General features: G+C 43.6%; 1 protein-coding gene, 1 long non-coding RNA gene and 1 pseudogene across 2 annotated transcripts; 2 read left to right on the top strand and 1 right to left on the bottom strand.

Annotated features, from left to right (window-relative positions):
- The first annotated feature begins 15,348 nt into the window (after positions 1-15,348).
- Positions 15,349-411,282, top strand: LOC137322793 (rho guanine nucleotide exchange factor 17-like). Its single transcript, XM_067985863.1, has 21 exons — positions 15,349-19,489; positions 252,206-252,283; positions 268,826-269,008; positions 294,988-295,104; positions 297,010-297,102; positions 343,243-343,437; positions 344,494-344,544; positions 347,303-347,412; positions 348,316-348,401; positions 358,136-358,254; positions 362,484-362,697; positions 367,579-367,652; positions 372,316-372,509; positions 374,279-374,544; positions 383,550-383,796; positions 389,037-389,123; positions 391,464-391,531; positions 393,925-394,073; positions 396,120-396,294; positions 398,121-398,387; positions 402,156-411,282. Exons 1-21 carry the CDS (start codon positions 15,446-15,448, stop codon positions 402,359-402,361), a joined length of 7,023 nt encoding a protein of 2,340 aa, XP_067841964.1. The 5' UTR covers positions 15,349-15,445; the 3' UTR covers positions 402,362-411,282.
- Positions 30,876-32,645, top strand: LOC137322464 (uncharacterized). Its single transcript, XR_010963133.1, has 2 exons — positions 30,876-30,997; positions 32,294-32,645. It is a non-coding gene; the product is annotated as an uncharacterized lncRNA (long non-coding RNA).
- Positions 151,742-152,188, bottom strand: LOC137322611 (ubiquitin-ribosomal protein eS31 fusion protein-like; annotated as a pseudogene).
- Positions 411,283-434,296: the final 23,014 nt, after the last annotated feature.

Raw genomic sequence — 434,296 nt, 5'->3', positions numbered from 1 at the left:
TAATTTCCATTTTGGAGACAGTTCAGAAATGACAACCACAGCCAGGGATATCACTAACAATGGCTGCTGTTAGTATCCCCCACATGGTGCAGCACTGAGCTGTACTGACCATAAAGGTCCCAGATTCCTGCTAATTTTATTAAGGCTTGCTATGAAATTTCTGCAATTGGCTTCAGCATCCTGCTGTATGAAGGGAAGCAGATAAATGTTACACAGGAATCCCACTCCCTCTTTTGAAGGTGGTTGTATTTGCATTGAAGTTTTAATTACAAGGAAGTTTATGCAACCATTTGGTGTCACTCAGTCCTATTTACAATGAGGACTATAAATAACTAGTTTTAATTAGCAATGTGTTCCCAGCATAAGATTCCTGATTCTTCACATTTCAGTTTTTAAAAATTCTTCCTCTCTGTTAGCTTGGTTCAGTGTAATGCACTCCTGCCTCTGAGTCAAGAAGGTTGTGGGTTCAAGCCCCACTCCAGCACTTGGACATGAAATCTAGGAGGATATTTCAACAGCAGCTTGCATTTATACAGCGCCTTTAACGTCGGAAAACATCCCAATGTGTTTCACAGAAGTGTAGTCAGACAAAAATTAACATGAGCCAAACAAGGAGATACAAGGAAAGATAACTAAAAGCTTGATCAAAAATGAAAGGTTTTGAGGGGAGAGACATAGATTTAGGTAGGGAATTCCAGAGCTTAGGGCCTAAACGGTTGAAAGCAAGGCCACTGATGGGTGGGGGGTGTGTAAGGCCTGAGTTGGAGGAGTGCAGAGCTTTCAGGTTGTACAGCTGCAGCAGTAGGGAGGGGCAAGGCCATGAAGGGATTTGAACAAAGAGAATTTTAAAATGGAGGTGTTGGTGGAACAGGAGCCAATATAGGCCAGTGAGCGCAGGGATGATGTGTAAGTGGGACTTGGTGTGGGTTGCAAAATGAGCAGTAGAGCTTTGGATGAACTGCTTTTTATGGATGATGGGAGACTGTCAGGAGAGTATTGGAATAGTCGAGTATGGAGGTGACAAAAGCATGGATGAGAGTTTCAGCGGCAGATGGGCTGAGACTGGAGATGAGATGTTGCTCTTGCGGTCTTGGTGATAGAGAGGATATGGGATCAGAAGCTCAGCTCAGGGTCAAACAGGATGCCAAGGTTGTGAACAGTCTGGCTCAGACTGAAACAGTGGCTTGGGGGTGGAAGAACAATGATTTTGGTCTTCCCAATGTTGAACTGAAGGAAATTGCAGCTCATCCAGGACTGGATGTCTGATAAGCATGCTGAGAACACAATCGCAGTGGAGGGGTAGAGAGGTGGTGGAGAGGTAGAACTGGGAATTATACACATGGAACCTGGCGTCATGTCTTTGGATATCGTCAAGGGGCAGCATATGGATGATGAATAGGAGGGGACTAAGGATAGATCTTTGGGGGATTCCTGAGGTACCAGTGTGAGGGTGGGAAGAAAAGCCAAAGCTGGAGATTCTACGATTGGATAGGTAAGAGTGGAACTAAGCAAGGGCAGTTCCATTCAGCTGGATATTGGAGGAAGATGGTCTGGGGAGAAACTAGAGAAGAGTGTGGGTTCAGGGTTAGGGCAGGGTAAAATTTGGTTTGGTGGGTGAGGGGAATGGGGGGGATGTAGCAGAGGCAGCTGAACGTATAGTCTCAATCTTAGTGACAAATTTCATTGCAGCACTGAGGGAGTGTTACATTGTCAGATGCTTGACTTCAGTGGAACAAAAATCGGGTGGGTTCTATAGTAGATGGGCGATCTGCTCCAACAGGTTACTGCCCAGGTGGCAAAGTTGAACACTCCCGCTCCCCCCACCTGGGACCTTGGTGAACAACGGGACAAACAGTGCATCTCCTTAATGAGATTAAAAAATTGAGAAATAAACAGGTAGGACTGAGAAGGAGGGTGAGTTAGAGTGGGTGAATTCAATGTCAAATCAGGTACAGAAAGAGAAAATAGAGGGAAAGAAAGATTGGATTAAGCGAGAGAAAAAAGACAGAAAAAGTAAGAAAAAATTTAAAATGTGACATTTTTAAAATCTAAATCAATTCACAACCTGAAGGAATGAGACTCCATGTTTATAATTGTTTACTTTCTGGGTAAGAGAGGTTGATTGGCAGTAATTAACGATTATCACATTGTTAAAAGTGTACTTATGCTGATAATTACTAGTCGTAACTTTCTGTGGTGAGTTTAATGGGCAATTTACTGTGCAAATGCAGCAACTTCATGAAAATCACAGGGAGGATAAGCGTTTTCGCAAAGCTAATGGCGGAGTGACGCAAATCGGCCAGCAACTTGTGGCGATTCACAATTCATGGGGTATCTCTTCCTCGCTGCAAGTTGCTGGCCAATTTGCACATTGATAACGGCGTGTGTCGTTCAGACACTTATTTTTTCAACAAAATCTGGCCTATTGTCTGTTCTGAGCTCATCACTGAGATTTGAAGAGAGTCCGTCTGCACTCATTTCACTTGTAACCCTCGACAACCCCATTAGAGAAGGAATGAATTTGTTGCCAATTCTGTCTCGACTTGATATGAACCAAAGTTTGCACAGGTGAAAAGTACATTGTCTCAGAACATTTTTTTTGTAATGCTTGTCTACTGGAGGGTAGCAGAGGAAATGAAAGACAATTTGTGTATTGTGTAATAAAAGTAAATTTTTTTTAAAAGGCAGGCACATTGAATATTGGCATGAGAAAACATTAATTTTCTCGTTTTTTCAGTGAATAGTTTTGCTGCTTTAATTTTTGTAGAATGTGTGGCACAAATCAATCCAGATTGAACTGTGAAAATTGATTTTAAGACTCCAATTCTTAAGAATGTTTCTAGCAGGGCAGTGTATTGGAGAAACATGCTTTCCTGTGGAATGGTGAGATGGCATTTGTTCCTACAATCCTCCACACAATAAGGTCACAATGCCAGCTGTGCTACGACAGAGAGGTGCCAAGCACATCTCCACAGAACAGGAGAGAATAGCGGAGTGATAGTTGTTTTTAAACACCTTCCAGTGACTGCATTCAGAGGGGTGATGCTGAAAGCCCAGTTGCAGGTTGCTCAACTGCCTGCCTCTTTACTGCTGTTTGGTGTGAAGAGACTGTTAGCAGAGGGAGAAAATATAAATGTAAATACTTTAAGAGGAAGTCTCAGAGCCAATATATGTTCAGGGGTGATGTCAGGAAGTACTTCTTCACAAAAAAGGGAGTGGAAATCTGGAACTCTCCCCCAAAAAGCTGTTCAAGCTAGGTCAATTGAAAATTTCAAGACTGAGATTGATAGATTTTTGTTAGGTAAGGTTATTAAGGGATATGGAACCAAGGCGAGTAAATGGAGTTAACATACAGATTAGCCATGATTTCATTGAATGGCGGAACAAGCTCGAGGGGCTGACCAGCCTACTCCTGTTCCTATGTTCCAGTGAATAGGCTGCTGCTTCAGGACAAGTTAAGCATTAACTGACAGCATAGGTTGACTTGCATCTAACTCATGCTGTGCTTCCCCTACCAGAGAGTTGACATAGATTTAAGCTGATTGGTGGAAGGATTAGAGGGGACATGAGGAAAAACTTTTTTACCCAGAGGGTGGTGGGTGTATGGAATTCGCTGCCCGAATTGGTGGTAGAGGCAAGGACCCTCAATCCTTTTAAAAAGTACCTGAACCTGCGCCGAAAGTGCTGTAAGCTGCAGGGCTACGGACCAGGTGCTGGAAGGTGGGATTAGAAAGGGCACCTGGTTGTTCTTCGAGCCGGCGTGGACACGATGGGCCGAATGGCCCCCTTCTGTGCTGTATCTTTTCTATGGTCTGACCTGATGTTTGACATTGACCCTGAATGGCCAAAGTGCAAAAATATCTATTATTTCCCATCTCGATAATCATCAACCAACACAGACAAAAAGAAAACATAAAGGATGGAAGAAAAGAAAATGAGAGATCAATAACAAGGATCCTTGAAGTTATTAACGCATTTTATTCCAGATCACTATTTTGAAACATTGTCCATGTTCAATGGTGCCTTGGTTGGTAAATGCAATCACATCCACATCAGGAAGGTTCCAGGTTTGATCCACACCTGTGCTATCCATCCCAAAAAATCTATCCAAGCAGACTGCATCCAATCCTTTCATCATATAGCTTCAAACCCTGCATTTCTCTAAAGTAAACAAATCTAATTCTTGTAGCCTATCCTGATAACTGAGAGTCCTAAAGCCAAGTGTCATTCTGGCCATCGTCTTCTATACTTTCTCCAGAACTTTGATGTCCTTCATCATATGTGAGAAGCAAAACTGCACACAATACTCCAAGTGGAGATATACAATCCTAGGTATAATACTCTTTGTTGTCCTAGCAATATACCATACTTGCTTTCACCATAGACCTTTCACACTGCTTATGCATCCTTAGTAAGTGATCTGTTATCTTTAAAAGATACACCTACATAGTACAAATATACCCTGTGTTTCCCAACCCTGTGTATTTATCCACATTGGAGGATTGCCACATATGGACCCACTCCTCTAATTTAGCTATGTTGGCCTGCTGTCTCTTCATCTGATCCAAGTTATGAACTCCTGTGCATATTTTTGTATCATCTGCAAATTTACAGCACAGAAACAGACCAGGCTGGTGTTAATGCTCCACAAAAGCATCCTCCCACTCTATTTACTTCATCTCACCCTATCAATATATCTGTCTATTCCCTTCTCCCTCATGTACTCAACTAGCATCCCTTTAAATGCATCTATGCTATTCGCCTCAACCTCAATTTACAATGGTTCCATTATTCCTTCTCCAAATCATTAATGAAAATGATGAACAGTGGCAGTCCCAACATGGAGTTTTGTGGAACTCCACTCATTGTCAGTCCCCATTCAGATCCATTCCCTTCAATGATAACCTTCTACCTAAGAGATTTTGCCAGTTAGCAACCCAGCATCAAATATCTGTTCTATAATCCCACAAGATCTAACCTTTTTCAATAGTCTTCAATGTGGCTATAAACACTCAGGACTCGATTTTTGGGTGAAGCAGGGGGGTCTCTGAAAATCGCTGAAATCCCGAGCGGGTTCGGAGCCTGACTCCAACCCACCGATGTCTGGGTTCCCCAGTGACACGGCCGGGTGCGCGCGCGCCTCCCGAATGCAGAAGTCCCATTGACGATTAAAGCCAGCGGATGATAATTTGCATAGTTTGTTCAATAGTTGAAGTACTTGATTGACTTGACATTTTGGCAGGGGTGCGACTTTGAAGCATCCTTAGCGTGTTTCCCGTGGGAAACACTCCCTGTTGTAACTGACGTGTTTCAGCCAGCAGCCAGTGGGAGATGCAAATGCTTATTTGGCAGGTGGGGAAAAAATGTCATTTATTGCAGCAGGGCACTCTGTCACTTCAGACAAAGTTTTGGCTGCAAGACCTTTGTGGTTTAACTCAAAATTCTCACTTTCCACCCAAAACTCTGGTGTTCAAACATATTTAACTACTTTGCGGACCCCCTCAAACTCACACTGTCACGATTGGGGGGGGGGGGGGGAGTCGACATGGCTGTATTTACCACTACATCTGAGAACGAGCAACATCACCATCCTCGCCAGGCACAGCGTCCACCTCTGCCACGTGAACAACACAGTGCTGCACCACATGCACCTGCACAAGAGCACAGAGGGCAAAAACAGAGAGAGTGACGTCGCAGGAGGCACTACCCTCGCAACAGGGTCTACAGACCGAGGCTCAGCTTCCTGAACCTCTCTGAGGAGCAGTGCATACGGAGGCTCAGAGTCAGTCGCCAGGTAGTCACAGACATCTGCACTCTCCATGCTGAGCTGGGCCAAGCAGCATCCCCTTACCTGTCGCTGTCAAAGTCACCACTGCCCTCAACTTCTTCACCTCCAGATCATTCCAGGGTGCCACGGGGACATCGCCGGGGTTTCTAAGTCTTGTCTGCACACAAGTGCATAAGGCAAGTCACTGACGGCTTGTTTCGCAGGGCCTCACACTACGTCAACTTCCCCATGGACGACCTCAGCCAGATGGAGAGGGCAGCGGGATTCCACGCTGTGGCTGGCTTCCCACGGGTGCAGGATGTAATCGATTGCACCCATATAGCAATACAAGCACCTCCACACGAGCCAGGACTGTTCATCAACAGGAAGGGCTATCACGCTATCACTCCATCATCACTCAGATCGTTTGTGACCACCACAAAAGATTCTTTCACATGTGCGCCAGATACCCTGGCAGCTGCCACGATTCCTTCATCCTCTGGGAATCCAAAATCCCACCACTCTTCCACACACCGAACACTGTAAGGGCTGGCTTCTCGGGGACAAGGGATACCCCCTGCACACGTGGCTCATGACAACTATGAGGAACCCCATCACTGAGCAACAGCGTTGATATAACAACAGCCACATCACTACCAGGTCTACAATTGAGCATGCTATAGGGCTGCTCAAGATGCGCTTCAGGTGCCTTGGTCATTCTGGGGGAGTGCTTCAATATGCATCAGACAGAGTAGAACACATTATAGTCGTGTGTTGTGCCCTGCACAACATGGGACAACAGAGAGGGATGCCAATTGAGGAAGCCCCATCCACATCTGCCACCTACATTGAGGCAGAGGAGGAGGAGGAGCAGGAGCAACCTATGGGCGGAACAGTGGCTCATCTGGCTGCTCGTGAGGCCAGTGAGTCACTGATATGTGAACGGTTCTCCTAACATCAGACAGTGTGAAGAATCCAGTCCTCACCACCTGGATAGAGCAGCGCCCACACCAGTCCCCCTCCCCTCCCGCAGAAAACAGTCCTGCAACTACACATACACCCACTGTAGAGCGACCCAATGGGTGGCATCAATTGTCGGCGTTCATGGTGAAACTCATGAAAGGGCCTTATTACAGAAGCTAGTCAAGAATGGCCATGATGTAGTGGTGACAATAATAATATTTAATGTGAGTTTAACAAAAAGCAAAAATAAATAAAAAACATGACTAACCGTCAAACACCCGTGTATCCCCTTCATGCTTATAAAACCTTCGCCTTTCGCTTCCGACTACTTCTATGTGGTGCATCTCCTGTGGCTGCAGCAGAGGTAGTGCCTGGTTGCTCTTGTTCATGCCCTAACCGATTAGATGCTTTGAGCCTACGCAGCTGGGTTTTGGTGCCCGTGAGGGCCCCTCCAAAGATTGCTCCACCTGCACCTGTGCAGGGGCAGACTCGGCCACCTGGAGAGGAGGCAGCATTGCTGGTACTGATTGAGAGGAGGGCAACGGGTGAAACGTGGGAGCGCTTTGAGTGGCGTCCCCACTTCTATGTCCCCTTTCGCCATCATCACTCCCCTGGGCCAGGCCCACATCACTCCTACCACTCTGCTGGACAACAGTTTGGAGGACATGTGCGAAGCCTTGTAAGGCCAGTGCTAGTATATCTGCTGTTTAAGGCGGCAGAACGTTGTTCACCCTGAGTCCGAACGGCCGTTGTCAGGGCCTGAATGGACTCATTTGTGAGCCATGCTTGAAACTCAATGGAGGCTAACATTCCCTCTATCGCAGACATTCCCGCACTTACCCGCGACAGTATTTCAGAGATGCCCTCACGTCCCTGTGACACTGTCTCAGAGATGCCCTCACGTCCCTGTGACAGTATCTCAGAGATTCCCTCCCGTACCTGTGCCACCATTCCACTCATGCAGGAGTTGGACTCTTCCATCTTCTGCGTTATTATGGACCGTGCGCATGGCACTTGTTCCAGCACCTCGCAAATGTGCTGCTGCCCCTCGATCATTCTCCTTTTAAAGGATGGCCCTCAGGGATCAGCATCTGTGTCCAGCTGAGCAGAGCCTGGAAAGGAGTGCTCCCACCGACACGGACTCTCTACAGCTGCCCTTGCCACCAGTGTCTGCTCGCGCTCACATCTGACAATCATTTTCCGAACCTCCCTGCCGGGGGATTGGTGGACTGCCAACATTATACTGTTGTTTAAAAAGGGAGAAAGAGATAGACTGAGTAATTATAGGCCAGTCAGTCTAACTTCGGTGGTGGGCAAATTATTGGAATTGATTCTGAGGGACAGCATAAATCGTCATTTAGAAAGTCATGGGTTAATCATGGATTAGCATGGATTTGTTCAGGGAAGGCCGTGTCTGACTAACTTGATTGAATTTTTTGAGCAGGTAACAAGGAGGGTTGCTGAGGGTAGCGCGTTTGATGTAGTGTACGTTGATTTTAGCAAAGCTTTTGACAAAGTCCCACTTGGCAGACTAGCCAAAGAAGTAAAAGCCCATGGGATCCAAGGGAAAGTGGCCAGTTGGATCCAAAATTGGCTAGAGGCAGGAAGCAAAGGGTAATGGTTGACAAAGGGTAATGTGACTGGAAGGCTGTTCCCAGTGGGGTTCTGCAGGACTCAGTACTAGGTCCCTTGCTTTTTGTAATATATATTAATGATCTGGACTTGAATGTGGGGGGCTTGATCAAGAAGTTTGCAGATGATACAAAAATTTGCCGTGTGGTTGATAGTGAGGAGGAAAGCTGTAGACAGCAGGAAGATATCAATGGACTGGTCAGGTGGGCAGAAAAGTGGCAAATGGAATTCAATCCAGAGAAGTATGTGGTAATGCATTTGGGGAGGGCAAACAAGGCAAGGGAGTGCACAATAAATGAGAGGATACTGAGAGTTGTAGAGGAACAAAGGGACCTTGGAGTGCATGTCCACAGATGCCTGAAGGTAGCAGGACAGGTTGATAAGGTGGTTAAAAAGGCACATGGGATACGTTCCTTTATTAGCCGAGGCATAGAATATAAGAGCAGGGAGATTATGCTAGAACTGTATAAAACATTGGTTAGGCCACAGCTTGTGTACTGTGTACAGTTCTGGTCACCCCATTACAGGAAAGATGTGATTGCATGAGAGAGGGTACAGAGGAGATTTACGAGGATGTTGCCAGGGCTGGAGAATTTTAGCTATGAAGAAAGATTGGATAGGCTGGGTTTGTTTTCTTTGGAATAAAGGAGGCTGAGGGAGATTTAATTGAGGTGTATAAAATTATGATGGGACTAGATAGAGTGGATAGGGAGGACCTATTTCCCTTAGCAGAGGGGTCAGTGACCAGGGGGCATAGATTTAATATAATCGGTAGATGGGTTAGAGGGGAGCTGAGGAAAAGTTTTTTCACCCAGAGGGTGGTGGAGGTCTGAAACTCACTGCCTGAAAGGGTGGTAGAAGCAGAAGCCCTCAACTCATTTAAAAAGTACATGGATGTGCACTTGAAGTGCTGTAACCTACAGGGCTACAAACCAAGTTCTGGAAAGTGAAATTAAGCTGGATAGCTCTTTTTCAGCCGGCATGGACATGATGGGCCGAATGGCCTCCTTCTGCGCCGTAACTTTCTATGATTCTATGAATTATACAGAAGCAAGAGTAAATCAGCAGATTCTCATTATTACTTTAATACTATTTTTTTGATGCAAGTAATAAATTCTTCTGAGGAGCTTTTACGTAAGTACCCACTGTTGCACACATGGACCACTTCCTCACTGCAGTGATCTGTACATGCAGTGGAACTGCACAACTGAAGTAAAGAACTAGGGAACTAGGAAATTTATCCCCAGGTTTCTGGCTGCAGAACTGTTAATCAAGATAGATTTCAAAAAGTATAATAGCAGGCTTTAGGATATCTGACTCCAGCAATCAGCACACCTTCAAGACAAAGTAAAACTGCAAGAGTCTGCTAGCAGGACCCCCTGGTGGGACTGCCTTATATGTAATTCTTGGTCATATTTAAGCATACAGCAGGCACCAATGAAAATTTGCAGCCATGTCTACATTTAATATTTCAGAAGTCTAAAACAGTTGGAAGGGGAATAGACTGTAAGTATAGGTAATTGATAGAAATAGTTATTATGGATCACTTTGCTGGACAGGCAGGACTTTGCATCTTCTGATCCTTTTTAGGCAATACAAATAACTTGGTTCTATGTGACTGCCTGTGTCTGAAAAGAAACTATAAATTAACCCCATCCATTGTTTTATAAAAAATCTAGTATTTGATTAGTTATAGTTTAAAGGACACCCGGAATTCCAAAATTGTCAGAGCCATGAGCAAATTCCAGATGAAATTTAACATTGCAGTGGCTACAGATGGAGCGGTATGTAATCATACATTTAGAGATGGGCACAGAGAAACCTTTTCAGCCAACAGTTTACAGAAACCAATTTAAATTTGCTTATTTTGACCTTGCTAAAATTTTATAGAAAATGGGGTCCAGTTTCCATTCGTTTCCACCAGTAATATCAGTGCAAAATGGGTGGAATCGGCAAAACCAGCACAAAAGATCGGGGAATTTTAAATGAATATGAGTTATGCCCAAAACCACTTATGTTCATGTTTTCTGCGATCTTTTACGCTGGTTCAAGATTCAATTCACCTGAATCAGGCCCCGTCAACAAACTGGCCACGTCCCCAGTTCGAAATTGCAAGATTGCACTGGTTAGAGAAGGCTCTTCAAATTGCGCTCATTCTCTTAGGCGCAAAGGCGCTAGTAAGCACATTGTAAATGTTTGTTCATATCAAAAAATATTTAATTTACTAAGAAACTGACTAGTGTACACCAATAAAACTATTAAATAGCTCAGTATAATTTTTTTAAGTCATTTTGAATGATTTTAAATCAGGTTACTCACAAGTGGAGGACTGGAAACCGTTTTTAAAAGTGCTTATTTTTGATGATAAACCCATTTTCAGCAGAATTAATAAAACTGCACCATGTTACCACTCTTAAATACATCAAGGAATACTTTTTAATGGAAAGAAACTATTATGTTCTATTGAGCTGCCCGATTGCGCTGGTTCATGGAAGATTTTACGTTTGTGATTATGCAAATGAATTTTAGCGTAAACTTGAACTGTAATCTAACCAGCACAATTTCAAGCACATTTAAGATGCAATTTCCCGATTGCGCCCAAATCGGAAACTCTACCCCAGATATTACTAGCGTAAACAAGCAGAAACTCCACCTCATTTAATTTCTTACGAATTGAAATTGGATGGATACAGGATCCAGCACGATTATAATCCAGTGTCCTACTAAATCTCTGAGCTGTCATATTTTGCCCAAAACTACAACTAACTGAAGCCATTTTTAAAATCACTTTTACCCTGTGAATACAATAGAGAAATCCCCCATGTTGTTATAGCCAGAAGTTTACAATAACTGAATCTGGGATTGGTTGAGTGTTCTAACAGTGACAACAAAACTGTCTATGGCCCATTTACATGCTGAAAAGTAGATGAACCATCAGATTGTTACATCCTGTTTTACCACCTCTCCCTCACAGCAGCATTTAACTTTGATGTAACAGTAAAAAAGAACTTTCCAGAATACATTGTGATTAAACGAGCATTTGGAGGTTGAGTGGAAAGAAAGAGTTGTCTATAAAATGGCAACACTACGAAATTTGAAAATAGAAATCATTGTAGATGAAACACCTGATGGTTGAGTTGTCAAGTTGTACACCATTCTTTATTTTCTTTCCTAGGTAAAATATTTGGATGCAATTTAAAAAGTTCTATTTTATTCTCACCCAAATTGAATATGATTGTGAGGAATGGGTGATGAGGAATAGAATGTAAATGGGATAATAACATCATGCAACTGGAGGTAACTGTAACAAGGATCAATCTCTCAATTTGACTGCGTGAGCACAAACAGATCTTCCCCCCACTTCAATGTCATCCTCTTTTATTCCCTCTTTTGTGGTGATTTATGTTGGGGTACTATTCCATGGATGCAGACAGCCCTTCATTACCTCATTAAAGGCACCACTCTTCATGTGAGCCTGAACTAGTGAGTCTCATTTGACTATGCAATTGAGGGGACATTGCAACTGAACCTAATCCTGTCCTCATTCATTTTCCATACCCACACACTTTCCAGCATGGCAAAAATCATCCATGAAGACGTCTCCTACTATGAGGCCCATCGCATTGCTGATGTTGAATATAAATGCCAGCTGAGGAAGTCTTGCCTGAAAAACCATGATCCCCAACCTGGTGTATCCGGGATCCACTGTTAAATCTGCGGACGCTCATTCCGAGCAAAAATAGGTCTCACTGGTCAACAAAGAATTTGCTGCAAAAAATGAGATGATATTCTGGCTGTCTTTTATCAATATCGAAGGAAAATGACGACTGTGATCTGGAGTGGGAACCTGCGCTGATTTTTTTCCCTTCATTAGCCCACCTACATGCAGGCAAATACAATGACTTCAACCAATGTGACTATCAGTTGGCAAGGCATCCCCCTTCCTGAGCGGACTGAACCCCAGAGACCAAGATGAAAGTGCACATTTTATAATAAATAGCAATAAATGCGATTTGTTGTGTGGACCTATTAGTAACGACAAGCAAAACATGTGGTCTGATATTTTTATAATGAATAAACTTCATTAACATTTTTTTGCAACAGTGGAGATATTGTCGTTAGGCGATCTTATTGAAACATATCAGATCGAAACATATAAGGGGCTTGATCGGGTGGATGCGTTAAGGATGTTCCCAAGGATGGGTGAAACTAGAACTAGGGGGCATAATCTTAGAATAAGGGGCTGCTCTTTCAAAACTGAGATGAGGAGAAACTTCTTCACTCAGAGGGTGGTAGGTCTGTGGAATTTGCTGCCCCAGGAAGCTGTGGAAGCTACATCATTAAATAAATTTAAAACAGAAATAGACAGTTTCCTAGAAGTAAAGGGAATTAGGGGTTACGGGGAGCAGGCAAGAAATTGGACATGAATTTAGATTTGAGGGTAGGATCAGATCAGCCATGATCTTATTGAATGGCGGAGCAGGCTCGAGGGGCCGATTGGCCTACTCCTGCTCCTATTTCTTATGTTCTTATGTTCTTATGTTTTATTGTTCTCGTGGACTAGGAATGGGGGGGGGGGAGGGAAATCAGCTAGGAAACCTGCCCCCAATCCCTATCTCCCACCAGATATTGTATGTATGTGTGATGTCAGAGGAAGACAGTATCGGGCTTGACTGTGATATATCTTCACCTATCTCCCCCTCCCTACCTCTTGCACAGAATAGCCCAGCTAAACTCACCCATGAAGGTTGGCCACTTGGATAAGACCATACCCAGCAAGTGTCAGCACCTGTGGTAGTAAAGTGCTTTGGGACATCCTGAGGAGTTGAGAAGATGCTATTCCATTTCTTTCTTAAGTACAGGGAAGGACTGGAGAAAATTAGGAAGTAAAAATTTTGGCAAACCTCTTTTTAACTGGAGAGTAAAACCAGAGGAGCTGTGGACCATTTTCATCACCATGATGTGTTTTGATAAGATTTACACCATCTTGTCATGTGATTGTAAAGAAAAGTTTGCCAAGCACTTTTTCATTCAGGTGACAGGGCTGTTTTTAACTCGGTCCACCTGTTGGGAATGAGGCAGTAATGGTCCAAAGATTGGAGTGCTGTACTTACCAGCCCGTTCCCTCTCACTGCCATTTTGTCCAGGGCTTTTACAAGGGCAGCCCAGGCGCCTGTCTTAATCAGGCAGAAACCATATTATACTTTGCGAATCAGGGTCCTATGACGTACATGGGACCCCAATTGCAATTTTGAGGTACAAATGGGTGGAGCGTGGGAGAACAGTATGGGTGCTACAATTGACCTCAATGCCCTGAGCTAGAGAGGGGGGGAAAAAAATCACCATCCAATGACCTGTTCTGGAGAGTCTGCACGTATAGGCAGGGTTGAGGACAGGTTTGGAGCCTGCTGTGATGCCACAATTGGCTGAAATGCCTGTCCACACACACTGTCTAAACTTAAACATGAAGAATGGCCATTTGTGTGTGGTACCAGAATGCTGCCAATACCCGTGGATCTGCACCCCAGCATGAGTGGGCATTATCACTAGGGAGAGAGAGACAAGCCAAGAAAACGGGAAGAAAAACAGAATTGCTGTCTTCAAACTCACTGTATTTTTTGTCCTAGATTCTAACTGGTGGGAGAGTCCAGATCAAGGGGGCATAAACTTAAATTAGAGCTGGGCCATTCAGGGGTGATGTCTGGAAGCATTTCTTCACACAAAGGATAGTGGGAATCTGGAACTTGCTCCCCAAAAAAGCTGTTGAGGCTGGGGGTCAATTGAAAATTTCAAAACTGAGTTTGATAGATTTTTGTTAGGGAAATGGAACCAAGGCGGGTATATGGAGTTAAGGTACAGATCAGCCATGATCTAATTGAATGGCGGAACAGGCTGCAGGGGCTGAATGGCTCACTCCTGTTCCTATGTTCCGATTCATGACTAATAGGTTTTGTTGCCTGAGGTTAGTGCAGGTTTCTTCAACCAATACATAAACACGTGTTCACATTTTATCCTTATACACAGTATGAAAAGTGAACAAGTTTATTTAGATCTTAGTGAGTTATAATACAAGAATAAGCCCAATAGTCGTCTGGGTTAGTTTATAAATCTCACTTGACCACCTGGGGGCGGTAACACCCTCCTTTTGACCGTAAACGCCAATTTAGAGACATTTCGCCGATTATCACTGGAGCGTGTCACTTTACAATAATTTATGTTATAAACAAAAAACACGTTTTCAGAAGTATAGGGTGAAGCCTGGCTAAATGATAGTGAGATTTGTACAGCCCGATTAATTACAGTAACAATGTAAACCATGGTAATGGGGGGGGGGGGGGGGGTCGGTCGTCTCGGGTCTTGGATGAAATGTTGTTTCAGGCACAAAGAAACCAACCCTTGAGACATGTAGCGAAACAGATGCACGTTACAATGCATAAATGCCGTTAACATATATGTATATAAAACAGCACCAAAAGCAACAGAAGCTCTTTTTTTGTTGTAAAAGTCTCTCCAAAATAAATTTAAGGAAACATTTCCCCCCCCCCCTCCACTAAATTTGCACCCATAGTCCGTCCCCGTTGACTTTCTCCGCCCCTTTTAGTGCAGTTTATTTGCATGTTTTAAAAAAAAAGACAAAAGTCACGCAAAAGTGGACAGCAGATTGTTGGAGAGAGAGAGAGAAAAAAAATCAATGGGCAACGGGAAAGGAGACTGCACCTAGAAAAAATGCCGTTGATTTCCGAGTGGAAAGGGATTGTGTCTGGGGCGACGAGCCAGTTTCAAAAAGTTAAGCCAGCGCGAAAAGTTGGAGCTGAACTTTTTTTTTTGGCAAAACTTTTTGCAGTGCATGGATGGGATCAAAAATCGAGAGAAGTGTCGGAAAGGTCAACGCTTGTTCCTTTCTCGCTTGGATTGTTCTTTTATTTACTAGTTTTGTGAGTATTTATTAACTTGGGGCCGGACTGTGGGTTGGAGGTTTTGGGGGGGCTGGAGTGGGGAGAATAAATAGGTCAACAATGTGTTGGGTGGTTTGCAAAAAACGACTTGTGCAGCAGTAAATGAGAGAGAGAGAGAAAAAAAGCGATGGCGGAAAAAGATCAAGGGAGAAAAGTGAGTGTTTATAGAAGTGTTTCATTTAAATATCTGAGCGAGTGGAGAGCCAAGAGTCCGGCTGATGAAAGCCAGCACAAATCTAAACTTTTAACAAGTCCTGCCCAGCCCCCAACAGCTTCGCCTTCTGGTGGGGAAAGGAGTCACCAACCGTCCACCAGATCTGCAAGCAAAATCCGATCGGTTTGCAAACTGCTTTCTGCCAACTCTTCCAGCCCAGAGGTGAAGAGGAGCCACCAGATCTCGCCGTCCATCCGCCAGCTCTCGGAGTTGTTTGACCCTGGGGAGACCTCCCCGCCACCCAACACCCCTAGACTCACACCTCACAGCAGAGCTGTCGAAGGGGAGCAGGTGACACCGGGCAAAGGAGCTCTGGAGAAAGAAGGGGAGGACTATCCGGAGATCCTGGACGGGGTTGCTGAGGGTTTCGTTCCACTCATCTGCAGGGAGGGAGATGAGGCGCCCTGTAATGTGGCACCAGGTTCTGACCAGAGGGACCAAGGTAGCCCGAGGATGAACTTGGAAGATCAGGCAGATGAGCTCCTCGCTGTCGACCAGGACAAAGTTCTCTCTGAAAGTTCTGGCGATGCTGCCAACTGGCCCAGCGTCACTGAGATGCTCAAACTGTTTGGAGAGAGCGGCTTGAGGAAACCCCACCGATCGACCTCCGATGTTTCTGATCCCTCCTGCTCCTTCCCCTGGCCGGAGGCTTTCGGGGAGGGCGAACTCGCCAGCGAGGCGACCAGGTGCCCCCAGGCTGAAGGTGCCTGCAGCCCTGCGAGACTCGCACCCTCCAGATCTGCAACCCTCCCCGGCCACCCACCTCCCCACTCTCCGGCCAGCGGCGAGGACAGGACCCCCGGCTGGAGTGAGACTGGGAGCTCTGGCTCCAAACCCCCACCTCCGCCCCCGCCGCCTCGCAGCTCCCTTCCATTAGCTCTGAGGTTGCCTTGGCGTTCCTCTGGTCTGCACAAACAAGAGGGAAGACAGGAATCAGATAGTTTACATTCCACGCATAACTGCTCCAAACCACAGGCTGTCCCCTCTACTACTACTAGTTTTAAGGCGAGCTCTAGCGACGAGGAGCAATACAACAGAGATCTGGTGCAGTACACCGCTTATAGCAGCAGCAAAGTTGGAAAGGTCAGTAGGTCCCAGGACAGGTCTTCTGGGAGTGAGGAAGATCAACCGGTGGTTCACAGGGATGTCAGGAGAAGATCACTGAGGAAAAAGAAAGCCAGTATCGTGGTGGGGAATAAAGATGAGTCTGATAGTGATGTTCCCTCAGGCGAATCTCTAGCAAGGCATGAAGGAGGTCTTGGACATGGTCAATTGGAGCACTTCCCTTGTAAAAGTGATGAAGGCTTGAAGCCACAGCAAACAGCTGAATCAGACTCCCCAGCACTGGACTGTTCTGCACCGTGTGGCTTGGTTACCCTTCCACGTGAGCGGAAACATTGTGTCTCTGCAGCTTGCCAGACAAGCAAAGTTGAACACAGCCATAAAAGGTCTCTCGGACTGCTTGGAGATAGTGGAACGCCTATCACTGCAAATCAACCTCATAGCACTTCAGGATCACCCATACCGATGGTCTCCAGAGTTGCGAAAGTCAACATCCAGTCTTTCCTTCAGAGTCCCAGCAGCTCCAGGAGCAGCAGCAGGTACTCCAGCACTGAAACACTAAAGGAGGAAGACCACTTCAGCTCGGGCTATTCCGGATTAAGCAGAAGCTTTCAAGGGAGTTCGAACATGCACAGATCACCAAGCTTTGGACACGGAGATGAGACGGCGAAGCATTTGAAACCATCAGTGCGTTCTCGACCTAAGCTGCCTTTTGGGATTGTAAAGGTAATGACTGAGGGTTCAACAGGAGGCATGTGTCCACAGTATGAATGTAGAACTGATAAATCAAAGCACAGGAAGTCCATGTCAAATCCTGATATAGCGTCTGAAACACTGACTTTGTTTAGTTTTCTTAAGTCGGACTTTTCAGGGCTCAGGCTGAAGAGAAAAGAAAAGGAGGAATTTGACGGAGATGGAGTTAATCACAGTCGCACTGGAGGCACTCACTGCCAAAACACAAAGCGGCAGCATGAGCTCGCCTCAGTGGGAAGAGGCAGGGGCTCACTCCATTCTTTAAACCAACAATCTGCGGGTGTGCGACCTACTCTCAAAGACCTCACTGCGACTCTACGCCGGGCCAAATCTTTCACATATTCTGACAAGCCAGCAGCACGCAGGCCTATAGCTCGCAATGTAATAAAGCCCAGTAATTCTGAAGTCATGCTTGCAAATATAGGACGCTGTGATTCGACTGCAGAGGGAGAAAGCAAAGGCACGGTCAATCAGAGAAGTGAGGACATGATGGCTGTCGACATGCAGGTTCAGTACATCCAGGAAGCAGGGCAGCTTTTTGAGAAAATCAACATGATGTGGTCTCAGAAAGAATCTCCCCACGAACTCGATCAGAAGGACACAGAATGTCATAAACGTGTGGAGGAAGTTGCACAGTTTCAGAAAGACACTGAAATGCCAGTTGCAACAGCGGAGGAAGAACTCGAGAAAGTGAAAAAGGGAGGGTCCGAGGAGAATTTATCTGGTGGGAAATCGGCCGACGACTTATCGGGTCCTGAATCCAGCATGACCGACGAGGGAATTGTTACCGAGCCTGAAACTGGATCCAGTAGCACCTTGTACAAAGAAATTCCTAGTCACATGGTGCGAAAACCAGTTAACGGCCTTAGTAAGGAGGATAAAAAAGAGCTACTTGCCAGCAAAGGCATGCCTCCTGCAATGACAGCAGTAAGGACTGGCTACGAGAGTGTTGCAATAGGAGGGGATGTGGTGTACAATAAAACTGCTGTCCCAGTTACACTGGATCCTCCTTCAACTCCAAGTTCCATTCGACGCAGAAGGAAATTTCCTCCTGGTGGCAGCAATGGATCCGATTCCAGCAACGGGAGCAATGGGGAGTCCAGTGGCGACACCTACAGATCTTTCAGCGACCCTATGCCACACAGGACGTGCTCAGAAGAATCCGAAAATTTCTCTGTTGACAGCAACTTGCTGGGCTCGCTAAACTCTGTCAAAGGCGGCATCCTGGAATGTTCAGCCACTGCCTTATCAGAATGCACAGGAAGCGCAGCCAGTGACTTGTCAGTTTGCAGTGATGGCTTAAAGGACTACAACACCGTGATCCAACGTATAGTTAGAGAGCCAGGAACGATGGACAAAGTGATCGATGAGAAAGGTAATGGAAAGTTGGTGAAAAAGAAATCGCTCAGCGACCCGAGTCGGAGAGGTGATTTGAGTACCCCAGGGTTTAAGGGTCCTAGTGAGCCAATAACTGAGATGGAACAGGCAATTCCAGCATCTAGCAGTGAGCCAATCCTTTCTGAGCAGAGAGATGAAGTAGGGGACCTGGAGGAGTTTTCTAAGCAGGTTAGAAAGCCCCGTTCGCAGTCTGAACGCACACTGCCCTTGCAGGTCATTGAGGAGCAGGATAAAGCTCATTTGCAGAGTTTCAGTTTGCACCCAAAGCTCGCAGAAGTCCTTTCTCCACGATCAATGAGGCGCAGCTCCAAGAAGCGTAATAACAGGGTCACGCAACAGGAGGGTAGAAAGTATGAGATGTCGGGTGAGATGGACCAGTCTCCGCCGCCCAAGACGAGGCCTTCGTCCAAGCACATAAGGCACACGAGCGAGCCTACCAATTTTGTTCCCATTGCCTCCAAAGTCATTGCCCCAGAAACCCATTTGTCTTGTAGCCAGCCAGTTCACGTTGCTGCCCCAGAACCCATGAGACAATCTCGAAAGCAGTTACCCCTTGCACAAACTCCGTCCTTGGAAGACGTCACCAAGCAGTACATTTTGAAAGGGGAATCGTCCATTCTACCGCCAGTGGATTTGTCCGTCTCGGCTCCTGGTACGCCAACCAGTACCGAACCCCGAGTGCCCTCCCTGTCAAAACCAAATGAGGAACTAGGAGCAAGCATCAACAAAGGCAAACCTCAAGTGGTAAGTGAACTGGGCTTCAGCTTGTTTTACGTTGAGTATTGTTTGAGATGAAATTTAGTTTGGTTTTTAATTGAGTTTTTATTTGAACCTCTGTGGTATTAAAAATACCTTTTCATGCAGAAAGAAAACCTAAACGGCATGCTTTTATTCTTGGGCATGGTTTTGGATGTGATTATAGTGCACTGCTTGGAATCAGGCAGTCTTTTTGCATTACTGAAGGAAAAACTGATGTTGAGCTCAACAGGATCCATTATAGTTACAATCAGGTTTTTTCCTCATTTTTAGAATTCAGCCAGCATTTGATGATTGTGTAAATTCCAAAATGATTTCCCTGCAACAAAGTTTGCGCTGCAGTATTTTATTTTAAAGGCTGAAGGAATCTTACTAAGAGAAAAATGTAATAAAATTAATGCAAGAGCCAGACTTATCAGGATTATAACCTATGCGCGTGTATGACCAGCGAAGATAACTGCCGACTCCCAGACAATGTAAAAACGTTAACCAGCTCTTCACAATATTTAAATCTTAAGAGTTCTTTGTTTTCTATGTGGTACATGACAGCAGGATGTTATCAAGGCTACATGCTCTGCCAAACGTTTAGTCCTTGCTATAACCCTGTGACTTCCTTCTGAATCTACAGCATTCAGGGATGATTTGTAGAGACTGAGCAAGGATGAGGAGAGAGTGGTTTACCGAAAAGTAAACATTGACATTTGGGCTGTGTAATCATGAGCCGGAAGAGCAAGTGGGTTCTCCACTGTGGTATCACCGTGTTGCTTTTGAGTCATCGTAGGGTTAATGTGCAAGAGAAAGCATTTTATATTAAACGTTTGCACTGTATTGTTAGAAATGTTCTGTCATAGCTTGGCACAGGCCTTCTTAGTGCATCATTAGGTCCAGTTTTTGGGGGGGTAATTTTTTGCCATGAGATTAGGGGATGCGAGATGGAGGGATTTAGAAGATTCAGTACAAAGAACGTTTCTGAGAAGAGAAGAAATTGAGAGGAAAGTAGGCGGCTGCTTGGGTGAGCTATGCAAATAGCTACTTGGTCTGTGGTGCAATGAAAGTATGCCTGTGCTTTATGTGAGACCGTCTAAAACAGTCCCACCAAAAGAAATAAAAACTGCAAATGCTGGAAATCCAAAATAAAAATAGAATATGCTGAAAATACTTGGCAGGTCAGTCAGCAAGTGTAAAGAGAAAAGACAGGTAATGTAAGACCCTTCTTCACAGTTGAAAACTGTCCCAAGAGAAGAAGCATCCAGATTGGAAAAACTCTCACTTCTAAGGCTGCTTGTACTGCACCGTATTGTGTCATGGTCTGACATTTTAAATTGTACAATAATTTTTAAAATAAAACTGTCCCAAAATATCAATAATTATACTATTATAGCATTCTGCTAAGGAGCCGTTCAAGTGAAAAGGGGATTAAAATTCTTCATTTGAGACCACTCATGTTGTTGATTTATTACATGATTGAATTTAGCAGAGTTTTTTTGTGTAATATAACAACCTCATACACTAATCCAGCCAGTGTGCTGTGAATCTAATAGGATCGGGTGTAGAATGAACCCAATTTGGAACAGATCCTGCCTTGACGATTGAAGTCTGTAAAATATAAAATGTCAAGCTTTTATTATGACCCTGTTCGAGAGGGTGACATCATGTACCATGTTTGCCCATAGCGCTTGTGTCTGTATGTAACAGGAAACATTGAGCCTTTCACTAGGGTGATCAGTGTGGAAAGAGAAAAGCGTTTGATTATGAAGGGCTTATTGAAAATTTAATGCAGGGTTAATCAGCCGACTACAGTCATGCCTCTTTTTGATGCTGGTTCAGGACTAAGCAGCAATGTTCACCTCGATGTTGCTGTCAGTACAGGGTGGGACTTCTTTAACAAAATATTTGTCATCTGCATTTAATACATACAAAATTACTGTTTTTCAAATGAATATTTGTCTGGTTTGCAATATGTCATAAAAAAATTATTTTGTGTCATGCTGAATCTATATGGTTTGCATTTGTAATGATCTTTGACTCGGGCAGGTTAAATTACACAAATATTCCTATTTGTGCTTGGCACATGAATAAAATAAGAAACAATGTCAATTGTATATTAATTGATCAGATAACATGCTGTTTGCCATTAAGAGGACATTATCGAGATGTACCTCTTTCATTGGCACCATCTGAGGCCAGGATTTGAACGAATTGCCTTTTAGGGCACTTATCTATTTTTTTAGTAACCCCAAAACCTGGTAATCTTTGCCTAGTTCCTGAAATCTTGTACAGGCTTCAAACACAAATGACTCTGAGAACCTGCTGCAGTTAAAATTATAATTCCAAACTGACAGAAATGCATGCGAGGGTTGTTTAGGAATTTTATGGTGATCAAATGTGGAACATGTAAAAAACCTTTCTTTTGAGGCTGTCCCTTTCTGTTTACCTGTCGCTATCTCCGTACCTCCCCCTCCCCCTGATATTTACTCATGTTAGTATCTATGTTGGACAGATCTGTGCAAGAGGAGAGAAACATTTTTAATAAATAATTAAGCATAAATAGAGGATATTGACTTGGTTGTGTTGGAGGGAGACAGCACATCCATCAATATCTATATTTATATCTATATATATATATGTCTTATTAAAAGCTCTGTATGATGAAGTGCTGTCGATTTTAAAATTCTCATCCTTGTCTTCAATTCCCTCCATGGCCTCGCCCCTCCCTATCTCTGTAACTTCCACTACAACCCTCCGAGATTTCTGTGCTCCTCCAATTCTGGCCTCTTGCGCATCCCTGATTTTCATCACTCCAGCATTGGTGGCTGTGCCTTTAGCTGCCTAGGCCATCAGCTCTGGAATCCCCTCCCTAAACTTCTCCCCCTCTCTACCTTTCTCTCCTCCTTTCAGACCTACCTCTTTGACCAAGCCTGTCCTAACATCTTTTTTGGTTCTGGTGTCAAATTTGGTTTGATTACGCTCCTGTGAAGCGCCTTGGGACAGCACTTCATCAGACAGAGCTTTTAAAGGTGCTATATAAATGCAAGTTGATAATGTACAGTCCCTTTGATTAATTCAAATGGTCAAAGTGACAGTTGTCTCCAGTTCTGAATTTCCCCAGTCACAACGTAGTGATGCACTGTCTATCAGCAGATCTGTGGTTTCTGCTGGTGGGTTTTTTGAGATGAATACTGACCCATCATTGAGACTCTCCATTCTTAATTTGCACACGCCTGTTTCAAACCAGTGTATTCCCTGACTCATTGCCTGCAACGCCACAACAGATCTTTTAGCTTATGATTGATCATTTTTAAAAAATAGTCTGTCCAGACCAGTTTTCTTGTTAAAATTTGACAAGGGAAGGGTTAAGCTCGATCTGGCTCCTGGTTTCTACAGTCATTACCATGATAGTGCTGGGTTCTAACTATTGAGAACATTTTGTCTAAATTTTCTCTTTTAACCCTTTTTGAAGTTGAGAGAATTAGTAATTTTTAATTTGTGAAGAAGTAAACTCATTTTTGATTAGCCATTCTTCTCCCCATCTCCCCCACTAAAATGATGCGAGAATAATATATCAAACATATGGAACATGCCTCATACGCTGAAGAAAGTGGAAAATTTTGAGCTTGTGTTATTCTTGGATCAGATACAAAACTGCTGCTGTTGTCCTGAAATGTTTAACTTGTCATCTACTTTGTATTGTTTTTTAAACTCCATTTCTTCTCTCTGAGATTCCCCCCCTTTCTTCTTTCAGCCAGGTAGGTAAGATGGTCCTTGAGATGGATTCCTGCCTTCACCCCTTTGTGAAAAAAAAATCTGGCAACAGCAGGGGGCACAACCACAGCCAAATATAAACTGACTCCGGTCATGACCCTGGTAGCTCTCAATCACACCCACAATGCATGATTTACATCCAAGTTACCTCTGATATCGCTGTGCTGGGCAGAGGTGAGGGCCTCATGATCTGCCAACAAGAAGTGAAGGTTTCCTTTGTGTGCTAGCTGTAGCAAAGTTATAAACCCAGAGCGTATCAAGCAAAAAGAAAAGGCTTACACAAATGCAAGGAAAAGTGGAAATCCAGAAAACTGGACTGTTTTAAAAAGCAACCAAAGGATAGAAAGAAAGTAATAAGCAGTGTAAAATAAAACTTGCAAGGAATATCATGGCTATCAGTTATGTATAAAAGATAGATGGACTATAATGAACAATAAGGAAATAACAGACTTGTTAAATGAATACTTTTGTACACAGTAGAGAAAGAGGACAAAATACCAGCTCTACAAGGGAAGCTAAAAAGAAGTCAAGGAGAGGAACTTAGTGGATTTAATATAAATAAATAAAAATGGTAATGGAGAAAATAATGGGATTTAAGATAAACAAATCTCCAGGACCTGATGCTTTCCACCCCAGGCTATAAAAAGAAATAGATGAGGAAATTGCAGATGCAATAGCAATAATTTTCCAAAGCTCTTCAAATTCGGGAATTGTGCCTTTAGATTGGAAAGTTGCAATGTCACTCCATTATTTAAGAAGGGAGGGAGAGAGAAATCAGAAAACTAGAGACCTGTCAGTGTAACAACATTTGTGGGAAGTTACTGGAATCTCTCATCAGGAACAGAGTGACTGAGCACTTGGACAAGTATGAGCTGATCAAAGAGAGTCAGTGATTCTATCATTTTTCTGTTCTCAAACACTGGGTGCACAATCGTCTGGCAGGCAGGCAGGCTCGAGGGTAGCCAAACCCAACATTCATCTTTTCATAGAAAAGCTGGGGAAAGCCCTGAGAGGCTTTTGTTGACCAAGTGTGGGAACATTTGAGTGACCTTTTTATTTAGTGGCTGTGTGAGATTAGGAGAGCCGTGAAATAATGTGGTCAGCAATTGCCTTTGTAAATCCAAACATTTTCTGTCCTTTAGGGTTGTGTTTTACACATTGTACAATATCTGGAATAACGGCCATAAAGTGGAATCAAGAGATTCAAATAATGTTAAAGCTAATATACTTCTTTTATACGAATCATCAGAACTTCAGAATTGTGTTTTTCTGTCTTTTACTCCTTCCAACTTATACATTACTAGTTATTTTGTAAATTGTGCTGAATATGATACAGCTTTGTTTAAATTGGAGCTTATCACAGCTTCCAGTGTCCTTGAGCAGCAGAAAGGATGATATCATTGAGTGATTGCAAACATTAACACAGTGAGATACTGGGATAGTTACTACTTTGTTCATGTTGCAGCCTAAACTGATGATATCACATCAGTTATTGCCAGTTACTTAATTTAAATTATATAAATTTGAGAGTTCCCCTCATGCCCCCCCCCTCCATTTTGTGCACCAATTGGAGAAAACTGATCAGGTTGGTTTAGATCATCTTAACCCAACACTTGTGATCTGATTGGGCTTTCAAATTGTACAACGGGCAGAACTCTTACATTACTCCTGGCCATCTGCAGGAGTCATTCGAGATGTACCGTAAAATCCAGTAAATAGGTAGCACCTTTGGTGAGCATTTTTAGGACCATCAAACCTCAGAGTACAACTTGTGCACCAGAAGCTATATGGCTCTTGTACTGGTGTGATTATTATGCTAGATTTGACATTAAGTGGTGCTTGTGCCCCCAAATATTGAAGGATGCAGCCTGCTGTGATGGGCCCAACATGTTAACCATTAACAGGAGATGGTGCCGTGCTATTAGTCTATTTTAAAAATTGTTCAGTTTCAGAGTGGGCTGGGTAGGTTTTTACCCAGGATCTAATGGATCTTAGAATGAGAGTCTAAAGGAGTTCTACCTGTTAATTTTAATTTGTTTTACACCCTCCCAACTCCCAAGTTGCTTCTTAGATCAAGCAGAATGAAGGGTTAGTCTAATCCAACTGTTGCTGTACCACATGCTGCCTCGGAGATGCCCCCCTCCTCCACACTCTGTACTATGTGTTGTCGCAGTACCACATGGCAACAGGTCTGATCTATCTATTGTATCATGCATCGCCAAGGAAATGGGTCAGGCTGCAAGCTGCAGTCTGTTGGGACACCCCATTGTCAGAGCACCTAACAGGGTAGCAGGATAACGATTTTACTCACTATCAATTTTTTTAAAAACTCAAATACATTTTATTTATTTGGCAGGCTGATGGTAGAATCACAACCACTGCCACCAGTTACATTTTATATAGCATCTCCAGTGTAGTAAAACGGCCCAATTGGCAGAGTGTCTATTGATACCACTGTGTCAGCCAATGAGTTGCACTGTATGAGCCAATGAGTTGGAGGCGCGATGGGACTTATGACAGGGCTCACAGCAAACAGTCTATTTTACAACAAAAAGTCTATTTACTCAGCAAATTGAGTCTATTTAAACAGCGCACTACAGAGTGTATTTAAAACGAGTCTCTACGAGCTACAGCAAACAGAACTCATGAACGAAACTGTAGCAACTTGTCCCGGTAAAAGCAGGGTGATTTCTCCAGCAAAATGCAGTGAATGGAGGATAGTTACATAATGCAAATAATGTGCAGAAAATCAACCCCAGTCACTTACAGCAGTAAGGGAATTACCCAATCATCTCCATTCTGGCCGGGAATAGTGGTGTCACTATATGCAACCCCCAATTGGTGCTTCACAAATAGGGGTTGAACCCCAAGCAGGAGCCCAGGGGAGGGAGCTAAAGGTTGATGAGATGGGTTTTTAAGGAGGATTACTGGGCAGAGCAGAGGGAGGTTGTCCTTGCATCTGATCATGCTATATCTGACCTAGAAATGCTCGATGTTGATACTGGGTGACTCAAATGGAAAGTGTTCCATTCCTTAGCACTAACATCCTGAGCTAAAATTCACCAAACAAAAGCACTTTGTATGTGTATCATCTCAGTTGTTGGTGTGTGTTTCTCCATGGTAACATGGCACCTCCAATCTACATGAATCTGTACTGTGGTATAAATAGAACAGACGTCAGTGATTGCTGGCTTATAAAAATATCTTGCTAATGGCATACTTACCTTGATGCCAGGTCAGTTGTCAGTGGGATATTATTTTTAGATGTTCACTGTTTATCCGTTGCATAGACTATAAAAGCATGAAACAGATGTCAGACTGCCGGTGGATTCAGTGGAGAAAGTGACATCAATTCCTGGGATGACGGAGTTTGGATTATTAAAGGGAATATCCGTGTATTTCTTTTTGGTGAATTGAATCTTTCATATTGAAGTGCTGATGCCTCCCCTCCCATAAAGAGACAGTGTATATTATGTAGCCTAAGTAGAATGGATCCCACTGTACATTGTGTTTGGCTCTGCTATAACTCAAAGTGTCACAAAGTGGAAGCTGTTTAGTTTTATTTTTAAACACTGAATTTCCTCCTAGCACTAAGCACCATGTTAGACCTGGTGCTAAAAGGGAAAGAGCACTTGTTGGGGAAGACATCCAGCCAAGATGACAATGCAGCAGAGTTCATCCCTTGTGTTTATTCACCAAAGGACTAAATTCATTTAATTTTTAAAAATTATTTTAAAGTTGGAAATTTTCCAGAAAACTCTTGACTTTTACTTGCATGTGTTTATTCAAATTTCTCCCCTTTTGCTCTCCTTTCCTAATGATGCTAACCCTTGCTGGGGTACAGTTCCTTGGGCACGAGCTCCCTCCAGTATGTTGTCCATTCTTCTTGCATGAGCTTAGAAATTACTAGTAGACTGTTCAACTATGGAGAGCATCTTAGCTGAGCCTGACCCTTAGGGAAGATTGGTTTTGTGTGTCATGTGGAAAAGATAATGCTTCTCATGGGGAAGGAAATTTAGCTGCCAAATAAAGGGCCCATTCACATTTTGTCTGAGAGTCCTAGAAACCTTCTGCAGCGTTAAATGAAAAGCAACAGCTCAGTGATCTTGCATCGACCCCATAGCAACAGTATAAACAGTATAAATGTGAGTGTGCCTTTAATATTTACATATCCCTATTGTGCTGTATTTGTTTTTCTGTATCATGTACATTTAATATGAAAAATCTACTTTAAAAATCGTAAACCATGGTGTGGTGTCATTGGATTGGAACACCAACACATATTGTCACAGCATTGTAAGTTCAATTTCCTCAATGCTGCAGTAGCTGCACAGCCTTCTGTGAAAACAGAGAGGGGGAGAAAGTAATGTTATTCCCATCACACGGCCCGTTGTAAATTAACCAATTTTTCAGGCTTCTTGTTTCAAGATGTTCCAATGTTAACTTGTAAATGCCACTTTGTTTAAACATTCTGCGTTACAGTTTCCATTCCCTTTCCTCCACCATCTATCCTTATGAACTTCTGAGTGAGGCACTCCTGTTGGTGCCAGATCATTGGCTGAAGGGAGCACGTGTTCAAACTCACCATGTTGCCCAGTCCCTGGCTACAGTTAAAGAATGCAGACCTGGCAACCCATTCCAATACAGGCCCACGGGAGATCCAGGAAAGGCAACACAGCTAGATTAAAACTAGCCTGCATTACACATGTAAGTTGTACAGGATTTTACATCGAGTTACATCGAAACTACAGCACGGAAACAGGCCATTCAGGCCAACTGGTCTATGCTGGCGTTTATGCTCCACATGAGCATCCTCCCTCCCTACTTCGTCTAACCCTATCAGCATATCCTTCTATTCTTTTCTCCCTCATGTGCTTATCTAGCTTCCCCTTAAATGCATCTATGCTATTTGCCTCAACTACTCCTTGTGGTAGCGTGTTCCACATTCTTACCACTCTTTGGATAAATAAGTTTCTTCTGAATTCCCTATTGGATTTATTAGCGACTATTTTATATTTATAACCTCTAGTTTTGGACTCCCCCACAAGTGGAAACATTTTCTCTACGTCTACCCTTTCATTATCTTAAAGACCTCGATCAGGTCACTCCTCAGCCTTCTCTTTTCTACAGAAAAGAGCCCGAGCCTGTTCAGCCTTTCCTGATAAGAATATCCTCTCAGTTCTGGTATTATCCTTGTGAATCTTTTTTTGCACCCTCTCCAATGCTTCTATACCCTTTCTAAAATATGAAGACCAGAACTATGCACAGTATTCCAAGTGTTGACCAAAAGCACTCAAAAAACCCCAAAAGGTCTTAATTATTTAGTTTAGAAAATTGCAGAGAAAGGAACTGTCGTGTGATGTATAGTGCAAAGTACTGGTGTTGCAGAGAAGATTCAGTGTTCTGAGGTGCTACCACGTTGAGTGTGAAGTGAGTTGGTGGATGTGGAAAGAATGGGTGGAATGGAACTCGAGCTGCTTTCATTTGGAATTTGACAGTGGTGTATCTCAAGGCAATCAGACGGAAAGGCATGTAAGTGGTGATGTTTACTGTGATTGTGGCCTGTGATTAAGGTTGGACAAAGCAAATCTTTTTCTTTTGACAAATTTAACCAATAGAAACAAGGGAGAGATGAATACAAAATTCATTAACCCTTGGTCCTTTTGACTTGCTGAATAAACTGGAATTACACCCCATGTGAGCAATGCAACAGGATGTTTTAAGGGTGAAACAATTTGAAACAAAGAGTTATTATTATTACTACTACCTTAATGGGTAGAGTTTAAAAAAAATAAACTGCTAGCTTTCTTAAGCTCCTAACTATTTTATGTACAGATTGAAGTGATCAAACACTCCATGGGACACCATGTTGTCTACTTGTGAGGCTGGAGGGGGGAAAAGAATTGCCTGTAGCAGGCAGCAGGCCAGGTTTTAATAGTGGAAATATTAATTCTCTGGAGTTTTGCTTGATTACCTTTGAAGATCAGTGTGTTTTTATATATTACTTTTCCTCAGATGATTAAATGGATGAGGTAGAGTCTACGATCGACTAGATTGTACCTTGTCCATGCACGAGTGAGCTTGATGGGCTAAATGGCCTTTGATTGTTCCATGCTCTCTTGTGTTCTTTCCTCTACATGTGTTTATGTGTAACAGCAAGAATTGTGGAGTTCTGCAGTTTAAAGTTGTATAACTAACTTCAAAACGCTGTAAGTTGTTAGAGCAAAATAAAAGTAGATTCTAGTAACATTTCTCCATTCAACACCATTTCTTAATTTATACGACTCTTGGAATGAATTAAAAAAGATGGAAGGCCATTGTGCACTGATTGTACAAAATATACCCCCATTTCCATTAAAAATATATTTCTCACAATATTAATAAAATATATATCCAACAATATTACCCTTTCAATAAAAAGCTTAATTTCTGCAGAGTATTTTCTACCTCGTGGAGACTGACTGTTTGAATTTCGCTGGTGACATAGGTTATGGAGGAGAGGGATCTATGTGCCTCCTGTGAGTGCTTTTATCAATAGCAATGAGAGCCAGTGCTTTGCGCCAGCTTTTGGTTAAACTCCATTCATAATCTGTGCGTCATTTGGCTGCATTTCTGACTGTTGCCTAGTTGAGTGGTTTAATGTGGGCAAGGGACCATTCAGCAATTTAATAAGGGACCATCCTTTGAAGTAACAGTTTGTTGTAAAAGTGGATTTAATATCATTTTCTTACAGGGAGGTCAATGGGTAGGAACACACGCTTAATTCTTGAGACACTTTTCAAGTGTACACCAATATGTCTCCCCTCACTCCACACTGCAGATACAATGTTCATGGTTAGAGGAACAAAGATTGTGCTTGTACATAGGAGACTATAATGGACAAATGTCAAGTGGAAGCTGCCAAATAAAGTGCATGTGCATTCCTGCACCTCCACTAAATGTTTTACTCACTGATATTTAGTACAGAAACGCTACTGTACCACACCTATTTGAAGAGTTAATGCTCCGAGCGCCCCTGTTGCTTCATAGTTAAGAGGCCCTTCCTGGATTTGAGCCAGCGTGATTGGCCGCCTTTAAGAGCTCTCCATAAAACAACAGTACTCTAGGAACCATTTCAGTGCAGAGACTTTGCTTTTGCAAACTAATTAATTATACCCATAACCAGTCTGTCACAGTGCAGCAAGGAAACAGCTGGCTCTTCACTCATCAAACATTTTTCTTGCATTTTCTCAGACATATTTTTCCTTAAGTGGTATTGGTTTGACTTTTTTTCTTAGATGCATTTCACAATCTGAAAGGAAAGGAGCAGAAAAAAATCATTTTATATGGTAGATGCGGTAGTACCATTTTTTCTTTACAATTCACTGTAAAGTTCTCTTTATTCTATGAGAGGCTTTATCTCCCTGTATTTTCTCAAGCACACAGAGAATAATTGTTAGCTGGGCCTGTGTTGCAACCTTGTACATTCCCAAATTTTGTTTTTTCTAATGATTAAAGTTCTTTTTAGTATTCTTATCTGAGCTTTACTGCTGCCATTTGCATGCAACGTTACATCCAGTATGATCGCTGCTACATTTTCTCAAGCAGCTCCATGTCACCACGACAATTGAGTAATATTATAATGAGGGTCATCTGCCAGGAAGAGCTAGGTATGCTGGGAAACAAACTCTTCTGTTACGGAGGCCCAGCATTCCTGTAGATACAGCTAGTTGATCTCTCAGGGTGTTGCTCATGGTAAGTTAGATGATGTGTTGTTTTATAATGACAGGCGTGTTATACCTTGTGATGCATAATGCATTATTCTGCTGCTAAGGTGCATCTGTGTTTAAGTTGGCTTGTCCCTTTTAAGATCATGGCGTCTAATTGCAGTAAGCAAACGCAGCTTGAGGTCAGTCAGAGTTCAATCATTTGGTGAGGGAAATTTGAAGATTAGAAGGTGCTTGTAAATTTCTGGCTAGAATGTCAGAAAAACATAGCACAAAAAAAAATCTTTTTACAGTTTTGACATTTTTGAAGTGTGACAGACACTCTCAAAACTGGGAAATTCCCCCCCCCCCCTCCCCTGCCATGGCAGATCCAGCCACATGGAGCAGGCATAGCCTAGGAGTTGGTAAAGGAGGGTGGCACCTGATGATCCAGAGGCGGGTTGTGTGTGAAGGGTGGGAGGCTGATGGCCAGGAATGGGCTAGGCAGCATGGCACGTACATATAGGTCAGGAACGTGCTGGGGAGGCCGAACATCAGGTATACTGTGGCCAGTTATAGCTTTCCTACTGCTGCCCTGGTTGAGATTAACTAATGTAGCATAGATTGGAAGTCAAACCTGGAATCTCCCTGGTCTGTCTGGCTCAGTTACTCACTGAGCGAGCTTGCTGAGCCATCGGCGAGCTGGAGGAAAAAGTATGGGAACTCTGTCATCACCTGCATACTATATTTTTGTGAAGAAGCCTGATCTTGATACAGAAGCATTGTTACACGATATTCTTAGCAACAATAAACTTAGTTCTTCACTACCTGTTCTCTGTACTACAGTTTCTTTCATTTGCTAATTTTATTGAAAAGATAGTTGTGAGTATAAAGCTGGAAACACTTGTTTATACTTCACAATATAATAGCAGTTACAGCACAGGAGGAGGCCGTTCGACCCATCGTGCCTGTGCCGGCTCTTTGAAAGAGCCACCCAATTAATCCCATTCCCCTGCTCTTTCCCCATAGCCCTGTATAGTATCATAGTTGTTACATATACTTTTTTAAAACTAAAATGAGCAAACCCAAAAAAAAAACATACCCCTTCACTGAATCACAAATTTGGATTTTATACAGTGTTTTCTAGAAGGAACTGATTGCATTCCTGTTGATTTCCATAATCATTTGTAATAATTATCCTGGCCTCATTTAGTTTTGATAACCAGTCATAATTGAGATGTCAGTGTTGTATTTCTTTTCTATATTCATATTTTACTCTCTTTATAACATTGACTGATTTGGTTCTGGTTTCCCTGTACAAGTGTTGTGCACTATTCCCTTTCAGAGATGGTGAGCTGGCATGCTACTTCCTGGCCTCTGCCAGTGATCATCTGTAACCAGCAATTATCTGCTGCATGACCAGGCCAGAATGAAGAACTCCCCATGTTGGGATATTTGCAGGAGTGAAGTGATAGCTGTTTTGTGCTGCGTCCATGTACTCAAGCCAACCTGGATCGAGATGGCTGAGAGACACACCTGGGACCTTGAAGAGATAAAACTTCATCCCAACAGTCTGAGTAGGCCTGCAAGCCAGGTTGCCATGGGGAGAGGACCGGACACCAGTAAACTTTCTCCTAGTTGTTATGGTTATTCCATTATATGAGTGTTGTTATAAAGAATAAAGTGCAGTTTGATGATCCTGTTTTTTTTCTATTGTGATGTATTGGTAAAGTGTGAGATCATGACATACCGGACTTGCCAGAAAATCCCTTTTTTGACAGAAAGCAATAATAGTCACGGATTAATGCACTTAGTGCAACAAATATAATAACTTAGTCAAAGGATGGAGATGAGAGAGGACTTTTGAACTGGGTAGATGTCTACATTTGGGCTATGTATCACTATGTGAAACAAACCAACTTGTCTCAATGAGAGTGACTTTGTTTCTTGGAATGTAAATTTAATTTGCTAGTTACCTCATCACTCTATTAATACACAAAGAATGACAACATTCCCCTTTTTATTCATTTCATGGAACTGTATTCCAATCATACTTAAATGTGTTTTATTCTTCAGGTTTGGATTTGCTATCTTTAGCAGCCATTAGCTGACGACTCTATTTTCTGTCAGATTTTTTGGAACTGTTGTACTTGTAGAATCTTTGTGCCACACAATTTTAATTTAAGTCTCTAAATTATTATTAGTTGAGCTCCTGAGCCTTGTGCTGCTCTGCTACCTTGTTATCTGCCATTTACCCTCTTTTTTTCTCTCCTCCTCTCCTGAAGAACTAGCTGTTGCCAAGATACAGTTCCACAGGCATTTAGAGCTCCCCAGTACCTTAGCAATTGACCATTCTTCAAGTATAGGCCTAAACCATGAGTGTCGGCAATCTGTTCTATTGTGGAGTAAATAGTTATAAATTGGATAGCCAAGTGGTGAAGGACAGAATACTTGAGCCTGGTCTTTAATTGTTTCCAAGCCTTTATTCATAGAGATTCCCCTCACACACACCACACCCGAGATAAGCTCTCTTATAAAAAGCATACAAGAGAATCCCCAATTGACACATACCATCTGAATACAATTAACACTAATTGATATAAATCACATGATACAATTAACAATCATAGCTGAGCAAAATTGAACTTTTAACCAGCATCTGTCCACATACACTTTCCAGTAAAGGTCATTGAATAGTAATTAAGAATAAGAACCCAGGTGGATTTTCTCCTGCACCCCCTACACCTGCCCCTATCACAGAGGGCCAATTTTATCATCCTAATGGCTTCTGGGCTGAGGCAATGATTAAAACTGCTCTTCCTTTTCAGTAATGATATGTGTGCATTTTGAATTGTGGAGGAGTTCTCAAAACTTTAACTTTTTACTTTGCAGGAATACACCTAGTAGCTCTTTTAAACCCATGATAAATCTTAGGGGTGTAGAAAGGCATTCCCAGTTGTGTACACATTTATATCAGCAGTGGGGGTGTAATTGGAGTGTTGCTTGCTTGCTTTTTAACACCATTTTGTCTATTCCTACAGCTTCAGACTGGGAATAGAGTAAACTGGGATAAATAGTTTCTGTTCCTGAATCTAACTTTCCTGTGAAGATGAGCAGTATTTCTTTGCCCAGGGACATGGTTGCTCATAGCAGTGAACAGTACATACAAACTCAATGACTGGCAGCTCCATGCAGCACTTTTGAATTCATCTCGAGCCTGCCCAAAGTTCACCTTTTCCACAGAATGTACTAGATATTTTTCTGGTGACCATTAGTTGCTGGTGTTCTCGAGCTCATGAGTTATGGGCCTTTTTCACTTGTCATGGCACATTGGTAACTCACTGGCTGAATTTTTCTCTTTGTTCTTACTCCATTAGTCCCTTAAGCTGCTCGCAAAGTCAGATCCACTAGCAGATGCATTGAGCTGTGAGAGGGCAACTGATTTGACCAGTTTTGAATGTGTGTACATGTTGGGGGGCATGGGATGGGGATGAGATCCTACTACAGAAGATTATAACTAAAGCATTTTTCTGGGGTGGTATATGCAGGTCATAGGGAGCTAATTTTCAATGACCTGAGTATTAAAACATTGCTTTACTTTAAATATTTGCTATGGTGTATTTTGAACTGAGTAGTGACAGTATTGGCTGATAGTTTCTAACAGCCAACCCTTTGGATTCAGGCATTATCCTGTTGAAAATATCCCATTGACATGTTTACTGCTGTTAGTTGGACACATGGGCCTGTGCTTCCTGATTATTCTATCTATGTATGCCATTCTCCTTATGCCCCCTCTACTGTCCTTGCATTGAATCTGTTTCCATAAAGTCTGGTTAGTCCTGTTCCTCTTCTCACAGCTAGAACCAGGAACACTACTGGCAAGCAGGGTTATCCCAGCCTCCCCTGCAATGTAAAACTGGTCTGTTATAGTATAAAGAATACACTGCTTTCACACAACATGTTGTGAGGGAGGTAGGTTAGACCTGCTTCCCACTGGTGCTCACTACCTTGTTGCTGTGAGAGCAAAAGGAAGCAGTCATTTAAGAGATTGTACAGAAGAGGGAGAGTATGAGAGGTCGGACTAGAGGGAAGCATGGGAGTTGATTGGAGTCAAGAGGAATAGGAATTCTGTAGATTCCCCTTTTCCGCCTCCTGCATTTTCTTGCTGTATCTCAAGTCAATATCCTGAAGCAGACAGGAATTTCTGTAGGGGTGGGTGCACTGTTGCATGAATCAAAAAGGGCATATTACCAGAAATGGAAAGTCCTTATTTTGGTGTGTGCTGTACCAATGCAGGATTAATACCATTAAAACCTATTCTAACTCCTGAAGGTAATGTGGGAATTGGAGCTAACAGATCTGTGGTTCTACAATGGGCCTTTGCCAGTTCAATCAGTGTTGTGAGTCATACTATATCTGTAGATGTGACGCCTTCACTTTTCCTGATTTTTTTTTCTTCTTGTCTGGCACTCATGCAGTCTGCAGTCTGGTTGGAAATGAAGAAAAGGACTGACTTTTGTGTTGAGCAGGTCTAGTGTTCAGGCTCTGGAACATTGCCCTGATTTCAGCACTGCTTTACCAAGGCTCCTGGCAAATGCAGCTGGATGTTGTTTTTCTTTTATTTGTACCAGCCGCTGACTTGTGAATGATTGTACTTCTTCAGTGTGTAGATGAGGTCTGGAAGTCCTATGTCTGCTGCTTTGCTGATAAGGTGAAGCTCTAGAGTGCTTCGTGACTCATTGAAAGTAAGAGTTGAAGATAAGTTGCTGCTTTGGGAACATTTTTCTCAACAGTTCATTCACTGGCACCCATCACAGATAACGTTTGCTGCATTAGCCAACATGAGTATTTCCTCGTAGTGCATTTAACACTGTTCTATATTACTCAGTGATTGAGAACTTGGCTCTTAATGCATTGCAATTGCAGGTGTAATGGTGATCTACTGCTTTTCATTGTGCATACTTTCTATCATTAGCTCTGAGCTTCCTAATATTATACAGTGTGGGTGAAGAAAATATATATATTTTATATAGAATTCTAAAATGGTTAACTTCCATTTCTTACATTTGACTAGTCAATCATATATTTAGTTAATGCTTTGTTGTGGAAGCTCAATAATGAAATCATTGGGTATGGAAGTGTGTTCAGAGGCTTTGGTGACTTTGCATGAATGGGAGAGGGGGAAGTAGTTACAATGTGAAGTGCTGTCCTCCTGTCAGCTGGATTTGCTGGTTGACTAGTATTATATTGTCTTAACTCCAGCTGACCGTGGTTCTCCACAATTGATGTTTGTATTTGCAAATCTCTGACAGACTCGTCTTGTCTCTGGCTTGTTTCCATAACAGAAGGCATTTTACTTGAACAGGTTGTTAGATTGACTCACAGCCCCCGACCAGGAGGACCAGTGGCCTTTACTCTGGCTCTTACCATTCGACCTGCCTGGCTTGAGTGGCCCTACCGGCCAGTTACACCCCTACCAGCAAAGCAGTCAGGCTCATTGGAGCAGGCAAGCCTTCCCACCATGTCAAGATGCAGTCCCAAAGGAAAAGATAATTTTAGGGAGAATATGGGGAGGACAGGAGGATATAGACAGGCTGGTGGCATGGGCTGACACGTGGCAGATGAAATTTAACGCAGAAAAATGCAAAGTGATACATTTTGGTAGGAAGAACGACGAGGGGCAATATAAACTAGAGAGCACAACTCTAAAAGGGATATAGGAACAGAGAGATCTGGGGGTATATATGCACAAATCGTTGAAGGTGGCAAGGCAGGTTGAGAAAGCAGCTAAAAAAGCATACCGGATCCTGGGCTTTATAAATAGAGGCATAGTGTACAAAAGTATGGAAGTCATGATGAAACACTGGTTCGGCCACAACTGGAGTATTGTGTCCAGTTCTGGGCACCGCACTTTAGGAACGATGTGAAGGCCTTAGTGAGGATGCAGAAGAGATTTACTAGAATGATTCCAGGGATGAGGGGCTTTAGATAAATGGATAGACTGGAGAAGCTGTGGTTGTTCTCCTCGGATCAGAGAAGGTTGTGAGGAGATTTGATAGAGGTATTCAAAATCATGAAAGATCTAGACAGAGTAGATAGAGAGAAACTGTTCCCATTGGTGGAAGGGTCAAGAACCAGAGATCATAGATTTAAGGTGATTGGTAAAAGAACCAAAGGTGACATGAGGAAAAACGTTTTTACACAGTGAGTGGTTATGATCTGAAATGCACTGCCCGAGGAGGTGGTGGAGGCAGATTCAATCATGGCCTTCAAAAGCGAACTGGACAAGTACTTGAAACAAAAAGATTTGCAGGGCTATGGGGATAGGGCGGGGGAGTGAGACTAGCTGGATTGCTCTTGCATAGAGCCGGCGCGGACTCAATGGGCCTAATGGCCTCCTTCCGTGCTGTAACCTTTCTATGATTCTCTGGAGGAAAGTCTCAAACTAGTTATTTAATCTGTTGGTGGGGGGTGGTGGATTCCTTGCACCACATAGCCTTGGATTTGTCTGGGTCTAAATTTTGAAATTGCTTGTAGCTCCAGTACTGTGTTAACATCCAGGACTGGGAAGGATTCCAACTTGTATGACCACAGCATGAATCCAAACTTATTTGACAGCGTTGGAAAAATGACCATATAGTTAAATAGCATGAGCTCCAATTTGAAGACTGTGACTGTGTTACAGCTTATGTGTAATAGTTGGTTGGTCCAAATCATTTTACTATTTGGGATTGAGTTTGGGCCTGCAGCTTGCTTCTTCATAAGATAGCTCTCTATTCAGTGATGACAAGTGGGCATTAATGTAGGTTAGATACTGCTTTGTTAAGCGCTGTCTAACTTAACTAAGACTTGCATGACTACCTTTTTGTTTAGGAAAACTGTATCTGTGTGGCAGTACTTCTCCAGTCTCAGCCCCTCATACAACGACCTAAATCACATCTTTTGTGAAATGTTTATGTGCATGACTGCTTCACATAACAAGATTGATTGTTAGGTGAGGCATCCCATGACATAATATTTGGCTCTCATACCGTGACATATGGGCCTTGTACCGTTTGCTTTTGGACAACGTTGGCATTGGAAGTCAAAGGTGTCCTGGCCATTTCACTGGCCATTACAGCATCAAAGAAGAATAATGGTGAGCAGCTGTGATTGGGTATAACATTTTGAGACTTTTACCTATGTGGCCTAGAAGCGATTTTTGGTTTAATTTATATTATGTTACTGAAATAAAATAAGGTTAGTGTTACTAAGAATTTACTCCCAGAGACACCCAAGTCATCTAGAAATGTTGATTAGGACTGCTGATGGAATACTAGATGAATCAGCTATCAAATGTGTGTACACTTGCTTACCACATCAGTTTTGAGATGAGGGGGCAGTCATCCAGCACATCTTAGATTACACCTTTAATGGTGTCAGCCGTGGCTCAGTGGTCACACTCTCAACTCTGATTCAGAAGGTTGTGGGTTCAAGTCCCACTCCAGACACCTGAGCACAAATTTTAGGCTGACACTCCAGTGCGATACTGAGGAACTGCTGCATTGCCGGAGGTGCCAACTTTCAGATAAAAATAAGACTTGCATTAATATGGTTCCTTTCATGACCTCAGGATGTCCCAAAGTGCTTTATAACCAATGAAGTACTTTTGAAGTGTAGTCACTGTTGTAATGTAAGAAATGCAGCACGTAGCAAGGTCCCCCATCTTTTTTAGTGATGTTAGTTGAGAGATAAATATTGGCCAGGACAACGGGGCTACCTCCCCTGCTTTTCTACAAAATAGTGCCATGGGATCTTTTACGTCCACCTGAGAAGGCAGACGGGGCCTTGGTTTAACGTCTCATCTGAAAGGTAGCACCTCTGACAGTGTAGCACTCCCTCAGTACTGGAGTGTCAGCCTAGATTTATCTTTGGTTAAACCTCTTGGTGCTGAATTAGTAACCACATTAGTTACCGCAAAATAAATGCACTCAGAATGTTACAAATGAGGGAGGCTGTTCTTTCTCTCTTGTGACATTCATTCCAAAAAGTAAAACTTACAGTCTTCCATCAGACCATCCAAACAGACTCATTAATCATTTGGGTTTTAGCCTTTACTACTCTTCCTTGAAGCCTGTACACTTAGATAGTCAAATGGACAACACTGCTTCTCCTTGTTGTATATCATGTTGTTTGAAGTTCATAAGATTAACAGCCTGTGAATAATCAGTCCATTTTAACAGGCTTTCTGGAATTCCATATGTTCCATAAAGAACAAAGACCTGTGGTAAAGATGTATGTGGTAATGTTATTTGCAGTCTCATGGATTGATTAGGCAGTTGTCACCCTGGTTGGAGCTGAACTAAGTGCTAGAATCTCTAGATTTATATTAATGATGTCTGCTGTTAACATGTTGGGGGTTCTTTCAGTTAAAGACAAACATCAGCTGGCAGAACGCAGAAGGAGTCCACACACAAAGAATACCAAGAAGTCTTCACTCAATTAATTGGATGGTGGTCATACCAGTGGCACAGTTCTGTCACCTACTTTCCATAGGTGATGATTACTTGGAGCATTTCAAAATGTGGCTGTATTATTCAGATAACCATACTAACACTTCTGTACCAAAGTAGTTATACATTTTGTCCAACTATAAATATTTTAATCTAATCTCACGTTCAGCTGCCAACGTAATTAACAGATATTCCTCGGAACGATCATATTGTCCTGGAGACATTTTCTTTTCCTGTTGTGGGCAGAATGGGGCTAAGAGAGAGCCAGCAGAACTGGGAGGTTTAAGTTTTCCCCTAATGATTTAAGTACCTTTGGCAGCTTGCCATGAAAAAGAGAACTAGGGAAAGAGCGTGTCTATGAAAGAGAGAGAGAGGAACTTTCAAGTTAATCGGCTTGTTTTCAGAATAGGGCCTCCTTTTTTTTTTACTTTTGGAGTGAGCACATGGCCATTGAATGAGCCCTAGACCAGACTTTTCCTCCAGAAGGCCCATAACTACACTGATTAAACTTTATAACTCCATATTTAAACCAAACAGCTTTAGAGATGAGATGAGAGGAGAGGGATTGCTACTCTAAAGAGTTGCTGTATCAGAAGGGCACCTTTCATTGTAATTGAGTTTTTATTAAAACTGTATTTTTGTGGTTGATATAAGTAAAGGTTATGATCTCATTAATAACCGGTGATCACATTGAGATCTACCAGTTGCATTACAAGTGCAAAAGAGTTACAATCCACTAATCCTGTAGTCAATTGCAAATTGGTTTATGATGTCTTTTGCATGAGTGACTGATTTTGGAGATTCATGGACACATTTGAGAAACGATTCTGCTTATGGGAAGAGTGACTTATTGCATAGGGTACCAGTAGAGTTGGGGCTTGGCATTGTTTTAATACATTCAATTTTTAGAATGTACTTGGGCACAGTCTTGGGCATATTCCCACGAGGCAGAAAGGTAGGGCAACTAAAGCCAGAGCTCCCTGGGTGACAAAAGAGACAGTGAGTACGATGAAATGGAAAAAAGGGGTGAATGACAGATGTCAGGTTGATAACACAAGTGAGAACCAGGCAGAATATGGAAAGTTCAGAGGAGAAGTGTAAAAGGAAATAAGAGGGGCAAAGAGAGATTATGAAAATATACTGGCGGCCAACATAAAAGGGAATCCAAAAGTTTTCTACAGGCATGTAAACAGGTAGTAAGAGGAGGGATGGAGCCAATTATGGACAATAAAGGAGATTACTCATGGAGGCAGAGGGGATGGCCGAGGTACTAAATGAGTACTCTGCATCTGTCTTTACCAAGGAAGAAGATGCTGCCAGAGTCTCAGTAAAGGAAGATATAGTTGAGATACTGGATAGGCTAAAAATTGATAAAGAGGAGGTACTAGAAAGGCTAGCTGTACTTAAAGTAGATAAGTCACCTGGTCCAGCTGGGATGCATTCTAGGATGCTGAGGGAAGTAAGGGTGGAAATTGCGGAGGTACTGGCCATAATCTCCCAAACATCCATAGATATGGGGGGCGGGTACCAGAGGACTGGAGAATTGCAAATGTTACACCGTTGTTCAGAAAAGGGTGTAAGGATAAACCCAGCAACTATAGGCCAGTCAGTTTAACCTCAGTGGCGGGGAAACTTTTAGAAATGATAATCCGGGACAGAATTAACAGTCACTTGGACGAGTGTGGATTGATTAGGGAAAGCCAACAGGGATTTGTTAAAGGCAAATTGTGTTTAACTAACCTGATAGAGTTTTTTGATGATGTAACAGAGAGGGTAGATGAGGGCAATGCAGTTGATGTGGTGTGTATGGACTTTCAAAAGGCGTTTGTTAAGTGCCGCATGGTAGGCTTATCATCAAGATTGTGGGCCGTGGAATAAAGGGGGCAGTAGCAACATGGATATGGAATTGGCTAAATAACAGGAAACAGAGAGTAGTGGTGAACGGTTGTTTTTCGGACTGGAGGGAGGTATACAGTGGTGTTCCCCAGGGGTCGGTGCTGGGACCACTGCTTCTCTTGATATATATTAATGACTTGGACTTGGGTGTACGGGGCACTATTTCAAAATTTGCAGATGACAAAAAACCTGGAAGGATAATGAACAGTGAGGAGGATAGTGATAGACTTCAAGAGGATATAGTCAGGCTGGTGGCATGATTCCAGGGTTGAGGGATTTAAGTTATGGGAATAGACTGGAGAAGCTGGGGTTGTTCTTCTTGGAATAGAGAAGATTGCGAGGAGATTTGATAGAGGTATTCAAAATCATGAAGGGTCTAGAAGGAGTAGATAGAGAGAAACTGTCCCCATTGGCGGAAGGGTCAAGAACCAGAAGACATAGATTTAAGGTGATTGGCAAAAGAACCAAAGGTGACATGAGGAAAAGCTTTTTTACACAGCGAGTGGTTATGATCTGAAATGCACTGCCTGAGGAGGTGGTGGAGGCAGATTCAATCATGGCCTTCAAAAGGGAACTGGATAAGTACTTGAAACGAAAAAATCTGCAGGGCTACAGGGAAAGGGCGGGGGAATGGGACTAGCTGGATTGCTCTTGCATTGGGTCAGCGGGGACTCGATGGGCTGAATGGCCTCCTTCCATGCTGTATGATTCTATGATTCTACTCTATGGAAGTGGTCTGAACCTTCTCACAAAAAGGCAGCGGCATATTCAAATTCATGCTCAAAAATACATAGAAAGCCATTGGGATCTGACTATCATGAGGCATTGTTAGGTGTGAAATTTGTTTTTCATGTTTATATATTTTTTTTAAAAGTTAAATCAGTAATGTTCTTAAAATGTTATATTTTAAGGAGTTGTTCTCAGTGCTAACTGAATAATTAATAGTTTCTTTCTTTGTTTTAACTCAACCATGACAGAATCATATATAAATAGGCCGGTTGAACCATGGTACCTGTGCTGGTGCTAGCTTAGGGTTGCCAGCTCTGGCTGGATGTATTCCTGGAAGTTTCATCACATGACCACCTCCCACCAACCGTCCCACCCCCCACATTCCCCCAGTAGTCGCCCAAGATGTCCATCCTCACGGTGTCTCGCCTTCCCAGCCAATTGGATGATTACCCGATTGGATGATTCTCGGCTGTCAGTCAAACAGCCATTTTCCCCCATCTCCAATATTTTTATAACTTTTTTAATGCCCCTATGATTTTTCTCTTGGGTTGCTCCCAGCAGTGTTCACAAGATTAATCTTCAAAGCTCGGAGATTCCAGGACAATTCTGGAGGGTTGGCGACCCTATGCTAGCTCCACATTGGAGCTATCTAATCTAATTTCCCTGCCCTTTCCCTGTACCTTTTTAATATTGTTCAAATTCCGAATTCCTCTTAAATGTCATGATTGACTTTACTTTCATATTCTAATCACCCTTTATGCGAAAACATTTCTTCTAACCTTCTCTTTTATGCTTAAGGGAGATTATAAACAGGTTAGCAGAATGGGCAAACAGTTGTAGATGCAATTTAATGTAGATATGTGTAAAAGAATATGTGTTTGAGAGAAAAAGCAAGGAATGGGAGTATACACCTTGGAAAGATACTGAAGGGTGTGGATGAACATAATTACTTGAAAGGGTGTGTGCAGGTAGCTAAAGTAATAAAAAGGCCAATTGAATTTTGGATTTCCTAAATAGGGGCATGGAATACAAGATTAAAGAAGTAATAATGAATTAATACAAACCATTGATAAGATCACAGTTAGAGTACTGTGTACAGTTTTGGAACTTCATTATAGAAACAAATATTGTAAAATGTACAGTGTAGATTTACCATGATGATGCCACTGATAGGAAACTATACTTATTAGGAGAGACTTAAGATACTGTGACTATTTTCACTGGAGCAGAGAAGACTAAGAGGATATTTAAGAGATTTTTTAAATTATAAAGAGTTTTGCTAGAATGAATAGGGAAAGACTATTTCCTCCAGTTTGGGAGACAGTGATGAAGGGTCATCAATTTAAAATTATCACCTAAGAGAGTAAGGAGAGAGGTTAGGAGAAATTTCTTTACACAGGGAGTTGTTGGAGCTTGGAATGCTTTGCCACAGGGTGTAATTAAGGCAGGGACCATTGCATCTTTTAAGGGAAAATTGGATAAATATTTGAAGTGGAGGAAAGTGCAACACTATGGGGTGAGAGCAGGGCAGTGAGATTATTTTTGGATTGCTTTAACAAAGAACCGACACAGTGATGGGCTGAATGGCCTCCTTCTCTGCTGTAAACCTCTTTGTTTCTAATTTTAAATTCATGCTCTGTTGTTACCGATTCACTGACCAGTGGAAATAATATTTCACTATTTATCCTCTCAAACCCTTTCAAAATTTTGAACACTTAAACCAAGGAGGGGAAAAGGAGCTTGCAAAAAAACATTGGGGCAGCAAAAGAAAATCATTTAAACTGGATACGTGGGGATTACGGCAGGGAGAAAACATTGTCCCACATGGGACAGATTGCAGAGTAGGAGGCAATCAACAGGTAGGTATGAGCACAGATACTTAGAAAGAGACACATGAATCAGAGACCAGGAATTATTAGGCAGTGAGAGATGGGAGAGGAGGCAGATTTATAATAAGACGTATATACGTTAATGCAAATAAGATGTCGGAATTGGAGGCAGTTGTAGCAGTAGGGAACTATGATGTGGTGGGAATATCGGAAACATGGCTAAATCCAAAGAATGAAAACTAATGTAATATTCAGGGTTTTGAGTGTTTAGAAAAGATGGTAGATAAAGGACAAACCATCTCCCTTTTTTATGTCAAGGACACCTGACTGGTAAAATACGTTGATTCTGTGGAAGGTAGCAAGCTACAAAATGAACTACTCTGGTTAAACATCTCTAATGCAAAGAGTTCCAAACTAACACTAGGGGTGTGCTACAGACCACCATGTCAGCATAAGAAGGAGGAAAATGTGCTCTAGGAAGAACAGGAAGGTTATTTTAATGGGAAACGTCAATCAACCTAAAGCAATCTGGGAAAACCCAAGTGGTTTAATGAATAAAAAACTGGTTGAAGGATAGGAAACAACAGGTCCTCATTAGAGAAGCTATGTTGAAGTGGGTGGAGGCACTGAGTGGGATGCCTCAATGTTCGATGTTGGAATCACTACTGTTCCTAATTTACATAAATGACATTGATTCAGAAACTCAATACAAAATGGTCAAATTTACATGATACCAAACTAGGAGTGGCAGTAGAATCAGAAGAAGCAGCTCATAAATTACAGAATGAGTTGGACGAGATATATAAATGAGCAGATGAAATTTAATGCTGACAAGTGTAAGGTTCTACAAGTCTGAAGGAGAAATAGACAACACATGTACTTTGTGAATGGTGTTGAAATAGCTAAGGATGAAGCTGAAAGAGGCTTTGAGTTCTTAGTAGACTCAATGCCAAGCATGTCCAACCAATGCAGAGCAGCAATCAACAAAGCCAACAGGATGTTGAACTATTTAATCAAAACAGTACAAGAATCAGAGGTGGTGGTAATCAAACTTTACAGTGCTTTCGTTAGACCTTGAACAAACAAGAGACAATCGTGTGCTGGAGGCAGCACCCACAAGGATAATCCTTAGTGTCAAATATCAGAGTTATGAGGACAGACTGGAGAAACTTGCACTTTTCAGCCTAGAAAGCAGACAGCTGAGACGTGATCTTATAGAGGTATATAAAATTGTTATGGGTAAAGAAAAGTTAAGCTGGAATATTACTTTATATTAAGCTGTGGGAGCAGGACAAGAGGATACAGGTTCAAACTAATAAAAGGTAATTTTAGGACTGATATCAGGGAATTCTTCTTCACATAAAGAATAATCAATGTGTTCAGATAGAGGAATAGAGACAAAAACCTTGGAATCATTTAAGAAACAATTGCACGCTTCAGTGGGAGAAATGTTGGGATCTCTCTGTATGGATGAATTAAGAATGGGCAAATGGCCTTCCTCATCCGTTGTTCTCTTGTGATCCTGGTGAATATTGGTTACACTTGTTCCATTGGTTCAGTATCATTTCTATAATGGGGTGTTCTACTATGGTCTAACCAATGACTTGCATTTTATAGGTGTAAATATGATTTTTTAAAACATTTTCTTTTGACTTTGTACAGACTCCTTAACCTCCTTTTGGGCTCCCTCAGTGGCTCACAATAATTGGATGCATTGTCCCTCAGTTGAAGAAGGGAAAATTGTCCATTTTTCCCACCCAGTGATTTCTGCTGGAAGTGTCCTTACTTGGAGTTGAGGAGAAGACAGGGTCAGGCTTGCTTTATTCTCCTTCACAGTCACATACCTTGAACAATGGTCACTTGGGAGGGTGGCCACAACTCATGTCTCCCTCACTGGAGTATGGTTCCAACACCTTCAGGAGAGGACGTGGGGGTGCAGAAAATAGGAGAGTGAAAAAAAAGAGACCTGCTTTAGATTAAGATGGGGAGGTAGCCAAAACCCTACAATGAAGTTTGTTAGGGAGAACTTCTCAGGCAGCCTTTTGTGTTCTATTTCTGTAGATTTATTCACCATATACTCCAGGGATACAAAATCTTATGGTTAGTTTCAGTGGAAATGAGAAGCTGGCACAAAACAGACCCTATCCGTAACTGGGGAGTCCGATCTCAATTATATATCATATGGGCTGATAAAAAGTCTCCAGGATAGTTAGTTGTATCAAAGAATCAAACTGTTAAGTTTCCTTTTTTCCACAGACAATAAGAAATCATATCTGCGTGATGCTTCTGTGATTAAGTAACAAAGAAAACAGATGTTCTTGAAGAACTTTTCCAGAAATATTTTAAAAATTCATTCCAATAGTAAGCTCATGTTAAACCTTATCTGATTTCACTACTGCAATAAGAGAGCTTTCAGGGCTAGCAAAGATGTTTAAAGAAGGGTGACAGAAGAGACATGGGCAACTACACCTCCAACAAAGTGCCAACCTTGTCTTAGTGGTAGCACTCTTGCCTCATTATCTCAGCTGGCACTCCAGTGCAGTACTTAGGGATCAGACATTAAACTGAGGTCCTGTCTTCCACCTTAAATGGATGTAAAAAATTCATGGCACTATTTGAAGAAGAGCTGGGAAGTTCTCCTGGTACCATTCTATCATTTATCCTTCAACCAACATCACTAAAACCGTTTAATTGGTGATTTATCAACTATTTATTTATTTATGGAATCTTTCTGTGCACTGCGTTTCCCTACATTACAACAGTGACTGCACTTCAAAAGTAATTCATTGGTTGTGATGAATTTTAGGATTTCCTGAAGTCATTGCTGCATAAGGAGGGATTTTTTTTCCCCTCAAACTTGAGTGCAATATATATGTAGAATAAAGTTGTTTAAAGATGCTAGGGGAAAAATTCCACCTCTTGGAGGTGGGGGGGGTGGGGGTTGGTGGGGAGGTGATGGTGAATTCCAGTATGGTTGTGGCAGGGAAGTGAGGGGTTGCAATTTGGGCCAGAACCCAGATCCTCTGGGTTTCCACCCCATTTAAGTAAAGATGAAAATCCCAAACTGGGGTGGGGTCATGGAGAGACCAAAGCAGTGGGCAGACATCCTACCCCACCACACTTGCGCCCCCTATCCAGGGTCCATGGAAGTTTTAGCCTGCAGTGTCACCAAGCACCCATTTGGGTAGCTGCAGAGTATTGGGATCAGCCCAGGCTATTTCCAGTAGTGATACTATTTGATTGGTATCCTCCGACCCCCTCCCCTCCCCTCAATGCCAGAACACTCAACAGATGCTCACATGTAAACCAGGTGCGTCAGCATATGAAAGATTGGTTATATCCAAACTGTTAACCTTTCTGGCAGTTTTTGTTTTTGTCTCAAATTTCAAATACTCATGGTCTTTCTCTTCACAGCTTACACCAAGTCAAGGTTTTACTTTTGCAAAAGGAATATTGAGATCAAATGGTGTTTCAAGAAAGGTGGAAATGTAGGAATCAACAAGAGATCTCGGGCCTGCACTGACTGTTTCCTTGTTCAACGCGGCCTGTATCTCTCCTACGATAAAACATTCCTTGCCAGGCTATAGAGAAAAGCCATCTCCTGCTTCTGGATGCTCTGCAGTCCAAAGGCCTGCAAAGACCACTGGACTTGATAAAGATGGTCAGCTCTTTGGCAGAACTGACCCTCCATAACTTCAGAGCTGTCGCTGGCCAGCCAGTCCTCTGTAAGATCATGACACGGGCAACATTCAAACATTGTGAGTGCTTAAAAAGCAGGTCCTCAAAGGTGGTAATCTTTGGATTACTCCCAGTGCCACACGCTAATGAGTATAGGAAGAGTAGGATAACACAGGTTAATGCGTGGCTGGAGCAATGGTGCAGGAGGGAGGGCGTCAGATTGCTGGGGCATTGGGACCAGTTCTGGGGCAGGAGGGATCTGTTCAAGATGGATGGGTTGCACATCAACAGAGCTGGGACTAATGTCTTTGCGGGGTGGTTAACTAGTGCTGTGGGGAAGGGTTTAAACTAATTTGGCAGGGGGATGGGCACCAGGATGAATCATTAGAGGGGAGAAACAGAGGAATGGGAGGAACAAGTAGCACTAGAGTAAAGAATAGTTCAGAAAAAGCAGGGATCAGACAGGGAGCAAATGCGAGGCAATCTAAGATGAGATTGGAGTGCATGTGCGTAAATGCATGCAGCATGGTAAATAAGGTTGGTGAGCTGCAGGCTCAAGTTGCCACATGGGACTGTGATATAGCGGTAATAAGAGAGGAGGATTGGGTACTTAATATTCCTGACTACAAGGTATTCAGGAAAGTTAGGGAAGGAAAGAAAGGAGAGCGGGGGCTGGGTGGGGGGTTGGTGGCAGTATTGATCAAAGAAACTATTATAGCACTGGAAAGGGATGATGTACTTGAGGGGTCAAAGACAGAATCTGTTTGGTTAGAATTAAGGAACAATAGAGGAGCTATTACGCTACTGTGTGTACACTATAGGCCACCAAATAGTGGGAAGGAGATAGAGGAGAACATTTGCAAGCAAATTACAGAAGGATGCAAGAATTATAGAGTAGTGATAATGGGGGCAATTCAATTATCCCAATATAGACTGGGACAGTAACAGTGTAAAGGGCAAAGAGGGGAAGGAGTTCCTCAATGTGTTCAAGAGAACTTTCTGGAACAATGTGTTTCCAGCCCAACTAGGAAGGAAACAGTTCTGGGGAATGAAGTGGGGCAGGAGCAGCATGTTTCGGTTGGGGAGCATTTGGGGAACAGTGATCAAAATATCATTAGGTTTAGAATAGTTATGGAAAAGGACAAGGAACAATCAAATGTGAAAATACTTAACTGGAAGAGGACAAATTTAAGTTAAAAAGGGATCTTGCCCAGGTGGATTGGAATCAAAAATTGGTAGACAAAACAGTAATTGAACAAGGAGGCCTTCAAGGAGGAGTTGGTTTGGGTACAGAGTAGACAGATCCCTACGAGAGGGAAAGGAAGGGCATCCAAAGCTAGAGCTCCCTGGATGACTAAAGATATAGAGATTAAAATGAAACAGAAAAAGGAGTCCGATGATGAATGTAAAGTTATTAATACAGTAGAGAACCCGGCTGCATACAGAAAGTGCAAAGGAGATCTAAAAATGGGAATAAAAGGGGCAAAGAAAGAATATGAAAATAGATTAGCGGCTAACATAAAGGGAACCCAAATGTCGTTTATAAACATATGAATAATGGGTAGTCAAAGGAGGCATTGGACCGATTAGGGACAAAAAAGGAGATCTTCTTGTGGAGGCAGAGAGCATAGCTGAGGCACTTAATGAATACTTCGCATCCATCTTCACTAGAGAAGAGGATGCTGTCATTGTTGCTGTAAAGGAGGAGGTAGTAGCGATATTGGATAGGACAAAAATAAAGAGATTGACGGTACTCAAGGTTGAAAAGTTACCCCGTCCAGATGGGATGCATTCTAGGTTACTGAGGGAAGTAAGGGTGGAAATTGCAGAGGCTCTGGCCACAATCTTCAAAACCTCCTTAGATATAGGGATGGTGCCAGAGAACACCCCTGTTCAAAAAAGGGGAGAGGGATAAACCCGGCAATTACAGGCCAGTCAGCCTAGTGTCGGTGGTGGAGAAATTTTGAGACAATAATTTGGGACAAAATTAATTGACACTTGGAAAAGTATGGACTAATAAAATTCCTTTGTTAAAGGAAAATCGTGTTTGACGAATTTGATTGAGTTCTTTGATGAAGTAACGGAGAGGGTTGATGATGGTAGTGCGGTTGATGTTGTGTATATGGACTTTCAAAAGACATTTGATAAAGTACCACATGATTGACTTGTTAGCAAAATTAAAGCCCATGGAATTAAAGGGACAGTGGCAGCATGGATACAAAGTTGGCTAAGGGACAGAAAACAGAGAGTAGTGGTGAACGGTTGTTTTCAGACTGGAGGGGAGTGTACAGTGGTGTTCCCCAGGGGTCAGTATTAGGACCACTGCTCTTTTTGATATATATTAATGACCTGGACTTGGGTATAGAGGATATTATTTCAAAGTTTGCAGATGACATGAAACTCGGAAATGTAGTAAACAACATAGAGGATAGTAACAGACTTCAGGAAGACATCGACAGAATGGTGAAATGGGCAGACAAATGGCAGATGAAATTTAACGCAGAGAAGTGTGAAGTGATGCATTTTGTCAGGAAGCATGAGGAAAGGCAATATAAACTAAATGATACAATTTTAAAGGGGGTGCAGGAACAGAGAGACCTAGGGGTGCACATACACAAATCTTTGAAGGTGGCAGGACAAGTTGAGAAGGCTGTTAAAAAAGCATATGTGGGCTTTATTAATATAGGCATAGATTACAAAAGCAAGGAAGTTATGCTAAACTTTTATAAAACACTGGTTAGACCTCAGCTGGACAATTGCGTTCAACTCTGGGCATCTGGATTCAGAAGAGATTTACCAGAATGATGCCAGGAATGAGGGACTTCAGTTATGTGGAGAGACTGGAGAAACTGGGGTTGTTCTCCTTAGAACAGAGGAGGTTAAGGGGGGGATTTGACAGAGGTGTTCAAAATCATGAATGGTTTTGACAGAGTAAATAAGGAGAAACTGTTTCCAGTGGCAGAAGTGTGAGGTAATCCATAGCTACATCTGTAGATACAGGGGTGGTGCCAGAGGACTGGAGAATTGCAAATGTTACCCCCTTGTGCAAAAAAAGGTGTAAGGATAAACCCAGCATCTATAGGCCAGTCAGTTTGACCTCAGTGGTGGGGAAACTTTTAGAAATGATAATCCGGGATAGAATTAACAGTCACTTGGACGAGTGTGGATTGATTAGGGAAAGCCAGCAGGGATTTGTTAAAGGCAAATCATGCTTAACTAACCTGATAGAGTTTTTTGATGATGTAACAGAGAGGGTAGATGAGGGCAATGCAGTTGATGTGTGTATGGACTTTCAGAAGGTGTGTGATAAAGTGCCACATGGTAGGCTTATCATCAAGATTGTGGGCCGTGGAATAAAGGGGGCAGTCGCAACATGGATACAGAATTGGCGAAGGGACAGGAAACAGAGAGTAGTGGTCAACAGTTGTTTTTTGGAGTGGAGGGAGGTGTACAGTGGTATTCCCCAGGGGTCGGTGCTGGGACCACTGCTTCTCTTGATATATATTAATGACTTGGACTTGGGTGTATGGGGCACAATTTCAAAATTTGCAGATGACAAAAAACTTGGAAGGATAATGAACAGTGAGGAGGATAGTGATAGACTTCAAGAGGATATAGTCAGGCTGGTGGCATGATTCCAGGGTTGAGGGATTTAAGTTATGGGAATAGACTGGAGAAGCTGGGCTTGTTCTTCTTGGAATAGAGAAGGTTGCGAGGAGATTTGATAGAGGTATTCAAAATCATGAAGGGTCTAGAAGGAGTAGATAGAGAGAAACTGTTCCCATTGGCAGAAGGGTCAAGAACCAGAGGACATAGATTTAAGGAGATTGGCAAAAGAACCAAAGGTGACATGAGGAAAAGCTTTTTTAATCAGTGAATGGATAGGATCTGGAATGCACTGCTGGAGGGGGCGGTGGACGCAGATTCAATCATGACCTTCAAAAGTGAACTGGGTAAGTACTTGAAAGGAAAAAAATCTGCAGGGCTACAGGGATGGGGCACAGGAGTGGGACTAGCTGGCTTGCTCTTGCATAGACTCGATGGGCCGAATGGCCTCCTTCCGTGCTGTAACCTTTCTATGATTCTAATGCACTTGGTGAGTGCAAACAAGGCAAGGGAGTACACAATTAATGGGAGGATACTGAAAGGTGCAGAGGGAGTGAGGGACTTTGGAGTGCATGTCCACAGATCCCTGAAGGTAGCAGGACAAGTAGATAAAGTGGTTATTGAGGTATATGGAATACTTTCCTTTATTAGCCGAGGCATAGAATATAAGAGGTTATGGTGGAACTGTATAAAACACTGGTTAGGCCACAGCTTGAGTACTATGTACAGTTCTGGTCACCATATTACAGGAAGGATGTAATTGCACTGGAGAGGGTACAGAGGAGATTTACGAGGATGTTGCCAGGACTGGAGAATTTTAGCTATGAGGAAAGATTGGTTAGGCTGGGGTTGTTCTCTTTGGAACAAAGGAGGCTGAGGGGTGATTTAATTGTGGTGTACAAAATTATGAGGGGCCTAGGTAGAGTGGATAGGAGGGACCTATTTCCCTTGGCAGAGAGGTCAATAACCAGGGGGCATAGATTTAAAATGATTGGTAGAAGGGTTAGGGGGGAGCTAAGAAAAAACTTTTTCACCCAGAGGGTTGGGGGGGGTGGGGTTCTGGAACTCACTACCTGAAAGGGTGGTAGAGGTAGAAACCCTCAACTCATTTAAAAAGTACCTGGATGTGCACCGGAAGTGCCGTAACCTACAAGGCTACGGACCAAGTGCTGGAAAGTGGGATTAGGCTGGTTGGCTCATTTTTAGCCGGCGCAGACACAATGGGCCAAATGGCCTCCTTCTGTGCCGTAAATTTTCTATGATTCTAAGGGTTGGTAACCAGAGGACACAGATTTAAGGTGATCGGCAAAAGAGGCAGAGGCGACATGAGGAAACATTTACGCAGCAAGTTGTAATGATCTGGAATGCACTGCCTGAATGGGTGGTGGAAGCAGAATCAATAGTAACTTTCAAAAGGGAATTGGATAAATACTTGAAGGGAAAAAATTGACAGGGCTATGGGGAAAGAGCAGGGGGATGGAACTAAATGGATAGCTCTTTCACAGGGCCGGCACAGGCACAATGGGCCAAATGGCCTCCTCCTGTTCTGTACCTGCTATGATTCTATGATTAAGCCTGACCAGCATGCTTACGCCAGAGCTACCACGCCTGCAGTTTAACATATTTGGATTTAGCCAGAAATTTGCACCGATTTGCAGCAGTGAAGGTTCACACCTCATTCGTCCACCCTGCAGACGCCCAGACAACACCCTTGTATGAAATGCTACCCTTGTATACAGAAGCTCAGATTTACCATCACATGCTGAACCAGTGTTGGTGGAGCGCACATTAGGTATTGTTACCCATTGATTACTCTTGTATAGCTTGTGAGCATGCACCCCAGTTTATTTTGCAACAACAACTTGCATTTATATCGTGCCTTTAACATAGAAAACTGCCCCAAGACATTTCACAGAAGCGCAATCAGATAAAAATTGACACCGAGCGAAAGAGAAAGATGTTAGCGGGGTGACTAAAAGCTTGCTCAAAGAGGTGGATTTTAAGGATTGTTTTAAAGGAGGATAGGGAGGTGGAGAGACAAAGAGGTTCAAGGGGAGAATTCCAGAGCTTAGGGCCTGGTGGCTGAAGGCACAGCCACCAAAAGGGAGTGGGGGATACACAATAGGTCAGAGTTGGGGGAACACAGAGTTTGCGGAGGGTTGTAGGGTTGGAGAAAGTTACAGAGATAAGGAGGGACAAGGCCATGGAGGGATATGAACACAAAGATACAAGACACCATCCCTTGTTAAAGTTGATTCACCCTGTAGTTGTGCCACACAATATACAAAATTAGAAAATAATGCTGATTGATTCCTCCTGAATACTAAAGTTCAGTGACTGTACGTCTAGTTCATACTTGCAGTGAACACTGTCTTCACGGTAGTTGCTTATAGAAATAACTGGTTTTAGCAGGAGCACCGCAGAACTGTTCAAAGGGACTGTTGCGCCAACAACCCTCATCCAGCTGACAGGCAGTTTCAGCTTTTGCTGCAGAGTTCATTCCATTCCTTACTTAATAATTTTATCTCGCCCTTTAATTGTATACTGTTCTGTGTATGAAACCACTTCCATTGAATACACCCCTTGTAATTGCATGGCATAATTCAATTAAAGCCTGATCCACCCAGTGTGTTTATATCCTTTTTACCATGTCGCTAGTAAGTATATCATTTAAGATGGTAAATGGCAGCTGCAGTAAGCAGGGATACATTACAATATGTAGACTTGGTGAATTTTTAGTTTTGTGTAGAACAAGTACTATGGTACTTTTTATTTCTTTCTAAGCGTACAAATTAGAGGCCCATTTTTCCTGTCTTGAATGCATTTTATTTTCTTCTGCTTTTTTCCCCGAAACTTCAGAGATGACAGTAGCATTTTAATTCATTTGAAAAGAAGAATATGAGTCACTTATTTTGTTTATGTAGAATCTACAATGCAACCAAAATCATGCTGTACGGTATCTCTCCTTCCCCTTCAATAATAATAATTTACTACAAATCTTGGCCAGTCTACTTTTTAAATGTTGACAGCTTAGAGGGCACCTTATTGAAAGGCACGGTACAAAAGCTCAATCCTGAATCCACTCAATAAATGTTATTGCTGAAATGGTGTTGTCTTTTGTCTTTTCATAGGAAATGATTCTCATGGGGTGATTTTGGGAAATGGGAGTGGAACAGTTCATGTGAAGAGTTTTTCTGAGATTTGAAGGCCGCAGCTGGAGAATGTTGGGGACGGCCCCCGGCAATCAGAAAAGGTCAAGGCACAGTGGGGGGGCTCGGAGCACGACAATCGGGAGGGAGAGAGACAAAGATTGGAGCATGGTTGGGGGACGGGGCGGCCGATTGTGGCAGCGAGGAGAGGCCGCGATCGGCAAAGATTTGTTTGAGAGGCCGGTGGTGGCACTCCTGCTCCTCCTGGCTCACAAGCAGAGCCCTAAAAAGCACTTACTTGCTTGATCTGGCTCTTCCCGCTGCCATTTAGCTGTCGGATTTCCCAAGCCCTGGGAAACCCGGCCGACCAGCGTTAAATTTAAATCGGGCTCCCAACAGCACTGTGGGAGCCTGAATTAAATATTATAATGAGGCGCTCTGTCTCTTCAAGAGTGGCGTAAAAATGGCGGCAGGCGCGTATGTGGTCGGTTGACTTGTGTTACGGGATTTTAATTTTTAACCACCCTCTTTCCCCCCCCCCCCCCCCCCCCCCCCACCACTCCGCCCCTCAACCGCCCATCGTGAGGGTGTCAATATTGGCCCTTCTCTTTCTGAGCCATACAAACCAGGAAGGTACCAGGATCGATTGCTATTCTGTGCTGAATTAGGTGATCTCAGCTGTGGCAGATCAACAAAGGGGTGCTAAGCAGGTCAGGCTGTGCAAGAGCTGCTCAGTGCCATCCACTGATACCTGCATATCTAACTAAATTTCCACTTTCTTGGAAGCACATCAATCAAATATGTCATGTTTTCAGTGGCACTGCACGAAAGAGAGTATGCTGAGGTGACCAACGGCCAGCATACCCCGTTTGGCCACACCCACCAACATGTCACCAATATATGTATATATGTGCAGGCCCTCGTACATCTACCTGCCAATGACCATGGAGAAACTGTCTTCATAGATCAATTGTAAACAATTTTACAACACCAAGTTATAGTCCAGCAATTTTATTTTAAATTCACAAGCTTTCGGAGATTTTCTCCTTCCTCAGGCAAACGTTTGCCTGAGGAAGGAGAAAATCTCCGAAAGCTTGTGAATTTAAAATAAAATTGCTGGACTATAACTTGGTGTTGTAAAATTGTTTACAATTGTCAACCCCAGTCCATCACCGGCATCTCCACATCATTCATAGATCAACAGAGAGCCAGATGCAGAGCTGCACCATCTGTTACTATGGGTTATATAATTAACCACATTCTTGGTGTTCTTTTGTGGAGCAATGCTGATGTTCCTTGATTGTTGTGGGTGAGATCATCAGAGTCTGATTGAGGAGTTTGCAGTACCTCTCCCAGATGTTGAATCAAGAGGCTGCTCAATCTGTGCATTTTTTGCAAAATAAATGACACCTTGAATATTGCAACTTCTTGACCTTATGAATGTTTTTTTTTGCAAATTGCCATTCATTTACCGATGGACTTGGTTACATCTGAGAACAAATCAATCTTTTGTTCTTATGCTCTCTTGAGTTCAATGACTTCAGTGCGCTCCAGATATGGACAAATGACCTTGAGGAATCCTTTTGAGTGTCCCACTGCTGATGTGTAGTCGGAGCACTTAAGTTTTGAGCGTACATTATTTCAGTTAATGGCTAGTTGAGATAGGGGCACTTGGAAATTATGAATTGCACTTAGGTACAACACCATTGCTGGAATGCAACTGTGCCTGTAGTATGTTGGAGATGCTGTGATGAACCTACAGCCTCTTGCACATACTCTGGACCTGTTCCAAGGTCTTGCTCTACTGGAAAATGATACGCCAGGAGGATAAGATCATCACTGACATATCCATTTGTCCATCCCTCTGAAATGTATTTTAAGGTGTGCATTGGATCCTGGTATAGGTGGCTTGATTGACCTTCTCTGTGCTGAATTGGTGTTCCATATGAGTAATTTGGAAACATATGGTGTTATCTTCATGATCTGCCTGGATCCAGATGCTCTGGAAAATGTTCCAGTTTGAATGGATCATGAATTCTCTCTGGCTGAATCAGCACAAATTCCCGGAGGTCTGGGCTCTCTTTCCCAAACACTGTCTACAAGTGACATCAGATACCCTGCCCTCTCCTCAGAGAGATCCAAGGCAGGGGCTTTGACAGAGATCCAACAGGACTGAGGCATCACCCCTTTTAGGGGGATGAGTAACTCTCTTGGTTCTTTTGCTACTGAAAATTGCCTCTCTCACCACTGTGAATTGTGTCAGATTATTTTTAGATCAATTCTTCTTGAGGAAAAAAAAGTCTGATTTTTAAAAGATGTCTCTTACATGATCTCATTTCACTTTATTTTGCTTCATTACTTCCTCTTGTCTCATTGTCTCGCCATCACTTGGGGAACGCATACACATATTGTATTTTACTGGACACAGAACTTGACTGATATCTTTTTATCTGCCTAGTGAACCTTGAGAAATAGTGGGTTTGAGAGGACAGTCCCTTTGTCATCATCCTTTCTGGGGCAGTGGTGTCATTCTATATGTATATAGTATTCAATTTTATTTGTCTATACGTACTGGATGGAATCATATTATTAGAAAGAAATAACTTGTATTTACTTTATGGGTTTGTGTACAGAAATCTTTGAAGGTGGCAGGACAAGTTGATGAGGCTGTTAAAAAAGCATACAGGAGGATCCTTGGCTTTATAAATAGAGGCATAGAGTACAAAAGTAAGGAAGTTATGCTAAACCTTTATAAATCACCAGTGAGGCCTCAGCTGGAGTATCCAGTTCTAGGCACCACACTTTAGGAAGGATGTCAAGGCCTTAGAGAAGGTGCAGAAGAGATTTACTAGAATGGTACCTGAGATGAGGGATTTCAGTTAAGTGGAGTTGTTCTCCTTGGAGCAGAGAAAGTTAAGGGGGGATTTAATCGAGGCATTCAAAATCATGAAGAGCTTTGATAAAGTAAATAAGGAGAAACTGTTTCCACTCGCAGAAGGATCGGTAACCAGAGGACACTGATTTAAGGTAATTGGAAAAAGAGCCAGAGGTGAGATGAGGAGAAATGTTTTTATGCAGCAAGTTATTATGATCTGGAATGCACTGCCAGAAAGGGTGGTAGAAGCAGATTCAATAGTAACTTTCAAAAGGGAATTGGGTAAATACTTGAACAGGAGAAAATTGCAGGGCTATGGGGAAAGAGCAGGGGAGTGGGACTGATTGGATAGCTCTTTCAAAGAGCTGGTACAGGTATGATGGGCCGAATGGGGAATCCTATCCATTTCAAATAAGAATTGAATTAAACAGGGCATCCCTCAGCTACTCATTCAGACTATTGATTTTAGGAAATTAACAATGGAACTGCTTTCATTTGGTACCACTCTTACCTAACTGATCATAGCCAGAGCATCTTCAGCAATGTCTTCTCTTCTTGTCTCTGCATCATTATCTATCCTTGGCCCCATTCTCTTCCTCATTTATATAGGTGTTAGCACTCTCACCTCTGAGTCAGAAGGTTGTGGGTACAAGTCCAAAGACTAGAACACAAAATCTAGGCTGCCACTACGTACAGTACTGAGGGAGTACTGCACTGTCAGAGGTGCCGTCTTTCGGATGAGATGTTAAACTGAGGTCCCGTCTGTCCTCTCAGGTGGATGTGAAAGATCCTATGGAGAGCAGGGGAGTTCTCCCTGGTGAGCAAATTTCGACAGTATCTTTTATTTTCTTGACATGTTATTAACAGTTTCGTTGGCAAGAGCTGGGGAGGGATATACTTCTAGACCTTTGCCAATGCTTGTTCTAGCTGCTAGGAGGTATAGGAGGAATAGGCAAGGTGGTCTTGATTTATTTAATTGTTTAATTTCTAAGCCTCAACTCCTCAACCACAGGAAAATAATTGGCCTCAATTTGGCAAATCCCGCTCCCTTCATCCTCCTGAGACATGACCAAGATGCAAGATCAGGATCTCAACATGTGGAAAATTAACATAAATCCTCGTTTCTCCACTTTGTGGTGAGAGTTCCTTTAGTTCCTTATCCAGTTTTGCAAATTAACAAAAGATCATTTTTGCAGATGTGATATGGTGAAAAACTTGCATATATTTTGAAATCTGCAAAAGCCATTCCTGCCTTTTAAAGGGTATATGTTGCCTGATTGGTTTACACTTTCTCCTGAGTGCCTTTAAAGTCTGCGCAGATAAATGCTTATTATTTTATTGTTCCTTCTAATAAACCGTATAATTATATTGTCTGAGCAAACAATCCTCCTAATGGTTGTTCCAGGAGAACAGTCTCGCCACAGTCAACATGGCAAAGCACTGAACAATGGTTTCACTGCAGAAACATCTGCCTCTACGCCAGGAGTTTACACGTTCCAAAAGTAATGCAGGTTAACATGATCGCCGTATGGAATAGTGATTATATAAATACACAATTTATATGTATATGCAAGTATACATTATGTAAATATATGTTCATGTGATATGTATGTTCTGAGGTGAGCAAAGATCAAAAGAATAGCTTTGGGACAAATTACTTGCTCCATATTAATTATTTTAGCTTAGTTCACCTAAGTTGCACATGGCAAATTCAAGTAAAAACTAATAATGGTATGTGTTTATCATATAGATATATGTATATGTGTATATATGTATGTGTGTGTATATGTATATTTTTGTGGGTGTATATGTGTATATTTATATTTTTAAGGCTTCAACATAGAGCACTGAAACTCCATTTTATTCAGTAATCATTGGCATTAAGTCTGCTTTTTGCTAAAATGCAGGCAACTGATTTACTACCACTGTAATCACTCATTGATCTCCATTTCTGATGTCAGCACAGCAAGTCTGCTTCAGTATTTACACAATGAAATGAAGGTTAAATACAATTATTTTGAGTAATTCATTTTTTGAAAGTAGCAAAATTTATGGTGGTGATGTATATGTAAATCTTATCATTTATAATACTTACCCCATAGAGTTACTGGCCAAGGTTTTCTGCTTCTGTACTCCCTAGTCTACGAGGTTCCCATCCATTAAAGTGAATGGGTGTAAGCCATGGGCTGGCGAGCACACAAGCCACGGCTTTATTATATGATTACATGGGCATGTACCGATGTACAAGCCCAGCTTTATGTAGTTATCTCCCATCAAGTTCAAGGTTAAGAAATGGTCCTTTAAAAAAAATGAGTTTCAACATTTATAGAAATTAAGGAAGTTTTAAATTCTTTTACCGAACTTGAAACTTGTTTATTAATGGCACTGAAAACCAAGGTCAAAGAGCAGAGGTTAGCATCATTGTTGGAGCATGTGGTTACACAGTTCATTCTCAATGAAGTCAGCCATGTATGAGTTGTAGTTCTCGGTAAGCATCACCTCTCTATCTCCGCTTTAAAGGGGGCAGTGCCACTGGGAACCCCTTGGGGTAGAGTTTCCACTTGTTTCCGCCAGTAATATCAGTGCATTCTGGGCAGAATTGACCGAACCACGCAAAAGATCGGGGAATTTTAAAAATAAGTGAGTTACGCCCTAAGCCACTTATGTTTGTGTTTTCCACGATCTTTTACGCTGGTTTAAGATTCAATTCGCCTGAATCAGGCCCCGCCCACAAAACTGGCCACGCCCCCAGGTTGGAATTGTGAAATTGCGACAATTGCACTGGCTCTTCAAATTGCGCTTATTTTCTTAGGCGCACAGGCACTAGTGGACACGTTTTAAAAGTTTGTTCATATCAAAAAATATTTAATTTACTAAGAAACTGACAAGTGCACATCAATGAAACTATTAAAAGGTTTAGTTTTTTAAAGTCATTTTGAGTGATTTTAAATCAGGTTACTCACAGCTGGAGGACTGGACACCTTTATTTTTGTGATTAAACCCATTTTCAGCTGAATTAATAAAACTGCACCTGGTTACCACTCTTAAATATATCCAGGAATACTTTTTAATGGAAAGAAAAAAAAAGAAATGATTACATTCTATTACGCTGCCCGAATGTGCTGGTTCCTGGAAGGTTTTATGTTTGTGATTATGCAAATTAATTTTATCAGAAACTTGAACTGTAACCTAACCAGAGCAATTTCAAGCGCACTTTGGGGCACAATTTCCCGATTACGCCCAAAGCGGAAACTACCCCTTTAACTGTAAGTCCGAATTACCCACTTACAAACATTCGGCCATTAAGCGTATGTATTTACCTAACATATTAGTGACATCTAGTGCCAGGAAATTGTCACCATATCTGCACTTTCGCAAGTATGAGTTTCTTGTTTGTAAGTCAGAACTCCTGACCGTACAGCTACCTCAGCAAGAATCCTCCGTTGCATAGCTCCAGCTAATTGTACCCTGAAAAGGCCTGAAGAAAGCACAGTTGTGTTGTATGTTTAGTGACCGGGCAAACAGCAGTGATTAATTTTTGTACTGTCTTGAACACGTCCAGTTAGAAAGGACAGACAAGAGCTAGACAGAGGGGAGGAGAGGGTCAAACTTTGTTTATTTGAATTGGGCAGACCAGGAACTGAACTGGGATTTGGATCAAATTAATAATGCAAGGCAATAGTAAAGAGTATCTGTGTTTGAAATCTTCAAACTGTTGAGTACTGTAGTTAACCCTTGGGCAACTGGAATTGTTTTTCTGCCCCAGAATAAATACTCGTAGCACAACAATCATTTTGATTTATCCAAAGTAGAGAATTATTGATGGGTGGGAGTGCATATCAAGTCTGTAATTACTAAGAATTCAGATAACATCATAAATCATGAGAATATTTGTGATCTCACAGTGATCCCAAAGTTAAACTGCCCCCCTCTTCTGCATACCATCTCTCATTTTATTGTATAAATGAACTATATGTTTCCCTGACTGCTGTGTAGGTCATTGCAATGCTTGAAATGGTACTGAGGCATGCACTACAGCTTCTTTAACAGGCCATTTCAGAATGACATTGGAGAAGGTCTGGCCCATCCATTTTTCAGTTAAAGTTAATACACAGTCCAGGAAGACCATGGGAAATAACACCAAGGGAGTTCACAGATAATTAGCAGATACAAGGGAGTGATTACAAACAGTACTTTCACCTTGGTTTCAGATATCTGAACCCTGAGTTGAAATGACTCTTGTGATCCTGAATATTCACTATTTCCTTGGTAATACTCACCTGTGAAGCTTTTGACATTATTACATGTCTCTATAGTATTAATATCGCAACAGCCTCCCAGTGTTATTTCAGCTCAGGTTTTCATCCTCCCTTCCAATTTCTCCCTTCCCTCCTGATGTTGCTGAATGATACAGGGTATGCTTTTGTGGGTGCTAAATACTTGCCAGTACCTCATCCGAATGCTTGTGCTTCATGTGTGAACCTAGACAATGCGTAGGCAGATTATTTGACTGGGGTGGTGGGGGGGGGAGTTGCAACCAAGCCCAATTCTATCCTCAATGTCCAGCTGTGCAATTTTCCCATTAGGAGTCACTACACAGTCATCAGGAGCGGGAACTCTGACTGTTTCTTTCCCCTCCCTAGTCCAGGAGTGCTGAGGTCATTGAAGCAAGCCAGTTCCACCATAGCTGAAATCAGCTAACCAGATCAAACTGGGACCTTCTGGTATGAATAAGCCATTAGAACACAATGCAGTGCATGTACCCAAGGGCCACTGGGGAGTTTAATAAAATCACAGTTACATAGACAGCCAATGTATATTGGTTTTAATGGAATGGATATGCTGAGGTGGCAGGGGGCAGACAGATTCCCTTGCAGGATGTTATTCAGTGTCCTTGCTGGAAGTTAGAATGGAGGAATTTCATATGAGTGCGTTAAGATGTTTTTGTATGCACATTGTGTAATTTCAAGACATTTTTAATAGTCCTGAATAAATTAATAATAGGAAACGATAAGTCTTTACGTTGAATCTAAACTAAATGAAGGTAAAATGAGAGTGACTGAAATCATAAGACCCACTTGATGACTCTGCTCCAAGTTTCCAGCTTGGCAGTCGATCCATTTCACCCCAATTCTGAACTTCATAAAATCTTTTTATTTTGAGCCTCTCCTCCATTATCCAGTTTGGTGGGACTGCCCTCGCTTGGGCCCACACTTGCCTATCCGAGAATCTCTATCAATGGCTTTCCTTCACATCCCCGCAGTCACCAAGGATACATTCTTGGCCCACTCCTCCAATCACATTCTTGGCCCACTCCTCCAATCCCTCAACACCTCAAATTTAAAATTCTTATCCTCGAGTTTAAATCCCTCTGTGCCTTGCCCCTCCCAATCTCTGTAACTTTCTCTAGCCCCACAACCCGCCCTGAATTCTCCTTGAGATTGGGAACGTATGAGCACTAACCTGACTTTGTTTACCACTCTGTGCTAAATGCCAGCTCGTCCAATATATTACTTTGTCTGCTGATACCATTTCATGGCTGTGTAAGCTTCAATATGTGCAGTCAAACTTCTGATTAGAGTAGGTGAGGTGCTGGCAAAAACTTGCTGCCTAGACATTCATCTTTACATTTTTAGCACCCATCCCAAATTTAAAGGTGTTTCAGCCAGGATAAGGGAAAGTGGCTTCTTTATATAATCATAGAATCATAGAATGGTTACATTACAGAAGGAGGCCATTCGGCCTGCCGAGGCTGTGCCAGCTCTCTGCAAGAGCAATCCAGCTAGTCCCACTCCCTGGCCCTTTCCCCTTAGCCCTGCAAATTTTTTCCCTTCAAGTATTTATCCAATTCCCTTTTGAAAGCCACGATTGAATCTACCTCCACCATCCCCTCAGGCAGTACATTGCAGATCACAACCACTCGCTGTAAAAATGTTTTTCCTCATGTCACCTTTGGTTCTTTTGCCAATCACCTTAAATCTGTGTCCTCTGGTTCTCGACCCTGGGAACAGTTTCTCTCTCTCTACTCTGTCTAGACCCCTCATGATTTTGAACACCTCTATCAAATCTCCTCTCAACCTTCTCTGCTCTAAGGAGAACAACCTCAGCTTTTCCAGTCTATCCACATAACTGAAGTCCTTCATCCCTGGAACCATTCTAGTAAATCTTTTCTGCACCCTCTCTAAGGCCTTCACATCCTTCCTAAAGTGCAGTGTCCAGAATTGGATACAATTCTCCAGTTGTGGTCGAACCAGTGTTTTATAAAGGTTCATCATAACTTCCTTGCTTTTGTACTCTATGCCTCTATTTATAAAGTCCAGGATCCTGTATGCTTTTTTACCGCTTTTTCAACCTGCCCTGCCACCTTCAGCGATTTGTGAACAAACCCCCAGGTCTCTCTGTTCCTGCACCCCATTTAGAAATGTACCATTAAGTTTATATTGCCTCTCCTCATTTTTTCTGCCAAAATGTATCACTCCTCAAATGTATCATGTCTTATTGAAACATATAAAATTCTGACAGGGCTAGACAGACTGGATGCAGGGAGGATGTTTCCCCTGGCTGGGGGGTCAGAACGAAGGGTCACAGTCTTAGGATACAGGGTAGGACATTTAGGACTGAGATGAGGAGAAATTTCTTCACTCAGAGGGTGGTGAACCTGTGGAATTCTCTACCACCGAAGGCTGTGGAGGCCAAGCCACTGAATATATTTAAGATGGAGCTAGATAGATTTCTGGACACAAAAGGCATCAAGGGGTATGGGGAGAGTGCGGGAATGTGGTATTGAGATAGAGGATCAGCCATGATCATATTGAATGGTGGAGCAGGCTCGAAGGGCCGAATGGCCTAGTCCTGCTCCTATTTTCTATGTTTCTATGTTTCGCACTTCTCTACGTTAAATTTCATCTGCCACATGTCCGCCCATTCCACCAGCCTGTCTCTGTCCTCTTGATGTCTATCACTATCCTCCTCACTGTTCAATACACTTCCAAGTTTTCTGTCATCTGCAGATTTGGAAATTGTGCCGTGTACACCCAAGCCCAAGTCATTAATACATATCACGAAAAGCAATGGTCCTGGTACCGACCCCTCTGTATACCTTCCTCCAGTCCGAAAAACAACCGTTCACCACTATTCGCTGTTTCCTGTCACTTAGCTAATTTCATATCCATGCTGCCACTGCCCCTTTTATTCCTTGGGCTTCAATTTTGCTGACAAGTCTATGATGCGGCACTTTATCAACCGCTTTTTGAAAGTCCATATACACCACATCATCTGCATTGCCCTCATCAACCCTCTCTGTTACCTCATCATAAAACTCAATCAAGTTAGTTAAACATTATTTGCCTTTAACAAATCTGTGCTGGCTTTCCTTAATCACTTGTCCAAGTGATTGTTAATTTTGTCCCGGATTATTGTTTCTAAAAGTTTCCCCACCACTGAAGTTCAGCTGATTGGCCTGTAGTTGCTGGGTTTATCCTTACACCCTTTTTTGAACAAGGGTGTAACATTTGCAATTCTCCAGTCCTCTGGTACCACCCCTGTATCTAAGGTGATTGGAAGATAATGCCAGTACCTCCGCAATTTCCTTATTTCCCTCAGCAACCTAGGATGCATCCCATCCAGACCTGGTGACTTATCTACTTTTAAGTACAGCCAGCCTTTCTAGTACCTCCTCTTTTAACAATTTTCACCCCATCCAGTATCTCAATTACCTCCTCTTTTACTGTGACTTTGGCAGCATCTTCTTCCTTGGTAAAGACAGATGCAACAGGGAATTTATAAAAACAGATTCTGTTATTAAGAAGTTTAAATGTTTGTAGTTTCCAATCAGCCAAACAGGGAATGTAGATTAATTTGGCAGCATAAATGGGTTTAAATTTAGTTAAAAACAGCATGTTAAAGGTACACAAAGTTCTTGGAGGGACTTAAAGATACGTAAAGTAGACTTGATGTAAGTCTTTGAACATCTCAAGGCGAGCAGTATTACAGTTCTAGTCAGAAATCTGTGAAAATTGGAGTCAAAATCCTCAGAGGTTTTGACCTAGAATCTGGAGAAATCCATGGAGCGTAGAGTTGCTGGAGTCAAAAGTGAAAATTATATCGTTTTACTGCAAGCAATTTATGACTCATGTAATTATTGAATGCCAGAGATCTTAGAGCTACAAAGGTTACAGTGCCAGCATCAATTCCGATTTTTTTTTAAGTTTAAGTAATTTTTTGTTTCCGATTCTCTTTAGTTTTCAAACAACAAAAAATCAAGGAACTTTGCCCTGAAGGAAATTCAGTTCATCATGGTGAGAAGTTATTATTTGCAAACTGGCAGTGCCTCAACCTCTTCTACTTCCCACATTATAACGTGTCATGGGTCAACAACAACAATAACAACAACTTGCATTACAAAGCGCCTTTAATGTAGTAAAATGTTCCAAGGCACTTCGCCAGAGCGATATCAGCCAAAAACGGACACCGAGCCAAAGAAGGACACATTTGAATAGGTGACCAAACATTGGGTCAAAAGGGTAAGTTTTAAGGGCCGTCTCGAAGGAGGAGAGAGAAGTGGAGTGGTTGAGGGAGGGAATTCCAGAAGTTAGGGCCTAGACGGCTGAAGGCACAGCTGCCAGTGGTGGGGCAAGCAAAGTGGGGAAGCACCAGAGGTCAGAGTTTGAGGAACGCAGAGATCTCGGAGGGTTGTAGGGCTGGAGGAGGTTACAGAGACAGGGAGGAGCGAGGCCATGGAGGGATTTGAACATGAGGATGAGAATTTTTGACTGGGAGTCAATGTAAGTCAGAGAGCACAGGAGGTGTTGGGTGAATGGGACTTGGTGCGAGTTAGGATATGTGCAGCAACGCACAACCAATACTGCCTCTCACACCCTGGTGGACAAAGACAGTTAAGACCATTCGGATGCACCCCAAGCTACTTTCCCGCTCCCCTTATTAAGCTGTGCATACCACTTCTCTCCAGCTGCTAAGCTGTTCTCCTCTGCTTGACAATCTGGTGATGGACTGGCATGCAGAGTGCCACTATCATATCACCAGGTGGCCTTGTGGAAGAACTGGTGTGTTATCATCTGCTGAACAGTACAAAAAAATAAAAGTTAAAGTTACCTTGAAATGCTTGAATTTTTTTTAAAGTCTAAATTCACTGCTCGCTTAGTGTGTCTTTCATTTAGATTTGATACATTTTCTGTGTCACTTTCCTTCTCAGACAAAAAATGCCCAATTTTACACAGTTTTAAAAAAAATTCCTGGAACGAATGTGGGGGCTTGAAAAATGCTGATTTTATCCAAAGACGATTCACACCTACAATTTTTAGTGGCTTTGGTTTTAGCTGCATCACAGTTTTCTGGTGTATCAAGGCTCTGTTTTACTCTTCAAACCTTTGATATTCTCTTTAATGGCTCCCAAGAGTCGACTACGCTTCTGGTTTTGTCTCTTAATCGCTGGTTGCAGGTCTGCCAGCAACTTGGGGCCTCTGTAAACACTGTCATAGAACCATTTTTTAAAAAATGGTAGAGTTGGGGGGATGGATAGATTAAAAGCTAAATATATGTCTTACGCAACTTGGTATTGGCAAGTGATTTCTATGACAGCAAACCTGATGCACAGCTTGTTACAGTAAATGATTTGAATGAGATTCCTGACCTATTACAAATTTGTTTTTTCCTTTTGGTAATTGCAGTTATGATCTGCCAGTCAGTGGCTGCCCAAAAACTTATGGGCTCTTCCCAAATATCCCTTATAAAGCGTTGGGTTTTCTGGGTATTTCTACACCTTCTGGTAACCATGGTGAAAGACGGGTAAGGAATGTAGGAGCCTGTAACTAAATTAAGGATGGTAATGCGTTATATAAATAGTGTTTTGGGTTCTGTCCCTGGGAAACGAGCACTGTCCAAGAAACAAACTCTGTCCGTGAGAGGTCTTTCTGAGAAAGCTGGTCCTTCAGCTTTTTTTTTGAAGAAGCTCCCCTTATTTGGATTGCATTCTTGATTTGTGCTGAACTCACAGATGAACAGTAGTACAGCTATCAAAGACAACGTCTTGTCTTTCTGTAAAACCGAGCACCAGAAAAAGGTTTCCTATGCCGCAGTTGTGCGTCGAGAAATGAAACTCGCACAACCCACTTTATACAATGCTGTACGTTTTACTGCCGTTTTTAACATTTGGATACCTGACTGTCTAATCCCTCCATGCAGGTGCTACCTGTTATTCCCAGGTGAAGGAGGAAGGTGGTCAACCTGCTCCCAGGCCTCTACCATTCTAATTGTTCAGTGGTGGACATGTGGGAGTGGCCTGCATAGATGGTTTCTCTGATTTCTCTCCTAGCGAGCACCTGAGTGTGCCACTTCGCCCAAATGGTCATTCTTGTGTGAGCCCAGAGGGTGCGTTGACAGACTATTCAACCGAGAAGGAGAGGGGATCACAGCTTAACCTGACCCTGTCCTTGTCTGATGTCCATACGTGTACACTTTCCAGCTGGGCTAACTGGCTAGACATGAGGATTGAGAAATCTGGATAAGCTTCTCTCCCACTTTCTAGCTCTAAGCAGGCAGAGGCCAGTTGTAGCACTTTTGCTACCTTTTTGTTGAAGTCAGCTAACTGAGCAAAAACCAGGAATCAAATGTGGGACATTCTGGTTAGTATGACTCAGATACATGTGGCCTTTACAAACTGAGCCATGGAAGGAGTTCAATTACTCTTACTGTAAAAAAAAAGTTCTGCCAGCTTCCCTTAATTTCCTCATTTTTAACTTTTACCCACTGGTATTTGAGTCCTTGGTTTGTTTGGTTCAGTTTTGTCAATCCCCTACATAATCTTGAAAACTTCAGTTATGTCACTTCAAAGTCTCAATTTCCAAATAGGACAAGACAAATTTCTTAAGTTTTCTTCATAACTTAGGTTGCATTTATGGTACAAGTTTAGAACTGTACAAAGCTAGATCAGGCTCTGACTCCACCGATAGGGAGTTGGTGCAGTTTAATATGGATGAGTATAAAATGATTTGTGTGAGAGCAAGCATTTACACTAGAGCGTAGATTTTCCAAAACCATGCTCCCAGGTGAATAATCCCACAGGATCCATTGACCTCCGCATTCGAGTTTATGAATTCATAAAATCACCGCTTACAACTGTAGCATTGGAGCAAAGTAAAACTGCTTCCTATGACTGGGTAGCAAGGATGAAACACAGATGGCTTTTGACCGAACCTGGTACAGCAACAGTACAACCTCTTTTGATTTGTACTCTGTCCTTCTACTGATGCAACTTGGTACCTCATTTGACTTCTTTGCTGCAGCCAGCTATCGGAATGGTGGTTTCATGTTTATCCGCTAAAACCCTTGGATCTCTTTTCTGTTCATCCCATTTAATACAGTTGCCCCTTTTGGTTGCTTGCTCCCATACTAATTATTCCATACTTAACTACCTACCGCCCTACTGGCTCACTCAGTCTGCACCCGTTTGTCTCTCTTCCTCAGCCCCAGTGTAGGTGTTTCAATTTTTCACTGGTTTTTAGGTGTAATTTGTCAATTGAATAAAATCTCCTGCAAGAAAACTGACTTTTCCTCAACTGCATAAAAATCTTCTTAACATGGAGCGATGTACCGCTTTATTTTCAATGGAAGCCACGGAAAGCCCAAGGATAAAGAGAGGCTGTAATTCGAATATTCTCAAGTGATATTCCTGGGCTGTAAACCTTTGTTTGCTGTTTGTTCCTGGACACTTCTAATGGATTTTCAAGACTATGTGGAGCTCAAGCACTGTGAGTGAATGGTGTACAATACTTTCAAACATAAAAGTATTGGGTTAAATATTTGGCTTAAACAGGGGAAGGAATGGCAGCTCAATGCTCCTGGTTACGGGGTTTTCAGATGAGATAGAGAGGGGGATATAAAAGGAGGGAATGTGGCAATGTTAGTTAAAGAAACAATTACGGCTGTGAGAAGGAATGATATGTTAGAAGGATCAACAAATGAGGCCAAATGGATTGAGCTAAAGAACAAAAAAGGGGCAATCACACTGCTGGGAGTGTGCTATAGACCCCCAAACAGTCAGAGGCAAATTTCTGAGAAGTGCAAAAACAATAGGGCAGTAATAGTAGGGGATTTCAACTACCCTAATATTAACCGGAAAACAATCAGTGCAAAAGATATAAAGGGTGCAGAATTCTTAAATTTTATTCAGGAGAATTTTTTAAGCCAATATGTAGCAAGCCCCACAAGAGAGGGGTGGGGGGGCAGTTCTGGATTAAATTTTAGGGAATGAAGGTGGAAGGAGTATCAGTGGAAGAGCATTTTGATGGTACTGATCATAATTCAGTTAGATTTAGCACAGTTATGGAAAAGGACAGAGAAAGAACAGGAGTAAAAGTTCTAAATTGGGAAAAGGCCAATTTTACTAAGCTGAGAAGTGATTTAGCAAAAGTGGACTGGAAACAGCTACTTAAAAGTAAATCAATGTCAGAGCAGTGGGAGGCATTCAAGGGGGAAGATTCAAGGGGTTCAGAGTAAACATGTTCCCACAAAGAAAAAGGGTGGGACTGCCAAATCTAGAGCCCCCTGGATGACAAGGAGCATACAGGATAAGATAAGGCAAAAAAGGAAAGCTTATGTCAGACACCGAGAGCTCAATACTGCCGAAAGCCTAGAGGAGTATAGAAAGTGCAGGGGTGAAATTAAAAAGGAAATTAGGAAAGCAAAGAGGGCATGAAAAAATACTGGCAAGTAAAATTAAGGAAAACCCAAAAATGTTTTATAAATACATAAAGAGCAAGAGGATAACTAAGGAAAGAGTAGGGCCTATTCGAGACAAAAAGTTAACCTATGTGTGGAGGCGGAAGATGTGGGTATGGTTCTTAAAGAATACTTTGCATCTGTCTTTACAAAAGAGAGGTACGATGCAGAGATTGTAGTTAAGGAGGAGGAGGAGTGTGAAATATTGGATGGGATAAACATAGTGAGAGAGGAAGTATTAAGGGGTTTAGCATCTTTGAAAGTAGATAAATCGCCAGGCCCGGAAGAAATGTATCCCAGGCTGTTAAAAGAAGCAAGGGAGGAAATAGTGGAGGCTCTGACCATCATTTTCCGATCCTCCCTGGCTACAGGCGTGGTGCCAGAGGATTGGTGGACTGCTAACGTTGTACTGTTGTTTAAAAAGGGAGAAAGAGATAGACTGAGTAATTATAGGCCAGTCAGTCTAATCTCGGTGGTGGACAAATTATTGGAATCAATTCTGAGGGACAGCATAAATCGTCATTTAGAAAGGCACGGGTTAATCAAGGACAGTCAGCATGGATTTGTTAAGGGAAGGTCGTGTTTGACTAACTTGATTGAATTTTTTGAGGTGGTAACAAGGAGGGTAGATAGAGTGGATAGGGAGGACCTATTTCCCTTAGCAAAGGGGTCAGTGACCAGGGGGCATAGTTTTAAAGTAATTGGTAGAAGGATTAGAGGGGAGCTGAGGAGAAATTTTTTCATCCAGAGGGTGGTGGGGGTCTGGAACTCACTGCCTGAAAGGGTGGTAGTGGCAGAAACCCTCAACTCATTTAAAAAGTACTTGAACGTGCACTTGAAGTGCCGTAACCGACAGGGCTACGAAGCAAGTGCTGGAAAGTGGGATTAAACTGGATAGCTCTTTTTCGGCCGGCATGGACACGATGGGCCAAATGGCCTCCTTCGGTGCTGTAACTTTCTATGATTCTATGAAAAGGCTGTGTGAGTATATGCATTTTCAGCAACACAGGTTTGAATGATTATTATTTCCCACTGCACTTATGTTTAGTCTATTAAAGAAGTTAGGTTTTTACTCTATGTGTGTGTAGAATGCATGGTCTGCTCTCTCTGGATATTGGGTATTAAAATAAACTCTGTGTCATTCCATTTCAGTACGTTACATACTAGGGCAAGAAGTGGGGGGGGGGGATGGCGGGAGTGGGGGGGTGGAGATAGGAGTAACTTTTATATTCTGCCATTACTCATTTGATTCCTTGATTTCTTTTGTTCAGCTTTGTCAATCCCTTGCATAATCTTGAAAACTTCAGTTATGTCACTTCAAAGTATCTTTTCCAAACACAACAAGATCATATTCCGAACTTTTCCTCATAACTTAAGCTGCATTTATGGTACATGCTTAGAGTTGTGCAAAACCTTATCAGGGCCTGACTCTCCCGATAGGTGGTAGGTGCAGTTAAACGTGGATCAATATAACACTATTTGTATGAGAGCAAGCATTCTCACTAGGGTGTAAATTTTCCAAAATCATGCTCCCAGTGTCCCTGCTTTGGCAGTAAACCATGCTAGATTGGAGAGGCTCTATCTGCTGTATGGATTATGTGTAATCATGTGCACAAGCCGGAGCACAATTGCTTTGGGGGCAAAAAAACCAATACATAATCTTCCTTTCAACAGCATCTTTGATCAGTGGGTGTGTGGAACACAAATAATACTAAATTGTGAGCTGTGGTACTTGGTAGACCCAATAACTTACTCACTCTGGAAGAATGGTTAGAGATACAGTAGTTAAGAGATGAATTTCTCCTGTCCCCCATCCATATTCACTTTAGGGATTTTTGAGCTGTCAAAATATAAGACATGTTTGCGACAATTTGTAATGACTTATTCCTTTGGAAATTGATTTCTCAAGTTTAAAAAATATCTGTGATTTGGTGTCACGATATCAGCTCAGTGCTTTCACATCCATCGTCAAAAAATGAATACCATTTATTCCATATACATGCTCGGCCTGTGCTCCTGGAAAATATAAAATATTATTAAGAGGACTTGCTGTTTTTTCAGCCCAGGAGCCTAAACTTAATATTTGAAATGTTTGCTAGGGGTCATCAATTGCATTTATTTGGTCCTATGACAGGATTTTAGTGGCCAATTTTTGGTGACCAATGACTTGAAAAAATTAAAGATATGTGGTGTGTATAATCTATATTGTCATTAAAAATCTTTCAAAGCGGCACACTTCCCATCCACAAGCCATACTTGTTCTTGTCACGATTTTATCAACGTTTACCATTATGAACTGCTATGTCAACAGCTCCCACATGCCAACTGTCATACTGCAGGCTCTGGCTGCTAGGTGATTCTGTGTAGCAGGTTGCTGATGTCTGTTTCTCAAATCTGGGTGTTGAGAATTGGTAGCCAAGTGGCCAATCTCAGTTAGCACCTTAAGGAAATAGCTGCTCCCTTGGTGTGGAGGCTTGCATCAGTGTGTCTATTCAGGTAAGTCCCCTGCTGGGCACAATGAATGAAAACTGTTCTAGTGCAGATGCAAAATGCTATAGCATGTACTGAACAACTTCCCATTGGTTCCTAATTAGCATCTTAAATTGTTAAGTTTAAAAATATTGTACCTCTGGATCCAGCCAGGAGATTCTACCAATAAAACAAAAGCGATACATAAATTAATGGGGTTAGGCCAAGATGTCCTAAGTCCTACATTCTGTGATTTCTGCCCTAGGATCTGCCCATCTAACTTATGCCACTATAAAACTTAGACTAGCAGCTGAGGAAGTCTGATGCTGGAATCTTAAAAGGTGAATTAATATGTTTCATTGTGCTGTGACTTAGCGGTAGAAATTGGAATGCCATTTTGGGCAACAATGACAAATTTAGTCGTGGGATGGCTCACGTTGGAGCCATGTCCTCAACTTGTTGCATGCTGGGTCTGCTTTAAGAGTCTAACTTTAAATACAGCAGCTGCGCCCATACAATTGTTTCCACCGACCTTCCCTCCCATATATTTTCTGGGCCTCTAATGACCAATTGTTGGCAGAACTTGCATCTTTGCCCCACTAAGCAATATTCTAATGAGCTGATCCTAGGACTTCTAACTAGGCTAGCGTCCGAGCCATTGGCCAGGTGGAAGGCCTATCATACCACACTTACAGTGGCAGACTTTGAGGCTCAAAATTACGGGGCCAATAAACATTATATATTTCACAATAACATTATTATACTCATTGACGATCTTTTTACATTTTATATATAAATGGTGATTATAGAGGTGTCTTATGGGAAATAAATTGAAACGTTGGGCTGGAAGGCTAGATAGAATGATGGTGGTCTTGGGCAGATTTTCCTCTGGACTTAAGAGAGTGGACCAAAAAATCAGGAGGGCAGCTGTTCTGCCAGCTCCCTGTTGCCACTTCTAGGTTTCCCGCCAGAAGTGACGACAGGTGTTAAATATGTCCGCCGAGATATGGTCAGGCATATTGATATGATGCCTTAATGACGGGAAAAAGGTAATATGGGGGCATTCACCATCATTAATGCCTTAGCAACTCTGGATACTAGAAATGCTGGAGCATTCCTGGCATCCAGCATTACAATGGTGGACTGGGGGGAGGGTGAAAGTTAAATTACCTCACCTCCCGGGCAGTGTAATTGATCAATTGTATTTCCTCTGCCTGGGAATAGCCACCTTGGAGGAAAATCCTGGCTCTTCTCTCTAAAATATGTTGCAATGTTAGTTACCTTATACAGAACAAAGTCGCACCAAATTAAAAGGAAAAAAAAATACATGTGTAAGTTGCTATTCTGGCTGCAAAGTTGATCGTTCTTGGGAATATTTGACTTCTGTACATCGTAGAAGTTATGTTTTTTTTAAAGAAATTTGTTGCCAAGCAATTATTGATGTGCCATATTTTACTGAGTCATGGAGCATTGGTGATGGAATGTGAAATTTAAGTGGCAACTCAAATATTTCACACATCAGTGATCAAAATAGTGACGAGGAACTTGGGTTGATAGCTCTGCCTTTGGAGTGAGTCGTATATTGATGCAGTCAGATGTGTGCCTGGAACACTAGGTAGGTGGCGAGATAGTGCCCCTTGCACATTGAGTTCTTTCTTGATAATTGGAGCTCTATCTATGGACACGAGGAAGCTGGGGTACTAGTGCTGTCTGCACAGTGAGTGCTGTACTGATCCAGTCAGAGCTGACCTTCTTGATACCAGATATCTGGAGTGATGGTGCTTTCTGCACAGTGACTCCTTCACTGATAGTGGAAGCCGTCCCTGTTTACAGTAGGTATGTGGACTGAGAGTGCTGTTTTCATTGTGGCCCTTGTATAATTTCAGTTTTGCTTTGGTTGTGTTTGGATAGAGTGTAGGAGACAGAATTAGATCAGTGTATCTGTTTCCACAATTTCATTCACAGCTGCAAACAACTGAATCCAAGCTTTACAAAACTTGAAAGATATAATCAGCATAGTAATTGAGGTAACCATAAGTAAACTGCTAATTACACATAATTTGCTTAGTCAGAAAATAGACTTGCCTTACAGCAGAAATAGACTTGCCCTATAACAAGGACACTGTCCCACCACCTGCCCCACCCAAACCAGCGTGGTGGTGGTGTGGCCCTTATCACCAAATCACACCCTGATCTATTCCCCCAACTCCTCTGGCACCTTCTCCTCCTTTGAGCACTTCACCTTGTTCTACCTCTCTTCTTTAAAATCCTCGTTCTCTACTGCCCACCCAAGTACCACCCTGAGTTTCGCATCAAAAATCCTCACTCCTTTCCTCCCTCAGCCTCTGCACTGAGCGACTCCTCGTCCTCAATGATTTCAACCTCCATCTTAACTCGCCTTGCCCTCTCTCCTCGGAGTTTGCTGCCCTCCAGTCTTCCCTTAACTTATATCCCCCTTCCAACCTCACTTTCTCCTGCGCCAGCCCTGGAAAAAACTCTGACAGCCAACTTCCCTTCCTGGCCTCCATGTTACCTGACATTATAAACGGATCCCTCTCCTCAGGTACTGTTCCCCCTCCCTTTCAAATCAGCCATCATCAACCCCTCCTCAAAAAACCCACCCTTGACTCCTCTGCTTTTGTAAACTACCACCCCATCTCCAACCTTCCTTTCCTTTCCAAAGTTCTTGTCGCCTCCTAAATCCGTGCCCATCTTTCTCACAACTCCATGTTTGAACTTCTCCAATCAAGTTTCTGCCCCAGCTATAGCACTAAAACAGCTGTAATCAAAGTCACAAATAACATCCTTTGTGGCTGTGATTGTGGTGCACTATCTCTCCTCATCCTTCTCTGCAGCCTTTGACATGATCAACCATGCTATCCTCGACTAACACCTCTCCTCTGCTATCCAGCTGAATGGGACTGTCCTCACCTGTTTCCACTCTCGGCTATCTAGTCGTAGCCAGTGAGTCTCCTGCAATGGCTTTTTCCACCCCGGCACCAATACCTTTAGTGTCTCCCAAGGATCTATCCTTGGCTCCCTCCTATTTCTCATCTACATGCCGCCCCCTTCGCGAAATCATCCGAAGACATGACATCAGGTTCCATAGGTGCGCTGACGGCACCCAGCTCTACTTCACCAGCCCGTTAGTCTGACATCCAGTCCTGGATGAGCCACAATTTCCTCCAATTAAGCACTGGGAAAACAGAAGCCATTGTTTTCGGCTCACGCCTCAAACTCCATTCCCTTGTCATCAATTCCATCCCCATTCCTGGCCACTGTCTCAGGCTGAACCAGACTGTTCGCCACCTCTGCATCTTAATTGACCCTGAACTCAGCTTTGGACTCCATTACAAAGACCACCTACTTGCACCTTGCCTATCTCTGACACTGTCTCAGCCCATCTGCTGCTGAAATCCTCATCCATGCTTTTATTACCTCTAGATTCGACTATTTCAATGCTCTCCTGGGTGGCCTATCTCTTTCCACCCTCCATAAAATTGAGCTCATCCAAAACTCTGCTGCCTGTATCCTAACCCGCATCAATTCTCGCTCACCCATCATCCTTGTGCTTGCTGACCTACGCTGGCTCCCAATCCACCAACATTTCATATTTAATATTCTCATCTTCTTGTTCAAGTCCATCACGACCTTGCCCCTCTCTATCTCTGTAGCTTCCTCCAGCCCTACAGCCCTGAGTCCCTCTAACTCTGGCCACTTACACACCCTACTCCGTTCGCCCCACCATTGGCAGCCATGCCTTCAGTCGTCTTGACCCTAAGTTCTGGAATTCCTTGCCTAAACTTCTTCACCTTTAAGATCCTCCTTAAAACCTACCTCTTTGACCAAGCTTTTAGCTACCTCTCCTAATATCTCCTTCTTTGTCAATTTTTGTCTGATTATGCTCCTGTGAAGTGCTTTGGGATGTTTTCCTACATTAAATGCGCTATATAATTGCATGCTGTTGTTGTTAACCTCACATGTCCCCACATTGAACTCCATCTGCCATAGCTTTGCCCACTTATTTAGTCCCTTTGTAACTTCTTACTCCCATCTACACAACTTAAGATGCCTCCTAACTTAGTGTCATCTGAAAATGTGGATGTGCAACTTTCTATTCTTTCATCCAAGTCATTAATATTTTTGGTAAAAAGCTGAAGCCCCAGTACAGATCCCCGGGGAACATGTCTTGTCACATCCCACCAACCAGAGAATGTTCCCTTTCTCTGTCTCCTATCTCCCAACCAATTACCAATCCATGTCACAAAGTTACCTCCAATTCCAAGTACTCTCATTTTTGATAACCTTTTGTACAGAACCGTAAAAATGCCTTCTGAAAGTCCGTATAGACTTTCTAAAAAAATTAACTAGATTAGTCAGACGTGACCTGCCTTTCGCAAATCCATGCTGACTCTATTTAATCAGCTATTACTTGTCCAAGTGCTCAGTCACACTCTCCTTGATGATAGATTCCAGTCGCTTCCCCACAACTGATGTTAAACTGACAGGTGTGTAGTTTCCTGCATTCTCTCTCCTTCCCTTTATAAATAATGGAGTAACATTTGTAATTTTCAAATCTATGGACACAATTCCTGAATCTAGAGAGCTTTGGAAAATTATTATTAATGCATCTGCAATTTCTTTCCCTATTCCTTTTAATATCCTGGGGTGGAAACCATCAGGTCCTGGAGACTTGTCTATATTAAGTCCCATTATTTTCTCCATTACCTTTTAGGGATATATGCTGGTTTTGTATCGTACCAAATACAACCTTGACCGCTTCCCATTATTTGTATGTGTGTTGAACCATTAACTGTTCAGCCCAGTTAACTACGGTCAATTTATTTCTCATCCCTTCAAAGGTTTGCTTTATTTAATTTAAAACACTGGTTTGTGCCTCTCCATTCTCCCTCTCAAACCTAATATCAAATTCAACCATATTATGGTCACTATTCCCAAGATGTTCCCTTACCGTCAGATTGTTAACTAACTCTAGGTTGCTACTCATCACTAAATCTAGTATGGCCTGTTCGCTTGTTGGTTCTAAAACACATTGGGATAAATTTTAACCCTGCACTTAAAGCTGGCGAGACGATATTTAAAGGGCCAATCGAGGTACTTAAACTAGCTGTTACATTTTTGTGGTGTGAACTACACAAGCCATTTTAACTGTTTCTGACCGTGTCTCCCGTGGCCTCTTAAACATGCCATGGAAACGAAGGCGAGTTGCAGCCAGCACCCATTTGGACCTTTAAACCAGTGATTGGCACATGTGAAGAAAAGGTGAGTTATTGCAGCAGGGCAATCATTTCTCTCAGACAAACTTTTGGCTGGGAGTTCTTTGTGCTTAGTCTGAGATTTCTTGGTTCACAAGGGGGCGCGATGGATTTATTCAGTAGTACATCTGAGGAGGAGGCACATCACCATTCGCGGCAGGCATGGTGTGCAGTTCTGGGTGTTGCAGCTCCACAAGACGAAGGTGCACCACAAGGACCGGCAGAAGAGCAGAGAGGGGACCAACGGAGGGGCCGAGGTCGCAGGAGGCACTACCCACGTGAGAGGGACTACAGACAGAGGCTGTGCTTCCTGGACCTCTCTGAGGAGCAGTGCCTACGAAGGTTTAGATTGAGTCACCAGTTGGTTGCAGACATCTGCAGGCTCCTTCATGCAGAGCTGCTCCCGGCTGGGCCTGGTGGCCACACATTGCCCATCACAGTTAAAGTCACCAGTGCCCTCAATTTCTTTGCCTCCAGATCCTTCCAGGGTGCCACCGGTGACATCACCAGAATCTCTGTCGTCTGCACATAAGTGTATACGACAGATCACCGATGGCTTGTTTGCCAGGGCATCCCACTAAGTCAACTTCCCCATTGACGACATCAGCCAGACTGTGGGTTTCCACTTTCTGGCTGGCTTCCCACGGGTATAGGGTGCAATTGGTTGCACACACGTAGCAATCCGAGGAACTGCACATTAGCCAGGACTGTTCATCAATCGAAAGTGTGCCAAATTCCCTGGCAGCTGCCATGATTTCTTCATTCTGCGCGGATCCAACATCCAGACTTAAGGGCTGGCTCCTTTGAGACAGGGGATACCCCCTGCAGATGTGGCTCATGACACTTCTGAGAAACCCCACCAGCGAGGCACAGCAGTGGAACAATAACAGTCACATCACCACCAGGTCTATCATTGACAAGCCATAGGAACGCTGAAGATGCGCTTCAGGTGCCTGGATTGATCTGGAGGATCCCTTCAGTGTAGAATAACAGTCGTGTGTTGCGTCCTGCACAACATCACCCAACAGAGAGGGTTACAGGTGGATGAGGTCCCATGCACTCATGAAGCATCTGCACCTGCCATCAACATTGAAGAAGACAAGGAGGAGGAGGAGGACGATGGGCAACCCATTGGCAGAGCAGCGGCACACCTGGCTGCTCGTGATGCCAGGGAGTGACTCATATCTGATAGATTCTCATAAGGAGATCTGCAAAATGAAGATAGTGAACTACTCAGACCACCTGGAATGACCATCACCACCAACACCAGCCCCCCACCCCTGTCCATCCGTTTGCACAAAACAGTCCTTCAACCACATATACACCCATTGTAAACAAGCCCAATGGGTGGCATCAAGCCTTGCTGTTCGTGATGAGGGATATGCAAGGGCGCTTTCACAAAAGGGACTCAAGAATGGGCAAGACGTGACAATGGTGGTGACAAGTGTGACATTTAATGTGAATATAAAAAAAAACAAAGAAAAATGAAAAACATGACATTTAGTCAGACACCCTTGTGCATACTCTTGGTGATCTCAAAACCTTCGCCTTCCTCTTCCTACTACTTCAATAGGGTGCATCCCTTGTGGCTTCAGCAGAGGTAGTGGCAGGTTGCTCAGGTCCCTGCCCTGACTGCTGAGATGCTCTCGGTTTTGGAGCCTGTGAGGGCCCTGCAAAAGACTGCTCCATCTGCACCTGTGCAGGCTCGGCCACCTGGAGAGGAGGCAGCATTGCGGGTACTGGTTGAGTGGGGGGGGGTTACAACGGGTGAGACATGGGAGTGCTTTGAATTGAGTCCCCACTTCCATGTCCCCTTTCGCCATCATCCCTCTCCAGGGCCAGGGCCACATCACTCCTACTACTCTGCTGGACAACAGCTTGGAGGACATCTGTGATGCCTTGAAAGACCACTGTTAATGCATCTGTCTTCCTGTTTAAGGCGGTAGAATGTTGGTCACCCTGAGTCCGCACAGCCGTTTTCAGGGTCTGAATAGACTCATTTGTGAGCCGTGCTTGAAGCTCAATGGAGGTTGCCATTCTCTCCACCACAGACATTCCCGCACTTACCTGTGCCACCAGTCCACTAATGCTGGAGGTGGACTCCTCCATTCTCTCCGCTACTGTGGAGAGTGAGCGGGTACGTCTTCCAGTACCTCACAAAGGTGCATCTGTACCTCGATCGCTCTCCTTTTCAAGGATGGCCCCCGGGGTTCAGCATCTGTGTCCAGCTGAGCAGAGCTTGGAGAGGAGTGCGCCCCCCGACGCGGACTCTCCACAGCTGCCCCTGCCGCCAGTGTCTGTTCGTGCTCACTTGTGTGTGGTGAATCATCAGGTGACAACCCAACTAATAGGACTCACCAAGGTGTGAGTATCTGCACTGGTGCATGGCTCTCTATGATGTGACGGTGCGCCCTCAGAGGCATGGAGTTCCTCTGAGGAATCACCCTCGTCCATGTCGTGTGTCTCTTCAGCACTCCTTGAAGGCGCTGGAAGAGAACATACAGCAATATTAAGAATCATCGCAGAAATGATATTGCGATGAGCATCCTGAGATGTGTAACCGGTCAATCATTGATAACATCAATTCATGATGTGTGTGTGAAGGATATTAAAGTTCTGTCACCAGCCGTTTGCAGGTTGCCAGTCTTGCCATCTCCAACGACCGAGCATTCAACCGCGTGGCTGAGATCTAATGCCTCCTCCTCTGCCTTTGCCAGGGTCACTATTTCTGGTGGCCCCCTCCAGTCCTACTCCTTTCGCGTGCATTTTGCACTCTCTTCTCCTACAAGGGGAGAAAGAACAAACCTGTGAGTGAATGAAGGTGACATGTTCACCCGATAAATGCATTGCTTTGGGTCAGGCTGACAATGAAGCAGATGCACCTGAGGGTGACTATCAGACAGATTCATCACATTGCATCAGGATTGCGGTGAGTGGGAGTGGTGGGTTCACAGATGGGGAGGTGAGGAAGTGCACAGAAAGTGAAGCTAAGTTGATAAGACTTAAATGTGTGTGAGGAGTGATGTGATGGGGTATGCTTGGCAAGACAGAGTGAGGGGGGATGGGGTAATATACACCACAGGATGTAGGTGAATCAGTAACTGTACTTACTTTTCCCGACCTGATTGGGTCATTAAATCGCTTCCTGTATTGTATCCACGACCTTGCCACTGTGCTCCTGCTGCTCAGCTCTTCTGCCACCTCCAGCCACACCTCCTTGGTGGCAGAAGCAGAGTGCTTCGTCCGGTCAGCTGGGTGTAGTGTCTCCCTCCTGCTCCTGATACCAGCCAGTAACAACTCAAGCGATGAGTTGCTAAAGTGGAGTGCTGCTAACACCTGTGATGCTGCATCTCTGCACATTCCTCCTTTCTCCCTCGAAATCCATGCTTGCAATGGCCCTTTAAATACTCCAGTTCACAGCACGTCATTCAGATGCGTAGTACGCCCACTGCACAGCTTGGAGACGCGAAACACGGAAGTAATATTCAATTTAGTCACGATCGCTCAAGAAAACGCACAAAAATTTTTTTTCCAGTTTCCCACCCGCTTATTGACCCCCCTGCTGAGATTAAAATTCACCCCATTGTTCTAGAAAACTGTCCTGGATACATTCTAGAAATTCATTACCTTTACTGCTTGAGGCTGTTCTGCTTCTCCCAGTGAAAATTGAAATCTCCCATTATAACCACATTGTTTTTACCACATGCTTCCCTGATGAGAATATTTGACTTCACGTAAAGAAACAGTCTGGGGTTTACCACACAGTTTATGCTTAGGAGTGAATGATGCCTAAATTTGGCTTGCTGAACTATGTTGCATCAACCAGTTGGGATTGTGTTAGCATTTACTCAACGAACCTCCAATTAGGATACACACAAGCTACTGAGTGAATGCCTAACCCTTTCTTGCCAAACCATAAAGGAACTCAGACAATATGAGGTTCACTATCAACTATTTATTACACTCAAAAACACAATTGGCAGTAATTGAACTTAAACATCGAGTATGCAGATAATTAGTAGATAGGGTTAATTTACTGAAATAAATAACAAGTTACAAAGGCAGTTCAGTTCAGTTACGTCACCATAATTCAGCATTAACTGCTTGCAGATTATAAATTTAGAGTTGAGATCACTGTCTGAGATTGATATAAATTACATAGCATTTACAGCACAGAAACAGGCCATTCAGCCCAACAGGTCTGCGTCAGTGGTTATGCTCCACGTGAGCCTCCTCTCACCTTGCATCATCTCACCGTATCACGATAACATTCTATATCTTTCTTCCTTATGTACTTATCTAGCTTCCCCTTAAAAGCATCTATGTTATTCGCCATAACCACTCCATGTGGTAGTAAGTTCCACATTTTAACCACTCTCTGGGTAAAGAAGTTTCTCCTGAATTCCTTATTGGATTTATTGGTGACTATCTTATATTTATAGCCCCTAGTTTTGGATCGGTGAGTTAATTTAGGTTAGACTCCTTAGATAGCTGACAAATTAGCAGCACTAGATCGTCAGTCTCTTGAATAGATTAAAGTCTGTAGGGGGAATTTTAACTCCCAGGTGGAAACCAGCGGACTACCTGCCTGGGTGTTTCCATCGGTGGCTCAGTCAATATTAACTTCCTGTCCTGATTTACATCCCGCCAGCCAGCTGTGTAAAGGGGCAACTGGGTGGCTGCCGGCAGTTGAAAATTGGGTGACCTATAGGCTGCCTGCTGGTATTTGGGTAAGTCGGGGGTTTGTTTCGACTCCACTGCTCAATCTGGAAGTCTATTCTACACTTTGATCATTCAGTGGGGGTAATTTTGACTTTTGGCGATTGTGTAAAATGCGCGATATTCACTTCAATGGTAATGAAAATCGGGAGAGGCGTTTAATGGGTGGCAGGGCCAAAATCTCACGTTTTACACAATCGCCAAAAGTCAAAATTACATCCATTGTGTGAAGAAGAATTCCCTGACATCAGTCCTGAAATTACCTTTTACTAGTTTGAACCTTTATCCCTTTGTTCTACTCCTGCAGCTTAATTCAAGGTAATATTCTGGGTTAACATTTTCTATACCCTTAACAGTCTTCTTAGATACCTCATTTCTCTAATCTTCTCTAATAACTCAGACCCTTAACGCTAGGGGATCAGCCAAGTAGCTTTTTTCTGCACCACCTTCAGTGCTTGAATTCTTCTCTTGATTCTTGGCAACCAGAACTGAATGCATTATTGAAGGAGCGGTCTGACCAGAGCACGATGGTTTGATCTCCAACTCCTCTGACATCTATTCTACTGTTTTGGCTATGTAGTTGAATAGCCTATTGGCTTTTTAGATTGCTGCTCTGCATTGTTGGAAATGTTTGCCATCGAGTCTACTTAGACGCATGGGTCTCTTTCAGCTTCATCATTGGCTATTTCTACACCATTCGTGAAGTCCACGTGTCATCTATTTTTCTTCCCTCTGCGTAACATTTTATACTTGTCTGCCTTAAATTTCATCCGCCATTGCTCTGCCCACTTGCGTATTTTGTCCAACTCATTCTGCAATTTGTGAGTTGCCACCTCCAGTTCCACCACCCCTCCTAATTTGATAACATCTGCAAATCTGACCATTTTGCATTGCAGTCACTCTAACTGTTACTGATCAATTCTTTTGACTCGGTGTGTCGATACTAATTCCAAGTCCTTTTTTTTAATACATTTCCTGAAATGTATTACTGAACTTGAAAACTGCAGAGCACTCTGGTCGAGAACCATAGAAGGAGGCCATTTGGCCCATTGTGGTCTGTGAAGTTTGAAAAAGACAAGATTGCCAACCTATAATTTCAATTATCAAAGCTCAAATCATCAACAGGAACTGCTTTAACAAACTATGCTTGCCAGTAATGTGCCATCACAGGTGTCCGTTTGGCTCAGTTGGTAGCACTCTCATCTCTGGGCCACAAGGTTGGGCAGTTTTGAGCTCATAATCTAGGCTGACAGTCTGGTGCAGTATTGGGAGGAGTGCTGCATTGTTGGAGATTCCATTCTTTGATTGATTTACTAAACCAAGTCTTATCTGCCTATCCAGGTGGATGTCCGAGATCCTATGACACTATTCAAAGAAGAGCCTACTATCTTTCCCTCATTCGAAAGAACTGATTAACTATCCATTCTTTTCATGGGCATTTGAGGGACGTTGGTACTGTAGAATGGCTGCCACGTTTACTAACACAGCAGCCACTGTATTGAAAATCATTCCAAGTATAGTACTTTGAGACATTTCAATGTGGTAAGGTGCTATACGAGTGCAAGTATGTTGTTACCATGTTTATTCAACAGCAAAATATAAGTACTTGGCTTCTGCTGGAATTGATAAACTACAAATAGTTTATGACTTTGAAGCTGCGCTAAATATAATCTCCAGGCACCTGTGGCAGCGAATGATGTAGCAGTGATGAAGGGCAGGTCAACCCAAGGCCAGTTCATCATTATGTTTCTGTGACCAAATGCACATCTCTTATTTGCTTAAGAGAATGTATTTTTGAAATACATTAACTTCTTACATTTTTTCTGTGAGAACATTGTTTCCTCCATTGTTTGTTTTTAACACTTTTTTTTCCAATGTAAGTTCTGACAATGTAAATATTATTACAAAGCAAGTTGCAAGCCAGTTCTCAACTGGTAATGATGCGCCTGTTTTGCACTTAAAGCCTTCGAAAAAGATCCCCCTGATGGTTCAGTTGATAAGGGCCCTGTCCAGGGTGGATCCGACCATAAAGATCATGAAAGATGCAGATTTGATCCCTGGTCTGTACTAAGATTTCCACGTGTGCATTTTCAATTCTAACCACATTTGGACCGCTTCTTAAAAATGATTCAGAAAATATTTCAGTCTCTGCATTCCACCAGCCGGCTAGGGAGAGTAGGAGTGATGGTGATAATTATGTTTTGGTCTCTAAATTTTCTACTTGGACTGTGGTTGCAGTTGTTGTTAAGGATTCACTGATCTAGTTGTTCCAGAATGTTTTATTTCTTTCAGTAGATTGGTGAGGGTCACACAGTGAGTGACTGTGCTGCACTTTCTGCGTCACACATGGTTTGATAAGGAAAGATTGAGGGGAGGATGTCATGTGACCTAAGGCTTGTGCTTTGGTCCAAGGTCTAGGCAACTGAACTGAGAGGAAAAGCTTTCCATATTTGGAAGAACTAGCAGCCTATAGGCTTCATTCCTGATACCGGTTTATGCAGAATCACTGTTTATTAGGGACGTTATATTTAGATGATATGCCAGCTCAGTTTCAGTCTTAAATTTCCTTTTGCTTAGTATTTAAAGGAGCAGGCAGCGCATGTATAAAGTTAAGTTTTTAGAACCACTATCTACTATCACTAGACTAGTCTCTATCAAGAACCATTTATTTTGTGTAAGTTCAGCTTGTGGTGAGACTCGGGTTGAATTCCTTTTATAGAGATGTGCAAAATCACAACCATAGTGCAGTTCCACATATCACACTTGACCCTGACTCCCAGCCTCACCTGCTGTCTGTGTAGACACATGTACCAGGAGTCAAAGGATAGTGATTAAGAGCAGAACCCCTGTCCGATTTTTTAAAAACATTTTTTATTGCCCTCTCCCTAGCCCAGAGGCACTGAGGCCAATTGTAGTACCTTTTTTTCCGCTCCAACTCAGATCAGCTAACTCGGCACAGACCACAAATTGAATGTTGGACCTCATGGTCCATATGGCTCAATACCGCACTGGGTGGTGCATTCATTTACTAACCCATTGAGGAAACTTATATACTTATGTAAAATGATGTTACACATTGAAAATAAATCCCGGCTCACATAGCACAAGTATCCAGTGTTGCCATTTCTCAAACTTGACTGGTGTGCAAGTAACATTCTTACTTTAGGCCCTGGGTTTGTTTCAGACTGGTGATTGCTAACTTGATTATCATGGAGAAAGCTACCACAAGGAATACTTGTGGCGAATAACATAGATGCATTTAAGGGGAAGCTAAATAAACACATGAGGGAGAAAGGAATAGAAGGATAAATTGATAGGGTTAGATGAAGAAGGGCGTGTGCAGCATAAACACTGGCATGGACCTGTTGGGCCGAATGGCCTGTTTCCGTGCTGTACATTCTGTGTAAATAGCAAAGTTCCTAATTGTGCTAATTAACTGTGCAACACGTACTTTCTGTAGTACAATATGTGTGAGTATTGCACTGGTGATTTTTATATATTGGTAGAAAACTGCTGGCATAAATTGCCAAAGTTTGAAATGTGTAGAGGTGCAACACTTGACATTAGATACCCTAGTCATGTACCTTATATGCTTCACAGATGAGTATGGTGGGCAGGTTTTCATTGAGATTTATCCTTCCGCTGTGATTGTATGACTTCCAGAGAACAAAACTTTGTTTGTAATGCTCAGGGTGACCTGGACCATGTGAAAACCTGCCCAAAACTCCCAACATGACAACAATGGTGCCTTTAATAGATCTTGTGCAGATTTGTAGTGCTGAAACATATTTGCACTAATGTAGTTTCTTTTTCAAGGCCCTATTGCTTATAATCACCATCACTCAGTGTGCACTGCCCTCTTATTACATTATACTCGCTTTTCTTTCACTGATTTCCAACAAATGTTTCCTTCAGCAGTTGTCACTGGTATTCAGGGAGCATTGCTCTGACTTCTAGTTTTCTGGTGTTATCCCATCAGACAATTTGATTAGTTATTCATGTATCTTCACTCTGTATTTGAAGGGTCTTAGAGTAACTAAACCTGAAAAGGTGGCCTTTTTTTGTCTCAGCTGTCTGTACTAAAACCCAATCTAAAAATGTTACCTCCACACTCTGATACGCACTGGCCATTGTCATGGGAGTACTGGTAAAATCATTGTTGTTGCTGCTGTTACTGTAGGCAGAGTAGAGTAAAAGAAAGAACTTGCATTTATATAGCGCCTTTCACCACCTCAGGATGCCCCAAAGTGCTTTATTATAGTCACTGTTGTAATGTAGGGAAACATGGCAGTCAATGTCCCACAACAGCAATGAAATAAATGACTATATAATCTGCTTTAGTGATGTTGGCTGAGGGATAAATATTGGCCAGGACACAGGGGGGACTACTAGTATCAGAACTAGAGGACATAGATTTAAGCTGATTGGCGGAGGGATTAGAGGGGACATGAGGAAAAACTTTTTTACCCAGGGGGTGGTGGGTGTATGGAATTCGCTGCCTGAATTGGTGGTAGAGGCAGGGACCCTCAACTCTTTTAAAAAGTACCTGGACCTGCACCTGAAATGCTGTAAACTGCAGGGCTACGGACTGGGTGCTGGAAGGTGGGATTAGAATGGGCACCTGGTTGTTCTTCGAGCCGGCGCGGACACGATGGGCCGAATGGCCCCCTTCTGTGCTGTATCTTTTCCATGGTTCTATTCTAGCAGGAGCAGTAGTGGTACTGTTAGTAGTAGTGGTAGTATCAAGAGTAGTACTGTCGTGGTAATATCAGTAGTATTGGGCATATTCGTGGTGTTCTTGGTTTAATTTGCGTGTTGATGAGATTTTTTTTAATGTGCCGCTCCTCATCTTTTTTTGCTTCGTAGAAAGCTTAAAGTAGGATGCCTGTTGTTTTGTGTTGGTCCAGAAACTTCTGATTTAATTAAAACAATAAATTAAACAAATAAGGACACTGAACTGTTCAAACACATCTTATCATTTCATCGAGGAAGATCGATGGACATAAACGCACTCCCCAACTCAATTTGGTTAGTAATCGTGGGACATCTTCCAGAGAATGTAGAACTGAAGGAATGTGCCAGGGAAGGCTCACAAATAGTCGTATCTCTGAGCCTTTCTTCAGTATCGATGTTCTTTAAAGTTAAAATTTAATTTCAACTTAAGCAGAGATGTTAAGTTTTGTTTAAGTTCTCTGATGGATCTTGCATACACATGACCATCACAAGGTTATGGTATAATTCTGGAGCATTGTTGCCTGCTAATGAAAGTTAATGATGAATTAATGCCAGGTGTCAATTCTAGAACACTCCAACTTCAGCACTGAGCAGAGTGTTGGGTGTTAAGAGAATATTATTGTAAGGGTACGTACTCCAAGCTCTTTCTGGTGGGCCTAGTGGGTAAGGCACTGCTTGGTGTGGCACTGAGTCATACAGAGAAGATGATCTAAGGTAAATTCCCAGTCTCTGTTGGGGCAGCAGCAAGGGTTCCAGGAAGGGGGGAAAACATCAGCTAGGGTTCCCACACCTGCTATGTGTTTTTAAGTCGCCTGGAGAGTAATCCTTGGAGTTTCCTGGTCTCTACAGTTCAGTTTCTTGCTAACCGAGCCACTGCAGGGTTCATTGGAATACTTACTTATTTCCTGATTAGATTTGACTGCTGAAACCTGACCCCGAAAGGGTTATTAGGCGGTCTAGGCCATAGCCATCACTACAGTACCATTGATGCTTCTTCATGATTGGCTTTCGTGGGTTGGAACAGGCTCCAGTAGCCTTTCCTATCCTGGGATGACCCACTCTGCTGCTGCCGAGTGTCCCATCTTGTTGAGCCTCTGAAAGGTGGTGAAACATAGCCTTTGAAGAAACTCAGATGTTGTGAATGGGAGTCCATTGTTGGACCACTGGAGACATCAAATCGCCAATAAGTATTTTGACTGCATAACTAAGCTCCGTTTCAGAGAGGATAGTAAGAGATATTTATTAAATGCTTTTTATTATCAAATTTTATCAAATATTTCTGTGTCTTTGCCAAAGAACACTTACTATTAACCAGTCCTTTATTTTTAAATTTAACTTGTACATTATAAAGAGGACAAGATGGTAGAAAGACAAACATGTTATAAAAAAATAAATATGTATATAGGAACAGGAGTAGGCCATTCTGTCCCTTTACAAACCAACTAACTGATCAGTGTCATTGGAACCAGTGTAAACAGAAAAACAACAAAATCAAAATTGTCCAAAACCTTGGAAGTGCTTGAGTGTTTTTGTTTTATTGTGCACAAAATTTTGAAATTCTGCCAAAGTAGTCTGGCAGAAAGGGATGGTGCCTCTTTAATTGTCTGCTATCTGATATTGTGAGATCAATCTTATAAAGAAATTTTGGTGAGAGTCATCGCATTGGAACTTGGACTGTAGATGACTTTGTCCTGTAATGCATTTTCTTAGCACTGCATCATAGCTGGGAGTCAAGTCACCCGTACCTGAATGGGGAATAAATTTTTTTCCAATTGCAGCAAGCTTTCAGTGGTGGGAAGCAATGCTCTGCTCTGACTAGTAGAACTGGCATTGCAGTTCCAGGAAATCAGTGGAAATGAAAATTCCAGGTGATAAGTTGAAAATCTACCCCCGGTTTTACCAGTTCTGTAGCAACTGGCCAGTCATTGTGTGAAGCTTCTTTGAGGTCTTGCTATCAACAGAATTACATTTTTAAGATGCTTAAAGGTGACTTTAAAGACACCAACTTTAAAGGGAAAAAATACAAATCTTTTAACCTACATTTCCTATAAGTTCCATATTTGTTATCAATAGCCCAGTTCCATAAAGGAGGGTAAGAATGAAAGACTTGCATTTATATAGCGCCTTTCACGACCTCAGGACATCCCAAAGTGCTTTACAGCCAATGAAGTACTTTTGAAGTGTAGTCACTGTAGTATTGTAGGAAACGCAGCAGCCTATTGCGCACAGCAAGCTCTTACAAACAGCAATGTGATAATGACCAGATAATATGTATTAGTGATGTTGGTTGAGGGATAATTATTGGCCAGAGCCCCAGGGAGAACTCCCCTGCCCTTCTTCGAAATAGTGCCATGGAATCTTTTACATCCATCTTTTACGAGAGGGCAGAAGGAACCTCAGTTTAACTTCCCATCCGGAAGACAACACCTCCGACAGTGCAGCACTCCCTCAGTAGGGCATATTAAGAGATTACAATATATTACAAAGATACCAAGAGATTGGGAGGAGATATAACTTTTTAAAGACATAGGCTAGGAATGTCCTCAGTGCTGTTCCTGCCCCACCACCATAGCTTCACTGAAAGTGCGGCAGAAACTCCGTTTACGTGCGTAAACGGGGCGCGCCACTGCATTTCCGGTGAAGTTGAGGCAGCGGAGCGGGAGCGAGCAGCTCCGAGGAAATTCCTGGGCTATGTCTTTTTAAAAATCCGCGTTAACATGACAACTTGCAGCTCTATCTCCACCGTAAATAATTGTGGAAAAGTAAATGGAACAGCGAGAGATGTATTGGTCAGTGCGTGCTGCAGTACCGCCGACTGCTGGGCTGAGAATGGAAGTTTTTACTCCATTGGGAGACCAGATTTTTTACATCACAGTAAAAGGAGAATCCCAGAAGTCAAAACAAACTTGAACTGTTTCGATCTTTTCAGAGAACGCCGACTGCTTCCAGTGCTGCTTGTTTTTTTCAGTGGACAAGCGGAGATCTTGTGCAGGGTCAGATGGAAGCTTCAGTTTCCTCGCAACAATATCTGAATAATCATAGAATAGAATCATGTAGTACAGAAGGAGGCCATTCGGCCCATCATGCCTGTGCCGGCTCTTTGAAAGAGCTATCCCCAATTCCATTTTGAAAGTTTCTAATGAATCTGCTTCCACTGCCCTTTCAGGAAGTGCATTCCAGATCATAACAACTCGCTGCGTAAAGAAAATTCTTCTCATCTCCCCTCTGCTTCTTTTGCCAATTATGTTAAATTATCTTAATTGTCAGTTCTTTTAATTTATGCAATATTTTCCCTCGATTCCTCACCCCCATCCCAATTTGCATAGGTTTTACAACTTACAAATCTGTTGCATTAACCTCCTCTATAAAATTAATGGGTTCTTGCTAACCCAAGATTAAAGCTGCAAATCTACAGGTAAAAGCTATGGAGGCTCACTTACTAAAACGTTCTTACTTTTACAATGATGGTATTATGAAGTATTACAGGTTTTATAGAACAGGCCAATTATTTCCATAGCTTATGATTTGCATACTCAAGCTGTTGTCTTTTACTTCCCATCTGCATGTTTCTGCCTATATCCAGGGTTAAAGGTTAGAGGTCAGCAGTGACAGGCTACTTGCTACTGAATTGACCTCTGCTTTCAAAAGCTTATAATATTTTATGCAGGGGTAACCAAACTTTTTTTTCAGGCTACACAGGTAGGTAACACAGAGCCTCAAGAGCCACAGATAAAGTTTAAATCCATGTTCCTGTTAATTTACATATACAGTGAAACCTGTAAATTAGGGACACCTCAGAGACTTGCATCAGGTGTCCTTTATGTGCAGGTGTCCCTATTTTCAAAGTGGTCATTGTATATACATTAAATTATTTGGGAGTGCCAATGAGTGTCCCTTTTTTTGGAGGTGTCCCTTTTTTGGAAGTATCCCATTGTACAGTTTTGACTGTATCTCAAGTTGCTAATATTCTAATTTAGGATTTATTCACCAATGAGACAACAGTGCTACAAACAGCCATTTCCAAACCTGCAGGCCCACAAATTCAAACAGGACAAACCAAAAAATAAGGCTTACCTGGGCTTCGAATAGAAAGAAAGAAAGACTTGCATTTATATAGCGCCTTTCATGACCTCAGGTTATTCCAAAGTACTTTTGAAGTGTAGTCGCTATTGTGATGTAGCAAATGCAGCAGCCACCTCTGTGCCTGACACGTCTTTATGCACTGCACCATCCCCTAGCAGGCAGCATTCTGCATGCATGCACAAAACAAAAGGACTTTTCGTTGCCGCTCTGCACAGTGGGACTTTGTGCCCTCCATCGATGTGAGATCACGAGCTCAGGTGTTAGCCTCTCGTTGAATGTCACCAAATGTCCGGAGCAGCAGCTGACTGGAGCATTTTCCCCGGATTATAAAGTATGGCCTAGAAATTGGATCGTGCACGATTCAGGGCGTGACCCAGGTGCTGCACACATTGCCACGCCTAATGAGGCTGATGGCAGGACCATGGGAAATTGGCCCATCGGCCACATTCACTTACTAGCTTTGGGCTCTAGTTACGGCCTCACAGGCAATTCGCCGGTCCCAGGAAGCACGAAGATCATCTGGTGTGGACACCAGCCAAGGCGATAAGCAGAGTCTGGGGTGGAGGGGGGAAAGTAGCGGACCATGAATCTAATGTGGAGCCAGTAGGAGTAGGAAAAAAGAAACTGAAAAAATTAAAACTTATCTTTCCGGAGGCAGCCTCCAGCATTCCCTTTAAGGACAAATGGTTTGGCTGCCAAACGCCTGAGAATACTGGCCACAGCTTACACAGCCCATGCTGCGGTCAGTCGCTAACAAATTTTGCAAAGCGGGCCTCAAACAGGCATTCGGCCCCTTACTTGCATTTGCAAAGGGCCTAATGCCTGTTTCAAAGGCAGGCCCTGGACGCCTGTGCTTGAGTCTTTACCAATATGGCGGGCAGCGCACTTCCTGCGCGGAACGAGAGCATGTTCGGCGCCAGCCATATTGGATGATTAGGCTCCTGTTTTGCGGGTGCGGCACCAACGAATTTCTAGATCTCATCACTAGCTATGCAACTGGTTGATAATTACTAATGAAGAAGGAGTAAAAGAAACAAAGAATCAAATCACTCTTTTTTATAACCAGTCCTGAACTGGCAAGAGCCCGGAAATAGATGTATGGGGGAGAATGCAGAAAAAGGGTGAGGTGAGATTATGGAGGGACTTGAAGATGAGGGCAAAGATTTTAAATTCAAGCATTGAGGGACAAGGAGCCCTGTTAGAGGTGGGGGGGGGGGGGGTGGTGGTGCTAATGGGCGAGTGGGACGTAGTGTGGAACAGGATATTTAAGCCTGTATAGGTTGTCATAAAGGATACTGTGCAAAATTTGAACTTTTTCCCCATAGAGAACCTTTGATCTAGGTGATTTTGCTTAAGGCATTCTTTAATGATTACAGCACAGTCTGATTAAAGCAGCATTGTTTTCAAATGATCTCATCCAAAGTCGAGCACATTGGAACTGGAGTTTCATGTGTTTCATTACCCAGAAATTATTAAACAGTTTTAAGTTCGTGGGGCCCGACTCACTAACATTTAGTGGTTTTAAGGACATTGATTGTCGATGCAGTTTATGCTGCATAAAAGTGACTGAATCTAAGTGAAAGGAATTGCATTATTTACCAGGCTTTTATTGAAAAGTTGCAAGTATTAAGTGAGTGGAACTTGAATAAGAATGGAGTTAAATTTGCCAGTAGTAACTTTATTTTAGATAGTTGTTACTGATGGCAGAGAAAGGAAACAAAAATCTTTTTCATTCACAGATATCCTCACTTCTGTGGTAACACTTGAGATTTCTTAGCCATGCTGTCTCATTTCCAAATTTGTCAAGCTATCAGGGCAAAAACCAACACGGTCTACAATGGACTTCTTTGCTTGGGAGATATCAAGGGAAGGTGAGATGGCCTAAAATGGTGAATAGAGGAAATAGAGGTGGTGTCAGCTCAGGTCAGGAGTGTCTGTCTGCCCAGGAGCTGTTGAGGATGCAAGAGAACCTGCACTCTGGGGCATAAAATGACATTCTTTCTCTCCTCATTAAAACCTACCTCTTTGACCAAGCTTTTGGTTACCTGTCCTAATATCTGCTTATGTGGCTCAGTGTGAAATTTTGTTTGATAATGCTCCTGTGAAGCACCTTGGGACGTATTACTATGTTAAAAGGTGCTATATAAATGCAAGTTGTTGTTGAAAGGGTGACCTCACACATGGCATCACAGACTTAACACCACATGACAAAATATGCCCTCATTAGATGTTTTGAGAGCCACGTGCAACTGTACATGATAAGAATCAATCACAATATGTCACACACCATACAACAATGCACTGTGACACAACATGCGGCATAGGTACTTGGATAATGCTCACTGCGATGGTGCCTTGGATTCTGAAATGAATCTGAAGCAATGCAAGCCAATGCTGGTGGGCCTTTACATGGACAGGCAGAGCTTCCCAGAATTATCCTTGGGTTGATGCAAATTTCTTCTGCTTGTTTCACCAGCTTGGTTCTGTGAACTTCTCCTTTGGGATCTGCCTAACCCACCAACAAAATAAAATGGAGCATTTGCTTGGTCTGATGCATTACTCCCTGGTGCATGTATTCTAAAGTGGGTTGGACAGTGCTAAGTAGTCGACGGTGCATCAGGCAAAAATAAAGCATGTTCCCCATGTTTTCAGCATTGGTGAAGCTGCTGTGACCAGCGACAGGCTTTGAGGTGACCTCCCCCGCCGCATCCTTTCCCGTAATCATAATTAAATACATTTCTTTATCTTTCACTTCCTGCCATGAAGGTGCTGACTTATGCTGGGATATTGTAGAATCATAGAAATCTACGGCGCAGAAGGAGGCCATTCGGCCCATTATGTCTGTGCGTGGTTCCATGAATGGTGGTTGCCCCGTAGTATCTGTGAGCCTCGACATTGAGTATCACCAAAGTATTTGACAATGTCATCAAAGACAAGCCCAATCCTGTCCCAGCACTTTCCTCCAGGGGTCATTGGATAGTGGTCAGGAATAAGAGCCCTGACTGATTCCCTCTCCCCTTGTCCAGAACCAGAGACAATTTGTAGTGCTGTCCTGAGATCAGGAACTCAGTACTCCTGATCACTATCCAGTGACTCCTGCTGGTAAGTGTTAGGACAGGATTGGGCTTGAACTGGTCTGTATGACCCAGTTTCATACTTTCCAGTGTATTTATCAGTTGAGCAATTACAATAGCTTCAAGTGCTTTTCTGTGTTGTGCTATAAAATCCGGCGTGTGGGAACTTCTAGCGTATAACTTCAGCGTTGTAAGAAGAGTTCAAATGCTTTGTTAGGTTAGCCTTAAATTGCTTTGCCTGGGGCTCATGTTAGATCTTCAAAACAGCATTTATAATATCATACCCTAGTTCCTTGGGCCACCCAGCTTGTTGTAGGCTGTAATCTAGTCTCCGCACTTAGTGAGCCTCAATCTCCCAATGACTTAAGTGTCTGATCCTGAACAGTTGCCCCTGGGACTCTCCTAGTGAAGGCGGAGGAGTGTGGGGGGCGGGGGGAGCTTTCTCTTGTTCTTTGCTGTCATGTGGGTCATAAATAAAGCTGTTGTAAGAAATGCAGTTGGTAGCATTTGTGGTGTGATACTTGCATCGTCCTTGGATCTATAATTGAAGCTTTTGTGGTTTGATTCTCCACGAAGTGGCAACTTCCAGATGAGCAATATTTAATGAATAGCACAAGAATACCAACAGTGATAAACTCCACAGGGGTAACCATTTATCCAGCTCTGCTCCTAATACAGTATACTCCTGATAATTCAAAGTTGGTTTTCGAACTTTAAAAAATTGAATTATCCAATAATTTGAATTAAGCAACATAAATAACAGCAAAGTGAGAATTTAGTTCTAAAATTTTTTGAATGATTAGATAATTTTTGATTTTGAATTAAGAGTAGATTTTACTTACCCAATCAGGTTGAAACGTCTGAAAGCACTTCACATAATGAATTACCTTTGAAGTGCAATTACTGTTGTTATGTAGACAAGCAGATCATTAATCATGTAGATCATCATGAATAACCAGCTTTAGCCAATAATCCAAAATAGCATTAATGGAGGAACTGAGTGAAATTTGTAGAGAAGCACATTTGAAAGGATCTGCAAATGTTTAGTGATGGCACTTCAGCCACTTGGCTAATACATTTTAAAAATAATATTTAATTATTGTCCTTACTGAAATTTTGTTCAAAACTGCAATGTTCCTTGGTCAAGTTTTGGAGTGCAGATTGAAATAATTTTCTTTTTAAAAGTTTGTGTGCATGTGAACTGATTTGTTTCTGCATAGTACATTTCTGGTTCACGTGATCAGGATAAAATCACACACATTATATCATTTACAAGTTAGGTTGATAGGAATTCTGACCTTTATTGGGAGGAGCTAATGTGACTGAGTTGGTTACAGTTGAATTAGTAAAGACTGCACTGGTGAGCTTCAATGGATGACCATTTAAAAGAGAAGGTGGGTCTACAGAAAAATGCTATCACTGATGGGCACTTACTCAGTTCCTCCCTCTGGGATTTTTTTTCTTCAAAGTTTAGTCATTACTTCAGGGGCCCCTCTGTGGAGGTCTTTAAACATTCGTTTCAAAAGGTAGGGGCTGTTGAATTGAATGAGGCGAGGTGACATCAGGCAGAGAGGGAGGATGTCCACACCGCCATGGTATTGGCATTCCTTATCTCCCTCCCACAGTCTCGTGTTTTTTACACGATATCCTTAGTCACACAAAAGAAATTATAGCCCCGATTTTATCTCTGGGCGTGAGTGCTGCCTTCAGGAGCCAGAGTGGGCAGGAAACCCCCATGGTGGCACGGACGTGAGCCCTGGACCGTTTTAACCCCTGCGCCTCATTACCATGTTAGAGGACCAACTCCCACCCGAACCTGACGGGAATCACTACATGGCTGACAGGCAGGAGGCTGGTACCGGGGTCCCGAGAGAGCAGTCCCCAGCGCCAAGGTAAGGGGGTGTGTCCAGAAGAGATCACATTCGGGGAAGAAAAGCCGGAAAGAGGCAGGGAATGACTACGGTTTTCAAGGAAACTATAAAAAAAATTAAAATTGCAAACTTAGCTGGGTCTCTTCTGACCATGCTGCTGCTCGTCATTGGTGGGTCCGACTTGCACGACCCAGGGTTAAAATTGTGTCGGGGTCCTGTTTGCGTGATAGGACCCCGACTGTTACATATTAATAAGGCTCCCACCTGCCTGTGGCGGGTGCCTTTCCTGACACCAAAATCAGCATTGTTAAAGTGGCGGCGGGCGCGAATGTGTTGGGAACGCAGCGGGAAGTTCCCGACCACCATTTTAACCACCCACCCGCCCCGTTCCCGCTAGGTTTAAAATCAGCCCTCATATATTTGGGCTCCCCAAATGTTCAGTCGATAAATACACTGCCTAGTGTGGAACTGAGCCATACATGCCACAATGGTCCCAGATCTGTGCTAAGTTAATAATCTCAGCTGTGTGGACTACAGGGTCATTACATTTGGTTTCCTGAGCTCGTGAAGGGAAGAATTGTCCCAGAATCCCACCCCTGATTGCTACCCAGTTACATCTGTTGTAAAATGTGCATGTGAGGATATTGAGTGATGACAGGATCGGGCAGAGTTGTGATTCTCCTATGATTAAATAGTTGTCAATATTCCTGGTTAGGCTCACACATGAATTACCTTTTTGCTCTAGGTATGGGACAAGGGCTATTGCCTTGGGAATCAAACCCAATCATGAATCAGTGTCTTCACATGGGTAGAAATTTGGGAGGGGGGAGAAAAAGCCTTGATTTAAAAAAAATATAATGACTTTTTCTTAAGGTCATGATGCATGTGGATGATGTAATGCCTGCACTGTGCGCATGAGCCAGCTGTGTCATTTGAACTGTTGATGCTGGTCTCGCTCATACTGACTCCTGTGTGTAAATGGTACCGTATGCTTAGCAGCTGGAACCAATCGAGATCAATGCATTCCCAACTGAATCTGCACTTGTAATATAATCAAGGCTTTTGCTTCTTTCACCTCATTCTTCCTCCCTTTCTTTCCCATGAATGTGTCAGTGGGGCACAGTTAAAAGGATTTTTTTTGTTCATTTATATAACTGTAGATCAATTATGATTTATTTGTGTTCTAAGTGTCATATTTTTTGTGATCAACAAAGTGAAGGACCCAAGTGTCAGGGAATGAAACATTTTTCCCTTTTCACCAAGGTGCCAGCGTCGTTATTGGCCAAGCCGCTCAAAGGAGTCCTCCTGGTGGCATAGCAACCTCTCTTGGGGGAGGAGAACCCCTACAAAGCGCTACTTCTGCCAGTAAATGGGGATGGCCCACCTGGAGAGGTCTCTGACCTACACCATACTATAGTATGACTGGAAGTTAACAGAGCCTAGGAGTTGGCTGAATGAGGATATAAAAGGACAAAGAGGCTGATTTTGGCCTCTCCACTGCCCCATTTTTGGCAGTAGGCAGAAATAGCATTCATGCTCTTCCTTTGTCTCCTGAAAAATAGTCCCACCCGCTGCTGGACTTCCCCCGCCCCTCCCCCCGGATCGCCTGGCCCTCCCCTTAAAATCGTAACTGCCGGATTCCGGGAGGTATTGCTAGATTTCCCATTCACCCACCTGATTTGCGGGCTGCCTACCGGCACTCGTTTAGTACTGACATCTCACCAATTTTATTTTAATGAGGGCTGACCATGAAAATGACTCGAGTCTCCAGGTAACTTCACCCCCAGGTGGGTATTGTGCTTGCTCCGACCACTGCCCGCCTGATGAAAGCGATCACATGAAAATCGAGAGATTGTTATGAAGTCATGCATTGAAAGTCTGGTCTATATAGAATTCTATTTCATTCCTAAGTCAGTAGCTGGCATTTCGAGTCTTCTGTATAATCAGATAAAGTTTTTAGTCAAAGTGATCTTCCATGTGGAGGGTCCAAACATTTCTGGAATGAAATATTTCTCGATGCAAAAACAACCATGGGGTCACTTTGGATGCCAAATGTATTTCAGTCTGTCAACATTGACCTAGAGCATCCAGTGCACTAATTATTGTTGAAGCAATTAGAACTGGTATGTAGGCAGATGTTTCCTAACATATTTAGTGCTGTTCATTATCATTTATTTTTCTTGATTTTATTTTCTGATAATGACTGTTGATATTTTTTTAAAGATACAGAAGCTGGGATTTTAATGTTGCTTGACGCTACTAAAAAGGTTCATGCAAATGTAGCAACTTGCTAGTCATAAAAAAAGTGATATTTCAATGTAGTTCTGAGGACATTGACAAGTTGAAGTTTACATAGGGTGGAGCATGTGAGGCCCACGTGGGAATTGTGTATGAACTTGGCTTGCTACTCTTGCCATCTTTGCTATTATCGTTTACGAGTGCCTCATAGAAAGAAGAGGAAGAAGTAAGAGTCCCACTACTTCCTTGACCTTCAAGTGTTGGTCAAATTACTTCTGCACCCCAGCCTCCAACTCCAACTTTCTCCCTGATCGCTCATTCAGATTGAACTTGTCTTGTTTGCATTTGAGCTAAGCTTTCAGCTCCATATCATCTAGACTACCTATTTCCATCTCTACAACATCAACCTCTGCCGTTACCTCAGCTGCTGCTGAACCATTGACTTTGCGCTTCTCCAGTGCTTTCCTCTCTGACCACATGTGCACCACCAACAGAAACTCCATCTTTGTTAAGCTCCACTTTCTGTACAACGTCCTGCTCCACTAACATCCCTGTCCTTGCCAATCTCTTCCCGTTCACCTAAACATTGAATTAAAAATTCTCATTTACACACCTCTGCACTACCTCTGCAATCTCCCCATGGCCTATGTGCCACCACGTGCCACCACCCTTTGGTTGTAGACCCATCAATCGTCTTGCCCCCACACTCGGTCACTCTTTATACCTTATTGCATTTCTCTCCATCTATCAGTAGCCCTGTGAAAACCTAACACTTCAACCATACCTTCTGTTACCTTCCATACTAATTGCCCCCTGTTCCACATCTTTCAAATGCCTTGGGCACGCTACATTTAAGGTGCTACATATATGCAAGTTGTTCTTGATGCCATGTGGCAGCAACATTGCACACCTATTTACCTCCAGTTCTTTTCATGAAAATGATGGTGATTCATTTGGGGTGCAGCTCAGTGTAAGCTGCTTTTGGCAACCTTGCTGCCATCTTTTGTAAATGCCTTGTTGAAGGAAGAAGGGCAAAAAACATGACTTATATAATATACCAAATGACTGCAAGAAGACATGAAACTGTACGCCAGTTTTGGAAGAAAATTGGAGCAAAACATTACTTGTTTTCCTCCCATTTTCACCCATTTTCTTCCAAAACTGGCAATCAGTTTCACAGCTTCTGGCAGTCATTTGGTACATGCCCTAGTAGCCACTAGGTACCATGTAGTACATTGACCTAATAAGCCATTGGGTGGGAGGGGAGGAGGAAAACTGCATTGCTTGTCTTTAAATGCTGTATTTTTCGAGAAATAAAAGCAGGATGTAGTATCAGAACCCTGTCTCAAAGGTTTGAAGAGCTCCTTAAGGTTTAAAACTAATTAGAGAAAGAAATTGCACTTATACAGTCCCTTCGGATGTCGCAAAGCATTTTTGAAGTGGTGATAATTGAGGCAGGATTATCACCAGAACAACTCCCCACTGTTCTTCAAGTAGTGCTGTGGGAACTTTTAATGCTAAACCTAAATTATCGGCCACAGTTAGAAAATTGCGTCTAGTTTTCGGCACCTTACTTTAGGAAAGATGTCAAGACCAGGAGGGAGTGCAGAAGAGATTCTCTAAGAGGATATCGGTAGAGGATTTAGTTATGAGGAGAAACTGGGGCTCTGTTGTTTAGATCAAAAAAAGGTGAAGAGCAGATCTAATAGAAGTGTTCAAAATTATGAGAGGTTTTGAACAAATGGGGGGGGGAAACTATTTCCACCGGTCAGTGGATCAGTAATTGGAGGCCATAAATTTAAGATCATCACCAAAAGAACAAAGGGAGAAGTTAGGAATTTTTTTTTATTACTCAGTGGATTGGAATGGTAGAAGCAAAATCCATAATGACTTTTAAAAGGGAAGTGGATAAATATTTGGGGGAAAAAAAATTAAAAGGGCAGAATAATGGAAATAAATGGATAGCTCTTTCAGAGTGCCAACACAGGCATAATGAGCCAAACGGTCTCCTTGTGTGCTGTAAAATTCTTTGATTCTAAGTGCAGTTACTGTTGCTATGCAAGCAAACATTGCAGCCATTTTGTGTAATGTCTCACAAACAGCAGATGAAACATAATCTTCTTTTCGGTGGTACTTGAGGGGGGAATGTTGGCCCGGACACCAGGGGAACTCCTTGCTCTTCTTCGAATAGTGCCAAGGGGTCTTTTATATCAACCTGAGCAAGCAGACAAGGGTTCAGTTTAACGTTTTATCCGAAAGACTGCACCTCTAGCAGTGGAGCACATTCTAAGTATTGCACTGGATTGATGGTCCAGATTATGTGTTGAAGTCTTGGATTAGGACTTGAATACACAATGTTCTTATGTACAACCCAGAGACACAATGCAGCATTAGTGTAGGAACTATAATAATATGATTCCATGCTCAACTACTGCTTTTCTATGCTCAATTGGGCTGGCATTCCCGACCCCTCCATTCCCTGCCAGCCAGTTGCTCACTCACTCAGTTTAGATGGTGGATGGTTCCCATTGCCAGTGCTAGAACAGAGGTTAATAGATATATTGAGTGAAGCATACAATGTCCAAACCTCTTGAAATATTCAGAAACATCCAATGAGTTTCCATTTTGTTCATTATTGTCATCTCTTGACTGGCCAAAAGAACCTGCTGTGTGTTTTGTTTAAAAACATTAGTCCTGAGCTTTCTTTTTGGAGTTAAAAGAATGGTGTTGGGAGGGGAAAGAAATAAAAAGAATTTGGAATGCGGTTAATTTGTATTTTTACAGGTCTCCATTAGATGGATTTAAAAATATGGTTGAACCCAAATCGATGACTAATGTGAAATGTGCAGTGAATTAACAGATGATCCTGCATCTTCCACCCACTCCAAAACAAACTCTTTATACTAAACAATGTGTAATAACTGGGGTCCAAATCAACATTGCTGCTGTGAGCTCTCTTAAGCACCGCTGGCTCCAGTTCTCAAAGCTTTTCCCCTAAGAATGAACTAAGAATGACGTAAATAAGAGCACTTTTCCTAGTTACATTACTCATACAGGATAGTGCTGGTGCTCACGTCAGTCTGTGCAATATTAGCAGATCTCCCCTGGCATTGCTTACAATGAGTTGTTGAATATGCAGTTTTATAAAAATAGGGGGTTATCAACGAAGTGTGATGGGGAAAGTGTTAAAGGAAGTCAGTGCGGCACTTACAGGAGATGTGCAATATATGCAAGACTAAAATATATTGTATAAAATCTATAAAGTAGTAAAGGTTTTGCTTGTAGTACACACTTTCAATAAGTGTCACAAACTTATGTCCTGTCACTTCAGACATTACGCATTAGTGTGCATTCCATCTCTAACAGTACTTTTGTGGATCCTTTTTGGTGACACAATAGTTCAATGAATACTCCTCAGAAGACTCTCAGAAAAAGTGTTAATGAGCCTGAACTAGTCACTAGAGTTTATTCTGTTAATCTGGTGGTCTGAGACTCTTAAAGCATGTTTTCATCTTCCTGAGATAAATTAGGTCTGAGACTCTGCTGTTGGCTCAATGAGTAAATACTGACCAGGGATTAAACCTGGGACCTTCCAGGTCCGTTTGGCTTAGTGCCACACTAGTCACCCACTGCATTCACAGTCATAGTGGGTGACCCACCATAACTGACTATGAACATATCAACTGGTTTACAAAATGAGTGCATATTGTACTTACAAGAATACAAATATGTATTGCATACCAGTAATGAAATCTGATGCACTTGTTGCATTAATTATACTTAAGAACATAAGAAATAGGAGCAGGAGTAGGCCGTATGGCCCCTCAAGCCTGCTCTGCCATTCAATCAGATCATGGCTGATCTTTGACCTCAACTCCACTTTCCTGCCCGATCCCCATAACCCTTGATTCCCCTAGAGTCCAAAAATCTATCCATCTCAGCCTTGAATATATTCAATGACTCAGCATCCACAGCCCTCTGGGGTAGAGAATTCCAAAGATTCACAACCCTCAGTATGAAGAAATTCCTCCTCATCTCAGTTTTGAATGGCTGACTCCGTATCTTGTGATTATGCCCCCTAGTTCTAGACTCTGTAGCCCGGGGGAACAATCTCTCAGCATCTATCCTGTCAAGCTCCCTCATAATCTTGATTGTTTCAATGAGATCACCTCGCATTCTTCTAAACTCCAGAGAGTATAGGCCCATTCTACTCAACCTCTCTCCGTAGGACAATCCTCTCATCCCAGGAATTAATCTAGTGAACCTTTGTTATACCGTCTCTAAGGCAAGTATATCCTTCCTTAGTTAAGGAGACCAAAACTGTACACAGTACTCCAGGTGAGGTCTCACCCATGTCCTGTACAACTGTGGCAAGACTTCCCTACTCTTGTGCTCCAACCCCCTTGCAATAAAGGCCAACATGCCATTTGCTTTCCTAATTGCCTGCTGTACCTGCATACTAACTTTTTGTGTTTCTTGTACGAGGATACCCAAGTCTCTCTGAACACCAATATTTAATAGTTTCTCACCATTTAAAAAATATTCTGTTTTTCTGTTCTTCCTACCAAAGTGAATAACCTCACATTTCCCCACATTATACTCCATCTGCCACCTTCTTGCCCAATCACTTAACCTGTCTGTATGCCTTAGCAGACACTTTGTGTCCTCCTCACAGCTTACTTTCTCATCTAGCTTTGTATCGTCAGCAAACTTGAATATATTACACTCGGTCCCTTCATCTAAGTCGTTAATATAGATTGTAAATAGCTGAGGCCCAAGCACTGATCCTTGCGGCACCCGACTATTTACAGCCTGCCAACCTGAGAATGACCTATTTATCCCTACTCTCTGTCCTTTAACCAATCCTCCATCCACGCTAATATATTACCCCCAACCCCATGAGCCCTTACCTTGTGTGGTAAATCTTTTATGTGGCACCTTATCGAATGCCTTTTGAAAATCCAAATATACTACATCCACTGGTTCCTCTTTATCTACCCTGCTGGTTACATCCTCAAAAAACTCTAATAAATTTGTCAAACATGATTTCCCTTTCATAAAACCATGTTGATTCTGCCTAATCATATTATGATTTTCTAAGTGCCCTGTTACCACTTCCTTAATAATGGATTCCAGCATTTTCCCGACCACCGATGTCAGGCTAACTGGCCTGTAGTTCCCTATTTTCTCTGTCCCTCCCTTCTTGAATAGTGGGGTAAAATTTGCTACCTTCCAATCCACTGGGACCATTCCAGAATCTAGAGAATTTTGGAAGATCACAACTAATGCATCCAATATCTCTGTAGCCACCTCTTTTAGAACCCTCTGATGTAGGCCATCAGGTCCAGGGGATTTGTCGGCTTTTAGTCCCATTAGTTTGTCCAGCACTTTTTCTCTAATGATATTAATTGTTTTAGGTTCCTCACTCTCATTTACCCCTTGGTTCCCCACTATCTTTGGTATGCTTTTTGTGTCTTCTACTGTGAAGACAGATACAAAATATTTGTTTAACGCATCTGCCATTTCCTGATTCCCCATTATAATTTCTCCTGTCTCAGCCTCTAAGGGACCCAAGTTTATTTTTGCGACTCTCTTCCTTTTTACATACTTGTAGAAGCTCTTACAATCCGTTTTTATGTTTCTTGCTAGTTTACTTTCATATTCTATTTTCTCCATTTTAATCAATTTTTTGGTCGCCCTTTGTTGGTTTTTAAAACTCTCCCAATTCTCAGGCTTACTACTTTTCTTGGCAACATTATAGGCCTCTTCTTTCAATCTAATACTCTCCTTAACTTCTTCAGTTAACCACAGGTGGATCACTTTTCCCATGGAGTTTTTATTTCTCAATTATTGAGAATATTGAAATATTTCTTTAAATGTTTGCCTTTGCTTTTCAATTCTCAAACCCTTTAGTTTAATTTCCCAATCTACCTTTGATAGCTTGGCCCTCATACCTATGTAATTGGCTTTATTTAAGTTTAAGACTCTAGTTTCTGACTTAAGTACATTACTTTCAAACTCAATGTGAAATTCTATCAGATGATCGCTCTTCCCCAGAGGTTCTTTTACTGTGAGATTACTAATTAACCCTATCTCATTACACAATACAAGATCTATGGTTCCATGACGTATTGCTTTAGAAACCGTCTCGAGTACATTCTATGAACTCGCCTTCCAAACTACCTTTACCAATTTGATTTGTCCAGTCTATATGTAGACTAAAGTCCCCCATGATTACCTTTGTTATGAGCTCCTATTATTTCATACTTAACTGCCTTTGACATTTGCTCAATATTTCACACATGGGTTTGGACTGATGCTGCCATTTTAGTTTCCCTACATTTTCAGAGTACTGTGGTTGTAAGGACGATGCAGAAATGCTAAAAGCCAAGTCCCAGATTTCAGTATTACACTCAGAGCTATATTAAAATAAAATGTGTTTCAAGAATGCACTGCCCTTTCCATCCACACGTTTCATCTGAAATCTGCTTTTTTGTGAGCTTTCTGTCTCATGTTATGCATGTTATTCAGTCCATATTTGGACAATGAAGCTTCATTCAAGTGAGAGATTCCACTATGCTTTACAGCAGTGTGTCTTTTGGATAACAATGCCTCTGGCTAGAGGATTAACATCAAAAAGATGACAACATAATGAGCTGCAATAGGGCCATTAATGAAAAATTGGTACAAACTTTGTTCCAGGTGAATAGTCCATTAAATAGGTCAATCCAGTTTGTCAATGTTACATGGCGCATGTTAGCAATAGTAGCTGCGATCTAAGCCTCACTTGTGTTGAACTCATGTTTGCTTGATTGATCTATAGCTGTTGGGAACAGTTCCTCTAAAGCACCTGACTCTGTTTTACTAGAGATAACAGGGGCTCAGTTTCACTTAAGCTGATTCTAGCATGAACTGAGTCAAATCTGACCCGCTGAGTGATTCCAACATTTTCCATTTTTGATAGCCAGCATCTGCAGTTTTTTTGTTTTTCATTTATAAGGTCAAGTTCAGTATCGTTTGTTCGGTCCCCAGGGGTGAGAATGCAGCGAATGTAGAACCTGGGCTAGAGAAGGAACAAAATCTCGTATGAAATCCATTCAGTAAAAAGTCCAAACTTCTTTTCATCTATTTGTTTTCAAATGCTCCCAAAATCCATTTGCAAGAGTTAAGTGGGCCAAAGTAAATGACTGTGATGCAAGGCTGGCCAACGAAGTACTTTTAATTTAAGCATCAGCCGGTCGTGCATTGTAATGCTAACTTTGTCTCTCAGTTGGAACTGTTTTTAAGTGAGCGCCAATGTGCTTTATATTGAGCTGTGATAGCTGTTGGACCAGTGTTCCTTATTTGTTTTCAAAGACATTGATGCATTGAAAAGGGGCCACTTTAAGCTGCTCCACGAGACTTACAGCTATTTGGTTGTGATGTTGCCAAAAGCCCCGCCAATAGGCCCCTTCATCAAAGACCGGGAGCACTTTTCTACCAATGAAGAGTTAGCATTAATCAAAACGCTTTTGACAGAGCTGCACGTAAGGGGGAAGAGAAGAAAAAAAAGTCTTAATTATTTCTGAACAGAGCTTTGGTGCGATCTTGCCAGGGCTCTTAAGTGTGTTTGCTACTCACTGTCTTGCCGTCCAGGGACTAAATTCTCTAAACATACAGGCTTCATTATTGGATCTATTCCCGTCCACAATTCTCTGTATCCTTTCTATAAGGGGAAACGTAGTTGACCAACCTGACTAAATTTCACCTGTCCTGATCGGTTTGCTGTGTGCACCACTATCACCAGTAAACCAAAGCGCTTACCAAAGGATGAAAAAGATCTCTCAGAAATATTTCAAGATGCTTTACATTCAATAAATTACTTTTGACGTACAGTGACTGTTGCTATGGAGGCAAATATAACAGCCATTTTGAACACAGCAAGATCCTACAAACAACAGAGATAACTGACCAGTTCATCTGTTTTTGGTGATGGTTGAGGATACCAGGAGAGCTCACTGCTTTGAAAACTGTCATGGGATCTTTAACATCTATCTGAAGCAGTGGGATAGGCAGATGAACCATATTTTGACATCTTAATTGAAGGATGGCACCTCTGAAAACACATCAGTCCCTCAGCGCTTTTCATGACCTCAGGGTGTCCCAAAGCACTTTGCAGCCAATGAAGTACTTTTGAAGAGTAATCACTGTTGTAATGTAGGAAACATAGGAGCCAATTTGGGGACAGCAAGGTCCCACAAACAGCAATGAGATAATGACCAGATTATCTGTTTTCGGTGTTGGCTGAGAGATAAATGTTGACCAGTATACCGGGGAGAACTCCCCTGTTCTTTTTCCGAACAGTGCCATGGAATCTATTGCGTTCACCTGAGAGGGCAGATGGAACCTCAGTTTAACATCTCATCCGAAAAATGGCACCTCTGATAGTGCAGTATTCCCTCAGTACTGCAACTGAGAGTGTCAGCCTAGGTCATGTGCTCAAATTCTGGAGAGGGACTTGATCCCACAACCTTTGGACTCAGAGGCGAGAATGCTAGTGACTGGGTCACGCTGATTGAAAATCATAGGGCCAATTGTCCTGGCCACCTGACCTGACCCCGCCCATATTGCTGGTTATTACACTAGACCTGACATTTCCTCATCATAGCCCCACCCCTTGGTAGGGGCTTGTGCCCTGAAACAGAGGAGAAAAGCAAACTGCTGCTGCAGGCCTGAGATTTGCAGTAGCAGTAATGGCCATCAGCCTTGGGGCCTTGTGTCGGCTGTCCAAAAGCAGGAGCCAGAAGGTCTCCAGCCTCGAAAATCCTTTACTACACCTGTAAGAAACCTACTTGCTTTGGGCCTTCATGAACTTGCTCCTAGATCCTCCTCAGTTCCTGATGCATTGGATGCAAACAGTAGGATCCACTTTCTAAGGGTGCAACTCTATTGAGTATCTGCTGAGAAGAGAATGAGATGGAAGGTGTTGCGATGTCATTGCTGCTTCATTATCCCGGGATTAGCATGCTTGCAACACTCTGCATCCACCACCTCTCCCAGGAATGCCCCCAGAAGTCTCCGGGAAACACAAAGGTGGAGGAGGAGCAACATCTTGGGTCTCCACTCCTTCACCTCTGCTTCCCGCCAAGGACATAAGTGTTCCCCAGACTCAAAACAGAGGAAAATCAGCTCTCATGTCTTTGTCCTGTTTGGATTCCCAGCTGTTTAAGCATTTCCTCACGAGATTCATCCTTCCTGAGTGTGACTCTTCTTACAAATTGAAATGAATTCAGCTACTTCCTGATTGCATGTTTTTAAACTGTGTCATAAAAGACAGTGTTGCTGTTGCCACATGGCTTATTTTACACAATGTTGCTAATGCATCCAAAGAAATAATTATATTTAAGCCATTCTGCTTTAATATCATGCAAGAAATTCTTGATTCATCACCTCAAATTTCTCCCTCCATTACCACCACCATAGTCCGTAACCACCAGTGTTCAACTTAATGTTACAAAGCTCAAACTGCTTTTCTCAGAAACTGCCCAATTTCAGAAGGACAAATCTATCATTGTGCTGCTGTTTTTTTAAAATATATAATTCAAGTGGATGTAATATAAAAGTTTCACACAGCCACCATTCTACTTTGCTGTAATCCTAGTAACAACACTAGTGGTCACCCAACCATGTTAGTTCAACAGTGGGACAAAAATATCTGTCTTAGGGAGAACAATTAAGAGTTTCCTTTGAAACCAGCAGCCTGCTGCCAGTTTGCTGATGCGCCAGTCGCTTCTGTGATTCTCCACATGGCGGCTTCATATCTTCTCACAGAAGTACTGCAGGCAAGGGAGAGCCTGTCACCCTGTATTTTACTTGTGCATCTCCCAACAGCTGGTTACATCGTAGCATTGGCAAGGCCAAAGCATAGATCGACCTCTCAGGGAGTGCTGTAGCATGGGGGAGTAAAAACATATTTAAAATGGAAGGGGTTGGTGGGGGGGTCAACCTTCAAACCAAACCTTATATAAGCATGCGATTTTGTGAATACTCTGGCTAAATAATAAAGTGGCTTAAAACTGCATGATTGCTGTGGGGCTGGAAAGCTTTTAAAGTAATTAGTGCTAAAGATCGAATATGATTTCTGCACATATGTATTTCAATCTATGGTAATAAATTTCTGATTAAATGAAAAGTTTTGCACTTGCAAATACCTTTGTTCACATTGCCGTGGCCTCATAACCTTTCATCTTTTGCCTTGTAGTTTTACTATTAATTACTCATTGAACCATAGAAGCTTACAGCACAGAAGGAGGCCATTGTGTCTGTGCTGCTCTTTGTTCAAGCAATCCAAAACTAATCCCACTGCCCTGCTCTCTCCATTGCCTTGTATCTTTCTCTGCTTCAAATGTTTATCTATGGCCCCCTTAAAAGGTGCAGTGACCTCTCCCTCAATTACATGCTCTAATAACTCTCCCGGTAAAGAAAGTTCTCTTAATTTGGCCCCTGATTGTGTTGATGACATTTTAAAATTGATGACCCCTTGTCACTCAGGGGCTTTCCCTATTCATGCTATCGAAACTCTGTATCATTTAAAAAACCTCAATTGAATCTCCTTCGCCTTCTCTGCTCCAGTGGAAATAGTCGCAGGATTGCAAGTCTCTCATAATTATATCTGGTTTCATCCTGGTGAATTGATGTACACTCTCTATGGCCTTTATGACCTTTCTATAATGGTGTGCCCAAAATTGCACAAAATACTCTTTAACTGTTGCCATATAGCAATTTTATCATAATCTCTTTGCTCTTTCACTTTATCCCCCTTTTTATAAAACTTAATGACAGTTAATCACATAGCAAAGCCTCACATGTATGTAATAACCTTAAAAAAAAAATCTCAGCCATATACATCACCCTGCAATCAATGGCACAGTTTGGCAAACTGTCATCCGAACGAATGACCATACGAACAATGACGGACAGGAAAAGACTCTCTGGCCCATCCAGCCTGTCCCATACCCTGTGCATCACAATATATACTCTCTCCACCCCATCCAAAACCATGTGCTCTCCTGGGAGAGGCGAAAAAATAAATAAAAACCCAGGCCAATTTGACGGAAACAATCTGGGAAATTCCTCTCCGACCCCCCCGTCATTAAAACGAACACATGATTACAGTGGATTGTAAAATACATACAACAGGTAAGTAAGAGAAGAATCTTTATAACTTCACGAGTCACCTATAAGAAGTTGGATGCCTACTGGCTTTGAAATTCATCCAGAGAGTTGGTTCTTTGAGCTGCCCGGGTCAAAAATATTGAATTAAAAGTGAATTCCATCAGATACGACCTGCCCGTTTAATATTACAATAAATGCAGCATTAAATCAGACACCACCACACTATCAGGCTTGGGGGCTCCGGCCAGGCAGTTCTCCATTATCTTATTATTTTTCCAGCAGTATTGTAAAACTCCAATAATTTTAATGTCCTTAATCGGGTAGAAATTAGGCTGTGCAAATTGGGCACAGACCGTCCACTGCTAAATTGGCATGCTTTGTTCCCACTTTACACCCAAAAATCAGGCGCAATGCATACCAATGTTTTTCACGATTCCACAGCCTACACTGTAATGGTTAATATATCACACAAGTGTTAATTGCAAAAATCTAAATCGTTGATGAATTGACTTCTCAACGAGGCAGTCAGGCTCAGTGTTATCATCCTTCAGTACTGGATGCAACATCAGATGCTGAGCTTCTATTACACAGAAGGCAATTGATATTACTGCAGTCATGAAATGCACACAAATATATTTTTGGTCTTTAGTCAACAGATGTGTTGGCTGTGAGATGTATCCTGGCAGAGCTGGGGTTCAGTCAGCGGGCCAGTAACACATTGCTATGTAATGCAGTGAATCCATATTTTAATGGAGGTGTCAAAGTTTATCTTATATTTTATTCATCAGGATATTTGTTTAATAGTTTCAATAATAAATAGGTTGTTAACTTACAGACAGTGAGAAACTTCTTCACTGGGATGTGTTGTGTGCAATGAAAATTGGTATTTGATGGCCATCTGTGCACAGTAACTGCTCAGAGACATTGCTACCTCACACATTACTTACTGTAGTAGTAGAGCTTAGAATAAGAACTGTCTAAGAAGCTTCAATCGTTCAGTAAAACTTTAATAGTGCACTCCATCCTGTCCATATTCTGTTATCAAGTGTTGTTCAGATGACTCTAGCCTACAGATTAATCCTTGTCCTGTTGAATGAACAGGAACAGTTGGAACAAATACTAGTACTTTAAAGGTAAAGTCTCCATTACTAAGTTCCAGTCCTACACTGGCAGCGTGTGTAGTCCCACTGTTTGAGATGCAGCAGTCACTGCTAGTGTATGGTGAATCTCTGAATGTGGGTGAAAGTTGAGAATTTGAACTTTCTTGACCCTGTACAATTATACAGCTTGTATGATCTGCACCATCTTTGTATGTGATCAGTGTTTAGGCTAACAATTGTCTTTCTTTTAGAAACAAGCCCATTATTGAGAGAGGAAATGTAAGTGAAATGTGAGTTCACACACAGCGGCACCCTTAATCAGCAAGGGAAGAAAGCATATCCAGGGGCTGTATTTGTTTAAAAGAGAAAAAAAATCAAAGCCAAATGCACAAAGCATTCCTTTTAAAGGGCTGTTTGAAGCTGTGTTTACACTTCACTTTCGTTTGCTTTTTGAAAGGGTTAACTCCTTCCATACCAGTACCCTGGGGGAGGGGGAGGGGGGAAAACACCACTTTCACTTTCACATTGCACATTGGGTCCATGACCATCACTTTGCATTGTGTTTTGGTGCCCCTTTAATTTTTCTATAGCACAAAGGCCTTTCTGTCACTCTCACTCTCACACATTAGCAGGCATGGCAGTCAGCTTAAACCAATTACTTTTATTCAGGTAGTTTTGTGGAGCCGAGGCCAATATAGCTAGCCAGAATTCCAGGTGGACGGACCTGCATTCATTTTTATCAAAAAACCAAAAATCACAGCTATATAATACAAAAATATGTTGAATTTTTTATTCTTGGGGCATTTTTATATTACTGTGGTTGTGTTGATTCCATTACGTGGGCCTCACACAGTTGATGGAACTGCAACCTGCAAAGGTGATGATGGGCTGCCTTTTTCAACTGCTGCATTTGTTATGGTGATGGTGCTCCCACATGGTATTAAGGTAGGGAATTGACCCAGGAATAAATGGGTAATTTTCGGGTTGGCAGGTTGTAACTAGTGGGTTTCCTCAAGGATCCGTGCTTGGGCCTCAGCTGTTTACAATATATATCAATAACTTGGATGAGGGGACCGAGTGTAATGTGTCCCAAGTTTGCTGACGATACAAAGCTAGGTGGGAAAGTAAGCTGTGAGGAGGACTCAACGAGGCTGCAACGGGATATAGACAGTTTAAATGAGTGGGTGAGAAGGTGGCAGATGGAGTAAATAATGTGGAGAAATGTGAAATTATCCACTTTGGTAGGAAGAATAGAAAAGCAGAATATTTTTTAAAAGGTGAGAGATTAAGAAATGTTGGTATTCAGAGGGATTTGGGTGTCCGTGTACACAAACCACAGAAAGTTGACATGCAGGTCCAGCAAGCAAATAGAAGGCAAATGGTATGTTTGCCTTTGTTGCAAGGGGGTTGGAGTATAAGAGTAAGGAAGTCTTGCTACAATTGTACAGGGATTTGGTGAGACCACACCTGGAGTACTGTGTACAGTTTTGGCCTCCTTACCTAAGGAAGGATATACTTGCCTTAGAGGTGGTGCAATGAAGGTACACCAGATTAATTCCTTGGATGAGAGGGTTGTCCTATGAGGAGAGATTGAGTAGATTGGGCCTATATTCTCTGGAGTTTAGAAGAATGGAGTTTAGGAGAGGTGATCTCATCGAAATGTATAAAATTCTTAGAGGGCTTAACGTGATAGATGCTGAGAGGCTGTTTCCCCGGCTGGAGAGTCTAGAACTAGGGGTCATAGTTTCAGGATAAGGGGTCAGTCATTTAGAACCGAGGTGAGGAAAACTTTCTTCATTCAGAGGGCTGGAAATCTTTGGAATTCTCCACCCTAGAGGGCTGTGGATGCTTAGTCATTGAGTATTTTCAAGACTGAGATCAATAGATTTTTGGACACTAAGGGAATCAAGAGAAATGGGGATAAGGCGGGAAAGTGGAGTTGAGGTTGAAGATCAGCCATGATCTTATTGAATGGTGGAGCAGGCTTGAGTGGCCGTATGGCCTACTCCTGCCCCTATTTCTTATGTTCTTATGAAAGGCGCATTCCATTCAATGGAATTGAAAATGGGGAGAGATGTTCAACAGGCATCTGAATCACTATCGCCCATTTTACTCTGGGTCTGACAGACAGTTTTCCCATAAAATCCTACAAAGTGATCCAGTGGATGTAGGTAGCGGTTAAAGCTCGGCTTCTGAGCGCTAAGAGTTAACAGGTAGCCCCAGTCTTATAGCTGCATCCTGTCATTTTCTTATATTGAGATCACTTATTCACCGACAACTACAGATTCTTGTTGAGGAACCGTTAAGACAGAAAAATGGAGTTCTTGAGTTAGTAATATTGAACTACAGGCAGCAACAAGGGTGTCTACTCGGAGAAATGTTTTTATCGCTGTATTCTATTTTTTTTTTAAAAAGACATTCTTTTACAAAGACTAATGTTTAATGTATTGTAACCAGGGAAACAGGTTCAGTGCTCTTTTGAAAAGTTTATAAACGATCCACATGGCCTCAGGCCTTGTTGAATGTTTCTTGTTACATGAATGGAAAGTTACATAAGATGTTCTAAAAGAATCTGTTCGCTCAGAGATAAATAGCAATGCTACTTGGTAGGAATGCCAGATCATGTGTTTTCATTTTAGGAAGCACTGCCTTGGGCTTTTCTCAGTGTTTCCTCACAGAATCAAGTCCACTTTAAAAACATCTGGTAGCTATAGGAACTGGATATGGTACAGTGGCCATCATAAGATGATAACAGTGACCTAAGATATTGAATTAATATTAAGGAGCCATCCTTTTTCCACATCATGATAGTTGCCGGACTCTACATTGAGGGAGAAATTCTTTTTGGGGGGAAGGGTGCAGTGGAGTGGGACACATTACCAAATGTATTTGTAATGCTTTGTTGTTCTTGAGTGTAAAATGGAGGTCAACCGCTGCTTTTGCTACAAAAGTCAATCTTTAGCAACCTCACATTAGCCATTTTACAAGTATTTTCATTTCATTAATGATCACTTCATTCGGCTCAATCAAATAAGAAAGACCTTATCTTCCCTAATGCTGTATCAGAAAACCATTCTTCTGTTTCTCTCCATCCTTTGTACATGCTAAAAAATAGCAAGCTTGGAATTTCACATTACTAAATGTGAAAGTGGATAGAACAATGGCAATTTAATTTGGACAATTACAAAGTACAGCACTTGGGGGGGAAATAGGGGACATAAGTCCTCAATCAATAGTGCTGTAATAGCCACGGGTAAAGTTGAAGGAAGTCTAGGGGTTTGTGAACTCAATACTCAACATGTCCAATCACCGTGACACAGCAATCAACAAATCCCATAGAATGCTGGACTATATAGCCAGAATAGTAGAGTACAAGTCAAAAGAAGTCCTGCTCAAGCTCAGGTGTTTTAGTTAGACCTTATCTTGAATGTTATCTCAAGTTCAAGTCATCAAGGGGGAGACATTCAAACTCATAGTGGTTCATAGAAGACCCATGAAAATGATCCCTAGTATCAGAAGACTGAGTTATGAGGAAAGACTGGAGAAACTTGGGCTTTTCAGCCTTGAAAGGAGGTGACTCAGAGTTGACTTCACAGAGGTATGTAAGATAATAAACATTATGGAAAAAGTACATCTGGAATATTACTTCAAACTAAAGCTTGGGAGTAGGGCAAGAGGAGTTCACTGGTTAAAAGCAAATTTAAAACTGCTAGCAGGAAGTTCTTCACACAGGTGATCAACACATGCAATGGGCTTCTAGGTATAGTAGTGGTCATAAAATCCCTGGAATCAATAAAGAAACAATTGGATGACATGATGAGGAGCTACTAAGTTTTCTGGATGGATGACCTAAGAAGGACCAAACAGCCTTTCTCATCTATATTTATCTTGTCAACCTGCTGAGAGTGCATTATACATTACAAAAAAGAATCTGTTTCCTCAGAGGTAGCATAGTGGTTATGTTACGGGTACGGTAGCATAGTGGTTATGTTACTGGACTAGTAATCCAGAGGCCTGGACTAAAATCCAGAGTCATGAGTTCAAATCCCGCCACGGCAGCTGGCGAATTTAAATTCAATTAATTAAATTCAATTAATTAAATAAAAATCTGGAATTAAAATACTAGTATCAGTAATGATGACCATGAAACTACCGGATTGTCGTGAAAACCCATCTGGTTCACTAATGTCCTTTAGGGAAGGAAACCTGCCGTCCTTACCTGGTCTGGCCTATATGTGACTCCAGACCCACAGCAATGTGGTTGATTCTTAATTGCCCTCTGAAATGGCCTAGCAAGCCACTCAGTTGTAAAATCTCGCTACGAAAAGTCACAATAAGAATAAAACCGGACGGACCACCTGGCATCGGACCACTAGGCACCGGACACGACAACGGCAAAACACCAAGCCCAGTCGACCCTGCAAGGTCCTCCTTACTAACATCTGGGGACTTGTGCCAAAATTGGGAGAGCTGTCCCACAGTCGAGTCAAGCAACAGCCTGACCTAGCCATACTTACAGAATCATACCTTTCAGCCAACGTCCCAGACTCTTCCATCACCATCCCTGGGTATGTCCTGTCCCACCGGCAGGACAGACCCACCAGAGGTGGCGGTACAGTGATATACAGTCAGGAGAGAGTGGCCCTGGAAGTCCTCAACATTGACTCTGGACCCCATGAAATCTCATGGCATCAGGTCAAACATGGGCAAGGAAACCTCCTGCTGATTACCACCTACCGTCCTCCCTCAGCTGATGAATCAGTCCTCCTCCATGTTGAGCACCACTTGGAGGAAGCACTGAGGGTAGCAAGGGCACAAAATGTACTCTGGGTGGGGGACTTCAATGTCCATCACCAAGAGTGGCACGGCAGCACCACTACTGACCGAGCTGGCCGAGTCCTGAAGGACATAGCTGCTAGACTGGGCCTGCGGCAGGTGGTGAGCGAATCAACACGAGGGAAAAACTTACTTGACCTCGTCCTCACCAATCTACCTGTCGCAAATGCATCTGTCCATGACAGTATTGGTAGGAGTGACCACCGCACAGTTCTCGTGGAGATGAAGTCCCGTCTTCGCACTGAGGACACCATCCAACGTGTTGTGTGGCACTACCACCGTGCTAAATGGGATAGATTCAGAAAGGATCTAGCAGCTCAAAACTGGGCATCCATGAGACGCTGTGGGCCATCAGCAGCAGCAGAATTGTATTCCAGCACAATCTGTAACCTCATGGCCCGGCATATTCCTCACTCTACATTACCAACAAGCCAGGGGATCAACCCCGGTTCAATGAGGAGTGCAGAAGAGCATGCCAGGAGCAGCACCAGGCGTACCTAAAAATGAGGTGCCAACCTGGTGAAGCTACAACTCAGGACTACATGCATGCTAAACAGTGGAAGCAACATGCTATAGACAGAGCTAAGCGATTCCACAACCAACGGATCAGATCAAAGCTCTGCAGTCCTGCCACATCCAGTCGTGAATGGTGGTGGACAATTAAACAACTAACGGGAGGAGGAGGCTCTGCAAACATCCCCATCCTCAATGATGGCGGAGTCCAGCACGTGAGTGCAAAAGACAAGGCTGAAGCGTTTGCAACCATCTTCAGCCAGAAGTGCCGAGTGGATGATCCATCTCAGCCTCCTCCCGATATCCCCACCATCACAGAAGCCAGTCTTCAGCCAATTCGATTCACTCCACGTGATATCAAGAAACGGCTGAGTGCACTGGATACAGCCAAGGCCATGGGCCCCGACAACATCCCAGCTGTAGTGCTGAAGACTTGTGCTCCAGAACTAGCTGCGCCTCTCGCCAAGCTGTTCCAGTACAGCTACAACACTGGCATCTACCCGACAATGTGGAAAATTGCCCAGGTATGTCCTGTCCACAAAAAGCAGGACAAATCCAATCCGGCCAACTACCGCCCCATCAGTCTACTCTCAATCATCAGCAAAGTGATGGAAGGTGTCGTCGACAGTGCTATCAAGCGACACTTACTCACCAATAAGCTGCTCACCGATGCTCAGTTTGGGTTCCGCCAGGACCACTCGGCTCCAGACCTCATTACAGCGTTGGTCCAAACATGGACAAAAGAGCTGAATTCCAGAGGTGAGGTGAGAGTGACTGCCCTTGACATCAAGGCAGCATTTGACCGAGTGTGGCACCAAGGAGCCCTAGTAAAATTGAAGTCAATGGGAATCAGGGGAAAAACTCTCCAGTGGCTGGAGTCATACCTAGCACAAAGGAAGATGGTAGTGGTTGTTGGAGGCCAATCATCTCAGCCCCAGGACATTGCTGCAGGAGTTCCTCAGGGCAGTGTCCTAGGCCCAACCATCTTCAGCTGCTTCATCAATGACCTTCCCTCCATCATAAAGTCAGAAATGGGGATGTTCGCTGATGACTGCACAGTGTTCAGTTCCATTCGCAACCCCTCAAATAATGAAGCAGTCCGAGCCCACATGCAGCAAGACCTGGACAACATCCAGGCTTGGGCTCGCAAGTGGCAAGTAACATTCGCGCCAGATAAGTGCCAGGCAATGACCATCTCCAACAAGAGAGAGTCTAACCACCTCCCCTTGACATTCAACGGCATTACCATCGCCGAATCCCCCACCATCAACATCCTGGGGGTCACCATTGACCAGAAACTTAACTGGACCAGCCATATAAATACTGTGGCTACTAGAGCAGGTCAGAGGCTGGGTATTCTGCGGCAAGTGACTCACCTCCTGACTCCCCAAAGCCTTTCCACCATCTACAAGGCACAAGTCAGGAGTGTGATGGAATACTCCCCACTTGCCTGGATGAGTGCAGCTCCAACAACACTCAAGAAGCTCGACACCATCCAAGATAAAGCAGCCCGCTTGATTGGCACCCCATCCACCACCCTGAACATTCACTCCCTTCACCACCGGCGCACCGTGGCTGCAGTGTGCACTATCCACAGGATGCACTGCAGCAACTCGCCAAGGCTTCTCCGACAGCACCTCCCAAACCCGCGACCTCTACCACCTAGAAGGACAAGAGCAGCAGGCACATGGGAACAACACCACCTGCATTCCCCTCCAAGTCACACACCATCCCGACTTGGAAATATATCGCCGTTCCTTCATTGTCGCTGGGTCAAAATCCTGGAACTCCCTTCCTAACAGCACTGTAGGAGAACCGTCACCACACGGACTGCAGCGGTTCAAGAAGGCGGCTCACCACCACGTTCTCAAGGGCAATTAGGGATGGGCAATAAATGCTGGCCTCGCCAGCGATGCCCACATCCCGTGAACGAATAAAAAAAAAATAGCAATGCTCTTTTGTCTCCTTAATAAACAGTGTAGTGCTGGTGAATGAGTGTTGGTCTGTCAGATAAGATATTTTGATAAAATTACTGGTATTTCCCTTTAACCAATTACCTCACCAAAGACATCTGGTTAATCAGATAACCAAACTGTCAACTTTTGCCAGTTCTGGAAAATAGCCCAATTGGATGAGCAAATAACGGAAGCTTTTTGTTAAAGCAGACCCATGTTCTAAAATTCTCATTTTAAACCAAAGACAAAGCCAAGCATTTTTTTACAATTCATGTGTGAGCTTCAGTGGTGCAAGATCTTGTGATTTAACCTGTCTGTTCCGATTTGTTTAACTTTCTCTTTTTGATTTAAATTAATAGTTAACTCTCTGTTCTATGTCCAGTTCCTGCACCACTATTTAACCAAGAGGGTGAGTTGGTTTTCTACCCTTGCTAAGGTAATTCTGTGGCTGTCCAATAGGGATGCACAAGAACAGCCAGAACAACTTTCCCTCTGATTGTTCCGTCCCACTGGGGAAGTCTCCAGCTGGCACTTATCCTGAGATTGTGGCCAAGATTGGGAGCTTGCCATGTCAAGAATTGTGAGTGGTTAATCCAAATCCCACAATTCCATGGAAAAATACTACTTATGGGCTTACTTCAATTGCATAATGACACTACTCCTCAATTGACATTGTACCTGCAGACAAAGAAATTAAAATATGTCAGTAACTATTAAATCTGTGTTCTTTTCATTACTGAGCAGTGCTGGTATTGAACAAGCCTGCGATGTTTTTAATTCCTGTCTCATGGTTTTGACGGCTTGTGTTGGCAGTACTAAATGCCAGCATTCTTCCTTCGCCCCCGCCCCACATCAGTGCCCTTGCCCTTCGTCTTTGTAAAGCAATGCCAGTGCGTTTTGTCTGTGACAAGTGCTTGTACATATTTGGAGCCCTTTGACCACAGTTGCAGAATCAAAACTTCTATCTGTGGCTGCTGGGACAAACAGAATTCCACTGTCTGGGATATCAAAATCGAGCTTCCGTCACGTGTCCCAGAAAGCAGGTAAAAAAAGACCTTTTGTGGCTTTTGTTAATGGTTTGGTTAGTAATGTATTGACTAGGTAAAAAGAATGAGGTTTGAATGATTTTTCTTGGGATTCATTGTATCCAAAGCTAGAAATGAAATGCTATGTTATTTACTATCTTGAAGTTTGTCCTACCTGGAATAAGTAAAGTACATGTTTAGGAACCTAGTCGTTGAAATTGTGACTTGTTCCTGGACAACTTGAATATGAAAGATAACTAAAATACATTACAGAATTCTGAAAACATTCCCAGGATAAAATATTGTTTGGGAGGACATGCTGAATCCAAGTTGTGAATTTAAAATGTTTTTTTCCTGTTAATATGCTGATCTAGAGGCCTGTGTGCTAATGTCACTTCATTCCAAAGCTTCATTAGTATGGTAGCAGAACCGTGACTAATAATTATTGTCAGTTAAACTTGATACAAGAGTTTCTATCTGGGAGGTCCTTCCTGGCCAGGAGGACATGCAGGTCCTCCTGGCCAGGAAGGACCCGGCCAATGCCAATCCGAAATCAGTTGCTGGGAATCAACAGTAATGGCCTGAGGTGACTCTCACTCAGATTTCCTGACCCTTCTTGTGAAGATGTGCCCAATTTATCCATCTTGACTGACTTTTGGACTTTTCTCTCATGTTGAGTCAATTTTTTGGGATCATGACGTCGAGATAGAAGGGATGAAGACAAATAGGTCGGACCAGTTCAGCTACAGAACTACAACCCTCTTGTGAAATTCAGCTTATCACAGAGTGATCCTGATAATCAACCGTCACTTCCATTTCATGTGGAGGTAAAAAGAAACTGGGAATGCTGGATATGCACAACAGGTCAGTCACCATCTGAAAGGGAAGACAAGTTAACATATTGGGTGTGATGCTTCATCAGAACCCTGAACTTTTGAAGAAGGGTCCCATTCAAAACATTAACATATCTTTCTCTTACAGATTCTATTGAATCTGCCGTGAATTTCTAGCAATTTCTGTTCTTTCTCCCCTTTTTTTAAGATTAGTTCTGGATATTGCACTCCACAAATTAGAATAGTAAAATCGCAGACTATTTAGTCACTGGTTTACTTTTTTTAACCAAAATGGTTTTAATAAAATAAAATTTTACAATTTAAAAAATAATGCAGCTGAAACCCCTCAATCCTACAGTAATGCAAATCTACTGATGAAAGTCCCACAACTTTTACGGTGATCAGCCCTCAGCCATTACAACAGCAAGATTTGGAAAGTCACTGTTTGGGATGTGGGCGTCACTGGCAAGGCCGGCATTTATTGCCCATCCCTAATTGCCCTTGAGAAGGTGGTGGTGAGCCGCCTTCTTGAACCGCTGCAGTCCGTGTGGTGAAGGTTCTCCCACAGTGCTGTTAGGAAGGGAGTTCCAGGATTTTGACCCAGCGATGATGAAGGAAAGGTGATATATTTCCAAGTCAGGGTGGTGTGTGACTTGGAGGGGAACGTGCAGGTGGTGTTGTTCCCATGTGCCTGCTGCTCTTGTCCTTCTAGGTGGTAGAGGTCGTGGGTTTGGGAGGTGCTGTCGAAGAAGCCTTGGCGAGTTGCTGCAGTGCATCCTGTGGACGGTACACACTGCAGCCACAGTGCGCCGGTGGTGAAGGGAGTGAATGTTTAGGGTGGTGGATGGGGTGCCAATCAAGCGGGCTGCTTTGTCCTGGATGGTGTTGAGCTTCTTGAGTGTTGTTGGAGCTGCACTCATCCAGGCAAGTGGAGAATATTCCATCACACTCCTGACCTGTGCCTTGTAGATGGTGGAAAGGCTTTGGGAAGTCAGGAGGTGAGTCTCTCGCCACAGAATACCCAGCCTCTGACCTGCTCTTGTAGCCACAGTATTTATGTGGCTGGTCCAGTTAAGTTTCTGGTCAATGGTGACCCCCAGGATGTTGATGGTGGGGGATTCGGCGATGGTAATGCCGTTGAATGTCAAGGGGAGGTGGTTGGACTCTCTTGTTGGAGATGGTCATTGCTTGGCATTTGTCTGGTGCGAATGTTACTTGCCACTTATCAGCCCAAACCTGGATGTTGTCCAACTCTTGCTGCATGCAGGTATGGACTGCTTCATTATCTGACGGGTTGCGAATGGAACTGAACACTGTGCAATCATCAGCAAACATCCCCATTTCTGACCTTCTGATGGAGGGAAAGTCTGAAGATGGTTGGGTCTAGGACACTGCCCTGAGGAAGTCCTGCAGCAATGTCTTGGGGCTGAGATGATTGGCCTCCAAAAACCACTACCATCTTCCTTTGTGCTAGTTACCTAGGCTCCAGCCACTGGAGAGTTTTCCCCCTGATTCCCATTGACTCCCACTCGGTGCACTTACCCTGCACAGGTATCTTGCAAGTTTTATTTTCAGTCTTCATGAATGCATGGCATGCGATGGAGGATCTGACATTTTCAGTGGTGGGACCTCAATCGTAGTGGCATTCCCATTAGTGCCCCTAATCCAGAAGGTTGGTGAATCCATAGGTGCCTCCATAACAGGAGGAGGTTCCATCATACATGGTAAGGGTGTTCCTTGTTCCATTAATAGCGAGCCTATGCACCCTAGTGTGCACTGTTGAAGTGCTGCCGAGATAATATAAGAGGCTGCTGCAACCGTTCTATGACCTTTGGGTGTCGTCACCTGCTGGAATAGTCCTTTCCCTCTATGGACAAGGCCTACTAGCCTAGCAGGGGCCTCTGGCATCGGTGTTCCAGCACAAATGCCTGCTACATCACCAATAGCAGGACTTCCTGCTGTACTAGTAAGAGGCACTTGAAGAATTCCACTGTTGTTTTAGGAGAGATCCTTCCACGGTATGCAAACCAGGATCTCACCTGAAGCATTACCAACCCACAACACCTCTTCCTTCTCAGGCTGCTTGGAGGTCTTTGGCTTGATCTTCCTGAACTCTCTCAACCGTTCATGGCCTTGAAAATGAGTGAGTCGCAATTTCGGCAGATAACACTGACTTTGCCAGAGTTTGCGGGGTCAGTGGGAGAGAACCTAATTTGTGTGGGGCAGGCGGGCACCCATGTCACTATGGCGCATCCCAGTTACCCGCTTTCCCTATGATGCCAGAAACTCTGGTCCTGACCGTCATCCAAGGGAAAGTGCACAAGAGTCGCCCCTCCAAGACTCCTTACAGCCTCCTGATATATATATATATATATAGTTTAAAATTACCCTTCTTTGGGGGTCAAGGGCCCTCGTCCTGATTTTTGGAGACTGGTATGCCTCATCTGACTGGACGTAGTGGCCTCCATTTTTAAGCCAAAACCCTTATGGGCTGGTGAAGTGGGAACTCCCAGCATATGGTGTGCCAGCCCCCTTACCATCCCAAGTGGGAATTCTCAAACAAGGTTATAGCAGGACTTTAACAGAATGCCCAAGGGATTTCAGCCCCCATGTGTTTGTTGAATGCTTTGAAGGTTGCAGTGAAGGTACCTCTGGAGGATGCACTGCATTCTTTAACCAATATGCTGAGGTATTTTACCAATCATGGTTGTGGACAGAATGGGCACACAGCATGGTGGAAAGAACAAGAGCTAGTCATTTATAGGCTATCAACAGTTGACATGCAAAGCACCACTTCAGCTAAATTTAATTTCAAGTTCAATTTTGAGTGATTTTGGAAATTATAATTTGCTGTTTCATTTCCATGAGATCAGCATAAGTAATTGAACACTGGAAAATAAAACATTACATACAAAGCAGCAAAGCTGCTATCAAAAGTAGAGATTGACAGAGACCTAATAGAGTACAGTGAATTGATAAATTTTAAAAAACAATTTTAGATGATTTTTGGATAATATTAAATAATTGCTTATCAGTTTAGTATCGCTATATTTATTTAATGATTCTCTAGGGTGATGAAATTTCCCCGTCAATACTTACGCAGACTTTATTGGTAAAACTGAAAAATGAGAAACTTCCTCATCATGATCAAAGTGCTTCACACACAATGGCTTACTTTGAAGTGCAGTTGATATTGGCAGCCATTTTGCACACAGCAAGATCTCACAATGAATGACCAGTTAATCTGATTTTGGTTAAGGGAGGAAAATATTGGCCTGGATGCCAACAGAACTTTTCTTTTTTGAATAATGACGCAGGATCACTAACATCTGCCTGAAGAGATAAGTGAATCTTTGGTTTAATACCTCATAAAACAATTTTACATCCTAACACTCCCACTAGAATATGTGCTCAATGCTAGGAGTGGGGTTTGAACTCATAACCTTTTGATTTTGAGATAGGAATGCTATCAAGTGAGCTAATCTGATGAGCAACAGAAGAAACCTCACCCTATAAATGTGTTATGCACAGAATACCGCAGTTGTTGAGGTGAAAGAGAGACATGTTTGCATGTGCCTTTCATATTTCTAAAACATTTATGGATAGGATGATTTGAATTACACTACATAGAAATTATAACACGAAAACAGGCTGGTCAGCTCAGCCAGTCCATGTTGGTGTTTATCCTTTGCATGAACTAACCCACATGCCTTTGAAGAAAGAACTTGTATTTATATAGCACCTTTCACGTCCTTAGGACGTCCCAAAGCTCTTTACTGCCAATGTAGTACTTTTGTAGTCAGTGTTGTAAGGTAGGCAAATACAACAGCTTTTCCTTATCGCCCTTCCTTCAAGCACCTCTCTAACCTTTCTTAAATGTTGACATGGTCTGGTGGCATATCCTATTGATGCGCCAGTATCCTGTCCTATGGAATGGGGAGGATGTAGGTGTGCTCTTGGGTTCCTCACATGTGAGTTCTTGATATTGAATTTTCCTAGCTAAACTATATAGTTATGAATTTAAAAAAACTGTGGAATATATATAGGAAGATGTATGGTATGTTACAGACATAATTTGTGTTTGATTTTATTTAGGCATGCCAGACTGTAAACTAATCAACAAAAACGTATACGGTCCCTTTAAGAGATCCTTTCATTTAAGCTGGCTTCAGATCACTCGCTCAGCACACTTTTTCTTAAAAGCAAAAAAAAAAGTTCAAGTACAACCCATTTTCGCATGGCTGTGCTAGGATCGAATTCCATGAAGACTGTTACCATAGCAGCTGGGATCTCCTAGCAACCTGTCTACCAATAACTTCAATTTGTCTTATAGAAAGTGAGGAGAAGGTAGCCGTGCTGGGCAGAAACTCTCTGGAATGCGGGAGTTGGTGAAAAAGAAGTTCTGAACCTTGACCTTGACTAGTGCTTCTATTTTGCAGTGGTGAAGTTCATTTAAAAGTCTGGCCCTGTATATTGCTTTTGAGTCAAACTACAGCACGGATGGTGTTTTAAGTGTTTTTTTCTCCTATTTCTTTTCAGAAAGGGTGTTGCGGGAGGAACCTTATAGACTGGTTCTTTTTCAGCCTGTTTGATTCATGAGGTTGAGTAGCGCAGACAATACGTGAGCAAATATTTAACTTGCTGGGGGTCTCCATTAGTCAAAGTCACTCATAATGAAGACAGGCAAACTGTTACGGCGTGAATGTCCATTTCATGGAAACTTAAAAAAAAATGTTAGGCATTCCTGTTAAATTGTTCTAGAGAATGGATTCAGGATGGGATTCTGGGGTATGCAGTAGTTATTTGAATAACAGTAAGAGAGGAATTTTACATATAATCCTATGATTGACACCTAAGGGACGATTTTCTGAGGATGTACTGGAACCATAGGTACTTAGGAACAGGAGCAGGCCATTCAGCCCTTCGAGCCTGTTCCGCCATTCAGTGAGATCATGGTTGATTGATATCCTAACTCCATCCACCCACCTTGGCTCCATATCCCTTAATACCCTTGGCTAGCAAAAATCTATCGATCTCAGGTTTAAAATTATTAATTGAACAAACATCTATTGCTTTTTGTGGGAGAGAGTTACACACTTCTACCGCCCTTTGCGTGAAAAAGTGTTTCCTAACTTCTGTCCATAAGGTTATGACCCCTTCTAGACTCCCCCACCAATGGATAAAGTTTCTCTCTATCCACTCTTATCAATTCCATTCAAAATCTTAAAAACCTCAATCAAATCACCCTGATGACAGAACGCCTCACCCATTGGCCATATACGCCAGGACATTGTGGGTGTTCCACCCATGAATTTCATCCAGTAGAATCAATTGATGTACAATTACTGGCAGCGCACTCGTTATTTTCTGATAAGTACAGCCAATGGACGAGGCTCCCTGCTGGCAACGTGTTCTTGGAAAATTGACCCTCTAATGTATGCTCCTCTTCTCTGCCCCTCTCCTCCCAAAGGCATTAATTTTTGGCTGAGATGTTGTATCGCAGTCCTCTGGTACCTCACCCAGCTCTTCACGTGAGAGCTTAGACAGTGAGTGTCGATAGGATGTTCTACCATGGAAGGCGTCACAGACAAGCCTGATTCTGTGCTCACCAGACATCCACACGTTCACACTTTCCAGCAGGGGTTCACAGCAGGTGGAAGTCTAACCCTAACCCGGGGACATGGAGTGCAAGTATAGTGCCTCCATTGCTGGCCCGGCTGTGAAATTGGCTACCTCAGAACATATCAGTGATCTAACTTGAAGCCTTCCTGGTTGGTAATACTTAGTACCACAACATGTGGTGTATTTACCCATAGAGCCATTGGGGAGCCATCCTAGATATTTTTAACATACTCTTCCTCTGTCATATGTTTTTTGCCACCATTGATGAAAGCCACTGTTTATGTTTATGGCCTATCCTATGTTATGCCCCTCAGTATTTTCGTTGAGGGGGAGGAGAAGCAGCAGTCTTCCATGGACCTTGCTGAGAATTGTGGGGAAGGGTTTGGGTCTATTTTCGGTTATCAGTGCTCAGTAACTGTGTTAAAGATCTCTTGTCTATACACACTGGCATTACACAAGATCATTTCAGACTTCAGTGACTGCCCCTATATCAGTTCAAAATCCATATTTTTCTACCACCATGGGGTCAAAATTCAATTCAAATTAGATCCCATTGCAGAAGACAGTTTCCTAACAGAATTCAATACTTTGGGAGACCTAGCATTAAACTTTTTTTTTCTTCTTCTTGCTGGATGTTGACTCTGGAATCAGCAGAAAATAAAACATGCAGCATTTCGCCAGCTATTATATGTTGCTGTGATAAGGAGACAACAAACAGTGCTCTGTTATGAAAATGGGCTCTGGTAATGTGAGCACTGTCCACGTGAGCACAGAGCACTGGTCATGCACAAAATGCAGCTCACCGTCTAACATACTGCCAGTGACTGAGAAACCACAGGTTAGATGCTTGTAATGGGACGTGGAGATGCAAGCTGTTCCAGCCATGCAGTGGAGCTTGTGTGCGTCTCTACTGAGATGGGATGCAGCGATTTCTGTGCCCTTGGACAGTGGTAAGTATTGGGTGAATAAGTTTGCGATACTCTGTAGCTGCCTGGGATAATGGCCATTCTACTTCAATGTTTTTCAAAGTTCTTGTAGTCGCTGTTCCCAAAGTCCCATTACACTCCACACTACTCCACTCCACTTTGCCCAGTTTGGTTCTTGGGTCTGCAGCCTTCAAAGGAAAACTCTTGCCATTGTTGGAGAGGCAGAAGTCCCATGTGCCATTTGTGTTATGACACTGCACAAGTTAGGATATGTTTTATGTAATTTGTCGTTGCATCGTGGTTTGACAAATGAATGAAAGGGAGTTTCCCAAAACATTTTCTTGACATTGATGCTCCTTTAAACAGCAACAATGGTTGGACCTGGGCTACACGAGTAGGTGGTAATGAGAGGTGGCTTCCGGACCTCTTCTGTTACATGAGTGTGAGCTCTTCAGTTCTGAGATAGTGAGCTGCTATCTGAATTAGCATTTATGTTGGTCCAGCTATTGACTGATACCAAAGATAACGCAGGCAACTTTCAGCTCAGAGTCTGTTCTGAACACATGTACGTAGTGTTTTTGTATCTCTTTGTTATTATTAGAATAGAGTGAAACCAACAATGGATTCCCAGAAGAACAAGGTGCGAATTGTTGATGTAGGTTGACTTTCTATTGGACACTAGGGTCTCCAGAAATAGGTGATGAGTAGAGGCCAAAGAGCATACTTTCATCAATGTTAATAAAAAAACCTACATTATACTCATTATTTTTATATTATTATATACATTATGTTCATGCTGACTTTTCTGCTAAACTTAGTGAATAAAGGAATACATGTCCACAAGCTTTTTATTTTCATACCAGATTGTAGTATAGTAAATGGCACAATTTGAACAGAGTTTGACTCTCAGAATGGACAATATAGACCTGTTCTCTACTACTTGAGTATTACAGAAAACCAGTTGACTGTTGTCAGGAGCAAGTCTCTATGTTCTGTTCCAAGCTAACCTATCAGAATGGGTATCAAAGCTGAAATGTCCAGTCAGAAAGTTGGAGAGTTCATTGAATCTGAAGTGCTTGAATCCAAATCAAAAATCCAAGGATTCATCGAGAAAAATCTGATGTGATCCAAATCAGATGTTTCACGTACTTGTTCCTTTAAACAAAATGACTGCAGTCCTGCGCGTTGGGAGTAATGACCTTTCTCACATACATAGTAGTGTTTATGGTCTACTGATGAACCTTTTCTCACTTTCTGGCTGGAGCCATGGCAACAGGTGTCAGTTTAGTGGGATTGGGAGGAGGTAGTCTTACCCTGCTCTAGTTAATCATAGTAGAAAATTTAGTCACGCCATTCCTGGTAGTTTTGTACTGACAGTGAAAGATAATGTTGCCTATTGGTATTTGTACATAAAGGCACCCATCCATGCCATCCCTGGTGATCTAGCGGACAATTTGTTTCTGCCAGTCTGACTCCTAGTGATTTAAGGCAAGGGTTAGGTAGTCTCAATGGGAGGAGTAGTGTATCCATCCAGTTGCTGAGAGTCTGGGAAGGAAGGAACAAGGGGGAACATGAATCTGAGTTCTACGTTTAATGATGCACTGTATTCAAACTTGGGATTCATCCACTCATATTACCTGACTGGGTTAACTTAAAGGGTCCAGTGGAGAACTGAACAAGACATTGGGACAAAGGGATGGAGGAAGTCTACTCACATTGTCAGAGCACCACCATCACCAATCTAAGAGAGGCCTTGATGCAGAGAAGGAACAGACCCTGTAGATGAGTTGGTTGGGGACTCAGTGGGAGGAGGCACAATTGTTGGAATGAAAGATTAGGAAGGGGTGGATCTTGCAACAGTAATTAAAAGTCAAAAGCAAATACTGCAGATGCTGGAAATCTGAAATAAAAACAGAAAATGCTGGAGAAGCTCAGCAATGAGGCAGCATCTGTGGAGAAAGAAACAGAGTTAACGTTTCAGGTCAAAGACCTCGCGTCAGAACTGGAAGATGTTGAAGAGTTAAAGTTTTTATGCAAGTACAGAGCCAGGGAAAGGGAGGGAGGGAGGGGAGGAGAGGAAAGAACAAAAAGGAAGGTCTGTGATAGGGTAGAGGGCAAAAATGATTAAATGACAAAAGGGATGTTGGTGCAAGGAAAGGAGGGTGGTAATGGGACAAGTTAAGAAACAAAAGATTGGTCAGGAGTAGCTGTAAATGGAAACAGCAGAACCATTACCAGCACTTGTCCGAAAAAATGGGAGCACTGGTTATGATCTGAAGTTATTGAAATCAATGTTGTGTCCGGAAGGTTGTAAAGTGCCTAAGCGAAAAATGAGGTGCTGTTCCTCGAGCTTGTGTTGAGCTTCATTGGAACAGTGTAAGAGGCCGAGGACAGAGAGTGGGAGTGGGATGGGGAATTGAAATGGCAAGCGACCGGCAGGTCAGGGTCATGTTTGCGGACAGAGCGGAAGTGTAGTGTAATCAAGGTAGCTGTGGGAGCCGGTGGGCTTATGATAGATATTGGTTGACAGCTGAGCCCCAGAAATGGAGATAGAGAAGTCGAGGAAGGGAAGTGAAGGGTCAGAGATGGACCATGTGAAGGCGAGGGAAGGGTGGAAATTGGAAACAAATTTGATGAAATTTTCCAGTTCGGGGGAAGAGCAGGAAACGGCACTGATACAGTCATCAATGTACCGGAGAAAGAGGTGAGGGAGGGGACCTGAGCAGGACTGGAACAAGGAATGTTCCACATATCCCACAAAATGGCAGGGATAGCTGGGACCCATATGAGTTCCCATAGCGACACCTTTTATTTGGAGGAAGTGAGTAGAGTCAAAAGAGAAGTTGTTCAACGTAAGAATAGGTTCCGCCAGGCGGAGGAGGGTGGTGGTGGATGGGGACTGGTTGGGCCTCCATTCAAGGAAGAAGCAGAGGGCCCGCAGGCCGTCCTGTGGGGGATGGAGGTGTAGAGGGACTTGACGTCCATGGTGAAAAGAAGACGGTTAGGGCCAGGGAACTGGAAACTGTCAAAGTGGTGGAGGGCGTCAGAAGAGTCACGGATGTCGGTTGGAAGAAACTGGATAAGGGAAGAAAAAAGAGTCGAGATAGGAGGAAATAAGTTCCGTGGGGCAAGAACAGGCTGAAACGATGGGTCTCCCAGGGCTGTCCTGTTTGTGGATTTTGGGAAGGAGGTAGAAGCGGGCTGTGCGGGGTTGGGGGATTATGAGGTTGGAGGCCGTGGGGGGAAGATCTCTGGGAAACTATGACTTGATGTTCGGTGGATGTTCGGCAGTAATAAAAAGTTCCGGGGTATAGAGATAAGGTGTTACGCAGCACGTTACGCAGACTTGCTGCCCATGTGAAAACAGGGGAGTGAAAGTCGGAGTGGATGATAGAAACATGTAGTCATGTTCAGATGGGTACAAGATTATGATGTAAATATGAAAAAGCTGGTGTGTCACATTTAACTCTATCCTTGAAACACAGAAATTCAACCTACCACTGAATATCATGCACCCACCGTGACCCCTGCCGAAAAGTCTGTGGACATCGGGTGAGGACAAGATTAGGCTGGATTGTCATGCCTCCCACGGTTGAATTGCTTACTGATACTTGCTGTTTAGAATGGTTGATTGGATGGTCTGAACGTGGTAATGACAACATATCCCGCGACAAGTCACTGTTCAGGAGAGGAGGGGTGAAAAACAGAAAATAAGTAAACTCCTGACTACTCTGACATAAATCCGAGTCCTAAGTTTAATGATGCGCTATTCAAACTTTGGATTCATCCAGTCATATTATCTGCACTTGTAAAAAAAATCTTTCATGTTTCAATATGATTTTTATTTCATGAGAGAGATCAAACTAATAAGTCACACATGATGAGGGGAAAAAGGTTAGTGCAAGTGAGTTCTAAATACCAGACTCGTAAATAAAATAAACATGAATTAAACGCATTAACCTTACATCTATTGATATATTGGGGCAAACACCATGCATGGGGCACACATGCAGAGTGTGTGACCTTAGATCACTAATAAAGTGCTAAAGATTATTCTACTAGTCCTGTGTATTTGGTTCAAAGAAAGTTCAAAAGAAGGCAATGGTTCTGCAGTTCTTTCAATAATTTGTAAGAAGTCCTGATGGTGCAGAGTATTTGTACTTGTTCTGTGACTCTTTGATATTCTATGAAGAGGCAGATGTCTTTCATGTGGTCTGGACACAAGGCAGGCAAAGCTAACATGACAAGAGAGAAAATCGTGTTAACAGCATGTGTGGCATTTCCATCTGGAGGATGACTTAAGCAGGGTTCCAGTTTCTGTTTTCTGTATGAGTGATAGACAGCTCCGTGAGCCAGTTTGTGTTGCTTTTGTTTCAAAATATACAGCCATACTCCAATGACTAATCTCCCTCTTTCTGTTTTCAAAAACAATCCTAGATATGAATTAAACCTCTTCTTTATTTTGCACTTTTTTTTCTCTTCGTTCTCTCTCTCTTTTTGTTCTGGGAAACTTCTTTCAACAACATTTATTGATTCTTACATTGAACAATATCTCGAAGCTTTATGAAGGGGGAGAGGTGGATGCCAAGCAGGAAGCAGGGGAATTTAGGAGAAGAACTGATGGCATTGACAAAAGCTCGGTTCTTTAGGAGACTCTTGAAGCAGGGAGACAGGATAGTAAGGCCATATGGTTTCAGAAGAAGGTTTTAGAGGGCAGGGACGTAATGGTTGAAAGATTGACATCCGCTGGTAGAGAAGTGAGGGACAAACTGTAATCTGGGGTCGGGGAACAGAGAGTACAGATTGAGATGTATTCACATCATTCAAACAAACGTTGTTCAAGCTACATTACCCCCCGCCCCTCCCCCCCTCCCCTCAGTCTGATTTGAAAAGCAGATTGCTGTTACAGAGTTCGGACTTTTTTTTGTGTAAAATAACTTTCAACAGTTAGAATAATATGTTCTCAAAATGCTACCATGCGAGTTTAACCCTCAAATTTCAAAAGTTTATAATGCCGTTACTGAAATGCAAGAGAAAGAAAAGGGATTAGGAGTGTTCTGTCCCAGACTTTTCCATGTGGCTCCTTGCAGCAAATCTTTTTAAAATTCATTCATAGGATGTGGGTGTCGCTGGCAAGGCCAACATTTATTGCCCATCCCTAATTGCCCTGGTGCCCAGATGCCTGGTTTGTTTGTGAAACCAATGGATGTCTCAGTGCAGCCTTCACCCCATGCTATAAATATCTTGCCTGGGAATAACCTGAGGCAAGACGGCATTAAATGCAAATGTAGTAATAACAAGCAACATGTTTTTTTTTTATTTTCTCCAAATTTCCCTCCAATATTTTTGCCTTTGCCTATCCCCTTCTGAAGACGGTGATCGATGCTGGGATATAGTTGCACAGGTGCTGGTGGAACCTTGCCAGTTATTCCTTATATGTGCCTAGATAGTGAACATTAGTAGAGTATTTGACCTGGGCTGGGCCTAAGACTGATTCCTGTGCTGCCCCAACATTTGCAACAGGCATCCCCAGATAGCATTCAGAAATTAGAACGTGACTGTTTTTCCCTTTTTCTCTAAATGCTGAGACTAATTACAGCCCAGTTGAAGCTGGACCCTTCCTGTCCTGAATGGCTTTATCGCACTACATGATACATTTACCCATTGAACAATCAAGGTGGGGGCAACGCATATCTTAAATGGTTTTAATAAATCCCACTTCCCTTCAATGTTGAATATATAGATTTACAGAAAAAAGTCAAACAATTTTAATGAACCTTCATTCTTTCGTACACCTTGTGTGTTTGACTTTACTTGACATCTAAACTAATTTTACTACGGCCTGTTTCAGGGCATCATTTAGTCAGGCAACAAAAGTGAATTTCCTCAATCCATAAATGTGCAAAGCAAGCACACTCTCTGTAGCACATCATAATTGTTAACAGCTTGCTGGATGTGACGACATTCTTTTTTTCATGTCGATTTAGTGCGTGGGCCTACGTTTTCGCCGCTTAAGGTCGATGTGTGGTGTTTGCATGTGATGTGCGAAGAAAAATGTGGTGGCCTGAGAAACTTTGTAAAAACTGGAGGATGAACTACACCTGTTGTTAAATATAATGGGCTGGATTTTGCTGTAAGAATAACAGTGGGGCTGACAGTGTTCACCGTTATTTACATGCAAATCGGAATGCAACTTTCGGTGACAGCACATTGCACAGTTTAACGCGGAAATCCGGAAGTTGCTGTCCGAGATGTGATGCTCCTTCAAAAGCTGCGCAAAAATGGCATCTTGCTGTCTGGCTCCCTGTTCAAATGTATTGAACGGCGTGAAGTTCCTGTACTGACATCGCAGATATGGACTAAACTTGCCAAAAAAAGTTACATTTTTTTATTCATTCATTCATGGGACGTGGGCGCCGCTGACAAGACCAGCATTTATTGCCCATCCCTAATTGCCCTTGAGAAGGTGGTGAGCCGTGTTCTTGAACCGCTGCAGTCCGTCCGGTGAAGGTTCTCCCGCAATACTGTTAGGTAGGGAGTTCCAGGATTTTGACCCAGCGACGATGAAGGAATGGTGATATATTTCCAAGCCGGGATGATGTGTGACTTGGAGGGGAACATGCAGGTGGTGGTGCTCCCATGCGCCTGCTGCCCTTGTCCTTCTAGGTGGTAGAGGTCACTGGTTTGGGATCCAGTTTTTGGGACTTAAAGGATCCAGTGGAGAACTGAGCAAGACATTGGACCAAAGGGATGGAGGATATCTACTCACATTGTCACCATCACCAATCTAAGAGAGGCCTTGATGCAGAGAAGGAACGGACCCTGTAGATGAATTGGTTGGGCTCTCAGTGGGAGGAGGCACAGTTGTTGGAATGAAATATTAGAAAGAGGTGGATCTTGCAACAGTAACAGAAAGTTCCAGGGTACAGAGATAAGGTGTTACACAGCAGTATTACACAGACTTGTGCCCACGAGAAAACAGGGGAGTGAAGGTCAGAGTGGATGACCTCCAGTCAAGTCAATTCATGTCTAAGTACCATTTTAACGGCGTGGTAAGTCTTAATTACTGCCAAACAACCTCTCCGGCACTGAAAACTAACTTTTACAAATTTGGAGTCTCATTCCTTCAGATTTTAATTATTGTTGGACTTTAAAAAAAAAATTCAAATACTTTTTTTTTACTTTTTCTTTCTGTCTCTTTTATCTCTGGACTTAATTCAATCTTTCTTTCCCTCTCTTTATTTCGGCGGAGGGACGAGGAGGGAGGAGAAGGGGACAGAGGGGAAGGGGGAGGGGTGGAGGAGGAAGGGGGAGGGGTGGAGGAGGAAGGGGAAAGGGTGGAGGAGTAAGGGGATATGGGGAGAGAGGGGATGATGGAGGGAGAGGAGGGATGGAGGGTTGAAAGGATGGAGGAGGGAGGGGAAAGGGGAGACGGGGAGGGGTGGGGGGATCCAAAGTGCCTGTGACCCAGGCTGGTTTCGTGGAGTCTGGAGGAGTATTCCATAAAAATAAAGAAGCACTTACCTTTGGGTTCCTCAGGCCACCAAATGATACTGGGGGGAACGTGCATGGAACACACTCCACACAATTCAATCCAAAAATAGCATCGGGGTCCAATTGATGTCATAGGACCCTGATTTAAATATCTAAATTAGCTGTTCTTCCTGTTCAGGGAGCCACCCAGGCCGCCTATTTAGAGGACCTCAGCAAAATGGAGAGGGCCGCAGCGATGGCGGCTACGAGCCAGTAAGTTCTCCCACGCCATTTTTGGGGTCCCACCGTCCGGTTTCCGCCTGGCGGGAGGCCCGAAAATTTAGCCCTCTGCTTCTCCCTGGCTCTCCACCTAGCGGTCGGACCAAGATTGGCTAAAGCTCAGGTATGAGGATGGAGTTTTCTTTCAGGCAATTCTTGTTTCCATTCATAGTACACTCACGGCCAAACTGATCGTTTCTCACTCATCTGTCATAGGCCACATTGACAAGCAGAGGTCTGTTTCTGTTACCTTTACTTCCGTTATCTTTAGCACTTGAGGAGCACCAGGGCACTGGCGAGGAAGGTTACACTTCCCGGTTCCTCAAGCAGATACTAAACAATTATTGCCAAATACACAGAGGGTGAGGGGATACCCTAAAGAATCCATCGGTGGCACCTTCTTACTAATATAAGCAAAAACGAGCAATTTTTGTATACTGATGTTTATGTTTAAATGCTGCATTCCTATTGAGTACGAGGCCCAATGTTTCTCATTACAACATTAGGTGTAATTTCCATCTTTTTATACATTTTTGCACATATTCAGCAACAAAGATTAAACATAAAGCTCATGCAGACTCCTCTCAGAGTTCTGTAATTGTAACCACAAGAAGTAAATTACAAATGTGTATGGTGTCTGATTTAAATCCTTTTAGTGTGACAGACCAGAATGAATTATATACCATGTAATCCCCATTAGACGCACCAGTAGTTGAGGCATGGCTGCTGGGGTTTTTGTTTCTAACAAGCATTTCGTAATGCGGCTCTGAAATACGGCACGGAGAGGATTATTTCTGGCTGCTTCCACATGTCGGACTTTGCTGCTTAATCGGAGCTGGTGTTGAGTTAGAGAAGAGCTTGAAAGCAAGCTGCCAACCTGACCCTGGCCAGGCCCGAATAACTACATTTCAATTATGGCAGGCACAGGCCATTTCAGAGTGAACTGAACCAGAGATTTGTTATTGTGTTCTTTTCCCTCCCCCCTCTGATTTTCTCCCTTTCCTTTTCATCCTTGGGTGCAGCCTCACGGACACTGACAGCACACCAGTATAGTAGCCAAGTGGTCATTCTTTATCTGTGAGCTTTGGTAGAGCGGGACATCACAGCTGAACCTGACCTTGTCCTCATCCGATGTCCACAAAGGCGCAGCTTCCAGCAGGAATCTCTGAATTGCAGTTAGGTGCGGGAATAAACAAATTGGGGATTAAATTCGATAACCCCCGAAACCAGGTGTGAGGGTCGCGGTGCGTGATTGACCTGCGCCCGGTCGTTGAGATGCAGGCAGCACGTAACATTCGTGCTGCCTGGTCGTTTACCGATATTTACGAGCAGCCAGGCCTAGCTGCGCATTTGAGTGGCTGCTCACCGGCAAGGGGAGGGACCCTGATATCACGTGAGTGGCTAGCATCACGTAAAGGCAGCCTGCACCTCTTATTTGCAAAATATAAGAAACGGGTCCACACGGAGTCTGAACGGAGATCTGACCTCGCACACTTAAAACACAGATGCAGGTCCTGTCCCTATGTTTAAAACTGATGATTATGTTAAAACATTGAATAAAGGTTGCGCGTTACTAAATCCCACATCCTCCAATCTACATGCCAGACCTCACAATCTGCCGATCTAAGTTTGTACCAGGCCTGCGAGAGAGTGAGCACCAAGGTTCTCTGATGATGCACTAGAGACCTTGGTGCAAGAGGTAGATAGAAGGAGCAGCATCCTATATCCGCAGGGGGGAAAGAGGCCCTCCAGACTTGTGCTCCCGTACAAAGTCAATGCCAGGCTCATAGCATCATGAACATGGATGCAGTGCAGGAAGACGTTCAGTGCTTTGGCACAAGTGGTCAAGGTGAGTGAGATCAGCTGTCAAGTGGCATCTCCTACCAACTGAACCACTAACCGCATCCATTGCTCCACACACTACACCCTCCATCATCCACATACCAACAAACTCTTTCAACCAGTACTCAACTCTTCCAATCAAATGCTTCCTCTCACCATCACAGATTACCAGTGTTGCAAGCCGCCCACCCATAACTCACATGTCACACACACTGGTAGCTATTCAACCATGATAGGCACATCACGCAAACATCTTGCAGGGCACTCACCAACACATGCCCGCTTTCTTGCAGGAGAAGTTGGCGCATAACAGGAGGCAGCAAGTGGCAATGGCTCCATGGAACATGAACCTGCTGTCCTCTCTCAGGATGACAGCATTCCTGTCCCACTTCTGTCACTCTGCCAGTGCCCTTGCTGCTGCCTGTCAGCTCGCCAGCCCATTCCCTGTAGAGTATTGAAACTTTATTATAAGAACATAGGAAGATAGGAACAGGAGTAGGCCATTTAGCCCCTTGAGCCTGTTCCGCCATTCATGGTTGATCCATGACCTAACCCCTTATACCTGCCATAGCCCCATATCCCTTCATACTTCTGGTTAACAAAGATTTATCAATAAGACCATAAGAGATAGGAGCAGGAGTAGGCCATTTGGCCCTTCGAGCCTGCTCCGCCGTTTAATGAGATCATGGCTGATCTGATTTTTACCTCAACTCCACTTTCCTGTCTTTTCCCCATATCCTTTGACTCCCCTGCTGATCAACTCAGCCTTGAATGTATTCAATGACTCAGCCTCCACAGCTTTTTGGGGTAAAGAATTCCAAAGATTCACGACCCTCTGGGAGAAGAAATTCCTCCTCATTTCCGTCTTAAACGGGCGACCCCTTATCTGAGACTATGCCCTCTAGTTTTGGATTCCCCCATGAGGGGTAACATCCTCTCAGCATCTACCCTATCGAGTCCCCTCAGAATCTTGTATGTTTCAATAAGATCTCCTCTCATTCTTCTAAACTCCAATGAGTATAGACCCAACCTGTTCAATCTTTCCTCATATGACAACCCTTCCATACCCGGAATCAACCTAGTGAACTTTCTCTGAACTGCCTCCAATGCAAGTATGTCCTTCCTTAAATAAGGGCACCAGAACTGTATGCAGTACTCCAGGTGTGGTCTCACCAGCACCCTGTACAGTTGTAGTATGACTTCCCTGCTTTTATACTCCATCCCCCTAGAAATAAAGGCCAATAATCCAGCAACTAACCTGTAAATCCTGCATGATCCCTTTAAATAGTGCTGGTGGGGGGGGGAACCTCCACGCTGTTTATGACCTGTTTAGCTGTGCGAGGTTAAGACATTGCGTTGGTTGGAGAATTGAGTTCCAAAATCGTATCTGTCCCTTTAAATCAGCATTGCACACTGATCTACTGCATATTCTCCCTACTTTACATGCTGCCGGCGTTCGTTATCTGCGCGTGTGCATACGCCGTCACCAAGATGGTGTCCAGCGCACATCACACTAGAAGTGTGCCTGCTCATTCCGACACCATTTTGGGTCCTTAGGAGGCTGCGTAGCGCCTACAAAACGGGCTCTACATGGCCCAATTCATAGCGCTACGTTTCTTGCCTTATCACTATTTTGAGTGCTGGGGACAATTGGATCTGCCTACCACCAACCAAACTAACATGAGCTATCTCAGTACAGACCAGGGCGCGTACCTGGGCCCTACCTTGTGTATACGGGTCAGCTCCGCAGCAGTAAATGCTTTGAGCAGTTGAGCCATCAGGAGCTACCTTCCCGTATTCTTTACGTTCTCAATAATTATTAGTTACGGTTTTCCTCTTCCCAGGACTTTGCCAAAGGTAATCTGTGTAAGAATAACAGGGATAACCTGCGCTCATGTGGGGTGTCACGGATATGGGCCCACATCCTGTGTTGATTGCATTAGTGCACCGTGTAATTGGAAAGCCTTTTTGAAATGTTTTCTGTCTACTGTGGAATAGCAAAGGCAATAAAAGAAAAGCTTATCATCACCTCAGAAACCATATAAACATCTTTCATAGACTAGGAACTTAAAAATAACTTTCTTAAAATTCAAAGTAACCAGAATACTTGGAATGATTCAGCTGCTTAATTTAGATATGGCGTATTCTGTCTATTGTTAAAACAGGCAGTTAAATATTTGGGTATATTAAAGCCTTGTAAAAGTGGTACAGTCTATCATTACATGTCTGTTCTGTGATTTACACAGTAACCTATTACGATAATCTGGATTAACCCCATCTTGTTTTCCGATTGTTAACCCCTCAGCAGTACAAACTTCATTTGTCCGATTAACAAATTGAAAGAAAAATGAAATCTGGCAACAGAAAATACCAGAAATGTGCAGCAGCTCGGTCAGCATCTGAAAGCAAAAGATAGGTTAATGCTTCAGGTGTGGCCCTTCATCAGAGCACTCGCCATGGTAAATAAAAGATAGTTGAGCGTTTGGATTCAACATTGTGGGCTAGAAAATCGGCCGTGTTACACCAGTTTTTCAGGCGCTACGCGACCTCCTGAGGTCCCAAAATGGCGTCCGGAATGCGTGCGCACGTTTGCCAGGTGCAATCTTGGTAAAGCGATAATGAACACTGGCAGCATGTAAAGTAAGGAGAATATGTGTTAGATCAGTGTGCAACGCTGATTTAAAGGGATAGATACAATTTTGGCACTCAATGCTCCAGCCAGCACACTATCTTAACCACGACCAGCTGAATATGTCATAGACAGCCTAGAGGACCCCCCACCAGCACTACTTAAAGGGACCAAGCAGGATTTGTAGGTTAGTTGCTGGATTATTGCTTCTGGCTGCTGATGCATTTGTACCTATTTTTGGAGGTCTCCTATACTTGAATACGAGGACTAGGGGACATAGCCTAACATCTAGAACCAGGATTTGCAGGAATCAAGTTAGGAAATGCTTCTACACGTAAAGGGTGGTAGAAGTTTGGAACGCTCTTCTGCAAATGGCAGTTGATGCTAGGAATTGTGAACTTTAAATGTGAGATTGATAGATTTCTGTGAACCAAGGGTATTAAGGAATATGGGGCTAAGGCGGATGTATGGAGTTAGGTCACAGATCAACCATGATCATATTGAATGGTGGAATAGGCTCGAGGTCCTAAATGCCACTGCCACTTGCTGCTTCCCGATATGCACTACCTTCTCCAACAAGAAAGCAGGATGCGTGTCGGTGAGTGTCCTGCAGGATGTTTGGGTGATGTGCCTGTCATGGTTGAATAGCTGGCATTGTGTGTGACCTGTGAGTTGTGGGTGGGCGGCTTGCAATAGTGATAATATGTGAAGGTGAGGGGAAGCATCTGGTTGGAAGAGTTGAGTACTGATTACTGATTGAGTACTGGTATGTGGGTGATGGAGGGTGTAGTGCGCGGAGCAGTGGTGCAGTTGGTAGGAGATACCACTTGACAGCTGACCTCACTCATTTTGATCACTCGTGTCAAAGCATTGAACGTCTTCCTGCACTACATCCATGTTCGTAGTGCTTTGAGCCTGGCATTGACTTCATCCCCTACTGCCTCCCACTGGTTCAGGAGCATTTGTCTGGTGGGCCTCTTGCCCCCACTGCAGAAAAAGGATGCCCCTCCTTCTGTCCATCTCTTGCACCAAGGCCTCTGGTGCATCAGCAGAGAACCTTGGTGCATGCTCTCTCGCAGGCCTGGTACAAACTCAGATTGGCTGATTGTTGAGATCTGGCGTGTAGATTGGAGGACATGGGATTTAGTAGTGCGCAACCTTTAGTCAATATTTTAACATAACTCATCAGTTTTTAAACATAGGGACGGGACCTGCATTTGTGTTTTACATGTGCGATGCCTGATCTCCGTTCAGACTCCGCGCGGACCCATATCTTATATTTTGCGCATAAGAGGTGCAAGCTGTCTTTAAGAGATACAGGCTGCCTTTAAGAGGTGCGAGCAACCCACGTGATAACTAGGCTCCCCTGCTGGTGAGAAGTGCGAAGCTGGTGAGAACATTGCAGACAGGCCTAGGTATTGCGCTACAATCAGGTAAATGAAGAAGCAGCAAGAATCTCACGTGCTGCCTGCATCGGAACCACCGGGCGCGGGCTAATCGTGCACTGCGATGCCAGCGCTCGGATTCGGGGATTAACCAATTTAACCCCCGATGTCTCCAATCGTTTGTGAGACATGAAACAATCAATAAAATCAATTCTATTTACAAAAGAAAATGGGGGTGAAACCGGGTCATATGGCCTTTCAAGCCCGCTCCTTTCACGGACACGGTACAATCTCATGGAATCTACCCCACTTGTTAAATCACTGAGGGAAACCGCCGCACAAGTTCTCACTGAATATCAACACTTGGCTGCTTGCTTTGAACAGCAGCACAGGAAACATTGTGTTTTATGGTGTATTTAACTATTGGTGTATATTTATCCATTCAATCTCAGCCCTATCCACCTCTTCCTGATGGAACCGATTGACAGCATTAGCTGTTTACGCCCCAGGAGTCTCTTTTACATATCCACTGCTGCTGAGTTCTGCGTCTGTCATGATTAACCTCTTATTTAATTCTCTGACAAATCAATTGTAATCATAAAGAATATGACGAAGAACTTACAATAATACAAAGAGCAGAGACATCAGGTGTGTGAGGCAGGAGGGGGAGGGTGGGTGGCAGGAAAGGAAGGCAGCAGCAAGGGTGGGCTATCAGTTGTGGCTAATAAATGGCTTTGTAGAGGAAAATCTGTTTGAATTTGGCCTAACTTCCTGATAAAAGCTGGTATGGGTGTAGTTACTGACGTGGCTGATTGACACTAAATCTGGTATTAAAATCTCTGATCGGCTGGCTAATTGAGCCAAGTTGAGCTCAGCTCAGATCAGGAGGGAGGGAACATGCCCTTGTAGAAGGCGTCTTACATTGCTTTTAATTACAGAGCGCTGCCGACTGCACACGCGTGTTTGTCCTCTCTTGGCTGTACTCCTAAGTATAAACAGCAGGATCTGGGAGGGAACTGTCAGTAGGATTACAATCTACTGTTTGGTTAAAGCCTCCTATTCCACAACAGCAAAGGCAGGTCCCATGCATTTATACCCTGGGTTTGCAAATTACGCAGCTGAGGCTGGTATTCAGGCTGAATATATAAAAGAGGAAAGGAAGAGTGGTGCATGGAGTTTGCTCTAACCAGACCTGGACCAGAAAACTCGGCAATGTAAAAGCACCTTTAAGCTGTAAATTCTGACTGGTTTCATAGCTCCAGGTGCTTTGAATTAAGACACCTTCGATGGGGTGTGAATTCATGTCTTCGATTTGCAGTTTGGACAAAAGACTCCCATTTCCCAATGTGGCTTTTTACTGGCTTAGAAATATTGGGAGAATTTTAACCCTTTACCACCACAACAACAACTTTCATTTATATAGCACCTTTAACCTAGTAAAACGTCCCAAGGCGCTTCACAGGAGCGTTATCAAACAAAATTTGACAATGAGTCGCATAAGCAGATATTAGGACAGGCCAAAAGCTTGGCCAAAGAGGTAGGTTTTAAGGAGTGTCTTAAAGGAGGAGAGAGAGGCACAGAGATTTAGGGAGGGAATTTCAGAGTTTATGACCAAGGCAGCTGAAGGCTCGGCCGCCAATGATGGAGCGATTAAAATCGGGGATGCGCAAGAGGCCAGAATTAGAGGAGCGCAGAGACCTCGGAGGTTGTAGGGCTGGAGAAGGTTACAGAGATAGGGAGGGGCGAGACCATGGAGGGATTTGAAAACAAGGATGAGAATTTTAAAATTGAGGTTTTGCCAGACTGGGAGCCAATGTAGGTCAGCGAGCACGGGGTTGATGGGTGAACGGGACTTGGTGCGTGTTAGAACACGGGCAGCAGAGTTTTGGATGAGCTCAAGTTTATGGAGGGTGGATGATGGGAGGCCGGCCAGGAGAGCATTGGAATAGTTAAGTCTAGAGGTAACAAAGGCATGGGAGTGAGGGCTTCAGTATCAGATGAGCTGAGGCAGGGATGGAGACGGGCGATTTTACAGAGGTGGAAGTAGGCGTTCTTGGTGATGGTGCAGATGTGACGTCGGAAGCTCATCTCAGGGTCAAATAAGAAGCCAAGGTTGCGAACGATCTGGTTCAGCCTCAGACAGTGGCCAGGGAGAGGAATGGAGTCAGTGGCTAGGGAACGGAATTTGTGGCAGGGACCGAAGACAATGGCTTCAGTCTTCCCAATATTTAGTTGGAGGAAATTTCTGCTCATCCTCTACGTTGGACAAGCAGTGTAACAAATGAGAGACAGTGGAGGGGTCGAGGGAGGTGGTGGTGAGGAAGAGCTGGGTGTTGCCAGTGTACATGTGGAATCTGACGTGTTTTCGGATTATGTCGCCGTGGGGCAGCATGTCGATGAGAAATAGGAGGGGGCCAAGGATAGATCCTTGGGGGACTCCAGAGGTAACGGTGCGGGAGCGGGAAGAGAAGCCATTGCTGGTGATTCTCTGGCTATGACTAGATAGATAAAAATGGAACCAGGCGAGAGCAGTCCCACCAGCTGGACGACGGAGGAGAGATGTTGGAGGAGGATGGTGTGGTCATCCGTGTCAAAGGCTGCAGACAAGTCGAGAAAGATGAAGAGGGATAGTTTACCAAGGTCACAGTCACACAGGATCCACGCCCAATGGTTCGCTTAAGTAATGTTTTGAACGACCTCGACCACCAACAAGGACAATGGCAGCAGGTGCATGGGAACACCATCACCTCCAAGTCACACATCATCTTGACTTGGAAATACATCGCCGTTCCTGCATCATCGTTGGGTCAAAATCCAGGAACTCCCCACCTAACAGCACTGTGGGAGTGCCTTCACCACACGGACTGCAGTGGTTCAAGAAGGCGACTGACCACCACCTTCTCAAGGGCAACTTGGGTTGGGCAATAAATGCTGGCCTTGCCAGCGACGCCCATATTCCAAGAATGAAAAAGAACAAATCTATAATTACATGTCCATTTTTTCCCCCCTTTCCAGCTCTTGGGGATTGAGGCCAATTTTGCACCTCTTACTGCAACCCTGGCTGAGATCAGCTAGCTCCGTTGCACAATTAACTGCCCGGTGTGAAACTAAACCATATAGACCACCAAGGAACCAGGTCAACTTCCCAAAGTTATCAGAAAAACTGGGTCTAATTTTAGTATGATGCTCAAAAGTTATCACTCAAATTCTGTATATTAAGATATTTGAAAATTATTACTTCATTTTTATTATTTTTAAGATAATTACTCCCTTTGCAGTTGGCCTAAAGATTCCTGCCTCCCAGTTCTCGTTGCACTTTTATTCACTTTCTATAACAGTAAGTCTACTGTTTACAAGCAGCTTTTGTACTGGTGCTTGTTTAGGTGGGATTTTAGGAGACCGTTGTCTAATTGGGTTCTACGGCTGGGATAAGGGATCTGGATTTGATAAATTTAAAATCGGAGCTGCCTCATGGACATTGGTCTCCTGGCATCTGACCTAAACAAGTGCTGTTATAAAAGCAGCATTGTCAAGGTTGCTATAGCATTACGAGTTTGATGCTGGATATAGGGTCGATATTTTCACCATGCCTGTATCAAAAATATGAACTACAGCACTCTGTACAAACTGTGCTCTCAGACTTCTGTTATATTGATATCCCTGCACATATAATCCCTGCCAAAAGAACTTGAAGAATGATATCTCTACAGAGAAAACCCTCCTGGATCTTGTACTGATTTATTCTCTGTTTGTGCCTAACATTGCCTGAGGTAGGGCTTTGCTGTTGTCCTATACATAGAAATATAGAGAAGTTATAACACGGAAACTGGCCATTCGGCCCAACCAGACCGTGTCGGCATTTACTCTGAACGTATGCAAATAGTTCTAATCACATTTACCTCTCCCCCGCCTTTCCCATATCCCTTCAATCCCTTTTCCTTTATCCACCTATCCAATATAATCTTAAATGTTGATACAGTTTCTACCTCAACCACTTACCCTGGAAGTGAATTCTACAGCCTCACAACTCTGTGTAAAGAAGTTTCTCCTGCCCTCTGTTCTAGATGTCTCACATTTAATCTCATATCTATGGACTCTCGATCTTGTTACCCACGTGGAAGGGGATGCAATTTTAATGTCTTGCAAATTATGGTGAATTAGACCATTGTAGATATTGAAAATCTTGGAGAAAGATTTCCTTTGTGTGCTGCATGTAGTGAAATCGTAAACACACTTATAAAGAACGCATTTATCATTCTGCTACACATAGTGGCCATATGCGGAAATCTTTTCCTTTTAAGTTTTTGAAAGTATTTAATTGTATCCTTCTTAAGGGACTTTTATTTAAAGTTGAAGTTTTCGATAATCCAAGATGTAAATTGGATTACTAATTGGTTAGAAAAAAGCAGAGAGAAGGCTGTTTATAAATGTGAATAAGGCAGCTGTGGCCACTGGAGTCTCCCTGGGATCTGTCCTGGAGCCCTCACTGTACATATTTATTAATGACCTTGATGAAACTATTGCGAGTGCAATATCTCCAAATTGATTTGAAAAAGAGAATATTTTAAGATGAAGAATATTGTTCAAAGTGGTCTACCGACATTTACCAGCTGGACATTATCCTGAATGAGAGGACACGTAACACTGAGAACTGTGCCATGTCATGTCTCAGTGGGTAACTGTGCTGTATGATGTGGTCAGACCAGGTAAGCCCTAGATTCAATCCCTGATTTGTACTGACTGACCTCAGCTGGGTGGTAGTGAGGTGTTAAAATTGGTGCCCTGGGGGGGGTGAGGTCTTAAAATTGGTGCCCTGGAGCAAGGAAGCGGAAAATTCTGCCATGGTTTCTACTAATGATCCACTGTCTTACTAGAAAGTAATGTGTGACTGTGTGTGTGTGTGTGTGTGTGTGTGTGTGTGCGCGCGCTGTGAGGCATCCTGTGGTGAAGTATCAAAGAGCTGTATGTGCCTGTGGAACTGTCTCCCAGACCTTGTCACCGCCTTCAGGAAAGGGGGGAGAGAAAAGAGAAGAAAATGGAAAGAGAAAACACGAATAGCAGCAAAGTATTACATACTGGGACTAAAAATAGGAAATGTGATCAATAAGTAATAATTATTTAATGAAGATGTTCCCAAACTTTTTTTGCTGAGCCCCACTTCGGAGATTCATGTCCCGTGCACACCCCCCTCTTTCTAAGATACAGTGGACGGAACTTCCAACTTCAGTGGGGGCATAAAATGGGCAGTAGCAGATCGAACGCCCATTATACATCCCACCTGATGTTCCTCTCCACTAACTAAAAGAGAAAGGATAATCGAGCGGAGTGTATAACAGGCGACTGATCCACTACCCCCCCCTCCCCCCCCTCCGTTTTGTGGCCCCGCCAAAGTTGAAAGTTCCACTCTGTATTTTTGCCTAGACCCAAGAGGATTTTATTTTCTCAGCTAACATAGCATGTACAGTAATAATGGTACCAGTGTCAAACCATTTTCGGAACCAACTGCGCACCAAACGCGTACGCTATAACCGGAGGTCCAAAGCTGGCTCAAAATTGTTCCTTGGGCCTCCTTAACATTTTTATGCGAGTTGCCAGTCCCTGTCTCACATCCACAGACAGCTCGCACATTTTACATTGTTGCATATATAAGGTCGCTTGCCTCGCCGGGAACATCTCTAAGGTAAGTCCCAGGAGGGGGGTAGGAGTGGCATTGGGGGGAGCACGAGACTGATCATTGTGGAGTCGGGGGAGCTCCTCTCCTCCTCTTGACTCCAATCTACCTTTTACAGTCAGGCATTCAGCTACTGTGCTTCTGCCATCTGGAACTCCCTGCATAGCTCCCTCCAACTTGTCACCGATCATCCTGTTTTTAAAAATCCTCTCAAAGCTTTCTTTTCAACCATGCCTTTGCTCCACCACCTTAACCCTCTCCATTTCTCCTCCCAATCAGGTTTCCGCCCCTGCCACAGTACTAAAACAGCCCTCGTCAAAGTCACAAATAACATCCTATGTGACCGTGGTAAACTATCCCTCTTCCTCCTTCTCGATCTCTCTGCAGCCTTTGGCACAGTTGACCACACCACCCTCCTCCAACGTCCCTCCTCTGTAATCCAACTGGGTGGAATGCGCTCACCCGGTTCCATTCTTATCTATCTAGTTGTAGCCAGAGAATCACCTGCAATGGCTTTTCTTCCTGCTCCTGCACCGTTACCTCTGGAGTCCCCCAAGGATGTATCCTTGGCCCCCTCCTAATTCTCATCTATATGCTGCCCCTCGGCGACACATCCGAAAACATAACGTCAGGTTCTACGTGTATGCTGACGACGCCCAGCTCTACCTCACCACCACTTCTCTCAACCTCTCCACTGTCTCTCATCTGTCACACTGCTTGTCCGATATCCAGTACTGGATGAGCAAAAATTTCCTCCAACTAAATATTGGGAAGACCGAAGCTATTGTCTTTGGTCCCTGCCTTAAACTCTGTTCCCTAGCCACACACTCCATCCCTCTCCCCGGTCACTTTCTGAGGCTAAAACAGACCGTTCGCAACCTTGGCTTTCTATTTTAATCTTGGCTTTCCTGGCTGGCCTCCAATCTTCCACCCTCCATAAACTTGAGCTCATCCAAAACCATGCAGCCCGTATCCCAATTCGCACCAAGTCCTGTTCACCCATCATCCCTGTGTGCACTGACCTACAATGCCTCAATATTAAAATTCTCATCCTTGTTTTCAAATCCCTCCATGGCCTCACCCCTCCCTATCTCTGTGACTTCCTCCAGCCCTACAACCCTCCGAGGTCTTTGCGCTTCTCTAATTCTGGCCTCTTGTGCATCCCCGATTTTAACTGCTCCACCATTGACGGCTGTGCCTTCGGCTGCCTAGGCCCTCGGCTCTGGAATTCACTCCCTAGACCTCTCCGCCTCTCTACTTCTCTCTCCTCCTTTAAGATGCTCCTTAAAACCTACCTCTTTGACCAAGCTTTTGGTCACCTGTCCTACTATCTCCTTATGTGGCTCGTTGTCAAATTTTGTTTGATAACGGTCCTGTGAAGCGTCTTGGGACGTTTTACTACATTAAAGGCGCTATATAAATGCAAGTTGTTGTTGTTTCCCCCTCCTGCTTGATGTCCACCATTTATTTCCCTCCTGAATGTAAAGCATATGAGACGTCTTCCTGCATTTGAGGAACGCAATAGAAATTCAAGTTTTTGAAGTTAAATAACCTGTCTGTATCCACACAGTCATTTCTTTCAGCATGTTAAAACTGATGTGTTTTTGTCTCTTAGTTTTCTTTTCTCAAATGAAAACAAGTTGAATTCTGTAAGACTTTCTTCATAAACTTAAAATACTATTTCCTGGAATAATACATGCTGCCCTTTTCTGAACTCTCTTCAACATAGTATTGACCCTCTGAAGGTGAACTACATACAAAGTATTCCAAATATGGTCTCACCAGTGACCTATATAAGGTTATGAAAGAGCAGTACTTGCTGGTTTATGTGAGACACTCAATAAGTGACATTAGCTGAAAATAGAAAGTGTTTACTTGAATATATTGAAATGCCTAATTTTAAAATAAAATTTCTGATGTGAATAAAAACTTGACTATTCTATTTTTGAAAATAAACAGCTACAGCAATATGGGAGTTCTCTGTATTGCAAACAGCTGTATCCATGTTTGGCAAGCTGCAGAGGAAACTCTTCTCTTGGACCTGGACTCACTATAGTTCAAAGTTATGCAGAGTAATGGACTTGGTACGAAAGGGCTTGTCTATGCCAGAGTTTATCATCTACAGTATCAGAGAGATGTATGTCTGGGCTTTTAGTCCTCTGCAAGACTATGGGCTCGATTTTCGGACGTCCGAGACGGCGGGTTCATGGCCGGGGGGCTGCGCAAATTGGAGATTCCCGCGGCGGGTCCGGAGCCCGGCTCCAACCCACCCACTTCCGGGTTCCCCAATGACGCGCTAAGATGCGCGTGCAGCCCCCGCATGCGGGACTCCCACCGGCAATTAAAGCCGGCGGAATCCCACTTAAACCAATTAATTACATAGTTCAGGTTGTTTGCAGACCTGATTTGTAGGATATTTTAGGAGGGGTGGGATTTTCAACTCAACTGAGCGTGTCTCCCGTACTGGGGGAAACACTCCCAGTTGAAATGGACGTGTTGCAGCCACCAGCCTGTGGCAGCTGCAAAGATCCATTTGACAGGTGGTGGGGGGAGAACCTCACTCATTACAGGAGGCCACTCTGTCACTTTGGACAAAGTTTGGCCTCCACCACCCTCCTCCTAACAATAAAATTCACAAACTTGCAACCTCAGCCCCGGTGTGCAGACACATTTACCTACCTTGCGGACCCCCTCAAACGTACATCTTCCGGATGGGAGCCGCCGTAGCTGCAGTCATGACCTCCTCGGAGGGCGAACAGCATCACCAGCCTCGCCATCCACGCCGTCCACCTCTGACATGTGGAGCTCCACAACACAGTGCTGTGACACATCCACCTGCACAGCAGGAGGGAGGGCAACCGCAGAGAGAGATGCATTGCAGAAGGCACTACCCTCGCCACAGGGTCTACAAACCGAGGCTCAGCTTCCTGGACCTCTCTGAGCAGCAGTGCACACGGAGGCTCAGAGTCACTCGACATGTAGTCGTGGACATCTACAGCCTCCTTCATGCCGAGCTGCTCCCGGCTGGCCCGAGCACCATCTTCTTACTTGTCGCTGTCAAAGTCACCACTGCCCTCAACAACTTCGCCTCCGCATCCTTCCAGGGTGCCACCGGGGACATCGCCGACGTCTCTCAGTCATCTGCACAAAAGAGCCCTGCAAATACACCTACACCCACTCTGCAGTGACACAATGGGGGGCATCAGGTGTGGATCTTCATGGTGATCCTCAGGAAAGGGCATTATTGCACAAACCAGACAAGATTTGCAAAGACGTGACAGTAGTGGTGCTAATATAATATTTTATGTGAGTAGATCAGAAATCAAATATAAGTAAAAATCATGACAAACCTTCAAACACCCTTGTGTATCCCCTTCATGTTAATGACACATTTGCCTTACTCTTCCTACTACACATATGTGATGCAATGCCCTGTGGCTGCAGCACAGGTAGTGGCAGGTTGAGTGAGGCTGACCGTGAAAGAGATGCATCAGAGGGTGAGTATGAGCCGGAGCCATGAGATTGTATGAGGATTGGGTTGAGTGGTAGTGGTGGGATGAGTACTGGCGAGGTGAGTAAGTGCAGGTAAGATGAGGATGAGCTTTGAGTGGGTGTGAGGGGTGATGTGACAGAGTAGTGTTGGCAGTGCAGAAGGAGATGTGGGGTGGGGGCGGTAATGTGGCAGACGGAGTGTAGGGGAATGAGTAAGTGTACTCACTTCGGCTGACCTACTTAGGTCATTGAAGCGCCTCCTGCACTGTATGCAGGTGGGCGATATGTTGGTGGTGCAGGTGACCTCCTCTGCCACCTCGAGCCAGGCCTTCGTGGTGGCAGAGGCAGGCCACTTCCTACCGTCCGCTGGGGAGAAGATCTCTGTCCTCCTCCTCCTCACCCCATCCAGTAGGACCTGGAGTGAGGCATCATTAACCTGGGAGCAGCCTTCCCCCTGGGCTGCTCCATGCTGTAATTTTGGCTCCTTTCTGCAGCATCAGTCAGTGGAGGACTGCCCCTTTAAATAGGGCTCCTCCAGCTGACAGCCTATGATGCAACTGCGCAGTCCGCCCACTGCGTAGCTTACCAGCGCGAAACCCGGAAGCCAAGGTAAGTGCCTTCAATTAGGCTGCGATCGCGTGTGGAGCACCCGGAATTCACTGGGCGCGTTACCCACGCACCCAGTCGACAACCCCCCCCCCCCCCACACTGCCAACCCGCATCCCTTCTAAAATCGAGCCCTATGACTGGATTTGAAAACACACAACCCAAATCGCCATGTTTATGCCAAGAACACAAGAGCTGGTGCAGTTGAACGCCAACATTCTTTATCAATCCAAAAAGTCCACACAGAATACCGATGGTGTAGCTTCACAGATCATATTCTTCCTTGTGGAACTCTCTCACAGACAGTGTCACTGACTCGAACTCTGACCTGCGCACAGAAGTTCAAGCACAGAGTTAACCATCACATCTGTGGATGTCAGGTTAAGACAGGATCTCTAATGCTCTTCCAGTTGAACACCTACTGATGGTCATTGACATAGGTCACCTATAGGCCAGGCACCTAAATGTTGCTAGTGGTGCCCATAGTAGTATATCCCAGCAAGGAGTCAATGCCTTCAGGAGAGGAGGGGAGAAATCTCTATCAAAACATGTCAACACTTCATAATGGGGAAACCATATGTAAACATTTCGCCAACATGGTTTGTTGATGAATCAATCAAACCATTTCTATTGTCCAAAATCAAGTTTTCGACACAATCAGAATGTCAAAATGACATATTTCACAACAGTATGATTAAATTTACGTATTGCATTCTCTTTTGTGTCTTTTAATATCTTCTTTAAAGTTTTTACTTCAAGGCCTCATCCTGTCTCAAAAGCCTGAGCTTTGAGTGAGATTTTCACCTCACAACAGCCGGACAGAGCTTTTAACCGCGTTTCTGTATTCTGAGTGTGTAAGGTTTGCAGAATTTCCCGGAATGCCTCACCCAGAGTTTCTCATTCCATTTGTGGTGATCACATCAACTGCAAATCTAAGGCCAAACATTCAGCATTGTTGGTATTCCGTTTTGCTGTACATTCCCCACTGAAATGTCTGCAACCAGGCCACATGAACAATTAGAAATGGAATCACCGTGGGCTTGGAAGACCTGACCTTGAATTTCAGCTGAACAGCACCCGTTTTTCAGGAGTTAACCGGCCTACAAAGGTCCCAAAATGGCTGGCAGGAAGCGCGTGCAAATTCCCAGCCGGGAGTGTTCTGCCCGCCATATTGGTTAAGGTGGATGCATTGTCGTCGGGAGCGCACGTCTGGTTTATTTAAAGAGCATAACATTTTATTTAAATTATTGATCTGCGCTACTTGCAGGACCCGTTTTCAATTTTCGAATGCTCTAGCACTTCACTCGTTTACGTGCTGCCTGAGTCAATAGTAACAGGCACGTGCAGTAGATTCCGGGCGTGATTGGATTTCTAGACTTAGTCTTTCCTTTAACCACAATAATGACCATCTTGCTCATGAGTGAAAAAGGATAATAGTAAAGATGTGATTGTGACCGACATATTTTTCATATCCTGGTATTTCTATAAATAGGACAGAAATATGTTAGGAATTTCCAGTACTTTCACATTTATATAAAAAAACAAAGTGAGTCACCCTGACTGTTCTGTCCTAACAATGATTTATACCAGAGATGCAGACACAGGATACAAGCTTTCTACCTAAAGGAATTTAGGAATGTGATATCGTCAGTACATTTATCATAGTTTGGCACGTGTAGCCAGCAAGAATGAGCTCTTTTTACCAGTCCATTTTACTTTGGATTACAGTTGTATGCAGCTTTTTTCTTTAATGCTCTTGATTCAATTGGGAAGAGGCTTGAGTCTTGAGTTAGATTCCCTTTGAAGAGTCATGGGGAATGGTTTGCCTTTTTAATTCCTCTTGAGCAGAAACTGAGGTAGTGTGGTCCTTACTAATGCTGTGACCTTGAGCTGAAATGTAAAGGTTTGTGTACATGGCTATGCTCCTCCATGCTCTGCCAGTTGCTTAAATTGCCATGCGCACCTTCACCACCACCCCCGCTGCTAACCTGCCACCGTTTCAGAATTGAGACCAGTATGTCAGACAGCACTCCCCACAGTATAGCCTGTTGAAATGACAGGCCATGAACACACCAGCACCACACTCCTCAGGAGGGCACTCATGCTGCAGACAATAGATTTTGCCATACTCATCAACCTTGTAATATCTAAGGACAGCTAGCTTGACCTTCTTACTGTTATGTCAGGTTCTTCTTTGGAGTGGTGTAAGACTTCTTCTTCCTCTCCTTGCCACCACCACAAAGTCTCGGGACAAGGTGCAGGGTTGACTCCTTCTGGATGTTGTAGCCAGAGAGAGTATGGCCATCCTGCAACTGTTTGCCAGCAATGATCAGTCACTGCTGATCAGGGGGAATACCTTCCTTGTCCTGAATCTTAAGCTTTACCTGAGGGTTCAACCCCAAGGGTTATCGTTTTCCTCATTCTGGGTTTTCACAAAGATCTGCATCTTCAAATTCAATCCACCACCACCACTGTCTCCTTAATGGCGGACATCATGTTACTTTTTAATTTCATCACAGAATGAGAAGTACAGGAATGATGCTGAAAGTTCAGGGACCACTACTGTTGATTTAGCGCAGAGTGACCTTAGAGTTAAAAGGTCGGGAGAGTCTGCAGCCAGTTCTGCGTAAAAATTTAATGACTAAGTTTATGTAGAGGTCAGGATTCACAAGGAAGAGAGAGAGAAGGTAGCTTCACCCTTTTACTAGTTCAGAAACCAATCTTCAGTCTTAAACTGCAGGTGACACCAACTTCTGTGTTTGCTCTGCTATTATAGATTCATAGAATCATAGAAGTTTACAACATGGAAAAAGGCCCTTCGGCCCAACATGTCCATGTCGCCCAGTTTATACCACTAAGCTAGTCCCAATTTCCTGCACTTGGCCCATATCCCTCTATACCCATCTTACCCATGTAACTGTCCAAATGCTTTTTAAAAGACAAAATTGTACCCGCCTCTACTACTGCCTCTGGCAGCTCGTTACAGACACTCACCACCCTTTGAGTGAAAAAATTGCCCCTCTGGACCCTTTTGTATCTCTCCCCTCTCACCTTAAATCTATGTCCCCTCGTTATAGACTCCCCTACCTTTGGGAAAAGATTTTGACTATCTACCTTATCTATGCCCCTCATTATTTTATAGACTTGTATAAGATCACCCCTCAACCTCCTACTCTCCAGGGAAAAAAGTCCCAGTCTATCTAACCTCTCCCTATAAGTCAAACCATCAAGTCCCGGCAGCATCCTAGTAAATCTTTTCTGCACTCTTTCTAGTTTAATAATATCCTTTCTATAATAGGGTGATCAGAACTGTACACAGTATTCCAAGTGTGGCCTAACTAATGTCTTGTACAACTTCAACAAGACATCCCAACTCCTGTATTCAATGTTCTGACCAATGAAACCAAGCAAGCTGAATGCCTTCTTCACCACCCTATCCACCTGTGACTCCACTTTCAAGGAGCTATGAACCTGTACTCCTAGATCTCTTTGTTCTATAACTCTCCCCAACGCCCTACCATTAACGGAGTAGGTCCTGGCCCGATTCGATCTCCCAAAATGCATCTCCTCACATTTATCTAAATTAAACTCCATCTGCCATTCATCGGCCCACTGGCCCAATTTATCAAGATCCCGTTGCAATCCTAGATAACCTTCTTCACTGTCCACGATGCCACCAATCTTGGTGTCATCTGCAAACTTACTAACCATGCCTCCTAAATTCTCATCCAAATCATTAATATAAATAACAAATAACAGCGGACCCAGCACCGATCCCTGAGGCACACCGCTGGTCACAGGCCTCCAATTTGAAAAACAACCCTCTACACCCACCCTCTGTCTTCTGTCGTCAATCCAATTTTGTATCCAATTGGCTACCTCACCTTGGATCCCGTGAGATTTAACCTTATGTAACAACCTACCATGCGGTACCTTGTCAAAGGCTTTGCTAAAGTCCATGTAGACCACGTCTACTGCACAGCCCTCATCTATCTTCTTGGTTACCCCTTCAAAAAACTCAATCAAATTCGTGAGACATGATTTTCCTCTCACAAAACCATGCTGACTGTTCCTAATCAGTCCCTGCCTCTCCAAATGCCCGTAGATCCTGTCTCTCAGAATACCCTCTAACAACTTACCCACTACAGATGTCAGGCTCACCGGTCTGTAGTTCCCAGGCTTTTCTCTGCCGCCCTTCTTAAACAAAGGCACAACATTTGCTACCCTCCAATCTTCAGGCACCTCACCTGTAGCGGTGGATGATTCAAATATCTCTGCTAGGGGACCCGCAATTTCCTCCCTAACCTCCCATAACGTCCTGGGATACATTTCATCAGGTCCCGGAGATTTATCTACCTTGATGCGCGTTAAGACTTCCAGCACCTCCCTCTCTGTAATATGTACACTCCTCAAGACATCACTATTTATTTCCCCAAGTTCCCTAACATCCATGCCTTTCTCAACCGTAAATACCGATGTGAAATATTCATTTAGGATCTCACCCATCTCTTGTGGTTCCGCACATAGATGACCTTGTTGATCCTTCAGAGGCCCTACTTTCTCCCTAGTTACTCTTTTGCCCTTTATGTATTTGTAGAAGCTCTTTGGATTCACCTTTGCCTTATCTGCCAAAGCAATCTCATGTCCCCTTTTTGCCCTCCTGATTTCTCTCTTAACTCTACTCCGGCAATCTCTATACTCTTCAAGGGATACACTTGATCCCAGCTGCCTATGCATGTCATATGCCTCCTTCTTCTTTTTGACTAGGGCCTCAATCTCCCGAGTCATCCAAGGTTCCCTACTTCTACCAGCCTTGCCCTTTACTTTATAAGGAATGTGCTTACCCTGAACCCTGGTTAACACATTTTTGAAGGACTCCCACTTACCAGACGTCCCTTTGCCTGCCAACAGACTCTCCCAATCAACTTCTGAAAGTTCCTGTCTAATACCATCAAAATTGGCCTTTCCCCAATTTAGAATTTTAACTTTTGGGCCAGACCTATCCTTCTCCATAGCTATCTTAAAACTAATGGAATTATGATCAGATATTGTTGGAGATTTGGTTCAGAAAATACAATTTCTCTTTTTTTCCCCAGTTTTATCCAAGTGTTCTGGTACCGTGTCTAAGTAGATGTCTAAGCCCAGACAGGAGCAGGAACCTTACAGATAGATGAACTCAGCAAGGCCAGCAGTACAAGTTCCAGTGTCATCAGCTTAGAAAGGGGAATATTGTTCAAGTTGTCATTATCTGATCATTATTGAATAACCTCTGCTGGAAATGTGTGTAAATGTTGATTGAGGAAGGTGATGGGCTCTTTCCCAGCTGTTGAACGCTGTGATGGCCTCCAGAATTGAACAGTATCTCCTTCCCATGACACGTAAGCCCAGATTCCCTGATCGGCATTAAAATATAAAGTTGATTGGAAGATCCAGGCTTTACTGTCCACACTTGTTCATGCAGAATGGCAATGTGGGCGAGATAGTGGCGGTCACCAGCACTTGTGGGACCATAACGCAGTGTGTTGCTGCCTGCAGGAGAGGAAGGGTAAGGGAAAAAATTTGGAAGGTGAGGGGGAATAAAAACCAGTGGCCATTTTACAAATGATTGCGACCCTTGAAGTGAGCTGCATAATGAGATAAGAGGGGAAGAACTTGCAAATTTTTTATCAGGTAAATTTGGTTGTGATTGGAAATCAATGCATAATAATTTCAGCCTGTTGGTTGATTGCATTAAACAACTTGGGACAAAGCTTGGGACATCAACGCAGGATGTTGATTCTGCTTAGCAAATGGCTCCAATTGCAAGTAGCTGGTTACAAGACATCTTTGTCCTGATGCAGAGACATTGACTAGTGCTGAAGTTGCTGTGTCTATATATTGATGATCCACCTGTTGATGGAACTCTTTTCTCAGCTGCTACTTCTATGACAGGGTCACACAATCCTCCACTTGGGATCAAATGTGCAGTATTGAGTGAGAAATACAGTGACAAGAAGAAAAAAATAGTATGGTGCAAACATAGATGCACACACTTTAAACACAAAGTAGACAATTTGACACTTCATTTCTCATATTTGCTTCAGTCATCTTTAAGCTGTCCAAAACCTCAAAATGTTTCTATAGTAAACAAAATAGGAAATATTTCTCCTCCATATTATTTTGACATTGCATTAATGTTCATAATATTATGTCGTTATTTCATATAACACGAGGTAAACATAATAAATCACAATTACTAAGCATTGGTTGTGAACAATGCCATATGAAACAGAAAGGAAGACAATAAGCAAAGTTCATACTTCAATATGTAAAGTTCTTTTTGATCAATGGCTGTGCAACATTGTACCAATGCCAGGATATCTTTCACTGAAGCAAACTGCTGAAGGTCCATTTCCAATTCCAGTGAATGAAACCTGAAGGTTATAGTCGCAGGCAATTCAGCAGTAAAGAGCATTTTGATATTCTTTGCTTCAGGGTTGATGGAGTGGAATACCTTAAGACTGATATGCATGGCAAGGTTTTCTTAGTTTTATTTGACATGGTCATTCTTGATCTTCAGGAAATCCAGCTGCTGCATAAAATTTCTGGGCTCTTAACAATTGTTGATGCGTCATTTCGGAAAACCTTCTTACAAAGTTGTGTCATATGGAAAAGATAATGCCTCAATGATGCAGCGAGGTGAGAAGCCAACCAAAAAAATCATTTAGATTTTATTCAAGCAAGGATGAAAGTGTATACAGCCTGAAAGACGAAATAAAAAGTGCATGGGAACCACACATTTACCCACGGCCAGCAAAATAAAAGGAGAATGATTATTGTGTCAGAAGACTGAAGGACCAGAGGACAAAGATTTAAGGTGATTGGCAAAAGAACCAAAGGTGACATGAGGAAAAACTTTTTTTACACAGTGAGTGGTTGGGATCTGGAATGCACTGCCCGAGGGGGTGGTGGAGGCAGATTCAATCGTGGCCTTCAAAAGGGAACTGGATAAGTACTTGAATGGAAAAAAATTGCAATATGGGGAAACGGCGGTGGAGTGGGACTAGCTGGATTGCTCTTGCATAGAGCCGGCGCGGACTCGATGGGCCAAATGGCCTCCTTCCGATCTGTAACCTTTCTATGATTCTATGACTGCATCTCGAAACCTTCACTCATCTCTAGTATACAAGTTATCATTGCCGTCCTCGCAATGCCAGGAGCCTGGAAGAACCCTCTGCCAAAAAATTCAACGAGCCATTGCTTCAGTTCATTGAATATAAGAACATAAGAAATAGGAGCAGGAGTAGGCCATATGGCCCCATTAACCTGCTCCGCCATTCAATAAGATCATGGCTGATCTTCGACTTCAACTCCACTTTCCCGCCCTATCCCCATATCCTGTAATTCCCTTAGTGTCCAAATATCCATTGATCTCAGTCTTGAACATCCCCATTTCTGACCTTATGATGGAGGGAAGGTCGTTGATGAAGCAGCTGCAGATGGTTGAGCCTATGACCCTGCCCTGAAGAACTCCTGCAGCAATGTCCTGGGGCTGAGATGATTGGCCTCCAACAACCACTACCGTCTTCCTTTGTGCTAGGTATGACTCTAGCCACTGGAGAGTTTTCCCCCTGATTCCCATTGACTTCAATTTTACTAGGGCTCCTTGGTGCCACACTCAGTCAAATGCTGCCTTGATGTCAAGGACAGTCACTCTCACCTCATTTCTGGAATTCAGCTCTTTTGTCCATGTTTGGACCAAGGCAGTAATGGTGTCTGGAGCTGAATGGTCCTGGCAGAACCCAAACTGAGCATCGGTGAGCAGTTTATTGGTGAGCAAGTGCCGCTTGATAGCATTGTCGACGACACCTTCCATCACTTTGCTGATGATTGATAGTAGACTGATGGGGCAGTAATTGGTCAGATTGGATTGGTCCTGCTTTTAATAAACAGGACATACCTGGGCAATTTTCCACATTGTCGGACAGATGCCAGTGTTGTAGCTGTACTGGAACAGTTTGGCTAGTTCTGGAGCACAAGTCCTCAGCACTACAGCCGGGATGTTGTTGGGGCCCATAGCCTTTGCTGTATCCAGTGCACTCAGCCGTTTCTTATCGCGTGGAGTGAATCGAATTAGCTGAAGACTGGCTTCTGTGATGGTGGGGAGATTGGGAGGAGGCCGAGATGGATCATCCACTCGGCACTTCTGGCTGAAGATGGTTGCAAACGCTTCAGCCTTGTCTTTTGCACTCACATGCCGGACTCTGCCATCATTGAGAACCCAAACTGAACATCGGTGAGCAGTTTATTGGTGAGTAAGTGCCGCTTGATAGCATTGTCGATGACACCTTCCATCACTTTGCTGATGATTGATAGTAGACTGATGGGGCAGTAATTGGTCAGATTGGATTGGTCCTGCTTTTAATGAACAGGACATACCTGGGCAGATGGATACCACCATGACACGAGAGGACACCACCCACCAGGTGCATGGTTCATACTCCTGTGACTCGGCCAACGTTGTCTACCTCATACGCTGCAGAAAAGGATGCCCCGGAGCATGGTACATTGGCGAGACCATGCAGACACTGCGACAACGGATGAACGGACACCGCGCAACAATCGCCAGACAGGAGGGTTCCCTCCCAGTCGGGGAACACTTCAGCAGTCAGGGACATTCAGCCACCGATCTTCGGGTAAGCGTTCTCCAAGGCGGCCTTCGAGACACACGACAACGCAAAATCGTCGAGCAGAAATTGATAGCCAAGTTCCGCACCCATGAGGACGGCCTCAACCGGGATCTTGGGTTCATGTCACGCTACACGTTACCCCACCAGCGAACAAAAGCTATCTGTTTTTAATATAATGGGTCATTTGCTGGCTTTCTCTGCCTTCCGGATGTTTCTGCCTCTCTCTTTTTTTTCCTGTTTGTTTTTTTGTTGAATGTGTATTTGGGGGTTCTGTAGGTGACACCTCTCTGTCTGAACACGGTGATTGCCTTGGCAACGGGCAGTTGCAGGGGCAGTCTGTAAACACCATGTATTGTTCTATATGTATAAATGCGTCGGCTTCAAGGAGCTCTTGACATTTACCTGAGGAAGGAGGAAACCTCCGAAAGCTTGTAGATTTCAAATTAAAATTGTTGGACTATAACTTGGTGTTGTAAAATTGTTTACAATCATTGAGAATGGGGATGTTCACGGAGCCTCCTCCTCCCGTTAGTTGTTTAATTGTTCACCACCATTCATGACTGGATATGGCAGCATTGCAGAGCTTCGATCTGATCTATGGAATCGCTTAGCTCTGTCTATAGCATGTTGCTTCCACTGTTTAGCATGCATGTAGTCCAGTGTTGTAGCTTCACCAGGTTGACACCTCATTTTTAGGTACGCCTGATGCTGCCCCTGGCATGCTCTTCTACACCCCTCATTGAACCAGGGTTGATCCCCTGGCTTGTTGGTAATGGTAGAGTGAGGAATATGCCAGTCCATGAGGTTACAGATTGTGGTGGAATACAATTCTGCTGCTGCTGATGGCCCACAGCACCTCCTGGATGCCCAGTTTTGAGCTGCTAGATCTGTTCTGAATCTATGCCATTTAGCACGGTGGTAGTGCCACACATCGCATTGGACGGTGTCCTCAGTGTAAAGACGGGACTTCATCTCCATAAGGACTGTGGGGTGGTCACTCCTCCTGTCATGAACAGATGCATCTGCGACAGGTAGATTGGTGAGGACAAGGTCAAGTAGGTTTTTCTCTCTGAGCCAACAATGACTGCATCTGTCCCTCCCAATCAAAGATATTTTGTGAAACGGCAGGAAAACAAATGGAGATTTCTGTTCAGTTTGAGACCTACTCTGAGTAGGTGTCAAAACTTGAGAGATTGCTACTTGCTATCTTGTTGTACTTGATCACCTGCAGTTCCCAATTTGAATCTTCATTGTGCAGTTCCACAGTTTACCTGCTAACTGATACTGGAATATTTTTTTCCTCATGGTGTAAGTAGATCTGTCAGCCCCTCTAGTAACTTGAAGATATTTATAGTCTGTTGTTTTTGAACTAAGCAACCTTTGAGCAGTTTGTTTACTTTTTAGCCAGTTGTTGAAATCCAGCTTCTAAAAGCCTAATTATACAGAAATCACTGATTTTGAAAAAATATATATTATATAGCTACATATGTATAATGCTGACCTAGAATATACAATAACTGATTAGAAACAAGGATATAATGAGTCATCAAGCAGTCGTTAGATCAGTGCAAAAATATTCTGTGCTACTTCCCTGTTAAGTATTTCTAAATTTCTGCTTTATTCCTTGGGGACAAAGGAATTCAGAACTACCAGCGAGTTTACGCTGTATAATGCGGCTGGGTGTGGTTTAGACTCCCTTCCAATTGGGTTGAATTTACATAGGAAAACAAAACTATTTGGAAATTGGCTTCAGAAGTGACCCATGGCATAAACATACTGCTTTCTCACATCTTGTTACACTTCCATTATGCATGAGAACACAAACATAGTTGTACTGGGAAAAAAGGGATGTTTAGAAGCTGTTGAAGCCCTAGAATTGACAACAGTTTCTCCCTTGCCAGCCTGAGGTTCTTATTCATTTAAGGTCCATGCTGCTTATAGAGCAAGTGTTGCAAATATGACAGCAGACAGATAAAGCCTGTTGTAATTTTGCAAATTATTGAGAAATTGATGGTGGAATTTTCCTCATAAGAACCAGCTATTCTTAAGACTAGAACAAATTCTGTCTGTTTTAGAATTGCAGCAGATGCCTCCATTTTTGGTCTTATTAATAACCTGGCGCTGCTGGTCTGGGAGCTTGACAGTAGTTTAAAATAACAGCAGCTATTTCTGTTTCTTTGCCTTCCAATAATACATTGCTACCAGGAGTTTGGAAAAAGGAAAGAAAATATTTTGAGAGCATTGAAAAAATGCAATGTTTTTACTGATGAAATGGATCGAACCAGAATACACAGCTTGGTGGGAAAAGGTTGAGTGGCAGTTTAAAGTTGCAAGTGAAAACTTTCTGATTCAAAGATCATGGGGACATCACTTGTATCTCCCGTACATTGTGAGATCTTTCGTAATTTGCACATTGATTACACGTCATAGGAACATAGGAATTGCTGAACGAAAAAAGACCAAGGTCCATCTAGTTTGCCTTCTACCATCCTGGTAGTCACATGATACAACAATCTTGTGACAGTATTTGGTTGTGTACTTCTTGAAACAAATTGCCCTATGAGGTTGTCTCATGACTTTCCTCTCGAAGCCCTCTAGCATTTCACTCTAGTGGCCATTCTTCATGTGTGACCATGGATAGTGAGCATTGGACAGCTCTTTGACCATAGAGGTCATCAATCTCGTCCCCACCCCACATTCACACACATGCATTTTTCAGGGATTACTGGATAGTGGTCTCTGTGACCCCACCTCATTTATCTTCTCCCTAATTGAGGCCAATTGTAGCATCTTGACTGCTATTCCACCTAACTCTGCCCAGATTAAGGATCAAACTTAGAACTTCACTGGTTTGTGTGGTTTGGTGTTACATTGTACAGTGCATTCACCATACCAAGCCACTGGTTCTGGGTGCATTTACACCAACTTCTAAGATAGCTTTCAAATCAGGATGAGTTCTGAAAACGAGAAATATAATTGTTGCAGGTTTCTCAAAATTTCCTTTTTCTGTGTCATGAAACCATAGCCTGTCTGAAAGAGAACATAGAAGAAAATTGGGAGGTGGGGGGAGAAAATACCGCTGGTGTCGGATGATTACTGAGAAAGTTCTGCTCACATTACATATTAATAATACACACAGCAGCAGCATTTTCAAGATAAAGTTAATTAAAAATGGCAACACACCATTTCTGAGTGCAAATGGTCCAGAACAAATAGAATTTGTGCACAGATAGTGCCGTCTTTACACAGCGGCCATAAATCTGGTCCATATAATGCGTCAGCTTTCATTAAGGATTTATGTTGTATATGTGGGGGGAAGGCAATAATCATTGTATCAGTCACCCCTAAATGACTGGACAAAGTTCATTGCTACCTCTACATTAACATATAAAGTGGCTAACTGTGAATGGCCAGAATATTTCCTTCCTGTATTACAAGGAGAATATGTTCTAAACCTCTATTGACCAAACCACTATAATACTACCTGTCATTGTCTGAGTGATGCTGACAAATGTTATCACTGGGCTTGAATTTCAAGGCAGTTTGGGGCAATGGACTTTGTATGCAGGATCACTGATATATGAGCAAAAGCAAACATCAGAAAGAAGAGCCTTTAAATCCAGTGATGAAGGAGAAGAGGCAAAAGTCTATATTTAGTTTTGAAGAAACCGTAGACAGTGTTAAGACACGTTCCAGTTTCAGTGTCAGCGTGGCTCTATTGGCTGTGAGCCAGAAGGCTGTAGATTCAAGCCTCTTCCAGGGCTTAAGCACATAATCTAGGCTGCCATTTCAATTCAGTACTGAGGGATGCTGCATTGTCAGAGGTTATTAAACTGAGGCCTTGTCTGCCTGGGAAAGTGGACATAAAAGATCCTATGGCACAATTTAATAAAGAGCTCAAAGTTCTCCTTGTGTCCTGGTTAACATTCCTCCCTGAACCAAAACTACCAAAATCAGAAAATGTTGGAAGAGTACAGCAGGTCAGTTAGCATCTGTAAAGAGAAAAGACAGGTTATGATGTTTCAGTTCTGTACCCTTCTTATGATGGGTTACACACCCACTTGTCTTTTCTGTTCACAGATGCAGGTTGACCTGCTGTTTATTCCCAGCAGTTTATGTTTTTATTTTAGCTTTTCTGCATTTTTTCTTTTTATTACATCACCAAAACCAGATTAATTAGTTGTTTATCTCTGTTGTTTGTGGAACCTTGCTGTTTGCAAATTGGCTGCCATGTTTGCCCACTAAGTGACAGTGATTACACCTCAAAAACTAATTCATTGGATGCGGAAAAAAAAACTTATGATACGGTGCTGTGTAAAGTTTTTTTTGTTTAGTCATTGCATTTGTTCATCAGTGTGACATTCTGTGAGTGAAAAGCAGACTAAAGAAAGCAGTGTAGCTACTGGGTGAATGCACTGCCCAGTGTGCAATGGAGCCGTGCAGACCAGGAAGATTAAAAAGTAAAGGTTGGAAATCTGAAACAAAACCAGAAAATGCTAGAAATGCACAACTGTTCGATCAGTATCTGGAACCCATCATAGAATCATAGAAGTTTACTACATGGAAACAGGCCCTTCGGCCCAACATGTCCATGTCGCCCAGTTTATACCACTAAGCTAGTCCCAATTGCCTGCACTTGGCCCATATCCCTCTATACCCATCTTACCCATGTAACTGTCCAAATGCTTTTTAAAAGACAAAATTGTACCCGCCTCTACTACTGCCTCTGGCAGCTCGTTACAGACACTCACCACCCTTTGAGTGAAAAAATTGCCCCTCTGGACCCTTTTGTATCTCTCCCCTCAAATCTATGCCCCCTCGTTATAGACTCCCCTACCTTTGGGAAAAGATTTTGACTATCTACCTTATCTATGCCCCTCATTATTTTATAGACTTCTATAAGATCACCCCTAAACCTCCTACTCTCCAGGGAAAAAAGTCTCAGTCAATCCAACCTCTCTCTATAAGTCAAACCATCAAGTCCCGGCAGCATCCTAGTAAATATTTTCTGCACTCTTTCTAGTTTAATAATATCCTTTCTACAATAGGGTGACCAGAACTGTACACAGTATTCCAAGTGTGGCATTACTAATGTCTTGTACAACTTCAACAAGACATCCCAACTCCTGTATTCACTGTTCTGACCAATGAAACCAAGCATGCTGAATGCCTTCTTCACCACCCTATCCACCTGTGACTCCACTTTCAAGGAGCTATGAACCTGTACTCCTAGATCTCTTTGTTCTATAACTCTCCCCAACGCCCTACCATTAGCGGAGTAGGTCCTGGCCCGATTCGATCTACCAAAATGCATCACCTCACATTTATCTAAATTAAACTCCATCTGCCATTCATCGGCCCACTGGCCCAATTTATCAAGATCCCGTTGCAATCCTAGATAACCTTCTTCACTGTCCACAATGCCACCAATCTTGGTGTCATCTGCAAACTTACTAACCATGCCTCCTAAATTCTCATCCAAATCATTAATATAAATAACAAATAACAGCGGACCCAGCACCGATCCCTGAGGCACACCGCTGGTCACAGGCCTCCAGTTTGAAAAACAACCCTCTACAACCACCCTCTGTCTTCTGTCGTCAATCCAATTTTGTATCCAATTGGCTACCTCACCTTGGATCCCGTGAGATTTAACCTTATGTAACAACCTACCATGCGGTACCTTGTCAAAGGCTTTGCTGAAGTCCATGTAGACCACGTTTACTGCACAGCCCTCATCTATCTTCTTGGTTACCCCTTCAAAAAACTCAATCAAATTTGTGAGACATGATTTTCCTCTCACAAAACCATGCTGACTGTTCCTAATCAGTCCCTGCCTCTCCAAATGCCTGCAGATCCTGTCTCTCAGAATACCCTCTAACAACTTACCCACTACAGATGTCAGGCTCACCGGTCTGTAGTTCCCAGGCTTTTCCCTGCCGCCCTTCTTAAACATAGGCACAACATTTGCTACCCTCCAATCTTCAGGCACCTCACCTGTAGCTGTCGATGATTCAAATATCTCTGCTAGGGGACCCGCAATTTCCTCCCTAACCTCCCATAACGTCCTGGGATACATTTCATCAGGTCCCGGAGATTTATCTACCTTGATGCGCGTTAAGACTTCCAGCACCTCCCTCTCTGTAATATGTACACTCCTCAAGACATCACTATTTATTTCCCCAAGTTCCCTAACATCCATGCCTTTCTCAACCGTAAATACCGATGTGAAATATTCATTTAGGATCTCACCCATCTCTTGTGGTTCCGCACATAGATGACCTTGTTGATCCTTAAGAGACCCTACTCTCTTCCTAGTTACTCTTTTGCCCTTTATGTATTTGTAGAAGCTCTTTGGATTCTCCTTTGCCTTATCTGCCAAAGCAATCTCATGTCCCCTTTTGCCCTCCTGATTTCTCTCTTAACTCTACTCCGGCAATCTCTATACTCTTTCAAGGGATCCACTTGATCCCAGCTGCCTATGCATGTCATATGCCTCCTTCTTCTTTTTGACTAGGGCCTCAATCTCCCAAGTCATCCAAGGTTCCCTACTTCTACCAGCCTTGCCCTTCACTTTATAAGGAATGTGCCTACCCTGAACCCTGGTTAACACACTTTTGAAAGCCTCCCACTTACCAGACGTCCCTTTGCCTGCCAACAGACTCTCCCAATCAACTTCTGAAAGTTCCTGTCTAATACCATCAAAATTGGCCTTTCCCCAATTTAGAATTTTAACTTTTGGGCCAGACCTATCATTCTCCATAGCTATCTTAAAACTAATGGAATTATGATCACTGGTCCCAAAGTGATCCCTCACTAACACTTCTGTCACCTGCCCTTCCTTATTTCCCAAGAGGAGGTCAAGTTTTGCCCCCTCTCTAGTCGGGCCATCCACATACTGAATGAGAAATCCCTCCTGAATGCACTCAACAAATTTCTCTCCATCCAAGCCCCTAATGCTATGGCTGTCCCAGTCAATGTTGGGAAAGTTAAAGTCCCCTACTATTATCACCCTATTTTTCTTGCAGCTGTCTGTAATCTCCTTACATATTTGCTCCTCAATTTCCCGTTGACTATTTGGGGGTCTGTAGTACAATCCTATCAAAGTGATCTCTCCCTTCTTATTTTTCAGTTCTACCCCATATAGACTCTGTGGGCGAACCCTCGGATATATCCCCTCTCACTACTGCCGTGATGTTCTCCCTAATCAAGAACGCAACTCCCCCTCCTCTCTTACCTCCTGCTCTATCTTTCCTATAGCATCTGTACCCTGGAACATTGAGCTGCCAGTCCTGCCCCTCCCTTAGCCATGTTTCAGTAATAGCTATAACATCCCAGTCCCATGTACCCATCCATGCCCTGAGTTCATCTGCCTTGCCCATCAGACTTCTTGCATTGAAATAAATGCAGTTTAATCTAGACTTCCCTTGGTCTTTGCCCTGCTTTCTCAGACCATCTGTCCGGTCATGTTTTGTACACTCCCCCTTACTGCCTTTTGTTTCTGTCACCACTTTACTTCCCACTGACTTCCTGCATCGGTTCCCATCCCCCTGCCACATTAGTTTAAACCCTCCCCAACAGCACTAGCAAACACTCCCCCTAGGACATTGGTTCCAGTCCTGCCCAGATGCAGACCGTCCAATTTGTACTGGTCCCACCTCCCCCAGAACCGGTTCCAATGGCCCAGGAATTTGAATCCCTCCCTCTTGCACCATCTCTCAAGCCACATATTCATCCTAGCTATCCTGTCATTCCTACTCTGACTAGCCCGTGGCACTGGTAGCAATCCTGAGATTACTACCTTTGAGGTCCTACTTTTTAGTTTAACTCCTAACTCCCTAAATTCAGCTTGTAGGACCTCATCCCGTTTTTTACCTATATCGTTGGTACCTATATGCACCACGACAACTGGCTGTTCACCCTCCCCCTCCAGAATGTCCTGCAGCCGCTCCGAGACATCCCTGACCCTTGCACCAGGGAGGCAACATACCATCCTGGAGTCTCGGTTGCGTCCGCAGAAACGTCTGTCTATTCCCCTTACAATCGAGTCCCCTATCACGATAGCTCTGCCACTCTTTTTCCTGCCCTCCTGTGCAGCAGAGCCAGCCACGGTGCCATGAACCTGGCCACTGTCACCTTCCCCTGGTGAGCCATCTCCCCCAGCAGCATCCAAAACGGTATACCTGTTTGAGAGGGGGATGGCCACAGGAGACCCCTGCACTACCTGCCTGCACCTCTTCCTCTGTCTGTTGGTCACCCATTCACTTCCTGCCTGTACACCCTTTACCTGCGGTGTGACCAACTCGCTAAACGTGCTATCCATGAGTTTCTCTGCATCGCGGATGCTCCACAGTGAATCCACCCGCAGCTCCAGCTCCAAGATACGATTGGTCAGTAGCTGCAGGTGGACACACTTCCTGCACACATGGTCGGCAGGGACACTGGTAGTGTCCATGACTTCCCACATCTTGCAGGAGGGGCATATCACGGGTGCGAGGTCTGCTATCATGGGAACTCTTCTAATTACTGAGACTTATTTAATAATTGTGCTAAAAGACTTGTGGCACTGTGTCTTCCCCCCCACTCCTCGTTTCCTTCCCTCTATTCCTGAAGGGCTTGACTGAAAGTGGGATGTGATTCCACATGTGCCTACAGCCCTCTTGCCCTAGTGGCCATTCTTCATGTGCGAGCCTGGACTGCGAGTGTTGAGCAGGCTATTAAGCCATGGGAGCCATTGTGGTTGAGCACAATCCTATCCTAACCCAACATCCACACTTGCATTTTCCTGGAACCCTGGCTGATAGTGCACCTGGGCCATGGAAGGGAACAGAGACCAATTATAGCAACCTTGATGAGATCAGCTAACTTGGCAGAGACCAAGGCTGAAACCTGATACCTTCCTGGTCTGAAATAAAAACAGAGAAAGACAGGTTAACGTTTTGGGTGGGGCATTTCATCAGAACTACTAGCATTTACAGTCAGATTCCAGTACAGTTATTGTTAACTGTGTCCTGTGCTATAGTATTCACACAGCATAATCCTACCTATAGCTTTTCAGTAATTAACGAAGTAGATTGCACATTTGCGATGGTTCGGTAATGTGGGGGTGGGGGGCATCGGTCCTTATATGCTCCTAGATACTAGCAGGTTAAAATTCATGAGGTATTTGTCCCTGGTGTCTCCAGTTGCCCCCTATAATTCACATACAGAGCTTGCAAAGAATAGTCTTCGAACTTAAAAGGAAACCCAATGAGAACCGAAGGGGAAAGTGGAGAATAAAAAAAGAAAATAGATCTTTCTTGGCAGTGGCGAATGTCGTCTTGATGATCATAAAGTGGCCAATGGTGATGGATCTCTCACATTTGTAAGGGAGGAGCTTACAGGTCCTGATTCATCTCCCATTCCCATTTATAGATTTGTGGAAGATGGTGAGTAGCAGGGCAGGAAGTATGCTGCCTTGAGCTGTGCAAAGTTGGGCTACATTTGCTTCTCATAGCTTGACCGCTCTCTTGGCCGATCCACGCTGACACTGGGAATGTGCCAAAGTGCTGACTCAGCTCTTGCTGATGTAAAGGAAAGCTGGGATATAATTATACTGTGGGAATGCTGCACAATAACAATAACATAACTGTACCATTATCTTTTCGAGGATCTGACTGCCAAGGCGAGGAATCCCAAAAAAGGTAATGGGGCTCCTACTGTACTTAGCTGAGTGGAGGATTGAACTAAATACAACATAAGGGACTAAATACAACATAAGGGACAGTGGTCTAATAAATGGGCAGTGGAGCTGAAATAATTAGTTGGAGGAAAAAAATCTGGATTTTGTGGGAGAATTTTTAAGATCAAACCAAGTAGTTTAACAAAAGGGGACAGTGTCTCATAAAAATGGCCTTAGTAACAGTAGTCACCCAATTAAACACCTCATTAAACTATTGTCCATTAGTTTTCCTGAACAGTACTTCATTGTGAAGAAGAGATAAAGGGGCAGAAAGGTTACCATGGAGATGAGTATTTATGTGAAAGGGCACAGAAATCTGTGCCATCCAAGGTAGCTTTTCTTATATTGACAAGTCAGTTCATCCATGTGGAAATGTTTGTGACCTCTATCAGTTCCCAATTTCCATCCTTCAGGATTGAGGAAGAAATACATGCTTAGTTTATTTCTGCCACAAAGGTTGTTTATGTAGATTAGGACCAGCGATCAGCATTGGTGTTGTTACTATGATGCTGTGTCCTCAATCATATATTTCTATAAAGTAATGGCCAGAGGTTAACTAATACACTATTCTATTTAGTGGTGAGATGCAGGTTCATATCTACAATTTCTGACCTAATGATTCTGGTCGGCAGGCTGGTTTGTCTTTGTTTGGGGGGGGGTGGGGGAGGGTTGGAGGGCAGGCATGAAGTATAAGTGAGGTGCTTCCCCTCAAGGAGTGGTGGGAAATCGGAGGAGGAGTTTACTGGTGCTGCTTTTGTTCCCCCTCCAGGCAGCCTCATCAGTACTGGTTTTTCTGCCCTGTGATTTAAGGAAGACTGAAAGCTAGTTAGTGCAAGAAAGAATGGTTACACGTAAATTCTTGTGTACAATAAAGAATTCTAAAAGCTCCTTGCTAAATTATGAATCTGATGTTGCAGTGTAATAGTACAATATCGAAAACTGTGGGCCATGTCTGCCTCAGTAAAAACAGGACTCTGTCAATGCCTCTGCATCTCTGTCATGTCCATTTAATGCAAATCAGCTTCAAATTTGCAATGAGAGAAGGAGTTTTTTAGGCAGCGAGTTGTTATGATCTGGAATGCACTGTCTGAAAGGGTGGTGGAAGCCGATTCAATAGTAACTTTCAAAAGGGAATAGGATAGATACTTGAAAAGGAAACATTTGCAGGGCTATAGAGAAAGAGCAGGGGAATGGGACTAATTGGATAGCTCTTTCAAAGAGCCGGCATAGGCATGATGGGCCGAATGGCCTCCTGTGTTGCATGATTCTATGAATAATAAACAGAGTTGAAGTGAATAGTAAATCGCAGTAATTTTGAATTGCTGTTGGTTGAAAATCGCTGTGCACTTTAGCTTTAGCTGCTCTTATATCGTGCTTAGCGCTGGTGTGCACATTTTGCATAGCTGGCGGCAACACCACAGTAAACTTGCCAGATTTGCTAAGGGAGTTGCTCTAAAATTTCCAGCATTTTCTGTCTTTGTAAAACGATCTTCTATGCTGCACTGAAACCAGCCCACTCGGAAGTAACTCTGTCTCCAGTTTTCTCACTGTAATCTAGTATTCACTCAGCAGCTGTCCTCAGTGGAGCAGCTAAGTTTGGGAACCTGTGTCTTCATACTCTGTGGTGCACCCTGCAGACCAATATCACCAGTGTATGGACAGATTTGGGCAGTGATGGTGAAGTTTAACATCACTCAGTGTTCGGACGTATTTGATATGGGTAGTGCAGTTTAATATTGTCCAGTATGTGAACTGTGTAGGGAGAGAGTTAATACTGTTTAATTCTACCCAGTGTATGGATAGATTTGGGTACTGATGATGAGGTTTAAAAGTGCCCAGTGTATGGACAGATTTGGGCAGTGCTGGTGAAGTTTACTATCGCCCAATATATGGACCGATTTGGACAGTAATGGTGAAGTTTAATATCAGTCTATAGACAGATTGGATAATGCAGTTTAATATTGCCCATGTATGAACTGAGTAGGAAAATGGTTAGTACAGTTTAATACTACCAGTGTATGGATAGACTTGAGCATTGATGGTGAAGTTTAAAGGCACCCAGTGTATGGGGCATGACTGGGGTATGGATAGAGCAGATTTGGTTCTTAATGGTGCACTTTAATGTATGGACAGATTTGGAGCATAGGTAGTAACATTTAATATGCTACTAGTGTGCCTTGGGAATCACAGCATGTGTGGATACATAAATCAGAACAAATGCAATATTATTCTCCATTCTTACACACTCTGGACATGTAAAAGAAGTCAAAATGTTTACAAACAATAGATTTGCTTTTAGAAAGCACAAGTTTGCAATTAATTGTGATTTTAACTAATTTTCTTATTTGCCAGGCAGGTCCAATGCTTCATATAATGGGGAAGTTCTTCAATGTAAAGCAGTTCTGAAGCTTCTGAAAATGGTATTTGCTCTTGCTTCAATTTAACAAACTGCAGTGTGGTAGTGACAGGTTGGGTCAGATGCATTGTTCTAACCAGGACCTTAAAAGCAAATAAATCTGAAACTGTTGGTTCTTAGACCATGTCCCATGCTTGTCACAGTTGTGAAATAGAGTCCTGTGTGGGTCAACAAAGAGAACTGCTGTCACTTTAAAAGCTGCAGCGTTTGCCCTGTCTCACTGTGCCAATATACTGTGACAAACAAGACTAAAGTAAAACCACACGCAAGTGAGGAGGCAGGAGAATGGTTCAGCTGTGCCAAATTGCGATTACCTCTGAAACTGCAGGTCAGGTTTAGATGTCACGGCCGACATAGAACTGAAAGAAAGGCTGCAGATGACCAGAACATTAAACGTTATTTCAATGATGTCATCATACCTTGCTGTTTAAACAAAACCATTCAAAATAAAATAACCAACAGACATGGATAATTCTCAACCAGCATCATTAAAAAACAGATTAACTGGTCATTATCACATTGCTGTTTGAGGGACCTTGCTGTGCACAAATTGGCTGCCGTGTTTCCTACATTTCAACAGTGACTACACTTCAAAAATACTTAATTGGCTGTAAAGTGCTTTGGGACGTCCTACAGTCACGAATGGCGCTATATTAATGCAAGTCTTTCTTCTCTTTCTTTCTTTGGAACTCTCTCATTTTAAAACCAACTTTGTTGATATGGTTGCCCTGTTAATATAATTTATTGCTTAGCAGTGGGCAAATTAACAGCTTTTTGCTATGAGAATTGGAGAGGGGTGGTGGGAGGATGGGTAGTGCTAATGTTACTGCAGCAGCAAAGAAGTTTATAGCACAGAAAGAGGTGATTCAGCCCAACGTGCTGCCACTCCAAAATCAAAAAGTAAACCCCACTGCTCTGCTCTCTCCCCATAGCCCTGTAGCTTGCTGTGCTTCAAATATTTATCTATTCATCCCTTAAAAGATGCTGTGCTGCCTACCTCAACCACTCCCTGTGACAAAGTTCTCTGCATAAAGACATTTTTTCAAACCTCTCTCCTCATTTTCGTAGTGACAATTTTAATCTGATGATCCTTCTTCGCTGACTCCCCAACCACAAGAAATAGTCTCTCCCTTTTCGCCCTATGAAAACCTTTCATAATTATAAAAACCTCGATTTAAACCTCTCTATAATAGGGTGCCCTAAACTGCACACAGTACTCTAAAGGTGGCCCAAGCTTTGCCTTGCAGAAATTCATCATGGCCTTTTTACTCTTATAAAACCCAAAATGCTATTGGTCTTTTTTATGACATTATCTACCTGCACTCGCCCTTTTGAGGAGTGATGTATTTTCACCCCAGGGTCTCTGCTCCTCACCCTTCAGTGCCTTTCCATTCAGGTTATATGCTCATTCCTTTGTAAATATTAAAGTGTGCAATGATTTGAAAGTGTGCTCGAGACATCTACTGGCAACCATTGGGTGCGGCACCAACTTTTTTGAGATGGTCAACACTTCAATTTTCAGTTATGTTTCTCCACTTCCTCTCTTGCTGTAGCACACAATCCCTGTGGCCAAGAGGGCAGGTGGCCCACTCCCAAGTCTCTGCAAATGTTGCACTGACCTGGTTCCGAAAAGATACAGGGCGATGATTCCCTCTCCCTCTTGATCTTGCACTCCTCCTTTTGCTCTTGCTATCTCCCACCCTGATTTTACCTCACCCCCTGTGAGGAAGTGCCTGGCACTCCCTGCAGTGACGCATGGAGATTGGGGGCGCAAAGGTGTGGGAATTTTGGATACTGTACCAGCTTTTTAAAGTCAGAGGTTTGAAGTGTAAAAGCTCTGACTAAGCATTGGCATAACAATAGCTAATTTCCGACTGTGCTAACATTACAGTTTACAAGTGTTTGGAGACTGCACTTGGTGCCACAAAGTCCTTATTTACACATTGATAAGATGAACAAGCTGTGGTTATGGGAAGGATGACAAGAATGTGGGAATTTGATTTTAAATGGGACAAAAAGTTGGGTGTCAAGTTGAGTGGCAGGCAGCCAGAGCGACGTCCCCTTGGGCTGCATCCATCCTGGACTATAGATGGCCACCTTGGCCAGGCCCAGGAGCAGACCCACAAGAAGGTTCTCCAACAGAAGGTCTTAACCACTACATTTTTCCCTTGCAGTGAGTGAAAGTGATTGGTATGAGGAAATAAGTGGAATTCAATCTCATTAAGGTTGATGTTATCCTTATTGTGTTTAAAAGTATATATTTTCCTTCCCTGCGCTACATAACATTCTGTGGTTGAGAAATCAGGCTGCAACCTGCTCCTGTGCCTCGGCTTGTTGGTACCATGTAGCTATCCTGCCAGGAAGTGTTTAAGACTAACACCGCGAGACATTTGGTTGATTTTTATTTTCTTTGTATTGTTTTACCCCTCTGTAATGTGGTGCCTCCCTTTCTCTTGCAACGTTCCCATCGACCTCCTGCTGAGATTCTGAGCTTACCATGAGAGGGAAGGTGTCACAAATCAAAATTAATCCTTAAATGGGCAGCATATAAATTAAAATCTTCCCTGCGGAGGATGGTTTGTAGAATCGAGTTTTTCTTTTGGTAGGAAAGCTATATTTTATAAATGTGATGTTGTGGTCATTAGCAGCACAGAAAGATTTGGATGAATTTTACTGGGTATAAACTGCAGTAATGCATATTCTATGCATTCTGCCGCAACCACGATTCAGTAAGTGGTGGTTCATTTGAACATCTGCATGCAAGGCACAGAATTTGAACATTCGGAAATGACGGGCAGGAAAAGACCTGCTGGTCCATCAAGCCATCCCAACACTCATGATGGCTGGAGCATCATGACCAGAGACTTTGTAAACCTCTCCCCACCCCTCCCCTGCCACAGGCATGTAATCTCCTGGGGGGAGACAAAAAAAGAGAAAAACCCAGGGCCAATAAGGGAAACAATACTCTGGAAAATTCCTCTCTGATCCCCTCAGGCGATTGAAAACAGTCCAGGAGATCAAATGGACAGTCCAGGGAATGACACTGCGTGGGAGAGAATTCCACAGGCAGAATTGGTTTTATGAAGCTTCACAACCAAAATTCTGCTCAGAATGTTGAGGTGCAGTTCCTAGTATAAAAGGAAAGGTGGATTAAGTACTAGCAACTCCAGCCCAAATATACCTCACTGATGTTGGCAAGATCTAAAATGGAGCAGGCCATCCAGTTGCGAATGGTGGTGGTGGACAATTAAGCAACTTACCAAGGAGAAGGCTCCATGAACATCCCCATCCTCAATGATGGCGGAGCCCAGCACATCAGTGCAAAAGACAAAGCTGAAGTGTTCGCAAACACCTTCAGCCAGAAGTGCTGAGTGAATGTCACATTTGGATGTCACACTTTGTCACAGATGCAGACAATCTTTGAAAGAGAGAATGAAAACCAGTCATTGATCTGCAGCCTGAAAATTACAAGCATTTACCAATCTGCAAAGTTAAACTCTTATTGACCTGACCGTGTGTTTATTTAGCAATTAGACTGTGGCTTTAAAGAAACTCAGCTCCAACTCCATCTGTAATTTTGAAAACTCTATAGGGATAATTTTAACTATTATCACTGGCCGAAAAGCAGTGGATAGATAGCAAAGCTGCAGCCCATTTTACATGCTTGAAGCCATAGGTCATATGTCTGTAGCATGGGGTGGGGGGGGGGGGAAGAAATGTTTTATGTTTGTACCTTGAAAATGATGATGGCTTTTTTTTCAAACAATATACTTTATTCATAAAATTTGCAACAATACAGTTGTCATATCACATTTTAAACATACACAATACAGATTATACAATTTGCGAGATACAGAAAGTACAGTTCAAATATGATTCCAACAATACAGTTCATGACACTCTAGGGTGCCTCATTGCAATACAATCAATACAGCTTATTGATTACAGATTCATTACAGTTACATTACATTTCATTACATAAATTTGTATTTTACATTCTGCCCGAGGGGGTTTTTCCCTGATTGCAGCCCCTCGGTATACAATGGCGGGAAGGCTCTAAATGGTTGCCTTTCCACACAGAGCCTTTGTGGCGGCCGCACCCAGCTTCAGTGCATCCCTGAGCACGTAGTCCTGGACCTTGGAATGTGCCAGTCTACAACACTCAGTCGAGGATAGCTCCTTGCACTGGAAGACCAGCAAGTTTCGGGCAGACCAAAGAGCGTCTTTCACCGAATTGATGGTCTTCCAGCAGTAGTAGATGTCTGTCTCGGTGTGCGTCCCTGGGAACAGCCCGTAGAGCACAGAGTCCCATGTTACGGAACTGCTAGGGACGAACCTGGACAGATACCACTGCATCTCTCTCCAGACCTTCTTTGCAATGGCATATTCCAGAAGGAGATGGGTGACGGGCTCGTCCCCACCGCAGCCTCCTCTGGGACAGCGCACGGTGGCACTGAGATGTTGGGAGTGCATGAAGGATCTGACGGGAAGGGCCCTTCTCACCACCAGCCAAGCTACGTCTTGGTGCTTGTTTGAAAGCTCTGGCGATGAGGCGTTCTGCCAAATGACTTTGACAGTCTGCTCAGGGAACCAACCGACAGAATCCACCATCTCCTTTTCCCACAGGGTCTCGAGGACGTTACGTGCGGACCACTTGCTGATCGCCTTGTGGTCAAAGGTGTTTTTCTGCACAAACTTTTCCACGAAGGACAGGTGGGGCGGAACGGTCCAACTGGACGGAGCGTTCCGTGGCAGCGTGGCCAGGCCCATCCTTCTCAACACCAGGGACAGGTAGAACCTCAGCACGTAGTGACACTTTGTGTTTGCGTACCGAGAGTCTATGCACAGCTTGATGCAGCCGCACACAAAGGTGGCCATCAAGATGAGGGCAACATTGGGCACGTTTTTCCCCCCTTTCTCTGGAGATTTGTACATCGTGTCCCTGCGGACATGGTCCATTTTTGATCTCCAGATAAAGTGGAAAATGGCTCGGGTGACTGTCGCGGCGCAGGAGCGAGGTGTGGGCCAGACCTGCGCCACGTACAGCAACACCGAGAGCACCTCGCACCTGATGACCAAGTTTTTGCCCACGATCGAGAGGGATCGTCGATCCCACAGTCCCAGTTTCTACTTCACCTTAGAAATACGCTCTTCCCAGTTCTTGGTGCACGCCCCGGCCCCCCCGAACCAGATTCCCAGCACCTTCAGGTAATCCGATTTGATGGTGAAGGGGACAAAGGATCGGGCGGTCCAGTTCCCAAAGAACATGGCCTCGCTCTTGCTGCGATTTACTCTGGCCCCCGAGGGCAGTTCGAACTGGTGCTCATCAATCTGCAGACCGACAGCTGATCCGAGCAGAAGACGGCGACGTCGTCCATATAGAGGAAGGCCTTGACCTGAGTGCCTCCGCTGCCTGGGATCATCACCCCTCTTATGCTTGCAACCCTCCTGATGGACTCGGCAAAAGGTTCGATGCAACACACACACAAGACGGAGGAGAGAGGACAGCCCTGCCTGACTCCAGATTTGATCGGAAAAGCTTTCTTATTCCCACCTGTTGATTGAAACTGCGCTACTGATGTCTGTGTAGAGCAGTCGGATCCAATTGCGGATTCCCTCCCCAAACCCCATTTTGGAGAGCACGTCCATCATATACGTGTGCGATATTCTGTCAAAGGCCTTCTCCTGGTCCAAGCTGGTGAGGCAGGTGTTCACCTCTCTGTCCTGTACGTAGGCAATCGTACCCCTGAGTAGCGCCAGGCTATCAGAGATCTTCCTGCCAGGTACAGCGCAGGTGTGATCGGGGTGGATCATCACCTCCAAGGCTGACTTGACCCGATTGGCGATGACCTTGGACAGAATTTTGTAGTCCATGTTAAGTAGTGAGATGGGTCGCCAATTTTTGATTTCTTCCCGCTCCCCCTTCTGCTTGTAGATTAGGGTGATGATGCCTTTCTTCATGGACTCTGACATGCTGCCTGCCAGAAGCATACTCCCGTACAATTCCAGCAGGTCTGGGCCTATCCAGTCCCATTGAGCCGAGTACAACTCCACCGGTAAACAGTCGCTTCCAGGAGTCTCACTTATCTCGAGGGACTGGACGGCCTTTGTCAGTTCGTCCAGATTTAGCGAGTGATCCAGACTCTCCCACTTGCTGTCGTATAAAACCTCCGTGATAGATGACAAGAAGGACTGGGAGGCCGCGCTGTCTGTGGGCTTTGCGTCGTACAGTCCGGCATAAGAGGATTTGCAGATCCTCAGTATGTCGGGCTGCAAGGACGTGACCGAGCCGTCCTCTTCCTTCAGGCTGCTGATCACGGAGCTCTCTCTGATGGGTATTCTATTGGGTACCCTCAGACAGGAGCTGTTTTCACCCATCTTTGACAGGCTGATGCACACACCAACTGAAGTCGGTTACCCTTTTATCAATGGTGGTCAAAAGCATTTTTACTCTTGAGACAACTTTTCAGCTACTGACAAGTAGTGCTTCAGTCTCCCGGGTGTAATAAATAAATACACATATATCTACACTCAAATAAACACAGACGCATATTTACATGTGGGTGGACACGCACATACACACAAAGTAATTAGCCCATTTTAATTTTTTTCTAAATTATACATCAGTTTACATGTTGGTGTAGCTGTGTCTATATTTTTGCGGGAGCACACATCAGTTCAATTAGTCTTTCAGCGTAGTTCATATTAATATGATAGCGTTACACACTTCAGAATACAGATGGTCACAAAGGTTGAGAGGGATGGTGTAGTCAGGCAGAATGCTGGTGGGCCTGCCCTGCCTCGTATGGTGATGCCATTAGACTTGGTCACTTTCTCATGGTGCCAGGATGGTGTACTCCCATCTTTCCTGTTGCATCTCTTTGTCTCTCCCTCTCCAGAGGTGCATGGTGGATCTGGGGGTGTGGGGGAGGAGGGCACATTTCCAAGACTACCTTTAGAACGGTAGGAAAAGTATGTTGTCAGGGAGGAGGAACACTTGTGTTAGCGAGAGAGCGATAAAAAAGGTCACTTGTTTCAAATGTCCGTGATATGTCGAAGGGCCATGTAGAGGTTTTATTTAGAATATTGTTATCTATTGGTTACTGTATAACCAAGGTGGGTTTCTGTCACGTGCATTGAGTCCAATAATGGCACCACATGACATTCATTGTTGTCTTTTATGGTGTAACATTATAACCCCTTGTGAACAATGCGAGCCTTTCAATAGTGATGTTCTGCGATTGGTCTCGATGAATCAGTGTTGGGCATGTACAGGAGATCACTTCTGCAGGTGTTGCCTGATAATGAAAGACGAGCGCATTGTGAACGCAGCAGAGAAAATTCAATACTGTACACAATGGGACTTAGGAAGAAATCGAATTCAAAGTTGCTGGCAGTCCTTTGTTCTGTATTTCCACTGGTGCCATCTGCTGGTTTTCTGCAGCATTGGAGTCTGAGGCTGTGTGTTAATCAAGGAGGGCCCCCTGTTCATGCAGCTTTTCTTTCGTGACTGAGTGATCCCTCTTAAAAGGTTCTGAATGATTTCCTTAATCGTGTGATCAGCTTGGAAAAAAGGAGGATTGTGTTGTTGGATCACATTCCACATCCCAGCAGTAGGAATGTGTCCATAAATGGACGTCGGAGGATTTCTTGGCATTACATGAGAGTGCTCTTGAGTGACAAGGTGTGCATTAGCTGGTAATTACTGAACTTTAGGCTGCTGGATGAATCACCAAGGGCTGCGTGCTTTTCAGCTGCGACAGGTTTGAGAACTTGTCTATTTCTGTGCTATCCAGCTGGAGCTGCAGACTGCTAACTGTTTCCAGCCCATGACATTTCTCAAAATAAGATTTTAATGAACAGCCTGGAACTCAGATTTAGACATTCCCACTGCCTCATTTTCAAGTTTAAATCTGGACGATTCAAAAGGCCCGAGTCTTGACATCACTGCTCAGTTCCTAGTTTAGGGGATGCCACTACAGCTCCTTCTTAGGGTAATTGCCCCAAGATTTTAAAAAAAGGCCCAAAAACCTAGGTTCAAAGTCCTTCCTAGACAGATGGGGCCTCTCAATAGATGTTTCAGTCTTCCCCAGGCACTGTTTTGGGTCCTCAATTATTATTTGAGGTCCTCTTTAGTTACTGTTTTGGGTCCTCTCCTCTCATTGTTTGTCATTATTTGGGATCCTGTCTATAACTGTTTGGGGTCTTCTTCGGTCTCTATTTTGGGTTCTTTATGAAATGCAATGAAGAGTACTGATCTAATTTCTAGAGCAACACACAAACATAATCTCATATCCAGTAATTGCACATTGTGGTGTACTAGTCTTATTAAGAGGGGCAGTAAGATAGACTGGATGGAAAATCCTAGCTCACACAGTTGTATTCTCCTAAGGTTTGTTGTTGTACTGGTGAACGTTGTGCTTGTGATGTTGCATTAGGAAGCAAATGGGAAAGCAAAACAAGTTTTTGACCCTGCCCTCTCCACCCCCAAAAAATACCATATGAGCACGTTGCTGCAGTCCTGCTTTGCTCAGCAGAAAACATTGAAAGAATACGAATTGACCAGCAGCTGCTCTAAGAACATAGCAACAAGAGTAGGCCGTTCAGCCCCTCTAGCCCGTTCCGCCATTCAATTAAATCATGGCTGATCTGTATCTTAACTCCATCTACCCGTCATGGTTCTATCTTGGGGGACTTTAATCTTATATAGACTGGGCAAACCAAATTGGCAAAAGTAGTTTGGAGGACGAGTTCATGGAATGCATTCGAGACAGTTTTCTCGAACAGGATTGGGAGGGTTTTAGAAATCAGCCAAGGATAACCAAGAAATTGATAAAGAGGGAGAAAATTGAATATGAGAGTAAACTAGCAAGAAATATAAAAACAGATTGTAAGAGCTTCTACAAGTATGTAAAAAGGAAGAGATTAGCGAAAGTAAATGTGGGTCCCTTAGAGGCTGAGACAGGAGAAATTATAATGGGGAATAAGGAAATGGCAGAGACGTTAAACAAATATTTTATATTTGTCTTCACAGTAGAAGACACAAAAAACATACCGGAAATAGTGGGGAACCAAGGGTCTAATGAGAGTGAGGAACTTAAAGTAATTAAGATTAGTAAAGAAAAAGTACTGGAGAAATTAATGAGATAAAAGCCGACGAATCCCCTGACCTGATGGCCTACATCCTAGGACTTTAAAAGAGTTGGCTGCAGAGATAGTGGCTGCATTGGTTTTGATCTTCCAGAATTCCCTAGATTCTAGAACGGTCCCTGTGGATTGGAAGGTAGCAAATGTAACCTCATTATTCAAGAAAGAAGGGAGAGAGAAAACAGGGAACTATAGGCCAGTTAGCCAGGTTTCAGTAATAGGGAAAATGCTAGAATCTGTTATTAAGGCCGTAGTAACAGGGCACTTCGAAAATCATAATATGATTAGGCAGAGTCAACACAGTTTTGTGAAAGGGAAATCATATTTGACAAATCTATTAGAGTTTTTTGAGGGTATAATTAGCAGGGTAGATAAGGGGGGGGGGACCAGTGGATGTAGTACATTTGGATTTTCAAAAGGCATTCGATAAGCTGCCACACAAGAGGTTGTTACACAAGATAAGGGCTCATGGGATTGGGGGTAATATATTAGCATGGATTGAGGATTGGTCAATGGACAGAAAACAGAGAGCAGGAATAAATGGGTCATTTTCAGGTTGGCAGGTTGTAACTAGTGGGGTGCCACAAGGATCGGTGCTTGGGCCTCAACTGTTTACAATATATATCAATGACTTAGATGAGGGGACCGAGTGTATTGTGTCCAAGTTTGCCGACGATACAAAGCTAGGTGGGAAAGTAAGCTGTGAGGAGGTTGCAAAGAGGCTGCAAAAGGATAAGAGAGTGGGCAAGAAGGTGGCAGATGGCGTATAATGTGGGGAAATGTGAAATTATCCACTTTGGTAGGAAGAATAGAAGAGCAGAATATTTTTTAAATGGTGAGAGGCTAAGAAATGTTGGTATTCAGATGGATATGGGTATCCTTGTACATGAATCACAGAAGGTTAACATGCAGGTACAGCAAGCAAATGGTATGTTGGCCTTTATTGCAAGGGGGTTGGAGTATAAGAATAAGGAGGTCTTGCTCTAATTGTATAGGGCTCTGGTAAGACTACACCTGGAGTACTGTCTACAGTTTTGGTCTCCTTGCCTAAGGAAGGATGTATTTGCCTTAGAGGGGGTGCAACGAAGGTTCACTAGATTGATTCCCTGGATGAGAGGGTTGTTCTAAAAGGAGACATTGAGTAAAATGGGCTTATATTCTCTGGAGTTTAGAAGAATGGGAGGTGATCTCATTGAAACATATAAAATTCTTAGAGGGCTTGACAGGATAGATGCTGAGAGGCTGTTTCCCCTGGCTGGAAAGTCTAGAACTAGGGGGCATAGTCTCAGGATAAGGGGTCGGCCATTTAGGACCGAGATGAGGAAAAATTTCTTCACTGAGAGGGTTGTGAATCTTTGGAATTCTCTACCCCAGAGGGCTGTGGATGCTCGGTCTTTGACTATTTTATATGACTGAGATTGATAGATTTTTGGACACTAAGGGAATCACGGGATATGGGGATAGGGCAGGAAAATGGACTTTGAGGTAGAAGATCAGACATGATCTTATTGAGTGGCAGAGCAGGCTCGAAGGGCTGTGTGGCCTACTTGTGCTCCTATTTCTTATGTTCTCATGTAACCCTTAATACCCTTGCCTAACAAAAACCTTTCAATCTCAGTTTTGAAATTTTCAATTGACCCCCAGCCTCAACAGCTTTTTGGGGGAGAGAGTTCCAAATTTCCACAATCTTTTGTGTGAAGAAGTGCTTCCTGACTTCACATCTGAATGGCCTAGCTCTAATTTTAAGGTTATACCCCCTTATTCTCAACTCACCCACCAGAGGAAATAGTTTCTCTCCATCTACCCTATCAACTCCTTTAATTATCTTGAACACCACAATTAGATCACCCCTTAATCTTCTATACTCGAGGGAATACAAGCCTAGTCTATGCAACCTGTCCTCATAATTTAACCCCTTTAGTCTCGATATCATCCCGGTACATCTGCGCTGCATCCCCTCCAAGGCCAATATATCCTTCCTGAGGTGCGGTGCCCAGAACTGAATGCAGTACTCCAGATACGTTCAAACCTGTGCTTCATACTAATGTAGCCTAACTTCCACCCCTTTGTATTCCAGCCCTCTTGAGATAAAGGCTAACATTCCATTTGCTTTTTGAATTATATTTTGTACCTAACCACTGGCCTTTAGTGATTTCTGTACATGGACCCCTAAATCTCTCTGCTCCTCCACAGTTCCTAGCTTCTCACCATTTAGGTCCAAAGTGGATGACCTCACACATCCCCACATTAAACTCCATCTGTCACAGTTTTGCTCACTCACTTAATCTATCAATGTCCCTTTGCAACTTTCTGCTCCCATCTACACTTACTGTGCCACCCAACTTAGTGTCCAAGTGCTAGAAACAATTAACCTGTATCACTGGGTTATAAATCCATGGCATGATCTAATCGGGTTAGCACTAGCATAGACAACACTTGTCAGACTCCACAGGTCTCCACAGGAACTTGCTGTCCGTCGCTGGACTAAAGTACTTCTGTCTTGCAGCCTGACCTCTCAAATGCAAGACTGTATTTCAAAGAGTTCTATGCGTATAAAAACTGGATACTTGGGGCATACAAGTTTGTTAATATTTCATAAGAACATAAGAAATAGGAGCAGGAGTAGGCCAATCGGCCCCTCGAGCCTGCTCCGCCATTCAATAAGATCATGGCTGATCTGATCCTAACCTCAAATCTAAAGAACACAAGAAGTAGGAGCAGGACCCGGCCACTCAGCCCCTGGGCCCGCTCCGCCACCCACAGGGCCTTGAGCGATCCGAACTCAGCTTCATGTCCAATTTCCTGCCTGCTCCCCGTAACTCCTAATTCCCCTAATTTCGTACCATTGCAAACCATGTAGAAAAGTGGAAAATATATAATTTCCCTACTCTGACGATCTTCACCTTCATGACCAATAAAGAAAAATCTGGTTTGCAAGACAGAAACTTCTCCCAATAAACAGTATTCTTATTTTATTGAATTCCTTTTTTTACTAGGAGGGGGCGTGTATGGCAAATGACAGCATTCAATAGCAGGGTAATTTTAACAATAATTATTACACCTTTGAACACTTCCAAAGATTTTTTAAAAAGACGCTATCGGACAAATGTTCCAGGGAGGAAGAAAATTCCTCGATCTGCAAAAGTGAATTAAAAGCATATTGCTCCGCTCGAATTTGCAGAAAGAAGTGTACTCAAGTTAAAAATATAGCTGGCTGCTTGTCACTTGCTAAAGCTCCTTGCTACTTGGAGGCTCGCAGTAAATGTTCTCCCCCAGACTGACTTCCAAATTGGGAAATGCTCTCTGCCGTCCAGGGACATTCTGTTCAGTTGGGGTGTTTATATTAGTTTCAGGAAATGTGGCATAACAGGGATATTTTGGGAAAAGGGCAGATTCTGCCATTTTACTTTTTGTCTGCTTTGTGCTTGAATGGAGAGATTTTAATTTGGTTGAATGTGTTTGTGCAGTGCTGTAAAAATAGATTGATGTATTTCAATTGAGAGGTTAGCAGTGTTCAGATATAATGTTTAGCTGCCATGTTCCATTAATTTCCTCTCAAGTAAATATTATATTTCACGTTAAAATCTCGGTGTGGGTTATATAGTAAATATTCTTCATACATTTACACAGCAGTGTGTTAGAGTGCCTGGCAGCCAGTTAGGGGAAGTTGCAGTTTGTTGCCAGATGCTAACTAATAATAGCAGAAGAAACGTCAGTGATGAGAACAGGCCATTCAGCCCATCAGCCCTCACCCCTCTGGAACATCAAGTCTTTTCCTCAGGCTTACCTAACTTGGGAGCGAGTTTCACTGGTAATTTATAAGATGATTAATGATTAATGAGTTCCATTATTATTAAAGCAAAAATCTCCCCCAAGGGCTCAGCAAGTTAAGTGAATTGCCTGGTGTGGAACTTAGCCATACAAACTCATGGAAGTCCAAAGTTTTATTCCTGATTTGTGCTAATGTAGCTGATCTCAGCGGGGGCAGATACAGTTGGTCTTAGTGCCCTTGGGCTACGGCAGGAGAGAAATAATGAGCAGGTTTCCTGCTCCTGATCATTATCTAATAATTCCTGCTGAAAAATGCATCTGTGCGGATGTCAAGTGAGAAAGGGATCAGGCTGAGCTGTGATGCTCCCAGAGCTGGGGTGCAGATCTATGAGCTGTGGTATCCCTACGGGGGTGGGGGGGGGGGGTGGCACAGGAGTGGGGGGAGAAAATTGGGGGAGGGGTGGGGGGAATGGTCTCTAATACCAAAAAAATAGCCAATAGGTGTATGTTTTAATTTTTTTTTAATTGAGATTTAGGCCCTGGAATTTGGCGGGAGGGGGCATGGGGAAGAGGAGTTGTTCTCCCGATCCTGCGCTATAACTTCAGTGGGTGATGGGTAGAACCCTCAGAGAAACAGCTGAACATGGCCGGTTATGCCAGGAGACCCACCCCCCCCCCCCCCCCCATTCTCCCCATCCGTGGATTTCCAAGCCTTTCTTTTTAGTTTAAAAAAGTACAAGTGTTTCAAGATTTTTTTTTTATTCGTTCACGGGATGTGGGCGTCGCTGGCAAGGCCGGCATTTATTGCCCTTCCCTAATTGCCCTCGAGAAGGTGGTGGTGAGCCGCCTTCTTGAACCGCTGCAGTCCGTGTGGTGACGGTTCTCCCACAATGCTGTTAGGAAGGGAGTTCCAGGATTTTGACCCAGCGACAATGAAGGAACGGCGATATATTTCCAAGTCGGGATGGTGTGTGACTTGGGCTACTAAATAAATTTAATCGAGTTTAATAAATTGACTTTATGATTCTTGGGTGTCATCCTTTTCTCTCACCTCAGAATAAATAAATGTGTTTCGGAGGTGAGTTAGGAAGGCAAGGGGAAGATTTTTAACTGGATGCCTGGGCCTGTGAGACAGGCAGATGTTGTGTGGAGGAGAGTCTGAAGTAGATTGCCTGTTAGATAGCAGCCAGCTCCACTCCTGTTCTCAAAAACGGATGTTTACAAGTCTCCAGGGAGGGAGCATTGTAAACAAAGATTATAAAACTAAACTACATAAATTTATCAGGAGCCAAAGAGGAGCTCTTGGTGGGGGGGGGCGTAGGATTTACACTGGTTGCTTGAATTAGTAACATGATAAACAGAGTGGGAAGATTTCATATGCTAATGAAATTGTCCTTACAGAAAGATTTTGGTAGAAATAGCGATCAGAGGAACTTTGTGTTTATACCTTAACCAGAGGAGATCTTCCCCTTCTAAAAGCTGTAAGTCATCGCACTTAGCTGTAGAACTAGCACCCTGTGCAAAAAGAATGCAGTGGTTGCTTCTCTCTATCCATTTAAAAGTTCTGAGTCTGTAACATTTCAGATAAATTTTCTTACAAATGCAAAACCACCTTAAAAAAGAGCATCAGTTGTTTCCTTCTGTTTTTTCTGCTTCGAAGAGGAGCCGGTTAGCCTTTAATTGACCTCAGGATGCCCCTATTTAGAATAATTAGACCATGTAGCCTTAAAGGGACATAGTTCTACCTTAGCAGCGGAATAATATGCTTTGGGTGTGACATTGTGTAGTGTCTTGTCCTTATAAACAGTGTGTCCTCTGATGTACAGGGAGCAGTGCCATTTCAATAAAGATCTTTGAAAGTCTTATGGACAAAAAGGACCCTCCAACTTTAAAAGTAGGCATGATTAGTGAATATACTGCTCGCTATCTCTCGCCTGCAGTGGCTGGCGACAGCCCTTGTGTGTTAACATGCTGCAAATCTCTGTCACACTGAGAAATCAGAGGATGAGGTCATGGCCCCGGAAGTTTTGGCAGAAGGTGTGATGTTGTCAACTGTCTGCCCACTTATGATTTATTTTCAGGCTTTTGGTTGGAGGTGGTGTGCGGAAGGTGGGGTTGGGGGGGCGGGGGGATGGAATGAACAGCAGAAATTGGCACTAGAAGAATCATCTGTCACTTTGTCTACTGATAGTGAAACACACAGTAATGCCTGCTGGAGGCCCAGCGTCCACACTGCATTCTGAGCCAAAGCTCTTGAGTCAAGCTGAAAGCACGATTCCTGAAGTCTGTTGGAGAGTGAGGGGCCAAGTGCGGTAATGAGCCATTTGTCAACCTTTTGTTCACCCTGCAATTTTACACAAGATTTGCGGGATTATCCGCGGAATCTGTTTACCCAGCCACTTTGTTCATTTTGTCCCTTTGCTGTGTGTCAGTTGGCAGACGAGCATGGGCTGGGCCTGTGCCACAGGCCACATTCAGGCACAGGAACCATGTGACGTACCACGGCAAGCAGTGTGCCGTCAGAGTGCTGCAGTCATCTCACTCACTGCCTTCGTGACTTCATTTTTCGTGTTTTAGGCGATGCACAAGTTGTCCTGTGCAATTAATACGAATTACTGCCACACTTCTACTGCAGCAGACATTTTTTTCCTGTTCTTCCTGGTCAATTTTCATGTGTGCCAGAAAGAATAAAAACCCACAAACAGAAGGACAAAATCAATTAAGGGGGAAACCTGTGTGGAGATGTAACAAAAATGTCTGACAGTAAATATGCGCAAGCTGTTGTACTTTTACCATTGAGCTGTTACAAAGCTATGTTCTGCATTCCCACAGGCAGTGATACAGGCACGATGGGCTGAATGGCCTCTCTCCATGCTATAATTTCTATGATTCAATGGTAATTTATTATACAACCATCAGCGTTTCATGCTGACTGATGGCGTGGTCTGCTTGTTAGCATTTACTGGCAAAGCTCATCACGGACCAGACCTTTCTCCACTCATAGGATCGTAGAATGATACAGCACAGAAGGAGGCCATTTGGCCTGTGCCGGCTCTTTGAAAGAGCTATCCAACTAGTCCATTCCTCTGCTCTTTCCCCATAGCCCTGACATTTTTTCCCCTCCAAGTATTTATCCAATTCCCTTTTGATAGTTACTATTGAATGTGCTTCCACCACCCTTTCAGGCAGCACATTCCGGATCATAACAACTCGCTGCGTAAAAAAAATTCTCCTCATCTCCTCTCTGGTTCTTTTACCAATTATGTTAAATCTGTGTCCTACATAGAAACATAGAAAATAGGAGCAGGAGTAGGCCATTCGACCGTTCGAGCCTACTCCTCCATTCAATATGATCATGGCTGATCCTCTATCTCAATACCATATTCCCGCACTCTCCCCATACCCCTTGATGCCTTTTGTGTCTAGAAATCGATCTAGCTTCATCTTAAATCTATTCGGTGACTTGGCCTCCACAGCCTTCTATGGTAGAGAATTCCACAGGTTCACCACCCTCTGAGTGAAGAAATTTCTCCCCATCTCAGTCCTAAATGTCCTACCCCGTATTCTGAGACTGTGACCCCTCGTTCTGGACTCCCCCCCAGCCAGGGGAAACATCCTCCCTGCATCCAGTCTGTCTAGCCCTGTCAGAATTTTATACGTTTCAGTTTGATCCCCTCTCATTCTTCTAAACTCTAGTGAATACGGGCCTAGTCGACCCAATCTCTCCACATATGACAGTCCTGCCATCCCAGGTATCAGTCTGGTGAACCTTCGCTGCATTCGCTCTATGGCAAGTGTCCTCTGGTTACCGACCCTCCTGCCAGTGGAAACGGTTTCTCCCTATTTACTCTATCAAAACCCCATATAACTGTGAACACCTCTATTAAATATCCCCTTAATCTTAACTCATTGACACTCCTATGAAAGTCCTAATGGAAGGGATTCCAGTCACTGCGTACTATGCGTGGCAATTCTCATGAGAGCAGGAGTTCACGCTTACAATACACAGAATTCCTTCCATTAGCTGCATGCAGTAGGATTTAGGTAAGAGTGACTCTGAGGGAGATGGGGAGATGGAGGGGTAATGAAAGAGAGAGGGCAAGGGAGAATTGGATGGGAATGAAGGGAGAAGGTCAGGGCAGAAGCTGGGAGCCATCTTTGGATGGAAGAGAGATGTAGGGGTAAATTTTAACATTCCAGCGGGATCTCAGCGTGGAGGGGTAGGGGGTCAATGCGCGCGTGGGAGACCTGTAAGAAATTTTCGTGCCTCTTCTTGAGCAATCACGACTTAATTGAACGCCCTTAATGTGGCTTCCGGGATTTACGTCTGCAGGCTGCGCAGCAGGCGCACTGCGCACCCGAATGACGTGTTGGGACCTGGATTATTTAAAGGTCCATTGAAGGATAAAGGAGTAATTTTAGGAGATGGAGCAGCAGAGGAGGAGGCCAGCACCAAGGTTCAGTGACTCCTTGCTGGAGTTGCTGTTAGCTGGTGTGAGGAGCAGGAGGGAAATATTGTACCCAGCAGACAGGAGGAAGCACCCGCCTTTGCCACCAAGAAGGCCTGGCTCGAGGTGGCAGAGGAGGTAACCAACAGGACTACCGTCACCCGGACATGGATGCAGTGCAGGAAGCACTTCAATGATGTAACCAAGATAGGAAAAGTGAGTATAGTTAGTGATTCACCTACATTCTGTGGTGAACATTACCTCCCATCACACTCTGCCCTGTGAAGCCTACTCCATCACATCACTCCTCAGACCACCTTAAGGCTCAGTGTCAAGTTATCTTCACATTCTGTGCACTTCTTCACCTCCCATTTGTGCACCCACCACTCTCACTCGCCCCAATCCTGATGCAATGTGATCAGTCTGTCTGATAGTCACCCTCTGATGCATCTCTTTCATTGTCAGCCTGACCCAGAGCAACGCATCCATCGGGTGACCCCGTCACCCTCACTCACTCTCACATCTGTATCTTCTCCCGTTGTAGGAGAAGAGAGTGCAAAATGCAAGGGAGAGGAGTCGGACTGGAGGGGGCTTCCACAAAGAGTGGCCCTGACAGAGGCGCAAGAGCAGGCCTTGGAAATAAGCCGAACGATGGAGTGTCTGGCACCCCGTAAACGTCTGGTGACAGAACTTTAACATCCCTCACACATACCATGAATTGATGTTATCACTGATTGACCTGTTGCACACCTCAGAATGCTCATCGCAACCTTACTTCTGCGGTGATTCTTAATATTGCTGTATGTTCTCTTCCAGGACCTTCAAGGAGTGACGACATGGACGAGGGCGATTCCTCAGAGGAACTCCATGCCTCTGAGGGCGCACCGTCACATCATAGTGAGCCATGCACCAGTGCAGATACTCACATCTCGGTGGGTCCTATCAGAGAGTTACTTGGTTTGTCACCTGGTGATTCACCACACACAAGTGAGCACGAGCAGACACTGGCGGCAGGGGCAGCTGTGGAGAGTCCGCGTCAGGGGGCGCACTCCTCTCCAAGCTCTGCTCAGCTGGACATAGATGCTGAACCCCGGGGGCCATCCTTGAAAAGGAGATTGATCGAGGTACAGATGCACCTTTGTGAGGTACTGGAAGACGTACCCGCTCACTCTCCACAATAGCGGAGAGGATGGAGGAGTCCACCTCCAGCATTAATGGACTGGTGGCGGAGGTATGTGCGGGAATTTCTGCGATGAAGGTAATGTAGCCTCCATTGCGCTTCATGCAAAGGACATAAATGAGTCCATTCTGGCCCTGGCAATGGCTGTGCGGACTCAGGGTGACCCCACATTCTGCCTCCTTAAGCAGAAAGACAGATACACTAGCACTGGCCATACAGGGCATCACAGATGTCCTCCATGCTGTAGTCCAGCAGAGTGGTAGGAATGATGTGGCCCTGACCCAGGGGAGGGTTGATGGCGACAGGGGACATGGAAGTGGGGACGCCACTCAAAGCGCTCTCGCATCTCACCAGTTGCCCCCCTCTCAACCAGTACCCGCAACGCTGCCTCCTGTCCAGATGGCCGAGTCTGCCCCTGCACAGGTGCAGGTGGAGCAGTCTTTGGTGGGGCCCTCATGGGCTTCAAAACCCAGAGGGCATAGGCCGAAAAGCATCTAAGCAGTCAGGGCATGAATCTGAGCAACCAGCCACAGGGGATGCACCACGTAGAAACGGTAGGAAGAGAAAGGCTAAGCTTTTGCCATCACCAAGAGTATGCACAAGGGTGACTGACAGAATGTCATGTTTTTCATTTATATTTGGTTTATGTTAAATGCATATTAAATGTTATAATTCTCACCACCACTGCCACATCTTGTCCATTTTTGAGTCCCTTTTGTGAAAGCGCCCTTTCATGTGCTTCATCATGAACGGCGAGACTTGATACCACCCATTGGGTGCGTTTACAATGGGTGTATGTTTGGTTGTAGGACTGTTTTGTGCAACCAGGGCGGGGTGGTGGGGGGAGGTGGGGGGCTGGTGTTGGTGTTGGTGGTGGTGGTCATTCCAAGTGGTCTGAGTACTTCACTATCTTCACTTTGCAGATCTCCTTATGAGAATCTATCAGATATGAGTCACTCCCTGGCATCACGTGCAGCCAGATGTGCCGTGCTCTGCCAGTGGTTTGCCCATCGTCCTCCTCCTCCTCATCTTCTTCACTATTGATGGCAGATGCAGATGCTTCATGAGCACATGAGACCTCATCCACCAGTGACCCTCTCTGTTGGGTGATGTTGTGCAGGACACAACACACGACTATTATTCTACACATCCTCGCCGGTGAGTACTGAAGGGATCCCCCAGATTGATCCAAGCACCTGAAGTGCATCTTCAGCATTCCTATGGCTTATTCAATGACAGACCAGGTGGTGATGTGACTGTTATTGTTCCATTGCTGTGCCTTGCTGGTGGGGTTTCTTAGAGGTGTCATGAGCCACATCTGCAGGGGGTATCTCTTGTCTCCAAGGAGCTAGCCCTTAAGTCTGTCTTGTGCTTGGAAGAGGGCCTGGATGTTGGACTCATGCAGAATGTAGGAATCATGGCAGCTGCCAGGGAATTTGGCACACATCTGCAGAAACCTCTTCCGGTGGTCGCAAACCAGCTGCGCATTGATGGAGTGATATCCCTTTCGGTTGATGAACAGCCCTGGCTTGTGTGGAGGCCCTCTGATTGCTATGTGTGTGCAATCAATTGTACCCGTGGGAAGCCAGCCAGAGAGTGGAAACCGACTGTCCTCTCAGTCTGGCTGATGTCGTCGATGGGAAGTTGACATAGTGGGATGCCCTGGCAAACAAACCATCCGTGACCGGTCGTATACACTTATGTGCAGACAACTGAGAGACCCTGAGGCGAAGAAATTGAGGGCACAGGTGATTTTAACTGTGACGGGAAACACGTGGCCACCAGGCCCAGCCGGGAGCAACTCTGCATGAAGGAGCCTGCAACTGTCTGCGACTGTCTGGAGACTCAAATCAGAGCCTTCGTAGGCACTGCTCCTCAGAAAGGTCCAGGAAGGTCAGCCTCTGCCTCTGGACCCTCTCACGTGCTTCCTGCAACCTCAGCCCCTCCGTTGGTCCCCTCTCTGCTTTTCTGCAGGTCCTTGTGATGCACCTCTGTCTTGTGGAGCTGCAACTCCCAAAACTGCACGCTGTGCCTGGATGTAGTGCTGAATAAATCTATTGCACCCCCCCCCCCCATCCTGATGGTGACAGTTTGAGGGGGTCCAAAATGTAGATAAATATGTGTGAACACAAGAATTCTGAGTGTGAACAAAGAAATCTCAGTCTAAACACAAACTACTCCCAGCCAAAGGTTTGTCTGAGGGAACTGAGTGCCCTTTTGCAAAAACTCACCTTTTCTTCACATGTGTCAATCACTGGTTTAAAGGTCCAAATATGTGCCGGCTGCAACTCACCTCCGTTTCCATGGCGTCTTTCAGAGGCTACGGGAGATACGTTCAGGTAGAGTTACAATCATTTGTCTGCCTCAATACACTAAAATTTAATGCCCTTAACTACTTCAACTACCTTAATTGCACCTTTAAATATTGTCCCGCTGGCTTTAAATGCCGGGATTCATACCCGTTTCCAAATTCTACAATTTTCACTGCCACCCCCCAACTCACCCGTTCCTTGGGGTTAAAATTTACTCGTAATGTTTGAATACGGTGCCGATTGTCAATAGACAGAAAATGCCTGTTTGATGATTTCAGAAGAAAGGAAGGGGAAGGCATTAGGGCTGGAGGGGGCTGAGAAGACACCAAGGCTGGGCAATTAGCTTCATTTTCCTGCACTTTGCATACATTTTACAATTATCCTAGCGTGTGGAAGTTGGAGGAGCTATTGGTGATTACTGTTGGCATCAGAAATAATATCAAAAAAAAAAATTATGAAGTGTTACACTTAAACAAAACAACAGGAAGATAACCACCCTTCCCCATGATACTTTCTGGAATCAAATGTTTATCATGTTTAACATGTATAAACATACATGCAGTAAGTGAGAGGTCAAGTATCAGCGCAATGCCCTTGTTATTTACAGAGCTGACGATTAATCTTTTATTGTGATTAGTCAATCCACAGCGCAGGATCAGGTTAATTTAAATATATTGTGAAAACAACAAAAAAGTGGCTGGCTCCAGTTTAATTAGCATTGACCAGTCCCTGCTGTGCCTCCACCACATGGGAAATGCAGCAGAATCCATTTAAAAGCCAGCTAATTGTATAAACTGAATACCAGAATTCTGACAGGCGTCCTCCCCTCGTGCCAGATAGTATCCTCACTTGTACCTATGTACAATTGCCACAGTGCTCAGTGCCACAGTACCTTACTTACTTTTAGACTTCAGTAAATTATATCTTGCATAGTGCAGAATGCCTCATACAGTTATTATCATTGACATTTGGCCATCCATATTGCCTTTGTTTTCACAACAATCCAAAGAACACAGAGAGGAGGTGTGTATAAGTTAATGTTCCTTGAATACGTTTTAAAATATGTAATGTTAAATTTATATAATTTAAATTTCATCATTTATTTTTTGGTATGCTGTTAGGGAGTTGAGCTAACAACCCATCTCTCTTTGAATGTGCCTTCATTTTAATCTTCCCCTCCCCTCAAATGTCTCCTTCCTTTTCTGCTTGGTGCCCACCTTTTCCTTCTTGTTAAAGTGTGCTGAGACATTTTGTGTGCAGTGAGAAGCACTATTGAACAGTAAGTAGTTGTTGTATTCTTGAGGAAAAGTTGACAGCAATGGACGGCCTCTCAGAAGGAGCACATAACCCACGATGCAGTGCAAATGCTAATTTGTGAAAGTCTTGCTCAATGTTTACAATATTCCAACAGGAGAGTTCAGATCTGAGGTGTTGCAGGCTCCATTAAAAAAAAATCAATGGACAATGTTAGAGTTAATTAGAATTCTTTGGAATTATTTCACTCAAGTTGTACGGAGAGTAAACTTCTCCTTAAAGAGTTTGGAATGTGATATTTGTACATGTGTATTTAGGCTCTGGATTGAGGACGCATATTTGCAGTGGGGATGGGCTTTACTTTACAGTAACTTGTTTTTCACTTGTTTTTATTTTACTTAATTTGTGCTCATTAAGGTGGGAAAATTTGAAGTTGGGCAAAGGAACACTCTTCTACTTGTAATTATTCAATGCTACCATCCAGCACTCTCAAATTAAGTATAGATTGCCCAACAATTGCCATCCCACCCAAAATCAAGCGGGATCGGGAGAATTAGCAAAAATACAGGCAGTGAGGCCTCCTGGACTTTCTTCATCCCTTCCTCCTGCCAGTTCCTTCCCCATCTTCCACGTGCAAATGCTGTTAGGTGGACAGGGTCAGGTCCCTGAAGGATTTTATTCCTGTCTGCCCCACTAACCACTGCTTCCTGAGACTGCCATGGGGAAGGTGGTAGTGGGTCCCAGGAAACAGAGATAATGGTGTTGGAGGAGGAGGAGAGCCCTGTAGCAGCCTCCTCTCCCTTTAGTATGGCTCCAAAAACTTATCTGCTGAAGGCCTCGGTCTCGGCCTGCAGGCTCCTTCTTGGCAGCAGGAATGCTGCTGAGATATATTCATCCATTCGGGATGAATCCTGACTCAAGGAAACAGATCAGGGTTGGAAGAGGAGAATCCTGACCGGTGTATCTTAACATCCACCCTCCCCTCCCCACTCTCCTGCCATGACCCAGCAGAGTGGTCACTGCTGGATCAGGGCGAATATTTTCTGTTTTCCATGGCAGTCACATTTATGGCATTTCTGAACGAAACTGCCGATTTAATGTCAAATTGTGGGCTGTTTGGTGTTGTGGCCTGACCTCACTGACAGCTGCATTAATATTGCTTGAACCCATTTCATATAAGATCCTCACAGTGGGCAGGACTCAAACCCAGATTTAACCTTCACTACTCGTTTTGTATTAACTACTTGGCTAAAAATGTTCAATATTAATTTGGTCACACTTCAAAAAATAAAAATAAAGCTTAAAAAGTCATAATGAAGAGCAGACTCCGATGGCTGTGACGTTCTCTCCGTGGAATGGGCCCTGGCCTCTCCTTGGCAGTAGCCTCCTATAACAGCAAAGCCAAAATTCGGAAGCTCACTGAGGCCCATGTAGGGTTGCTAATCCTCCAGGGTTGCCCTGAGAGTCTCCAGGAATTGAAAATTAATCTCCTGGACATTGCAGCAAGCAACCCAGGAGAAAAATCATTGGGATATTTTTTTTAAAATTGAGTTTTTTTCAATTTCTTTGAACACTTTCATTTATTAGTTCCAAAAATATTGGAGATAGGAGAAAATGCCAATATCACAGTGAAGGAGGAGGTAGTAGCAATATTTAATAGGATAAAAATAAAGAAAGAGGAGGTACTTAAAAGGTTGGCAGTACTCCAAGTGGAAAAGTTACCCGGTCCTGATGGGATGCATCCTTGGTTGCTGAGGGAAATAAGGCATAGTCGCAGGATAAGGGGTCGGCCATTTAAGACGAGATGAGGAAGAATTTCTTCACTCAGAGGGTTGTGAATCTTTGGAATTCTCTATCGCAGAGGGCTGTGGATGCTGAGTCGTTAAATATATTCAAGGCTGAGATAGACAAATTTCTGGACTCTAGGGGAATCAAGGGATATGGGGATCAGGCAGGAAAGTGGAGTTGAGGTGGAAGATCAGCCATGATCTGATTGAATGGCGGAGCAGGCTCGCGGGGCCATGTGTCCTACTCCTGCTCCTATTTCTTATGTTCTTATGTTCTTGTGGAGGCTCTGGCCACAATCTTCCAATCCTCACTAGATATGGGAGTGGTGCCAGAGGACTGGAGCATTGCAAATGTTACACCCCTGTTCAAAAAAGGGGAGAGGGATAAACCCGGCAATTACAGGCCAGTCAGCCTAACGTCGGTGGTGGGGAAACTGTTAGAGACAATAATCCGGGACAAAATTAATAGGCATTTGGAAAAGTATGGGCTAATAAATGAAAGTCAGCACGGATTAGTTAAAGGCAAATCGTGTTTGACTAACTTGATTGAGTTCTTTGATGAAGTAATGGAGAGGGTTGATGAAGGTAGTGCGGTTGATGTTGTGTATATGGACTTTCAAAAGGCGTTTGATAAAGTACCACATAATAGACTTGTTAGCAAAATTGAAGCCCATGGATTAAAGGGACAGTGACAGCATGGATACAAAATTGGCAAAGGGACAGAAAGCAGAGAATAGTGGTGAGCTGTTGTTTTTCAGACTGGAGGGAAGTATACAGTGGTGTTCCCCAGGGATTAGTATTAGGACCACTGCTCTTTTTGATATATATTAATGACCTGGACTTGGGTATAGAGGGTATAATTTCAAAGTTTGCAGTTGACACGAAACTCGGCAATGTAGTAAACAATGAGGAGGATAGTAACATACTTCAGGAGGAGATAGACAGACTGGTGAAAAGGGCAGACACATGGCAGATGAAATTTAACGCAGAGAAGTGTGAAGTGATACATTTTAATAGGAAGAATGAGGAGAGGCAATGTAAGCTAATTGGTACAATTTTAAAGGGGGTGCAGGAACAGAGGGACCTGGGGGTGCACATACACAAATCTTTGAAGGTGGCAGAACAAGATGAGAAGGCTGTTTTTAAAAAAACATAGAGGATCCTTGACTTTATTAATAGAGGCATAAGAGTACAAAAGAAAGGAAATTATTCTAAACCTTTATAAAACACTGGTTAGACCTCAGCTGGTGGAGGATTGTATCCAATTCTGGGCACCGCCATTTAGGAAGGATGACAAGGCCTTAGAGAGGGTGCAGAAGAGATTTACTAGAATGGTACTGGGGATGAGGGATTTCAATTATGTGGAGAGACTTGAGAAGCTGGGGTTGTTCTCCTTAGAGCAAAGAAGGTTAAGGGGAGATTTGATGGAGGTGTTCAAAATCATGAAGATAGAGTAAATAAGGAGAAACTGTTTCCAGTGGCAGTAGGGTCAGTGACCAGAGGACACAGATTTAAGGTAATTGGCAAAAGAACCAGAGGCAACATGAGGAAAAAATGTTTTACTCAGCAAGTTGTAATGATCTGGAATGCACTGCTTGAAAGGGTGGTGAAAGCAGATTCAATAATAACTTTCAAAAGGGAATTGGATAAATGCTTGAAGGGGAAAAATTTGCAGGGCTATGGGGAAGGAGCAGGGGAATGGGACTAATCGGATAGCTCTTCCAAAGAGCCGGCACAGGCCGATGGGTCGAATGGCCTCCTTCCGTGCTGTATCATTCTATGATTCTGTGATACTGGGCGGGGCAGTTGGAGGCGGGAGGTCATGTGATGAAACCTGCAGGAATACGTCCAACCAGAGTTGGTAACCCTAGGCCCATGTATGGGTCTTTACTTTGTGCTGTACGGCCTTGTAGCCCTGAGATCCACTTTCCCTTTCAAACTCTGTTTGTGCTGCTGATAATTCACTTTGTGCACTGTGATGTGAGAAAGCCAATCCAACGGAGAGGACAGTGCAGCCTGCTGCTGTACAATCAGCAGCTCGTGCTAGAAGGCTAATGATTTATTTTTTGTCGTGTAAATTGTTTGATTTTATTAAGTGTTTTCTGTTTTACTTTTATTTGGTACGGATTGAGTTGCAGAACGGATGATTAAATTGGATGTGGTACAAATATTTCCCAATTGGCTTTTTATAAATCTGCAGTTTATAAAAATGGTGATCCAAACTTTAAATGACTTGGCAAACTACTTCTGCGTGTGTTCCTCTGGGGTTTTAGTGGCTTTCAAATTCAAGGACTTAAAAAAAAATGCAGATAAAAGTCCAAGTGGATTTTTTACACAGTGTTACTTCAACGCAGGCTTGTTAAGACTAAGTTCAAAATTAAAACCAAAAATAGAATTCACCTCCTCTCCTGAATGCGGTGACTCTTGCTGGGATGTGGCTCCACAGGCATTGGCAGCCCTGCAATATCTCACTATCCTTCAAGTATGAGCTTTACACAGTGAGTGTTAACAGGCTATTTTGGCGGTTGAGTGTGGCACAGTCAATCCCAATGGCACCACACGCTTTCATTGACTGTCTCTGGATATAAGTCAGAAGCAGAAAATCTGGCCGATTTCCCCCCTCCTCGGATGCTGAAGCCAAATGTGGCACATTGACTGTTGTCCCAGCTGAGATCAATTAACTCAACACAAACAGGGATGCGACTGGGATTTTGTAATCCCTATGACTCGACTAGGCTGTGTCTTTAGCCACTCGGACATTGGGAAGCCGAAGGGCTTTATTTATTCCTTGAGTGGAGGTTGTGCAGCCTCTGCAACCCAGTGGTTCATAGAATTCATTGTTTGAGGGTCCAAATGGCGCAGTGGGTCAAACAGCCTATCTTTGAGCCCTGGGACCTCGATTCACGGTCAGCCCAGATTCACGGGGAAAATGTTGTATTCATATTGCAGAATTGCTTCTAACATGGTTCTCTGATTCCGTATCACCGTCTGCAACTCCTGTTGCTGTGGAAAGAACCTAAAATCCTGGTGGATCACTTAATCCGATGCGTGTGCACAACCCTCACCCATCCATGCTGGTAGCCTTAGCCTGCTCCTGAATCCTGGGGATGAGGTCCCAGCACCTACAAGGACGCATCAGTGGCCGTGATCTGTCCCTGCAAGGTAGAGTGACCTAGAGCCACACTGCCTGCAATCCCACTAGGCCCACAAGGACAGAATGATTTTCTTTCAGTCTTTGGTTCCAAACTAGTAAAGGTTTGGGGCCTTCACAACAACAACAACAACTTGCATTTACATGGTTCCTTTACCATGGCGTCCCAAGGTGCTTCATAGACAAAAATTGTCACCGAACCAAAGAAGGAGATTTTAGGAGAATTGACTAAAAGCTTGGTCAGTGGGGTAGTTTTAAGGGGGTCTTAAAAGAGGAGAGAAAGTTGGACAGGCGGACAGACTTAGGGGGGAAATTCCCAAGCGTAGGGCCTAGAGGGCTGAAAGCATGTCCTGCCAACGGTGGGACAAAGGAAGTTGGGGATGCAGAGGCCAGAGTTGGAGCAACGCAGAGCTCTTGGAAGATTGTAGGGCTGGAGGAGGTTACAGAGCTATGGAGGAGTGAGGCCATGAAGCGATTTGAACACGAGGGCCTCAAAGGGACTCATGCCAGCTCTCAGCTGGCCTTAGTCTCACTAAGGTCTTTTACGGACCTATTTTGTAAAAAGTGGACTCCTATTTATATTGCATGGCAGCTTCTAAATTAACCAGATCCACATTAACACAACAGTTTTACAAAAAACTTTTTATGCCTTTCAGCCATTTAGGCCCTGAGCTCTGTAATTCCCTCCCTAAATCTCTCTACCTCTCTCTCCTCCTTTAAGACGCTACTTAAAACCAACCTCTTTGACCAAGCTTTTGATCACTTGTCCTAATATCTCCGTATGTGGCTTGGTGTCAAATTTTGTCTGATAAGGCTCCTGTGAAGCGCCTTGGGAGGTTTTACTACTTTAAAGGGGCTATATAAATGCGAGTTGTTGTTGTTGTTATCAAGGTAAGGAATGTCAGTGCTGAGGAGTGCAACAATTTTAATTTTGAGCAGCCAGTTTCAGCACCAAGTCAGACACAGAGTGGTTAGCTGCAGAGTAAGATTCCCTCTATCCTGACGTAACAATGCAGCACAGCCCTAACTCCAGTGTGACATTTTTCCATTTTCCACGCAAGCTATCCTGTTGCCTCTGTGAATGAGATGACCAATTTGGTGCCAAAGTAGGGGTAGTTCTGTGCTGGGAACTCATGACCACTACAAAATGGACTGAGACAGCCGCACACCCATATCACACACAATAAACTGAGGAGATTTTCATTCCGTCATCCTGGATTGGATTTGGACCCAGATCCCAGAGATAAAAAGAATATAGAAGCACTGGAGAAAGTGCAAAAAAGATTTACAAGGATGATACCAGAACTGAGAGGGTACAACTGTCAGGAAAGACTGAACAGGCTGAGGCTCTTTTCTCTAGAAAAGAGAAGACTAAGAGGTCTTTAAAATTATGAAGGAGTTTGAGAGGGTAGACATAGAGAAGATGTTTCCACTTGTGGGGGAGTCCAAAACTAGGGGCCATAAATATAAGATAGTCACTAATAAATCTAATAAGGAATTCAGGAGAAACTCCTTTACTCAGAGAGTGATGAAGATGTGGAACTCTCTACTGCATGGAGTGGTTGAGGCAAATAGCATAGATGCATTTAAGGGGAAGATAGACAAGTACATGAGGGAGAAAGGAATAGAAGGATACATTGATAGGGTAACATGAAGTAAATAGAGTGGGAGAAGGCTCGTGTGGAGCGTAAACACCAGCATAGACCAAATGACCTGTTTCTGTGCTGTAAATTCCATGTAATTCTATGTAATAAAAGCAAACATCTAACCCACTGCACCATTTAGTTCCCAACTCTCCGCAGTTTTAGAATCACAAACAGTGATAATTTTTCAGGGGTTACTGATCCACAATGGCGGGGAGAGATTTAAACAGAGCAGCGGTAAGAAAACTACTGGTCTAGCCTTTGTCGACTGGATGTGACTGCTTTAGACGCTCAGCCAAAAATCATAAGTCACCTATTTTTGATTTACGGTGTTTAAAAACCACCACTTTTGGGTGAAGGGAAGGGCCACGTTGCAGGAGACCACCAAGGTTGAAAAGGAATAGAAGGGAAGATGAGACGATTTGAAAATAGTGATTAGATGATGTGCACTTCCTCTGGTGGTATGGGCACCATCTTGTTTACATTACTGGCTTCCCACCACCTTCAGAGTTACCTTTGGCAGCAATCCAACTGTGTGAATGTGTTAAAAGTCTCCGTTCTCTGCTAGCTCACAGGGTCTAAGACAAACAAGTGCAGGAACTCTCAACCATTTCCCAGTGAACACAAGTTTTTAACATAGAGATGCCTGTAATTTGCCACTAGTTGGTATGTGACTCAGAGGAGTAATAGGGATGACTGTTATGGGAAATGGCAGATTCTGCAGTAGGTGCTCTTCTGAGATTGAGGTTAAAAGTGCATTATTGGGGCCGAAAAGCGAGAGCTGGTCTGTTTTACATCTAAGCTATGACTTAAGGGGAGCTTACTATGATTCCAATCCATGCTATCTCTAACCCGGAACTGTTTGATGCAGGTAAGTGGAAAATATTTCATTACTCAGGAATGGTGTTCCTCAAATTGATTCCCAATTACCCCTCCTCCACAAAATAGGAATTAATTGTTCCAGGCATATGGTGCTAATAAATTCTCACCTGTGTTTATTAGTGACAATTTATGTGGTGTTCTGACGCTTGCATTACAAAGAAAACACACAGCTGCGTGAGACCTGGGAGATTCATGTTAAATATTTGGTTACTATAGTACCACGGGGATATCTAATTACTTTAAAGGGGCACCATCTTCCACAAACTAAATACTTTCTGATGAAGACTGTTCCGTGCCTACCACCTTTGTTCAGTCTAAAACTGAGATGGGGGTGGTGGGTGAGATCATTCATGACAGTTTACATTTACATTTACATTTACATTGTCAGCTTTGGCTCAATGGTCGCACTTTTGCCTATGAGTCAGAAGGTTGTGGATTCAAGTCCCACTCCAGAGACTTGAGGACAAGAGCAAGGCTGACACTTCAATGCAGTACTGAGGGAGGCCCCATCTGCCTTTCCAGGTGGTTATAAAAGACACGATTCAAAGAAGGGAAGGGGAGTTCTCCCCCCTGTCCTGGCCAATATTTATCTCTCATCCAACATCACTAAAACAGATTATCTGGTCATTATCACATTGCTGTTTGAGGGACCTTGCTGTGTGCAAATTGGCTGCCACGTTTCCTACATTGCAAACGTGGTTGGCAGTAAAGAGCTTTGGAACATCCTGAAGTTGTGAAAGGCGCTATATAAATGCAAGTTCTTTCTTTCTTAAGTCCTAAGATTTGCTTTGCTGTTGCGATAAAATAATTGAAAACTTTAATAACCTAATATTTTCCTTCCACATCACGAGATACAGAACCAAGTGATAAAAATCAACTTTTATGGAATTTTTTGAAGGACAGAATATGAGTGCCTGAATTTTGCAAGTTGCAGTTTGTGGAGGGTGGAATATGGGAGGCTGGCAAGGAGAGCGTTGGAATAGTGAAGTCTGAAGGTGACAAAGGCATGTTTAAGGGTTTTTACAGTGGAGGGGCCGAAGTATGAGCAAAGGAAAATGATGTTGAAGAGATGGAAGTACGCAGTCTTGGTGACAGATAGGATGTGGTGATTAAAACTCGGTCTAGGATTGAACATAGCACCAAGTTTTTGAACGGTCTGATTCAGAGACTGCGGAGGGGGATGGAGTCAAGGTTAAGGGAACGGAGTTTGTGGTGGGGCCCAAAGATGATGCCTTCGGTCTTCCTAATGTTGGACCATAGGAAATTGTGGCTCATCCAGGACCTGAACGTCAGACAAACAGTCTGATGCAGAGAGGCAGTTGAAGGATCAAGAGAAGTGGTGGAGAGGTGGAGCTGTACCATCAGCATTCATGTGGAAGCTGACCCTATGCCTGTGGATAATGTCACCATGGGACAGCACGTAGATAAGGAAGAGGAGGGGGTCAAGGATAGACCCTTGGTGGAAGGTGCAGGGAAGGGAAGAGCAGTGGCTGCATTCGAATGGGCGGAATGGAACTGTGCAAGGGCACTCCCATACAGTTGGACAACAGAGGAAGGTGTTGAAAGAGAGTGGCATGGTCAACCATATCCACTGCTGCAGAAACGTCAAAGAGAACAAGGAGGGCATAGTAATACTTGAGGTGACCATGCCAATTGTGCATCAAGTATGTTTGAGTTTGTGCTCCCCTGATTTGAAGGAGCACAGGTAGAGGCTATACTGGGGGAGCAACAGGAGTGAGCGGCATAGATTGACTTAATGGGAACAAGGGTGTTGAATGCAGAGGAGAGGGAATGATTAAGCAGGACAACAACAGTGGAGGCCCAAAGGGAGCTTATTCACATATGAGAAATGGCGACCTGGTGGAGAGCAACCACTGTCTGTGGAACCGTACCCTAGTAAGGCAGTCCTCATCTTAAAGAGTGAAGAAAATTGTGGGGAGAAAAACACAGCTTTTGGTATCCAGTTTACAATTCAGAAATTCCTGGACAACCTACTCAAAAACTGAACTGGTTCCAAATCAGACAGCTGGCGGTCTTGAACAGTGCCCCATAAATTCTCCTAAACCACAATTGGATTCCATGGCCTGCAAGGGATTATTGGAACCATAATAAATGAATGTAAATGAAAGTAGTGGTACTGAGGTCATGTTGCTGCTACCATATTGCTGGGAAATGTTAAGTTAGTTTAAGAACCGAGCCATGCAATGTGAAAATCGTGGCTTGTCATTCTCAGCCATGGAATAGGAAAGAGCGGCCAGTTGCTATCAATTGTAGAATGTGAAAAGAACAGCCAATCGTTCTCGGTCATGGAATGAGAAAGGAGTGGCCAGCTAGTCTCAGTCAGGGAATGGGAAAAGAGCAGCCAGTCATTCTGAGCTGTGGACTGAGAAAGAATGGGCTATCATTCTCAGCTTTGAGAAAAGTACATGGGTACTTTTGTTTCTTCAATGAGTATAGTGCCTTAGGTCATTGCCATTATAGTTTATTCTGGTAATTATATATTATCTCGTGTAGAAATAGTCAAGCTGTACTTTTTGTAAGCCTACAAGTAATTATGGATTGTACTGTGTGATCACAACAAATTCCAATTTAATCACCATGCACAGAGTCTATATATAGACAGGAAAACATTCCCCCAGGACAGGGTAAACTATCTTCAGATTGAGGCCTAATCTATTTTGTGCAGTAATAATTTAGTAAATGCACAACCACAGGAAATGGATGAGTTGAAAAAAATCACAGCACCCATAAAAAGAAACAAATCCAGCCATCTAACTAACAAAAGAACAGTCCTGACTTAACTTAAATCAGTGGAAAAGAGAAACGAGCGAGGCATAAAATGGGCAGCCAATTCATTATCGCACACGCTAAAAGTTAAAGTGACCCCCCCATTGTACTTTCATAGGTACAAAACTTTTTGTCCCTCTCTGCCTCCCCATTGCTACTGAAAGTCTTAACTCCTTGCTGGGAAACTTTTCACCAAGTACCTTGCCCAAGTGACCTTTATTCATCTCTGAGCCTGGACAGCAAGTGTTGCAATAAAAAAAATTGGACTAAAACCTTAAACTGTAGTAGAAGTAAATTTCATTAGCACCAGAAAGAAAGCAAAACGGTTCCAGATACTATCAAATTGTGGCTAATTTTTCAACATTTCCTGCATCTACAGTCAACTTTATTAAAGAAACGCATAGACAAACAGATATTCACCTCTGAGTCAGCACGTTGTGGGTTCAAGCCCCACTATAGGACTTGAACACATGCTCCGACACTTCAGTGCAGTACAGAGGGAGTGCTGCGTTGTCAGAGGTGCCGTCTTTCAGATGAGATGTTAAACCGAGGCCCTATTTGCCTCTCAGGAGAACGTATAAGATCCCATGGCACTATTCAAAGAAGAGCAGGGAAGTTCTCCCAGTGTCCTGGTCGATATTTATCCCTCAACCAAAACAGTCATTCATCGCACTGCTGTTTGTGGGACGTTAATGTGTGCAACACGGCTGCTGCGTTTGCCTACATGACATCACAAACCACATTTCAAAACTAATTAATTGGTCCAAACATGGACAAAAGAGCTGAATTCCAGAGATGAGGTGAGAGTGACTGCCCTTGACGTCAAGGCAGCATTTGACCGAGTGTGGCACCAAGGAGGCCTAGTAAAATTGAAGTCAATGGGAATCGGGGAACTCTCTTCAGTGGCTAGAGTCATACCTAGCACAAAGGAAGTTGGTAGTGGTTGTTGGAGGCAAATCATCTCAGCCCCAGGACATTGCTACAGGAGTTCCTCAGGGCAGTGTTCAAGACCCAACCATCTTCAGCTGCTTCATCAATGACCTTCCCTCCATCATAAGGTCAGAAATGGGGATGTTCGCTGATGATTGCACAGTGTTCAGTTCCATTTGCAACCCCTCAGATAATGAAGCAGTCCGTGCCCATATGCAGCAAGACCTGGACAACATCCAGGCTTGGGCTGATAAGTGGCAAGTAACATTCGCGCCAGACAAGTGCCAGGCAATGACCATCTCCAACAAGAGAGAATCTAACCACCTCCCCTTGACATTCAACGGCATTACCATCGCCGAATCCCCCACATCAACATCCTGGGGGTCACCATTGACCAGAAACTTAACTGGACCAGCCATATAAATACTGTGCCTACAAGAGCAGGTCAGAGGCTGGGTATTCTGCAGCGAGTGACTCACCTCCTGACTCCCCAAAGCCTTTCCACCATCTACAAGGCACAAGTCAGGAGTGTGATGGAATACTCTCCACTTGCTTGGATGAGTGCAGCTCCAACAACATTCAAGAAGCTCGACACCATCCAGGACAAAGCAGCCTGCTTGATTGGCACCCCATCCACCACCCTAAACATTCACTCCCTTCACCACCGGCGCACTGTGGCTGCAGTGTGTACCATCCACAGGATGCACTGCAGCAACTCGCCAAGGCTTCTTTGACAGCACCTCCCAAACCCGCGACCTCTACCACCTAGAAGGTCAAGGGCAGCAGGCATATGGGAACAACACCACCTGCACGTTCCCCTCCAAGTCACACACCATCCCGACTTGGAAATATATCGCCGTTCCTTCATCATTGCTGGGTCAAAATCCTGGAACTCCCTACCTAACAGCACTGTGGGAGAACCTTCACCACACGGACTGCAGCGGTTCAAGAAGGCGGCTCACCACCACCTTCTCAAGGGCAATTAGGGATGGGCAATAAATGCTGGCCTTGCCAGCGATGCCCACATCCCATGAACGAATAAAAAAAAAAATTGGCTGTGACGTACTTGGGTCATCCTGAGGACATGAAAGGTGCTACAGAAATGCAAATTATTTCTTCTTTCTATATTCATTTGTACAACGCAAATCATATGTATGTACATAATTGTATGTGTGTATTTATACTGTATAACCAAAGGTCCCAGTTCATGGTCTGGTTTGTGCTGAGTTCGCTGATCTCAGCTGGGACAAGAGTTGGGTGAGCTATAGTTGGCCTCAATGCTTTTGGGTTGGGGAAGGAAATAATCAACGGGGATTATCACTCTGATGACCCCTGCTGGAAAAGTGATAGATGTATCTCCCGTGCAGTTTCAGAAAACTGTCTTTTAGGGCATCATGCCGGTGGGAACATTTCGGGGTGGGTGGGGGGGGAGGATTTGCGGGTGTGAAACCCTGAAGGGAAGTCGGCAGGTCGCGATTAATGAGGCCTATCAATGCCTCTTTCAGGTTTCGCGCCCGGCAGCCAATCTGATTGACAGGCTGGCTGCCGACAGGAGCTACACATCTGAGAGGGTGGGGAGAAAGAGAGAGAGAGAATCCTCATCGGCCGTTGGGATAGAGATGGAGGGGGGGGAGGGGGTGGAAAAATATCAGAGGGGAGACACGGACATTGGGATCAGACTGGGGGGGTCCGGGTGACATTGTTTTTGAGGTATGTTTATTAACTTTTTTTACAATGGAAAATGTAATTTTATTTAAATGATATAGTGTATTTTTGCCTGATCTGGCCCTTCCTGCCTGGTTTCACCAGGCGTGAATCGGAAGCTGTGGGAAAGCCGCCCAGGTAATGTTAAAATCATTTTGAGAATCCAACACACAAAATATAAAGTACCTTAAGTACCTCAATGAGGTACATTGCCCCTTTAATTATCGGCCCGCCGGTTTTAAGTGGGGACAGGACTTCCTGGTGACTGATGTGCGCTGTGTCTCATTCAAAAATGTACGGGTTCCAGCCAGAATGTCTGCCCACTCTCAAAAACATTGTTTTGATTGCCCTCTGCCCCCAACCCACCCGTTTTTCCCTTTTAAAATCCTGCCCTTAGTCTCTCTCCATCTTTGCACAAGCTAAATATAGTAAGCAAAGCTATTCAAATTATCAAATATGTAAATGGACAGAGTAATGGCAGGTGTGATTTAAAATGGACGTGTAAAGTATTGCACACAGGAAGAACAAAAAGGGGGATAAAAGTACTCCATGAATGGCATGAAAAAGCGAAGAATAAAGTTGAAAGAGATCTTAGGGCTTTTAGTAGACGTGGCCCTCAACATGTGCAGTCACGACAGAGTAGCAATCAACCAAGCCAATATAATGCTGAATTATATTGTCAAAGCAGTAAAGTACAAGTTGGAGAATATCATGCTGTACAGTGCTTTGATCAGACCATACTGTGAATATTGTGTCCAGCTCTGGTCACCGAGATGTAAAGAAGACATTTAAGCTGTGGAGGCGATTCGGCGATTAGCCTAAAGGATAATCTCAGCCAAAGATCATGCTAAAAGATTGGAGAAACTTGGGCGTTTTCGCCTTGAAAGGAGACAACTGAGAGGTGACCTATAATGGTAAGAGTTTTACAGGGCAGAAGGACGCCATTCAGTCCATTGTGCCTGTGCCAGCTCTCTAAAAGAGCTGTCCATTTAGTCCCATTCCCCTGCCCTTTTAACTTTTTCCAAATATTTAACCACTTCCTGTTTAAAAGCTATTATGGAATCTGTTTACACCACAGTTTTTGGTAGGACACTCTGGGGGAAAAAAATTGGATAGGGGCCGTTTTTGGGCGCAGGTAGCGTGATGTGCAATTACCCCGCGGCAATGACCCCTGCGCAGGCCCACCCGAGGACTCACCTGCAATCAGCATTCCATTCCAGACCTTGCATGTGGAATCAATGCAATTCGCACTTTCCACCAACAGGGGGAGCTCAATCTCTTAAAGGGAGGATGTTTCTCGGAACTCTCCTCAAGGCAGCTGGCACCTGTTAGTTGCTGAAAATAACAGTCTACTGTCTGCACGGAGTCTGAACGGAGATCAGACATTGCATACGTAAAACACAGATGCAGATCCCATCCTAGTGTTTGCACACTGATGAAATATGTTAAAACATTGAATAAAGGTTGCACACTACTAAATCCCACATCCTCCAAATTGCACGCCTGACCTCACCAATCTGCCAATCTGAGTTGGTACCAGGCCTGCGAGAGTGCGTGCACCAAGGTTCTCTGCTGATGCACTAGAGACCTTGGTGCAAGAGGTGGACAGAAGAAGGGACATCCTATATCCGAGGTGGGGGGGGTCGGCAAGTGGCCCGCCAGACATATATCCAAGGGGCAGTGGGGGGACAAAGTCCAGGCGCACAGCGTCATGAACATGGATGTAGTGCAGGAAGAAGTTCAATGCTTTGACATGAGTGGTCAATGTGAGTGAGGTCAACTGTCAAGTGGTGTCTCATACCAACTGCACCATGGACTACACCCCCATCACCCACACACCAACAAACTCTTTCTATCAGCACTTAACTCTTCCAGATAAATGCTTCCTCTCACCCTTACACATTACCACTGTTGCAAGTCGCCCACCCACAACTCACAGGCCACACAAACTGGCAGGTATTCAACCATGACAGGCACATCACCCAGACACACGTCACGCTTTCTTGCAGGAGAAGGTGGCGCATATCAAAGGGCTGCAAGTGGTAGTGGCATTTAGCCCCTCAAGCCTGTTCCGCCATTCACTGAGATCATGGTGGACCTGTGACCTCACTCCATATACCCGCCTTAGCCCCATATCCCTTAATACCCTTGGTTCACAGAAATCTATTAATCTCAGATTCAACATTCACAAGTGAGCTAGCATCAACTGCTGTTTGCAGAAGAGCATTCCAAACATCTCTCACCCTTTGCGTGTAGAAACATTTCCTAACTTCACTCCTCCACGTCCTGGCTCTAAATGTTAGGCTATGTCCCTGCGTCCTAGTATTCAAGTATAGGAGACCTCCAAAAACAGTTGTAAATGTCTGGGCAGCCAGAAGCAATAAGCCAGCCACTAACCTGTAAATCCTGCATGGTCCCTTTAAATAGCGCTGGTGGGGGGGTCCTCCAGGCACTCTAAGACACGTTCAGATGGTCGGGGTTAAGACTGTGCATTGAGTTGAGCGTTAAGTCCCAAAATGGAGCCTATCACTTTAAATTAGCTTTGCACACTGATTGAAGCCATTTTCTCCCTACTTTACATGATTCCAGCGTTCGTTATCTGCACCTGTGGTAACTGCTATGCCAAGATGGTGTCCGGCACACGTCACGTTGGAAATGTGCGTGCGCATCCAAGACGCCATCTTGGATGTCAGAGAGGCCTTGTAGCGCCGAAACAACGGGCGCTACACGGCCCAATTTAGTGCCCTCCATGTCCTAAAAACCTTCTGTATAAAACATTTTTCCTAACCTCTCCTTTCATTTTATTGTTGAAGATCTTAAATTTATGCCATCTGGATACTAATCCTCACTGAAGAATAAGACAGGGTACTTAATCCTTCCTTCTCACAGGAAAGATAGGCTGAATGGTATGAACCGTTTTAGTTTTATATTGGGCAAGATTTTGTTGTGAACACCGTTCATTAGACTTGCACTTGCCCATAGCCCATGGGGTTTTGCACAGCACGTTACTGTAAGTTAGAGATCCATTGAGCGCAGCGCCCTCTACAGGGCATCTGGGATCTGTGTGAACAGGGTAAGCGACTGTGTTCCCCTTAACCAATCAAATTGCAGAATCATTAAAGAGCACCTCAAGGACTGAACTAAGAAGTGTCAGTTCGAATAGTGAATTCAATGTCAAATCAGGTACAGAAAGAGAAATAAAGAGACAGAAAGAAAGATTGGATTAAGAGAGAGAGATGAAAGAGACAGAAAAGGTAAGAAAAACATTTTTTTTAAATGTCCAACAATAATTAAAATCTGAAGGAATGAGACTCCACACTTGTAAAAGTCAATTTTCAGTGCCAGAGAGGTTGTTTTGCAGTAATTAAGACTTACCACGCCGTTTGAAAGGTGCTTAGACTGGAATGGAGGAGCCCTAACTTTTTTTGGCGAGTTTAGTCCGTATCTATGAGGTAAGTACAGGAACTTCACTACGTTCAATACATTTGAATGTGGAGCCAGAAAGCGAGATGCCGTTTTCAAGCAGCTTTTGGAGGAGCATCGCATCTCAGACAACAACTTCTGGATTTCCATGTTTAACTGCGAAATGTGTGCAGTTAGATCTATAGAATTGACAAAAGATTGAAATGAAATTTCAAGTGGAGATTCCAGTGTGGGGGGGGTCCAAGCAGACTGCAGCTAAACATTCCCACCTCCCAGCCCCCTACACCATTTAACAGGCTACCATGGAGCAGCACCAAACACAGTAGGGTCACTATTTCATCTGTCACTTCCACTCATCTGGAGGGATGTGGTGGATTAAAGGTGTGCTGGATTCAGCACTAACAGAAATAAATTGAAAAAGTATTACTTCTAACTTTTTAATAAGGCAAGTGTTCTATTACAGTGACTGTAGTGTGTAACTCAATTTGCCACTCTAGTAGTTTTGCTTAAAAGGTCCTGGAGGTAGGTAGTAATCGCTGAGACAGAATGAATGCAACATCAGAACACCCAGCTTGCAGCATCTTGGGCTGAACTGGGATACTAAACAGGAACAGAAGACGCAGACCGGCATGGAGAGCAGAGAAGGAGAATGAGCAGTGCGAGGAGGAGAGAGACACAGTGAGACCGGGCCTGAAGAACATTGCCATGGTGCGTGATTTTCAGAAAATTTTGCCATTACAAATCACTGGTCTTTCTGAATGGATGAGATGACACCCTCTTGCTGGAGAGTAAACACTGAAACTTGTGGGGATAAGAATTCCTTTGGTCGCTATGTGTGGTGAGATTGTAAATCTGATCCTAAAGATTTCCTCTGTTCGGTATTTCTGGCAAAAGTGTTCTTGTAGAACGTGCTTACGATTTCACTCAAAATTACGATGTTGCCACTAGATGAATTCTTACCCATGGCTCCTTTAAGGCTACTGTCACTCAAATTTGACAGTAGCCTTCAATACCTGTGAAATTTTGGAGTCTGTTTGCACAGATTCAGCAGGAAGGATGGGAGCCAATTTCCGTTGTGTTTTCAAGCATACTCCAGTATATTGGAAAAACTGAAGGAAAACAACAGTACTGGATTGTCCTTGCATTTGATTGGTGTTCAGTTCTGTGGTGCTGCAGAATTCCTGGAGAGCCAATTTCCCTGTCAATACTGTCCATGTTTCATTAATTTGTGTTCATAAAGACACTCCAAAAAATTAGTCATTTATAACAATTATCTAGTTTAGCACATTCACAGGATGTGGGAAATCCTTGTCACCACAAAGTTGTTGTAAAACTGCGCTAATTAAAGTACATTGGTGAAAGTGCATTTTTGTTAAATTCGGTTACATTTACCAAGGCAATTTGCCTTGGCATGAATAGTGTTCATTATTATGCCATCCTGCATCTCATGGTATGCTGTCGGGTGGCAGCTTGAGGGTTTTTGGGATCCTCAGTGAGAACCACTGGAAGCCTCCTTTAAATAATTTGCATCACGACAATAAGAATTTTGGAACAAATGATAGAAACTCCTCCAATCCCATTCATCTGACATACAAATTAAATGTGTGTTTCACAGGCTTTCAGGTTGTGCCTTCAGTCACAGTTACCGGAATAATACCTGTTGTTGTCTTGTGAGGATGGCAAGGCAGCGGTGGCAGAGTGTGAATACTGGCCGTACTGAAATCCAAATACAACACATCCGCTGCCTTATCCCTATCAAGTTCTACAAGTATGTAAAAAGGAAGAAATTAGTGAAAGTAAACGTGGGTCCCTTAGAGGCAGAGACAGGAGAAAATTATAATGGGGAATAAGGAAATGTCAGAGACGTTAAACAAATACTTTGTGTCTGTCTTCACAGTAGAGGACACAAAAACATACCAGAAATATTGGGGAACCAAAGGTCTAACAAAAATGAGGAACTTCAAGTAATTAATATTAGTAAAGAAAAAGTACTGGAGAAATTAATTGGACTAAAAGCCGACAAATCCCCTGGACCTGATGACCTACATCCTAGGGTTCTAAAAAAAAGTGGCTGCGGAGATAGTGGATGCATTGGTTGTGATCTTCCAAAATTCCCTAGATTCTAGAACGGTCCCAGTGGATTGGAAGGTAGCAAATATAAGACTGCTATTCAAGAAAGGAGGGAGAAGGAAAACAGGGAACGACAGGCCAGTTAGCCTGACATCAGTAGTCAGGGAAATGCTAGAATCCATTATTAAGTGTAAAAAGTCGGATAGCCAGGCAGTGAAGAATACAATACTAGATCCATGGCTTCAATTGCCTCCAAGCCTTTATTCTCAGAGCTCCCCCTTACACATCATGCAACCCCTGGATAAGCTCCCTCCTATAAACGGATACAAGAGCGTCCCCAATTGACACCCACCACCTGAATACAATTAACACTAATTGATATAAATCTCATGGATACAATTAACATTAAGGACATAGTAACGGGCACTTAAAAAATCAAAATATGATTAGGCAGAGTCAACATAGTTTTATGAAAGGGAAATCATGTTTGGCACATATACTGGAGTTTTTTGAGGATGTAACTAGCATGGTAGGAAGTGCCACACAAAAGGTTGTTACACAAGATAAGGGCTCATGGGGTTGGGGGTAATATACTAGCACAGACAGAGGATTGGTTAACGGACAGAAAACAGAGAGTAGGAATAAGCGGGTCATTTTCAGGTTGGCAGGCTGTAACTAGTGGGATGCCGCAGGATCAGTGCTTGGGCCTCAGCTATTTACAATCTATATTAATGACTTAATGTATCCAAGTTTGCTGATGGTACAAAGCTAGGTGGGAAAGTAAGCTGTGAAGAGGATACAAAGAGTCTGCAAAGGGATATAGACAGATTAAGTGAGTGGGAAGGAGGTGGCAGATGGAGTATAATATGGGGAAATGTGAGGTTATTCACTTTGGTAGGAAGAATAGAAAACAGAATATTTTTTAAATGGTGAGAACCTATTAAATGTTGGTGCTGAGAGAGATTTGGGTGTCCTTTTACACGAAACACAGAAAGTTAACATGCAGCAACTAGGAAGGCAAATATTATGTTGGCCTTTATTGCAAGGGGTTTGGAGTACAAGAGTTAGGAAGTCTTGCTGCAATTGTACAGGGCTTTGGTGAGACCACACCTGAAGTACTGTGTCTCCTTTTCTAAGGAAGGATATACTTGCCTTAAAGGTGGTTCAACGAAGATTCACTAGATTGATTCCTGGGATGAGAGGGTTGTCCTATGAGGACAGATTGAGTAGAATGGGCTATACTGTCTGGAGTTTAGAAGAATGAGAAGTGATCTCATTGTAACGGCTTGACAGGTTAGATGCCGAGAGGCTGTTTCCCCTGGATGGAGAGTCTAGATCTGGAGGCATAGTCTCAGGATAAGGGGTCGGCCATTGTGGACTGAGATGAGGAGGAATTTCTTCACACAGACGGTTGTGAATCTTTGGAATTCTCTACCCCAGAGGGCTGTGGATGCTCAGTCATTGAGTATATTCAAGGCTGAGATTGATAGATTTTTGGACTTTAAGGAAATCAAGGGATATGAGGATCGAGGGAAAGTGTAGTTGAGGTCGAAGATCAGCCATGATCTTATTGAATGGTGGAGCAGGCTCGAAGGGCCAGATGGCCTACTCCTGCTCCTATTTCTTATGTTCTTATGTAGCTCCTTTGTCACACCCACAAAGAGAACTATTAAATTAGATGGGCAAGACTTCGCCATCATGAACTCACATTGGCCATCTTTTATGATTTTATTTCTATCCAGATGCTCCATGATCTTATCTTTAATAAGGATTTCCATAACTTTACTCTCAATGGACATCACATTCACTGGTCTGTGGTTTCCTGGGTCATTTTTGCTACTTTACAACAACTACAACAACAACTTGCAATTACATAGGACGTTTTACTGCGTTAAAGGTGCTAAGGCGCTTCACAGGAGCGATTATCAAACAAAATTTGACACGGAGCCACATGAGATATTAGGACTGGTTTTAAGGAGCCTCTTAAAGGAGGAGAGGGAGGTAGAGAGGTGGAGAGGTGTAGGGAGGGAATTCCAGAGCTTAGGGAAAATAGGAATAATATCTGCCTTTCTCCAGTCCCCAGGCACCTCTCCAATATTCAATGATTTTTGGAAGATTTGTGCCAGAGTTCTTGCAATTTCCCCCCTTAGATCCTTAAGGATCTTTGGATGCATCTTTTCTAGCCCGAAATGTATTTACCTTAAGTTTGAACAGCTGTTCGGCAACCATGCTGGTAGTGATGTGACTAACTTATCCCAGCAACACCCTCTAGTTCCCCTCCCAGATCAAATAAGTTACCTGTCTCCTAGGTAAAAAAAAAGCTTATTTAACACTTTTAAAGCATGCGTAGCATCGGCTGTGATGCTCCCATCTCATCCCACATTCAGTCCCACTCCATCCGGTCAGGAGCATCATACATTGATGCAAATTGGGGTCCTGTTACGTCACCATCTTAACCCGACAGCTACAACCAGGTCTGAAGATTGAAGTGGCCTTTCCAGGTAAGTTTAAAACTTTCTTTTGAGGGGCCAGGAGGAGCAGGAGTGCTTCTCCAGGCCCCAAAAGGAATGTGTAGTTCTCCCCTGTCCCCGGTCTCACCTGCTTTCGTGAACTGCTGACCCGTCCCGGAACCCCCCACCCTCCCTTCGCCCCCGCACTTACCTTGGGCCCAACAGGAAGCCTTGAGGCAGACGAACTTTGCGCCAACTTTCCGCTAGTGAAATATTAATGAAGCCTGGCTGTTAAAATCGACCGGGCCTCTCACTGCCATTGCTGGACGGGTCGGCCACTTGCTAGGCCGTTTCCCGCCCGGGAGTGAAAAATCGCACCATTGAATCAAAGTATTTTATAGCACAGAAGGAGGCCATTCAGCCCATCATGCCTCTGCTGGCTCCCTGAAATAGCTGTCCCACTTAGTCTCATTCCTCTGCCTTTTCCCCAAATTTTTCTTTTTCAAATATTTAGCCACTTCTTTTTTAAAAGTTATTATGGATTCTTGCCATCACTGATTCTGGTAAGCATTCCATGTCCTAACAAGCCTCTGCATAAAAAAGATTCTCCTGACCTCTCCCTTCGGTCTTTTGGTGATTATCTTAAATTTATGTCCTCCAGTTACTGACTCACTGACAGTTTTTCCCTATTTACCTTGTCAAAACATTTCATAATTTTGAACAGCTTCATCAGATCTCATCCTAAATGTCTTTGTTGTAATTAGAAGTGCTTGTTTTTCTAGTTTCTCATACTTAAAGCCTCCCAAGGAAAAAATCCCCTCTCTGCCATTTCACCTTTGGAGCTGATGAGACCTAAGAAAGGGAGAAATTAAACAAGTAAAAGAACAGACATCTCTTTAAAAAATAAACTGTGCTCAATGAGGTAACAGTCAGGATGGATGAATGTAAATTTTTCAGCCACTGTCAGCATCATGCACTCTCGAGTTAGGGATAACATGGGCTAGTTAAAAAGTAAATCTCCCTCTACTCTGCTGTAAGAATATTCCTTAATTTCAACTTCAGAAGAGCACTGCCTGCTGCACTAGTGTGAAGTTCTCCACTTCCTGTGGGTTTGGGAGGTGCTGTCGAAGAAGCCTTGGTGAGTTGCTGCACTGCAGCCACAGTGTGCCGGTGGTGAAGGGAGTGAATGTTTAGGGTGGTGGATGGGGTGCCAATCAAGCGGGCTGCTTTGTCCTGTATGGTGTCGAGCTTCTTGAGTATTGTTGGAGCTCCACTCATCCAAGCAAGTGGAGAGTATTCCATCACACTCCTGACTTGTGCCTTGCAGATGGTGGAAAGGCTTTGGGGAGTCAGGAGGTGAGTCACTCGCCACAGAATACCCAGCCTCTGATCTGCTGTTGTAGTATTTATGTGGCTGGTCCAGTTAAGTTTCTGGTCAATGGTGACCAACCAGGATGTTGATGGTGGGGGATTCAGCGATAGTAATGCCGTTGAATGTCAAGGGGAGGTGGTTAGACTCTCTCTTGTTGGAGATGGTCATTGCCTGGCACTTGTCTGGCGTGAATGTTACTTGCCACTTATCAGCAAGACCTGGATGTTGTCCAGGTCTTGCTGCATGCGGGCTCGGACTGCTTCATTATTTGAGGGGTTGCGAATGGGGGTTAGTGATACAGGACAAAGTTGTGAATAGAAAACAAAACAAAAGTAGGAGGGAATCTCCAGTCAAATGAGTGTCTTATTAGAAATACACACAGACAATTGTGATTTATTTCAGCTAAACGTCTCCCAATATGTTAAATTAATAGTAATTAAAACGCAGAAAAAATAGTCTCCATTTAAAAAATTAACATCAAGTCGTCAACACTAAATAGGAATAGCGTTTCTGAATTTGGATTTCCATCTGCTAACGGTAAAAGGTGTCATTTCACAGTTTGTGCTAATGTGGGACACACGTAAGAATAAATGGATTTATTTACATTTTGAAGAAGTACAATTTTGTAATTGATAATCTGTTGAAAAGTAAAGAACCAAATATGAAATGTATTTCTGAACTTTTTAAAAGCTAATTTGAATTAATTAATTATTTTAAAAGCTCACGTAACCCTCTTTTTGAGCCACCGTGGCGTCCTTACATATTTTTCGGGATGGGGGGGGGGTTTATATTAATTATGCATTTATCTGTTTTCTGTTTTCTTTAAATGCTAAAAGAAAGAACTTGCATTTATACAGCACCTTTCATAACCTCAGGATGTTCCAAAGTGCTTTGCAACTAATTATGTTCTTTTGACGTGTAGTCACTGTTATATTGTAGGGAAACAGGACTGTCAATTTGCGCATAGCAAGGCCTCATAAAGAGCAATGAGATAAATGACCAGATAATCTATGTTAATGATGTTAATTGAAGGATAAATATTGGCCAGGACACCAGGGAGAACTCAACCTGCTCTTCTTCAAATAGTGCTCTGGGATCTTTTACGTCCACCTGACAGGGCAGTCAGCACTGAAGCATCAGCTAGATTATGTGCACAGGTCTCTGGAGTGGGGCTTGAACTGACAAACATCTGACTCAGAGGTGAGAGTGCTACCACTGAGCCAAGGGTGACATCCATTGTGGATTGATCCTCAAACTAATCATCATTTTCCTTCAAAGATGCTGAAGAGATTGAGGGTGTTAAGGATATTTGTTTTGAGGAGAGGTAGGGGAAGGAACTTGGGTGGGGGGGGTGAAATTCGATAAGGCCTATTATCGGGTGTAGGAAGCGCGATCCGTTATTAACCCACGCCCAATGGCCCCTGCACAGGCAGGACGAAAACTTCGTCCGGCCTCGGTACTCACCGTCAAACAATGCTGAAATCTCGGCCTTCCACGATGATTGAAGTAAATGGGCATTGTCCACCAGCAGGAGGAGCCCCAATCTCTTAAAGGGAGGATATCTCTTAAAATCTCTTAAAGGTAGCCGGCACCTGTTACTTGCTAAAAATAACAATCTGCTGTCTGCATAGAGTCTGAACAGAAATCAGACATTGTACACGTAAAACACAGATGCTGGTCCCGTCACTATGTTAACAAACTGATGAGTTATGTTAAATATTGAATAAAGGTTGCATGCCACTAAATCCTACATCCTCCAATCTGCAAGCCAGACCTCACCAATCTGCCGATCTGATTTTGTACTAGGCCTGTGAGAGTGCGTGCATCAAAGTTTTCTGCTGATGCACTAGAGGCCTTGGTGCAAGAGGTGGACAGAAGGAGGGTCATCATATATCCGTGGTGGGGGGTGGATGGGTGGGCAAGAGGCCCTCCAGACATATACTCAAAAGGCAGTGGGAGGCACCGGGGGATGAAGTCAATGCCAGGCGCTCAGCACCATGAACATGGATGTAGTGCAGGAAGAAGTTCAATGCTTTGACATGAGCGGTCAAGGTGAGTGAGGTCAACTGACAAATGGCGTCTCCTACCAATTGCACCACTAGCCACATCCACTGCTCCACGCACTACACCACCCATCACCCACATGCCAACAAACTCTTTCCATCAGTACTCAACTCTTCCAATCAGATGCTTCCTCTCACCCTTACACATTACCACTGTTGCAAGCCACCCACCCACAACCCACAGGCCACACACACTGGCAGCTATTCAACCATGACAGGCACATCACCCAGACAAACGTCATGCTTTCTTGCAGGAGAAGTTGGCGTATAACAGGAGGCAACAACTTGCAGTGGCCTTTAGCCCCTCTAGCCGATTCCGTCATTCAATGAGATCATGGTTGATCTGTGACCTAACTCCATATACCCGCCTTAGCCCCATATCCCTTAATACCTTTGGTTCACAGAAATCTGTCAATCTCAGATTTAGAATTCACAAGTGAGCTAGCATCAGCTGCTGTTTGCAAAAGAGCGTTCCAAACTTCTCCCACCTTTTGTGTGTAGAAGCATTTCCTAACTTCACTCCTGCATGTCCTGGCTCTAAATGTTAGGCTATGTCCCCGCGTTCTAGTATTCAAGTATAGGAGACCTCCAAAAACAGTTACAAATGCAATAATCCAGCTGCTAACCTGTAAATCCTGCATGGTCCCTTTAAATAGCGGTGATGGGGGCTCCTCCAGGCACTCTAAGACATGTTCAGATGGTCGTGGTTAAGACTGTGTGTTGAGTTGAGCATTAAGTCCCAAAATGGTGTCTATCACTTTAAATCAGCATTGCACACTGATTGTATCCATTTTCTCCTTACTTTACACGCAGCCGGCGTTCGGTATTTGCGCATGCACTAATACCTATACCAAGATGGTGTTCGGCACACGTCATGCTGGAAACGTGCGTGCGCAGCCAAGACGCCATCTTGGCACTTCGGGAGGCCGCATAGCGCCGAAGCAACGGGTGCTGGACGGCCCAATTTCTAGCCCTAAGTGTTCCTGATGTAGGGAGACAACAGGTAAGGGGAGCCGGAATCCATGATAGAATAATCAAACATGGGGGTGGATTTTTAACTTGCCAGTTGCCTGTTATAGAAACTGCTCGATTTTCCTTTTCATTGATATCAATTGAAGTGAAAATCGGCAGGTTCTATAACATGGGTGGTCCACTCAACCTATCTACCGTTCGAAGCGGTGAAGGTGATAATTACCTTCATGTTCTCTAGTAGCTTTGATAAGCAAATTGGCTTTTGCTTACTCTGGACTGTCCTTACGTTTTTTTTTAATACTATAATTATTTATTGGTTATCTTAATTCCAGAGCAACAGCCAAAGTATATTATTGTAAACAATTATAAAGGTTGTGGGTTCAAGTCTCACAAGTTCAAGTTGAAGAGACTTGAACACATAATCCAGGCTGGCACTCTGGTACTGAGGGAGTGCTGCACCGTCGTAGGTGCCGTCTTTTGTATGAGACATTAAACCGAGGCCCTGTCTGCCTTCCTAGGTGGACGTAAAAGATTATAAAAAAGAAAATAAAAGCACTATTTCGAAGAAGAGCATGGGAGTTCTCCCAGGTGTCCTGGCCAACATTTATCCCTCAACCCACATCACTGAATCAGATTATCTGGTCATTTATCTCAGTGCTGTTTGTGGGACTTTGCTGTGCACAAATTGGCTGCCACGTTTCCTACTTTACAACAGTGATTGGACTTCAAAAAGTACTTCATTGGCTGTAAAGCACCTTAGGACTTCCTGAGGGCGTGAAAGGCGCTATATATATATATATATTTTTGGATTGACCCTGGGACCTTTCTCAGCCATATGAGGCAGAGGGGATATTAGAGATCAAGTAGTAGTTGAAGGAGATGGAGGGTTTGAGCAAGGCCATTTTGAGAAGAAGGATGATGATGACAGTTTTGAACGGTGAGGTGCTACAGTGCCTGAGGAAAGGGAGCCACTGAAGATTTCTACAAGCATGGGCCAAGGAAAGTTGGTTGTGTGTTTAGGACCTAATTTGGAAGAACAGCAAGAACGTAGCATGTGCGTTTCACGGAGGAAATAAGCTTGATGAGGGCTCAGGGCGGAGATGGGGGAGAAGATGGAGGCAGCTGAGCAGATAGCCTTAATCATGGGGATCAAAATACAAACAAATCAATTTTATGTCAGAATTCAGGAATAGATACAGATAATATACCAGACTCAAAAATAGGTGACTGCATAATTATTAATAACTGTAAATCAGTCACATTTCCGGTTATGGTCCAATCTGCTCATTTATTTACAGGTTATAAGCCTGTTGAGCTCCACTGCTTGGTTAGGAAAAGGTCTTAGCAATTATAGACTACAAAACAACGAAATCTAATAAAATCCATGCTGTGCATTCAGTAACAAGATAAGTAGGAACACAATTACCAGGGCAACAGTTCCTAAAAACATTGAACTTGTTAAAACAGAACACTTGTAGTAAAATCTACACTTTAATTAAGTAGTCACACAAATATGAAAAGCGGTACAACTATAAAACTACTGTGAAAACTGGAATATGAGCCACATCTGCAGCCTTGGAGTGCGAGCAGTAAATCCTTGCTTGGAAATCAAATGGTGCCGATTGGTTTGTAGGTCGTATAAAACTGAACATAATTGTGACTTACGTGCCAGACTTTGAGGCTCGTTAATGTGAAATGGAATCAGGGAAGAGTGCAGAATAGTACGGCATTATAATGTATTGCCATCAGTCTCCATGAGTGAACTACTCAGTGAGACTAATGGGCAGAACTTCTCTGTCCTCATTGCTTTGGTACTGATACACTGCTGCAGAAGTTTTCAAGGCCATTTAGCACAGGTCTTTTCCAAAATACACACTGTTTTTCTTTCACTTAATATGTAAAAATGGTATTCTGTAAGTTTTGTGGTTCTTTTCTTTCCCTCCATTTTATAAAATTATTTTTCCTCACCTCATCTCTCCCTGTGTTGTGAACTATTCCCGAATTTCAAAAAATGGGCAGGCCTGTGCTGCAGCTCGCTGAAAATGCCCAAAGCTGAAGTGCCCCTGATTTGTCTCCCTGTGGAGGGGTTTCCGGCCTCCATTCTGTGACATCCATTGGTGGTTCGGGTGAAAGCAGTGCTGTATCCAGTCATTGGTTGCAAACAGACTTTCTTCATTCGACTGCTAAGATCAATAGTGTGAGCGGTCATGGGCAGAAAAAGTGCACAGACTGGTTGGCATAGTGTGCAGCATCCTATTCCCCTCGTGATTTACGGTTTATTGTGGAGATGGTAGTGTTGGGAGACTGTGTGCTGTAATGAGTTCCATCTCTGCTGCCTGTTTTCAGAACCTTCCCAGCCCTCTTGCCTCACTTTCCTCTGTGTTCACCTGTGGGACGCCTGGACAAATGGGCGCCTCAAAGGAAATGACAAAGAGGCTTGTGGCAGGACGGCCCCCCTCCCCCCCCCCTGACCCTCCGATGGGAGGGCCCAAAGATCAGTTTTGTCATAAGATATGTGTATCCCCCCTCCCCTCCCATCCCCAACACGATCTTCAGGGCAGTCAAGAGTGTAACTGCAGGCCTGCTTTAACCCCCACAATTCCAGTGCAAGGCCCTGCTATTGCTGGAAAGGCTGCAAATGCCCAGCATGAACCAGTAAGATGCTCTTTTACATGAAATAACTTTGGCCAGTTTCAACTCATTTCCTTGCAGCCGTGATTCCATACTAAAAAAGGGCCCAGAATCTTCTGTTAATCCTCAATAAATTGGCAATCTTTCTCCAAGATGTCATAAAGATGGCTGAGATGGGAAATAAAAACATCGCATTTGTGCAATAGAGCTTCTGTTCTGAGCTTGTAGATCAAGTACATTGTTTGGGGAGAGAAGATAGAGGTTTTCTGTGGATCTGGCCTTTCCTCTTTCTAACCTGGAGGAGCTTGTACTGGCTGCCAAAAAGTGAAAATTCTTCAATTTGCTCATACCCTTCACTTGGGTGCAAAAAAATCACTCTAAAAACTGCTACTGAAACTCTCCAAGTATTAAGGGGAAAAGAGCTGTATAGTTATGGAACACGCATTAGCATTTAGTAACACTGCAAATGAAATGCACTGAATTATTAATCTACGATGCTCCCAAATGGCAACACAGCATGCAGGTTAATGGTTTCAGTGTTAACTTCAGTGTAATTTTATAAGGTTAGGAACATACTTAGAACAATGTGTAATATATAGCAGTGTCATAACCCAGCAAAATGGGAGGTATTGTTTTTCAATAAACTGTGCTCTTTATGCCAGCTATTACAGTCAAAATCATAACAACCTCCTCTTTCTACAAGTTGCAGTGCTGAGCAGAGCGAAGTTAAATTTGCTGCTATTTTCTGTGTCTACAGCAACAGTCATTATGGTTATACTTTGTTTTATTATTATTGATTCGTGTTTCTAAAATGAAGGCAACCTCGATGTAAAGTAAGCAATCTCCAGTTTCTCCCTGTTCCTTTGATTTATTGTGATGTGAGCTGTCCTCATCCCTGGCAGGGATTTGATGCTTCATGCCTTTTCAAAGGAGCAGCTCCCTCTCTGACTGCTGATTGCTTTAGCCTGCCGGCTGCCTCTCATTACAGAAGCAGAGCCTCACACAGGCATACACCTGCCAGGAGAGCGCGCGCTCTCTCTCTCTCTCTCTTTCTCTCTCGCTCCTTCTCTCACAAACGCATATACGGAGATACAACAGCGGACGCTGTTATAATTCAGCGGCTGCAAGTGGCTGGAACCCCAGGAAAACGCATGCTTCAAATGGTCAGGACACTCGCCCAGTTCACCATCGCATTGGAGGACATGAAGGACAATGGGGAGACTCCCGATTCTGCTACCCCCCAAGTCGCGGAGCAGTGTACCACCGCTGCCAGCATCTCTGAGGTGATGAGGGGGCTCCGAACGTGGCTTATGACAGCACAGTGCCTAGAAAAGTGGCTGGCATTGGAGAGGCAGGCATAGAATATTAATCAGGGTTTATGAAGTGACAATGCTCACAATTTATTCTGTGGAAGACAGTGGTTTTATTTATACATTTCTCCATTTTTTTTGAAGCAGTATCCATCTTGCTTTCGAGAGAGAAAGCTTATTTGTGGCATAATTTAAAAAGAGACACGGAAAGAAAAAATGTAGAAATATTTTGTGGTTTGATATATTTTTGAAATCATCATGTTTAATTCAGAAATCCCTTTTTTATTTGTTAATGTAAATACTTTGGAAGCTGTGGTCAGACAGTTCCATCTTTAATGCTTTCTTTCTTAGAAAAAAGTATGACTAACATTAGCAGAAATGTCAAAGACAGCATAGCAATCTGCAAGCATTCTGCGTTATGCATTAGCACGGGTTAAAGGCTGTAAGTGTGAATAAGAGTGATTTCAGTTAAACCATATTTAAAAATAATACATAAAGAGTTCGTCAGTCAAATGTGCATTTTAGGAGCTGTTTAATGTGACAGTAGGAAAGAGCAAACCACCAATGTGTCAGTTAATCAATTAAAGCAGAATACAAAATGTAATCAAGTTAAATATTATGCCATTGGTTTTCCATCAGGCCATGCAAGGTGGGAATAGACAATCCCTTGCACACATCTGATTTGATCACTCAGATCTTTTTGTACAGAGGGCTGGTGGTGCTGTTATAGTGACAAACCAAAGATTAAAATAGCATCTTGATTTACATGTTGGCTGAAGAACGTAATCTTGATGAGTTCGGGTCTGTTTACCGTGACAGTTACCCTCTGCTGTGCCGGCTACCAGCATACTTTTATTCTGTGGCAATAGCACCAAGTTGGATTTATGGTGGGTCCAGCATCATATGCAGGTTTGGTGCATATGTAACATTCATGAGCAGTCGTTTGGGAAGGAGCATCGTTCAGTAGGTAAAGGTGCTGTTTCCCTCCCTTCCTCCTCCAACTTCACCTTCGTGTGAAGCATTTCTGAACACAATGAATAAGCGCTGATTTGTAGTGCAGTATTGCAACTCTATTTTTATGATCATTGGCACTGAATATCATTTGTGCATGGACCAATCTAATTCAATTTAAGCCTGGCATTTAGATAACTGTCAAGGAATTATGTTGGCACCGTCACCATAGTGCAGCAACCATTCCTGACACAAATGTTTTTGAGGCACAAAGCCTCACTAACTTCAGATGCATGTACGGACCATTTTTATGGTGGTTACCCACTAATTTTTGTCAAAGGCCACAATTCTGCCTCTCTCTCTTATATGCACATTTTATATACACATATATATATATATATAATCTGTGTATATGTATGTGTATGTGTGTATATATACATGTGTATATGTATATGTATGTGTGTATATATAAATAAAACATCCCAGCTCCAGCGATATCACAAGGTAGTGAGGTATGACTGGAAAACCAGAGAGACAAAGAGCGATTCATATGCAAAGGTCCACATTTGAGGGTCAAGTGCTCCCCGGGCAGCATTATGAATATGATTGGTATAATCGTGTCCAAATATTCCACTTATCATTTCAGTTTTCAATAGTATTTATGGTTACAAAAATAATTGGTAGCCACGGGCCTGTGTTATCGCATGGGATATGGGGATAGGGCGGGAAAGTGGAGTTGAGGTAGAAGATCAGCCATGATCTTACTGAATGGCGGAGCAGGCTGGAGGGGCAGTATGGCCTACTCCTGCTCCTATTTCTTATGTCCTTATATATCAAACCACAACGTATTTCTACAGCTTAAGGATACCTTCGTAAGAACTGTCCAAATAGCAATTCCTAAATGGTTCAGTACAGTCGAACATCACCTGCCGTGGTCATGAGCCATTCCAATCAAGGATCCACGTTTGATCCTTGCCTGGGCTGACTTGGCCTCTCGTAGCCAGGGCAGATGGTGGGGTGCTGGGAGGTTCAAATCTGAAATAGAATTCCGAGGGTTTGCTGGTTTCTCAGTCCGCCACATCAGCGTAACGTGTTTTCAGTCTTTGTCCTTTCAGCTTAATTCAATAGAGCAAGCTGCTCTGTGGATAGAACGAGCTGAATTGTTGTGGCTTTGAACTCTGGCAAAATCAGATCTAACTCTTAGCTGTACTGAAACATTAACTTGGCAGAATACATTTGGAGATGTCAGAGGTCAGATCTGTCTAACACTCCTTTCCACATTCCACCAGTCTGATTAAAACATTCAGAGGAGACCTCTAAAATCCGAATTGCCAGGTACTCCCTCCAAGAGTGCTTCATTTTACATGAGCTATTTATGTTTCCAATTTTGCAGAAAAGCTGCAGCGAATTTTGTAATGACGATTATAAAATCAGGCAAAGGAACTGATGACATTTGGAGAAGCTGGAATTTTGAATCTACATTAGTAACATTTCAGTAGTGTTCTGAGTGTTGACAAGCAAAATGGAAATGCTCACATCAAATTTTGTAGGTCAGCTGACAATGTTTTTTAAGCTCTGTGGTGCATTTGCCTCTGTTTATTAATGTTGTATAAAAGAGAAGAGAGGAGGAAAGAAGGGAGGTAGTGTATTTTTAATATAGAATGTAATATAAAATTATTATTTGAAATTATATTTATATTACATCTTTCATTTTGTCCACCTGTTCGTAATGGTGATTACTTTTACTTGAATTAATGCCCAGCAGTGACGGGTGGTCTTTATATTGAGGCAGTTGGCATGATTATAGTATCCATTTGAACAGATCTGTTAGTTTTATTTTTCCTTTTTTTTAGAAAAAGAACTTCCATCTCCAACCACTCCCCCCTCCCCCACCAGCTCAGTTTGAAAATGCACTGTACAGTGAGCCGTACAGGCAAGGAAAACCCCAGGTCTATGCCAGTTAGCTTGTCTTGCCTTTGGTGGCAGGAGGGACACTACGATTATCCTCACTGCTCCTGGGTGTCGGGGGGGGGTTTGGGGGGGAGGTGTGTGCGGAGTGGGGAATCAGCTAGGGCTCCGACTCTTGAACATTATCCAGTGATCCCCATTAAGAAGTGAATGTCTTGTGAGAACAGGATCAAGCTCGGCTGTGGTCAAATGACCTGATGATATTTGCTGTCTAAGGCAGTGGTTCTCAATGTGCAGATTGTAACCCGATGAGAGCAGCTGTTGGAAGAACCGCCAGTGCTCCACTCCCCTCCTCACTGTTGGTGCCAGCTCCCACCTGAAGCTCCCTTCCTTCCAAGAGCAGACGCAGCTTCTGGGATGGGGATTCCTGTTCATGGTTTAGTTTTTTTGACACGTGGGAAGTGGTATCAGCAGCCAGGTGCCAATAGTGACCATCAGGATACATCAGGCAGACAGGCCGCCGGGAGGAGCCCCGACAGAGATAGGAAACCGCCACATTAAATGAGGTGACGTTAGTATTTAGTTAATCATGGACACATTACGGTTCAGGGAAAGGCCTCTGCCGAATGTCTTTGATTTTTGCAAACGGGTTCCTGATTTGGAAAAGCTCTAGGTTTTGCAAATGAAGAATGGCTACTCGGTTGAGGTACTAGAGGGCATCTGATTGGTGCCTGTGGAATTGCATCCCAGCATAACTCAACACCTACAGGAGGAGAGAAAAATTGAAGGGGAAAATTGGGGTTGAGAGAGTTGGTTCCACTCTCCTTTCAAATAAAAACTATGAAGAAGTAATAGGTAAATACGTTCACCGGAATGATACCTGGGTTAAATTATGAGGACAGGTTGCATAGATTAGGCTTGTATTCCCTTGGGTATAGAAGATTAAGGAGTGATCTAATTGAGGTGTTTAAGATTATTACAGCAGTTGATAGTTTCTCTCTACGTACCCTATTTCCTCTGGTGGGGGAGTCCAGAACAAGGGGGGATAACCATAAAATTAGAGCTAGACCATTTAGGGGTGATGTCAGGAAGCACTTCTTCACACAAAGGGTAGTGGAAATCTGGAACTCTGTCCCTCAAAAAGCTGTTGAGACTAAGTCAATTGAAAATTTCAAAACTGAGATCGATAAGATTTTTGTTAGGTAAGGGTATTAAGGGTTACGGAACCAAGGCAGGTAGATGGAGTTAAGATACAAATCAGCCATGATCTAATTGAATGGTGGAACAGGCTCAAGGGGCTGAATGGCCTACTCTTGCTCCTATGTTCCTACGTGAGAAGTGCAATGAGTGGGCACTTCTGCCCACTGTGGCTACCAATCTGAAGAGGCGGGTATTAACCATTTAAAGGATTACAGCAGTAGTTTTGCACCTTAAGTCAGCTGTTGGCGGAATTTTATTTAAAGCTAAACAAAATACACAAACAATCACATCATGAATGAGGAGCAAGGGTAAATCCATTTTTATAACATTTAAAAATAACTTGCGTGCGTGAAAATAATCAGAAACAAACGAATTACTGCTCTAGTGAAGAGGGAGGAAAGAAGCTGGATTTATTTCTTGATGTAAACGAATTCTTGTAGTGTTCGGCATTAGAAATTTCCAGAAAAATAACCTTTAGCAGATGTTCCCTGATTAAAGGCACGTGTGGGCTTAAAAGCAGCAAAGGGTATTCTGGGTTGATTTTGAACATTACAGTGCTGACATTTCCAGCTCAGCTGTTTCTCAGTTGGTATCCTGTGAAGATAGGTACAGATGAGGAAGGTGTATCAGGCCACCTTAGTTCATCCATGCAGGAAGACTGTACAGTACTCCCATTATTGCATCCAATTGTTTCTTATGGTTTTTATTTCAGCTACCCTACTCAGAAGTTCATTCCATGTGTTTATCGCTGTTTATGTGATGAAGAACTTACTGCCATCAGTCCTAAATTTGACCTTTATTAGTTTGAACCTGTGTCCCCTTGTCTTACTCTCATTATTTAGCGTAATTAGCCTTTACTGTCTTAGATACCTCCAATATATCACGTATCAGTCATCTCCTTTCAAAGTAGAATAGCCCAAATCTCTCAAAACTGTTCTTGTAACTCAGTTCTCTGACACTAGGGTTCATTAGATTTATGGTTCTTCTCTGAACTGACCCTGTGGCTTAAATATGCCTCTTATGTCTCAGTGACTAGAACTGGATACAGGACTCATTCAATGGAAATAAAAATCGGGAGAGATGTAAAACAGGCTGCTGATTCACTATCACCCGTTTTACACTGTCGCTCAAAGTCAAAGTGACCCCCATTGAGTGTGACACTGTCCAACTTTTACTCTCCTATGGCTTTATAGATTCAGATTCTGTTTGCTTTGTTGATTGCCACTGCACTGTGGGTATGTGATGCATTGAGTCTATTAAAACCCCAACGTCTCTTTTAACTTAATTGTTAGCGATTTCAACACCCTTTATGGAGTATACCTGTCATCCACTTTTCCTTCGTATGTGCATTGCTTTACAACTTGTCCATCATAAAGTTCATCTGCCATTGTTCTGTCCACTTACATACTTTGTATGCCTCAGCTTGTAGTTCCCAGGCTACCTCCTCAGATTCAGTTGCCGCTCCTTGTTTGGAAATGTGATCAGTTCGCATTGAATTTCTGAATCCAGTAATTAGAAGGGGTAGGGTCCCAACATTGATCCATGGGCTACCCCACTCAATTCACCCTTCCACAAACTGGTTTCTCCCCGCCTTGTCCACAACATGGAGACCAGGCCAAGAAAGTGCAGTGGAAAATTACAGGTATAAATAAAAAGAAACCGGAAGCTTTAAGTGCAAACACATGTTGTGCATATGTCCTTTTTTTGGACCATTCACCCATTATTTTTCATTTTAATTTCTATAGACAGCTCCTGTGCAATAACCATGGCAATGCCACTGCGAGAGGGAAAATTATCGTGTAGGGTGAGGATAGGTGGGCCGTGCGGGGGCTGTTTATTCCTACCTACCAACTTCTGGGAATCCCCCTCCCCTCCCGCTATGGGGTTGTTTTCATGCACTGACAAGAACACAGGGGTCATATTTATCTTAGCAGTGAAGTCAACCCTTAACTACTTATTACAGGTTCACTCCCAAGAAGTGAAGATGTCAGATTTGGCAAGTTTTAAAAAATGAATTTCAATGTGATTACTGGTAAGCCAAGCATAATTTCATCTACAACCCACAATTTATTATCTTTGACTTTCCAGGTGTAAAAATAGAAGTTTTTTACGATGCTTTTGGGAATGATCTTAACTGTGATGTTGCTGAATTTGCTTTCTCTTTTATTTAGTGCATGAGGAGCAAAGACGTAACCTCAGCTTACACTTCAAAACACACAAATAGTGCCCAATTTACACCTTAAAAACATCTGGCAGATGTGGGGTCTTTCCAAAACAATTGTGAGACGAGCCAAAAAAACCCAGTGAGAATCAACAAAATGTCAGTGAAACTTAGCGAATCTGGAATGTGTTGAATAGTGAGAAATTCCCTGCTACCTTTTCTTAGAATAGAGACTTGAAAAGCAGACCTCCATATCCTCATCAGGCATTACCTTACATTACTCAATTTTTCATGTATTCCCCGTGTTCTTTATATTTTGGATCTTTTTCTGTTTGTTGTCCCTATCTCTGTAACCTCCTCCAGCCATATAACCCTCCGAGATCTCTGTGCATCCTTCAATTGTGGCCTTGTGCGCATCCCCGATTTTAATCGCTCCACCATTACTGGCCGTGCCTTCAGCTGCCTAGGCCCAAAGCTCTGGAATTCCCTCCCTAAACCTCTCCGCCTCTCTCGCCTCCTTTAAAACGCTCGTTAAAACCTACTTTATTGGTCACCTGTCCTAATATCTCCTTATGTGGCTCAGTGTCAAATTTTGTTTAATAACGCTCCTGTGAAGCGCCTTAGGTCGTTATACTACGTAAAAGGCGCTATATAAATGCTAGTTGTTGTTGTATGCATGCAGGGGTGAGTACACCCAGAAAAAGGATAGAAATGACAATCTTTCTAATGTCATCTGGGCCATGTCTTTATGCCTTTGTGGGATCATTCTTCTGCCCGGAGAGCAGGCAGGGAGCCTGTTTCTGGACATTCACCTTTTGTCCATTCACAGGGAGGTAGAAGGTACTGCGTAGCAAGATAAGTCACAGCCTGATTTTTTTCCTTCCTTCCTGCTGGGAGCTGCCTTGCTTATTGCCCAGAATTTCCCCACTCGGTACAGCTCTGAACAGGAGCTCAGAGGAGTGCAGTAATCGAACCTGTGACCTTTGTCTCTGTGCCATTGTGCTGCATGGAATTGACATATTTTGACTTGTTCTCATTGATGTAGGTTCAGGATGTGTTTCCAGTTTGTGGTGAAGGTTTTCTTATACTCCTTGTTGGTTTTCTGTGGTCTATAATCTTTCGCTCTTTATATATACTTAACTCTAGACGCTGAGATGAATCATTGATGTTTTTAAGATTGACAAAGATGATACAGCCAAATTATTTGCTATCGTGAGAAGTTCAAATATCAGGGGACTTGAATTAATATTTAAAGGAAGTCCGATTAAACTTTTTCACACAAAGAGTAATAGACAAACAGTAACTGGGGAAATATATTTGAAGCAGACAGTAAGAAGCAATTAGATATATTTCTGAAGAGAAAGAATTGAGGGATATAGTAAGAAGGCAGATAGGTCAGGTGGTTGAGAGCTATCAAAAATGGGCAGACTTGTGGCCAAACCTAAGTCATTATCTTCAGCTCCAACCAGCAGCTATGTCACTCTATTTTTAACTCTATCAATCTCCCCAGCTGCCACTTCAGGCTAAGTCAGGAGGAGCAGGACCTCAGTATACTGCTCAGCCCCCGATTGAGCTTCTCCCCCACAACTACTCCATTACCTGTGCCTCCATCTCTCCCTCACAGCTGGCAAAATCCAACTCCATGCCTTCATCACCTTGAGGCTTGACCTCTCCAGTGCCTTTCTAGCTGATTTTCCCACATCAACCGTCAACTAACTTCAACTCATCTGAAATGCTGCAGCCCGAGCCCTCACCCACATTATGTCCCACACTCTCGTCACCCTGTCCTCGACAGGTTCCACTGTCTCCTTTGCCCCTGGGTGTCAGTTTAAAAATTCTCATTGTTGCTTTCAACTTGGAATTAGTTTTGAATTGCTCTAATAAAGAGCCAGCACGGACACAATAGACCCAATTCCCTCCTTAGCTGCAAACTTCAATGGTTCTATGGCTTCACCCCTCATCCTACCGTAGGGATTTCCTTTTGCCGTACACCCCCTCTTCTCCTTATACTGGACATCTCTTTGGTCCTTGCCCCCCTTTGCTCCTCCTTCATTGGTTGCTTGTTCAGTCACTATGCTGCTGCCCTCTGCAATTCTTTCCCCAATATCCTTCACCTTTCCGCATCTCTCCCTGTTTTCAACCCCCCCCCCCCCCCCCCCCCGCAACTTTGATCATGACTTCAGCTCTTCATCCGAGGCTCACCATTCCCCTCCACTTTCTCCATGCCCAGTGACTACTGTATCCATTTCCTTCTTATTGTAACGTGCTCTGAGCTATCTCCCCACTGGTGAGAAGCACAGTGTGCAAGTCCGAGTAGTTGTTGTCCTATATATCTGTACAGTTCTTCACACTAGGGTGGGGATACCAGCTGACAGGGACAGGGTCATTCCTTGGCAGGGTGCCCAGGTCACACAAGGGATAAGGAAATGGAGCAGTATTGTTTAGTAATGGGTTGAGGTGGTGCTTGGATCTATTAGGGGTGTAAATTTGACTCTTCAGCTGTTAGCCTAGGAGTCATTTGAATTGAAGGAGTCGAGGGTGGGTTTGGATGCGCATGCAACAAGGAAGCTCATACCTCCTGGTACATTTACGGTTCTAGTACAGCTCGTACATAACTTGTTCTGCTACATAACAGTGACTGCACTTCAAAATAACTTATTGTATGCTAAGCACTTCCGGGCATTCTGAAATAAGGTGGTCTATAAACAAAAAGTCTTTCTCTATATGCTTATTGTGGGAGGAGGGGGGGAATTATTGCGATACATTAGTGCTGACTGATGTACCACCTTGCTGCTTGGAGTGAAAGGTGGTCAAGCCTGCAAGTGGCAGGAATCACTTCTCCCACTGACAGTAAGCCACGCAGGCAAGGCATTGGAATGGTGAGGTTGGTCATGTTCTGGGTGGCTTTCAGAACCTCCATCCAGATGCAGTGAAGGTGACCTAACATTTATTTAAGGGTGCCTTCATGGCCACTGTTTCGCCAGCACTTATCTGAAAGGACTAGCTGGAATTTACAGTGTTAGTGAGATATATGTGTGGTAGAGCTGTCCCACACTGTCTGCTGGAAGTTGCTAGTGTCAGCCTCAATATCCCCCCTCCACTGTACCACTTGGAGTGGGTGGCCCATGTCCTGTTCCCACGATTTATGTAGGCTTTCCATTTCCCACATGACATGGAGGGAAGTACTGAGTAGATGTAGAAGATATGCCTGTGTTAGCGAGGGCTACTTCTAATAGGGTTAGTTTATGCTGAACTTTAGCTGAACTGAGTCTGGACCTGGGCACAGCTGAAATAATCCTGTTGCATGGATGTGACATTTATCATTCAGCTGCTGGAAGGACATGATTTGCCACTCAAGACCCAGGATGTCCTTCTCATGCCGTGCCCTGAAACCGCTTGGAGTGAGGGCCTGGAAAGTCAGTCTTTTGGCAGGTTGATTTGTCAGCAGAACAGGTGCTACAATTAGCCTCAGTGTGCTTGAATTAGGATGGAGAACTTTTGTAATGCATTCATTTAATTTAATTAATCAATTTTATCACGTAATTGAAAGTTTAATTGGTTAATGCAGACATGATCATTCACACGGTTGCATTGTTGGATGGTCAATGACATCATTGTGTTCCAGCTTGGTAAAAGCGTCTTCTAGACACCATACCAGGTGTCAGTGCCCCTTCGGTATGTATTCACTCTCAGTTACTTACAGTTTTGTGCACCTCTAAGCATTTCTTAGTATTACATGTAAAGTATTTTCAGAATGGGTTTTTGTTGTTTTGTATGAAATTTAGCCCCATGAGAAAAAAGACATCAACAGAACGGTACGTTCGACCACAAGAACAGGGTGCAGCTCAAGACTCTTTGTTTTGCATGGAGCTCAATTTTTTGTGCGGAATCCATCGAAACACTTGTATTTCATGTACATAGACTGAACATACATCAGGTCTCCTTTGCTTTGTGAGCTTTCAGGAACTCTCAAAAGAATGCAGAACACGCTGCCTTATCCATGGCCATGTATGTTCCAACCATGGATAGTACGACAATTGGAGCTTTCCAGATGGAGATAGATAGATTTTAGTTAGATAAGGGGATCAAGGGAAATGGAGCAAAGGCTGGAAAATTGAGTCGAGGTGCCGATCAACCATGATCTAATTGAATGGCGGAGCAGGCCCGAGGGGCCGAATGGCCCACGCCTGTACATAATGTTCCTAACCATCCTGAGGGACGTCTTAAATTTAAGCTATACGTACAAAAGGGATCTGGCAAATAGTGAAAACTAGTTGGTCGAAAGCTAGCTGAGCTTGAAAAGCGAGGAGGCTGCTTCCCCGGAGGATTATAAATAATGCAGCTCATCTGTATAGAGGAGAGGTTCTGTCTCATGGCTGCTTCTCTATACAATGGCAGCCCCGACTTCAGCTGAAGAACAGTAAAATAAAAGGTTTTTTTTTCTGAAATTTTCCGGAAAGATGTTCTGCTCAGGAATCACCAGCGCTGCTGGCAGCAAATGCGACAATTGGTGTCGGAGGAAGGCACTTTACTGCCCGGTGATTGCAGAAGGTCTGACAGCTAAAAATGGGGTCACAAATTGTGCGCTCGAAACAAGCGCAGCAGTGTAGATGGGATTCTACAGCGTTTGGAGGCCCCAGCACATTACAGAAGGACTTTCTTTGAAGTGGTTCTGTGATATAAAGGAGCCATAAACTGCAATAATCCTTCTGTGTACACTCCACGGTGCCTTTTATTCTTATTACATCTCCAACCTTAGTCAAACTAGATAATTATTAATCTAGGATGTGATTCAACACTCCCCACGACTGTGGGTTGTAATTATTTGATGTTAATGGTGACGATGTCTGAACACAGTGCACAAAAAAGGGTGACAAGCCAAGGGCAGCCTTGTTCTTTAGCTATTTATATCTAAACTGAAATGGCCTTCCATTTGACCTGAACGTAAACTTGGATAGGTGAGTTTGGTGAGTTGGCAGCATTTCAGTATCGCCCATTCACCTTAAACTTTAGCCCTGATTTTAACCGGGGCCGGGAGTGGGGGCGTATCGAGGGCTGGAGCCCGAGGGCAGCGCCCACGACAGTGCCAGCATGAGGCCTGGGCAGTTTTTACTCCCTAGTCTCATTTAAATGTCCTGAAGCTGAGTCCCACCTGAAGCTGGCGGAGATAAGGGTGGGAGGGGGAAATTGCGTGGCTGCTGGGCGCTGCTGGGAACCAAGGAACCCGATCGGCCACAGGGTAAGTGAGGGGTGGAGGGGTTCCTGAGCATCGGAGTTGGGGCCCTTGGGGGAGGGAAGGGGGAACTCTAGGGCAAAAGGGGCCCAAGAAGGAGGACCTTACAGAAATGTTTCTTTTAAATGAACTTGCCTGTCCCCGACCCTGCTTGCCACCAACTTTCACTAGCGCCTCCAGGACTGTATGGAATTTGTGCATTTCATAAGTAAAATAGCCTTGGGCTCCGAATTGCTTTACCAGACATTTAAATATCTACGCAGTCCCCACCTGCCTACAGCAGACAGCTTCAATGCATCCAAAAACCCAGGACTTAAAATGGCGGGGGGGGTGAGACGGGGGGGAAGGGGGGTCTGGCAAATGGGAAGGAGCGGTGGTCGGGAACATAGTGGGTAACTCCCACCCTCAGTATTCCCGCTGGGCGGCCAATGGTTAAAATCGGGGCTCTAGTTTTGACTGTGAGGAATGATTATCGACTCATAGTATAGGGTGTACAGGGACCTGTTCATTTGAGCTGCCGTTTCTTTCTCTTGGTATTGTGTAAAATCAATATTAGAGGTAAAAATCTGCCACTCTGCATTGACTTTGTATAAGTAGCTGAGCCAGTGATTTTTAATTTTTTTTTCTCTCCATTTCTCTGTCACTGGATAGCAGTAGGGAGAAAGAAAGACAGACTTGCTTTTATATAGTGACTCAAATTTTTCAGAGTTTAACATACAATAGCCCCGATTTGAAATTGGGGCAGGAATGTTGTTTGTGGAGACAGGGCAAACGATAAGCTCTCAGGGCCATGAGAGGCCGGTGAGAGGCCAGGGCCCATTTTAACACCCAGGCCTCATTTTAATTTTTCAATTTGGACTCCCGCCCGAACCCAGCATGAATGACAAGATGGCCAGCGTGCGGGAGCGGGAATGGGAATTTGCAGACTACTATCATGGACACAAACAAATGGTCCCCGGCATAAGGTGAATGATTGGGGGGAGGGTGGAGTCCGAGGTGATCGCGGTCACATGAAGGGGAAGGGAAGCCCTGGACCCATGTTGTGGCAGAATATTCAGGAGTGGTTGGCACTGCCCGCATCTTGTGCAGCCCGGGGTTAAAATAGCGTCAGGGTCCAAATGATGTCATCGGACCTTGACTTTTGAGGGCTTTGCACGCCTCCTGAAACCTGGGAGTTAATATAGCAGCCAACGAGAATGTAAGTACTTTGCCCGTATTTTAATTCCCCCCCCCCCCCCCACCACCACCGCCGCAAGCCCCATTTTCATTGGGCGTGGGAGATTAAAATCGGGGGTAATAAATTACTTTGAAATGCAGTGACTGTTGTTACGTAGGCAAATGTGGCAGCCATTTTGTGCACAGCAAGATCCCATGAACAGCAATGAGATGAATGACTAGTTAATCTGTTCTTGGTGGTGTTGTTTGATTGAAGAATGTTGGCCAGGAGAGTTTCCTGAATAGTGCCATGGGATGTTTTACATCCATCTGAACAATCAGAACAGACAGATGAGGCCTCAGTTAACAGCTCAATCCAAAGGATGGCATCTCCAACAATGCAACAATCCCACAGTATGCATTAAAGTGTCAACCTGGATCATGTGCTGGTTTTGAACCCAGAACCTTGCTTGACTCAGGAGCAAGAGTGCTATCAGCCAAGCTAAGCTGACAGGAGTGAGAGTCCAAATTGATTTTTTTTCACTCTTCCTAATCCAGGGTACCGAGTCTAATTTTAATGGGCAACTACTGTCCCAACTGAGATCAGCTACAGACCAGGGGTACGATTTTATCGAGGTGGGGGGGTGCGGGGGGTTAGAGGGTGGAATTCTTGACGGGAAACCTGGAAGTACGGGTTTCCCGGACACCCGTACGATTTTGACGTTTGGACGTCTTTCATTTATTTTTTGACGGTTTCCCACCCGACAGGCCGGTCTGATTCACAGGCTGGTCTCAGTCAGACAGGAGAAGAAGAAGGAAGAGGACATGAACAGGTAAGTGTTAAATGGGGGGGGGGGAGTTCGGGGGTCATCGGGGTTGGGGGCACAGTCATCGGGGGTGTCGGGAGTCACGGGGGGGTCGGGTCAGTCATCGGGGGGGGGCTCATCACGGGGATTGGAGATCGTGGTGGGGGGTCGGAGATCGTGGGGGGGGATCGGAGATTGTTGTGGGGAGGTCAGAGATCGTGGGAGTGGTCACTGCAGGTAGGCTTGTTGGGGCTGGGGGAAGCACTCCTGCTCCTCCGGGCCCACACAAGCTGTGCTATAAAGGCACTTAACTGCAGTTTCGGGCCTTCTCGCCTGCTCTGACATGATGTGAAGTAAAAGGTCCGGGAATCCCGGCCCCCAGGAGTTAAAAACAAAAAACCTGTCAAAATGGAGGCCTGCAGCTTCCTTGAAAGCTTTTACTGACCAACTTGCCTCCTAAGAGCGGGTTGGTCGCCCGCCCCGCGTCCCTCCGTGAAAACCGGAAATGGGCGGGTTGGAGGCAAGTGGGGACGGGCTATAGATTTAAAAAATTTTAATGGCCCCTCCCTCGCCACAACCCACCTGTTTTTTCCATTTAAAATCATGCCCCAGAAATCAACCTAGGATCTTGAGCTCAGCAGTACGGTAGCACACAGTACATTTATACACTGAGCTATGGGGACGTTGCATGTCCCCTTTTCTTTCTGTACAACATTGTACAGAACATTGTAGTCATTTTAATAAACAACTGTAAATCTGCCAATTTAGTGGTCAGGGTAAACAGTAGAAAAAGTAAATGCATCAAAGTTATACTTTAAATCTGAGGACCTGTACACCATCAAATCGATACAACAGTGAGGGCCATAATTGTGCTGCCAGGACAGTTTTAAAATCTGTACAGTGGATATGTTGATGTATTTCTTACCTCAGGGTACCTTTACGTTTACTGTTCCCGTGGAGATTTGACTGTGCTTGGTCAATGTGGAGTACCTGAAACTCTTTAGAGACCACAGAAACATACTGTTACCACTCTCGAGGGATCATTTCTGTCAGCTAACCTTGCAGTGGCTTTAAACAGGCCATGGTAGTTTCTGTTGCGCTTGTGTAATGAAGTCAATTCAGTTAGTGTTGCCATATTTTGTCAGACACTGGGAGAGGGAGGGTGGGGGAAAGAGCAGCAGATCGTGGCTTAAGTTTTGTTGTTTGTATTGCTGATGAAGATTAAAACCTTATAAGTATCTTAACTCATTTTTTTTGTATCAGAAGACCAAAATAAGTGGCAAAAATGGACTTCTATTTTTAAAATGTGGACTTCTAGTGGGGAGGATCCTGCCCAATTTCGGGCGGGATCACAGTGGGAAAATGGGGCGGTGACCTCTACTGCTGCCTCACCACCACAACTGAGATTTCCATCCAACTGAGACTGCCCACTGCCCCCTCTTTCTCTGACTGCCAAATGCAAATGTGGGTGGTGGCGCGGGACCCAGGTCCCTGATGGCTTTTCCTTGTGTCCGTCTGCATTCCTGCCAGTTGCTGGAACCACCGTGGGAAAAATGGCATTGGGCCCTGGAAAGTGGTGGTAACGGCCACAACTTTCCAGATGCCATCAAGGAAAGAGAGGGCCTGGTCTTGGCCTCCTCTTCCTCCAGTCAGGCCCTAGACACTTACCTGCTGAAGGCACTGGCCTTGGCCAAGAATTGCAGTGGGACATCTCATTGTAACCTGTGGGGCACTCCTGGCCCTTTGCGGCTCCTTGCCAGATCCCCTTGGGGCTGCAGTGGGGACGCCGGGAGGCGGGAATCCTGCCAAGAGCCCACCGTGCATACATAATGAGCCCCGAGAAAAAATACGTATGGTCAAGCAGAAGTCCTGCGCCACCGGAACTCTGCCCTGAAGAAGAGAATTCTTACTCCCTCTGCCGTATCTGATTTATATATTTTACAAATTTCTGGACAGCTTACTTAAAAACCAGACTGTCCAGTAGCAAACTAGGCAGATGGAAATCCTAATTCATTGTGACGCACAATATGGAAATGCAGTAATTCCCTGCTGAGGTTAAAGACAATTGGCACAACACCTGTTGCTTCTGGTACTGTAAAAGAAAAAAATCCTTAAAATAAAATCCTAACCCTGCATAATATTGCACATACGGAATCGCGGAATGAACAAAAAGCACAGTAAACTTGCTTCTTCCTCAAACCACTTATAATCGATCCTGCTGTGGTTTCCACCAGCCTATTTAATTCCTAGAAGGAAAGTCCTGAATAAGCATTTCCTGGTCGAGCAAATTTACAAAATATTTACCCATCTGCATATGTCCAATATTGACCCCTGACCATCGTCAGCAATTCCCTTCCTCATACAGCACTGTTAAGTGTGGGAACCCATTAAAACTCCCATGTGCTATTTTTAGGAGTACTAAATTCAAGGAATCAAATGGAAGAATGGTTGGCACGTTAAAGGAATATTTCAGGGGAAAAAAAATTCCCTGGAAATTTCATGTGCTAATCACAGCCCTGTGTATATATTTTTTTACATTTATAAAAAAGAATTACAACACACCTCACTTCCAATGAGCTCAAGAGTTGCCAGAATCGCAACTAAGTGATTAAACACCACTTTAGGAATTCCACCCTCCTCCAACCTGGTGCCTGACTGTGGAGTTTGCAGAATACCCAAATATGCCCATTCCGCCCTATAACGCTTCCATAGAACTGTCACTAGCTGAGAGCTGATGTTGGTTCTGTTGAGCCTTTTTTGAAGGCTCCAAACCTTGCCCAGGCTATGGTAATTGATCCTGGAGGGGCTATCAGTTATCTTTTGTCTGCAGGCAGAATGGCTCCCCTTGGACCTGAAGACTTGTGCAGTCATTTATTTACTTTGATCCAGAAGGGTCTCAGGGCACCTCAGGCAGAGTGGCTGTGGGCCACTCTGCTGTACAAGTGTGGATTTGAATTGCCCTTGCAGGAGCCCCCGGCCCGTTCAACCATGTAAATGACACTGCGATTTGGAACTGGGTATAGCATGGGCGGACAGGAGTCTTGCACCATCGCACTTGTGCCAGCGGAGAAGACAGGACTGTGGTTTAATGTCTCATCTGAAAGATTACACCTCCGACAGTGCAGCATTCCCTCACTACTGCACAGAAGTGTCAGCCTGGATTTTGTGCTCAAGTCTCTGAAGTAGGACTTGAACCCACAACCTTCTGACTCAGAGGCAAGAGTGCTACCACTGAGCCACAGCTAACACCTACAAGTATAGCCAGCCCTAGGAGGTGCATAAGAGTAGTCCAATGTGGCTCTGTCCGATTTTCCCCTCCTTCCATGTTCCCCTAATTTCAGAGGAGACCGCAAATTTGCAAAGTGAGACAACCCAGGTACAAACCCACCCCTCGCCACTCCAGGAGTTTCAGGCCCCACACTTCCATCTCCAACCTCGGGAACCCTAAGAAGGTAATGGTCTACCTGGGGAGGCAGATGAGTTTGGTGAATTTTAAAAATTGCTTTATTTACACTCATAAAACATAATTGCACATAGACTATTGCGGGAGAATTGTTTTGATGATGGACTGTCCCGAGGTGTTTTGCAAATATTACATAAGACAGTACTTATAATTCTGCTACTGACAGAACTTCAATAATGCATGAACCTTTATTTTTATTTTATTGATAGGAGGTGAAGTTTGAACAACTGTCATCCTCGGAAAGATGCTGATTTGGAGAGTTAATTGTCCATTTGGCCCTCCAAGATTTAGTCAGATCTTTCACTGGTGTGCAGAGTTATCATACTTTCATTTGCTTTGCCGCTTGTTCACAGCAATGCAGAAAAGTCAAAGAGGTGGAGCTAGTAACAGTGGTGCACGCCATCAAAAGAGTTGTGCCCCGATATCTCTCTCACCCCCCACCCCGCCCCGCAATTTGCCAGGGCCCTGGACAGGCTCAGAACACCCAAAATGCACTCCACGTGTCCAGGCTCCAGAGCACCCGAATTTGGTGGGTGGCGTAATTTTGCCTTGGCCTGATAGCATAACCATGCCTACTCCCTGGTAGGGTCTTAGGCTGGAAAACAGGGGTAGGAACACAGGCAAGGCTGCAGACATCCTAGGTTGTGGGATTTGCCTCAGGTTCAGGGTATTTTAGATGGCCTCCAGGTCCAAAAGTCTGAAGGGAGACTGCAAAGGAAGATAGGGCCTATCTTCTGAGTCTTTCATTGCCTTCCTGCCAAGTCCCTTCAGACTGTCCAACTGAGGGGGTCCCAGGTACGAGGCCTAATGCCAGCTTCTTTGGGTGCCCCTGAAAATGGACGGCCTTCTTTCGCACCAAAGACGAAACGGAGGCTGAGGGCCAGAAATGCCTCATTTCCAATGCTGCTCTGGTGCTGCAGCTATCTGGGAAGGCTCTGGAAATCTCAGGGCAATGCAAAAGAGGCAGAGACCCAATAAAGCGGATCTCCATCCCCTCTCCCTGTCTTTTGCGCCTGGGAACTGTAAAAGATGGGCAGGCGGGACCTCGGTTTAACGTCGCATCTGAAAGACTGCACCTCCGACAGTGTACTCTCTCAGTACTGCATGGAAGTGTCATCCTGGATTTTTCGTTCAAGTCTCTGGAGTGGGACTTGAACAACTGCCTGACTCAGAGGCGAGAGTGCTACCACTGAGCCATGGCTGACACCTACAGGTATAGCCAGCCATAGGAGGTGCATGAGAGTGGTCCAAGGTGGCTCTATCCGATTTTTCCCTCATTTCATGTTCCCCGTCATTTCAGTGGAACCTGCAAATTTGCAAAGTAGACAACCCAGGTACAAACCCAACCCTCGTCATTCAGTTGTTAAAACAAATTTAAATTTCCACACATCAGCCAGACTCAAAACCACAGCACAAGAAATAGAATAAAACAGAGTTTATTTGATGGTTGCACACAATGACATTTTCATCCGTTAATTAAAAAAGATGGTGGCCGCCGAAACAATAATTTGGTAAATGGTTCAGCACTTTTTTTGGTTTTTCCTTTATATTATAGTCAGCATCAGAAATATTGCAGAAAATCATTTTGGGGATGGGTTTTTGTGCAGTGAGAGTGAATGTGAAGAATTACAATTGTGCATGTGTTTGCTGTGGCCGGGCCTGTGCTTTCCTACTGTCGCCAGTACATCAACCAGATGATCTGCTGTATGCACCGATTCATAGAATTTACAGCACAGAAACAGGCCATTCGGCCCAACTAGTCTGTGCCGGTGTTTATGCTCCACACGAGTCTCCTCCCACCCCACTTCATCTAACCCTATCTGCATATCCTTTCTCCCTCATGCACTTATCTAACTTCCCCTTAAAGGCATCTATGCCATTCAGAGAATCAGCTTTCATGCTGTAACTGGTGATTAATTTTCCAGCTAATCCCCGAGTGATCATGAATTAAAATTAAACTCCGCCAGTCCTCAGCCCCTTTCCATTCTGAGCCCAATGGAGATAGTGGGAGGATTTCTGTATGTTACTAATTAGAAATAATTACACCTTTCTGGTTCCTGTTGAGAATATTGTGAATTGGGAACTATTGTGTGGGCTTGTACATTCTCCAATTCTACTTTACCTTGTTCATTGTTAGAAGTGCACACAAGGTCATGTTGGCAGCGGTTATTCAGAAGGTACTCAACGACAAACCATTGACTGTGGATCTTACCCCACAAACAACTTGAGAGGTATGGAGCTTGACTTAGGCTTGGATTAGACCCTAGGATTTACGGCTTCACTGCATATTGTAAAATTTGGATATTCAGTGATTTTCCAACATTGTTTGAGATTTAAGACAGAAAAGAAACCCTAACATTAGGTGACATTCAAATTGTTAGTGAGAATTCACGTTACAGGTGGAGCACCTGCTGGTCAACAAATCAAATGAGACCATTCCTTTAAGTACGCAACAATGAAAGAAAGAAATAAAGAGCTTGCATTTATGCAGCACCTTTCACGATCTCAGGATGTCCCTAAGCAGCCAATTATAGCCAATTAAGCACTTTTTGAAGTATTGTCACTGTTGTAATGTAGGAAACGCGGCAGCCAATTTGCACACAGCAAGGTCCCACAAATAGCAATGTGATAATGGCCAGATAATCTATTTTGGTGATGTTGGTTGAGGGATAAATATTGGCCAGGATACTGGGTCTGCCTTTCTTCGAAATAGTGCCATGGGATGCACCAGGGAGGGCATATGTGGCCTTGGTTTAAGATACAGTTAACCTACAAACAAAACAGTCCAGGAGTCAGTAGCAGGCTCTTTATCTTTTCTTTCCGCCAATTTTCTCCTTCTCCCCTTCTCCTGAAGATACTAAATCTTCCCATAGGTATAGGGCACTCTCTGGTACCTTGCCCAAGTGGCTATTTGACAAGAGTGTCAGCAGGCTATTTGAGTACACACAGCCAAACCGAATCAACATAATCACACAGCCACTTCTAGAAGGGTTCGGGGTGGTGATCAGGGGCAGGAACTGTGGTTCAGTTTTCCCTCCTAACTCAGCTGGGCTTAGGCCAACTGTGATACCCCTATTGCCTCTCTCCTCAATCACTATGGTTTCTCCACTGTTTCTGTGATATTCAAACTTACGTGAGCAGTATAACGTATAATATGAGACGTATAAACAACCACATAATGGCCTAGAAATTGGATCGTGCCCGAAGTGGGCAGGTAACTGTTGGTAACTATGAATGAGTCACGCTCCAACGGAGAGGAAAGGCATATAACCTTCTTGAAGGCTTCTATTAATGCCACGCTAAAACTCTCTGCTGAAAGATGATTGACAGGGCTGGAAGGTCAACAATGGGAGGTCCATTAACCATAGTGATTCACGTAGACATAGAGAAAATGTTTTCACTTGTGGGGGAGTCCAAAATTAGAGGTCATCTGCATGACATAGTCACTAATAAATCCCATAGGGAATTCAGGGGAAACTTCTTTACCCAAAGAGTGGTAAGAATGTGGAACGCGCTACCAGAAGGAGTAGTTGAGGCAAATAGCATAGATGCATTTAAGGGGAAGCTAGATAAGCACACGAAGGAGAAAGGAATAGAAAGATGCTGAAAGGGGTAGATGAAATAGCGAGGGAGAAGACTTGTGTGGAGCATAAACGCTGGCATTGACCAGTTGGGCCAAATGTTTCTGTGCTGTAGACTCATGTAACTCAATGTAATGTAACCTCTTCTGCGTGTACATGACTTTGAGCATGGTGAGTTGCTGTGTTCTATGGGACATGTTTAGCCAGAGCTAGTAATTTGTTTTTTAGGAGCTGCGGTGTAAACAGTGCAAACAGGGGCTGGAAATGGTGAGAATTTGCTCCAAAAGCAGACAGTTGGCAACTATGTAAATAAAGACCTGCTTTGCAGATTTGTGCATTTTCTGATGGAACACTGCATCGGAGTCAGTGTTAGCAACATGTTCGCCTACATTGTTCTGCACACTTAAACCATCATGAATATTCATGGTTAAAACCTTGGGATTTAGCCAATTAAATTTGATTTATTTAAAAAAATAGTACGTTCTGCTGAATTTACCCCATAATACTTGAAAGTTCTAAACAGAGGCCTCTGCACTATTCCTGATTTCTTAGTTGTAATGTCTTATACATTACAGCTTATTAAAGGCAGCCTGTGACATACACTTTATATAGAGCTCCCCTTTATATGACATTATATCACCCATGTTGATGTAAATAGGGATGAGAGAACTAAGAAAGAAATAACTTGCATTTATATAACGTCTTTCACTACCTCAGGACGTCTTAAAGTGCTTTACAGCCAATGAAGTACTTTTGAAGTGTAGTCACTATTGTAATGTAGGAAACACAGTGGCCAATTTGCACACAGCAAGGTCCCACAAACAACAATGAGATAAAGACCAGATAATCTGTTCTAGTGACGTCGGTTGAGGGTTAAGTATTGGCCAGGGCACCAGGGAGAACTCTCCTGCTCTTCTTCGAATAGTGCCTTAGGATCTTTTATGCTGCTGATCATGTCAGTGGAGTGGGACTTGAGATATTGCTTGATGCAGTTGGAAAAGTGAGTAAAGTTAAAATCATTTTTTCTCTCCATTTCTCCTCCTTACCTACCTCCACACTGGAGATTGGCTCCACAGGCAGCCCTGGAGCCCTCAGCTGACTCGCCGAATAGACTATTTTTCATGTGTAACACTGAGCAGCTGAGCTCAAACCTGTCTGCATCTGACATCCACACACATGCACTTTCCAGCGAGGATCACTGGAGGGTGATCAGAAGCGGGAACCTCAGCTGATTTAGCTACCTTCCTTAGCCTAAGGCCAATTTTAGTGTTTTGGTGGGCTTTCCCGGCAGAGACGAGGCTACCTCAACTGATACTGGGGATTGAATCTGGGACTTATTGTCCCCACTGGTCTATCTACAAGAGGGCAGAAATTTCACGGTGCTGTAATACCGGCAGAAGTGTGGCGGGACAGACCTTCGGCCCGCTACTGACCCCATCCAAAATCCTGGGAACAGAGTCAAAACCACCCTCTGATATCAACTAACCTCTGGTACCAAGCGCCCTCTGGTACCAAGCGCCCTCTGGTACCAGCTACCCTCTGGTACCAACCGCCCTCTGATACCAGCCGCCCTCTGATACCAGCCGCCCTCTGATACCAGCCGCCCTCTGATACCAACTGCCCTCTGGTACCAAGCGCCCTCTGGTACCAGCTACCCTCTGATACCAGCCGCCCTCTGATACCAGCCGCCCTCTGATACCAGCCGCCCTCTGATACCAGCCGCCCTCTGATACCAACTGCCCTCTGGTACCAAGCGCCCTCTGGTACCAGTTACCCTCTGGTACCAACCGCCCTCTGATACCAACCACCCTCTGATACCAGCCACCCTCTGATACCAGCCGCCCTCTGATACCAACTGCCCTCTGGTACCAACTGCCCTCTGGTACCAACTGCCCTCTGATATCAACCGCCCTCTGATATCAACCGCCCTCTGATATCAACCACCCTCTGGTACCAACTACCCTCTGGTACCAACTCCCCTCTGGTATCAACCATCTTCTGATACCAATTCCCTTCCGGTACCAACTCCCCTCTGGTATCAACTCTCTTCTGGTACCAACTCCCCCTCTGGTACCAACCCCTCCTCTGGAATCAACTCCCCTCTGGTATCAACCCCCCTCTGGTACTAACCCCCCTCTGGAATCAACCCCACTCTGGTACCAACCACTCTCAATTATCAACTCCCCTGTGGTACCTCACTTAAATGATCATCGCTCATATGAGTACAAATTTGACCTTTCTTCACAGCCAAACCTGATGCTGCCCTCGCTCGATGTCCACACACACACAATTCCAGTAGCTAGCAATGGCAACCCCAGGTGGTTTTGCCCCACCCTAAGACAAGGGCGCTGAGGTCAAATGTCTCTACTGCCAATCCAGCTAGCATCAGCTAAGTTAGCACAACTGGTGATTGAACCATGGAGCTCATCAGTCTGTACTGTCTTAGATACCCATTAGGTAGTGCATTTTCTCCGGTAAGCCATCCATTTGGGACTGTTCCACCTTACAGTAATAGCCTCAAATGAGTCAGTTATAGAAATTAATGTGGGCAAAACATCTGCAAAATAAAACTGCTAAATAATTTGGAAAGCTGTAAAATACACTCAGTAGCGAAAGGGTTAATAAAACAGACTTCATATCCGGCCCTGTAGCCTGAACTCCTAATCTGTTCAACGAGGCTTAGGTTTCTTGATCGGCAGTTAAATACTGATAAACACAAAACCCATTTGCCAAGATACTGTAATCGTGGATCAGGATTTCCATGGACCTCATTTAAAGAGGGACCAATTGGCTCTGCCCGCTGATTCATTTTGTAACTGAATATTGTGTTAGTTATTAAAATCATTATTCAGATATTTGGAGCTGGGGCTTTGTTTATTGTAACGTCAGCATGCTACTACTGCACTGGATGCTCAATGCAGCAAAACAGGAATTGCTCCAAATGAGGCCCAGCTTGATCAGATTATATTTTTCAGCCATTACTAATGTATGTCGCCCGGTTCATAAATGAATGACTAAAGCTTGTACTGCCTGTTCTCAATTATTGAAGAGTTATCGGCACATGTGTTTTTAAAAGAAAAATCTCGTCCCAACTGCATGTGGACTTATAACATCCGTCATGAGCATCCTCATAGAATGAATCTGTGCCCTATTACTGGTGTCCATTTCCAGTCCAGTTTTTCTTCACTCTGACCCAGTTGGCATATTGAAAGAAGTTGGTGGAAATAGAATCTAGAGGGAGGGGTGGGGGGAAATGTGACATAATCTCCGCATAAGTAATATTTTCTCATTCCAGAGTACTTAACATTCAGAATACTTAGGCTAAGTGTTGAAAATATTAAGGACTATTATACTAAATGTTGACAGTGCTTACTCCTAGAGTATTTAATATTTACAATACTCATGCCAGAGTAATAATTAGTCACAGTACTTATCTCCAATGCACGGAACATAAGAACATAAGAAATAGGAGCAGGAGTAGGCCAATCGGCCCCTCAAGCCTGCTCCGCCATTCAATAAGATCATGGCTGATCTGATCCTAACCTCAAATCTAAATTCATGTCCAATTTCCTGCCCGCTCCCCATAACCCTTAATTCCCTTTACTTCTAGGAAACTGTCTATTTCTGTTTTAAATTTATTTACAGTATGTCTCCCGACATACCCAGTGTTCACAATTTCCGCCCTGGAGAGTTTGACATTCACCATACTTTCTCCCATCAGCAATTCTGTGCACTGGAGATAAATTGAGACTGATGTATGAAAGGGTAACTCCGTGTTGGCTGATCCGTCGTTGTTCAGGCATGTTGTTAAGTCGGGTAGTTTGTTTATTAGAGTCAGGTACAAGATGAATTGCTCATTATTTAATTTTTGGGGTCGAATCAAATTGTTGGTTGGTTCCACCACATACAGCCCAGTGCCTTTCCCAGTGACATTCCGCATGATGTTCCCATCGGATGTTTCCCGTCTGTCACAAGGTGTCTTCCTCAGATTGATTTCATCCCAAAGGCTATCTCGCTTGTCTTCCTGTCAATTGATGCTGACAGCGCAGTGAAGGATTCCCTCCCCACAAGGGAAAAATACTAATTTAATTCATCATCATTTTGTATATTTTATATAGAATAATAACTGGCTACGGGATTGTTGGAAGGTTCTAGCACCTGCTCCGTGTTCAGGTGAGTTTTAAAATCCCATTCTAGTGGTTTACAATGCCAGCTCTCATAAAACACTGGCAACTGTCTGGTGCTGTTTGGGAATTACTGGCACCCTGGAACAGTCAGCATGCATTTCATCATTGGTCTGAATCTATAATTAAAACAAGACCAAGACATTTTGCTTCAATTTTTAAAGAAACACACAAACAGCTTTTCCAGGAAGTTTTTAATTGGGTTGTGAATTTAACTGATGGGATTGAGAATATTTAGTATTCTGAACACTGTAATCCTCAATAGTTCCTGCACCGTGTGAGCAAACACTTGCTGGAGCCAAGTAGATGTCACGGTGTCTCTAAACCACAATTCAGTTGTCGTTGTCCATGTCGGCACCAATGACATAAGGTAGAACAAGGAGGAGCTCCAGCTAAGGAAATATCAGAAGCTAGAAACTAAATTAAAAAGCAGGACCTCAGGGGTGGTAATCTCAGGTTTACTACCCAAGCCATGTGTTAATTGTCATAGGGATAGGCAGATCAAAAAGGTGAATGCTTGGCTGAAAGAGTGGTGTGGGAAGGAGTGGTTCCATTTCATGGGACACTGGCACCAGTACTGGGACAGGAAGGAGCTGTACTGCTGGGACAGGCTCTACCTGAACCGGAATGGGACCAGAGTCCTAGCGGAAAGGATAAATAGGGCAGTGCATAAGGCTTTAAACTAGCAAGATGAGGGGAGAGGTCTGGTAGCAATAACAAAAGTTTAAAGGTAAAAGAAATAAGGAGATGAGTGTAAAGGTCAGACCAGAGTAAGGAATAAACGGTCAAGGAACAAATACAGTCATAAAACAGTAGTATAAAAGGACTGTTAAAAAAAAAATAAGGTAAAAGGAACAACTATTAAAGATGAATTAAACTGCCTATACAGCAATGTACACAGCGTCCAAAATAAAATGGGGAAACTGGAGGCAATAATCCGTAGTGAGGAACCAGATGTAGTAGGAAAAACCGAAACATAGCTACATAACATAAAAAGAGGACTAGCAACTAAATAACTTAATCAGAAAGGATAGGGAAGGAAGAAGGTGTTGGGGGTGGGGGGTGGAGTAACTGGACTAATTAGGGATAATATAATGGCAGTAGAAAGGAGGGACATATCTAACAGAAGGATAGAAACAGAATCCAAATGGATTGAAATAAAAGTTAAGAAGGGATCAATCACGCTAATAGGGATATACTACAGACCACCTAATAGTGGCAAGGAGGTGGAGGAAGGAATATGTAAGCAAATATGTGAAATGAGTAACGGACATAGTTAAAATCTCTCATGATTATTATTCTATCCCCAAATAAACTGGCAAGAAGAATTAGGTAAAGGGGTACAGGGAATGGACTTTTTACAATGTGTGCAGGACTCCTTTCTTACCCACTATGTAAAAAGCCCACAAGAGAGGAAGCACTGCTGGATCTAGTAATGGGAAATGAATCAGAACAGATAAGAGAAGTAAGCATAGGGGAACAACTAGGCAATAGCGACCACAACATAATAAGGTTTAAGATAAAGATTGAGAAGGACATAAGTAAGACAAAGACCAAAGCAATAAATTGGAAAAAAACTGATTTTCAAGGAATGAATGGAACTAGAGAAAATAAATTCGAAAAATTTACTGATAAATAAAGAAATAGAACAGCTGTGGGAAACATTTAAAATGGTGATCAAGAGAGTCCAGGAGAAATATATCCCACTAAAAAGCAAGAACAAACTAGCCAGTAATGATACACCATGGATGAATAAAGAGATAAGGGCAAAATTGAAACTAGAGTAAAAGGCATACACTAAGTACGTAGACAACAAAGGAGAGGACAACAAAAGGGAATACAAAAAGGTTAAGAAGTTAAAAACACAATTAGAAAGGCAAAGAAAAACTATGAAATTAAATTATCAAGGAATATTAAAAAAATAGTAAAGTTCTACAAACACATAAATAACAAAAGAAAAATCAGGATAGGGATAGGGCCACTAAGGAATACACATGATAAACTCACAGGTAATGACAGCGAAATAGCAGAAATATTAAATAATTACTTTGCCTCAGTATTTACCAGGGAGACTAACATGGTGGGCATAACATTACAAGAAGAAATCAAAAAAGGTATAAAAACATTTAAGATAGAAAGGGGGGAGACAATTGATAAACTAATCAAACATAGAGAGGATAAAACCCCTGGTCCAGATGGATTGCATCCGTATTAAAAGAAGTTAAGGAAGAGGTAGCAGAGGCACTATTACATATATATAAAAATTCATTAGAAAAGGACTGGCAAACAGCTGATGTGATTCCCATATTTGAAAAGGGAGATGGAACCAGTCCAGGTTAACATTGGTGGTAGGAAAGATAATGGAATCCATACTCAAAGATATAATAGAGAAACATCTAGAAACTGAAAATGTAATAAAGAATAGTCAGCACAGCTTTCAAAAGGGAAGATCATGCTTGACCAACCTTATAGAATTCATTGAAGAAGTAGCAGAAAGGATAGACAAGGGTAATGCGGTAGATGTAATATATTTGGATTTTCAAAAGGCCTTTGATAAGGGACCACATTGTAGACTCATGACTCCGGTCAGAGCATGTGGAGTCAGGGGACAGGTAGCAGAATGGATAGCAAGCTGGCTACAAAACAGAAAACAGAGAGTAGGGGTTAAAGGTGATTACTCAGACTAGTAAAAGGTGGGAAGTGGTGTTCCACAAGGATCGGTGCTGGGGTCACTGTTGTTCACCGTTTACATAAACTATTTGGACTCGGGAATCAGAAGAATAATTTCAAAATTTGTGGATAACACTAAATTGGAGGGGTATAGTTAATATTGAGGAGGACTGTAACAAAATACAGGAAGACATTAATAAACTTGCAGAATAGGCATGTAATTGGCAAATGAATTTCAATATAGATAAGTGTGAGGTGTTACACTTTGGTAGGAAGAATAAGGGGGCCACACACTGTTTGGATAATTAGTCTAAATGGAGTGGAGGAGCAGAGGGACCTGGGGGAACAGATACATAAATCACTAAAAGTAGGTTAATGTGGCCATAAAAAAGCAAACCAAGCACTGGGGTTCATTTCTAGAAGGATAGAATTGAAAAGTAGAGAAGTTAGGTTAAACTTGTATAGAACCACACTTGGAGTACTGTGAACAGTTCTGGTCTCCATATTATAAAAAGGATATAGAAGCACTGGAGAAGGTGCAAAAAAGATGTACTAGAATGATACCAGAACTGAGAGGTTATACCTATCAGGAAAGATTGAGCAGGCTGGGACTCTTTTCTTTAGAAAAGAGACAACTGAGGGGTGACCTGATAGTTGTCTTTAAGATTATGAAAGGGTTTGATAGGGTAGATGTAGAGAAGTTGTTTCCACTTGTAGAGGAGACCAGAACTAGGGGCCATAAATATAAGACAGTCACTAGTAAATCCAATAGGGAATTCAGGAGAAACCTCTTTACCCAGAGAGTGGTTAGAATGTAGAACTCACTACCACAAGGAGTAGTTGAGGCGACTAGCATAGATGTATTTAAGGGGAAGCGAGATAAACGTATGGGGGAAAAAGGAATATGCTGATAGGGTTAAGTGAAGTAGGGAAGGAGGATACTTATGTGGAGCGTAAACACTGGCATGGACCTGTTGGGCCGAATGGCCTGTTTCTGTGCCATGCATTCTATGTAATTCTATGTAGAAAAGCAAACACTTCAGAAGCAGTTGGAAAATTGGAATGGCTTCAAGGTGTGTTTCGGTGGTAGCCTGACCTTTCACTGCAGGGATTATTTTTATTTGTTCTCAGGATGTGGCCAACACTGGTAAGGCTGCATTTATTGCCTATCCCTAGTTGCCCTGAGAGCGTTAAGAGTCAGCTACGTTGGTGTGGGACTGGAGTCACATGTGGGCCGAATCAACTAGGAGTGGCAGGTTCCCATCCCTATTGGATATTAGTGATCCAGCTGGGTTTTTATAGTGATCCATCAGCTTTCCTGATCATTTTTCTGGTGCTAGTCTACAAATTACCAGATTTAGTGAATTAATATTTATCAACTTGTCATAGTCAGCTATGAGATCAAGACTCCTAGGTTGCAAATCCAGTTATATAACCATTAGGCTACTTTACCCTGGGAATGTTGCAGAAGTCTGGATGAGTGTTATGCTGCAGTCTTAGCTTCATCATTGGGCAGCTCCATCTGTGAGCTGAAGAGAAGGTTGGCTCCTGAGAAACTCTGCCTGTGGAGCCAATGACAAATTTTAGCCAGAACTGAGCTTGGATTCAGTTTGGCTAATTGAGGATACGGCAAAATGGATTAGCTTTAAGTGGGTGCTGCATTGTCCTGTGAAGCAACAGCAACTTGCATTTATATATTGCCATTAATAAAGTAAAACGTCCCAAGGCACTTCAGAGAAGCATTATCAGACAAAATTTGACACCGAGCCACATCAAGAGACATTGGTCTAAGAGGTAGGTTTTCAGGAGCGACTAAAAGGAGGAGAGAGAGCTAGAGAGGCAGAGATTTTTGGGAGGGAATTTCAGAGCTTAGGACCTAGGCAGCTGAAGGCACAACTGCCAATGGTGGAACGATGAAAATGGAGGATGCGCAAGAGGCCAGAAATGGAGGAGCACAGAGATCTCGGAGGGTTGTAGGGCTGGAGGAGGTACAGAGATAGGGAGGGGCAAGGCCATGGAGGAATTTGAACACAAGGATGAGAACAATCTCAATGAACTAGAAGACTAGTAAAATTGGTAAGCATGGGTGTACACAATAATGTTTGTGCATGATGGCATTACTGCAGCTTATGTGGGTACTGCAATGAAAACCAAACAATGAGTTAGAGTTTAAAGTGAAACAGCTAAAACCGCTAGCTGGAAAATTCTTGGGTGGGCAATATGGCAGCATATTGGTGTAAACTATTCCTAGTTGTTCTCCAGGATTATGACTTCTGTATAATGGGATTGATCAGGAAGTTATATGGTGCACGTGGAATCTATGATGGGATCAGGTTTGCATTTGACTGGAGTTAGATGGAACGCAGACTTCTACCCATGTGTATGCTCATAGGTTATGACCAAGCAGATCATAAAAGATAGTTTTCACATCCATTTTTTTCTTGTTGCACACGGTTTTTTCAATTTACTGTTGGATTAAGGAGAGGGGTCAGGGCTTCTTCCAATAACCCAGTTAGTAAATTCACTGCCTGGTGTGGTACTGAGTCATAACGGTGAGGGATGTTTCAGGTTTGATTCCCAGTCTGCCTGAGTTGGAGGATCTCGGCCTAAGCAACAATAGAGGACTAAAATTGGCCTATGTGCCTTTGCATCGAGTAATCAGATAGGATTTCCCTTCCTGATTGTTGTCCAGTAACCCCTGTTGAAACGAGCATTTTGTGTGACTGGCAGGTGAGTGTAGGATCACGCTTGGCTGCAATGGCCCTATGGTCACATAGCCTGCTGACACTGCCTAGATTTACCCATGTAGAATGGACATGTGGGCCAAGTACTGGAGTGCAGAAGTGCCCATGGAACTGTATCATGACATGAGCCAACGCACAGGAGAGTTGGGGGAGAGAATTAAAGGAAAAGAAAACAATACATAAAGAATGAAAAGAGGGTAACAAGGAGAAAGTGGCCAAGACAAAATGGAGTAAAGCCATGATAATTATTACTGTCTTGCCTTGCTGTTCAGTGATGCCGTTTCTCACAATGTTTCCTTTCTCCTCTCACGCAGGATATGAGAAAACACGTGATGATGACCCTGCTGGACGCGGAACAGTCATACGTGGAGTCCCTCCGAACGCTCATACAGGTATCCATGCGTGTGTGTTTAGCTGGACTGAGGTGGATGACATTTTATGCATGCCTTGGGTTTGGTTGAACATGTGATCAGCTTAGCTGCCATCCTGAGCTCCTTTGCGGGGGGGGGGGGCGCGAGGGGGGAATTTTCTCAAAAGTGAGTGGGGAAAGAAACAGGCCCAGTTTACCTGTGCCAGTCTCTGACACTTCCTAACAGCTGGTTTAAGAATTGGTGGCAGCTCTTGTACCCACTTCTCTTGGTTGTCGAAGTGGTATATGGGGCAGGTGAGGGTGAGGAATTTGAGCAGGTGATAGAAGTGAAAGAAAAGGGTCATCTTTCAAAGTCTATAGTAGACATTAATGAGCACTGCACTATATTGAATAGGCTTGTTTTATGTGTGTTGTTTTTTAAGCTGCTTACTGTATTACATGATGTGGAGATGCCGGTGATGGACTGGGGTTGACAATTGTAAACAATTTTACAACACCAAGTTATAGTCCAGCAATTTTATTTTAAATCCACAAGCTTTCGGAGGCTTCCTCCTTCCTCAGGTGAACCTGAGGAAGGAGGAAGCCTCCGAAAGCTTGTGAATTTAAAATAAAATTGCTGGACTATAACTTGGTGTTGTAAAATTGTTTACTACTGTATTACAGTGAAACTGACTCATGCAAGAATTTTTACCCACTGTCCCACTGACCCTTAGCTTCCCCATGACCCTCACTGTGGGAATGACTGAACTGGGAGCTGTGAAAGGAAGTCCATCAGTACGTGACAGGCTACTCTCCCTGACACATTCATCAATCATTCTATCTACTGCATATCAGTTTGGCAGAACTGCAACCCTCTCCATGAGTCTTCTGTCTCCAGGGGAGGTGTCGCTGCTTGCTGACACCATTGAAAAGCTCCCAGAAATCACTGTATTTCTGCACTCAGGCATGATATGAGCCAATTAGATCATCCTTCCATGACTGACAACACCTATACTCATCAGGCCTGTTCTGATAAAATCAGCCAAACACACACACAAAAAGGGTTGAGATGCCTTTCCATGGTTTCCGAGGCCTTGTTAATAATCTCTTCAGGTTGAGCACCTGCATGCAGAGCTGAGGAAGCTGGCCATCGTTCACATTGAGGTCTTTGTTTTGTAGGGAGGACTCTGGTATGTGAACAGGGATACCAGTGAATGTTTAATAACACAGAACATTAATCATAGAATCTTAGAAATTTATGGCACAGAAGGAGATCATTTGGCCCATCGTGTCTGTGCCGGATCACTTTATTAATCACTTTGTGATGAAGCTCCCTCTGAGAGGCGAGACCGTAATGACAGTAGCTTAAACTACATCTTCAAGTCAACCCTAAAGATATATGGATTTAAAATGTGAACAATTTTTAAAATGGGGAAAAAAAATCAAGCCCCAAGGATGGTTCAGTGGGTAAAGTCACAGAACGATGTTGTACATACGTACAAAGACATGCATACATATCAGTAGTCCTATATACTGTCAAACCTTTCTTATTATTTCTTTACTTTGTTTGATGCCTTTGTAGCCTTGAGGCGAATCACATTATTAAGACTGGTATTCTATTTGAATGCTATGTTGATTAAAACATTAAATCATGAAGTTACATTGCATTTGAGTAAATTATCTATTTAACTTCTTTAATTGAAGTTTAAATAAAGAAGCAACTGTAACCTTTTACTCTTATATCTAATTGTTGGTGTCACTGTTGGAGCTGATGCAGTCACTCTCCAACTATTAAGTAACTGCTTGGACCAGTTCAGTGTTTGCTCAAAGCTCTTCGCAGTATTCTCCATTTGGTTGTTTTTGTTTTAAGTACTAATTCCTTCCATTTTCTCCCAGTCCCCTTGGACTGCCTGGCAAGGATGACCTGATCCCAGACATCCGTTAGTTCTTCTCTGAACTAGCAGTTACAAAATATTCTTCATCCTCCTTTTCATAATGTAAGGGAGATTCTCTTCAACCCCTCTTTCCCCCTCCTCCCAGCAAATTGTGGAATTCACTGCATGGGAAAATAATGGGTTAAACCCCAATGCCCTCCAGTATGTAGATTGGATTTCTCGTCTAATTACTTTCAGGGGCTCAGGGAGATATTTCAGTGAGTTTCCACATCACTGGCCTTCACAAAGATTTAGCAGACATTGGGGAAGGTCCAGTGGTGATTGCGTTTTCCGAATTGCTTTTCTGTTATTCCCAATCCTATATAATCTGCCCCATGATGTAAATGGGAGAGATCCCATAGCCCCAAGAGCCTCAACACATTAGAGGACCACTTGCACTAGAAGCAGTTGTTTAGTATAAAAGGTACATGAAAGATAGCAAACAACTGCAAAGTGCTAAGAAAGAGCTATAAGAGAACATGGTAAGGCCTGTGAGAGATACGAACATAGAATGAAAAAATGATGCCAAATGGAGGCCTGGCAAGATACACAAGGAGGAAAAAATGTGGACATGAGTTCCAAAAGGCATTTAATAAAGTTCCACATGTAAGGTATTAATTAAACTTAAAGCTGTGGGAATTCAAGGTAAACTCTGGGAATGGATAAGAAACTGGATGAAAGGTAGGAGTGTCGATGTGGGGGTTAATACTGAGTGGGGTACCTTAGGGCTCGGTGCTGGGACCACTGCTGTTTCTAATGTACATAAATGACCTGGATTCAGAAACTCAATGCAAAGAGGTCAAGTTTGTAGATGATATTAAAGTAGAAGGGATAGTGGAATTGAAGGAGGCAGCCCAGAAATTACAGAATGAGTTGGATAAAATATGCAAGTAGGAAGAAGAATGGCAGATAAAATTTAATACAGTCAAATGTAAAGTGCTGCACAGAGGAAGGAAAAATTGAAGAATACTTCATGAATAGTGTTGAAATAGCTAATGATGAAGCTGAACATATAGTAGTCTTAGTAGATTTGACACTAAACATATCCAACCAATGCAGAGCAGCAATCAACAAAGCCAATAAGATGTTGAACTACAGTAGAACTGGAGGATATGTGTTCAAACTAGTAAATGGTCATTTTAGGACAGATATCAGGAAATACTTCTTTGTATAAAGAGTGATCAACATGTGGAATAAACTTCCAGATAGAGCAATGGAGGCAAAAATCCTGGAATCGTTTAAGAAACAGTTAGAAGCTACAGTCATCAAAGTGGTGGAGTATGTTGCAGAACCAAGGTGGAGTGGCATGGGTAGCAAGACAAGGGTTGGACCCCACAGTTGCTTTTGTATTGCTTATGTGTTGCTTAATTGTGCCATCAGGAAGAGGTACTGAACTTCTTTCCCAAAGGATGGAGTGAAAACTTAAAGTGTGATTCATATGGTCTTCTCCCACCCATATAAATATTGTCATTGACAAAGAGCTGGGAGATGATGCCTGCCAGCTTTCACGTCTTGGCACTGCCCATAGGAAGGTGTATAACAGCAGCTTGAGTTAATTGATTGGTAATTGATTTTCCCTCATGTGTGGAGAAATGACTGACTTCCACTCACTCCTGCTCTCCAACTGTCCAGTCAATTTTGGAAACTCGCAGGGGGTAATTGAAACCTAACCCACCCCGTGAGAAACTGACGGGATCGGATTGGGCACCTGTTTTACACTCCGCCCGATTATACATTCCATTGAAGTAAATGAAAGTAAAATCGGATGGGATATAAACTGGATGCCCAATCGGATCTTGTCAGTTTCCCGCCTGGTGGGTTGTGTTAAAATCACGCCCATTATGTGGTAAATCATTGCACAGGCCACTGTCCTTCCTCATTTACAGTCCTGATCTAGTATAAGCAAAATCCTGCCAGTGTCTTGATAAATGCAAGTTGCATACACTTTTCTATTTTTGCTCCTTACATAGTCAGCAATAGCGTAATCAGGCTCAATTCCTATATTACAACAGCAACTACACTTCAAAAGTACTTCATTGGCTGTAAAGCGCTTTGGGATGTCCTGAAGTTGTGAAAAGCGCTATATAAATGCAAGTCTTTCTTTTCTTTTTCAATGGTAAGTGGACAGTTTTGACCCATTGAATGCAAGGTTTGATCGTTGGTCTGTGCTCGGTATACTGATCTCAGCAAGAGCAGTGGTGTGGACACTACAATTGGCTTCAGTGTCCCCAGACTATAAAGGGGAAAGATCAGCCAGGGTTCCCTTTCATGATAACTATTTAGTGAGCTCTGCTGAATAGCTGTGATAGCCACCTAGCACTCATTGTCTAGGCTAACACATGAAGAAAGGCCACTTCGGCGTGGTAACGGAGGTTCTCAGGTCTCCATGGAACCATTCTCCAATATTCTTATCGTCTCCCACAAAGTGAATGGACTATGGTGAACGCTTTTCTTGTAATGTTGAGAACCAGTATAGCATTGAATGGCAATATGAATAAATCAAGTATACAAGACTGAGGATCGAACGAGAACTATAGCCAACTGTTATCTGTTATCTCCCGTTTATGTACTAACATCATAGTAGTATACAGCATGGAAGGAGGCCATTCGACCCATTGAGCCTTTGCTGTCTCTTTGGTAGAACTATCCAATTAGTCCTATTCCCCTGCTCTTTCCCCATAGCCCTGTAAATGTTTTCCCTTCAAGTATTTATCCAGTAGAATAAGTATGGGTGGAAATAAATAACCAGGGGCAGAAAACATTGGTGGGAGTAGTTTATAGGCTCCCTAATAGTAGCTATACCGTTGGACAGAGTATTAATCAAGAAATAATAGGAGCTTGTAACAAAGGTAATGCAATAATCGTGGGGGACTTTAATCTACATATGGACCGGACAAATCATATTGGCAAAGGTAGTCTGGAGGACGAGTTCATGGAATGCATTTGAGACAGTTTCCTAGAACAATACATCATGGAACTAACCAGGGAACAAGCTATTTTAGAGCTTGTACTGTATAATGGGACAGGGTTAATTAGTAATTTCACAGTAAAGGATCCCCTGAGGAAGAATGATCATAATATGATAGAATTTCACATTGAGTTTGAGAGTGATGTACTTAAGTCAGAAACTAGAGTCTTAAACTTAAATAAAGCCAATTACATAGGTATGAGGAGCGAGTTCGCAAAGGTAGACTGGGAAATTAGGTTAAAGGGAATGACAGTAGATAAGCAATGGCAAACATTTCAAGAAATATTTCAACATTCTCAATGAATATACATTCCATTGAGAAATAAAAACTCCAGAGAAAAGTGATTCATCCATGGCTAACTGAAGAAGTTAAGGATAGTACTAGATTAAAAGAAGAGGCCTATAATGTTGCCAAGAAGAGTAGTAAGCCTGAGAATTTAGAAACCAGCAAAGGATGACCAAAAAATTAATAAAACGGGAGAAAATAGAATATGAAAGTAAACTAGCAAGAAATATAAAAACGGATTGTAAGAGCTTCTACAAGTATGTAAAAAGGAAGAGAGTAACAAAAGTAAACGTTGGTATCTTAGAAGCTGAGACAGGAGAAGTTATAATGGGGCAGAGACGTTAAACAAATATTTTGTATCTTTCTTCACAGTAGAAGACACAAAAAGCATACTAGAAATAGTGGGGACCCAAGGGATTAATGAGAGTGAGGAACTTAAATTAATTAATATCAGTAGAGAAAAAATACTTGAGAAACTATTGGGACTAAAAGCAGATAAATCCCCTGGACCTGATGGCCTACATCCTAGGGTTCTAAAAGAGGTGGCTGCAAAAATAGTGGATGCATTGGTTGTGATCTTCCAAAATTCTCTAGATTCTAGAATGATCCCAGCGGATTGGAAGATAGCGAATGTAACCCCGCTATTCAAGAAAAGAGGGAGAGAGAAAACAGGGAACTACAGACCAGTTAGCCTGACATCAGTCATCGGGAAGATGCTGGAATCCATTATTAAGGAAGTGGTAACAGGGCACTTTGCCTAATCATTTTATGATTTTCCGAGTCAACTTAGTTTTATTAGGATGTAACTAACAAGGAAGATAAAGGGGAACCAGTGGATGTAGTATATTTGGATTTTCAAAAGGCATTCGATAAGGTGCCACACAAAAGGATGTTACACAAGATAAGAGCTCATGGGGTTGGGGGTAATATATTAGCATGGATAGAGGATTGGTTAAAGGACAGAAAACAGAGAGTAGGAATAAACGTGTCATTTTCAGATTGGCAGGCTGTAACTAGTGGAGTGCCGCAAGGATCGTTGCTTGGGCCTCAGCTATTTACAATCTATATTAATGACTTAGATGAAGGGACCGAGTGTAATGTATCCAAGTTTGCTGACGATACAAAGCTAGGTGGGAAAGTAAGTTGTGAGGAGGACACAAAGTGTCTTTGACAGGTTAAGTGCGTGGGCAAGATGGAGTATGATGCAGGGAAATGTGAGGTTATTCATTTTGGTAGGAAGAGTAGAAAAACAGAATATTTTTTAAATGGTGAGAAACTATTAACTGTTCGTGTTCAGAGAGATTTGGGTGTCCTCGTACAAGAAACACAGAAAGTTAGCTTGCAGGTACAGCAAGCAATTAGAAAGGCACATGGCATGTTGGCCTTTATTGCAAGAGGATTGGAGTACAAGAGTAAGGAAATCTTACTACAATTGTACAGAGCTTTGGTGAGACCTCACCTGGAGTACTGTGTACAGTCTTGGTCTCCTTATCTAAGGAAGGATATACCTGCCTTAGAGGCTGTGCAACGAAGATTCACTAGATTGATTCCTGGAATGAGAGAGTTGTCCTATTAGGAGAGATTGAGTAGATGGGGCCTATACTGTCTGGAGTGTAGAAGAATGAGAGGTGATCTAATTGAAACATATATGATTCTGAGGGGGCTTGACTGGGTAGATGCTGAGAGGCTGTTTTTCCTGGCTGGGGAGTCTAGAACTGGGGGGCATAATCTCAAGATAAGGGGTTGGCCATTTAGGACTAGGATAAAGAGGAATTTCTTCCCTCAGAGGGTTGTGAATCTTTGGACTTCTTTACCCCAGAGGGCTGTGGATGCTCAGTCGTTGAGTATATGCAAGGCTGAGAGAGATAGATTTTTGGACTCTAAGGGAATCAAGGGATATGGGAATCGGGCGGGAAAGTGGAGTTGAGATCGAAAATCAGCCATGATCTGATTGAATGGCCCTATGGCCTATTCCTGCTCCTATTTCTTATGTTCTTAAATTCCCTTTTGAAAGTTACTATTGAATCTGCTTCCACTACCTGCAATGCTTCCCTCCAGTACTTTAGCATAATATTTCTTTCGGGAGGTTACATTGCATTCAGTCCATTAAGAGAAAAAAAATACTAACTTTCCTTTCATTGAGCATGCAGAGTATTTAATTATCTCCTATAAAGGTGTCCTCACTCATAATTGTCTGTAGCAACTGGTTGTATTGAACCCATTTAGCTGTTTTCCTTTCTCGTAAGTGCTTATTCTGCAAGTACAACAACCTTTTATGTGCGTAGGTAGCACGCAAATTAGCCTCTAATTAGAACTTCCTGTTTGAGTTCTAATTAGGGGGAGGCACTATCATCTGATTTTGACCTACTTTGTTCTCGTGCGTGCTTATAAAAGAAGGACGTTGTACATAATTTAAAATTACAACTGTGCGAATTGCTTCAGAGTTTAGTGCATTTTACAAATGAGATGAACATGATTAAGTATTTAAGGAAGAATTGTATTTTTTCATGCAAAAATTATACAGGCACTCACATTGTGGAAGCAACAGCATATTCCAGAAGCAAGGAAGACCTCATGACCTGCTCATGAGTTTATCATCAAAGTGAAGTTGCAGCAGTTTATCTCAGGAGTTGTGTGTGCATTAGACTCAATACCTGAGGGTTCTCCATTCTTCACACTGTTTTTATACTCTTCCAGTGTCCACTCAGCCAATAAAAAACTTCCAGTTAGACCAAAAACAAAAAATGCTGGAAACACTCAGCAGCTCAGGCAGCATCTGTGGAGAGAGAAAAACAGAATTAACGTTTCAGGTCTATGACCTTTCATCAGGGTCATCCTACCTGACCTGCTATGTGTTTCCAGCATTTTCTGTTTTTATTTTAGATATCCAGCATCCGCTGTATTTTGCTTCCATTTAGACCATTTGGTTGTAATTAATTTTAGAAAGAACATGTCCTCATCCAAAAGAATTTCATTTCCAATTAATTACTTTTGAAGTATAGTCACTGTTAATAGACAGGCAAATGTGGCAGGCAATTCGTTCACATCAAGGTCCTGCACACAACAAATGAGATAAATGATCACTTGATCTGTTTTTGGAGGTGTTGGTTGAAGATTGAAATTTGGCCAGGATACTGGAAGAACTTCCCTGCTCGTCTTCATATAGTGCCATGGGATCTTTTCCATTCAACTGAGCAGGCAGACAGGGCCTCGATTTAATGTCTCATCTGAAAGATGGCACCTCTGTCAATGCAGCACTTCCTCAATACTGTACTTAAATGTCAGCCTAGGTTATGTGCTTAAGTCCTGGAGTGGAGCTTGAACCCAGGACCTTCTGACTGACAGGTGAGGGTGTTATCACTGAGCCCAGCTGACTCTTTCTTCTAATTAATTCTACATTAATGACTGAATGGTGTCGAAATGGGAGCTCTGACCTGAAAGCACTTTGCAGGTCGTGTTTGGTTAATTAGGTGTTGTATTGCAGTGGTATCTTCACTGTTAAAATTTACTAAGGATCCAAAATGTACTCTACTCTCTGGATCACAGCAATCACCTTTATGGTTTTCTTTGTTTCCCAACCATTATCCATCATTTCTTTTCCTCCGCCCTCCCCTGAATTTTCTCTCCTCCTTGAAGTCACTGACAGGTGGAATATGCCTCACATAAGAGACCATTCTTCATGTGTATCCTAGACAGTGAAGTGTCAGCGAGCTGTTGGCTCCTGTCCCAATCTGATAGCCACATGCAAACACCTTTCAAAACAGACCACAGGGTAATGATGTTGAACCTGCTCATTTATTTCCCTTTGTTAACTGTGGGGCAGAAAGGCCAATTCTGGTGCTGAACTGCCAGCCCTAATGAGCTCAAGTAACAGCACTTTCCTGATCTTTTTAGATCAGTTCTTTTTTTACATAAGAATAGAAAATGCAATGGGGGTCTGTGCGACGCTTGCTAATATTTCATTGCCTCATAAGTCGAGTAACAGTTTTATGGGCAATCCTCATCAGAGATATCTAACTAAATATTATATCTTTCTCCTTATATGTCCTCTACATGCTCTTCACTTTGTGTAGTCTACAGTGAATGAATTTTTAAAAAAGTAACGGCTCTTAAGAATTTCACAAAAGCCTCACTAACAGCAAATCAGTTTACTCCCTTTAGTGATTAAAGGAACGCCCGTATTAATCTAAATTACCATGTAATCTAAAATGTGAAACCCGACTGATTCTTTTTCTTTCTCTCGCACGGGGGGTGCTGAGACCTGTTGTAACAGCCCAGCTGTTGCTGAAATCAGCTAACTCAGCGAAGACTGGAGATCAAACATGTAACCAGCCTGGTCTGCGTGTCTCAGTAGAACACTGAGGCATTAGGAAAGTTCTTTTGGTATTTTAAATCCTGAGGGTTGCTTTACAATGAAAATTGAATAACCCCCCACCCACCTGGTGAGATCATCACTCCAATGATTTCACATCTATAATCTCAGCCTGGGGTCAGATAACAGCTATAAATCATGCAAATATTGGGCTTATGGTTTGTGATGTCGTCAGAATCCTTTAGTTACTACATCATAATCAATCCTAAATATCCATTTTGTATAAAGGATAATATATTCAAAACCCTTGTATCCTATGAGGCTCCATTTCATATAATACTACTTTAATGGAAACAGCTATTAGCTCAAATGAAGTGGCTCCAGGTGTTTATTAAAATAGCAAATTATTTATCCTCTGAATGTATCGATCTATCCATATATAATATACTAAAAGTCTCTAGGCCTCGAAGTTGAGGGTCTTACCTCCATAAGTGAGGAAGAAGGAGAAGGGGAATGGGAGGAGAAGAAAAGAGCAAGTAAGGAGAAAGCAAAGACAACAGATAAAGTGGGACCGGAGACAAGAGGGGTGAGAGGACCGCAGAGAATGAGCAGCAGAAGTGGAAAACGGGCAGCAGAGTACGGTGTCGAGTGACCGGACGTGATGAGGCAGTAGTACATGACGGCAGTGATATAATGCGGAGAATTGAGACAGCAGCGTATGTGGTAAGGAGGAGTAGGTGTGTGGGATGGCAGGTGGCAGAGCTAAGGCAGGGGTTATGAGACAAAATGTGCAACTGAGGGGGCAGGCATGGGGTAAGGTGGTCAGAGCACCTCTCCTTTCACATTGCTTTCCACCGCTGTCATACATCCTGGCCAGTTCATTCACCCCACCCTCATCTCGAAACTTCTCAGCAGCCCAATTCAAATTCCTTTTCCAGCCAAAACTTGTACCTCCCACTTAAACCTTCCACTAATAAATGAAGAAAACAGAAACAAGAAAAGAACAAGTAACAAAAGACAGAGATAAAATGGGAAAGAAGAAAAGACAGCAAAAGAACATGACACAGATACAGACACAAAAGCAAACATACAGAAACAAAAGACCACACGTAGACAATGGAAAAAAAACAAGGGAATTATTGAGAAAGGGAAGTTGAGAGACATACCCAAAAACAAAAAGATGACACAATTTGCCATGAGCGATGCCAAGGACGTCTGCCAGTAACATTAAACGTTTTGTGTCTAGCCTGCACTTCCTGTGAGTGTTACACTTTTCTTATCACACTTTGTTGAGAACACCCTGAACGTTATAAAAAAAAGTGTCCTCCGACTCACCGTGAGCAACACCATGGGAGATCACCTAGTTAAAAATAAATATACTAAATAGCTGTTGGAGAAATTCAGCCATGAGAATTTCAGTGAAAGCATGTGATGAAGGTAAACTTCTCCAGTTTTGCTTTCCGATAATATGATCTGAAGCCTTTGATTGGATTACTACCTAATAACTCACTCACAGATGGTCAGTATCTACAGTGTATTTAAAGAATTTATCACAGTGTTTAGTGTCACAAATGTAAGTTAATAGATAACCAGCATTGAGTAATGAAGCAAGAATTCGATGTGATGAAGGCATACCCTATATATTATAATCGACTATATATCTGTGGTTTCAAACTTTTGCGTGTGCAAATACTGACACACTCCAAGGGACCCCTTGAAACTATTAACACATTCCTGGGGGACCACTGCAAACATTAATAAATTTGTAGGGATCCTTTGTCCTAACATGCAAAAGACATTATCAGCTACCCAAATGAAAACAATGCTGTCATGGTAGAAGCATTTTTAGGAGCATTGCAGCAATATAAACATGATGCTAGTGAAGTAAAAAAAACAGACAAAAATGTAGCATACAGAGTGCCAAGCCCAGACAGTTAGAAATCCAATGACCTCATGGACCCCCTGAACTGTCTTCTCCGCCTCCCCCTCCCCTCTCCACTTTTGGTGTTTTTCTCATTTTTCTTTTTCTCTAACACTTATTTCTCTCGTTCTCTCTTGTTTCTAACTTTTTTCTGTCTCTTACACTTGGGATAATTTTGACTGGGCGATAGTGTAAAACGGACGATATCAATTCAGCCGCTCGTTATTCTCCCGATCTTCATTTCCATTAATAATCGGGAGAGATGTATAACAGGCGGCTGAATCAATATCGTACGTTTTACACTATCGCCCAAAGTCAAAACTGCTCCCCAGTTCTTTTCTCATGGGGTTGGATCTTGACTTTGTGCGCTAGTTTAAAACGGGTGACAGTGAATTGGCAGCCCATTTTACATCTCTCCCGATTTTGATTTCCACAATGGAAATAAAATTCAGAAGAGATGTAAAATGGGGCTGCCGATTTGCTATTGCCCATTTTACACTGTCGCACAAAGTCAAGATCTATCCCGTTGTCTTTAGCTCATACTCTTTTTTTTCTTACTGTCACTTTTTTCACACTGTCGCCCTCGTTTTTATTTCCATTTACCTGTCTCTTCTGTTTGATCCTGCCTTACTTTCTCCTTCTTTACTTCTTGCATGGTTACCATGAGGAAGGCCTTGTGACAGGAGTCAGGTGCAGCAGAGGTACTCTTATAGACAGTTGAAGACTTTGAAGTATTGGTAGCTTAAGACTTTTTTCTTTACTGCCAACACTTCAAAGTCTTCAACTGTCTAAGAATACCTCTGCTGCATCTGTGGAAATAAAAAATCAGGAGAGATGTAGAACGGGCTGCCAATTCACTCTCTGGGTCCGGCATTTTTGTGGCAGCTTCTTTGGGCCCCACATGTCGGGATCTTTGGGCCCAGGATTCAGTCATTCATATTAACTCTGATCCCCCACGTATCCTCTGTTGCAGGCTGGGCAGGGGCTCAGGCTGCCAAGGCAGCTGGCTGCTGAAATTTTAAGCAGAAGGACAAGCTAAGGGTTCCTTGAATCTTGGGCCAAGAAAGAAATGCTGTGGACTGCGAAACACATCTTTTACAGTTGGCAGTTCTCCTCTCTGGGCTCGGCACTTTTTAACCTTCACTGGTAACTTCCTAGGGCCTAGCATGTCACTTCTGGGAAGAAATCTGTTGACCTTTCAGACCTCTTGCGATCCAATCACAGACTCCAGTTTGAAAACCTATGAATGATTACAAATACTTTATACTATACAATATTATGTACAATGTTTGATACCACACACCAGTATATGATGAATCAGTCCTCCATGTTGAGCACCACTTGGAGGAAGCACTGAGGCAAGCAAGGGCACAGAATGTACTCTATACCCTGGGGACTTCAATGTCCATCACCAAGAGTGGCTTGGTAGCACGACTACTGACCGAGCTGGCTGAGTCCTGAAGGTCATAGCTGCCAGACTGGACCTGCAGCAGGTGATGAGTGAACCAACACGAAGGAAAAACCTACTTGACCTCGTCCTCACCAATTTACCTGTCGCAGATGCATCGGTCCATTACAGTATTGGGAGGAGTGACCATCACACAGTCCTTGTGGAGACAAAGCCCGGCTTCACATGAGGACACTGTAGGATGTTTTGGGGGCCATCAGCAGCAGCATAATTGTATTCCAGCACAATCTGTAACCTCATGGCCTGGCATATTCCTCACTCTACTGTTACTAATAAGCCAGGGGATCAACCCTGGTTCAATGAGGAGTGTAGATGAGCATGCCAGGGGCAGCACCAGGCATACCTAAAAATGAGGTGCCAACCTGGTGAAGCTACAACTCAGGACTACATGCATGCTAAACAGTGGAAGCAACATGCTATAGACAGAGCAGACGGATCAGATCAAAGCTCTGCAGTCCTGCCACATCCAGTCGTGAATGGTGGTGGATAATTAAACAACTAACGGGAGGAGGAGGCTCTGTGAACATCCCCATCCTCAATGATGGCAGAGTCCAGCATGTGAGTGCAAAAGACTAGGCTGAAGCATTTGCAATCATCTTCAGCCAGAAGTGCCGAGTGGATGATCCATCTCGGCCTCCTCCCAATCTCCCCACCATCACAGAAGCCAGTCTTCAGCCAGTTCGAATCACTCCACGTGATATCAAGAAATGGCTGAGTGCACTGGATACAGCAAAGGCTATGGGCCCCAACAACATCCCGGCTGTAGTGCTGAAGACTTGTGCTCCAGAACTAGCCGCGCCTCTAGCCAAACTGTTCCCGTACAGCTACAACACTGGCATCTACCCGACAATGTGGAAAATTGCCCACGTATGTCCTGTCCACAGAAAGCAGGAAAAATCCAATCCGGCCAATTACCGCTTTATCAGTCTACTCTCAATCATCAGCAAAGTGATGGAAGGTGTCTTCGACAGTTCTATCAAGCGGCACTTACTCACCAATAACCTGCTCACCGATGCTCAGTTTGGGTTTCATCAGGACTACTCGGCTCCAGACCTCATTACAGCCTTGGTCCAAACATGGACAAAAGAGCTGAATTCCAGAGGTGAGGTAAGAGTGACTGCCCTTGACATCAAGGCAGCATTTGACTGAGTGTGGCACCAAGGAGCCCTAGTAAAATTGAAGTCAATGGGAATCAGGGGGAAAACTCTCCAGTGGCTGGAGTCATACCTAGCATAAAGGAAGATGGTAGTGGTTGTTGGAGGCTAATCATCTCAGCCCCAGGATATTGCTGCAGGAGTTCCTCAGGGCAGTGTCCTAGGCCCAACCATCTTCAGCTGCTTCATCAATGACCTTCCCTCCATCATAAGGTCGGAAATGGGGATGTTCGCTGATGATTGCACAGTGTTCAGTTCCATTCGCAAACCCTCAGATAATGAAGCAGTCCATGCCCGCATGTAGCAAGACCTGGACAACATCCAGGCTTGGGCTGATAAGTAGCAAGTAACATTCATATCAGACAAGTGCCAGGCAATGACCATCTCCAACAAGAGAGAGTCTAACCACCTCCCCTTGACATTCAACGGCATTACCATTGCCGAATCCCCCAAACATTAACATCCTGGGGGTCACCGTTGACCAGAAACTTAACTGGACCAGCCATATAAATACTGTGGCTACAAGAGCAGGTCAGAGGCTGGGTATTCTGTGGCGAGTGACTCACCTCCTGACTCCCCAAAGCCTTTCCACCATCTACAAGGCACAAGTCAGGAGTGTGATGGAATACTCTCCACTTGCCTGGATGAGTGCAGCTCCAACAACATTCAAGAAGCTCGACACCATCCAGGACAAAGCAGCCTGCTTGATTGGCACCCCATCCACCACCCTAAACATTCACACCCTTCACCATCGGCGCACGGTGGCTGCAGTGTGTACCATCTATTGGATGCACTGCAACAATTCGCCACGGCTTCTTCGACAGCACCTCCCAAACCCGCGACCTCTACCGCCTAGAAGGACAAGGTCAGCAGGCACATGGGAACAACACCACCTGCACGTTCCCCTCCAAGTCACACACCATTCCAACTTGGAAATGTATTGCCGTTCCTTCATCATCACTGGGTCAAAATCCTGGAACTCCCTACCTAACAGCACTGTGGGAGAACCTTCACCACACTGATTGCAGCGGTTCAAGAAGGCGGCTCACCACCACCTTCTCAAGGGTATTTAGGGATGGGCAATAAATGCTGGCCTTGCCAGCGATGCCCAGATCCCATGAACGAATAAAAAAAAATATTAGGTCATGTATTATATCATGCAGTATACTATGTACGTTGTAATATACCATGTACTGGTATATTATATATTATGTAATATGTTCTACCATATATAGCACATTGTGTATTTTGCCATGCAATATAAATGATGCTGCATGCCATATACTATGCAATTCACTACATGTAATATTACATAATGCATATTGCACTATTTATATTCGGTCGAATCAGTGATCCTGCACTCCCAGCATAGGTGTGCAAGTTGGAAGTAAGGTTACAACACAAGGGGTGATTCTCCAACCGGTGCTACCACTAAGTTGAGGCTCCATGATGGGTGCTCAGGATTACTGAATAATCCTGCTATGTGTTACACTATATATTATACTGTGCTCTATATACTATTTGTTGTATGATATTCCATGTACTGTGTCTTATACTGTATGCAGAACATATTATACATTGTGCATAATTCTGGACTCCTGGACATGTGAAAATGAATAAAATCTGTTTCACTTTTTAAAGTTCATGATCAAATTCCAAGATGAATATTTCTGACTCTCCCTATTTATTCAGGTTGCATTCCTTGACACGGTCACCGTATTTCTATTATTTTGTCATGTTGACAGACTTGTTAACTCCTTTAGGTGCCCAGTTCACACGATGGAGAGCGGATTAATCACTATTGGCCATTACAGAAAATTTCCTCTCTATTGTATTTGTATCAAATTCATAAAGGCAAATATAAAGAACATTTTCACAGTTTGAATGCAAATAACAAACATTTAGTAACACATTTCTCAAAGTTAGTTGATAAGAAAGTGGTTCAGAATTTGTCAACAGGAAATGGCTATGATCCTAAGCTTGATTCTCAATCCGCACTGGGTTGGCTGATCTCAAACGGAGCAGAGTTGGGATGCAACTATTGGCCTCAGCTCCCCAGGTACCTCCAAGAGATAATTGTCTCATTGTTTTTCTGTCACAGCTTCAGGTTGTTTGAGACATTGTACGTGTGCCAAGAAACTTAAAACGGCACAATAACTATAACCAGGCAGCTCACGAAAAACAGAATTTGGAATGAGGTTGGAATCGGATTCAGGCAAGCATGTTTCACGGGTTTAGCAAATGCTGCAAAAACGTTATTAATACGTGAACTATCCAACATCACCTATTTCAAAAAGAGACATAGAAAATAGGAGCAGGAGTAGGCCATTCGGCCCTTCGAGCCTGCTCCGCCATTCAGTATAATCATGGCTAATCCTCTATCAGAATACCATATTCCCGCTCTCTCCCCATATCCCTTGATGCCTTTTGTGTCTGGAAAACGGAATGTTATTCTAGGAATTCCAATGGATAATGTTGACTGATTTACTGATCATATTTTCTGCTATTGATTAATAACCGTTTTAATATTTCTCTCTAACAGGGATACATGAGGCCTCTGAAGCAGCCGGAGAATTCATTTATCTGTGACCTGGCCCTTGTGGATGATATGTTTTTCCAGATTCCGGAAATCCTGGAGCATCACGAGAAGTTTTTAGAACAGGTTCACCAGTGTGTCCAGAACTGGCATGAGAAACAGAAAGTGGGTGACCTGATGATTGAAACAGTAAGTGCTGCATGAACATACACCTCTTCCAAATAAAGGAAGAGTTTTCACTGAGCTAGAGTGGGGTTGGATGATTATGCGCTACAGTTGGAGGGAACTGAGTTCGGGCTGGCTGGACACAATTGCTTTATGTATTCCTGCAGCTGTTTCTCCTTCACAAAGCAAGTCTGAAACAACCTCCAGCTGATTTAAGGACAGTTTTGGAGAGTAGAACTCTCCTTTGAGTTACATGTGCAGATAATTTGATCAAAGTACTTTGATCTTCTTATGACACTGTTGAGAATACTTCAATAATAAGGGTCAACCAGTACTGATTACAGCATTGGCATCAGTATAGGAGTATCAGTATTGTAGTTTTTGTTGTCAGTCATACTGAGCTTGTTTGCCCAATTCAACTGTGATGGTTTCTTTTGTTCACTGGCCTAGACATGCTCCAGTGTCATCTAAACTGCGCTCTTTAGAATGTAGACCCTAGAAGCTGAGCATTAAACAACATAGTACAGCGAGGTATGTGCTGCTGTCAGCATTTTGAAACATAATAGACCAAGATTGAAAAAGTTTAATAAATTGGTAACCTTGACTACATTTTAGATTAGGTGCAAGATTCAAAGTAGTGGTACAAAGGGACAAATAATCCATTGCCGATTTTTCCTACATCCTTGTCGTTTACAACAAAATTGATACAGACTTCAGCAATTTGATTGCCAGTCTTTTTGTAGTGTTCAAAAAAAAAACCATTTTGTTAACCGGATAATCTTCTAACATTTTCAGTACGCCCATTTTGGAATCCGACTTTTCCTTCGTGCATTTAGTGGAAAGCTCCATATATTTTACAACTTAGAGTTGTTGCTGCTGAAAAACATTAGAAGTCAGCATTCCAGTAATTGGAATTGGAAGTGTTACAGGCTACGACATAACCTCAGAGTTCCGATGACTGTCTCAATCACTCTGGTTTTGTTGAAACTTATGACATTACCCTAACTCCTTGATCATGTTAACAACCTTAACATGATCATGAAGGTGCCTATTATTTTGTATAACAGAAAGTTTTATGCCTAGAGCGGCTGCACCTCATCTCCTGTCCCTTCCCGTACAGTAGGCCAGAGAGAGTAAAGTGTTGAAAGCAAAGGGTGTAAGTGGTGAAAGTATTTTCTTTGATGTAGAAATAAGTAATTTTTAAAAATTTGAATCAGGTACAGGTTCCTTTGCTCTTTTTCCTTCTTCAGTGAATGCTGAAAGGTCCATATTCCTGGTATGTATTCCTTTAAAATTTCAAAATAAAGATCGATATCCTTTGAATTTGTGTTTATTAAGGAGGTACATGGCTTGGGCCGCTGCCATTCTTTTCATGTGTTGTTCTTGTAAAGAAAAATCCTTCAGCATCACCTCTGCTACTGCAATGGAAAAGTCTCCTGTGGAAATCCTTTGACTGTCAAAGGCAGAGTTGTCAATCATGGCCACAGACACAGGGTGTTACAGGCTATCATAGATGAAAATGAAGTTTACTATTACTAGTCAATCTCCTGGGGAGGTAAGACCTAGTGCAGTCTTCAGGTGAAGCAATGTTAGAAGGCAGGGTATATTTGGACCAGCGCATACAGATGTAGTTCAGTACCCATTTTAAAGTCATTCATTCTGTTCTACTGTCTGTTTTTCCATTATAAATCCCCATGTCCACATTTATAATGAAAAATGCCTATGTAAACTTGTCATGCTGTAATTACACCCTCCCACCAGTGGTGGTACTCTAGCGTGACAAGTTCACATAGGCAGTTTACATTGCAAATGTGATTATGGGAATTTATAGTGGAAAAGGGGACAAGAAATGCATGCAGACATAAGATTTTTAATATATTATATAGATATATTTGTGAAAACATTGCTCCTCTTCCCCTTAGTTCCCTTGAGGAGTGGTTCTATATTACTGCAAGCAGGGAATAACTGCACAGCTCTGGAGCAACAGACAAACTGTGGAGGGCCTGGTTGAGCATTATGTGTCAACATTTCTTTGATTTGCTGTGGTAAAATTCAGTTCGCAACATTATTTCCAACTGCTAGATTACCCCAATGGAAGCTCTGCAGACTAGTAATTGCAAAACTGCATTGCTGATCTGTACGGGTCTGTCGCTGCGTGTGGCATCTATGAATCCCCTCGAGCATCATGTCACTCTCTACAATTGGAGTCTGTGAATCCCCTTGAGAGCCAGGCTGCTCCTTTCCATTAGTGAAGTGTTCTATTAAAATATAAGACCCGGAATACACCTGCAATAATTCATCCCCTAGTCCAACTAAACTAATAGCAGGAAATATTGGAAATGCACAGCAGTGCAGGCAGCATTTGAAGGAGACAGATAGGTCAATGTTTCTGGATGGGACTACATCAGAATTTGATGGTAGGATTCTGATGAAGGATTATACATGGAACATCAGCCTGTCTTTTTCTGATAGATTCTGTACATTTCAAAACATTCTTTATTTTATTTCAGTTTTTCAGCTGTGATGAAACATTTTATCCTGAGACTGTGCATCCTACATATATATATCCATTTTAAAGCTGTGGTACTCTCAACATGGTGTTCAAGCAATGCCTTGGAAAACTGAATGGCGATTGCAGATAGTACAGGTAATGTTGTGAGGCTCCGTTTCTGGTATGGAGCCTCGCTAAATGGAAGCACAGGCCAGATATAACTACAACATTATAGGACATCAAGTCTGTTAAGACTCCTAGGTCTTTTTCAATTTCATCCTTAACTGTTTGTACACCATTCAAGGAATATGTGTGTTGCTTGGTTTTCCTTCCTTTGATCAGTACTTTACGCTCGTCAGCACTAAATTTCAACTGCCATTGTTCCAACCACTCGCGTATTTTGTGCAACTCATTCGACAGTTTCTGAGCTGCCTCCGCCGAATCCACTGCTCCTCCCAGCTGGGTATCATCTGACCAATTTGCATAGAGTTTCCGGTCCTGAAATTTTGATGGGATTTTCCCAGTTTCCCACCGAAGTGACGCTGAAGGAAACGGTGCAAACGGCTGACAATGACTGTTTCTCCGGGGGTTCCGCTAGTCTCACACTGAAGTTACTGTGAGAGACCCGGAGAATCCCGTGGAAGTTCAGGGCCTCCGAATCCAAGTCATTGTTATAAATTAGAGACAGTAGTGGTTCCAGTACCCATCCCAGGGGCATCCCACTCAGTGCCTTCCCCCCAACCCCAACATAACTCCTCTAACAAGGACTAATTGGATAGCTCTTTCAAAGAGCTGGCACAGACATGATTGGCCGAATGGCCTCCTTCTGTGCTGTACGATTCTATGAAGTACCCATTGTTTTCTACCCTGCAGCCAGTTCATTATCCATTCGTAAGATTTACTCTTTGAGTTTAATTTAATAGCCTTTTGGGTGGAACTTTATTCAGTGTCGTTTAGAAGTCTAGGTACACCATGTTGCATGGCTGGTCACAGTCCACTTGGAATATCACTTCCTCCAAAAAGTCAAGGAGGTTGGTTAATCAGGGCACTCCCCTTCTGAATTCATGTTGACTGCTGTTTACTGGGTGACCTGTAAGAATAATTTCTCCAACCTGCTGGTACTGCAACATTGCTAAGCCAGTAACACATCCCAGGTAGTAATCTTGTGCAAACTCTTTTGTAACCCCTTCCCTCCATCATACCGCTACCCATTCTTTACCAGCTTATCCTATACCAGGCCAGATTATGCAGAGTCGTCAGCCTCCCAGATCATGAAAGAGACTTTGAAGGAGTATTGAACAAAAAGGTCTCATAATGATCTTATCCTGGAGTATCGTTCTTACAAATACTTGGATCTGATCTATTTTGATAAATTCAGCCCGAGGTAAAAAGCTTCATTGTCAGGGCTGCATTTTTCACTATTTTTCCGAGATTGGAATCATTCTTTTCAGGAGATTCTGTGAACACAGACAAGGTGAAGATATGCCGTGCTTTCTCAGCCACCCTCTGAAACACTGCGGACCCAGCTGGGACTTCAGCCACCTTGTGGTGGGTTCATAAAAAATAATTGAATAAAAGCACGCATTTAAAATAATAAATCGAGCATGTGAAAGTTCGAGGACAAGGCGCATCATGTTCTTGTTCCATTTGAAGTCATGGGATTATGAGGAAAATGGAGAGATTTATCAAAATATATGCAATGATGTCTTACTTATCTATCGGAGATGTAACATTTGACAGCCTTGTGTAATTGAAATGGAATCACATGTGGTCTGGAGCTCCACAGAACAATTGTAGAAGCTTTAGCACCAAATGAGGCCATTCGGCTTTTCATGCTTGTGCTGGTGCTAGCTCCACATCGGACCAATCTACTCTAATCTATTTCCCTGCTCCTTTCCATTGCATTTTAATTTTTTTCCTCTTCAAGTGTTTTCTAATTCCCTCTTGCATGTTGGCTTCAATAACCATTTATGGTGATGCATTCCATAGTTTAACAACTCATTGTGTGAGAAAAAAAAAATCTTCTCATCCTCCTCCTTTATGTTTCTAGTGCTAATCCTAAATATATTTGGTAAATACAAAGTAAAATCTGCAAATGCTAGAATACACATCTGATCAGTCCGCATCTGTAAACAGGTTAATGTTTTGGGTGTAACCCTTCATCAGAAAGTTGTTCCTAAATATATGCCCTTTGTTATTGATTCTTTGACCAGTGGACAAATGGAAAAAGATAATCCTTAAAAACACAGATCTTGAAACCAAATCTAATCAGGGAACCATACTGACAATGTTAGCAAGTGCCCTGATAATGACTAGTTAACTATCAAGCGAGAATAGCAGGGACCTAATCAACGTGGCTAACCATTTCTAAGTGGTCTTGGCAGCTCCCTGGTTTTAAGCAAAAACACAGCAGTATTTCAAGGGTTAAGTTACGAGGAGAGATTACACAAATTGGGGTTGTATTCTCTAGAGTTTCAAAGGTTAAGTGGTGATCTGATCGAAGTTTATAAGATATTAAGGGGAACAGATCGGGTGGACGGGCACAGTCTAAAAATTAGAGCCAGACCTTTCAGGAGCGAGATTAGAAAACATTTCTACACACAAAGGGTGGTAGAAGTTTGGAACTCTCTTCTGCAAACGGCAATTGATACTAGCTCAATTGCTAAATTTAAATCTGAGATAGATAGCTTTTTGGCAACCAAAGGTATTAAGGGATATGGGCCAAAGGCAGGTATATGGAGTTAGATCACAGATCAGCCATGATCTTATCAAATGGCGGAGTAGGCACGAGGGGCTGAATGGCCTACTCCTGTTCCTATGTTCCTGTGAGCAGTGTCCATGCCCAGCACCGGACTACACCACAGCTCCAAAATGGTAACTTAGCTTTCCTGTTTCAAGATGCTGATAGACCTAGCATTTTGTGCTTTTATTTTAAATCAATGTAAAAGAATTGGTCAGAAGATGTTTATATGAGGCTGTGGTCAACTTCAGGGGTATGCTTTTTCTGATGGTAAAGTTGTTTTGCTTATTGTTCACCTGTACTGTCGGATATTCAGAAACACAACAGTCTTGAAGCTAACTAATGGAACATTTTGACACAGGTCAACCTTTCAGAATCTGTCTGGATAATGTGATATAAGGTACAACATGAGGAAAGGATAAATTAGATGATAAAAGAACAAAGGCACTCCATTGCTAGCGTCAGAAGGTCGTGGATTCAGGTCCCACTCCAGAGACTTGACAACAAAATCTGGGCTGACACTCCAGTGCAGTACTGAGGGAGTGCTGCACTGTCAGAGGTGCCGTCTTTTAGATGAGACATTAAACTGAAGCCCCGTCTGCTCTCTCAGGTGGACATAAAAGATCCCATGGCACTATTTCGAAGAAAAGCAGGGGAATTATCCCCGGTGTCCTGGCCAATATTTATCCCTCAACCAACATCACTAAAAAAACAGATTATCTTGGTTATTATCAAATTTCTGTGTGGGAGCTTGCTGTGCGCAAATTGGCTGCCGTGTTTTCTACATTACAACAGTGACTACACTTCAAAAGTACTTCATTGGCTGTAAAGCGCTTTGGGATGTCCTGAGGTCATTAAAGGCACTGTATAAATGCAAGTCTTTCTTTTTGAAATCTGTCACAATGCAGTACATTGGTGTTTGAGTTCAGTTATACTGGGACCTGGTGCTATAATCCAGACTCGAATATTCAAATGCCAAGCATGCATTAGTGGAGCTATTCTAGTTTCACTGAGACTTGCTCAGTAACCTGTGCTCAGTGTGCTCAGGTTGGGTTACTGAAGTTATCCCCATTAAACTGAGACCTGCTCGCTGTATTTTGCGAACACTAAGGACAGATTACTGGAGCTGCTGTAGTTATTCTGGGGGGGTTTCCCACATAGTTCAGGCTCTATATATGGGAATGCAAGTTGTCTCATGGTACAGAAGCTGTAATTTCAGGTTTAGTATTTGGAAATGCTGAGGGTCGATTAATGGAATTGTTCAGTTTTACTGAATGTCCAGTGCATGTCAACTTTAGTGTCGGTGTGAAGTACTTTGGCGGCATGCCAATGCTAAAGTTATACTGTAAATCCAGTCTGGAAGAGGAAGTGTCACTCTGCTTCTCTCTGGAGTCAGATAGGTCTCTGACTCTGAATTTACACTGCAAGTTCTTAGCGCTGGTGACACTTCAAACTGAGACTATAGTTGTAAATGCAGCCTGAGTGGAGGCTGGAGTGAAACCACCCCCTGAGGTGGGTCTGCTTGACACCACCATCAAATTGCCATTTGTAGCTTGGCCGGTTCTATATTGCAGGCTATCAGGTCACCCCTCAGCCTTCTCTTTTCTAGAGAAAAGAGCCCCATCCTGCTCAGCCTTTCCTGATAAGGATATCCTCTCAGTTCTGGTATCATCCTTGTGAATCTTTATTGCACCCTCTCCAAAGGCTCTATATCCTTTCTATAATATGGAGACTAGAACTGTGCACAATACTCCAAGTGTATGTGCATTATAAAATATTGCGGCTGGCTGGCAGTTAGTAACAAGCTGTAATTTATTCGAAGGTCTCAGATGACAACCAGAAACCATTGAGCTTGAGTCTCAGGAGTTGTGACATCATCTAAAGCTCTCGAGCAAACTGTTGCTGTATTACTCACCGTCGCCCATTCATAATTCTGAATGTCAGTGGAATTTATTGAACTACGTCAATGAATTAATCATGATACAGTACCGCTTCTTTTATATCACAAAAAAGCACAATATATACTTTGAACTGGAAAGCAGGCTTATGCAAAACATGCTTGTTCATAAGCATTCAGGATATGATGTGTCATCGCTCCCCATACATTTTGCACCCATGGTGTTTATGAAGCATTAGGTCAGGTGACAAACATTTCTTTGCTGCACGTTATGAACAACTATACTGATGACTAACGAGGAACCGAGCCCCACACAGCAGGAAGATTGAACCCTCGGTGAGACTGAGCTAACTGATTTTAGCCAGCATGGAAGTAGGAACATTACAATGAGCCTCAGTGCATTTTGTCCAGAGAGGATAATGTAATCAGCCAACGTACCCACTCCTGACTGCTACCTTACAATCCATAACGTAAAGTGAGCATGGTCAAATAGCCTGCAGACTCTCATTGTCTAAACTCACACATGAAGAATAGACTCTTAGGTGAGGTACTGGAGGGCAGTCAGTGCCAATGGAACCATAATGCAGGAAGAGACCACATCTTTAGAAGAGGAGAAAATTGAGGGACAAAGAAACAAATATAAAAACATTTTTTTTTTAATACCATGCGACTTTTCATGCTTTATTTTTCCATCCCAGGTTGTCCAGTGCCATTGAGATCTGACAGGTATGTGTCACGTTGCAGTTAAACTCCTGGAATGTTGATCCTGTTTTCTGCTCCTGGTATCAGTGGGATTAGTGAGCGAGAGGAGTCCCTCTTATTACTGGAATTCAACTGGTTTCATCTTATAGCTGTAAACAATTTTACAACACCAAGTTATAGTCCAGCAATTTTATTTTAAATTCACAAGCTTTCGGAGGCTACCTCCTTCCTCAGGTGAACGATGTGGAAAATCCACATCATCTTATAGCAGCAGCATTTGACAGGGTCCAAGCATTCCCTCAACGTTAAGGTTAAACTGAAGGGGAGATGCTGCAGATTGGAGACATTGTGTCTGTTCCTGGAGAGAGGAGCATCATTATTTAATAACAGCAGGCCCGGGGATCACAGCTGGTTGAGCAAAAAACCAGACAGGTAATCTCTCCAGCTTTGTTTTGACTGATACAGCAGGAAAATCAAAGGTGACTCGCAGTTCTCGTTCTTAATATCTTCATAAAAATCCTGTGAGATTACATCGCTAATGACATGGACTAGCACAGATCAAAAGATTGGTCTTTGGCAGGCCTCTTTATGGGGAATTCACTGTCTATAGGCAGCAGTAGAGCTATGGCCGTGATTATTCACAAGATGAGTCGATCTGTGAATTAGCTTTACTGCTATTGGCAACTGAACAAAAAAAAAGTGCTGTGTATGTAGAACATCTTTAGATGTAGTTTGGGTCACAGGAAAGTTAACGTGCGTGCACCGGCTGCTCATGTTATACATTGTTAAAACCAGGCATCCCCCATCCTCGTGACAGAATTGTGCTGTCGGGATAAGTTTTGCCAGTGTAAGCACAGGGGACTGGCACACGGGCCTTACTGTCCTGCCACCCGAACTACAGAAGTGTTCCAAATATGGAAGTGCCTTTGTGTTATGGTTCAGCACAGTCGAGGTCCTGAAAGAGCAATGCCAAAACCACCTCTCTGCATTGCTCTCCGGTTGTTATATTACGAACTTTGCAGCTGATGTCCTGAAAGTCCATCAGAGGTTATAGAGACCAATTCTTCTGCATGTGCTTGGATTGTCCCAGCCACTCGTGCCTTGAGAGTGCCTGAAATAATTACATTTTCCAAATGAGCCATCCCACAGATGCCGAAACTTTAACCTTTAACTTTTCAAAAGGCTTCCAATCAACAATTACCAATTTTGTACTGAGCTGGCCCTGTGCATCAGTGTGCACATATTATGATGCTTCTTTGCACCATGAAAAGAAAGAAACAACAACTTTCATCTACATAGCGCCTTTCATGACCTCAGGATGTCCCAAAGCGCTTTGTAGCTAATGAAGTCCATTTGAAGTGTAGTCACTGTTGTAATGTAGGAAACACTGCAGCCAATTTGTGCACAGCAAGGTCCCACAAACAGCATTGTGATAATGAGCAGATAATCTGTTTTAGTGATATCGGTTGAGGGATAAATATTAGCCAGGACACCGGGGAGAACTCCTCTGCTCTTCATCAAAATAGTGCCATGGGATCTTTTACATCTACCTGATGCAAACGTGCCAATGAACTGAACCAATCTCGACTGGTGATGGGGAGACCCATGCACAATGGGTCTTTGCTGCTGCTAGGAAAAATAGGTCAGGTCCTTAGCATTTGAGAGTGCAGTTAACGACTGAAGGCCTGTGCATTGGCATTTGAAGCCATTCTTTTCTCCTGCTACTCACAGCCCTGGGTCAGATACAGCTCAGCTTCAATGGATCTCCCATTTATAACTGCCCCAATAATCAACTTCAGAAGATCCAAGAGCACTCTCTACTGAACCGGCAAGACATTTCTATTTCCTGCACCAGTCCATTTTCTGGAGATTCCCCATTAATAACCAATTAATGGCGCATTATGGGCGGTATCATAGTGTGGACTCTTGCCAGCTGAGAACTGAGCTGAGACTGCTCAGGCTCATTTTGGGTCAGAGCCCTTAGCTCCATCTGTCATAGAGAGGACCCTTTCATGAAGCGAAATGGAGCAGGAGTCATACCCAGGCCCCAGGGCTCAAATGGCTGTATTCCAACTCAAACGTGTCACGCATTGCCCCAAAGGAAGTTCAGCCCCAAACTGATAAGCCTCTTTAGAATAGAAGGTTTTTGTTTGAGTTCTTGCTGCGTTCGTGAGTGCTGATACATTACAAGCTGCTGGTTTTCCTGTTACAAGCCCAGATGGTTGTTCACTGTGAAACTGTTTCCCTTTGAGCCAAGCTTAATAGCTTAAGGATAAAACATTCTGCATGAAACTTGTTATATTGCTTGATGCTTAGCGATTTTGAAAATATATTTAATATGTTAAACAAGTACTTTTTTTTGTTCTAACTTTTTTCTTTCAAATGCTTGCACTAATCAAGGTGAGGGGGTTTTCAGTCTGGGGGTAGGGACCACTTTTGTTTACATCTATTGCCAGCACCAAGCACCTCCAGGCCAGATATTCCATGGCCAGGTGCTCTCTCTCTCTTGTGTTTCAACAGTAGGAACATAGGAACAGGAGTAGGTCATTCAGCCCCTCGAGCCTGTTCCACCATTCAGTGAGATCACGGCTGATCTGTAGAACAAAGTTCCTCAGCCCCACAAGAATACCCCGATATTGCAACCGTTTGAATGTAATCCCTGCGACCTCTCAGAAGGCACTTGCTTAGGCTGGACTGTGGAAGCCCTACTTTTTCATGGGTCTATGTTTCTGCCATCCGGTTAAAGGAGACGTTTTTTAACAGTGAGGAGTCGACATTCAGATGACACTGTCCCATGATCCGATCTAAACAAACACGAATGTAAAAGCACCTTGAGTGAGATTGCCACTTTAGTGGGTTGTGGTACATTTTGTTCTATTCACCTACAACTACTAAAAACTGGATTAAGACCATCCAAACTCATTTCACATTAACATCCTATACTTTCATCCCAGTAGTCTGGGACTGGATTTGAGTCCCAAATCCCAGAGGTGAAGGCAGAGTATGCTCATCAACAGATTGGGGGAGAAAGAGGGGGGTGCAGTTACTTAAAATGAGACTGTGCGGTGTAACCAGCTCTAACAATTGTATCATGAGCCTTGAGGTTTTGGCATATTTTTGGGGGCAAATCGCAATATCAGAGTATTTCCTGAAAGTCTCATGAGTACAGTTTGCCCTCTTCTGGCCACCTGTTTCATATGAGCTATTGTGTTACAGTACCACTCTGTTCCTTGCCACAACATGTTCCTGCTCTTCTCCCCTCCCTCTTCTTCCTAGTTTGTCTTCACTTCTCCTCCCAACCCAAAACCTAGCACTGCGCCCCATTCTGTCTCTGCTGTCACCAGCCACCCTTACTCCCTAGCAAGTCTCCATGCTATTTTGCCCAGCATTGCTCTCCTCTTAAGTTGCTTTCCAGTTTGTGCACACTCTTCCCTCAGTGTAGCTCTACTGTCTGCTCTGCTATCTGTTTCCACTCTTGCCAGCCCAATGCTGGTCCCTACTTTCTCTCTGCTCAGTACTGCTCCCCATTCTGCTTCCACTCGTTCCAGCTTAGTGCTGCTCTCTACCTTGACTCTATTTTCCCCCACTAGTACTGCACAGCCTGTCCCTGCAATCTCACGTTCAGCATTGTTCTGCAGCTGTCTCCACTCTGATGCTCAGTACTGTTCCTGAGTAGTTCTCTACTCTCCTCTCGCACATTGCTGTTCCCCAGTCTGTCTCCACTCTCGGACGGTCATCACCGCTCTGTCTATCTCTGCTCTTCTCTGCTCAGTGCTGCTTTACAGCTAGGGTTGCCAACTCCGGTTGGATGAATTCCTGGAGGTATCATCACATGACCTCTCTTCTCCAACCACCATGCCTCTACACTCCTGCCATTGGTCGCCCGACACATCCATCCTCACGGAGCCCCGCCTTCCCGTGCCAGGAAAGCGTTCATTAACCGATTGGATGTTTCTTGACTGTCAGTCAAACCGCCTTTTCTCACCAATGATTAAATGAATGAATGCATTTTTACAAAGAATAATTGAAAGTGTTGAAAAAAAAAATGTTAACGCCCCGATGATTTTCCTCCTGGGTTGCTCGCAGCAGTGTCCTGGAGATTAATCTTTAATTCCTGGAGACTCCAGGACAATCCTGGAGGTTTGGAAACCCTATTTACAGCCTGCATCTGCTGTCTTCCTTTCAGTACCACTCTCAGCTCTTCTCTCCAGCATTGTTAATGAGTGAGTACAGCTGCATTCCACGACAGCCGCGATTTCACAATGAGCTGCCAGTCTGCTGTCTAATCCATTTTGCTTTAGCTTTTCAACAACAAAAAAAAAATAGACTAGTGATTCCTTTTAAACATTTGTCAGAGCTTATCTGAAAAGTGACGGTGGGATCAGGACCAAAGCCACTGATGCTTGATTTTTGGACCGAGTTGTGGAATGTAATCCCCAAAACCACCATTAAAAATCCTGGAATCCAAGTAATAAAAATGGAATTTCACTTATTCAGTCACAGTAAAGCAATGGTCCTGATAAGGACTGAAGCTTCATTGGAAAGAAAAGAGGGGGCGGGGGGTGGGGGAAGAAAGAGGGGCAAGAGAGAAAGGCAGGCTGACAGAAACAAGCCGGCAATGTAACAATCTGGATCAGTTTTAGCCAAATTGATGTGGCTGCTTGATTTTTTTTATCCAGAGAATTTCACTTAAACTTAAATCATCATTAACACCAAACGCAGCAAAGTTGAGATCCTTCAGTTTGAAATTAAAACACACACACACACACACACACACACAGAGTAATATTCTATAACTATGCTAAAATAAAAAAAGACATGGTGGAAGGAGGCTATTAATGCCAGATGAGGGATTTGAACAGACATCTTAGGGACCCCCATGTTCTGTCTTCAAGTCTGTTACCTGTCATCAGGGATTTATTTCAGGTTTCTCCCATTTTCTGCCGCACTCTACTGAAGGCACCAACAATTGCTGGGATACAGTTCCATTGGGCACCAGCTTCTTCTCTGTTGCCTCACCTAAATGGCCAGTCTTCATGTTGGAGGTGCTATCTTTTGGATGAGGTTAAACACTGCCAAAACAGATTAACTGGTTGTTTATCTCATTTGCTTTTTGTGGGATCTTGCTGGGCACGTTTGCCTGCACAACAACAGTGACTATGTTTCAAAAAGTAATTCATTGGCTGTGAAATACTTTAGGAACCTCTGAGGATGTGAAAGGTGCTACATAAATGTAAGTTCTTTCCCTACTGTCACAGTTTCCGTGTCTGTTTTAGATCCATCATTGCTTTTTCCTTTGCTTTAATCCCTTTTATCTGTTCCTTTTCTTTTTTCTCTAATTTTCTCAATGGCCTGTTTTTCAGGCACTAAAACAGCCTCCTAAACCTCCAATATGACGGGCCGGAAGTACTTCGCCCGCCATGTTAATAAAGGCCCAGCAATTAGCATGCAGTGCCCGCTCCTAAACAGGCGTTAGGGCTTTACATATGCAAATAAGGGGCCACACTCCTGTTTGAGGACCCCTATTGCAAGATAACGGCAGCCGATGTCAGTTGTACACAGGAAAACTAGGCTTAAATGCGGCCTATCCGGCAGTCCATAAAGGGACAGCCGGTTAAGGCCGCAACCAACGAGGTATGTTATTAAAATATACTTACCTGAATTTGGAGCTGGCCGCCGCTATCCCCTGATCTGGTCGCCTCCGTTCCTCATTTACCTGAGAGCAGCGGCCCAATTTTCCATCGTGTTTTGCCGGCAAGCTGCCTGTTGCTCTCTGCAGCTCGCCGGCTCCGTAGAAATGAGGCCCGAAGCCCAATATTGGGGAGCCTTCGGCCTCACCATCCAGGCATATGGTTTGTTCCCTACGCCCAAAAATGGGCACACCCAAATTTCCAGGACCATCTCTGAGGTTAAAATTGTCCGGGGCTAACTCCTTCAGTAGTTTATACAAGTGGCTGTTCTATATGCGTAAATCCAAACATGGAGTCAGCCGGCTATTTTGTCTTAATACATTTCATAACCTAGCCTGATCACACACTCACCCGATGTCCAAAAATATGGATTTTCCTTTGGAGGCCACTAGAAAGTGATTGCCCCACATTATAGCATCTTCACTACACCTTTAGCCAAGATCAGCTAACTCAGCACAGGCCAAGAATGCAACCTGGGCCTTTCCTCATCAGCCTTGTTGAGTAGTATACCATATAGTGCATTAACTGACTGCACTGTTAGGGAATTGTTACTCTTTCTTCAATGCTCTCCGGTTCTTTATCTAATGCTCTTCTCCTACTGTATATAATTTATAGCCCAGACGTAAATGCCCTAGTGTTCCCTATCATGTAAATGAATGAGTTGAATTGCGAACTAGCGAGGACTATTCCCCAGTGATACGTCAGCAAGAAGACTGTTGATGTGATGAAATATTTCCGTAGGATACAGTTGCTAAAATTTAAAGTTGATTTTGCAAAATAGCTCTAGAAAGACTACAATTTCTCATTTATTGACATTGTGCGATACCCATGGCAATCATACTGTCAATTTTCAAATCCTGCACATATTCTAAATCATGGTTGTCATGGTGATACTGAGTGAGCAGCATCAAATTGTTGAAAACCACATATGTAGACAGAAAGGGTCACCTTTGCACCATGTTCACAGGATCTTACTCTACAGCTGTGTGGCAATTACTGATGTAGTGTATATGACTAGAGTGGGTAAAATTTAAGGGCCATGGATGCTATCCTCTGCTGTCAGTGAGATCTATTATTCAGAATTTCTTGGAGAATCTACGACCAGGATGGGAGAGGGTAAAGATTTTACTGGCAACAAGGGCATCAAAGGTGGAGGTGAGGAAATGATTGAGAAAATCGACAGCTGCAGTGGTATAGTGGTGAATAGAGGGCCAAAGACTAGGCAGTTAGGATTCGGAAAGAGCAGTTGTATGTGACTTTGGGGGAGAATTGGTTTCAGGGGCAGATGCAGAGAAGGTGGGGTTATAAGGTGGTGGGGGAGGAGGTTGTAGGTGGTGAGGGATATGAAGAAAATGGTCAGAGATCGCCTTTTCTGTGGTAGAGACCATGGGAATAGAGAGGGCACAGGGGATGGCCATGAATATGGATAGGAGAGTTTATATAGAGGGAGAGGTTTACATAGGATAGGAGGGCAGTGATTTCAGAGGAGATAGGGGAAGGGGAGCTCAGATGGATTGAAATCACTGAGGATGGAGTCGTTCAGTGCAGAGACTGAGGGAAGGAGGATATCTTGATGATAAACCTGGGTTGAGCTTGAGGGGAGTTGGTAGACAATGAAGATTTTAAAGGAAAGGCAATAGGGGTGGAACATGGTGGGGTTCTCAAAGGAGGAGTAGGTACCAGAGGAATAGGGGGAGAGATCACATTGGGATTTGGTGATAATGGTATACCACCATTGCAACAGTTTGGATGGGGCAGGTAGTGGAAAGTAGAGCCAGCATTCCTACTCCCCTTCATCACTCCTACTCCCCTTCATCACTTCTACTCCCCTTCATCACTCCTACTCCCCTTCATCACTCCTACTCCCCTTCATCACTCCTACTCCCCTTCATCACTTCTACTCCCCTTCATCACTTCTACTCCCCTTCATCACTCCTACTCCCCTTCATCACTCTAACTCCCCTTCATCACTTCTACTCCCCTTCATCACTTCTACTCCCCTTCATCACTCTTACTCCCCTTCATCACTCCTACTCCCCTTCATCACTCTAACTCCCCTTCATCACTTCTACTCCCCTTCATCACTTCTACTCCCCTTCATCACTCCTACTCCCCTTCATCACTCCTACTCCCCTTCATCACTCCTACTCCCCTTCATCACTTCTACTCCCCTTCATCACTCCTACTCCCCTTCATCACTCCTACTCCCCTTCATCACTCTAACTCCCCTTCATCACTCCTACTCCCCTTCATCACTTCTACTCCCCTTCATCACTTCTACTCCCCTTCATCACTCCTACTCCCCTTCATCACTCCTACTCCCCTTCATCACTCCTACTCCCCTTCATCACTCTAACTCCCCTTCATCACTCCTACTCCCCTTCATCACTCCTACTCCCCTTCATCACTCCTACTCCCCTTCATCACTCCTACTCCCCTTCATCACTCCTACTCCCCTTCATCACTCCTACTCCCCTTCATCACTCCTACTCCCCTTCATCACTCCTACTCCCCTTCATCACTCCTACTCCCCTTCATCACTCCTACTCCCCTTCATCACTCCTACTCCCCTTCATCACTCTTACTCCCCTTCCCAATCCTACTCCCTACATCATTCCTACCCCTTTCATCAACCCTACTCCCTACATCATTCCTACCTTCTTTGTCGTTCCTACCCTCTCCATCATTCCTACTCCCCTTCATCACTCCTACTCCCCTTCATCACTCTTACTCCCCTTCATCACTCCTACTCCCCTTCATCACTCTTACTCCCCTTCCCAATCCTACTCCCTACATCATTCCTACCCCTTTCATCAACCCTACTCCCTACATCATTCCTACCTTCTTTGTCGTTCCTACCCTCTCCATCATTCCTACTCCCCTTCATCACTCCTCCTCCCCGTCATCACTCCTACTCCCCTTCATCATTCCTACCCTTCATCACACCTACCCACTTCATAATTCCTACTCCCCATCATCACTCCTACTCCCCATCATCACTCCTACTCCCCTTCATCACTCCTACTCCCCATCATCACTCCTACTCCCCATCATCACTCCTACTCCCCATCATCACTCCTACTCCGCTTCATCACTCCTACTCCTCTTCATCATTCCTACTCCCTTCATCACCTACTTTCAACATTCCTATCCACTTTCAACACTGAAGCTCACTTTCATCACTCTTACTCCTTTTCATCATTCCTATCTCCCTTCAGCAGTCCTCCCCTTCCAACTCCACCACTGCTGCAAATTACACTTTTGTGCACTTAGGCTTTCTTCCCTGTAGTAATGCAGCCTAACTTACGACAAGCCCATGCCCCACTGTACCCTCTGTTTAACTCCTTCAGGCCAATTTTAGCTGCCAGTTTTGTTTCCATTGGGAAATCTGTTGGATTCAGTTAGGTTCTGCCCGCCTGTGGCAGTATGAGGCAATTTTAACCGCCGGTCCTCATTAACAATGCCGGTCCAGTTACCACCCAGAATGGGTGGGAAGCCCCTGTCAGCTTCCAGAAATTCTAAGGTAAGTGTGGGGAAGGGGGTTCTGGGTGGTTTTGGGTTAGGGAAGGGGGAGGGTGTGGGGCTGCACAAAGAAAAATTAAAAAAACTTAACTGGAGGGCCTCTTTAGCTTCTCGATCCTCTTCATACTGGCCTTTGTTTGGCAGGAAAGCCATGGCAGCTTCCCTGCTCAGACCAAAGTTAAAATCGCGGATGCCATCGGACCCCAATTAGCATATGTAAATTAGAACCCCGCCGGCTTTGGGTGGGCGGCTTAGCCACCCATCAAGAAGCATTCGTTAAAATCTGAATCGGCAAGATTTGGGCGTCTTTCTGGCGGGTAAGTAAGCCGGGGCATTTTAAGTGCCCACCCCTTTGGTTTCTGCCTGGCGGGTAGGGTTAAAATCCCCCCCCCCCCATCCCCCCTGTTTTCACTAGATATAGGGCCTATATATTCAGGACTGTTTTTGAGCTGTCATTTTTCGAAGGGGCTGGTCAACTTTTACTAATTTTCTAGGTTAACATGTATGCAGGTTCAGGGTTGTGAAGGGCAAATTTAGGACAGGCATCAGGAAGTATTCCTTTGCGCAGAAAATGATCAGTAGCTGGCAAGGGTTGCCAGGAAGAATGGTTCAGGCCTGGACACTGGACTCATATAAAGAGCCGCTAAATGCTGTAATGGGAAAATGGTAGGGCCAGTATTCCGGAAGGATGAGGTCATATGGGGTGAAGGGCCATCTTAAACTGAACTTATCTTGTGATTACCCAGTTGCATCTTCCAGGGTAGTATGCTTTTACAACAATGTGAGTGGTATCGCCAAAATGAGTTTAGCATGCAGAAAGTCAGGTAAAACTGCTTTGAAGTACCCTCTGGGAAACTCCTAGCTATTGTGCTAAATCCTAAAAGCCAAAGGGCAAAAAGCTCCTATGAACTAGGGAATGCCACGTGCTAGAAATTCTACCCCTAGGCTGTGAGGAGGTCTTCACAGGCCACTGAGGTTTGGCACTAGCCTGGGATTACTTCATAATCGAGTTAAGTATTAAGGTTGAAGTGTACTATAGAAAGAAATCTTTAAATGGACTTGGCACAAATCTATGCAGTGTGTTTGCTCAAGATGTAGATACTTAATAAATAAACTATATGAATTTTCAAAAAATTTTTTACAGGACGTATTAACCCTCTTTGACTGAAAGCAGGCGGATGGTATGAAAAGATGGATGTCCAGCAGTGCTGATCTTTAAAAAATCCACTTTGTGTTTTTTTACATTTTTTTTTCTCCATGAGCTGAAAGGTGTCAATGATCAGGAATGGAAACTTTTTCCATGGCGCGGCCATGCTTTGTGTGTCAGCATCAGGCTATCAAAGGGCAGCTATGGCGGGCTTTCCTCTGCCCTCCCTCGACAAGGTGCCTAAACCCCAGGCAAGGAAGAGCATTTCCTGAAGCATCAGTAATATTAATTCCATTCCCCATAACCAAGCATCACGTTGGTCTCTGATAATTTATGCTAAGTTGTGTGGACAGTTTTATGCAGCGAGCAACATCCACTAAGAACCAAGCCAGAACTGCCAGAACTTATCTTGCTTATGATCCAGACACACTGTGGAGAAAATCCCGCACATAAGAAAGTCCAAACTGAGAAAAGGCCATTCAGCCTTGTCTGCACTGGAACTGAGTCCTAGAGGTGAGAAGATAATGCCTACTTCACCCCTAACTACTAATTTTTAAGGGAAATAGATTCATGGCTAAAAATCCAATGGGCCATTCCATCACCATAGGTGTGATGGAGCAGACCTCCCATCCAGCAATGGAGTAGGCTGAAGACCCCAGCACAAATCCTGGTGATAAGGACAGGGACATGGTCAGGGAGGGCTACCTGCGGATATCGGTGTAGCACCAAGCCACATCGATGGGAGGAGCCAGAGACCCGTCCTCGGGCTCAAAGAAAAATGAAATCTAAGTCTTCAGACTCCAAGGGAACTGCACCAAACCCACCCCCTTGACCTATTGGAATCTCGGGGCCATAGACTATAGCGTGGAAAGAGACCATTCGGCCTATCGCACTCTGGTTTGGAAATTAAAACAGAGAGGCAGATAGGTTTTCCATTCCATTAAATGTTCTAGTTAATGCTATGAGATCATTTTATATCCTGGACAAGAAGCAACTGGGAGATCAGTATTGTAGTGGAGCCCGTATAGATTTCAGCAATGTGCCATGGTGGGTTTGATCTGTGACAAAAACACTCAGATTCTGTCTTTCCAAACTTGGATTGTATCTGGAAGGAGCAATTTGCGCCAGGGTGAACTGGGATGAAGTTTTGGCTGTTATGGGTCAATCACTGATGGTGGAAGCAATTTTAGATGGTGAATTAAGAAATGTATTAGAATAACACATGAAATAGTATGCTACTTTAGTGTGAAAATCACCACATTCACTGCAGTGTTGTGACTCGGCTAAGAAGCTTAATAGGAGCGCTGGAGTAAAAGTGCTTGAGGTACAATATCAAGGTCAGTAGTTAAAAGTTTGACCCCAGACAGCATAAGCCCTTGTAATGGAGGAAGTGATGGATCAAGTGAGAGGAAACATTGGCTGTGTAACAGGAAGATATTGAATGAAGTTCTTTTCCCGATGTTTCCCGAACACTGCGAGTTACTGCGAGCTCATATCGCAGAACCACTAGCTCACGTCCCAGATGCTGCAGAAATCACCCTGTTTATATTGCAGAGCAGTTTATACAGCAGCTAGAAGAACATAAAAGTAACTGCATAGGCCTAGGCTTTCTACTCATTCCAGTCTGCGGGCTCAGCTGCAGCAGGGCGAAAGAGGCCACCACTGTGTTGCCTGTACATAAACGTTTTTTTCCCCAAACTTTTAATTTCAACTTTTCTTCATTGGGCCTGCACAAGGCAGCTCTTTAAGAGCACTTACAAAGGCCCCACTTCCAGTTCTGCCCCCGGCCCCCCAACCAATGCTCCCTCTGCCGACTTATAGATGCTGGAGCCTTTGCAAGCAGTCCCGGTATCCAGAATTCTGGGATACACAATGGGAACTGTGTTTCCCTCATTGTCTTATTGGCAAGTACAGTTCTAACAGCTGGCTGGAAAGCTGCTTCACTGGCCTGCACCGAGAGGCTGGCCTTTTTTTCCTCCATTGACAGCCAGAAAACGTGGTTACCTCTGCTTCTGATGGCAAGTCTGATACAGTTCATCTTGTCATCAGGGATTATGTTGCATCTGTAGACATTCATGGAAACGACCACCTTTAAGTGGTGCACATAACCTCTGGAAACAACACCGCCAGCTCATTTACATTACTGATTTGCTGTGGATAGCAGAGCTGCTATTACTAGTAGCGTAAAGATGAACGAGTGTGTTTTGTACCAGTTCGGAAACAATACAGCGAGACTAAAATCACTAAAAGTAGCAGCACAAGTTGAGAAGGCCATAAAGAGTTCAAACAGAGTACTAAGGTTCATTTCTAGAGGAATAGAATACAAAAGCAGGGAGGTGATGTTAAATTTATAGAGAGCCATGGTTTGACCACACTTGGAGCACTGTGTGCAGTTCTGGTCTCCATACTATATGCAACACAAATGACAAGAGTGTCTTTGATTTCAGCTGGAGGTCGAAGGGGAGACATTTGCCCCCAGAAAGGCAGGGAAACATCAAAGGGTGTGTAAGCCTGGGCCACTCTTGCACACCTCCTAATAGATAGTTACAAAGAAAGAACTTGCATTTATCAACCACATTTCACACCCTCAGAACTTCCTGAAGCAATTGATAGCCAATGAAGTACTTTTGAAATGTAGTCACTGTTGTAATATAGGAAATGCACTAACCAATTTGCGTACAGCAAGGTCCCACAAACAGCAATGAGATAATGACCAGATTTTTTTCTGGTGGTGTTGGTTGAGGGATAAATATTCTTCTTCCAATAGTGCCATGGGATCTTTTACGTCCACATGAGAGGGCAGACCGTGACTCTATTTAACGTCTTATCCAAAAAGTGGCACCTCCGGCAGTGCAGCACTCCCTCAGTACTGCACTAGACTGTCAGCCTAGATAAACGTGCTCAAGTTCCTGGAGTGGGCTTGAACCCACGACCTGCTGACTCTTAGATGAGTGCCATTATTGAGTCAAGACTGACACCTAACAGCACACCAATGGCAGTTGGTCCATTCCAAACTACAGGAAGCCATTTTATAATATTTAAGTCCATCACAATGAGCCGGTGGGGGAGAGAGGGGACCACGTTTAAAATAATGGCCATTCAGACCAGAACGTCCCAGCTTCAGTCCTCCACCTGTGCTAAATTAGTTGACCTTGGGTTGGTTGTAGAAATACCACAGTTGATATCAATATTCCTATGCCAGGGAGAGGGAAAAAAATCAGCCAGATTTCTTTCCCCTTTACCATCAATTTATCTTTGCTAGAAGATGATTAAAGGAATTGACAGGGTAGATAGAGAGAAACTATTTCCTCTGGTGGGGGAGTCCAAAACAAGGGGGCATAACCTTAAAATTTGAGCTAGGTTGTTCAGGGGTGATGTCAGGAAGCACTTCTTCACACAAAGGGTAGTGGAAATCTGGAACTCTCAGCTCCAAATAGCTGTTGAGGCTCGGAGTTGATTGAACATTTGATTTTTGTTAGGCAAGGGTAATGAAATCAAGGCGGGTAGATTGAGTTAAGATGATCTAATTGAGTGGCAGAACAGGCTCGATGGGCTGAATGGCCTCCTCCTGTTCCTATGTTCCTAGAAACTGCCATGTGTGGGTGATAGGTGAGGACAGGACCAAGCTTGGCTTTGATTCCCTCAGTGATGAAATAGCCTGCTGACCCTTGCTGTCTAGACTCTTACTGAAACATAGCCAGCATGGAGAGATACCAGAGGGCGCCCTGCACCCATATCTCAGCAGGAAATAACATCATCGCATGAGAAGGGAAGAAAAGATAGCTGCTGATCAGTTTCAAATCATCCCAACTGCACTCAGATTTGCAACAGGCAGAGGATTTGTTCTGCAGAGATTCTATTAACTGACCACAGAAAGTACGTAGTTAGTTCTTTTTTTATTCGTTCAAGGGATGAGGCGTCGCTGGCAAGGCCAGCATTTATTGCCCATCCCTAATTGCCCTTGAGAAGGTGGTGGTGAGCCGCCTTCTTGAACCGCTGCAGTCTGTGTGGTGAAGGTTCTCCCACAGTGCTGTTAGGTTGGGAGTTCCAGGATTTTGACCCAGTGACGATGATGGAACGGCGATATATTTCCAAGTCGGGATGGTGTGTGACTTGGAGGGGAACGTGCAGGTGGTGGTGTTCCCGTGAGCCTACTGCCCTTGTCCTTCTAGGTGGTAGAGGTCACGGGTTTGGGAGATGTTGTCGAAGAAGCCTTGGCGAGTTGCTGCAGTGCATCCTGTGGATGGTACACACTGCAGCCACAGTGCGCCGGTGATGAAGGGAGTGAATGTTTAAGGTGGTGAATGGGGTGCCAATCCAGCAAGCTGCTTTGTCCTGGATGGTGTCGAGCTTCTTGAGTGTTGTTGGAGCTGCACTCATCCAGGCAAGTGGAGAGTATTCCATCACACTCCTGACTTGTGCCTTGTAGATGGTGGAAAGGCTTTGGGGAGTCAGGAGGTGAGTCACTCAGCGCAGAATACCCAGCCTCTGACCTGCTCTTGTAGCCACAGTATTTATGTAGCTGGTCCAGTTAAGTTTCTGGTCAATGGTGACCCCCAGGATGTTGATGGTGGGGTATTCGGTGATGGTAATGCCTTTGAATGTCAAGGGGAGGTGGTAAGACTCTCTCTTGTTGGAGATGGTCATTGCCTGGCACTTGTCTGGCAGATTTAGACACCTACTGGAGCTAAAACCAAAGTAAGACAGATCACAGACTGTATGTAGTCTTATTGAGCCGGATTTTTGCTCTGAGTGGCGAACGAATGGCGCCTGCCGCTCGTTAGACTTGGATTTGCCCATAGACTTTTCATGGGCTGTTACACTGCACATTCCTCTCATGGGGCCCTCAATCCAATGCAGCACCCTCTCCTGGGCATCTGGGGCCTGTGTGAACAGGACAAGCTTCTGTGTATCCCCCTTAACCAATCAGATTGAAGCATGTTAATAGGCCACACAGAGTCAGAACCAGGAAGTGTAGGTTAGAATAGTAAATTCAATGTAAAATCAGTTACAGAAAGCGAAATAAAGAGAGGGTGAGAAATATTAAATTAAAAGACAGAGAGAAGAGAAACAGAAAGAAACAGTAAAACATTTAAAAATTATTGTTTTTTTTTAATTGTCTAACAACAATTAAAATGTGAAAGAATGAGACTCCACACTTGCAAAATTAAATTTTCAGTGCCAGAGAGATTGTTGGGCGTCATTAAGACTTGTCACGCTGTTAAAATTTTGGTCACACTTAAAAAAACCTGATGTATCTTTTTCGGGAGCGATTACTTCATATTTCATCAGGGCAGTAGAAGAACTTTGCGCCGTTGCTCATTTCAACGGTGAGTCTGCCGGCCAGATCTCCTTCCCACAAAGTTTCTGCAGGAGCGGGGCATATGGCAGAGGAACTTCTGGATTTCTGCGTTTAACTGCGCATGTGCGTCGCCAGAAGTTCCTCTGCCATAAGGGCTGGTCGTTATTTTTAGAGCAAAATCCGGCCCTTAGTCTTTTATCGAACTGTTTACATAGGTCCCTTTGCTTATTAGTGTTTAGCCATTCACTGTTTATTTTAACAAATTCAGGTTTAATTTTTCCTGCCAATCAGTACATTGTGTTACTTTTTTTTAAAGAAGAATAGAATAATGTTTATATAGTAAGTGTGTTTGCAGCCAAGGCCTGGGCCCTATTCCAGATCCTTTCCCCCTCGTACACAGTAGTTCCATCAGGTCAAATAGGGATCCCGGTCAAGTAAAATGACGGGATCTCTTCCTCTCCTTCACCACTTTACAACTTCATCAGTGTGCCCCCGTGTGGTGATAGTTATAATTTGTTACAAAAATTCTAATTTATTACACTGACACTGGGGTAGATTTTGACTTTGTGAGATAGTGTAAAACGGGTGATAGCGAATCAGCAGCCCGTTTTACATCTGGCCCGATTATGGAAATAAAAACCAGGAGAGGTGTAAAAACAGGCGGCCGATTCACTGTTACCTGTTTTACACTATCGCTCAAAGTGAAAATCTACCCAAGTGAGCCAAAGAATATGGGCCCTGAAATTCCGTGGGAGTTCTCCCAATCTCCTGAGGTAATTGTGGTGGGAGATCAGTGGGACCACCAGGAAAACTTGTAAATGGCTATTTTTAGCCGTTTATGCTGTTTCCATGGGGGGCTCCATCAGTCTCCTGCCAGAGGCACGTCAGGACATCGGTGGAACCCACACGGAATTTCAGGGGATTATTTTTATAGACTTTTTTTTTATACTTTCTCCTTTCTTCTCCTGAAGATGTTGACTCCTTCTTTTGACATAATTCTACAAGCATTCTGATACCCTGCCCAAGTGGTTATGTTAGTTTTAACAACGAGGGATGGATTTTACTCTGCCAGAAATCGGGCGGAGGAAAATAAAGACAATTTGGGCAGGGAAGACGACTGCCACATGCCCGCCCCAACCTAGATGTTCCTTCCTCTGCCGTGGCAGGGAAGAACACTGCCATCTCTTCACCGCCCAGAGCATTGCAAATGACGGCGGGGAGGTGAGGCCTATCAACCCGCCCCTGGAGAAATTATGTAAACAGCTGACAACGGCCATTTACAATTACTTTGGGCTTTCCCTCTCCCAGTACTGGTTTGGAACCATCCCCCCCCCCAAACGTCATGCTGGGGGCCATTCCCTTGGGTCCCTGCGTAACATCATTCTGGTTGGCTTTGGGCTTTGACTGATCAGAACAATTCAAATGAGGCCTGGGAATTAAAATGGTGTGGGTTTCCTGGCCGCCCTGCATCCCGTCCGCTCTGAGTTAAAATCAGGGCTAAAGGATTTGAAAATCCTCGGCCCCTCCAGCACACTCCTGCGATAACTCCCAACGGAAATGTGCAGGAAGGATCAGAAATTAGGAGGGCCGCAGATATTCTGGGCCTTTACGGGGTGGGGGGGGCAATCTGTAGGGTCTTTGGAAGGGACAGAGCAGTCTTTTTTTTGCAGAGATTTTTCTCCCCTTACAAAGGGGACTTGGCTACCATCACTGCAGTTTGCAGCCTCTTGGGAGCAGGTGGGACCCACAGATGATCTCCTAATGCCGCAGGTGGCCATCATTGCCTGCTAATTCATGGACCTCCCCCTGACTTCACGAGCTTTTGGCAGGTACAGCTGCGGAGGCTTATGACGGGCAGAGGGCCCTGAAGGGCGCAATCCCAGTGTCATTTTCGGGATGGTTGGCCCGCACATTTTCAGAGCCCAGACGTTTAACCCTGTCGAGCTGCCTCCTTTTTCTGTCAGTCTTCCCTTTTGCTAATACATGGCAAGAGGGGAACAGGAGGCAGTTCCTGAGTGCTCTGAAAATAAACAGAACGCCCACTCACTTCTGTTGGAAGCGTGCTGCGTCACCACAGTGCATCCTCTTTTAGAGAGGAGGTGAAAACCTATAGAAGTCCTGTATATAGTTAAAGGGAATAACAACCTCAGCACATCCAGTATCGTTTCTCTCGATCTCTGGTCTCTCTCTGACTGATCTTACTCGCTACTGCTGGCTCGTCGGGTTCGGGGAGATTTTCAGAAAGAACCTCCTGCCAGCACCAGCGGCTGGTGCAAGGTGTGTAGAGATTCATATTTCCTGCAGGTCCTTACGGCCTGTGAACCTGGGATTGTGATTTGCCTTTTGCTCTGAGCAGCCTTTTGCCATTTGCCTGTCCAGTGTAACAGTCCTGGGTATGACTATACACAAGTACCACCGATATATCATTCGTCCACAGCACTGACCTGACACTTTCAGTGTAATTTTACAATGTATCCTGTCACTTCCATTAATTCCTGCATTCCTTTGGCAGTTCTCCAAGGATGTACTGGGCAACTCTTACTCTGCATACATCGATAACTTTCTCAATGCCAAAGAAGCTGTGCGATTGGCGAAGGAGGCGAAGCCGGCATTTATTAAGTTTTTGGAGGTAAGTCCTGTCGCTAGTTCTGTAGAGGATTGATCTGTCTCAGTGATGGGGCCGGAGGTGGATTGATCTGTCTCAGTGATGGGGCTGGAGGTGGATTGATCTGTCTCAGTGATGGGGCCGGAGGTGGATTGATCTGTCTCAGTGATGGGGCCGGAGGCGGATTGATCTGTCTCAGTGATGGGGCCGGAGGTGGATTGATCTGTCTCAGTGATGGGGCCGGAGGCGGATTGATCTGCCTCAGTGATGGGGCCGGAGGTGGACTGATCTGTCTCAGTGATGGGGCCGGAGGTGGATTGATCTGTCTCAGTGATGGGGCCGGAGGTGGACTGATCTGTCTCAGTGATGGGGCTGTGAGTAAGTGCCCTATTTGGGGCTGGGTTGACAGTGCGACTGACAGGAGGCAGAGCTTAGCAATAAGTTAAGGATCAGGCTGGCAGGGGGTGGGGCTGACAGTGATGGGATTGGTAGGAGGCAGGACTGACTTGGCAGTGAGGTGGTCCCTTCTTATACAAAATACAAATCTTTTCCTGGATGTCACAAGTGTCATCTCAGCCTGTGCATTTGACATAGTGACCAAACTGTTTAGTCCTTCAATGGCACAGTGTTAAATCCTAAATTCTCATAAAACAAATACAAGCAATAAAGTAATTACTGTTTTATGTAAAAGTATTACTTCTTAAGAGAGTTTTACTGTCAGCAATGAGCACTGCCATGTCAGGTAGCATAGCTGGCTGCAAAGTTCCCTATGACCTCAGAGGAATACCCCAGTGTTATATTTCTCCATCCTTTGTGGTGGTGTCTACTATGGGCTACATGCTCATCAGGAACTGGGTTGAATCTGCCCAAAGTCATTTCACCTCGGACTTTTACAATCAAAGAAGGCTTTCAGCCCATTAGTCTGGGCTGTATTTGAACCCAAATCCCAGAGGTGTAAAGTCAGTGACTAACCCACTGCACTACCCACTACCTCGCGCTCCTTAAAACAAAATCAAACAGCAACAATAATCAATGATTACATTTTAACATTCCCTCTGTTTGTTAAATGTTGCAAAATCCTAAATACTAATGTAAAGAAAAGCCTGAATATTCCTCTTCTATGTCCCCAGGAACGATCAGTTCCCTGGCACAAAGATTTCTGGAGATTAGACCATTAGAGACCATAAGAGATAGGAGCAGGAGAAGGCCATTCGGCCCCTTGAGCCTGCGCCGCCATTTAATGAGATCATGGCTGATCTGATTTTTACCTCAACTCCACTTTCCCGCCCGTTCCCCAAAGGGGCTGAAATGTGTAAGACCTACCATGGGTATAGGCATTACAATGCCATGGAAATGGTAGGAAGGGTCTGATGCCACCTTCTGCCTCATTCTTGAGGCAGAGTAGAGGGAAATTTACATAGAATTTACAGCACAGAAACAATCCAGTCGGGTCAACTAATGAGCCTCCTCCCACCCTACTTCATCTAACCCTATCTGCATAACCTTCTATTCCTTTCTCTCTCATGTACTTCAAACTTCCCCTTAAAGGCATTTATGCTATTCGCCTCAACTACTCCATGTGGTAGCAAGTTCCACATTGTAACCACTGTCTGGGTAAAAAAGTTTCTCCTGAATTCTTTTTGGATTTATTAGTGACTATCTTATATTTATGGCCCCTAGTTTTTACTGTGAATCTACTACCTGGAAGTGTTCAGTGCTGACAGTGAGTGCCTGAATTTCCTAGTGTTATCTCTCTCTCATGAGGACAAAGATGGACCAACAAGAATTTCCGTTCCTTTCTTCTGGTGACATTTATAGGTGGCTCTTAAAATATCCCATTTTGTAATTTGTGAGTTGAAGTGTGATGTGCGAGGCATGGTCTCGTATCAGAACTGACATGCTTTACACTCTAGTGGTCTTGCATTGCAGCAAAGCATGAGGGAGAACAAGGAGAAGCAAGCACTGTCCGATTTGATGATCAAACCAGTACAGCGAATTCCCCGCTACGAGCTTCTGATAAAGGTAAGAAAATTTAGGACCTAAGTCAAAAGCAATGGCTACGGTGTCAGAAGAAGCCAACTAGCTCATGAATATACTGAAGGCTAAATGCAACCAAGCCAATTCAGAACATTGTGCAATCTATACTATGTGACAGCCTTAAGGTCTAATCGTTTGTAGGTTTAAAAAAAGGAAGATGAAACAGTCTTTGCTGCTTGAAGTAGAATTTCTATGATTTGGAATGCCTCCTTCTGGACAATGCAGTGCAGGGCAGGGAGTGTAATGACAGGAGAGGCCAGGACCCCAGCTTGCCCCTAGTATTGCATACAGGACGGATATCAGCTCATTTCTAGAAGTTACTTGACTTTCACCTTAGTTGTTCAGCTATGGAGTCATCTGGTGAGCAGCTCACCTACGGTCTTAGTGAGTGATGTTGTCATGAGACGCCAAGGGCAACGAAAGTCATGAAAAATGTTTTATAAAATCCCAGAAGCTGCATTTATGTTGTGATCCCTGCTTTTAAAGGGGAGGGGGGGGGGGGTGTGTGGTTGTTGGTTAGAGTTTATTTTAGCCTCTAGGCTCAATTCTAAGTCTGTGCTTTGAAATTGCTGCAATGGAAACATTTGCACTGCAACAGATATTTTATACCCCCTGCACCAACATTTTCAAAAAAATCAGTATTATTTATTTTCCCCCTTTTCCCCCAGGATGTGTGAGCGATGTTATGCTTCCAATTGTACCATTTTGAATGGAATACTTCACAGATCTGGAAGAATACTTTGCCAGATTTATCCTGATGGATTGCCCCTTAAAATTAACAAATCTTGCACCATCTGTGAGGTGACCTACAGTAACTCCACACTGTAACACTGTGATGTAGCACACCCTCTGATGACAGAGAGACTGTGCAAAACAGTCTGGCCAGGTTTTTCCGCTTGCCAGCCCACGATTTTCCAAGATGAACTTTAATAGATGGGTAATCGAGAGGTGGCGAATGCAGAGCGGAAAACCCTGGACCCTCACTTTAATAAACCCCCTCACTGTAACACTCCAAGATACATATACCACAACTTCTCGTGTAATGTCCATTGATTTTCATCGCTCCACCATTGGCGGCCGTGCCTTCAGCTGCCTAGGCCCTAAGCTCTGGATTTCCCTCCCTAAACCTGTCCAGTTTTCTATCTCTCTCTCCTCCTTTAAGACACTCCTTAAAACCTACCTTTCTGACCAACATTTTGGTCACCTGTCCTAATATGTCTTTATATAGCTTGGTTTCAAATTATGTCTGATAACGCTCCTGTGAAGCACTTTGGGACGTTTTCCTATATTAAAGGCGCTATATAAATGCAAGTTGTTGTTTGTTGCTCACTTGCTAATGGAGTAAACACTATTGCTATAACTCACGTTTTGTGCAACTACTAAAGGCTTCATAGACTTAGTCATAGAGATGGTTTACTGTAGTTTGTATGCTGAAGCCATTTCAGGAATTGGTATCATTTCCAAGTCCATGTTAAATAAAAGTATCTATCAGTGCTTGGAACTAATCCCTGAAACCATAGACATGTGTATTTACCCAGAGATATCGACCTTTGCGAGTGTGTTGTTCTCTTTTGCCAGTTTCTGGTCTGCCTTAGATGTTCTCTCGGGTATATCAGGGCTGGTCACTCCTGTAAGCGGTCGCAATGTTTTACATTCAGGGGTGTGTTGGACTGGCCGATATCTAATGATATGATAGCAAAAAGCAGGGGTGTGACAGTAGCACCCACCTTGTGACCTGAACTGGATATTGTGTCTTTTACACGTGCCCTCAATTGTATTTCCGAAGGAGGACTGAAACACTTAGATACGAATCGTTAGCTGAGATATTTTACAGACAGAAAGTGAACATACAGAGTAACTGATGTAATCAAATCTCACCTTAATTTAACTAATTACCGAATCCTCCTCAAGAATAATAAAAATATGCCACACTATCCCTATTGGCAAGATCACTTTACTTTTCCTGTTTGGCCTTCTGATCCTGACCGGCTCTGGACTTGAAACAAATGAGTTTCCCTTTGCTAGGCCAGGCGTCCTCTGCAGACCTGGCTGGCTGGTTGACTGCCCATGTGTCCCTTTGTCTTTTTCTCTCCGTGTTCTCAGAGAGTGGGAGAGCAGTCCCTCTGACTTCTTCCCCATTCAGTGATTCGCCAGTAAGCATATCTGTAAAACCGGCTACCTCTCCTTCCTACTTTGGGATTTCAATTTAAAGGAACATCTCCTCCTATTCTCAAACTGAATTGGTACCATTCTGGCTTAATGGGCCTAGGGTGAGACAATTGACCCTCATTGTCTCAGTTTAAAGTAGATGGTGAGCCATGACATTCCACAAACTGGCTCGTCTAGATTTAGTACACAATTTCAATGTTTTTTTTAATCCTGTGTGAATTCACTTTGTTTTAAAATACAACACTTAAACATAGCTTATTCCCAAATACTTTACATGAAGAAAAATATTGTCAAAAATCCCGAAACATGATATTGAACCCCCTCATAATCATACAGGCCGCCTTAGACATTATTATCAAGCAAAGTAAAACTGAAAAGACCACGACAGGTGATGTGGCCAAACATGGATGAAATACCTTCTGTTGATCACTTTAGCAAATAAGTTGAGTGTGAGGACAAACAGGAAATCCAATTGGACTCACGTTGACTTTTTAAATTAAAATTATCAACAGGAGGAATTTGACTTCGGTGGTTACACATCTAAGGAAAAATAAGTTGATCATTGACATTCCTTGTAGTTGATGAGGGATTTGTAAACAATTTTACAACACCAAGTTATAGTCCAGCAATTTTATTTTAAATTCACAAGCTTTCGGAGGCTTCCTCCTTCGTCAGGTAAATGTTCAGGAGCTCCTTGAAGCCTACGCATTTATACATATAGAACAATACATGGTGTTTACAGACTGCCCCTGCAACTGCCCGTTGCCAAGGCAATCACCGTGTTCAGACAGAGAGGTGTCACCTGCAGAACCCCCGAATACACATTCAACAAAAAAACAAACAGGAAAAAAAAAACAGAGAGAGGCAGAGACATCCGGAAGGCAGAGAAAGCCAGCAAATGACCCATTATATTAAAAACAGATAACATTTGTTCGCTGGTGGGGTAACGTGTAGCGTGACATGAACCCAAGATCCCGGTTGAGGCCGTCCTCATGGGTGCGGAACTTGGCTATCAATTTCTGCTCGACGATTTTGCATTGTCGTGTGTCTCGAAGGCCGCCTTGGAGTACGCTTACCCGAAGGTCGGTGGATGAATGTCCATGACTGCTGAAGTGTTCCCCGACTGGGAGGGAACCCTCCTGTTTGGCGATTGTTGCGCGGTGTCCGTTCATCCGTTGTCGCAGTGTCTGCATGGTCTCGCCAATGTACCATGCTCTGGGGCATCCTTTCCTGCAACGTATGAGGTAGACAACGTTGGCCGAGTCACAGGAGTATGAACCATGCACCTGGTGGGTGGTGTCCTCTCGTGTGATGGTGGTATCTGTGTCGATGATCTGGCATGTCTTGCAGAGGTTACCGTGGCAGGGTTGTGTGGTGTCGTGGACGCTGTTCTCTTGAAAGCTAGGTAATTTGCTGCGAACGATGGTCTGTTTGAGGTTGGGTGGCTGTTTAAAGGCGAGTAGTGGAGGTGTGGGGATGGCCATAGCGAGGTGTTTGTCCTCATTGATGACATGTTGAAGGCTGCGGAGAACATGGCATAGTTTCTCCGCTCCGGGGAAGTACTGGACGACAAAGGGTACTCTGTTGGTTGCGTCCCGTGTTGGTCTCCTGAGGAGGTCTATGCGATTTTTTGCTGTGGCCCGTCGGAACTGTCGATCGATGAGTCGAGCGTCATATCCCGTTCTTACTAGGGCGTCTTTCAGCGTCTGTAGGTGTCCATCGCGTTCCTCCTCGTCTGAGCAGACCCTGTGTATTCGCAGGGCCTGTCCATAGGGGATGGCCTCTTTGACGTGGTTAGGGTGGAAGCTGGAAAAGTGGAGCATCGTGAGGTTGTCCGTGGGCTTGCGGTAGAGTGAGGTGCTGAGGTGCCCGTCTTTGATGGAGATTCGTGTGTCCAAGAAAGAAACTGATTCTGAGGAGTAGTCCATGGTGAGCTTGATGGTGGGATGGAACTTGTTGATGTTATCGTGTAGTCTCTTTAGTGATTCCTTGCCGTGGGTCCATAGAAAGAAAATGTCGTCGATGTATCTGGTGTATAGTGTTGGTTGGAGGTCTTGTGCAGTGAAGAAGTCCTGCTCGAACTTGTGCATGAAAATGTTGGCGTATTGGGGTGCGAATTTGGTCCCCATGGCTGTTCCATGTGTTTGGGTAAAGAACTAGTTATCAAAGGTGAAGACATTGTGATCCAGGATGAAGCGGATGAGTTGTAGGATGGCTTCCGGAGATTGGCTGTTGTTGGTGTTGAGTATTGATGCTGTCGCAGCGATGCCGTCATCGTGGGGGATACTGGTGTATAGTGCCGAGACGTCCATCGTGGTGAGAAGTGTTCCTGGTTCAACTGGTCCGTGGGTACTGAGTTTTTGTAGGAAGTCTGTAGTGTCGCGACAGAAGCTGGGGGTTCCCTGTACGATGGGTTTCAGGGTGCCCTCGATGTATCCAGAGAGGTTCTCACACAGGGTTCCGTTGCCTGATACGATGGGACGTCCGGGTGTGTTGGCTTTGTGTATCTTTGTGTATCTGATGAGGGAGTTATTGTGATGATGTTCTGACAGATATCAGAAAATATTACAGAATGAGGCTGTGACATCTCTGGACCTCTGGTCTTAGGCACTGCCTTGTTGTAATCCAGAAGATTCTGTTTTTAAAAATATAATAATTTTGTGTTAAACTTACAGCAGCTTTTAGGCCAATCCTGGGCCCTTTTGTCAGAACAAACTTACTTTTGGATTTCTGACCTCCAGCAATTTTTTCTAGAAGTGCTGAAAGATTAACCTCCTACCTCCATGCACCCTCATCTTATTGCTGGGTTCCTCCTACACCTCTCTGGCGCACCACAGATATTTGCAATATCATCCTGGTTCAGTTCCCTGTGGCAGAACGCCAATTTTGTCCCCGCATTCCAACCACATTTTCCTGCATGAAAACATGGGATCAACCAGGTCATAAAAACGAGTGTAATTGAAGATGAGTGTGCTGTAATGCACTATAAATGAGCTTGCCAAGGCTGTTATTTGATTCCTGACCAATTAGAGTAATCAGTTTGAAAGGAACGTACAGCAAAACTCTCAAGTACATAACTGCTAAACGCTTATGCGTGCAAAGACTTGAACCAAATCGTATATATGTACTGATGGTCTTAACTCCTAAAAGCATAGCATTCTTATTGCATGATTACACAGACACTAAGGAGGCAATCCAGTCTGGTGTCTGCCGAAATTTGATCTACAATTGTCAGTGTAAAGCCATTTGATGTCTGCACTGTGAATTAGTTCCAGAATGAAGTAAAGCCCCTTGTAGAGTATGTTTGATATCTCGGACCAGTTTGGAAATGGTCCAAAAGAATGTGGTGACAGAATTGAACACTGCCTCTGCCCTTTTCGATTCACAGCATCAATCCCCATGTTTGATAGTTGTGACTCTTTCCTCCTGTGTAGTCCACTTTCTTCTGCGCATTGTACAATATGATATAATGGAAAATATCATGTACATAAGGTCCTCAGTAGGTTCATGATATCTAATAATTCCTTCTTGGAAAGTGGTCTTCCTCTAACTCATCTAAGGTGAAGAATTGGGCAAGTAGGGAAACAGGAATGTGAACCTCCATTTTGCCACACTGTGGTTTGACTTTACGTTTGCTCTCTTCACCTCCTCCATCACTGCATCCACATTCTCAGTGGTAGCCGCTGATATTTCTGGGTGATTGGCTGACATGATGGGTCTGTGCAGTGGAGTGAGCAAAGTCAGTTTTTCGTTTCAGTGAGAGGGCCAGTCAGCTGTTATGTGTGACCATTTGAGAACTATCAAGATGTTGACAACAGTGAAAGGTGGGTCTTAAAGCTGCAACCAGCACTGAGGATAGCAAGGGCACAGAATGTACTCTGGGTGGGGGACTTCAATGTCCATCACCAAGAGTGGCTCGGTAGCATCACTACTGACCGAGCTGGCCGAGTCCTGAAGGACATAACTGCCAGACTGGGCCTGCGGCAGGTGGAGAGTGAACCAACACGAGGGAAAAACCTACTTGACCTCGTCCTCACCAATCTACCAGTTGCAGATGCATTTGTCCATGACAGTATTGGTAGGAGTGACCACCGCACAGTCCTCGTGGTGACGATGTCCCGTCTTCACACTGAGGAGACCATCCAACGTGTTGTGTGGCACTATCACCGTGCTAAATGGGATAGATTCAGAACAGATCCAGCAGCTCAAAACTGGGCATCCATGAGGCATTGTGGGCCATCAGCAGCAGCAGAATTGTATTCCAGCACAATCTGTAACCTCATGGCCCGACTCTACCATTCCTCACTCTACCATTACCAACAAGCCAGGGGATCAACCCTGGTTCAATGAAGAGTGTAGAAGAGCATGCCAGGAGCAGCACCAGGCTTATCTGAAAATGAGGTGCCAACCTGATGAAGCTACAACTCAGGACTACATGCATGCTAAACAGCGGAAGCAACATGCTTTGACAGAGCTAAGCAATTCCCCAACCAACAGATCAGATCAAAGCTCTGCAGCCCTGCCACATCCAGTCATGAATGGTGGTGGACAATTAAACAACTAACAAGAGGAGGAGGCAATGTGAACACCCCCATCCTCAATGAGTGCAAAAGACAAGGCTGAAGCGTTTGCAACCATCTTCAGCCAGAAGTGCCAAGCAGATGATCCATCCCTGCCTCTTCCCAATATCCCCACCATCACAGAAGCCAGTCTTCAGCCAATTCGGTTCACTCCATGTGATATCAAAAAACGGCTGAGTACACTGGACACAACAAAGGCTATGGGCCCCGACAACATCCCGGCTGTAGTGCTGAAGACTTGTGCTCCAGAACTAGCTGCGCCTCTAGCCAAACTGTTCCAGTACAGCTACAACACTGGCATCTACCTGACAATGTAGTAAATTGCCCAGGTATGACCAGTTCACAAAAAGCAGGACAAATCCAATCCAGCCAATTACCGCCCCATCAGTCTACTCTCAATCATCAGCAAAGTGATGGAAGGTGTCGTCGACAATGCTATCAAGCAGCACTTACTCATCAATAACCTGCTCGCCGATGCTCAGTTTGGGTTCCGCCAGGACCACTCGGCTGCAGACCTCATTACAGCCTTCGTCCAAATATGGACAAAAGAGCTGAATTCCAGAGGTGAGGTGAAAGTGACTGCCCTTGACATCAAGACAGCATTTGACCGAGTGTGGCACCATGGAGCCCTAGTAAAACTGAAGTCAATGGCAATCAGGGGAAAAACTCTCCAGTGGCTGGAGTCATACCTACCACAAAGGAAGATGGTAGTGGTTGTTGGAGGCCAATCATCTCAGCCCCAGACATTCCTCAGGGCAGTGTCCTAGACCCAACCATCTTCAGCTGCTTCATTAATGACCTTCCCTCCATCATAAGGAGGTAGCCTCCGAAAGCAAATTTTTTCCCTTCAAGTATTTATCCAATTCCTTTTTGAAAGCCACAATTAAATCTGCTTCCACCACCCTTTCAGGCAGCGCATTCCAGATCATAACCACTCGCTGCATAAAAAAGGTTTTCCTCATGTCGCCTTTGGTTCTTTTGCCAATCACCTTAAATCTGTGCCCTCTGGTTCTGACCTTTCCACTAACGGGAACAGTTTCTCTTTATTTACTTTATCCAAATGATTTTGAACACTTCTATCAAATCTCCTCTCAACCTTTTCTGCTCTAAGGAGAACGACCCCAGCTTCTTCAGTCTATCCACGTAACTGAAGTCCCTCATCCCTGGAACCATTGTCGTAAATCTTTTCTGCACCCTCTCTAAGGCCTTCACATCTTTCCTAAAGTGCAGTGCCCAGAATTGGACATAATACTCCAGTTGTGGCCGAACCAGTGCTTTATAAAGATTCGTAGTCATGATGTGGAGATGCCGGTGATGGACTGGGGTTGACAATTGTAAACAATTTTACAACACCAAGTTATAGTCCAGCAATTTTATTTTAAATTCACAAGCTTTCGGAGGCTACCTCCTTCGTCACATCGTTCATAGAAGTTACAACATGGAAACAGGCCCTTCGGCCCAACATGTCCATGTCGCCCAGTTTATACCACTAAGCTAGTCCCAATTGCCTGCACTTGGCCCATATCCCTCGATACCCATCTTACCCATGTAACTGTCCAAATGCTTTTTAAAAGACAAAATTGTACCCGCCTCTACTACTGCCTCTGGCAGCTCGTTCCAGACACTCACCACCCTTTGAGTGAAAAAATTGCCCCTCTGGATCCTTTTGTATCTCTCCCCTCTCACCTTAAATCTGTGCCCCCTCGTTATAGACTCCCCTACCTTTGGGAAAAGATTTTGACTATCGACCTTATCTATGCCCCTCATTATTTTATAGACTTCTATAAGATCACCCCTTAACCTCCTACTCTCCAGGGAATAAAGTCCCAGTCTGTCTAACCTCTCCCTGTAAGTCAAACCATCAAGTCCCGGTAGCATCCTAGTAAATCTTTTCTGCACTCTTTCTAGTTTAATAATATCCTTTCTATAATAGGGTGACCAGAACTGTACACAGTACTCCAAGTGTGGCCTCACCAATGCCCTGTACAACTTCAACAAGACATCCCAACTCCTGCATTCAATGTTCTGACCAATGAAACCAAGCATGCTGAATGCCTTCTTCACCACCCTATCCACCTGTGACTCCACTTTCAAGGAGCTATGAATCTGTACTCCTAGATCTCTTTGTTCTATAACTCTCCCCAACGCCCTACCTGACGAAGGAGGTAGCCTCCGAAAGCTTGTGAATTTAAAATAAAATTGCTGGACTATAACTTGGTGTTGTAAAATTGTTTACAATTATAAAGATTCAACATAACTTTTGTACTCTTTGCCTCTATTTATAAAGCCCAGGATCCCGTATGCTTTTTTAATTGCTTTCTCAACCTGCCCTCCCACTTTCAGCAATTTGTGCACATATACCCCCAGGTCTCTTTGTTCCTGCACCCCCTTTAGAATTGTACCCTTTAGTTTATATTGCCTCTCTTTGTTCTTCCTGCCAAAATGTATCACTTCGCACTTCTCTACATTAAATTTCATCTGCCATGTGTCTGCCCATTCCACCAGCTTGTCGATGTCCTCTTGAAGTCTATCACTATCCTCCTCACTGTTTACTACACTTCCAAGTTTTGTGTCATCTGCAAATTTGGAAATTGTGCCCCGTACACCCAAGTCCAAGTTATTAATATATATCAAAAAAAGCAGTGGTGTGGGTACATACTTGCCAATATTTTTTGAAGGAAAATTGGGATAGATCAAGAATTTTCTCTTAAGCTCAGGTGTTTCCCACTCGCCCCAAACACAGACTCACAGACCACAGTGGCAAGCAAACATGTGACCCACAGGGAGCAAGATTTGAGCCGTTTCTCAAGGTTTGTGAAGAACAGAGCAGGCCTGCAATATCATGAACTCTCCACAATGCAGTGGGGACCCAAGACTTTATAAGCAAGTTGGAGACTGTCCCAATGAAATCGGAAGCATTGGCAAGTATGTAAATACACTCTGTAAAACCACTGAGGAAATAAGTCTGCGTTCGCCAGACTGCAGAGCAAACAGGCAACAACTGAAGCAGGGAGTCTTTCACAGTTCTGTTTGTTCAGCAGGACTATCACTCGGGTCCAACTCAAACCACGTTTGTAGTGGCAGATGGGAGCCTGAATCTGTGAAACAGTGAGATTCAGCTCCCACTGTAAACATCACAAATTTACAGCATCCGGAATTCACTTGTGTTTCATTTATTCTAATTTCTCTAAGTACTGAGTTCCTGTTTATGCAAGCTTCACTTTTTAAAAAAATGCACCTGCATGCTTGTTCCCCCTTCCTTTACATCTTTTTTTTAAGTCTTCAGTTTATTTCTGGTAAGTTGAGTTAGTAATCTCATAAATAGAGGCATGGCAGGGCACCATCAAATGCACAACTTGTGCCATCTGGGAACTCCAGGACGCTTCCCATGTCCTGGACAACCACAGGTGCAGGAAGCGTCGTCAAGTGGAGGAGCTCGAGCTCTGGCTTTCGGAGTTTGAGCAACATCTGGCATCACTGTAGTGCATTCGCGAGGCTGAGAGCTACATGGACAGGAGGTGGTCACCCCACAGCTTAAGAGAGTGCAGGCAGAGAGGGACTGGGTGACCGTCAGACAGACAAGGAGGACCAGGCAAGTAGTGCAGGAGTCCCCTGAGTGCATCTCGCTTTCTAACTAGTATTGAATACTGGTGAGGGCGATGGTTCCTCTGGGGAGTACAGCCAAAGTCAAGTCCATGGCACCACGTGTGGCTCAGCTGCACAGGGGGGAGGAGGAAGATAGGGAATGCAATAGTGATAGGGGATTCGATAGTTAGGGCAACAGATAGGCGTTTCTGCGGCCGCAGACGTGAGTCCAGGATGGTATGTTGTCTCCCTGGTGCCAGGGTCCAGGATGTGGCTTCAGAACATTCTGAAGGGGGAGGGTGAACAGCCAGAGGTCGTGGTCCATATCGGTACCATAGACATAGGTAGAAAGAGGGATAAGTTCCTGCAGGCATATTTTAGGGAGCTAGGAAAGAGATTAATAAGCAGGACCTCAAAGGTAGTAATCTCCAGATAACTCCCAGTGCCACGCACTAGTGAATATAGAAATAAGAGGATAGAGCAGATGAATGTGTAGCTGAAGAGATGTTGCAGGAGGGAGGGCTTTAGATTCCTAGGGCATTGGGACCAGTTCTGGGGGAGGTGGAACCTGTATAGGCCAGACGGGTTGCAACTCAACAGAGCTGGGACCAATGTCCTCGTGGGGAGGTTCACTAGTGCTGTGGGGGAGGGCTTAAACTAACTTGGCAGGGGGATGGGCACCAGGATGTAGCATTGGAAAGGAGAAACAAGGTGCACAAAGGGAGAGAGAGATAGCACTAGAGTAAGAAATAGTACAGTATTAGGTGGAATCAGACTAAGAGAGAATACAAGAAGGTCTAAGATAGGTTTACAGTGCATGTGTGTAAACGCACGAAGCATGGCAAATAAGGTTGGTGAGCTGCAGGCACAAATAGCCACATAGGAATATGATGTTGTGGTGATAACGAAGACCTGGCTCAAAAAAAGGCAGGGTTAGGGACTAAATATTCCTGGATACAAAGTGTTCAGGAAAGATGGGGAAGGAAAGAAAGAAGATGGGGAAGGAAAGAAAGAAGATGGGTGGCAGTATTGATTAAGGAGAATATTGCAGTGTTGGAGAGAAAGGATGTCCTGGAGGGGTCAAGGACAAAATCCATTTGGTTAGAGTTAAGAAACAATAAAGGTGCCATTACACTACTGGGTGTATTCTATAGGCCACCAACTAGTGGGAAGGATATAGAGGAGCAAATTTGCAGGGAAATTACAGAGCGATGCAAAAGCCATAGAGTAGTGATAATGGGGGACATCAATTATCCCAATAGAGACTGGGATAGTAATAATATAAGAGGCAGAGAGGAAGAATTTCTGAAGTGTGTTCAGGAGAACTTTCTTGATCAGTACATTTCCGGCCCAATGAGGAAGGAGGCATTGCTGGATCTGGTTCTGGGGAATGAGGTTGGTCAAGTGGAGCAAGTGTCAGTGGGAAACATTTAGGGAACAGTGATCACAGTATCATAAGGTTTAGACTATTTATGGAAAAGGACAAGGAGCAATCTAGAGTAACAATACTTAATTGGAGGAGGGCCAATGTTGAGAACGGATCTGGCCCGGGTAAATTGGAATCAAAGATTGGCAGGCAAAACAGTAATCGAACAGTGGGCGGCCTTTAAAGAGGGGATGGTTCAGGTTGTTGACCAGAGGTTACCAGTTATTGGCTTAGTACAAAGAGGAGAAGAGTCAATTCTCTCTTAACTCTCAATTCGCTTTATTCATGCTGTTAGATCATATACATATAGCTTATTAGTCTGGTTAGATTTAGACATGCAGTTTGCACCAGGTTATACAGTTTTATACCCAAACTAGGATCTAAATGCTATACGTCTGGTTAGATATAGACATACATTGAACAACTTCTCCTTTGACTCCACTCACTTCCTCCAAATAAAAGGTGTCGCTATGGGAACCTGTATGGGTCCCAGCTATACCTGCCATTTTGTGGGATATGTGGAACATTCCTTGTTCCAGTCCTACTCAGGTCCCCTCCCTCACCTCTTTCTCCGGTACATTGATGACTGTATCGGTGCCGTTTCCTGCTCTTGCCCCGAACTGGAAAATTTCATCAACTTTGCTTCCAATTTCCATCCTTCCCTCGCCTTCACATGGTCCATCTCTGACTCTTCCCATCCCTTCCTCAACTTCTTTATCTCCATTTCTAGGGATAGGCTGAAAACCAATATCTATTATAAGCCCACCGATTCCCACAGCTACCTTGATTACAATTCCTCCCACCCCACTTCCTACAAGGACTCTGTTCCCTTCTCCCAGTTTCTCTGTCAATGCCACCTTCCACACCAGTGCTTCCAATATGTCTTCCTTTTTCCTCAACCAAGGATTCCCCTCCACTGTAGTTGACAGGGCCCTCGACCATGTCTGTCCTATTTCCTGCACTTCTGCCCTCACCCCCTCTGTACCCTCCCAGAACCATGATAGGGTCCCCCTTGTCCTCACCTTCCACCCCACCAGCCTCCACATTCAACGTATCATCCTCCACCATTTCCGTCACCTCCAGCGCGATCCCACCAGCAAACACGTTTTCCCCTCCCCTTTCAGCATTCCAAAGGGACCGCTCCCTCCATGACACCCTGGTCCACTCTTCCATCACCCCCAACACCTGCCCTCCTCCCCAGGGCACCTTCCCATGCGAGCGCAGGAGATGCAACACCTGCACCTTCACCTCCTCCCTTCCCACTGTCCAGGGCCCCAAACAATCTTTCCAGGTGATACTGCGGTTTACTTGTACTTCTTTCAATTTAGTATACTGTATTCGCTGCTCACAATGCGGTCTCCTCTACATTGGGGAGACCAAACGCTGACAGGGTGATCACTTTGCTGAACACCACCGCTGTGTCCGCAAGTGTGACCCTGACCTGCCGGTCACTTGCCATTTTAATTCCCTATCCCACTCCTACTCCAACCTCTCTGTCCTCAACCTCTTACACTGTTCCAATGAAGCTCAATGTAAGCTCGAGGAACAGCACTTCATCTTTCGTTTAGGCACTTTACAACCTTTCAGACTCAACATTGATTTCCATAACTTCAGATCATAACCAGTGCTCCCATTTTATCGGTCAGCTAGTGCTGGTAATGGTTCTGCTGTTGCCATTTACAGCTACTCCTGATCAATCTTTTGATTCTTAACCTGTCCCATTACCACCCTCCTTGCCTTGCACCAACATCCCATTTGTCATTTAATCACTCCTGCCCTCCTCCCTATCACAGTCCTTCCCTTTTGTTCTTTCCTCCCCCCCACCTTTTCCTGGCTCTGCACTTGCTTAAAAACTTTAACTCTTTAACATCTTCCGGTTCTGACGAAAGGTCTTCGACTTGAAACATTAACTCTGTTTCTTTCTCCGCAGATGCTTCCTGATTTGCTGAGCTTCTCCAGCATTTTCTGTTTTTATTTCAGATTTCCAGCATCTGCAGTATTTTGCTTTTGAAGCTGGGGTTGTTCTCCTTAGAGCAGAGAAAGTTGAGAGGAGATTTGATAGAGTTGTTCAAAATCATGAGGGAGAGTGGATAGAGTGGATAGAGAGAAACTGTTCCCATTGGCAGAAATATCGAGAACCAGAGGACACAGGTTTAAGGTAATTGGCAAAAGAACCAAAGGCGACATGAGGAAAAACTTTTTTACACAGCAAGTGCTTATAATCTGGAATGTGCTGCCTGAAAGGGTGGTGAAGTCGAATTCAATCATGGCTTTCAAAAGTACTTGATAAGTACTTGAAGGAAACAAATTTGCCGGGCTACAGGGGATGGGGGGTGGTGGGACTAGCTGGATTGATCTTGTAGAGAGCCAGCACTGGCTCAACGGGCTGAATGGCCTCCTTCCGTGCTGTAGCCATTCTATGATTTTATGATTCTAGTGTCCACTGCAATGCATCTGCCCCCTCTCCTCCCCTCACTGTTGTTCCTCTCGGTTATTCTCCCATGAAGTAGCACCTGCTAAATTCTCAGAGATCTATATTTACATAGAAGAGTCAAAATATTGTGTAACATTGGATAAAGTGCAACAGAAGCATCTAGGGATTAGAAATAGGTACTACATAAACTTTTGCTTTAATCACTATGAACAGAGATTTCAATAGAATCATAGACATTTTTCTACAGAAAGAGGCCATTTGGCCCATAATGCATATGCAATGCTAGCTACCCCACTGGAGACATATAATATAATTCCATTTTTTAAAATTGTAGCTAATAATTAGATAGCCACTAATATTTTGCTGAGTGGATGTGTTGACTTTATAAGAAGCAATTAAGATGACACCACGGAATGGAATTAAAAACAAAATGTTGGCTTCAGCATTGTTAAGGTGTTATTATCATCTGATGATAAACTGCTTTGTGAGATATTTAAACAGGTTGTGAGCAGTGTTTACATCATTGTAACACCAACCATGTCACTGGGGGAATTATACACTTTGACTTTCCAGTACAAACATGGCTAGTTCTAATGGATATTATGAATGGTATTTCAGCCTTTATGGTTGTGTTTCTCTGTCTACCTCTGCCAGGGACAGGACTCAGCTGAGTATGGTAAAAAACAACATTTACTTGCCACTGAAGTGATTTCATTGAGTTAATCACATGACAAAAATCAAACAAACAAACTCATAGAAAATGGCAAACCAAAAGTCACAGATATTAAGTAGTCTACCTTAAACTTATTGCCATGCCTCATTAGTTTTGAGGTACAAAATATAATGTTCTCAACTAAATAAATACCAATTATAGACATACCAGAGAGAATGAACAAACTTTGGCCAATAAAAATGAAGCAAATAGACTGACTCACTGGGTGAGAGAGTGGGCCCCAAAACTTAAGAAAATATTTTACTGATAGCTTTTCCTCTTCATTCACATTTTTGCAACAGGGCTTAGTGGTATTAAATAACACCTGTAAAATGCCATGTCTAAATGAAGGACTTTACTCCTCTCCTTTCTGGAATGATAGTTCAGTCCTTCCAAGATTTCCCTCCTTTAAATTAACCCTTTCTCCATTGTTCTTGTTTTTGTGTTCTCTCTGAGACACATCAACACACTTGAATGAAAAAAGATTCAACCACCACAATCAATCAGAACACATTACCAAATGAACAAGCAATGCAAACTTTCAAAAACAAAGTTTCGTTTGTCACATGTACTCTTGCAAATGATTAAAGTTGAATTTGGAACTAAGAAAAGAGGGGAAGAAAACTTTCCAAAAATTCAAACTCTAGCATAAACTATACTGGCAGCTAATGTGGCAAACTTTTGGTAGTTTTCAAAATGGCTTGTTCCAAGAATGGAATACTACCAAATGCGCTCGTCACTTCAAAAAAAACCGAATAAACAAAAGGCTATGTGTAAGGCAGGATACAAAAAGCTCTTTGTCCATACAGATTTCCTGAGGGAAACAGTAAGATTAATGGTATCATACAACGCAATGGTTATTAATGCACTGTGATGATGTTTAAATACAACAGAATCCTCATATTTTCAATAAGTCAAGACAAACATATGAGGAAAAAAGGAAAAGAAAGTCGTGTATTTATACGGCGTCTTTCACATTCTCAGCACGTCCCAAAACACTTCACAGCCAATGAATTTATTTTTTGAAGTGCAGTCGCTGTTGTTTTATAGGCAAATGCAGCAGCCAATCATGCGCACAACAAGGTCCTACAAATTGCAAATGAGATGCATGACCAGTTAATCTGTGTTTGGCGATCTTGATTGAGGGATGTATGTTGGCCAGGACACCAAGAGAATTCCCTCCCTTCTTCGAATAGTGCCTTGAGTTCTTTTATGCCCACCAGAACATGCAGACAGAACCTCAGTTTAAGATCTCGTGAGAAACACATAGGGGCGATTTTCAACTTTCGCCCACCCGTTTCTGACCGAAAAGATGGCAGTTAGGATATTGAAAACAGTTTGCCTGTTCTGTGCCAGCAGTACGCCCAACACCATTTATGGTCAGGCCTCTTTTTAGTTGTCCATCGTATCTGCTTAGAATGGCGGGTGCCTAATAAATATCTGTAAATTAGGATCCTGCGCCTGTTTCACCTTCCTCAACGCTGGATTCGCCAGTTCTACAACCCACCCCAGGAACAGTCAACGTTCTTGCATCGTTATTTAAAGGGATCCTCATCTGCTGTCAGCTGGATTGCTGGTCAATTGGTTTTCACTGCTTGTGGGCTTATTTGGGTGTTTTTTGACTGTGTCGGCTGCTTTCACAGTTTTAAAACTTTGTGAAAAGATACTTCTTGGAGCCTTACGTGGGATTTTTGACCAGGGGCTTTTGGCCAAACCTCTTTGTGGCAACATGGTTGTGGTGGTTGGATTGCCAATGTGGCTGGAAGAGCATGAGGAGGAAGAGCAGCAGGCAGGAGTCAACAGACCATTGTTGCAGGGCTTTTGGCAGGGTACTCTTCTTCTACCTTTTGAGAAGAGGACCTCCTTCCTTCTGGTCACCTCCTCCACAAGGACCTCCACACCATCCGAAAACCCAGGAGCCCTTGTAAGGCTGGAGAAGCTGGGGTTGTTCTCCTTGGAACAGAGAAGATTGAGAGGAGATTTGATGGAGGTATTCAAAATCATGAAGGGTCCACACAGAATAGATAGAGAGAAACTGTTCCCATTGGAGGAAGGGTCAAGAACCAGAGGACATAGATTTAAGGTGATTGGCAAAAAAAACAAAGGCGACATGAGGAAAAACTTTTTTACGCAGCAAGTGGTTAGGATCTGGAATGCACTGTCCGAGGGGGTGGTGGAGGCAGATTCAATCATGGCCTTCAAAAGGGAACTGGATAAGTACTTGAAAGAAAAAAATTTGCATGGGTAGGGGATAGGGCGGAGGAGTGAGTGGGACTAGCTGGATTGCTCTTGCATAGAGCCGGCACGGACTCGATGGACCGAATGGCCTCCTTCCGTGCTGTAACCTTTCTATGATTCTAAGCACTCACCTTGCAGAAATCAGCCAATTCCCTCAGTTAAAATAAGGCAGCATCGCAAGGTGCTCCTCCCCTTTAAGAGGTGCAAGTTGTCTTTAAATAGCGGCTTTCCCATTTCTACCATTCCCCCCCCCCCACCAACAGTTATGTTAACAGCTTGTCCTTCATATTATAATGAGGCACAAACCTCAAAACGGTTTGTGCTTCTCACCCATGTCCTTGGTTGGCACTGCCCACTTCGTGCCCATTTTTGACCAGGGACTTTTGGCCAAACCTCTTTGTGGCAACATAGTTGTGGTGGTTGAATTGCCAATGTGGCTGGAAGAGCATGAGGAGGAAGAGCAGCAGGCAGGAGTCACCCCCAGCATCTCTGAAACGCAGTGCTTCCTCCTACTACCGCATTGAAGATTATGTGCTCAAGTCCTAGAGCGGGACTTGAACCCATGACCATCCGACTCCGAGATGAAAGTACTACCAATGCTAGAAACACGCAACAGCTCTGTCAGTGTGTGAAAGGAGAAGAGTCTGGACCAGATCCCCGATTCATTAACCTGCCTTTACCTGTTTCAGATGCAGATGGGCCTGCTGTGTATTTCCAGCATTTTCTGGTTTCTCTTACCATGACTGCGTGTAATGTGAAGCTGACTATGATTATAATATTATTGGGAAGCGATGTTTTTAATCGGCCTGCAGTGTGTGTCTTGAATAACCACTGAACTACATAACAAATAGCTTTTTAATGTGGATTTAGATTTTTTTTTTACACAGCTGCTTTAAAACTAGTTCTAGGTTTTATAGTTGTTAACACAAACTGTAGATTTTTGTCATGGTTAATTTTTTTGACGTTAGCTGCACTATAAACACAAATGGCACTGATTATGTAGTTGCTTGTGATAGTCTATGTGTGGTTTTAGCAACAGCAGTGCATTCACATCGCTTAAATCATGAGAGGAAAGTATCCGTCCCATCGTGCTCTTAATGTTTGAAAAGGCTCAATTCTAGTTCTGAGAGGCAGAGATTAGAACTCAAGCATCTCACCAGTGGTGCCAGCTTGCTGCTTTTTATGTTTTATTGGAGAATTTCACTTTTTTTATTTTGGCAGGCTGCGATGGAAAAATTGGACCTCGCAGTCCAAACCATACATGGATTCATGTCGGTAACAAAAGGAGCATTGCTGCTAAAGATAGTCCAACATTACTGAGCCATTCAGAAGTTAAAAACAGTCAGGAGAGCAAAGTGCCTGGGGTTCAAGAGTGTATCCATGCCATCTTCTCCAGATGCTGCATAATCTTCTGTGAACGGAAGGCTGGTCGTAATGATCTGCTTCTGGCAGTTAGCATTTCACTCTCAATATAAATTAATTTCCATTTCCACTCTGTTATTTTTCCCTTTCTCGGCTCACACCACTTTCCATCTCAGTCCTCTATCAATGCCCCCTGTAACCACCTACAGGAAGCCTAGTCACCAACTGTGCAGGAGCTAGGGGAACTTTTGAACACTGCGGTGAGGCACATACACAAAACACTGGCACATGGTCCCCACACGATCCGCCGTACCTGCACGTGCTCATGTACTCCCAGCACTCTGCCGCCATTACTGTGAGTCCTCCCCGTACCAAGCCAGAAAGTTTTTGACTGGGCCTTGGAAAGGGTGCAGAGGAGACTTGCTAGAATGGTACCAGGGATGAGGGGTTTCAGTTATCTGGAGAGAGTGGAGAAGCTGGGGTTGTTATCCTTGGAGCAGAAAAGGTTAAGAGGAGATTTAATAGAGGTGATCAAAATTATGAGGGGTTTTGATAGAGTAGAAAGGGAGAAACTGTTTCCACTGGCCAGAGGGTCGGTAACCAGAGGCCACAGATTTCTAATAATTGGCAAAAAAGCCAGGGGGGAGATGAGGAGAATTTTTTTTACTCAGCGAGTTGTTATGATCTGGAATGCACTGCCTGAAAGGGCGGTGGAAGCAGATTCAGTAGTAATTGTCAAAAGGGAATTGGATCTCTATTTAAAAAGGAAAAATTTGCAGGGGTATGGGGAAAGAGCAGGGAAGTGGGACTAATTGGTAGTTCTTTCAGAGAGCCGGCACAGTCATGATAGGCCGAATGGCCTCCTTCTGTGCTGTATGATTGTATGGCTGGGAGCGCAGAGAATGTTTCCCAGGAACGGAAAACAAGAATATGGAGTCAGCGCAAAACAATAAGGAAGTGACCAGGAAAATAAACCAAGTGCACAGAATAAAGGAAAGGAGAGAAACAACAATAGTAATTATTTCTGGAAAATATTGTACAGAGGTTATTTTGTTTATTTTTTTTAAAATGTGTGTTTTCTGTTTAATAATATTTCTAGTACACAACACAGATTCCCCACATTTATTTAATGTAACCTAGAACTCCAGTTACATTTACATCAGTGTTGGTCCAGTCTGACTATGTATGTGTGCTGCACCTCAGCTCTGCTCTCCCAGTGTTGCATGCAAGTTAACGCCTATGCCTGGAAGTACATGAGAGATCCACTCTTATAGCTGCTGTCCAATGAGGCCTGCTGGAAAGTTTGGATGTGTGGACATTGGATGAGAATAGGATTGGTCTTTATTCATGCTTTTGTCATCTCCAGGCTCAATTTCTCCGACACCCTTCTCACCACCCCTTCCCCGCCCCCCCCCCCCCCCCAATCTCCACTTATCCAGAACTTAGTGCACATTAAGATGCCGATGGCTAAGCCCTACTCACCCATTGGCTCTGTTCTCACTGACCCACACTGGCTTCTTGTCCCCTAATATAGCTAAGTTGAATTTTTTTTCATTGTCTACAAATTCCTCCAGAGTCTTGGCCAACCCTACTCCAGCAACCTCCTCTAGACTTGCATCTCCCCACAGTCCTCTGGTCCTTTCACTCTGTCTCTTCTTTTTGTCCTTCCCACCCTCCGCTGTACCATGTCTGGCAAAACCAACCCTTAGCCCTCCCTACACCTTCGTGGCTCTCTACTTTTCTCCCCATCTTTAAAAGCCCCTTTAAAACCCATCTTTCTGACCGAACTTAACTCCCCCACACAGGCTTGGTTTGAGTTCCTTTTTTCCTCTGTAAAGCACTTTGGGATATTTTCCTACGTTGCAGGCACTATATAAATGCAAGTTGCTGCTGATAGTCACCGTCCAGACTCACAAATGAAGAATGGCCATTTGGAGATAAGTACATGAGAGAGAAAGGAATAGAACTACATGCTGATAGGGTTAGATGAAGAGGGGTGGGAGGAGGCTCGTGTGGAGCATAAACACCGGCATTGACCAGTTATGCCGAATGGCCTATTTCTGTGCTGTAGACTCTATGTAACCCTATGGTTGCTCATTGAGCAAGAGTCATCCACCAGGCAAGGAGAGGAAAATGGGAGGAAAAAACCCCATAGAATCTCATAGGAGAGTGAGTTTGTGCTATTCCTTTCTTCCTGGGGGGAAAAAAAATCAGTGTGACCTCATGAGTTGTAGAGTTCTTTACACTTGTGAAAAAACACCAGAAACTTGCATGAGTGAATTGTCATCTGTGTACATTAACTCGAAACAGAAACAAAGCAACCCTTTGTTTATATTGTAGCGCCAATTTATAACATTCATGCCAAAACCCTGACCAGAAGTTGAGCCTTAGACATGCAGTCCCCAAGGCAACAGCATTGCCAAGGTCAAACCATTGGAAACAGTGAGAGCTTTTTGAGAACATTAATGTAATAGATTGTGAACACGTTCATGAACAGAGCTGTTTTTTTAAAAATTCGGTGAGATGAATAGCAAGTGATTACATTTCCCCGCTGAAAACAGTGACTGTCACTGGGAATAAGTGAAAAATTAAAGGATTTAAAGAAAGTTCTTTGTCACTGGCTTTAATGATATTAGGATAAGGGTTAAGTGCAATGGAGAAATCCAAGGTTTTGGCACATCTTTTAACAACAAGTAGAGTAGAATGGCAGGCATCAGGTCCTTGTGTTGCACTGGCCCCCTTACCATGGAAAATTGCCAAGTGAAACTCCTCTCTGAAATAAATGCAGACCAAGTGCGCACCCACCATTATGTTAAAATGCTGCAAGAACAGGATTATTTGTCTGGACTGGTTGAGAAATATTGGCCCGTAAATTGCTCCTGGCGGCAAACGAACCGCGCTCGCCGTTCCGTAGATTTATACTCACCCACTAACTTATGGCGGTCTTTACTGCGGGCACTTCCTCCAATAGGAAGCTGAGAAGAGCCCTGTGTTAACTCCAGTGAAGCTAGGACCTGTGGAAGGACCCAAGAGGATCGATCTCTCCCCTCGACCAGATTGCAGCATCCTTGAAAAGCCGCGAAGAAACCCTAAAGAAAAAGCGGCAACGTAAAAACCAGGAAGTGAAAGCTGCAGCTATAAAATCATTTGTAAAAACAGTTATAGGCAGCTATAAAAAGAAAGGATAAGAAATAATTGAATTAAATAAAAGAGGCAGAAGGAAAAAGGAAAAAAAACATTTTTTTAATTTTTAAAGAATTTTTTCTTAATGACCAAAAATGATTAAAATAAGGAGTAATGAGACTCCGCATTTTTAAAAGTTAATTTTTAGTTGTTTGGCAGTCATTAAGGCTCACCGCACTGTTAAAAAACTTATTTTAGCCCTGGTATATTTAAGCGTACCTGTTTTGTGGCAATATTGGTTAGTTTCCAGCTGGGCAGAAGAGCAAGTTGGCGTTGGTCCATTGATTCTGTTGATTGCAGCTGGCGCTATCCCTTTAAGGCGAAGCTGTCAGTTCGCTGGCGAACCAGGAAGAGCAAGGTCCGGATTTCCGCGATTGTCTGCACATTTGCGAACGCTGGAACTTGCTCTTTCATTTGGCCTCTTCTGTTGCGCTCGCGTTGTTTTTAAAGCAACTTCCGGCCCAAAGTTCAGGTAATCAACTTGTACATATATTCAAACAGCAGGCAAGAAAACCTGTGAAGCAGCTCTGTACTTCTCTTGGACCTCTATTGGAAGGCCACTCTCGGGAATCAGAAGAATACACGTTAGGCTGCTCAAATAATTCAATAGTTTAAATATTGGATGTTGGGATAAGTGATACTTTATTCAACTCCCAATAACAGGTATTAATTTTTGAAGTAATTACAGCAGTGTTCAATTCTGATAAATGATGTTATGTACAGCTCAGAATGATATTGGATTAGAATTTCAACACATCCTGCAGAGCTGGAGTAGGGAATACTGCATGTTTCTGAGGTCACAACAGGTTTTACCAACAGGAAGCGTCATCTGGTCCAACAAACCTGTCATATTTTACTAGATCTCAGCCCGAGCTGCCTCCCTCCTCACCACAACTCTTCAATCCCGTTCCTCTTTCCAGAAACCCATTCATACTCTTATTCCACAGCCCTATTACAACTTTGTTCAAAAAACTGCAGCTGATTTCCCTTACTCCTAAATTACGAGGGGTAGATTTTTGAGGCCTCCTGCATCATGGAAATGGGACCTCCCGTAAATCGTGGGGGGACGTTTACCGCCTGTTCCTGCTGTCATTGTGGTCATCAGCATTTTGCCCAGGTCCTTACAAGTGCACAGCTAATTTAGGTATTTAAATCGGGGTCTGACGACGTCAACAGGACCCTGATACCTTGGGTAGAGCGCGCGTTGTGCAAGCTCCGTCCAGTATCAGCTGGCGATCCAGCTGAAGAGGAGCCCAAAATTAAGTACTTATTTATTTTTGTGGCGACCGGAGGAGCATAATGATCTCCAAATGGGAGCCTTGATAGTTCTGCAGGAGAGCTACACGTCAACCAGCGACTGAGATGGGTTTGGTTGCCAAAAGGCGACCGTGTTGGCAGGCTTCATTTAGCAGTAGCCTTGAATCTAAGTCAGCTGGAGGTCTCCCTTACGAGGTATGCCTGCAGCTGTCTGGCAGCTGGAACGACTCAGTTACAGAAGGTACAATCTTCTATAGTACTGCCGAGGGTCACGGTGCGGGCAGGGAGGTGTGAGTAGGTGCCGGGGGCTGTTCAGCTTGGCACTCCTTCAGTGGGCCTCCTGCAACCTCCTCTTCTTTCTCCTCCTCAGAGTAGAGGAACAGGGGAGGCCCAAAGGAGATCCTGCTGGTTTACCAAGGCCCAGTCTGCAAGAGTGAAACTTAAAAATCTGATTGAAAAAGAACTTTAAAAATAATGTATAATTCCTTACAGATACTTTAAAAATACATAGAGGAAAGTTTAAAAAGCCATAAGGAAACTTCAGAAATACTTTATTAAAAATTAATTAAAAACAACTTTAAATAATGCTTATTAAAAACATAGTTAGCTGGTCCTCATAGCCACCATTTGCAAACGTACCCCAGGCTCACCTCTCAGGCAGTCTTCTCTGCCAGAAGCTACCGGGCAGAAAGTATAAAACTGTGGTGCTGCCCCCCTGCCGTCTTTTATATGCAGCAAGGCAGAAATGCAGCGGCCAAAGCTTGTCCCCCTTCAGCCCCAACCCCTCCCCCCCCCCCCCCCCCCCACTTCCAAGAAGGGCCTGAGGAATGTCCACCTGCAGGATTTTTGGCTGGCGACCCAGTGGCGAGCCTCAACCCAGCAATTTTGCTCCATTGGCTGTTCCAGACGTACCCACAAACAGGCGGCCAGACGGAGGAAGAATTCAGCTGGGTATGTCTTTTAGCTGCGTTTGTCTTAACAGGCTGAGAGAGGTAGCAGCACCACTTCTGGAGCAAGTAAGTATAATAGGCTTTCTTATAACATTGGTCTTTAGAGGATGTAGTGTCATCCTGTGGAGAAAGTAAGAATAGCAGTTGTTGCCATTGTAACACGACCAACTCCTAAAGATTTATTTATATATATAGCTATACTGAGAAGAGCAATGGTCTTAACAATGACCCCTGAGGAACAGCATTGTTTACATCCCTCTAGTTCAGAAAAACGTGCATTGACCACCACTGTGACAGCTGGGCTCAGTGATCGCACTTTCACTTTTGAGTCAGAAGATTGTAGATTCAAGCTCACAACAGCCTATAAATCTAGGCTGACAGTTCAATGCAGTACTTGAGGGAGCACTAGGTTATTGGAGGTGCCATCTTTCATGAGCTGTTAAACAGAGGCCCCATCCGCCTGTTCCGGTGTACGTAAAAAAATCCCATTGACACATTCAGAGAAGAGCAGGGAGTTCTTTTGGTATTCTGTCCAGCACTTTTCCTTAACCACCATCACAAAGTAGATTATTTGGTCATTCATCTCATTGCTGTTTGTGGGACTTTGTGCAAATTGGTTGCCATGTTTTTCGATATAACTACGCTTCAAAAATAATTCATTGGCTGTGAAGCACTTTGGGACATCCTGAGGACATGAAAGGTGCGACATAAATGCAAGTTCTTTCTTTCTTACTGTCTGTTTTCAGTCATTTAGTCAACTTTCTATCCATGCTGCTACATTCCCCTTAATACCGTGTGGTTTAGTTTTTATCAACAAGCCTCCTATAGAGCAGTATATCAAACACTATTTAAAAATCAACATTCACTGCATTTCTTTTGTCAATACTTGGTTAGACCACACTTGGAGAATTGTGCACAGTTCTGGTCTCCATATTATAGAAAGGATGTAGAGGCATTGGAGAGGGTGCAAAAAAGATTCACAAGGATGATACCAGAATTAACAGCATGTATTTATAAGAAAAGGCTGAACAGGCTGGGGCTTTTTTTCTCTAGAAAAGATAAGGGGTGACCTGATAGAAGATAATGAAAGGGTTTGATAGGGTAAACTTAGAGAAGATGTTTCCACTTGTGGGGGAGTCCAAGACTAGAGGTCATGAATATAAAATAATCACTAATAAATCCAATAGAGAATTCAGGAGAAACTTCTTTATCCAAAGAGTGCTAAGAATGTGGTACATGCTACCACAAGGAGTAGTTGAGATAAATAGCATAGATGCATTTAAGGGGAAGCTAGATAAACACATGAGGGAGAAAGGATAGAAGGGTATGCTGATAGGGTTAGATGAAGTAGGGAGGGAGGAGGCTCATGTGGAACATAAACGCCAGCATCGACCAGTTGGGCCGAATGGCCTGTTTCTGTGCTGTAATTTTGATGTAACTTGTTGTAAAATACCCCATTATTTCCTCAAAGAACTCAATTAAATTTGTCAGACAGCACTAACCTTTTCCAAATCTGTGCTAGCTGTCTTTAATTAACCAATGTTTTTCTAAGTGAGTATTATGACCTTCAGAAGCTTAACCACTCCGAGTGTTTGGCTGACTGGTCTATAATTACCTGATTTATCCCTTTCTCCCTTGAATGAAGGCGTTACATTGGCAACCCTCCAGTCCTCTGGCACAACTTCCATATCCAAAGATATTTGAAGGATTGTAGTCAGAGGCTCTGCTTTTTCCTCTCGGACTCCCCTCAGCATTCAGGGCACAACACCTTTTCCCCTTTGAGTTCCACACACTTTTTCAGTACTACTATAGTTGTCCTCTGTAATAGTTATACCTCTGTCTCTTGTGCCTTTCATTCCCACTTCACACTCATCCAAGGAAGCTGAATCAAAGTGCTCATCAGTCTGAGCACTCCCTTTGTAGATTTCCATTATCATTTCTAATAGTAACACGGTTCAAATTTTCCACATCTTAATTACTATTTAAACACACCTTGTACTTCATAATTTGACATAAGTTGCAGCAGGAGGAGGGGACCGAGTGCAACATATCAAAATTTGCAGATGATACAAAGATGGGAGGGAAAGTAGAGAGTGAGGAGGACATAAAAAACCTGCAAGGGGATATAGACAGGCTGGGTGAGTGGGCGGAGATTTGGCAGATGCAATATAATATTGGAAAATGTGAGGTTATGCACTTTGGCAGGAAAAATCAGAGAGCAAGTTATTTTCTTAATGGCGAGAGACTGGAAAGTACTGCAGTACAAAGGGATCTGGGGGTCCGAGTGCAAGAAAATCAAAAAGTTGGTATGCAGGTGCAGCAGGTGATCAAGAAAGCCAACGGAATGTTGGCTTTTATTGCTAGGGGGATAGAATATAAAAACAAGGAGGTATTGCTGCAGTTATATAAGGTATTGGTGAGACCGCACCTGGAATACTGCATACAGTTTTGGTCTCCATACTTAAGAAAAGACATACTTGCTCTCGAGGCAGTACAAAGAAGGTTCACTCGGTTAATCCCGGGGATGAGGGGGCGGGCATATGAGGAGAGGTTGAGTAGATTGGGACTCTACTCATTGGAGTTCAGAAGAATGAGAGGCGATCTTATTGAAACATATAAGATTGTGAAGGGTCTTGATCGGGTGGATGCAGTAAGGATGTTCCCAAAGATGGGTGAAACTAGAACTAGGGGGCATAATCTTAGAATAAGGGGCTGCTCTTTCAAAACTGAGATGAGGAGAAACTTCTTCACTCAGAGGGTGGTAGGTCTGTGGAATTTGCTGCCCCAGGAAGCTGTGGAAGCTACATCATTAGATAAATTTAAAACAGAAATAGACAGTTTCCTAGAAGTAAAGGGAATTAGGGGTTATGGGGAGCGGGCAGGAAATTGGACATGAAGCTGAGTTCGGATCGGTCAATGCCCTGTGGGTGGCGGAGAGGGCCCAGGGGCTATGTGGCCGGGTCCTGCTCCGACTTCTTGTGTTCTTTAGATTTGTGGTTGGGATCAGATCAGCCATGATCTTATTGAATGGCGGAGCAGGCTCGAGGGGCCGATTGGCCTACTCCTGCTCCAATTTCTTATGTTCTTATGTTCTTATGACAGAAGCATATTGGGGATTAAATACCTTTAGGTGTCAGCCATGGCTCAGTAGTAGCACTCTCGCATCTGAGTCAGAAGGTTGTGGGTTCAAGTCCTAAATCAGACACTTGAGTGTAAAATCTAGACTGACACTCCAGTGCAGTACTGAGGGAGTGCTGCACTGTCAGAGGTGCTGTCTTTTGGATGAGGCGCTAAACTGTGGCGCCATCTGTCCTCTCATAAAAGATCCCATGGCACTATTTCAAAGATAAGCAGGGGAGTTCTCCCTGGTGTCCTGGCCAATAATGATCCCTCAAACAACATCACTAAAACAGATTATCTGGTTATTATCACATTGCTGTTTGTGGGACCTTGCTGTGCGCAAATTGGCTGCTTTGGGATGTCGAGGTCATGAAAGGCGCTATATAAATGCAATTTCTTTCTTTCTTATTGAAAATGTTTTGCAGAGTAATTGCTGTAACCCATCAGTGTTCCACATTCACACAGAAAAAAAAACCTGGTTTGACCACTCTGAAGTCCAAGAAGCTAAAGAGCATTTAGATAACTCTGTTTAATGGTGCTGAAAGGTTGACAACCTGTTTATTTAACTTTGATTGCTGTGACCGCTATTACTATAATTGCTTTGCCTTGTTCATTCCAATGCCAGTGCTGCCGTCCTCTAGCGCCTGGCTGTCTCTGCTCATTACTGAGTGAGGAACCATGCCGAGTGGGGTAAGTGATGAGTAATTACTGTCAGCTGCTGAGAGACATGAGCGAGCAATGGTTTGGTCATCACAAAACTATTTGATATGTTGATCTTTGCCAGTGATAATATACTCTGGATGCCTTGTATGTGGGACAGCTGCATCGATTAAAGAGATATTCAGGAAGCAGAGAACTGTACGATAGCATTCATTTGCACATAACATGACACTGGCACTTGTTTATTAAAGGACGAAATAAAAACAGAAATACTGGAAAATTCGCAGCAAGTCCATCAGTATCTGAAAAGAGAGCAAAGGAGTTCTCATTTCAGGTGTGGACTATTCATCAGAACTGACGTTTAGTTGTGCAGCTGAAACATTAACCAGTTTTTTCTCTTTTGAGACACATGTGGTGTGTTTCTAGCATTTTCTGTTTTAATTGCAGACTTACAGCATGTGTAGTTTTATTTTTCTATTTATCTCTTTTGAAAGCCTGTTATTCTGAAGTCCTGAAGCTCATTTGGCACATTATAACTTTCTGTTTAACCTGTTTCTTTTCTTAAGGGGGGGGGTCCTTTCAGTTCAGTTTGTTATGTAATTTAATCAAGTTCTTCGAGGAAATTAACACTAGCTTGCATTTATATAGCACCTTTAATGTAGAAAAATGTCCCAAAGCGCTCCTGACAGGTGTTATCGATAAAGGAATGCCGTGGATGTGATATATTTGAACTTAATAAAGTGCATGCAAGTGACTTCTTGTGAGGATTGAGGCCCACGCTTTTAAAGGTAAAGTGGCAAAAAGAAAAAAAATAAAGAACTTGCATTTATATAGAACTTTTCACCTTTTCAGGATGTCCCAAAGCACTTTACAGTTAATTAAATACTTTTGAAGTATAGTCGCTGTTGTGATGTAGGTAATGCGGCAGCCAATTTGCGCGCAGCAAGGTCCCACAAACAGCAATGAGATAAATGACCAGATAATCTGTATTTAGTAATGTTGGTTGAGGGATGAATATTGGCCAGGACACCGGGTAGAACTCCTCTGCTCTTCTTCAAAATAGTGTCATGGGATCTTTTACATCCACCTGAGAAGGCAGGTTTAAGGTCCCATCTGAAAGACAACACCACCGGAAGTGCAGCACTCCATCAGTACTGCACTGAAAGTGGTGGCATGAATAGCAGGGTTAAAAAGGATAAAAAGTAGAGAGCAAGACATTTCTCAATTTGCAAGTTAGTGGTTTGCCCCAAGGATCCATACACAGAAATGTGTTGGACTAATACGAAAATTTACTGATGACACCAAAGGCCCAATTTTCCACTGCCCTACTCCTAAATAGCACCCGAAAAACAGATGCAATGCAGAGATGAAATGGGTATTAATCGTCTGCTCTCATTTTGTTCCTGAATAGCACTGTCACACAAACTCTCTATGGCTTTTCTGGTTTGTGTACCTGACTGCTGCTGAAGAAATTTCAACCAAATGAATATCAGAGACCTGCTGCTCTCAGACTTTTTGTAATAGCACCAGGTGCTATTCAGGGAGGATCAGCTCCCAGAAAAGCCTGGCATTATTGATTCCAGAACTGCTGTTTAGGTGCTATCTGTAATTAGTGCTCAGGCTAGTATGGTCAAGAACGGTCTTTATTTTTGGATTTTTTAATTTTAAAAATTGTTTTTGGTGCATGTTGCAGAACGCTGCTAGTCCTTACACTTAGTGACCAAGGCGGGGTTAATTACTGTGCCACCCACCCCTTATTTGGAGGCAAATAAAGGGAAGCAGTCACAAGCCCCCTTGACAGTTGCCTGACCGTAGAGTAGGAATCCCATCCCCTGGACTGTGCACCTGCTCCGTGCCACCTGAAATATAAAGTGCGGCCTCACAGTTAAACCAGCAGTTTATTATTAAACCACTTATTCCCAAATCATCATTCTTCATACCCACACTTGCTTCCCATGTTCCGCCACTTACTGCATGATACAATAGTGCCGCCCTCTTGCCAGCTTCCTGCAGGGCAAACTGCAGGGGTGCCCAGACTCCAGCACGCAATGCTGCTGCTATCCCAGCCATGGCACAGCAGCACAAACTCATTCACAGGTGACAGCACCTTTAAATAAATGTGAAGACCACAGACAATTGAATCACAGCTTCTAGCAGGCAAAAATGGATTTAAAAGCTTACCATCAGAAGTTGTCCACGTGAAAATCCTGTTCCCATTATCTGATAGATTCTAAGTCCTTCAGATTTCCTCATGGGGCTTCCATTCGACCTGCCCTTTTAAGATTGCTGTTGCCTTCAAAGTAAAGGCAGCACCTGGAATTCCTCTTCGGTGCTCCAATAGAGCGCATCCAGGTTGTGGTCTTAGAATGTTGTACCTCCGGCGCACCGAGCACAAATTGCTCCTGGACAGTGCCAGGAGAGGAATATCGGCCCTCAAATTAGGATGCATGGGAAACCATGAGAAAGAATGTAGAGGACTACAGGAGGGCATAGATAGGTTAGGAAAGTGATCAAAATATGTGGCAAATGCAGTTCAATGCAAATAAATGTGAAGAACATTCATTTCAAAACTTACCTTATAACCTAAACAGTGAAATTCTCAATGGAATGGAGGAACAGAGATACACAGATCTTTAAAAGCATGGTTGCAAGTGGAAAAAAAAACTATAAAAGTGACAATGGTAATCTGGATTTTATGTACATAATAGGGGCATTGAACACAAAAGGAAGGAGGCGATGATGAATCTGTACACAACATTGGTTAGGTTGCAGGAGGAGTACTGTGTGCAGTTTTGGGCACTTCATTTCAGAAAGGATATTGAAGCCATGGTAAAGGTGCAGTGTAGATTTATAGGATGATATCTGGGATGAGAATATATAGTTACAATGAGAAACTCAAAGAACTAGGGCTGAATGCAATCGAGCAGAGAAGGTGAAATGGGGATCTAATAGAAGTGTGCAAAGTTTTGAAAGGAATCGAGAGCGTAAATAGTGAAAGATTATTTTCCACTGGTCGGTGAATTGGTAACAAAGAGCATAACGAAAACATGAAGGAGAAGGTTAGAAGCAATGTTTTCAAAGAGTTATTTGACTATGGGATGTATTACTCTGAAAGTGGCTATTGAAGCAAATTCAATTAGGGCATTTAAGAGGGAATTAGATAAATAGTTGAGAGGGAAAATATTTAAAAGCACGGTGAAGGAACAGGGAGATGGGATTATAGCACTGAGTAAGTAGATGGTAAGTACAGTTTACAGTGGTCCACTGGTCATTGGTGAAAGAGAAATGTTGGGAATGAATGATCATTGTGTGCATCATTCGGGATCAATGTCCAGTTCCTCCCCCCATCTTTTATGTTACTTTTTGAGGGAGGTTTATTCCTTCCCATATCCCCTTTTGAACTCAGTATCATAGCCCTTCCCAGCCCACTAACTCGAGTTGCCCTACATATTTCTTTCAGTGTTAGGACATAATCTTAATTTTCCATTAGCAAGTAATTTAAAGGAAGACAGCCTTTGTGAAAAAATGATTATTTTGGCGAGATACCACTTTAGCATTGCGCACAAATAGTGCAATGATACGTTCACAAGATAGCAAGATGAGGAAGACGAGTCAGCCCAACGTAGCTTGTCCATCAGGCAGAAAAAACCTACTGTCCTCCCAGCACAGCATCCAATTCTATGGGGTGAAATTGGACACGGGCGGGGACGCAAAGCAGGCGGTGTCACACCGATCGGCCCTTATAAGCCCCGCTCGATATTGAGCTCTATTAACTTCAATAGGGCTGAATATCAGGCGTGCCATATAATGGGCGGCAAAAAGCGATTCCACTCGTTTTGCGTCCCCACCCCCAATTTCACACCCTTTCTTTGCTGATTCCACCATTTCTATATCTGAAAAGTCCATTCCACGTATTGATCTCTCTGTGTGAAGAAGAGCTTCCTAACATTCGAAAATAGCAACATAGGAACAGGAATAGGCCATTCAGCCCATTGAATGTCATCCGCCATTCAATCAGATCATAGCTGATCTGTACCTCAACTCTATTTTCCCATCTTTGATCCATATCCCTCGATACCCTTACCTAGCAAAAATCTTACCAATCTCAGTCTTGAAAATTTCAATTGACCCCACATCCACAGCATTTTGGGGAGCGAGTTCCAGATTTCCACTACCTTTTGTATGACAAAGTGCTTCCTGATTTCACTCATACCTAGCCTAGCTCTAACTTTGAGATTGTGCCCCTTTGTTCTGGATTCCCCCACCAGAGGCAGTAGTTTCCCTGTACTTACCCAATCCAATCACTTTATCATTTTAAATACCTCAATTAGATTACCCCTCAACTTTCTAAAGGAATACAAGCCAAGTTTATGCACCCTGGTCTCATAATTTAACCCTTTAAACCCCAGTATCATTCTGGTGAATCTGCGTTGTACCCCCACCTCAAGGCCAATATATCCTTCTTAGATGCAGTACCCAAATCTGAGCGCAGTACTCCACTGTGACAGAGGTCAGCATTCCTGATTGGATTTTTAACTTACCTCTTTCTCTTTACAGATAATGTGGAGATGCCGGTGATGGACTGGGGTTGACAATTGTAAACACTTTTACAACACCAAGTTATAGTCCAGCAATTTTATTTGAAATTTACAAGCTTTCGGAGGCTTCCTCCTTCCTCAGGTGAATGAGGAAGGAGGAAGGAGGAAGCTTCCGAAAGCTTGTGAATTTCAAATAAAATTGCTGGACTATAACTTGGTGTTGTAAAATTCTTTACAGATGATGACAGGCCTGCAATGTATTTCCAGCAGTTTCTGTTTTTAGTTCAGATTCCCAGCATTTTCTTTTTTTAAATGGGTAAACTGTTCATTATATATAAATGTGATAAACAGGGTTATATTAGATTTGAATTAGGAGTAGGGTTTTTGAAACTGCTTGTTATAGGCAGGGCTTTGTAACAGTAAGTGGGCACTGCTCTATTACAATAATGAGAATTTGTATGTGCCTCCGAGGACAGGACACAAATCCTGTGCTCGGAGGCACATACGAAGCACAGAACAAGAAAAGGCAATCTCCCAGTTTCTTCTACAGGATGTGCACTTTCTGCCCTATCATGGACTTTACCCAATTTTATAAACCACTTGAGGGAAAGTTCTGCAAAATATCTCCATACCTTCCCAAATATAACTTGAGTTAAACTCCGGAATATCCCTCTAACCTTACTACCTGAAACATGCTTAACTTGAACTGGTTACTTTCCATAGATGATATTTCCATGGTGGTAACAATTTAGGAACCATTGTGACCCATTTGAGTATTGAATCATCTCTATCTACTGTTATGACCTTCATTCCCTTGGGAGTGGAAGGCAGGACAACCAACCCCAATTTTATCCTCACAGAGCTGTCACTGTGTAGGCTCACGCAAGAAGAATGGTTATTTGAGCAAGATTTTGGAGAGCTGCCAGCACCATTGTGCCACATGTCAGCATGAATCACCACTATTAGGTGAGGAAGAGAGAAAACTGAAACAGAACCTTTTTTTGTATTTAAAAAAAAATCTAGTGATAGTCCTGTGAGTGACCCTGCTGGGGCAGAACTGAGAGTCTCTCTATCTTCTAAGCCCATGTCATTCTACAAATATGACCAAGACCACTGTTTTACGGTGACTGAATGAGTCAAATTCTGTTTTTATTACATGGAATTCTGCGTGTTTTACCAATCTTTTGAGGATTGCAATTTTTGATTCAGTCTGCTTATAATTAAGGACACTGGTTTATTATGGACTGACTGTCTACCTTATTGTGGAAACTGCAAACCACTGGCCTTAAATATGACGAATGATGTACAAGATGTCATGAAAGAATTTTAATTGAACTGTTGTGGAGCACCTAATAGCTCGCTTGTGACTACCTCACTTGAAAATTATGAAATCTTCAGACATTAATAAAAAGTTGCAGTACATTTTACACGCAAGGTATATTTTATACACACATTTTACACACACAGTACATTTTAGATGCACGGTACATTGTATACACTTGATACTTTTTACACGCTGTACATTTTACACATTCGGTACATTTTATGCACTTGATATATTTTACAAACGCTGTACCTTTTATACACACTGTGCATTTTAAACACTTCTGACCCATGTAAAAGATGTTTCATGAAGCATTAAATTCAAATAATAATTTGTTTTTAATCTGTATTAAAAGCAGTTGGGGTGCTACAGTGGCCTGGGTTAGCCAGTGAAAAATAGCCAGGATTCTCTTTCTGATGTCTACGTCTACTGGGAAATGTGCATGTGGGGCTGTTGGGTGATGGCAGGATTGAGCTCAGCTGTGAGATCTCCTTGGTTATGTGGTACGCTGCCATTCACTGGTCTCACATGAAGAACAGCCACTAGAATGCGGTCCCAGAGGACGGCCTCCCTGTGTGGAGCAGTGCCACAGCAAGACTCAGTGGGGGAGATTTTCAGCTTGCCACACGGGCGTAATACTGGGGTTGCAGATCGGCCGTCCATTATGGAAACCTGATTTTCATTTCCTTTCAAACCAATGATTTATGATGACATTATCATCTTGGCAACAGAGAATAAAATGTTATGACATAATTGGGACTAGAGCAGCTTGCTGTTGAACTGTGCCAGATTCCTGTGTTCTATATTCACAGATGTTAATGTTCATTAATTAAACACACAGAAAGCAGTTCATACCTAAGGGACTGTCTCCAAGTTTCCCACTCCTATTCTTATGAACAGAATTTAATGGCAGCATTTGACCCACTTCCCCCCACATATTACATGACATCTCTTTGCTATATTGAGCACTGTGCAAGATAACCACAAAATATATTTTATTTATATGTTGCTACATAGTGGATGATTTTAGTTTACTTGTGGAAGCTGCTTTCTTACATTTTCAAACCTCATATCCTGTCCATCACCATAGCAACTTCTTTCACCTCTGCAGCTCCACACATACGTCAGCCCCTCAGCTGTTGAAACCCTCATTTAAGCTCTTTTCATCTAGACTTGATTTCTCCAGTGGCCTCTTTACTGACGTCTCATCGTTTACCTTCCATAAATTCCACCTTGTCCAAAACTGAAAAACTTGTACCCTGTCCTCCACTGAGACCTGCTCATCCATCACTCTCATCCTCGATGACCTGTATTGGCTCCCTGTCGTCCAAAACATTACAATTAAAATCTTCATCCTCATTTTCAAATCCCTTCATGGGCCCACACCACCATATCTCCAGCCTTATGTCCCCCTCTTGCACCCTTCACTCCTCTGGCTCTGGCCTTTTCTTTCCCCCCTCCCATTGCATCCCCCGCTCCATTCCTTGGCCCACCACTGGTTGTAGAGCCTTCAGTAAACTGCCCTACTCTCTGAAACTCCCTCTTTAAATTCCCCCACCTTTCGACTTCTCTCTCCACCCTTAAGTGCCTTCTCAAAACCAATCTTTTCAACCAAGCTTTAGGACAACCCTTCTAATCTTTCACCAACAGCGCAGCATCTGTTCCTTTTCTCCTCTCTGTAGAATATTTTCTGCATTAAAAGTATTGTATAAATGTTTTATTACGGAAATCTTTGAGGGAAAAATATCCCTTATGGGTTGTTCCCTTTTGTAAGTTCCTCTGATGGGCCCATACTTAAATGGATATGGTACTCAATCATACAGACTGGGAAGGCGCCACCTGATCTGGTCAGTGCTGAGCTGGCTGACCTCAGTGAAGCAAAAGTTGAGGCACTACAATTAGCGAGAGAAAAAAATCAGCTAGGGCTTATTCTCCAGATTGTTAATCGTTGGAAAGCGTGTGTATGTGTGAGGACATCAGATGAGGTCAGAATGAGGCTTGGCGATAACCCTTCCCGCCCCCATGTCAGATAGCCTGCCAACACTGGGGTCGGGTATCAGGAGGGTTGCCGATGCGATGGAACTGTCCTCAGCGAGAGTCAATCCCTTCTGAGAAAACTAAAGAAAATGGCATTTTCACAAAGAAACCCTCAGGTAATAAAAGACAGTTGGATGCCACAATAAGTGGACGTTGGGATGGGTGAATTAATGTGAGCCAAATGGCTTTCCTCATCTGTAATTATGTTGTGATTTTGTGAAGTAGAGAATCACAGCACCTATTGTTTAAAAAATGAAAAATTGTGTTTGAGGTAGAGCAAGACCTTTCAAGAGACCCCATAAATCTGGTGTATTTTGTCCTTGAGGCAATTTTTAGGCAGGCTCTGTGACCTATTTTTAGTCTGTGAAGGGGTTATGTTTCCGTCTCTACTGGCAAGGAAAATCATAATGGAAAATGTAATTAACTACTTTTTATTTGGAACATTGATAAACATCAATATTTCAACGTTATTTTAAAAATTAAGAAATCACTGGAAAATATTACATTATTGTAAAAGTTCACACTGACAGCCTCATCAATCATCGTCATGTCTTTTGATTTTTGACTATTTGGTCATGGAAGTCTTTCAGTGTACACACAAAATTCAATGAGATAATCCAGAAAAGTGCTGGAGAAGCTCAGCAAGTCAGGCAGCATCTGTGGAGAAAGAAACACTTAGCGTTTCAGGTTGAAGACCTTTCGTCAGAACTGGATGATGTTAAAAGAGTTAAAAGTTTTTGAGCAAGTACAGAGCTAGGGAAAGGAGGGGGGAGGGAGAGGAGGGGAGGAAAGAACAAAAGGGAAGGTCTATGATAGGGTGGAGGGCAGGAGTGACTAAATGACAAAAGGGATGTTGGTGCAAGGCAAGGAGAGTGGTAATGGGACAAGTTAAGAAGCAAAAGATTGATCAGGAGTAGCTGTAAATGGCAACAGCAGAACCATTACCAGCACTAGCTGACTGAAAAAATGGGAGCACTGGATATAATCTGAAGTTATTGAAATCAATGTTGAGTCTGGAAGGTTGTAAAGTGCCTAAACGAAAGATGAGGTGCTGTTCCTTGAGCTTATGTTGAGCTTCACTGGACCAGTGTAAGTCCGAGGACAGAGAGGTCAGAGTGGGAGTGGGACGGGGAATTAAAATGGCAAGCGACCAGCAGGTCAGGGTCATACTTGCGGACGGAGTGGAGACCCTTGGGGGATCGCTTTGCTGAACACCTCCACTCAAACCCTGGAGCTGGTCTAAAGAACAGCCACATTCCTGATCTTTAGTATCAACGGAATGAGTTACGAGGAAAAATTGGAGAAACTTGGGGCTATAAATTGGGCCGTGTAGCGCCCGTTGTGTAGGCGCTATGCGGACTTCTAAGGACCCAAAATGGCATCTGGAATGCACACACACGCTTCTAGCGTGATGTGCGCCAGACGCCATCTTGGTAAAGGAGTTTGTGCGCGCCCAGATAACGAACACTAGTGCCATGTAAAGTAGGGAGAATATGCAGTAAGTCAGTGCGCAACACTGATTTAAAGGGACAAATGCAATTTTGGAACTCAGTGCTCCAGCCAACGCACTGTCTCAACCACGCACAGCTGAACAGGTTGTAGATGGACTGGAGGACCCCCCGCCAGCGCTATTTAAAGGGATCGTGCAGTTAAAGGGATTATGCAGGTGTTGCAGGTTAGTTGCTGGATTATTGCTTCTGGCTGCTGATACAATTGTGCGTGTTTGTTGAAGTTTCCTATACTTGGAGAAAGTTGCATTATATAGAGAGGGGTCTGGCAGTCCTGCATAACTGTTGGTGGCATCTAAAACAGTGCGCTGAAAAAGTTGCTGCCAACCATGGGTGGCCTGCTAGGGCTCCCGCTAGGCATTGAACGGGACTGGAAGCATGCTGAGAGGCCATGCAGAGCAGTTGGTAGGATGTGCCACTCGACACTTGAATTCACTCACCTTGACCACTTGTGTCAAATCATTGAACATTTTCCTGCACTGCATCCAAATGCTTGGTGCAATGCTCCTGGCATTCACCTCCAGGGCCACTTCCTCCCGCTGCCTCCGCAGCTGGTGTCTGGAGGGCCTCCTGTCACCTGCGGATACAGGATGGCCCTCCTTGCGTCCACCTCATGCACCAAGGCCTCTAGTGCTTCATCCAAGAACCTTGGTGCACACTCTCTTGCAGATCCAGCCATTAGACTTTTCTTTCACTACCAATTGAATTGACAGTGCACCTCCCTTTTAAGAGGTTCAGGCTGCCTTTAAGTAGTGATGGCCATGCCCATATCAGGCCCCCTGCTGGTGCATGCAGCCACTCAGCAGCGCAGGTAGCACTGGCTGCACACAGAAATCATGGAGATTATCTGGCAGCACGAATTTCCTCCCGCCCCGGCTCCTGCACACTTGTGTCCGGTGTCTCACCACTCCCTCCTCTAACATAGCCTCTAAAGGATGCGTAGTGTCCGTGTCTGAGCTGGTGGAGCCCGGTTTCAGGAGTTATCCAATTTAACCCCCTTGGGTTTTTCAGTCTTTAAAGGAGGCGACTGAGACCTTATAGAGACGTAAAAGATAGTAAATTGAATGGAAAAGGTAAATCCTGAACATTACTTTATACTAAACCATAACAAAGGTCAAAGGAATGCATTCAAACCCGGAAAAGGCAAATGTAGGATTGATGTCGTGAAGTTTTTCATATGAAGAATGATTAACATGTGGACTGGACTTCTCGTTAAAGTAGTGAAGGCAAAAGCCTTCCAAAATAATTGGATAGGGCCTGTTTTTGGGCTGGGGTAGTATGATCCGCTATTATCCCGCGCCCAATGGTCCCTGCGCAGGCAGGACGAGATTTTCGTCAGGCCTGAGGACTCACCTGCAATCTGCATTGGAAATCAGCGTTGAACGAGGACTCCATGCAATTTGCTCTTTCCACCAGCAGGAGGAGCTCCAATCTCTTAAAGACAGGCTGCCCGTTCGAAATCTCTGAAAGGTAGCTGGTACTTGTTATTTGCTGAAAATAACAGCCTGCTGTCTGCACGGAGTCTGAACGGAGATCAGATATCGCACATGCATAACACAGATGCAGCTCCAGTCCCTATGTTTACAAACTGATGATTTATGTTAAAATATTGAATAAAGGTTGCGCACTACTAAATCCCACATCCTCCAATTTGCAAGCCAGACCTCACCAATCTGCCGATCTGAGTTTGTACCAGGCCTGCGAGAGTGCGTGCACCAAGGTTCTCTGCTGATGCACCAGAGGCCTTGGTGTAAGAGGTGGACAGAAGGAGGGACATCCTATATCCGCTGGGGGAGGGGTGGTGCAATAGACCCTCCAGGCATATAACCAAAAGACAGTGGGAGACAGCGGGGGACGAACTCAATGCCAGGCGCACAGCATCATGAACATGGATGCAGTGCAGGAAGAAGTTCAATGCTTTGACAAGGGTGGTCAAGGTGAGCCAGGTCAACTGTCAAGTGGCGTCTTCTACCAACTGCACCATGGACTACACCCCCCCATCACCCACATACGAACAAACTCTTTCCATCAGTACTTAACTCTTCCAACCAGATGCTTCCTCTCATCCTTACACATTACCACTGTTGCAAGCCGCCCATCCACAACTCACAGGCCACACATACTGACAGCTGTTCAACCAAGACAGGCACATCACCCAGACACACGTCCTGCTTTCTTGCAGGAGAAGGTGGCGCATATCAAGAGGCAGCAAATGGCAGTGGCATTTAGCCCCTCGAGTCTGTTCTGACATTCAATGAGATCATGGTGGACCTGCGACCAAACTCCATATACCCGCCTTAGCCCCATATCCCTTAATACCCTTGGTTCACAGAAATCCATCAATCTCAGATTTAACTTTCACAAGTGAGCTAGCATCAACTGCCGTCTGCAGAAGAGTGTTCCAAATGTCTCCCACCTTTCCTAACTTCACTCCTGCACGTCCTGGCTCTAAATGTTAGGCTATGTCCCCGCGTCCTAGTATTCAAGTCTAGGAGACTTCCAAAAACAGTTACAAATGTCTCTGAAGCCAGAAGCAATAATCCAGCCACTAACCTGTAAATCCTGCATGGTCCCTTTAAATAGCGCCGGTGGGGGGTCCTCCAGGCACTCTAAGACATGTTCAGACAATAGGGGATAAGACTGTGCATTGAGTTGAGCGTTGAGTCCCAAAATGGGGTCCATCACTTTAAATCAGCGTTGCACACTGATTGAAGCCATTTTCTCCCTACTTTACATGATTCCAGCGTTCGTTATCTGCGCCTGCACTAACTCCCATACCAAGATGGCGTCTGGCGCACGTCACGCTGGAAAAGTGCGTGCGCTTCCAAGACGCTATCTTGGATGTCGGAGAGGCCGTGTAGCGCGGAAACAACAGGCGCTACACGGCCCAATTTAACGCCCAAGAATCATTTCAGAAACAGTTGGATGATATGATGAGTGGTCTATAGGGTCTTTTTGAATGAAGGAACCAGAATGGGCTGAATGGCCTTCCTCGTCTGTATCTATCTTGTGGTATACAAGTATAATGTATTTGATTTTGTGATTAACTTTTGAGTGTTGTCTCTTGCAATGGTGCATGTTGGTCAGACTAGATTTAACGGTATTGCATGGGAGGTATCATTTTCAAAATACTCTCGGTACTTTGCAATGGGTTCTTATTTTAATTCAATTACCCAATTCTTCCATTCATCTAACAAATACACAGTGGTTTGGTTACACAGAGAGGTATTAAAGTTTTAGGGGTAGAGTTTCCGCTTTGGGTGTAATGGAAATTGCGCCTAAAATGCGCTTGAAATTGTGCTGGTTGGGTTAGGCTTCAAGTTTCTGATTAAATTCATTTGCATAATCACAAAAGTAAAATCTTCCATGAACCAGCGCAAGTGGGCAGCGTAATCATTTATTTTTTTCTCTCCCTTTAAAAAGTATTCCTTGATGTATTCAAGAGTGGTAACATGGTGCAGTTTTATTAATACAGCTGAAAATGGGTTTATCACCAAAAATAAGCATTTTTGATATGAGTGTCCAGTTCTCCACCTCTGAGTAATCCGATTTAAAATCACTGAAACTGATTTTAAAAAACGATACTGATCCATTTGATAGTTTAATTGGTGTACACTAGTCAGTTTCTTAGCAAATTAAATATTTTTTGATCTGAAAAAACTCTTAAAATGTGCCTACATTAGGCCTGTGCCCCTAAGAAGAGCCTTCCCGAACCAGTGCAATTGGTGGAATCTCGCAATTCTGACCTGGGGGGGGTGTGGCCAGTTTTGTGGGTGGGGCCTGATTGGAGCAAATTGAATCTTGAACCAGTGTAAAAGATCGCGGAAAACACGAGTGTGAGTGGTTTTGGGCGTGACTCACGTTTAAAATTCCCCGATCTTTTGCGCTGGTTCGGCCGATTCCGCCCAGATTGTACTGATATTACTGGCAGAAACTCAACCCCTTAAAATGTTGGGTGCACTAGCTGATCAAATGTTGATAAGTCACCACATTGTTTAGCAGCAATCGCCAAAACAAATAAAATGTTAGGAGAGTATAAGCAGATCCACTGCAAGGAGGTTGTCACAAGGATAAATACAGATGAGGGAGGTCATACAGCCCACCTAGCTCATCTTTGCATAGAAACCTAGGTTTACCCCCATCCCATTACAGCGTCTAAGTCCCTCTTGAATGATTCCAGATTTTTTTTTGAATAACACAGTCTGACTGTATAGGGCAGCAATGTGGTTTTACACTTGCTATCTTGTAGTACCTTCTCCAGCTATTGGGAAAGATATAATGGTGAAAAACAAAGTCACAAGAGTGACTCCAAACAATTGCATGCATGAGCTTATGTACACGCATCAGTTTTCCCTGTTTTGCTGGCTGATGTGGAATTTGCCTCACAGTGTTTCTACAGCACCAGGGCCCTGAGGCATTATTATAGAACTACATTTTGAAGTGGTTCTGCAAAATAAACCTGCCATCACAGTGTTGTGTCTCGTTTTGTTATTCGCACTGCTGAAACTATTTAGGGGCATTGAAAAGAGTTCCAAGAAGGGGGACCGAGATAGTACGAGGTTTTTGGTAAACATGCTGTGAAGATAGGTTAAGGGAATTGCAGCTGCTCTAATCAGAACAATGAATACGAGGAAGGGATATGATGCAGTTTTTTAAAACAGTGCCGGACTCAGTGAGGTGAGTGTGAAAAAAATCCTTTGTCCTGAAACAGGAGAGGATAGAGGCTTGATTATTAGCAAACGAAAGCATCATTTATTTGAATGTTGTGGACTGACACTTCACACTTCAAGCTGTTAACTTATCAAACTGATCGCCATTTAGTGCAATGAATATGGATTCAGAGAAAGCTTTCTCAAAAGAATTAAATAAATTTAAAACAGAAATAGACAGTTTCCTAGAAGTAAAGGGAATTAGGGGTTACGGGGAGCGGGCAGGAAATTGGACATGAATTTAGATTTGAGGTTAGGATCAGATCAGCCATGATCTTATTGAATGGCGGAGCAGGCTCGAGGGGCCGATTGGCCTACTCCTGCTCCTATTTCTTATGTTCTTCTGTTCTTATTAGTCGCATTTCTGATCCAACAGTGAGAAGAAGGTTACAGGTTTAGTGCCGAGGCAGTGGGGAGACATAAAAATGGCCTGAGCAGCACCTAGCTGACGGTATGCTTGATGGACTGAATGGCCTCTTCTGGTTTTCTCGGAACTAAAATGTGCCGGGACAATCTCCACTAAGGAGTAAAAAGGAAGCCACTTCATCATGTATAATCAGTGCACTAGGAAACTCTCCACATATATTCCCAAAATAATCAACTCTGATGTGATACAGAGTTTTGTGGCTGGATTTTCCATACAGTAAAATTCTGCTCGAGACACTAATTGCACAGTTTAGTGCTCAGCTGTGGATGTTTCAGGTGACTGATTGTGTAGATTATTTACAAAGTGGTGGGGAACATTTATTCCACTTATTGCCACCCTTAATAAATTCTTACAGTTGGCTCTGCCACTAAGCAGTTTAGCAAGATTTCTATTTGGCCTGAACTTTTCTTGAATTGTAGCCACAAAGGCTGGAGTAAGATTATTTAACATACAGTACATGCCCTTGTAAAAATAGCAGACAGAGTGTCTTGGATCTGACATGTGGATAGAGGTCATTTGTTTGAAAAAAAATTTAAAAGATTATAACAGCGTACAGATAAATGTTTATTTTACTCACTGTGCCGGACTATTAAATTCAATTAAATTTCTGATGTAGTGTCCTCGGTAAATCTGCTTTGAATGACCTGTTTATTTTTTAGGTTATTCAGTTCTTTGTTCGACCTTTAATGTCTTTTCTTTTCCAATAGTGTATACCCGTGCTTTTAAAATACCTTGAAAGACTACCTTGAACGCTGTAATTATTATTACTTTACTGCATTCCTGTTTTATTCCTAACGCCTTTTAATTTTATTGCATTTGTTGCCCATCTTCTCACCATTTTCTCCTGCTGTAAGTGGGACAGTCAGAGCAATGGTAGTCTCTATGACAGCCATCAATATTGGTCCAAAAATGGGTATGCCAGTAATTCTGCTCCAGAATGAGATACATTTCTTCTATTTCTCGCTGCATTCGGTAGAATGCACTAGTTCAGTAAAGTAAACTGAGGCAAGCTCTGCAGTTGTGAGAGTTGATCTTCTCATTGAATCGAAGGATATAGTTTGGAATGACAGTGAGTCCTGAGACTACTCTCTCAACAAAAGCAATTAAGCTGAAGGGGATGAGGAGCCCTGGAACAGGGACCCCTTTCAAATGAAGTTGTGAGATGGAGTGCGAGGCTTCCCTGATTTTGGGATGTTTTACCAAACCAAGGTAAATAGGATGAGGGATGGAGAGCCCAAATTTGAGATGAAGTTTTGATCTTATGGCCACCTGCCAGTCTAGCATTTTTGCCTTCTGGGCAGTGCCGGGCATCCAAGCAAAGGCGAGTAAGCTGGAGAGGCAGTCCTGCGGGAGTAAAACTCCTTCTCAAACCTGAGGGAAGTAAACTTAAGTGGCAGGCAGCCCTGAAACTGAGACTGAATCAAGCTTGGAGTGATATGCACTCCTGGAATTAGCATTACATTAGCCTGAGCAAACAAGTTGCAACAGCAAGCACCCTCAATCAAACTACAACAAGCTTTGGGACAGGCAACCCTCTGGTTATGAACGATGTCCTCCTGCCACATAGACTACTGGACATATCCTGTCTAATATCTTGTACATGAGTATTATTCAGTGCTAAGTTACAGAGATGAAGGAAGCTAATTAAGACTAAAACTTTCTGTGTTTGATAAGTAACATAGTAAAAAAATTAAAGGCAATAATTTTTTTGTTGCCCCTTGTAATGCGATTTTAACCAGTGTACATGAAAGAAAGACTTGCATTTCTATAGTGCCTTTCACGACCTCAGGACATCCCAAAGCACTTTACAGCCAATGGAGTACTTTTGAAGTGTAGTCACTGTTGTAATGTAGGAAACACTGCAGCCAATTTGCACACAGCAAGGTCCCACAAACAGCAATGTGATAATAACCAGATAATCTTTTTTTAATGATGTTGGTTGATATTGGCCAGGACACCGGAGACATGGAACAAGTCAGATTAGAATAAGGATAATCAAAAAGAAAGATACTGATTATTTAATAACTGTATTAAAACCCACAATAATACATCTATCCAAGACTAACTGTCCATTATTTTTTACAAAACACATTCCATCAACCTAGTAAAACCATCTGAGCCGTATGAATGCTCTTCCGAGTATACCAAATGATCTGTTTTATCATAGTAAAGTTTAGGGCATTGAAAGCAAACACAGGCAAGTTTAGAAATATTAATAGCATTAATAAATCTACACACCAATATTTGTTCTCCTTTACAACTACAGTATACAAGGACTTTATGAAGGTAAGTCTGTGCAAACAGCAGCCTAAGACTATCTGAGACTGAACAGCCATAATGCTGGATGCTGACCCCAATGGCTGTCCAAATTCAGGCCCCATGTAGTCGGCCAAGTTAAATACCAGTGAAAAATGGGCTACGGACACTGTTCTTTTTACTAAAGCCAGTATAGGAGACAACAATCCTACTTGGCCACAAAAAGCCAGAACCTAGCATCTACATGTATGATAAATCATGTTTCCTCTTCCCTTGTTTCACTCACAAATATTTCACAATTTCAGAATTGTTTCTCTTCCTTTGGGCCTCCCCCCAATTTTATCCTGTCGGAGTGTAGTTCCTCAGAGCTGGAAACACCTCTGCTACGTTACCCAAATAGCCAGTGTGAGCTAGGGGAGTGAGTATTGGCAAGCTGTTCAACTATGGCAGGTATCACAGAAGAATCTAATACTACATTTGCCTATGTTCTGGCAGAGTCCCGCAACAGAAATCAAGAGCAGAAACCCAGGCCATTATTTTTTTCTCTGCTTTCTAGTGTTGGATTCTGAGGCCAACTATTATTATCTGCACCACATTGCTGGCTGAGATCAAGAGATCAAGTCAGGACCCTTCCTGATCTCAATGGTTCAATATCGTAATAGGTGAAACATTTATCAACTGGGCATTGGACAATTTCAGTCTGTAATTAGGTTTTATTTTAATGGCAAGCAGTTATAATGAAGCTATTCATCTGGCAAGTTTAGTTGCAAGATAAGAGCGCTGCTTTTATTATATTCTGATTGTCTAGCAACATTGCAGCACACAAAAAAACCCCAGCAAGAACACAGTTCCAGTAACAGTGAGTCTGTGAGATGCAAACCTTAATCTTTACTGGAGTGTAGCCTATTGCTCAAAACGTCAACATTTTGACAAAGACTCATTACAAATTTGCAGTTTTCAGCTAAACTGAGCTACGCTGTGTTAAGCATTTTAAGTTAATTAATAACCTGGGGAGTTTAATTTAATTGTGCAGGACCTCACTACCAACTCAAGTCCAGGAGGAATTTGTTCTTTTCAACCTGTTAACCAGGGTTGAGCATCAAATCCAAAATCTGACTTAATCTGAAATTAGGGAATTTGAAAGAATCTAAAATTCCTTCATTTGGATTGATGCCAATTTTATGACGTAAGAGATTCAAAATTACTGTTAGCAACATTGGTGGTCAAATGCTAAACTTGTTTGTATGGTGTACTGCACTAGAACAGCAGATGAAAGATTATCATACGAATGCATTGACCATTTATCCACTAATAATGGCAACTTCCTCTCGCACATGTTCATTATCATATTATTTCCCAGGCTATTGGTTATGTACTTCATTCAGGCTTGGCAGCAATATTTTCTTCAGCATTGTAAAACCCCTTCTTATGTTGCCCTATTTGAACTCTAATTTGAATATTGAAATCCAAACCCGAATTGGAATTTGCCCCATTTCTTTCACCTCACATTAACTATCTTAAGCAGTTTACGGGGATCTGCAAGAAAAGATACAGCTGAAGCTATCAGTCTCAAGATTATCCAGGTAAGTCAGACAGATGGTGGCTTCTAAATGACTAACCAGTGAACTCGTGTTGTTTTCTGCGTGGCAGGATCTATTGAAGCACACTCCTGACGATCACCCAGATCACCCCTGCCTGCTCGCAGCACAGCGTTACATTAAGTTGCTAGCTGAAAGGATAAACAAGGGAAAGAAGAATGCGGAGGAGGCGGAGAAAGAGGCTCGCATCCTGCAAGAGATAGAATCCCACATAGAAGGCATGGTGGACGTGCGTATACATGAAGAGGTGCAACTATTATAAACTTCTACAATCAAATAGTCAACACTGTGAACCGAATTAATGTTTGGCAGGCCGATGCAACACTAACATCTTACAATGATTCCCAATATTCTCTGGTTTACACAAATTACATGAAGTAGAGTCTCCTATGGTCATTTCTGCTCTGCTTCAGTTTTGGGCAATTCCATAAATTGGAATTCATGGCCTCTCACCATCAGCGATCCATCTGTGCATAGTTGAGATTTGTCAGTTAGATATGTCACCCAAAAGGTGAAATCATAGATTTGGGAAAATATGTAAAGGTCGATTTTCAACTTGCCGCCCGGGCATAAAGCTGGTGTTGTGCATTGGCCGCCCATTATGGAAACTGCCTGATTCTCATTTCCATCAAAATGAAAACCAGGCTGTTTCTACCATGGGCGTTTGATACGCAGTGCTAGCTTTATGCCCGGGTGGCCAGTTGAAAATCTACCCTGTAAAGTTGCCATTATTAATATGACGCGGACCCATATTCCCAACACAGCCTTGGCAGGCATCTGCACACAAGTTTCCCTTTGATGGCAAGTTCCCAATTTTGGGCTGGTCGTCAGGTGAGATGTCGAGCTTTGATGGGAGAAATGAAAAATCAGAAGACAACTTGCTCCTCGTCTCTGAAATTAATCTTAAAGTAGACAAAAATATGTCTGTCCTTTTGGTCGTTCAAAATTAGGGATGCTGTTACTATGGTAATAATTTAGGCCAATACCATAGCAATATTAGAGACAGATGGTTCAGATAAAAAATAACTAATAAAAACATTAACCTGATGTCTCAAATAGGATTTTTTCATGAACGGAAAAATTATTTGATGCCCACTGCCTCTATTAATTGTGAAGTCTGTATATTGCTATGACCTAAGCTCTCTTAGTTGCTACCACGTGTCTCCTGTCTCCTGACCTCTTGAGAGAGCCAGTGACCCTTTCATTGTGTTTTATTGTAATTGCTATTATATGTATGTCACTTTTTCCACTGTACCTGATTTCTCAGTGGTGTAATACTGTATTTTCTTATCTTCTTCTATAGCTCCTGGTTCCTCACAGAAAATTCTTAAGGCAGGAGATGGTGATTGAAGTGGTAAGAACTTTTCACAATTTTTCTTATTCAAAATTCTTATCTTTAACAGTCTTAACACAAGGAACATCTGAAGGAAAAGAACCTCAATGCGATTGATTTTTTAAAGGGGAGGTAAATTCACTAGCTGGGACCGTCTTGGATGGGGCAGGAGAGTTCTGTGTAGAGTAATGAAGAATGTAGATGATGGTCAAATTAATATTTAGCGGAATAATGTGATAGAATCATAGAATGGTTAAAGCACAGAAGGAGGCCATTCAGCCCATCGAGCCCGTGCCGGCTCTGTGTAAGAGCAATCCAGTTAGTCCCATTCCCCCGTTCTTTCCCCATAGTCCTGCAAAATTTTCCCTTCAAGTATTTATCCAATTCCTATTTGAAAGCCACGATTGAATCTGCTTCCACCACCCTTTCAGGCAGCGCATTCCAGATCATAACTACTTGCTGCGTAAAAATGTTTTTCCTCATGGCGCCTTTGGCTCTTTTGCTGATCACCTTCTCTCGGTGTCCTGGAGTTGGGAGGCCTCGCTCTCCACGTTACTCCTCCCGATGTCCCAGAGTTGGGAGACCTCGCTCTCTGCGTCACTTCTCCCAGTGTCCCAGAGTTGGGAGACCTCGCTCTCCACGTTACTCCTCCCGATGTCCCAGAGTTGGGAGACCTCGCTCTCTGCGTCACTTCTCCCAGTGTCCCAGAGTTGGGAGACCTCGCTCTCTGCGTCACTTCTCCCAGTGTCCCAGAGTTGGGAGACCTCGCTCTCCACGTTACTCCTCCCGATGTCCCAGAGTTGGGAGACCTCGCTCTCTGCGTCACTTCTCCCAGTGTCCCAGAGTTGGGAGACCTCGCTCTCCACGTTACTCCTCCCGATGTCCCAGAGTTGGGAGACCTCGCTCTCTGCGTCACTTCTCCCAGTGTCCCAGAGTTGGGAGACCTCGCTCTCTGCGTCACTTCTCCCAGTGTCCCAGAGTTGGGAGATCTTGCTCTCTGCGTCACTTCTCCCGGTGTCCCAGAGTTGGGAGACCTCGCTCTCTGCGTCACTTCTCCCAGTGTCCCAGAGTTGGAGGACCTCGCTCTCCGCTTCACTTCTCCCAGTGTCCCAGAGTTGGGGGACCTCGTGTTCTAAAATAATATTTGTTGTTTGGGTCCCTATCTCTATTTCTCTCTTTCCTTAGCTGTCGCACTCTTGCCTCTGAAGCAGAAGGTGATACAAATCAGGTATAGGCTGACACTTCATTGCAGTACTGAGGGAGGGTGTTGCATTGTCAGAGATATTGCCCTTCAGATGAGACATTAAGCCAAAGACCTGTCAGACTCTGGTTCAGGTGGACTTTAAAGACCCACAGCACTACTTGAAGAAGAGAGGCAATTCTCACAGTGTCCTGACCAATATTCTTCCCTCAACCAAGACCACCTGAAATAGATTAACTGATCATTCATCTCATTGCTGTTTGTGGGACATTTCTGTGTGCAAAATGGCTACCGCATTTGCTTACATTATAGTAGTGACTGCACTTCAAAGTAATTGTATGTGAAGTTTTTTAGAAAGATGTGATAAGACACCATGTGATAAATTTCACTTTGGGCATGGGCGGAAAACTGGCAGTTACAGATTGGCTCCCCATTATACACCCTACCCCATCTTCCTCTCAAACCTTTCCCTTGACAATTCAGCCAACAGTGATAATGACCCCGATATTTACGGGGAAGCAGGGACGGTGCAGGGGAGCACGGGGGAAACCCAGCCAGGCCAGGGACGCAGAGGTCCTGCCGAATTTAACGGCAGGACCTCATTCTAATTTTTTTCTTCCATTTCCTACACGGCAGCCGGCCAAATTGACAGGCTGGCCGTCCGCTGGGCATAAAACCAGTGGCAGGAGGCTACAGGCGGGGGCTGTTGGGAATCGCGGGGCAAGCCAGAGATCAGGGGTTGGGGGGGGAGTCGGCCACGATCGCAGGGCAGGCCGGAGATCGGGGGTTGGGGGGGGGTCACCAACGCAGCAGAGGCTAGAGAGGGGCCCCAAGTTCGGCAGAAGGGAGGCCGAAGGTTTGCTTGAGGGGCTGGGGAAGCATTCCTGCTCCTCCTGACCTACATGGAGTGCTTTAAAAAGCACTAACCTTCTGGAGCCGGCAGCTCTCGCCTCCCTTTTGCTGCCGGGTTTCCTGAGCCCTGGGAAACCTGGCCAGAGGCCATTAAATTTAAATCAGGCTACCAATTGCACTGTGGGAGCCTGATTTAAATATGTTAATGAAGTGCGCTGCCTCTCCAAGACTGGACACACGTATGGCTCGCATCCCGCCACCGTAAAAACAGCAGCGGGCCTGTACACAGCGGGTTGGGGACGCGTTGCCCATCTATTAGGATTTAACCCCTTCTCCCACCACCCCGGACCTCCTTCCGCTCGTCGGGGGGTGGGGGGGGGTTAATATCGAGGCCAGTGAACTTGCTTATTTCCCTCAGTCTGTAGCCATGGCAAACGTTAACATTTCAAAGAGAGAGTGCTCTCACCACCAAACAATCTTTGACCTAATTTCTAAGTACACTGGCATCAATAAAAGAAGGCCGGATCCTGTGCGGATGGATCTGGTCAGTTACATTGATTGGTGACCCACTTGTCACAGCGACAAAGATATTTCCTTATAGATACAACTATTTGAAACCATCGTGAAATCAAATTTATCCTAAAGTCATATCAAATATGACACAGAAATCTTCTTACTTGTCACACTGACATGTTTCTACCTTTTGTCATTTTTTTTCATGTGCAGAAAACAGTAAGCAGCAAGAAGGAACGTTCGCTCTTTCTGTTTACAGATCTTTTGATTTGCACTACTTTGAAACGTAAAACAGGCTCTCTACGGCGGAGTTCTATGAGCCTGTGAGTATGCAGACTCTCTTGAGTACAAACCGTTTACTTGTAGAGTGAGTGTGTTTTTCCTTTCGTTGCTTTAAAGGAACTCTGGGGTAGATTTTCAGCTGGCTGCCCGAGTGTAAAATTGGTGCTGCAGATCTGCCGCCATTATAGAAACCACCTGGTTTTCATTTCCATTGATTTCACAAGAACGGATTTGTCCAACTGTTTTTCTTCCATTTGATGACGTAAACCTCACTGAAATACATTATCTTGTTGCTTCTTATTAGCCAATTTCCACATTTTTTCTTGCAGCCAGGGGATTTTTAAAAAAAAAATAGTTTTGCAATAATATAAATGTCAGCCCACACATCACGCCTATGACATTGTTAGGCTTTCATCAGTGTGCAAGCCTGTGCATCACAGCACTCAAGGAACATGGACCTGTGGGACCAGCATTGGTCTATCTGGTGCTTCTGCATTTGTCCAATTGCTTGTTAATTACGAAGGCAATGCCCGGGCGCCGAGTTCCAAGTGCTCTGGTAAAAAAGTGTTCTGAGTCCTCACTTGGGCTGACGTACCTCGCCTGGCACTGACCAGTGTGTATCAGAAAATCACAGGAGTGCTGCCTGCGATTTTCTTACATGCGCTGGCAGTAGGCAAAGACTTAGAAAACTACCCTATCATCCGATCTCTGGTCATCTTGTGGTGAGTGTCTAGGGCTGATTCTCCAAGTATGTAATGCCCGTGACTTCCGACATGCACAGCTGGTTGAGAGGTTCTCCTGGTAACAGCTTGTACTTTAAAATCAGCCCTTATCCATGGTAATGGTGTTCTAGACGACATCAGAGCACCGTTATCTGCACCGTTACCTCCATCTTTATTCATATTCTTAGTTTTCACCTTCGTTGACTGTTTTCATTCTAATAGATATACAGCTGGGAATGTGATTGACACTGCAAGCAAGTACAAGTTCCTCTGGAAACTGCCTCTGGAAGATTTGGATATTGTAAAAGGTCTGTGAAATGTTGCAGTATTATTTGCCAATAACATATCCTTCTAATACATAATTCTTATTTCTAAACAGGACTGTGAGTTAAAAAGTTTCTTTTTTTTTCTTTTCTCAACCCCTGGGAGACTTAAAGATGGGGAGCCAAAACATGCCCGAGATAAATAGTCTAAGAAGGAGAAGACAGACGTAGGGAGAGAGAGCGGACAGCCAGGCCAGCTTTTATTTCTCTTCCAAAAAATACATTTGTAATTCTGCTTTAAGGGAATGCACAATTCAGCAGGGCAAGGGTTCACCAATTGGCTCCTGAGATTCTCAAAGGATTCAGCAGCCATTTTGAGTTTCCAATCTGCTTGAACCATCAGGGAAACAGTGCGAAGCTGCACATGCATACATACTGTAGACCACACCAAACAACACTTGCTTAGCATACCTAATACTCAAATATAAAATAAACAGGAGAATTTTGTAACCTAATGAAGAGAAAGTACAATATTTTTCAGTAAAACTAGTTGATCTCTTGTGGCATTGCACACCGCTATTGGACAATATGATCTCTCTCGTTACTGACTCTGCTGTTTATGTGTTGCTGTTTCTCTGTCTCTCCCCTCTGCTTCTGTATCTTTTTCTCATTTTTCTCCTCTCTGCCTAACTATTCTTTCTGTTTCTTTCTCTCCTTTCCTGCTTCTCTCTCCATCTTTTTCTTCTTTTCTTTCCTTTCGGACAGAAGGTGGTGGGTGGCATGGCGGGGACAGGAGCCACCAACAGTTGCAGGCTGCAATTGAGGTGGAGATTGCAAGGTTCCCTTCTCATTTCCTTCTGCTTTCACTCATGCTTTTCCCCCATTCATACCACAATGCGGTACTGAGGGAGTGCTACACTGTTGGAGGTACCGTCTTTTGGATGAGATGTTAAACCGAGGCCCATCTGCTCTCTCAGGTGGACGTAAAAGATCCCACAGTAGTATTTGAAAAAGAGCAGGGGAGTTCTCCCGGTCTCCTGGCCAAAAGTTATCCTTCAATCAACACCTAAAACAAATGATCAAGTCATTTATTTCATTGCTGTTTATGGGAGCTTGCTGCACGCAAATTGGCTGCCTTGTTTCCTGTATCATAACAGTGACTACACTTCAAAAATACTTAATTGGTTGTAAAGCACTTTGGAACATCCTGAGGTCGCGAAAGCTCTATATAAATGCAAGTATTTCCTCGCTCTCATCAAGTTCCTTACTCCTTCACTTTCCCATTACCTCCTTCCATCACTAACCTTAACTCTTCCCGTTTGAACTATCCATTTATTCCTGCCCACCCCAATGGATCAGCCAGAATTGCGCCCTCCCGAACATCAGGAATTTCAGCTTCGTTATCTCTAGGTTGAAGATGGCAAATTTCTCATGAATTGTATTATAGTTTCAAACTGTACTAAAACTTTTGCAAAGGATAGTGGGTTCATTATTGATTTTAAAGCTGAACTCTGACCCTATGAACCAAGTACTGAGTAACACTGGAATACCTCTCAGCAGGCTTTGTGTCACTGGGAAACTCATACTTGCATCATGACATACAAATTATTTTTTTTTTCAAAAAATATACTTTATTCATAAAATTTGCAACAATACGTACAATACAGTTGTCATAAGTCATTCCAAACCTACACAATATAGATGATGCAATTTGCAGGTTGCATCAAGCACAGTTCAATGAACACATTGGACATAATTACAGTTCATGACAGTCTAGGGTGCCTCATTGCATCACAATCAATACAGGTGATTCATTACAGATTCATTACAGGTACATTACATTTCATTACATCAATTTAAATTTTACATTCTGCCCGAGGGGTTTTTCCCTGATTTCAGCCCCTCGGTATACAATGGCGGGAAGGCTCTAAACGGTTGCCTTTCCCCACAGAGCCTTTGTGGCGGCCGCACCCATCCTCAGTGCGTCCCTGAGCACGTAGTCCTGGACCTTGGAATGTGCCAGTCTGCAACACTCGGCCGAGGACAGCTCCTTGCACTGGAAGACCAGCAAGTTTCGGGCAGACCAAAGGGCGTCTTTCACTGAGTCGATGGTCTTCCAGCAGCAGTTAGAACATAAGAACATAAGAAATAGGAGCAGGAGTAGGCCAATCGGCCCCTCGAGCCTGCTCCGCCATTCAATAAGACCGTGGCTGATCTGGTCCTAACCTCAAATCTAAAATCATGTCCAATTTCCTGCCCGCTCCCCGTAACCCCTAATTCCCTTTACTTCTAGGAAACTGTCTATTTCTGTTTTAAATTTATTTAATGATGTAGCTTCCACAGCTTCCTGGGGCAGCAAATTCCACAGACCTACCACCCTCTGAGTGAAGAAGTTTCTCCTCATCTCAGTTTTGAAAGAGCAGCCCCTTATTCTAAGATTATGCCCCCTCGTTCTAGTTTCACCCATCCTTGGGAACATCCTTACCGCATCCACCCGATCAAGCCCCTTCACAATCTTATATGTTTCAATAAGATCGCCTCTCATTCTTCTGAACTCCAATGAGTAGAGTCCCAATCTACTCAACCTCTCCTCATATGTCCGCCCCCTCATCCCCGGGATTAACCGAGTGAACCTTCTTTGTACTGCCTCGAGAGCAAGTATGTCTTTTCTTAAGTATGGACACCAAAACTGTATGCAGTATTCCAGGTGCGGTCTCACTAATACCTTATATAACTGCAGCAATACCTCCCTGTTTTTATATTCTATCCCCCTAGCAATAAAAGCCAACATTCCGTTGGCCTTCTTGATCACCTGCTGCACCTGCATACTAACCTTTTGATTTTCTTGCACTCGGACCCCCAGATCCCTTTGTACTGCAGTACTTTCCAGTTTCTCGCCATTGAGATAATAACTTGCTCTCCGATTTTTCCTGCCAAAGTGCATAACCTCACATTTTCCAACATTGTATTGCATCTGCCAAATCTCCGCCCACTCACCCAGCCTGTCTATATCCCCTTGTAGGTTTTTTATGTCCTCCTCACTCTCTACTTTCCCTCCCATCTTTGTATCATCTGCAAACTTTGATATGTTACACTCGGTCCCCTCCTCCAAATCGTTAATATAGATTGTAAAGAGTTGGGGACCCAGCACCGACCCCTGCGGAACACCACTGGCTACTGGTTGCCAGTCCGAGAATGTATCATTTATCCCAACCCTCTGCTTCCTGTTAGATAACCAATCCTCCACCCACGCCAGAATATTACCACCAATCCAGTGATTCTTTATCTTGAGCAATAATCTTTTATGTGGCACCTTGTCGAATGCCTTCTGGAAGTCCAAATACACTACATCCACTGGTTCCCCTTTATCCACTCTGTACGTTATATCCTCAAAGAACTCAAGCAAATATGTCAGACATGACTTCCCCTTCGTAAAGCCATGCTGACTTTGTCCTATTAAATTATGTTTATCCAAGTGTCCGTCTCAGTGTGCATCCCCGGGAACAGCCCGTAGAGCACAGAATCCTGTGTTACGGAACTGCTCGGGACGAACCTGGACAGATACCACTGCATCTCTCTCCAGACCTTCTTTGCAAAGGCACATTCCAGAAGGAGATGGGTAGTGGTCTCGTCTCCACCGCAGCCTCCTCGGGGACAGCACGGGGTGGCGCTGAGAGTCCGAGACTGCATGAAGGATCTGACGGGAAGGGCCCTTCTCACCACCAGCCAAGCTAGGTCTTGGTGCTTGTTTGAAAGCTCTGGCGATGAGGCGTTCTGCCAGGGAACCAACCGACAGGATCCACCATCTCCTTTTCCCGCAGGGTCTCGAGGACGTTACGTGCGGACCACTTGCTGATCGCCTTGTGGTCAAAGGTGTTTTTCTGCACAAACTTTTCCACGAAGGACAGGTGGGGCGGAACGGTCCAACTGGACGGAGCATTCCGTGGCAGCGAGGCCAGGCCCATCCTTCTCAACACCGGGGACAGGTAGAACCTCAGCACGTAGTGACACTTTGTGTTTGCGTACCGAGGGTCTATGCACAGCTTGATGCAGCCGCACACAAAGGTGGCCATCAGGATGAGGGCCACGTTGGGCACTCCTTTCCCCCCTTTCTCTGGAGAATTGTACATCGTGTCCCTGCGGACATGGTCCATTTTTGATCTCCAAATAAAGTGGAAGATGGCTCGTGTGACTGTCGCGGCGCAGGAGCGAGGTGTGGGCCAGACCTGTGCCAAGTACAGCAACACCGAGAGCACCTCGCACCTGATGACCAGGTTCTTGCCCACGATCGAGAGGGATCGTCGATCCCACAGTCCCAGTTTCTGCTTAACCTTGGCAATACGCTCCTCCCTGTTCTTGGTGCACGCCCCGGCCCCCCCGAACCAGATCCCCAGCACCTTCAGGTAATCCGATCTGATGGTGAAGGGGACAAAGGATCGGTCGGTCCAGTTCCCAAAGAACATGGCCTCGCTCTTGCTGCGATTTACTCTGGCCCCCGAGGCCAGTTCGAACTGGTGCTCATCAATCTGTGGACCGACAGCTGATCCGAGCAAAAGAAGGCGACGTCGTCCATGTACAGGGAGGCCTTGACCTGCGTGCCTCCGCTGCCTGGGATCATCACCCCTCTTACGCCCGCATCCCTCCTGATGGATTCGGCAAAGGGTTCGATGCAACACACGAACAAGACGGAGGAGAGAGGACAGCCCTGCCTGACTCCAGATTTGATCGGAAAGCTTTCTGATTCCCACCCGTTGATTGAAACTGCGCTACTGATGTCTGTGTAGAGCAGTCGGATCCAATTGCGGATTCCCTCCCCAAATCCCATTTTGGAGAGCACGTCCATCATGTACGTGTGGGATATTCTGTCAAAGGCCTTCTCCTGGTAAAGGCTGATCAGGCAGTTGTTCACCCCCCTGTCCCCTACATAGGCGATCGTATCCCTGAGTAGCGCCAGGCTATCAGAGATCTTCCTGCCAGGTACAGCGCAGGTCTGATCGGGGTGGATCACCACCTCCAGGGCTGACTTGACCCGATTGCCGATGACCTTGGACAGAATTTTGTAGTCCACGTTAAGTAGTGAGATGGGTCGCCAATTTTTGATTTCTTCCCTCTCCCCCTTCTGCTTGTAGATGAGGGTGATGATGCCTTTCCTCATGGAGTCTGACATGCTGCCTGCCAGGAACATACCCCCGTACACTTCCAGCAGGTCTGGGCCTATCCAGTCCCATAGAGCCGAGTACAACTCCACCGGTAAGCCGTCGTTTCCGGGAGTCTTACTCTTCTCGAAGGAACGGACGGCCTTTGTCAGTTCATACAGAGTTAGCGGGTGATCCAGACTCTCCCGCTTGCTGTCGTCTAGAACCTCCATGATAGACGACAAGAAGGACTGGGAGGTCGCGCTGTCTGTGGGCTTCGCGTCGTACAGTCCGGCATAAAAGGATTTGCAGATCCTCAGTATGTCGGGCTGCGAGGATGTGTGACCGAGCCGTCCTCTTCCTTCAGGCTGCTGATCACAGAGCTCTCACTGTGCACCTTTTGGAAGAAGAAACGCGAGCAAGTCTCGTCCTGCTCCACGGAGCGGACTCTGGACCGGAAGATGATCTTGGAGGCCTCGGAGGCAAAGAGCGAGGCTTGCTGGTCCTTCACCTCTCTGAGTTCCTCCCTGACATCGATCCCCAACGACTGCAGCAGGAGAAGATTCTGCATGCTTTTCTGGAGTCGGGACGTTTCCCTCTGCCTCTCTCTCGCCTTCTGAACACCTTTGAGGATGAAGAACCTCTTGATGTTCACCTTGATGGCTTCCCAACAGTGCACTGGAGAATCAAAGAGGGGCTTTACGGTTCTCCAACCTTCGTAATCCCTCTTCAGTTCCTCAATGTTTCCTGGGGTCAACAGTTTCACGTTCAGCTTCCATATCCCCCTGCCCACTCTCTGATCGTCCTGTAGGTGACAGTCGGCCAGGAGGAGGCAGTGGTCAGAGAAGAACACCGGTGTGACCTTGGTGGATCTGACCTTGAGCTTCGGGGATACAAACAGGAAGTCTATCCTGGAACGGACGGACCCGTCTGGTCTGGACCAGATGTATTGACGCGCCGCTCCGTCTGCAGGGTTGCTGAAGACGTCGCACAGCTTGGCGTCTTTCACCGCTTCCATCAGGAGTTTGGACGTGGTGTCCAGTTTGCTGTCGGCTCTGCCGGATCGTCCAGCCGCATCGATGATGCAGTTGAAGTCATCGCCGAGAATGACCGGCCTGGACGTCGCCAGCAGCAGTGGGAGCTGCTGAAAGACGGCCAGCCGCTCGTTCTTCAGAGACGGGGCGTACACGTTGATCAGCCGGAGCGGAGCATTTTTGTACATTACGTCTGCTACGAGGAGGCGGCCCCCCACCACCTCCTTTACTTCGGTGATGGTGAAGTTGCCTCCCCGCAGCAGAATCCCCAGGCCGGAGGCACGGCAATCGTTGCCTCCCGACCAGATCGACGGCCCGTGGGCCCACCGCTGCGACCATTGCCGGTAATTGCTGAGGTGCTGCACTCTTGCAAGAACAGCAGGTCGCTCTTGACCTTGACCAGGTAGTCCAAGGTCGACACACATCGCGTGTTGAATTTAACGCTACGCACGTTAATGGATGCAACTCTCAGACCCATTTTAACAACAGTTTAAAGTCTCACCCGACAGTCCGTTTGCTGTTTCCAGCTCTTGGCCGTGTCCCTGCATCCAGGTGATCTGTGCAAAGTGTTCCACGCTCCCTGAGCTGAGGTACGAGTCCTGTTCTGCCTCAGAGAGGGGGTCATCGTTCCGCCGGGGTGACATCGGCGGCGTGGTGTCGGGTGAAGAGTTCGTGCGATTCTCGATCGGTTGGGGCTCCTCGTTGTCGCTTCTCCCGGTTTCCCGGAGCTGTTCTTCGCTCTCTGCGGTGCTGCTCCCGGTGTCCCGGAGCTGGTGTGCGCTGGGCACTACGATGCTGCCGGCGTCCCGGAGCTGGAGGGTGCTGGAGGCGTTGTCGCTCCCAGTGTTCTGGCGATGGGGGCTGTCGATCGCGTCGGTGTCGCCTTGGACATTTTGCCGCTATCGGTGGGACGTCTGACCGCTTCGCTCCTGTCGTCCCTCCTCGTCAGACGCGGGGTAGTCGCTGCAGTCCGACTGCGACTCGAGCGCTCTTTTACCCCTGGTTGCAGTGTCGGCAGGAGATCGTTTCCTTTCCTCTGGCTTCCTCTCTCTGTTCTTCTTGCTCACTAGCTGCCATTCTTCCTCTGCTGCCTCCTCGTCCATGGACTCTGTCGGCAGGTGGGGAGGCTCGGAGCTGGGTGTCGAGGTCTGGCAGTTTTCGGATTGACCCTTTCCTCGCTCCTTATCTTCCTGGGTCAGGGTCTTCTCGGAGGGGGTCGCGGCGGGGCGAGGGGTCTTGGCCTTCTTTGGGGCAGCCTTGCTTGTTGCCCCCTCCTCCTCCGCTGTATTGCTCTTGGCCACCTGGGCGTAGCTGAAGCTGCGTTTGGGGCAGGCCCTGTAGTGTTGGCCATCCTCCCCGCACAGGTTGCAGCGCTTGCTCTCCTTGCAGTCCTTAGCCCTTCCTGCTTGCAGTTCTTGCAGACGGCTGCAGTGCAGGAGGCCGCCACGTGGCCGGATTTGCCGCAGGTGCGACAGACTCTGGGTTGCCCCACGTACATGATGTACCCTCGACTTCCTCCGATGGCGAAGCTGGAGGGGGGGTGGAGGATGTTGCTGTGGGCGTCCACTCTCAACGTTGCCGTGACCTCCCTCTTGCTGGTTCAGATCTCGAACTGGTCGGTGACGTCAACACTGTTCTCCGCCCCGTTGACGTATCTGGCGAGGAACGTCAGCACATCGATGACCGGGACGTGTGGGTTGTACGTGTGTGCAATCAGCTTCCAATTCCTCTGCGTTGGGAGGGTGAAGAGCGGCTCCGCAGTGAGAATCGCCAGCGGTCCTTTGCTCCCCTTCTCCTTGAACACCTGAAGAAGCTTCTGGCATCCAGCGACGGTCTTAAAGGTGACATCAAAGTATCCGCTTCGAGGAAAATCCTGTAGGCAGAAGATGTCCGCTGCTTTGAATCCACAGCTCTCGACCAAAACTCATCTCACAAAAAACGCACGATCCAGCGGCGTAACGCTTTCAACTGTCTTTACCGTCACCCTGACGGTGTTTGGCACACCCTGGCCTAGTGCCCGGGTGCCCTTCACTGTCATTGCAGTATTGATGTCGTCCCTATGCAAATTTAGGAGCGGAGCCAGCACCTGAATCGACCAATCGCAGCAAAGTCCGCACTTTGCGAGTGCATGAGGTTGCAGCCAGCGTTCCGATCCGTTCAGATCCAAATAATCCCTAATAAGAACACACTTGATCTTAGCCAAATACTGTGTATCATAAAACGGATTTACTCCATAGGCTTTACTTTTCTTGCTCAAAGCTCAGACAGTGCCGCATTCCTTATCACCACTGGCCAGTTGTGAGTATAGTTTTAAACAGGGCAAGAGTATAGTTTAAATCAGCTTTGTCAGCAGTAACAGGATTAAGCTGCACAGTTTCCCCAATTACGGGCCAAAATTGGTTGTGTCTGGAGACTCCCAAGATGTTACGAGACAGCTGGAAGATATACAGAGACATTCCCAGCTCCAAAAAGCTTCCTTTTCCCCCATTAGAGAAGCAAAAAGTGCTTGAATGAACTGAGTCCATTTTCAGTTGCTCTTCTGCCCGACTCATTCATACACTTGGCTTGATTTGGTCTGGAATCGTGAAATTGTTTTTTGGGTCAAATTTAATTGCATAGACTCAGTCGGTGAGGCTTTAGGGCATGTCAAGAACTAATGCAAACTAAAGTGATTCTGGTTGACTGTCCATGCACTGGAGCCTGGGGCGCTGGGGAACACATGCACCAAGAGTATAGCTCTTGTCAGACAGACCCTGTGACTTTTTAAAATCTCATATCGTGCACATTATAAGACTTCTAATTCCAAGGCTTCTGTTGAAAAATGAAAGGATTTATCTACTCGGAGTACTGTTTTACAAAATATGGAATTCATTTGGAGAATTAGGCTGCAATTATGTAACATTTTTTAATTATTATTTTAATGTATCATTCTAATATGAAATACAAACTAAGAACGTGTATAGGCATATAGACCAAGAAAGGTTTCTCGTAATGTTTAAGACTTAAACATCAGTTTCCAATTCTTAAAAATGAACTTGCTGGGCTTTGCTTCCCTTACTTAAGGAGGACCATAGCATCCATCGCTGAAGTAAAATTGCTGTGAATCCATGAATAGCTCATGAGCGGGAATTCAGGGCCTGTCTCATAATCAAACACTTGTAGCCATTTGAAGGCAGTCCCAGTCCTGTTGTATTTAATGGGTGATGTTCAATGGGTTGTGGAGCCATTTCATGTTATATATAAATATAATTGACTCCCAGACCAGATTGCATTGGTTCTTATATATTAGAATGCAGTGATTAGATTGTATCTCTATGTCCCTATCTCTGTAACCTCCTCCAGCCCTACAGCAGTCCGAGAACTCTGCGTTCCTCCAGCTTTGGCCTCTTGTGAATCCCCCACTTCCTTCACCCTACCATTGGCAGCCGTGCCTTCAGCATTCTAGGCCCTAAGCTCTGGAATTCCCTCCCTAAACCTCTCCACCTCTCTCTCCTCTTATGAGACACTCCTTAAAACCTACCTCTTTAACCAAGCGTTTGGTCACCCGCCCTAAATGTCTTCCATTTTGATTGGTCTCTAATTCTTGTTTTAATTTTGCTGTGTGTTGTAGGGACATCCCAAGCCACAAACCGGGAAAACATCCAGAAAACACTCAATCGACTGGAGGAAGATTTCAGCATCTTGAGTCAGATTAGCACATTGGCAGAGACGCTCAGTATTTCACATCAGGTATGGGCTGATGACATGTAAATGACGACTTTCTAAATGGTTTTGAGATGATATACAATACACATTAAAAAACAGAAGCTGCGGTTTTCTTACAGAACTGGTGCATCCTCTTAAGAGTTAGGGTCGTGGCACTGGGACAGTGATTGTAAATCTGTCAGTTAATGTCGCCATCAAAGCCAGAAAGAGGAGATATAACTTTTACTATGAGGTCACTATAATGTTTTGGAGTTTCTTTTATTGTTTTTATTCTAGATATACAGTCCCCACCATTAAACTATAATAAGGTTGTACCAATGAAATAACTCCCATAGTTATTAACAGTGCAAACAGCTGCCTGAAGTCTCCACTTTCCAGCCACCTCCCGTAATCACTAACAGTGTGAACAGCTGATTGAAGCTGACTTTGCCTGAAATCAGCGGAGCTTTTCAATCGGTAAGTAGTGAACTGCCCGAAATAGCCAGCATCGCTTAATACGTTCTAAGCGGCACCTTTGCAATTGCCTCTTACGATGATGACTAACGGTTGGCGCCATTTGCCCGATATAGGCGGCTGTCCATGATAAGTGTGGACAGTATAAGTGGTGGGGATTTCCAAGTTTCAGACTCCCCTTTGCGAGCCTCTGCTCCCCACTTCCCAAAGAGTGTTCATCATTTGCCATGATATCTAGGTAGAATTTGGCAGCATGTCTGGAAAAGCAAACCTTTTCCAGTGTATTTCAGCCATTGATTCTAACTTGTGGCTTCGTAGCATGCTCTTTGTTTTGACAGAGTAACACTAGACTATGCCTTATTTCGGGCTTTAACCGCCAAACAAGTTTACTGAACAGTAAATGAACAAGCAAATAGTAGCAGAAACACAAGATATGTTTAACAGTGGTTGTTAAGCTTTGCTAGCTCCTCATATAGTAACAAAATAATAAACAGTTTGCCACACTATGTTCTAATCAATTTTCATGTGTACTGGTCATTTTCCTTTTCTCACCAACAATGGAAGTTATCTGGCTTAAGTAACTCTATTTGGAGGTTCCAGGCAAACCCTCTGATTTGAAAAAGGCAGACAAATGCTTCCAAATCAGTGAATGGAAACAGGCAGAATTTAAATAACCTACTACTGCCTCCTTAAGATCAGCAACCATAACTGCCTCATCTTCCTCTCTCACCAACCTTCCTGCCCAGCATTCCCAATGGTGCTAATCTTCCACCCCAGCTCCTCCTACCCATCCCACTCACTCACCCACCACCAATCCCTGGACTCTGCTTGCAGATCAACAATCACTGCTCCTCTCCGCATTTTCCTCCAGTACGTCTGCTCGATCATGATCAAAGTCCTTGCCACTCACAACCTTATTGTGGATGATCGTAATAAAATTATGGCTGACAGGTGGCCACACCTTGTTCCTTACTGAAGCCTCCCCACCTGGCTATACTTTCTGCCACAGACCCCAACCAAACCTTGGCCTCTCTACCTACTCCTGGCACCTTCTCCTCCTTCAAGCACCTCACCTTGTTCCACCACTCTTATCTCTCCTTTAAAATCCTCATGGAGGATGCAGAGGAAGAGCACAGCCCAGCAGTACTGTGAGCTGCCAGAGCTGTAAGGCAGCAAATTATTGAGGAGAGAGTCTCCTGAACCACCCCTCCCCTTCCCAGAGCACCATGCTGTCAAAAGGTACAACTTCATAGGTGTTCCTGATAGATCACTAAGATTCTGAAGACCAATAGCTATACCAAAACCAAAACATTTTTCTTCACTACTCCAAAAGACTCCGATTAACAAATTGTTACATGACTGATGCCTATTTTACCTATTCTAGTGCTCCTAAGATGTGGTTCCCCAGTGGCTACAGCTTGGGAGCTGGAAGGCTGCAAAACTTCCACTGAGGACACTTGAGATGGCCGCGGTGGGAGACCTCGAGGAGCTCTGGCCCTCGATGACCCAGCTGCTGGGATTCAGCTTGGGCCAGGGCAGTCTGGCCCAGCAGACTGGCACCAACAAATGCACTGGTTGAACGACTGGCGGGGAAGCAGGCATGCTGTCATCCTGAGGGAGGACTACATCTGCCTCTCCGATGGAGCCAGTGCCACTCTCAGGGGGCTGAGCCTCAGCAATCCCACAGCTCAGCACGAGAACAGCATGCTGGTGTGCTGGGATGCTCCCAAAGCCCATATCCACACTCTCCTTCAGGGTTTGTAACCCTCTATCACCTTTTCCTAATAGGAATTCAACTGGTTCTTTTTTAAAACTTGTCATAGTTTTCTGTTTCACCATCCCAGTTAGAATTTATTCCACAATTTCTGTCACCCTCATACTAAAAATAGCTTGCCTAAATTTCCTATTTTCTTGGACACCCTTAACTTTAAACTGTGTCCCCTAGTCCTCAAATCTACTTTCTTGGATCCAAATTCTCCCTTCCAGTGAAAATCTTAAAGACTTTTATCAAGTCCCCTCTTATCTTCCTCTTCTCCAGAGGACGATGATGGTGACTTGTTAAAAGTGTTTTGTTTTACCTTTAAATTTTGATGCATTTAGCTCAAAACATAAATTTTGCTGGGTAGTCCACCATTTTTTTTCCCTGCTATAACTATCCTTCATTATTCCTGGTTGTTGTTGCTGCTATTTAAATTGCACAATACAAGGGAGTGAGGAATTTCTTTAGGGGTTCTGCACATGCTGCATGATTTAATTAGGGAAGAGGAGACCATGAAAGGCCAACAAATGCAGGCTCAGGAATAGATGAGGCATCTCCCCATCCCCCTCTCTACCCAGGGACCTTCGTTCATAGACCCAGTCCACATATACCTGGAAATGTCAGAGAGGACTTATCTTTACTGTCTCTACTTCACAAGACAAGCTGCCACAGAGTTGCACCATCTGTTTTGAGACAGCATCTGGAACTGGAACAGCTCTTCCCATAGAAGTGAAGATTACCACAACATGAAGCTTTCATGTTACTAGATCCTTGCAAGTCACTGGAGGGGGACATATGTTACATCAGGCAGCCCACAGTGCACATGTATCACTTTCTGTATGGAAAGGAAGCGTCAGGTGGTAGGGTTCCCTCAAGTTCGTGGCTTTGCATGTGGGCATTAGAGCTCCTTGTATCACCTTCATGCCTGCATGAACAGAAGGGTTTGCAGTCAATTAATGTTCAAGCCCCCATGTCGCCACTTAGTCATTGTGAATATTTAGTCCTGCCGTCATCACCAGGTGTCCTTTAATGACCAGCTGCAGCCCTTTCAAAGTTGCTGCTTCACCAGGTCTTATGCTCCCCAGCCAAGTGTGCGTCAGGCCAAGCTAGCTGGAAAATTATTTTATTTGTCAGTGGTCTATTCAAATTAGGAGGAGGGACTCCTGTAGCCAAATGTGGGACCACCCACCCCTGTATTGCTGCATAGACAAGCCAGTGCCATGAGTAAGCTCAACCCCATTTTGCTAGTTGTGCAAAATCAGGACTATAGTGTGCAAATAAACTAGTATTGAATCTTGGTTAGACAACAGTTAGAATATTGTGCACAGTTCTGGTTTCCATATTATAAAAAGCATATGAAGGCAGTGGAGAAGGTGCAAAAAAAGATTTACAAGGATGATACCAGAACTGAGAAGATATACTTATCAGGAAAGGCTGAACAGGCTGGAGCTCTTTTCTCTAGAAAAGAGAAGGCTGAGGGGTGACTTGATAGAGGTCTTTAAGAAAATGAAAGGGTTTGATAGGGTAGACGTAGAGAAGATGTTTCCACTTGTGGTGGAGACCAGAACTAGGGGCTATAAATATAAGATAGTTACCAATAAATCCAATAGGGAATTCAGAAGAAACTTCTTTACCCAAAGAGTGGTTAGAATGTGGAACTCGTTACCACAAGGAGTAGTCGAGGCAAATAGCATAGATGCATTTAATGGGAAGCTAGGTAAGCACATGAGGGAGAAAGGAATAGAAGTGTATGCTGACAGGGTTAGATGGAGGAGTGAGAGGAGTCTCATTTGGAGCATAAACACCGACATAGATCAATTGGGCCAAATGGCCTGTTTCTATGCTGTAAATTCTATGTACCATAATTCTATGTAAATACAGAAGTTGTGTTTGTGAAAGATGAGTGTGTTTCTTGGCTGCATTAGAATGACCCACTCGGCATTATTAATTTTCATTGTGTTGAGCCACATCTTGCTGCTTTGGTGTCCATTTCCCGAATTTACAAATGAACAGAAGTTCCTCCTTTCTTTTCTCTTGATAGAGCCTAGATGACGTCATTAAAGACCTGATGGCCTCTGTTAACCGGGAGCTCTCGGAGAAGCAGTCACTCGCAGTCAGTACGATGTTTCCTCTCACAAAAGTTGAACTAACAGCCACAACAGCTGAGGGGACCGAAACGTTTATTTTTGAGTTCAGTAGTATTGAGGCACGAGCTGGCTTTGAACAAGCGTTCGAGGAAACCAAGAAGAAATTAGGTATACTGTGCCAAAAAATATACAAAATAATATGTATTGGTTAAAACATCCTTTAAGTGATTTGTTTAAATATTTATTTCACAGAGAATCACTTTGAACTACTTAAGTTGTGCCAATTTATATTTAGCTTGTTTTGGACTACTTGCTGCTCATGTAAAGCTGATTTAATTTCATATGAATGTAAATGAGTGGCACCTGAACCCATCTCAAAGGTTAGTCGATATTCTACCTTTGTGCTATTTTTAATGAGTTGGATAAATATTCAGGTGAAGTTTCTCTCTTTGTTACTGCAACAAAGTGATTAACCTTCATTAACCTTTAAATAGGTTAACAACATTATTACATTATCACACAGAGGAATTTCTGCCCCGAGTTGTTTTAAATATCAATCCTGTGCCAACAAGTTAATCCCGTGCCAGTTTATAGTGAGTCATGTACGCATGCTGAGGTGTCCTTTACAAATCTCTAAATCTATCTAGGATCACCTGTGCCAATGTTGCAGGCAAGCCACTTAGCTGCTTTACTGCATCTTCCTGTCTGAAACATTGGTAGTTGGTTGGGAGCTGGCACAGGTGATGTGGATTCATTCAGGATGAAGCGATAAGTTACACCAAGACAACAATATCAACTGCATGTCAGAGTTGACTGTTCTGAGTTAGTGAACACATAATTCTGTAACGTATCTTTGATTACTACATGTTGCTAAGTGAATGGTCGCTTCCATCTTTGGAATGCTGTTAATTCTAATGCTGATGACATCATGACAGAGTGACGGTCGTTTCATTTTGAGTGTTGCTAAAGTCAGAATTGGCCGAGATTTGAGATTAACCTTTTATTTCTACCTTTTCACTGAAGTGATCCTTCAAAAACAGGGTCAGTCCCCTACCCAAAACTGTCTGCAATCACTGCTACGGTGAGAATGTTAAGATGACCAAGAAACTTGGGGATCACATCACCAACTTGGTGACTTGGAGCCCTGCGAATGTCATGGAGGAATTCCTGTTGACAAGCATATCTTGGAGAGATATTGTCAAATAGATACTTCCCCTACGCCAATTTACAGTTTTGAGAAGTTATGTTTTAAGTCTATCTCACAAATATATTTGCATTAATAATGTGTGCGCCACCAACATATTTCACTTTGAACATGTTCGAAGGGCTGTTATCTGTTGTTACAGGTGTAATGATCTATCAAGAGATGGACAAAGACTGCTTAGTCGTGCCGGTGCAGATTTGCATCTGTTGGAATTTATCACTAACTAAGTAAATATAGTCGGCTGTGGAGGGCAAGGGGTTAACGTCTCTCTGAGGTGATCTCATCACTCACAACACCATTTTTGGTAACAAAGGATAAAAGCAAATTAAAGTTCAAGTTTAAATTTCAGAACAGTCATGATCAAACTAGTTTAAAAATATATTTGAAATGGAATGCAGCCAGATATGTAAAGGGCAGGACAAAGGGGAGATATCACTTCTTTGAAAATGTCCTTTGCTCAGGTCAGTTTCCAGATTTCATGTGATTGGCAGTTTTGGCTCATTACTGACAAACCTCTGAACAAGATGATGTTCTATGATTGGTTGATTTGGTGCCAGAGCTTTGTGGAAGAGGCAAAACCATTTCCATTCTGGTCCAACGTCTCTCAGCCAGCAAAATTCACTTGGAGTCAGTTTCCCGTCTCATGTGGTGTCATTCCCATTCTCACTATCTAACCCTTGCAGTCTGTTTACTTCAGGCATGTAAAAGCCTTCAAATGATTGGATGCCAAGTCAATAACGTTCTCCTGGCTTAAGTCATGTTTAGCATGTCATCATGTCCCAGTTATAAATGTTACCATAACTCAGACTTTAAAGAGACAACGATCTCTTTTGATAACCCGCATTAGTTGCATGTCACAGCTTATAAAACCTTAACCACTTGTGGTCATATATCACTAACACACAACCTCAGGAATGGTCTGGATCCCAGAGATGTGCTTGTAAAGGAAAACTGTTCAGCAAAAAATGCAAAAGGAAACACCCTTCATATACATTTTCTTTGCATGGAATTCTGGAGGGAGGGTACATTCTCCTTGGACAAACAGCTGCAGTCTGTGATTGCTTCTGTTGGTAGGCTCCTGCCGTGTACAAAATGATAACAGTGCCTAAAAAGCAAAAGATAAAAACTACTGTATTTACGTTACAGCAGTGTTGCTCGCTAATGAGATGGTGTTGCTACCTCTGAAAACAATGAGACCCATCTGAAGGACTGATTTTCCTTCGGCCCCTACTCTGTCTGAACTTCAGCAGGCCGGGAGTTCCACCTTCCCCCTTGACCCCAGGGTCATTTGAATGTAATGGGTCAGCTACCAGTGGGATTCCCACCTGCACTGGGGAGCCCGCTTCATGGGAGCGAAAGAAATCGCTGCTGCAGGCCTCAGGACCCAGTGGCCTCGGGACAGCCGAAGGAATTATTTAAATTTTTTTTTAAAAAAATTAGGGCATAAGGGGTGTAATCAATTGCCCTATAAAAGTTAAATATACTCTTCCCTGCCATAGCAACACTGTACACCAGGAGTGCATGGTGTTCTATACTGCAATTGATAGAAAATATGTCGTGATATATTTCTGTCATTTGCACCTCATTATAATATGTCCACCCATATTTTAACAGGTATATGGAGCACTTCCGGTGGGAAAACTTGGAAGTGGCAATGGGCAGCGGGAATGCCAGCTGAAAAGCTCCCTGCCCGATTTGGCTCTTCTGCCTGCAGGAGCTATGCCAGCAGTGGTGGTGTAACTCCAGTCGAACATCTGCTCTCTAGTTTCAGTCACACCACTGGAGACAGCAGCACATATAAACATGGGATCCAGAACACCAGTTGTCATTATTTAAGGCTGTATGAACAGGATAGTGATTCAATTTTTTTGCATGCTGGCCTGTAAGATCTTCCCCAGCCAGCAGAGAAGGTTCGGGAACCAGAAAATAAAGTCTGAAATCGTTACTTGCAACTGCTTAAATGACATGGAACTTGCTCCTTTAGGGGGCAAATGGGACAAATTCTACAACACTAGCAGCCTTGAAATATATTACAACCTATTTCTTCAGGCATGCATTTGAAGGAGGACGGGAATAATATAATATAAAATAAAAGCAGAAAACGCTGGAAACAATTAGCAGGTCAGGCAGCATTTGTTGAGAGAGAAACAGAGTTAAGGTTTCAGGTCGAGAACTCAAATCAGGGTTCTAAGAGGTCATCGACCTGAAATATTGGGGGTGATTTTAAACCGCAAGAACGGGTGGGTTGGGGGCGGTTGGGAGATGAAAATAGTTGCTTCTTGGATCACAACAGCAACCCGGCTTTATTTCCGGGTTTAACGTCGGCACGGAAAAGTACAGACTTCCCACTGGGAATGCAAAGTCCAAATATTTTGCGGTTGCAACCCAAAAAAACAATTATTTTCAACTCCCACCCGGCCCCCACCCACCCTTTCTTGGGGTTTAAAATCACCCCCGTTAACTCTGTTTCTCTCTCCGCAGATTGTCATATCAATTCCAAACTATATAACCTGATCTGCCTGTACTGTTTAATAAAGATTAAGGAGATAGTATCTGAAGTATGGGCCTGTATTTGTGCCTTTGTTCCTGACTGATCCCAGCTTTTGAAATACATACGATTCTCCTGTTGTGTAATGTCTAAAGAATTATTTTCTGCAAGCAGCCAATACTTGGTCTTAAAAAGTGAAATGGCAAAGATTTACTGACTCATTTCCTTACGATCCTTAGCATAAATAATATTGAACTGGAATCTTGTTACAATTTGGATCCTGCTGCGTATAAACCACCAGTGGCAAGGCACATCTAGCTACTTGATTGATCTCGTTAGCATTGTTTTTCATTAATACCACAAAAGGTGCTGTTTTTACAATTGAAAAAACTGTCACTCGTACTTTTTTGTTCATTTTTCTCCTTTATATGTTAGCAACATAAATTAAATGCTGTTGAAGCCTAGCATAAAAGGTCAGTGAAGTACTAACGGGGATTGAACCTTCTTGTTTGTGAAGCATTCTTACAAGCACATTCCCAGACTGTTGTTGCGACATCTTTCTACATGAATATATATAAATGCACTTGAAAGACTGAAGTTGGATCGTGGTTGCAGCTTCAAGCCCAAATTGTCTTAAATTTGATGAGTCTCACCAGTAAATGAGCTCTGGGAGGTTTTACATTTCACTTCCGTTTTAGGAGAGCAGCGTTCAAGCAGAGACCCATGATCTCCAAGTACTGTTCTCCATTTTTTTTCCCTTGAGTCAACATGGCCTTGATGAAGGGCCAATCCTTCCAACCTCTGCTCACAGGATCTAGGAAAATGTGGGTCCTGCTGCTGCCACCATCATGGAGGTTAGGCTGTTTATATCAGGGTGTGCCACTGATAGCATTATTTGAACTGGAAAGATGTTGGGATAGATTTTCCTGGTCTTGTCCCTTAGCATATTGGATCGTCGTCTTGCAGTGAATGCAGGAAAATCAGATGGGCAGGTGGACATGCTTATAAGGGAGCCAGTATGATTTTTCCATCCATTCATATTAGTGGATGAAAAATCAAGTGGACTCTTTTACCAATGTGCGATCCACTTTGCCCGATTTTCCTGTATTTGCTGCACCTAGATGATTCGATAAGCCCAGGTGGAGAAACAGAGAAATCTACCTCATTGGTTTATTCCTTCCAATACTGGTGCTTCCATATTCCCTTTTGAATGGAGTGACAGAAAAAAAATCAAGTCTTTTAAGTGTAAAGTATCAGCTACATGCATTCCTTCAATGGGTGATCAGCCTTGGCTTTGTTCAATTGCTTTTATCTTCAGTCCATAGCTTTAGGCTTGTTCTGTTTATTTGTTTTGCAGCTTTGAACAAAGATCACTGGGACCCAGAATTCCTGAAGGCCATTCCCATCATGAAGACACGGAGTGGAATGCAGGTAGTTTGTCTGAGTCTTATTTATAAAAGACAAAAGTTAGGAAATTACCACTAGTGATATTATGGCAGGCACACTTAATGTGCTTATAGCAAATTCCTTTCTCCACTTATTTTAATTATTTCACTAAACTAATGGAAGCAGGAAATTGATACAAGTGTGTTAATTGTTTGTACCATAACCTCACAGACAATAATTTCTAACCTAAAGTGCTTTATCATACTGAGAAAATATTAGAAAATAAACTGATATGACAAATGAGCATGGTTAGTGCAAGGTTACAGGAGACAGAGAGCGGGAGAGAGAGAGACATGGGGTACGAGAGGTGAGAGAGCAGTCATCTATTATACGGGATCCTGTACAAGAGTGTGAGAGACATGCTGGAAGTTCATAGAACTTCTGCTCCTCTGGGCCCCACAAGGAATGTAAAAAATAAATTTGAAAGCTTATTTTTTTCGGCCACTCCTAGACCCGATCCTCCTAGCCACTGAATTGGCCTAGCGGGATGCTCACTGCCGTTTCCAATTCAGAGTGTCAGGTAAAAATTGCAGTTAAGTCCTGATGATGTCATCAGGGCCCGAGATGCATATGTTAAAATGGACCCCGTCGCCTATAAGCGGGTGTCCTCGACATGTGCTCAGGAGAGGGAGGTGAGAATTAGAACCTGCCAACTCCCATCGGCTGATAAAATTGCCACCCGTATTTTTTTATATATTCATTCTCGGAATGTGGGTGTCGCTGGCAAGGCCGGCATTTATTGTCCGTCCCTAGCTGCCCTTGAGAAGCTGGCGGTGGCCCTTCTTCTTGAACCGCTGCAGTCCGTGTGGTGAAGGCGCTCCCACAGTGCTGTTAGGTAAGGAGGTCCGGGATTGTGACTTGGCAACAATGAAGAAACGGCGGTATACGTCCAAGTGAAGATGGTACGTGACTTGGAGGGGAGCTTTGAGGTTATGGTTTTCCCATGCACCTGCTGTCCTTGTCCTTCTAGGTTCAATGTGGATTCCATGCTGCCATTTGCAGTTTCTGATTACATTCCAACTTTAGGGTGGTTTGGAATATGTCAGGCAATCTGCCAAGATACATCAGGTTTAAATTTCAGCTCATTACCCAATTAGAAATTATAATAAATAGTCATATTGTATTTAAAATAAAATGACTGTCTGAAGTAACCAAAAAAGTTCAGACTAGGGGAAGGTTTTAGGGAATATTAGAATAGTGGATTAATCAACTAGGGCCTAATCTCTGGTCTGTCCTGAATCAGCTGATCACAGCTAGGAGAGCACTGAGGTTGTTACAATTGGCTGCTGCACCTCTGAGTTAGATAGGGGGGAAAACCAGCCAGGACTTCCCCTCCTGATCGAGATTAAATGACCCCTGCCTGAAAGTGCATGTGTGGAAGATGGATGAGAACAGGATTAGGTTGAACTGCATTAATGTCCACAGTCAAATAACCTCCTCAGACTCATTCCAGGCTCATATATGAAGTGTGGCAACTTTGGTGCAAGGAGCTGGCATAGACACGATGGGCCGAATGGTGTCCTTCTGTGCTGTAAACTGCTAGAAACCTAGCATCTGTGAAACTGTACCCAACTATGAGTTACTCCCTTCAGGTGAGGAAAGATAAAAAGAATCATGGAAAGATAGGAACAGGAAAAGGCTATTTAGCTGCTCAAACCTGTTCTGCCATTCAGTTTAGATCATAGCTGATCTTTACCTCAACTCCATCTCCCTGTATTTGCTCCATATCCCTCGATACCCTTAACTAACAAAAATATATCGATCTCAATCTTGAAAATTTCAATTGACCCAGCATCCACAGCCTTTTGGAGGAGAGAGGTCCAGATTTCCTCTACACATTGTGTGAAAAAGTGCTTCTTGATTTCACTCCTAAATGGCATAGCTCTAATTTTAAGATTATGCCCTCTTGTTCTGGATCCCCTCCCCAACAGAGGAAATAGTTTCTTTGTATCTACTCTATGAAAACCCTATATAATTTTAAACACCTCGATTAGATCCCCCTCAACCTACTAACCTCAAGGGAATAGAAATCAAAATTCATTTCTCTTCAGATGAAAACAAAGTAAAAGAGTTAAAACGTAGCTGCTGCAGCAGTTTGGCTTTTCATGCTGTCCAGCTATCTGTTTCATACGCTGTTGAAAGAGCTTGATTTTATACACTGATGTCATTGTTGGAATCAGGAGCTTCCTGGAGATACATGTAACAGAAACGAGCAAAGCCCATTAGATTGTCCAGGTTATGTCAGCAAACATCATTGAGTCCACTGGAGATATGTCACACTGTCTCTGATAACTAAAAAGTTTTTGTCAAGACGCTCTGAATTCCTGGTTTTAATTTGTATTCAAGCCTGAGGTTGGTAAAATATGATCAGATGTAAGACTGTTGTAATCCTTTGAGGCATACTGGAGTCATTCTGCACAGTAATGGAGAGGATGCGTGTGTGTTTTTTATAAGTTTATTCAAAAATGCTGTGTGTGACCCTCATTTTATTTTATGACATTCACAGTGTTAGAAATACAGAAAATCATTTTTCAGCGGCCTACATAGTTACAAAGCAGTGGGCATGTTAAAAGGGGTAAATATCCTTCAGGTACCCAAAATAATCAATATTGCATCTGGGATAAAAAAATATAGAGAAAAGTTTAATTTGGGTACTATTTCAAGATAAATCATAATATTAGGCTAACGGTACAAAGGTATGAAGTGGTAAAAGTAAAGTTCAGGATGAATATCTATATGTACAGAGTGATTAATACCTGGTCTTCTGGGTAGAATGGAAGAAAATCCTCTGCAATCATTAAGAGGCAGTTAGATGCTGTGATGTGAGGGTCTGTGGATTTCTGTGGAAGAATGAGTTAAATGGGCTGTTTGACTTTCCTCATCTATGACTATCTTTGCGGTCTCGCTCCCTTATGTTGCTAAATCATCTTATTGCTCCATGATCATTCTGGAGGAGAATGAAAACCTGTAACTCCACTTCTCTTCCACTGCCTCCTGTGACCACCCTCCATCCTCATCTCTGAAGCTATATGGAAGGGATTTCTGTATTTCTTTGTCTTCAAAATTGAGTCCATCTACTCAACTGCCTCAAGTTCTGACTCCCCATCTCCTTCTGTGCGTCTGAGCGCCCATTGGACTCTCTTTACTCATCCAATACCAGAATACTTTGCAGCTTCTCCTCTATTCACCTCTCCCCCAATCTACCATCGTTCATCAGACTCATCTCCATTCAAATAGCCTTTCTTGTACTAATGCTTCTGGTCATCATTGATTACTCCCTTTCCACAGGCATTGTTCCCCCCTCCCCACCTTCAAATCTGCTGTCATGAACCCCTCTTTGAAAAGTCCACCCACAATTCCCTCGTTCTCTCCAACTGCCACCCATTTCTAACCCTGTCTTTCTCCTTACGTCTTCCAACATGTACTCTCCACCCAACCCCATGCCCATCACTCCACCTGTTGGAATCCCACCAGTATAGCTGCCATCACACCATATAACAAAGACTGCACTGGCTAAAGTCACCAATTCAATTCTGTGTGATGGTAATCATTGTGTGTTACTGCCTCGATCTCTCTGCTGCTTCAATAGGGTTGAACTTGTTATCCTTCTCCACTGCTTCTCCTTTGGGTCCACCACTGTAACACTGTTCTCTCATGGTTGCACTTCTACTTGTCCCAGCATAGTAAGCACATTTCCTACAATGGCCTCTCCTCCCATGCCATCACGGCCACTTCTGTTGTACTCCAAGGTTCCATCTTTGGCTCCCCTCCTATTCCTCATGCTGCCTCTTGCTGACATTAGTCATAACCATGAGGTTGGTTTCTGTGTTTTTGCCAATGACATCCAGCTTTATCTCTCCATCGCCACCCTCGCCTATAACTGCTGCTATGCCTGTCTGATTATCAAGTTGCGGTGAGCCAACACTTCTTCCAGCTAAACACTGACAAGATCAAAGCCAAATTGTTCAATCCTCACCAAAACCGTATGGTCCAATTTCCCCTTTCCAGTTACTTTCGCAAGCTGAACTCAACCTTAGTATCATCTGAGCTTCAAGCCCTAGATCCAGATTATCACAAGATTGCCGATTCAACCTTCAAAATATTGCCCCCCTCCCCTCCCATCCATCCCTATCTCAATCCGCTATCTGTGAAACTCTCTACCATGGCTTGGCAAACTTCAGACTTGACTTCTCCAGTGCTGTCCTGAACAGCCTCCCAAACTCCACCCTACACAAAGCCCAAGTCTGCCAGCCACACCCTATCCTATACAAAGTCCTATTTGCCTATCCCTCCATCTTCATTGACCTCCACAGTCTCCCACTCCCGTGTGCATTGATTCTAAAATTCTCCTCCTTATCTACAAATGTTGTCTTGTCTTGCTGTAGCCCACTGAGAGAACTGAATTACTCCTGCTGTAAAATATTTATACATAAGGAAGGTTCTTTCACTTGTATCGATTAAGGAAAAATTGTACAGTGAAGGAAGCCTCAGTACAGGCAGACATTTCGGTCAGGGTGAAAACCTCAATGCTTAATATATTAGCTGCCTAACTGTAAGAAACTCTTGTTCATTCAGCAAGGTAGAGTTTAACAAAACTAGATGGTGAAGGGGTTTAAAATGCTGACTGACAATATTGTGCTCTTTCCAGTTCTCCTGTGCATCTCCTAGCCATGGTGGACCGGACAGCACCCATGAGGTCTGGGTATGCAATAGCGATGGGTACGTCGGGCAGGTCTGCTTGCTAAGCATCAAACCCGTGCCCACAGTGGAAGCCTGCATTGCAGTGTGCTCAGCAAGGATTATCTGCATTGCCTCCGTGCCAGGCCTCAGTGGCACCTCCAGGTGGGAATTTGTGCACTTAATCATTCACTCGTAGTCTGAGAGCTGATAACGCTGGAAGAACTTGCAAATTGTAAAAACAATCCATTTTGAACTTAGTTCAGCCAGGTATATTGTAACAAACAGACTGCTTTTCTGTCAGTCCCTTGACCTTTATAAACAAACTTATTTTCCATTAATATGGTATAAAAACCTAAAAGGCATATGAATGGTTGCCCCAATTACCTTGTTTGAAAACAGGTCAGGTTTGTAAAACACCCCAGTGAAGATGGATGACTACTGAGTACAGACTTCTAGAAAATTATCTCACAAGCATGGAAAATTGCACAAGATTAGGCTTATGCACTGAACCCATTATTGTTATTAGTATTGTTTGGCTTGCAAACCCAGTGCACAGAATGATATCCTGCAGACTAAGGAGTATATTTTCCTCATGGTGGAAACCGTTGCAAGTAAGAGTGTGGTGTGTAAACAAGTGAGGAAATCTGTTTGTTTTTGTAATTCCCTTAAAATTGCACTATTGTTTAAAGATGATTTTCTTTCCTTTCCTTCATGAAGTGCTCATATGTAAACAATGAAAGAGAGAAAAGAACTTGTTGAGGGTTGTTAACTGCTTATTAATGTCAGGAATGTACTTGTTGAATCTTTTGTTTTGGGGCTGTTAGGCTTTCTTCAACTTAAAAGTAATTCAGAGAGAGTGATAGTGTCCTGGAGTCAGACCTGATATTAGTTTATGAGTCAAGGTATCAGAAGTATATATTTTTCTCTATTTGTAATGAGTAATTATTGACAATATATATTAAACAATTGCTCTTTAACTGTATACATAGAGGAAAATATGCCGTTAAGTCTTGGCAGATCACACCGTCTGAAATAGGGTTACTGCTTTCCGTGGGATGTAGACAACCATCCCTCTGTTCTCACCATTTCTCACCCAATCCTCACAGTCACATGGTCCACGCAATCAGTCATAGCCTCTGTGCTCACACCTCATCTGGGTCCAAGGAGCTGCAGCTCAATATAAAGTACATGAAATGCTAGTGTGCTTTCTTTGGGGACAAAGCATTATGTAGCAGATTTCTGCTGAGACTCCACATCCTGTAAATCAGTTTGTCAGTGACATAATTATGATCCTCTATCTTCCAGTCAATCTCCTGTGGTGTTGCACACAGGGAGATAAGACCCCTCTGTCCTTGTAAATTACTGCCCCATTTCCAACCTCCCTTTCCTTTCCAAAGTCCTTGAATGTGTTGTTGCCTCCCAAATCCTCTTTCCCGCAACTCCATGTTTGAATCCCTCCAATCAGGTTTCCACCCCTGCCACAGCACTGAAACGGTCCTTATGAAAGTCACAAATGACATTCTATGTGACTGTGACCGTAGTGCACTATCCCTCCTCATCCTGTAGCCTTTGACACGGTTGACCACACCATCCTTCTCCAACACCTCTCCTCTGTCGTCCAGCTGGGTGGGACTGCACTCGCCTGGTTCCATTCATATCTATCCAGTCGTAGCCAGAGAATCTCCTGCAATGGCTTCTCTTCCCGCTCCCACACCATTACCTCTGGAGTCCCCCAAGTATCTATCCTTGGCCCCCTCCAATTTCTCATCTACATGCTGTTGTAAGAGCCATTGTCTGTGCATCCACTGTCATGACTGAGGACAATGTGAGGGGGAAGCCAGCAGAGGGGAGACAATTCAGAGAGAATGAAAGCAAATGGTTTTTTTTTTCTGTGATGGTGATTCTTTTTTTTTTCTCTGCTTTACTTTCAGAGACAGGTCAGAGCTGCTCCTGAGCCCTTCCTGTGTACATCCACACCGAACCAGCACTGTCTCCATGGAAGAACCAACTTCCCAGCAACCTTTCCATATCTCTATTTCAAACTCTGCTCAGTCACTGGGGGAATTGACTGAAAGTGGAAACAGAAGCCTGAACCCATTCGACAGCGATGACACCGAAGATGACGAGTCATCCCCAAGCCCATCAGGCACACTGAGAAGTCAGGCCAGCAGATCCACCATCTCCTCAAGTACAGGGAGTAAGTAGAATCTGAAACTTTCTCATTTTCTTTTTGCTTCTTTTATGTGGTACATCACTCCAATTTTTCTCTCCGTTAGTACTGATGTTCCCAACTCAAACCCTATAACTGGGATGATATGATGGTCTAGGTCACAGGCTGGTTCACAGCCATCCTCAATAATGCCCTGGTTTGTTTATTTATATCCCTAATTATCAGTTGCTTCTCTCTCTATTAGGTTCGTCCCTCTCTCCCATTACCTGCCGACTTGCTTACTACCCTCTGCCAGTGCCACTCTGTAACATGATGATGTGTGAGAGTGGAGCATCTTAGTTATATTCCTTTCTTACCGATTTCTGCCTTTTCTAGTAGGAAACTGTTTGCTTTCGACTTGCACCTCTACATGATAGTCTAGGTGAGATCGGGAACTTGGCAAGTGGGGTACCATATACATGAATCTCCCACCCTCTCAGGCTCCACACATTATCAGCATGTTGTGTTGCCAAAACATCACACCTTGTAAAGCAAAAATAATAATATTACCCAGGCTTCCAAATGTTTTGTTTCTTCTTCATGATTTTTCACTCCAGTTTTCTCCCTTTACACCTTCTGTGGTGAAGTGCTGACTGAAGCTGGGATATGGTTCCATGGGTACTGAGGGTACTCTGCTCTGGGCTGGAGAGGAACTTGCAGTGGGAGGGGGAGGATCCAGTTGTTGGTACGATCAATATAGGTAGGTTGAGCTGGGGCCAGTGTTCTGGCGAATCATATAACTAGGGCGGTAGAGAGGGCTTTAAACTAAATAGTGGGGGCGAGGGATCAAGGAAGGGAAGATGTGATAAATTAAAGAAAGAAGACAAGGCAAGAGAGCAAGGTAGCGATTAGGGAAATGATAATCAGAGAGTGGCAGGAAGGACCAGAGCATGCAAACTTAAGAGTGCGCCAGCAGATAAGGCTAGAGGTTGCAAAAATAGTAAAAAGACAGCACTAAAGGCTTTGTATCTGAATGCGCATAGCATTTGTAACAAAATGGATGAATTGACAGCTCAAATAGAGATAAATATGTACGATCTGATAGCCATTACAGAGACACAGCTGCAAGATGACAAAGGCTGGAACCTGAATATTCAAGGGTACTTGACATTTCGGAAGGACAGGAAGTTAGGAAAAGGTGGAGGGGTAGCTCAGTTAATTAAGGATGACATGAGTATAATAGAGAGAAAGGACCTTAGTTCTAAAGACCAAGATGTAGAATCAGTTTGGGTAGAGATAAGAAATAGTAAAGGCAAGAAGTCACTTTTGGGAGTGGTTTATAGGCCCCTGAATAGTAACCCCCACACTGTAGAACAGGGTATACAGGAAGAAATAATGGGGGCTTGTGAGAAAGGAACAGCGATAATCATGGGTGATTTTAATCTACAGATAGATTGGAAGAATCTGATTGGCAAAGGTAGCCTGGAAGATGAGTTCATAGAGTGCTTTCGGGACATTTTCTTAGAGCAACACGTTCCAGAGCCAACCAGAGGAGCAGGCTGGTCTAGATCTGGTAATGTGTAATGAGACAGGATTAATTAATGACCTCATTGTAAAGGAGCCTCTAGGTAGCAATGATCACAATGTGATTGAATTTCACATTCAGTTTGAGGGAGAGAAGTGTAAGTCTAAGACTAGTGTTTTAAACTTAAATAAGGGCAATTATGAGGGCATGAAGATAGAGCTGGCTAAAGTGAACTGGGAAATTAGGTTAAGGGATAGGTCAGTAGAGATGCAGTGGCAGACATTTAATGAGATATTTCATAACACTCAGCAAAGATACATTCCAGTGAGAAAGAAAGACTCTAGGGGAAGGATGTACCATCCATGGCTAACTAAGGAAGTTAAAGATAGTATCAAATTGAAAGAAAAAGCATACAATTCCATGAAGATTAGTGGCAGGCCAGAAGATAGGACAGAATATAAAAAACAGCATAGAATGACTAAAAGAATAATAAGGAGGGAGAAATTAGAGTATGAGATAAAGCTAGCTAGAAATATAAAAACAGATAGAAAGAGTTTCCACAGATATTTAAAAAGGAAAAGAGTAAGTAAAGTGAGCGTTGGTCCTCTAGAGAGTGAGTCTGGGGAATTAATAACGGAGAATAAGGAAATGGCGGATGACTTGAACAGATATTTTGCGTCCGTCTTCACTGTAGAGGATAGAAATAACATGCCAGAAATAATTGTGAATCAAGAGGTGAAAGGGAGGGAGGAACTTAAAACATTTACAATCACCAGGGAAAGGGTTCTGAAAAAAATATTAGAACTAAAAGCTGATAAGTCCTCAGGTCCTGACGGATTTCATCCGAGGGTCTTAAAAGAAGCGGCTGCAGAGATAGTAGATGCATTGGTATTAATTTTCCAAAATTCCCTAGATTCTGGAAGGGTCCCATCAGATTGGAAAATAGCAAATGTAATTCCTCTATTCAAGAAAGGAGGGAGACAGAAAGCCGGAAACTACAGGCCAGTTAGCTTAACATCTGTCATAGGGAAAATGCTAGAATCTATTAATAAGGAGGTTATAGCAGGGCACATAGAAAATCTCAGTGCAATCAGGCAGAGTCAACACAGCTTTGTGAAAGGGAAATCGTGTTTGACTAATTTATTAGAGTTCTTTGAGGAAGTAACAAGCAACTTGGATATAGGGGATCCTATGGATGTGGTGTACTTGGATTTCCAGAAGGCTTTTGACAAAGCGCCACATCAAAGGCTACAACACAAAATAAGAGCTCATGGTGTAGGGGGTAACATATTAGCATGGATAAAGGATTGATTAGCTAACAGGAAACAGAGAGTAGGCATAAATGGGTCATTTTCAGGTTGGCAAGATGTAACGAGTGGAGTGCCACAGGGATCAGTGCTTGGGCCTCAACTATTTACAATCTATATCAATGACTTGGATGAAGGGACTGAATGTATGGTTGCTAAATTTGCTGATGACACAAAGGTAGGTAGGAAAGTAAGTTGTGTAGAGGACATAAGGGGCCTGATTTTAGCAGGCCTGCGGGTTTCCGGCGGGTTGGGTTTCGGGAGCGTGGTCAACACGCTCGGTGAAATTAGTGGGTTGCCCGCGCGATCGTAGCAGGCAACACACTAATAGGAATCAATTACCTGATCCTCCGGGGTCCACGGCGCTGGCCTGCGCGTCGGGCGGGCTGTGCATGCGCAGTACGATCTGTCAGCTGGAGGCTCTCTAGTTAAAGGGGCAGTCCTCCACTGACAGATGCTGCAACCAATGGAACAAATTGCAGCATGGAGCAGCCCAGGGGGAAGGCTGCTCCCAGTTTAATGATGCCTCACCCCAGGTATCATCAGATGGGGTGAGGAGGAGGGGGAGGACACAGATCTTCCACCTGGCGGGCGGGAGGAAGCGGCCTGCCTCTGCCACCAAGAAGGCCTGGCTCGAGGTGGCAGAGGGGGTCACCTGCGCCACCAACATATGGCCCACCTGCATACAGTGCAGGAGGCGCTGCAATGACCGCAGTAGGTCAGCCACAGTGAGAACACGAAGTCTTTCCCCTACACTCCGTCTGCCACAACATTGCCCCCACCCCACATCTCCTTCGGCACCGCCAACACTACTCTGTCACATCACCCTTCATACCCACTCAAACCCCATCCTCATCTTACCTCCACATACTCACCTCGCCAGTACTCATCCTGCCACTAACACGCAACCCAATCCTCATACAATCTCATTGCTCCATCCCATACTCACCCTCTCGTGCATCTCCCTCACGGCCAGCCTCACTCAACCTGGCACCACCTGTGCTGCAGCCACAGGGCATGCATCACATATGTGCAGTAGGCAGCGTAAGGCAAACGTGTCGTGAGCATGAAGGGGGTGCACAAGGGTGTCTGAGGGTTTGTCATGGGTGTTACCTATATTGAATTTCAGAGCAACAAACAGCACACATTATATTGACACCACCACTGCCATGTCTCCGCGAATCCTGTCCGCTGTGTCCAATAATGTCCGCTCCTGGGTATCACTATGAGGACCCACCACTGATGCCACCCATCGTGTTACTGCAGAGTAGGTGCAGTTGTATTTGCAGGGCTCGTCTGCGCAGACGACTGAGAGACATCGGTGGTGTAGCCGGCTGCACCCTGGAAGGATGCGGAGGAGAAGGTGTGGAGGGCAGTGGTGACTTTGACAGCGACAGGTAAGCAGTTGGTGCTGGGGCCAGCCAGGAGCAGCTCGGCACGAAAGAGGCTGCAGATCTCCACGACTACATGTCGAGCGAATCTGCGCCTCCCTGTGCACTGCTGCTCGGAGAGGTCCGGGGAGCTGCGCCTCGGTCTGTGGACCCTGTGGCGAGGGTAGTGCCCTCTGCGATGCTTCTCTCTCTGCGGTAGCCCTCCCTCCTGCTGTGCAGGTGGGCGTGCAACAACACCGTGTTGGGGGGCTCCACGTCTCTGCGGCGGACGGCGTGGACTGCGAGGCTGCTGGGGCTGGTCATGCTGTTCGTCCTCCGAGGGTGTCCACACACCACCCATCTGGCAGGTGTTGGTCTGAGGGGTTGTGCAGGGTAGGTGGGTGGTTCCTCGGACTGGGGCTGCGGTTTCGTGTCGGTCTGTCCTCTGGCTTGGTGGGGGGTGGTGGGGGCGGTGGCCTCCTGCGTGGGTGAGGGCTCTCCCCCGTGGAGTGCACCTTGGCACCTGCCACAGGCTGCTGGCTGCAACACGCCTGGTTGGAGAGAGACTGTTTCCCCCAGTGTGGGAAACTCACTGCCTTGAACCTAAAATCCCACACTTCCTCTTTTGACAGCTGATTCAGCTCATTAACTGACCTCAACAAGCAAGGTAAGTACTCTCAAGTGGAACCCCGCTGGCTTTAATTGCCTGCGGGATTCCCACCAGCGGGGCTTGCGCGCGCAGCCCCGCACGTCAGCGCGGTACCCGGAAGTGGCCAGGATTTCGTCGCGATCCAGTCACGTGACCGGATATCGGGATTTTCGGGGCCCCCCCGCTGGAAACCCGCCGGAAACCCGACGCCAAAATCGAGCCCAAGGACTCTGCAAAGGGATATAGATAGGTTAAGTGAGTAGGCAAAAATTTGGCAGATGGAGTATAATGTGGGAAAATGTGAACTTGTCCACTTTGGCAGGAAGAGAAAAGCAATATGTTATTTAAAGGGAGAGAGATTGCAGAACTCTGAGGTACAGAGGGATCTGGGTGTCCTAGTACATGAATCACAAAAAGTTAGTATGCAGGTACAGCAAGTGATTAGGAAGGCAAATGGAATGTTGTGATTTATTGCAAGGGGAATGGAATATAAAAGTAGAGATGTTTTGCTAAAGTTGTACAGGGCATTGGTGAGACCACATCTAGAATACTGTGTGCAGTTTTGGTCTCCTTATTTAAGAAAAGACATAATTGCTTTGGAGGCGGTTCAGAGAAGGTTCATTCAACTGATTCCTGGGAGGAGGGGGTTATCTTATGAGGAAAGGTTGGGCAAGTTGGGCCTGTATACACTGGAGTTTAGAAGAATGAGAGGTGATCTTATTGAAACATATAAGATCCTGAGGGGACTAGAAGGAGTAGATGCTGCGAGGATGTTTCCCCTTGTGGGAGAGACTAGAACTAGAGGCCACAGTGTAAAAATAAGGGGTCTCCCATTTAAGACGGAGATGAGGAGAAATTTTTTCTCAGAGGGTCGTGATTCTGTGGAACTCCCTTCCCCAGAGAGCAGTGAAAGCAGGGTCATTAAATATTTTTAAGGCTGAGTTAGATAGATTCCTGATTAACAAGGGAGTCAAAGATTATAGTAGGTAGGCAGGAAAATAGGGTTGAGGTCATAATCAGATCAGCCATGATCTTATCAAATGGCAGAGCAGGCTCGAGGGGCCGAATGGCCTACTCCTGCTCTTAATTCGTATGTTCGTATGTACCTTGTCAGGATGCCCATTCATCAACGGTTTGACGTTTTGACACAAGAAATACTGTTAACAAATCTCCTGAATTCTGGTGCATGTTGACCAACATCCCAAAGTTTCATTTCATTTATGGCACTTGCTTCAAAGTAGTCCATAAATTTATATGACAGGATCTTTGAGAGAACAGTAACAATTTATCTGAGGAAAGTAAATGGACATCAAACTGGACAGCACTGAAAATACAGTGTTCAGCATTCCCTCTCCCGTCTCTACACATTTATATCTTACAGCTGCATGTTACCATTGGAAGCTACTGTTTTCAGCTCAACTCTAGTCCAGCTGGAAATCAAAAATGAGCTGGTACTATTGTGCTGCAGTTAGTCAATCTAGCATCTTGTGGTCACTTCAGACACGATGTCCTGTTCAATACGTTGCATAATTGTCTGGCTATCAAAACACTGAGCGAAAGAAATAATTTGCATTTACATTGAGCCTTGTCACATCCCCAGGACATAGGAACAGGAGTTGGCCATTCAGCCACTCAAGCCTGTTCCACCGTTCGGTGAGATTGTGGCTGATCTGTGTCCTGGCTCCATTTGCCCACCTTGGCTCCATATCCCTTAATACCCTTGGCTAGCAAAAATCTATCGATCTCAGATTTAAAATTATTCATTGAGCTAGCATCTGTTGCTTTTTGTGGGAGAGTGTTCCACACTTCTGCCACCCTTTGCGTGAAGAAGTGTTTTCTAACTTCTCTCCTGAATGGCCTGGCTCTGATTTTAAGGTTATGTCCCCTTGTCCTAGACTCCCCCACCAGCAGAAAAGGTTTCTCTCTATCTATGCTATCAATTCCTTTCAAAATCCTAAAAACCTCAATCAAACCATCTTCAACCTTCTATATTTCAGGGACTACAAGCCTAGTTTATGTAATTGCTCCTCATAATTTAACCCTTTGATCTCACAAAGCTTCCCAACCAATGAATTCCATTGAATCCAAAACAACACTGGGTATCTCTGGACTGGCAGACTCCCCACTGTGTTACGGAGATTTCACCAGAGGTCGCTCTAAGGTTATATTGATCTGAGAGAGTTTTTTCTAGGTAAGGTTCTCCTGATGTTGTCACTCCTTCCACTTGGTGATGTCATAGCTCTAATGTAGATTGAGTTGCCAACAGTCCAGTTTTGAACTGGGCAAACTGGTTCCTTGAGTGAGCTGCGCACATATTTGTAAGATGTAAACTGTACAGTGAAAGTCTGTTTCTAAAGCAGGAATCTGTGTTTCCCCACTTGCTTATGTGTTTTCCCATGTGGAGGCATTGAAATTGTCCACAAATTTATCAAAATCGCTGCTGAAACCTTGGTCCCACTCCTGTTCCGCCCCTATTTGTCCCTGTCTGGTTTTAGATGGAGGGGAAATTGATACTTTTACTTGGATTAGTGCAGAACTAGTGAAGCAGATATTTTTTTTTTTCACCAGTTTTCTTCCTTTTTCTTATGAACAGCCGATTGACTTGGGGTATCGATGCTCCGATATCTCGCCCAGATGACTATTGTTCGTTTGTAAGCCTTGTTTCTCCCATTGGTGGCTGTGCCTTCAGCTGCCTAGACCCTAAGCTCTGGAATTCCCTCCCTAAACCTCTCTGCCACTCTCTACCTCTCTCTCCTCCTTTAAGATGATCCTTAAAACCTACTTCTTTGACCAAGCTTTTGATCACCTGCCCTAATATTTCCTTATATGGCTCGGTGTCAAATTTTGTTTGATAATCGCTACTGAGAAGCATTAAAGACGCTATACAATTGCAAGTTGTTGTTGATGATGAGTGCCATCACTGTGGAGGGGCATCACCGTGAAGTCAATAACCTATCCTTTCACAATATCCACATAGGGGGGCACTTTTCAGCAATAGTCACTGGATAGTATTCAACGGAATGCTGTTTGGTTTCATTTCTCCCCTCCTTGGCTGAGGAAACTACAGCTAATTGTAGCATCCCGAATCCTGTGACACTCCATTCCTGTTCTACTCCATATAATGAAAGCCAACAAGGGAGCATGTTGTAACAAAAGTGTCAGTGGTAGCACGCTCACATCTGAGTCAGAAGGTTGTAGGTTCAAGTCCCTCTCCAGAGACTTGAGCACAAAATCTAGGCTGACACTTCAGTGCAATACTGAGGGAGTGCTGCACTGTCAGAGGTGTGGCCTTTCGGCTGAGACGTTAAACCGAGGCCCTGTCTCCCCTCTCAGGTGGATGTAAAAGATCCCATGGCACTATTTGAAGAGCAGGGGAGTTCTCCCCGGTGTCCTGGCCAATATTTATACCCTCAACCAACATAACCAAAATGGATTATTTGGTCATTATCACATTGCTGTTTGTGGGACCTTGCTGTGTGCAAATTGGCTGCTGCGTTTCCTACATTAGAACAATGACTACACTTCAAAAGCACTTCATGGCTGTAAAGTGCTTTGGGATGTCCTGAGGTTGTGAAAGGGGCTATATAAATGCAAGTCTTTCTTTCTTTCATTGTTAATTTGGCCTAGCAGGTGGAATAAAATGCCTTCTAGGTGTCTTGTTATAGTTGGAATTGCAAGTTGATGGTAGGAAACTTCCCAAATTAGAGTGATGTAACTTTCAGTGATCAACTGACGAGCAATTTAAAGGGGAAAAGCAAAGTGTGCTGATTGTAACCATGTGGTTAGAATGTGGAACTCGCTACCACATAGAATAGTTGAGGCGAACAACATAGACACATTAAAGGGTAAGCTAGATAAGCACATGTGGGAGAAAGGAATAGAAGGTTTTGCTGATAAGGTTAGACGAAGAGGGGTGAGAGGAGGCTCATATGGAGCAAAAACACCGGCCTGGACCAGTTGGGCCGAATGGCCTGTTTCTGTGCCGTGAATTCTATCTGTGAACCTAGACACCTTTCCAAACATGCAAAAATTAGATTGGTGATGAAATGATGATGTAATATTGGAACATGCACAAAAATAATGTCCTACCATGTGCGAAAAGGACAGCTAATACAAGTGGAAAATGTCAATTTGGCTAACTCACCCTTCACCTTCCCACCCAAAACACAGCCAATCAATCCATAACAATGTTTCTTTCCCAGATGAAGAGATGTCAAGCTCAAAGGACTTTGCAACAGAAACAACAAGTTCTGAAGAGGAACCAGAGTCTGATTTCGTTGCCAACTCCAACACGTTATGTCAAACGAGGAACAGTGACAGTCCTATGGATGGACGGGCAATGAGGCGTTCTAGTCGAGGGTCCTTCACCAGAGCAAGCCTGGAGGAACTTCTGAGTATTGATCCTGAGGCCAACCAAAGCTCAATGTGGCTCGGAACAGAAGATGGCTGGTAAGTGGTGACTTTTCATTTGGAGAAGTCATTGGGTAAAATTTAAAGCAAGGAAAATGCATGGAGTAATCTAAGTGCCGGGCCAAGCTGAATTAGGAAAGCAACACTCCTGCCTCCCCAGTTAGAGCAGTTCTTTATGATTTTACTCTTAGAAAGATGAGAATTTTTTTGTTTTTGTTAGTTGTTCCTTGTGGTTACAGTTACTGATTTCTCGCAGTGTGATATCCCATGACAAATCCTAACATTGCTACAAAAAACTTGCGAGGAACCGGTAAGTGGGAGCTGGGACTGAAGTTGGCAATCGGGAAAGAAAGAACTGCAGGAACCCAGGAGTGAAGTTCGGAGTCCAGCAGTAGAGAACAGTGGGAGTTGGTATTAAAGTCAGGGATTAAATGGCACAAAGCTGGGACTGGTGTCGGGTGTGGGTTAGCACTGGAGTTTGGATAGAAATCAGGTGGGAGAGAGCATTAGGAGCTGGGGCTGGTGTGAAAACAGTGGGAGTTGAACTAGAATCGGTGGCGGGAGGGGGCAGTGGGAGCTGGAATGGGAGTCACTTGCTCCTTCCATTTGACCGACTCCTGACCCTCACCATATCAATGCCCTCAAAGAGTGCAACTTAATAGAATCATAGAATCTTACAGGACAGAAGGAGGCCATTGTGCCTGTGCTGGCTCTTTGAAAGAACTATCCAATTATTCCCACTCCTTGTAGCCATGACAGTTCTTCCTTTTCAAGTATATATCCAACTTGTGTGTTCCTGTCACATCACTAAGACTAACAGCTATATCAAAACAAAACATTTTTACTTCCAACAGACTCCATTCTGGACTTCACAAATGGTTACGATTGATGCCTATCTACAAAATAAGTAGTTGGATAATAAGTCTAATACCAATGGTGGGAGCTTAATGAAGTAAAAATGTTAATAAAGTAAACTTGAAAGCTAAAACGCATTGCAGCTGTGCTTGCATTAATGCAAGAAGTCTAACAGATAAGATGTGTGATTGCTGGTCTTGCTGGGGTTGATACATGGGACATCATTAGTATCAACAAAAACAACAACTTGCATTTATATAGCACCTTTAATATCGTAAAACTTCCCAAGGTGCTTCAAAGGAACGATTTTCAAACAAAATTTGACACCGAGCCACATAAGGAGATATTAGGACAGGTGACCAAAAGCTTGGTCAAAGAGGTAGGTTTTAAGGAGCGTCTTAAAGGAGGAGAGAGAGGTGGCGAGGCGGAGAGGTTTGGAGAGGGAATTCCAGAGCCTCGGGCCTAGGCAGCTGAAGGCATGGACGCCAATGCTGGAGCAATTAAAATCATGAATGCGCAGAAGGCAAGAATTGGAGGAGCGCAGGGATCTCAGAGGGTTGTAGGGCTGGAGGATGTTACAGAAATAGGGAGGGGCGAGGTCATGGACAGATTTGAAAATAAGGATGAGAATTTTAGAATCGCGACGTTCTCGGACCAGGAGCCAGTGTAGGTCAGCGAGCACAGGGGTGATCGGAGAACACGACTTGGTGCGAGTTAGGATACGGGCAGCAGAGTTTTGGATGAGCTCAAGTTTATGGAGGGTGGAAGATGGGAGGCCGGCCAGGAGGGCATCGGAATAGTCCAGTCTAAAGCTAACAAAGGCATGGGTGAGGGTTTCAGCAGCAGATGAGCTGACGCTGGGCGGAGAGGGGCGATGTTATGGAGATGGAAGTAGGTGGCCTTAGTGATGGAGCGGATATGTGGTCGGAACCTCATCTGAGGGTCAAATAGGACGTCAAGTTTGCGCATGGTCTGGTTCAGCCTCAGATATTGGTCAGGGAGAGGGATGGAGTCAGTGGTTATCAGAGACATAGTGGAAGAGAACATATCGGTAGAAAAGGAAGCAGTGTGGCAGTATATATAAACTCCAGTATTGAGGCACAAGTGAGAGAGAAGATAATAAAGGAAAGGGCAGACACAGAATCACTTTAGGAAGAATTAATAGGTAGATGCCCAGTTTTGAGCTGCTAGAGTTTGGGTCCTTAGTTGCAGCCACGTGATGTCAGTCAAACAGCCTTTTTTTACCCATCCCCAATATTTTTATAACTAATAAACAAAAGTGTTCAAAGAAAATGAAAAAAAAACGCACAATTTTTTTAAAGCCCTATTGATTTTTCTCCCAGATTGCTTGCAGTAGTGTCCTGGAGATTAATCTTTAATTCCTGGAGATTCCAGGACAATCCCAAAGGGTTAGCAATCCTGTGAGACACAAGTACTCATTAAAGTTAGCTCAGCTGTCCTTTTACTAACAGAAGATCCTCCCGTCTTGCTGTAATTATTGTAGCACGAGTCTCTGGATGCTGCTGTAACTTCTACAGCCACATCCATCATTGTACCCAATCTCAGCCGTTCGTGGCTTTGTGGAGCTGCTCTGAAGTTGCACACAAAGCCATCAAGTGGCCAAATTGAATATTACAACAATGTAACATATTTGAATATAGAGAGAATTTTAAACAGGTTTAGGATTTTATTACACATAGGACACAAGAGGAAATCTTCCCCATAAAACTTAATTATAGCTTTTTAGGGTAAACTGATAAAACCTCAACAGACAGAAACCACAAAAATTATGTGGCCTGTGTTTCTCCAAACCACTCGAAGGCGCTGCAATGTGGCTCAAATGGAACTAGTTCAATAGTAATGATACTTCCTTCCGTTTGGATCCTTCCCCCAGCTTAGGGAGCACAGGATTTCTGTGCAAAATCTTGGAATTGAGAGCAGAGAGAAAGAGCTATCAGTTGATATGATAAGCAGTTAGAAACATAGGAACAGGAGTAGGCCATTTAGCCCCTCGAGCCTGTTGCGCCATTCAATGAGAGCATGGTTAATCTGTGGTCTAACTCCATATACCCGCCATAGCCCCATAGCCCTTAATACCTTTGGTTAACAAAAATCTATCAATCTCAGATTTAAAATTAGCAATTGAGCTAGCATCAACTGCTGTTTGCAGAAGAGGTTCCAAACTTCTACCACCCTTTGCATGTAGAAATGTTTCCTAACTTCACTCCTGAAAGTCCTGGCTCTAATTTTTAGGCTATGTCCCCTAGTCCTTGACTTCCCAACCAGCAGAAATAGTTTCTCTATCTACCGTATCAATTTCCTTTAATATCTTGAAAATTTCAATCAAATCACCCCTTAATCTTCTAGGGAATACAACTCTAGTTTGTGTAATCTCTGCTCGTAATTTAACCCTTGAAGTCCAGGTATCATTCTAGTAAATCTACGCTGCACTCCCTCCAAGGGCCAATATATCCTTCCTAAGGTGCGGTGCCCAGAACTGACGACAGTACTCCAGGTGTGGTCTAACCAGGACTATGTATAGATGTAGCATAACTTCTACCCCATTGTATTCTAGTCCTCTAGATATAAAGGCAAGCATTCCGTTAGCCTTTTTGATTATTTTCTGTACCTGTCCATGACATTTTAATGATCTGTGTACATGGACCCTTAAGTCTCTTTGGACTGCCATTGTTTCGAGCTTTTCACCATTTAGAAAGTACTCTGATCGATCCTTTTTAGGTACGAAGTAGATGACATCACACTTGCCGACATTGAAATCCATTTGCCACAGTTTTGCCCATTCACTTAATCTATTAATATCTCTCTGTAATTTTATGCTCCCATCTACACTGCTTACATTGCTGCCTATCTTTGTGTCATCGACAAACTTGGATATGTGGCTCTCTATCCCGTCATCTAAGTCATCAATAAATGCAGTGAATAGTTGAGGCCCCAACACAGATCCCTGTGGGACACCACCAGTCACATCCTGCCAATTTGAGTACCTGCCCATTATCCCTACTCTCAGTCTCCTGCCGCTCAACCAATTTCCTAACCAGGTCAGCAATTTTCGTTCGATTCCATGGGCTTCTTCTGGAAGTCCATATAAACAACATCCATAGACATGTTTGTGAGCAGCACAACGTATGGGAAATAGAGCTGGGTCTAGTTAGCCAAGGAGAAAACAGCAGTACTGATAGGTGAGGAACAGGCGGGAAAGTAAGCTGTGAAGAGGACGCAAAGAGTCTGCAAAGGGATATGGACAGGTTACGTGAATGGGCAAGAAGGTGGCAGATGGAGTATAATGTGGGGAAATGTGAGGTTATTCACTTTGGTAGGAAGAATAGAAAAGCAAAATATTTTTTAAACAGTGAGAAGCTATTAAATGATGGTGCTCATAGGGATTTGGGTGTCCTTGTACACAAAACACAGAAAGTTAACATGCAGGTACAGCAAGCAATTAGGAAGGCAAATGGCATGTTGGCCTTTATTGCAAGGGGGTTGGAGTACGAGAGTAAGGAAGTCTTACTACAGTTGTACAGGGCTTTGGTGAAACCTCACCTGGGGTACTGTGTACAGTTTTGGTATCCTTATCTAAGGAAGGATATAATTGCCTTAGAGGCAGTGCAATGAAGGTTCACTAGATGGATTTTTGGAATGAGAGGATTGTCCTATGAGGAGAAAAAGGGTGGTAGAAGTTTGGAACCTCTTCTGCAAACAGCAGTTGATGCTAGCTCAATTGAGTAGAAAGGGTCTATACTGTCTGGAGTTTAGAAGAAAGAGAGGTGATTTCATTGAAACATATAAGATTCTGAGAGGGCTTGACAGGGTAGATGCTGAGAGGTTGTTCCCCCTGGCTGGAGAGTCTAGAACTAGGGGACATAATCTCAGGATAAGGGGTCGGCCATTTAAGACTGAGATGAGGAGGAATTTCTTCACTCAGATGGTTGTGAATTGTTGGAATTCTCTACCCAAGGGGGCTATGGATGCTAAGCCGTTGAATATATTCAAGGCTGAGATGGATAGATTTTTGGACGCTAGGTGAATCAAGGGATAAGGGGATCGGGCAGGAAAGTGGAGTTGAGGTCGAAGATCAGCCATGATCGTATTGAATGGTGGAGCAGGCTCGAGGGGTCATATGGCCTACTCCTGCTCCTATTTCTTATGTTCTTAAACTTGGGAGTCATTATTTCAACTAGAAAAGTCTCAGTAAAGCTCTGATTAGGTGAGTCTGACTGAAAGTGAACTAAAATACCAAATGGAAAATAATAAACACCAGAAACAGGAACTCTAGATAACACTGGGCAAGATTTCGGTATTGCAACAAGCCAATGAAGATAGTGCTGTGTGAAGTGTTCACAATTTTCTGTGAGCTCGGTAATGTTGGACCTCCTTTTCTCTCAAGCAAACTGTTTTTCTTTCAGCATTCATGTCTATCAGTCGTCTGATAACATCCGTAACCGGAAGAACAGTATGAAGATGCAACACTCTGCAGCTGTCATGTGCATCCTGTAAGTGCAAATGCAATGCTTTACATTTATTTGTAACCCATCCTTTAATGAAGCTTCTGAGCTGTTGCTCTTCCCCATTGCAGCTCCAGTCTTAGTTTCCCATTTCTAATGTCATAATCAGCTGGGACAGAGGATGGGGGATGAGTGGAGCACCACACTCTGCATGGCCCCGATTTTGTTTTAATTGAGAAGCCAGGTTAAGGGCACAGCCCATAGTTCTGGGCACCACTAAAGATTGAGAAGAGTAAAAAATGACGGTGAGGTAAAGCAGGAAGTAATGATCAGTTGATGACGAGCTTAGGTTTTAAAAGCCTGGAGATTATAGAAAAAAGGAAAGACTGATGAAAATTAGGAGTTCCCCAGTTTTGAGGTCCTGGGAAAGAATGAGTTAGATACTGTGTGATGTCTTGATTTAAATACTGCGAGGATGTAGGGATGAGGATGAGCATCTAGTACAGCTTGTTTGGAACTTAGAGAGTACAAGATGGGAAAATTTAGAGAAGCACAGATAGCAGTAATATGATAAAATAGAGAAAGGCCAAAAAAGGTCATGAAGGAGAATGAGGTTAAAGCCTAAAAGTAAAAGACGGATCACCAATCACACAAAAAACCTTTTCTTATAATGTGTTGAATTTGAGAGAGGTGCTAAACGAGTCTGTCCAGATATGGGAGCAGTACTCAAGAGCTAGAAGTCTTTATAGAAAGTTAACAATTGTTGGGGCGAAAAGAAGTGTTTGGCACAAAAGAGGAAACCAGGCTTCTTGAAGTCAGCTTTAGGAATGGAGGAGATATGTAGTTCCTTTTGAAAGTAGAGTAGATAGTGAGACTAAGAATGTCAATAGATAAAGAATGAATAAGAGTGGAGTTAGAAAAAGATGAGTGTTGATTAGACCTGCAAGAGACAGGACAAAACTCTAGCCTGGATTTTCCAATTGGAGTTATTTTAACAGTAGATTAGAAAATCAAGGCTTGTGTGTTTCAGGACTTGAAGGAAGGAAGATTATTATTGACCCATTGAAGGGCATGGATTGCTCCACCGAAGATATCAGGATGTAGTGATTCAGCCATTGCACTTTGAGAGGACTGGAGCTTGTGAGCACTCCAGCTGTACGGGGCAGCGATTGGATTCTGGGAATCCACAGAATGGCAATTGGCAGTGAATTAGACTCCTCTTTCATTGGGAATATCCTCAGGACTTCTCCTGCTCTGCCACCATAACTTCAGCGGAGGTTCACCATAAACCCTGTTTATGCACATAAGTTACGGCAGCAGAGTAGGATAAGCCCCTAGAAATTTCCTGGCCTCGGTGGTTTTGTGGATGAGTTGAGGCACTCTTATTAGTAACCTACTCAAAACCAATCTCATCACACCTACAACAGTCAAACTGGGGCATCGACATCTCTGACAGAGAAAAAAAACACCTGAGATGTTTGAAGTTGGAAAGGGCTAAAGATTTTAAGCTGCCCGTTCCCTTCAAGGGTCATTAACTGTCTCAGTTGTATTTGCAATTTAAAATGATATATTTGGAAAGTGATTGATTCTCAGTGTCAAAGTGTTTGGTTAGTTACACAAAGAATACTTGCATCAAAATTATCGGGTGTGTATATATCTCAAAGGAAGTCTTGTTGGTGAGGTGCAAGATTTTTTGACCACTAGAGGTTTATCCCTGTGGAATGTAGCAGCAATTTCCCTGGTATTTGGACTGCCTTCTTGGTCAGTCTGAAGTTGCATCCCCCATTGAGATGACACTAATTCCCATATTTGTGAGCAGCCAATGATCCTGGGCACAGAAGTACAGTGATGTTAAGAGAAGGGCTTTGGAGCAAGGGAGACTGGAAATAACAGGGCAGGGAATTCTGATGTTTTTTTTAAAGGTAGCAAATATAGTTGTGAGTATATCTTTTCATATAGACCTAGTACTTTAAATACAAATTACACCCCCTAGATATCCCCTCTAAATAGAAAGGAAGAGGTCATAAATAAATAAGAAATTAGTATGTTGCAGTGTTGTCAATACTCACGATTCACTTTCAAATCCCATAATTTGCAGACGTTTTCTCAATGCTCAGGATTCATGTGTGAAATCTATATATAGCTTCATTTCCTGTGTGACTCACAAGCATTAAAATAACTTCAGCAAATCATGGGACTCACTAGTAAATGCTGCTATTGCTACTCTTATATGTAGAAGAAAGTTGGGAGGAAATGTTAAAAAAAATCTTCATACTCTAAAGGGACCATAAACAGCCATTTGTGCAAAGGGACTCAGGTAGTCTTGGATTTAAGGTGTCTTAGGATATGTCAGTATTTCTGAGCGTACTTCTTTTCCTTCCCTGACAGATACCTCGACAACAAGGTTTTTGTGTCACTGGCAAATGGCGAGCTGATGGTCTACCAAAGAGATGCAGGTTTGTTTAGGGGCACATATTCGATTCATTAAACAACTACAAACTGGTGAATGCAGTGTTAACACTCCACTAAAATGAAAACTGTGACAAGACGGCAGGTGTTTGTCTGGAGGAGTCTTTAGAGTCAGAAATAATCTGTGTTTGTATTTACCCCTGCATCAGCTCATCTGCTGCTGAAACCCTCATCCATGCTTTTGTTACCTCTATACTTGACTATTCCAAGGTTCTCTTGGCCGGCCTCACACCTTGCACCCTCTGTAAACTTGAGCTCATTCAAAATTCTGCTGCCCATATCCTAACTTGCACCAAGTCCCGTTCACCCATCACCCCTGTGCTCGCTGACCTACATTGGCTCCCGGTCCGGCCTCGATTTTAAAATTCTTATCCTTGTTTTTAAATCCCTCCATGGCCTCACCCTTCCCTATGTCTGTAACCTCCTCCAGCCCTACAACACTCCGAGATCTCTGCACTCCTCCAATTCTGGCCTCTTGTGCATTCCCAATTTTCATCACTCCACCATTGGTGGCCGTGCCTTCAGCTGCCTAGGCTCTAAGCTCTGGAATTCCCTCCCTAAACCTCTCTATCTCTCTCTCCTCCTTTAAGACACCCCTTAAAACCTACCTCTTTGACCAAACTTTTGGTCACCTGTCCTAATATCTCCAATGTGGCTCAGTCTCAAATTTTGTTTGATAGCGTTCCTGTGCAGTGCCTTGGGTCTGTATTTTATTATGTTAAAGGCACTATATAAATGCAAGTTGTTGTTGTCTCTCCTTGATTATTGTAAGCATCTGAAATTTACAGAAAAAGGTAAATAAAATTGCCCCTCCTCCTGAATGCACTGACTTACTCAAGGGTCTGGTTCCTTAAGCGTCAGCAGCCCTCTGAATGGCAGATCAAGTTCAAGGGGCTGAATGGCCTACTCCTGTTCCTATGTTGCTATTTTCCTATGTTAGGAAGCTCTTTTTCACGCAAAGAGAGATCAATACATGGAATGGACCTCCAGATGCCCGAGTAGTAATTCTTCATGTGTGACCCTGGATGCTGAGTGTTGGAAGGCTATTTAACTGTGGGATGCACTACAGCCAGGTCCAATCCTATCCTCTGCAGGCATCCGCACGAGCACACTTTCAAGCATAAGAACATAAGAAATAGGAGCAGGAGTAGGCCAATCGGCCCCTCGAGCCTGCTCCGCCATTCAATAAGATCATGGCTGATCGGATCCTAACCTCAAATCTAAAGAACACAAGAAGTAGGAGCAGGACCCGGCCACTCAGCCCCTGGGCCCGCTCCGCCACCCACAGGGCCTTGACCGATTCGAACTCAGCTTCATATCCAATTTCCTGCCCGCTCCCCGTAACCCCGAATTCCCTTTACTTCTAGGAAACTGTCTATTTCTGTTTTAAATTTATTTAATGATGTAGCTTCCACAGCTTCCTGGGGCAGCAAATTCCACAGACCTACTACCCTCTGAGTGAAGAAGTTTCTCCTCATCTCAGTTTTGAAAGAGCAGCCCCTTATTCTAAGATTATGCTCCCTAGTTCGAGTTTCACCCATCCTTGGGAACATCCTTACCACATCCACCCGATCAAGCCCCTTCACAATCTTACATGTTTCAATAAGATCGCCTCTCATTCTTCTGAACTCCAACGAGTAGAGTCCCAATCTACTCAACCTCTCTTCATATGTCCACCCCCTCATCCCCAGGATTAACCGAGTGAACCTTCTTTGTACTGCCTCGAGAGCAAGTATGTCTTTTCTTAAGTAAGGACACCAAAACTGTATGCAGTATTCCAGGTACAGCCTCACCAATACCTTTATAAAAATCGGGATTGATGTAAAGCGGGCTGCCAATTCACTATCACCCGTTTTACACTATCGCACAAATTCAAAATTACCCCCACCCCCACTTTCACCAGATACTGGGTTCATTAGAAAAGGAATCATATCTGCAAACGCTGAGGCCTTAAATCAGTAAGTTAAAAACTTCTGATTGGATCTTTACCAAACATGATAAGCAAGTCTCTTTTATCCTGCGATGTGTGTCTACATATGTCTAAAGACAAAGTTGTCATCTCAGTAACTTAATTCAAAAAAGACTTTATGCGGTTTCCATCAACTTGATAAGTGGTTTCCTGCTGTCAGAATCTTGGCTCTTTTTGAAAGCGGACGGACTGGAAATAGGACATGCCGACGAATGTTAAACTGTCACCTGGAGCTGAAGCAGCCTTAACGTCCTCCTTCACTGAATAGGGGCTAAAGATAGTGAACAGAGGAAAACTGGTTATTAACCAGAAATATTAAATATATCCTCTGCCTGTCAAGACAGATGTTAGTTTTTAATCCACCCCCGCCACAGTAGTTTTTTATTATTTGCTGTGCTTTGCCCCACGCAGGAAGTTTTTGGGATCCGCAGAACTCACACACATTGTGCTTGGGGTCGCCAGGCAATCCTGTCACCAAAATGGTACAGGTGGCAGGAAAGCTTTGGTGTGGGTGCCAGAACCGGATTCTCATCATCAACACCGCCACGCTTTGCCAGGAGGTGAGTGCTGAACAGCAGCTGGATCGTCCATTAAGCACAAGTACCCGCTGCTATCCGCTGCGGTCAGAAGGTAGAGCTCGACATCTCAGCCAGCCAGTTAGCAACTCGTGCAGTGTAAAGGGCAAAACCATTCTTTCAGTGGAGCAGTGCCGTTGTATTGAGTTTGTTGTTTTGGCATTGTTGGAAATTTCACGAGATTGATAGATCACAACAGCAAAAATAAAAATGATGCGACCCAGGGGTCGGTACTAGGACCATTGCTTTTCTTGTTACATATAAATGACCTGGACTTGGGTGTAGGGAGTACAATTTCGAAGTTTGCGGATGATACAAAACTTGGCAACGTAGTAAATAGTGAGCAGGATAGTAGCAAACTTCAGGAGGACATAGACAGACTGGTGAAATGGGCACATGACAGAGGCAATTTAATGAGGATAAGTATGAAGAGATGCACTTTGGGAGGAACAACATGGAGAGGCAGTATAATCTAAATGATACTATATTGAGAGGGGTGCGAGAGCAGAGGGACCTGGGGCTGCATATTCACAAATCTTTGAAGGTGACAGGGCAAGTTGATACGGTGGTTAAGAAAGCATATGGGATATTTGGCTTTGTAAATAGGGGCATTGAATACAAAAATAAGGAAGTCATGCTAAACCTTTACACATCATTGGTTAGGCCTCAGCTGGAGTATTCTGTACAATTCTGGGCACCACACTTTAGGAAGGATGTCAAGGCTTAGGAGAGGGTACAGAGGAGGCTTATCAGGATGATAGCACATATGAGGGACTTCAGTTATGTGGAGAGATTGGAGAAGCTGGGATTGTTCTCCTCAGAGCAGAGAAGGTTAAGGGGAGACCTAATAGAGGTATTCAAAATGATATGGGGTTTTGATAGAGCAAGTAGGGTGAAACTGTTTCCACTAGCAAATGGGTTGTTAACCGGAGGTCACAGATTTTAAATAATTAGCAAAAGAACTAGAGGGATATGAGGAGAATTTTTTCACACATAGGGTTGTTCAGATATGGAATGCAGTACCTGAAAGAGTGGTGGAACCACTCATAGGAACTTTCAAAAGGCAATTGGACATATATTTGAAGAGGACTAATTTGCTGGATTATGGGGAGAAAGCTGGGGTGTGGGTCTAAATTGGACAGCTCTTTCAAAGAGCCAGCACAGGCACAATGGGCCGAATGGCCTCCTTCTGTGGCGGTAAGATTCAATGATTCTGTGACATCATTGTGAAAATAGAAATAGAAAAAAAAAGAATACTTACAATATAGAAAATATCAGCTAAGGACTCGAGGACTCATATTAAGACTGTCTTGCCGAGATGGAATTACTGCCTCAGAATCATTTTTTGTAATTGTACTGAATCTCCTCAAGATAAACTGAAGGGTATGCTGTGTAATAAGGGCAGGAGCATGACACCATGTAACGCATAATGTATTATCCTACTGCTAAAGGGCAGCTTAGCCTGTCCATTTAAGGCCATAAGCTCTAATTGCTGTAACATCCTGAGGTCATTTAGAGGCTAATTCCTGCCAGAGTCCCAAAGTGAATTAGACAATATATTCAATTGTTGGGGGAAGTTTGTTTTGATTGTAGATTGGAAATGATGGCTTTCTTTCCTTGTTTGTTTTTAACTTTTTTAAGCGTGCACAGAAATGTTCACGTGTGACACTGAGGCGTGACAGAATGGCCTCAAAATTTACAAGGGAAGATTTTCCTGGGTCTGCACCCAGGTGCACTGCATGGCCTGGGCGCAGCAAACATCAGGAAACTGGGCCGGTCAGAGCGCATGTCAGTAAATGAAACCGCTCGATTTCCCTCCATTTAAGCAGTGGATGTAAAAGATCCCATGGCACTATTCGAAGAGGAGCAAGGGAGTTCTCCTGGTGTCCCGGCCAGTATTTACCCCTCATTTTTTGATACCAGTAGCCTGCACTGTGCTTTCAAACATGTAGGAAATGAGCCCTTCAGCCTTGTGTGAATGCAGAGTCCGCATTTCTGATATTTTCTCTGTGTTTCTCCGTTAAATGGCAGCACATGATCCAGATCGGCCAGGACAGCAATCGGTGTGTGACGAGTATGGTGAGCTCCAGCTTGGGAGTTTGGATTGCACTACAGAGCAGCGCTCAGGTTAAACTCTACCACGCCGCCACCTACGAAAACCTGGCGGAAGTCGATGTGGCTCCTGCGGTACACAAGATGCTCGCAGGTAAACAAAGAACAACACGCATTTCACAGCAGCACATTTCTGACGTGTCTGCAGCTACTGAGAAGCCAAAATAGCTGATGCAAGTGTGATAGTTTGGACCTTTGAATTACTGATGAGGCTTCAAGTTAAGATTAAATTCTAGCAGACCTACCAATTCATGGTAAAAGTAGCGATACATTTTAGAAGCATTCACTTATTACTGTACTTTTATCTCAGTGAAATATTTTTTGTTTTCTCAAAATGCTAAGTTTAAATACAGTGAGCCTGAAATTCCGCAGCCTGAGGGGGAGTGTGCTGCACATGAAGAAGGTCACACAGATGAGGTCTCAGAGTACCAAGTGCCCAGGACACTGTACCTCACCTCGGTCAGTGCCTTCAGTAAGGAGGGGAGAAAATTGGGAGTGGGGGAAGAATTAAAAAAACAGGATCAGTGTAATAAAAATATCGAATTGCATATGAATTGTTCTTTTAAGCACTGATTGGCCGAAGGCCCTTTAATGTTGTGTGCCTCGATTCTGTGCACTGTCTGCATTCCCCCAGCCCTGCCCTGCCTGACAGCATTGCATAGTCAGGAGGTGCATAGGAGTAATTATGTGTGGGGAATATTGGAGTGTGCTGCCAAATGTGAGAATATAGTCAAGACACATTGAAAATTCCAAAAATAAAAACAGAAAATGCTGGAAACACTCATAGAAACATAGAAAATAGGAGCAGGAGTAGGCCATTCGGCCCTTCGAGCCTGCTCCGCCATTCAAATGATCATGGCTGATCCTCTATCTCAATACCATATTCCCGCTCTCTCCCCATACCCCTTGATGCCTTTAGTGTCTAGAAATCTATCTAGCTCCTTCTTAAATATATTCAATGACTTGGCCTCCACTCAGCATGTCAGGCAGCATCTGTAGAGAGAGAAACAGAGTTAATGTTTCAGGTTGATAACCTTTCATCAGAACTCAATTGAAAATTCACTACATTTGGATTTTTAAAACTATATTTACATATAAATAAAATATTTTTTCTATCTAATTTGGAAAGACTACTTACCTCTTTTGCTGCCCCTCTGCTCATAGCTTGGCACAACAACCAGGCAAACTGTTACTCAAAATAGGTTTCAGTGCTCACCACAGCTTCCCAGGCCTGGGTCTCTCACTAAAGTTACACAGTCCGGCCAAAGGATTTTATCTAGCAGGTTTCTAGTTATTTCTGTTTTTCAAATGTGTTTTCAGACTTTGGTGTCTCATTATTATATTTTCAAGCATTGCTTTAGAAATCCAGTATCTCAGTGAGGAGATATTCTGCCCTGCCATCTTCTGTTGGCCTGTCTGCACCGTGTACTTTCCCTGACTAAGAGTAAGAGGTGGCCTGCACCCCAAGTCATCTGCCAATGCTACTCTGCAACCAGCCACTGGGGGAGGAGGGTTGGCTTTGAGAGAAGTAGGTGACTGTCTCCCTGTGAAGAGGACTTTTCATTATATAACACTAGCCCATCAAATTGAAAGAAAAGTCTTCCTTATTGTTACCAGAACTCCTAAGTTCAATGAATCTATCAGAAACTCATGAAATGTTGCTGACAATTTAAAATATTTTAGATAATCATCTCCCCTTTGAGCTACCTTTTAACTAATATTACAGAGAGGAAGAATACGGAATGTAGAACTAGGTAAGATCTGTAGATAAACAATAGTTAGCATTGTATGTGTTGGAAGATACCACAGTATAGTCCAACTTTAGTGCACTATACATAAAATCTAATCTATGTATCCTAGTTTAGGCTTTTACCCAGCCCTACAGCATGGTGTATAATCAGGATTTCCTCTCCCCAACAGGTTCTGATGCCATTATTCGTCAGCACAAGGCTGCCTGCTTACGGATTACTGCCCTACTTGCTTGTAAAGACCTTCTCTGGATTGGAACGAGTGCTGGCGTGGTGTTAACACTATCTGTTCCCCATGTCACTGCCAACACCACCTCCCTCAGGACACCCTTAATACCCATGGGATCAGCTCATGGGCACACGGGACACGTTCGATTTCTCACAGCCATTGAGTTGCCAGAAATCTTCGATCTCACTTTCCCACCAGCAAGGGATCCAGGCAAGTTTTCTGAGTCTGCTCTAGTAATTCAACTTTTTAAAGAACTTTTCCCAGACATCGGGGCCACGAGAAAGCTTCATTGCCTTTGATTTCATTTGATCACAGTCAGTTGCCATCTACAGTTTGAAAATACATCTGCACGCTATGTATAACTATATTTGGGAAAACACAGTAGTGCTGTACTGCCATCAAAGTATTTATCATCAAACTGAGGAATAATGGCAGAGTTAGAACATGAGCTGCAGTGGTTTTATATTAGTTTATATGCTTCATAGTTCTGATTCAGGTTTGGATGTGGTGTACTGGAAACTGAGGGACTTGTTCTGCTGTTCCTCTGCTTTTAGTCTAACACTAAGCTGTACATATGCTGAACGATGTCCCCCACAGTGGTGAGGGTGTGGTATTTGTGTCTGACCAGGTAAAGCCACTGTTCCAAAAATTCCAGATAGATTGGTCCAAGTTTGTGGAGATAGATCAGTCCACCTTGGCCCAAATAAATTGGTCCAGATAGATTGATCTAAATTGGTCCGGGTGGATGTGTAGGATATTGGACGCTCAATCCAAAGGTAATGAAATTCAATCCCAGGTTTAACTAACATTCAGTGCTAATGGTGTTCTTTCATACGTTCCAAAGTTTGGAAATAGTCTATTAAACATTAATATTTTCAAATTTTTACATATTTACATTGCATTCATGTGTATGCGTAAAGAAACTTTGGCCTAGAGATTGGATCACATTGCGTCTGTTTTACAGGCATAAAACGGGCACCTAAGTGTCTGATATAGTGGGTGGCGTGCACATACTCAATCTGTAGCACAATGCGTCATATTGGTTAGGGCTCCTCCATCGGCGTCCAGGGCACGTGCCTGAAACAGGTGTTAGGCCCTTTGCATAAGCAAACAGGGGGCCTCATGCCTTTGCAAAATTCGATTGCAAGTGACCGCAGCAAGCGCCGTGCATGCTGGGGTCAGTTTCTTCAGGCGCTTAGCAGCCAAACCGGTGGCCCTTAAAGTGGCCGCTGGAGGCTGCCACTCAATAGGTAAGTTTTCACTTTTTTTTACTTACCTTATTATGGAGCCGGGAAGAGCAGCCAAACTCCTCCCGGCTCCACATTAAATCCTCGGACTGCTGCCGGCCATAACATGCCCCCACCCTCCCGTTCCCGGACTCTACTGAGGTCCTTGGCCGGCGGATCGATTTGCCGTGATTCTGCCGCCGGCCTTATTGGGCACGTGCAGCATGCGCAGCACCGTGATCGCACCCTGATTCGGGCGCAATCCAATTTCTAGGCCTTTAGTTTAATCAAATTAGAGGAGGTTTCTCCGGCATAAGTTCTTCCTGCCCACCAGAGGACGTTGATTTGGAGAAACTTCCTGGGCACCTCAAGGCAGCAATGACAGCAGCTTGGGAGTCAACCTTGTTGACTGTGGAATACAGGCATACGGGAAGGGGGAGAATGTAAATAAATAAAACATGGATTAAGAATGAACTTTCTGTACATAATTGCGCTATGTGTAATTCTGATTTCAGCTGCTTGGAAAGATATAAAAATGGCGAGCAAGTTTACAGAATTGTAAATATGGTGTAGTTATCCCTTCAGTGCTTAGAATTAGAAAGTGATAACTTTTGTCAGTTTGTCACTGCCTGTTGAGTAAGGCTGTGTGACTCACTGTACTTCCTGGTGGATATTAGTCCCCAGAACTCTCCTATGTCTGATTAATCCGGTCCGTCTCTCCTGTAAAAGGTTCAGTGCTCTGAGTGGCAGTATTGTAGAGACTGTTCTCCCGGAACTAGAGGGCTTTGCTGTGTTTACAAACCTTGCATTCTACACAACAAATAACTATTGCTCACTATGATTTTTTTTCACTCTTTCTGGTTTTAAAACAGCTTGGGGGGAATTTTCAGACCCCCACGACGGGCGGGAGAGGGTTGGGTTTGGGCGGGGTGGGGGGGGAATTGTTAAATATGTGAAACCCGACCCCAACCCGCCACAAACACGCCTACATCCAGTTTTACCATGGCAGGTTTGTGGACGGCCAAGTAACCCGCTCTGGAGAGACGGGTCAGTGATTTTAATATTGAAATGAGGCTGCATTCCTCAGATTTTGATGACCGTTTAAATTCAATGCTGGCCAGCTGGGTCGGGAAACGTAGCAGCTGAAGGGAGGTGGGAATTGCCAGATCCAGCAGGTAAGTGCTTTTCCAGCACTGCTTGTGGACCAGGAGGAGCAAGAGTGCTTCTCCTGCTCCTCAAGCACATCTGCCGCGATTTCCACCCCCCCACCCAACGCGCGATCTGCCGACCCGCCTCCCCACCCCTGCAATCTGCCGACCACCCCCGCGATCTGCTGCCCTCCCCCACCACCCCCCGATCTTCTCGTTTGCCGGGGACCGTCCCCAGCTGCGGCCTTCTACATCAGGCTTTCCAGCCAGCCAGCCTCTCAAAATGGCCGGCTGCCGGGCGAGAATGGGAGTAAAAAAATTCTAATGAAGTCAGGACCTCTGCCTTCCCGGCATTGCCAGGTTTTCTGGGCGCTGACATGCGCCCCCTCCCCGCCCCAGTTCCCTCCTTGCCTCCCCGTAAATATCGGGGCCCTTACTTCTTAACAAAGGCCTTTTCTTTTGATGAACAGAAGGGGGAAGGAGTAGCTGGGAATATGTATCTGTGCACTTAATCTTCATTGCACTGTCCTCGGGAGTCAGATTTATTAGATGTTATGACTTGATCTGTATTATCATGGCTTTTGCAAACCACAGCATATAATATAGGCAGGTCAAGGCAGATCATGATGCTTGTGTGATGAGACTGGACATGGTATTTTAAGTATTTATAATTTTAAAAATTGATGCCTTTGTTGCACTATCGCACCCAACAATTCTGTTGTGGGGATAAATGTAAATTAATTAGTACAGGAACAAACGTGGGGACTGTGTACATTTTGAATGGATTATGAAATGGACTTGGGGGTTATTGTGTTAAAATCATCAGCCCAGGGCTTGGCTACAGTGAAAAAGACAAACACGGTACAGGGTACATTAGTAGAGGGATAAAATGCAAATTGAAAGAGATGGTGATGTTCCTGTATAAGGCATTGGTTGGACCACATCTGAAGTACTGTGTGGAGGAAGAGGAGGGTGCATCGAAGGTCAACCAAAACGATACTAGAACTCAAGAGTCAAAGTTATGAGGAAAGGTTGAGGAGGCTGAGGTTGTTCTTGCTTGAAAATATGAGACTTCAAAATGTCCTATGAGAAGGATAAAATTCATCTGGGTAAATTATTCACTCTGATAAAATAGTTCAAAAGCTGGTGGACATAATTTAACATTACAGAAAGTAAAAGTAAATAGGAAATTCAAGCAGAACTATTTCACCCAAAGTACAATATACGTACGGAATGATTTACCAGGGAAGGTCACCGCAGCAAATAAGATAATTGGGTGAAAAATCAACTGGATGTATTTCTGGAGAAGGAGGGAATAGAGGGACAAGTTGAGAAAGCAGGAAGGTAAGGTTGAGATTAATCAAAAGGAACAAGCTTGTTGATCCACTTGATCTTTTCCTGTTCTCAAAATTTCTTATTTCCTTGACGTTCAATGTGAATTTTTGCCTTACTGGGAATGTAAAAAAAATTGCAGGTTACCTTTAATAATTATTTTTTATTTTTAGTACATTGAATTTTTTTAGGACAGATTTAGGTTAAAACATAGCCAGTGTAGTTGATGAAATGTCTTTGTATAAAGTCTAACTGTCTGTTTAAAACTCTAGGTCGATCCTGCACAGGTAGTGAAAGACTGGTTGGTTCACAGAAGCGAGATTCGGTAAGACGCCGATCGTCTGCCATTATTCCATTAAAGACCAACATGCTGGTGATCAGTGGAGGAGACGGGTATGAAGACTTCCGACTTACCAATAGTAGCGAGACTGTCGGCCGTGATGATAGCACCAACCATCTGCTTCTGTGGCGTGTTTGAGAAGAGTGAAGCCTAGTGTTGGCTACAAGACTACTGTTATTGTTTGTCTCCCAGTGTGCTTTGTCTAATGCTTGGGCATTTAGTCTCTGTGCGCATTGTTTGTTTTTTACTGTACACGAGCAGGACCCTGAGTGAATGATCAGCAGTCTTAAGACATGTCTACAGATTGTGAAATGCTCAGCCTGAGTTTTCTGCAATGGTTGCGATGCCATATTCTGTGTCGCACAGTGTGACGTGGATGTGAAATGGCACACAGTTGGGTTTTTTTTGAATGAGCTAGTGGAACTAGAGAGAGTAGACCCCTTATCATCATTTGTGATATTTATGGCTTCCCATTGATGAAAAAAAAGTCACTAAGTTTGGGACCAAGAAATGATGCAATGTGTCACAGGAAGTTAAACAAAAACAAAATGGCACGGGATTATGGGAATCATACTTTGTACAGGATACCGTCTTCATTTATGACAGGAACTCCCTTCCCCTTTATCTCTTACCTATTTTACCAAATGGTGAAACGCTGACCGTACCTTTTAGGAGCAATCATGGGGAATCTATATCTGTGCTTCAACCTGATGGCAACATGATTATGTTTCAAGTAACCTCCAAATAATAATTTCCAATAAGAAGTCCATCTATGGGAACCTGTCTAAGACAATCTTGGTGGTCTGCATGGATATTGTGACAGTGGACTTCTGTTTTTTGTTGCTGTTTGAAGCAAAGAGGCCTTTTGGAGATCAGAAGACCTCAGTCTAATGTGTCATATTTATATGAACCACAAAATGGAACTCATCGTGACATATGTGTATGTACTAACATACCTAAGACAAACATTTATGTGAACATTCATTCTCAGTGAATCTGCATGAGAGAGAATTGTGTTTGTAGTATTATCTTCATTTGGACACCACACAAATGTCTTTCCATGTACTGTCACGTTCATTCAGAGGACTGAAGAATGGCATCGTAAGTACCTCATTGTATATCAACAGCTGCAGCGTTCCAGTAGTGTGTGCGTGTGTGCTTGGGTGTGTTCTACTGCCTTCTTCGTAGAATGGAGCCAGTTTATACAGAAGCCAGAGAGCGCGTGTAAAATGACAATGTGCAATATGTGGCCAAGATCATGGAGGACCATCACTTGTTTAGAACCATTCAACCAGAGGACATTCAGACATTTGCAGAAGCACCCGTTAATTAGTGCCACACAATCACCTCAATCTGTCAAAGGCCGCAATCATAGTTGAAGCTATCTTTTGGTCAGATGTACCATATTGGTCCTCCTGTACAGTATTTATGTTTATTTTAACTTAGTTATCTTTTACAGCACTTAATTTATGCATTTATCTTTTTTTAAAGTATCTCTAGAAATTTGACAAAAGTTTGTTTTACATTTTGTGGCTTAATTTGGTTGTTCATTCTGTGTAGTGAGTTTTGAAAATGCAAGAGTGATTTGCTTGACTGAAGTACGTGGATCTCAATCTTAGTTAACTCAGTGCTGTTTCTCCCATGTGCTTTTTGCCCATCTCCCTGTGGAACTTCATTTCCCCCCCCCTTCCCCATACCAATTCTGTAATAAAACAACAGTTATATTGTGAGATGTTTGGTCTTAAATCAGCTCAAATGCAGAAGACACTATTTGGAAATTCCAATACAATTAATAATTGCATCGATGAAAGATACTTACTCGAAACGTTATAAACTGTCTTTTCTCTTTACAGGTGCCGACTGACCTGTTGTGTATTTCTAACATATTCTGTTTTTATTTTTAATAATTGGGTAGGATATTTTATGACGGCTATTTTATTTATGACAGTGCAAGAGGATACTTGAATAACTTTGAGGGTCAAAGAGAAAGGGAATCGAAGGTGTCGCAAGTAGAACGTAAACTCTGTTACTGATGTCCACATGCCTTCAGCTTTGGCCTTCAATAGTTTTGTTTGTTAGCTTAACGAAAGATTTCTAATGCTATCATAATCATACTTAAATACATAGTCAACTAAAAGTGCATTCTTCATATGAATGAGATTAAGGTAAATGTTTTTCTTTAGTGCTCTCAGAAGACAAGGCAGTGAAGACAAAAATTTAGCCCAATATCTGTTTATTTTATTCATTGATTTGGATCTAAGCCTTTCATTTGTGGTGTAGGGTTACACCTGATAACTATCCCTTGGAAGAAAAAGTCCAAAAATTAGGGTTAAAACCTGGAAATGATAACAATTGCATTTCTGGTATGACACATACACAGCCGCCCGCCCTGTTGGGTGCAGAGTGCATTTAGCCTGTTCTCCATACCAATGGGCAGTACAAACATAGAACATAAGAAATAGGAGCAGGAGTAGGCCATCCGGCCCCTCGATCCTGCTCCACCATTCAACAAGATCACGGCTGATCTTCTACCTCAACGCCATTTTCCTGCACCATCCCCATATCCCTTGATGCCTTTAATATCTAGAAATCTATCGCTCTCTGTTTTGAATGTACTCAGTGACTGAGCCTCCACAGCCCTCTGGGGTAGAGAAGTCCAAAGATTCACCACCCTCTGAGTGAAGAAATTTCTCCGCATCTCAGTCCTAAATGGCCTACCTTTTATTCTGAGACTGAGACCCCTGGTTCTAGATTCTCCAGCCAGAGGAAACATCCTCCTTGCATCTACCCTGTCAAACCCTGTAAGAATTTTGTATGTTTCAATGAGATCACCTCTCATTCTTCTAAACTTTAGAGAATACAGGTCTAGTCTACTCAATCTCTCCTCATACGACAATCCCGCCATCCCAGGAATCAGTCTGGTGAACCTTCATTGCACTCCCTCTATGGCAAGTATATCCTTTCTTGGGCAAGGAGACCAAAATTGTACACAGTGATCCAGGTGCGGTCTCACCAAGGCCCTATATAATTGCAGTAAGACATCTTTACTTCTGTCCTCAAATCCTCTTATAATAAAGGCCAACATACCATTTGCCTTCCTAATTGCTTGCTGCACCTGCATGTTAGCTTTCAGTGACTCATGTACAAGGACATCCAGGTCCCTTTGAACATCAACATTTCCCAATCTCTTACCATTTAAAAAATACTCTGCATTTCTGTTTTTCCTACCAAAGTGGATAACTTCACATTTTTCCGCATCATATTCCATCTGCCATGTTCTTGCCCACTCACTTAGTATGTCTATATCTCCTTGAAGCCTCTGCATCCTCCTCACAACTCACATTCCCACCTAGTTTTGTGTTATCAGCAAACTTGGAAATATTACATTTGGTCTGCTCATCCAAATCATGATATAGATTGTGAATAGCTGGGGCCCAAGCACCAATCCCTGCGGTACCCCACTAGTCACAGTCTGTCAACCTGAAAAAGACCCGTTTATTCCTACTCTCTGTTTTCTGTCTGATAACCAATTCTCAATCCATGCCAGTATATTACCCCCAATTCCATGTGCTCTAACTTTGTTTACCCACCTCCTGCACGTACAGACCCCGAGGATCCAATAATTATGTATGTTAAGTATTTTACTTTAGCGATTATGTTATTTACTTGAAGTATTTTTTTGTTCCTTCCACTGATTAAACCTGACGTTCTCTGATTATGAACATTCTGTTTTATTTTTGACCCCCATAAAAACATGTACATTCCTCCAAAATGATTTTGTCTGATAGAAACCTGAAGATCAGAAGGCATATACATAATGTATGTTCCCTTCTCCTGTGTTTTCCTTTCTGAATGTTGTATCAAAGGTCAAGCAGCCAGTCATTGGTTTTAAATATTTAAGAAGTGTGAGGGTAGAATTCTGCCCTGCTCACCCCTTCCTGGTCCTGTTATATATGGGGTGTGATTCCAGAACCACGTAAATCAGCAGAGGAATGCATTGCATTAAACTGTAATTAGCAACTGCTTAACTCAACAGTACGAGGACTAGAGTACTGCTATTGGACAGGATATTTTAACGTCTAAAAGGTTAAAATTAGATTGTTGGGTCTGGGTTACAGACGTCAGATCAGCCTGTTGCGGAGAATTAACAGCAGGGGTATCAGCAAAGTGTGTTTCGTGTTGTTATACAGTGCCTACAATCTGTCCAGTGAAATTCTTCATTATCAGCTAGCTTTGACGGAAAAAAATATTTATATGTTAAAATCTTTTCGGAAGCTCGGTATTTTATTCGTACAGATCAAAGAGTTTGGGAACATTTCAACTGGGTCATGTCCCAGTTTATTTGGTGATCGGTTGAAATATAAGAGTTGCCAAATCTAAGACTAGCTTACAGTGACGGTAGTCATTTTTAGAATTGCATCATATTCCTTCCCTGTTCATAAAAAAATGAAAATTGTTTATTCTTTATAAACAGCAAATCTGTTTTAAAACAAAAAAAAATCAAAATGAATGTGCCCGATTAATATCCTGAGCTCGATTAAATACGCAGTAAACTTAGGAAATCAGTTTTGTGAACAGTGGCAGTAAATTCGTGCTAATTAAACCAGTGATCCTCTGAATGTGGTGGAATTCTGAATTGCATTTACAAATCTGAGTCTTAAGATCATATGCTGGAGCTCTCGGCTGGAAAATATCTGAGGAAGCTGTTCACTGTAACGCATAGAAAGAGTCCTCATTGACCATGAGCGAGGTAAACGTGCTTTAGTAGCTGTCGTTCTAGGTAGAAGTAGGCTATTTGTACTATGCATTTTGTATTGACGAGAAGCAGTTTCAGCTCCGCAATGACCCAAAGTGGGTAGTACAATTCAGGTCTCAAATCACCAGGATCGACTTCTGGTAAACGGAATGAGACCACCTTGGATTTCACATGGCTACGGCATAACTGCAGCTTAAGTACCTGTACACTGGAAATTCAACAACTACAAGAAAATCACATGAAAAGTTTCACAGTAAGCAACATTCCAAGCAAGCAGTTATTAAACTGTGCACAATACAGCCTCCATTGGCTGCTTGACTTTTCCTTTAAGTTTCTTCTACCAATGAAGCAATAGTTGCACAAGTTTTAATGAGAATGGTATTTCCTCCCAGGATGGTAGACACACCATGGAGAAAGTTTTGATTGGCCTGTGGTGATATCATAATTTTTAAATGTCTGGAGAAGGTTGAGGTGGAGTGGAGGCTGGAAAAACTCGACAAACTTAAACGATCGAGAGCAAATGAGACGGTATCAGTCTAAAGTTCTGAAGACACTGATTTAGGGGAGACAGAATTAAGATTGCCTAGTATAAGCAATGAATTATAAAGTGCCTAGACTAATGTTGGATGTACAATTAAACAGAAAACACAGTTAAGGGGGAATAGAATCAATTGTATATTGTTTCAAATGAATCCAGTAATATAAGCCAGAAAAATGATCTCACCAGCCAAGAAGTTTACTTTTAATATAATTTGTATTTTACATCGGGATTAGGGAAGAGAATTGAGCTTCAGATCAGACAGCGGTTTGCAATATGCAAGTACAAAATGTAGGGAAATGTTGAGAAACCCGTGAACTCAGAGGGCTAATAGACGTACTTAAATGTTTTATGGCATATATCAGAATTAGTAAATGAACTAACTGAAACTTATATAGAGATTAAATCACTTCAAACTTCCATCACTGTGAGTTTTACATTTAGTCTTCTAAAAATCCTGACAAGACATCTCCAATAAGGGGAGGAAAGGCAGGATTTGTTTTGCGAATGCAGGGGGTGTATCAGAAATAGTAGTTCTGAATGTTTTAATTGTTTTCAACAGCAGATTGCCAAATATGAACGGTGGGGAAAACTGATTAACTGGGGTCAAGGTGTACTAAGCATGACTGATATACAGCTAATCTTAAAACTGTACATATTCTCCAATTTCTGTCCAGTTTTGGGGCACTGCACTTCAGGAAAGAGGGGGTAGAGCGAAGATTCACTAGAATGATACCAGGTCTTAAGGGGTTAAATTTTGAGGACAAGTTGCGTAAACTTGGCTTGCATTCTCTTGAGTTTACAAAGTTGAGGGGTGATCTAATTGAGGTGTTTAAAATGATAAAAGAGGTTTCATAATGTAAATATAGAGAAACTATTTCCTCTGGTGGGAGAATTCAGAACAAGGGGGTATAATAAAATTAGAACTTAGGAGTGAAATCAGGAAGCACCTTTTCACGCAAAGGTAGGGGGATTCTGAAATTCTCACCCCCAAAAGGCCGTGGATGCTGGGTCAATTGAAATTTTCAAGATACGGATCAATAGATTTTTGTTAAGCAAGGGTATCGAGGGATATGGAGTAAAGGTGCTTAAATGGAGTTGAGGTACAGATCAGCCATGATCTAATTGAATGGCAGAACAGGTTTGAGAGGCTGAATGGCCTGCTGCTGTTCCTATTTCCTTTAAATGCCCCATCTGAGTATGTTCCCAAATACCCTGTATGTCTATTTTATGAGAGCAGTTTTCTTTTTGTGCTTTTTGCAATGAATCCTGAAACAGGGCCAAAGGGAAAGGATAAATGATGGACCTGTATGGTTAAAAAAAAATCTGATATTTATGTTTGCAAAGTGGATAGACACTAGTCACAACAAACAAAAAGATGTATTTGATAGGGATTGGTACGTATAGTTAGAAAGAAAACCTTACACCATCTTTTGAGCCAGGATAAGGATCCACAGACAAGAATTAATTTAGGGCAGAGAAACCAAATGAATCCAGCAACACTAGTGCTATAAGCTGCCCCCCTGTGGGGATTGACAGCTCAACAGTCCAGAACAAAGGTGAGTACTTCAGCAAAGATTATATTAAAATATTAAAATACACAATTGAATTATAGTGACCATTTAAAACATTAGGGGGGAATTTTAACTCCTGGGCAGGCAAGCAGCCGAGTGAGTAGCCTACCCATCCAGGAGTTCAGGAAAGATACATTGCCCTTGGAGGGGGTCCAGCGCAGATTTACCAGAATTATACCAGTGCGTAAAGTGTTAAATTATGGCCGGAAGCAACTGCCTGGCCATTAAAAACAGGCTACTCAAAAGAAGTCAGACAACTCCAAGGTATGTGTGTGTTGGGAGGGCGGGCGGGGAGGGGCTTCACTTTCTTTGTGGGGCGTGGAGGAGCACGCCTGCCCCTCCAAGCCCCACAAAGGAAAGAAATATACTTCCCTCCAGGGGCCTCTTCTCCCAGTGATTAGGCTGCGGCCTGCTTCAGACTGGCGGGAAAGCCGCAAATGCTTCTTCGCTCGGGCCAATGTTAAAATGGTAGTCGGGACCTGATCTGCATATTTAAAGTAGGACCCCACTACCTTTGGGCAGGTGTCCTTGGATCAGGGCGGGAGAACAGCGGGTAAGTCTGCCGCTCCATTTTAACTGTCCCCCCTGCCTGGCAGAAACCAGGTGGGGTGAGTTAAAATTCCCCCCATTTATTCTGGATATCCTAGGATCACTGTGTGATAAACTTGTAGATCAATTATAGGGAAATGTATTCAGAACTGGGGAGAAGGCCATTCCGCTGTCAAGAGAATAGTTTTTACATTCAGGGACTTTGAGTTGCAAAAAGCAGGGTTGCGCTCTTTAATTGGCCAGATGGACTGCAGAGTCCTTTCCAATCCAGTACTTTTGTTTGTAATGTACGGAGCACGTGCAGAAGTGACCTGCATTATGGGTAATTGCTTCCTACTTTTGGTCTGTGTTCTCCAGGGTTGTTTTAAACAGTAATAGTTAGCTTTCGATGGTCCTTTCGGTGCCTGGATTGTATACTTTGTCCTTTGTGAATATAATCGAACATTAGTTGCTTGTCCGCTGTGTCCCTTTCAGATTGCCAATAGGAACTTTATTTGCCACTATTAAAAATATTAAATATTCCTTTCATGCACACAATGTGTTAAAATTTTTATCTGACTAAGTGCCACATATCTTCACGAATATCGCAATGAAAAGTTTCATTACCTGAAGACCTTTATATAAAAGGATGAAAAGAAAAACACTACAAAGTAAAGAATAACTAAAGAAACTGTATTCCCTGGATTTACTTGTGGAGAGCTTATTTTAAAGGGGGCTGAAATGGCATTTGGGGACAGGCACGGTATGGCGAAGAATCGCCTGTTTTGCAAGTCTTCCACATGGGCCACTAGGATACTACAGTGGGCAATTTACCCGTCGCGGCGCAGAGAGTTTCATTGTGTTTTTGTTCTTTCACTAGGATGGTTAACCTTATTGGTGACTGGCTGATGTCATAAGATTTCCATCGTTACATATACCTGGCTTGCAAGGAATATTAGCAAGTGGCAGTGCCCTTTTAAAAGTAAAAGACGTGTTAAATGTAATTCATGATGAATAAAACATCATAAATAAATACAGTCAAGTTGGATCACTCTTCTGCAGCAAGCAGTTCCCTGTTTTTTTTTCATTCCCAAAATACAATTACCAGTCTATTTTTAAAAAAATGTTTTACTATCTTCTCAAACCATTCGATGTAGGTCAATCAAAGGATAGCGGTATCTTTAATGTTGTGTCAGTTTGAGTATTAAGGCATTGCTTTGTAACCATCAGCCTGCACTGAGATTAACAGTTCATTAAAATGTCACTCGCCATGTACTGAGTTCAAGAGCCAATAGTAAAAAAAAGACATGATATAAAACTATATACAGAGAAAGAACAAAAATTTGTTTCTATAATTGCAAATTGCTTGGCAATGGGAGAAGCCACCTTTGTGTATTGTAAATAATGGTATATATTGCCTCTTCTGTACATACTGTTCTCAGTCTTTAATTGTTGATATGAATTTAATGGCATATTTTTATATACTTGTTTAAGTTTCACTGGCACAACTATTGTGCCAGGGCATTTAAATTATAACTACTACAGTACTTGGAAAGCTTTTATTCTGAACCATTAAAAGTCAAAGTGAGTTTGTCATGTTTATCACGTATTCCTGTTTTGTCACTGTGGGATCTTTGTAATTAAAGTTCACTGGTGCCAGATATTTACATTGTGTATACGTGTCTTTTATTTCCATTGAATAATTTTTAAAATTTATTTAAAGGGGCACCATTTCAGGAGAAAATGCTTGGAGATTTATTTTTGTTTACAAAACTAGGGCATGCTGATATAAATTATGTCAAAACGCATCATTGTGTCAATTGCGCATGATGTAAAGTCATGTATGGCTGTTCTCTGTCTTAAACTGAAAATCATTTGCCTGAAATTCTATCCCATAATGGTCCCTTTAAGATTTCTCATGCTGCTCCTTATTTTCCACTCTTGCCACTGGGAGAGTGGTGCACTCTGCACTGCAGTTTTTTTTCACAGATCCATCAATTCCACTTCCTCACTCAAAATCCGATAAGAGACTTAGTGAAAAGCAGTTAAAAACACACAACGTTTTTGATTATTTTCTCTTTATCTGCCAATTCTTTTTGCTACACCAATTTTCTCCCCTCCTTATCTGAAGGGGTCGACTGTTCGCTGAGATATAATTACATGGGCACCATTTGCCCCTCCCCTTCCTGTCGCGTTTACTACACTACAACAGTGACTACATTTCAAAAGTACTTCATTGGCTGTAAAGAACTTTGAGACGTCCTGAGGTCGTGAAAGGCGCTATATAAATGCAAGTATTTCGCAAACAAGAGATAAACAAATTGGTTTGTATGTAACTTAGAATCAATTGAATTTTCTCCCTAGTCCAAATATACTAATTGAGCTTACAAGTCTATATCACTAACTCTGACACAACTTATCAGACATAAAACCTTGGCCAATCTTTGCTTCCCTAAATTTCCGACAAGTTTGCAATAATGTGTGCCTTTCTCCCCATCTGCAGCTGTGCTATCATATTTTGTGGCACTAATACAAGATGTAATGTTGCGAAGGTTGGCCAAGAAACTAAATCTAGTGAGATGCCATTTTAAAATGAACGCTATTGGGTTTTCCTGATAGTTTTTCTTAGCTGTCACGTGTAAGGAGGGTTTTGGACAGTAAGGCCCAAGTTATGAGTACATTCTTCAGAAATTTTAAAATGGAAGTTGAACATCAAGCATTTATATTTTAAACAGAAAACCATTTTTTTTGTATTATTATGTGGAGGGAATAATGTTATTAATAAAGTTTCAGCAGTAACAAAGCAAACATCAGGAGGGAATTTTAACTCCTCCATCTTGGCAGGATTAGAGCGGGTAAGCAGTTAAAATGGAGCGGCTCCATTCCCCACTCCGTTCCTGCCGATCTGTGATTTTAGCGCCGCTGGTTTTAATAGTTGATGAGACGCCTGCCAGACACAGTTGAGAGCCTCATAATTGGAGTCCTCTGACGTCACTAGGATCCCAACGGCATTTTTACTGGGGCCTTAGCAGGGAAGCAACCATGTATTCTCCAGGAGGCTGAAGCAGGTCGACAGCTGGTGAGAAGGATGAAGAAGCCTCCAGGAGGCCTTCCCTACCCCAGACTCCCCCCTCCCTCCCAAACCCCCCTCCCCACTCCAGCCAAGGGCTGCCCAATCTTCCCCTGCACCCTCTTCATGCCCATTTCAGGTGGGAAGTGGGCTTCCGACATTTAAATGAGCCCTGGGAGGTAAAATACTCTGGGCCTAAAACTTAGGCTCTTGCCCTGCTCCCCATCTGCCCGAAAACTGCTCAGGGTTAAAATTGACCCCCAGAACTGAAGCTTTCACCCCGACCCTTAACCTTCCCTTCAGGGGCTGAAAACAGTGGCTAAAATGTTGCCTCGGCTGAGCCAACTCCCAATCTATCACCTCTCACCCCTATTCCAGGTCCTGGATTGCCACAGGGACCTAAAACATAGGCTCCCCGGAAGGAAAGAGAGAAACAGAACAGCTTACAGTAATAGAACCATTTTCACTAAAGTCGGTGCAAAATTTAACTTCTGAACTTAATGTCAGTAAAGCATATTTAAATAATAAAAATTGATTTACCTTTTTATTGCCACATTAGTTCCATGACATCAAGATGACACCATGGTGCATGCTGACAACGAGCCTTAGCTATCATAGCTCCTGTAGCTTAAGTCACCTAAAACTAAACTCTTACCCCCTCCCTCCCCCCACCAAAAAAATGAAAGAGCAGATTAAACTTGCTACTAATGTGTTGTGCCAACCCCGTGGTATGGTTTACTTTGCTGCATTACAAATTATATTTTTCTTGGTAATATATATTTAATAAGGCCAATTACTTATTTTGTGCTACATGAAGTTTTCTTTGAAAGGATACAATGAATTAAAAAAAGATGCAGTTTAATTTAACACGAGGCGGAGTGGGTACCAGACAGTGTGGCACGAGTGATTATGGCAATAACCAATTGTAAGTAGCCTTGAAACATCAGTAGGATTTTTAAACCCACAATCACTACCATAAAGTGAGACCAGGGTATCAGCAAACACATCACAGAGTAAATTACTCATTCTTCCAAGTCAATCATTCTGACTAAATCTGATTAAAAAGATAAGGACCTTATTGTAAATAGCAAAATAGTTAAGTATTCCTCAGACAGATTGGCTCATTATTGGAGATAGGAAAACTCAAGTTATCGGGCCAGAAATTGCTCCAGAAATAACGGAGGAGTTCATCAGCACTCTCCGTTTTTAATGGCACATTGAGGGAGCAAGTTCCCGCATTTGCACGTGCACACTAAAATGCGGAAATCGTGACCTTGCTACTATTGGTTCGCCGGTGATTTGACAGCTTCGAATTCAAGGGCCATCGCACGCTGCAATCAGAGAAATCATTGAAAAATCGTAAACTTGCTCATCCGCCCGGCTGGAAAGTAACTAATTACGCCACCAAACAGGTACGCTTAAAAATACGAGGTCCAAAATCAGTTTTTAAAGTGCGCTAAGTCTTAATGACTGCCAAACAACTAAAAATTAACTTTTAAAAATGTGGAGTCTCATATTACTCCTTATTTTAATAATTTTGGTCACTTAAAAAAAACTTTAAAATTAAAAAATGATTTATTTTTTATTTTTTCCTTCTGTCTCTTTAATTTAATTCAATTATTTGGCTTTTTATTTTAAAAAATTACATTTTTTATTTACAATGACATCCAGAATACTAACTTTAAATGAATGAAGTCTGCTTGCCTGCTTGAGCAATGGAGCCTGAGTCTGTAGACATGACTTCTCTTTCTGACAGATTTTGTGGGCGTGTCTTCTATTCTCACAGACTGTTCCACGTGCGGCAACTCGTGCTGCTCAGAGGCTGGGTTGAAAGCGCACTATTTTTTTAAAGTTCAAAATCAAGCAATTTGACACCACAGAGCCCACAGTAAGTGGCATGTAAGAGCAGAAGCAATTGTAAGAGGCTGTAGAAAGCCAATTCCAATAGATCTCAGCAACATCAAAACTCCCATCAACTGAAGAATTCTGATCATGATTTGCATCAGGTCAGAAAAAAAATTGTGAGCATCGTGTTTCCATTGAATGTTTCAAGGAAAAGAGAACCAAAGAAAGGAAGAAAAATAACTTTAGAAAAATGGAACAGAAAATACAAATTGATGTTTTGATAGATATATAACTTGAATTTGGATCTTTCAAGTCAATGGCCAGAATTCCATGTGAGCTATGGTCATTCAATGGAATGACAGCAAAAGAATGACTGTAAATTCTGCTTGTAAGGCTGTCACATGGACCAATCTGCAAATTTATACCAAATATGTACTACTGGGCGGGCTTATCTACTCTTTTGTGTTCTTCATGAAATTGTAAGTAGCCCACCTTCATCCTTCGACATTAATGTCACTCCATCTCAATTTATATGGTGAATAAATGAGTGAAGCAGAAAGTAAGACTAAGTGCAAAATTTCTCATTCTTGATATGTGACTTTGCATGTTTAGATATTATTGAATTTTGACAAATTATTTCCTTTGCTTGGGCTATTGAGACCCTTGTGGGCTGCTTCTTTTGAAACAAAACAATTGAGGGCTGGTCTGTGCATGTAGATTTTATGCAGCGGGAGAGTCGTGTGGAAATTCAGAGGGACACTGTCATGTTGATTTACTCTCTTGCACAATGAACCTGTACATTCAGGATATTTATACATAAAAAAAGTGTAAACTATAAGCATGAACCAGTGGGAGGAATTAAACCTCATGGCTTATGTAATACGTGCCTTGTGCTCCTTTCCCTCCTCAAAAAGCAAGAACAATGCCAGTCTTACTTATTGTAATGAAAATAGCCCCCTCACAGTTGTTCTTATTGATGGTTTAGTCAACTGGAACTATTAAATTAAATAGAGTGCTATATAATCTGGCAGGCGAAATCTTGAAAATGAATGGTGTGTGGAAATAGCTTTCCTTTTCCAGCATTATGTAACACATGATGGTTTGTACTGCTCTATGTTACCACTTGAGGGCAACAATAGATCATTTAAGGACTGTAATGCTGTGGATTTCTGTTTGCGTCCATATAATTACCACCACTTGAACATTTAATCAATCATCTGCTGGCTCTTCAAACCGCCCTACATATAGATATATATATATATATATACTCTGCATGGTTTCATGAACTAGGAGAGAGAGAAAAAAATGGCTGCTCCTACCTTGTCTGCCAATAACTCGTTTACGGTCTGTCAGAGTGGCACATATCTGGCTGTTATGTCTATTTTCACCTTTCTCATAACATGCAACTCTGCATGAAGTAGAGGGAATGAAGCTGCAGGCCTCTCCAGCATCCAACACAGTTCTCAATGAGTTTCATATCTTATTATCTCATGTTTTCTTTTGTTTCCATTTGACTATTTTTGTTCCCTTCCCCCAGTTTTCTGCCTTGAGCTCCCGAAGAATATGTTATGCAATTGGGCAGACAAGTGACAAATTATATTTATGGCTAATAACTGTGATGTACTGGAAGGAAAACTGAGCAACATAAGTACACTATGACAAGAATAGAATTAGCACTGGAAAGCCTAGAAATTCAATCACGCAGCTCCCGCTTTCAGGCACTAAACAACCTCCTTGGCCTCCAATATGGCAGGCAGGAAACGCATGCTCATTACGAGCCAGAATGCGTCGTCTGCCGTATTGGTATAGTCAAAATAATCGGTGTCCAGTGCCCACATCTGAAACAGCCGTTAGGCCCTTTGCTTATGCCAAAAAGGGGTCTACCTTTAAAGCCCCCTCTGCAATATTGGTTTACCCTGAGGCAGCCAGCACCTCTGCCCTCCCCGATCCCAGCCTCTGCCCTCCTTTATCGTCGCCGACCGCTACCCTCCATCCCGGCCACCCCTATCCCTCCCTGATCCGATCGCCCCCTTTACCCACTTACCTGAGGGCCGCTGCTGGTGTTGCAGCTCCCTGATCTTCCATTCCTCTTCTCCAGCGGGCTGCCTGGGGTTGCCTATTAAGTGTCGATGTGCAGCTCGATAATGATAAGGCCCGAGGCCCAACATCGGGAGCACCTCGGGCCTATCCGTTCAGGCGCAAGGATTGCTCGAGTTTCTAGGCCAAAGCCTTTAAAAGGGACCTGTTGAGATTTTCACTGTCAAGGCATGTGAAGAAGCAATTAAAAAGGCAGGCAGCCTTGGTTCAGTGGTAGCACTCTTGTCTCTGACTCAGAAGATCATGGATTCAAGCTCCACTCCAGGCTGATACTTCAGTGTAGTGCTGATGGATTATGCTCTCTCAGGTGGATGTAAAAGGTCCCATGGCCAATATTTATCCCACAACCAACATCACTAAATCTGATTTTCTGGTCATTTATCTCATTGCTGTTTGAAGCTGCTATTTAAAGACCTCTGGAACCTTGCTGTGTGCAAATTGGCTGCTACATTACAACAGCGACAACATTTCAAAAATTTGCTGTGATGTGCTTTGGGACTTTGTGAGGTCTTGAAAAATGCTTTATAAATGAAAGTGTTTCTTTCTCTAAATGAAATGTCAGTATGCAAGCCAGAGGTTATGCTGAGGCTTTATAATGCACTGATCAGACCATACTTGGGATACAGTGTGCAATTATGGTTGTCACATTTCAAAAAGGACATAAATGCAATGGAAAGCTTAGGTCACCCCTCCTAATATCTCCTTCTTTGGCTCTGTATCCTTTTTGTCTGATTACACCTCTGTGAAGTACCTTGGAGCATTTATCTACATTAAAAGATAACTATATAAATGAAAATTGTTGTTCTTTTTGTTGATTAGGGCAGCTTAAGTCTAAAGAGAAACTTAAGGAGGATTATTTAATGGCATAACTAAGGTGAACACAAAAATTACTTTAAGGTAAATCAAGCGTGTAGGAAAAAAGAATATAAATTTAAAACAGGTCTTAGAAAAAGTGCTTTTACTCAAAAGGTGATAAATGTTTGAAATGACTTACCAGAGAAGGTGGTGAAATCAAAGACGTAAGGAGAATTTAAGAAGCAGTTTAATGCTAGACTGGGTGGGTTGAAATACTAAAAGGATGAGGTCGATAAACTGAATGGCCTTTTTTTTTTGCCCTTCACAAGTTTCAACTTGGCTCAGTGGTAGCACTGGTGGTGTTGGTTAAGGGATAAATGTTAGCCAGGAGAAGCGTCCTGCTGTTTTTTTGAATAGTGCCATAGGCTCTTTGACGTCCACCTGAACAGGAATGTACAGGTTAATCATCTCATCTGAAAGATGGCACCTCCAGAAAAAAGCACTCCCTCAGTACTGTACTGAAGTGTCAGTCTAGAATATGTGCTCAAAACCTGGAGTGGTGCCTGACGCAGAAGCAAGAGTGCTACCACTGAGCCAAGCTGACAATCATAGATCGGGATAGAAAGGGGCTTAGTTGTAATGGCCCTCGTAGAGGACTTGCTTGCCAACAGCCACTACCTCTGGTTAAATATGAAGAATGAACACTTCAGCAAGGTACCTAAGCGATGCCTCCATAAGTGGAACTGTACCCAGCATAAGTCAGCACCTTTAAGAGAGAAGAATACAGGGAAACATTATAGTCATAAATAGATACCAAAGTTACAGTAGATTCAGCTTTCATTTACTGCTGTAAAATGAACCGGTGGTGATGAGTAAGTAGAAGCATCCCTTATAACTAAACTGAACAGCTAGAATAAGTTCACTGAAGAATAGTTGAGGCCCAGACACTGGACTCATTTGAGAAATAGCTTGACACTTTAATGAGAAAATGGTGGGGTTGGTAGTCTGGAAGGATGAAAACAAATGATCTGAGGGGCCTCCGCAATCCAAACCTATCTTGTGGTAGGTGGTATTCTCCTGAACGTCAATTTTTGCTTTTTTTTAAGGTGATGACAACAGAGAGCAGTTGGAAACGTTTCCCAAATTGGACCCTCTTTGGGGCAAAGAAAGACTTGGAATTCCCTCCTTAAACCTAAGCTCTGAAATTCCCCCCAAACCTCTCTGCCCCTCCACTTCCCTCTCCTCCTTTAAGACCCTCCTTAAAACCCACATCTTTCATCAAGCTTTTAGTCACCACTCCTAGTATATCCTTTTTTAGCTTGGAATAGATTTTTGCCTGGTTACCTTGGGATGTTTTTCTACATTAAGGATGCTAGATAAATGTGTTGTTCTTATAGCAGTAGTACTAATAGCAGTAGAAGAAATTGCACTGGGTTACCAATGGACTACTAATGGGCCATGCATTTATAATAGATTAAAGTAACCCTGGTTGAGAAAATGATTTCCAGGTGATGATACTGTTGAGAGTTTCACAGGCAGGAGAAACAATGTAGGAAGTTTTGTTTAGTATTCTGTGTGGGCTTTTTTTGAATGCTACATTGTATTAAGGTGCAGCTGTGTTCCTGGTACAAATATTGAGGTTTGGTTTAACTGCTTGCAAGTGTTGTAATGCTGCTCTAATCAGAATCTACTGAAGAACTGATGGGCTAGGAACAGAGAAATAGAGAAACATTAAAAAATAGGAGCAGGAGTAGGCCATTCGGCCCTTCAAGCCTGCTCCGTCATTCAATATGATCATGGCTGATCCTCTATCTCAATACCACATTCCCGCACTCTCCCCATACCCCTTGATGCCTTTTGTGTCTAGAAATCTATCCAGCTCCTTCTTAAATATATTCAGTGACTTGGCCTCCACAGCCTTCTGTGGTAGAGAATTCCACAGGTTCACCACCCTCTGAGTGAAGAAATTTCTCCTCATCTCAGTCCTAAATGTCCTACCCCTTGTTCTGGACCCCCCCAGCCAGGGGAAACGTCCTCCCTGCATCCAGTCTGTCTAGCCCTGTCAGAATGTTATATGTTTCAATGAGATCCCCTCTCATTCTTCTAAACTTAAGTGAATACAGGCCTAGTCGACCCAATCTCTCCTCATATGACAGTCCTGCCATTCCAGGGATCAGTCTGGTGAACCTTCGCTGCATTCTATCTGTGGCAAGTATATCCTTTCTTAGATAAGGAGGCCAAAACTGCACATAATACTCCAGGTGTGGTCTCACCAAAGCCCTTTATAACTGCAGTAAGACATCCTTGCTCCTGTACTCAAATCCTCTTGCAATGAAGGCCAACATACCATTTGCCTTCCTAACTGCTTGCTGCACCTGCATGTTTGCTTTCAGTGACTGGTGTACAAGGACACCCAGGTCCCTTTGTACATCAACATTTCCCAATCTATCACCATTTAAATAATACTCTGCCTTTCTGTTTTTCCTTCCAAAGTGGATAACTTCACATTTATCCATATTATACGGCATCTGCCATATATTTACCCACTCACTCAACTTGTCTAAATCGCCTTGAAGCCTCTTTGGATCCTCCTCACAACTCACGATCAGCAAACTTGGAAATATTACATTTGGTTCCCTCATCCAAATCATTGATATATGTTATGAATAGCTGGGGCCCAAGCACTGATCCCTGCGGTACCCCACTAGTCACTGCCTGCCACCCCAAAAAAGACCCATTTATTTCTACTCTCTGTTTCCTGTCTGTTAACCAATTTTCAATCCATGCCAGTATATTACCCCCAATCCCTTGTGATTTAATTTTGCACGCTAACCTCTTATGTGGAACTTTATCAAAGGCCTTCTGAAAATCCAAATAAACCACATCCACTGGTTCTCCCTTATCTATTCTACCAGTTACATCCTCAAAAAACTCCAGTAGGTTTGTCAAACGTGATTTCCCTTTCATAAATCCATGTTGACTTTGTCTAATCCCGTTGATATTTTCTAAATGTCATGTTATCACATCCTTTATAATAGACTCTAGCATTTTCCCTACTACTGATGTTAGGCTAACCGGTCTGTAATTCCCTGTTTTCTCTCTCCCTCCTTTTTTAAATAGTGGGGTTACATTTCCCACCCTCCAATCTGCAGGAACTGTTCCATAATCTATAGAATTTTGGAAGATGACAACTAATGCATCCACTATTTCCATGGCTACCTCTTTTAGGACTCTGGGATGCAGATTATCAGGCCCTAAGGATTTATTGGCTTTCAGTCCCATTAATTTCTCTAGCACTATTTTTTTACTAATACTAATTTCCTTTAATTCCTCCTTCTCACTAGTCCCTTGTTCCCTAGCATTTCTGGGAAGTTATTTGTGTCCTCTTCCGTGAAGACAGAACCAAAGTATTTATTTAATTGCTCTGCCATTTCCCTGTTCCCCATTATAAATTCACCCGTTTCTGACTGTAAGGGACCTACATTTGTCTTCACTAATCTTTTTCTTTTTACATACTTGTAGAAGCTTTTACAGTCCACTTTTATGTTCCTTGAAAGTTTACTCTCATACTCTATTTCCCCCTCTTAATCAATCTCTTGCTCCTTTTTTGCTGAATCTCTCTGCTATTGTCGAAGGTGGTCTTTGGCATAGTATAGACCATGGCTGATTCAATCAGCTGATCCACATGCTTTTGGATGATCGTCAATCCAGGAACAAGAAGTGGGTTTTCTATGCAGCCTGCCAAACAGAACGGCAATGTTCTATCATTGTAAGGTTTTGTCAGTTCCTTTATTCAATCCTGTGGAAGTTACACATTTGTATTTTCATGCTGGAGCTAGAAAGTGAAGAGCCAGTATTTGGGTGGGTTGTGAGCTTACTGTGACAAGCGACCTAATGTTGTTTTTAACTGAGCCTCCTGGTATATGAGGGGTTGGGTTACTGAGTGCTACTGAAGCCGACTTCAAGTAGGTTTTACCTCTACTGGAAGTACATAAAATAGTTTTATTTTCAATTAAAGAAACAGAGATGACTGGAGTCGTGACTGAAGCAAGTCAGAATTCCAGATGCTTGTGTGTCCTGCATTCAATGGTTTTATCTTCAAAAAGGTGACATCTGACCAACATCTGCTAACCTGGGCAGGTATTCACAGACGGTGGGGACCATCAGGTCAGTATAAACTCCTCGGTGCCACTAGCGGTTAATCTGAACTTTTAAGTAATTGGATCACGTCCAGTGGAAACAAAGACCAAGATATGCTTTGCCAACCTTGCTCCTGTCGACCATTGTCCTTTTCTCCATGATCAGTAGTACATTTTTATGTAATTTATATCATTTCCACCTCCGCACACAACATTTTTTGACCTCATTATGTTTTGGAGGGCAGGGACATTCTTGTAAAGAATAAAGCCCTTCCTCATCATTCTCCCTGCTTATTCCCACTCTCAGGGGACACCGACAGCTTCTGTGTAACGTCTATGTTGAGGAAACTGCTTGAAAGCATTTTTGTTGTTTCTTTTCCTTATGAATGAATGACTGTGACTCCTTTGTGATAAGTCTGCTTGTTCCATTTTGTTGGCTGGGCTGTTTACAGTGGCAGTACTGAGAGATCAGAGCAACATTTACAGGAGAACACTTTTTCCGTAACTTTGCAGGAATCCTCCAGTAGATCCTACTTCGTGTTTAAGTATCCCTCGTGAAGGTACTGGGGATACAGGCGTTTAAGAGCCTTTTGGGAACTGGGAGTGAGATAACAAAGCACAGTGGTTTCGGAACAGAATTTGAGACAGTCGGTGTGTAGTAGCTTAAATGTCAACATCAACCCACTGTAGGGTTGCCAACCCTCCAGGATTGACCTGGAGTCTCCAGGAATTGAAGATTAATTTCCAGGACACTGCTGTGAGCATTCCAGGAGAAAAATCATCAGGCATTAAAAAAAATTGCGGGTTTTTTCATTTTCTTTGAACACTTTCGCTCATTAGTTATAAAAATATTGGAGATGGAGAAAATAGGCTGTTTGACTGAGAGTCAAGAATCATCCAATCAGGTATAGAAGAGTGTTCTTTTCCCAATTGGCATGGGAAGGCGGTGCACCGTGAGGATGGACATGTTGGGCGACCAATGGCAGGAGCGTGGGGGCAGAGTGGTTGGAGGCAGGAGGCCATGTGATGAAACATCCAGGACTACGTCCAACCAGAGTTGGCAACCCTAACCCATTCTACACCTACAGGGAAGTTACGAAGATTCCTGGGTGTGCATATCAGAAATGGGCACTCTGGAATTTATGAGCAGAATCATTTCAACAGTAGGCAGCAGTCAATCTGGGCATCTGAAAGTAAAGCCCTAGGTTTCTGCACAGGGAAACAAGAAAAGAATGAAAAGGCAGAGAAAAGCAAGAGACAAAATGACAAAAGAATACTGAGAAAAAGAAAATATGTAAGACACAATTAAAGAAAATCAAAAAAATAATAAGTGTGGAATAGGAAAGCCTAGTCAGCCATTGAGTTGCTCCTTAAAAAGACCAGGCCTGGTTTCCCTGTCATGGTCTCTCCCTGATTCATTTAGTCTGGTGAGGGAGTTAAAATTTCCTTGAAAAATTATAAAGAGTTTAAGTACTGTCAGTAAATTTTCTAAAAGTTCACAGCTTGCCACCTGATAACCACCCAAGAAGTACCTGTTTCATTCCTGCCCTTCAGCTACAGCACTTCCTGATTTATTACAGAACCTGGCTAACTGCTTGAGCACAATAACCGCGATAATGATTTTTGGAAACTCCACCTGTGTTATTGAATAGTTTCCATGAGCACCTACTTACATAACACCTTTTCTTAGAGATGTAATACCTGCCCATTTACATAGATAGTGTTCCTGTTTATGCACCACAATTACGTTCTGCCAGTCAAATGATTTGCTGCTGTATATCCTGTACTGCACAGCCTATTGCTCTCACACTCTGAACTCCAAATGTTGGTAAAGTCATGTCTGTGAATGTTAACTTTTCACAGACCGACGTTCAACTGTAACAATTCCAGAAAAAGTTAGGAGCATACAAAAAACAAGACTGTGAAAAGGCATCTGGTCCGTCAAGCTTTCCCCATTCAGACATGGTACAACCTCAAACCCAGCCCAGTTACACAATCTCCTGGGAGAGGCAAAAAAAAGAGGAAAAAAATCTGAATTTAATTTCTCATCTCTGAGAAATTCCTCTCCTTCTCCCAAAAAGAAATCAAGAAAGTTCCAGGAGTCCATAGTGACTTACGAAGTCTCCCTATTTCCGGTTACCACCTTTGATACCATGAAATGTTCTCTTTCAGGAACCAGCCCAGGGTGGAGTCCCTGCATTTCTTCTTTTGAAGGACTGCAGGTAATCCACACTGACTGCATGCTGTAATAGTGACTCACTGTGAAAAGCTATTGGTATATGAGGGAAAAAGTCATCACGTAACCCACTGACACAGGAAAACAATCAGCGCTCTCGATAATATGTAATTAGAGTATCAGGTTTCTCATGGTTTTTTTTTTACAATTTTCAGTGTTTGTTTTAGCTGTACTTTCTTCGTTAAATTAAATCTGGGTGTTGTTGATTGTCTGTGTTTTTCTTTCAAGATGTCAGCCTTGGCTCACTCTTGCCTGCTGAGTCAGGAGGTTGTGGGTTCAAGCCCCACTCCAGAGACTCGAATACATAATCCAAGGCTGACACTTCAGTGCAGTACTGAGGCAGTGCTGCATTGTCCGAGATACCGTCTTTCAGATGAGAGGTTAGCCAAGGCCCCATCTGCCCTCTCAGGTGGATGTAAAAGATCCCATTGCATAATAGAAGAGGACAGGGGAGTTCTTTTAGTGTCCTGGCTAATATTTATCCCTCAACCAACATCACTAAAACAGATTATCTGGTCATTATTGCTGTTTGTGGGACCTTGCTGTGCACAAATTAGCTGCCGCATTTCCCTACATTGCAACAGTGATTACACTTCAAAAGTACTTCATTGGCTGTAAAGCGCTTTGTGACGTCTTGAGGTCATGAAAGGCGCTATATAAATGTAAGCCTGTCTTTACAGGTACTGACTGACCTGCTGTGTTTTTCCAGCATTTTATCTTTCAGATTTTCAGGAATTACAGATTTTTTTTCTTTTTAAAAGTTGCGTAAATGTGTATCACTACATGACGTAATCTCAATGAAAATGATACATGGCTCTTTTGCTTTGTCATCCTCCCATCAAAAATAGTTTGTTGAATATTTTTCTTCCATATAAAGACTGTGCCGGCCATGTTTTATTTAAACATTTCCTCTCCCACCCCATCCTGCAGGTACTGACTCTGACTGGGGTATGAATCCGTGGATGTAAGTAACCCCTTGGCTTCTCTTTCTGTGAGTCTTGGCAGTGAGAGTAGGCAGGCTCTTTGAAAGTGCAGCGTATTACAGCCAAGCCTGATTCTGTCCGTTACTGATCTCTATACACCTGAACTTTCCAGCAGGAGTCCCTAGATGTGATCAGAAGGGGTCTAATTTTTTTTCACCTCCAAGGCAACAGAAGTCAATTGTAGCAGCTCAAATGATGAATTTGGCTGAGATCATCTAATTCACCAAGGCCGGGAATCATACCTTGGACCTTCCTGTGTGGTTTAGTGCTACACCAGCCAGTGTTTTTACCTACTAGACCATCAGGTGAGTGGAGAGTGCCACTTTAACATAGGCATATGCAAATCATAGGTGACATTGATGGCAGGTTTGGAGAAGACCAGGTCTAAGACTGCTTCACCTCTGACTGCAAAGAGGTCAAAAGGAGCCAGTAATAAGAGGAAATCTGCGTAAGGAGGAATCAATAAATGAAAGCCATGGACGACTCTAAAAGCCCTGGCTGTTCTGGTACTTGAGTGCACATGTAAGGTTTAATTAGGGAACCCCTGAAGTAGGAATGGGGGCATTTCATTTCAAATCGCTGTCAGATGAGATTGGGCCCTTCTCCTTTCCAGGAATAAAGCTGGGCCCAAGGCTTTGGCTTTGCAACCACCTTTGCAAATTGTTATGCTGTGTGCCATGAAATATAATTTGCGAAGTGCAAAATAATGCATCACGAAATAAAAGATGACGGCCTAGAAATTCGACCTTAGATAAAACGGGCGCCTAACGGTCCAATATGGTGGGTGGCGTGTGCATGCTCATTCCGTGCTGGAAGTGGACAGCCCACCATATTGGATCAGGCTTCTCAGTAGGCGTCCAGGGCGTGCGCCGGAATCATTTAAAAGCCTCATTATAATATCAAAATAAGGGTCCTACGCTGCCCCAGTCTCCGATGTGCCACGTGAAAAACTCGTCCAAAAAATCATGGCGCTAATTCGCGGGAAAGAACCTGCAGGAGCGTTATTTAAAGGGCTCCTCCACTACATACAGGTTAGTTGCTGGTTTGTCCTCTTAGGCTGCCAATTAACTTCTAGGCTTTATATTGCCTATTTTCTGAGTTCCAGAACTGAATTTTGACATCTGGGAGCAACTTTGTGGTGCTGCAAAGTGGAATCCCTTTCCTACTGAGAAAGATGCCAAACTAGTGATGGGGAGGATGCCAGGCAATGTGGGTGACACCTTGGACCCTGGAGAAGCCTGCAATATGGGTGAAGCCGAGAGCTCTCTCATCCTGCTTTATTCTGTCCATTAGGAATGTGATGTAGGGATTCTTCCTGGTGTAGAGAGCCTCAGTGACCTCCCTGATACAGTGGTGCACTGCAAACTGGGAGATGTTGCTGATGCAACTTGGAACAAGCCCATGTTGTAAAAGTTAAGGGCCGCAGTAACCTTGACAACCACAGGCAGTGCTGTCCATGCCCTGGTTTGGGACTGTAGTTGCACTGCAGGTGACCTAGCCCGGTGATGGCCTCCCTGATGAAGCGGAGGTGCCTGACACGTTGCTCCTTGGTGAAGTTGAGGTATGAGAAGTGCTCCATGAAGACTCACTGTGGGTATGGCCTCCTGCGAAGTGTCCTCCTCCTCCCTCTCCTCCCAGCTGCTCCTGCTCTCTCCTGTCTTCTTTGCTGCTCCCCCTCGTCCTCCAGCCCCAAAGGCAGACCCACCAGACCAACCATGAGTGGAAGAAAATTATTTCCAAAGCAGACAAAAGCAGTCCAGCACCAGCACAAAGTTGTTAGCAGAAGTCAGAATTCACTTGTGGAATACAGAAAATAGCCCAAAATAAAGGCCCAAAAGTTAACCGGCAACCTTAAGGCCAAAGCAGCAATTAACCTGTAAGTAGTGGAGGAGCCCTTTAAATATTATAATGAGGCTATTAAATGCTTACGGTGCATGCCCTGGACATTTAGTGAACAGCCCGATCCAATATGGTGGCACTGCACTTCCAGCATGGAATAAACGTGCGCATGCCGCCCACCATCTTGGACCCTTAGGCGCCTATTTTATGCATGAGAAATGGGCGCAGCGCGATTGAATTTCTAGGCCATTATCTCTTACACCCTGTATCAAGTTTACTTTGTAAAAGAGATAATGTCACAATGGGAAAAGTCTGAGGGTATTGAAGCTATCGAAGCTTCCATTGTTATCACAAGAACAAGGTATTGTTTCAGCAGATCAAAAGCAAAATACTGCGGATGCTGAAAATCTGAAACACTTCTTCCCACCCCGCTTCCTGTAAGGACTCTATTCCCTTCTCCCAGTTTCTCAGTCTCTGTCGCATCTGTTTTGACGATGCCACTTCCACACCGGGGCTTCCAATATGTCTTCCTTTTTCCTCAGCTGAGGATTCCCCTCCACTATAGTTGATATGGCCCTCGATCGTGTCCGTCCCATTTCCCACACTTCTGCCCTCACCCCTTTCCCTCCATCCTAGAACCATGACAGGGTCCCCCATTGCCCTCACCTTCCACCCCACCAGCCTCCACATTCAACATACCATCCTTTGCCATTTCCGCCACTTCCAGCACGATACCATTACCAAACGCATCTTCCCCTCCCCTCCCCTTTCAGCATTCCGCTCCCTCCCTGACACCCTGCTCCACTCTTCCATCACCTCCAACACCCGCTCTCCTTCCCACGGCACCTTCCCGTGCGAGCGCAGGAGATACAACACCTGCCCCTTCACCTCCTCCCTTCCCACCGTCCAGGGCCCCAAACGCACCTTCCAGGTGGTACAGCGATTTACTTGTACTTCTTTCAATTTACTATACTGTATTCGCTGTTCACAATGCGGTCTCCTCTACACTGGGGAGAACAAACGCAGATTGAGCAATCGTTTGGCTGAACACCTCCGCTCAGTCCACAAGTGTGACCCTGACCCGCTGGTCACTTGCCATTTTAATTCCCCGTCCCATTTCCACTCTGATCTCCCGGTCCTCGGCCTGTTACACTGGTGAAACTCAACGTAAGCTCTAGGAACAGCACCTCATCTTTCGATTAGGCACTTTACAACCTTCTGCACTCAACATTGATTTCAATAACTTCAGATCATAACCACTGCTCCCTTTTTTCGGACAGCAAGTGCTGGTAATGGTTCGGACGTTGCCATTTATATCTCCTCTAGACCCATCTTTTGTTTCTTTACTTGTCCCATTACCACCCTCTTTGCCTTGCACCATCATCCCTTTTGCCATTTAATCACCCCTGCCATCCACCCTGTCAGAGACCTTCCCTTTTGTTCTTTCCTCCCCTCCCCTTCCTCCCCCACCCCCCCCCATTTCCCTGGCTCTGTACTCGCTTAAAAACTTTAATCTTCAACAACTTCCAGTTCTGACGAAAGGACATTGGCCTGAAACGTTAACTCCGTTTCTTTCGCCACAGATGTTACCTGACTCGCTGAGTTTTTCCAGCATTTTCTGTTTTTATTATTGTTTCAGCAGAATATGAGTCCACTGCAATCTTTTCAATGGCTTTCATTTTTAAGTGTTTAAATAGTGGACTCTTCAGGCGGAAGCTTAATTGAAACAGCTGCAGCAGAACTGCTGATTGTTCTCATGTTATCATCGTGACGGATAGCATCTGAAAGGCAGTTTCTATAGATTTACGAATTTCTGCCAGAAATTCTCGGGTTAAGCACACTATCCTGATGATAACACGCTGCAAGGTTGTGTGCAGACAGGAGCCCTAAAGGTGATGAATCTTGGAATAAAATCTGAGGGAAAATGCAAATAAGCAAGACTCTACGAACAAGGTAGAGTCTGGACAGGCCCATCCTTATTTTCATGTGTCGGCACATCACCATTATTTTTAAACATATGATGATCCAAGCAGCTGAAAATAAAAGGGAAAAGAATGAGGGAAAGTGGGGAGATGGAGGGGGAAGGGATTAAGGGGATGAAACTCAGTAAAGGAAAGTTAAATCCAGAGCAATCTCTTTTCCAGTGAATTTCTCCCAGATTTATATCAGATGTTGACGTGTACTTTGACTAATTGACATGCAGAACTCTCAGTAAACAGATTATTATAGTAAAATATAATTAACTGTTATAATAGAAGAAAAACAGGCATGAAATAATTACATACACCTTTATTTACACATATAGGATGATTAGAGACATACTTCTAAGGTACTGCAGTCAAGTTTGAGCTGGTGCCACTCAGGCATAAACATATAGAACAACAGACTGCTGAATTGTGTTGGATGATTGTAGCCACATTGTATGTCAGCTTCACAATGGTCCAGTGGGTAAAACATCACCAGGTGTAGTACTAAGTCACACAGACCAGCATGTTCCACGTTTGATTTGTGGCCCATGTGAGTTATATGGGCCAACTGTTGCCAGGCTGCAATTTGCCCTGCACCAGGGAGAGGAAAAAATCAGCCAGAGCTGCTGTTTCTAGTAGCTATCTGCTGACCCTAACTGGAAAGTGCACATGGGGGGACGTTGGTTGAGAACAGAATTGAGTTTGACTGTAGTACATTGAACAGGTATTTGAAAAGGTGCCATATAGAACATAAGGACATAAGAGATAGGAGCAGGAGTAGGCCATCCGGCCCCTCGATCCTGCTCCGCCATTCAACAAGATCATGGCTGATCTTCTACCTCAACGCCATTTTCCTGCACTATCCCCATGTCCGTTGATGCCTTCAACATCTAGAAATCTATCGATCTCTGTTTTGATTGTACTCAATGACTGAGCCTCCACAACTCTCTGGGGTAGAGAATTCCAAACATTCACCACCTTCTGAGTGAAGAAATTTCTCCTCATCTCAGTCCTAAATGGCCTACCCCTTATTCTGAGACTGTGACCCCTGGTTCTAGACTCCCCAGCCAGGGGAAACATCCTCCCTGCATCTACCCTGTCGAGCCCTGTAAGAATTTTGTATGTTTGAATGAGATCACCTCTCATTCTTCTAAACTCTAGAGAATACAGGCCTCGTCTACTCAATCTCGAGGCTTGTGTCAGCGGTGACTCAGTGGTAGCACTCTCACCTCTGATGTCTAGTCTCGTTTGTGTGAACTGGTTCTGCCAGAATTACCCATTTATTCCTTACTTCTTAATACTTAAATTGTGTTGCCTTGATTTTGAAACTGTTATAGAGTCATAGAGTTATACAGCACGGATAGAGGCCCTTCGGCCCATCGTGTCCGCGCCGGCCATCAGCCCTGTCTACTCTAATCCCATATTCCAGCATTTATAGAGTATTCCAGCATTGTTCTCAATGCAAACAATTTATCTGAATCAGATTTATCAATCTTTAGAATTTTATTAGCTCGTCTTGAAGTTTCCTGTTTTCCAATGAGAATAAGTCCAACTTTCTTCACTTTTTTTGTTGCATAATTTAGATTGCTTAGACCCCTGATCACCCTCGCCTGCAGCCTCCTAAGGGACACCCACACAGAATGGGGAGGTACCGGAGAGCCACTGAGACCAGCGGAGTGATACTACAGTCAGTCCCTTTCAGGAGAGGGGAAAGAAATGAAGGGAGAGAAATGAAGAAAGTGGCCAGTTGTTATCCAGTAAATGACTGTGGGCCTGACACCTCCCCAACATGTTCTGATACTGATCCTGATCCCAGTCCTTGAACTATAACTGAACTTGAGCTTTGTGTATTCTATGCAGCTTCTAACTGCTTATTTTACAGAAAAAAAAGAATGTATCACCGAGACTAACACTCCCTGTAGCTGAACTGGAATTAACCCTTTTAAAAAGTATAATTAAGAGCTTTAGCCACTGTGCAGACAGATTACAGGGCGAATTTTCTGAAGGGTTCAGACTGCTGAAGGCGCTTGTGGATTCTATTTTTTTCCGCAATTGTGTCTCATGGCTAATTTTTGTCTGAGATGTATATTTCAGGTGGGGAATTGTGGGACTTCTAAGAGATGTATATGTATTAAGAAAATTGTAATTTTTTTGGGCAGAAGTTCAGGAGCATTTCTCTCCAAATTAACCTATCTCCTTTCCTCTTTGATATTTCAGATTTTTTTTTGGACCTAGCAATCTGTGATAGTTAGAAATATCTAGAAAATACTTCATTGGAACATAAGGATTGGGGAGTAGGCCATTCAGCCCCTCGGGCCTGCTCTGCCATGCTATTAGGTCATGGCTGTTATGCATCTCGACTCCATTTTCCCGCCTTTGTTCCATATCCCTTGATACCCTTACCTGACAAAAATCTATCTATCTCCGTTTGAAAACTCCAATTATCCCAGCATCCATAGCCTTTTGGGGGAGCGAAACCCAAATTACCACTACACTGTGTGAGAAAAAGTGCTTCCTGATTTTGCTCCAGAATGGCCTATCTCTAATTTTAAGATGATGTCCATTTGTTCTTGCGGTGTAATGATGGCATTGGACCTTTTCCTAAAGCGGATTTCAGGTCAAGACTCATTCCCGCCAGGTTTCCACCCTGTTTAGCCCCTGATGAAATTTCCTGCAGAAGTAGGGCTGGGCACTTCTTGTGCCTGCCCTTTTTGCAGTGTTCCAAGGCAAATTGAACGGTAATAGCAGGATGATGTCATGCGTCAAAATTCCTGTCGTTACTGAATCATCGTACTCGATCTGTCATTCTGCGGTATAAAAGATGCATTGTGACATGCAAGGATCAGCTGATCCTGGTGGAGGTGCTGTATTTGCAAGGAGTTCAAATTCTGGAGATGTTTTGCTGATATCTCAGCATTTACTTCATTGTTTTCAAAATTTTCTTCCTAGGGAGCCGTTGAGGTCGACTTCAAACTACCAGGGTGAGGGACTCTCCGGTCACCTAAACATTTTCAACCTCCACCCTCTAATAAAGATACATCCTTGCATCATGGGTATACACCATGTTTATGGAGAAGGAGGAAGAGTTCTGAAGGACACAAAGGAGAGCATGACAGCATGAGAAAAGGCTGCAGCCAACCTGCGAGTATTCACCCATACGCATCTATCGGCTTGTACGAACACACGAGTGAAGAGTTGTGCCTCAGGAGACTTTGGTTCACCAAGGAAGCCTTAGATGAGCTGTCCCAGACCTGAGGCCCAGATCAAATCCTGAACAGCTCAGCAAGTGACAGTCAAAGTGACTACAATTCTCAACTTTTATGCCACCGTCTCTGTCCAGGCTGCTGCTGGTGAATTGTGTAATCTTACACAGTGTGCAGTCCATCCCTGCGTTGGCCTGGCCGTGGATGCCCTCTTTAGGAAAGTTCAATTCTTCATTCATTTTGGAATGACACCAAAGCAGCAAAAGGAGGGGGCCATTTGTTTCTACAATATTGTCGGATTCCCCAAAGTTCAATAGCTGGGACCACACTGCCTTGCAGACACCTGCTGGAAACCTATTGAACCTCTTTAATAGAAAAGAATTCCACTCCTTGAATGTTCAAACAGTTTGTGGCCTGCAGCTATGAATTGTTCACATGAATGCCAGATTTGCTTTCAGTTCTCATGATGCTTTCATCATGAGGTAGTCCTGCCTGCCAGCTCTACATAGGGAAGACACGCAGGTGTCTGGCTGACTGCTGGGCAGTAATTTTTTTGCTTTCGTGGCTTATGACTCCATTTCGACTGCCAGCCTCAGCAGCTGAACAGTGGTACAATGAGGTACATACAGCCATCAGTGTGGTTAATAACAGAACTATTAGGGTACTAAAGAGAAAGTTCCAATGCCTTGAGGCGGGTGGGGCACTGCAGTATGCTCCAAAGTGGGTCTCTCACATTGTGGTCACTTGTTGCGTCCTACAAACTTCACCATTCAAAAATGTCTGGAAATGGAAAGCCTTTGACAAGGTACCGCATGGTAGGTTGTTACATAAGGTTAAATCTCACGGGATCCAAGGTGAGGTAGCCAATTGGATACAAAATTGGATTGACGGCAGAAGACAGAGGGTGGTTGTAGAGGGTTGTTTTTCAAACTGGAGGCCTGTGACCAGCGGTGTGCCTCAGGGATCGGTGCTGGGTCCGCTGTTATTTGTTATTTATATTAATGATTTGGATGAGAATTTAGGAGGCATGGTTAGTAAGTTTGCAGATGACACCAAGATTGGTGGCATTGTGGACAGTGAAGAAGGTTATCTAGGATTGCAACAGGATCTTGATAAATTGGGCCAGTGGGCCGATGAATGGCAGATGGAGTTTAATTTAGATAAATGTGAGGTGATGCATTTTGGTAGATCGAATCGGGCCAAGACCTACTCCGTTAATGGTAGGGCGTTGGGGAGAGTTATAGAACAAAGAGATCTAGGAGTACAGGTTCATAGCTCCTTGAAAGTGGAGTCACAGGTGGATAGGGTGGTGAAGAAGGCATTCAGCATGCTTGGTTTCATTGGTCAGAACATTGAATACAGGAGTTGGGATGTCTTGTTGAAGTTGTACAAGACATTAGTAAGGCCACACTTGGAATACTGTGTACAGTTCTGGTCACCCTATTATAGAAAGGATATTATTAAACTAGAAAGAGTGCAGAAAAGATTTACTAGGATGCTACCGGGACTTGATGGTTTGACTTATAGGGAGAGGTTGGATAGACTGAGACTTTTTTCCCTGGAGAGTAGGAGGTTTAGGGGTGATCTTATAGAAGTCTATAAAATAATGAGGGGCATAGATAAGGTAGATAGTCAAAATCTTTTCCCAAAGGTAGGGGAGTCTATAACGAGGGGACATCGATTTAAGGTGAGAGGGGAGAGATACAAAAGGGTCCAGAGGGGCAATTTTTTCACTCAAAGGGTGGTGAGTGTCTGGAACGAGCTGCCAGAGGCAGTAGTAGAGGCGGGTACAATTTTGTCTTTTAAAAAGCATTTGGACAGTTACATGGGTAAGATGGGTATAGAGGGATATGGGCCAAGTGCAGGCAATTGGGACTAGCTTAGTGGTATAAACTGGGCGACATGGACATGTTGGGCTGAAGGGCCTGTTTCCATGTTGTAAACTTCTATGATTCTATGGAAACCTTGGAGGAGAAAGGCCCATCTTCTGTGAGGGTGGAAGGACCTAGAGGCCAACATTGGGAAGAATCGAATTCAAAGGTGACTACAGTCCCATCTGCTAGAGAAATATGTAGACAGATTATTCGTCAAATGTTCTCCTTGGATTAATATTACTCCCCTAACCACACATTCCTGACTGCACGTCTTCAGAATTTGTGGTTGCTCCAAATCCTTCAGGTAAAAAGAGCTGACTTTGGGTCTAGTAAATCAACCATGCTACATGACCCCACCAATAACTCTTAAAACTAATGAACTCATTGAACAACAGAGTGAATTCATGCATCAACATATCTTTTATGATTGGCCTTGAGGTCACATTCCATATAACTCACTATTTCTTATCACTGTGCTTTCCCTGGAGCCCTGGATGTACTTTCCTATCCGAGTGCATTTTCTAGGTGCAGCCCAAGGGCCAGTGTCGTGAAAGGTGGTTGGCCGTACATGTGGACCAAGAGCCTCTTGAGACATGTAGTTGTTGTATTGTGACATCTGAATCCTGGGA

This window comes from Heptranchias perlo, chromosome 6 (genome assembly GCF_035084215.1).
Source record: "Heptranchias perlo isolate sHepPer1 chromosome 6, sHepPer1.hap1, whole genome shotgun sequence".
Lineage (NCBI taxonomy): Eukaryota > Metazoa > Chordata > Chondrichthyes > Hexanchiformes > Hexanchidae > Heptranchias > Heptranchias perlo.
This window is presented reverse-complemented; position numbering and strand designations above follow the sequence as displayed.

Excerpts from the sequence above, each read along its gene's own strand:
- LOC137322793 (XM_067985863.1), top strand. The coding sequence starts at position 15,446 with ATGGCGGAAAAAGATCAAGGGAGAAAAGTGAGTGTTTATAGAAGTGTT. Across the intron at positions 362,698-367,578 it reads GGAAACCAAGAAGAAATTAG|CTTTGAACAAAGATCACTGG; the intron begins GTATACTGTGCC and ends TTTGTTTTGCAG. Across the intron at positions 374,545-383,549 it reads CATCTCCTCAAGTACAGGGA|ATGAAGAGATGTCAAGCTCA; the intron begins GTAAGTAGAATC and ends TTTCTTTCCCAG.